The sequence below is a fragment of the Crocodylus siamensis genome, chromosome 6, assembly GCF_052110815.1.
Source record: "Crocodylus siamensis isolate JL-2025a chromosome 6, ASM5211081v1, whole genome shotgun sequence".
Classification (NCBI taxonomy): domain Eukaryota; kingdom Metazoa; phylum Chordata; order Crocodylia; family Crocodylidae; genus Crocodylus; species Crocodylus siamensis.
The window spans coordinates 32932169-33491781 of NC_143400.1; the positions used below are offsets into that span (position 1 = coordinate 32932169).

The 559613-nt window shown below is 52.8% G+C and overlaps 16 protein-coding genes, 2 long non-coding RNA genes and 2 pseudogenes across 29 annotated transcripts; 13 read left to right on the forward strand and 7 right to left on the reverse strand.

Moving 5' to 3' along the window:
• Positions 1–11374: 11374 nt before the first annotated feature.
• LOC149862244 (olfactory receptor 6F1-like) lies at positions 11375–12319 on the reverse strand. Its single transcript, XM_090053905.1, has one exon. It carries the CDS (start codon positions 12317–12319, stop codon positions 11375–11377), a length of 945 nt encoding a protein of 314 aa, XP_089910031.1.
• Positions 12320–23476: 11157 nt separating this feature from the next.
• LOC149862245 (olfactory receptor 14A16-like) lies at positions 23477–25446 on the forward strand. Its single transcript, XM_090051512.1, has one exon. The coding sequence runs from the start codon at positions 24362–24364 to the stop codon at positions 25283–25285; it is 924 nt and encodes a 307-aa protein (XP_089907638.1). The 5' UTR covers positions 23477–24361; the 3' UTR covers positions 25286–25446.
• Positions 25447–32216: 6770 nt separating this feature from the next.
• LOC149862246 (olfactory receptor 14A16-like) lies at positions 32217–34220 on the forward strand (annotated as a pseudogene).
• Positions 34221–40452: 6232 nt separating this feature from the next.
• On the forward strand, positions 40453–41412 carry LOC149862247 (olfactory receptor 14A16-like). The gene has a single exon (XM_090052863.1). The coding sequence runs from the start codon at positions 40453–40455 to the stop codon at positions 41410–41412; it is 960 nt and encodes a 319-aa protein (XP_089908989.1).
• A 22382-nt stretch (positions 41413–63794) lies between these two features.
• On the reverse strand, positions 63795–66702 carry LOC149862248 (uncharacterized). 2 transcript variants are annotated; one of them, XR_016443115.1, is made up of 3 exons: positions 66593–66702; positions 65489–65787; positions 63795–65098 (listed from the first exon to the last, which is right to left on the reverse strand). It is a non-coding gene; the product is annotated as an uncharacterized LOC149862248 (long non-coding RNA). The 2 variants fall into 2 exon arrangements; XR_016443116.1 differs by having other exon boundaries at positions 66584–66696.
• Positions 66703–66757: 55 nt separating this feature from the next.
• Positions 66758–75760, forward strand: POLB (DNA polymerase beta). The gene is made up of 14 exons (XM_090053188.1): positions 66758–66912; positions 67005–67062; positions 67148–67214; positions 67509–67583; positions 68362–68420; positions 68730–68779; positions 69644–69695; positions 70034–70088; positions 70176–70248; positions 70752–70822; positions 72340–72426; positions 73789–73853; positions 74552–74691; positions 75252–75760. The coding sequence occupies exons 1-14, from the start codon at positions 66852–66854 to the stop codon at positions 75344–75346; spliced, it is 1008 nt and encodes a 335-aa protein (XP_089909314.1). The 5' UTR covers positions 66758–66851; the 3' UTR covers positions 75347–75760.
• A 1825-nt stretch (positions 75761–77585) lies between these two features.
• VDAC3 (voltage dependent anion channel 3) lies at positions 77586–93019 on the reverse strand. 2 transcript variants are annotated; one of them, XM_090053189.1, is made up of 10 exons: positions 92891–93019; positions 91783–91896; positions 89060–89131; positions 87984–88033; positions 83110–83262; positions 82521–82573; positions 80192–80419; positions 79170–79320; positions 78485–78542; positions 77586–78092 (listed from the first exon to the last, which is right to left on the reverse strand). In XM_090053189.1, the coding sequence occupies exons 2-10, from the start codon at positions 91814–91816 to the stop codon at positions 78001–78003; spliced, it is 891 nt and encodes a 296-aa protein (XP_089909315.1). In that variant the 5' UTR covers positions 91817–91896; positions 92891–93019; the 3' UTR covers positions 77586–78000. The 2 variants fall into 2 exon arrangements, with proteins under 2 accessions (XP_089909315.1, XP_089909316.1); XM_090053190.1 differs by lacking the exon at positions 91783–91896.
• DKK4 (dickkopf Wnt signaling pathway inhibitor 4) lies at positions 92990–98755 on the forward strand. 2 transcript variants are annotated; one of them, XM_090053191.1, is made up of 4 exons: positions 92990–93241; positions 94520–94670; positions 95702–95848; positions 97379–98755. In XM_090053191.1, exons 1-4 carry the CDS (start codon positions 92990–92992, stop codon positions 97627–97629), a joined length of 801 nt encoding a protein of 266 aa, XP_089909317.1. In that variant the 3' UTR covers positions 97630–98755. The 2 variants fall into 2 exon arrangements, with proteins under 2 accessions (XP_089909317.1, XP_089909318.1); XM_090053192.1 differs by having other exon boundaries at positions 93104–93723.
• Positions 98756–98908: 153 nt separating this feature from the next.
• Positions 98909–115610, reverse strand: IKBKB (inhibitor of nuclear factor kappa B kinase subunit beta). Of its 2 annotated transcripts, none has more exons than XM_090053186.1 (21): positions 115323–115610; positions 114781–114875; positions 113916–114033; positions 113135–113204; positions 111158–111246; positions 110146–110235; positions 109660–109784; positions 108936–109043; positions 108517–108646; positions 108087–108281; positions 107728–107842; positions 106438–106561; positions 105977–106128; positions 105801–105862; positions 105428–105537; positions 105137–105186; positions 104528–104627; positions 104130–104277; positions 103507–103634; positions 100461–100551; positions 98909–99639 (listed from the first exon to the last, which is right to left on the reverse strand). In XM_090053186.1, the coding sequence occupies exons 1-21, from the start codon at positions 115425–115427 to the stop codon at positions 99535–99537; spliced, it is 2310 nt and encodes a 769-aa protein (XP_089909312.1). In that variant the 5' UTR covers positions 115428–115610; the 3' UTR covers positions 98909–99534. The 2 variants fall into 2 exon arrangements, with proteins under 2 accessions (XP_089909312.1, XP_089909313.1); XM_090053187.1 differs by having other exon boundaries at positions 98909–100020.
• Positions 115611–130985: 15375 nt separating this feature from the next.
• On the forward strand, positions 130986–145807 carry PLAT (plasminogen activator, tissue type). The gene is made up of 14 exons (XM_090053412.1): positions 130986–131119; positions 136258–136361; positions 137262–137301; positions 137706–137837; positions 138154–138267; positions 138649–138823; positions 139451–139542; positions 139764–139938; positions 140319–140404; positions 140791–140986; positions 141572–141708; positions 141789–141929; positions 143680–143828; positions 144601–145807. The coding sequence occupies exons 2-14, from the start codon at positions 136299–136301 to the stop codon at positions 144757–144759; spliced, it is 1659 nt and encodes a 552-aa protein (XP_089909538.1). The 5' UTR covers positions 130986–131119; positions 136258–136298; the 3' UTR covers positions 144760–145807.
• Positions 145808–148765: 2958 nt separating this feature from the next.
• Positions 148766–157956, reverse strand: AP3M2 (adaptor related protein complex 3 subunit mu 2). The gene is made up of 8 exons (XM_090055442.1): positions 157586–157956; positions 154818–154989; positions 154198–154335; positions 153571–153656; positions 152863–152996; positions 151782–151989; positions 150753–150897; positions 148766–150430 (listed from the first exon to the last, which is right to left on the reverse strand). Exons 1-8 carry the CDS (start codon positions 157856–157858, stop codon positions 150330–150332), a joined length of 1257 nt encoding a protein of 418 aa, XP_089911568.1. The 5' UTR covers positions 157859–157956; the 3' UTR covers positions 148766–150329.
• A 749-nt stretch (positions 157957–158705) lies between these two features.
• KAT6A (lysine acetyltransferase 6A) lies at positions 158706–214293 on the forward strand. Its single transcript, XM_090055440.1, has 18 exons — positions 158706–165477; positions 166339–166390; positions 166503–167272; positions 183214–183322; positions 185358–185473; positions 185740–185821; positions 186673–186808; positions 188412–188722; positions 189982–190100; positions 194421–194536; positions 195944–196085; positions 196517–196678; positions 197745–197838; positions 200754–200985; positions 201579–201777; positions 203140–203832; positions 204267–204573; positions 209047–214293. The coding sequence occupies exons 3-18, from the start codon at positions 166670–166672 to the stop codon at positions 211626–211628; spliced, it is 6003 nt and encodes a 2000-aa protein (XP_089911566.1). The 5' UTR covers positions 158706–165477; positions 166339–166390; positions 166503–166669; the 3' UTR covers positions 211629–214293.
• Positions 214294–222745: 8452 nt separating this feature from the next.
• On the forward strand, positions 222746–273690 carry ANK1 (ankyrin 1). 3 transcript variants are annotated; one of them, XM_090056062.1, is made up of 47 exons: positions 222746–222857; positions 223496–223707; positions 224635–224771; positions 225667–226597; positions 249143–249244; positions 252955–253053; positions 253862–253960; positions 254350–254448; positions 254561–254746; positions 254966–255064; positions 255180–255278; positions 255382–255480; positions 255938–256135; positions 256225–256323; positions 256572–256670; positions 256945–257043; positions 257145–257342; positions 257491–257589; positions 257684–257782; positions 257920–258117; positions 258397–258495; positions 258659–258757; positions 258852–258950; positions 259075–259167; positions 259462–259534; positions 259900–259923; positions 260927–261008; positions 261218–261296; positions 261486–261583; positions 261666–261890; positions 262119–262273; positions 262380–262591; positions 262693–262897; positions 263097–263193; positions 263313–263541; positions 263788–263913; positions 264001–264120; positions 264307–264391; positions 264686–264760; positions 265058–265189; positions 265588–265734; positions 267500–268046; positions 268435–268723; positions 270138–270221; positions 270396–270563; positions 270805–270924; positions 271632–273690. In XM_090056062.1, exons 4-46 carry the CDS (start codon positions 226472–226474, stop codon positions 270901–270903), a joined length of 5838 nt encoding a protein of 1945 aa, XP_089912188.1. In that variant the 5' UTR covers positions 222746–222857; positions 223496–223707; positions 224635–224771; positions 225667–226471; the 3' UTR covers positions 270904–270924; positions 271632–273690. The 3 variants fall into 3 exon arrangements, with proteins under 3 accessions (XP_089912188.1, XP_089912189.1, XP_089912190.1); XM_090056063.1 differs by lacking the exons at positions 222746–222857; positions 223496–223707; positions 224635–224771; positions 225667–226597 and adding an exon at positions 244144–244238 and having other exon boundaries at positions 257917–258117; XM_090056064.1 differs by lacking the exons at positions 222746–222857; positions 223496–223707; positions 224635–224771; ... (38 more) ...; positions 267500–268046; positions 268435–268723 and adding an exon at positions 268736–269846 and having other exon boundaries at positions 271632–273683.
• A 572-nt stretch (positions 273691–274262) lies between these two features.
• Positions 274263–277587, forward strand: NKX6-3 (NK6 homeobox 3). Its single transcript, XM_090052698.1, has 3 exons — positions 274263–275522; positions 276673–276842; positions 276966–277587. The coding sequence occupies exons 1-3, from the start codon at positions 275141–275143 to the stop codon at positions 277200–277202; spliced, it is 789 nt and encodes a 262-aa protein (XP_089908824.1). The 5' UTR covers positions 274263–275140; the 3' UTR covers positions 277203–277587.
• A 2042-nt stretch (positions 277588–279629) lies between these two features.
• On the reverse strand, positions 279630–288039 carry LOC149862258 (glycerol-3-phosphate acyltransferase 4). 3 transcript variants are annotated; one of them, XM_090051598.1, is made up of 13 exons: positions 285443–285894; positions 284412–284738; positions 282964–283033; positions 282509–282806; positions 282185–282259; positions 281698–281787; positions 281498–281591; positions 281064–281179; positions 280926–280981; positions 280662–280747; positions 280259–280387; positions 280093–280172; positions 279630–279971 (listed from the first exon to the last, which is right to left on the reverse strand). In XM_090051598.1, the coding sequence occupies exons 1-13, from the start codon at positions 285749–285751 to the stop codon at positions 279863–279865; spliced, it is 1839 nt and encodes a 612-aa protein (XP_089907724.1). In that variant the 5' UTR covers positions 285752–285894; the 3' UTR covers positions 279630–279862. The 3 variants fall into 3 exon arrangements, with proteins under 3 accessions (XP_089907724.1, XP_089907725.1, XP_089907727.1); XM_090051601.1 differs by lacking the exons at positions 279630–279971; positions 280093–280172; positions 280259–280387; ... (7 more) ...; positions 282964–283033; positions 284412–284738 and adding exons at positions 286080–286170; positions 286410–286498; positions 286955–287052; ... (1 more) ...; positions 287640–287726; positions 287827–287983 and having other exon boundaries at positions 285662–285934; XM_090051599.1 differs by lacking the exons at positions 279630–279971; positions 280093–280172; positions 280259–280387; ... (7 more) ...; positions 282964–283033; positions 284412–284738 and adding exons at positions 286410–286498; positions 286955–287052; positions 287244–287357; positions 287640–287726; positions 287827–288039 and having other exon boundaries at positions 284806–286170.
• Positions 285531–292198, forward strand: LOC149862259 (uncharacterized). The gene is made up of 2 exons (XR_016442938.1): positions 285531–285665; positions 291371–292198. It is a non-coding gene; the product is annotated as an uncharacterized LOC149862259 (long non-coding RNA).
• On the reverse strand, positions 289144–297075 carry GOLGA7 (golgin A7). 2 transcript variants are annotated; one of them, XM_090051603.1, is made up of 5 exons: positions 296815–297075; positions 294909–295061; positions 293626–293727; positions 292428–292496; positions 289144–290462 (listed from the first exon to the last, which is right to left on the reverse strand). In XM_090051603.1, exons 1-4 carry the CDS (start codon positions 296923–296925, stop codon positions 292458–292460), a joined length of 405 nt encoding a protein of 134 aa, XP_089907729.1. In that variant the 5' UTR covers positions 296926–297075; the 3' UTR covers positions 289144–290462; positions 292428–292457. The 2 variants fall into 2 exon arrangements, with proteins under 2 accessions (XP_089907729.1, XP_089907728.1); XM_090051602.1 differs by having other exon boundaries at positions 292428–292491; positions 296815–297073.
• A 1074-nt stretch (positions 297076–298149) lies between these two features.
• LOC149862261 (U2 spliceosomal RNA) lies at positions 298150–298278 on the forward strand (annotated as a pseudogene).
• Positions 298279–320712: 22434 nt separating this feature from the next.
• Positions 320713–336190, forward strand: SFRP1 (secreted frizzled related protein 1). Its single transcript, XM_090053136.1, has 3 exons — positions 320713–321282; positions 324924–325001; positions 332067–336190. Exons 1-3 carry the CDS (start codon positions 320766–320768, stop codon positions 332387–332389), a joined length of 918 nt encoding a protein of 305 aa, XP_089909262.1. The 5' UTR covers positions 320713–320765; the 3' UTR covers positions 332390–336190.
• A 40949-nt stretch (positions 336191–377139) lies between these two features.
• ZMAT4 (zinc finger matrin-type 4) lies at positions 377140–490629 on the forward strand. 3 transcript variants are annotated; one of them, XM_090052052.1, is made up of 7 exons: positions 377140–377251; positions 401652–401756; positions 421999–422088; positions 440291–440447; positions 450596–450823; positions 473630–473726; positions 490191–490629. In XM_090052052.1, the coding sequence occupies exons 2-7, from the start codon at positions 401655–401657 to the stop codon at positions 490204–490206; spliced, it is 690 nt and encodes a 229-aa protein (XP_089908178.1). In that variant the 5' UTR covers positions 377140–377251; positions 401652–401654; the 3' UTR covers positions 490207–490629. The 3 variants fall into 3 exon arrangements, with proteins under 3 accessions (XP_089908178.1, XP_089908177.1, XP_089908179.1); XM_090052051.1 differs by having other exon boundaries at positions 401655–401756; XM_090052053.1 differs by lacking the exon at positions 377140–377251 and adding an exon at positions 378278–378479 and having other exon boundaries at positions 401655–401756.
• The last annotated feature ends 68984 nt before the right edge of the window (positions 490630–559613 follow it).

Below are 559613 nucleotides of genomic sequence, written 5' to 3' on the forward strand. Positions count from 1 at the left end.
GTGCCATCAATCCCAGGGATACATGTCTGCGGGGCTTCCAGGATGATACTTCCTGAATCTCAGTTGATTTACCAAACTGGTGCATTCAAAGTTTGAACAAACTCTTACCCTAGAATTCTGTTTCCCTTTGTATATCTAGAAAGGCAGTTTTCTATCTGCTTATTTGGCTGGGTTTGGTCTCTGCTTTACAGTTTGGTCCCATAAACCTGACCTAATGGACTTACGAATTAGGCCTGTGCGAAGCGGCAAGCATTCGATTCAGATTCAGCTGATTCAGAGGGACAGGGGTTCGACTGGGTAACTTGAGTCACTGTCCCGATTCGATTTGGCTGAATCAGATTTGAAGATTCGGCGCCGGTTCAGAGATCTGGCCATCGACTAAACAGGCAGCAGTCCTCGACCACACTGGACACGGCTGCCTCCAGCTGGTAAGCCTGTTGTGGTGGGAGGAGGGGGAGGAAGAGGTGTTGGGGGGGCAGATCTCATGTGCCCGTGCCCCGGCTGGGCGAGCAGCAGCAGGGCATGGGGTGGGTGCGTGCACCCAGACTGGGGAGGGGCTGGTGGCAGGGGCTATGGGGAATTTTAGGGTGGCTGCAGCCCCCCATATTCCCTGCACCCTGGGCTCTGTGGGGTGGGTGGAGCCAGGGCTGCGCTCCAGGCTGCAGCTGGGGCTAGCCACCCGGAGCACAGCCCTGGCTCCACCTGCCCCATGGAGTGCAGCCTGGTGGTGGGTGGCTGGGGCTAGCCTCCCAGAGCACAGCCCAGCCCAGCCTGCCCCATGCAGATCCAGGGGCACATGCCTGCTCTCATGCCCTCCTGGACCAGCAGCAGCGTGCAGTGGCAGGAACCCCCCTCCCTGAGTCCTGTGCCCCCCACTGCCCCAGCCCCAGCCCCAATCCCTCCCCCGACAAGTCCTCGACCACACTGGACGCAGCTGCCTCCAGCTGGTAAGTCTGTTGTGGTGGGAGGAGGGGGAGGGAAGGGGCGCATGGGGGCATATCATCACCCTCCGCCCACCACAACAGACTTACCAGCTGGAGGCGGCTGTGTCCAGCATGGTTGAGGACTGCTGCCTCTTTTGTCTCTGAATTGGCACCGAATCTCTCCAAACCGATTCGGAGGCTTCCTATTTGATTTGGACCTTAGAATGGGTCTCCTGATTTGATTTGGAGATTTGGCCGCCAAATCAGGCCAAATCTGTGAATCAAATCAGCTACCGAAGCTTCGCCCAGCCCTACTACGCATGTAGGTAGCTGAGTAAGTTTTGGAGAAAGCAATGGGACGGGGGAAGAGGACCTTTCCAGATTTTGCCCCAATAACTAAATTAAAAATGTTGAAATCATTCATCTGGACCCACAGCAAGATGCCTTACATTTTTGGCTACAGCAGACCTATTACAAACTACAGTTCACCTAGGAAGCAAGAGATCTGGGTTCACTCTCAAATACCTGAACTCTAAGGTCCCCCTTGCCTAGAAGGCATGTGAACCTACAACACACACTTTCCTCCACATGGTGCTCTAACTATATTGCCACAAGTCACGCATTAGCCAAGGCCCTCTCCAGCACTCTTTTTGAAGCTAAGATGGACCCCCGGTTTCCATTTTCTGTGGCATCTGGTTACTTCATAAGCAGTGTTATATATAACTTCATATAATTTTTTTCTAGATATTTGCATAGCCCTCCTCACCCTAGTGTTTGTTGCCTTCTGTGTCACAGCACCCTACAAGTTTAGCTCATGCTATTTTACACACGAAGAAACTGAGGCACAAGATGTGAGAGAGATTAAGATTTGAGATTAAGAGTCTAGTGAAAAATTACAACAGAAGATTATGACTTCATTTGAGCTACACATGTCCAGGCCATGTGGCCTTTTAGACTTTAGTACCTTTATGGCTTATATATATATATATCTATCTCCTATGGCTTTTGACCAGGTATATACTGGAGCTATCGATTCCAATAGTGCTAGGACTGATTCACATCTTTAAATGAGATGTTTCAAGGCTGCCTAAATATATTTGAGATTTGGATCTAAATGCTTTGGAATCCTAATTTGCATTCCAAAAATGAATTCGGCCTAGACATTTAAGATATTTCTTCACCTGAAGGTGCTTTTAGAAGCACTTACACCAGTCAAATTACTTAATTCCCTTTAAAATTATTAGAAATGCAATGTTAAAGTATCTTAGGCTTCACAAAAATCTTCACTTAAATCATTTTGAATCTTGCTTTTAATGGTCGTTGGACAGCTTTCATTCCCAGGGAGTTTATTGAGAAATGCATTTGTATGTCTATTTTATATACAGTATATCTAGAATAGCTCTGAGCCTCCTAATAACTCTGAAATTATGACTCATCCTCATTCATCACTCATATCACAAGTGTCTTTCCCATTCTAAAGCAATAGCTGCTTCCGTCCAGTTTCTGTTCAAGTTGCTTATATATCATTTCTTACGCTTTGCTGCCATCTAGGGATCCTTCAAGGCAAGAAAAATATGCTTAATATTAATATTATCTATATTTTCTGTCTTTTGTCTGTACTATTTATCTATGATCCATTCCCAAAGCTTCCAGTTGATCTGTCCACATTCCAAACAGTGGGAGCTCACTAGCCACTTGGAATCGGGAATGCTCCCTAGTGCTACAGCATCCAAGAGTTTCACTTTATTCTTATGAATTCATCATCAAATATAGCATGTAGGCCCAAATCCTGGTAACCCTGAACTCAAAGGAAAACTATCTCTGATTTCAGTGGGATATGGTTTTGAGGTCATTGTTTGGGGCTGCAATATTCTCTAGGTATCAGCATGCTTCCCATCACAGGTATCTCTATGAACAGTGATACATTTAACCACACATCATTCATAAGACATGGGGAAATATCTTCACTAGGTAGCTGCATAGGCTTCCTCCCCTGCAATATTTATTAACTATATTGTCACAACATTGTGCTATGGTAAAGTGATGCTACTGTCCCTTTTCATAGATGGAGAAACTGAGGCACAGGCAGATTAAGGGACTCCTGAAAAAGACCAATGGAACTAGAAAGATTTTAATCAGTTGGTGATCAGGCCTATTGCCTCCACAGAAGCCAAATCTATCTATACCATATGCAGATGTGACTCCACTGATTGCAGTGCAGCTGGGTCTGATTTACATCCACTGGGGACTTGGCCCATTGATCACAACTTGGCATGGCCAATTTAGACCAGCTAGGGATCTGCCTTGCACCATTAAAGCCAAATTGGTCATAACTACTTAGGGGTCTGAGTACATACTTCCTATTCATTTTAATGGGAAAACATCAACCTGTGCATCATGTTCAGAGGTAAATATTATTACCATTGAATTAAAAAGAATAGAGTAAGCTCAGTAGGATGTCACTCTGGCTGAGCAGCTATGCAGCAAAACAGGATCTCCCAGGCACACACATCATGCTGGGCAGGTCACTAGGGTGAGGAGGGCTATGCAAATATCTAGAAAAAAATTATATGAAGTTATATATAACACTGTTTATGGAGTAATTAGATGCCGCAGAAAAAGGAAGCCTTTTACTACCCACAGAGATATAGCAACACCAAAGAATGGCTCCAAAATGTTATCCCACTGCTATCAAAGCCCAAATGCACCATGGATTTCTGCATTGCCACAGAAAAGAAACAACTACCCAGTGCTGGAGGAGGACCTGGCTATCTTTAAGGCCAAGTGTCTAGTAGCTAGGGCACTTTTTGAGAGAATGGAGACCCAGATTATAGCCCATCCCAAGACAGAACACACTTTAGGAATTAACCTGCCTCTTTTCATACTCTTCCCTTAAAAATGATACCCCCTCCTTCACTCCCTCCCCAGGCAGCCAAGAGAGAGATACGTAGGGCCAGACCAAGCCAAGGGGTATGTGGCTGTGTGAGATGGGTATGCTCCCTTCTCCTTCCCACCCCCACAAAAGGGGACCTTTGGATCTAGCCTTGGACATTACTCCAAGTGGACAGAAACATCCCCACTTTTCTTTCTTTCTTCCCCTTCCCCCAGTTCCCAAATGAACAGGAAAATAGGAAAAGGACCAGCTTCAAGAAGAAGCAGGAAAGAGGCCTGGGCAGTCAGGACTAGCAAGTTGAACTATCTAGTTTGTGATACCCAGTCATTCAGACTACATGGTGGTGCTCTTTTCCTGCCTTACAGCAATAAATACTGTGGTCAGGCACAGTTTGTGCCTGCCACTTTAAGGGCCTGAGCCCAGCAGCCAGCAGGTGCCTGATCAGGGCAGCCATTTTGGAATCAGGGCTGCCTATATAAGCAGGACAACAGCCAACAGTGGTTAGTTGCAAGGCTGCTGGTATCAACTGGAGGTAAGGGAGGAGCTGTAGGAGTTGGTTTAGGAGGTTCCTGGTCCTGGGCATGACCTGGAACTGTACCCTGCCAGTGGCATGGTGGGGCTCTCAGTGGCTGCAGGTGCCCCCAGGAAATGCCAGGCCAGTTACCACCCCAGTGAAAGGCGGGTCAGGGTGCCTTAACCTCAGCTCCCACCTTTGGGTGGGTCAGGTGACACTGGAGGTAGTGGGGCTGGGCATGGCTGTGGCCCCCTGAGCTTTATGGGGTACAAGACCCCAAGGAAGGAGAGTGAGCACCAGGCACAGCTACAGCCACCTGAGCCCACTGGTATGGAGGAGTGAAGGGGGCAGAGATGGGGAGCCCCAGTGAAACGGGAGAAGAACCAGAGGGCTGAGGGCCCAGTACATATACAGACACTTGTGTTACCCTGAAAGGGGCCAGAGTATGCTTAGACCCAGTCGGGTAATTGGCTGGCCGCTACCCCGGTGACAGTTATGGGAGAGGCCCAACAGACAGTACGTCTGCCAGCCTAGGAATGGACTAACTAAGCCTGTGGCCAAAGGGTGCCCACTCCAAGAGGGAGTAAAGCAGCATAAGTTGTCATTGCAAGAAAGAGACCCTGTGAGAGAGGGTGGGGTGAGTGAGGCCTGAGACGGACGGGCGGCATACCCAGAGGCAGGTGGGGAGCTAGCTGCGGCTAGCAGGGATGCCCACCTTGCTACAAATACCATAGAGAACACAACACAAGATCAAAATATTACTTTTGTAGCATGCTGTTTTATCTTGAATAAAAATTGTACCCCTTTGTTTTCCCCCCCCCCAAAAAAATGGACAATTTTAGGCAGTGCCAAGGTCTTAACTGAGTCATGGCCAAAATGGTAAAATTGTAATGCCAGCCCCGTCAGCATCTACACGTGCATTGCAGTGGAATGACTCCTCCATAAGACAGTACTTATGTCTGGCAGTATTATCCTGTGGTGGAGTTAATGAGTTTACTTTGACCTAACAGCACAACACACGTAGACCCTGACAGTTTACTGCAGAGCTAATTAGTCCACTCCAGAGTAAATGCCTTGTGTAGACTTGCCCAGTGCATGTGCAGTTTGTATATGTATGTATGTATATATGTGTGTGTGTGTTCCTGCTGCTTGCATATGGAATAAATTATATCAGTTATATAATTCTGTGTGTGTATATACATATGTTCCTATGTGTGCCCAATTATATTCTGCTGGGAATAACATGGGCAGTTGTGCATTTGTTTCAGGGTAGCCAAGAATATGCATGTTATATCCCTTCAGCATCCTGCTGGAGAAAATCCTGGTGATCTTAAAAAAGCATCTAGATGCCCACCTTCCTGGGGTCATCTGATCCCAGAAGTCGTTCCTAGATGTGCACAGGGACTGGACCTGATGATTGGTAAGGTCCCTTCCAGCCCCTAACAACTATGAAAAATGGGATCTTGTATGTGTGCTGTGCATGCATGCATGTGTCTGCTGTCCTCTGTTAGTGGAAAATGAACAGTGGCATGTGGGTGTGTCACATAAGCATCAAGATATATATGCTGAGCCTATTCAGGACGTGCATGTAGGTGACTGCCTCTGTCTGGAAGGAATGATATTGTTCACAGTGTGTAATCAAGTGTGCACTGCTCCTTCTGGAAGGACTGACGCTGCATTTGTAGTACTGTGTGATCATGCACTGTTGTTTCCTGGGATGCAATAATACTGCTCACTATGTATACGGAGGTGGGAAACAGGCATTCATCCTGGCCCATGATGAATGAAGAAAGTTTAGCCCAGCCTCAGTCCTGGCTGAGGAGGGCAGCTCCACACAGGCTGGGTATTAGCTGCAACTCTGGTCTGGCCTAATAAGTGCTATGCTGAGCCAGTTCAAGAGCAGGGCTACCATGTCTGCCTGCAATGTGAGGCCTGGAATAGCAGGCATGTCTGCAAGTCACAATAGGGGAGCAGAGAGACAGAGTGGGGGGGCGGGGGGGAGAGGGGAATACAGTCTGGGTCCAGATGAATTATCAGTCATGTGTCCAAGGCAGGAAACATAAGAGATATATGTGACTCATTACTAAAATGCATTCACACAAATGGGATTCAGGTCCAGGACAGCTGGTTGCTGGTGGCTGCTAACCAAGCTGCAAGAACGACTACACTTCTGACATTTGGGTTGCACAGATTTCAGAAAAAACGGGGCAGGGAAAATCCAGTCCTAAGGTAGCAGAGTGGGCAAAGCAGGACTGAAGGGGATTGTCAAGGCTGGAAAGGCTTGGGGCTAGGGAGAGTGAGTGTGTTAAAGTCAGGAATAAGAGACGTTTTTAGAGCTGGTGATGCGAGAGCCCAGGTCTGGGGAGGAAGAGGGGCTGCAGGTCAAGGGTAAGTAAAATTGCCAGGGCTGTGTGGGGAGAGGGCCTAGGAGCTTTATAGCAGGCTCTGTAGGTTATATTTAATGCACATTGGCAGAGCTGTGTGAGTATGTGCATGCACAATTGTTTGGGAGTCCCGTGTTTGGTAGCAGGGGGCCTACAGGTCATCCATGAGGCTCTTGGGCGCATATTTATGTCCGGCAGGGTAGCACCTTACAGATTAACTGGTTATCTGCCACTGAAAGCTAGACTCCAAGCAGTGTTTTTCGAACGTGACACCTGGGCCTGCCTGCCTGTGCCAACCTCCTGGGAATCTGAGCTGCATTTGTGTCAGTGGCACTGCACCCCATCCCTCACATTCCTTACAGATTGTATGAATGGGATTCATTCACAGAATTAATGAATAAAGGCATCACCCTTCCCATGAACTGGTGATCATGGCTTGACCCATATTACCTTACCCATCAAGGAGCAACTTGACATACGAACTGTTCATTTCCTTCCTTCTCGAACGTTAATCTATACTCCCTGACTTTCTTTTCATACCAGCCCCAGAAGACTTCCTCAGACCTGCATTTCTCAAATAACTTTTTATTCTAATGACTCCCCATGGGACCCATTGAGAACAATCAATAGCTTTGTTTCTGTCACAGCCCTTAATGCCCAGAGATTTGCCAGATCTCCCTGTAGTGTCCCTGGCTCTTTGCCTCAGCATAGTATTCCTTGGAACGCTCATTAAAGCGCATGAGGTTACACTGATGGTTGTGGGCTCCTACAATTCTCTGGAGCAGCAGGTGCTTCACCGCTAATTAAAGAGATTTCTTTTTAGAAGGTGTGCTGCTAAGCGAGTTGTTCTTAATGATTATTGGAACCTTTTCTTTAACTGAAAAGTTTATTATCTTTATCCAAATGAAAAAGTAAAATTAACATGTTTCAAATGAAATGGATGAGCAAGCTTTCCGAGTAGGGGTCTGTCACCCCAGAACTTTGATTAGGTAGATAGAAACAGATGCAACATATTGGTCAATATGTTCTTGCCACTTCCTTTGACCAGTCACAAGGGGCTAGGAGTCTTTGCTTGATCTTTAACTATTACTGTAGCCATCCATAGAAGAGGGTTACAGTTGCACTGCAAAACCTGGTTAGGTTCATTGCTTTGTCTCTAAACAATTAACTATACAGTCATGAAAAGTATTCTTTAGAACTAACAAAATCAACCAACGATAGTAAAAAAATGAATGCAGTGCTCCTAACATTGAAAATAGCCACTCTGCAGCCCCTGCCCAATGAAGTTCACTATGCATAAAGAATGTATTCATAAGTCTTGGGTGTAGAGACATGGAGAGAGAGACAGACAGACAGACAGAGAGAAAGAAAAAAAGGATTTTTTTTTTACATCATTGCAAAATCTTAATAACAAAAAGTGATGGCCCTCCCAAGGAACCAAGAATGAAACACTTGTCAGTAATAAAAACACTCATTTGACCAAACATTGAAACCTGTACAGAAACCATTTGAATATATAGAATACAGAATTCTTCCGTATCTGCTTAATGAACTCTAACTGCACAAGAGGTATGTTTGTTAGTTTTCAGAAGATCTATCTATCATTCTTTCTTTCTTTTTCTTTCTCTCTTTTGCTTCCTTGTCTGGGCACATTTGGATCTAAACACTTAGCTTTGTAACAAAATGTGAACTAGTCTGTGTCATGCTGGGCCACTGAAGAGGCACTCTGCAACCTAAGTGGTGCACAAAGGTGCCCATGGCCAAGACCCCATGCAGCAGCTGCCACTGGAAGCCACCAGTTCTCTTGGTGATGGGTAGTCCACACAGAGTGTGCCAGGACAAGTTGGCTTACCCTGGTCTTGTTGTCACTAGGCATCACTTCCAAGTCAAGTCAGGCTATTTTTAATACAATCTCTGCCGCAGTTAGGGCAGGCAGCAAAGACAGGGATGTGACACACTTTGAGTGTGCATGTAAACAGTGTCTTCCCAGAGGATCTCAAGGCAAATCACCTGAGTTGTAGTTGGGCACAGGGAGGGACAGCAGAGTGCCAGGCCTGCCACTCTCATTGCTGTTCACCACTGGAGAAACAGGCAGTGATAGAGGTGGTCTGTCTAGTGAGCTGCCACTGGGGAGGACTTGTAGTGTGCAGAGGTGGTCTTCTAGTAGGGATGAAGGAGAAGAGGCATCTGTTGCTTTTAGGCATAATTTGGGGGTGGGTTGGACCCTCCACAGCAGCTCTCTGACTCCTTACCTCCGGACTGCTTGTGAGAGGTGACAAGACATCCCCAAAGTGGTTTTACTGTCTAATTTCTAGGCTGTCTCCCAGAGGTGCTCTTAAGACTGCTTGGAAAGTGGTATGAACATACACACTGTTATAATAACTGTTATAAGTTCCTACATAAAATAGAAGAGAATGTGGCTCCATTAGGTGTGTGATGGGTGTAAGCCAGTGGTTCTCAGCCCCTACTGTGTATGTGCAGCTGCCCACTAATAGCTGCTCATCTTCTGCAATTTAGATCCATGCCTTGAGTCATAAAAGTTATCACACTGCCTCATAGTGGCTATTACAAGCTATTTCCCTTGAGGAAATGGTTACCTCTGAATAGACATGGACACACAACACCTTCACCAGTGTAATTATGACTGCTATGTATTTCAACCTGATTGTCCCTGCAGTATTCCTACACAAGATTCAAACAAGTTACACAAATGTAGGGTTGTACATCTTGTGTTTTCTTGTCTACACCAGCATAAGGCAGGTGACTCTGATCGATGCATCCTATATGTCTGATCCCAATAAAAATACATCTTTCTAGAACACTGCTATAGGGGAATATGATAGCACAGAGTGCTAGGCAAAAAGAAGTTGAAATCTTCTACAGATCTATGGCTTAATACAGTAGTTTCCAAACTGTGGTACATATACCACTAATATTACAAATTGACATGCTGGTTAGATTTTCACCTGGACAAATCTTATTGTATTTAGTCTAGGGTACAGCAGGGGTATCCCCTGCCCCCAGCACCCTTTTTTTGTGCTATTGAGATGCTTGTGAAGAGACTGAGGTGGGACACAGTCATTAAGAGGGTTCATAGATTTCTAGGGTTGGAAGGGATCTTGTAAGTCATCGAGTCTGACCCCCTGCTTTAGGCAGAAAAGAGTGTGGAGGTTAAATAACCCCAGCTAGGTGACTATCTAATCTTTTCTTGAACACCTCCAAGGTAGGGGAAAGCACCACCTCTCTTGCAAGTCCATTCCATATTTTGGCAACCCTCACCATAAAGAATTTCTTCCTGATGTCCAATCTAAATCTACTCTCCTTTAGTATGTGGCCATTATTCCTAGTAACCCTGAGGGTCCCTGTGACAGGTGGATGAGAGTAAGAAGTGATAGATGTATTGTATATGGATGATATCATTGTCATGGTAAGGGACAGATTGTGCCCTATCACTTGTTCTTTGGAACAAGTCTGGAACAGGCCTGGCCATGCCCCTGCACCTGCCGCTGCAGTAGCAAGGGGGCAGTGCCTGGTAGACCCCGGCTTGGGTCTATGCTGGTGGGATAGGGAGGAATTAAACCACCTCCCTGGCCAGTTCACTCCAGGCTACTACTGGGGCTGGCCAGGCCCCTCCCACTGGAGCAGCAAGGGAGAAATGCCTGGCAGGTCCATGCTGGTGGGACAGGGGAGGGAGGAGTGGAATATAACTCTTCCCTGCTCCCTTCCAGGGCCAGCGTCTGGCCAGGCCCCTGCCCCTGCCTGTCCCTGCTCTGGCTGGGGAGCAAAGGGGCGGGGCCAGCCCTGCTTGGCTGGAGCAGAGAGCACAATTCAGCCCAGAGAGCATGTTGGGATGCTGGGGTATTCTGGTTTAACTTAAACCAAGAAGAGGTCTGGGACAGAAATTGCATAAACCCATTTGAGCTCCATCAGTTAAGTCTGATACTGCATTCAACCAGGTTTATGTCAAACTGGTTTTGGCCATTTTGAGACTGGTTTATGTGCACTGCACTTATGTTCTGTTACAGGTTTAAACCAGTTTCTGATCACTTAAACCGGTTTGTGTGTAACTTCTGTCCTTAGCCTTCAACACTATTTCCAAATCACAGATTTACATATTTTTTACCACGCTTGATATTCATTCAGTAGTTGGACTGAATGTTTAAAGGACCCTCAGTTACTTTTAAATATATGAGCCAATAGTTACACTGTCTTCCAGTTCTTTGATAGATAGGATCATGACAGCTTTGGGTAACCAGAGCACTTGCTACCTAGATAGTAATAATGACAATGGATTGAATTTTCAGGGGAGCTAAAGGGAGACCATAACAAAATCAGACACTTTTCCTCAGTAGAGTCCAGAAAGCTTTAAGAAAATGAAGCCAGCAAAATTAACTCTAGGTTTTGGATGGCAAAACAGGCACAGAGAACTGGAGCAACTTGACCAGGTTGCAGACTTTCTCTGCGATAGGCTTGGAAATGGAGCCCAAGTCTACAGAATTCCAGGCAAGGGCCCAACCTCCCCAGGCTTGACATCCTCTTTTCTAGCACATTGAGGTCATAGTGACTTCTGACAATAAGGGATATCAGCACTTAGGGCAATAAAAATGTCATCAAACAGGATATTGTTTATCTACTGACAGTAACATTTTTAGAGAATGAGTCATGCCGCACTGACCACTTTTCTCAAAGCATCCTTCACCTCTTTGTTCCTCAAAGCATAGATAAAGGGGTTCAGCACTGGAGTGACAATAGTGTTTAGTACATGGACAGTTTTGGTCAAATCAAGTGATTCCTTTATGGAAGGCTTGACATGCAGGAAAATGGTGGAGCCAAACCAGATAATCACGACAATCAGATGAGAAGAACAAGTAGAAAAGGCCTTTTTGCGACCTTTGACTGAAGAGATGCTCAATATGGTGGAGATGATGTAAATGTAGGATACCAGAGTTATTGTGCATGAGCCCAGGATGACAATGAATGAGATGATGAAGGCCACCAGCTCCACTGAATGTGTGTCAGTGCAGGAGAGAACTATCCATGGGGCTATGTCACAAAAGAAATGATTAATGATATTACGTCCACAGAAGGACAGCCTGGAGATCAAATATGCTGGGGCAGAAATAGCTAGAAAGCCACAGAGCCAAGAGGCAAGAGCCAGCTGAGCAGACAAGGTACCATTCATAATGGAGCTATAGTGCAGTGGGTGGCATATGGCCAAATACCGGTCATAGGCCATGACAGCCAGGAGGAAATATTCTGTACAGCCCAGGGAGAAAACAAAGTACATCTGTAGGAGGCAGCTAAGGAAGGAGATTGCCTGACTTTTCTCCAAGAGGACTGCCAGGGCTTTAGGGACACAAGCTGTTGTGTACCATATTTCCAGGAAAGAGAGGTTGCAGAGAAACCAGTACATGGGTATGTGTAGTTGTGGGTGAGTTCTCACTAAAAGTATGATGCAGACATTTGCTGTCACTGTCAGGATGTACATGAAGAGGAAGAGCATGAAGAGGGAGACCTGAAAATAACAATTGCCAGGGAATCCTTGGAGGATGAAAACATACGGACTGCTCTGGTTCCCTCTTTCTGCATTGGCTGTAAAATTCATCTGTCAAGTCACAAGACACAGTGAGGGATACAACTGAATATTATCCAATACATTGCTAGATGTTGTGAAATATATTAAATAACATACTCATTAAAATATATATATCCTTTTGGAACAAGCTTATGAAACACTCATCTATTGTTCTCTCCTCTGTTATAAACTCTAGACATGACTCAATGTGACTCGGGCTCCCCCAGCAGGTCAAATAACACTGCAACAATCATAGGGAGTGAGTTTTAAAAGAACTGAATGGGTTGGGGGGTTTTTGATGATGATGGTGACGACGATGATGAGATTGAGCAAGTAGTTCAATACACTTTAGAAAGTGTCCTCATTTTCAAAAATGCTGCTATCTGAAACTCAAGCCTACCTTTAAAAGCTGCAACTTATGCCATGGCACACATTCAGTTTTTCATAGTTTCATAGTTTCTAGGGTCAGAAGGGACCTGAGTAGATCATCGAGTCTGTCCCCAATTTCTCATTCCACACCCATTTCTGACATCCCAAAGTGTAAGCAGAGGCACATTCAAGCCATTTGACAGCAGAAGAGAAAAGATGCAAAGTTGTGCTTTTTTGATTGAGGTTTATCTTGGGCTCGTGGTATCTTTAACAGGAACATCAAACATGTGCCTGCCCATTGGAGATACTGCTGTCTTCCAGCATCCCAGAATGCACCATTCCCCATCCTTATTTACAGGTTTGGAGACAGGAATTAACTCTTAATTGTCCCAACAAGCTGCAAACTAGCTCCTTGGCCCTTCCTGCACTGCACACAGGAACTAAGATTCTACTAGAGTACCCAGGGAAAGAGCAGGGTTGGGCCCTACTACCATCATCGCCCCCCTCCCCCCACAAACCTCAGCTTTCCCACAAGCCAAAAGCAGGCTGTCAGCCAGACAGGCAATTTGCACTTTGCTCAGTTCTCAGGAATCAGTGTAGCAAAGCATGCTGGAATATCTGCTCAGCATCCCTATAGTGGTAGAGCATGAGCACTGAATGCTCAGACTCACTGAGAGTTCCTGCTTCTGTTATGTCCCAATTTTATTGCAGCACAAAATCCCCAAAATTTGGAATTGCACAAACTGAATATATCCCAAGGCCCATTGGCACCCAAAATGGGACATGCTGAAAACCCCTTTCAACTTTGTATATCTTGGCACACAATAACTAGAAACAAGAGAACAGGAGACTGTAAAGAAACGTATCTTGAGAAAGAATTTAGTCCACCCCTGTGCCAGTAGGGTCATACAAGTCTAAAGTACTCTGAATAGATATCTGTTTCACATGCTGACAATAACCAATTACATAAATTCCCTGGGTAATCATTAGGACTAGCCTGTGATCATTTAGAACAGCCTACCTAGAGACACTGGAATCTCCATCCTTGGAAGTTTTCAAGAGCAGGTTAGACAGACATTTGGCTGGGATGATTTAGTCAGGGTTGATCCTGCCTTGAGCAGGGAGCTGGATTAGATGACTTTCTGAGGTCTCTTCCAGCCAAGGATTTCCAAAAGAAACAAAGAGATTGAAGCACCCAACTCATGAATTGAGTCTTTGGCATCAAATGTCTCCTTTTGAAGATGCAATTGGAGTAATATATTGATGCAAACAGCATTCAAATATGTAGAAGCAAAGATCATTAAGTTGAATTTATATTACTAAGAAACAACTAGGATGAGACTTTCAGAAAGCCTAATTGAATTTACTACCCACATGAAATTCATTGGAAGATGATTGCTAAATTTCCTTGGACTTCCTTGGAAAAATAGTCATATTGGTCCTTTTCTCTTACATTCATTCAGGTTCACAGAGGAGAAAACTTCAGTCTCATAAATTAGGTTTGGAGCCAGTGTAAAGAAGAGCAAAACTTAAAGTGCTTTTCAGAAAAGGGAAAGCCTGTGTAGAATGGGTGTGACCTACTTTCACCATTGCAGTAACAAAAAGCTTATATGGTTATAGAGAATAATTTACACTTAAAATTGGGTCACAGCCACAGTTGCTTAAAGATGGCAAGATGGAATTAAAACACTTGGGAAAGGGGGGACTGATATATGTGGTTAGTATAGATAAACATAGAAATTATAACTGAAAGTAAATAGGGAGAGATGGAAAACCAGAAGGATATGACAATACACATGCATACACATATGCAGATGTCAAAAGAAAGGGGTGAATGTATTCATGTTTGTGAAGAGAGAGAGGCTAAAGTTAAGTTTGAGGCTTTCAAAGAATCCTAAGAGAGTTAAGCACCTGAATGCTTTTGACATTTTATGAGAATTTGATACCTGATTCTCTTAAGTTCTTTTGACAAGCCTAGACTAAATAGAAATGGACACTTAGCCCAAAGACAAAAATTATTATAGAAGTTTAGTTCAGCTCTCTTGAGATTAATACATTGCACATTCAGTTGGTACAAATCAATGTAGCTTTGTTGAAACAAGTGGGACAAATATTCCTTTCATGAATAAAAGTGCAGCTCCATTTACATCAAAACAAAGATAACTAATTTGGCATGCACCAGAATGATGCTTTCTAGAAAATATTGTAACAGAAGTGTCTAAGCACTGCTGTAATATTTGTAAATAAGAAATTGTGGAAATAGGATACAAAAAAAGATGATGCAATGGGCAACAGAGATTGAACAGAATGAGACAAAATAAAGTACCCCAGAATATTAAATAGTAAAAAGAAGAGAAATGAGTGATAGCTTCTCTTTCCCATAAAATGCTTGAATTAAAAATTATGTAAACTATGTTATGATGATGATTATGATGTTTGTTATTATTATTATTATGTAATTACCCTTTGGAACTCATTACTACCAGTTATTAAAAGAATCCAGCCCTTGGCAGAAATTAAAGGAAAAGAAAATGATATAGGTAATCAGAATATCTGTAGAAACTTGCTTTTGAATTTTTATACATATTTAATGTTGTTTATTATCAAAGAAAGCCAAGAGGGAAGTGATGTATCCAGTTAGAAGAGAAAGGAGGAGAGAAATGAAGAGAAATAGATGAAAAGACAGAATGAAAGAAAGAAATGCATGTAGAGAAAGACAAAGAATCCAAGAGAGGAATACTGACACATGCACTAAGATAGAAATCAAGATAAAAAGACAAAAAAATAGAGGTATGACCAGGGATAGATGACAATAAAGACAGGGAGATATGTGCAAGGCTAAAGAAAACAAAAAGAGAATGACAGAAAGTTGTGAACAGAGACAACAGGGGTGATGGTGAACAGATTTGAAAACAGAAAGGAAAATGACAGTAATGTCAACTGAGATTTCGTTTTTCAAATCAGGTTTAATTGCAAGGCAGTTAAAAGCCAAGGATCTTAATACAGGGTCACAAAGAAGTATGTGGAGGAGCCATGGGAAGCTCTCTCAGATAAGTTTTCTGAACAGCCCAATATCTCGTAAGCTTAAGTATCTATCGCTTACCTTTGGAATAAGGACAGGCCCTTTCATGACTCCTACATGTGCTTCTTTTCTATATGTTCTTGAGCCCCTGGGGAAGAATCTCTAGGGTGACTGCTAATACTGTGTGAATGTGAGGACATCCAATCAATTCTTAGCTAAGCAAATACACTTTCATTCCACTTTGCTTTGAACTCTGAAAGCTCGTGAAGTCAGAGCTTTTTTATTGTATCTCACCATCTAGGTCAATGAACAGAGACTGTATTTGTCCTAAGAGGAACTGTATTTTCCTGGGACAAAGTGTATGCATACAGCCATCCATTTCCCATGTTCCAAGGCAAAGCCCAAAAAACTGATCCAGGACAAGAGGCAGTAACAGCTTCTTCTGGAGTATTGCAAAGTGTATCTCAGCGCATCATCCTGGGGCAGGTGCCAGCCCCAGTTGGTCCTCTAGGCACCACTTCTGCCCCAATCCCAGGCCATCATCAACTTGGGGCAGCTGCTGTAGACCTGGTGTTAGAACCCGACTGCCCAAAAGTAACAGGGCCCAGGCAGTTTTACCCACCTAGTAATTGTCTGGAATGGTGAATTTGCCAGCAATTTTATGTTCACCAGTCACTTAAGGTTAGCATCAGAGTCGGGTCCATCTGAACAACCATGGACCCATCCACACACCAGGAAGACCTACTCATTGGAGGACCTGCCCACACATCCATTCATTCATCCACTGAGGCAAGGTCCACTTTGGACATCCCTCTATTCACCCACTCATTCACCAATCCTTCAACAATGCCCTTACCATGATTGTCCAGCACCATTTGCAAGGGCAACACCAACTGGGCCCAGGAGGAGGTAGCAGACCTCCTGACTATTTGGGAAGGGGTTGAGAGCCAGTATGTACTCCATTCAAGCCACCAAAACCTAGCAGCCTTTGAATGGGTCACTGCACAAATGGCAGCCCATGGACAGAACCATGATTGGGCTCATTGTTTCTGCAAGTACCAGGTACTGAGGCAGTGATTCATGAAAACATGCCATGCCAACTGTGTTTCCATTACATGCATGGTGATGTGTACCAGACCCACAGCCTCGCAGGTATGGCATAATGCATGCCCACAGTTTCATAGTAGCTAAGGTCAGGAGGGACCTGAACAGATCATCCAGCCTGACCCCTTGCGACAGGGTATGAATGCTGGATTCACAAGACCCCAGACAGGCAATCATCCAACCTCCTCTTGAATTTGCCCTAGGTAGGGGCGAGGGCCACTTCCCTGGGAAGTTGGTTCCAGATTTTGGCCACCATAACTGTAAAATATTGCCTTCTGATCTCTAACCTAAACCTGTTCTCCATCAGCTTATTACCATTGTTCCTCATCCCCCCAGGCAGTGCTGGGGAGAAAAGGGCTCTACTTATTTGCTGTTGATCTCCCCTGATGAGTTTGTAGGTAGCCACCAGGTCCCCCCTCAGCATCCTCTTGCTGAGGCTGAACAAGTTCAGGTTCCTCAGTCTCTCCTCGTAGGGTCTGCCCTGCTGCCCTCTCACCAAGTGGGTGGCCCTCTTCTGACCCCTCTCAGACACACAGTGGACACATCATACATAATCCCCAAAAGTGACATGGATTTTGATGCCACCTTAGTCAAAAGCTTGTAGCCCTCCCAGATGACCACAGTGACAACCCAGGAGATGTGCCATTTCAAGGACTCAAAGGCCTTCATGGACAACAGGCTCTAAGAAAGTTTCATTGCTTTATTTCCAGGATACACAGAGAAGAAGCACGTGTCTTATGTGTGTTTAAGAGTCGTATTCTCAGGAGTACCCTGGAAGTGGTACAGACATACCCTGTGTGCTATTTGAAAATTAGCTTCCTCTGATCTTCTGGATATGCTCCTGCTAATGCAGCACAATTGCCATTGGCCTACTTTGCAACAAGGGCACAGTGTTGGCTCATATTCACCTTCTGATCCACTTTAACTCCTAGGTCCTGCTAGTTAGCCAGTCAGTCCCCAGTCTGTACCAGTGTATAAGATTGTTCCTTCCCACCAGTTATGAATCGGATCATCTACAGCAAGAGAAACAAGGACATCAGAGCAGCACTGTGTAAACTGGTGAGATGGAAGTGATTTACTGTGAGGAAGATGTCAGTTATTCTCCAGTGACTGTGGTTTCACTGAACATTTTTATAGAAAGTGCATGGTTTTTAATACAAATTAACTCCACCTGTGTCAGTAGTGGCATTTTTATAGAAACAATCAGCTGTGTATTAATACAGATTAAGTTAACTAATATCAGTCGTGTTTCTTTAGGTTTACACCATTTTAAATAACCTTTCTATCTAATTTTGAACCTGTATCTCACTGAACTAGTTGGTCTCTAAGATACCACTCTGTCCTAGCTAATCATTTTGTATCTGTTAAATTTTATCTTTGATGCTGATTCTTGTCATTTGTTAGTGCACTATTGCAACAGCTTTTACATACCTTAAATATATATAAGATGCCTTGGTGGAGAATATCACTGGTTCCTTCTCTGGTCTGGGTTAAAAAGTTTTCTTGCAGTTTGATTATTTGAGATCTGGAAGGAGGGTATGAGAAGGTTTAAAAGGGAGTGATAATGGTTTTTAGATCGTAGATGTCAGTCATTACTCAGATGCTGGGACTTTCAGCCATGCTTCCCTGTATGGGTTTGCAAGAGCACTGAGAGTTTTCCTCCACACAACCCTGAAGAGATGGAAATGATCTCCGGTAAGTGTGTACACACTAGAGCTCCTGTGCACATCATGACTGTAGTGATGCTGGATTTTGTCTGTCCTTGCATTCCACTATAGAGAACATGTAGATAGTTAAACCCGGGGATTTAGGTGGCTGATACAAATATGTGAAGACCAAATAATGTTCACACTGCTTGTCCCAAAATCCTTTTAGGATCAGTAGCAGGTACTTTCACCTTTCTAACAAGCGGCCTATGCCAACAGCTCCAATGATGCAAATAGCATAGCCTTGTTAAGAATCGATGTAAAAGGAATCTCAGTAGAGACCACAATCTGTTACCATACACCTCCATCGAAACTGGGACTTGTATTCCATGGGAGATCCAGCAAGGTAAAAAATGTGTTCTTCTTCCAAATCAAAAAGAATAATCAACATTTCCCAGAATGCCCCCAAGGACAGCATCTTCCAAAAGGAAAAAAAAGGAGAAAAATATCAGCTCAAGTTATTTACTTCTAAGAGCTTAGGAAATTGTCCAGAACTGACACCCAAAAGGAATATTGTGAAAGTAATGACTACAATTATTTTGAGTGATAAAGACTCACACTATTGGGTAATTTGAAGCTAGTTCAGGCAAGGTGCTTTTCACACAAGAAACAGAAGCAAAGAGAAGTCTCTGCAGAGCTGAAAGGCAGAGAGCTGGTAGACTCTCCTTCCTTGGAGGTTCTTAAGACTGGGCTAGACCAAGCCATGTTTGGCATGATCCAGCTGGAGATAATTTTGCTTTTAGTTGGGGGTTGGAATAGACAACCTCCTGAGGTCCCTTCCATCCCTAATTTTCTATGCTTCTATTATTGTATGAGAGGAGTGGTGTTGTAAAACCCTGAGAGAAGTTTTCCCTGTAGCTAACGCTGCTCTAAACCAATGACTAATCTTAGGGTCATAGAAAATTACGGTTGGAATGGACCTCAGGTGATCATCTTGTCCAACACACTCCTCAAAGCAGGGCTGCTCTCACCTTGATCATCTCACTCAAGGCTTTGTCTATCTGGGTGTTCAAAACCTCCAGGGACAGGGATTCCAACACCTCTCTGGGTAACCTGTACCAGTGCTCTACGACCCTCCTGATAAGATTTTTTATCCTAATATCTAAACTGAACTTGAGACCATTGCTCCTTGTTCAATCATCTGCCACCATTCAGAACAACAGGGCTCCATCCTCTTTGTAACCACCCTTGAGGGAGTTGCAAGCTGCTATTAAACACCATCTTGGTCTTCTCTTCACCAAACTAAATAAGCCCAGTTCCTTCAGCCACTCCTCATAACTCATGTAACCTGGCCCCTTAACCATTTTCCTGCCCTCCAGTAGACTCCCTCCAATCTGTCTACATCCTTTCAGTAGTGGGAGGCCCAAAACCGGACACAGTCCTCCAGATGTGCCCTTACCAGTGTCAAACATGGGAGAAGAATCACTACTTTTGATCTTCTGGATATGCTCCTGCTAATGCAGCACAATTGCCATTAGCCTTCTTTGCAACAAGGGCACAGTGTTGGCACATATTCACCTTCTGGTCTACTTTAACCCCTAGGTCCTGCTACTTAGCCAGTCAGTCCCCAGTCTGTACCAGTGCATAGGATTGTTCCATCATACATGCAGGATTTTGCCCTTGTCATTACTGAACCTCATGAGATTTATTTGGTCCAATCCTCCAATTTGTCAAGGTCTCTCTGAATCATAATCCTGCCCTCAAGCACATCTCTTACTCCCCACAGCTTGGTATCATCTCCAGACCTGCTGAGGGTGCGCTCTATGCCATCTTCCCAGCAGTCGACAACATTATTGAACAAAACTTGCTCCAGGTCCAACCCCTGGAGCACTCCACTTGATACTGGCTGCCAGACATTTTGCCATTGATTACCATCTCTTCACCTGAATTAACAAGCCAGTTTTTTTCTATCTAATAGTCTGTTCATCCTGCCCATACTTACTTGACTTGCTTGTGAGAATATTGTAGTACACAGTACTGTCATAGACTGTATCAAAGGCCTTGTGAAGGAAATGATATATCATGTCCAGTGCTCTCCCTGCATGCACAGAGGCACTCATCATTTTGGTCGTGCATGACTTGTCCTTGGTGACCCCATGCTGACTATTCCTAATCACCTTTGTCTCCTCCAAGTGTTTAGAAATTGATTCCTTGAGGACCTGCACCAAGACTTTCTCATAGACTCAGGTGAGGCTAACTAATCTCTAATTTCCCAGATCGTCCTTTTCCCCTTCTTCCCTTTCTTAAACATGGGCAATATCTTTTCCTTTCCAAACATCTCAGACCTCCCCCAATCACCACAAGTTTTTAGAGATCAAGGCCAGATGGGCAGTATTTTTGCCCTTTCCAAACATCTTGGACATCCCCAGTGACCATGAGTTTTCAAAGATAAAGGCCAGTGGCTCTGCAGTCACACAGAGAGATTACCGGGACTCATCCAGCCCTCTGACTACTACCTCATGCAGCTCATCTGTGTGGACAATAATGGTACTGCCAGGGGTGACCCTGAGCACATCAAATGGGACTACAGGGCTCTGGGTGCAATAGTGAAGGGTTAAGGGTCTTGGGTGGTGTTCTCCTTGATCTTCCCAATCAAGGGGAAGGGCCCAGGCAGGAGCAGATGCATCCTTCAGATTCATGTATGGCTGTGCAAATAATGTCTCCAGCAGGGCTTTGGCTTCTTTCATAGATTTTCATAGGCATTAGGGCTGGAAGGGACCTCAGAAGATCATTTAGTTCAGCCCCATGCCCAAAGGGCAGGAAGTCAGCTGGGGTCATAGGATGCCAGTAAGATAAGCATCCAATTTACTCATGAAGGTGTTCAATGTAGGTGCTTGAACCACCTCCAATGGCAGGCTGTTCCAGACCTTGGGGGCTCAGACAGTAAAGAAATTTTTCCTTGTGTCCAGCCTGAAATGGTGTTGCAGGAGTTTATGACCATTCGACTTCGTCATCCCTTGGGGCGCTCTGGTGAACAAACGTTCCCCCAGATCCTGGTGGTCACCCCTGATAAACTTATAGGTGGCCATCAGATCACCCCTGAGCCTGTGCTTTTCCAGACTAAAGAGCCCCATGGCTCTCAGCCTGTCGTCGTAGGGTCTCTTTTCCTGACTTCTGATCATGCGCATGGCTCTTCCCTGGACTCTCTCAAGCTTCTCCACATCCTTTCACCATGGGATGCTGCTCCAGGAAAATGATTGCAAGGAAGAGATGAGATCTACCTGAAAAAAAAGGGAAGGGCATCATTGCAGACTGGATTCCTAAGTTAATGACGAAGGCTTTAAACTAGGTATGCCATGGGATGCGGCCAAAGCTGTGATGCAAATGTGGAAGTGGGTGAACTGGAGGAAGCACAAGCAGGAAGGGACAAAAGGGGAAGCCTTCTAATTCTTCTTGAGAAAGTAGGATAATTGAATACATATTTCAGGTGTCTGTCCATGAATGCATGGAGGCTGGGAAAGAAGCAGGAAGAACTGGAAGTCCTCACACAATCATGGCACCATGATGTGACTGGAATAACAGAGACTTGGTGGGAACTCACATGACTGGAGCACTGTCCTGGATGTGTACAAGCTGTTCAGGGAGTGCAGGCAGGGCAGAAGAGGAGGAGGAGTTGTGCTATATGGTAAAGAGTCGTATGATTGCTCAGAGCTCCAATACAAAACTGGAGACCAGTCCTGTTGAAAGTCTCTGCGTTAGGATTGGCAGGGATCAAGAAGGTGATGTCTTGCGGGGGTCTGCTCTAGATTCCCAGACCATAAGCAAGCGGTGCATGATGTTTTCTTCAAACACCTAAGAGAAGTTTCCTGATCACAAGCCCTGGTTCTCATGGGGAACTTCTATCACCCTGACATCTGGTCAGAGGGCAATGCAATAGCACACAGGCAATTCAGGAAGTTTTTGGAAAATGTTGCGGAGAACTTCCTGGAGCAAGTGTTGGAGAGACCAACTAGGGGCTGTGTTGTTCCTGATATGCCACTCAGGCACGTGGAAGAAGCTGCAGGGAATTTAGTAGAGGATAGCAACTGGGACAGCAGTGCCTATGAGATGATTGAGGGCGGGATCCTGAGGAAAGGAAGGATGGAGAGAAACGGGATAGGGAAAGCAGACTTTGGCTCCATCAGGGACCTCATGGGCTGGGTGCCCTGGGAGGTCAGTCTGAGGGGAAGGGGCCCAGGAGAGCTGGCTATATGTCCTTCCCCTCCATGCCCCACAAGTCTCTGCCCATCTGACTCTGCAGTAAACTTCCTTCTGGCTCCCAAATCTGGTGATTGGCAGGTCTCTGAGGGGACAGGGAAAAAAACCCTTTAGCCTGGGCTGCAGCTAATACCTATTGCTGCTGAGGAAGGCAGGGTTGTTGGGAGATGAGGACCCTCACACCGCCAGCAACAGGAGGGGGGAATATTCCTCCCATCCCCACGTTGTAACTAGCAAAGCCTAAATGCATTGGCCCCCCGAGAGACGCAGTCTGTTACAAGCCACAGCAAGATCCTCTGACACGTGGTCAGCAGTAGGTCCAATGGGAGACTCTGGACAGTCCTCCTTGCTTCTATATCCGTGAATCCAGTGTGTTTGCCCACGCGCTCTGCTTCTGAGCTGTGCGGGGCTCTAGAGAAGCAGTCCCCCAAGACCTCCCAACATATACATAGACAACTCACTGACTGCGACTTCAGCCCTTCGTTCCAGTAAAGCTCCAATTCAGCTGCGTGCCCAGCTCTTCTTCAGGGACTCGTAGTTCTGGATCTCCTCCTCTCAGGTCTCCCACACAGTGAGGACAGCATGACCCCAAGAACCCTGTACCCCTGGCATTTAGATAGCACGGTGATTGTGGGGACAAGAAATCAGAGGCACGCGTAGATGGTCAGCAAACAAACTGCCCTGGTATTCAAGGATTTAACGTGGGAAACTGAAGACAAAAGCATTAAGACAAGCACAGTAAGTAATATATTCAATTCAATACTGTTTGGGTTTTAATAGAGAGGAACTTTAAAAAAATTATAATGAATTAAATTTAAAATTATTTCAAAACTTTATTCCCCATTTAATAAAATGTCTACAGTTGTTATAAAAAGTATGCATATAGGTAGTCATATGGAAAACGGAGTATTTCTGTCCTGAAATTTTAACCTATTCTACAGTAATGTAACTGAGCAGGGAAGAAGGGAGACAGCCCCAGGCACTGCCTTGGTGGAGGCGGGGAAATAGCCACGACCACAGGTCGGCAGCATGGCAGGCAGAACTGCCCTGTGCATCGTGAGCTGCCCTGGGCTTGCAGCTGCCCTGATAACATGTCTCCCTCTTTATCAATAACCCCTGAAGTACCAAGAGTCATCTAGTTCCTGGCCACTGAAGATTTTCAGACTAAACAAATCAAGAAAAGGTCAAATATCTTGAAGTAGATGAGTTACAAAATGTAGAGGCCATGTAGGGATGTTGACAGCCTATGCTTACATATATTTCTAAGACTTGAAGCCAGTGTGAACACACAGCCTTGTGCACATCCTGCCAGCCATTTGATTGCGATCTTCCCAGGTGACTTAGAGCTTCAGATGCTGGCTATGTCTGGGCTCTATGTCCTAGGAAAATGGATATACTATGGGAGACCATTATGTGTTAATCATTTTATGCTCAGCTGCGCCTGTGGGTAAGAATCAGGCATTCATGAAATGATAGGATCTGGGGTTGTAATTATTCCCTTTTCCCAAGGCACATGGACTTGCAGTGGACCTGCACTTTGGGAACCGTGATTTTTATCAGATAACTCCCTTTAAACTGAAAATAAGGCGGACCTCTAAAAAAATCAAGTCATGGACAATCCTTTCATAGGCATTCCCTTTTTCTCCACAGGCATCCCAAAAGGCACTGGGGACGATGACATCCAATTGCACCGCTGTGACTGAGTTCCTACTCCTGGGGTTCTCCGATGCCCCAGAACTGCAGATCTTGCACTTGGCCACTTTTCTAATAATATACCTGGCAGCCCTCAGTGGCAATCTCCTGGTTATCACGCTCATAGCCTTTGAAAGCCACCTCCACACCCCCATGTACTTCTTCCTCCTCAATCTGGCCATCCTCGACATCGGATCCATCTCTGTCATTGTCCCCAAATCCATGGCCAATTCCATACTGAACACCAGGGTGATTTCCTATTCTGGATGTGTCGCCCAAGTTTTTTTTGTTGTCTCTTTCATTACAGCAGACATTGCCATCCTCACCTTCATGGCTTACGACCGATACATCGCCATCTGCAAACCACTGCGCTATGCGACACTGATGAACAGGAGAGCTTGTCTGCAAATGGCAGCCACGGCCTGGAGCGCTGCTCTTCTGAACTCTGCCCTGCACACGGGGAACACCTTTAGGCTGCCCTTCTGCCACTCCAACCTCATCAACCAGTTCTTCTGTGAAATCCCCCAGCTCCTTAGAATCTCTTGCTCGGAGGTGTTTACTCGTGAAATTCAAATTATCATTTTTGGTGCATGTTTAAGTGCTGGTTGCATTGTGTTTATATTTGTGTCTTACATTCAGATATTCAGTACTGTACTGAGAATCCCCTCTGAGCAGGGCTGGCATAAAGCAGTTTCCACCTGCCTTCCCCACCTCATTGTTGTCGCCTTGCTGGGTAGCACTGGTCTCATTGCCTATGTGAAACCCACATCTGGGTCCCCATCAGCTCTGGACCTCATGGTGTCTGTTCTCTATTCCATGATCCCACCAGTGATGAATCCGGTTATCTACAGCATGAGGAACAAGGAAGTCAAAGCAGCTCTGTGCAAAATGATGAGATGGAAGTGATTTATTGTGGCAAAGATGTCAGTTATTCTCCAGTGGCTGTGGTTTCACTGAACATTTTTATAGAAACTGAGCTGGTTTAATACAAATTGACTCCACTGGTGTTTGTAGTGGAGTTTTTATACAAAAAGTCAGCTGTGTGATTAATACAGATTAAGTTAACTAATGTCAGTTGTGTTTCTTTCGGTTTACACCACTTTAAATAACCTATCTATCTAATGTTCACTCTAAATCTCACTGAACTAGTTATCTCTAAGATACCACTCTATCCTAGCTAATCTTTTTGTGCCTGTTAAATTTTACCTTTGATGACGATACTGTCATTTCTTAGTGCACTGTTGCAGCAGGTTTTACATACCTTAAATATTTATAAGAAGCCTTGGTGGAGAATATCACCGGATCTTTGTCTTGTCTAGGTTATAAAGTTTTCCTGAGGTTTGATTATTTCAGACCTGGAAGGAGGGTATGAGAATATTTAAAAGGGAGTGACAATGGGGTTTTGATAATGGGTTTCAGTCTTTCCTCAGGTGCCTGGACTTTCAGTCATGCTTCCCTGTATGGGTTTGCAAGAGCGCTGAGGGTTTTCCTCCACACAATGCTGAAGAGATGGAAATGATTTCTTGTAAGTGTGTACACACTAGAGCTCCTGTGCACGTCATGACTGCAGTGATGCTGGATTTTGGTTGTTATTTTATTCCACTATAGGGAAGCTGTAGATAGTTAAAGCAGCTGCCAACATCCCCAGGTGTAACTAAGTCAAGCCTAAATGATGTTCACGCAGCTAGTCCCTAAATCCTTTCAGGACCAGTAGTGGGTACCTTCACCTTTCCAGCAAGCAGCCTATGCCAAGAGCTCCAATAATGCACATAGTGTGGCCTTGTTAAGAATGGATGTGAAAGGAAACTCAGTAGAGACCACAATCAAGGAGAGGTCCGTGTAGAGCTGAAAGGCAGAGAGGTGGTAGACTCTCCTTCCTTGGAGGTTCCTAAGACTGGGCTAGACCAAGCCACGGTTGGCATGATCCAACTGGAGACAGTATTTCTTTGACTGCAAGTATAGGCATTTGTCTGACCCAGAGTGGTGGGACACGACTCTCTAGCTCATGATCTTGGGGGTTTAATTTGAGCAGGAGCTTCGGCATATCATTCAAAATCCCCAACCTTGATTTCAGCCAACACCCAATGCTGGACTAGATGACATCCTGAAGTCCCTTCCATCCCTAATTTTCTATGCTTCTATTATTGTATGAGAGGAGTGGTGTTGTAAATCTCTGAGGGATGTTTTCCCTGCAGCTAACAATGCTCTAAACCAATGACTAATCTTAGGGTCATAGAAAATTACGGTTGGAATGGACCTCAGGAGATCATCTTGTCCAACACACTCCTCAAAGCAGGGCCGCTCTCAACTTGATCATCTCACTCAAGGCTTTGTCTATCTGGGTGTTCAAAACCACCAGGGACAGAGATTCCACCACCTCTCTGGGTAACCTGTACCAGTGCTTTACGACCCTCCTGATAAGATTTTTTTTCCTAATATCTAAACCAAACTTGAGGCCATTGCTCCTTGTTCAATCATCTGCAGCCATGGAGAACACTAAGGCTCCATCCTCTTTGTAACCACCCTTGAGGGAGTTGCAGGCTGCTATTAAACACCATCTTGGTCTTCTCTTCACCAAACTAAATAAGCCCAGTTCCATCATCCACTCCTCATAACTTATGGACCATAGCCCCTTAACCATTTTCCTGCCCTCCAGTAGACTCCCTCCAATCTGTCTACATCCTTTCAGTAGTGGGAGGCCCAAAGCTAGACACAGTCCTCCAGATGTGCCCTTACCAGTGCCAAACATGGGGGAAGAATCACTTTGTTTGATCTGCTGGTTATGCTTCTGCTAATGCAGCACAATTGCCATTGGCCTTCTTTGCAACAAGGGCACAGTGTTGGCTCATATTCACCTTCTGATCCACTTTAACCCCTAGGTCCTGCTACTTAGCCAGTTAGTCCCCAGTCTGTACCAGTGCATAAGATTATTCCATCTTACATGCAGCATTTTGCACTTGTTACTGAACCTCATGAGATTGTGTTTGGTCCAATCCTCCAATATGTTGAGGTCTCTCTGAATCATAGCCCTGCCCTCAAGCACATCTATTACTCCCCCCAGCTTGGTGTCACCTGCAGACTTGCTGAGGGTGCGCTCTATGCCATCTTCCCAGTTATCAACAACGATATTGAGCAAAACTGGTTCCAGACCCAACCCCTGGAGCACTCTACTTGATACTGGCTGCCGGATATACATCAAGCCATTTATTACTATCTCCTCACTTGTATCCTCGAGCCAGGTTTCTATCTACCTCACAGTCCATTCATCACCCCCATACTTCCTTGGCTTGCTTGTGAAAATATTGTAGTACACCAAACTGTCATAGACCTTATCAAAGACCTAGTGAAGGAAACAATATATCATGTCCAGTGCTCTCTTTGCACGCACAGAGGCACTCATCATTTTGGTCGTGCATGACTTGTCCTTGGTGACCCCATGCTGACTGTTCCTAATCACCTTTGTCTCCTCCAAGTGCTTAGAAATTGATTCCTTGAAGACCTGCTCCATGATTGTTTTACAGGCTGCCGTGTGGCTAATCTGTGTGTAATTTTCCAGATCCTCCTACTCCCCTTCTTCACTTTCTTAAAGATGGGCAGTATTTTTGCCCTTTCCAAACATCTGGGACATGCCCTAGTCACCATGAATTTTCAGAGATAAAGGCCAGTGGCTCTATAGTCACACAGAGGGATTACTGGGACTCATCCAGCCCTCTGACTACTACCTCATGCAGCTCATCTGTGTGGACAAGAATGATACTGCCAGGGGTAATCCTGAGAACACCAAATGGGACTACAGGGCTCTGGGTGCAATGGTGAAGGGTTAAGGGTCTCGGTGGTGTTCTCCTTGATCTTCCCAAACAAGGGAAAGGGCCCAGGCAGGAGCCGATGCATCTTGCAGATCAATGCATGGCTGTGCAGATACTGTCTCCAGCAGGGTTTGGATTTAGTGACCATGGGATGTTGCTCCAATGAAAAGATTGCAAGACAGGCATGGGATCTCCCTGACAAAGAGGGGGAGCATCACTGCAGGCAGGCTACCTAACCTAATAAGGAGAGCTTTAAGCTATGTATGCTGTGGGATGGGAACCAAAGCTATGTAGTAAATGTGGAAGTGGGTGAACTGGAGGAAGCACAACTGGAGGGGACAACAGGGGAAGCCTTCTAATTCTTCTTGAGAAAGTAGGATAATTGGATACATATTTCAGGTGTCTGTCCATGAATGCATGGAGGCTGGGAAAGAAGCAGGAAGAACTGGAAGTCTTCACGCAATCATGGCACCATGATGTGATTAGAACAATAGAGACTTGGTGGGAACTCACGTGATTGGAGCACTGGACAGGTACAAACTGTTCAGGGAGTGCAGGCAGGGCAGAAGAGGAGGAGGAGTTGTGCTATATGGTAAAGAGTCGTATGATTGCTCAGAGCTCCAATACAAAACTGGAGACCAGTCCTGTTGAAAGTCTCTGGGTTAGGATTGGCAGGGATCAGGAAGGTGATGTCTTGCGGGGGTCTGCTCTAGATTCCCAGACCATAAGCAAGCGGTGCATGAAGTTTTCTTCAAACACCTAAGAGAAGTTTCCTGATCACAAGCCCTGGTTCTCATGGGGAACTTCTATCACCCTGACATCTGGTCAGAGGGCAATGCAGTACCACACAGGCAATTCAGGAAGTTTTTGGAAAATGTTGCGGAGAACTTCCTGGAGCAAGTGTTGGAGAAACCAACTAGGGGCTGTGTTGTTCCTGATATGCCACTCAGACACGTGGAAGAAGCTGCAGGGAATTTAGTAGAGGATGGCAACTTGGGCAGCAGTGCCTATGAGATGATTGAGGGCGGGATCCTGAGGAAAGGAAGGATGGAGAGAAACAGGATAGGGAAAACAGACTTTGGCTCCATCAGGGACATCATGGGCTGGGTGCCCTGGGAGGTCAGCCTGAGGGGAAGGGGCCCAGGACAGCTGGCTTTGTTTTAAGGAAACCTTACTGAGGGCACCGAAACAAACCATCCCGATGTACATGGAAGCTGGCAAGTATGGCAGAAGACCAGCTTGGCTCAGCAGTGAGCTCTTCAGTGACCACCAAAGGAAGCTACAACAAAAGTACACTTAGATCTATGACTACGGAGGAGTATGAGAGTATTTCTCAGGCCTTCAGGGATGAAATCAGGAAGGGCAAAGAGCAGCTGAAGTTTCTGCTAGTTAGGGACATGAGGGGTAACAAGAAGGATTTGTACAAGTATGATAGCAACAAGAGGAAGATGGCGGACAGTATGGGTTCCTAGCTGAACGGGGCAGGCAACCCAGTGACCGATGATGTGGAAATGGCTGAAGTACTCAATGCCTTTTTTACCCCAGTCTTCACAGGGAAGGTCAGCTCCCAGACTACTGCACTGGGCAACATAGTTTGGACAGCAAGTGAGCAGTCAACCCTGGCAAGAGATCAGTTTAAGAGCTACTTAGAAAAGCTGCATGTGTACAAGTCCGAGGGACTGGACACAAGGCACCTGAACTGCGGCGGGGCGCTGGCTGATATCCAGAGGTGTGCAGAAAAAAACAGGCTTCCTCAGGCATTTGAACAAGGGGGAAATCCCAAACTTGTAGTTGTAGAAAGCACCCAGACCACAAATGTTAGAAGCTGGAGAAGAAGACATCCCTCCTCACTTCTCACAGAATCAGGGGAAGTAGACCTGGAAGGGACACTGGGATGTCATCTACTCCAACCCTCTGCCTGAGGCAGGATCTTAGCTAGCCGCATAAAAAGCCATGTCTAACAGGTTAATAAAAGCAAACAGGCAACCCTCTCCTACGACTGAAGGGGGAAAAAAACCCTAATGGTTCTCACATATCTAACCGTAAATTGAAATTCCTTCTTCATCCCAAATATAGCAATTTCTCTGACACCCTAGATGAAGACCTTGGGGGTCTAGTCTGAGCAGGATCTTTGGCAGATCAGTCAAAGTCCCCAACCTTGATTTCAGCCGACACCCAATGCTTCTAACGGTGGTAGAAACCAACCCCCGTGATTCATGTAGCAAAAGGAAGGGGAAAGAAAATCCTTCCTGATCCCATGCAGCAAACGGCAAAGACCAGAGGAATTGGAAATAACCAGAGAAGAACATGAATGTAGCTATTGCCAGATCATGCCTGACCAATGCTTATCCACCCCCTTGAACACCTCCAATGATGGAGATTGCGCAACATCCCTAATCAGTCTAGTCCGCTGCCCCATTGGTCCATCAGTGTAGACGTTCTCCTAGTACCCAATCTGAACCTACTTTATTGGTGTGTTGGATTTTCTCTTTTCCTCGTCTCTACTCCCCTTTGCCCTTCATCCCTCTGCACCCTGCCCACATTGCTTCAAATCTCCAATGTTAACACGTGTATGGAAATCATTCCACTTTTCCCCCAAGCTGAGGTCTGTATGTGTCACCCTCACCTACTCATCTACCACATGCTACCATGTCATTGGTCCCTCTCTTTCTACCCCTACACCCACCTGGGTGTGTGTGCTCTCCTCCGTTGCAGTACGTAGGAAGAAAGAGCAGACAGGACTCTACAGAGGAATGCTGTCTCCCTTCCAGGGGAAGTCTTAGTTAGAGTCCAAAAGTGGGAACTGGCCAGGGGATGGTCCCATGTACAAGGGAAGTGTGATAAATCAGAGACTACTACAAAAGTAGGACTGGAAGCAGCTCTGGAGGTCCAGGCCCCTGCTTAAGGCAGTATCTTACCTACACAAGCTATCCCATATGAAACCTTGTTTAAACTGTTTCTAAAACTATGCAGACACCCTGTCACACCACTACAAGGTATATCGCCCACAGTCACTAAAACTACCCAGATTTGCTGCAGGTAAAAGAGGGAGATGAAGACTGTCAGCATCCTGCTCCTGCAAGTGATTTTAAACACTCCTTCCCCCCACCCCCTCCCGCACTACAGAGAAAAGACCTTCATCCCCCACAAATCTCTACCCATCTGTCCCTACATTAAACTTCTGTCCTGCTCCCAGATGTGGTGACTGGCAGGTCCCTAGGGAACAGGGAAAACCCTTCAGCCTGGGCTGCAGCTAACACCCAATGCTGCTGAGGAAGGCAGGGTTGTCAGGAGTGGGGGGCTGTGATACCACTAGCAACAGGAGGGGGGAAAATTATTCCCAACCCCACGTTGCAAAGCATAGAAACATTGGTCCGCTGATAGACGCAGCCTGTTACAAGCCACAGCGAGATCCTCTGACATGTGGTCAGTAGTAGGTCCAATGGGAGACTCTGGATAGTCTTTCATGCTTCAATATCTGTGAATCCAGCGTGTTTGCCCACACGCTCTGCTTCTGAGCTGTGCAGGGCTCTAGGGAAACAGTCCCGCAAGACCTCCCAACATACACATAGACAACTCACTGACTGCGACTTCAGCCCCTTCATTGCAGTAAAGCTCCAAGTCAGCTGCACACCCAGCTCTTCTTCAGCGACTCGTCATTTCGGATCTCTTCCTCTCAGTTTTCCCACAGAGTGAGGAGTGCACGACCCCGAGAAACCTGTACCCCTGGCATCTAGATAGCACGATGATTGGAGGACAAGAGATCGGAGACAGGAGTAGATGGTCAGCAATCAAGCTCCCCTGGCGTTCAAAGATCTAATATAGGAAACTGTAGATAAAACTATTAAGACGAGCACAGTAAGTAATATATTCAATTCAATAATGTTTGGGTTTTAATAGAGAGGAACTTTCTGAAACAGAAAAATGAATTATATTTAATAATTATTTCTGAACTTTGTTCTCCATCGAGTAAAATTTCTACAGTTGTCAGAAAAAGCAAGCTTATAAGTATTCACAAAAACAATGGCATATTTCTGTCCTGAAACGTTTACCTATTCTACAGTAATGTAACTGAGCGGGGAAGCAGGGAGGCAGCCCCGGGCAGTGCCTTTGTGGAGGGGGGGAAATAGCCACGACCACAGGTCGGCAGCATGGCAGGCAGAGCTGCCCTGTGCATCACAAGCTGCCCTGGGCTTGCAGCTGCCCTGATAACATGTCTCCCTCTTTAGATCATTCTTAGTATTTCCGGGGTTATTGATAGTTTCATGGCCACTGAAGATTTTCAGACTAAACTAATAAAGAAAAGGTCTAATATCTTTGAAGTAGATGAGTTACAAAATGTAAAGACCATGTAGGGATGTTCACAGCTCACGCTTCTATATATTTCTGAGATTTGAAGCCAGTTTGAACACACAGCCTTGTGCACATCCTGCCAGCCATTTGATTGTGATCTTCCCAGGTGACTTAGAGCCCAGACACAGCCAGCATCTGAAGCTCTATGTCCCTGGCAAAATGGAAATATTATGGGATGACTTTTGTGACATCATAAGGTCATGCTCAGCTGCCTGTGGGTAGGATTCAAGCACCGACATTCATGAAACAATAGGATCTGGGGTTGTAATTATTCCCTTTTCCCAAGTCATGTGGACTTGCAGTGGACCTGCACCTGATGTGAACTCACATGGCCCTTGGACTAGAAAGGAGCTGGAGCGGTTTATGCCAGTGCAGTAACATCTCCACTTTCACAGACGTGGGAAACGTATAAGCACTAGTGAGTGGCAGTGACCACGTGTCTGCAAAAGCTCTGAAAGAACACCTTTCTTGTCTGCTTTTTCAATGAAATGCCACAATTATCCACATTTTTTATTTAAATGTAGCTTCAAAAATATTGTCACTTTCAGAACCCTGATTTCTATCAGAAAACACCTTTTCAACTGAAAATCAAGCGGACATCTAAAACAAACGAGTCATGGAGAATTGTGGCCGGGAAAATGGTGTTTTTTCCCTTGCTTCCTCTTCTCCTGACACAGTGATTCCCCTTCCCTCCACAGGCATCCCAAAAGGCACTGGGGACGATGACGACCAATTGCACCACTGTGACTGAGTTCCTACTCCTGGGGTTCTCCGATGCCCGGGAATTGCAGATCTTGCACTTGGCCACTTTTCTAATAATATACCTGGCAGCCCTCATTAGCAATCTCCTGGTTATCACGCTCATAGCCTTTGACAGCCACCTCCACACCCCCATGTACTTCTTCCTCCTCAATCTCTCCATCCTCGACATCGGATCCATCTCTGTCATTGTCCCCAAATCCATGGCCAATTCCATACTGAATACCAGGATGATTTCCTATTCTGGATGTGTCACCCAAGTTTTCTTCATCATCTTTTTCATTGCAGCAGACCTCGCTATCCTCACCTTCATGGCTTACGACCGATACATCGCCATCTGCAAACCCCTGCACTATGAGACAGTGATGAACAGGAAAGCTTGTCTGCAAATGGCAGCCACTGCCTGGAGCGCGGCTCTTCTATACTCTGCCCTGCACACGGGGAACACCTTTAGGCTGCCCTTCTGCCACTCCAACCTCATCAACCAGTTCTTCTGTGAAGTCCCCCAGCTCCTTAGGATCTCCTGCTCAGAGGTGTTTACTAGTGAAATTCAGATTTTTATCTTTAGTGCATGTTTAGGTCTTGGTTGTATTGTGTTTATATTTGTGTCTTATATTCAGATATTCTCTACTGTACTGAGAATCCCCTCTGAGCAGGGCTGGCATAAAGCAGTTTCCACCTGCCTTCCCCACCTCATTGTTGTCGCCTTGCTGGGTAGCACTGGGATGATTGCCTATGTGAAACCCACATCTGGGTCCCCATCAGCTGTGGACCTCATGGTGTCTGCTCTCTATTCTATGATCCCACCAATGATGAATCCGGTCATCTACAGCATGAGGAACAAGGACATCAAAGCAGCACTGTGCAAACTGATGTGATGGAGGTGGTTTATTCCAAGGAAGATGTCAGTTATTTTCCAGTGACTGTGGTTTCACTGAACACTTTTATAGAAACTGAGCTGTTTTAATACAAATTAACTCCACCGGTTTCAATAATGGACTTTTTGTAGAAACAATAAACTGTGTTATTAATATAGAATAAGTTAAGTAATGTCAGTTGTGTTTCTTTAGGTTTACACCATTTTAAATAACCTATCTATGTAATTTTCACCCAAAATCTCACTGAACTAGTTATCTCTAAGATACCAATCTGTCTTCTATAATCTTTTTGTACCTGTTAAATTTTATCTTTGATACTGTCATTTCTTAGTGCACTGTTGCAACAGCTTTTATGTACCTTAAATATTGATAAGATGCCTTGGTAGAGAATATCACCGGATCTTTGTCTTGTCTGGGTTAAAAAGTTTTCCTGAGGTTTGATTATTTCAGACCTGGAAGGAGGGTATGAGAATATTTAAAAGGGAGTGACAATGGGGTTTTGATAGTGGGTTTCAGTCTTTCCTCAGGTGCCTGGACTTTCAGTCATGCTTCCCTGTATGGGTTTGCAAGAGCGCTGAGGGTTTTCCTCCACACAACGCTGAAGAGATGGAAATGATTTCTTGTAAGTGTGTACACACTAGAGCTCCTGTGCATGTCATGACTGTAGTGATGCTGGATTTTGGTTGTTATTTTATTCCACTATAGGGAAGCTGTAGATAGTTAAACCAGCTGCCAACATCCCCAGGTGTAACTAAGTCAAGCCCAAATGATGCTCACGCTGCTAGTCCCTAAATCCTTTCAGGACCAGTAGTGGATACTTTCTCCTTTCCAGCAAGCAGCCTATGCCAAGAGCTCCGGTAATGCACATAGTGTGGCCTTGCTTAGAATAGATGTGAAAGGAAACTCAGTAGAGACCACAATTTGTTACTGTACAACTGCATCCAAATTGGGACTTGTATTCCATGGGAGATCCGGCAAGGTATGAAATGTGATTTTCTTTCAAATTAGAAAGAATAATCAACATTTCCCAGAATGCCCCAGAGGACAGCATCTTCCAAAAGAAAAAAAAAGAATAAAAATATCAGCTCCAGTTAATTACTTCTGAGAGTTTAGGTAACTGTCCAGAATTTACACCCAAAAGCAAATTTTGAAAGTAACGAATTGGTTATTTTGACTCATAGTGACTCATACTCCTGGGCAACTTGAAGCTAGTTTGGGCAACGTGGTTTTCACACACAAAACAGAAGCAAGGAGAAGTCTGTGTAGAGCTGAAATGCAAAGAGGTGGTAGACTCTCCTTCCTTGGAGGTTCCTAAGACTGGGCTAGACCAAGCCACGATTGGCATGATCCAACTGGAGACAGTCTTTCTTTGACTGCAAGTATAGGCATTTGTCTGACCCAGAGTGGTGGGCACAACTCTGTAGCTCATGATCTTGGGGGTTTAGTTTGAGCAGGAGTTTCAGCATATCATTCAAAATCTCCCACCTTCATTTCAGCCAACACCCAATGCTGGACTAGATGACATCCTGAAGTCCCTTCCATCCCTAATTTTTTATGCTTCTATTATTGTATGAGAGGAATGGTGTTGTAAAACTCTGAGGGATGTTTTCCCTGTAGCTAACACTGCTCTAAACCAATGACTAATCTTAGGGTCATAGAAAATTACGGTTGGAATGGACCTCAGCAGATCATCTTGTCCAACACACTCCTCAAAGCAGGGCTGCTCTCAACTTGATTATCTCATTCAAGACTTTGTCTATCTTGGTGTTCAAAACCTCCAGGGACAGAGATTCCACCACCTCTCTGGGTAATCTGTACCAGTGCTTTACTTCCCTCCTGATACGATTTTTTTTCCTAATCTCTAAACTGAACTCGAGACCATTGCTCCTTGTTCAATCATCTGCAGCCATGGAGAACACTAAGGCTCCATCCTCTTTTTAACCTCCCTTGAGGGAGTTGCAAGCTGCTATTAAACACCATCTTGGTCTTCTCTTCACCAAACTAAATAAGCCCAGTTTCTTCAGCCACTCCTCATAACTCATGGACCCTAGCCCCTTCACCATTTTCCTGTCCTCCAGTAGACTCCCTTCAGTCTGTCTACATCCTTTCAGTAGTGGGAGGCCCAAAGCTGGATACAATTCTGCAGATGTGTTCTCACCAGTGCCAAACATGGGGGAAGAATCACTTCCTTTGATCTTCTGTTTATGCTCCTGCTAATGCAGCACATTTGCCATTGGCTGTCTTTGCAACAAGGGCACAGTGTTGGCTAATATTCACCTTCTGATCCACTTTAACCTCCAGGTCCTGTTACTTAGCCAGTCAGTCCCCAGTCTGTAAAAGTGCATAGAATCGTTCCATGCCACATACAGTATTCTGCACTTGTCGTTACTGAACCTCATGAGATTGTGTTTGGTCCGATCCTCCAATTTGTTGAGGTCTCTCTGAATCATAGCCCTGCCCTCAAGCACATCTATTACTCCCCCCAGCTTGGCGTCACCTGCAGACTTGCTGAGGGTGTGCTCTATGCCATCTTCCCAGTTGTCGACAGTGATATTGAAAAAAAAAACTGGTTTCAGGCCCAACCCCTGGGGCACTACACTTGATTCTGGCTGCCAGATAGACATGGAGGAGAGGGGGAAAGAAAACCTGCTTCTTACCTATCTAAGCATAAGTTGAAATTCCTTCCTGATCCCAATATAGGGATTTGTCTGACCTAGAGTGGTGGTGCAAGACTGTCTAGCTCATGATCTTGGGGGTTTAGTCTGAGCAGGAACTTTGGCATATCTTTAATAGATATAAACTACTACAAGACTGTTTCGTCGTCCTCCTGCTTAACGCAAAAAATTACTGGGCCTCGGGTATAGATGGCTATACCCTGTACAGCAGGGATCGTGTAAATAAAAGAGGTGGGGATGTAGCTCTCTATGACACCAACCATTGGGGCAAAGCATCCACACCAGAAGATAGGCGGGTGATCCAGGCTGACCTGGACAGGCTCAGCAAATGGGCAGATGAGAAACTGATGGTGTTTAACACCGAAAAATGCAAGATTCGCCACCTTGGAAGGAAAAACCTGCAGCATCCTTATAGGCTCGGCAGTGCTACGCTGGCTAGCACTATGGAAGAAAGAGACTTGGGGGTCATCATTGACCACAAGATGAACATGAGCCTGCAGTGTGATGCTGCAGCTACTAAAGCGACCAGAACACTGGCTTGCATCCATAGATGCTTCTCAAGCAAATCCCAGGATGTCCTTCTCCCCCTGTACTCGGCCTTGGTGAGGCATTCAGTTTTGGGCTCCACAATTCAAAAAGGATGTGGAGAAGCTTGAGAGAGTGCAGAAAAGAGCCGAGCCAAGCACATGATCAGAGGTCAGGGAAACAGACCTTATGATGACAGGCTGAGAGCCATGGGGCTCTTTAGCCTGGAAAAGCGCAGGCTCAGGGGTGATCTGATGGCCACCTATAAGTTTATCAGGGGTGACCACCAGGATCTGAGCGAACGTTTGTTCACCAGAGCTCCCCAAAAGATGACAAGGTCGAACAGTTATAAACTCCTGCAAGACCGTTTCAGGCTGGACATAAGGAAGAATTTCTTCACTGTCCAAGCCCCCAAGGTCTGGAACAGCCTGCCATCGGAGGTGGTTCAAGCACCTACATTGAACACCTTCATGAGTAAATTGGATGCTTGTCTTACTGGCATCCTATGACCCCAGCTGACTTCCTGCCCTTTGGGCAGGGGGCTGCACTCGATGATCTTCCAAGGTCCCTTGCAGCCCTACTGTCTATGAAATCTATGAAATGTCATTGGTCCCTCTTTCTACCCATGCACCCACCTGGGCTTGAGTGCTCTCCTCCACTGCAGTACTTAGGAAGAAAGAGCAGACAGGACTCTAAACAGGAACACCATCTCGCTTCCTAGGGAAATCTTGCTTAGAGTCCAAACTGGGAGCTGAGCAGGGGATGGTCCCATGTAGAAGAAAGAGCAAACAGAACTGTAAAGATGAACACCATTTGGCTCCAAGGGAAAGTCCTAGTTAGTCTTTAATTTATCACACTTGTCTTGAGCATGGGACTATTCCCCGGTCAGTTGCTGGGTTTGGACTCAAATAGAAAAGTAGAACCGAAGCAACTTCTGGAGGTCCAGCCTCCTGCTTAGGGCACAATCTCACCTAGCAAAGCTATCATATCTGCAACCTAGTTTAAACTGTTTCTAAAACTATGCAGACATCCTGTCACACCACTATAAGCTATATTGCCCACAAACCCTATATCTACCACAACATGCTGCAGGTAAAAGAAGAAGACAAAGACTGTCAGTGTCTTGCTCCTGCAAGTGTTTTTAAACACATTCAGGATATACAAAGAAGGCAGCCATCCCTCCCATCCCCCACAATTACAGAGAAAGGACGCTCTTTCCCCCACAAGTCTCTACCCATCTGACTTTGCAGTAAACTTCCTTCCAGCTCCCAAATGTGGTGGTTGGCAGGTCCCTCGGTGGACATGAAAAACCCTTTAGCCTAGGCTGCAGCCAACACCCAATGCTGCTGAGGGAGGCAGGGTTGTTGGGAGAGGGGGGTCCTGACACCGTTAGCAACACGAGGGAGAAAAATTCCTCCCATCCCCACGTTGTAACTAGCAAAGCCTAGACACATTGGCCCACTCATAGACGCAGCCTTTTACAAGCCACAGCGAGATCCTCTGACACGTGGTCAGCAGTAGGTCCAATGAGAGACTCTGGATAGTCCTGGCTTCAAGATCTGTGAATCCAGCATGTTTGCCCACAGGCTCTGCTTCTGAGCTGTGCAGGGCTCTAGGGAAGCAGTCCCACAAGACCTCCCAACATAGACAACTCACTGACTGCGACTTCAGCCCCTTCATTGCAGCAAAGCTCCAAGTCAGCTGCACGCCCAGCTCTTCTTCAGGAACTCGTCGTTCTGGATCTCCTCTTCTCAGGTCTCCCGCAGAGTGAGGAGTGCACGACCCCGAGAAACCTATACCCCTGGCATCTAGATAGCACAGTGATTGGGGGACAAAAGATTGGAGGCAGAAACAGATAGTCAGTAATCAAACTGTCCTGGCATTCAAGGATTTAACGTAGAAAACTGAAGACAAAACCATTAAGACAAGAGCAGTAAGTAATATATTTCATTCAATAACGTTTGGGTTTTAAGAAAGAGGAACTTTTGGAACTATAGTTAAAATTATTTAAGATCTTTATCCTTCATTTAATAAAATACCTTTTTCAGATATATAGGGAGCAAGGGTCCAGGTAGCATAGGACCGCTACAAGACAAACTTGGGCAATTAGTGGCACATAGGGGGGACAAAACTGAGTTCTTCAATGAGTTTTTTGCCTCTCTATTTCTCATCTTGGATCAGGACAAATCTCCCCATTGGATCATAGACAGGCACAGAAGGGATACCAGCCCACCAACTCCTAGCACCCACTTAGTGAAGACACACATGGAAGGGCTGGACGTGTTTAAGTCAGCAGCCCCGGGTGATTTCCATCAATGAGTGCTGAAGGAATTGCTAGTGTCATAAGAAAGCCACTGGCAAAGCTGTTTGAGCATGCTTGGTGCTCAGGTCAGGTCCCAGAGGACTGGAAAAGGGCCAATGCGGGGCAAAGTTAACACATTGAAGGACAGGGATCATATCCAGGCGGATCTGGACAGGTTGGAAAAGTGGGTGGAACAGAATCAATGAAGCTAACCGCACTTTATCATGCATTAGCAGGGGCATGACAAACGGGCTCAGGGAGGTGATACTTCCCCTTTATGTGGCATTGGTTGGAGTACTGGGTCCAGTTTTGGACACCAAGTCACATGGACCTGGAACGGACCTACACCTGATGTGCACTGACATGGCCCCTTTGGCATAAACTGGCCTAGCTCCTTTCTAGTCCGTGTGATAGTGCACTGACGACTTCTCCGTTTTCACAAACATAGCAAATGTATAAGGTTTAGTCAGTGGCATTAACAAGGTCTCTGCAAAAGTACTGGCAAAATACTTTTCCTGTCTGCTTTTTGGATGAAATGCCTCACTATTTGATTTGTAAAAAAAGTTTCATAAAAAATTTCATCACTTTAGGAACCTTGATATTTCATGATTTTTTTTTTTTTTAAGAATGCCACCTTATTTTTTGTTGAAAGGCAGTTTTCACAAGTCATGTATTCCCGTGGGCAGAAATAATGAAGTTATTCTCTTGCTTGCTCTTCTCCTAACCAAAGTCTTTTCCCTTCCCTCCACAGGCATCCCAAAAGGCACTGGGGACAATGACATGCAATTGCACCACTGTGACTGAGTTCTTACTCCTGGGGTTCTCCGATGCCCAGGAATTGCAGATCTTGCACTTGGCCACTTTTCTAATAATATACCTGGCAGCCCTCAGTGGCAATCTCCTGGTTATCACGCTCATAGCCTTTGACAGCCACCTCCACACCCCCATGTACTTCTTCCTTCTCAATCTGTCCATCCTCGACATTGGATCTGTCTCTGTCATTGTTCCTAAATCCATGGCGAATTCCATACTGAACACCAGGGTGATTTCCTATTCTGGATGTGTCACCCAAGTTTTCTTCATCATCTTTTTCATTGCAGCAGACCTCGCCATCCTCACCATCATGGCTTACGACCGATACATCGCCATCTGCAAACCACTGCGCTATGCGACACTGATGAACAGGAGAGCTTGTCTGCAAATGGCAGCCACGGCCTGGAGCGCTGCTCTTCTGTACTCTGCCCTGCACATGGGGAACACCTTTAGGCTGCCCTTCTGCCACTCCAACCTCATCAACCAGTTCTTCTGTGAAGTCCCCCAGCTCCTTAAGATCTCCTGCTCAGATGTGCTTACTAGTGAAATTCAGATCCTTATCTTTAGTGTATGTTTAAGTGCTGGTTGCATTGTGTTTATATTTGTGTCTTACATTCAGATATTCACTACTGTACTGAGAATCCCCTCTGAGCAGAGCTGGCATAAAACAGTTTCCACCTGCCTTCCCCACCTCATTGTTGTCTCCTTGCTGGGTAGCACTGGGATGATTGCCTATGTGAAGCCCACATCTGGGTCCCCATCAGCTCTGGACCTCATGGTGTCTGTTCTCTATTCTATGATCCCACCAATGATGAATCCGGTCATCTACAGCATGAGGAACAAGGACATCAAAGCAGCACTATGGAAACTAACTAGATGGAAGTGGTTTATTCAGAAGAAGATGTCAGTTTTTCTCCAATGACTGGTTTCAGTGAACATTTTTATTGAAACAATCATTTGTGTTATTAATACAGATTAACTGAACCAATGTCAGTTGTATTTCTTTAGGTTTACACCATTTCAAATAACTACTCTGTCTAATTTTAAGCTTGCATCTCCCTGAATTAGTTAGTCTCTGATACCACTGCTCCCTAGCTAATGTCTTTGTATCTGTTGAAATTTATCTTTGATGCTGATGTTGTCATTTGTTACTGCACTATTGCCACAGCTTGTACATATCTTCATTATCTCTAACAATCCCTACTGGAGAAAATCATTGGATCTTTCTCTTTTCTGGGTTAGAAAGTTTTCTTGAGGTTTGATTATTTGGGATGTGGAAGGAGTGTATGAGAATGTTTGAAAGTGGAGTGATTATGGGTTTGAGACAGGAGGTGTCAGTGATTACTGAGGTGCTTGTTCTTGCGGTCATGCTTTCCTCCTTTGGGTTTTCCAGGACAGCTGAGTGTTTTCCACCATACAATGCTGAAGGAATGGGAATGATTTCTTGTCAGTGTCTACACACTTGTACTCCTGTACACGTCATGACTGTAGTGATGCTGGATTTAGGTTGTCCTTGTATTTCACCTGTCTGTAATGGGAGGCCCAAAACTGGACACACTACTCTAGATGTGGCCTCACCAGTGCTGAACGGAGGGGAATAATCACTTCCCTCAGTCTGCTGGCTATGTTCCTACTAATGCAGCACAGTATGCTATTAGTTGTCTTGTCAACAAGGGCACACTGTTGGCTCACATTCATCTCATTGTCAACTGTAACTCCCAGGTCCTTTTCTGCAGAGCTGCTGCTTAGCCAGTCAGTCCTCAGTCTGTATTGCTGCATGGGATTGTTCCATCCTAGATGCAGGAGTTTGCACGTGTCCTATTGAACCTCATGAGATTTTCTTTAGTCCAGTCCTCTAACTTGTTGCGGTCTCTCTGAATCCTAACCCTACCCTCCAGGGTATCTATGTCCCTGTCCATGCAGCTTGGTGTCATCTGCAAACTTGCTGAGGGTGCAGTCCATCCCATCTTCCAGGGTGTTGATGAAGACATTGAACAAAAGTGCTCCCAGGCCCAAACCCTGGGGCACTGCCCTCCTGCTAGGCATTGAGCCATTGATTACTTTGAGCCAAACCATCCAGTCAGTTTTCAATCCACCTCACAGTCCTTTCATCCATCCCATGCTTCCTGAGCTTGCTTGTGAAAATAGTGTCAGGGACTGTATGAAAAGCTTTGCCAAAGTCAAAGGTAACTACAGCACCCTGAGTGCAAAGTTGAAGGGGACAGGGGCGCAGGTGATGTTCTCGACGATCCTTCCAGTCGAAGTGTTGGGCCCAGTCCCAGGCAGGATTGGATACATCCTGCAGATTGTTGCATGATGGAGTAGATCGTGTTGCAAAAATGGCTTTGGCTTTTTCAAGGCTGGGATGTTGTTCCAAGAAAAAAGGTTGCTAATAAGAGACGGGATCCACCTAACAAAGAGAGAGAAGAGCATCAACACAGCCAGGCTCAGTAACCTAGAGAGGGGGTGGCTTGAAGGTAGGTTTTGCATAAGATAGAGACCAAAGCCCTGAAGTAAGTGGGGAAGTGGGTGACCTGCACGAAGCATAAGTGGGGCGGGGGGCAACAGAGGAGGCCTTGTCATTCTTCTTGAGAAAGTAGGGTAATTGGATAGTTATCTCAGGTGTCTGTAAATGAATGCACCAAGCATGGGTAACAAACAGGAAGAAATGGAAGTCTTCTCGCAGTCACTGAAGTATGTCATGATTGGAGTAACAAAGACTTGGTGGGAGCTCGCATGACTGGAACTCTGTCATGGATGGGTACAAACTGTTCAAGAAGGACAGGCAAGGGAGTAGAGAGGCAGTAGTTGTGCTTGATGTCAAAGCTGTATAATTGCTCAGAGCACTGGAGACAGGCCTATTGACAATCTTTGAATTAGGGTTAGAGGTGGGGATCAACAAGGATGAAGTTGTGGTGGGTGTGCGCCATTGACCACCAGACCAGGAGGAAATGTTGGATGAGACTTTCTTCAAACACCTTGGGGAAGTTTCGAAATCATAGGCCCTGCTTCTCATGGGGGACTTTAATCACCCTGACATCTGCTGGGAGGGCAATACAGCAGTGCACAGGCAATGCAGGAGGTTTTTGGAGAGTGTTGGGGACAGCTTCCTGCCACAGGTGCTGGAGAAGCCAACTAGGAGCCATGCTCTTCTTTATCTGCTGCTCACGAAGAGGGAGGAATTGGTGGGGGATGTAGTAGTGGATGACAACTTGGGCAGCTGTGACCACAAGATGACTGAGTTCAGGATCCTGAAGAAAGGAAGGATGGGGAGCAGCAGAGTAAGGACCCTGGACTTAAGAAAGACAAACTTTGACTCACTCAGGAAACTGATGAGCAGGATTCCTTGAGGCCAGTGAGAGGGGAAAGGAGTCCATATTGTGTTTTAAAGAAACCTTCCTGAGGGTGCAGAAGCAACTGCTCCTGATGCACAAGGAGAATAGCAAGTGTGGCAGAAAACCAGCTTGGCTTAGCAGGGAACTTTCCAGTCAACAGAAACCCAAAAAGAAGCTTACAAGAAGTGGAAATGTGGACACATGGCAAGGGAGGAGAATACGAGTATTATTCAGGCCAGCAGGGGTGACCTCAGGAAGGGCAAAGCGCTGTTGGAGTTGCAGGTAGCCAGGGATGCGAAAGTTAGCAGAAAGGGTTTCTACAAGTACGTCAGCAACAAGAGGAAAAGTTTTGGTGTCTTGCTGAGTAGTGGAAGCAACCTAGTGACCAAGGATGTGGAAATGGCTGAAGTGCTCAATGCCCTTTTCACCTTAGTCTTCACAGGCAAGGTCAGCAACCAGATTACTGCAACTGGCTGCAAAACATGGAGAGAAGAGTAGCAGCCAGTAGTGGCCAAAGAACAGTTTAGGAACACTTCAGAAAAGTTGGACCTGTACAGGACCATGGGGCCAGAAACAGTGCATCGTCCACAGAAGGGGCGTTGCCTGTGCACTTTTAATAAAAGGTTAGACAGATAATGAAAATCCTGCTTCAAGGAGAGTGTTTGGGTGCTTTCTACAACGACACGTTTGGGACTGCCACCTCTCCATTCAAATACCTGAGGAAATACCTGTTTCTTTGCACAGCTCTGCACATCAGCCAACTCCCTCAGCACCCTGAAGTGCGCTGTGGAGAATGGTAAAACCAACAGTCCTTCCCATTTGACCTTAAGTTGAAATTTCTCCTTTTCCCAAATATACAGATCGTTCTGACCCTGAGTGGAGGGGACACCCTCTAGCTAGCAATCTGGGGGGTTTAGTCGGAGCTGGAGCATTGGGTTTCTATTTGTGTCTTATATTCAGATATTCACTACTGTACTGTACTGTACTGTACTGTACCCCTCAGAGCCGGGCTGGCATAAAGCAGTTTCCACCTGCCTTCCCCACCTCATTGTTGTCTCCTTGCTGGGTAGCACTGGGATGATTGCCTATGTGAAGCCCACATCTGGGTCCCCATCAGCTCTGGATCTCATGGTGTCTGTTCTCTATTCTATGATCCCACCAATGATGAATCCGGTCATCTACAGCATAAGGAACAAGGACATCAAAGCAGCACTATGGGAACTGATGAGATGGAAGTGGTTTATTCAGAAGAAGGTATCAGTTATTCTCCAGTGACTGGTTTTACTGAACATTTTTATAGAATCAATCAACTGTGTTATTAATACGGATTAATTAAATCAATGTCAGTTGTGTTTCTTTAGTTTTAAATAGCCCCTGTATCTAATTTTTAGCTTGTGTCTCCCTGAAGTAGTTGGTCTCTAAGATGCTGCTCCACCCTAGCTAATGTCTTTGTATCTGTTGAAATTTATCTTTGATGCTGATGCTGTCAGTTGTTACTGCACTGTGGCAACATCTTTTACATACCTCCTATTTCTCCTTTAATCCCTGGTGGAGAAAATCACTGGTTCTTTCTCTGTTCTGGGTTAAAAAGTCTTCTTGAGGTTTGATTATTTGGGATCTGGAAAGAGGGTATGAGAAGGTTTGAAAGGGGAGTGATAATGGTTTTTAGCTAGCAGGTGTCAGTGATTACTCAGGTGCTAGGATGTTCAGTCATGCTTTCCTGTATGGGTTTTGCAATGGAGCTAATGGTTTTCCTCCACACAATGCTAAAGGGATGGAAATAATTTCTTGTAAGTGTCCACACACTTGGGCTCCTGTGCACGTCATGACTATAGTGATGCTGGATTTTGGTTGTCCTTGTATTTCACTGTAGGGAAGCTGTAGATAATTAATTCACCTTCCAACATCCCCAGGTTTAACTATGGCAATCCCAAATTATGTTCAAGCTGCCAGTCCCTCAAAGTTTACATGACATGGAGCATCTCCTTTCACCTTTCCAACAAGCAGCCTATACTAAGAACTACAATAATGCCAACAGTGTGGCTTTACCAAGTTTCTTTCTACATCCTTTCTAAGCAGGGACTGCTATCTCATGGGAGATCTTGCAAAATACGAAATGTGTTGTTATTTCAAATGAGAAACAATAATCAACATTTTCCAGCATTCCCCAGAGAACAAGATTTTCCAAAAGAAAAAGAAATAGTTCAGCTCACATGAAATACTTCTGGCAGTCTAGAAAAGTGCCCAGAATTGAAACCCAAAAAGGGAAAGTTTGAAAGTAATGAATTGGATTGTTTTGACTGATAGGAACTCATCCTGTTGTCCAAATTGAAGCTAGTTTTAGCAAGGTGCTTGAAGCAAAGAAGCAAAGGGAACTCCTGCACAGAGCTGAAAGGGAGAGAGGCTATAAAACCTCCATCCTTAAAGGTTTTTAAGACCAGCATAGAAGAAGCCATGGTTGATATGCTCCAGTTGGGGTGGATAGCCTCTTGAGGTCTGTTTGAACCCTAATTTTCTATGAGTCTATTATTATATGAGGGGAGTGGTGTCGTAAAGCTCTGAGAGATGTTTTACCTGTAGCTAACTCTGCTCTAAACCTATGACTAATAGAATCATAGAAAATTAGGGTTGGAAGGGACTTCCAGAGATTATCTTGTTCATTTTATTATCCCACCCCATACTGGTGAACAAGTTAAGGGGCTGTGACTTGGATGACTGCACAGTCCGGTGGGTGGAGAATTGGCTGGAGGGTCGCACCCAGAGAGTCATGGTGGATGGGTCGGTTTCGACCTGGAGGGGTGTAGACAGTGGGGTCCCGCAGGGCTCGGTCCTTGGACCGATACTCTTTAATGTCTTCATCAGCGACTTGGATGAGGGAGTGAAATGTACTCTGTCCAAGTTTGCAGATGACACTAAGCTATGGGGCGAAGTGGACACGCCGGAGGGCAGGGAGCAGCTGCAAGCAGACCTGGACAGGTTAGACAAGTGGGCAGAAAACAACAGAATGCAGTTCAACAAGGAGAAATGCAAAGTGCTGCATCTAGGGAGGAAAAATGTCCAGCACACCTACAGCCTAGGAAATGACCTGCTGGGTGGCACGGAAGTGGAAAGGGATCTTGGAGTCCTAGTGGACTCCAAGATGAACAGGAGTCGGCAGTGTGACGAAACCATCAGAAAAGCCAATGGCACTTTATCGTGCATCAGCAGATGCATGACAAATAGGTCCAAGGAGGTGATACTTCCCCTCTATCGGGCGCTGGTCAGACCGCAGCTGGAGTACTGCGTGCAATTCTGGGCGCCGCACTTCACGAAGGATGCGGATAATCTGGAGAGGGTCCAGAGAAGGACCACTCGTATGGTTAAGGGCCTGCAGGCCAAGCCCTACGAGGAGAGACTAGAGAAACTGGACCTTTTCAGCCTCCGCAAGAGAAGGTTGAGAGGCGACCTGGTGGCTGCCTATAAGTTCATCAGGGGGGCACAGAAGGGAATTGGTGAGTATTTATTCACCAAGGCCCCCCCGGGGGTTACAAGAAATAATGGCCACAAGCTAGAAGAGAGCAGATTTAGATTGGATATTAGGAGGAACTTCTTCACCGTTCGAGTGGCCAAGGTCTGGAATGGGCTCCCAAGGGAGGTGGTACTCTCCCCTACCCCGGGGGTCTTCAAGCGAAGGCTAGATGTGTATCTAGCTGGGGTAATGTAGGCCCAGCACTCTTTCCTGCTTATGCAGGGGGTCGGACTCGATGATCTATTGAGGTCCCTTCCGACCCTAGCATCCATGAATCTATGAATCTATGAAAAACCCTCGGCTCAAAGCAGAACCATCTTCAACTAAGTCATCTCATCCAAGGCTTTGTCTAGCTGGGTCTTAAAACATCCATCCAGGGTGGGTGTTCCCAACTCTCTTTGGCTAATCTGTTCCAGTGCTTTATTACTCTTCTCATGGGAGAGTTTTTCCTAATATTTAACCTAAACTTCCCTTGCTGCAACTTGAAACCATTGCTCCTTGTTTGCCCCCACTGAGAAAAATTTGTCTCCATCCTCTTTGTAACCACCCTTGAGGCTGGTTGAAGGCTGCTGTTAAACATCTACTTGGTCTTCTCTTTTTCACACTAAATAAGCCCAGTTCCCTCAGTCTCTTCTCTAACTCATGTACCCTAGCCCCCTAACCATTTGTCTTGCCCTCTATCCAATATGTCTCCATCTTTTTAGTAGCGGGAGGTCCAAAACTGGACACAGTACTCCAGATGTGGCCTCACCCGTGCCAAAAGAGGGGAAAAGCCACTTCCTTCGATCTGCTGGCAATGCTCCTGCTAATGCAGCACAATTGCCATTAGCCTTCTTGACAACAATGGCACACTGGTGGCTTATATTCAGCTTCTGGTCCACTGTAACTTCTAGGCCCTTTCTGCAGAGTTGCTGCTTAGTTGGTCCCCAGTCTCTACCAGTGCATGGGATTGTTCCATCCTACAAGAAGGATTTTGCACTTGTCCTTACTGAACCTCATGAGATTTCTTTTGGTCCAATCCTACAATATGTTGAGGGCTCTCTGAATCATAGCCCTGTGCCCTCCAGCATATCGACTACTCCCCCACTGCTCAGTGTCATTTGCAGACTTGCTGAGGGTGCACCCTATGCCATCTTCCCTGTTGTCAGCAACAATATTGAACAAAACTGGATCCAGGCCCAACCCCTGGGGAACTCCACTTGATACTTGCCAAAAGCCCAAGGCCGAATCGATTCAGACTTTGCAGGTTAGTTTAATCTCTGCCACTTGGACTGACTCGCAAGTGAACAGACATTCACTTTTGATTCAGGCAAGGCAGCCATGTGCCTGCAGTGGCTCAGGCCAAAAGACGGGGGGGGAACAGTGCAGCTCCCTGGCACATAGCCAACATGGGCTGTATGCACACTTCCTCTTCCAGTTGCCCCCAAGGTCGCTGGGATTTGCAGTCCAGAATCATAGCAGCAGGACCATGCAGACCCCAACTAGGGTTTGCCTGGGGGAGGGCAGTCCTTCCTCCTCCTGGCACTCAATCCTTCTCTGCTGGAGCAGGCAGCCCAGCCCAGCCCATGGCTACAAAGGATGCTGGGGGACTATGATTTAACTTGAACCAGGAAGGGGCCTGGGACAGAAGTGCCATAAACCAGTTCGACCCAAATCAGTTAAGTCTGATACTACATTCAACCAGGTGCATCTTCAATCTGTTTCTGCCATTTTGGAACGGGCTGATGTGCACTGAACTTTTGTTCCGTGACAGGTTTACACCACTTTCTGATGACTTAAACTAGTTTATGTGTACCTTCTGTCCCTAGTCCATGCATCTAAACTGAGACTGGGAGGGCAAAGGACTTATTCAAGCTCCTGGAGAAAAAGAACAGCAGGGACAGGAGCAGCAGCAAGGTCTCGTGATTTCCAGCACAGCACTCGACCCACTCGTCCTCTCTCCTTCTTGAGCTATGCATGATCGATACAGAAGTAAACCATCCGCTGGGCACCGGTCAGCAGCGACAAAGGCCGGCTTTAAGTTTTGGGTCTAAATATATTTCACCTTGACTTGAGCCGCCACCCAAACCACCCGGGAAATACTAAATACATTATTACTAGCCTGTCCTGCATAAATAAAACCTCCTCCTCACAAGCAGCATGCACACAGAGAACAAATTTATCACACAAAACAAAGACAAAGAAAACAAAAACACTCAATACAATTGAAAACACTGCCAACTACCAGGCATAGGTCATAGACTGCACCCTCTTGGGGAGGGTCCTACCATGCCCAGGCCATCCGGGACTTGGAGCTCACGCAAACGGCAGTTCCAGGGGCTTGCACCTTTAGACTTGCCCTTCAGCAATGGGCTAGAGAGGGGGGCTTCATTAGAGAGTCGTTTGCTCCTAGGGCTAGCTGGACCATGGAAAGCTGCTAGAGAGCAGGGCTCCTTCTGTGCTGCAAGGGGCCCTGCGTTACTCCCTGCAACACTGTAGGGCGATCCCCACTGCTGTGCGGTGGTCTTGAGAGGCTCCGACAGCATGCCACACCCTTAAATCCCGAGTCCCAGTCCCAGTTCTGCTGGTCAGAAACTCCAAAAAAGAAAACTTTGACGGAGAGGCCAGACCTACACCTCAACTGGGCAGCAAAAGACAGCCAGGCCTATACTTCACTGAAGCCTGAACATAGTAGCTGGGGTCACATATTAGCTGTCCCAGACATGTCAGGAAGGTGACCGAATCAGAGAGAAGAGGTATAAGCAATGGCTTACTTCCTGCCAATGCAGAATTGTTCTCTACAGTATATTAACACTGGGATCATCCTTTCTTTCTATCTATGGATGAAACGAACCTCACTTATACAGTCTTCTCCTGGAGTAGGATGCAAACCCCCTGAATCAAAGTGAAAGACTTCCATTGACTTCAGGAGGCTCTGGATGGGGTCCTTGGAAAGCCAAATAATGTTAAGACTTCCCATTCTCTTGGAAGACATATTTTGTAGCGCCCAAGGATGCGGTTTTCGGTGAAGCTTCTAAGTGTCACAGTCCCTTTCATGTCAGATTCACTGGTAGCCAAGAGGGTCAACAAAGACTTATCCCAAAACAAAAGACACCTTTGGAACTTGCAGTAGATGGAAATGCCAAATCTCAGACAACATGACGATGATGGGGGATGATGGTAGAAAGCTGACTACTTCCTAAACAATTTCCTATGGAAACTGGTTCTGGATTCACGTTAGAACTAGAAGTGACAGAGTCAATGAAAAAAAATCTGAAGCGAGATAGTCACATTCAGGGAGAAAACAGAAGTACAATTAAAGAAAACAGCATGAGATATACAGAGGCAGAGATATATGGAGCCAGAGATCCATATAGGCAAAGATATACAAAGGGAGAGATATACGGAGGCAGAGATATCTGGAGCCGGAGACACATGGAACCAGAGATATATAAAGGTAGAGATATATGGAGCCAGAGATATAGAACCAGAGATATATGGAGCTACAGCTATATAAAGACAGAGATATACGGAGCAGGAGATATATGGAGGCACAGATATATGGAGCCAGAGATATATACAGCCAAAGATATATAAAACCAGAGATATATGGAGCCAGACATATATGGAACCAGAGATATATGCAGCAGGAGATATACAGAGACATAGATATATGGAGCCATCGATATATGGAGGCAGAGATATATAGAGCCCGAGATATATGGAAGCGGAGCTATATACTGCCAAAGATATATAGAACCAGAGATATATGGAGGAGGAGATATATGGAGGCACAGATATATAGAACCAGATGTTTATGGAGCCAGAGATATATGGAGTAGGAGATACGTGGAGGCAGAAGTATACAGAGGCAGAGATATACGGATCCAGAGATATATGGAGCCAGAGACATAGAAAGGCAGAGATATATGGAGGCAGGGATATACGGAGGTGGAGATACATGGAGGCAGAGATATATGGAGGCAGAGATATATAGAACCAGAGATATAGAGCCAGAGATATATGGAGCTACACCTGTATAAAGACAGAGATATACAAAGCAGGAGATATATGGAGGCACATATATTTGGAACCAGAGATATATAGAGCCAGAGCTATATGGAGCCAGAATTATTTAGACACAGAGATACATGGAGGCAGAGATATATATCATAAGTGATATATGGAGGAGGAGATATGTAGAGACCGAGATATATGGAACCAGAGATATATAGAGCCAAATATATATATATATACAGAGATAAATGGAGCAGGAGATAAATGAAGCAGGAGATAAATGAAGCCAGAGATATATGGAGGAGGAGATATATAGAGCCTGAGACATATAGAGCCAAAGACATATAAAGCATGAGATATACAGAGGCAGAGATATACAGGGGCAGAGATAGATAGAGACTGAGGTATATGGACCCAGAGATGTATAGAGCCAGAGATATATAGAGCCAGGTATTTATGAAGTCAGAAATATATAGAGCCTGAGATATAGATCTGGAATTTTATGGAGGAAGTTATAGATAGCCACAGATATATATAACTGCGGATATATATATATAGCCAGAGCTATACGGAGCCAGAGTTATATGGCACCAGAGGTATGTGGAGCCAGAGATATATAGATCCAGAGATATATAGCACACTACATATATAGATCTGGAGATATATAACGTTAGAGATATATAAAGCCTGAGATACATAAAGTTAAAGGTATATGGAGCTAGAGGTATATGGATCTGGACTTTTATGGAACCAGAGATATATAAAGCCAGTGAAATATAGAGCCAGAGCTATATGCAGCCAAAGCTATATGGAACCAGAGCTATAGCAGCCAAAGCTATATATCACGAGAGATATCTAACATGTGTTATATATAACGCCAGAGATATACGGAGCCAGAGATAGATGGAGCTGCAGTTGTATGGCACCAGAGATATATGGTGCAGGGCATATATACATTTCAAGTTTTATGCAGCCAGAGATATATATTGAGCTAGAGATTTGCGGAGCCAGAGAGATATGACGCCAGACATATATAGAGAACGGGGAGATATATAGAGCTAGAGATGCATGGAGCCAGAGATACATAAATGTGGAGTTTTATGAAGCCAGAGACATACAGAGCCAGAGATATATAGAGCTGGAGTTTTATGGAGCCAGAGATATAGAGAGGCAGAGATATACATGGTGCCAGATATACATGGAGCTGGAATTTTATGGAGCCGGAAATATATGGAGGTACAAATATACAGAGCCAGAAATATATGGAGCCAAATATGTATAGACCTGGAGTTTTATGGAGCCAGATATCTATGGGGACAGAGATATGTGGAGGCAGGGATATAAAGAGCCAGGGATATGCAGAGCCAGATATGCATGGTGCCAGAGAGATTTCGGGCCACAGAGATATAGAGCTGGAGTTTTATAGAGCCAGAGATATATGGAGGTAGTGATAAATGGACTTACAGATATATACAGCTAGAAATATAGGGTGCTAGAAGTAGCATGCCCACCTGCAATGGTTTGCTTGGAGATCAGCTATGGAGCCCTAGCAAGAGAGGAGGAGCACGTTCCATTGGACATAAAGGTATATTGAGCTAGAGACAGAGATATGTGGTGATATAGAGATATATACAGATAGAGATATAGGGAGAGAGAGACAGGCACAGTTCTTAAGAAACGCCGTTGCTTACTGGCTTGCTATAAAAGGAAAGGGAGCTGCAGTTGTGCAGCCACACGAGCCCAGGCATGCTGTCTCACACGTGAGTCTTCCTCATTCTCTGACCTACAACCAAATTGTTTCCATAAAATGTGGTACATACCTTTCATTAAGAGGTGGGCTCCACTGGGTACTGTATGGCTTTTGAAAGAAGACTTGCCATTTTCATACAGAGAATGAAAGGTAGTAGAGCCAGTGGAAGAGGTTAACAAATGTTGAGGACATCACTGTGAAAGCAAAAAAAATGAAAAATTACATTAGTTACTGGCAAAGTGCAATTAAAATGCTCAGGAAACACCAAAAATGTTTGCTTACAATGGTATAAAATGACTAGCTTCCCCAAAAAATGGAACAACTTTTTAAGCTTTTTTTCAACCACTGAGAGTTTCTGTACATCTGCTCCATAAGCACACTTGAACAGGAAGCTCAGGGGTGGGGGTCCCAGGAAGCTGCAGACCTGGGGTGAGTTTACACAGCTCTCTGTGAGGCCAGCATCGATCCCATGACAAACGTGCACGTGGCAGACTGTTCTCTCATCCTCTTGGGCCTTGGCGCCTTCTGGGCAGAGAGGTACCTATACTTAGCCCTATCAGCTGGAACTCAGCTGAAGGCAGGGTAGACAGCTGCATTTGTACAGACTAAATTAATCCAGAGATCCATAAGCATCCATAAGGAGCAGCTTACCTGCCATCGCATGCTGCTTTCCAGAAATTCTCTGACACTGCACTGAGCCCATTCTGCTCTATGCGAAAATGCCCCCTTGGTTCCCCCTTCAGCTGAGACACCGCCAACATCCCTCCTGCCCCCCCGCCATGAGAGGGAAAAAAAGGGCTAAAGCCTCACTTTGCACCACCACCAGACAGGGTGCACTCTGGGCTCTTAACACCACAGACACCCCCCAACCATAAAATCCCCATGGGGAGAAGTCGCTTCTCTACCACCAGCATGTAAGCTAACTGAAAAAGTGCCAGCAGCCTCAGGCACAGCCGCAGACAGGATACACCCTAAGCAATACCCTTTTGGTAGAAGATGGGGGCAGACCAAGGTTCAAAGACAAGGATGATACCAGAGCAACCCAGGGGGAAAAGTTGGTGACACAATGCCAGAGCACAGCAGGAAGAAAGATGTGAGGGAAGAGAGGCAAAAATGAAATGGGGAGGGCTGAAATTGGGCTGAAACTCCAGGAGGGGCAAAGAGGCAGGAGCCAAGGGCAAGAAAAAGGGGGAGAAGGTGCCAAACCGAACAGGGTAAGACGGGGGGGGGGTTAATAAAGAGAGAACAATAAACGGGGCGGGGAGACGTACAGCCGCAGGAGCATCTCATATTTCACATAAGCTGAAGGCCAACACAGCCGCACTTCCCTCAGCAACCTACAACCCACCACCAGTTTCAAGCCTCAGCCTACAGCCAGCCAAAGTAGGGGCTGTCTCTGCGTGCACACCAAAACCAGGCCCATAGGTTACAGGCAGTCGCCACCACCTGTGCCCGCAGACCCCTTCCCAACACAACACCCAGCAAATCCCATCAAGAATCCAAACTAGTGGACTCCAACCAGTACCTGTGAAGTGCATGCTGTCCATGCCAACCCTCACCCCTCACGTTGCACCAAGCACGTTACAATTTGCACCTGTCCTACGCTCCGAGATGCAGCCAAACAATCCTCACATCCCAGTCACGTCACACCTCTGTCCCCAGTACTGCCAGCCTTCACTCTTACTGCCACGACAAGGCCCTCCCGTGTGCACCCCATTAAGAAGAAGCCCCACAGGGAGCAGCCAAACAAGCTAGCCTATGACCACACTAACTTTAACCCGACAAGCCAGGACGCCCCTACCGTGCGGAAAACCGCACAAAGTACTAGTTAGGGGATTGCTCACAACACAACAAAACAGGGCAACAACCTGTCCCACACCCAGACCAAACAGCTGTCCCATCACCACCACCCAGCCCAGCCCCACTCACGGCCATCACACCCCCTCTGCTTCAAATCAGAGATGTTCCTATCCCTGTCTAAACCCAAATATGGAACCCAATCAAGACAGGTCTCCACACCCTATCTGCATACAACCAATCAAGGCGTTCTACCAATTAGTTCAGCCCCCCAGCAACATAGTCCCTCACCCCACCTGAGTCTCTGGCATGACCCAAGAACATGTTGTCTTTGCCTCACAAAGAAACCATTTGATCGAGCGCACGCCAACACTGAAGGATGCGTATCTTAGTACCAGTGCATCACTGCTCTAATTCAAAAATATGTCTCATAGGCAGAGTTATGTTTATGGTAGATATTTAATACAGTGCCTAATTATTTAATAAATAATGCAGGTGTTTATGGCTCCGGGTATAGAAAAGGTTAGGCAACCAATTTATTCAACCAAGTGTCAGGGGTTTTATACATCCAGCCAAAAAGCAGGATGTATAAGTAGAAGCGGGGCACAGTGCTTAAGGAATGTGGGTACAACTAGGACATTACTGACTGGCTATAAAAGAAAAGAGAGCTGCAGTGATGCAGCAACATGAGCCCCAGGCATGCTGTCTCACACAACAGCCACCCTGCTTCTTGGACCTACAGTCACAGTGCAGTCCAGTAAAAGGTGCCATATACGAAAACATTTAATTTGCTTTGTATGCTTAATATCACCCTCCCTAAATACCACATCCTCAGTAGACTCCCAGCATAATGCAACCCTGCACTGCAATAACTAGGGCTGGACACAAAACCTGACAGTTTTGCCAAAAATGCAGAAATCTTACAGCTAAGCTTTCAAAAACCATACTCCTCACTTTCCAATTCCAGTGCAAGGCATGTCTCTATCCCCCCACAATACAATAAATGCCACTAATGACCATACCATGTTTCAACTGCTCAAGTAGACCCAATGATAACACCCTCCCAGACCTGCTGCCAACAGCAGTTAAGTCCAGTGCTCCGACACAGGAGGATTTTTTTAAGGAAATACAAATCAAGGGGGAGAGATTCAGGCCATAGTTTCAGGGCTACCCATGAAACTGAAAATGTTGCTGAGGAGCAGTGGCACAAGAAGGCTGTTCCAGAGGACGGGCTGTACATGGCCAAAGGGTGCCTTTTAAGGCTCATATGCAAAACTGTCAAGACAAATTGCCACGTCCAGCCTCCAATAACCTGACCGTCAGAAAGGCTGAATTCCTCTGGGGAAAAAACACCAACATCCTGCCAATCTGTTCTCCAGTCTTCCTTGCAAACAATGAGAACGAAAACCAAACCTGGGGTTTTAGTTCTTCAGCAGTGCAAGGGCAAGTAGACTTTTTCAGACATTGGGTCCCCACTGCTCAGCACTAGTGCTCATACAAGTTGAACAGGAGTTCACAAGGGCAGTAGCAAGGAAACCGGAGCTGACAAAAAATCCTCCTTCTCTCAAAGACACCAGCTACTATTACAAGTACGTCTATGGGGCCTACCAGAAAGCGGCCCTGATCTTTGCCCTCTAACGATGCAATACAATCAGTAAATGAAAATGGAAGCAGGAAGCCAAAAGGTGTGAGGCAATGCCCTCTGAGGGCAAGGAAATTCGCAGAACAGAATCCTAGAAAAAAGTAACAGCTTAAAGATCAAGCAAATATACTGCATGTTATAAAAACCAGTGCTCACAAGTTTTATGTGACACCACAAACGGTTTGGAAAAGCAAACCAACCCAAATTCAGGCCATTACACTGACAGCCTGAGCTTCCAGTGATGGCGGCATTTCAACATCGCCCCACATGCATGATTCCCGTTACCGTCTCATGACCCATCAGGGGGCTCAGGGTCCTACACAGTCTTTAGCACTTCCTTGCGAGGCAGAAGCAGGCACTGTCCTGTAAACAGTGCAAGTCCTGGCCTAGTCGTAATAGCAGTCATGCATGTGTAGGGTTTCTAGAGGTTAGAAGCCTCTGGACCATCCAAACGTCTGACCTCAATGACACGACGACATACTTGGGATACTGAGGCATGCGCAGTTGAAACCTTGTTAGATAGCCAAACAGCGGGAACTTTAGGCTAATAAGTGATGACATGATCATGAATACGAGTGGTCCAAGAAAATGAGACTGCTGAGCAACATTGATTGATTGAGATGGGCAAGCAGTGATTGGACTATGATACGATTGGCAGGTGACATGAGGCGGCCACTACAAAAGCAGCATGAGGCACCATCTTGGGTGGGGGTGCGCGTGCGCGTGCATGAGCGTGCATGTCTGAATATGTGGTGAAGAGTGCGTGCGCCGAGCAGCTGCATGAGCCGAGTCTGAAAGCCTGAGAGTTGTGCGTGGTGTTGAATCGGCTGGAGAGGCTGGAAAGATGGGGCGTGTGGGTACTGAGAGGAGCGTGCGTGGGGACACCGGACTTCTCACCCGAGATACTTGCCTTCATTGCTCTTGGGTCAGTGCTCGAGTGCCACGGCTGGTGCCAGCCAGCGTGGCACTCCGTGTCTGTTGGTAGATGGCGTTCTGTCCAGTGGTTCTTAACTAGTTCGTGTTGCTATGATTCTTGTTATTTTTGGCATATATTTCAGGGCTTCTCTCTGACTGACTGGTTGTGGCAGCACACGTAGCCTTCCAATTACAGGACGTCCAGTGCTATGCATGTTTAAATTGCCTCTTGTCCTCACGTGGTAGGAGGCAGCATGCACCCCGCTTACAGGAGGCTGCGCCATTGGCAGCCACGTCTGGCAGTTGGCCTGGACCCCGACTGAGATGTGCAAGGCCTTTACAAACGAGGTGGTGGTGACACACGCCTTGCTTACAGGGCTGTCCACCTGCCACCTGACTGCTGCACGAGTGCAACAGCGTCAAGGGCAGAGACCCACTTCCGGGTTACAGGGAGCTTGCCCAAGGGTTCACATAGCCGAAATTTGGCTAATATATCATCAAGACCTAAAGGCAGGGAGGCCACTCTGTCCAAAGTCCCTTTCCTTCGCATCCCATTTCTCTGGCTGGCTTTCCTCCTTCCTCGCCTTTTTGCTGCTGCTCCCTGTCCACTTCTCCTTCTGGTGCGTCCATGGTCTGCAAGAACAGAGACCCAGACCGGTTGTTAAGTGACCAGGGCCAGAGCACGCGTCTAGCAGGTGAAATGTCTCTCTTTTGAGCCCTAACGTTCGGGGGTTTCCATGCACTCAGTTTTCTCTGGAAACCTGCAGCCCTCTGCATAAACCCCCAGAGCAACAGCTCCTACAGCGCAGCACCTCGTGCTGGGGAATCCCTTCCTGCCCATGTTCACACAACTGATCAGAGAGACCTGGGGTCCCGCTCTCCCTGTATAGCAGCCATTTCTGCCACTATGGGAGACGGATACAGTGCTTGATGGACCATTGGTCTGACCCGGTCAGAAGGACACTTGTGTTATGTTTTTAAAGGGGCCAAAATAAGTTTATGAAAGAAAATGGGGACAGAAAGGAGTTGTGGTGGTGTTCGCTGTTCTCAGGTTGCAGAACAGAGTGGAGGGTATGTGGCTTTTCTCAAGCTTCTGTGCCACTTGGAGTCAGAAGGATTTTCCCTGCCTCCAGGTGCTGGTTGCAGCCAAGGGGAGACTTTGACAGGGATCTGCTGGTGCCCTTGTGGGAATGAAAACCCAGTGGCGACATGTACAGTGTGCACTGGGGTACATGTGCACCCCTGAGAGCGCTGGTACACCCCCTGCAAGCGCCGGCCGACTGCTGCAGCTACTCCCAGAAGCAGCTGCAGCAATCAGCCGCCGCACGATTGGTGTAAAAACTGGCTTTTTTGCCTTCTTCCATACAGGGGTGCACGGTCCTCTTCCTTGGATCCTCACATGTGTAGATAACACCCTTGTAGTGTCAGGACATTGACACTGCCCTTGTCCCCCTGCTTTACCTGCAGCAGGTTAGGGTGTTTGTCGTGTCCTTGCGCTATAGGCCTTCTAGCTATGTGACAGGGTTGTTTGTAGTTTTAGCAATAGGTTAGACTAGCACTTGTATGGGATGGTTTGGACAGGGTGCTGGACTAGACGACCCCCTGGGATCTCCTGCAGCCTTACTCTTCTATGATCCTATGATTGACAAGGAGGATAGTAGAGTCTGGGAGGTTAGAGCAGGACTGGATTGCAGCAGGGTGCCTGGATTCGATTCCTGGCTCCCTCTGTCTTTGGAAAATCAGTGCCTTTCTCTCTTCCTTGCTTTCCACACTGCTAGGTAGGGGAAAGCCTGATTTAGGCACTTGGTAGCTTTGAATACACAGGCCTGTATCCACACAAAGGACAGATTCCAAGTGGTTCCTTAGGCATCTACATGGGACTTAAACAGAGCTCAAGCACCTGCTTTCCAAAGGGGGATTCAAACTGGCCTTCCACCACCAGGCCCAAACTTTCATAAGTGCCTCCATTTTGCACTGCAAAGGTCCCTTGGGCCCACTACATGGGCTTCTGTATGTGCTCGGGTACAAATTGTGTGACGTGCCTGGGCCAGTAGTTCTCAACCAGGGTACCGTAACACTATGGGGTGCTACAAGATCCTTTGAAAGGTGCTGGCTGCAAGGTGTGAAGATATAAGCTGTTAAGCACTCAGCTGACAAAGGTTTTGGAGGGATGCCTCAAGTCTTAAAAAAAGTTGGGAACCACTGGCTTAGTCTCTCTGTGGCACATACCTCCTAATAAAGCGGCATTTCTATGGTTGTAGAACCATAACAATGATTTGCAGACTATGCAAGAGGTCCGGTATCTAAGGGATCAGCACTGTTCTGAACAGAAGCAAAGTAAAATGCAGTGGCCGAAAGTAAAAGCCAGGAACATTCAGACTGGGAATAAGGATCAGATATTAAATCATGTAGGTGATTAACTATGGGAACAAAGTGCCTAGCAGTAGGGTGAATCGCTCCACACCTTCCTGTCCAGATTGGCCTTTGTGGAAGGTGTTTCAGTTAGGTGCTTAGACTCAATGTAAGGGAACATCAATGACATTTCTGTCCTGCTGGATGCAGGAGGTCAGAGTTAGATGGCTCTAGACTTTCAGTCTAGGCTCTTCTAAACATGTGAATTTTGGTAGTGCTAAGCTCCATACATCTGGGTCCTCTACAGTCAAGACCAGAACACAGCCCTTGCTGTGCTGCTCAAATTATAGTTTTTAACAGAGATCAGGATCCCACTGAGCCCTATTTAGTCAGACTTTTCCATGGATGCATTTATACACAGCTGTATTGTTTCCTGTACTCATTTATCACCACATCGCTTTAGTCCTTCACACCTCTAATTATATATGCAGTGGTTCACTCTTTCATCTATCCATTTCTGCAACTGAGTCTCTTTTTACAGGTATTAACAAAACACGTGCATCCTATTCTTTGCAGAGACATTACAAACTTCCTCACACTTCTCATCAACAGGGTGGATGGAAATAGGTTTCCCTGAGCTACCTGATACGTGCTTTTAAAATCCTATGCTTGCCTTCCCAACTGCACCCTTTCTGAGCCTTTTTGAGCACTTTCAGTTAAACGGACACACTGCTTCTCTTTAGTCTCCTCCAAATATAATGAGGCAAAGAGCTACAACACTCTGCCTGCTGTTTTCCCTCATTATTCCACTGCTTTACTTTTCCTAATAACCTCTAGCAGGTCTTTGACTTGTTTTTGTACACAAGGTACTTAATTATTAATGGCCCACACTTGCTATGTACACACCTTGCATGGCTTAACTGTTTCCCTTATCTTTTTCTCTCTTTCCTTTTTTCTTTTCCTTTAGTTTACAGACATGATTTCATGTTATCTGCATGTCTTGCATCCGGGGCAAAAACTAGTGTTATTTCCAGGCTGTGTTACAAAGCCCTCCTTTTAATTTGCCATTGCTGGAAATTGGTTCTAGTTAGTTACAAGAGTAATAACTTCTAATTTGATTATGAATGTTACAAAATGTGAATGGGAAAAGCAATACAAAACCAATCTTGTCCCATGTTGGAAGTCAAAGATGAGACAGTACCCCCGCGCGGCACCAAAAGAATTAGCTGTGGAGTTCTCCAAATACAAACTCTTATGTCCCATGAACTGAGCAATGCATTGATGTAAAAAGTGGACCTGTCACATTGCAAAATAGCAGATTTATATCTAATGTCAAAGAATATTGGTAAAGAGTATTAAGTCAGGTTTGTCCAGCTAACAAAGGATAACAGCCTGAAACCCCCTTCCTGATGCTTACAGAGGACAAAACTCCTTTTCACTGTGTCTCAGATGCAAAAAACAAATAAATGAAAAAAAAACCAAACCTGGCTAAGTATCCCAAAAGAATAAGTCACAAGATCTGAAGGACTTAGCAAAGAGAGAGATGAGTTTAGTCCTTCAAATCTTCAACCATTGGGAGTAGACCAGTGATTATAAAAAAGCTCATTGTCTCTTGGATTCAGGCAAGACCCAACCAAGGCCTCCAAGGCCAATCTCAGTCTGAGAAGATGTCAAAGGGATCCTACTGGCATAACGTGGGCACAAATTACTCAGCCAATTTGTGTCCATGAGCTGATATTAAAGAATTGTTTAAAGAGTCTACCACAATCATAGTAGGAGCTTTCAGTATAAAATATAAACCTGGTTTGTATACCTGCTTTTTATAAACATACCTCCATGGTCAAGAGAAGGAAAGAGACAGAGAGAGAAAGAGAAAGAAGACGAGACAGGTGAAGTCTTACCCCGTTCTGCCTTTGAAGGAGAGGGTCCTCTCAGCATGCCTTAATTTCTGCTTGCCCTTCGTGGCCGCCCTCAGCTAGATCCCCGCCCCCACCAGGTGTGTGGGGCTGGGGGGCTGTTGTGGGGGGAGTAAGAGGCACGAGCAGGACTGGGGAGGCTGTAGTGGGGAGTGAAGGGCACTAGAAGGGCCGTGAGGGGCCTTTAATTTTTATCATGTGTTTTGGATTTTTTCTTCACAGAATTTTCAATTTTTAAATCACCAAACTTGTCATTTTTTTTTTATCAGAGAAAACCACAATCCCTGATCATCACTGCACCCCCCTGAAGTGGGAACCAGTTGCATGGAACACTTGGTGCGTGGAAATGAGGTGCAGATTGAGACGCAGGGGCAGAGCCAAAAGAAAGAGACCTTGCGCATCTAAAGTGGGGCTTAGGTGGCAAGCCGGGAGCCTGGATCCAATACTGTTACCTGAAAACCCTGACTCAGCTGCTGCCCCACCCCAGGAGGTGACCAGACATCAGAGCCACCTCTATCTCTGACCTTAAGGCTTCCCATGTGGCAAGAACTGCATCTCAGTAAAGGCCAAAAGTTTCCCAATCTTACTACGGCTCACCAGCCAGGCGCTCAACTCACCTAAACCTGTCAGCATTCAGAACATAAGCCTATCCCCACAGCCAGCCCCACCATCCCCATGGAGCAGCACCAGCTCATGCCCCCACAGCCCTGCAACCACTGCATCCCGGCCCTGCAACCACTGCATCCCGCTGGTCGGGCCCACCACCTCTGCCAAGCCCTGCAGCTCCCGATTCAGCCCCGCATCAAGCAGAGTTTGCTTTCTATAGCTTCACCTGCGGGCTGCAATGCAGAGCAGGCGCCTCGGGACAGCAGGGTTTTTTCTTTGCTTTTTTAATGCTGTGTGCAGAGGCAGAACATTCCTGTTGTACATTCACTGCACAGATGAGTGTACAGGGACATATGCAAGGTAATGCTAGAGGAAGGCCTGGCTCCACTTCCCCTGTACAGACAGTCCTGGGCTCCCTCCGTCCATTGCGGTCTGGTCTACACACGCTGTGCACACACCCACGCTCCTCACACCTGCAGATTCACATGCTTCACAGGGAGCACCAGGAGAAGCAGGGTCACTCAGTCGCACCCTGGCGTTTTACACCAAGAAGCCCAGTTTCGCCTCCAGAACCCAAAGGGCTCCTTGCAACGTTTACTGAACAGCAGCAGGCTTTTCTTTTCTCATCCCTCCAGGAGAGAGCTCCAACGCGGGTTGTGCTGCTAACATCGGCCTCAAGAGCGCCTGCCAGGCACCGTGGGGACCACGGTGTCCCGCATGACCCGTCACGGCACCCGCAGACCCGCCGCCGCTCCCCGGGACCACCAGCAGCATCGGACCCAGCGGCAGACACACAAACAGCTGCACGCGGCTGCTAGAATCAGAGTTAGACCAATCGGCACACAGAAGAGTGCACACACCCACCGCGCCTTGGCAGCCAATCAGAGTGCGAACGAGGAGCGCCTTGGCCCGCCTCGTCCAGCAGAGGCCAATCAGAGCAAAGACTGGAGGAAGGGCTGACCCGCCCATGCGGCCAGTCCACCCAATCACCTCACGCCTCAAGTTGACCAATGGAAACGCAAGACTGCGATGCCTGTTCGGGAACCGTACGTCTGCCCGGAGCAGCGCGGTCCCGCCCGGCTCCAGCTCCCTCTGCCCTCGCCTCCTGGCCCCGAAGTCCTGGGTGCGCCACAGCGCGGCAGCACGGGGCAGGTTCTTAGCTCTCTGGCGGTATTTCCTGGCTCCCCTGCCCAGTGCGAAGCTCAGGACCGTGGCACTGGGCCGGGTTTTGCCATCATCTCCAGGCCCCAAAGCCCAGTGAGAACCATGCGTAGGCCGCACAGAGCGATTTCCCTTGTTATCTACCCATCTCTCCTGGCTGCAATGCACAGGGTGAGGCACAGCAGGGCAGCACTGAGGGTTTTTTAATACTACATGTATGCATAACGTACCACTTATACACCTATTAACTGCACAAATTGATATATACTTAGATGCCCAGCGCAGCATCACTTGCATGAAAATCCAATAAGCCAATTTTTGCTTGAGATCATATTTTATTGCACTTCAACAGCTTCACAACATTTCTGCATATACAAAATGCTCAAACATAGACACTTTTTTACTATAAGAGCTTTACAACACTTCTGTATACACAACATTGCTGGTTTGTTACCCAAGTCAGCAGTCACTGCAAATCGGATGATTTCTGGGTGGGAGATTCTGGAAGCTGTCCATGAGTGATGACAAGATGCAGAAGGAACACTCCTACTCTTTTTAATGTTTGCCCTTAGGCTTTATTGATGGTCATGCTGAATGCCACCTGCACAGGGAACTGTCGACATGTCCACATGAATGGAAATGTGTCATCAGCTTCAGTGCTATGTGAGAAATAAGTACTGTTCTTTCTGATCCAACAATTTTTGCCTCACGTAGTCTGCTGTTGATGACGGATTGCACCAATAGCCACATTCCAGTGTACAGACCTTAGGGGCAAGATTTCATAGAAGCATGATGAGCATCCCAGGCTTAAGGTGGAGCTGATGTGGAGGCAAACCTGACACCTCCACAGAATTCAGGTACTCAGTTGGCACAGCCATAACACGTTCATCCTCTGAAAGAGCACCTGTGCTTATACAACTCCATTCTTGGCCTGGAAATTTTGCCCCAGTAGCACTGTTGACCTCCTCTACAATGGAATAACGTGTTGCCAAAATAGCTCTTTCAGATGTCCATCCTGGATTTTGATAGCTACTCAATAGGTTTGGAAATGGCCATTCTATCCTTGCTGAGGGATCAAGAGGCATGCAGAGATTAGGAGGCAGGGTAATGATTTAGTCAGTATTTGGAACTTGGCCATTTCCCAGATCCAAAAGCCATTGAAGCGTATTTTGCACTTTGTGCATCAAAACCTCCCTTACATAGTCGCATGTTCTCACCAAGTTGGAAAATCTGAAAGTGGTTCTACAACTCAGATCGCTTGAAGCATGCCTCTACTATTTGTAGCCATGAGGCATTTTTCACAACAGGCAGAATGCGCCGAAAATCATGCCCAAGCACTACTATATCACCTCGCCATCAAAAGGTAAATTGCTCTGCAGTAAATCTCACAGTGTCTGTTCTACAGCCTCCAGCATGTACCGATGAGCCATTGGTGCTTCATCACAGATGATGATAGCTGCTTCTCAAATCAGCTCAGCAAGGTCAGACTGTTCTACGCTGCAGGTGCTGGTTTTCAACACATCCAAGGGTACCTTGAACCTTCAGTGCACAGTCCTGCCTCCTGTAAGCATGGTAGCAGCAATTCCACTGGATGCCACAGCCGATGCAATCTTCCCTTCCCAGCGCACTACTGAAACAATCGTGTAGAAGCAAAATGTTTTTCCTGTACCACCAGGTGCATCAACAAATGCACAAAGTGGCTTTTGATTCTCCACTGCTTTCAAGATTGCACCCACCATTTGTCATTGAGCTGGAAGCATACATGGCAGTGAATCTTGAGCAATTTGGCGTTGCTCCTGCCGGTTACAGTACAGCTCCTCGCCTAATGCATTTAACATATATCTCCAGGGCTATGCCCTGCTATGACATTCGGTACTGTAACAGCCTGAAGGGTAACGCTGCATGTAAGCCTGGCTAGCAGGCAGCTCCTCACCCAGGCGAACACATCAGCGAACTCAGTTCTCTCACCCAACTCCCTCTCCGAACAATTTCATCTACCGCAGTGCGGCTTCATACTTACTAGGGCTGTGTGAGGCTTCAGATCTGGAGAAGCTTTGGACGCTTCGGGGTCCGAAGCAGCACATCTGGGTCAAAGCGCTGGCCTCCTTAGGCTTCCTGAAGCAGTTCGGAGCTCCCGAAGAGCTTCAGAGCCGCCTCAGAGATCCAAGGAGGTGATCCTCCTCCTCTATGCGGCACTGGTCAGGCTGCAGCTGGAGTATTGCGTCCAGTTCTGGGCGCCACACTTCAAGAGGGATGTTGACAACATGGAGAGGGTCCAGAGGCGGCCACTCGCATGATCAGGGGACAGCAGGGCAGGCCCTACGAGGAGAAGCGACAGGACCTGAACCTGTTCAGCCTCCAAAAGAGAAAGGCTGAGGGGGATCTTGTGGCCTGTTATAAACTAGTCGGGGGGACCAGCAGGCACTGGGGGAGTCCCTGTTCCCCCGAGCACTGCCAGGAGTGACCAGGAATAACAGTCACAAGCTGGCAGAGGGTAGGTTTAGGTTAGATATCAGGAGGCGCGACTTCACAGTCAGGGCGGCTAGGATCTGGAACCAACTTCCAAGAGAAGTGGTGCAGGCTCCTACCCTGGGGGTGTTTAAGAGGAGGCTGGATGAACATCTTGCCAGGGTCGTTTGACCCCAGTACTCTTTCCTGCCATGGCAGGGGGTCGGACTATCTGTTCAGGTCCCTTCCGACCGTAGAAACTATGAAACTATGAGCCTTCGGGCAGCCAGTCCAAACATGGCCCCGCGGGAGTGGGTCTGAGGCTGGATGCAGGCAGACAAGGCTCTCAGGTAAACCCAGTATGTTTCATTATGTTAGACCGACTCCGACAGTTGGCGAAACTCTTCTTTGCAAGCTTTGGGGGGCTCTTCCTGGAGATCTGCTGCTGCCCCCCCAAAGCCTGCAAAGCATCTGCCCCCCACCCGCCCAAAAAGCACTCTGCCGGTCTAATAAAGGATGCCACACGTACCCGCAGACACCTGTGCGCACACGTCCCTCCCAGACAGGTACGTCCCTGTACAGCTCCCAGCTCCCCAGGGGAAGTGCGGCACTGCCCCTTCACCCCCCGGTTCTGCAGCAAGCACCCCAAACTCCCCTATAACAACACCTTTCTCACGTCTATTTTCTTTTGAAACAAAGGGACACCTGGATTTTTGCAAGATACCAGCAAACGCCCCGGCACACGGCGGGCAAAAGCGCCGTTTGTCCACACTGCGCATATCCCTCAGGGATGGGGCGCATGCGCACTATCCCCATCACGGGTTCTACTAAGCATGCGCGTCCCTACCGCCGGGCACGCGTAGAGCGGGGCAGGCGGCTCAGCGGAGTGCGCAGGTGCGCGCCGGGCGCACCGGACCGGGGCCGGGGCCGGGGCCATGAGCAAGCGCAAGGCGCCGCGGGAGGGGCCCAACGAGGGCATCACCGACTTCCTCACAGGTGCGCGACGCGGGGCGGGGCGGGGCGGGGCGGGGCGGGGCGAGAGGGCGCGGGGCCGGGCAGCGCCGTGACGGTGCCGCTCGGTCCCGCAGAGCTGGCCAACTACGAGCGCAACGTGAGCCGCGCCGTGCACAAATACAACGCGTACCGGTGAGTGCGGCCGGGCCGGGCCGGGCCTAGCCGGGGTGGGGTGCGAGGGGGCCGGGCCGCTCCCCAGCAATCTGCTTCCCTGCAGGAAGGCGGCCTCCGCCATCGCCAAGTACCCCAGCAAGATCCGCAGCGGCGCCGAGGCCAAGAAACTGGTAGGTGCCTGCGCCCCGGGGCGCCCGGCCCACCTGCCGTCCCCACATGTGCCACGCAGTGAGCAATACCCGCACGTGTCCTTTGCACACCGGCGCCTACGGGATTAAACCTGCGCTGGTCTCTTTGGTGCCTCCTCGCTCCAGTCACGCCAAGGGTGGCTGGTGGTTATATCGCGACTCCCGCTGCCTGATGCTGTTGTGAGGCTTTGACGCTTGCACAGATCCTTCTGTCGCCCATCAGCGCTAAAGTCATCACGGACCTTTTTTTCTTCCCCCCTGCCCCTTGCTTTGCAGGAAGGAGTCGGGGCCAAAATAGCAGAGAAGATTGATGAGTTTTTATCCACCGGAAAACTACGCAAGCTGGAAAAGGTCAGCCTTTTTGGCTTTATTCTGTCTGACGCTTATTTTCTCTCCTCTCCGTGACCTCCTGCTTAGACCGGGCAAGCTTCAAACTGTCCCTGGAAAGAATGAGGCCAGGAAGGGAATGAGTAAAAGGAACAGGCGGGGAAAACCTAGTGCCTCTGGGACCACCATGGCATGTGATCAGCTATTACTGCCACCAAATGCATGAGGCACTTGTCTGGTGTAGGCACTGCCTGACTTGGCAGACTTCCTGCAATACCTTTGTCACCCTAGTCCTGAGCTGAAGGAAACCAGGCAGCTGCTTTGTTCCAGACTTGGACTATCCCAGATCTTCCAGTACACTTAAACCCTAACTCCATCTATCCATGTATATAGTAATGCACGTTATGAAGCCCGAGAGTTTGCCAAATAATAAAATACTATAAGGCTAAAGAGTATTTTGCCACTACAGGGCACAGCAAAAATTAACAACCTATTGCCCTTCCTCCCCAGTACCAAACTCAAACTGTTATCAGATTTTCCATCTCTAGCTAAGGCTTTGCAAGGTCCCCCAATTTTTAATAAATTCATTGTCAAGCCCAAGAAGGGTGTGTATTCCGTCATGCAGGCTTTCCCCCCTGAACACCATGTTGAGGTCCCTTCCATGTAGATCTGAGTGAACCGCAGCACACCTGTATGTCTTTTTTTTTTACCCTGAACTGTAACAAACCTTGAGTGCAGTAACTTGCTGAGGTACCTTGGCTTACCATGGCCTTGCAAGTGAATGAGAAACATCTGTCTCTAGATCCGACAAGATGACACAAGCTCTTCTATCAATTTCCTGACCCGAGTTAGTGGCATTGGGTAAGGATTTTTTCCTTGTACTTCTGTATATTTTATGGAACTGACCTACCAATACAAAATGGTTCATATCCAGGATATCCTTTTCCCATGAGTTTCTTAGCTAGCATAGGTAAAATGGAAACTCCCAGAGAGTCACCTGCTTTTGAAAGCATAGCATTGCAGACAGGCAGCATGTGCCAAAATCTGACTGGGGGTGGTTTCGATACTGGCTTGGGCAGACCCAGAGGCAGACAGCAAGCTCAGGCGCGCTGCATTCATCTTGCATATGCTTTGATGGTGCGACTGCTTTGCTGTCCTCTCTCTCTTTAGTCCTGCGGCTGCCAGGAAGTTTGTGGATGAAGGAATTAAGACACTAGAAGGTGAGTCTGTACTGGGCATCTCCCTGACTGCGTGGTAGAAACTTTGGAAAGATCTGCAATTTATGATGTGAACAACCTGCCCTCTGCATAAGTGATAGCAACAGCGTGGCTAGAGAGAGGTATTCAGATACTTAAATCAGTACATAGAAGATGCGCTCTGCATATGCAGTATCAAGGGGGAGATAGTATATTCGTGCAGGGGTTCACACTAGGTGATCCAAGAGGTCCCTTCCAGCCCCAACAATTCTGTGAAGCTTTCCAAGCAATGCACCCAGGCCTGAAATCTTGTTTGAGAGGCCAGGGCAGTGCATGGACCAACCAACCTGCTTCAAGAACCCGGTAAGTCTGAGACCAGTCAGGCAGACAGGTGACTTGAGCACCCCTTTTGCTTCAGCAAGTGCAGTGCAGGGTGTGGTAATGCAAAGGTGGGTCAGGGTGTCTTAGGCAGTGCCTTACTTAAGGCTGCTGGCTCCTCCCCAGCTGACATTTAACAGCTTTGTATTCACCATGCTGTGTTGTTTTGAGGAGTAGAGCTGTGTCCCCAGTCCATGCCCTTGCAGGGAAGAAGGGTATTTCAGGGCAGAAAGAACGGAGGAGCTCTAACTGAGCCAGGAGAAAACTGTCTCTGAAGCTGGCTTTGTGCTTCCCTCCATGTACTGCTGCTGGGGGTGTCATGTGGTATGCTGCTCCTGGCAGCTTGAGTGGGCTGTCGTGGCTTGTTAACACAATGCAGAATCTTATCCTTTACATCTCTCTCTAAAGCTGCTATTCTTTAAACAATTTTGAAATGAACCTACCTTACCAGCTTTTTGTTTCCTCAAGTACTTTCCTTCGCAAGTGATCTTTCTGTCCTGCTTCTTCTAGATCTAAGGAAAAATGAACACAAGCTGAACCATCATCAGCGAATTGGGCTAAAGTAAGCATCATTTCTTGGACGTTGTTGCTTGCCTTCCATACACACATCCCAAGGCCAGTTTCTTCTTTTAAGTGGCAGTGGCTATCTACCACAAAAATGCCCAGTTCCTGCCTCTTCCCAGCTTTAATTTGTGTTGTATGCAAAGGATGTGGTAGCAAGGGCAACGTCTAAGGAGCATGAGACCAGCCGAGGGAATCCTGCAGTCATTAGTCTGCCACCATCTATACCATTGCAGGCGGGAGGAACTTGAACAATAGGAAGGCAGGAAAATAGATTGTGCATGTCTACCATTCTAATAGCTTCCTACTATACAAAACACTTCTCCTTTGTACATGCAGGTATTTTGAGGACTTTGAGAAAAGAATCCCCAGAGAAGAAATGTTACAAATGCAGGTAAGACATCCTTCCCCCAGAAGCAATGCAAAAATAACCAAAGAAGGCCATTCAGATGACTTAATCCTGTTTTTCTTTTTTAAATAGGAAATCGTACTTATAGAGGTAAAGAAACTGGACCCTAGATATATTGCTACAGTCTGTGGCAGTTTCAGGCGAGGTTAGTGCTCCACACTCCTTTTTTTTTCCCCCAGTGGTAGGGGCTGGAGCTTACTGACTGTGACCTTATTATTACTATCTGTAGACTTTATTTCTCCATGTAAAGTTCATGACACTTCCAGAATGTTATGAAAGAAGCACTTTAGCTAGTTAATTACATGCTACAAACCATGGTTGGTTTATGCTGAATGCTCTTGGCTCAGTACCCAGTGAAAAAGTATCCATGTAGTGCAGGTAGCTACCACACTTGGCACTAACTGGGCAGTCATTTTAAAAGGGCCCAGGACACAATTTGCTGTGCTCTAGCAATAATCCTTCCACATTAGGGTAGAAGCAGAACAGAGGCTGCACTGTTAATAACTATTCTGTGAACAAAAGGGATATACTCTTCCCTTCATTTGCGCTTGGATTCAAGCGCAAAGCTTCCATTGGTTCCCACAGTCCATTCTTACCTGCTGCCAACATTTACAAGCAGGTACTTTTCTTCACTCTTTATTTTCCCAGGTGCAGAATCAAGTGGGGATATGGACATTCTCCTGACTCATCCAGACTTCACTTCTGAATCAGCAAAACAGGTGCCAGTTTTTCTCCAAAACAAGCATATTTGACCATCAGTCCCTTGTCTATGGGAACCACATACTAACTAATGTGACTTTAAGTAAGAAGAATGAATAAGGCTAATATTGGGAAGGATTTTGCCACTGTGCGCCAGGCTAGGGATTGGTACAGATTACTTAAATGATGGAGTCTTCACCATTGTAGGTTTTAACATTCCTATCAGTGTCTTACTCCCCAGAGCACCAGTAAAATAGTGGTCAGGCCCTGTCAGCAGGAAAGTTTCCTCTCGCCTAATATTGCAGAACTGCTTCATAGTGCTTACAGTCCTTTGTTGGAAAGACATGGCATGGCCAAAGCCTCGAGGAGAAAGGATAACCAGGCAGCTGCTTGTTCAGTGCAACGTGCATGGTATTTTTTGTTGTTTTTTAAAAACCAGTTGGATGTTACTAGAGCACTTAAAAGTGATCCCGATTTGTTTTCTTGCAGCTAGTCTGCTGCAAGTGTCTCACCCATGTTAAAACTAAATCTGCTAGCTGAAGAGGCTAGCTTTTGTAGTTTTTCCACCAAAAAATAGCCACCTTTGCACAAAGCATTTAGGATGCTAAAATGGAAAACTCTTGTCTGCCAGGATGCTTACAGCTGATGGTATCTGCAACTATAGGCCTTTTAAAACAAATAACTTGCCCACCAGCAGCATCATGATACCTTGTTACTGAGACTAATTGTACAGAACCCAAGACACTTGGTTCCAGAGATACTAATTTCTACAGACAGATTATACAGTTCAAGTAGAATTGACAGATTTAAGACATCAACACACAGGTTTCTGATAAACGGGGGAAATTTGCTTCTTATGTCTCCCTGCTCTGACCAGCAAAACTAATGCTGAGATGAGAGCAGAGGTTCAGCAGGGGACAAGAGCACTGTTAAGGTAGCCTGGGTCTTATTAAAATAAACACTCACTGTTACTTAAAGTCTAAATGTTGAAAGTTTTCTGATGCACTGGGAGAGATTACCACACCTATCACATACTTAAGCATTTTTTTTTGTTACCTTCGTCACTAAAAGGGAACTAGGAAACTGTGCGCCTGGGACCACCGGGTAGAAAACAAGTCAGAATATGGTTTAGTTTACACTACAAAATAGCCATGGGTTTTACAAAATATTTCAAAGTTAACTCAAATCAAGGTCTCTTGGACCTATAGAAACACTTAACCCACAAAAGGCAAGAAATAACATTAAAAATAGTCCGTTTTCTTTAAAAACAAATCTAATGAAAGAACTTTACATTCTGTTTTGTCTAATAACAGAGGCTTAAAAAGCATATTTTTCTGTAGACTGTTTTACATTAGTTATAATTATTTTTAGTTTTAGTTTTCCCCAATGCCTTCCTCTCATTCTGAAAAATTATGTTCTGCCAGTTAAAGATCAGATACCTGGACATACTGTATATATACATGTGTTGCTAGGAGAACACTCAGGGTCCACCTTTAACCTGTCAAGTGGTTTTCTTTTGCTTTCACATGCTTTCTAGCCAAAACTCCTGCATCAAGTTGTAGAACAACTGGAAAAAGTCCATTTCATCACAGACACGCTGTCTAAAGGCGACACCAAGTTCATGGTGAGGGGTTTTTGTTTCATATGAAGAGCATAACCTTGGTGATGCACGGGAACTGTGTGGGGTGTGCAACAGGTTTATGGCTCGTAATATTTTAGTGCTAGGAACTGTAACATAAGAGAAATCTAAAAGTACAGTTGCATGACAGAGATGCATCTTTTCTGTTTTGTTTTTATCTTCTGACCTTCTATGGCACATGTAGCCTTTTACATTCTTATTTTATTTATAAATATAAATAAACAAGCATATTTATAAATTTAGCAAATATATAGGACAACTCTCTGATTCTTTTGGTTATGTCACTCTTCATCAATTTCTTAGGAAACCCTCTGCTTATGAAACCTTATGCTGTATTCCTGATTTAGTTGGTCAGTAAGGTGCAAACCTACCCTTACCTTCTGACTCGCTGCTACTAGCATTCTTAGGCCAAAATTGTGACATTATTATTTGGGTCATTTATATCAAGGCCTTCTTGTAGGACATCCCTGCAAACTGCTGAATTTAATCTTGCTCCTGATTTCACTGGACATGTCAACTTCTTGCTTTATTTTGCTGGCCAAACTAGTTGGAGCATCTAAAGGCCAGAAGCCAAGCATCTGGAGAAGGGATTCTGCATGCCCAAACAGCAAGAAGCTGTCTTCTCCTAACTGAAAGCAGGATAGAAATGCATCTTTAGAGACTAACTAAATTATGTATAGAAAGGGAGGTAAAGCATGGAAGAATACAAACAGCTCTTTTTGCAACTTATTTAAGAGTGGTACAGTGTGCAGGTTTTGTCAGTCAGCAAAATCCTTTTTCCACTTGAAATAACGCAAATCAAAAACATGTGCATGCTCATCTCTGTACAGCACAGGGGAGTCCAGTTTGATAGCTTCCTTGGCCTCACTACTGAGCTAGATAGCACACGTGGGTACACAGCTCCATTCAGAGAAATGAAGAGCCCTAACAAAATCAAATGGGTTCACCTTGTGGTTTAGGTTAGAACAGAAATATCTCTTCTCATAACCAGAAGTGCAGATTGTATGCTTTGTAGGAAGGGAAGTGGATTTCACATGTTCAGTATCAAATGCAGCCCTGAACTGGAGAAATCAAAGGCAATGTCTGTGATACAGCACGGGAAGCTGAGTTGTCCTGGCATTTTTTCCCTTGACTGTGATTCTTTTGCTCTGTAGTAGTGTTCTCAAGGTGATTAGCTAGGAGCATAACTCCAAATGATTAAAGTTTAACCTGCAAAAACCCATTATTTACAAGAAGCGGCATATGACTGCATAGCTGCACAAATTTTAATGCCTGCATTTAAAATTAGAGGCTCTGCACAACCTTTTCATCTCATTTAAAATTTCTGCTTTCTTTCTGTCCATTAAGGGGGTGTGTCAGCTGCCAAACAAAGAAGATGGAACCACCTTTCCATACAGAAGAATTGACATCAGGTAAACCCACAGGAGAGTACACTCTTAGTATAGAATAAAACAGATGGTTTAAAATTCTGTATTTTATACCCCTTTGTCCTCCAGAATTGGGAATGATTCTGCTTCCTCCTGTCACGGGGGGTTTTTGAGAGCAGTGTGTTCCAGCCCATGACTGCAAAATAAACAGCCCTTTTCCCCCCCATCTCCAGGGCAAGGACTGGCATGATAATTCTTCCTTCCCAGAGAGCTTGAGCAGGAATGTTTGTCAGTGCATACCGCACTGCAACCACAGAATGGCTGAATAGCTATAGTTTACTGGAAAAGGTAGTTGAACCTGACTTTGCTTGTGGGTGTTCTGGTAGGCTGGATTTTGAGAAACGTGCATTCCACCCACAGCTGTGTTCAACAAATATTTAAAGTTTCACACTAATACAGGGATGGGCAATTATTTTGTGCGGAGGGCCCCTTACTGAGTTTTAGCAAGCCATCAAGGGCCGCATGACAGGCAGCGAAAATTAATAAGTATTAATTTTCTAAATTTTTAGAGGCCCTGCAGGCCAGATAGAATGGTCTGGCGGGATGCATTTTGCCCACTCCTGCTGTAATGCCTGCAAAAGCTTTAAGGTTTGCTGTAACATGCAGTGAGTCTTGGGAAACTATGCGTTGGCTAGATGGCAAACACTTGCCTTAAGAGTATTCTCTCTCATCTTTTACCCTAGGCTGATTCCCAAAGATCAGTATTACTGTGGTGTGCTGTACTTCACTGGCAGCGATATATTTAACAAAAACATGAGAACCCGTGCCCTGGAAATGGGCTTCACAATCAACGAGTACACAATCCGTCCCTTGGGAGTCACTGGTGAGTCTGGTTTCCACACTGGGTACTCCTTCTAGTCCACTATGGTCTGGAGAGACAGACCTCTGCAAACTGATACATCCGTTTGCTTCAGTCAGTATTACAGTTAACTCAACGTAGCATCTAACTCTGGCATCAGAAACCTTCCTTATCCCCAGTCATGCTGCCACACAACATTTCCATTCTGGGCCACCTTAATTCTGTCAAGTGGAGTTTTGTGAGTGTACAGAAGACCTGGTCTTTAAGTGCTGTGCAAGACAGACAGGCATCCTTTTTCAGGAGCTGTTACAAAGCTGTCTGACTCCTTCATTTGGTTTGTGACAGGGCACTTACAAAATTGTTCATGTGTTAAGACCAGCAGGAGGAGTTAGGCACTCAAGTCCACCTCTGGACCTGGCCCCTCGTGCTTTACAGCAGGACATTTTTTTACCCCTTTTTCCTTTCATTTCTTTCCACAGCTGCTTGGCAATCAGACATTCTAACTCTCTCTGGTCTGTTCACACTGAAACTCTTACTCCTTTAACACCTTGCCTAGTTACTGTCATTCTGTATTGTGCTTGTAGGCATTGCTGGAGAAGCCCTGCCAGTGGATAGCGAAGAAGACATTTTTGACTACATCCAGTGGAAGTATCGAGAACCCAAGGATAGGAGTGAATAACTTGCTCACATAAGTCTGTCACCTAGCGCCCCTTTAGTTTGTGGTTTTTGGGTTGTTCGGGTTTTTTAGGAAAACTCAGGCCTGAGCCTAGGTGCACCATTTATTGCTTCACCTTAACTGCAGAAAGCAAACAGACATATCATGGATGCTATTTTTAAATAATTCCACGGCACAAGTGTAGAACAAGCTGTGAAGATTAAAATCACTTAATATTGCTACTTGATGTTCCTCCTTGTATTCCAAAGTAGCATCAGTGCAAATAAAATGAATTTGCTGGTGTTCATTTGGCAAGGTACCAAGAAAGTCTGCAAAGAAAAGGAATTGCTCTTCTCTAAAGAGATCCCAAAAGAAGGTTGCTGCTTAAATTGGGAATTGATATATATTTACTTTTCCAATAAACAGCATTGTCATTTCTTCTCCCTTCAGTACCATCTTTGTTCAGAAGGATCAAGTTTTGATTTATTACTGCCTCTCTCTACCTCTAAGACAGGGGTGGGCAAAATGCAGCCCAGAGGCCAGATACAGCCTGCCAGGCCATTCCATCTAGCCTGCGGGGCCCCTAAAAATTTAGACAATTAATATTTATCTGCCCTGGGTTGCCTGTCATGCGGCCCTCAATGGCTTGCCAAAACTCAGTAAGTGGCCCTTTGCCCAAAATAATTGCCTGCCCCTGCTTTAAGATGTGGTTGTTAAGCAAGGGCCAGTATTATTCAATGGCAGCTTCTGTGTGATGTTGCTTGTTCAGGCTTTCATTAAAATACATAGATTCATCATAAATGCCTGTTTGAAATATTTACCACATGAATGGCTGCTTGGGTGCTCCAGTAAGTAGATGCAAAATAATGATGCAGAGAAACTCTCTCTGTGACAGCAGCTTCAGACTGGGTGCTGTTCCACATACCTAAAACATGCAGCTTAGCTGGATACATTTCTCTGAACCACAGCAAACAAAGTCTAGTGCTTCAGATTTCAAAATCAACTGCATGCTTAAACACCCTGCACTTCAACACTTCTCTCCTTTTAAACACGCTGAGCAGGTTTGGCATAATCCCAGTTATTTACTGTTTAACATGAAGTGCTGGGGAATTGCACAAGAAGACAGTTTGGCATTCTTGCTTAAATACGTTAGGATTGGGGCTGTTAGAAAGGAAAAGGACTTGGCAAAGAAATGTACTGGTTTCCCAAGAGTTTTCCTTACGTATCCTGAACCCTTACAGCATACTGTGAACTAGCTGCAATGTTCCCTCTCAGTGGTGATGGCAGGCGAGTGCTAAGTGAAATATACATTCATTCATTTTAAAATGAGTACATTCATTAGTGTGCAGGCTTGTAGAGCAGCTGGCAATTACTCTCATATTGACTTTTCCATACACGGCTGTTTTCTGTACTTTCCTAAATCTCTCAACCCTACAAGAGGCAGATAAATATTTATACCTATTTTTTATTATTTTTTATATATATATTTGTACCTATTTTATATTATTTATATAATAAAAAATAGGTATAAATATTTATCTGCCTCTTGTGTGTTATTTTTATATTTTGGGGGGGGGGTTGTTTGTTTGTTTTTTACGGGCGAGACACCTGAGATTTCACCAAACAGGGCTAACTAAGAACACAAATTTCTAACTTCACTTATTACCAAAAAGCAGGGATTTAACAGGTCAAGTGTGTCAGGACTCCTTATCACTTACCTCTCACCTCTTCCGCTCACTTTGGTTTGTGCTGCCTTTTCTTGAACTGACAGCTGCTTTCCCAGAGATGAAGAGTGTCTAAAGTCTTAAAACTGTAAAGATGGCCCGGATATCGCCACCCTATACAAGTTAGTCTAATAAAAGGTATTATTTGTCTTACCTCAGTCTTGCATCTCTCATATCTCTGGATCATTATGTCTACACCACTGTTACCACCATTTTTATTGTAATGCTTACACAAGTCTCTCCAGGGCTTAGAGGCAGTGCCCCTCAAAACCAGACTACAGAAAGGAGTGGGAAGGGAATGGAAATATCCCAGCTTAGCAAGATGCATATATACTCATCATCACCAGTGGACTTTTATAGCCCTCATGTTACTTTTATCACTTTCACTCATTTCATTGAGTATGGTAATAATAAGCTCAATAATACTACCCAGCAATGGCTACGTGCCAACTTGGACACGTAGATTTTTAACGCCCCCTCCAAACTAATAAAGCCTTTGACAAATGGTGCTAAACCAGTAATAGGACACACCACAGACACACGTTCCAAATGATTGATTTATTTCACTTTGATGCAAAATCAAAGTTTACACTACAGCACAGAGACCAATTTTATAAAAGGTGGTGAGAGGTTCAGGACATGCAATACGTGATGTGTTTATGGGAAGGGCTGGATTTTTCTGTCTCAACAAGATGCTACCCTCTGCGAGGAACAAATTTTAAAACACTGAGGAACTGAAAGTAAATGTGGCACAAACATCACAACTTCCATGCACGCCTTCTCCTGTTACAGTGGATTTTCACCCACTAGACTTCAGTGTTGGGTTACAACAATTCTTTGGAAGAATAAAAAGTTCACACTTTTTAAAATTTCACAGAATATTAAGGCCAAAATATGTTGGGATTGTTTTCCTTCATCTCCTGAAACAGATCTACTGTGTCACTGAAAACTACATTAAGCTTCCAGCTCAAACCCCAGCCCAACCTTGTGACCTCCGGCACTGAAATTCTTGCCATCAACCAAGCCTGAGAGCGTCAGCTTCACACCTGGAGAAACAAACAGATTTTAATAGTATTTGCAAAGTACAAATAAAAACAGTATAAATAAAACAGTCTGGAGCAGCTCCCTGTGCCAACTTTCAACAGAGGTCCAGATCACACCTAAGCATCTCTGGCAAACCACCTCAGTCTTTTGGCAATGACTTACGCCAAACAAACAGCAGCATGTTGGACATTGTGTCTGTGACAGGACCACTCTGCAGCTCCACAGAGCAGTGGTACGATTGGCAGGGGTGGGAGAGTAGTTCCACCGGGACTTAGAATTCCTTCCATGTCCCGATAATTTTCACGGTCTTACCCACCCACACTGCTCTATAGTATAGGTTACAGTATTATGCCCCTCTGGAGCAATTCCCTATAACACTTTTCGGTTTACATACCAGGTCGAAGGGTGTGAGTGTACCCGATTCCAATCAGACTGGCATTATTCACTTTGGCCTAAAGGAAAATTAACCAAAAGGTACAAAGTCAAAAAGGTGAATTTTAATCTTGCTCTTACTTCCTTTTATAGCCATGTAGGCACATCAACTTCCTAAGAGACCCTAGTGCCCCCTTCATTAATGCGATACAAAACTAAAGATGGGACAACCTAAAATTGAAACAGTATAGTACATAAGCCTTGTTCTATGACATAATGCTTCGTTTTTCTCGGATATCAATGATGGTCACGGCCTAAAAAAACCTAAATGCTGCTGCTTGGTTTATCCATACTGTACCACCGCCATGAATGTCTGCTGACCCCGAGCCCTGTGTGCAAGACGGTAAGAGAAGCAGCTGAGGGAATTCCATGCGCTTTAGTACCAAGCCTATGAGACTCCCTTTCTTGAAAAGCTATTCAAGTTAACACAAGGCAACACAGTTTTCGCAGTAGTCTGAGCAATCCAGTAACAAAGTCAAGCCAACAGTGCACTCCCCTTCTGTAACTTTCTCAAGATAGCACCAATAACTGAACCTGTAAAATCACAAGGTCCTGCCAGTTCAAACAGTCACCAGTCTGTGCCACTAGTTCACAATATTTAAGACATATAAATTGTAATGAAATTGTTCCCCTGGTGAACTTCTTACCGCAACAGAAGTCTTTTCATCCAGCTGGTACTTAGCAGCAATGCCAAAGCGTGTATTGTTACTGCCAGCAGTCCAGGCAAGATTTACTGATGTCTCAACCTTATCATTAACCTTCTGATAGATAGAGCCACCAAATTCAGTCCCATCGTTCCTGTTAACAGATAAAAACGTGACTGACCACTCTGCGTGGTCACACTAATTCTCAGATCATCACAGGACATCTCATCTCTTCCCATTTCAAAGACATTTCCTAGCAACACCACCTCACCATCCCTGTATTTCCTACTCCTCCAAGCCTAATTCCCACTGTCTCACAAATGGAGTCCTCACCCTGGCCCTGTAGGCTCCCAGCCCTAAAATCTGGATTGTGCCAAGGAAATGGGGGAGACTTTCCAAAAGCTGACACATCACACACACAGTCCTGGACTCTTGACAAAGCAAGTAAAGTAACTGAAACAATTCTCTGTCAAAAAAAAATCCCTGCCTTGAACACAAACTGCAAGAAACAGAGATGATTCCCCAGAGCAGGGCCAAAGCATTCCACCTCCTCCGAGACAGGCATGCTGTCCAAGTGTAACACCAGCTTGGAGAAGAGCAGATATGGTGCAGGACTCCTGGGTGGTTACAGTCGTGGCAGTCTCCTGTGTGGCAGAGGGCACCTCACTGCAGGGCCTGGGTCCTTGGGGTGGAGCACCACCCACCAGCATGTACATTCTGTAACTGTCAAGGTCTACTGACACTGCCATCCGGAACAAGGGTTGGCTCTGTTTGAAAACACCTTCCACCACTGTACCTACAAGAACTGCATCACTTGGAAACTAAGTCTCAAGGGATGACAAATCAGGACAACCTTGCTTCAATGGGATTGGGAATGAAAAGAAAGCAGGAGGACTCTGTTACAGCCAGCAACTGGCATCTTCCCTCTCTCCCACCATCTAACTTATGTCCGATGCAGTCCTTGCAGTTTGCCCAGTTTCAGCATCTTTGATATGAGCCTTTTGCCAGGCTCAGCCAATACTTACACGTTAGTGTGCAGCTGGAAGTCTCCTGCCTTGTATCCTAATGCAAAGTTATTTTGTGACAGTTTAGATTTGGCAGTATCAAAAGCCATCTGATAGCCAGCAAGCCATCCTTCATAGCCTAGCACAGCCCAGCCATTAATGGTTGGCCCAGAAAGGTCAGCGTCAATGTTGCAGCCTAAGTTTATGTACTCCCGTTTGTAGGATGTCTTCAACTTCCCACTCTTCTTTCTGTAGAGAGAAAGATTACATTTTATCCCTCCTAGCAGGGACCCAATAAATACTGTTTTGAGAATCTACTCAGTGAACTTCATGCTTTGTCTGCCTTCAAGGAAGGCATGCATTGAGGCTGCTACTTTTGAGAAGGTCTTTGTCTAGTATTATATTGCAATTAAGTTACATAAAAAAAACCTACCACCCTGGCCAATACCCTTAGATGCATTTAAAATATTCAGAAATAAAGTTAGGATCTTATTTAGCCAAAGTCCTAAACTGGATAGTAAAAGCCAGTTTTCCTCAGCTACTCAGAAAGACTGCTTATTACTGAGAATTAGTACTGTTAAACCAAAAGCAGAAAATATGGTGTGCTACGCTTATTTTTTTTAATAGGCTTCCAGATCCATGACACCCACAAGTGATGGGTAAGATGTTCTGCTCATCTATTCCTCAAAAAGATCAAATTTAAAATGCAACTTCCGCCAAGGTTCTTACATTATATAGAACTCATCACCCAGTCTCTCTCAGCACCATCCTTGAGCCCTTGCCCTGTCACTTGGATTTTCAGCAACTTTCAGTCTATTCCTGTCAGTGTCTTCTGGCCTGTTCTCAGGCTTTCTGTTGCCCTCCCCTCCTTTCTCTCTGTTTCTCACCTTGCTCCACCCTAAAGTCTTTAGTCCACCTTCCCTGCCCCCCTCCCCCAGGTCCATCCCAACCTCTTGTCCTTCACTCTCCCTGACCTACCTCGGTCAACCATGATGGAAATACCACCTTACCTATAATCTGACCCTCCTCTAGAGCTTCACATCTGGGCTATAAGTCCTCATCTTGCAGCCCCTCCTATCCACACACACAGCTAAAACACTCATGCAGCCTCTGTTCATCGCCATAGCTACAATGCGCTTCCCTTGCCCTGCTCATGTCCACTCAGAACACTTGGCAGAGCTCACTCTTCAATTTGTCACTGTCCACATAACTTCCCCTCCGAATCCCCCAACATCACAAATGTGCACTGCTTGTTTTCATTTACAGCTCTTTATATCCTATTCTCATCCAATCTATCAACTTGCATTCATTATTATAAATCTGACCCTGCCTCATAATCTTAGCCTCTATTTCCAACCTGTTAAAATTAGATTGCATTTTCGTTCATGCTGCTGCTCAGACGTGGGGAGAGGCATCAGAGCTCTCTCACAAAACCCCAATGTTAACATGAGACTTGGAACATGAGCGGAATAAATAAAATTACTCAAGTGGTACTGTTGTAGATGGCAAAAAGGCACCTTTGAGTGAGAGCAGCTACCATCCCAATACTCCAAAAACCTGATACCTCTTTCCGGCAGCTACCATCCCAATACTCCAAAAACCTGTATCGTCTCTTTCCTTCAAACTTTTCAACAAGCGCTAGAGAATCAGAGGGTCTCTATTTTCATCCAAAAATACTGGCTGGGGATACAGGCAGTCCTCCACTTACAGCGTTTTGACTTACGGCAATTCGCACTTGCGGCGCTCTGCCATTTACACCCGTGTTATTACTTACGGCACTACAGGGAAATTTACGATGAGAAAGAGAGGGCAGCAAAACAAACATCCCTGGATCATTTTCTCAAAAAGCCATCAAGTGGCCCTATGAGCCCCTAAATCTCCCCAAACAAGCCCTTCTGAATTCCATGACCCAGATGAAGGTGTTCCTTCACTTTCTGATTAAATAAAATTTTATCTGATTAGCTATTGTATTGCCCTGTTTAACTGATTTATATACAGTACACTTTAGAAAGCATTGTACAGTGTATATCATTTATAGCTAATTAAACAGTTGATTTAAATATGGTGTTTATGGTCATTTCTATAAAATGTTGGGCATCAGGACCGTAACCCCCTATTATAACATCGTTTCTATGGGAAAATCAGATTCGACTTGCATCGTTTCGACTTTACAGCACCTTTTCCAGGAACTTAACCCAGCATAAGTGCAAGGACTACCAGTATACAAATACAGCTAAACTCCAAACCATGCCCCCTGGATTGAGTTCCACTGTTCAAATGAGGAATTAGCTCGCCCAACTGCTGAATCTATTCCAGGAGTCGCTAGTTCAAACTGAAAGAAGAGATTTACCCTGTATTTGGTACAAATGTGGTGTCAAGTGCCAGCTTCAACCCATCAGCCAACTGCAAAGGAAACAAAGAAGTCATGTTATCAAGACTCTTTGCTGAAAAATTTCCTCAGCTGCAAACATTAACTACTTTACTACCTTGCTGTAATTCCCATGTCACAATACTTTTGTTCAGTAATGTAGTAGATTATACATCAAGTCTGTCACTTGACCCTTTGTAGGAAGGGTCAGTAGTTTCAAGACAACTCCATGTTGAAGACTGGGCTGGTAATTTCACTGTGCACTATAGCATGAGTTCTGCACATATGAAGTTAACATCCTGCTTGTACCGTGCAGGGACCCTTTTGTTCTGCTTGTGTTCGCTATGTGTGCACCTTTAAGAACAAATTCTTGTAAAAAACCTTACACACACACACACTATACAAAAGCATGTGATGTGCCGTCCTCTATACCATACTTCATGCAGCTGACATCGCTTGGTTATTTCTGATTTACCACAGCTCTATGCCTTTGACTTTCTACTGTTAATTCTTGACTTGTTTTCACCTCATTTGCTGAAATGCTTTTATAGCCATCTTCTCCTCCTCTTACCTGATCCTCCATGGACACTTCTGTGCCCAAGGTGTTGTCTGTGTTCCACTTCTGGGTGAATGTAAGCCCATAGTCCTTGATCTTGTATTTGGTCTCCAGGCTACCTGTGGCTTTACCCGTGTCTGTGTTGGAAGAGCCAGTCGTGGTAAATTCCTGTCCAGAACACATTAGAATTACCACTCAGTGATTAATTTAAATACAATTTCCACATGACAAGTCCTGTCCCATCAAGCCATTTGTTTCCATACCTCACACCCTCAGGATTTTTAACACAATCCCCTCAATTCCTTTTTCCAAACCCCTTCCTTCCACTCTTACCAGTAAACCTAATTCTTTCTGTATCAAATGATGACCTTTTGCCAACCCCTCTTCCTTGGCACTTCCTTCGTTATGATGCCGGGACATATCCCTAAAACTCCTCTCTAATCTGGAAAAGCCGTTTTCTCATTCTCTATTTTCTGAAAACACCAAAAGCCGTTGCTTGCTATTCAGCTACCATCAATTCATGACTTCATCCACCTGGCTCCCTCCTTAACTTTTCATGACCACCTACAAAGCTTGCCACATCCTTCCAAAACTGCAGGTGTCTGTAACAGCAACATCCACCAACTCCACCCTCCCCTTCCCCATGGATCTATTCCTCGTGCACCCAGTACCTGACCCATCCACACATTTCACTTCAGTGGCATCATGTCTCCTCTCCTGCCTCAGCCCCCAACTCCCTATATTTACTTGGAAGCCATCATCTTGCTTCAAGAAATTAATCTCTGAGTTCAATACTACCTCACAATCAACTTACCCCTGCCACTAAACTCCAAGAGAAAACATCTTCTATTCTCCTATCTCTGTGGCCACCCTGCTGCTCGTGGCATCCTTCTCCTCCAATCTGTTTTTCACACAGCACTGAAATGCCCTCACTTTTGGATGGTCAGCAAAATGTTCTGCGCACTGCTGACTAAGGCTCCCTTACATTTGTCGCCAGCACAGCATTTGGCATTGCTGGTCACCCCATCACTCTCTGTACACTGCACTCCAGAAGCCAATGCTGCAGGGTCCCTAACCTTCTGATCTGCCTCCCTTCCCACCAGCCTGTCTCTGGCAACAACTGCCCTCCCAGTGTTAGGCCTCTGCTTCCTAGGAACACCTAAAACCCTGCTCTTCAACCCCTAGTGGTCTATCTCCTCATTCTGTAGTGCACTGTGCATTCCTCACCCCCATGGCAGTCCTCCTCTCCCTCAAAAACTCTTTTTTCCTAAAACATCAAGTCAACAGACCTTGATACAAACATCTTTTGCAAAAGAGGCACTCCCTCTCATCCATTTCCCAAGCTCTTTTCCCCCTGTATTTATAGGCCTGTCCCTCTGCCAGGACTCCCTATTCCATAAGCGAATCAACATCCGTTTCCTGAACCTCACGTTCACCTCTTTCCTTTTTCACATCTGATTTATTGCAACAACTTCCTATATAGCCATCCAAAGGCATGCAATTCCAGGCTCCAGCCTTTTCACAACCCTGTTTCTGCCTACTAATCTATGCATATCAGAGACATCTTCTCCCCTCCAGACAGGGCCCCACTGGCTCCCAAAGTAATCTCTGTCACTCAAGGCACCATGCTGTCAAGGATCTCTCCTCCTCTCCTTCCACTCTGCAGGCTCTCACTGTGCTCTCTTGACCCTGGCCTCCTCTCAAATCCTGCCAACTTAATCCTCCTTTCTGAAGTCATCCTTTGACAGTTGCTCTCCAGACAGTGAAAATCTACTCCTTTTTTCCCTGCCTCACACAGAGTTTTATTAAGATACTGTCCTACCCTGCTTTGCAGACTACCAACATGCTGTCAGTTCCTTGCACATTGGTGCTTCCTGTTACCAAGATGTTATGCCTCTTTTTGTTGGATGCCCATCCTATTCTAACAGTCTGGAACTGATGTCTGTGCACCACATATTAAAAAACACCACAGTGTAGAGTAGTTCTGGCAACAGTTATAATGCACCTCAGGTAAGTTTTAAGAAATGCCTCACAACTGACCTCATTTCAGTTGTTCTTTCACCTTCTGAATATCTTCCTCCAAGGAAGATAATTAATCTTCACCACTTAACTCCTAAACCACCTCTCTTTGAGGTTTACATATTTTAGTAACACAGTGCTTAACAGATTACAATCTTTAGCATCCTGATGTCTTATCATTGAAACCTTAATTGTAAAGAGCAGGCATGTCCCAAGCCTGTGAGAACCTGTATTCTTGAATGGTATATACACAATCGTCACACTACAGGGCCAGTGCACGGTGCTCCAAGACTTGGGAATCCGGTACTTTGAATAGTTTTGATGCATTTGACAGAAACGTGTTTCTGTCACGTCATGCAAAGTGATATTTATTTTTATTATGTCCATCTGTCACAACAGTCTTGCAATATATCCTGACCGTAACACTGACAACAGAAGGAGCCACTCCACGTGTGTGTGCACATCATCTCCGATTTCTTTAAGCTTGCGCAGGTGACTAAAATCAATCTGTCGCCAACTTTTATGGGTGGACTTCCCCAACTCAGGGACTCGATCCAAAGGCGCAAAAGGTATCATCAATACAGGGAAAGAGACTCCCAATGCCACTTTCACTAGCCATGGAAAGAATCTTGCTGTCAAATGATCAAAGCAGCAGGATTCTCCCAGCAGCTGGAATTGTATCTCCTCTGGACAAGGAGCACAAAGTCCACATATGTTACCATTCATCTCCAAGCTGTCAAAAGCAGAGCTGTGATTGGCTCAAGTTCCTCAAGGGCATTTCTGAAATCCTCAGTATGTGAACGCCCATTGGCTTCGTATCAAGCACTATTCAGAATCACTTCTCAAGTTCAACCTCTGGGCTGACCTTTCAGCCCAGTCTGGCTGGCATCTTCGGGGGGAAAGATCACTACCCCTGCTTCATAAAAAACTGAACTATTGATCTCAGATGCAACCACATTTTGACAGAGAAGCCTGGGAAGGACCGCAACAAAGTAATTTCGTGGGAAGGTTCAACCTCTTGAACGAAAAAGCCAGGTGTCTTGGTACGCAGTAATACTTTGTAAAAAAGGCAGAGTGCATAACTTCCATTCACACTCAGCTATGAGGTGCTTCCCGTTTCTGAATCAATGATTCCTTCCAAACCACAAGATCGTAGTGTTGTCACAGTGAATGCAAAATATTGTTACTCAAAATGCTAGACTATTGATCTGAAGCAATGTAATACGTTAGCAGTAAACTTCTTCCTAGCTATTTTTCTTGTGTTCCTATTTTGTGTTATTTTTCATATGTTACACATGTTAGTTTAAGGCACAGTGTAAGTTATGCACCCTGGTATGCTTCACATTGTCACTGCTCAATTTTGGAGGCAAGACAAAAATGGTATGACAACATGTGTCACTGTCTGGAGATAGGTATGCAAAACTAGGATATCCACAAAAACATTCAATCATTCTTACCAGCTGAACAAAAATCCAGACCAAGTTGCATGGAAAAGGGAGAAAACATTTTAGAAATTACGACGAATATTGATAGTTCAGGCGCGTCCCACTGCTCCCCCTATACAAGTGTACTGCCACTTTTTTAGATCTTTAACAGCTGTAGTAAAATGTTCTTAGCCTTTAAAAGTCCCACCTGTCCATACGTTCTGAGATTTCATACTTGGCAGCTAGGTCATTTTAGCAAAAAAGAACAACCATCCCCATACCTCCACTGAATAAAAAGCATTATCCAAACACCTGATTATGAGAAGCCCCCAACTGCAAGAACAAGTCAGATGTCTGTGAATTTGAGATGTGAATACATAACTGGATTAGAGAACTGAAGGAATTGTGGGGATAGAAATAGTCAAAACACAAACAAATCATGCAGTAACATAGGCAAATCACACATGAATAGCGCTATAAACAAGTACACACAGGAATGCAAGGGCTGGGACAAGAACAAGTCTGCCCAGGGGGAGATACTCCTGTGGTTAAAGGCACAATGAAGTCTATTCCTGGATCTGCCAAACTTCCGGGAGATCAAGTCACTTAAGCTCAGGTTCCCCATCTGTAAAATGGAGATTATGGTATTTTCTAGTTTTCAGAGAAGCTGGGAGTCTTCAATCTTTAAGGTCTATAAAATGCTCTAAAATCCCTGAGTGAAATGTGTTACAGAAGTCATGTTTTTATTATTCAGCTCTGGCACAAGAGTGGAACAGAGATCAGCCCAGTTTGAACGTAAGTGGAAAAAGAAGCCCCAGTAGGGTAAGACCCCAGCTAAATATACAAGTTTAATGAAGGCCCCCAGACAGCAATGGTAGTATATGGTAACCATATAAGACCAGTTCCTTTTTAAGCCAGCCAAAAATTTGGTAAGAAGGTTGAGTGCAATGTTGCCAAAGATAGCCAACTGGCTCTCATCCTCATCCAAAACCCAATGTAACTAAAAATGTTTGGTGTCTCTGTCTCTTCAGTAAACAGCCAGCTTGCGGGGGTGGGTGGGGACTCACAACGCTGTGTTAACTAGCAATGGAGGAAGATCTGGCCTCCATCCATATGAAGGGATGTGAACCAAAACAAATATGGTTCTGAAAATGTAGGGTACAAAAGAACATGCATAACCTGAAGCATGACAACACAAACATGTTTTAATGATTAAGTAAATACATGGAGAGGATGTAAGAGTGAGCTGTCCCTGACAAAAAAAACTGATAATACAGGGTGGCATGCTAAAATCTGCGCCCACTACAGAGACACTGACACACACATTATTTGCACCACCCATCTCCATTCCCTTATCTGAGAAATGAAACATGCACTAACAAGCAACACTTATTACAGGAAGTTCTCCTCCCTCTTCCAGTGCCAACAAATGTGCTCAGTACTCACCACTCCACTAGAGGACTTGGTCTTCAGCTCTAACTTAACCAGTCCAAATCCTAAAACACAAAAGCAGACAGACACCTATTGCATTACAGCATACAAGAAAATGAGAGGCTTTTACTCCTACATGTAGTAGTCTGGGAGCACTTACTTGAAACAGCCCACCCTGTAAGTAGGACTTAATCTTACTGGGAAAGAATTAACTAACTTCTCATGATCCATGGAAGTTAATGAACCATCTGCTTATTGAAGCACAAGGGAATAGTGAGTGTTCAAAAGGCTGAGCAGTCCTGAGTTAAATTAACACGTTTTAATTCAGAAGGTACCATCTGTTGTGGCCAGATGGTACCACCTTTGCAATTATCCAGCCTGAATTCCTGCACAGCACTGGCCAGAAAATTTAATCTAGTAATTCCTGCATCACATTCATAACTCGTTTGAGCCAGGACATATTTTTAGAAAGATATGTAATCTTACAAGTTCTCAAGAGACAGAGGATTTAACACACCCCTTAATATGCCATTCCAATGGTTAATCAACCACATGTTAAATATTTGTTCCTTCTTCCTACTCTCAAACGCATGGAAACTCACACTCCCGCTGCTTCCTATTTCGCCTTTCTTCCAGAGCCCTCAGAGATTTGCCCCACTACAGACTGGAATCAAACTCACCTTTTAGTTTCTTCTTTTCAAAAGCTAAATCAATTGAGGCACTTAAATCTCACAGCAAGTCAGGTTTTCTCAAGACCTTGTCCTTCTTCTCACCATGTTTTGACATGATCTCGCACAGATAATACCATCTCTTCCCTATTCCTACTTGACAGTCCACCATTTATGTATCCAAGGCTAATTTTAGCTAACTTTCATCCTGAATGCTCCTAGATTTCTATTCTAAAAAGAGAAACCTTTTAGCTGAACTTTGCCACATTTTAGCTTGGCCTTTGTTAACACTACCAAAAGAGATTAAAAAAAAGAGATACCATGCTAAGATAACCTTGCCTCTTGCCTACTTTCTGGACTACCAAGTCTACAGCATCACACTTACACTACGTATTAGAATCAACATACGATAATGCTACTTACCATAACCCTTGTTGAATACATCTCTGGCAGATTTCCCCAGGTCGCAGTAGGATGGTGGGACAGCCATTGGGTCTGAAGAGACGAGAAATGGGAAGAACCCATATTTTAAGACACAGAAACAAAAAATAGCTCACTAAGCACTTAAGGTACCCAGCGGAAAAGAAACCATGGTGCAAGGCAGTTGTCTTTCACCGTGTTCAGTGACTTCCCTTAGTCCAACACTGGTTTTGTCAGAAAGGTACTAGTGTATCAGACCAGAACATTTAACAAAAACCAATCTATACCCAAAACACTGTATCCTAGGAATTAAATTTAACTCCAACCGGATTCTTGTGCCTCAGTGTTAATACCATATTGGATAAATAACATACACACTCTCCAACATGCATATGCTACAATGGCTGTTCCACGCCACTCCAAAATAAAAACTTTCTTTTCCCCCACCAATGTTCTCAGCTCCTCCTCTCAAGCAGTCACCAGAGCTTTGGGAAAACATAAAAAGGACTTGTGTATATAGAACAGGGAGGTGACCCTGCTGATGTTTCTACAAAAATATACATAAAAGGAAAGATGGCAGCAGTAAAGTTTAGTCTAAGTAACTGTCTGAACAAACTTAAAATTAAGAGAACAAGACCCACAAATACATGGGGCACAAATCTAAAGAGAGAAGCGTTAATTTTAACACTGAATTTCTTGGCCTTTTTGATTTGTAACAAAACATATTATTTCTTTCAAAAGTATGTAATACCCTTTTCTCCAGTGGCTAAATGCTTTCTTGACATTAAAGATGGCTCTGGAATAGAAGCTACAGACCCCAGAAATGCAGATTTAGACCTTGAAGTCAGATACCCATCATGCCACTGTGACGGGTGGTTTCAGGAAGAACAGACTAACCCACAAGTGAACTTTGTTAACAGCAGCTCTCTGCCTCTTAATCCTTCCTAAATGTGGCCCATTTGTCAAGATTCCTCTGCTCAACAGCTCCACTAGCAACAGCCCTTGTTGATAAATTATCTCTGTGGTAGGAAGCCACCTTTGTTTCTCCCCAAAATCTCTGCCCTGTGACAATGTGATTGGGATGGACCCAGCAGAGGAGACACACCCTTACCCTATCTCTTTAGGTAACCTGAGCTGGCTACATTCCTGAGGGAGGGGGAAACCTGCTCCCTCTGCCTACGTGACTGTATCGGCTACCTGGGTGAGGAGCATCTACCTGGGGGGCTAGAGTCTGCCCGGCAACTAGTGATGTATTTCAAATTGGTTGGCCGACAGCCGACTGGAGCTGGCCTCCACTAGGCCTGGTGAATGAGGTCACAGGGGTTATATAAGTTAAGATTGCCCAAAAGGAGGGGGCAGCAGCCATGTGGGGGACTCAGACTCAGAGGAGTTTACCACCTGAAACTGGCTCTCTCCCCCAAAAATCATGAGCTAGAAATGGCCTGCCTCCAGAGGGAATCTCCACCAGCCTCTGGATGATGCTTGTGAGTAAGCTACTCAAGATCTGGTTAGATATCTAGCTGGCAGTAACTCAGATGCATGATCAAAAGGCTACCTCAGCCAAACTGTTTTGCTCTATGGGATTTCTGTGAGACTGCTCTATCCTGTACCCTATTTTCACCCTACCCCTGTAATCAATAAAGTCCTCCTTTGTGACCAGTGTAGGAGACTTATGAGGGGTGGGTCTAAATTATGCCTAAGAGGCCCCTTAGGTCTGCGGACTAAGGGACACTTTCCTTTTTGACCCCCGACTTGGGGAAGTGCCCCAAGTACCTGTGCTGGGTCAAGTACCCAAAGGGCTTTAGGCCTGTGTTTCCCCAAGGACACAGGGCCAAGAGAGAGTCCCTTCTCAGGGTGGTGGAAGCTACGTTACCCGCAGGCTAGCGTGTGTGCTCCAGGAAGGGGGTCAGCCAAACATGAGGCACCCCTAGAGAGGCACTCGGAGCCTGGAAGGTGGTCGGGCGCAGGGAAGTGGGCAGCTCAACGCGGGAACACCCCCTACTGTCCCGCCACACTCTCAGACAGAAATTCTTTCTTATCCAAGACAACAATGCAAGGAATTTACCTCTTAAAGTCACCAGTTCCCTTCAAACCATTTACCTTTCCTTTGATCTACACAGCAATGCTACTGTTTAGAAGCCTCTTTCTGATTTCTGGTGGACTTTTCTTCCCTCGTGTTCTTTCTAGAAACCTGACCATTTTTATTCTGACCTTCGTAGGACAAGAAATTGATTCTTGCACCAAGCAGCTTCTAACACTGCCCTCAAAAAGACAAGACTAATCAAATGCAGAACTGCTTTTGCTCCCTCATGTCAAGGTTTCTGTATTAACTCATCCTTGCAACTGAACAATGTAACCCTTTCATAGATGTTAGGAGCTGGAAGGGACCTTACAAGATCATCAGGCACAGCCCCCCCTGCACTTGGGCAGGGAAGCACAGCAAAGTGGGCGCCAAGCCGTTTTCTGAAGATCTCCAGGGTGGGTGACTGTACCACCTCTGAGGGGAGCCTGTTCCACACTCTCAGCACTCAACTTGTAAACAAGTTTTTCCTTATGTCCAGTCTGAAGCAATCTTTAATCAGCTTGTGCCTACTATTCCTTGTCTTCCCCTTTCCCTAGATGCAGCATTCAGATAACTTCCACTCCCCTCACAGATACCTTAAGGATGGCTTTCCATGCCATATATATATATATATATACACACACAAATATCTATCTATATATACCTGTGGGTCTAGCAGGTCTAGAACAGCTGGACATGACTGCAGACTCCTTATATGAAGCTTTAGGTAATAAATTACTGTACTTCTTAACTGTTAAATTATAAAATGCCTCTCTACCTGTCAAATACAGAAAAAAGATGCATGCTGTGTTAAAGATAAAAGACAAGTGACATTGACACTACGCCGCAGGAATTGTGGTAACAGTTACAATGGTCGCATTTCTTTATTAACGCTACTTTCACCCAAATAATCTTCCAAATGAATACTCATCAAGCTCTACACCCAGCAGCAAGAGGCATCACACGGTTTAAAAGACCACCCGATGCTCTTTCATCCGCAAGTCTCTTGCTGGGGGATTGTTGGCTGCACTTATTGCAACACAGCTCAGTGACTTGGTCCAGACTAGATATTTAACAAAAAGGCATAACTGAGGCAAGACCTATACCCTGGGAAAAGTTTAAAAAAACAGTACTGTGGATAGGTGATAACAATGCTTATCACATATCTGCTGGATTGGTTTTTAAACCTTCCCAGGGTGAAGGTCTTGCCTTGGTTATGCCCTTTTGTTAAACAGCAGGCACTTTTACTAGCAAAAGCCAAACCCTGAGATGGCACCACGGTGACTTTGCATAAGCCCCTCAGAGGCAAAAGTAGCAGCAGGATGGAAACCCGCCCACCCGCCACCGTCCTGGAGCAGGCCACAGCACTCCTCCGTCCCCCGTGTGGGCCGGCAGCATCCCCCCACCCCCTGGTTTCCAGCACACGCGGGGCTGCCACTTCCTGCGTCAGCCACGCGGTGTGCTGCCAACGCCCATGATTTCTGGCGTTGCTCTTAACACAGCCATGCTTCAGGAACGTGAAACCGTCGCTCTTTCTTTTACACGTGTATATGAAGGTGTGTAGGGAGGGAAGCACAGCACCCGGCCCACAGCAAGGCCTGCTCTGCCCCACGCCGGAACAGCTGCGCCCATCGGGGCCCCGCGCCGCGCCGCGCCGCCCTCCCGCGCGCCGGGACCAGCCGTTGGCCGCGCCCGCCACAGGCCGCAGGCGCAGCCCAGCGCGGAGGCCGCTGCCTGTTCCCGCTCCCGCCCCCGCCCCCGCCCCGCGGCACCTGGCGGCGGCGGCGCCCGTCCGTCCGTGTGGCTGAAGGACTCCGCAAACGCCCGCGGCCTCCACGTCGCTCTGCCGACGTCACCGCGGGCGCCGCGCAATGACGCGCAGGACGACGGGCAGGGAAGACGAGCGCTCCCGGCGAGCCAACAGGGCGCGCCTGCGCACTAGGCGCCTCCGGCCCGCCCGCGGCGCGCTCGGGCGCCCCCTGCCGGCTCGCGCGGGCGCAGACAGAAGCACGTGCGGCTGGAAGCCGGAGCCAAGCGACGCATTTCCCCCCCCCGCCGCAGCCTCGGCCCGTGGTCCCGCGGAGAACGAGGAGCGCTTGGCAAAGGGAAGGTCGGAAATGCAGGTGATTAGCCGGGGAGCGCACCACATCCTGCCTCTCTCTCGGCCCTTTGAACTCCTGGGAGAGGCCATAATTAGGAGGGCTCAGCCGGTGCCCTCCCTGCTTGCTCCAGCTCTTGAAGCCTTGTTTTGAAGTGTTGATCCAAGAGATTTGAAGAGCTTTGTTGAAGCTTGTGTGGGCTGAAGAGAAAGGAAACAAGGTGAGAGCGGGAGGCCGCGATGGGAAGGGGAGCCAGGTTATGTATAAGAGAGACGGTCCTGTCCGCAGCTGCGCCAGACACCGACTGCGAGAGAGAGACTTGCTAAGCTCCAGCGCGGCTTAATTAACAGCCAGAGCTGAAGCACCCCCTGGGCACAGGTTTGCCTGTCTGAAGGATGGGCGCAGTCTGGCTGCTGGCACTCAGCTGCATCTGTTCCCCGCTGGTAGCCCTGGTCCTAGACTCCAACACCATCAAGAGCGCTGCAGAAGTGCACAGCCTCAAGAAGGTGAGAGCCCAGGGGCCGAATGGATTTGGTGGGGAGGGCCATGAATCTGGCTGATCTTTCAGGCTGTAAACAGAGGCGGGTAGGGCCGTTTGGATCAGGGCCTGGCACGCAGCAGAGAAACATTAAGCAAGAGGATAGACTTACTTTTGTGGTACTAACGGACCTACTTGTGCAACATGTGTGGCTGCAGCACTAGCCTAAGCAGACAAGATTCAGATGTCATTAGAAATTCCCGTGTCCAGCTGGACGTGCTCTAAGTGGGGGAAATTCTGAGACTGTGGGTGCATAGCTCTTCTCGAAAGACATCAGGAAAAAGACTGCTTATATATACACAAGCCAAGTGGTGGCTGGTGCTGATGAGCTCCTTCCCAGAGCGCTACATTAAGGGTCCAGGACTGCAAGCAAAGGAGGCTCAAGTCCTGTTTTCAGTTCAGAAAATGACCTGGTCTGTAGCATCAGGCACTTACCAGATTGCCGTGGGCTATGAACACCACCCCTATGGGTAATAAGAAATGTAGAACTGCTACTTTTAAAATAATAATGCTAATATTGTGAAAGAACCACTGCTTGCTGAGGGCCAGTACTGCACAAGGCCTAATGAAGAATGCAGCTGCAGCCCTTTTCACCAGACATGCTGTCCCAGAGCCAGAACATTAGCAAATCTGATTTCTGCAATAATGCGTGCAGAAGGCTCAAGTCTCTTTCTGTACAAGCAGCAGAGCATTTTATAACTGGTGCTGATGAACATGAGTTTTTCCCTGTAAAGAAAATAAGCATTCTCCCCCTCTCTCTGTAGGGCTCACCATGCATGACAGACAAAGACTGCAATGGAAGCAAATTCTGTCTCAGTCCCCAGGATGGCATGCCTTTCTGCTCTACCTGCCATGGGTTACGGAGAAGATGCCAGCGCAGTGCTATGTGCTGCCCAGGGTCTATTTGTCTAAATGGTAAGCGCTCACACTCATGTATCCCTGATATTTAAAAGGGAGAGTGAAAGTAGAACAGGAAGGACCATGCACACTGCAGAAGTGATGGTGAGGTTTTGAGAGGTTTGCTTTCTGATAATGTTGACTCTAATCCCTATGTAAAGAAATTACAAAGCAGTTTTCTTAACTGAGGCATGCAGCAGACTAGGAGCTTTTTCAAAACAAACTGCAGTGTCATATACACAGCTGAATGCATTAAGCACAGCAAAGCTGATAGCAATAAGAACAAAGCAGTTGTTATGAAGTGTAGCTAACTCAGGCAAATCTATAGCCAGCATGTTCAGGGGACTTACCAGAAAGCAGTCTTACAGCAGGAAGAAATAAAATTTTAACAAGAGGCTAGCTAGGAACACAGTGAAAATACTGATACAGCAAAGAAAAAAGCATTCTATAAGTCGCTCTGTATTTAGAAAGAAATGCAACATATTTACACCGTACAGCAACAAGGAAATATTTTGACCAAAAAGAAAGGTACAAGAATGAATTAAGATGTGGGGAATAAGAGTCTCACAGTTATAATCTCTGTAGATTTTCCAAGAGATTAAGGTTAAGAGATGCACTGATCAGCCTATCACTATTTCTAAGGGAAGCTTCTTTAATTTAACAGAAAGCTTCTAATGGTTGGCAGCTGAAATTCAGACTAGAAATCAGATTGATACCGTTTAACTTTTAATTAAAAGTCAGACTAACTTACCCAGGGGTCTACTGGATTCTTCATCATCATCACCTGAAGTGGTGGAGTACACACTGGAAGTCTTTTCAAAGACAAGCTGTAACTTAAACAGAATCTGTGGTCTTAATGTTGATATTAATAGTGAGGGTCTGTGGCCTGTGTTTGTGCAAAAAAGTGAGACTAGCTGCTAAGAAAGTTTGGGGTTTTTTCCAGCCTTAAAGCTCTATGCAGCTATGAAAGGTCCCTCCAAACAGCACTATCAGCATTCCAGCGCTCTCCATAGATATCCATAATTGTAGCCTTCTCCTTTTTGCACTAGATGTTTGCAGCCGGGCTGAAGAAGTTAACCTAACAGAGGGAAGGAGGAATGATGAGCAGGATGGTTCTGAGCTGGAGTGGACAACCCAGCATCAGAGCCAAGAAAATTCTTCCAAGAAAGCAAATGTTACCTCTCAACATAGCAAAGGTAACGTGGGCTGAATAAGAAGAGGGGAAATCATATTCCAGCAGAGGAATAAAGAACACCAAAATGGCAGGATGGGGAGGGAAAGAGAGAAAAGCAAGAGTCTGTTGAGATGCCTGGAATCTCCCATTAGGAAAGTGTTTGTACTTTACTTCATTCGCATAAGAAATGCGAACAGATAGATTCCAGCAATCCTTTAAACTATGCATTGGAGAGAGCTGCACTGGAGAAAGCCACATAGTTTCCTCCACTGAGATTAAAATAGCACCTAAGATAATTCAGTCAATGATTTACAAAGAGGGGAAGAACTGGGGTTTGGTTAGTAGAACATCCAGAAAAAAAACCCCATATGTACTTGCTCAGAAATAAAACACGTTCAATTTGTTTCTCTTCATGAACTTAGGACCTCACATTTTGCATTGTGTACAATGGCAAGCAGATTGATTATGCTTATGTAATAGGAAATAAGTTTGTTATTTGTAACTAAAAAGCTAAGTGTGCAATGTTCCTTTAACATTGCACACTTTCTATAATTAACCCATTGCAATACAGGAAAAGCAGTGGCAGAGGTTTCAAGAGTTTAAGGCTTCAAAAGCTCAGTTATTCAACAGGTTTGAGGAACTGTTACTAGAGACTATGCTAGTAAAAATAATGCAGAAGTCACAGGTAGCACAGGGGCCTGTTGTGCTAATCACCATACAGACAAAAAACTAAAGCTGCAAATGTTTATAAACGTGCCTAAATGTTTGCTCAGATCGGGACAGAGAGAGGAAGACTAGCCCCATCCGAATGAGCTCGCAGTTAAAGAGTAAGCTACAAATGAGCAAATACTAGTGAAAAACTTCCAGAATGGAAGATGGGTCATGTCCACAGTGGGGAGAGGGGAAGGAGAGCTGTATACAACCTGTAGATTAATGCAACAGCAGCAGCAGTCCTGGCTGTGATTATTGCTCAGTAAACTTTTGTATGCAGCACACTAACACTTAAATTCCTTGCTGAGAAGATAAAGATGACTTTCAGGGTGGTGATGCTAGAGGTCAGGCAGTTAGTTGAAACAGCACAAAGATCTTTGCATTAGGAAAATATCACTCATGTTCCAAGTGTCCAGCAGGCAGTTTGTACTTAGAAGTTTAACCATTAGCCCACTTTCAGGTTTTGAAGCAGCTGAATCAGAGCAAGGGCTGTGTAGGAGATGGGGTGGGGAAAGGTGTTCTACAACTGAGCAGATCAGGACTCTGTCCTAGAGCAAGTCACACCTCAGTTTAAGGTCTCCTTTAGCTTCTTGGCCTGAGGAACAGGCAGTCAAGCAACACCCTGGCAGGAAGCTGCAGTGAGTCCCCAAGTTTTGCTATCAATTGAGAGCATCTGAACAGGGCAGAATTAGGGTGAGAGGAAGCAGCAGCAATGGGTCCCCACTGGTGGGGCTGTGCTTCTTCACAAGGAAGAGTGGGTGGGTGGGTGGGAGGGATCTGTGGGCAAGGAATGGTGTTTGAAGGAGCAAAAGTATAGGGTGAGTTGATACATTTTGTGCAGGTCAAGAGGGAGACAGCTGCCTCCGGACATCAGATTGCACCACAGGGCTTTGCTGCGCTCGCCATTTCTGGACCAAGATCTGCAAGCCGGTTCTTCATGAGGGGCAGGTCTGCTCTCGACGGGGACACAAAGATGTTGCTCCAGGGCCAGAAATCTTCCAGCGCTGCAACTGCAGCCCTGGCCTGACCTGCCGTGTGCTACTCGCTGGGATTCCCCAACGATCACGCTTAAGTGTTTGCCAAAAAAGTTAAATTACTATTAAAATACTCAAAGCCAGAGGAGAGAGGAGGATTCACCTTCTAACTCCAGAGTGACCTATGCACTATTCTGTAAAATCATCCCTAAACTTCCAGACAAACACTAAGAACATTCAGTTCTAAGAGGCGGGCACCACGTTCTCTCCTCCCTTTCAGTGCCCTGAGGGTCCTGCCATACCCGCCATTAAACCCTGGTGGGCTGACCTAGAGCCCAGGGACATTTTGGGCAGAGTGGGGAAGTCCTTTTGTAAAGTCTCTATTCCAACATCTGACTCCAGGTGCCAAGGTAAGGAAATAAAAAACATCATGTTCACCTGGACACTAAACTTTTTCCTGAAGCTTTCCCCACCCCCAGTCACTGAACCAAGAACACAACTTTGCCTGGAGCCCAAGGCAGAGGCCAGGTGCTTACTGGCTGCTCTAGGGATCAGTGTTTCTGTCCTACAGCATGGAACAGAAAAGGCCTACCCAAAGCAAGCATGAGGCTGATCTAGGGTCCTCATCTCTACAGTCCCTGTAGGGAGGGGTTCTCTGTAGCAGACCTTCCTTATCCCAATTTCCAACTCTTTGGTCTCTTAATGGAACAGCTCAGTTCTCTCAAAGGAGCCAAACTTATCACCTAATACATAACATGAAGAGCTGCAATCCAAGCAGGGTGCCAGGGCTGTTGACAAAAACAGGACCACAAAAGTCAATGTAGAAATGTCATTCTCCGCCACCCTCCCCAGAGGCCCAACCACTACCTCTCCCACTACTGAGAGAGAGTTCAAACCAAGTCCTGACTTTTTTTAAGTAAAAAAAAAAAGATAAAAAGACAAAAAATGGCTAATCACCAGTGGGAGAGCATGTGCCACAAAACCACAGCTCCATGCTGGCCCTCACTCATGATGCTCAAAAGAAAGCTACACAAGTCTCAGCAGGCAGGCTGGGAGCAGAAACTCCCAACTTCACTGCCCTGACATGGAAAAAACTCAGGAACTTAACATTCTTTTGTTTCACCTCATTTTAGGCCCCTGCTTGCATCTCCCATTAACTTCTCCCTGCTCTGCTTGATAACCATTCATGTCTGCTTCATGGGGTCAAATTCATTAATGCTAAAACAATTGCTGTAACTTGAATTTAGCTGGGCCTGTCTACAGCCCTGTGGAAGGGCACTTAATGCCTCTCTCTCTCAACTGTACCAGGCAACGCAATTAGATATGGCCTCGCTTCACAATGACAAGAGGGCAGTGTCCACACTCAGCTCACACAACTGCACATGCAAACCAGGCTGTTTCCTTTAGAAGTTTTATTGAAGATATCAAATAGAGCAAACCAAAAGTTTACATATTTCAGGTATTTCGTTCCCATACAGGAAACAAGTACTAGCTAAGTACAGATGTTACACTTGAGAAACAGTGCAAATCAGCATGATAGGCAGAATCAGTGGGGTCAGTCATTTACAAAAGGCAGGCTGGCCAATGACTGTGAAAGATGATTTGTGTACAGTGGACTATATACATCAGTGGTCTCCAACCTTTTTAAGCAGGAGATCACTTGACATTTAAAAGCAACCCAAGATCTACCGTGCACCGCTGCACCCCCCACCCACCCAGCAGGTACATCTGTGGGGAGGGAAAGGCAGATTGAGGCAAAAGGGAGAAAAATGTATTGGGGCATGCCTCCTCAGCAGGTAAGTCTCACCTGGCTGGGGCCCCCAACGCAACTTACCACCTGCCTCTGTGGCACCGTCCCGCACTCCTTGGGGGCCTCAATCTAGTCCCTGCTCCTTCCCTCCCCAATGGACTGACCTGCTGGGCTGGGGCACGCACATACATACCCACCACCCCAGCCTCGGATGGACTGTAAGAGGCTCTGAGATCTACCAGTGGATCAAGATCCGCTGGTTGGTGACTACTGCTATACACCATTTAGCATGGGGGCAGGGAAGGATGATTTACAGCAAATACACAGAAGCAAGGTGGCTTGGTGGGAGAGAAATGCCCTGAGCAGCTGGCTTGGGGACTGTAAGAGAAGACAAACAAAAATCAGACAATAAAAGCAGCCTCATCCACTGTGCATTATGAGATAGCTACAGTTCTTCTTCCTCAGGCCCTTCCCCTCCCATACCTCTGCGCATTTGTAGAAAAAGCAGCGAAATGTACAGAAATAAAGAGTTTTCAGTAAAACCTATTTTAAAAGACAGCATGTTCCTTAAGTAACCACCAGGTGGCACACAGAGAGGCGCTGGGGCCTTCCTTTCCATGCAGCAGCCTGTCGCACTTGATACATTCTTTGCCAGGAGATTCTTTGTCTTCAACCAGCACTGAAGTGACTTTACATTTGGGTTTGTTCTGGACTATTTCTTTCTTCCACGTGAAGCTGCAACCAGCTCCAATCCAGAGACTAGGAAAGCAGCAAACACACTCATTAATAAAGTGTGCCACCCATAAAGCTGAATTTTGTTCTGTCACTCTGGTCCAGAAGAAAGTATTAATTCCCTCTCTTCCAAAAGTTTGCCATGATGGTTGCCTTACGAGTCAGATAGTAACTAGAGAAGTCTCAGGACAAAGAAGTGTTATTTTGTTCTGTTTAAAGAGGGTAGTATCCTCAGCCCTCTATGCTGCATGCAATACACTTCTTCGCTAATCTCAGGAAAGCCATTTGCTGTTCCCCCTCCCACCCCACACAGGCAGACACGCTCCATTCGGCCAAAGATGTGCCTCTCCTCCGCCACGTGAATTCTCGTTGCATGCCCACATACAACTGGCCAGCAGCTTTAGCTTGCAATCTCTCTCCTCCTGTCACCACCCAAAAGGAAGTTTAAAAGAAATGGAAGCTCTTACCATGAAGCTCTGGTCCTGATCCTTCATTGTGTCATTCATCATGATCTCTAACTGGCTGCAGAGATCCTGTGATTCCATCAACAGCTCCTCGCTACAAGAGACAAGAGCAGTTACACCCATGACTGAGTGGATGCATCTGTTCCCTGTGCTACATGGTGTCTAGCTCAGCTCCTGGGCAGCCGGGTGTCTCAATGGCAGCCTGCTACACAGCAGTGACTGGGTCTAACCAGGATGGCAAACATTTGCCATGTGACTGAAAGATAGCTGAGAACAAGGCAGCTAACAATAAGGGAACAAACCCTATTCCTGCCCTTTGGTTCTGGGAGTTACTGAGTGACCTGTGAAATGTGGTAAAAGCAGTGTCCAGCATTGCTCTGTGGGAGGCAGCAACCTGCAGGTGCTCATGGTAAGGTAACCTGAAGGAGGGCATACCCTCAGACCAGGTCTGATCTTCTAAAGTTAAGACTGCACCCAGTCCATTTTTCTCCTTTATTTTCAAGAGAATGACTCGGTACCAAGGCCAGACAGCCATCCAGCTGCAGCACTCGATAATACTGGTAAGGAGAAAGGTAAGGAGAACAGTCAGGAAGGCACTGAGGTCCCAGAGGGGAGGGGAGTCAATTGTCCAAGAAGAGTGGTCGTTCTTTAAGGAGACGATCCTCCAAGCCCAAAGGGAGGTAATCCCAACACAGATCAAAAGGGCCAAGAGGGTGCAAAAGCCCCCATGGCTCACCAAAAGCATCCGGGAACATCTCCTAGCTAAAAGGGAGGTGCACGCCCAATGGCAGGGAGGGGCCATCACCGGGGAGGACTGCAGTTGCTCGGGGATGTAGGGGGCAGTCAGGAAGGCCAAGGCAGAGACGGAACTGGGACTAGCTTCCCGGATCAAGGACAATGAGAAGTCCTTTTTTAAATACATAGGGGGCAAAAAGAAGGTACAGGGTAGTGTGGGGCCCCTACAAGACATGCTAGGAAATCTGGTCATCACACCTGATGACAAAGCTAACCTATTTAACAACTCCTTTGCCTTCATTTTCCTGAGCAGGGACCGGATCGGCCCCCACACTGGAACCCCCTCAGGCCCCAGGGGAGGTGCACCCAGGCCTAGGGTCAGTGAGGATCTAGTCAGGGAACTTCTGGAGGGACTGGACATATTTAAATCAGCTGGTCCGGACAATCTCCGCCCCGAGTGCTGAGGGAATTGGCTGAGGTCATTGCAGGATCCCTGGCACAGCTGTACAAGCACTTGTGGTGCTCTGGTGTGGTGCCAGAGGACTGGAAGAGGGCCGGTGTGGTTCCCATCTTCAAAAAGGGGAGGAAGAAAAACCCAGGAAACTATAGGCCAGTTAGTCTTACCTCGATCCTGGGGAAGCTTTCTGAGAGAATTATCTTGGTGCATGTTCCTGAGGGGCCAGCAGGGGAGATTATGCTTAGGGGCAACCAACACGGGTTCATTAGAGACAGGTCCTGTCAGACCACCCTGGTGGCCTTCTATGACAAGGTCACCAAATCCTTAGATGCAGGGGTAGCATCCTGGACTTTCGGAAAGCCTTCAACACTGTCCCTCACCCCATTCTCATTAAAAAACTAGGGGACTGTGGTGTCAACACCCACACACTCAAATGGGTCGCCAACTGGCTGGAGGGCCGCACCCAGGGAGCAGTGGTGGATGGGTCATTTTCGACCTGGAGGGATGTGGGCAGTGGGGTCCCCCAGGGCTCGGTCCTCGGGCCCGCACTGTTCAATATCTTCATCAGCCACTTGGATGAGGGGGTAAAAAGGCCCCTGTTCAAATTTGCTGACGACACTAAGATGCGAGGGGATGTGGGCATGCTAGAAGGGAGGAATAGGCTGCAGTTGGACCTAGATAGGTTACAGGGGTGGGCAGATGAGAATAGGATGGGATTCAACACAGACAAGTGCAAGGTGCTGCACCTGGGGAGGAAGAACCAGCACCACACCTACAGGCTGGGAAGCTCCCTTCTCGGCAGTGCAGAGGCAGAAACGGATCTTGGAGTCGTCATTGAGTCCAAAACGAACATGGGCCGGCAGTGTGGGGTTGCAGTCAGGAAGGCCAACCGCACCTTGTCATGCATCCACAGATGCATCTCGAGCAGGTCCAGGGAGGTGATCCTCCCCCCCTATGCAACACTGGTGAGGCTGCAGCTGGAGTACTGCGTCCAGGTCTGGGCACCACACTTCAAGAGGGATGTGGAAAACATGGAGAGGATCCAGGGGAGGCCACTCGCATGGTCAGGGGCAGCAGGGCAGGCCCTACAAGGAGAGGCTACGGGACCTGAACCTGTTCAGCCTCCAGAAGAGAAGGCTGAGGGGGAACCTAGTGGCCTGTTACAAACTAGTCAGGGGGGATCAGCAGGCATTGGGGGAGTCCCTGTTCCCCCAAGCGCTACCAGGAGTGACCAGGAATAACGGTCACAAGCTGGCAGAGGGTAGATTCAGACTAGACATCAGGAGGCGCGACCTCACGGTCAGGGCGGCTAGGATCTGGGACCAACTTCCAAGAGAAGTGGTGCTGGCTCCTACCCTGGGGGTCTTTAAGAGGAGGCTGGATATACACCTTGCTGGGGTCGTTTGACCCCAGTACTCTTTCCTGCCAAGGCAGGGGGTCGGACTCGATGATCTGCTCAGGTCCCTTCTGATCCTACCAACTATGAAACTATAACTGCCCTAGCATGCTCACTGCATTTGGCTGGGCTTACAACTTCCCACTGCCTCTTTACAGCACAGCTTTATGGCCAGCCCAGTTCTCCAGTTACACTGTGTTACTTCAGATCTAGCTCTACTCATCTGCCCCTCTGACCTCTAACCCACCTCCCACCCCCACCATCCTTGTTGCTGTATGAGACTGAGGAGCTGCAGAAGAAATGAGAACATTTTTTTCCCCCTCAGCTACACTAGTCACCTGTGTACCCATGAAAAGACAGAGGATCATAATGTTCAGATGGCAAGGAGCTGGACTGACCCCTCTCCCTTTCAAAACACCTGTGGATGTGGCTTACGACTCCCTAGTCCCCATTCACAGTACCTTTTCTTGATTGCTTCTGGCAGGTTGTAGGTTACAGCAGGGATGTGCGACAGTAGCTGTCCTGGGTTACTAAGTCGTGAGGCATTCATGCTCTCAGGGTTACTGCTAACAGGGCCACGCACCTTGCTCTACAGTGAAAAAGAACAAAGCAGGTTCATTCCTACACAAGCCTGTTTCCATCAGCAGGCACTTGCCAAAGGCAGGAAAAGGGTCTGTGTTTGCCCCAGTCCTCACCCCCAAATTTCTAAGCTAAGTTTGACCCAAGGGGAGATGGTGGTACAGACATCTGGTGGCCTTGCCCCCCCATTCTTGTACAGAGGTCTGAGCTCAGGGCCACGCAAGATGTGTTCAGTGTGTTCTGTTCCTATAGCAAATGACAACAAAAGCAAAGCCTCACTCTGTGCAGCCGTGCACCTGCCCTAAGAGCAAACATGGCTGCAGGAAGCCCCTGCTATGAAGATGAAAAACTCGCCTCCTGGGGAGCACTCAAAGGGGCTGTAAGTCTGGTGCAGAAGCTTGGAGGAGCAGCAGAGGCTTTTCACAGGGCTCTGAAAGAAGCCAGTTTAGCTGAGCAGCCAGAAGGCCCACACAGGCAGTCCCAGGCAAACCTGCGCTTCACTCACACAGGCTATTTTCAGCAGGTTCCACAGTTCCTTCTGCCGTTTCTCTTGCAGCCTGACAACAGTGTTCTCATCCTCATTCATCAGACTCATCACCTCCTCCACACGAGGGAACAGCTCCAGGGCCTTCTGCTTGCAGACAACAGTCTTGCTATAAAGAGTAACAAGCAGGTGACATGTGAGTGGCTGCAGCAGGCTCAGGTGCAAAGGGAGAAACTTCTGTGGACTAGATGCACTGCAGCTCACATCAGCAACAGCTGTTTGACTCTGCTCACTGGCAACATGCAACTCTTAACCACTTAGCAGTAACTGCCCCCCTGCCCCTCCTCGTATGCATAGCTACAGCCAGAGCTGCCCAGTCAGGCCTGGTCTCTACATGAAGCCCATGTTCTGAAAGTCACCTGAGTTGGGAATAAATGAGCCGGACCTTCTTCTCAAAGGTCTGAATTGCCTGCAGGAGCAGCCGCACAATCTCCTGGCTGTCACCACTGGTCCTCTGGTCTAGGGAAGAAAAACAAGAATCAAAAGCTCAGCGTAAGGCACAGGAGACTCACAAGGCACATGGGGACACAGCCAGTTACAGTCTGTTCCCAGATCACCTTTCCTTTTCCTGGACCCCAAGCTTTAGGCACACAGCCCCTGGATATGGGGCCACAGAGGGCAGACATTAGCCAGCCCAGCTTGTGGGGGACAACACGTGCCTGACTAGCCAAAAACGTGGGCCAAATGCCCTGCTTAAATGTATGTCATTGTCATTGACTTAAGCCAGAGTCCAAGGCAAAGCTGGACTGGACTCTGAAAGGAGTTCAGCTGCTGGGAGCAGGTGGGGACAAGGCAAGGCTGGGGTCTGGCTTTGAAATGCCATCACGACTCCTCAAGAAGCTATGGGCTAGAACTGGCAAAGAAGAGCCCTCAGGCCCTTGCAGGAGGCAGTGGACCCAGACCAGAGTAGGATTCCCAGCTTGGTTTGCTGCTCTCAGGCTACGGGGTGCAGCCAAAGGGCCCATTACCTCTCGGCTTCTCCCGCAGCTTCCGGTAAAGCTCTCTGGCTTGTTCTTCCCTATAAAGCAGAGATGCAAGAGCGAAACTGTCATCAGCCCCTTCCAAAGCCTCTCCAGATCCCTCACGCCTCCCTGCAAGCAGCCATGCATGGACAGAGGCCTATGGCTGCACCTCAGGGCAACCACCAAGATGCTTCCTGTGACTCTGGGCTGGGCAGGCTCCAACCTCCTACATCTAGGAAGGAACCGAGCTGCCCCAGAGTTGCAACAACCTCCCCTGCTCAAGGCGGCGCCACCTACAAGTCCTCCAGCGTGCCCCCCTGCTTCCAGCCCAGCGGGCTCCTCTGCAGGTCCACAATGTCAGTCTGCAATGCCATCATCCTCTTCACCAGCTGCTCCACGTCCTCTTCCTGTGGGAGGGCAGCCATTAGCAGCAGCAGCAGCAGCTCAGCCTGAGGAAGGCTGCCAACACATCACATTTTATCCATCAGTTTTAGCACCCCCCTCCCTCAGCTCCTCCATCCCCTTCTTAACCTTTACAAACAAGCACAGCACCTACAAGCCAGCAGGGCAAACCAATGCAAAGCAAACCAAGTGCAGGGCTGGGTGCCTCCGGGAACCCCCAGAGCTGCCTCTTCCCAGCCAGCAACTAACCCTGAACGTGGATACATACCCGTCCGCAGAGCTTGACAGCCTGCTCCATCTCCCGCCAGGCAAGCAGCAGCTTCTCAGAGGCTGCAAGGCAAATGGAGAGGTGAGTCAGTTACTGCGCGCTCCCCACAGGAACCAGACACAGCTGCAGCCAAGCTGGGGGACGGTCAGTTACTGGCTGGCCAGGGCAGCACTCACTGATGCCAAACTCAATCTGCTCGCTATACTTCTCGAGGTCAATCCGGATACTGGTTTGGAAAAAATCCAGCTTGGCTTTCAGCTGCTGGGACAGGGAGGCCATGGAGTTCTTCATTTTGGAGAGGGTGCTGTTGTGCCGCAGCAGGTTCCGCCTGAGGAGACAGTGAAAAGAGTCCTGCTTGGAGCTGTTCCTGCCTGGCCCAGCTCTGTACCCAGCACCCTCCATCCACCCATCAAGAGCCCCAGCACACCTGCCCCACCAACTGACCTGGCTGAATGCAGCCAACAGCACAACAGCAGCTAGGCAGGAGGCCACAACAAGAGCACTTCAGTAGCAGCAAACGACTCCCCCACTCCCCAAGTCTCACCCCTGCCCAGCATGCAAATGCCTTTTCCTGCCCACTCCCCATAGCCGAGAAACCAGGGCAGTGCCAGGCATCCCAGAGTGGACCCCACCATACATGGCTGCTCGTTGCCCCTGCTGGAGCCGGTTACAGTCCTCCTTCAGCATCCGGATCGTGTGCCAGACCTGGCCCCACACCTTCCGCAGCTGCAAGAAGGAGAGATTCCTCTTTGGGTCCTGGACTGAAGGGAGAGAGTGAGGCATCAGCATAGGGCAGTCCCTGGCCAAGCGCAGCCAAACCCTTGAACCCTGCAGCACTCAGGACTGGCTCTGCTTGCCAAAGCCAGTGCAGGGCTGTCCTGCTCACGTACCCAGCCCCGCTCTTAGGGGAGGCCCTGCCCCATGTTGGGATGAACGCAAGAGCAAGGAGCAGCACACGCTGCCCCACAATGGTCTGGGCACAGCACACCATGGCCACAGACCCTCACTACAGCTGCAGGTCATGAGGCCAACTAGGCTGTTCAGGATCTTCTGTGCTCTCTCTTAAACTGCACATCAGGCATGTGTGCTAAGAGCTGCCACCATGGACAGCGCCAAGGGCTGAGTGGACCAGCTGCCCCCAAGTTCTGCATTAAGATAGGAAACTCCCTTCTTAAGAGCAGGGAGGCAGAAAGGGATCTTAGAGTCATTACTGACTCCAAGATGAACATGGGCCGACAATGCGAGGTCCTGGTTGGCAGGGCTAACCGGACTTTGTCCTGCATCCACGGATGCATCTCTAGCAGGGACAAGGAGGTGATCCTCCCCCTCTCTGCAACGCTGGTCAGGCCACAGCTAGAGTACTGCATCCAGTTCTGGGCGCCGCACTTCAGGAGGGATGTGGACAACATTGAGAGGGTCCAGAGGAGGCCACTCGCATGATTCGAGGACAACAGGGCAGACCCTACAATGAAAGACTGCGGGACCTGAACCTGTTCAGCCTTTACAAGCGAAGGCCGAGGGGGGACCTGGTGACTGTCTAGAAACTCACTAGGGGGGACCAGAAGAGTTTGGGAGAGGCTTTGTTTCCCCCAGCGCTCCCCTGGCATAACAAGGGATAACAGCCACAAGTTGCTGGAGAGTAGGTTTAGATTAGACATCCGTAAGAACTACTTCACGGTCAGGGCGGCTAGGATCTGGAACCAACTTCCAAAGGAAGTGGTGCTGGCTCCTACCCTGGGGGTCTTTAAGAGGAGGCTTGATGCCTACCTAGCTGGGATCATTTGAGCCCAGTTTTTTCTCCTGCCCAGGCAGGGGGTCGGACTTGAAGATCTACAAGCTCCCTTCCGACCCGACTTCTATGATTCACTGCAGTCCCCACAGCCAGCCACCCTCTGTATGGATTCCCCAGCCTAGAGGATGCCATTACGGATGCAGTCCACGCTCTCAGGATGGGGCCGCTGGGAGATCTGAGCTTCGTATGTGACTTTCCGGTTGTCAAACAGGAATAGGAGGTCAGAGTCCACAGCTGCAGCTTCATTCACCTATGGACACAAGAGAGCAACTAAGCTCTCTACCAGCAGCACCACCGACAGGTCCTGGCCTTTGGTTGACCATGGGGACAAAGCTGCCAGCCTCCCACCACTTATGGTGCACGTAGCAAACCAGGACAGGTTGTTCCCCCCCGCCCTCCGCCTCCGAATCAAGTCAGAGAAAAAGAAGGGTGGGAGAGGGCAGCAGGGACCTGAGTAGAGGCTACTGGCTGCAGTGTCATGCTGTGGGACTCACCTTGCTGTCAGCCACGCCTGGCACGGTCAGCTTCTGAGTGGACAGTGCAACCCCAGCCTCCTGCAGCAGCTCCTGGTCCTGCTGGGGGATGCCGGTGTCTGCCTGGATTCGGGCCTTCAGACTTGGCACAGTCTCCTCCGCCATCACTGGGTACGTGTGCACGGTGCCCATCACCATGTTTAGGATATGTACCAACTGCAAGGGAAGCGGTAAGCAGTGTAGAGCAGCCCAGCCTCCAAACCCAGCAAACAGAGGGGCCAGGGCATGAGCCCCAGGGACAGAGATGAACTGCAAGTTCAGGCAGCCCCTCAGACTTCTTACCAGTGCCAAGCTGGTGCCTGGCCCTGCACTAGGCTCCTGGATGCCCTTTCCAGCCTCCTTCCCACAGGCCAGCCATTAGCTGCATGGGGATCCCATCCCTAACGCTCACCTTCAGGTTCAGGATGTCATCCAAAGCCCTGAAGCAGCCATTGGTCCCGTAGACAGGATGCGTGCCTCTTTGCCGGGGCTGCCACATCAGCATGAGCTGCAGCCATTTCTCCAGGTGCCCAGCCAGGATGCTGTGGGGTAAGCACAGGCAGGGGAGTTGGAAGGAGGAGCCACATTTCCCATCACTATCCCACACACCTTTTCCAGGAAAGACCAGTCAGCCCTTTCCCAGCCCCTGCCTCCCCAGCATGGGCACAGGCACCGGTAACTGTCTGCAGCAATTGATAGGCCCATTCCTGCTCTTGCCCCCCATATGCCTCTGGCACTCTGCCTTGGAACAGCTGAGCAAGTTGCAGACACTCCGACCCCAGCCGGCTCCTGTGCCCAATGACCCCAGGGTGAGCACTAGTTACTCCTCACCTGTTCAGGTTGTTTGGGTAGGGCAAGCTGCTGGAAAACTTCACTTCTCCAACCAAGTCTTCATACACGACAATGTCTGACTCGCTCTTCTGCTGCACCTTTGTATGCCTGGAGGATGCAAAAAGGGGCTGCGATGAATCAGTCTTCCCACAGGGCCTCAGACTGACCTCCCAGCACCATCTCCAGCCAGCTGCTCACAGCACTGTAGCCTGTCCCTCACTCACCCATACGCTGCCCTGCAACCCCCACCCAGAAGCTGTACCAGATGGTGGTTGGGTTTGTTCGGCCTGCCCAGGAAGGGTCAGTCGTACTGGCTCTGATATAACAGGCCTCCTCAGTAACAAGTCCCAGGGAGTGCCACACCCCCAACAGCTCCCTACTGAGTCGTCCAGAGGGAGAAGGGCCGTGACTTCCAGAGCAACCACTCTCTTTGTAGGGCACCTGACAACACACGGCCCCCCCCCCACAGCCTGGAAGAGGAAAGGTGCAAGGACACAGGCCACTAGCCTCCAAAACAGGTCTCTGAAAGGCCCAGGTGCTAAAGGACTGGTGGCAGCCCTGGCTTCCTGGCCAGCAACACAAAAAGCCCTCAGCCCATTCCATGCAGGCCAAATCCCCTGCCAGCAAAGGAGAGGCCCTAGGCCAGTCCTGCTGCGAACACTTGTCACCAGCACACACACACACACATACAACGTGATTGGTACAGGCTCCCCTGGTCACTCACCACTGCACAGGTTGCCAAGTGGGCAGAAATGGCCGGAAACCTGTGATGCACTCGAAGGTCAGCGTGCCAAAGCTCCAGTAGTCCACTGTCACTGTGTACTTCTGCTGCTCCAGAAGCTCTGGAGCCTACATGGCCAACACAAGCTGGAAGCAAAGACCCTCTCCTCTCCTCCCCTCTCTTCCCAGAACCTTACCTACCCCCATCCCTGAGAGACAGCCCCCACTTGCACAGCACATTGGTGCACAGCGTTCCACCTTGTGGCAACACCAGAGCTACTACCACTCTCAGTCTCCCCACAGCAAGCTGCAGCTCACAACCACATGCGTAAATCCAAGCATTAGTAGAGGACAGCGTGCAGCTGGCTTGCTTGTCACAACCAGCATACACTCCCCACCATGCAGCTCCCATTCCCCCAGACCAGCGTACACTCCTGGCTCCAGCCTGCTGTTCTGCCTAAAAACCAAGATGGCTAAATCGACTCCTTACCAGGTACTGCAGTGTCCCAACAAAGGATGTGCACAGGCTGCCCTGGTCCAGCTCCTTGGCATAGCCCAGGTCAATGATCTTGTGTATTAACTGAGAAGGACAGACAGCAACAAGAGGAGGGTGAGGACATGCTGTCCTTCAGCAGTAGCACCCAATATGACAAAGAGCAGAGAAGATCAATGCCTTCAGATGCCGAGATGGTGCAAGATACAGAGGGGAAGGAGGCCAGAAGCAGTAGGCTCTTGCTGGATCATGAGAACAAAGAAGCTCCTCAAGTGCAATGCGAGCAGAGGTGCCAGGAACTGAAGATGCTGCTACTAGCACCAACATGAACAGAGAGAGACTGAGGAAAGCTGGTTCACTCCAGCCCTTTTACAAGAGCCTGCTCACTAGGCTGGGGAGATGCGTCTCTCTTCTCCCAATGGGTAGATTCATATCTCTGGTTGTCTCTTCTGGCACTAGGCTGCCCCAGCCCTCGAACAGGGGGATCCATGGGCACCACCAAGATGAGCGCTCCCACACTGCCGCCCCTCTGCCCCAGGCAGCTCAGATCAGGAGAATAAACTGGTGGCTAAACGCTGCCTGCCTGGTGCAAGGTGTCAGAGATCCCCTACGACACTCTGCCTGAGCAAGGACAAGCCAGGCCAACGCATTCAGGCTAGACAAGTGCATCAGTTCAGTACAACAGCCTGCAAGGCTGGGCTGTTCTATGGAAATATCTCTGGTGTGACAATCAGACATGAGAGAGCAGAGACAAGTCTGGGTCAAGCTCAGACTGCAAGCCAAGAATGCTGTCACGCCCAGTCCCCAAACAGGGCTCTGGCAGCCACTGAAGCTTATCCAGCTGCTCTCCTGGGCTGGGGTATGGGGTCACTCGGACAAGCAGACGGGGAGTGGAAGCTGCAACAGTGATGTCTCCTTCATGCATACGTGCGCACGCACCCACACTCCCAACCATTCGTACACACCCAACCATATACATGCTCCTCATGCACAAAAGCCTCCTGCTTACCCTTTGCTCTCCTTGCTGCAGCACAATGTTCTCTGGTTTCAAGTCTCTGTGGATGATTCTGTTCTCATGCAGGTACCTGAGAGCAGAGGCTGAGAGAGAGGAGACACCAGCTGGTACTCAGTATCACTAACAGTCCCAGCAGAAGCCCAGCAGCGGGCCACTGCAGAGGGGGTAAGGAACACAGAGAGCAAGGCACAGGGGCCAGAGCACCGAGAGGGTTCAGCCTTTAGGTTACTTGTAACAAGCTGCTCCTGGAGAATCAGGGACCAGAGCCAAGGCAAGCACAGGCCCCAGGACATGGAAGCACCTGCTTGCTTTGCAGACAGGACAGTGCTGTTGCCTGTATGCAAATTCCCTGAAGACTCCTTTCCTGCCCTGATCTCTGGCCCCCTCCAGGGTGCTGTCTGTAAAGGTAGATGCTGGGTGCAGCCCCCATGCAACAGGCAGGAACAGCAGCACCAAGGCAGAGATGCTAGAATAGGCCGGGCTGCTATGGTCAGCATCTCTCAGCCCCCTCTGCACTTCCAGCAGCTGCTATACACAAGAGCTTACTCTACATCATCTGTCATCTTATAGCAGCTTTGGCTGGTCCCAGCTGCAAACCACCTACTGGGGAATATCTCCACACTGAAATGGGCAGTGGCAACAGAATCATCCCCACATTGCCCCTGCTCACTGCTACCTGGGAACAGCAGCAGCCAAGGGCTGTTGAACTCTAGCTATAGGAACCAACATCATGTTCCACCACAAGGAGCTGCCACAGGGGAGCAGAGACACCCCCTACTATTCTCTTGTAAACAAGACTTGTGGGAAGGGAAACTGGACCCAAAGCTGCATTGTGCATGCTCAGTCAGGCTAGGCCCTTGGCAGCTCCCCATGGTTACAAGATATGGCCCCACCTTGCCCATGACTCCAGAACTAGCCAACTGTGCTCCTGCAGCCAGCAGCTGTGCTTCCCGGCACTGACTCACCCCGAGCCAGAGGGATTCACTTCCCACTCCCTCCACACCCGCCTGAGGTAGTGCTGCGTCATGGGACCCCAAGGGACACCCGGTGTTCCGGCATCCTCCATGGCCTGACAGCTCTGCCTGGCATCACGGGAGCCTCTGAAAAGCCCCCTTTGAAGGAACAGTGTTAATTATTTGAACCCTAATTAACCTTGGGACACAACTGAATCCTAAAGCGCCGGATGGGCCCTTAAGACAAGCTGCACCAGGAGCATGGGCTGTGTCTAGCCAGGACCCGAGACTCTGCTCAGCAAAGGGGGCCACAGGCACAGACCCTTCACCTGCCCAATTCACACCCACCTAAACAGGCGGTTTCGAAATATCTTCCCCTGAAGCCCACAGCACCTGCCTTCCCCTACCCTACACAGGAGTGATATGTGACTCATTTTGTGCCAGTGTCCTCTCCTTCCATGAGCCTAGCCTCAGGAAGCCCCAGAGACGAGATTGTTCTTCCCACATTAGTTCACTACCAGGAGCCACATGAGGCAGAGCAGCAAGTTTGGGGAATGGGGACAGTTTAAAGCACACATTGCACAGTGAGCCCTGCAGTGTCCATCTGCACTCCCATATAGCAGAGGCCCAAGAGCCATGGTAATAATACAAGCAAGTATCAGCCTAGCAACCACTGGGAGGTCAGAGGCCAAGCCCAGCTCTGAGGAATCTAGGTGGTGCAAAATGGACCTCGCCCAGCACTATGACATCCTTCCTGGCACCCGGAAATCCCACAGGCGAGTTCTCACAGGGAGAGGAAATATGCCTGACCACAGAGGGATGAGAGCAGAGTCACAGGCTGCTTCCCCTCTGGGGAACACCAGCAGACCAAGGCAGGAAGGTGGGAAAAGTTATCAAGGGTGCATTGACTGGGAACATCCAGGGTCACAGCTCTACTTCCCCCAGGTGGAGAGGGCTAACAGGACAGAAATGCCTGCCTTCTCACACAGGGATTGCCACAGGCCATGTGGCCCCTTACCAATGTCTGAGAGCAGCGTCAGGATGGCTTCCTCCCGCAGGCCGCAGCAGTTCTCCAGCTGGTTCAGGTACTGGAGGAAGCAAGGCAACATATCACAAATCTGCCGCACCCAGCCTACACATGCTACTTGCAAGCAGGAGCTTCTGTAGGGTCAGGGCCTTTGCAGAACGGTCAACTCAGACACACTCCAAACCTTGGTGCCTGTGCAAGCCCTCACCCTTCCCCTTCTCTGCCAGCTGCTCCAGTCAACAACCCCTCCAGGGCCCATCCCCAGATCTGAACACACTTGGCCCAGCCAGCTCATAACAACGTCCCCTAATCATGGCCCAATCATCTGAGCAAAATCTGTGCTTAAGCCGCTCACGAATATTTAAAAAGGGAAAAAAAAAAAAAGATTGAACCAGCCCCATGTGTTTTTTTGCCCTGTGACAGATGGGTTTATCAGTTCCCCACAGGACCCCACCCGCTGGCACAAACTGCTTCATGACATTCTAGGCCCTGCTCACATCCTGCTGTCTGTCTCTTGCACACGCCCAAGTGGGCGCCCCCCGCCAGGCTGACACACGCTGCCTGCCCAGTAGAAATGAGATGTGTTTACAGACCAAGGGAGGGGATGAGAACTCATGCAGGACCAAGCCTGCCAAGTGCGGGGAGGTGGCAGCAGGCACAGTCCCAGTGAGTGCAGGAGGACACAACAGCAACAGTGCATGAAAACCCAAGGGAAGCCTTTCATTTCTGCGGTGCTCAATGGCTAATCCGCCGGTCCGGCCAGGAGCCCCACCTTGCGGAGGTCTCCCCCCTGGCAGTACTCCATGGCCAGAGGCGGAAGGTCATTCAGTGCCAGATTTTGCATCCCCTTGGGGACCTCACGGGCAGCAACCACATTGGGGTGATTCAGCCTAGAGAAGAACAAGAGGGTAAAAGTGTGTGATGGCTGGAACCAACTCACCACAGGTTACTCCTAGACAGGGTGCATGTGCAAACGCCTGAGCAATAGCAGCTGCACAGCGGATGCAGGTGCACCCTGGGACAAGGATCCTGACAAGGGATCCACAGACCAAGGGCACTCCCAACGTGACCAGCATCTGTCCTCTGACAGACTCTCAACATCTGTTCAGCAGAGGGACAAATCATGTCAGCCTGGGCACTGCAGAAAGCCTCCTTGCCAGGGAGCCTCAAGCAGCTGCCTTTGGCCCCAGGTGCCAGAGGGCCTTGTTCAGCATGCCCCACCCCACACGAGCAGACCAGGCCCTCAGCTACGGTCTAGGGAAGAAGCATCTTCCTGCGTGGACATCTACAGGTGCTCTACAAGCCCTGCCAGGTGGACAGGTCGCACTGGACGTGCCCAAGAGGTCCAGAGCAAGGCTACTCTGTGCAATTCCCCTCCACCAACAGCAAAGAAGGTGCTTTTGTCCTCGGCTGCCTCGCCCCATGCAGCACCGTATCTCCAGAGCGGTCCTGGCTTCGCTGTCACGCCACAAACACAAGGACAAATAAAGGAGAGCTATACCAGCATCCAGGGGAAAGGCCAAGAAGAGACACCTGCCGCCGCAGGGCGTTGCAGGCTGCCCTGCTCTGCTGTCAGCTCCTCGTTGTCTGCAGAGGTGTCCTCCACTGTCTGGAGAGGTCCTGCATGCAGCACTCACCTTTTCATGATCTGTATCTCCAGGCACCACCTCTCCCGGTTGCGTGGGCTCAGCTCCTGGCGGCACTGCTTGATAGCAATCTGCTCCCCCGTGTCCTGGGCGGCACAAAGCAAACGCACACAACAACAACGGGTTTGCACCATAGCTGTGCCGGGGCCAGCCACCAAGCCCGCAGCATGCCCAGGCCATTCGCACGGCACAGCTCAGCAGGTGGCACCTGCACAGGCCCAGCACCACACAGCAAGGGTTGGCGACTCTCGAATCTATCCCGGGAGGTTTCCAGCGTGCCCGCAACACAACGTGGATGCGACCGCACGCTTGCGCGTATAGGTTACAGGTCGCGGCACGTCGACTTTACGCCAGGAAGGCGATTGCACACGACTGCTACGTTTTAGAAAACTCCTGGACTGCCGCGCGAATCGGACCCCATTTTATTTTAATGAACCCGCTAACATTTATCCCCCAGGGGCTCTCAGCACCTCCGGGGGGGGGGAGGTACCCAGGTCCTGGCAGCGCCGGGGCGGCCCTGGGGGTCGGCCCACCTTGTTGTGCCAGCGGATGACGTTGCCGAAGCCGCCTGTGCCCAGCCGCTCCTTCATCTCCCACGAGCCGCACGTCTGCGTCTGCAGCGACGGCGGCCGGCTCATGCTGCCGCTGCCGGGACAGGACGGCCCAGCCAGGCCGGCTCAGCACGGGGCCGCACTCGCGCCGCGGACACACGTGAGCGAGGCGAGGAAGGGGCGTGAGGGCCGGCCGCGGCCCGCGGGGTCGGGTCCGCTCCGCGCGCCGCTTCCGCACTTCGCCCGGCTCTGACGTCACGGCGGGGCCCAGCCGCGCAGGCGCCGTAGCGGCGGGGAGAGGCTGACGCGCGCGGCCCTCGGGCGCCCCCCGCCGGCCGGAGGTCGTGCTGCGCCCACGTGGCCTGCAGGGGGCGGCGCTGGTCAGGGGGAGCAGCCGCGGGCGGGGCGGGGCAGGGTAGGGGGCGGCGGGGTGAGAACAGCGCGGGCCTGGCTGCACCCGGGGACCCCGGAGCCACGCAGCCGGCTGGCTGGGGTGCCAGGCAGGATGCAGTGCCGCCTCACGCCAGGAGCCGGGCGGACCTGGGTAGCGTAGTGACATGAGCTGCCCCGGGCGCAGCGGGAGCCGGAGGGGACAGGCCGCGGGCAGCGCTGTGCTCCTGCAGGCCTGCCCTGCGCGGGCGTCCTTCCAACCCAGCGGGGCCAGCGCACAGGGCCTGGCTCTCGCTGGCGCTCAGAGGGCTGCAGGGCCTGCCCAGCAGCCACCCAGCGCCTGCTCTTCGACCTCGCCGAGCCTCGGCCGGCAGATGGGTCACCTGGAGGCCATCCAGGGCCTCGGAGGTCTGGGAGCCAGCAGCCCTGAGTCAGAGTTTATTTTCCTGTGCTAGCCCATCACTTGTTTGCCTTGTTCACAGGCTGCAGCACGAAAAAAGGGAAGTGGAGAGTGGAGGCACGTACAGCTGCTCACATGAGCTTTCACAGGGACAAAGCCCCAGGCTCTGGCCTTCGCAAGAGCCCTCCTCACCTGGGCCATCAGCAGAGGCTCAGCTCCTGTGAAGGCCACTGCCCCTCCTCTGGCCAGGTGAGCTCCACCTGAAGCCAGGCAGGTGGCTAGGGCTGGGGTCTGCCACACCTGCATGGCGCCTCAGTCATGCCAGCTGAGGAATTCCCCCATGATGAGCAAATGGGATGTGATGTGTCCATTCATTTGAGGACCCAGAGGAATGCAAAAGGGGGTGGCTGATTATGAAATCAGGAAAGGTTCAGGTAAAAGTAATGGGTAGCACAGGCAATGCTGACTTACCTCACTGGCTTACTGGAAGGATTAGTTATTGTCAAATGTTTCCGAAAGAAGTTTCTACTGCTACCAGCTATTGGTCTGGAGCGGGGTCCAGCACAGATGGCACCAGCTGCCAATTACTGGGGTAACATCTCCAGGCATGACTGCCAAGAAAGCAGCATCTCTGTGGTGGTAGGATCCGAACCTCGGAGCAGAGGGTAGCCTCAAGTTCAAGGAGGCTGGTCAACAAGGAGAAGCATCTGCTGTACTCACATGGGAGCTCGGGGACTAATGACATCCACAGATGCCGGCATCCACCAGCTGAGCATCTTCAGTGCTCTGGGACAAAGGACGCTCATGAGCGCTCCAAGTACATCAGTACACCAAGCAGGGCAGGCCCCTCTTGACCCATTTCTTCTATGGTCAGAGATTATACACAGGAGATGACCTGCCATAGGATGTGAAATCACGGGCTAAGGGTCAGGTGGAAAAGGAATGTCAGAGAGGGCTCGGGGTTTACTTTGAGAAAGGAAAGAGCCACATTTCACGTTGGACAGAAAGGGATGCTGCTGGAGGGTGGTAGCAAGAAGAGGCCTGAAGCGCTTCTGTGAGAAGTTGCTGCTTTTGTCAGCAGAGATAGGGCCAGCGAGGGGTTTGAGAGGAGGGTGGAAAGCAAGTGGTGGCTGGCACAAACTGCAGAGTGCATGGAAATTATACTCCTCCGTCTGCCCAAGGGAAAAGAAATCAGGATGGAGGGAGATCCACAAGGCTCACAGCTAGCAGCCTATAAAGAGGCAGGGCCCCTGTTTACAGCCAGTGAAGAAAACAGGACCTTTGCTCAGTGGAGGAGTTCAGTTTCTTCCCGTCACAGGAAAGAGTGACTCCAGCTAGCATCACTGCTTTTCCAGATGCCAACAAGTGCCAGGCACCTGGTTGGCAGCACGGAGGAACTGTAACTGCAGCTGGGCAAGAGAGTCACAAAGGATCATTTTTGGAGGGAGGGTCCCATCTATGTGCTAAGCGAACATGTCGTACTGTGGCACTTCCTATGACGTCCGTTGGGCTGTAAACTCCAGAAGAAGCACAATGTTTGCTTATAGGTCTTGTTAACAAACAGTGATCTGACATGATCTCAATCCAAAACACCTTTGAATTGCAACCTGATATCATCTTCCATCCCGGAAACGAAAAGGGCTTCACTGTAACAGAGTCAGCCTCCAGGCCTGGCACAGGAGATGTGGAGCACCTCTGTACACTGACTGGGTGCCCAGGACCCCATGGGGTCATTACTTCTCATTTGCCTCAGAGTCAAACTGCCAGCTCCCACAGCAAGAGCAATCTGGCGCTCTGCACAGACGCATAACACAAAGGGTCTCTCCTTCACGCATGTGGAGCTGGGCAGCAGGCCCCGCTGGCCAAGGAGATGCATGCCGTACGAAGCAACAGGGAAACGTGCAAATATGCAGAGATACAGGTGCAGAGGGAGGTATAGAGGGAGTTTACCAGAGAGGAGATACAAGCTAAACAAGCAAAAAACCAAAGATTACTGCTGCAGAGAAACACTGGAGCCAAACCTTCCCTGAGATGCAGGCACAAAACCTGCATCTGCTTTCTGCCAGGGCTCCTTGCAGGACATGGCTTGTCAGAACACGTAACACAATACCAACCACAGGCACCGTCTTCCTACACAGAACAGACCCTCAGCTAGGCCCCTAGCGCCGCACACGTACACCCTGCACTCGGTCTGGGATGCAATGTTTGGAATACACCCTCACCATTTTCCTTGCAGCCTTCAGGAAAACGCCAAGCAGCCCAGGCCAGCGCCACTCTTTTGAGAAGCTTGAAAAGGTCAGCTCCAAATGGGCAGCGACTGCTGTGAAACAAGCTGCCCAAAACAGTGACAACCATAACTCATTGCCAGCTGGTCCTCACCGGTCATGGTGAGCCTCAAAAGCTGGTCTCTGTGTCACACAATGGAGGTCACTGGCTGGTCCCTGCCCATCACTGCAGGGTACTGCTAAGACAAAGAGGTTCACCAAAGCTGCTTCTGCCTTACCCCATGCAAGGCAGCAATGACGCTTTCGTTTCTGTGATGCTATAATCCTGCCCTTGGCTCTGTGGGGCAGCTCTGCTGTTCAGGGGCTGCCTCAGTTATTTCTACTTCAAAATCCTGCTTTATCTAATTATGAAATGTCCTCTCTCACAAGGGACTGAACAGCCTGGCTTGCCTGGACTAGTCTCTCCATGGTGGCTGCTGTCAACGTGCCAGAGTTCCCCTGTGACCAGTACTGCAGGGACGTGGATAAATGACGGAGACGGTCACACTTTTACAGTGAGGCTCTGAACCTCTTGGATAGGGGGGAACAGAAATTTAATGAGTAAGTAATTACAAAGAAAGAAAAGAGGAATTAGCCAAAGCACCAGACCCAGGCAGCGGGCATTTATGCCACAGCTGCTCTCCCTCTCATCCACTCTTGTTTCCAGGGCGGCTCACAAAAGCTCCCTGTGCTCTACTCCCCACGCTCAGAGACTCCCTGTCACCTCAGCCCCAGGGAACAACCTGTGCTGGGCAGCAGGTAGCTAAAGGGCGAGACAGAGTAAATAGTACAATAAATAGCTGATGAGCTGCATCACCAAAGAAAGGATTCAGCTAAGTGCGCAGTGAAAACCAGCTGCACAAATGTGACACAACGGGCATGGAGAGAAACCAGCTGCCGCCAGCCCAGCCCCCAGCTGCAGCCCAGCAGAGGATTCAGCTCCTGTGTGGCTAAGATTCCCCTGCGTGGCCCTCTCCAGATCCTGGATTAACCGTTGGAAGTTAATCGCTCGTTTCTAAAATCCAGATCCCAACCAAACAAGTCAGAACGTGTCTCTGTAGAAAAACAAAACTGCTCCCTGCATCCGTGTCCCGTAGACAGAGAAGATTAAACTTTCCACATCGCTTCAGGGAACCAACCGCTCCAGGGGTATTCAGGCCAGACGAGCTCAGCTGGGGCAGGAACTGGCAAGCCGATGGGAAAGGAAAGCTGCTGCCCCCTGCCCCAGCCCAGCACATCACAGAACAATTGTGTGAAGCTCCCACTAATCCCAAGTCAGAGATCATGGAGTGGGGGCAAGAGAGGGAGGAAAACAAAGGGACGGGAATTCAGAGCCAGCACAGCCTAGATGGAGTATCCAGGAAGCATCCCAGGCTGCGGCCTGGCAACACTGTAATGCTGTTCCCAGGAGAGAGGGATGTGTTAATGATTCAAAGCCTCCCGGCTACCCAGAGAGCCATTTACTGAGCAGTGCAAGCTTGACCGGGCTGAGGTCTGCTGGAGAGACTGCAAAGAGGACATCCAACAGCACACAGGCAACATTAGACTCTGAGTTTCAGTATTTTGGGGCGTGGAATGACATGGCTCATTGCTTCATCAGCTACCAAGACAGTATCTTTTATTGGACCAACAACAGGCAGTTAAAGATATGATTTCCCTGACATTTCCAGGCTCTCATATCCTGCTGCACCAGCCCTAACTCCATACGGAAACAGCATTTATGGCTGCTCCTGTTACTCATTTACAGCACAACTGGCTTCTTCCTCTGGATCGGGGAGCCAGGACTGTCAGTAATTAATCACGGGAGCCAGGTAGCTCCAAGCAACAGCACTCAACACAGAGTGAATCCTTTTCCAGGAATGTGAGGAATGCCTCTAATTAGCTGAGCTCATGGCAGGTGCCTCATATGATGGGCTTGACTTCACTGGGCAGGACTGACTGAGGCAAGCCAGAGAACTGTCTCAGCCCGGCAGGAAAGTGGTGGGTGTTCAGGCACCAACCATACTGGAAGAAGACAGTCTGTTCGGTACCCTACTGCTAGACACAACCCTGCCAGGGTCTGGACTGCCCTGAGGGGATGCAGCCCAGAAGTGCCTGCCATCTCCCCCTGCCTGAGGCTACATGGTTCACATGCCAGCATCAGACAGTGCACATGCTGCCTGGCCCAAGGCACTAGGTACTCACACCTGCATGTTGTGCTTCTGGCTCAGCCCATCAGCAGAAACCTGCTGGCATATGACACCTGCTCCATGCTGCTGGTGTCCAGCAAGCTGATGCCATGCACCCAGAGTCCTGTAGTCTTGACTTGGGGAGAAGAGAGAGCAGATCCTAGGTTGGGGCCACATCAGTGCTTCAATAAAAAGGGTGCTGTGAGACACAGCAGTCATTGTGAACCTCGTGCCAGCCTCCTTGCTCCAGTATCATAGAATCATAGAAGTCAGGTAGGAAGGGACCTTGTAGATCTGACCCCCCCGCCTGGGCGGGAGAAAAACTGGACTCAAATGAGTCCAGCCAGGTAGGCATCAAGCCTCTTCTTAAAGACCCCCAGGGTAGGAGCCAGCACCACTTCCCTTGGAAGTTGGTTCCAGCTCCTAGCCGCCCTGACCGTGAAGTAGTTCTTGCGGATGTCTAATCTAAACCTCCTCTCCAATAACTTGTGTCCATTGTTCCTTGTCATGCCAGGGGGCACTCGGGGAAACAGTGTCTCCCCTAAACCCTTCTGGTCCCCCCGCAGTGAGTTTATAGACAGTCACCAGGTCCCCCCTCAGCCTTCTCTTGTGAAGGCTGAACAGGTTCAGGTCCCGCAATCCTTCAATGTAGGGTCTGCCCTGTAGTCCCCGGATCATGCAGGTGGCCTCCTCTGGACCCTCTCCATGTTGTCCACATCCCTCCTGAAATGGGGCACACAGAACTGGATGCAGTACTCCAGCTGTGGCCTGACCAGCGTCACACAGAGGGGAAGGATCACCTCCCTGGCTCTACTTGAGATGCACTTGTGGATGCACGACGAGGTCCAGTTAGCCCTGCCAACTGTGACCTTGCATTGTCGGCCCACGTTCATCTTGGAGTCAGTAATGACTCCAAGATCCCTTTCTGCCTCCGTGCTCTCAAGACGGGAGTTTCCCATTCTATAAGTGTGCTGCTGGTTACTACTGTCTAAGTGCAGCACCCTGCACTTGTCAGTATTGAAACGCATCCTGTTTTTGTTAGCCCACTCCTGTAACCTATGCAGATCTTGCTGCAGTCTTTCCCTCCCTACTAGCATGCTCACCTCACCCCAAATGTTAGTATCATCAGTGAATTTAAACAGGTTGCATTTCATCCCATCGTCCAAATCACTGATGAAGAAATTGAACAGCACAGGGCCAAGGACGGAGCCCTGGGGGACTCTACTGCCCACTTCCCCCCAGGTTGAATATGACCCATCCACCACCACCCTCTGAGTGCGACCCTTCAACCAATCTACAATCCATCTGACTGTGTAGGAATCAATGCCACAGTCACCTAGTTTTTTAATGAGGATGGGGTGGGAGACGGTGTCAAAGGCCTTGCTGAAGTCTAGAAAGACTACGTCCACGGCAACACCTGCATCCATTGCCTTTGTGACCTGATCATAAAAGGCAATCAGGTTGGTCTGACATGACCTGCCCCTAATGAAACCGTGCTGGTTGCCCTTGAGCATCATCCCTGAAGCCGGCCCATCACAGATGTGCTCCTTGAGGATCTTCTCAAAGAGTTTCCCTAGGATTGAGGTAAGACTGACGGGCCTATAGTTGCCTGGGTCCTCTCTCTTCCTTTTTTTGAAGATGGAGACCACGTTAGCTATCTTCCAGTCATCTGGCACCTGGCCCGAGCACCACAAGTGCTCGTAAAGCCGTGCCAAGGGCCCTGCAATAACCCCTGCTAGCTCCCTCAACACCCTGGGGTGGAAAGCATCTGGACCCGCTGACTTGAACACGTCCAGCCCCTCCAGAAGCTCTCTAACCCGGTCCTCCCCAACCTGAGGCCTGGAGGCGTTCCCCTCGAGTCCATCTGGCATCACAGCCGGGAAGTACCGGTCCCTGCACAAAAAAACAGGGGTGAAGAATTGGTTAAAGAGGTCTGCTGTCTCCTCTGGTGCAACCACCAGATTGCCCAGCCTACTTTGCAGGGGCCCCACATTACCTGGTGCCTTCTTCATCCTCCCTATATATTTGAAAAAGGACTTTTTATTATCCTTGATCTTGGACGCTAGTCCTAGCTCTATGTCCGCCTTAGCTTTCCTGACAGCCCCCCTACAGGCCGCAGCAGAGGAGGTATACTCCTCTTTGGAGATAGCACCCCCCTTCCACTGGGTGTACGCTGCTTTTTTGATAAGCAGGCATTCCCGGATGCTCTTGGTGAGCTAGGGGGGCTTTTGGACACTCTTGCCCCCCCTTGCTTCTTGTTGGGATGGACTCCCCTTGGGCCCTGACTATCATTTCCTTAAGAAACGACCACTCATCCTGGACACTGAGTTCCCCTGCCCTCAAGGACCCCAGCACCTCACCCACTAGTCTCCTCAACTTGTTGAAGTTGGCCCTCTTGAAGTCTAGGGCTACCGCCCTGCTGCAGGCCCTTGACACCCTGTGCTGGATGGTGAATTTCAGCAAGCGATGATCGCTATCGCCCAGGTGGTCGAGGACCTGGAGGCCCCTGACCAGGCCATCGCCTGTGGCCAGGACCAGGTCCAACAGGGCATTTCCTTTGGTGGGACTGCGCACCTCCTGGATTAAGTGGAGGTCCTGTATCTCAGCCAGGAACGGTCCGACCTGGCTGACTGCTCCTCCCAGCAGATGTCCGGGTAATTAAAATCACCCATGACAACTACATCCCTTGCCTTAAGTGCCTCTGCAAGCTGGCCCAAAAATTCCCGGTTCAGCTCCTCCCCTTGGTTGGGAGGTCTGTAGTAGACCCCTACCGTCAAATCCCTCTCCCCACAGCCCCCTTGAATCTTGACCCAGAGCACTTCAGCCTGCCCCTCCTCTGCCCCCATTTTGCTGGCAGAGGATGTGTAGTGCTCCTTGACATAGGGTGCCACACCCCACCTTTCCTTCCTTCTCTATCCTGCCTGTAAAGCCTATAGCCCCTAATGCTAACTGCCCAGTCATGGGACGAATCCCACCACGTTTCTCTTAGCCCTGTGACATCTGGGTTTGAACTAGCTATTCTGAGGGTGAGTTCCTCCTGTTTGTTCCCCGTACTGCAAGCATTGGTATATAGGCATTTAAGGCCTTGCAAGACTGTGTGTGCCACCCCCCATTTAGGGAGACTGTCTGGACCCCCGTTCCTTACCTTAGCACTCCTTGTCTTTGTCACCTGTCTTGCTCGGATGGCGTCTCCTCGTCTTCCTGCGGCCCCCTCCCCCGGCAAGGCTAGTTTAAAGCTTGCTGTACAAGATCAGCCAACTGGAAGAGAAGACAGTAAGAGGAAAGGGCCCCAGCCAGGCAAGCACCACTGCTCAGGGTCTGACTTACCTTCTTGCATACCCACACTAGCGGAGATTGCAGGCCAACCTGCAGCCAAGATCCCCAACATGTAAGGTGCTCTGTGGGTCTGAGGCAGTCCTGGGGTGCTGTTCTTTGGCTGAGGCTCTGCTTGAGCCTCACGCGCTGCACGCAAGCACCCAACATATTTCCAGCAAGGCTGTTTTCAAAACACACTATTGTTTCTCTAACAAACACTTTCTGAAGGAGCCTTGTCCGGTCTTGGAGACGTGCTTGCTGTGCCATGCTGCAAGGGTGCCAGCCCCGGCTTTTGTACTGCCTCTGCGTGACTCTCCCCAACCCGTCCAGGAAGTTCTCAAGCATGTTAGAGCCAGATGCTGAGCCCCAGCTCTCACTGCAACAGCCCAGCAGGCCTCTGGGATTCATCCCAACCAAGCCAGTTAGTTCCTCTTGTAGCAGACCTGACAGCAACACTATGAGAAAGGCATGCAGCCTGCCAGCCCCAAGAGTGCACACTAGGCAGCATTATCACCCCCAAAAAGCACAAAAAGCCAGCGGGGCCCAAGGTTTCCTGCGGCACTGAAGGGAATAGCTCTCAGACCTCTGAGAAGAAGGAGGAAGCCAAACAAATGCCATTCCAGAAATGCAAGGAAACGCTGCCTGCCAGAATCCAGGGCATGGGACCCATCCGAACTGAGCAGCACAGGGCGGCATGTGGTGGCTGCTCCTTCTCCAACCTCTTTTCAAGCAGTGGTATCTCCTGGAGGGCTGGAGAGTCGGCGTTTCGGAGTCTGACCCACAATCATCACAGCTATGACAACACCACAGGCCAGGCAAACTCCTTGGCTTCTGCGGGGATTGTGTCACGCAGCAAAACAGAGCGTATCTTTGCCACAGCCCCTCAGAATTTGATGGCCTAACTCCTAATGTCTATCCAGATCACATCAAGCACTAAGTGTTACTTTGGTACTGGCACCTGGAAGCAATAGGCAGCCACTGCCCAGGGACAGGACCATGTAGTGCTGTGTCCCAGGGTCAAGGGGGTTTCTCTGGCCTTGGCTGCAGAGGCAGGAGCCAGCCTGGCAGGCTGTGTTGCTGCAGCATAGAAGACGAGAGGAGCCCTGTGAGCATGGCCCCAAGGGCTGAAGCAGAGCTCCTCAGGCACAGACCTACAAAGGTGAGTGGACTGATGGAGGCAGCTGCATGCGATGTGCTGCTTGCATGTGGGGGGAAGCAGGACCTGCTCTTCATAAATAAACCAGTTAGTCACCAATTCTTCTCATTCCAAAAGCCTCCTGCAGAGCAATGTGCACCGGCCAATCGCTCCAGCCTATGCACTAGGAGCAAGTGCATCCGTTGCAGCACAGGCACATAGGGCCACATCCGGTGCCTGGTTCCTCCTGCTCAGTCACCCCCTCAAACACTTCTGGCTCCAGGGCTTCCTTGGGCCAGCAGAAACAGAACAGTTTGGCCTCACCAGAGCCCCTGAGCAGATCCCCTCCTTCGGGATGCCTCAAGCCTATGATACATCTGCTGCAGTAATGAATGGGCATTGCCCTTTTCAGCTGAGAACAACTGTGTCCCTTCACACTGGCCGTGGGTGGACTAAGTGATTCTGAGATACTCAGACCAAAAGTCACAGAGGCCTGTGCAATATCAGGATGGGGCTGATTATAGATAAGATACCCCAGCCAGAGTTGCGCTGACGTCCAAGCTGGAGGCCCTGCTTCCTGTACTGATTCCATGCTGGATGTTGCTGGAGCAGTTCCTGACCTCCAAGCTAAACAAGCAACGTGGCCTTTAAACTGAACCCAGTGCAAGAGTCGCACTTCAAGAGGGATGATCTGTCTAGGTCCCTTCCCACGCATCGATTCTGTGATTCCAAGAGTCCGCAGGGGGCATTACAACTGGCCAGCAAAAAGCTTCCTTCAAAGAGGCCCTGGACAACATCATTCAAACCCTGAGGATCTGAACTGGAGATCAGCCAGAAAGGAAGGAAACGGGCAGAAATCCCATTCCCAACATGCTGTAGAAAACAAAGAGCTCTGCAAAGCAGCCTAGGACTTGAGGAGCAAATGTTAAGGTATTCAGGTGTCTAAATCCCTCTGAAAACAGTAGGCACCTCAATAATTTAAACAATCTGGCCCCTGCTGCCAGGGGGACACAGCCGTGCCCAGGGTGTCAAGAGCTGGAGCTGCTGTTGCCTTGTTGCTGTGGAAGGCAGGATGGCACAAGCAGCCTCCCTCAGTGGCAGGCCAGTCCACGAGGAGGGGGAGAGAGCGCACACATCCTGGGTACAGAACAGGAACACGGGGAGCCCAGTGCCTCTGGCTCCCCCACATCTGAAGATTAGTCAGGCCAAAGATGTGTCAGCTCTGGTGTTTTCGGGAAGGCACAGAGCTAGAAGATAAGCAGGGATTGCATCTTCTGGTGAGGCTATGAAGAGAAACTTTGCTATGCCCTCTACCCATCCTATAGGTAAACCTAGGGCATCTGTCTGGGGCTGCCGACCTGCTATGTCTCAGCTCATAAAACTGACAGCAAGTCTCTGATGCTCTCCAAAATGGTGCAACAGCGCTCTGCTCATTTACATCCAGGTTCCCCATGATGCCCACAGCCATGAATGAGCTGTGGTGGAACAGCTGAGCCCTGCAGAGGCCAACATGGCTCTCATGGGCACACGCACCCCAAGACTCACAGTTGCCCTTTGCACCTGCTACATGCACTCCTGCAAGGAGGGCAGGATGCATCTCCCAATTCCCTCCCTGGGGAACATTCCCAGCACTGCACCAAACCCACCTCCTTCCCTGCACAAACTCCTCTGGAAGTAGCATCCAACTGCACAGATAGACACCCAGCCTTGACGCAGCCCAAGAGCAGGGGGTGTTAAGGCAGGAGGGGGTGGCCAGGGCAGTCCTGTAAATTGGCTCTCACTCAGTTGTCACAAGGCAAGCCAAGGCCATGGCAGCCAGGTCTCAGCTCAGGGTAAACCCAGGCTGCCCCAGCAACCTCAGAAGCAGCTGGGCAGCTGCTCCACCCCTGCTCTGCAAGCACAGCCTTTATAGGCAAAACCAGCTGGTAGGGGGACACCGCAGTCTACCAGGGGGATGGCTCACTGTCATTAGCAAGCAGGAGTCCAGCAACTTTACAGGGCTGTAAATGCTTCTGTTCACCAGGACCTGAAGTTCTTAGGCTACAACTCCAATCCAGGACAAGGCATTTTGTTAATCTGCCTTAATAACCCAAGTGAGGGGGAAGTATATGTACCCTCCCACCAGCATATACCTCAGAAAGCCAGCAAAATCAATGGAACCTCACCACACTTTGAAAATTTCTCCCCACCATGGCCTGCAGATCCGTGCCACAAGAAAGAACACCTGAACCATTGCAGCAGCCCAGGTCTCCAAGCTCTTGCCCTACTGATATGGCTATGCACAGTCCCTAGAAACAAATGCATGCGATTCATCAGTTCCTGGACCAAACAGCAGCCTTAAACAAAAGCAACCCTTCTCTTCTCCCCTGCGTAAAGCATGCACACGTAGCCAAATGTGAAGCTGATACTTGAGACAAAGCTGACACATCTTCCTGAAGAAACTCTGCAGCATAATCATAGAAGTGTGCCTGTGAACAGCAAGAGCAAAGGGTGCTGGAAGGACAAAATGTCGAACGCACACCAGCCGGTGAGAAAGCAGTTTGGATAGGTGCTTTCTAAGCCGCACCACGATGTCCTCCCTACGTTTCTGCCACTGATTCTGCCAATTCCTGAAGGTATTAAACTGCACGTGGTACCAAAACTGCTGATATGGTGGTTTACCTCTGCCTGTCTGACATCATATTCCCACTGTGGCCCACTAAAAGGTTCCAGGTACCCCTAACTGGTTATTTCCATATTTTCCAATATTTTTTCAGCTTTATTTGAAGGGACTCTTCTTTGCCTTTCTGATAAGTGCTGCTGTCACTGCAAAAATCATTGCAAGGCTTTTCTGTCTAACTACTGGCTTATCGAAACTGTCTGCATTCCAGCATCCCTTAGAGGTTATTTTCGTTTTTAATCCCAGAGTAGACTGGCCAGCAGCAGAAGACAGGCCTCATCTGCCCTTATTCCCAAATAAACATCTCTTTCTCTCTCTCTGTCGGTGTTTTGTCACCTTTTCATCAAACTATTACAGACACGGTTTCTCTCCATGACAGCAATGCACTGCTGCTCGCCCAGCATCATCGCTGCCCATAGAACTGATAACCAAGCCCTGCACGACTTGCTTTGACTCACACAAAGGCTACAGCAAGGCCGGGAAGTAGAGTGGCACCTCCCTCATGGAAATTATGAAGTCCCTGTGGGTTTGCCACCTCTTCCTTTTGCCTATGATGCCTGTCTGAGAGCACAGCGGTGACTTCCTAGTGTTTCCTGAAAAACGAAAGCCTTGCCATGCTGCTTCCTGGCTGTTAAATCACTGTAATTACAGCACAGAGGATGAGATCAGAATCTGATGTTTACCGGAACAGTGCAGTCACTGTCAGCACAGACCAATTTCTCTAACAATTGTGTCATAACAGTAACACTGCATGCAGTGCTGATGCCACTGCATCCAGTACCAAGGATGCCACATTTTGCTCCCAGCTGCCAGGCTCATGATGGACATCAGTTCCTCCAGAGCTGTGTATCCGATCGCTCACCGGTCTTCTCAAGCTTCTTAATTCCTGCTCTCCCCACACCTCCATCTCTGAGCATCAGCAATTCCCCCAAGACCTTCCCCAGTCCCCCTTTCCCCAACAGACTGCCTGGCACCTGGGACTAAGAAGCAGAGGGATACAAAACACCAGGATGTAAAAGTAAGAATTGATAGATATCTCCTGAGGGCAGAGAAGGCAAAACATCACTTTGGAAGGGACAAGTAAAGACCCTAATAGTTGCAAAGGCAGGTGGGCACACACATTTCACTTTGCATTTCACCTGCAAAGACAGGGGGGAGCACTACTTCACAGTCAGGGCAGCTAGGATCTGGAACCAACTTCCAAGGGAAGTGGTGCTGGCTCCTACCCTGGAGGTCTTTAAGAGGAGGCTGGATGTCCACCTGGGTGGGGTCATTGGAGCCCGGTTTTCACTCCTGCCCAGGGCAGGGGGTCGGACTTGATGATCTACAAGGTCCCTTCTGACCTGACTTCTATGAATCTATGAATTTCAGTCATCACTTGCTGCTGAGGTTGACCAGTCTCTGTTTTTGAGCTCCACCAATGTATGCGGTCTTTTTTTTTTTTTTGCAAATAGATCTATATCAATATCTATATCTATATATATATCTAAATCTGCCAACAACACTCCATCTGCCTTGTGGTTCACTTGGCAGATCAAAGCACACTTTGACACTTAAACCATTAAAAAAAACCCTTTACACAGTTTGCACTGTGTATCCATGCACCCATCTCCATATCCGTACCTCCCACCCTCAGAGGGCCTGTCCCTGAAAAAGCCTATGCCAGACCACTCTCCACCATACAAAGTCTGCCATTTCTTTCCAGTCATCCTCTTCTGACTTCCTGTAGTATCAGTACATTTCACTTAGTCCCATTTTAATACAGTCCCATTTCAGTTAGTCCCATTTTAACAGTCCTCAACTCCAGGGAAGTGATACTTCCCCTCTACGTGGCATCGGTCAGGCCGCAGTCGGAGTACAGTGTCCAGTTCTGGGCATCGTACTTCAAGAGGGATGTGGACAACATGGAGAGGGTTCAGAGGAGGCCACTCGTACGGTTAGGGGCCTGCAGGCAAAGCCCTATGAGGAGAGACTGAGGGACCTGGACCCCTTCAGCCTCCACAAGAGAAGCCTAAGAGGTGATCTTGTGGCCGCCTACAAATTCATCAGCAGGGGGAGCAAGGAATAGGAGATGCTCTGTTTACCAGGCCACCCCTTGGAATAACTAGGAACAACAGCCACAAACTGACAGACAGCAGATTTAGGTTATACATCAGGAAGAACTTCTTTATGGTAAAAAGGTGGCCAGAATCTGGACTAGGCTGCCAAGGGGGGCGTGCTCTCCCCTACCTTGGAGGTCTTTAAGAGAAGGCCAGACATGCACCTGGCTGGGGTCCTCTGACCCCAGCGCTCTTTCCCGTCCAGGGCAGGGGGTCAGACTCGATGATCTAGTGAGGTCCCTTCTGACCCAAACATTTATGAATGCAGGACTCCTGTCCAAACAAGTAAGACAAGCCCGTTCTGAGGAGCTGCTACCTAAGCTGTATACAGGAGGACTGGTCTAATATAGTTATTAGACCAACTATTTGAATTGGTCTAATACAAGATATCAGATTTACTCAAAAAAACCTTGTCTGCCCATGTCCTTAGACCAACACAACTACAACCTACACTCCTGTAATGTGGAGGAGGCACTTGTGAGCCTGCAGTATCCACTGCTAAGGCAGCAGGAAAGCTGGCTGCAGAAACCTCTCCTCTCAGGGGTGCTGTTAGGCTGCCAAACTCAGGGCCAGCATCGCAGGGACTCAGCATGTTTGAGCTCAGTGGGTTCTGCTGGCTTAGCTCTATTTGCTGCCTTCTCCATCTTATCTTCTCATTTCCTTTCCTGCCCTTCCTTGCCAGGTCCCTCTCAAGCAACCCTGCTATGCCATGGCACCATGCCAGGCCTACATCACCCTTTCTTTCAAGTGTTGCAAAAGGGCACTGCTGAAAAATAAAGCCCTATGCCCAGGTATGCACATTCCTCAGAGCAAGGGCAATGCGTTCCTCTGGTTTGCACACCATCAGTCACACTAAGGACCTACAGAAAACATGAACTCTTGTATCTATTTTGGCATGGCGTGGGCAAATCCCTTCCCTCATCCTTGAAGCCCTGCTTGCATCACTCTGAGTCGCGTTTGCCTCTGCTCTGTTCCTGGAGCGTGAGGCGCACATGAGAGGAAAGAGACTCTGAAGACAATCAGCTTTCAGATTAGGACCATGAATAATACCAGTTGGCTGGGAGCCAGAATACACTGTGCTGACTTCAGGGGCACTTCCTCCCCTGTGCAAGCTCCCACACCTCAGCCTGACCTCATCCCCACAGCCAGCTCCCTGTGCATCACTGCTTCAAAAGAAAAGTTGCATCCCTTCCCCCCACGCTCCCCCTCAGCAGTCTCCTCCCCCTGGACTGGGGGTTTAAAGTAGGACAGGCGCTGTGCAGAGCGATCTGAGCAGAGACGCATTCCAAGCACATCCAGTCTGCATCTAGCGGAGGCCAGGAGCAGCATACAGACGAGGAGAAGGGCAGGTATGTGTCATTCTGCACCTGTCTGCAGCTCCAGCCCCTCTTTCTCCTAAACTCTGCATTTCCGCGGGAGTAAAGCAGGTCACACTCTAGCTATGAACAATTACTCCATGACTAACGAGCACAGGGCTTTTGTAGGATTTCACTGAGCTGGTGCTTTGCATGGGAAGACTCATGCTTTTGGGGAGAAGCCCCCCCCCCCCTTAGCTCCCGCAGGGAAGGCTTGCTTCCCCCAATTCAGGGGACAGACTAACATTGCAAGCACTGTCAGCAACTCTGGGAGCCCCTGGGGAGGAGCCTCCTGCAGAGGAGCCTCCTGCAGAGAAAGACACTGAACACAGAGAAAAAGAATTTAAATAGGGAGACACTGAAAGTTTTGGGAGACCCAGCTGCCCAGCTGCATAACTGCATAATCCACCCTCCTCCCAGCAAAAGATCAGGCTGGGCACCCTTGGCTTTCTTCCCTCAGGGGAAGCTGCAGGACCCAGGCATGTAGAAATGGTGGATTCAAAGCATCTTAGCTCCTGAGAGTTCAGGAGAGCAAGTGCTGTGTCTGTAGCATGGCTGGGCAGAGTGACGATCTACTCTCCCAGCATCTGAAGTGGGGTGTGGGGCGAGCCCAAGGCAGGTGCACCAGGTCCAGGGAGGGGTGTGTGGGAGTAGAGCTAAGCAGCATGAAGCAAATCCACTCATTCCAGGCTACTCAGCCCCCTCCTCTCCTCCTGCCTGTTTCTCCTCTTCAAGGCAAGAAGACAGCAGTTACTTCACCACAAAATACTTGCTTATGGGTGTCTATGCACAAGACGTACAGCTTTTAATACTCTTAGAGTTTGCAGGAACGCAGCCAGAAAGCCCATTTGAAAAGTTACAGCATCAGCTAGGTATGGTGTCTGCCTTCCCTCCCAGAGCAAGCACCAAAACAAGAAAGTTGGCCTTTTGGTCTCATCTCTGGCTTAACTTCTGGTCCCTGGGAAGGGTAAAGGTCAGAGCTGCAGGTATAGCCATGCTGAGAGCAACTAGAGAAGTGTTACTGTTAGCAGAACTCTGCTTATAGCTGTGTAAATAGTCTGTATTTTTAGAGGGCCATATGGTTTCAGTTAGATACGGCTTATCGTTCAGAACAGCCTAATTGATCGGGCCAGGCACAGCCTTGGTCAGGATCAGACTAACAAAATACATCTGGCAAACACCAGTCAGCAGCCTTTCAAACCTGCCGGATACCAGGTCTGCCCAGCAACTACAGATCTGTCTTCTGGAGATGGATGGGCATATTAAAGGTAGGAGCCGGCACAAATGGAGGTAATGAGGGTCACTGGAACCAGGATGCACCAGGCACAGGAAGCACTGCTGGGTAGAAAGATAATGCTCTGGGCTGGCCAAGAGCAAGGCACAATGCTTTAGCTACCAACTTAACTGGACAAACCTGGTTTTACATGTCATTGTTCTTTCCACTGTCCAGAGGCTTTAAATGGGATGTTCTCCTCCTACACCAGCTTCCCTCCCAGGTCTTAACAGAGAACTTGCTGGGGGAAAGAAACAGAAGTCTGCTCCCTTCTTCCCCCATCAGAACTAGCAAGGCTCCACCTGAGTGGGGGGATGTGGGCACGCTAGAAGGGAGGAATAGGCTCCAATCAGACCTAGACAGGTTACAGGGGTGGGCAGATCAGAATAGGATGGGATTCAACACCAACAAGTACAAAGTGATGCACCTGGGGAGGAACAACCAGCACCATACCTACAGGCTGGGGAACTCCCCTCTTGTCAGTACAGAGGCAGAAAAGGATCTTGGAGTCATCACTGACTCCAAGATGAGCATGGGCCAGCAGTGTGGAGATACAGTCAGGAAGGCCAACCGCACCGTGGCATGCATCCACAGATGCATCTCGAGCAGGTCCAGGGAGGTGATCCTCCCCTTCTATGCGGCACTGGTCAGGCCGCAGCTGGAGTCCTGCGTCCAGTTCTGGGCACCGCACTTCAGGAGGGATGTGGACAACAAGGAGAGGGTCCAGAGGAGGCCACCCGCATGATCAGGGGACAGCAGGGCAAGCCCTATGAGGAGAGGCGAGGGAACCTGAACCTGTTCAGCCTCCACAAGAGAAGGTTGAGGGGGGATCTAGTGGCCTGTTACAAACTAGTCAGGGGGGACCAGCAGGCATTGGGGGAGTCCCTGTTCCCCTGAGCATGACCAGGAGTGACCAGGAATAAGTCACAAGCTGGCAGAGGGGAGATTTAGGCTAGCTATCAGGAGGCGCGACTTCACGGTCAGGGCGGCTAGGATCTGGAACCAACTTCCAAGAGAAGTGGTGCTGGCTCCTGCCCTGGGGGTCTTTAAGAGGAGGTTAGATGAACACCTCGCCGGGGTCATTTGACCCCAGTACTCCTTCCTGCCATGGCAGGGGGTCAGACTAGATGATCTACTCAGGTCCCTTCCGACCCTAGAAACTATGAAACTATGAGTCCACAGAGCTGGGCTACTGCCCAGTGATCAGCTGACCAACCCAACTGCTGGCCTCTCTGGAGAGACTCAGACTTGGCCACAAATGGTTTTTTTCCAGGGAATCCTAACAGACTCCACAACAGAGCTGGCGCAGAGGTTTCCTTCCAAGGAAGCCTGGGCCAAAAATGCTTCCTTCCAGAGCAGCACAGTTGCAACAAATACACTGCTCCAAAGCAAGGTCTTAGCAGAAGGAAAGGGGATTTTGCCCGTCTCTGGGTGGAAGCCATGGGGGCCAAGTGCAGTAGTTGCACTTGGCTGTGCAAATTATGGTTGCGCAGCAACGGCTGCAGGAATTCAGAGAATCACCCCCCTTCTAGCGTCGAGGCAGTGACTCCGGGACTCCTGGGTGAAAACAAGAGCCCAGATTTCAGCAGTAGCCCCTCGATCTTTGGTTGAGAGGCTGAGATGCAGCTCCCATTACAGTAGTCCTGTGGCTTCGGCGTCTCTTCTCGCATTCAGCGAGCACAGTCCCAGCCTATCTGAAGTATGTCCCTGAACTTCATAAAGGGCTGCCATTCAGTGAGGACTCTTCCTTAATGCGCATTTTCTATCGCCAAAAGGCCTGAATCTGTAGGGATCTGTGGGAAATCTGCCTGCTCAGCTATGCTCCTAGGGGGATGGTGATCTGCAAGGGTTTTCCCATGAGATGCAGGGGAGGCTTGAAGCTGGGAAAAGCGGTGCATCCTGCCTGCTACTCCCCCGATTGGTCAGCTGCACAGTCTCAAAATGCCTGCGACCCTCTCCCATGCCGCGCCGAGGACCCACCTCCTGCAGGCCCCCTACAGCACACCGCCACAAACAGCCCCTTGCTGCCCCTGCTCCATCCACCACCTGGAGCAGCCAACTCCTGTCTTTCAGCCAACCCCCTGTTTTAAACAAGCTCTCTGTAGTCTCTCAGCTTTGATTTCTGACCTGTGACTAATCCGTTTGTCATCTCCGCATCCCCACAGCCTTTACCCCAACTGCTCTCCCTGGCTTTATTCAAACCATGGGGATTAAACTCCTAATGTGTGAAAGCGCAGGCTCTCTCACAGCCCAGGGCTGCATTGCTGCTCATCCCTGGGCTTCCCGAGAGAAGTAAACAGAGAAAGGGGGGCACAAGAGCAGAGCTGCATCTGCCGGCAGGAATATCCAGCTGGCAGAAATTGGGACTAAGTATAGAAACCCAATTCTCCCCCTGGGCCCTGGATCAGTGATCAGGTTAGAACACACTTGGAAGAAGGCTGAAGGGCAACGCTTTTACCTATTTGGGGCTGGTCTTGTCAACTGAGACACATAGGAAGGTTTGGGAGCCTCTTGTCACTAAAGCTGTGTTACGAATGCTCCCCGCAACCGAAGGCTCGGTGCCAAAGGCTCTCACCACCCTGGAGCAACCACCCTCCAGCAGCACATTACCCTCCAGCCCCACTCTGCTTTAGGGAAGGAAACCATCCCTCTGTCTTCTTCATCAGGGATGGGCCAGGGCAGGGAAGGGGGAAGATGCCAGAGAGGCTACTGCACCCTAGAGCTAGAGCTTGAGCTGCAGCCGCTGTAGGAGGATGGAAAAGCTGCTCAACCCAGGGAAGAGAGGCACACTGATCTCAGCACCTCGGTTTTTCCCACAATAGTTACTGTGATCAGGTCAGCTCTAGGCGCTTGCCCACGGAGGAGAAAGACAAGGCAAACGGAGGAGCAAACAAACTTGCCCACAGAAAGAGGGATGCAGGCAGGAATCCTGGTCCAATCCTCCTTGGGTCTTGTTAGACCAGCTGGGAATTGGGGTAGGAGACAACCGTTTCCCAGGGCTACCATTGTGGGGGATGGAAAATGTGAATGAGTTGCGGGAGCTGCAGAGAGCTCATTCCAGGCGGGTAAGAAGGAGGCTTTGTCTGAAGGGCAGCGCTGCTGGAGGAGACCAAAAGGGACAAAAAGTTGAGACTGTGGGGAAGTGAGTCAAGGACAGAAATGCACCAGTGAACGAGTGCGGGGCCACTCCTCCCAGCTCTCTGACTCTCAGCTGCAAAACAAGGGGGTGGGAGACCAGGGTGGGAGAAGGAGTGGAGGGGGGTAATATGCTCCAGAACAGGTGTCCAGTCTCTTTGCATTCCTCAGAGCACCCTGCCCAAAGCCCAGGCAGCAGGACGCCAACGCACACACGGGTCAAGAACAGGGCAGTCACGGCTCCAATTCCGCATGTGAAGCAGACCAATTCAGCCAGCAAACAGTCCTGCCCAGCTCTGCCCTAGCTGACGCCAGCTCGTTTTTGCCCTACAAGTGCCCCATACCCAGAGCAACTGGGCCCCAACATGCACACGCTCCCTCTCGGGCACCTCTTGTTGCTCCCCTTGAGACCTTGCACTCTTGTTTCTTTAACTAAGGCATCACTTCTCCTGAGCAAGCCCAGGACCCCAAGCTTTGCCCTCAGCACCAAGCCTGTCTTTGCCTTTTCCCAGCATCACCCCAGGAACTCTGTGCAGGCACCCCTCATTGCCACCGTCCAGATGAGCCTGTTCTGCCACTGACCCATGGGGGAATTTGAACCCTAACGTGCTGGGTGGCTAACAGGAGGCCTGTGGCTCAGCGCCCACACCTACTCCAAGAAGCTGAGCCCCTGCCTGGTGCAGACAGCTCACCCAGAGCCCCCTTTTTCTTTTTGTCCTTTTAGACACTTCAAGATCTGCTTGGAAGGGAACAGAAGGGAACAAAATGGAAGGTGCCCTCCTGTGTCTCCTGCTGCTGCTGGGAGCCTGCGCAACTTTCCAGCACCAGGTAAGAGGCTGGTAAGAGGCCAGCATAGCAGGGCCGCACCTTTGGCACCTTAGTCCCAGCTCTGACAGCACTGGCTGATTCCTAGCCAAGACACTGGCTGGTTTTGCTGGTCAGGATAAGGAACAATTAAGCGGTGCCAAAAACTGGAGACAGAAAAGCCCAAACAAGGCCCCAGTATTCAGCCCCAAGGTCAGGCTGGGACTTCACCCTGTCCTCCACTTTTGATTGTGTCCCGTAAAGGCCTCCCACCATTCTTCCCAGGCAACTGTTGACAGTCAGATGTCCTTCACCATCCACTATCAAGGACTCCGCCCTGATCTGTCCTTACTAACAGCCATCCTAGCACCTTCACAAGTAATTCTCACCTCCTTCCATTCACAAAGGGGTCCTCCCATTCCCCGCCTTCCCCTCCAGCTCTGACTTCAGCACCCAGACACCTCTTAGACATGACCTTTCCTCAGGAGGCAGTCACTCCAAACCACCCCCACTAGCACTGCTCTCTGCTGCTGCCAGACTAAGGCAGGTTCCTGATACAAGAGGATTTCTATTTCACAAGCCTTAGTGGCTGCCCTCCATCTCCCGTCCACACCCAGCCCAGCTCTGAGGTCTTATGGTTTACATTTAAAGCAGGCACAGACCAGGGTACTTCACATGTGAAAGTCTTGTGTAACCAGAGGGATCACGCATAACCCAGGCACGTAAGCCAGCTTGCACGTGGCCCTCACTATTACTGCTGTGTGTGGCTGGGGCACCTTTCCCTTCCTCCTGTCCCATGTACTGGGCAGGTAGGAGTGTCCAGACTCACAGTGCCTACTAAATAAGGGAGACTGGATTTAGGTAGTACTTGCCACATGACCAGCCAACTGGACTCAGACACCCTTCCTACTTCTCTGCTTGCAGGAGTTTCACGTCCGCCTCAGACGGGGAGCCCGATCACCAGGTGAGGCAGACAGGCGGGACCCCCACCTTGACTGGGGCCAAGCAAGGGAGCAAAGAAAAGCAGGCTGATGCTGATGGAGCAAAGCCAGAGGGCCCCAACCATTCTCCCTGGCTTTGCAAAGAAAGGTTTGGGTACAGCTGATAGGGATGGTGGGGTGGGCAAGCTGCCACATCCACACCTAGCTGAGAGGAGAAGGAAGCTCTCTCTCCTCCCCCACTCACAGGCAAGCTGTGGAGACCACAGTGCTACCTCCGGCTACCACAGGGACAAGGATGTGATGGCTTGTCTGGGGAGGGGAGCACCCTGCTAGGGCCACCCCACTGAAAGAGGATGGGGTACGAGTCTCCATGCTCGGAAAACCCCGTTTCTCAATCTCTAAGGACAGTTTCTTGTCTCCATTGCAGCCATTTGCAGGGACTCCTCATTCCAACAGATTTATCAGCCAGGGCAGACCTGGCTGCGCCTAGCAGGATCCAGGGTGGAGTACTGCCGGTGCGAGAGAAGCCAAAGCTTCTGCCATACTGTGCCCGTCATAAGTGAGTACAACATGTGTGGGAGAAGCGATGCGTACGCTGGTGTTTCCCAAGGAGCACTGCCCATGGGGTGGGACAGTCCTGCAGAGACCCTAGACAGGCCTCTCAGTGTGGCAGGACTAGGAGTGCAGGCAAGGCCTGAGAAAAGCCAACACACCTGCCAGGGGGAGCAGAGAGAGCAGAGGACAGGAGGGGCATGGGGCAGAAGAGGGAGACCAGGCCTATGGGGGCTGATGGGTGGGGTTGCATGGGGATACGTTCCCTGAAGCCTCTCCCTATGAAAACCTAACACGGCTTCCTGGCTTGTGTCTGCCAACAGCCTGCGCTGAACAGAAGTGCTACAACGGTGGCCGGTGCAGGCAAGCGCTCTACTCCCCCCAGCACTTCATCTGCCTGTGCCGCCGGGGCTTCTCCGGGCAGCAGTGCGAGATTGGTGAGTGTGCAGCAGGCGGCCCGACTAGGTAGCACAACAGCAGCACCCAGAGGCTGCTGGAGTGCAGCGGGCTCCACTCATGCCACTGCTGATGCCACAGAAGGTCTTGGGCTGCAGCAGAAAGAGAGACACCCACCATGGCAAAGCAAACACATCTCACGAAGCACCCTTGAGCCCCGGTTCAGAGGCCCCTATGCGCACACAGGCTCTGACAGTCCTGTTTGTCAGGGTACTTGTGCCGAGTGCCTGACAGCAGGATCTACAGGCCCTGTCTGAGGGAACAGGGGCAAAAGGGGCAACGGACCCCAGCTGCTCAGGGCTGGAAGCAGAGGTTGCCTGGGATCCCAGCCTGACACTGCCATTGTGCCCTCTGTTGCTCAGATACTGAGGACAAGTGCTACAGGGATGTGGGCACAGAGTACCGAGGGACATGGAGCATGACAGTGAGTGGAGCCGAGTGCCTGAACTGGAACATTATTGCCCTGGCGCAGAATAGGTACAATGGGCGGCGAGCGGATGCTGCTAAGCTGGGACTCGGCAACCACAACTTCTGCAGGTGAGAGCCCAGGGGCGCAGGGAGCGGGCTAGCAGTGGTAGGTACTTTACAGGGTGCAGGGAAGGTTGCACACAGCCGGGTTCCACAGAGCATGCTGCAGAGGGCTGCCTTGGTCCCGCTGCCCCGAGATGCATCTAGCATGAATGTGCTAGAGCCATCCTAGGTGTGGAGACAGTGGAGTCACTCCTACACCCACTGCCCCAGCCTGAGCCCAGGGAAGCACTTGGTGATTCTCAGTGCCCAGCCTGGCTTGGGCCTGTCTGCATAAGCTATAGCCACCATAATGCAACATGCCATGGGTGGGAGGGGGCCAGCGAGCATGGCGCAGGTCCCCTGGGGAAACTTACTCTTCTCCGAGTTGCCTGCATCACTTGCTTCAGCCCTTCTTCAGCCCTTCTTCTGCCCAAATTCCCTCTCCAGCAGAGCTACTTTGCTCCCAACTGCCTATCCAAGTCCTCTTTAAAAAACACTCCCCAAGCTGCTTTGTACATAACATGCCACCCCTGCTGCCCTGTCATGTCCCGACTCCTACGTAATCCTCACTCAAAGTCACTGAACTCAGCAGCAAGTCAGGAAGGAGCCAGGCATAGTTATGGAGCTATATGCATCGTGTCTGTTCTCTCTCAGAAACCCAGACAAGGATGACAAGCCCTGGTGCTACATCTACCGAGGGGGAAGGTACATTTGGGAGTACTGCAGCACGCCTTCCTGCTCAAAAGGTATGTGCAATGCAAGCCATGGGATCTGCACACCATGGAGTGGATTTAAGGATTCCCTGTACATTCACACTGAGGCCCTCACTATGGCTGCAAAGGTGCAGAAGTCAATAGCCTGCCTGATGCAGCTGTGGGCTCTTGGAAGGGGCGTCTGGCTGGGGAGAAAGGTGCTGCAGCTAGCATCCGTGGGATCTTGCTGGTGAACAGTTGGTTTCCTGTTGCAGGTAAGAAGGATGAGTGCTCCTCTGGACAGGGCACAAAGTATCGGGGCAGCCACAGCACCACCCGCTCTGGGGCCACCTGCCTGCACTGGGACTCCAGAGCCTTGGCCGGCAATGTCTACACTGCGTGGAAGAGCAACGCCCAGGAGCTGGGCCTCGGGAGCCACAATTTCTGCCGGTGGGTAGGCAGGGGGAAATCACACAGATAGCAGGAACCTCCCTTGCCTCCCTGTCCCGTGTCGGGGCTCAGACCTTGCCCCTGAATTAGGGCAGAGGTGCTGCACAGGCTCCATGGAAGGGCCCTGCCTGGCAAGGAGGCAGAGGCACGTACATGCAACCTGTCTAATGTTGTGCTCCACACACATAGAGGAAACACCAGTGCCTCCGCCTATCCCCAGGCAACACCAGGATGCAGACAGCTCTCTGAGAGCCATCATGCTAGGGGTACACCAGGACATGGACAGCTCACAGAGAGATATCATGCTTTGTTAGCTGTCCTATTCACCCCAAAGTCTTTGCAGGTCTAAGAAGCTGAACTATGCCCCTTCTCTGTTCCAGGAACCCGGACAACGACACCAAGCCCTGGTGCCACGTGCAGACGCGAGGCCGGCTCACGTGGGAGTACTGTGATGTGCCTGCCTGCTGTAAGGGCCCTGTGCTTCCCCACCCTACCTCCCTCTTCCTGAGAGTGACCCCTGCTCTTGCTCACACTGGTTCCACTCCAGCTCCTCCAGCTAGTTAAGAGCTGGAATGGGACCACACCAGCAACATGGGAGCTTGGGGCTCTTACACCAGTGCCCTTCTCAAGCAAAGGCAGGCAGCGGAGCTGGTGGGACAGCCACAGCTTCCTTGCTGTGTTTTTCCTGGTGCCCTGTGAATGGTTTTCAGGGACAGGGTCAGATTAGGGCATTGACAGCTTCATGTCCAGGGCTGGCTCAGCACATGCCAAGCCTTTAGAGGCTTTTCAGCACAGGAGACAGGAAGGCACAGGACAAGGGAGAAAACCTACATCTGTATCTGTCACCTCCAGCCACCTGCGGCCAGCGGCAGCGCAGCGTGCCCCAGTTCCGGATCACGAGGGGCTTCTACACAGACATCGCCTCACACCCATGGCAAGCAGCCATCTTTGCCAAGTATCGGCATGCCTCTGGGGAGCATTTCCTGTGTGGTGGGATCTTGATCAGCTCCTGCTGGGTCTTGTCAGCTGCCCATTGTTTCCAGGAAAGGTGAGTGAAGGACCCAGCCTACGCCTCCCCTCCAAGAGCTAGAACAGGGACCAGAAGCATGCAGCAAGCCCTAACTGCCCCTTTAGGAGACATGGTATTTGGGTGGCGGCTGGCCCAGGCAGAGGGAGGGCATATGCCCTGCAAAAACTTTTGCTCCCCACACGGCTTCCCTCAGCTATCAATAGAGGGGGACCACCCAGCCCACAAACTGCTTCGGGGGGAGCACAGCTTGACCAGGTCCCTTCTCAGCAGACCCCTTGCTTGCCACAAAGGGTCTTGGTCTTCCCACAAGAGCAGTGGCACACTGGCACCTGCAACAACTATGGTCTGGGCTCACTCAACTAGAGACTGTAACCTCCACCACTGCCTGATGGGGTTAATGCAAGCAAGCAAGCCCAGGCCCACCTCTGCTCCTGTGGGGGCTTTCAGTGTTATAAGTGAAGGAGAGGAGATGTCTCTGGAAGTAAGTCCAGACTCCCCAGGTAATTAAGTTGCAATAAGGCTACAGGAAAGGAGGCAGCAGCACCTTCAAGGGAAGGATCACCTCTTTCAGAGGAGGGCGACTAAAGCTCTGTCCCTCTTCAGGTATCAGGCTCATCAGCTGAAGGTCATTCTGGGCAGGACTTATCGAGTGATCCCTGGGGAGAATGAGCAGCAATTCCAGGTGGAGAAGTACATTGTGCACAACCAATTTGACCCAGAGACCTATGACAATGACATTGGTGAGAACTCCTGTCCCTTAGGCCAAACAGCACCGTCAGCCCCCAACTTCTTCTCTCTCACACACTTTCTCCCCCTCCAGCTCTGCTGCAGCTGAGGTCCGAGTCAGCCAAGTGTACTACTGAAACAGATACCGTTCGCACAGCCTGCCTCCCAGAGCCAGGGCTGCAGCTGCCTGACTGGACAGAGTGCGAGATCTCCGGCTATGGAAAGCATGAGACATGTAAGTAGAGGATGCTCCCTGTGCAGGATACTGCTCCATGGGGTTCTCAGACATCAGCATGGGGAGGACATGCCAGTCCCAGGTTCGATGGGCTATAAATCAGCATTACAACTTGCATGGCCTAGTTCTGCCAAGCTCACTCTGTACTCTCCGCTCCATTCCCTCTGCACGGGGTACAGAATCCTCTCTCATCTGAAACCTTAATGCGCAGGGAAGAGTAAGACCCTGGCATGGGGGAGCAGTTGGGCAGAAGGCAACAGCCGTGACTCCAAATTCTTTTCTACATCTAGGGCTCCCTTGCACAGTCTCTGTGAGGGAATGAACTCTTCTGCACAGGGGTGCTGCAGAGCACAGTGCACAGAACCAGTACACTCCTGAAAGGTCCGTTTCCTGAGCAATGCCTAGCAAAGAGCAGACCAGCAATAGCAGATATCTCGAATCCAGCTAAAAGCTCAGCTGGAGGATTTTCTAATGACTATATTTAAACGCAGCTAACAAGCCTTCTCCTACTGGTGTACCTTTGAGTCAGCCTGTATACGAACAAGTTTTCCCCACTACTTTCCTCCTCCTCACTCCTTCCTGTCTCTTGATACATCCACCTTTTTCATCTGGTCTTTAAAGTGCAAGGTGTTTGAGGCAGGAACCTGTTTGTCTGAGGCACAAACCTGTTTGTTTGTGCAGAACCCAGCACAATGGAGGCTTCGTACCAACTATCAGGAGCCTTTTTAAGCTACTCTAATAGCATACTTGCAAAATAAATACACCATTGTGCTTGTAAAACAAACAGGAGTAAGCGCCATTGAGAATCAGCTTCCTGCAGAACTCGGAGCATGTTCTGGTGGAGCTGTTTGCAGCGGAGAGTTTACAATTGAAAATTACTCGATGGATTAAAAACAATGATGCTTCCACCCCTCGTGCAAGTCCAGCTCCAACTGGGCTAGATCCCAGCCACCTCAAAAGAAAAGCTCTGCCCTCTCTGCATTCAGCGTAGCCATAACATACAGAAACATACACATTCCAATCCCTTTACACACCATTCTGTACCACCGAGGCTGTGTGTACACAGAGAGGGCATCTGGTTTTGGTTAGAGCAAGCCTAATCCCAGAAAGCCATAACCCGTCAAACAGTTCATGATTCCTCCCCAGCAACCCCATCCCAGCTTTATACAATTCAATTTTTCTATCAAAAACAAGTTTGGGCTGTTGATTTAGGTTAGACATTGGGAAGAATTTTTTTTTTTTTTTTTTTTTTTTACAGGAAGGGTGGCTAGAATCTGGAATGGGTTTCTAAGAGAGGTAGTACTATCACCTAACTTGGAGGTCCTCAAGAGGTTTGACAGTCACCTGGCTGGGGTCGTCTGACCTCGGTCCTCTTTCCTGCCAGGGGGTCAGACACAATGATCCGCTGTGGTCCCTTCCGACTCTACAGTCTATGAATCTATGCCTGTGAAGCCCATGAGAGGCTCCATTTCCAGCTTCCATAAAGGCCCAGGAAGCCTGTTAATGGAAGCAATTTGGGACAATAGCGTCATCCGAGAGGAGCAGTGTCTACTCCCAGACAGACCCAAAGTTGATAGCTGATGACACGGGAACCCCAGGGGTTTCAAGAACAGCAATGGCAAGCAGGGGAATAGGAAAAGCGACTGTTCTGCATCTCCATTCACAGCCTCCCAGTCCCCCACCCACCTGGAACTATCCACAGAGCAGAGGCAAGTCACAAAGCTCACATGTGCATCCATTTCTCTTGCAGATTCTCCCTTCTACTCCGAGCGCCTGAAGGAAGGTCACGTCCGCCTGTTCCCAGCCAGCCAGTGCACATCGCAGCACCTTGAGAACCGGACGATCACCAAAAACATGCTGTGTGCAGGGGACACCAGGCAGCTGGATGATGCCTGCCAGGTAAGCCTGCCAGAGCCCTGTCTTTTTCTTTCAAGTCCTCCATGAAGCGTCCAGTTAACAACACAGAGATGATGCAGGGAAACCGGGACAAAGCAGCCCTGCATCAGATTCTCCTCAAAGCCACAAGTTTCCCAGTGGCTGGGAAGAAAGGTCACACTTGCCTAAACAAACCAAGGACAATGGGTATTGAAATCCAAACAGCAGAAACATCACTGATAACTGGGCAGGAAACCCCACCTGGTGCAGGGTTTCCCACGATTCTGTCAGAGGAGAATACCGTGAGGGCCTCACAAGGGGTGTCTGATAGCAAGTAGGTGCAGAGAAAAGGAAGAACAGTTGTGGGTAGTTGGGATGATAGTAGATTTAGGTCCTAACAGCCTCACCAGCTTCCACAGCTCCTGAAAAACCTTGTTCTCGCCATTAAATTGCACCCTTTATCCTGTTGGGTTGGAAGAGCAACGAGGATTCTGGAAGCACTGGCCTGAGAAAGGCCTTTAGCATCTCACCCTTTTCCTCATGGTCACAGAGGGGCCCAGGGAGCCTGCCTGGCACACCACAGCTTGGTTTTGAAAGGATTGTCACTGGCTGCGCTTGAAGCTGGACCCCTTTGAAGACAAGGCCCCACATGACCCCTCGCCTTGGCAGTGCACAGGAAATAGGATGGACCCACACAGGATACTTACTATGAGACAGTGTCACAATCCCTGTAGCCTTGTATCAGTCAAAGAGAAACAGCAAAGGTGCTTCTTACTAACCTGCTTTCTCCCTGCAGGGTGACTCTGGAGGGCCTCTGGTCTGCATGAAGGATGATCGCATGCATCTGATTGGCATCATAAGCTGGGGAATTGGCTGTGGGAACAAAAATATGCCAGGTGTTTATACCAACGTCACTCGTTACCTTGGCTGGATCCAGGACAACATGAACTCCTAAGGGAGATGGTGGACTATCTGAACCCTGTGGTCATGCCCCCACTCCCCAAGTGCTTAGAGTACCACCAGAAGCTGCCGTCTAGAGGCCCACGTCTGCCCAAGAGGCAGGCGCACAGCAGCGCAGGATGTGAGAGACACTCCTGCTAGGTACTTTCTCTTTCCTCATTCGGGACTATTAGGAGTTACTTTGCGCCAAGGCACAATACAAGACACACAAAACCCTGCAGCAAACCCCAGCATCTAGCAGGAGGCCCTGCAGCCCCTGGGAGGTGATGCTGTACTGAGAATGGCAGAGCACCAAGGCAGAGGGGACAGGTCTGGCTCCTGAGAGCAACCATCTCCTTCCTTCAGAGTAGGAAGCAGCACTTGCACTGTGCACCAGTGCATGTGTTGTGTGCAGCATGTGGCCACATCATGTCTGATCCTTCCCTCCCTGCCATGAGGCATGGGCTGCACCTCACACCTACCACCACACTCTTGTGAGGCTGTTTGGCCCTTGCACCACCTCATCAGGGTGTGCTCAAGGATGCAATGAGCTTGGTAGGCCGGGTGCAAAGGAGTTGTCCTTCTGGGTCCAAAGTGTGTGTCAGGTAAAGTTCATGATCCCACATTAAGCAGCAGAGAGTGATCACACACCAAGCCTGCAACCGAAGAAGAATTCGCCTCTTTGCACCCACCCCCAGGCCTTGGCAGTGCACAGGGCCCAGCAAGAGCCTCCCGCAGAGGGAGCTGCCTTACCCACAGCAGGCACTGCCAGGCATGTGCTGCTTCTGCCTAGGAGCTGTAGAGGAACAGACATGCTGTGATACTATTCACTTCCCCAAAGGCCCCTATGTCCAGGCACATGTATTTTCTATAGATTTGAGAAAGATTATTTTTGTACTTCTGTAGATATTGGAACATTCCTCCACTCCCCATGTGCATGCATGTGTGTAAGTGTGTACACTTGACTATGGATTCCCACCAATGCCTGAGGGGTTGGCAAGCCCAGGCTTGTCCCCAGAAACATTAAAGGTGACATGAACACACAGATCAGCATGGCTCTCACTGCCAAGTTTCAGTGTCTCTTATACAGGACAGGGCTACTTTTCATTGACCCATCACTGTCAGCGGGGAAAGGATCCTGGCTGGAATTAAGCCCTTCTGATCCTCATTTTACTTTGATTGTTCACACAGGCAGAGCCTGGCTCCAGTGCGAACAGCACAGCCATGGCCATGGGCTGCTTGTTCCTACAGCAATGCACCACGGGGCTTTTTTGGTTCTTGGTAGTTTTGCAGCAAAACCCAGGCCTACGCTCTGAGCAGATGATGGAAGCAGGAGCTTGCTTGAACTAGTTAGCCCCCTGTTCACTGTCCCTCCTGCCTGGGACTCTCCAGGAACCTCTTTCCCTTTCCCATATCAATTGCTGTGCTCAGACTGGTCCCTGCAACCCTGTGCACTCAGGAATCTCTCTCTGAGAGTCTTTTCAGCTAAGCTCCATCTTTGCATCCTGCCCTTTCCCTTCAAACTGCCACCAAATAGCAGCTAAGCCAGAAAGTCCCAAAACCCAGAGAATAGCTTAGCACCAATATTACCCATATCACATGTCAGGCACCCCTAGGATTTGTCTAAAGCTCATCTTATTGGTAGGCTCAATCTGTCACACTGTGTGCGCGGTGCTACTCAGTGATGGGGAGGACCTGTAGCCCTGGGTGCTCTTAAGAGCCTGCCCACCTCTCCCACACTGAGCTGCAACTGCTGCCACAAAGGATCACTCAAGGCCTCCAAGCAATCCCACCAAACCAAACAGGATTGTCCCCAAAGTGCGCCCTAGCATGAGCCAGGTGGTCTGTGCCTCTAAGGACTCGCTCATTATGGCTCTGTAGATGATCTGTCTCTCTCCTGCATGGGGCCTGGCTATTCAGTCAACACTGCAGTCATCCTCCACAGAGAGGATCTCAGTCACAACAGCTGCAAGAGGCAAAGAAAGGAGGAAAATGATGCATTGTGTGGCCTTTGCTCCCCTTGGCTTAGCTCTCTGTAGAACTATTCCCAGAGTCAAGGAGCTTTCTGGTATCTGCAGGCAGTTCATTAACCAGAACCTAAAGGGGCCGACAGGGGGATGTGTTACTGCCAAGCTTGTGGTGACCACGTGAGCCTGAGTCAGACATTTTATTTCGTGTATCCCAAGAAAAACACAGCTGAGAGGCTCCCCTGGGTAATCATACAATGCTGTTTGAAAAAAAATAAATGAAAACAGCTTCAGGACAGAGGGAGACGGGAACATGGGCCCACCCCCCTAGGGCTGCTCCGCTGTGAGCAAAGAGGGCTCTGTTTAATTTGAGAAAGCAACCTAGGTGCCAGGTTTGAGGATGCCACTTTAGAAGACTGGAGCCCCTCTCTGAGTCACCTTGTAGAAGCCACAAACTACAGGGAGACCTGCCACAAACTGCAGGAAGGTTGCTGACTCAGCAGGGGAGCAGGCTCTGGAGGCAGCAAGGCTGTTTGAAGGGCTCCAGTCTGTTTAAGGTGGGACTCAGCCTGCACCCACAGCGAAGTAGGGGAGCAGTGTCCTACAAACCAGCAAGCACCTTCATTGGAGAGAGGCTTCGACAGGCACAGCATGAAGGCAGAGAAGTGTCTTCTGTCCACGGGACTGGCCAGGCTCTGGAGGATGAGGCTTTTTTCCTCAGGAGCAGGTCTAGCAATATGGAACAAAACATGCCAACAGGCAAGAACCTCAATGCGCCGTCACAGACATTGCAGCAGCTGCTCAGAAACCACAGTGTCAAAGTGACTGTTCTCCAGTCACCCTCACCCCAGGCAATGGAGCTTGGATCACCCTTCAGCACCAGCACCACCAACTGACTGCAGCTTCAGGCTCCAATGTAAACACTGAAGTGATGTGGCTCTGTTCAAATCAACCAGTCAGCAGAGAGCATCCCTGGACAGGAAACAGCAGAACCTGGATCCCAGCACCATGCATTGGTAACTCAGTGAAATGACTCATTATTTGCAGGAATGTAGCCCCGAGATGCTCCAGTCAGGGTCTCTGTGCTAGATGCTGTACCTCTGAACAGCAGGAATTTGTTCCACCAGAACAGCTTATGACCTAACTGAAGAAGGAAGGCAAAGGGTGGAGGAACAGATGTCCCCATTATGCAGAGATAGTAAGCAACTTGCTAAAGCTGCCCATGTGTGTCCAGCCAACAATCTGCAAACAGGCTCCAAAGACAGCAACCCCTTCACACAAACCTCAGAACAAGTTACCCTCATTCCCACAATATGAGAATCCCTCAAGTCATGCTGACAAAGCATAGGACATTTACAAACAAGGTTAGCTTCCTTTAGAGTGATTTCATTGCTTTTTCCATGTATTTGTTCCAGAGGAGAGGGAGTGCCTTTCCGTGATTACCAAAACTATCTCCGAGGGTGGCTTGGCCTGCCCTCTCTTGGCATTCGCAGGCCAGCAGCCAGACGACCCAGATGAACGACACGCGTATGCAACCGCAACTGGCACAATCGTGTCTTATGAAAAATCCCAAAGATTTTCTATTATCTGAGGGCACCATCTCCTGGGCAGAGGAAGAAATACAACAGAACTGCACTTGCCACAGATCTGAATTTTTTGCGCAAAATACTCCAGAAAAAAGCTTAGTGATCAAATCAGAGAGTGCAAACTGGCATGTCACGGGCAGCTCTGTCATTACAACCGTTTCCAACTCTACAGTCTGCACATTACTTCTCTGAGGATCATCTGGACTGCAAAGGTCCAGCTGCAGAGACAAAGTGGAAACTTGTTGAAGAGCCCTAAGGGAGCCTCGGTTACTATCTCCAGACAGCTCCCAGCTGGCTGCCTCTTTCCAGCCAACCCAGCACCTCAATTATTTATGACTTCAGAGTACTGTCACTGAGCTCTTTTCACTGGATCACCCGCCAGTCAAGACTCAGTGCGGTGGGATGCAGACTCTGCCACGCACAGACACCACAGCCCTTCAAACCCCAAACAGAGCACTCCAAATGCAGGTCACAAGTAAAACAACTTTATTGATGCTCAGATCAAACCCGTACATTTGTAGTGAGCATGCTCAGTTTTGAGGCCACCTCGCAGCACAGTTCACATTAGTTGCATAGGAATATGTCATTCCAAAATGAGGCACCACATACACAGCACAGAGCAAGACACTTGCTACCCTACAACCCATCACCCCCACCAGCTCATATATGCACTGGAGCTCAGAGCCACAGCAGCTTCACAGGGACCAGAGCCACACGCACAGCAGCTCACCAGGTAAATCCTGCTGCCACAGCAAACGTCACAGGCAGCATCTCATGGCCCAGAGTGCACCGCGGATAAGGCAGAGCAAGGTGTGCACTGCTCACATCTCACAGGTGCTTTGCTCTGCACTGGGAGGCATCACCGGCTGGGACAGCCTAGCACAACACAGCATCTCGCAGGACAGGTGGCCCCAGAGGCAAATACACCACACCACATGAGCTAGAGTCCACCCGCAGTAGAGCAAGACAGAGTGGAATGAGGCTAGACAGCCAGAAGCACAAGACTACCTACATCCACCTCAGTAAGCAGCAGGACAGCAGTGCCTCATCACTATCAACAGACAAGCAGCCAGACACAGAAGTCACTGCCCCACATACTGCTAAGGCATTGCTCAGCCTCTGCTTGCTGCGGTGAGGATTCCTGTCAGACAGCACTTTATACAGATGCTTAAATAAAGGTTATGTACACAACTGTACCCCCACCCGCCAGCAGGGAACCAGGAGCAATTCCCTCTCCCAAATACTAAGTGGAGAGAAGAAGCAACATGCACATTCAGAAACATCAGTCTACCAGGCCTTGGGGTGACCCCTGCTCCAATGACCTCTTGGAAGGGCATGATTCTGAGGCTTCAGGAGGTTTCCCATCCATCCTCAGGTGCTCAGGAGAAGAGCTGCACATGCCAAGCACTGTTATTCCAGCCACCTCCCCAAGGCCTGTGTGTCCTCCCCTTCCACCTCCTCTCTCCAGCTGCCTTTGCTCCTCCCGAGAGAACATCCCTGACCCACCACTGCTCCCCTAAGCTTGGCACTCAATCCAGTACTGAACAGGAATGCCTGGTCAAGGACAGGACAGAATGTCAAACCACTGAACTGGGAACTCAGCTCTTTCAAACCAAGTCTTGTGCCACCTGTGGAAAGATATCAGCCAGCTGAGCAAGGACTGTGTGGTGTGTGTGAGGTGGGGTGGGAGTTGGCACCAGTGGTTCCACTGGGAAGCAGAGCAAGGTGCCAGGAGTGGAGCCTACTTATCTGAAGTGCCAACCCCATAGACCTGACACTTCATTTCTCCTCTGCCCCATCTGAGAATTCAGGACTCTGCTATGACAGATGCTACCTGATTGGTCCCTTTCCCCTCTAAATGGCCCCTTCCCTGACCACATCAGCACTAGCGTTCCAGGGGAACCCAAGCCTAAGACATGGGCCCAGCAGGGGTGACAGTGGGTAAAGGAAGAAGCCAACAGCTGTGGACATGGGGGAAGGAGTGGAAATTAAAAAAAGAATGCTTGTGGTTCTTCCCTCGCTCTCAGACGCCTCTATGTCCGGACTTGGAACTTGCCAGCCTTCGTCATATATTTTATGCCCTTGAAGGGTTTGTACTTCTCCCCATACATATCCAGGCGATTCACCTTCAGCCCTAAAACAAAGAAGGAGACAGTGAGATTCTGGGAGTGGGGCAGGGCTCCTGCCTTCCCACCCCACCTGGGTTACTGTGTGACAGAGCTGTAGAAGCAGCAGAGCTGAGGTGGGGTGCACGCAGGCGGTACTAGGCAGCAGCCAGCAGAGAGGTGTATAACTAGATTCACCAACATGAAGCCCAAGCAGAGACAACATTTAAGCGGAGAAACTCAGCCGTGGCACTAAGATGGTCCCGATGCCTGTAGAAGCATCAGGCTGGGTATCAAACACAAGCTTGCCCAGCACAGGACAGTCTGTGCTCCTTCACTGGCGGCACCTACCAGAGATAGCCAGCTGCTGAATTTTAAACTGCAGGTTGATAGTGGGATTTTCATCAGGCTTGGAGGCCCCCGCTTGGAGGCTCATGGTCCCCTTCAAACTCGGCAGCTTCTGGGGGTTTATTTTCCCTACATCCCATGACAGCAGCTTCCAAGAACAGAAAGACAGCAGTAAGACAGAAGAATAATCACAACGATCTGTAAGAGATTAACTCATCTATGGAGGGTGTCAATACTGCCCTGGGCAAAAGGGTTTGCCAACTCCATCCAAGTATTTGGTCTTTCCCACGACAGCCACAGGACCTGCTCCCCTTCTCAATCCAACTCTAGACCATGAGCCACTGATACGACTCAGGCCACCTCAGAGTACATAAAGGTGAAAGGCTGCCTGAGGCCTGCACTCTTGGAACCCACTGCGTCCTGCCTCTTTCGTGCCAATAGGCCACTGGTCACAGACATTTTTGCTGTGCGTGTTTAGGAGTTCTCGTCCTTCCAACAGGGGTGCATAAAAGTAGTGCAGATCTTCCTGGGGTATTACAGGCTTAGGCTGATCATCTACCATGGGAAACAAGGCTTCTCCCTGCTTTGAGGCAGGTCTAGTTTGAAGCACACTCAAGATCACGAGCCAATCAATCCAAAACGCTCAGCCCTGTAAACAGGAGTCAACAGCCTTGCACCACTGGGCTGCACAGCTTGACATCAAACAGGCAGCATTACCCTCCTCACTATTTCTGCTCTCACCATCACCCAAGAGTAATCAAGTCAGGCATTAGATTGCAGAAACCCAAATGAGCACTGCTAAGTACTGGCTGGGGAGGAAGATGACTCCCTCCAGCCGGGGAAGGCTCTGTTGAGAGTGATGCTCAAGGCAGAAAAACAAGCACAGAATCCCCACTCCCCACTGATCAGGTGCTCTCCCCAGATTTCAGGCCAAAGCTTAGAGGAAGCATTTTATACAGCAAAGCAGCAGGCTGAGCCATGCAACTTCAACTCCAGCCTAGGTCAAAATTCCACATTCCTCTTTCCTCTCACCTTTGTCACAGGGTCAAAAGTGTGCGTTCCCTGAGAGGGAGTGAGGCTCATGTTTAAGACACCTTTTGGCATCTGGCTAGTGACCATCACCCCTTCTACAGTCTTCCCCATTGTCTGCTTGGGTCCTACAGTGATCTCGAAGCGTCCCAGCGAACTACTGTCACGGAAACTGATGTTGTGTTTAACATAAACAGGAATGGCCACCAAGCTGGAACAAAGGACACATCACTGCAGTTGCAAGCCACCCCTTCATCTGCACTTCGCCCTCCTGGACCCTTGCAGGTCCTGAAGGACATTCATGCTGTGCAAGAAAGAAAAGAAGTGCAAGGCCCAGCCAGAAGCTGTTTCCAGCTTTGTTTCACCAACCCACAGCCAACCCACAGCCTGGCCTCTTAGCATCCCACTCTCCTTCACTGGAAGCCAGTCAAGAATGAATTATGGTTTGTAACAGACTGGGACACTTTCAAGGGAAAGAAATACAGCATCCTTCAGTCTGACCACACTGGCAAGCTGACCTAAGGCAGGTAGTAGCAGCACTGCCTTGAATTGCTTGCAATTTGACATCATGTTTCTGCTTCCTTCCATCTAGCTGCAGACAACAAAGAGCTCTTCACTTGACAGCTCCTCACTTGACAAAATCCATGACACAGCTTTAGTGCCTAGGGCTAAGGCTGCTGATGGCAAACCAGCTGTTTGTGGAGAAGCCCAAACAATGAGGGAAAGCACACAGAGGTTACTTGCCCTATTATATCACTGGGTCACTCAGCTCTTGCTTTCCCTTAAGCTAGTTGTCTTGGGGGGATGAGAAACTGAAGCTGTTTGCTGACCTGCCATTTCCCAGTTTGTTACTGCTGTACGCTGTGTTCCTGCCATTAAGCTGTGAACAGAGCTGGCTTGCAGGAGTGAAATGACAGGATCACTGTCCCAGTAAGCAAAGAGTATACTTAGATATTAGCAAAAGCTACTGTTCCTTTGGTCCTCACTCATGCATGGCAAGCAGCAACCCCCACCCTCTTGTTGTTTCTTTCATCTCCAGACATGAGGGAAGGAAACAGTCCTCAGCCCTGGATTCCCCACTCACTTCTGAGCACTGACATGGTAGGAGAGCAGACGGAAATTCCCATCAGGTGGGATGAAAGAAAGAATCCGTTCCGACTCCCAGCGTTTGAAACGCACGCAAGGATGGAAGCTGACATCATCCAGCAATCGGGGGTTCTGGAACGAGAGACAAGAGCCTAAGGCACTACTATGGCTTGTGACGAAGAACCTGCCCTTGTCCCCTCACTGCATTCCCTTCTATGCCACACAAAGCACCTGCTGCAAGGCACACTGTACATTCCTTCATTCTGGAGCTGCCCGCACTCGGCTGCCTTTAACCGTAAAATATTTTCACTTGTCTGATAGTTGTTATATCAGATCATAGCCCAGCAATGCCATGCAGCGGGTTAGGTCACACAGCTGCCCTGATGAACAGGTGGTCACCGTAAGACACCTGTCTCATGGTACGCATGATGACACCATAAAACTATAGGCTACTTCTAGCAACCTATTTGCAAATGTAACCCTCACACTTAACTGCACAACTATTTAACAAAGAGCTTTCACCATCAGTTCCTTCCTCCTTTCACCAGCCAGCAGCTGAAGCCTGCCCTCATGGAATCCATCACAGCAATCCCAGAACCCCATCAGCCAAGGGCATCTCCTGATGCCTAGTGGAGGCTGTTTAAAGAAGCCTGTACTCCCTTTAAACACTATTAAGAAATCGTAATGCCCCTTCCTTAAGCTTTACCATGAAGGAGAGAGTGAGGTCCGGCATCCCTGTCAGCTTGACACAAGCATCAATCACCCCTTGGATTTCAGCAGTAATTGTGGAACCTAAAAAGAGCAACAAACAAAGCAGGTCATGGGAAATGACTTTAGAGCTGAATGAGTCACCACAGACAGACAGGAAAGGCTAGAAAGTGACATGAACAAGCAGAGTAAGAACCAACCCCTCCATGCAATGCTGGAGCCTGCAGTCTCCTTGGCGCACTTGCATACACACCTTAAACATCATCTAGAGAAGTACCAGAGACTTGAAAACCACTGGCAGGGATTCCTACCCATACAGACAGCTGAAGGCCCCAGTCCTCAGCTGCAACCCAGACTTCGGGAAAATGCAGTGACAAAGGAATAGCCTGAACAAACAAGGTTTGCACTCAACTACTATTTCCAGGTTTAGAGTTGATGTGTAAGCACTTGTGAGGCAGAAAAAGAGGATGGAGTCCTGGTGTTTTGCAAAAATTTAAAATTTAAGCAACGGCTCAAAATGAGGATGGGAAAACAACCTCCAACACTCCTCTAAGGGAAAGATAGAGCATCTCCAACTGACTACTCCTATAGACAGCCTCAGCCTTCAATGCAAGCAGCACTGTACCCGACTTGTCGATGATGGCATCTATCTCCTCAATCACATCGAAATACGCCTCGTTGTTGGTATACTTCACCCCAGTCCGGCGCCACGGCACCACTGAGAGCTGGCCTGTAGGGAGCTGATCGCCCACATTGGTGCTTCCTAGAAAGTCAGAGGAGGTCAGAACAAGAAAAAACCATTGCAATCTCATTCTAGCAGAACATCAGTCTGTTCCTGAAGACTTATGGCCCCTCATGCAAAAGCAGTCACTCCAGACACATCCTGGTGTGGAGTCCCTCCATGCCTTCTCTTCTGCAGCCCATCGTCTACCCCTCACACAAAAGTGGGAGGGACAGTCAACACTGAAAGCCAGCCGTGGCCAGACAGCCATGTCCTGGTTCTCAGTAAGCTACACTGTCAGCAAGAGCAACATGTGCAGGTACCTTTCGGTATAAAAGGAGATGTAGTTCTGGACCCTGGGCTGCCCCAGTACTAAGGGGCAAACAGGGACCCCCAGACAGGTTCTGCCATGTTAGACATTAGTCTGGATACCAACCTCTCCTACTGCCTAACACCCAGGCTCACTTTAACAGACACATCATCACATGACCTTTCCACCTTGCCCACTCCCTGCTGCCGCATACCTGTGATGGTGTTGACAACTGTCCGTAGAATGGTGGGGGGCTTTATCAACTCCTTCAGGATGTTGGACTCGGTAGCCAGAGGGAATCCATTGTCCAACATCTCCTCCAGCACCTCATAAACCACCACCACATTGTCTTTGATCACCACCTCTGAGCAGACACCAAAATAATCCTGTAGAAACAGACAAAGAAGCAGCTCCGAATTAAACAAACCCAGGAGATGGAGAAGTGCAAGTCCCACTAATTGGGCCTCCTAGTGGGAGTCTCCCCTCCATCTCACTAGCTCCTGGACTCCACATTGGAGTCTCCCCTCCATCTCACTAGCTCCTGGACTCCACTGCACCAGCCTGAGCAGGGTAGGAGACAAACCCCTGGCTCCATTTCCAACTCTGCCGCTTACTTGTGCTACACAACCTTGGGCAGGTCCCCTGCAATGGGACGTGCCTTGGTTTCCCTGTCCATAACCATGGCTTCACTCTTCCCCTCCCTTGTCTAGAGTGTCAGCTGTTAAACATTTATGCACACAACGCTCTCTTCAGCTCCTGCTGCAGATTTTGTGCTCCTGGAAGGGAGAGGCCAACGTACATTTGATTACAGCCACATAGTACTCAAGCAGCAAAGATTAGAACGGGTGCAGAAAGCTGCAACCTGTGCCCCAAGCCCTACCTCTGAGGTCTGGCTGTTTGAAGAGCACCATCCTCTCTCCCGACTGCTATGCCACTTTGCTTTGCTACACTGCAAAGCACATATAGCAGCACAATTGACTTCTGGTTTTAAGGAAAGCCACAAACTACTTGCACAATGGCTGCATAAGGTGGGGGAGGGTCAAGCAGAGCTGGCAAACTGCAGGCTGAGAAGAGATTATGGTGCTCCCCTCCGCCTGGGCTTTGCCATGGAAACACATTCACCAACTGACACAGCCGAAGTGCTCCCTCTCATGCTCCCCCAACACGTCTTCCAGCACATGCATGCCGATTTCAAAGGCCCCAAAGCCAGGAGAAATTTGCTGAGTCCTTGGCTTGAGCCCCAAGAAAAGAAGTCTGGTCTCTTGGACGCTGCTAAAAAGCCCAAGCAGCAATCATCTCTGTACAAAGGACAGAAAACCCAACGGTGACATGTGAGAAGTGGGTAAAAGAGACACCTGCATCATGAATAATGGACAATTCCCAGCCCAACACCTGTTTCAGTTGCTCAGTCCTTCAACAGGCTACGACTGATATAAATTAACTGCAGTTCCTCCACTGTTTCCTCATTTCCCACAAGCATGTAACAGCATTCCTGTATCCGGTGCACAGGTACAGGATGAGGCTGAGCCCGAGAGCCTAAACAATCTCATCAGATGGATTGTTTGGATGGTGCTCTCCAAGAGAGACTCCTTATGCTGCAAGAAGCTGTGCTGGCCTGTGAGCAGGCACGAGAGATTGTTGCTCCTTCCCACCCTACCCATTGAAGAGATCAGGCCCCAGAAGCTCAACAGAGCCCAGCAGGGCATGAGAGGACCCCCACAGTGGAGAGGTCAAACCCCAGAAGCACAGAGCACGAGCGACCATGTCATGAACATGCTGCACAACCTGCTGTTTGCAGCATGGCAGCACCACGCCCTCCAGCCTCATCCCCTATCTGTTGCATTTGGACTCCCACCCCCTCCTCCCCAGCGGGGAGTGAGCTCAAACACCAGGCTGGACTGCCCCGTCACATGACACAGTGCTCAGACTGACCACTCCCCATTTTCTCCCTCTGCCTGTGACCAGTCACAGGGCACAGCACATCCTGATCACACGGTGAAGCATGACTGTTTGAACCTTCCCAATTGCCCAAAGATCCCACTAACACTGCTCACTGTTACATTCAGCAGCGCCAGGGCTGCGGGACTACAAAGAGAACAAACACAAGTTTATTCTCATTCTGTGACTCTACTACAAGAAAATCTGCGAAATCTGGCCCACTATCCAAACCAGGCGCAAAGGTATTAACCCTTTTTGCAAACAGGAGTCCAACCAGATCACTTAATTACAAAAAAAAAAAAAGAAAAAAAGAAAAATACGTAGGCAGCTGCCTTTTTTCCCCTAAAGCGTGAGGAGCACAGGGTGCCAGCTGCACTCAGGAAGATGCTGTAAACCCTACAAACACGCACCGCTCCTGCACCCTGCTACTCCAGACATCGGTACAGCTCTGCCGGGTCAGACTCTGTCCTCTCTGCACCCAAGCGTGGCAGCCCACAGAGCGCCGCGGGTGGCTTCCTTCCCTACCTGCCTGTACGGTAGGTACCCTGTAAGAAAAGATCCTCAGTACAAACAATGTGAAGCAGCAGCTGTGTTGGCGGGTTGTGGTCCTAAATATAGACAAAAAGAACCAGATGCAATGCCAAGAAATTGTGTGTGTGTGTGGGGGGGGGGGAGATTCCTTCTTGTCTATATTTGGGGGGAGGGGTGCTTTACTTTTAGCTTCTGTCAGCACAGGGACATGCTGATAATGCTAGGTCTTGCCCCCAAACAGAAGGTTTGCTGGTCTGCTCCAGGCCCTTGCAGCTGCCAAGCGACAGTTTCACAGTTGTCAGGGGCTGGCCAGGACCTGGCAGATCATGGGGCGCTCGGGCAGGAAAGACCGCAAGACGCTGCTCGAAGATGGGCAGGGCGGACGCGATCAAAAGGGGAACAGACATCAGTTCCCGTTGTCTCCCTCTCCTCCAACGCTTCCGTAGGCCCAGAGCTGCTCCGCGGCCGAGGCCGAGGCCAGGCCCGCGAGGAGACGGGCAGCCCGGGGCTCACCTGGAAGGTGTCGACGACGCGGTGCAGGAACTCGATGACGAAGAGCGGCGGCACCTCGCTCTGGATGACGGCCACGAAGAAGATCCGGTGGCGGTAGACGCTGAGCAGGTAGTGGTGCGGCGTGGGGATGACGGGCGGCACGTTCTCCGCCTCGGACGCGCGCTCCTGCGCCTCGAAGAAGTAGTCGCAGACGGAGCGGCTCACCGCGCTCTTCCAGTGCTTCTCCAGGAAGATGTCGCCCGCCGCGTTGATGAGGAACAGGCTATGGATCATGGCTGCGGCGCGGCCGCACTGCGGGACCCTGCCCGGCCGCGCGCCGCCGGCAGTGAGCGCACGCCCAGCCTGCGCCTGATTGGCTGTCCCGCCGGGCCGCGCGCCGCCATTGGTGGGACGCCCGCAGGTGCAACACCCGCCGGAAGTGTCCCCGGAAACGGCGCTCTGCCGCGCCTGGTTCCGCCCGCCAATGCGGCCCCCTCTGCCGGGTGTCACCGCTCGCTTCCTGTTGTGGCTCTTGGCCCTGTCCCCATACCACGGTTCCCTCTGCCCGGGGAGCCCGGGCCACCACTACCCTCTGAGGGCAGACTGAATGCCTCAGCCCAATTATGGCTCCTTTGTGTTTTGAGGCATAGCAGGGTAGTTCGTGTGGGGCTCTTACAGATGACTGACTTGGGAAGATTTTCTTCCTGGTATAGCTACCATGTTAGTGGTGAGGCTGTGACTCTGTAAGCTGTTAGCATATCTGTGCAGAGGGATAGGAGGGTCATGTCAAGTGCAGGGCAAAAGCAATCCCAACTACTGCTGTGGTATCTAGGCTATCTGTAGGGCCTTGTTACTCCCTGCAACAGGCCAGGAGACGGCATGGGCAACCCTAAACCACAACAGCAGACCTTGCCACTGGGATTTATCCTGGAACACCAGCTTAACTAGAGCATAACAAAGATGTAAGGAAATGTCTGTGCTTTTTCCATATTACAGAAATTTAAACTATCAGTAACCATCTCAAATGTAAAAACTATGTCTACACAGACATAGACATGTCTGTAACAGACACAGATGATACACAACAATAGATGAAGCGGATGTGCAAAGAAACCTCTCCTACAGTTCACTCTTCTCTGTGCAAACAGCTTTTTTATTGAAAGGCTATCCCCAGTCAGCAAGATACTGTGTTTTTGTGTGCATGGTTTGTTTGTTTTTTATCTCGCCCTTTAAACTGGCAGACACAAAAAAGCCCTAAAATGCTCAATAGCTGCTATTTGTACCCATTTTCTTCCTTTCTAGTAAGCATCTATTTTTTAAACTGCTAAGATGGCATGTGCCAACATTTCACTTACCTGGCATTTCAAAACTTTGAGTAGTTTAGGTACATGGGAAAAGCTCTAAAATGGAAGATTCAAGCCTGGCCTATGACCAAATGTAGTCTGTTTTGCTTTGGCAGCCTGCAGAAGCCTATTTTCTAGCTCTCGCTAAAAAGTTTTAAAAAATATTTAGCCCATGTGTAACTGTTGCACAGCTGTCTTCTTGAATTTCCACACAGCCTGGAGCAACAGCCAAAGAGATGCAAACTCTTCTTGGTCATCACCTTGTGGTACAACTCCTGCATCCCCCTTCAAAATCAGTATTTAAATGACTGCGGTAGTTTACTGGGAACTTAACTTGCACACCTATTACTAGGTGTTGCACAAATCAGTTAATTGCATGCAAAACAGCCAAACGACTAACATAACTTGCTCCCTCCATAAAATGAATTTGGAAGTCTTGCAAAAAGTGTAATATGCTTTATAGCTGCAATAATTGTGATGTAAATTAAGACATTAAACATGCCACTTCATCCCATCCTAATGCAACACTGAAGGCAATAGTTTCTCTGGTCTCTTGTAAGCCAAAATGGGGCAATTTACTTTCCTCTTTCAGATGCAAGGCTCACAGAGCAAACCTTTTCAGACCAACCCAAACCAGCAGAGGGCTCCACTGAAATTTGGATAGAGGGTTTGGATTATGTATTTGCCTGCATGCCTAATAACCCTGTCTGCTTCTCATGTTAGACAAGTGCATTAGACACATTTGCGTTAGACAATTGCGTTAGACACATTTGTTCTACCGATACAGACGGAAACAGTTCAGTGTTATCCAGAACCCCGAGAAGGCTCAGTCCTAACCAGAAGGATGCTCTGGTTCTTTTACACCCCACCCTTTTTTTTTTTTTGCAAAATAGATTTGCATAAAAGATTGTGTGTGTTCTAAAGTATGCTCCAGCTCCAACTCCTCTCATCTCCCATTTAAGGTTTACAGAACAATATGTATTTCAAAATGACCCAGCATGTCACAGTGGCCGCTATGCAGAATGTCCTCTCTGACTTTGAAAATTAATTAAAAGCTAATCAATGCTACCAAATTACACAGGGATATTGATCTCCATAGCACTTTCTGCCAGTGTTTCAGGGTAGTTTGCAATAAATAGTGTAGATTTAATTAAAACATAACAACATGAAAAAGCATAAAGGGATATGCCTCCCAAAGTCCCTCGCAGTCCTTGGGGGATAGAAAAATCCCTTCTGTTCCTTGTCCTGAACTACTGTATAGAGTGCTTCTGTGCACTATTAAATGTAGTTCAGATAAATAATCCTTAAATAAGGCCAGGAATGATTGGCTGCAGATGAAAATTAAGTGACATGAGATGAGACGTTGACAAATAGCTTCTGGGCAGTGAAGAGCTGCTCTTAGCATGCTGAAGCTCTATTGACACAGGGGCTGTTCTTAAACCCTTCCAGCAGTATGGCAACAACTACACCATCTGTTCTTTGTGGACTCAGTACCAAGCAAGTGATAAATCCTAACTCTGCATTCTCTCTGAGGACGCTCAGAGAGCTACTTTGGGTATTTATTTTCCCCTGATCAAAAATAAAAAAGGATAAAAAGTCTTGAACTAAGAGGCTCTACTCCAGGGGGTTGAAACACTCATTTGCCCTTGCAGCTGAATCCAAGGTACAGACTGCAAGTGCACACAGAGCACTTTGCAACAGCTAAACCAGTTGTGGATACACCCCTGCTTAACTGAGTTTAACTCTTACGATCCTGAAAGGAAAGGATAACATCCTATAATGGGGAGATCATTGCAGATTTCAAGCATGTTTGTAGTTCAAAGCAAACGGTCCATTTCCTCATGATGTTTGCTGTTTTCACCTGGTATCATTTCAAAACTGAAACTGCCTTGACCACACCAGGATGTTACCAGTTGTTAGTTAACACAGGGTGCAAAACACAAACAGCAACAAAAAAACCCAGACCAGCTGACCCAACCCGCAAAATTCATGTTCCTCCTTAGATGAGTAAAACAGCCTTTTCATCCAAGTGCCTTATGGCTTTCTTGGTTCTTTGGGTAGATGTGATATCTGTTATTAGACCAACTCAAAAGTTGGGGGAAAAAAGCTCTTTGCAAGCTTTTGGGCACAAACACCATGTGTCAGGCATAGGGAGGTTCTGCTGGTGTTGCGTGTAAAAAAGGTAGAAAAGAAGCAAATTTACAACAAGCAGGTCTGTGAAAATGCAAATGAGTGGCAATTAGGAAGACAATGGGTAGAGATGGGTGGGAGGAAAGGAGGAAAATGTGTGAAAGAATGCAAGTGGTCAGCTGGAGGCAGGTTATCTGGGGTGTCAGATGTCAGACAGGTTGTTAACGTGTCATAATCCAAAGTCTATATTTAGTCCATGATTTTTTGTATCCAGTAGATTTATGAAGGGAAGCTCAGAGGATGGTCTACAAAAGGTGTTTTGCAAATTCCCTTATGGCGTCCTTCTCATTATTTGCCCCTAAAGGTAACAGAGATTATTGCTGCTCCCTTCTCAGCTAGTTGGAGAAATAACTTGATTAGTTTGTAATCTGTTTTTAGGACTGTGTGTATGCTTTAAGTGTGAAAAAGAGTGAGGAAGCCAAGCTGAAGAGATGATTTATATGTATTTCTGCTCTATGCGAGAAAATTGGATTTTGTTAAATTGGCAAAGCTAGAAATCTACCCAATTACACAAAAGCTGTACAAAGGTCGCCAACTTCTTGGTTTTAAACAGTGCAAGGCCTGATAGCATTCTTGGCTCTGTATTAATTGCTCTCCAGATCCCTTTTTTAGTCAGTGTCCTGCCAGCGGGGGTAACTTAGGGCTGAATCCACCTGACATTGAATCCTAGTGTTATACTGGCCTTTTCTCTACCCAATCCAGAATATTTTTGTTATGCTAGGTCTTTGAAACCCAGGTTTCAAATGCCTGGTCCTGTGGTACTGGCTGGCTTCTTAATTTTGTCTTCAAACTCATAGTCTCTTCTGGAGCGTAGCTGCATTACTTCAAGTACAAGTGATCCAAGAAGCACTGCCAGTAATACTCTATTTGGCACTTCAGAGATGGGGACGCAGTCACATCCTACAATAATGGGAACCAGAGGGAGTATCATCTATGTTTAAGTGGCCTAACACTAAACCCCTACATTTCTTGCATCTTTGAGACGCTCTAACCTTTCCATTTTTCACGTCAAGCCGATGAAATTCAACAAAGGGAATCCCTTTGGGTGTAGACCCATTTTCTTTGTACCTCTAAACAGCATCCAGGTTCAGCTGAACCATAAATCGTTTTTAAAAGATTGCCATTTCCTTCTGTTGCTCATACTCAGCAAAATCATGACTACTTTGCCCCGTTCATGTTGTTCATCTATTTTCTTCAAAACAAGAAAAAAAGAAAAAAAAACCCAAATACCTCAAAAGGGTTTTCTTTCGCCTGCAAAAAATATTAATATAAGCTTCTGACTCCAATTTCAAGTTAACGTGTACGAAAAACCATCTTTTTGGCAAAGGAACAGGTTTCACATTTCAAGCTTGCAAGGAATTAGGGAGGAAAGAAGTCTTAGCGATACAGTGCAAGATACCTTAAAATCCTTTGAGCAGTCCTGGCCCTTGACAGACGTGAATCTGTTGGGATCTACTTTGAACTATAAACCTTTCAAGAATGTTCCAATCTCCTGCTAGTACCTGCAGAAAAGTAATGTGCAGAATTACCCAACTATTTACTGCTGCAGAAATGCTTCCTGGCTGCTTCTGGGCTGTCAGCATGGGGATCATATTTCATTTTGAAAGTAAATAAAAAGCTCTGCCCAGGATTGCTGGAGTTTATATAAACCCGAATTGGAAACTAAAAGGAGAAGAATCCAGCAAAAGATGTTTCTAAAGCAAAAATCAATCTTGCTGGTAAATATAGCAAGACCCAAGGGAATTGGAGGTCATTGAGGAGCCAGTGCTCAGTTAGAAGGTGCATGGGTCTCCAATGAAAGTTGGATACAACCACAGCCAAGGAGTTAGTCATTTCACAAAACGGTGTTGCCAAACTGTGCATTATCTTGATGGATAAAACAACTTTTTGCCATCTGCAGCATACCATATGCAATGATCCTGCTGGTGTAACTGTCAGATTGTGCTTTGAAAATGGAAAGGAAAGAAAGGCAAACAGACAGTATTGGATTTCTGAAAAAAATCCTAATTTTTAAACGATATAACCTTGAACAGTTTACAATTTGCTAGCACTGAGTGATATAGTGTGATGGTCCAGGAAACAAGGAAGAGGGAAGGATTTTTGCAGGTGACACCTTTGACCGACTTAGTTGCACAGGTGGAATAGACCTAAATAAGCTTTCAAATGCAACGCGTTCTTCTTTGCCTCATAATTTGCTGCTGGTTAAATAATCCTAATATGACTATTAAAACAGACAAAAAAGTCCAGCAGCTAAGGAGGAAGTCTTAACTTAGTATCACACTTGCATAAGCGATTCTCAGTTTTACTCTATTTTACCCTCGTTAGCTCCTGGAAATGAACTTCAGCTCTTTATTACCTCTCGTGCACTCAGCACCACGGTTATACTTCAGGGGCACGGGGACCCAAGCAGGAAAGGGGGAAATGATGAACGTAATAGGGAGGAGAGTGTTCTGGGGAGAAAAGGGGCCAGGGGAAGACCCTGAAACTCTGAAACCTTCAGGAACAGAGACAGAAAGGACTGCTACAGGGAGCTTTAGGTGATGATGTCAAGCTACCATCTGCATTTTTCTCTAGGCAGAGACAGAGCAACCAGGATTCTCCTCTGTCCCAATTAACAGTTTACTCCAGCACTCTCCTTCCTGCTCATTCTGCTTCCTCACCTCAGGCTAAGACAAGAAACTACAGGGGCGGGATGGAGGGCATAAAAAAAGTAAGTCTACAAGAGTACTTTACCAATTCCCTGTCTCCAAAGATTAGAAAGTTTACGTAAAGATGATCCAATCCAAAACTAGACACAACATTCATCCGGGAAGTTCCTGGTAAAATTGTGTGGCTACTGGCCATGACCTGTTTGCACAGGACTGTACCTTGCACATGTAATCAAAACCAACAGCCAGATCTGAAACCAGAAAAGCTTTCGGAGCTGTCACATGCAGCACAAGCAACGCTGAACAAGCAGATCAAACGTTATCTAGAGCAAACGGTGTGAATCCGGTGAAACAAGGATTTCTTGGTACCAACAACATTTCGGCCCCAAGCCCAGGTCACTTCAGGTACTCCCATGAAGGAGCTCTCCTTGCTCACACAGAAGCCGGGGGTCTTCAGTGAGGCTTTGTATGGACACAGTCACCCATGAGGATCTTACTGAAGCACTGTCCCCAGTTTGTACGTACGTCTGGAGTCTTTCCAGTGGAAAGGGATTTGCAATTTGGCAAGATCTCAGTTTGTAGTGTATTAGCAATAAAACAGTTTTAAATGCGTACACTCAGCAAAGAGGTTTTAGTCAGCAAGCATCTCCAAAACATGCGTCGTTGTGACTGCTACTCTACGCCACCTCTGCCAAAACCTTGCTTGGGGGGTCCTTATGGTCTCCAAGAGCTAGATATTCTCCACCGTGCACGAAACTAAGAGCTGCTACTGTTGCTCCCCTTGGTCTCTGGGAGTTGCACACTAAGAAACGTCTCGCCCAGAATGTGGCACGCTATTTCACGAGTCCAGAAGTGTCTGCAGTATATAATTAGGTATCGGACACAGACCGTACGTCTACTCAGAGAAGGTCCTCTGAAGACAGAAGAGGACCTGCAGCCGACAGAAGAGGGTGCCTCCCAAGCTCAAGGATCCCGGAGAACTTGGACAACCTTTTCTCCGACGCCTCGCGGAGGGTCAACCGTTATCTAGAGCGAATGGTTTGAATCTGGTGAAACAAGAATTTCTCCGTACCGACAAAGTTTCAGCCCCACGCCCAACAGCTTGCAACAAAACAATTTTTGGGGGGAGGGTGGGTTTTGGCGAAATTCGGTGGTCTCATAAAAGCTCCCGTCCCTACGCCAGGAGACTGCTTAAAAACGCGGCACCCATGCTCGCCCATCCAAGAAACAACGCCGCAAGCCAAGGTCAATGCAGGATGCCCCCAAGTCCAGGCTCCCAAACCGGCGCGGTCCCCAACTGGGGACCAGCGAAGGGTGTCACTCGCCAGGAAGCATCCGTGCGGCTCTTTTGGGGCCGGCCGTGTCCTCCCGCAGCTGCCACCTGCTCCCGATGCAAGGATGTGTCCGGGCACAAAGAGAGCCAGCCTGAGGGATGGCAGCAGAGGGCTAAAGGCGATGCAGCGGTGATACAGGCCCGGCGCTGGGACAGAGCTGCCCCCTGCCCCCGGGCGCTAGGACGGAGCCCGCCGCGTCCCCGACCCTGTCCCTGTGCCTGTCCCTGTCCCCGGCCCGGCTGTTCTGGCGGCGCGGCCCCGCCCGCCGCGCGCTGTTCCCGCCCGCCGCCGCCCCCCCCCCGCCGCCGCGCTCCGGACCCAAGATGGCCGCCGTGTCAGTTTCGGGCTTCGCCGCCGTCCGGCCGCCGCCGCCCGCCGCCCGCCGCGCGCAGGCCCCGGTGAGTGGCGGCGGGGGGGGGCCGCGGGCCGGGCGGCGGGCGGGCGGCGGGGCGGCGGGCGCCGTGGGGGAGGCCGGCCCGGCGCCGCGGGCTCGCGGCCTGCTCCGGCCCCGCCGCCCGCCGCCGCCGCTCTGCGCCAGGCCCGGCCCGCGGCCCCCGCCTCCCGCGCCCGCCTCCCGCCCAGGCCCGGCCGCGCCGCGCTCGGGGCCGCGGCAGGTGCAGGGCCGGGGGGCGCCGCCCGCCGCCTGGTGCTGAGCCCGCGGCGAGGGGCGGTCGCGCTTTGTCTGCCGCGGGCGGCGAGGCCGGGCACTCGGGGGGCTTCCCGCCCGTGCGGGCGGCGTCCTGTCACCCGCTGCCTCCCGGCCCCAGCCCCGGGCGAGGGGACACCCGCAGGTTTCACCACAACTTTCTCCATGCAGCCGCAGCGGGCAGGTGTCGCGGCTTTCAGGACGCAAGGAGGGGTGGCCACGGCGCGTGCCCCCCTCTCGCCGCACGCCCTTTCGTGCCTGCACTGGGCACAATGGGGGGACTTTGGGGTCCGCTATAAAACCCTGGCTGCAGACAAAGGCGCCAGGTAGCCTTTACTCGGCGCATCGTCCGTCCCGACTCTCTGTGCTCGGGACTCGTCTTGGCTAGATGCAGACGGGCGGGAACGGCGCTGCCTTGTCGCCACTGGCATTCGGTTGCGTCCCTGGATGTGAACGCAGTGTTTTTCTTTTTTCGGGTCTTGGCGGTCTCCCAGGGCGGCAAGGGTGGTCTCAGGAAAAGTTGGTGAAGCGTCCGTTCGTAGGATGGTGGAAGTCAGACTTCGGCGTCGTGACTTTTTTCCCTCAAAAATGACTCTCTTCCATTTTCTTGTAGGCGTAACGTTCCAGTTCTCTTTCCGATTGCGACGCGGAAGTCCCGAAGTGAGGTAAGATGTGCTTTGACAGCTTTCCAGCTTTGCTGGGCTTGCCCCGGGAGTGGTGGTGGGATCTGTTGGGAAGTGTGGATCAGTTCCTAATGGGATCTGTTGTTTCTTTCAGTTTTAAGAAAACTAATATTGGATCAAAGAGAAGCAGTTCATATCAGAAACGTGTATGCTATGGTTAGCTGGTTACTCTCCTCCGAGAATCTGTTTTCCCACGGTGTGAAACTTGTGCAGCATCGGGATAAGGGATAACGACTCTATGGATATACAGAAGTCTTCACCATGGTAAAACTCGCCAACCCGCTGTATACTGAGTGGATTTTGGAGGCGATTAAAAAGGTCAAGAAGCAAAAACAACGCCCTTCAGAGGAGAGGATATGCAATGCGGTGTCTTCATCCCATGGTTTGGACCGTAAAACTGTTTTGGAACAACTAGAATTAAGCGTTAAAGATGGGACTATTTTAAAAGTCTCCAACAAGGGTCTCAATTCCTACAAGGATCCCGATAATCCGGGGAGAATAGCACTTCCGAAGCCTCGAAACCATGGAAAGTTGGATGGTAAACCAAATGTGGACTGGAATAAACTGATCAAACGGGCGATCGAGGGCTTGGCGGAGTCCAGTGGCTCGTCCTTGAAAAACATAGAGCGCTTTTTGAAAAGTCAGAAGGATGTGTCTGCGTTGTTTGGAGGTAGCGCTGCTTCCGCTTTTCACCAGCAATTGCGACTAGCTGTCAAGCGTGCTGTTGGCCATGGCAGACTCCTTAAAGATGGACCTCTCTACCAGCTCAACACTAAAGCGGTCGCTAATGCTGACGGGAAGGAAAGCTGCGAGTCTCTTTCCTGTCTGCCACCTGTGTCGCTTCTTCCCCATGAGAAGGATAAGGTAAGGACCTCGGAGCTGACGAAATAGGGTGGTAAAGGCTCCGATTTTGAGGTCAGTATTTTGTTGTGAATCAGATAAGTTGGAAATGGTCTGGGTCCTGTGGTGAATCTTTAAGTGGATGAAGGTTTCTTTTTCTTTCACATGCTTCTGAAAGTGCTTGAAAATGATCTTGTTCCGTTCACTTTCAGGCTCGGTGCAGTGGAGTTTGTAGTCTCTTTCAAAAAGCACCACGGTCTTTTCGTTTTCTTTAATTTTATAAATACGAGTCCTTAGTGCCTCTCGGATTACTTTGACACTTCAGGCAGAGCACTTGGCTGTGGCCTAGCCAGATCTGAGGCTTTGAAGGATATATAGATATATTTTCTAATATTCATTTTCTATCACTTTTTGCCATTAGTGAAGATCCACATAGGGTTATGATGGTAAAATCATGTAGACCACAGCGTTGCCCTTTGCAGGACAAAAGAATACAGGCCTATGCTGAGCACCTTTCAGTGACACTACAGGTAAAAAGACAGCAGCTTCTTCATACAGTTGCTTGGTTATCGCTTTGAGCATTATTAAGCCTGTAGTTTTTGTTTCCAGAGCAGCGTAATCAAACTTTTTTGTGAAAAGACCTAATGCTGATAGGAATGGAACTGGTGGTGGTAGCAGTAGGAAAATACCATTAAATAAAATCTTGATGTTAACACAACCTGAGAGCAAGACTAGTCATTAGAAATAGCTTTACACCCATTCTGTAGTACCCACCCATTCATTTAGTCTGATCATTACAAGAGGGCATCCTTACGATGAGGTGAGATATGAGAAATCCTGTCCCTTTCTGTACTCCCTGGGTATGGTTCTGTGCAAAACAGCAATTTAAAATTTTAATCAAGATTTGAAGGGGGGGGTGTGCATGTTTGTGCGCACACATCCCCATTCACCTTAAGCATCAGGTATTGTTGCATTTCCTGGTAGCTACTCAGATTTGGAAGGAAATCCTTGAATATTCAAAACATGTAACGAGTATTAGAAATATAGTGTCCTGTGTTGAGTCATTTCTTCTGTGACCCTAGCCCTGTTTGTAAAATGTAAGCTCACATGGTTGTTTACTGTCATGTTAAAATATCTTCACTGTCCTGCTAGTTCTAATTTGGCTGCATCTCAGAAAGGAGAGCTGGAAGATACCTTGAGGTCACCTAGTCTAGTAGTTTTCAACCTTCCTTCATTTGCGCAGATCCCTAAAAAAAAAAAAAAAAAAAAAAAAATTCACATGGAGGTGCGGACCCCTTCGAATTGTAAGTGTGGGTATTCGCATACCATTGATTGATCATAATCATCTTTCGCAAACCCCTTAGACAGTCTGTGGACCCCCGGGGGTCTGCGGACCACAGGTTGAAAACCACTGACTTAGTTTATCCCCCTGCCCCAAGGCAGGGTCAGCTACACACAAACTCTTTCTGACAGGTATTTATCAAACCTATTCTTGAGAAGTCTCCAGCGACCGAGGTTCTGTAACATCTCATGACATAAAGCCACAAGGAACTTGGATCACTGGGAAGGATGTACCTGCAGTGTGCAACAAAGGCAGGGCGATCAACTTACGGACTGATTAATTGCAGGGACAACAAATGCTGTAGTAGCAATCCTGCTTTAAATGTAGTTTACCTCAATTTTAGTGTCTGACAGATGCTTTGGTTCCTTTGCTCTGGTATTTTTGTTTTAATGAAGCTGGTGTACCCTAAAGATATTGATTGCTAGCACTGGATGCTTGAGTTACTTTATCCCCAGAACAAGTGCAGGCTGTGTGGGGTTTTCCAGGCAGACCTTCCTTTGATTGATGTGGTGGGTCAATCTCTAAGGGTGAGGAAGTTCACTCTCCATATCTAGGTCAGGTTATGGGCTTGCTGCAGAAACTGCCAACAGGTGTACTGCTCATTAGACTCTGTTGTGATTTGTCAGATGTGAAGACCTGTATGGGATTAGGAACTGTGCCAAGTTTGAGCCATAGTTTTGTTTGCAAGGACCATTTTGGTAACTCACCTTTGCTGTTTTTGGGGAGATTTTGTAACACTTATGCACATGATTTAATACATTGCTTGAGTTACCCACTTGTTTTGTCCTGCTGAAATCATAGGAACTCTTCTTCTAGGGTACCATTCCACCAGCATGTTTTGGTATTGTGACAAAAATATAATTCTAACAACTCTTCACAACATATGAACTTGGAAAAAAAAGTCAATCTTGTGTAGCTAGCTGTAAAAGATGTTGCCTTGCTTTCCCTTTTGCTGCTTTCTCCTAAGTGTGCATTGTGAAAAAGGCTGTTAAAGAGCTTTTGTAGATTTTTCAGATATGGGCAACCAGATTTAGGATCCTAAATCGGTACTTGGTCATGAATTTTCATTTCTGCTCAGAAGAACTTTTACAGTCTTTGCTCTCTCCTACACCTGATGAAGGGTGAGTGCACCCAAAAGCTTGCAAATGAATAAAATAATTTGTTTGCAGATAACTAGTTGGTCTAATAAAAATATATATATATATATCACATCTTCCACGAGTTTTGATTCCTTTTACCTCTAGACCAATCTGGCTACAGCCTGGACACCTGGTCATGTAAGAAACTTATCGGGTTTTCAGATGTGCTGAGCAACAGTAGGTTCCACTGAAGTCAGCAGGGACTTTGTGTACTCAGCACCTCTGACAAGCATTTGACATTTTTTTTTTGAGTACCAGTGTTGGCACTGTTGTAAAAACTTTGTCCAGACATCTTTGCATTTCTTATAACATAAAAAGGAAATTTTAAAACCTAAGGCCAAAAGCAAAATGTTTTTAAAAAAAAATACATATCCTGCTTTTCTCATCCTGGACAAAGGCACTAGAAACTTTCTGCTGTTCACAGTTCAGTTTCACTTCCAAGTTCTCATGTTCTAGAATATATCTGTAGTTGGTTTGAAAGCATCTTGTAGACTATTCTCTATAAAATAGTTTCTATCAGTAGTTAAAGAAGTAAAACCACTGAGTCTCAGTAGCTTATATAAAAAGTTGCTTTTCTTTTTTGCAAAACTGAAAATACTAACTCTTTACCATGTTACGGCATTCGTTCTTTGGACAAAGACAACAACTTGGGCTCACAGATTCATGCAGTTGAAAAGCCCTCCTCTGTGAAGTCTGTGTAGGTCCAGAAATATCACTGAGATTTTGTCAGTGGACACAATTCAGCCTTAAGGGTTGGGTACCTTTATGTGGTGATGGTTACTGAATAGGGAGCTAGAGTTATTTTTAGTTCTGAAGTGCTTTGCCTACCCTCTTTCCTTTTGCAGATGGAAGGCATGGCCGCGTCTCTCTTTGCTTCTTTATACTTTGACTGGACCTTTTCTCTAAAGCTCAAGGCTTGTTTTACTTCCCATATGGCATCTAGCACTGAGTTCTGGGCCTTGGTTTTGGCTCAGTTTGTCTGTATGGCAGGTGGCTGGCTACACTAGAGCTCCATAATCGTTAGTTGCTTTGGTGAGAGCAGGGGAAAGGATGAGGGCAAAATAAGAGATGGCTAAATTAATTTCAGTATGTTGAATCAGGAGGGCCTTCCTTTTATTTGTGGAGAAGAACAATTCTCTAAGTGATCTAGTGAGAATGGTGTGCAAAGTCTAGATGAGGCTGGAATCCTCCCTTCCCATGTTCAATAGAGCCGAGGAAGTGCAGATTTCAAACGTCTTGCATTGAGTCAGTCAAGTAGCCCAAGGTGGTGGGAGTGGAGCAGAGGGCACTTGCTTGGCACCGGGTGGAGCCAGTGTCCTTCCCACTTCCGGGACTGAGTTATCCTATGAGGAGGTGGCTCTAGAAGCATGCAATTTTTGTGATTACAGTTTGGTTGTTAGCACTCTGGTTAAAATATTTTTAAAGCTTTTACAAATGGCTAATGGGTATGCTTTTCATTCTGCTCAGAAAGCAGATCCGTAGGGATTTTTATCATGTTTGTTTTCTGAAAGGTTTGTTCAGCACTGACAGTTGTTAGAGGAATAGATTTGTTCTTTCAAATTCCCTCCCAATTATTAGCCGAGTTGACGTGGTTCTAAGTCACGTTCCTTTTTTGAGCACTTTGGAGCGCAGAGATCAAGGTGACAGACGGTACATACGTCTTCCCAGTCTTCCAAAATGTAAAAACTTGTTCTGTCTCCAGTACAAGAAACAGAAACAAGAATTTACTTTCAGCTTATTAGGGTGTGGCCAGGCCTGGAAGGGCTTCAGCAGTAAGTATGGGGAAAGGAATTTGGAGAGCATCTGGCTGAAACTTTCTTGGATACTTGGTTCTTGGTTGACATAGCTGTGTTTGTTGCGACCTGATTTTTCTGTCCGTACTGCCTGCCACATCCCTGTACACCTGTATAGTAACAACATGATTTGTTCTCTCAGCTATAGGAAAAGTTGCTCTCAATTATCTGGTGGTAAAAGTGGCACTTTTTGTAGGACTGCTGATTTGATGGGATCTATAGTTAATATATGTGTTTTTGAAGTGTGGAAAGTACAATGTTTCATATTTAAGCAAGATCATGCATGAAGTGTGTGGTATCTGCCATATTTAACTCCCTTTACAGGTGGATGGTAGCTTTTGGAGACGTTCGCAGTGGTTTGGAAAGAGGGTGGCAGTGTTTCAAGAGTCTGTCCTGATGGCTGACATTTCAAAGCAAGCATTTTTGTGATTCTCAGTTCTTTTCTTGCCAAACAACTGAACTGAACTACTTGAACTGGTAGAGCCACTCAGTTAGCTGGAGAGGTCCTGATTTAAGGCACTTCTGCAACCGATCCCTTTGTCACAATAACAATCCTTATTTGTACAGCCCTGTTGCCTAGCAGTCCCAGACTTACTGTCCTAGCGTGGTGTGAACACTTCAGTAAAAACCTTGCTCTGAGGATTTTCAACTGAAGTATAAAACAAAACAGTAACGGTACACAACAGACAGATAACATAGTAATTGTAATACTGCAATTATTATTTTAATTGGTATGCTGTGACCACTGCTTGCTATTTGCTAACTTTTTTGACACTGCACTTTGCTAGGAACCATGGACAGAAGTACTCTGTACATAACTCCAAGGTGTTGAGACATCTACCAGACACCTAACACTACTACACCTAAAATGCATCTCCACCGTGGCTGTTTGGCATGATCTGTAAATTGCCACCCATGGGGGAGGGACCAGAGATCATAGATGGAAGTTGAACACAAGGGAAGCCACAATCGTAGATCTTAGTTTAGACAAGACCTTAGTTAGCAGTGAATAAAGATTAGGGGATGACAAAGCTTAGCATGCTGCAAATAGTCCTGGAACAGTGCATGACTTCATTATTGTGGTGTTAAGATTGCACAAGTCTAAAAAAGATAAATGCAGGTTATGATTATTATAGTATCTGTAAGTTTGCCACATGGCAGACCATCCATACTTTAATACTTATTGGTCATAAATGAATGTAATAACCTACGCATTTAACAAACACTGGGAATCAGATTTACTTTTTATGTACAACATGTCCGTAATTTTTGCCATGTAAATGTCATACACAAGGCTGTACTTTTCATCTTTTATGTGATCCAGTAATGGGGTGTTCCTGTTTTGTAGACAGTTGAGCTGATACACAGGGTTATGCTACAAGGGCCCAGGCGTGTTTTACTAAAGTTTAGGATTCTCCAGGAATCATGAAGAAACTGGAAGCTGTCTCCCTAAAAAGCTGACCAGATTTAACATAGGGTAAACTGGTTTGTTCTGATGTGTAGTGCTGCTGAGCAGAGGGAAGAGTTCTTTCCTGGTGACCTAGTGCCATAAGCTGTAAAGATGTGCAGTGGGAGAGACTGGATGTTGCAGATGGGGAACCTTTTTCTCTTCCAGGAGCTTTGGGTCTGCAGAACTCTCTTAATAGTAAAGGATGTAGAGAGATTTCAGCTAACTGAAAAGAAGGCTGGAGTAGCTAGTGAGGCTGGGCACTAGCAGCATGGTCTGAAATTTTCTGAGAGCATGACTGGAACAATTTTAAAGACCAGCTGGAAGAGCCAGTACTTCTTGCATTCATTGGTCCCATTTTCTGTTTTCCTTGGGTCTGCTTTTTGTGTCATCTAAAAGCAGAAAGTCCTGCATTAATCTGTAAGTATTTAAACTCTGTCCTTCAGGACATCTTACGGTATAGAGCTCTACAGCAAATGTTGCTGGCTCCAAAAAGGAGGGGAGAGGGTTTTTTTTCCCCCTAAATAGTATAATGGGAGAAGTATTTATTTAGTTCAGTAATGATCCAGTTGCCGTAAGGAACAGAACAGATCAGATACAGCTGCACAAAATTAGGAAGTAAGCAGGTAACTATTTATATCTATAACACAATGAGATTGTCATTTGAATTGGACAGACATGTATGCACACACCAGCCTTCATGGCTTGCCTTTGCAGCTCTCCTGTCCTACCGCAGGTCTTGCAGACATGCCTTAGCTGCCATACTGTGTTCAGCAGAGACAAAGCCAAATTTCATTTATCCAGTGAGAGCATTCACTTGTCAAAGACGGCATTGTGGACAGTTGGAGGGCCTTTATCCATATGATAACTAATGCTTCTGTGGCTGTACTAAAGAATATGTTAAGTGAATGCCTGTTAGTTCAATGCCTTGTGTCCAAAAGCAATTCCATTGCTAGCAAGTGAAGTTGTTTGGTGTGTTTTGGGTAGCGATAGGATCTGTGGGGTGCACAAAGGATCTGCAGCAACCACAGTGGTGTAATTAGATTCAAAGAGAGTTCAGCCTTGTGCTGGCGTTAGCTCCCAGCTGGAGCAGGATTAGGATTCACTCTGTTCCAGCTGGTTCCTTGGAGAGGGAAGACTGTTCTCCTTTGACAGGAAAGTCATGGCTCCTAACAGATGGCCTCCATCTGCACAGTGTGTAACTCTGGAAACCCAAGTGCCAGAAAATTACTCTGAACTTGATTCGCTTGATTAGTGAACAGGTGAAGCGCTACCTAATAATGCAGCAGTATTAAATGGGGCAGAAATGGCATCCATTCTTGGGTTTCCATGATGGTGACAGGAGATGATACACTGGGAAGGCAGCATGGTCTTTTAGAGGTGGGGGGTAGTCTTAGACAAAGAAATGACACAGTCTGGAATACCGGGGTGTGTTTTGGCAGGGGACAAAGCAACAAGAGGTAAGTGAGTCCATGGGAAGTGGCGGGAGTGTGGTTGTGATGATGTGTTTACAGTAGTGGTGTGTTTTAAGAACCACATTTTTCCCCGTGTACTGACAGTTGTTTGAAGTTGGGTGCAGGATACCAGCTCTCAATGAAATGAGATTGGCCCAGTGTGTTGGCTAGCACCCTGCTGTGAGTGTTTTCTGTTCAAGTGGCTCTTGGCCGATGTGGACTGACACATCCCTGAAGTGCAATTAAGAAAGGAACCTTATTTATCATACAGAGGTTTAAAATATGGACAGACTGGAAGAGTGGATTCTGGAGCACACTAAGTACACAATAGCGTAGTTCTGGCTTTTTGTTACATAACGAGAGAGACAGCAAGTTATTCCCTCTCTTCTACCCTCCCTGCCCAGAAAAGCTACTATCAGCCCACAACTTTGATCTTTCCACTTGCATACTTTACATGTCACAGATGTGGTAGAATTGAGATGATTAAGGATAGTGTAAATTTTGAATGAAATATTGGCCTATTACCCAAAAGATGGGGTCTGAATTATTAAAAATACACTAGTGCGGGCAGTAGAAAATCTGGCCATACATATCTTATGTGTGACAGAAGACTGTAGATTCTTTTGGCCTCTGTTCTCTGTGCAGAGGAGGTGGGAAGGTGTATATTATTGCTCTTTTCTCCTCTAAAGGATCAAGAATTAAGTTTGACCTAGAGAGTAGTTATAGGCAGTGTCTGCCTCCATTGTGTGTAGAGTGTTCTTAGCTTTTATTTTCCGGATCTGGAGACTACAGCAGAACTCCTTGTCTCCCTAAAGATCTTGCAGGATACATGAATCCCATGTTGCTTCTCTTGTAGGGTGAGATGTAGGAGTGGTGAGAATTCAGCACCTGCCTTGTTATCGTAAGATCCATCCATCTTTTAAGACGCCAGTACCATCCTTATACAGATGATCCTGTAGACTAAATTTTTTTTTAAGTTTCTAGATGGTGTAGAAGTATACAGAACATCTTGGCACAAACAGTACTCAATCATCTAGGCTTGCTTAGCTTTCTAAACTTTTTCATTTCACCATACCAAAAGAATGGGACATAATTATGTATCTCACCATATAACTGAATGCAACAAGACGGGTTACTTGAGAGGCTAGACTTAGTCCCATGTTTTCTGACTTGCTGTTCTTGGTTCTGTCACTGATGCATTGTGACTTTGGGCAAGTTATTCTACAGTTCTGTCTGTTTACTCATCTTTAAAATGGGTGTAACATCAGACTCCTAGAGCGGGATCTTAGTGGTTTGCACTGGCTTTTTTTGAAACGGCTTTAAAGGATATTCGGCACTGCTAGGCACTTGGTTTCTTAGTCTTCAATACTTATCTCTAAGTGTTTAGTATTGAGGACCTATGGATGAAGACTGCGTGTCCTAACTTGCTTAGGCTTGTAGTGAACTCCCTGAAGGAGTATGTGAAAAAAGAAGGGGAAGGTTACTTCTAAAATTGTACTGGTAGGTTTCAGGAAGCAGTAGCCATTAAGAGATGCACAGAAGGGATAAAGTGTTACCAGAGTTATTGCTAGACTGCATATCGGAAACAGAAGATCTGTCTTTGATATCTGAACGTGTTACAGTATTGTATATTCTCTTAATCGCCTGTCAGTGAAGATGTGGTAATTACTGTAGCTTGTCTCATACTCAGCACAATTTCTTCACCTGCCTTTAGGCTTGCAAAGTATCTGTATGTGCTCCATCTCCCCGCAGGAAACCTGTTTGTTGGAAGGGACCAAGCTGTATGTCTGAGCCTTGTCCAGACTTACTGTTAAGGTCTTCAAGAGACTGCTGATGTAGGAATGATCTGTTCTTGTGCAGGCTGTACAGGGGGTGGCAAAAGAACAGCACTGATAACTTTGTGCTGCATTTGACTGTGGATCAAGAACATATTAATAAAGACGATGGATCAAAAACATGGGAGTTTGCTAACTCTTGCTGTGAAAGATCATTAGAATCCGTTTCTAGTGGCTTTTGGTAGGGAAGAGTTGTGCTGCTTTTGTTTTTTTGTTTCCCTAGTTACACTGGTTAGTAGAGTTCTTAAAGAAGGAGCAGGGCTGCATTACAGCTTCGCTTGTGTGGTTAGGTTGAGTAAGTGGAGAAATAGCAATTCCAAATTTTAAATTTATATCCCTCAAATAAAGATGCGGTGAATTCAAATTCATTTAAATGCTGTATAGCTACTCAGCTGTCTGACAAAGAACGTATGTTTATGTAGGCCTCTGCACCGCATCAGATGTTCCTGTGCTACTGGAAGTTCAGATTCAGATCTCACCACAGTGCTATCTCGTTTTTTCAGAGAAAGGGCTATTATTATTCCAACTCGGTAATAGCCCCCAAAACGATGACTATTCTCTTGGCACAAAACCATAAGATGCCTTATTAGAAAACAAAAAAGCAATCACTTATTTGCCCTCATTCAAAGACATGTCTAAAACTTGATTTTTTTCCATTAGAAAATCCATTTTTTTGTTTATTTGCTATTTCAGCCTCAAACTAATTCCCACAGGTTCTTCATTCAGTCAACATAACCACTGCATTGAGTTTGGGTTGGATGTGTTGTGCTACTAAACTGCCTCTCTCATCTCAGGCACACCAGTATGTGCAGCCATTCAGATGTTTTCTTCATTGCAGCATTTGCTCTTTTTCCCCTAAACAGGGGCTAAAGCAGACATTTTCAACAGAGTGACCAAACTTGCTGTCTGTAGGCTAAGTAAGGACACGCTGTCTGTTTGTACAGTGTCCTTAAATTGTTCTTATTTCTTTTATCCTCCTCTTGGAGCAAGCTCACCTATCTCCTGGTGAAACAATACCAGTCTGTTTCTGGCCACTGATCTCTGTTAACAGTCGGATGAGACTCGGAGGAAAAAAGCCCATTAAAAGGCAGGCATTAAATGTGGTGGTAAAATGGAGCCTTCCTTCAGGAACCCTTTAGAAATCTGTTAAGACACTTGCCTTGGCCACAAATATGTATCTTAAAACATTTTGGTGTGTTCAGTCCACGCTGGCATGTATTGCCTCTTGACAGTTGTCTGCAGAGTATCAAGAATGGTGACTTGGCATTCAGTAAGAGGAGAGAGGGTGGCTGATTCTGCAGATTATAAATGGCACCCAGTTCTGCCACAAACAAATCTTGTGAAATAGTATTCCAGATTATATTGAGCTGCTCGCTATAAGGCTTTTTTGCACTGCAGTTCTCAAACTACAGTAAATGTCATTAGTTCTGTTGTATAGATGAGCAAACTGGAAATTCAGAACTGAAGCGACTTTCCCAGTGTGCCACGGCAGGTTGCTGGCAGAACTGGGAATAGGATCCAGGTCTCTCGACTGCCTGCTGCAGTGCTCTGTATACTGAACTGTGTTGCCTTCCACACCAAATATTCTTCACGTGATGTTGATTGCTGCTGGTTCCAGTTTTACCTTCCTACAGTTGCAGGCATCTGGGGCAGTTTCTGTAGGTCACTTTAAGCAGCACGTACCTCCTCAATGACATCCAGCATCATGAATCGGAACGAATGGGGTTATGGTTTAGTCCGCAGAAGCATTTTCTAGTAAATTAATAGACTCTCTAGCTGTGGCTTTCCTGCTACCATTCTCTTAACGGGTAGATCCTGGATTTAGAGCAGTGACTTGCACATTTTCTGACGGGGTGACGCAAAGCCCTATATATACATTGACACAACGTGATTCCAAATCTGTATCTGTAAGGTTTGAGTATTTCCTTCTGCTTCCTAGTTGCAGAACCATGTTGGTCCTTTTCCAAAACAGGATTATGTGTTCTGAACCTTCCTGCGCATGTGGGCATACGTACAATAAAGGGATGGAAACAAGATTGTTTATCTGATGAGCATCTGATATCAGTAAAATGTCTGCAGGAAATGCAGCACATTCAGATAGCTGATAGTGACCTGCACTGCCAATGTGGTTCATGGATGTAGCTCAGGAGGCTTTTTTTCCTGTAGGTTTAGAGGATGGATATTTTTTTTCTTTCCCTCCATGAATTCTGGGAGTTGCCGAACTGAGTCACTGGCTGAAATTCAAGTCTTTAATTAAAGGCTTTTCTCCTTTCCAGAGGCAGTTCTCTTCTCTGCAGTTGTCTTCAGGAGGGGGGTGCAGTCTTTGAATCTTACAGCACGTTGGCTTTCTAGACATCCTTTGTATAGTAACAGCATGTGCTGAGGGGCTGGCAGCCTGTAAAACACTGTCGCTCTCTTTCACTCTGGCTCCCTCCCCTCTCTGGATCTGGTGACATTACATAGATAGATGTGCTTGCGAGAAAAACAGCAGAAGGAGTTGAATGTCTGCCAACAATCTCCAGCATGAAGCGGAGTTGGCTGCTTCCAGTCTTGTTTTCCCGGATCTCTCATTGTGTGCACGTATTCTTCACTTGCCAGGATTTTCTTTGCTGAACAAACACACCAGCAGCGAGAACTCTCCATCCTTACTATAACACTGTCTTCGACACAGGCTGCTCACCCTCTTAATCGAGACTCGCTGTAACCCCCCCTAACATTCAAACTGTTTTTATAATGTGCAATATTAATAACAACAATTGGAGTTGATTGGGCTTATAAAAGTGTATTTTTAGTATTTGTTTCTAAGAGGTAACAGAAACGAAGCCCTCCGATTGTGAAAGAAAACTTCTTGCTGTGTACAAGCGATCCATCCTGCTGTCTTCCAAAGAGTGCAGATTTCATAGACCCTTAACTTAGAGGACGGTAGTCAAGGAGAAGGAGCTGGATGATAGCAAGAGAAGCACACAGATAAAGAAAGATGAGTCCAGGTTTTTAATAGTGCTGTGACTTTTTAAAAATTCTTTTGGAATAAGGTAAACTTCCTGCAGATGTAGGATGTATGAAATAGTCTGCTGCTGTGTTAAGAAAGTGCTAGGTCTCCTTTTTTCCAGCTAGTAGGTTGCTTTGATAAGTAACATAACAGGGTGGCCGAATTGGCTTATCCAATTATCCAGCATTGGCTGTTGGTTGACGACAAGTGTGCTGAGCAAACTCATTTTCAGTGAAGAGAGAGCTACTCCCTCCCCTCCAGGCTGCAGAAAAGAAATGATTATTTGGGGGAAACTATAATGTGTAAGTCAGTTATCCATTCCAATAACATTCATTATCCCAGAATTCATGGTTCCAATCTGATGAAGTACACTCACTGCAACATGCCTTGCACTATTCAACCATTATTGGATTAGACACTTGCCCTCTGAACTACACCTTTCTTCTTTGCCCCTGTTTACTCCAGGTGCCACATTCAGTCATCCTCTCAGTTTCTGAAATGTAGCTACACTAGTTAGTATGATGCATTGAAAACTTTAGGTAGTCAGAAACAAGTTTTCTTTTCCATTTTTTAAAAAAAAGAAAAAGCTTGTCTCAAAACTTATCCCCCTTTTGGCCTTTGTTAGGCCACACAGGCCAGGCTCTTTCAGGCTTTTGCAGGATGGGCTCTGTCCTTTCCTTGAACACCCTAACAGCCGTTCTCTGAACACAGGTGACCAGAATGAGACGCTGTCTTACCAATTCCTTGCACACCAGCATTAGTACTTCCTTCTCTCTACTCAGAAAACATCCTGAGATTGCATCTGAGTTTTTCAAAGCTGCATCCCACTACTGCCTGACAGTCATCGTGTGATCAACTGATAAAGCCTGAATTTTCTCTTCCTTGACAGTTTCCAACTGATGCACCATCAGCTTGGAGAAGACATTTTTGTAGCCCTCAGGTGCATGTCCTTGCACTGTGTAGTGCTGTATTTCTCCAGCCCTCAAGGTCATCTAGATCTTCCTGCACGTTGCCTTAGTCTTTTCTGCACCGACTGTGCTCCAAGCTCGGTGTTGTCAGTAAATTTCATTCACGTGCTCCTACGGTTTGTGCCAGAGCCATTAGTGAAAACACGAAAGACCAATCCAAAATCCGGTCCTTGGAACTCCCTACATTTAGCATAAACTTGTCTGTCCCCTAGCCAGTTCCTTACCCTTCCTTTTACAAACCCTGTCGTCGTCAACTTAACTGACACTTCCCTTGTTGCAGAGTATTTTGCCAAAGCCCAGACAATGACACCTACTGCATTGCCCTTGTATAAGAAGTCAGTTTTCTCTTCAAAGAAAGCCACTGAACTCTCGGACTAAGTTCCCAAACTAGTTATCCTGATTGTTTTCAAACTTTTCCTTTGAAATCAAAAACCTTAGTTAGCAATTGAGTTCAAATTGAATCAATTTGTGGTCATTTTATCTAAGACCGTCTGTGACTACTTCTATAACATCCTCAGGACCACGAATCAAGTCTTCTGTATGTGACGCTTTAGTGTGCAAGAGAGAACGGGCATAAATTTAGTTCTGTGATTAGGTTTGCAGGCCTGGACCTCTGCATATGCACAGGCTAATTGGATGTTACTGGGTTATTGTACATGCTGTGGGGCTCATGCTCATGGAGCTGACTGCAGAGAGGGGTGTGACGTGGAACTCCACACATTATGCTTGTCACTTAATTCCCTCGCCTTTATGTGGTCTCTTTGAAACAGCCACGGGTAATCTCATCTCCAGTGGAAGCCAGAGTGCTGCAATGTTATTTTTGTGGGGTCTGTGATCCCACTTGTAAATGCTGCCAATATCACTTCAGATCATGACCAGTGGTTGGGGAATCGCTGCTTGACAGTGGAAGCATCAGGGATATAATTGCCTCTCTTGTCTGTAAATCACTTTGTACTCTCTTGGTGCTTTATGTTTCATTAAGTACAGCTCTTTCAAACTACTTTGGCATAATTCTTAAATATTAGCATAATACATATTAGAATCCTCAGAACCATAGACAGTGCTCATCTGCGGTTCCTTGTATCTTTATCTGGTACTGGCTGGATACTGCTCTGTTGCATATGCACGTTTTCTGGTGCTACAGTGAGTGAAGAGTCTGCTGGCTATTTAACTGCACCTCCACTTTCTTTTGACATTGTATAGAGTAGCGACCTGTTTCCATATCAGATGCATTAGCAGTTCATATTTCCAGGTGACAGCTTAGTGAGACTTGAACGTTCCTGTCTTTGAAGAGAAGATTGGAAATCCTTCAGGCATATTTTGAGGCATGTGAAATCATTCTTTTCTCATCTTAGTCCTATAGAAATGACACTTCACTAGACAGAAACCAATGAAGTTTTGTTGAGATATGTGAGAGAGTGAGACTTGGGTTTGCTGCAGAATAAGCTGTTGCACTTTTTAGATCAGTACTTTTGTCTCTGCTTTATTGTAACAAAGCAATTTTATGTTCAGAACAAATCCATGTGTGCACTTAAGTTGCTTAAGTTCTGCTTTTTGAGCTGTTGTTTTCCTGCCACCTTTGAAATTTGCTATCCTAATAAATAAATCACGTTTCACAACTTGGATGTCATTCTTGATCTGTTTTCTAGCTGTGTTGCTTCTGCAAAATAGGAGTTAACTCAAAAATTAAACACAAGAGCATTAACAGCACTTTGGCTCCTCATTGTGCATGAGTCAGAAATCTGTAATATTGACTATGCAGGAATGTAACTATCAGTTTTACGTGTCGAGACACGGATGCCATCTGGTCAGTAAAACCTTGACAACTGGAGTCTAGTTATTCAATGCCATGTCCAGTTGTGTGCCTGTTGCCAAACATTGTTTCTGCAGTGTGTGGGTTTTTTTCCTTCCCTTATATGCCTTGCTTCTTTCTGATCAAGAAATCCCTTACTGTTTTGTGAGGTTTCGTACTATCCAGGCTAACAGGATACTCAATGACTGGCATCCTGCGCCTAGGCAGGAATGAAGAAAAGAGATTTGCGTGTGCCTAGTGTCATTCTCCTCTCCTAGTCCCGAATGAGGAAAATGGCTCCGTGCACAGGTTGTTTTTCCCCTTTGATACCATGGTGTCTGAGGGTGGATAGATCAGTGCGTGGCTTACTGGGCCTTACCTGAATGGAGGAAAGGGAAGGAAATCCCCTGGCTCAATCTGCCCATGGGAATTTTTCTCACTGGGCTTTTCTTAAAATCTTTCCTGAGTGAACCTGAGAAGTCGGCTTCATACATGAGCTTGGAAGGGGGCAGTGGGGGTGGAGAGAAACAAGGTTTGAAGCAGCCACTCTGTGTCCTGCTGCCCCTAAGATGCAGCATAAGAAATGTCTGCTGTACTTGTCTGGAGTGGCTCCATCTGGCGGACACTTCAAAGAATACGGCTCAGTCTCTGTGTAGTGTGTGCTGTGAACTGAAGCCTACTGGTGGACAGGAAAGACAACCAGTAACGTTACTGCTGTGCAAAGAGCAATAAGCTATGCTGGGGTAGGCAGCCAGAACATGGCATGCAGAGTTACTTGCCTTGGCACACGTGCTTCGTGGCACACAGCAGGGAAGGGGTTGGGGGTGCACTGCCACAACAAGGATTGGGCCTGTTTTGGCTCTTTCGCCATCCACCCTTGGCACACCAACATCTTACAATTTGAGGTTGCAGGTGTTTTTGGCACTCTGCCCAAAAATGTTGCCAACCCTTGAGCTATGCTATTTGGAGACTGTATGCTAACAAGAACCCTGAAGGTTTAGTGTTTTCGGATTTTTCAATTTTGGGTTACTTTACTGTTTCTTCTAGTTCTCATTAGACAGTAGTTTTAAATGAATTCTTAAAGGCACGGGTTTCGGGTGCAACTTTTCCCTTGCATGCTGTGTAATCTGTTCATTGGTTTGCATATGTGGACAGACAGCGATGGGTAGATTGATGGATGAATTGCTATTTGCTTTTTCCCCTCAGCCGGTTGCTGAACCAATCCCGATCTGCAGTTTCTGCCTCGGTACGAAAGAACAAAACCGGGAGAAGAAACCCGAGGAGCTCATCTCTTGTGCTGACTGTGGCAACAGCGGTAGGTAACCATTTACAGTTCTCTTGGGAACAAGTGTGCAGCTGGGAAGAAGAGTATGATGTCTAGTGGAACACCCCTGGGCCCTTTCTGTTTTGGGGACCAGTTGGATTTGACAGCCTGATCCTTCTGCATCTTCAGCTTGTGGGACAGGTTGAGGTTAATTTGGTACACATGTAGTTCTGTTGGCCCTTGGTGAAGGTCTTCAAAACCAAGTTGCCGCGCGACCTGTTTTATCATCCCTTGCTCCAGTTCTGAAAAGCAGGTTGGCATGTGCTGACAGGCTTTGCTGCAGGAGCTGCCCTGACCACACTGACCCAGGGTTTGCAGAGACACCTCTGTGAGGAAGCTGCTGCGGGACAGAACTGGGAACCACCCAAGTCTGACTCAACAGCTGTGAATGATAGTAACTGATGGAGTCTGAGAGCCACTTTGTGCAATGTTGATAGTCCCTGATTCTGCTAAATCTGGCTCCTCTTATGGATTCATGAGTTAATGGATCTCAAATGGAGGGCCTGACATGCTTTCAAAACTGCCTTCTAATGTGTGGCTCTTAAAATAGTAATATATGATGCCTCTAATCAGTCATGGGCTTAGAAAACTGAAGCAAGGTCTCAGAGGCTTTAGGAGAAATGAAGTGGGATGGGAACAAACCCTGGCTCTTCTGTGATATTCATCATCATTGTCTATGCTCCCTGCCTGGTCTTCCTCCTACCTGAGCTGAGGAAGGTAAAAACCAGGCTAAAAAGTCTCAGTCCAGCAGAGGAATAGACTTGTACAGTCATGTTCTTCTGGTCCTCCTGCTCAAGTCACACTGAGAAGTTCACTAATTAATAACATTATGATTAGCCTTTGTCACTCACTGCACTGAGAGTTTACTTTGTTTTGCTTAATTTATATACTGTCATAAAGTGAGTCGAGTTTCTTTGCCATTTATTAATGCACTGCTCAGTACTTAAATGTTGTATTTATCTTGCTATTTATGGCCATCTGCCTCTTGAATATGGGTCTTGCGGCATCTCCTTGTTCCGTACTGCTGTCACCTACCTGCACTCTGCTTCATCTCCCTACTTCCTCTCTGATTTCAGCTCCTGGATCCAGGTTTCTCTCTGCCTCTGGGGACAGCAGGTCCTACATGTTTAACCCCATGAGGGGCGTGAGGGAGGGAGTTTCAATTCTGGTGTCATGATGTTTTTTGTCTGTTACAAGTGTTTCATGCTTGGCCCCTGGGAGGGCCATATACCTTTACACTTTCACCCTTTGTTTCTAATATTTGTATAATAAAGGTTTAAGAAGTCAAAGCCCCTCTCTCTCCTACTCCTTCTCATTTCTACCTCTGGCAGTTGCCCACTTCAGCTTCTAAGGTGATGACTCATCTGACCTGATGGCCACGTGTCCCCTTGCTTGGCTTCACCCCATGTAACCCGCAGTCTTGGATCAGCTGTCCCACTGAACAAAATAGCTTGCACTGGTTTTCACCACGCCCATTGATCTCTTAGGAATAGTCTTCATTATGTGTTCGCAGATTGCTCACAATGGAACCATGATCCATGACTGGAGACCTTAGGTGGTGCTTCAGCACAAGTAACATATAGCAGTGCAAAGCCTCTTGTGTGTGTCTCTGTAACTTCATGCACTTCCACGTGACTGTAGAAAATGCTGTCAGAAACACTGACTTTCAGTAGAAGCCTTGCACCAGACTCACCTGTTCTTGTTCAAAATTGAATATAAACAGTTCAGTTTGCCTGTTTCCATGGGAGACCATTAAACATTGCCCCAAAATGTCTTCAGTTCTATACATAAATGTTCAAAAAGGAAAGTGGCTGCCAGATTTTATCTCTCTTTCTGTGCTGTAAATAAGTATGAGCAGGAGCTCCAAGTACTGGCAAGACTTATGAAATACAAGGAGCACCTGGGTGACTGAGAACCTGCATGTGAGACATGACTGATTATACCTTCTCTTCCTCCACATGCATCCGTGAGCACTGGCTTCAGCAGGAATGGTTTCACTTAGGGTTGTTTTGTCCTTTTTCAACAGGTCATCCGTCCTGTTTGAAATTCTCTCCAGAGCTGACAGTTCGAGTGAAAGCCTTGCGATGGCAGTGCATTGAGTGCAAAACGTGCAGCTCCTGTCGAGATCAGGGCAAAAATGCAGTGAGTACTTTAAATAATGAAGTGCCTAGGCTAGGCCTCAGTTCTGTGAAACATGGTCTGCTAACTCTTGGCCAACCAAGTAGTTGCAGCTTCTGCTTGACTTATTTGGGCCTGTATAGTGGGACTTAGTGGCATATATAGTGGGACCAGTACTATTGTGTGTTTGGGGACTTGATGTGGCTTTTCTGGGCCCAGTGATTAAGTGAGAATAGAGCCTGCTGCAGTCTTGCAGTGTGAGGCTTACCAGAGCTGTCTGTCTTCCACAGGATAACATGCTGTTTTGTGACTCGTGTGACAGGGGCTTTCACATGGAGTGCTGTGACCCACCTCTCACCAGGATGCCGAAAGGTGAGGAGTCTGTCTGATCAGAGGGGATTAAAAGAGATGCTGGAGGAAATGAGTGAATAGAAAGTACCTACCTATCAGAAAATTTCCTTCTTCTTTCCCCACATTTATCTTGTTCAGTGCATCACCATTTTCCAGGTTTTAGAAGCCTTAAACCTTCTTTGTAGTTTGAGAAGAACACATACTTTTTATGGACCAACATTTTCTTCCTCTCCTGCTTCCAGTATGAAGGATCAGAGTGTTTTAAGAAGGGCTTTTAAACCTTTCAGAGGGCTGAGGGGGTGGGGATGATGGTTCTAGTTTAGCAGAATTGACTTTTATGCAGTTGAAGGAGTAGGTTTGTGGAGATAGAGGAGACTGGCAGGTGGTCCATGAAGTAATGGCAGGTATTTCTATTTGAGCAGCTAGTAGCACCTCTGGAATGGAAGCTAAATTTGTGTGCCTTTTGAGATAAGAACTGGCTATGGAAAGGAGTATGCCAGAGTTTTCTTGAGTTGTGTAGAGATGTCTCCATCTGCTCTGGAGGCACTGTCCTTAAGCAAAGTAGGAATTCGTTAAATGAGTTATCCTTGTGCATTATTCTTCTCTTCTGTTAACCTGTTGTTGGGTACAGTGACACACTTAAGCATACATGTAAAAGCATACATTTAAAAACTTGCTGAAGGAGCCTGTCTGGGAGGAGAGCCTGCCAGCAAGGCAGGCTTTGCATTTAGAGTGCTTGGACAAGTAAGTGCCCTTCTTAACGTATTACAGTAGTTGGAGCCTGTCAGACTGTTTCTCATACTTGTGGAAGAGGCCTGTCTTTTTGACCCATCTTTTTTTTTCCATTTTCTAATGGGACTTGTATCTTTCAGGTATGTGGATATGTCAGATATGTCGGCCACGGAAGAAAGGAAGAAAACTTCTACACAAGAAAGCAGCACAGATAAAACGGCGCTATGCCAATCCAATAGGACGTCCCAAAAATAGGTTAAAGAACCAGAATGCAGCGTAAGTCATTTGAAAGAGGAAAAGACAGGGCTCCTATAGACATGTGGAGAGCCTGCTCCAACGTGCTGGAAATCCAGCGCGTCAGTACAGACTTGTTTTAATAGAGTCTGCTGGAGCATGGAAATTGTGCTCCAGCAGCCTTCCGCATCGCATGTATCAGTGTCGCCATGCTGAAAAACTGGCGGCAGGGCACTTTGAAATAAAACACATGTGATGAGCTTTAGTTCAAAGCGCTCCACCGCCATTTTTTTCAGTGCGGGGTTGCTGACACACATGACATGTGGGCACTTTTAATTAGTGCAGCTTGCTAATTAAAGCACCCCATGCCATGGCCCAAAGCACGTGTAAAAATGCCCAAAGTGTAACCTACCTGGAGCTGCTTCAGCAGATTGTTATATTCTCTGTTCTCTGTGGGATGATTTCCTGAAGGAAGACATCTCTGCACAACACACAGTTTTCATGCTTTTTTGTGCTGGATTGATTTTCTCAGGAGTACTGTATCCAGTGAAGGTGCCTGTGTAGTGCTACTTTGTCCCTATATTGTGTCCTTTTACCATAATTAAGTACTTAGCGATAAAGACCATGCCTTGGACTGACTTTGCCAGTTTGTAGCAGGTCTGTGTTGCTGTGCTTTTTCAACTCTGAAGTGCTGAAGCAGTACTAGTGTGAATTAAAAAAGATTGATCCCCCACACTGACACAGCAAAGGAATATTGTAAACATCTTTTGGGGATCTTCAAGGGATTCTAATGTTGGAGCCAGCGGAGGAAGGATCTGCGTCTTTACCTTCCTGTAACGAGGAGCTTTTCAACACCTTGGATTAAATAAGATTGATATATCATATGTGTGGGTAGAGGGAAGGCTGACTGTTCCTGCATTGTCACCACTGTTCCCTGTATTTCATGTTTTGGCTTCAGAATGTTGTAAATCTAGTCCGTGCTTCAAGTTGTACACAGACTTCTGACTTGCTTTTAGGAGTCCTGTTTGTTTGTGATTTGCAAAGTAAAACTCCTGAAAAGGAAAGCATCAATTGATTGCATTTGTCTTTCCAAGTCAGCAGACAGCCCAGAACAATATCTCTGCGAAGTGCAAACTGCCCTAATCATCACAATGGGTTTTTAAGTCTGATTCTAAAGGATGACAGTGTTGATATTGGTAGTCTGAATTATGTCATTGAGATCATCGCCACACACACAGTCAGTTATATATGCATGCTCCAGATCCCTTACCTGTCGGTCCTAACCATTTGACACTGGTTTGCTGGGCATTTGAGTATTCATTCATTGGATTTAACAGTAAAATGACCATCCAGTTTTGCCTATTGGCTATGTACCCGAGTTCCATGTTTCATTTGTTGTATTTAAAATGTATTGGCCATGACATTTCCAGTGAGCAGGGATAGTCCTGTAATTTTGCAGTGGATCTTAGGCCTAGTCTGCTGTGGAGTACGCAGGACTGAGCCCACCTCTTTTCTTATGCTGCAGTTGTTGGCTAGGGTCTGCGTGGTTGCCGTGCTAGATGGATACCAAACCAGTTAAAACTCCTATGAATCTCTTTTTCTCACCAACATTGCTGACCACCCCTTTCTCCCTTGTGATTTTCAGATCAAAAGGTCCCTTCAGTAAAGTTCGAACTGGCCCAGGTCGAGGTCGGAAACGTAAGATCACGCTCTCCAGCCAGTCAGCAGCAGAAGGAGAGTATCTGGAACAGACAGATGGCCTGGACTTCTGCCGAGATGGAAGCACCACCTTGAAATTAAACAAGAAAACCAAAGGGCTCATTGATGGCCTTACCAAATTCTTCACCCCTTCCCCTGATGGACGGAAAGCTCGAGGGGAAGTGGTGGACTATTCTCAGCAATATAGGATCAGGAAAAAGGGCAGCAGGAAATCTAGCACTTCAGAATGGCCCACAGGTAAAAAAAGAGTGGTTCCCTTGTCAGTAAAAGTATCCTCATTTAATCCAAAGAAAATATCTAGTATTGTTTGGAAGGGAGTGAGTAACTTGGGGTGCCACGTTCAGTGGGAGGAATTGTGGGTTGAAGTTCACACAGGGAGGGATTAGCTTCTTGGGTCCTCCTGAATAATGAGGTGGAGACAAGGAGAGGGGGCAAGCAACTAAAAATAACCACATCAAGGCTGAAGGATTTGACGCGAGTTTTCCCTGTGTTCATAGGCCATGTTCAGAGAGAAGTGGAGTGCTCTGAAGTGTGAAAGGGCATGCTTTGTCCTGGCTCTTTCCTGCATGCCACTAGATGGCACTCTGGAGACCATTAACTCCATTAAGGTTTCGAGCTGGCTCTTTTCCAGCTAGAGGGTGCAGTCCATCTTTGCAAACTGTGAGCCTGCACCTTCTTTTCAGTCTCGCAGGATGATTGCCTGTATTATGCCTCTAGTAAGGTTTTCATTTCTAAAGCACCAGAAACCAATGAGACTAAGTCAGCCGCTGACCACCTGCTTAAACTACCATATTGAGTGATGTTTGGCAATACCACGCAGGAAATAACTACTCCTAAGCCGTTATGAACGTTAGGCAAGTTGACTGTAGTAGGATAAATGGCAAGTTAATGTTTGTAGGGTGGAACACAGGACAGTCATCTTCATCATTCTCAAGCCAGCCCTCAGCTAGATGAACTGCTGATATGCTGCAGAAAAGTACACTTGCATGCTGCAGGAAGAATGCGTTGGCTCCATGAAGTCAAAGGGGTTTCCCTTGTGGAAAGTAGTAAGCAAAACGTGTTCTCTGTAGAGTGCGAGTCTTACTGCTCATACTCAGATCCTTCATAATGGCAGGGATTGCTTCCAGTGGTTGGGGTGTGAATATCCTAGTCTGTATCGAGTGAAGTAGAGAGAATCCAGGTTTAAGTGACTGGGATTTCTGTTGCTCATAAAAACAGCAATAAGCTATATGCAGTGACTTCTTTTAAGTCTTTGTGGTGTTCATATCATCACAGCAATGTGTAAAGCTTCAGAGACCAACCAGAGCCAGAGTATTTATATTAGCTCATTCTGGGCCACCAATCCAGAACAGTCTCTTCCTTTGCAAGTCCAGACAAAAGTTTGCCACCACCTTACTGGCAAGTTGATTCAAGGTAGATGATGATTTCTTTTTAACGGAGGAAAGAACACTTGTGCTTTGCTAAGGACCAATGAGGACTTTCTTTCTCATTTACAGACAATCAGGATAGCTGGGATGGAAAACAGGAAAATGAGGATCGGTTTTTTGGGAGCCAGGAAGTCCTGACTGAGAAAGATATGGAGTTGTTCCGAGATATTCAGGAGCAAGCACTGCAGGTAAAGTCAGTTTCTCAGAGTCTGGGAAAGTTTAAGCCTGTGCAGTAAGTGGAAACATGGATAAAAAGGACTCCTACTGGTGCATCAGTCTGTCAGCAACTAATGGCCCCTGTCCCCATTGACTGAGAAAATTGATAGAAGTGGGTAGCTGATTCAGGAAGACTGAAACTGGTTGCTGATTCGCTTTACCAACTGCAAATATTCATGGAAAGCAGAGGTTTGTGTGCTAAAATCATGCGTTATACTATTGTGTGTCTTGTACTTTGACCACCTAACATGCCCTCTGCCCACTAACACATATAACAGCAGCCTACAAGAGAGAGTTTTCTTCTGTTCAAACGTGGGAATTTCTCAGATTTTCCCATGAAAAAAACCAACACAACACAATAATCCGATACTGGTTCAAAGGCCACAACTGTCATGATTCAATTATAGTAGTTAATGGCAGCTTTTGTTAAAGAAAAAATTGTTTTATTTCAGAATCGTGTTGTACTGGAAAGTGAAACTTTATGTTTCTGGAAAGGGGAGATCCTTAGATGCTGAGTTAGGATCTACTTGAGATACTGGACTTAATCATGACATGTTTAGGTATTAAACATGAGTTTAATACCTAAGTGTGCAAGGGAGTCCACAAACGACATCAAGAATAAGTAATGGCTGTTCCATACTCTAAATCTGCTCTAACCTTGTTAGAACATTCCTGAACTTTTTTGGAGCATTTTTTTGCATATCCTTTTCTTCAGAGCATGGGGAGTTTTTGAAATGGGTGCCTTTGGCAACAGAAAACCCAACAATATATTCTCTGGGTCTTGCCCTGCCCACCTGACTTGAATAAGGTGTCCTGCTGGGTTAGTTCTGTTCTACTTGTCTGTCTATTCAGCCTGTCAGCAGGTAACTATAATGAAATGATTATTACTGCCTTAGCATCACTTGGTGTTCGCAGCAGCTTACAGATAATCTGGAAGAACAGATCTCCACCAGAAGTAGCTTACACTGTTTTAGGCAAAGATCAGATAGAAGCAGCAAACTGTCACTGTGGGTTGCGCTGGGGAAGTGGAGGGCTGAAGCAAAAGATCGTAGGATGTTTTCGATGGATAGATGTCTTCTGTTCATCTGTGTTTTTTACAATGCTGTATGTTGAGGTGGCTCAAAGTGCAGTTACCTGGCAGATCACAGGGCCTGAGCACAAGAGTACTGGTGAACGAAGTGAATCGCCTGTTTCTTCTAAGCATAGTTCACAAGTGTCTGTCTTTTGACCGGTGCTTCTTTCTAGTCTTAAGATAACTATCCTTAGGTAGCTTGTTCCCCTTTCTCCAGGTGTTTTGGCTTGTATTTGTTTACCTTTGTTGTACCATAGTAATTGGACTGAAACCAGCCTAAATATAGGCACTGTATACAAAGAGGGTTAATGAATAATGAATTGTGATAAAACTGAACTAAACTGCAGCATGTGATAAACCAGACAAATGCAACGTGAACTATTAACCCTTCCAAATCGGGTATATACATAACCCTGCTATAAAAGATTTCGTAAGTTTTAGCTTGTCACATGAATAATTAAAGTAACAAAACCATCTCTAATAAAATGCTGCAGCGACTAGCCTTTGCAGAGACTGTTAGCTTAGATAAGCAATGATCTAGAATTAAGCTTACAAGAGGCTAGACAGAAATGTAACTAATAAGCATACATTTCTGACCAGAAGTGGTATGAACAGGAAACAGCTTTTGATAATATGTATTCTAGAGTTAATCAATTGAAATAACCTAGTGAAGACAAATGTGCACTTTTAAACTGAAGTGTCTGGTTGACTTTGGCAGGGATTGGGTTAAACCAGAGTTGAGATGCAGCTGCTGCAAAGTGCATGTGTACTGTAGTGCTGAGCTAAAGGCTGCACCTGAGCAAACGGAAATGCACAAGCAGAGGAAAGCAGTGAAGGCTTTGAGTGAGCAGAGGAAAAGCAACTGAATATGCAAGTGCGTGAGAAGGACATAGTGTAGGGGCAAACCACAGCCAGCTTAGGAGTTGCTCAGCAAGTCTCTGTGCCACGGTTTTCTCCTGGCCACTGTGATGTGCAAGCAGCTGTACTGGAGCTGGGTCTCTACTTTTTCATTGGGCATTCATTTGGAGGAGAGGCTGATCACGGAGAGAAGTGTGCAGATACAGAAGGCATTGCCACAGGTGCATATTACTCTTTATTCTTCCTCTTTGAATTTTGCCGACATGGGAAGGGGGAGGGGGGGGCCTGTGCTGATTGCCAGCATGGTGGTGTTTCTGTGTGCTGTGAAGACGAGTCAAGGGGTTTGGTTGTCCTGGGTGAGACTAGCGATTGCTTTCAGAGTTATGGTGCAAGAGACGCTTCAGTGTGGATTGCAAAGATGTAAGGAGCTCTCTGTTCCTTTCATAAAACAGTCTCATGGTAATATGGCTTCTGGCAACAGGTGAAATTCTCACATTGTGCTCATCTATTCTGAAGTGTCAGGTGATTGTGCTTTGATTTCACCATGAGTTCCTAAACCTGGCATAAGCTTTTATCATCAAAGATGGTTTTAATCCAGCTTGAGTCGGTATTTTGTCTTTTGTTAAAAGGTGCTCTACAGTTCAAACTAAGATAAACTGGCTTCTTTATCTTGCTCCCTTCCCATTAGGGAACCCGAGACAAATCCCCAGGCCACCTGCTAAAGGAGAGAAAGGCCTAGGGAATCAATCAGCAAGCTTCAGCAAAGAGCCATTTTTCCAAGTAGTTGAACTTGGGATCACATACAGTAACTAAGTTGTAACATTTGAAGTTCTTTGGTCAACCTCTGACAAGCTTTTCCTTCTGTTTTGTCATCTTGGGTAAGAATGGAAGGTGGTATGAGCAACATGCTCCTGATACTGAGGGATCTATTTGCTCTTGGATAAACCTTTGAGGCAGGAGGCTCCTGTATCTTGATATTTGCTGTTAAAATGCGTGTGTCCAGGATGCTGATGAGAGAGACTCTGAGCCTTCCTCCTCCTGCACCTCTTATATGAAATGGAAATCTCTGGATCTGGGATATCACCACCTCAAGCAGTAACCCATGGATCAGGGTGTTTCTAGCCATTCCATTTTGTTGGATTACAGCTATTTATAGGCACCTCACTGGCACTCTTCACCCCAGTATCAGACCACCTAAGTGAGAAGTGGTTTCAGTTATTAATAGCCCCGCACTCCAAGCTGAGTCCCGTGACAGTGGAAAGTCAACGGGAAACATTTGACGTTAACTGTGCATGCCAGAGCTTTCCATTGGAGTGTGGTCTTAGACTGAAAGATTGTAAAAAAATTAAAGCAGGGTGTGTAGTTCCCATATTCCAAGCCTCAACTCTTAGGCAATATGTTTGCCAGCAAATTTGGACAAGGATCTGGCTGTAGGAATTTGGAAGAGGAAAAGGACTAAGTATTGAAATATATATGAGCTAGGGAACCTGCCCAAAGTCACCAAGACAATTTGGGAGAGTTAGTCTGAAGTAGCCTTATGAGATGGAGGAGTCAAACCAGGAGATTACTGTTAGTTCCTGGTATGGATTTTATTTGTACTGCCTTTAAATGTTAAGAGATACCCCAGGAGAAGAGTTGCTTTTTCTGTAACCCTATGCCCACACCGGTACAAAATAATGGGTGAATGCGATTTAAATAAAACTCCATGTTTATTCTTGAAGAAAGGTCTGCACATGTGTTCTGGGAATTGTGTTAAAATACCGCAGTCAACTAACCTCCAAGGTCACTACATATAGAGGCTTTTGCAGGAGTTTGGAACGCTGTTTTCCAAACTTGTTTCTCATGGGACTAGCAGTGCTGGTTTTAAAATTCCTCTAATCCATTGACAATGGTCCTGTAACCTTGCGACCAGTGATGAGGATTCTTTGCAAGCTTTTTATGCTATTGCAGTGCATGTCACCTCTGTGGTACTCACTGTTTCATTGACTAGATGAGTGCTGTATCTCCTGAAACTGAGAGCGTGGTTTACCTGTTGCTCTGCTAATATGCCAAGGTCACAGGGATGTAAACACATACAGATTTAAAGAAGATGAGCACGATTGCTCTGCGAGTGTCTGGGGCTGCTGCCTTGATTGACGTGAAGATGTTTGTGAGCTCTCCCTTTAATAAACTGGTTGCCCTGCACAAAGAGTGAGATATTGGTGGTGGCATTAAAAGAAGGTGTCTGCATCTCCCTACTTATCTCTCTAAATTCGAAGAAAGGAAAGCAGGCTAAGTAGATACCTGTTTCTCCCAGCCAGGAATCCTGACTTTGATAAAGTTTGGGATTTGGAAACTCACACACATTATTTTTCTTGCGCAGAAAGTAGGGGTGACGGGTCCCCCTGATCCACAAGTCCGCTGCCCCTCTGTCATCGAGTTCGGGAAGTATGAAATCCAAACCTGGTACTCCTCCCCATATCCACAGGAATACTCAAGGTATGTTGTGCAAACCCTCCCGTTCATTCCAGGTTACCATTCATGGGATTGTTATACTCTGGTAGATGTAGAAATCCTGGACTTATTCAACTTGAATTTAGTGCACAGAGCACCCCTAGACATTCCATACGCCCTTTATGATAAATAAGAGAATGAGTGCCTTGGGGTCTCTTTAGCCTCAGGATTCATAAGCTTTGTAACAATACCTGTATACTACAAATATTCAAAAAGTGTTCAGAAGGTGCGGTGCTACAAGTGGGCAGAAAATGAGATTTTGGGTTACGAAATGAGAGATCCCATGAGCTAAGTGATTAGTAGCACAGTATCCTAGCTGGCTGGAGAGCTTGGCTTTGTGGTCTTACCCACTCTTTAATTTTAGCGTACATCATTATATTAATAATGAACAGTACAGACTGAGCAGATGTGGTCTTTGTTATAAAATCTGAATTTGGGCATGAAATGGCAGTACTTATTCTTGAAGGAGATGTAAAAAGTGGTAAGCAGACAAAATTGCTGTGAAGAGTTTTGTTGCACTTGTGCTATATGAATCATACCTAAATTACTGTAGTTGTCAAATGCTAACTATTTTTTAATCAGTTTATTGCCTCATTTTTACCAAATATTAATACTCTAAATCTTTTTTTTCATCACCTGCAACTGCCATGTAAGAAAGAGAAACTTGTGTTTGGCTGCTTTGATGTTATTTTCTACATAGCAGTAACCTTGTAGGCTGTCTAAGCCACAAGCACCCCCAGTGTTGAAGAGGACGTCAGTTAGAATGTGAACCAACTTCAGACAGAGCCTCAAAGCAAAAAAACCACAGAAAAATCTCTCCCACTAGTTCATGGGACAAATGGATTGCTTTAAAAATGAAAGTCTTAATTATCACATGCACTAGATTGATTAAATGTATCATTTGTGCCGCAGCTGGACTATGTAACAAATTAAATAAAAGCTAGACTCATCATCACCCACCACACTGGAGTGAATGGCCTGAGCAGGCAAGGCTTTAAGAGATTAAAGATGGGGAAAATGTAGGAAACCTTCATCTAACATATCTTGTCACTCACTAATACAAAACTTCCTCTCCATGTAAGATATCACAAGTATTTTAACTGATTCATGTCCTTCCCTTGAAGTATCATTTCATAGTTCAGTAGAGCTCATTATTTAGGGCACTGAATAGATATAGAATATATATTCATAGCAGTAGAAACAAATGGTGTGCTGTTCATAAAATCTATGTGCATACATACCTGAAAGTTGACTGTTTGTTAAGGCTGCTTTCACCATGATATCCTTTCACTTAAAATTTTTAACAGCACTGGAAAGTTTCATACTTTGGCCATTATGAAAAAAGTCACAGTGCACATGTAGATTCTGATGATCTTTTACCTTTGCTTACAGGCTGCCTAAACTGTATCTTTGTGAATTCTGTTTGAAGTATATGAAAAGCAGAACTATCCTCCAGCAGCACATGAAAAAATGTGGCTGGTTTCATCCTCCAGCCAATGAAATCTACAGAAAGAATAATATTTCAGTTTTTGAGGTAAGTTAAAACAATAGCTTGTAGCTACTGCTTTCAGGACTTCAAGGGGTGATCTTCCTGCTTTTAAACCATTTAGATGTATAACTTGGTCATTCACATATCCAGAATGATTTGACTCTGTAAAGAGTGAAGAACTGAACAATAGCTGTCTGTTAATAGTGCTGAGGCTGGGAGTAGATTATTAAACTAATCTATATGAAAAACATGTTTTTCCTAAACATGTGTTACTCTTCAGAAAATAAGTTGTAGTTTCTGCTTCTGGCTGACTAGTAAAACAGAATGCAGTCTCCCATTATACCCCGTCCATGTTTTAATCTTTTGATCTGGTAGCCTTTTCTTTTGTGTTTGAGGGTTAGACCAATGTGAGATACCGACAGAATCAGATTACTGTGGTAACAATAGTGATGTAATTTTTTGCCCATTTCTGTAAGGTTGATGGCAATGTCAGTACCATTTACTGCCAGAACTTGTGCTTGCTGGCAAAGCTTTTCTTGGACCATAAGACGCTTTATTATGATGTGGAACCATTTCTCTTCTATGTGCTGACACAGAATGATGTCAAGGGCTGCCACCTTGTTGGCTACTTCTCCAAGGTAAGTATTTTAGTGTGGAATAAACTTACATTCAGACATGAAGCTGTGCCTTGTATGTGCCCATTTGGGATACAGTGTTGTAAAAAACAGAAGTCTCTCAGTTGTGAGGAAGGGGTATATTGCTTGCCAAAGACTCTAGATAAGAGAAATTCAGAGGCCTGCAGCAACTAATAAAGCTAAGTTACCTTTTAATATTGTTGAAGAGAGCCTATCCTCAAAGGAACTTGGGCTGCAGTTAGCAGCTCAAAGGGAGAAGTTTTAGATGACTTCCTATTCCCTTGGTGGTGATAGGTAGAACCGTTTATGAAGTAAACATTATTGTTGCCAGAACAGAGCTATCTGAGCGCTTCCTAACCAGATACAATCTTTGCTTGATCTGCAAGTTGCATCTCATTTCGAACCTTTTAATTTTCATGCTGGGAATGCAGAGATCTTATTGATGCTTAAAAGACCTTGACTTTCAAACAGCCCTATTTAAAGACTCTGAGTCTCTTTTTCTCCAGCAGTAGTTGTTTTGCTTGCCATCCAGCCATCAGAGCAGCCAAGGCAAAAACTAAACCCAACAAAAACCTCTGATGACTAATCCATGCTTTTTCTTTCCATGTCCAGCACACATTAGACTGGATTTTGGTGCATGTCCTAGTCCCATAAATATTGAATCACTTGAGATTTGCACCAGTAGCTGGCAAATAAAAAGTCTAGTCCAGCCTATTTAGCACCTCCATATGAGCACTTTTGAAAGGTTAGTGAAGACTGAGATTCCTTCCCTGCCAGTTGTATCTCCTGTGTTGTTTCTAAGAGGAAGAAAGTAGCAGGTGCCTCTCTCATTCTTTTCGTTCACTTAAGGTGGTGGTTTTAATGGCCATGACAATGATTTGATACTGTTCCACCTTCTGTCATTGGAGACTTTCCTTTGCTGATGTGCATTGAAGTCCCCAAGGAGCTGTGAGCATGGCTTTCATTTTTGGTCTTTAGCTCAGGGTTAATTACTAGCTCTTACGCAATGGCTCCTTTTCTGTCTAAGCAGTCCATTGTTTTGAAAGTCTGTTTCTCTTTCCTCTACCAGGAGAAGCATTGCCAACAGAAGTACAATGTTTCCTGTATAATGATTCTCCCCCAGTACCAGCGTAAGGGCTATGGCAGGTTCCTCATTGACTTCAGTAAGGATTGTTTTCTCATTTTTTCACCTTTTCATATTGGTTCATCTCGTGTTTTTAAGAAAGGACTGAATCGGGGGGGAAACACGCAGGTTTCTAGTAATTTTCCTGTGCTAAACGGTTCTCGGAACAAGCATATTCTGGAGCACATGAAGCCCTCCAAACTTGAGAGTTGCTCTCTGTTCTGGTGGGAGCAAATTAAGTATTCTCCCTCTGAATCCCACAAATGCCTCATGCTAAAAACTGTGAAGTTGCACCAGCACAGCTCTCCTGGCAGAAGCTTGCCCTACTCATATAGCTGTTTTTTGCTGAAAAAGTAAAACTACCTGTGGAAGCTGCCAACTGCCAAATTAAGTGTCAGATAATTTGTGAAGCAGGTGCTGCCAGTAGTTTGTGTGAGCTTTTGATTTGGTCATAAAAACACCTGCACATAGATTGTAAGCTCCTGCCAGTTTTGCAGTTGAAGTCTGTTTGCATTTGCCATCAACTCAATCTTTCTCCTGAGCAACAGTTGCAGACTCAAATGGGAATGCACCCTGCACATTGGTCAGTACCTTGATGCCCATCAGGGACATGCCTGCGAAGGGCAGCTTACCAGCGAAGCTGTCTCAGTGTAATTGAGATACTACTCTTGTTTTACCTGTATCACTTTCCCTGTGAACATGGTAATTCTGGAGCTAGTGTCCAGAGAGAGAGACATGCTGGTATAATAATGCCAGGGCATGGGCACATGAGCAAGTTATGAGGTAAATGAAGGGAGGGGTTTTATAGTACCTTAACTACTCAGGGGTAGCTATCCACATGCTTGTTTGTACCCTGAGGTCTGTGAAAGATGACCATGTAGCTTACACTTTTATTTGTCTTGGGGTAACAGTATGCACACAGGCAGTTGCCAGAGAGTAGTTGATGCCCTATTAGGGATGTAAGTACCAATTTAAAAAAAAAATCAATTTAACCTCTTGTAATTACACCAGTTAAATGATTAATCATTATGACAACCCCAGGACAGGTGGGAGGGGATGGGGGGACTAGTACTTAATACAGGGGTGGGCAAAATATGGCCCACCAGTTCTAGCTGCCAAGAGATTTTGTCCCAGCTGTGGCCGGTCCCTCAGTCAGTCCCGACCCAATGGCTTGTCCCACGGTTCCTGGGCACACAGCAGGGCTGGGGCGCTAGGGCAGCCAGACTCCACTTCCCAGCGGCAACCACCAGACCCACACCAGCTGCCCAAGCACCCTGGCACATCTGCCTTGTACTGCTGGGGTGGGACCTACGTGGGCAAGGTGTCCTGCCAAGTGGCTAGGATGGGACCATGGGTTGATGGAGAGTGACAGCTGGGAGCAGTATGGGTGGGCAGGCCTAGGACTGGAATTGTGGGGCTAGGGGTCAGGGCAGACCCACAGTCCACTGCCTACATGTCTCTACAATGGGCACTGATTCCATGGGCAGTGGTATGCCAGGAGCAGATTGCTGCTGTGTCCCAGGCCTTGGACTATGGCCCCGTGCTGTCACTGCCCAGTGATCCCAGGATCTCCAGGGAGACGAGCCAGGACTCGGGCAGGCGGGGAGCTGCTTCCAGAAGTGGGGCACGCAGGAAGCAGAGAGCTCTGCCCTCAGCCTGTGTTGTCACTGTCCCAAGATCCTGGACCATGCCTGCCTGTCCTGCTCCTGGATGCTGCTCCCCACCAGCCCACAGGTCCGTCCCTGCCACACAGCCCAGCATGGAGGAGAGCCATTTAGGGAGTTTTTGTGGTGTGGAGGGTGCTGACCTGGCTTGGGACAGCTCACCAAAATTCCTTAAGTGGTCCACAGGCCCAGGTAATTGCCAGCTCTGCTAAACTCTGCGGATCCCAGGGCAGGTGCTTACAGCATCCCCATTGCCTGCCTTGAGCAGCCCAGGCTCTGTGGCAGGCAGCAGGGGCCTGCCCAGACCCCAGGCTGCTCGTGGCAAGGAAGCTGCAAGCGGCTGCACCAAGGTCCCATGGAGCCTAGCATAGGTACTAGTCTTCCCCTCCTTCCTCCCTCCCTCCCACTTGGCCTGCCACTTTCCTGTTCCTGCTGGGGCAACACGTGGTTACCCTTCCCTGTCAGACTGCACCTCTGTTAAACAATAACCGGTTGGCTAGAACCAGTTATCACTAGGCTTATCGGTTAAACAATTCATCGTTTAACTGTTCACCTCCTTATGCTCTACATAAATTCCCATCCTTGCGTATCTCATGGTAGCATCTTTGGTGTGCTCTCACCTCCAGTATAGTTAGGTTTGAAAATTCTGATATCTGTTCTTCATACTCAGAAGCCGCAAGTCTGCCCTAGTCTGCTTTCACACTGTCTTTACTTTTCTAGTTAGGCACTTGGAGCATCTTTACACATGCTCCGGGGAGAGAAGGGGGGAGCATTCAGGAGCTGCTCTAATTAAAACGCCCTCAGCATGTCATGTATTCAGCATCCTGTGCTTCAAAATAGTGGCAGGGATGCTTTAACTAAAGCTCTTTTGACAAGTTTTAACTAAAGCACCCCTGCTGCCCATTTTGAAACGCAGGGATCCTGAATGCATGTGACACCAAGGCTGCTGGAGTGTTCTAATTAGAACACATTGGAGCAGGTGTTGGGCATGTGTATAGCTGCCCTTGGTGCCGTCTGGTAGCACCAGCACATGACTGGTAGCATAAGTAGGATGTGGCCTACAGATTTCTGAATGCATTCTAGGACAGTAAAAGTTATAGGTGGAAGAAGCGTAGCCAGTTAATCAGTGTCTCTTGGAATGCAGTTATGCCTCGTCTTTCAAATACTTTCAGCCCTACGTGGGAAGAATGCCACCATAGAAGCTCCTTTATGAGTTTGGTTTGGGCTAGGATGCAAAAGTTGGTAGCTGCATCATGTAGTCCTGGTGACAAGTTACTCTGTGTTTCCTTAGGCTATCTGCTTTCAAAGCGTGAAGGTCAAGCAGGGTCACCAGAAAAGCCACTGTCTGATCTGGGCCGTCTCTCATACATGGCTTATTGGAAAAGTGTAATACTGGAGTGCCTTTATCATCACCGTGACAAGCAATTAAGCATCAAGAAGTTAAGCAAATTGACTGGAATCTGCCCTCAAGACATCACGTCCACCTTGCACCACCTACGAATGCTTGACTTCCGCAGTGACCAGTGAGTATAGTGGCCCAACTGCTTCCCAGACCAAGACCCAGATCCTCTTGAATAGCACTGCTGGGAGGACTGTGCTCATGCCTTCCTGCTCAAGTGTCTCCACGGCTACTCTCCTGGGAGACCAGTTCCAAGTGCTTGGACAGTAAAGAAAACTTTTGCCTTGGTCCACAAATAATCAGAGAGTATCTTTTGTTTTTCTAAGATGCATCTTTACCCATTATACCCCTAGTCTTGCATTCTTTTCTTAGCACCCTCTTCTAACAACAAACGCTGCCCTAATCCTGACCTTCCAGACTAGTCTATAGCAGCAGTGTCACTTTTTTATCTTTGCCCAGGAATGGAGAGACCACAGTACTTTGTCTCTGAAGGCTGAAGATGTTCTTCCTGCCAGCTTTAGGATGTCACAGATAGTAGAAGGTCTTCTTGACAATCTGTACCTTTCATTCCCATTGTTTGCTGAAGCTAAACACAATGGCATTGATCAAGGATGTATGGATCCTTCTGTCAGACCTTGCTTTGCATTAATTTCTTGTGTCTCTGTCAGCAGTGTGCACCTCAGTGTTTGTGGTCTGAAGAGCCTTCTCTCTTTCCAGATTTGTGATTGTTCGTCGGGAGAAACTTATCCAGGAACATATGGCAAAGCTCAAGATGCATGTCCGATCCATAGATGTAGATCCAGAATGTTTGCGCTGGACACCTGTCATTGTCTCCAACTCTGTTGTCTCTGAGGATGAAGAAGAAGAGACTGAGGAAGGAGAAAATGAAGAGCAGCAGAAGGAAAGAGATCTAGAGGCCAGTATAAGAGTGAATCTATTGCTTTTATGTAAGCCGTAGTATGCCATTTAATTCTCCTCAAAACAGTCACAGTGTTTTGTTTCCAATCCAAATGTGTGAATGGGAGGTTTTAGCATCTTCCTGAATTGTAGAAGGTGGCATGGATTAGATTATTTACCTGCCCAGTTCCAGGTCAGAAACCAGAGGAGAGGGAGCCACATGGCACAGAGTTTGGAGAGAAGTAGACACCCAAACTTGTACCATTTGGTAGTGTACTCTGAAGAGATTCCTGTCCATCACTGAACAGCACTGTTCTTTTAAAATCAAAGGAAATGTTTCATTCCATTTTGCATTTCCTTGGCCCCAGGTTGTGCGCAGAAAGGAATTCTTAAAAATGGAAACTTAATATTTTTAGGGAAAAATAAAAACATTTGGGCAGTGATTCTCAACCATTTTAGACTCAAGGAGCCTCTTAGAAAAAATGCCAGCTCTTAGTTTTAACTAGTTTTTTATTATGGAAATACAGCAATTTTTTTTAGTACAAAGAACTTGGACCACAACAGGGTCAGAGTGGGTTTTGAACACTGAATTCCTGTTTGAAAACTTTAGGTTTATCTTCTGAATTGTGCATAGGCATTTGCACACTTAATAGTGCTAATATTGTGTGGCATCCCACAACAACTTTTGAAAGGATCTCATGGCACCCTAGCTGAGAATCGCCTGTTCACATTCACGCTTAAAGCAAATGTTACAGTGTGCAAACATCAACCTTGAGGATCACCCAGAACCACCACATTTCTGTCCCAGTGGACCTGTCTGCAGAACAGCTGAAAGCCTCAGGACAAGCTGTATCTTTAAACAAGCCACTTTTGCATCTGTCATTGACCAAACATGTGACCTAAGTGAAATGCTTTGCTCTGGCTGACAGAAGGACTGTGCACCACTCTTGCATTATGAGTTAAATTCCCTGGGTATTGCACAGTGACAGAAAATTATTTCTCCTTCTTTAAAGCCACATGCAATAGCCGCAAAAAAGCTGTAGGTTCCCTGGGAGCACAAACAGGTACAGGGGTCAGGCGTAACATAGTTCTCTCCTCATTCCAATAGGTATCAGTATGTTCTTGGCCGCTATTAGCTGAGCTTGATTGTCAGGGAGCAGGTGGGGATACTTTTTCAACCTGTAGGGATTTGGGAGTCCTTCTGCAGCTCTATGACATTCTCCCCATCTGCCTTTCTCCAGTTTGCAGAAGCTTCTGTCACCTTTTTGAGTCGCTTATTTCCTAATTGGGCCCTTTGCCTTGGTCAACAGCTTTTATGGAGTACAATTTGGGATAGGTTTTAAAGAGAAAATCTGAAATGCATGTTTTTATTCCAACATAGATGGTGAAACCTGCCTCCTGGGAGAAGAAAGAGCAAGAACCTTATTCTCCTCCAGAGAATGAAAAAAAGCCAGACATTGTTGCTCCAGCCAGTTCAGTACGGCCAAACAAACAAGTTCTTCCTTTGGATAGTCTTCCTGCAAACAGCCAGCCATCACGAAGGGGCCGATGGAGCCGGAAGGGCAAAAAGCTTCAGGAAACTTTTTGCGATAAGGAACAGAAACTGTTCCTAGAGGAGCTGTCTGCAGCTCCTAGCGGGCGGTGCAGCGAATGCGAGGAGAAGTCGGCTGCCTCACGAGGCCGTTGCAGCGAATGCGAGGAGAAGTCGGCAGCTTCACAGGGACGATGCGGCGAATGTGAAGAAAAATCCCCGGCCCTCCGGGGGCGTTACGGGGAAGATGAGGATAAGGCTGCAGCCCCACAGGGACAGTATGGGAAAAGTGACAAGTCCTTGGTGCCTGGGCGGCGATACAGTGAAGGCATGGAGATGTTGAGAAGACAGTTAAAGAAGAGCACTGAGCCACCAAAGTGCCGATTCGTGGAGGAGTGTGACAGATTGCCCCGCCGCTACAGCGATGGTGATAGGACTCTTCTGAGGTGCTTTAGTGAGAGTAGCGAAGAGGAGGATGATGATCCTGTGAGTCCTCGGTCCAACTCTCCACCTGTTCTTACCAAGCCAACATTAAAACGAAAGGTGCGTGTTACAGAGTCTTTAAGATCCCTCTGTCCCTGGCTGTGGGCTGCATTTGCTCTCCCTGGTCTGGTGCCATCTTCTTGCCAATTCTTTTCATAGTAATAGCACTCAGTAGACCTTGTTAGTGGATCTATGCTGAAATGTCATTAGTAGGTGCAGTCCTTTGGTCTTCAAACACTTATACGGTAGTTCACTGAGTACCTGCAGTCCATCAGCTCTTATAAACAGATTCTGCTGTGTTACGTTGATGTAAAGCTAGAAAACTTTATGGAAGCCAGTGCCTTTACTCTGTGTTAACACCTGTGTAATTTAGACCAGAGTCTCTATGTCAGAGGGGAGGCTTCTGGTCCCATCCATAGTGTAAAATTCAGGTACCTGTTTTTTCATTGTTCATTGCTTAATTTTATTGCTTTTACTCAAATGCTTTTTTTCAGAAACCAATTCTCCATCGCAAGAGGCGAGTACGTAAGCGCAAGCACCACAACAGCAGTGTTGTCACTGAAACAATCTCCGAGACCACAGAGGTGTTGGATGAGCCTTTTGAGGACTCGGACTCCGAGAGGCCAATGCCCCGATTAGAGCCTACCTTTGAGATTGAGGAAGAGGAGGAAGAGGAAGAGGATGAAAGCGAGCTATTCCCTAGGGGGTATTTTCGTCACTTACCCCCACCAGATACCCTCAGGCGCCGACCCTCCTCGAAGAGGAAGTCCAAAGATGAAGAGGATTCTGATGACACTAACGGTATGTTTCATAAGCGTGTTGTGAATTTGCACTTGGAGTTAGATGAAGATATCAGTAATTGATAGACTGTATCTCTCATGAGCGAACTGGTCGTCTACTTTGCCATATAATTTCCAGATAAACTACAGGGTAGGACACACATTCTTGGTTATGCCTTCCTCAAATGTACAGTACATGTATGGAAAACGTGATTTTTATACTTAAACATCCTATTAGCATGTGAAAAGATAGTATGGCACCTTCAGATTTTAGCCCTTTACTTCTTTAGTGAAGTAGATTTCTGTGCCTGGTTACACAGAGAAGTCACTTAGAAAAAATGAAAGCAAACCAAACCACAGACAGTTTTGAGCAGCCTCCATGGGCAGTGGCCAAATGAAAAAGGAGGACTAGGTGAGAGTCTGTTTTGTGATCCTTTGTTCTAATGCAGGTACTCACTCGTTCTCTGTCCTCCCTCTCCAGAGTTCTCTGATCCTAGGCCTTTAATGCAGGCAGCAAAAAGACACCGGGTCGGAACTAGGGCTCTTAGCGTACTGTTAAACTACAGAATGAATATTTCTCATTTAAGTGTTTCGCTACGTTCACCTGTCTTGCAGTGGCTGGAGGTTCTGTTATTGCCCAGTATATCACATTCCTCATGGGAACTCTTTGATTGCCTGCATTGGATGCGGCAAACAGCCAAATAAAAATAAAGGAGCAGCAGAAACAGATGTATGATGTTCTCATTCCACCTTGAATAATTCTTATCGGAACTACCTAAATTATTCATACCACTCAACTGGCCTTTGATTAGCGGAGGAAAGTTCCCTCTAACAGTACCTAAATGCTGAAGGAGCAGTGGTACGGTGATAGCTATCTTTGCTATTTATATAGCACTGGTCCCCATTGAATCCTTGTGGCACTAATTCTCATTTAAGTTCACTCAAAAAATGCAAATGCAGCATTAAAGTCATGCGTTGTCTAACTGAGGAACCAGGACGTGCAATAGTTAATGGTGGGGGGGAAGCTCAACCAAGTTGTACATCCAGTAGGGCTTGTGACATGCATTATCAGAGAGTATCCCAACCAACAGAGTTCTTCCCCCATCTCTGCCTTCTGCTACAGTTGTCAGTCCATCTAAAGCAATAACACATTCATGATTATGTAGCATAATGCTTTTCTTGCTGGGAGGTACTTCCAGATATTTAATCTACATTTTTTTCATATTGTTTTTCTAAATTATGCCCATTTACCAGATTGAATCATTCTTGTCTTTGTAGTTGTTGCCTTATCCAATCTTCCCATATTTATTTCTCTTAATCATTCCTAACTCAGTTCTTCCTGACCTCTGGTGCACGTGCGTTCACTCTCGCTTTATTCCTTATCTCTTACAAATTTGTCAACATCTCTTAGGTAATTGTGCCCCAAAATTGAGCACACTCTTCAGGTGGTTTTGCACCTGGAATTGCAGAGAGAAAGTTTCCTTCTCACACCTTTTGATGGGTGTACCATTGCACATATAATGTAACAGAGCTATGGGTTTTAAGAAAGGAAATACGATAATGCGTCATAACTGTTCAGAGGTCATCACCTAGAAATTCATTACTGGCCCTTTTGGTGAAATAATTCAGTATCGTGGGATTCTCAGCTTGCAGATTTCTGCAAAAAGGCAGTTTCTGCTTCTCTTCTCGTCTTTGCCCTCCCCCCGCCCAAATGTTCTCTGTCTTACTTTCTTAGTGACTAGCTTTTTTTTGTGGTTGCGGGTAGATTTCCTGAGTAGTAGCTACTCACTGAAGTTGCCCTGATCTGTCAGCTTCACCAGTCTAAGCTTCAGCAGACTCCGATTAGCTTTTAATTTGCCACAGTTTTGGAAAGCCCCGAACAAAGGCACAGGCAGCGTCAAGCTTTATATTCAGGAAAAGAGTGCCATATTCATTCACAGTCAGTTCACATCTGGAAGGTTCTCTTCACAATTGGGCGGCTATGGGCATTTCTCAAAAAGCCCTATATTTTGCAGGGATTTGTCACTTGCCAAAAAAAGCTTCCTGCTGAGACCTGACTTGAGGATTTTTCAAGCCTTAGTCAAATTCTCCAGATTTTGCCTTCAAGCTGAGAAAAAAAGAACTTGGCAAATATGTATAACTTCTCAAAAACATCACGTTTTTCTGAAATTTGGTCTCAGTACAGGTTGAGTGGGTTTTGGTTAACCAGGGTCAATAGCTAGGTAGAGTACAGATAAAGAGTTATGTGAGTCAGCCTGGCTGAGGGTGACCTTGAGGTCAGTCCTAAGTATCCCTGTAGACAGACTTTTGCACATCCATTTGTACTTCTTAGTGAATGTCCAGTTTTCTCATCTACATGTGAAGATGGGACTGGTGCTTTAGTAGAAATGTCAGTAGTTTGGCCTATAAAGTTTGAATGTCTTATACCCAATAGGACTGGAGCCTAAAGGGCCTGGGCCAACTGCTCGGGATGTCGATCACGTTCGCTGTCTTGAAGTGTTAGGTCCATAGCAGGCCAGGGTTTCTGCCATGTTCCCTATGACCATGCCTGTGAGAAGTGTTTGTGAGCTACTGAGACCACATCCTCCAGCCCTGCTCAGTCAGATGGATGACACAGTTGCCTTTGTAATTGGGTGTTTAGTATAAGAACAGCTGGTAAGAATTGGGTGGGATATTGCATAACATGACAGGGAACTTCAGGATAAAAACAATGGTAGGAAATGCAGAAATATAAACATTCGTGTTCTGTGTGCGGGGAAGTCAAATGATGTAGCTATGTCCAGGGACAATGATGAAATACTTTCCACTCCGGCAGCAACTTAGGAAGATATTAAACAGTAACTGCTAAACTTTTACTTTTTTCCATCAGCAGGTCTGGATAACTAGCATCCAAGAGTTTCAAAAGAACTGGACAAAGAGCTCTCTGGACCATAATGTTGACTTTTAATAAGTCTTGGAACACTGGAGAGATTCCAAAGGGCTGGGAGGAAGCTAATGTTGTGTCAGTATTTCAAAAGGGTCAATGGCATGAACCTTGTAATTATAGGTCTGTCAGCCTGAAATGGATCCTGATTGAATAATGAAATGGGCAATAGGGGATTTAATGACTAAAGAATTAAAATTGGCGTTTGCTACAAAACGTGGGTTTGTGGAAAACAGATCTTGTCAGAGAACTGGCTGTCTTTCTGTTTTGATGAGACTACAAGCTGGGGTTGATAAAAGTAATGGTGCTCCAGCAGTACACACACATCCTTTCAAGGATTTAATTTATTACTAGACAACATCTTGATTAAGCAAGTAGGATGATGCAGAATGAACCTGGCTAGCTCATAACTGTCAGCACATAATTGTAAACAGGAAAACCTCCTCTAGCCAGTTTTGTTTTCTGGGGCAGTCCCCGAGGGACTGGTTCTGAGCCATTGCTCTTTCACATTTTTATCCATGGCCTAGGAGATCATTATTGATAAGGTTTGCAGGGGACCCAGAAATTGTGGGTAAGTGATAAATAATGAATGGGACCGTTCAGTTATACAGAATAAGCTGGACTTCTGGGTAAACTAGGTGCAGCAAACAATGCACATGTTACACGTACAGCCAAGTGTTGAGGCAAGACATCTAGGAATAAGGACTGTTGGGCGTTCTTACACAGAGGAAACAATTACCCTGCAAAGGAAAAAATAATGAGGGAAATTGACCACTGAAACAATTGACCAGGGCTTGTGGTGGATTCCATTATTGGGAATTTTTGAGGGATGCTTAGAGGTTTTTCTAATTGCTGTCCTCTTGTTCAAGCAGGAGTTAATTCAAAGAAGTTCTGTGGCTGTTAAAGAGGTCAGAATCGATTCTCACAGGGGTCCTTTTCGGCCTTATAATCTAGGAAGCTGTTACAGAATTTGAAAGACAGCTGAAATGTGAGAAGCAACCCATCAAAAAATCCAGATGAGGGGGCAGATTTGGCTGCCTTTTGATATTTACTCAGATGTAGAACTTTTACCAACTGCCCCATTAAAGTATCTTTATAATTGTTTGATGTTAACAAATTTCAGCAGTGACTGGAAGGAGAAAAATTTATTTCTTCAGCAGACCTGCAAGATTCAGAAATAAGTATAAACTTACCTGCATCCCATCTTTGTAGGTGCTGAAGACACTGACCTAGGTGGAACTTTTTTCTGCTTGAACGTATGGTATTGTGGTTCTACTATTTCCAGCATTGTCAATCATTTGATTTTTGGAGTTGAAATTTTGAATAGAGAGACCTGGAAAACGGTGGTGTTCTTGGCACATGTGATTCACGTCACATGCTGCTAATGTGCACATTTTGCACAAGGGGAAAGTGAAGAGTTTGCTCTTTTCTTAAAAAGTTTGTAGAGACAGATTAATAAATGGGGTGGGTAGTCTGGGACTCTGCAGAGGCACTTCCTTGAAGGCAGGGCCAAGGGAGAAAAAGGTGAAAGTAACTGGAAATAGCTGAGCAGTGTTTTTGTTTTGTTTTCAGGCACCCCTACCTTGAAGCCAGTCTCTCTGCTGAGAAAATGTGAAGCAACAGATTCTCCCCTTGAGCCGGATACTTCTACCCCCATGAAAAAGAAGAAGGGATGGCCAAAAGGCAAAAGCCGCAAGCCAGTCCACTGGAAGAAAAGACCTGGTCGGAAACCAGGGCTTAAACTGAACCAGGAGAAGGTGCCAGCCTCTGCCGAGGATGAAGGAGTTGATGCAGTGGTAACTGATTCAAAACCAGGGCGCAAACCCAAGATGCAGGAGAAGGAAGAGCCTGTTGAACAAAAAGAAGAGCTGCCTCTTGCTGAGGAGAGGAAGGAGGAGGACGTGCACATGGAAGCAGAAGAGGTGGGAGAGGGAGAGGAGGAAGATACAACAAGCAGTGAAGTGAGAGCAGTTTCTCCTGTGGACAGCAGCAGTCCAGCACCAGAAGTCAAAGAGCCTGAGATAGAGGAAGAAGTAGAGGAAAAGCCACGGGTATCAGAAGAGCAAAGGCAATCAGAGGAGGAGCAGCAAGAAGCAGAAGAGCCTGAGCATGATCACGAGGAAGAGGATGATGTTGCAGAGGTGATAAATCAAAATGAAGACCATGATGCCGATGATGAAGATGATGCTCACCTGGAGTCTGCGAAGAAGAAAGAATTGGAGGAACAGCCTGTTGGGGATGGGGTGAAAGAGGAGCCTGATGTTCAGGAGTCTTTTTTAGAAGCAAACCTACAGAGCAGTAGGGAAGATGCAAAGGGCAAAAATGAGGCCGAGGCAGATTCTGAGGAAGAGCAGGCTTCTCATGAGACCTCAGGAGGCTCAGAGCATGTTCCTGGCTCCGAGGACGATCATGAAGAAGAACAAAACAATAAAGAAGGGTTAATTGAACTAAAAGAAGAGGAAGAGATTCCTCACAGTGAGCTAGACCTAGAAACGGTCCAAGCAGTCCAGTCTCTGACGCAGGAAGAAAGCAACGAGCATGACGTGGCCTACCAGGACTGCGAGGAAACGCTAGCTGCTTGTCAGACCCTGCAGAGCTACACCCAGGCAGACGAGGACCCTCAGATCTCCATGGTGGAGGATTGTCATGCCTCGGAGCACAACAGTCCGATATCTTCTGTCCAGTCCCACCCGAGCCAGTCTGTGCGCTCTGTCAGCAGCCCCAACGTGCCTGCCCTGGAGAGTGGTTACACCCAGATAAGCCCTGAACAAGGATCCCTGTCCGCACCCTCTATGCAGAACATGGAGACCAGCCCCATGATGGATGTGCCTTCTGTATCAGACCACTCTCAGCAGGTGGTGGATAGTGGCTTCAGTGACCTTGGCAGCATTGAGAGCACCACGGAGAACTATGAGAACCCCAGCAGTTACGACTCCACCATGGGAGGTAGCATTTGTGGAAACAACTCTTCCCAGAGCAGCTGCTCATACGGAGGACTCTCTTCCTCCAGCAGCCTCACTCAGAACAGTTGTGTTGTCACTCAGCAGATGGCAAACATTGGCAACAGTTGCAGCATGATGCAGCAGAGCACTGTCCAGCCTGCAGCCAACTGCAACATCAAGTCGCCTCAGAGCTGCGTGGTGGAAAGGCCTCCGAGCAACCAGCAACCAGCACCCCAGCAGCCGCAGCAGCAGCCGCAGTCACAACAGCCTCAGCCCCCGCCTCCCCCACAGCAGCAGCCTCCACTGTCTCAGTGTAGCATGAATAACAGCTTCACCCCAGCACCGATGATCATGGAAATCCCGGAGTCGGGAAGCGCCAGCAACATCAGTATCTACGAGAGGATTCCGGGGGATTTTGGGGCCGGGGGCTACTCGCAGCCATCAGCCACATTCAGTTTAGCCAAGTTGCAGCAGCTAACAAATACCATTATGGACCCTCATGCCATGCCTTATAGCCATTCTCCTGCTGTGACTTCCTATGCAACCAGTGTTTCTTTGTCCAACACAGGATTGGCCCAGCTAGCTCCATCTCACCCATTAGCTGGGACACCGCAAGCACAAGACACCATGACCCCCCCACCAAACCTGGCATCCCCCACCATGAACCTCACATCACCCTTGCTCCAGTGTAATATGTCCGCTACCAACATTGGTATCCCTCACACACAGAGGTTGCAGGGGCAGATGCCAGTCAAGGGGCACATTTCCATTCGCTCCAAATCAGCACCACTGCCCTCTGCAACTGCACACCAGCAGCAGCTGTACGGGCGCAGCCCGCCAGCAGTCGCCATGCAGGCTGGGCCCCGGGCACTGGCTGTTCAGCGGGGTATGAACATGGGGGTTAACTTGATGCCAACCACCCCATACAATGTCAACTCCATGAATATGAACCTGAATGCCATGAACAGCTACCGAATGACACAACCCATGATGAACAGCAGTTACCATAGTAACCCTGCCTACATGAACCAGACAGCACAGTATCCTATGCAGATGCAGATGGGGATGATGGGGAGCCAGGCCTATACCCAGCAGCCTATGCAGCCAAACCCTCATGGAAACATGATGTACACTGGCCCCTCCCATCACAGCTACATGAATGCTGCTGGGGTTCCCAAGCAGTCACTCAATGGACCGTACATGAGAAGATGAGCGAGATGAACTTGCAACCTAAAAACTTAAATATATATAAATAAAGGAACCTTTTATACTGACGAACCAGAGAAAACGGACCTTTTTCCAGTTAAAATATTGCTGTAGATATAGAGGGTTTTTCTTTGGTTTATTTTATTTTTTAGGAAGCCTGGTCTTTTATTCTTTTTGTTCGTTTGTTGTTTATTTTTTTCCGTTTTGTTTTGTTTTGGGTTTTTGTTTCCTTCACAATCCTGAAACATTTTACAGCTGAAATCATTTAAAACTGGTTCTGGGGGGGGGGCGGGAAACATGCACAAAAATCTATTCATAGTTTTTAAAAAAGAGCCTTACTTTGCTGACCACACGGACAGAACATGTGTAACAGTGAAATCGTCTTTTTAAATTGTATTCTCGAACCTATGTTCCTCTCCCCGCCCTGCACCCTACTGCGCGCGACTCCCCGTGCTGCAGTCCTGTAAAATGTCTGACACCTCAACGGGTCTTGAAACCCTTCCCTCCGCTCCCCGCCTAGCATCCCCTACTTCAGTCCAGCAGGAGGCACTTACGGGAGACTCGGAAGGGGACGTGGAGGACAGCAGAAGCTTTTAATCTCAGTGAGGCAGGAACATTTCTCAGCTTTAACCTCCCTAGCTCCCTCACCCCTCCGTACAATTTGGAATATATAAACCATATATGTAAACAATAAATTCTTTCCACATGGATATCTTTGTAGGTGAGTTAATTGAAAAAAAGGAATCTCTATGTTTCATTCTGAAAGTACGATGTAACTTTTAATATGTGCCCATCCAGAACCCACAGACGCACGCCCACGTTGTTGGTCTGAAGTAGCATAAGCATATCACAGGAGAGCTGTGTGCACCCTCAGGCAGTTGCTAAAAAGATAAGAGGCCAGGTACTGTGCATCAGAAACAGGAGGAGAATGACTACAGGCTTGTGTGTTGACAACCTGCAAATCAGCTGTAGCGCTGAGATCCCAATCTCTGCCTTAGTATGTACTTTGAAATGCTGAGGGTCTTGGTTCTGAGCCTTTGAGTCTGGCTGGGCTCAAAGGCAGCCGTTTCCAGGGATCTGCCTCCAAGTTCCTTTGCTTATGTAATCTTGGAAGATGAAGTGTATGTTTTAAGCGTCTTGACAAGAAACCTACGGTGTCCTTGCCCACTGTTCCGTTCTGACACATGCGGCGCGGGGTGGAAATGCTAGATGTGCTCTTCTTCCAGGGAAGTCATGGTGTTAAAATAGGCACGTCCCTGCTTTCACACCATCCTTGGAGAATTTCCCAGGAAGCTCATTCCCTGTAAGGCAGCGTGTGGGAAATGAAGGGCAATTCAGGCCCCCTCCATTAAGGGAGGAAGCGAGAGCAAGGCAATCGCACCATGGTGGGACCAAGACGGCAGGATTTTGCAGCGTCTTGGTCCGCATCCCATGCTCCATTCTCTTCCTGCTACACCGCTCTGGGACAGTGTAAGGGACGCTGCACCTTTTGGCTCATCATCGAAGGCAAAAAAAGAAAGGGACAGCATCACTGACCCTTTCTTGGGAAGCTCTCTCTAGCTGTATATTCTGTAGGGATACCGATGCAAAAATAGGACTAATTCGTTGTAAAAAATGTCAAAGTCCAGATGACAGTTGGGGTTTCTTCAGATGCACTAAAATGGACCTTCCTCCAGTAACTGCTGGTGTATACGGCAGAATTCTAAGGACTTCCACTTCTTGTTTCTCTTAGTTTTGAGCATGTGTGAGGCTGTGTAGGACCCCATTTCTCTGTATATACTATTCCAGTTCCAGATCATCCATGTAGAAAGCACACAGTGCTGCCCTCTCCTTCCTAGATCTTCAGCTGTGTCCTTGCTTCCTGGTTACAGGCGGGTGTGGGGCGGGGGGGACGGGACAGGTCGAGTTCCAGACAGGAGGAGAAGCTGTTGAAATGAGGGCCGTGAATTTAGTTTGTTTGCTGTTATGTTTGGTTTGGTTTTTGTATGGGTTTTTTTTTGTTTTGTTTTGTTTTTTGTTTTTTTTTATCAATCGGGCAGCTCCCTTTTCCACAAGCCTTTGTGACTGTAGAACTATTGTAGAAAAAAAAATGTTCTTTTCTATATTATAAAAAGAAATTATCCAACGCAGTAATATTGGTACCTACCATTTTTTCACTTCTGTTTAAAAAAAAAATGTATTTTTAGCAAGATAACTTGGGTAATCTTCTAAAAGAAATTAAAAAAAAAAACTCACTGTTAGTGACTTTGATGCCTTTTAAAATAAGAGCTTTTTCATTTCATTCCATCTTTAAAATTTTTTATCTTTGTTGTAGAATATTAAAAACTATTTTAAGAAAGATAAAAATTCTCTTTAAAGAGATCTCTAGAGTGTGTGAATAGAGCTCCAGATGCCTCTAAAAGCCGCATGTACAAATGAAGCTAAGTCTATTCCTGTCTGTTTATATTTGCTTTTCCTGTTTTGTAACCTCTTTGTACTTTGTTCATGGTGACTTGTAAGCTAAGGGGAAGGGGTGCCTAGATGCCTTTGTAACTCTCCATGTCATGCGCTCCTGGCCGGTTGGTCTCCCTTCCTCTCCTTGTATGTAATATCACTTTTTTTTCCCTTTCTAGCAAGTACTTTCAAAAGAACTCTGTACATTTTAACATAAAAAATAAATTATGTTGAGCCATTTTGGATGTCTGTCGTGCATGTGGAATTTTTACTTCCTTCTCGGCGTGGAAAACCGAATCCTGCCACTGCTCTCGGGGACCAGCAAGTGCGATTCCCTCGCGTGAAGGCCCACTGATCCAGAAGAGGTGCAGTATCTTAGGGAAACACTGTCCTGGAAACTAGTTGCAGAATACTCTGCCCATAGCTTTAGCAATTTGTGAAGCATGTGGGCTGCTTTAGGAAATCACTCCCGCTCTCAGAGTCTCTACTACGAAGCGCCCACAAGCAAGTCAAGTTTGAAAACAGCTGTGGCCAACCTGCTATAATATATAATATAATTAGGTAATAATTATATACATATGAGTGTGTGTGTGTGTATACATACATTTATTTTCATATATATATATACACACACACACACATTTATCTGACCTTTATTTATACACATGCATGCACACACAATTATATATGCATATATGTATGTATGTGTGTGTATAAATATTTTTTGTTCCCTCTGACAGAAAGACCACATTGGGAATCATGTCTTAATCCTATAAATTACTTAGGCCTAATATATGAAAACAGTTGTAACACCGATGTAGTCTAGGCAAGACATTGGATTATACACGCATTAATTTTGTCTTTGATTTATGCTGACAAAGTGGATATGGAAACTAGAGATTTTGGTCAGCAAACCACTGCAGTGTACACTGACCACAAAAGTTTATCAAGGCAGAAAAAGATTAGTCCAATACTATTGATTCTTAAACAAATGACTATATTAATGGGTTTGGCTACCGGAAAGAAAGGATTCTGCACGTGAGCACGCTGCAGTCCTATGGAGCTGTTAAGACACTAGATGGAAGCCAAGTTACAGTGACTTTGTGAGATTACCTGGATGAAATTTTCATTCTAAACGTAGCAAATAATTTAACTGATTATTAGGATTTTTGCCTAGCTTCACAAGCAGACTTTTATTAATTGGTTCAGAGTTGGGACATTCAGTGTGAAGATATTTCTGCTGGCAAGTTGTTAATGGACAATTTGCTACTTGTTGCAAGTGGTGTATTCCTGGTGGTCTATGCAGGTGTATGCCTGGTGGTCTATGGCATGATTCTGGATTCTGACTGCATAAGCACAGCGTAGAAAGAACTCAGATTGCAAGATAGGTACCCAAAGATTTCTACTGGAAACCTTTCCATAGACATTTTCACAGGTTTATCTTCCACAAAAACAAATCTCATGTGTAAGCATTTGTGGAAAATGAATAAAGAGGGCCCTGAGGGCGAGTAAAATATCTATATTTTTGTTTTTATTCAAACAGATGTTCAAGTATACTCTCCAGTGTCTGCACAGGAACACATACATGCTGATTTGTGTGAGATTAGGCCATTGTACTCCCCCTGAGGTCAGATCGTTAGTCTTTAAACTCAATACGGTTGTTGTCTTCGAGGCAGTTATATTTTTCAGACCTAAAGAGACGAGTTAATAAAGATACAGTTGGAAACTAATCTAATAGAACACTCCAGGATGATTTGTTCATTTTCTTCAAGCAGTTTTAGGTTATTCAACCATACAGTAAGGTTTGAGACGGGGTGACCTGAGATAAGGGTTCTCACAGCTTTCTGTAATCACTTGTGCATGATACTCCAGCAATGTTACAGGAAAGGTCTGTTAGGATTGTGTGTGTTTCTGTCTGTCTGTCTGTCTGTCCATGTGTGCCCATCCCAGTAGTATTGCTAGATTTTTAAGGTAGAAAGAGCCATTTCATTCTAAAATTTTATTTGTAGTCATAGATATTGTTCTCAAAAAAATAGCCCTTAAAAGAAACATTTCAGACTTTGTCCCCAGCCCGTGTCAAGTATTTTAACAAATTGTTTTCTCCCCTTTTGAGTTAGGTACAAAATTCTCTGCTTTTTAAGAATATCTGGGTTTATCTGTATTTAAGTAATGATGGCCTTTTCCTCTGTATGCTACATAGCCTGTGCATTCACAGAGTTGATAATTTGACCATTAAAATGTGCTTGGGTTGAATGGCAGTTTACAAAGGACTGTACCTGAGAGCATTTTTATTTGCTGCCAGATTAAAAAAATACTCACTTTGAGGGTTCAACGTAAAATCTAAAAATAAAGTAGATTATCAGTTGAGGACACTGTGTCTGTCCTCCAGTGACCACTGTGGCTTTCATTTCGTGAATTAAATGTGATGAGCAATTAGGCCAGAACATGGTTCATTTGCACTAGTAGGTGTTTGAAATTAAAATGGCCCAGGTAAATGTCTCTTCTGTAAATGCATCACTTATTGCAAATCACGCATACAGTTACATTTAAGTAAAGGGTTTGTAACATAAACCGAATGAAGAAAGCAGTCCTGCATCCTTTTCTTGTGCTTTCCTTGTGCCCAGGTATTGCAACACACATTGGTACTTAGAGCTGTACGTCTCATCTTATGAGACCCTGCAATATTTAATGGCAAAAGGGGTTTAATTGCTACAAAGGGGTGAGCAGGATCAGTGTTAATGGTAAATTTAAATTAAGCTTCTTGAGCATCTCCCAGTCTTAAGGTGGTTGAGTCGATTCCAAAAGAGAAAAGCACATATCTAGATTTGACATAATAGATGGCAGAAATTTTGGGCGCATGCAGCTTTGTGTGTGTGGGTAGCTTTAAAATGGGATTATGAAAATGTGTGTTTCCAAAATGAACGATTTGATAAGCAGTAACTGCAATTTAGGAAATGTTTAAAAAGTAGCATTTGCTCCAATAGGTTGTGGTGTCTTCTGTCTGTAAGTAGTTTTGAATATTGTTATGATGGACTCTAATCTAAGTGGACTCCTTGTTAACTTGATAATAAGTGCATTCAGGGACCCTGGGAGCCAGGAAAACAGGGAGTGAGAGCTGGACGTTTCCCCAAAGCAACCTTTCCTTAAAAAGCCTTGAAATACAACTGATTTATCAAATCCATTAGGGAGCAAAGACGGAAAGACTTTTCAGAATTGCGCATGGGACATGGAGCTTAAATCAGATACTAATACGCGGTGCAAAGCGTGTTAGTATAGAGCTCCACTGGAGTGATCAACTGGCTGTGCAGACCTTTTGGATTGCCATATTGAAAATGTATGCTGTGGGGATGGTCAGAGACCCTGTGTGAGGTTGATAGATTTGCTCTGAATTACTTTGGTATGTGGAGCAAACCCACCATTTCCAGCTCTCAATAAGGAGACGGGAGGCAGCTTGCAACGCACTCTGGTGTACAAACTTCAACCCAGGGGATAAGTAGCGTGGCTTTGAAAGAGGCTAATCGAAGGGAAGAATGGTCTTAAAAGGGGCTGAGAGCTCTCAAGTCTCATCAGTAAAATAATTACAGGAAGACTTAACGAATGAAACCATCCTAATTAGGTTCCCAACTTTGGGAAAGAGTTCTCTGCTGAGGTCCTGCCATCATCACAACTGGCAATAACAGATAGACGGAGTCTGAAAAACCTTTAGCAACTAAGGTGTGGCCTGCAGCATTTTTTATCTTCACAGCATGTCCAGCAGGATAATTTAGGTTAAAAATAACAGTCTGAAACAGCTGAGAAGATAAAAATCCTCTTGTCTCTGATGCAGGACTTGGCCATTTCATTGCCTTATACAGCTCCCCCAAGCTGCGGGGTCCATCATGGTTACAAATCCAACCTTTGCACAGCCTCTTGCAGACACAGCACTGGATTTTTGCCACCTCTTCCTTTCTCCAGCAAGTGGGTTTTTTTCCAAGGAGAAGCAAAAAAAAAACCAGCCTCATTTTTGGCTTTTTTAAAGAGTTCCCCTATCTATATCCACCTGTTGTCTTTTGGATTGTAAGCTGCATAGGGCTGTGGCTGTTTTCTTGTTGATTGCTCACCTTGTGCCCATGGCCATGGGATCCTGGTTTCTAATCAAGTCCCTTGATGTTATTACAATGCAAAAATCCCAGAAATTTTGTTTTGGGTGGAACAGTGGTAAAGTTTTATTTTGAGGGTGAGCAGGACTATTCCTAAGCAGCCCTTTATCCTGAGGACATGTGCACATGAAATGTTTTCTGCACTTGTGCAGCAAAAAGCAGGAGGTTTGCCTCGGTTTTTCCTCCAGCCCACTCTGTGCTGCTCCTCTTAACTACCTTGGAAGCAGGCAGCTGAATGGTTCAGTCCAGGTCCAGCAGAAGTTCATGCTCTACGCCGTTTCTCACTGGTCCATATACTCCGGGTGCAGCTTCCTGGAGGGCAGGATAGGGAGTGACTTAGAGTTACTGGCAAGCCCATCTCCAAATTCTCCCACCCTTCCCCTCACTAGTCCTTGTCAACAGATGGCATAGCAAGGACTGGCAAGGAGAGAGCTGCCCCTCGCAAACAGTAGCTCCTCCAAGCCCCCTGCTGCCAGACCAGGTGCTGGATCCTGGAGGAAATTCTCCAGTTCACATGATGCAAAGCTTCCTATCTGGAATGAGAAGCCTGCCCCACTGGGGAGCGCAGGAAAGGGCTGGGGTGTGATGATGGGATTGGTTCAAGCGGAGCTGAGAGCACGGTGAGTCGTATCACGGTGCCAAGCCAGAGGCTCCAACCCCAGCCACTGGTGACCCAGAGGAGCGATTGGTGAATGCGCCGTTCCCCAAGAGAACTGAAAGAACCAAGTGTGTGGCCAGGGCTGGTCACAGCGCTTGAACTGCTGGACTCCATCCCCAGTTAGAGGGGAGGGGTGGACTGAACCTGTGACTGGTCAGGCAGTTCCCAGAGATGAGGCTGCTGCGAGGGCGGATTCCCAGAGCAAAACAGTTCTCTGAAGTCATGCTGGTGTCACCTCTTGATAAGTTTCTGGTGCACAGCCTGAGCCAACAAGATATCACAGGAAGGCTGCAGGAGCCTGGTTTTCCTAGGATTTCTGTGAGAACTGACTTAGGCTGAACTAAATTTCTGCACTGGGCCAGGGGTGACAGCAGGGCAAGGAGCTCTGGTCACCAAGTCCAAAGGCAAATGAAAGTGCCAGCAAGAAACCGCTGGCCCCACGGCCACTCCTTGTGCAATCCCTCAGCTTCTTGGGTGTTTTCCCCCAGCCCTGACTGTGAGCCAAGCACTGTGCCCAGTAGGATGAGGTGAGGCTTGGGATGAGAAATGAGGCTGGAAGATGAGTGTCATTTGTCTCTGGATGTCCTGCCTCCTGGGCCTGTTCTGTGGCCTTGCTCAAGGCCAGTCCAGCTGTGGCTCTGCTGGAGCCTTGTCAGCGCATCTGGGGACAGACGGGGAGTATTGACAGCTAATGGTTGACATCTTGGTGGTGCTCAAAGGTCCAGTGACAATCAGCCCTGTGGGCAGGGGTACGTCCAGAACAGCACTGATCCCTGGGCACATGGACCAGCTGTTTTGTGTTGTTTTGTTTTTTAGGTGACTTGCTTGCCCCTCTGTGGTTGGAGAAGTGTATGAAGCAGCTGCCGAGGGGACTGAACGTTGTCTGTGCAGTAGTGCCAGGATGTGAGCCGTCTACATGGACTGTTTGTATCTGACACCAACATGTGGGCACTGAAATACCAAGCATTTAATGAAGCATTGTGTGGAACATGGTAGTTACTTAGTTCATTCAGTAAGTGCTGGAAAGCATAGTAGTAAGAACTTTATTTCCTGGAAAACTGTTTGCCATCACAACATTAGCAGATGCAGTAATTGTAGGGGTGGGTAGACATGGTCCATGGTTCTCACAGGCATTGTCTCCATGTAAGGGTTATTAGAAAACAAAAATTCCCTGGGCTTGATTGCAAGCATTGGTGGGCAAGGTTTGCAATAACAGGAACTGCAAGGACATTGCCAGCCAGAACCAAAATGCCTGCTTCTTGTCCACATGAGTGATCCAGGGCTGAAAAGTGGTAATAAATAAAGCTGGCTCAGAAGGGAAATGAATGGGATATTTCATAGAAAAACAATTAGAGAAGCCAGACAGTAGTGCCAGGACCACATTAGTCATTCATCGGGTTGAGCTTGGCTTTGTGGGCAGCACTTACTGGGGGAATATTTCTACGCAAGCTGCTGTCATATTTAGTGTGCACACCCCTGCATGCCCTGGCTGGAAGTAGCACAGACCTTTGCTGGGAACCACCCCATGCAATGCCAATGGTGTTTACACATGGCTCTCATCTGGAAACGCTTCTCTCTGCCGTGCCTGGCTTGTTGGCATTGGGATTACTTTTTCCTCGCTCTGGCTCTTGAAATGGGGAAGCCTTGGGGCTGGTAAGGATCGCTAGCTCTGTCACCCAGCAACCAGGGCTCCTCCGTCTCTGGCTTCAGACTGATGTGTGAGAGCTCTTCAGTGAGCTTGCCAGCCTCAAGGGCTCCAAGAACAGCAGTAATGCATGGCTTTCCCCTTTGCTAGCCCTTCCCCAAAGAGGGCGCACAAAGCACTTTGCAAACGTCTGCTAAGGGCGCTGAGGTGCCCCCTCCCTGCTGCCTCAGCTTGAGGCAGGATTGTGATGTTCCCGTTTCTGGAATGGGGACCTGAGGCAAAGAGGGATGTCACTGGGGCCAATGAAGAGCCAAGAGCTTGATCTCGTGGTTTCTGCACAAGTCAAGGAGCATGATGGGGCTAGGGGAGTGGTTCTTTCCCATTCTCTATTGTCATCAGTATTTTGGGGTTTTTTGGAAGCACAGCTGGGAGCTGAGCATGACAAGAAAGACGTGAAGAGGCCCTTGAAGACTCATAAAATACCCTGGAGCAGTGCCACATGTGTGTACAGGGACTGCCATCCCAGTCACCAGTGGCTTGTCCAGTCTCTGTGGTAGGCAGCCCCAGCGGTGCTGGAAGGAGCTGCAGTCTGTGGTCATGCAATCACCCATCAGTAAGGTAAGAGATGCGGATCGGGACAGCTGCATTTGTTCATGTCGTCCCAAGGTTTCTCATCCTCCCTCTAAATGTGCAACCTTCCTTGAGCCCTGGTACCTGCTGGTAGCAAGTTCTATGGGCAGGCTGAGTTTGAAATACTGTTTCCTTCTGTGTTTTAAACAGGCTGTCTATCAAACTCATTACATGCTGCTGTCTGCTTGTCCTGAGGAGGTGAACAAGCCATCCCCACCCTGGCAGCCTCATGGGGCGAGGATCAGGAGAGCCCAGAGTCATGGGACTCCACGAGCAAGAACAGAGCTGGAGCAGCTAAGGGTGGGCTGTGCAGGGAGAAGGGGACTGGCGCCTTGCCTCGCTGGGAAGCATGAACTCTAAGGGCAGAAGGGATGCAGGTAAGTGGGCAGGATGAGGGGTTGGGAGGGGGAGGACTGTGATCCAGAGGCTGGGGTGAAGGGGGAGAGAAAGCATTGGCAGAGGGTGGCAGGTTTGCCCGAGCTGAGCTCCACAGGAGGAGCCTGGATGCTTGGCTCCTTGGGTCATGCCAGGTCACTCAGGCTCCTGCCAGCAATGTTGTGAATGGTGCAGGCTGTCTCGTGTAGAGTAGGGGCACAATGGTGCCGGGCCCCTGGGATGAGGTGCAGCAGCCAACGGCCCTGGAAAGGGAGATGCAAAATCCAAAGCTTTCTAGGGAATTTCTGGCCTTGACCAAGTGCTGGTGAATGGGAGCAGCATCCTTCCCCAGAGCCCAGCTTTGCCTTTGCCCCATTGTTGTGGCTGCAGAGGTGTCCGCAGAGGCATGCTTGCCTTGACTCCTGCCCTGAGCCGGGGGACCTGGCTGTCACGGCCGGGAGAGGCTTTGGGCCTTTTCCTTGCAGCAGCTCCGGGAGCACGTCCCAGCACCGGGAGCCGGCTCTGCAGCTGCGGCGATGTGATGAGTGTGCATAACGAGCCAGCCCCGGGAGAGGCTGTGCGCGCACAGCCTGCTGCCGCCGCGTCATCCATCACTCCCTGGTTGTTTGCCAGTTAAGGAAGAGCCGAGGACAAGCACTACAGAGAAAAATCTGGAGTTTCATGGTTCTGACATCAGCACTTTGTGCCTTGGCTACTGCTGAGTCTCCACCAGGCTATTTCTGTCCATGCTCAGACATGACCCCCTTCCCCGCATTCACACAGCCATCTTCTCCATGTGCTAGGAGTGCTTCAAGTGCACCTGTGCCACCGGGCTGGGAGCTCAGCAGGTCCACAGTGGGACTCATGCTCTGTTTCCAGCTGAACCCAGCTAAGGTGACTTTCTGGATCAGTGACTGTGGAGTGGTGCATTATGGGCTGCTCAGTAATCAATATTCCTGTCCACGTTGCTGCTGTCACGTGAGAGGGAGCTGGGTAGTGGGACCCGAGGTGTGGGAGGCAGCCCAGCTTCACGGTGCTCTTTGCGTTCCTGCGTTCTTGCTGGGAGCAGCAGCAACCTGCCCAGCCACCCCACAGGCAGGGACAGAGTGAGCCAGTGCATTGCTAGGTGCAGCCCAAGCTCCCCCTCCATACGGCTGGGCCTAGGGGAGACAGCAGCTGCTGCTGCAGCAATTCCATGCTCCCCCTCTCACTTTATGTGGCTTACAGGAAGCAGCTGCTGCTAACGCAGGGACACGCCAGAGCCGCTTGCTAAGCACGCCAGGCACTGAGTCGATAAGAGACTAATCAGCGCCACTTGCCTTCTGCAAAAGGCTCCTGCATCCTTGCAGTCACCGGTAGGTGCTTTGCTCAGCCCCCACTCCCAGGCTGGCCCTGCACAGGCAGCTGTGCTAAGAGCCCCAGCCTGGAGCTCTGGAGGAGGCTGGTTGTGCCTGGTTAGCTCTGGCTTGCTGAGGACTCCAGAGCAGCTGCTGTGGGCTCTGGGGATGCTGTGGCACCTACCCCGAAGCCAAAAGAAGCCTCTACACCCAGCCCCCACCCCTCCTCTGTGCCCAGATCAGGAGTGATGGCCTGGACCATCCATTTAAAGCCTGAAGAATTCTTGTCTCCTGGCCTAGTCTGGTTCCCTGCTGTGTTTGGAGAGCTGCTTGCTCCTGCCTGGTCCTGGGGCTGGCTTCCTCATGTAGCGCTGACCATCCTTCACCCCATGCTCCAGGCTTTCCCGGGCTGCTCCTGTGGCTAGGGAAGTTAAGGGAGAGCTGACACGGTTGGGCTGCAGACCCAGCATTGCCAGCCTGGAGCTCAACACCTATGGCCCAGGCTCTAGCATGGCCAGAGGTTGCATTTCTTTCCCATTATTCCTGGGCTGCCGGTTCACTCTCACAGTTTTTAGGTTTTTCTCTGCAGCCGTGGGAGCTAGAAGTTCTTGTGCATTATCAGAGGAGAAACTGAGGCTCTCTTGCCTCCTCTCAAGTGCAGGAGGTACGGCTGCAAGGATACGTGATAACCTGCGAGGCTGGTGATGGAGACGGGTGACCCTAGATTCCCAGCCAGACCTCGGCCATCCCTTCGGTGTGCAACACATCTTTCTCCTTCGCATCGCCAGAAGAGATGAGAAGTCCAGCATCCCTAATGTCATGGGTCACAATAGCTTTGATGGGGCGGCAGCTGAGCATCCTGACTTAGGTGAGCTGATGTCATGGCAGCATGGCAGGGTTTTGCTTACTGTGATATGCTGCTGCACTGAGGGGCCCTGAGCTCAAGGTCCTGGCTCCTGTTTTTCCCCCCACGTGCGTTGGGAGGAGGAGGTCCCTGATGATTGGAGCACTAGGAGCCGAGGGGCAGCTCTAAGGACCAGAGCTGCAGGGTGCCTCCTGGGCTCGTTAGCCAAGGCCCAGGGTGGATTTCAGCAGCTCCCTCAAGAGGGCACAGGCTCAGGCTTTCCCCTGAACTGTGCTGCTCCTGCAGTGACAAGGGAGGGTGCAGCCTGCTCAGAGATTCCCAAGGGCTGTTTCCTGCCCGTCAGAGACATCCAGGAGTTAATTCTCCATCCTGCAGGTGAGTCAGCCTCTTACTGCAGGGCCCAGAGCCTGGTGCTGCAGGGGATGTTGTCCCTGGCTCAGGATGAGAGTGCAGGGAGGGACTGCTGCTCTCTCAGGAGGCTGGAATGCTTCTTCTCCAGCATTTCTAGGTGGGGAGCAAGCCGGCCTTGGGAATTCGGGAAGCCTGATTCACAGATCCCATGGCAGACCTGTGCCCATGTGCAAGTCCTCCTGGGACTGCCTGTGATCTCCTGCTTCTCCTTCCATGAGGTCCTGGCCTCACCCAGGATGGGGCAAGGTTGCAGGTACAAGGGCTTCTGTGCACCTGACATGTTCCCCTCGTGTAAAGGTTCTCGTGTGTGTGTCCCTGCTGCGCTGCATTGCTCTGTCACGGTGCCTGGCTTTATCTGGAATTAAGTGTGTCACTTATCCTCCTGGGCACCAGGCATGTGACACAAGCAGTGCACAGAGAGCATGTCCCATTCCTCACCATCTGCTGGACCCCCAGAAGGTTTGGCCTCCCAGGTGTCTTTGCAAGCCCCTCAGGTGAAGTTGCTCTTTCTGCTTCTAGCACTGCCATGTGTGGAGCAAGGAAATTTGGCAGAGAAGTGTGTCCAGCAGGGCCCAAGGCAGCAGGTATTCCGGGAGGCAGAGCCTGTGCGTTAGGATCTCGGCAGATCTCTGAAAGATCCCCATCACTCCCCGCCGGTGAGTAACATGGGATGTGTTCCACGAGTAATATGGGAAGGACTCTTGCCACACTACAGACCTGATCCCCAGGGTTTGAAGTGGGCCTGCAGGGTGTAGCAGTGGTGGTGTGCGGAGCTGGCATGGAGCAGAGGCATGGCACCAGGAACAGTGGTCAGTGGGCACATCCTGTCCCTGACTCCAAGACTGCCGCCACTCCCCCACCTCACACAGATCCTGTGCAGCAGAGACAGGGTTTTGGGCACAGGGCCGATGCAGCTGGATCCTGGGCATTGCAGGGACCATTCCTACTGCTCCGTGTTTTGCATCCTTCTACTGGGGCCTCTGCAAACCAGGAAGGGGTGGGTGACAGGGATGTGTGTGGCCCAAGGGATAGCCTGCATAGGTGGGGACCCAAGAGGCTGGGTGGGGGAAGCATAAACAGCAGGTGGCAGGTGGCAAGCAATAGACAGAGTTGGCTGTGGAGGCAGGGGGCCAGGGCCAGGAAGAGGGAACATAACAGGTGTGTGGGAGCAGACACATCCACGACACCAGCCCCAGTGAGAAGTAAGTCACTACTGGGGGAGGCATCTAGGCCCCAAGTCAAAGAGCCCCTGTGACCTTGACCACAGGCTGATTTGGCTCAGAGACATAGCTCTCCACATGTCAGCACTTGCAGCTCAGACAGGTAAATGCAGGTGAAATGTGGGGTATAGGGCATGGGGCAGGGGCACTGACCTGCTTGGAGCTCACCCAGAGACCTTGTGCCAGAACCTAGGCTCTGCTGGGTGGCACCAAGCAGGCACAAGCCAGCTTGGGAACTGCGGTTGACTTTTCTGGTGCGGGGCTGCCAACAGGGAGATTGAGCCCAGGGTTGTTGTCTCCCATTCACAGCCAAGATCCCTCCCCTCCCCAGGCTCTCATTCAGCAGAGGCACCGTGTGGAGAAGATGCTGCTGAGCTGCACTTTGCTCTAGTACTTGGCACGTCCTTTGCAGTAGCGCCTGTTTTCCAAGCAGAGAGGCTGCCAGTCTCCCGAGCGTGAGCAGCAATTCCCCATCACGGTCCCTGAAAGGAGCCAGAACTGGAGCCCAGAGAGCAAGCAAGCGATGGGTTGCTGCTGCTGCTATTGCTGCTGCTGCACAGAGAGTGAGTGAGAGGGAGAGGATGGGAGAGACTGGAAAATGTGCCTGCATCAGCAGCACTGCAGTGGTAAAGCCATTGCCTGACTGTACAGGCTACGGTTTGCGATGCATTGCTATGGGGAGCCGAGAGGAAATGCACTGGCCCTCTCATCTCGCTGCCTCACTATTGTCATCAGGCACCAACTGCTGAGAGTTATTTTCCTTTTGGTGGTCAGCTGTCTGCATTGCCCCGATGCGGCAGGAGAGGCAGTGAGGGGGGAGCACACGGCACCAGCCACGCTTCCCGTCCCACCAGGAGGACTCTGAATGATGAGCCAGTGCGGTCGGGCTCTGCTGCAATGGTGCACAGAACCCCTGGAGCAGCCGGGCTTGGGATTATTCGTGCCTTTTCATAAAGGTGTCCTGGACTTTATCTAGCAACTAGCTGGAGGCATCAGCTGCCCTTCGGGGCTGGCAATCTGCTCCTCATCTCCCCATCGTTGCTGGTCGGGGTCACCAGTGTCCGAGGTGGGAGAAAGGACCTTCTGCGTGGGGACTGGGGGGGACTGTGCGAGGAGGACTGCAGCCCTGACCCACCATGGCTCAGGCAGCCAAACAACTGAAGAAGATTAAGGACATTGAGGCGCAGGCTCTGCAGGAGCAGAAGGAGAAGGAGGAAACCAACCGCAAACGCAGGAACCGCTCCCGGGACCGAAAGAAAAAGGTGAGAGGGGCTGGGGGCAGGCAGCTCTCCTTGGACCCCCGTGTCATCAGCTGCAGGAGCAGCCTGCCAAGCACAGAGCAACTTTGAGGGCAGGTATCTGTCATTTGCCCCGAGGGCTCCAAGGAGGGAAAGGGTGTTCAGGCAAGTCGCGTTCAGTTTGGTTCCAAATCAAGCCCTTAATTATCTGCCAGTGACAGGTTTGCTCTCCAGGGCACACGCTCTGTCTGGCCGCTGTGTGCAGGCACCTCCGAGCTCTCAGGTATACATGGGGGGCGGGGCTGTAAGTGTGCTGTGCCTCTCCCGGCTCTGCCCAGGGGCTGCCAACACCCTCGGACTCACGGAACAGTTGCCAGGGGCCCCCAGCCAAACCTACAGCAGAAGCATGGGGACATCTTTGGGGCCCTGAGTGTCCTCTAGCACCATCTGAGGGGAAGGGGGTATTTACGGTGCGGAATCCCACACCCCCATGTCCCTCAAGGCAAAGATGTATTCAGTGGCTGGTCTTGGGCACAGTGGCAGAGAGGAAGTGTAATGAATGGATTGGGACCAGCTCCCCTGCCACCGCCGCACATGCCTCGGCAGCCAGCCCTGGCTCTGGGGACTGAGGGGCCAGGCTGCGGCTCCTCTCTGCAAAGTTGCTGTGTTTGCCGCCCACCTTCTGCCAGGGCAGGAGCTCAGTCGGGAGATCTTTGCTGCCCCTCAGAAATGTGTTGACAGTGGGGGCCTGGGGGAAAGGGTCCAGCCCTGGGGAATCTGCCGCAGCAGTCAGAGAGGCAGCAAGGAGGGACGTGAATCCAGGAGAGGCCCCGTGGGGTCTCGTCCTGCAGAAATGAGGGGCGTTTCATTGTCCTGCTAAAATGAGGGGCAGTCGCTGGAAACCTGCTCTCTTGCTTCTTCCTGTCCAGTGGGCTGCTCAACTTCCATGGCTCCCCCACTGGCCTGCCTGCCACGCGCCTCTGGCAGCACAGTGTTGCCCAGCGGTGGGTGTTGGGAGCTGGGACTCCTGGGTTCCTCTCTTGTTTCCAGACCCCGTTTGCTTCTGTAGCTTTGGACAAATGGCTTCTTCTCTGTGTGGGTTAGGGGAGGGCGGGAAGGTCCATTTGTCCTAGCTGATGGCTGGGAGGCTGGCGAGTCTCGATAGTATGCAAAATCTATCAGCACCTTCCCAGCAGAGGTGCGTGCAGCTGCCAGGGCCTCCCATGCCTCTTGGGACAGGCTGCAGGAAGCAGGGGGTCCATGGTGCCTGAAAGCATCTAATGCCAGCCACGTAGCTGCAAGGCACTTCGCTGCCCTCTGAAGTACTCAGCAGCAGGTTGGACGTCTTGTCTCTCTGTGTCCCTGTGCTCTTTTCTCCTGAACCTGTAGGCTTCTTGGGGCAGGGCTGTCTCCATGCTGCATGCGCAGAGGCTGGCATGGCCTGCCCTGGCTTGTGCTTGGGACCCATCCACCCCATTGTGATACAGATAAATACAGGATGGCCTGACTGGGAGCAGACTCCTGCAGGGCCCTTGCAGACCCCAAGACCCAGTGCCAAGGAGTACCCCAGCTCGGTGACATGTGGCAGGGAAGCTTTCATAGTTTCATAGTAGGTAGGGTTGGAAGGGACCTGAGCAGATCATCGAGTCCTGTCTCTGTGTCAGGGGCTGTTCGTTTGGTCTGTGTGTCCTGAGGCAGGCAGGGCACAGAGTAGCCGCTGGCTGATACCATCGTGTGCCCTTGTCTGTCTCCTCAGGGAGCTGAGCATCTCTGCTATCACCCTTCCTGGGTTGCGTCCTTCCCTCCCCCTGCTGATGAGCTGGGCATGTGATTGCAGTGGAGTGAGACCGGGGTCTGGGTTGAGCGGCGCTTTGGCAGCCTCCTGCACTTTGTGCACCTTCCCCACTGCCTGGGCCAGCAAAGATTCTGGCTGCACTGTTCAGGAGCCAGCTGGGATGCTCTGACAGGCTGGTCCCAGCTGCACGCTTGGGTCAGTGTCTGCCGCTGGTGGAGTCGGACCTGGGAAGCCAGGTTTCCAGAAGCCTGTTCCTTCCCAAGTTGCCTCTGTGCTGCATGGTGAGGTGGTCACGGGCCAAGCAGCAGCACCAAGGACTTTGCCGCGGGCTCTGCTGATGGACCTTGGAACAAGTCGCACACACCTCCGTGTGCTTCAGTGTCTCACCTGGGGAAGGGGGTAACGAGCTGACCTCCTTTGTGCGGCCTCTTGGCACTGGTGGAGAGAAGTCCTTGAGGAGAGCTGGGCATTGCTGCTGTGTGTTGTGCTTTGCCTCCCCTGCGTGTGGAATGACTCCTTTTCAAGGGAGAGTTAAAGAACAGGGAAAGCTGCGAGCCAAAATGTTAGGGAAGCAACTTTTTCTTTCTGGTCCGCAGAGCCAGAAAAGGCAGCTAGGAAGATGCATGGACCCCTTGGGGCCAGGGTCCTAATCCCACGACTGTGGAGTCAAAAAGTTTCTTCTTCATGTCAAAGTGAAGTCTGCAGGATCAGGGGAAACAGGAAAGGTGTTAATCACAGCATTCAGTTGGGAGCCTTTTGACTCCCCAGTTGCCCTCATGACTGTCTCTCTGTCAAGTAACAATGAAGGATCCACACTGTTATCCAGGTCAAGTGGAGGGAGCTGAGATCTGAAAAGAGATCAGTGAGCAGTCTTGCAACACGGCCTCGGGCCCTGGCTTCAGACTCTCTTGTCCAAAAGCAGAGGAGTATTAGAGCAGCCGAGGGCTCTTCCCTTGTCTCTTAGCGCTGGCGCTCAATTGTTACCGCTGGGCCATTCTGTTTACTCTGATATGGCAGAAAGAAATCTCCTTTTGTGGGGCTGCAGAAAGGGGTCCTGGAATCTCCTTGATTTCTATAGCCCAGTTCCTCTGCAGTGTCCTTTACCTCTTCCCCCAGATGAACCTGGGCTTTTGCCCCTGCATCCTCCAGCAAAAAGCGCATGTGGAGGTGCCCACAGACTGGGTTTTGGGTTAGGGTGTAGCTGGGGCCTGCCTGGGAGGCGACTGGTGCTGACTTGTGGTTACAGGAACCTGGGCCTGAGCTGAACCCAGAATCTGGAGCTCATGGAGAGTCAGGAGCTCTGTCCCTGGTGTCCCTGCTCCTGTCCCTGGGGCAGTCCTCCCCATCAGCTCACCTCCTTTCCACCGGCAGGTCACCCTGCCCGGTACCAAAGCAGCAGTAGTTGATGCTGCAAATGCAGAGGCAGGTGCAGCTGAGAGAGGTCTCCCTGGATAGGACTCACAGCACTGCTGGTGCCAGGACACTGGGCTTGCTCCCAGCCCCTCTCCTGCATGGCCCGCTGTGCCCTCTAGGTCATGGGTAGTAGCCTGATTGTTGCCTGGCTGCTGATGGTCCGGCCTTGTCACTCAGACCCAGCAGACGGGTTGGGGAAAGCACTGCTGCATCAGCAGGAGCAGCAAGCACATGCTAGACATGACAAGCTGGGGCTGCAGGCACCTGGTGCTGGGGAGCATGGTGAGGGATGAGCCTGGGGAGAGATGTCCTGGGAGGTAGGTGCTGGCACCTCTGGGGGGCAGTCCTTGCCATGCTAGGAGGACGTGCGTCCGGCGTGCAAGACGGGGTGAGTGTGACAGTCCCAGCACTACTCAAGGCTGCTGGGACATGGATTTGCAGGACTCTGGGGGATGATGTCACTGGCTGCTCTGCAGGACGAAGCCACCCTCCATCCTGGGCAGGCTTTATGAATACAGAGCCCGTATGTTGAGGGGCTGGGAGTGCTGGGCAGGGAGGTCTATGCAATGACTCCCTCTGACACTGTTTATGTGACCTGTCACCAAGCCCTGTGCAATGGCAATGCTGTCAGGATTAGAGAGAGCATCAGTGCTCAGTCTGACTCCCTCCCCCCGGCCAAGGCCCAGGCAGGGAGCAGGCAGCTGCTGCTTGACCCAGGCAAGCTCCCATGCTCTGGGGGTAGGACTTGCGGTGGCTGCTGCGGACTCCCCTGCCGCTGCTCTCTCTATCCGGTCTCACCCGGTGCCACTTGCTGCCCTCCCCCCTGCTCTGGGTACACACTGGTTATCACGGGAGCATCTTGCTCCCTCCCTGCCTGCCATATCCAGCAGTGCCAAGGGGAGGTACTGCTCAGTACCAGGGAGGGAGGGCAGAGCATGGAGCCTGGTACCACGGTCGTGGGCAGGGTGACATTTCTGCACTGCAGCCTCCTGGCCAAACAGGGTGTTTAGGACCCATCCAGGAACAGGTGTGTAGTGCTGCGGTGTCACAGGGGGTTGGGATGCGGCGTTGCTCAGGGATGGCAAGAAGGCTAACACCATTCCTACCTGGTGCTGTCGTAACAGAGGCCTCTGCTGCTCGTCTGCGTCCCCTCCTACACCCTTCCCAGGGCTGGGGGTGCCCAGAGGGCCCCGTCAGGACGCTACTCCTCTTACCCTCTGGCAGTGCTGGCACACATAGGGAAGGGTATGTTGGACTGGAGAACCTTGCATCTTCCCCTGTCGCTCGCTGTCTACAGGCAGCGCAGCCTGCTCAGCCCTGAAAGCAGCAGCCAAGGCCGGGAGCCTGCTCCCATGTCCTTCCCTGGCAGCCAGTGAGCACTCGCTGGAGGGAGAGTGTGCTGCTGGATGACACCAGAACAGAGCATAGGCGTCTGGCTAGGCAGGCATCAGGCACCCCCACAAAAGGCTGGGGAAGGGGCCATCAGGAGGGGCAGGTGATGCCAATCTGCATTGCTGCTCTGCAGGCTGTTAAATTATTCAGGTAGTAATGGGCTCGGACTGCGCCTGCCAGAGCAGAGGGGACTAGGCAGGGCAGGAGGGGGAGCGGCTGGAGCCTTGCAGAGGTAGAAGCCTGGCACAGGAGCCCCCACCTTGAAGCCATCCCCAAGGTGCCATTCTCCAGGGCAGCAGCATCCCAGCTCGTTTCCCCAGCTGCCACTGGGAGGCTGCTGCTGCAGAGACCTGGCAGAGCTCAGCTCGAAGGGAACCAGCTTCCCTGAGTGCTAAAATTAGAAGTTTTGTTTGAATTATGCTAATTTGGTTTAATTGCCTAAGTATGTCAAGGTTCTTCAGAAATGCATCTGCACTGGAGCTGGGAAGCAGGGGGCACGTGGCCACACTGCTGGCTTGGCATGGGTGCTCTGTCCCCCTGCATCTCTGCAGGTCTCCCTGCTTCTGGCTCCAGGCAAGCTGGTCCAGACAGCATCCTGCCCCGGCTGAGAGCAGTGACGTGTAGAGCTCCTGCAGGCATGGAGCAGCAGCTTCCGAGCGCAGCATGGAGCTCGCGGCATCCCAGGGGCCTGGAAGCATCTGACAAATGCCCCAGCAGGCTAGGCCTGCACGAAGCTCCAGAGCGCTCTGCAAAAACCTGCTCCTGCCCCAGAGCTGAGCTGGGTCGTGGTTTCAGCTGTGATGCTGCTGGTGGCAGCACAGCCCGAGCGGAGGCTGGCAGGGTCTGCTGAGCGGCTGATAGAGCTGAGCAAGAGCTGGGAATCCACTCGGGGGCTGCAGGAGTCGGGAGACTCTGTTAACTGGAGGGTATCTAAACGTTACAGCCCCCGGGCTTGCTAATGAAATGCCATCGACAACAGCAGTGAAGCACCAGGTATTTGGCAAAGTGTCTGGAGAGGCAGGAGGAGAGAGAGCAGCAGCCAGGGAACGGGCCGAGGTTTCTATATTTACACAGCGCCAGGGAGGAGCACGTGTGTGCCCATGTCCAGGGCATCACAAGGCCCGTGTCACTTCAGCAAGGCAGTGAACAGAGATGCAGGGTTTGGGACTGTGCTGCAGTGTGGCCGCAGGCCTTTGCAAGGCCACCAGGTGTGTGCCTGCATACAACAGGCTGTGCTTGCCAGGAAATGCAGAGCGTGGGGGCCCGCACCTTCTGCTGTGCATGTGGGGCCCGTTCAGCAGCCAGTCGGCGGGACCTGTGTTCTGCCCTTGGGCCCTTGCTGCCGAGACGCCTGGCACTAATGCTGGTACATCCAGCCACCCGTTCATCTGCTCCGCACAGTCCCTCATGGGGAGCACGCAGCGCTCTTCCCAGCACTGCAGATTAGCGCAAGAAAAGCAGGATCGCATTTCCCAGTGAAATCCCTTGGTAGTAGAATCCCATTGACACCCTATCGGGTGAGCGCAGGACAGCCTCCTCTTCGATGCTGACCTTGCAGCCCTCTCAAGAGCCACTTGGAATAACACCACCCTATTGTCCCTGCCCTGACATAGCTCAGGGCCACGCAGGTGCCAAGGGGCAGCTCAGCTTCACCATGTCATGACAGCATGTGTTGCTAATGGTCCCAGGAGAGGAGCACTGGCTGGCTCTCCATTGGCCTGCCTGTATGATTCCTCCGGCTGGGGTCTTATGCCACGTGTCAATGGTGAATTTGGAGGTGCATGTGGTTCCTGTGTTCAGGGAGGGGTCCCCCCGTACCCTCTGCACAGAGGCTGTGCTGCCTGTGCAAACCCTGCAGGGCTGTCTGGCTCCCAGAAAGCCTTGCTTCACTGGTCACACACAGGTGTCTGCATCCTGGCTGAAGAAGGGGGCTCAGGGAAGGCTTCGCTGACAAAGCAAGGCTCTCCGGCCCCCCCGCCTCCAAACAGTGCCTGCATACTCCTTTGTGTTTTGGGTACCACTGCAAGCAAAGATCTTATGGCAGGCTCCCGCAGCCCCTGACCCTGGTGCCAAAGCCTCCACAGAAGTGCCCCTGCATTCTGCATCCAGGCATGCAGATCCGGCCCTGCCTGGGCCACTGGTGGATGGCTCCTGTTCTGGCAGAGCTGCAGTCTGCTGCACACGTGCCCCAGCCCTTCCTAGGCTCTCTCCACCCCATTTGCCTCTAGGGTCTCTCTGGGCTGGATTCCACGGATCGCGGTCTCGGTGACATATGGGGCGCTCTAATTATGCTACTAAATGTGAACAATCTGCAAGCTGAGCTGAGCTCGAACAGCGCAGCGCTCGGCGCTGCCAGCTGTCCTTGCCTCTCCTTGATCAGCCTCGTGCTTTGGCGATGGGAAGGCAGTGGGGTCCCCCCCACCACACTGCAGTCAGCCCTGTGGTGCAGCAAAGCCAGGGTAGGACTCTGCTGTGATCTGGCAGAAGGCTCTTGGCAGATGCAGGTCTGTGGGTTGTCTCTTGCCCTCTGTGCTAAGGTGGCGTCACATTGTCAGTGACTGAGCATCCTGCATGGGGGCTTGGCTTTGAAGTGGCCCAGGCCAGGTAGGAGGAAGAGTCTTGCTACCGGGTTTGCCCCTGTGCAAACCTTCCAGCACCATCCCTTGTGCTGGGCACTGCTAACCTGAGGTAGCGGTCATTGTGATTCCAGCCGCGGCCGCTCGCTGACACAGAGCCACTCCCTCCAGGAGCAGGTTGGACTTGTCACAGGCTGGCACACACCAGGAGCAACAGGGCAATCGATAGCATCACCTGCTTTCTGTGCACGTTGGAGGAACATGCAGGTTGCTGCGCCTGCTTTCAAGCTTCTGCACCAGGAGGAACTGCAGCACCGTTGGGTGAGGGACAGTATAAAATACCTGCTGCCCATCTGTGCCTAGAGCCCGGCTCATGGAGCTGCACTTGGCAGGAACCCCTCCCGGAGGGCAGCACACAGGCAGGAAAGGCTGTGCGCCAGACAGCCACTTGCCTTGCTACCATCAGGGAGTCTGACTGGCAGGAACCCCACAGATCACTGCTCGGTGACTATTGGAGCGTGGCCTCGGCACGGGCTCCCATGCAGGCTGGGCATTACAAGCACGGGGCAGACCTGTCTAAAGGCAGGAGTCACCAGCACCCAGGCAAGATAAGACCCATCCCTCAGGAAGGAGCATCACATGCTGGGATCTTCCATCTTCCTGACACTCTGAGCTCTCCGAGAGAGAGGGTTAGGATGCAGGCTGGCACTCCGGACTGGTGCTTGGGTCAGGGACGCAAGGGGAGAGAGGCCCTTCACTGGACACACAGCACACAGGGTTGTACCCCAGGGGCAGGCGTCATTTGGGGGTGTCCAGCAGGACACTGGCGTGCCACAGGGCGATGTTAGAGAAAGGGAAAGTGACACTGGACACGCTAGCTGTTATTTTAACTGCTGGACAGAAGAGCTCCTGTCTCTGCTGTCACTGAGGGCTGGGCAGAGCATGAAATACGTTAACTTTCTCAGTGGTTGCTGGAGTCACGTGCATGTGAAATTCTCCCTGACCTACACCCTGCGTGCTCCCAGCGCTGCAGGCGTATGAAGCAGGGTTACCGGGTCATTGTCCAGCAACAAGCTGTGCATTGGTTAAACCATGACGGCACAGCTCGCGGAGCAGCTGGGCGACGTTGTGAATTCCTTGGTAAGGGAAGATGCTGTATCTGCAAACAGCAAGATGTTGTTCTGGTTATCAGCCTGTCAAAAAGCGAGAGGAGTATAGCCAACAGGAGCCGGCTCCAGCCCAGGGAGCATGGTCAGCAGAAGGCTCCGAAATGCTGACGGTAATGACACCACGTGTTTTCCCACCCCCTTCCTGAGGCACGCGTCCTGCAGCCCTGAACTTGGCCTCGCTGGGAGCCTGCTGAACACCGGAGGTGGGTGCTGCTGGCACTTCAAACAGTCATGGTCTCTTGTACAGTGAAGAAGCCTGGCTGCCCTCAGCCACCAGACACAGCAGCATTTGGACACAGGCAGAGTGGGTGGCGGACGACCCCTGGCATGTCCACAGTTGTCTGGGGGCATTGTTCACTGGTGACACTTCCCAAATGCCAGTCTTGCTAACGGCCTTTGCCTCTGTGCACATCCTCTGCAGGGCTACGTGGAGACCAGCTCTCCCTGCTCACATAGCCTCCTGGCGTCTGCGGGCTCTTAGCCAGGCGGTGGTTGTCTTACCCTGGAGGAAGCAAATGCCTCCTGCCCCCTCCTTGCCACCTGTCTGCAGAGCAGGTGCATCTCGGGGCTCTGGCAGCAGTGGTGGCATGCAGTGTGTACTGCGCTTGGAGGTGCCTGCTGCAGGCTCCCACGGCTCATGCCTCGATGCTTACTGCAGCTGAACTGGGAGCACAGATCTTCCACAGGACACTTTAAAACAGCTGCCCCTGCTCCGTGCCCCCACGTGACTGTGCAGAAGGACCTGATGTTGCCCAGCCCGCAGGCCCCGCATGGATGGGCACCGTGCAGGGCTCAGCGTTCAGCACTCGGCACTGACAGCATCAACTCCGCAGCAGGCCTCGGGGGACCCCAGAGCAAAAGGCGATGAAAGCCTGCTGCCGTGACAGCGGGGTTGGTGCAGGCCACCGAGGCCTGAGGGCATCCTTGCAGTGCAGTGGCCTGCGGCAGAGCCCGGCTGGTCTCTAGAGGGGGGATCAAACAGCCTGTGTCCCCTGCGGTACAGAGCCCTTCGTCAGCCGGAGTCATTTCTCCTCCACAATGCGCTGGGGAGCACGTAGCACCCATGTGCTACCCCAGTGGCCCTTCAGGGCTGGTCTCCACGTGGCTCCCGGTTAACTCCTTGGGCACCAGCACTCAACTTCCCAAACTGCTCAGCAACTGCGATGCAAACTGTAACAGCAGCACCTTCTTCCTGAATCATTTAGCAGGAGATTTTTTATTAATAACACAAATTAGCCTGCAAAGCGTTGGCTTGTCGGGTGTGAAATATTAATCTCAGCGGGGCGCCCGGATCTCCAGCTTACCCCAGCCAGCCCACACGGCACCGTCCGCAGGCAGGACGGACACGTGCACCCATGCGGGCCGGCTGCCCGATGGTGTTACACGCTTTAAACAGACTGACACGTGAGAAGCCGGCAAATTCCCTCTGCAGTGTTGCCATGGCAGCAGCAGCTGACAAGCATTTCAGGTTTCTCGAGCAGGGTCGTGTGGCCTGTCTGGTAGGGCAGGGGTGGGCTGGCTGCCCCCCACCCCCACCCAAGCCAGTACCCCCTGCCTACGGGCACTGCCAGCTCAGCCAGGCCTGGGGCCTCCAGGACTCCGCTCCAGGTCTCCCTTTCCGCCCATGGCCACGGCCAGCGCTATCCACCTGCAAGCATGGCGCTTCCCCACCGGAGCCCTCATGGTCTGGGCTAGGCTCTGTCCATGTTAGGAGAGCGATCCTTGTGTCGGCTGAAACGCTGCGTTTCCTTGGGTCAGTGCCCAGTCCTCATTATTCTGGGCTATAATTGCCCCGGGAAATGCAGTACTACTTCTTCTCTTTTGGGTGCTCCCAGGTCCAAGGGGCTGCGCGTGCTGCTGACCTGCTCTGAGCCCCGTGCTGGCAGCCTCTCCTGGGAGGTCCTGGCCAACCAGCTTGGAGGCCCCCGATGTTGTGCAGGGGAGCAGCCACTGCCCCTGCCTGCCCCGGCTGTCTGTTACGGGTGCCAGCATTTGGTGTCCAGAATTGTTTGGAGTCTCTGGAAAATAATTAGGCAGCAGCATCGCCAAGTACCAGTTGTCCGACCGCTGCCTAAAACAGTAACAGTGCAGTCACCAAGACAGACGCTCCTGCAAATAACCTGATTATTTTGCACATCGCCAGGTTGAAAGCTGCAGCGTGCTCTGGTTCACTAATGACTGCGTGCGCAAGGCACCTGGTTGCTGGACCCGGTGCCGGACCAGAATAAAACTGTTACATAAAGACCTCGTGCCCTGGTGCAGGTGAGCAGAGGCTTCCTGCCTGCCTGCACCCTGCACGGACCCACTGGACGGGAGTAAAGTGGAGGGCTTAGCTTGAGCTTGAAGGATCTTGGTAACTTTACTGCTGGCTTCCTGGAGGCTCCAGCTGTGAAGAAGCCCAAGGGAAGAAGATGCACTGGTCCCCTGTGGTGGTGCCTGTTGCTGTCCCGGCTTATAGGCACTCTCAGCCTGCTTTTTCTGATGTTTCCACCATTGCTCTTTTCTCCTTCCTGACCCCATCTCAGTTCTGAGACTGACTGTCCTCTCTGGCTTCCCTGCTCTCTTGCCTCCAACTCCTGTCTCTGTTTTTCTGGATCCCCTCATTCTCTCATTGGGGGGTGGGATGGAGGTTCACCAGTTGGCCCCAAAGGCAGGTGGCACTGGCAGTGGCGGGGGCGCCCACAGTGAGCCCAGATGGCCCCTAGAAATGGCATGGTACTGTCACTGTTGCGCTGATGGAGCATGCCTCCATCACCTGTGCACCGTACCAGGTGCCGAGCAGCCCCTGGTGCTCCACAGCAGAGGGGCTATTGAAAGGCCTTGTCCAGTGTGCTCAGCAGCCCACAGCTCCCAGGCAAGTCCAGCTCTCAGGACAGCAGCAGGCTTGAGCCAGTGGCAGTGGGCAGGACACATGGATACTTTATGCAGCAGTGTGTTGGAGATGCCTTGGCTGTGCATTGCCATGCACCAGCAGCTCTAGTCAGGGAGTCCAAATGCAGGAGAACTGCTGACCTTGTCTGGTAGTCTCTGGTGCACGTGGGTACGAGCCAGGCCCCTGTGAGCCCTGAGGGGAGCTAAGGACGTGTGCTCTGACTGCTCCCTGCACTAAACAAAGGGGCTGTGTCCTCTGAGACTGGAGGGGAGGGGTGGGTGTGTGGACAGAGGCACTTGACTCATCATGCAAAACCTGGTTTCCATTGGTGTTTGCACCCTCGTGGCTCTGATCAGGGTATTTCAGGCACCTGAGTGCAGCCTGGGCTACCCCAGGGCAGGCCCGTGGGCTTGATTCTGCACAGGGCAGTCCATTCTCGTGGGAAGAGGGTGTGCATACAGCAGGGGCAGAGCTTGTGGCAGCATGCAGATCCATGGAAGTCCTCAGACTTCCCTTGCTCAGGACCATCCCAGCTCTGGGGCGTTGGTGTCTTGTGTGAGTGGCACTGACTGGTCCCCATATACTGAGAGCCCTCAGGGGACAGCAAGGGCTCTGGTCCCCGGCTCACCTCCATCAGCTGGGACTGCTCAATGCTCTGCCTTGGCACAGGCTTCTCAGCAGCAGGAATTAGGATGGTACCAGAGACTCTCCCAGCTGGGAGCCAGAGGGGATACCTCTAAGGCGGATATCTCAGAGCAGCCCCTGCCTCCTGCCAGCTGGGCCGTGCATGCTATGGATGCTGCCCTGACCTTGGAAGTTCGATCCTTGGGCTGGGATTTTGCGTGAGTGCCAAGCAGAGGAAAATTTCTGGGCTGCTCTGGCTCCATCCCCTGTAGGATGAATCCGGAAGCCCCTGGCGTGGAAGCAGAGGCCATGGCATGCTGCATTTGGCAGGGGCAGGCTCCATTTCCTGCAGTAAACGACCCCCTGCGAGCAGCTGTAGAGTGCGGAGGGGCAGGGTCCAGAAGAGGCTGTGTTCCCGGTGTGAATGCAGTCTGGGTGGCATTGCTCGGGCCAGGGAAAAGCGCTGACACTGCAAGCGCTAGCTGCAAAGCTGTCAGCCAGAGGGATGTCAAACCATTGATCATCTTCCATTTTAGAGCAGCGCCGCACCTCCTGCTCGCCCAGCAGAGTCGGGGCAGCCCAGTCCTCACCTGCTGAAGGAGCGGGCGCAAGTGTTTCAGGGACTCTGCGACCCTGCTCCTCTCATCCAGAGGCATTTCCTGTCATTGGATAGACCTTGGGAAGTGCTGCCATGAGAGGAAATCGTCTTAAATGCTGGCATGGGAGCAGGGTTGGAGGTAGAAGAAATACCTGGGTTGCGCAGATGCTTCACTAATTACCCTTAAACAAAACCTGTGGGCTTAACAGCCTTTCGAGGAGCTGTTTCTCCAGCTCAGGCTCAGTGCTGTCCTGTGGAGCACTGCAGCACTTGGTGGGAGGAACGTGCTAGCACAGTGCATGGGCCAGGCTTCGGCACTGAAATCTGTACCATGCGATATAGGTGCAGCCCTGGGTAAAAGCAGCTGGATGTTATCTGGGGAAGGTCATCATGCTGGGATGGGCTGGTGGTTTGGCTGTGGAGGTATCCAGCACCCTCAGGGCCCCAGTCGCAGGAAGAGGTGGCTGGAAGTTGTGAAGACACTTTCATTAATGGCTGGCCCTGCGGTGACAGCACCACAGAAAGGCCCACGAGGAGCCCGTGTGGCTGTGGCTGATGTGGGCTGGGACCGCATGTGGTACGTAGGGCTTCCTGCACTTCCACCTGCCTCCGGACCCCTGGATGGGCTGCCAGCCACGCTCCCGGCAGGGCAGCAGCCTCTCTGGTAACAACAGGGTCGATGGTTGGCATCAATTAGCAGCAGGCTGACGAGGGTCCCGGCGTGGCTCTCAGACTGGCAGCTGTCCAAGCGAAAGCAGGAACCTGCACCATGAGCAGTAATTAAGAAGCAATTTGCCCTTGGCCCACACAGCTGGGCACAGTGCCAAGCTCTGCAAGCTCCCAGCGCTGGGAGTGTTCAGAGACTCAGGCTGGCTCAAGGGACACTACTCGCAGAGCAGCCTGGCCGCTAGCACACGGGTGGGAGGTGGACCTGGGCGTGGGGTGCCCCTGCCCTGGGGGAGCGGGGTGTGAGGGAGTCGGGTGGAGGGGCCATGGGAGTGCCCTACCAGTATAGGGGCAGGAGGGTGTAGACCTGAGGTAGTGGCATGAGGGGCTGTCTATGCCACCTCGTGCACCTGGGGGGCAGGGACAGGCACCCCTCTTGCATCTGCAGCTCCAGCACACGGGCATGTGGCTAAGTTGGCATCGCTCATCCCTTCAGGGAATGCCAGCAGCAGCATGCAACTCACCCCAGCCCCCGTAGCACCCCTTCTCGGTGTGCTGGTGGGCCTGGTCCACACACCAGGGGAGTTGGTGACTGGCCCAGAGCATTGCTTGTATCTGGGGGTCTCCTGTCTGTCTGGTCAGATGGTGGCTCCATGTTCTCACAGATTATGCATCTTACAGCAGTGCCAGAAACACCAACCAGGATCAAGGTCCCTTGCACAAGGTGCACATCTCTCAGACAGTCTGTCATGAGCAAGCCCTGAGACACGGCTCTGTGACCAGCTGCAGGCCTCTGCCTTTGGGAAGGCAGGTTACTTCTGTGCCAAGGTGTTAGGTAGAGGGGAAGGAGGGAGCAGCCCAGTTCCTTGGGAGCAAAATCTTTCCTAGCCAGATGTTATCAAGTAGCTTGCCTCCATCCCCTCGTCTGTGCCTGTCTTTCTCTCCTTCTGCCATAACATCTGTTGTCGCAGACTGCTCAGGCAACAGCGAGCTTAGTTACAGGTGAGACCCTGATGCTACAAACCTTTACTCATACGTGTCCATCTTGGGTGGTTGTTAACTACAGTGACTGATGCTGCCCGTGTCTGGTGTGAATAGCGGTTTGCCAGAATCAGCGCCGTAGCTGATGGCTGAGTGGCAGGTAAGCTGGTGGGGCTCACTGCAGCCAGGGGCAGGGAAACAAGGAGTCTGTCTGTCAGCAGCAAGGCTCCACACTCAACCCTGTCAATGCTTTCTGCATCTGGCACCAGGACTCTACGAGGTTCCTGCCACTCGCATACAGTGCTGCTGCTGCTGTTTGCTCACAAATGTTGCCCCGTGGTGCCAAGCACTGTAAGAATCTGCACGATTTCGAGGCAAAGTGTTTCCTTGCCAGGCCCACAGCCTGCTGGGTTCGAGTTGTTGGAAGGCTCCGTGTTTGGGCTGCATGACACCATCTTGCTCCTCCTCCGGTGTCAGGGTGGGCCTGCCTGAGTCTGCTCTTCCAGAGGGTGTTTGTTTAGCAGAAGGCGGGGAAAGGTGTTCACATTTAAACAGCAGCTTGCTGATATTGGCCTAAATTGCTGGGAACATTTTGGGCAGCTGGATGGGAGTTCTGGCCTGCAGTTTTATTCAGGCTTCCTGTCGTTACCACTCGTCAGGACCTCATGGCTACTTTGTAATGTGCTTTTGTCTTGCAAGCATGACTGGGGGACTTGGTGTGCGTGCTGTAGGGAGTGCTGGCACACGTTCTCTAGACAGAAGTACCAGCACCAAGAGCTTGCTGCAAGCCCGGGTACAAATCCTCTGGCTTTTTAAGGGGCTTTTTCCCCATCTGCCTCTGTTACTGTATGGCCATGGGGTGGCTCCTCCAATCTGTAGCTACAGGATGTCAGGCCACACAAGCCTATTGGATGCTTCAGGTGCCCACATGAGTATTGTGCTGTCCAGGTTGCGCTGCCACACGAGGCCCAGGAACGACCATTGCTCTCAAGCCTGGCTCCTGAACTATTGCCCAGGACTCCTTGGGTACTTTAGGAAGGGGCTGGGGGAGCTTCCATGCACCCCAGCATGGGTGTAAGGTGGCAACAGGGTACAGGGAGCTGGGGAGAGGTGTTCAGGTGCACCTTTTGGGTCCAGTCTTTTCCAGGGTGTGTCCCTCTGTCCTGGGAAGCAGGGAAGTGGCCTTGACTGCTCAGGAAGGAGAGGGAGGAGCAAGGCCAATAGCGCAGCTCTGTGCGGCTTCCCAGTCTGTTAGCAGTCACCTGGCAGCAGTGAGCCCAGCAGCCAGGAACCCGCTGCACGCGGAGCTGGCCCGGGGCAGTGTGCTGCACGGCTGCCCCTTTTCCTCAAGTGACAGGAGAACAGCTGGGGAGTGTCGCGCAGTGACTGCGCGGAGCGCCCTGCTCCAGTTACAGGGGAGATAGTGGCAGGGTCAGGGAAGGAGTGACGCGTGCTTTCACAGCTACCTCATGGCACAAGTGAAGAGCCGCTCGGGAGAAAGCCAGGGACACGACTTGGCCTCTTGGCGAAGCTCTGCGTAGCTGGAGGAGAGTTCTCCGTGGCAGGTCGCCCTCGTCTCCCAGTGCCTGAGCAGTCCCACCGGGGTTACTGTACTTGTGCCTTTGCCCTGCAGCATTCTCCAGACTCTCCACCCAGAACTGCCCTGCAGCGTAGTGGGGGCAGGCTGGCAGATGGGCTGCATCTTGCGGGGGCAGGGAGATTTTCCAAGCACCTACGTTGTACAGGGCCAGGTCCTAGCACTGGCGGTCCGGCCAAGACTGGAGGAGCTCCACGGGCTTTCTCAGGACAGCATTTGGATTTAAGCTAGCTTCAGGGCCCATGGGAACCGGTGCACCATCAGCTAGAGGCTGGACGCTAGCAGCTGCATTTGTGTCTGTCTCCTGTTCCCTGCCTGAGCTCCGACCTTCCTTCAAGGGCATTCCTGCGTGCAGCCTAAACGGGTTCTCTCTGCTGAAGCTCCCCCTGGGCAGGCCCCAGTGCTGACCCGTGGGGCTCTAGGAGCCTGCTCAGGATGACTGCAGGTGCTCAGGCCCTGCTCGGAGGGAGGCACCCACCGTGGCAGCCTAGAGATTAACACCTGCAGTTAATTAACACTCTGCGGTTTGGGGTCTGCGACCTACAGCTGCTGTCCTGTGTTGTGATTTTCCCCAGAACTAAAGCTGTCCTCAACTCTGGTCTCTTGCACCCATGGCCATCTGGGCTCAGGGATGGGGCTTGTGGTAGCGAGAGGGGCTGTCCCAGGGGGTCTGTGGAGCAAGCCAGGGAAGAAGCAACTACATCAGCAGTGCACCTGCTGCAGCCCATTGCAGGACAACCTGTGCTATCGTGCTCTCAGAGGGCTTCTTGTTGCAAATGGCCCTGCTAGGCCTCCCCCTGTTCACTTCCAAAGATGAGCTGGGACCCCCTATAAGCACCCCCGCATGCACACACCTTCCCTGGTGCCACCATCCACTCCATAGGGCTCTGTTAACACATCCTGCGATAGCCAGTGAATTATCACCCGCTGCTGCAGGCACTTCCTGCTCGGTGCACTGGTTCAGCAGGTGCAGTGCCTCATCTTCCACAGCATGGCCACAGGGCATGCCAAGCCCCATTGGGTGCCACGTGTGCACTGCCTGTCCGTGGGGGCCATTGAGTGATGGCTGGAGAATGTCCCAAGGGTCATGGCCTGGCAGGGGTGGCTGTGTGGGGCAACACTGGGGACTGGAAACAGCCCTAGCAGACATCTCAGCTGGCCACCTGCTGCTAGAAAGCAGAAGCCATATGTGCATTGGTCCATGCAGCAGTTCAGGACACTGCATGCGGAAGCCGTGGCCACATAGGCACAGGGCAGCAGCTGCTTCCATAGCAAGTGCAGCAGGACTTGCAAGGGCTCTGGCGCTCCCACGGAGAGAGGAAATCTGTCCTCCCAGCCAGGCTGCCCCATAAGCAGCCACGCTGTCTGTGCTCACCAGCCCCTGGAGCAGGGCCCCAAGAATCAGGGCCTCCGGCTAACTCCTCGGGGCCTGGGCTTTTGAGGCTGAGGGGTACAACTCCTTGTCTCTGCATACAGGAGCTGTTGGGGTGGGCAGGAAAGACAGAAGGGGCTGTCACTGCATAGGGACACAGTTATGCAGGGCTCATGCTGGCTCCATGCAGACACAGACCATGGTGGTCCTAGGCCTGAGCAGCCGCTACCCTGGGCTCTGGGGCTCTGTCTGCATGCCAGGATGAGGTGGGCCAGGCTGGACATTGGGCCCAGCCCTGTTTACCATTTTGCAGGCATTTTTTTGCCCCAGGCCAGGAGCTGGCATGTTGCTTTCTACTATGAGCCCTCGCCTAGTGACATTTCTAATCTCTTATCTCCCAGATGGGAGCCACCCTTGGTGCCGGTCTGCAGGCACATGTGCACCCCGATAGGGCATGGATGCAGGTTGATAAACACTAGCCCATCACAAGCTGCGCACACTGGTGCTAGCTACAGTGCTGGGTACGGCTGAGCGGTGCCTGCTCTGCAGATCCCCACAGCGCAAGGGGAGGCCTGACGCCCCCATGGGGATACTGTGCCGGCGAAGGAGGGTGAGTAATGGGGCAGGTACAGGGACGGGCAGCAGTGGCCCCCATCCAGGCAGTCCCATGAGCTCTGCTTAGAGCAGGGGGCCCTGCTCTGGGGGCTTGCAGGCAACGATCAGTGTAGGGACAGGATGGAGGTCACGGAGTGATGTCTGGGGTCAGCCTAGGGCAAGACCCCCACTGTGGAATGGGGCTCATGGCCCTTCTGGCACCTGCCTAGGCTCAGAGCCATGTGCTGAACCCAGATGGCTCCCCTCAGCCCCGGTCTCCCTGCTGCTGCAGGCACATCGCAAAGCTGAGGTCCTGAGGGCTGCTGCAGGGTTCGGCTTGTAGATGTGCTGTTAGCAGTAAACGCCGAGTGTGACATTGACTGCCCCATGCACCAAGTCAGGGGCACCGTTCACTTGCAAAGCGTGTGCACTGCAGCAGCTGGACACAGGAGATGCACTGCCATTGCTCCGGGGGCTACATGCAAGGCCCTGGGCTGGTTGCTCTGATAAGCACGGGCAGGGAGCGTTTCTGAGAACTGTGCTCAGGTGGCCTCCCTCAACCAGACGTCTCGTGGCCCTTCCCCATGACAGCTGGACTGTGCAGCAGGCAAGATCCCTCTTGGGGCAGCTCAGAAATGGGTGTGGGTGACACAAAAACGAGGCATGAGTGTCAGGCACCAAGTGCCCCTATTCTGCCCTGGCTCTGTGGCTGCCTCTCTATGGGACCCTCCCAGGCCTGGCCTCTCCCCTGCAGCCTGGACAGCTAAAGCCTGGTCATACCATAGTGAGGGCTGTCCTGGCCTCCTGCCTTCACTGCACGTTGACCTAACGAGTGCTCAGAGCCGGAAGTGCACATGCTGTCTTCTCAGCTGGGAACAGCACAGACATGGCTAATGGTCGACGAGGGCCTTAGCCTGAGCTGTGGGCGGCGTGATTGCTCTGGCTCTGCGGGGAGACGGGAGGGTGCTTGTGGACACAAGCTGATATGCTGTAGGGACAGCTGCTCCCTGCCGTGTGGTCCCAGGAGAAGAAACAAGGTGCCCTTGCCCTAGGGTCCCAGTCCATCCAGGCTGCAGGGATGCTGGCAGCAGCACCATGGGAGGTGTCAGGGGCCAAGGCAGAGCAGCACGTTTCTCTTTGTAAGCCAGGGCTTTGTTGGGCTTCAGAGTGTTGCATCAGCTCACAGCCTCTCTAGGTCCTGGGGCTGTTCCCGCTCAATGGCAGGGCTGAGGGCTGTCTCATGCTCCAGGTGCCTCTCCCTGATAGCAAAAGCTGAGGCCTGGTGCCAGCACAAGGTGGCTGCCTCCAGTGATCCCGTGCTCCCTGGCGGGCAGGCAAGCAGGTGGTGCTGCCACCGCATCCCAGCTTAGCCACCATCCCCACCGTGCACTGCACCTGGGCCTTCAGAAGTGCCGCGTTGCATTGTGCCACCCATGCTAGGCATGTGAATGGGCAGCAGAAGCCAGCATGGTCCAGCTTGGGGATCTGGGCTGGGAGCCTCAATGCAAGAGGGCTCCTAGCCTGACAACCTGGCACAAAGGGAAGGGAAGTGGCAGAGCAGAGTCTCCCACCCTGTCCTCTGCGCACAGGGGCAGTGCAACGCTGGTGCGCTTTCTTTCCCTCATCTTCTTTTAGTCCTTTGCGTCCTGGTCCCTGGCTCTGCTTGGTTGTTCTTAGCATCCCTTTCCCAGCTCCTGCTCCCTCGGCTGCTCCCGGCACCAGGGCCCGAGGGGGGCCCCTGGGGCATCGCTGGGGCATGAGTGGTGAGGCTGGTGCTGCGGGACGGGGCTGTGCAGTGGTGGAGTTACCAGAAGCTGGAGTTTGGAAGAGGGCGGCCCAGCCGGAGCCTTCTTGGGGTGAATTGCTTTCAAGGCCTCTGCTTCCTGACGGCAGCCTGGCTCTGTCCCCCTCACAGGAGGCTGTGAGCAGTGGTGCCCAGGCTCAGGCCAGCTGCCAGAGGTCCTTCCTGAGGCAGCAGCTGCAGCTTTGGGGTCCCTGTACCACTACACGAGGCCGCAGGAGCAGCCCATTCCTGCATCTGCCTGCCCACTTCTGATCAAGTGCCTATATTGCACAGCACATGGTGGGGTGCCAAGCCACCCCATCTATCAGTAGGGCCCAGAGTTTCTTGCCTGCTGCCACTCCCTGGGCAGCAGCTGGAAATGGGGCTAGCAAAGTCAAAATAAGAGCAGGCCTATCTAGAGACCATGTCCCACATGCTGAGCCAGGGGCTGGGGCCCGGGGCCCAACGCCAGCTCTCCCGGTGGCTTGCAACGTGGTTTGCTCTCTCCCTCTGGGTGACCCGTAGGAAGCCGGCACCGGGAGCAGAAAGAGCGCAGAGCCCAGGACCACAGGGTGCTTTGCAGGTTGGCTGCTCGAGTGCAGGCAGGAGGCCAGGGCCAGGCAGGGAGTCTCAGCTCAGGGATGGATGGAGGGGCCAGAGTAAATGGGAAGAAAGGAAGCACGGGTGGAGAAGGGGCATGTCTGACCTGCCTCTGGCTACTTCAGCCCTGCCCTGGCCCCCAGCCACCGCCGCGTGCCAGAGTAGCTGGGGATCTGCCCTGGAATGCCCCCCCTTCCCCAAGCATGGCAGCCAGCCTGACCTGCACGCTGACGTCAGGCCAGTTCCTCAGCTGCCCCCCCACCTCGAGCTGAGCCATCCCCCTCCGCGGGCTGCCGGCGCAGTCTGGCTGCTGCTGTCTGCCATCCGAGGATGCGACGTGCATCTCTGAAATGCGCCCAGGGAGCCTGGCGAGCAGAGGGATGGCCTGCTAGGCTTCTCCCCGGCTGCGGCACGGCCTCCAGGGCCCTCCTCCTGACACCCGGAGGACACGAGGGTTGCCACAGGCCCCCTGCCCACAGCCCGTGGTGCCCATGGCCCATGCTTGACGCCCTGGCAAGTGTGCTGGCACTTCCTCTCTGCCCTCCTTGGATGGCATCAGCAGCCCTGACCCGCACCCTGCCCTTGGCAGCTGCCAGCTGCTTTCCGGAGGCGGCTGGTATTAAATATCCCATCTGACATAATAATGGAAAGAAAATGAACAAATTCCATTAGCGGCTGGCGATCCCTGCAGGGCTGCGCTGGAGCGAGGAGGGAGCCTGTATTTTTAGCCAGATGCAATGCAACTTACTGGCTCTCCCCAAGCTGGGGAGTAGATAGCCCAGGAGGGGCCACGGGGAGACCAGGCTCAGGTTTCAGCTCAAGTGCCGGACTATGGCAGTGCGACAGGGCAGGTCCGGTCCAGATACTGCTGTGAGTATACACTGCGCTTCCCCTCCACGCTGCTTTGCTGTTTGCTTTCTCCCCGCGGCCCCCGCCTCCCCGCTGCCGGGCGCTGCCAGCCCCTTGCTGCTGGAGCGGCAGACCGCTCTCACGCCGCGGCTTTGCTCCATGCTTCTTGGGGCTGCCTGGCCGAGGGCTGTCTGTGGGGCCGGCATGCCCGCAGCATAGCTGAAGTTCTGCCCTTTCACTGCTCCCAATCGAGCCACAGGGAGCCTTCTAGCAGGATCCAGTGCCACTCGGTCCTTCTGCGTTGAGCCAGCTGATGGAGGCTGTTGGCTCCCCTGCCACCGCTCTTGTGGCGGTGGGTCAGCTCACAGGGTGCAGCGTGCACAGCCCAGGTCCTTCTTGTGGAGCAGGTCAGCCCAGCCAAGCGGGAGGCACCTCGGCGCCCCATGGCATAGGGCTAAGTCCTCTCCAGGCCCACCGGTCCATCCCCAGCAGTGGGGGGCTGCAGGGCAGTGGGCAGAGGGCTGTTGTGCACTCGTTGCTTGCTCCTTGGGCGTGATGAGGCTGCACGGCTGCGACGACACCCCAGTGGTTGCCCCGCACCTGTTCCCGCAGCGCCGAGCTCTGTCACGCTAGGAGCGCTTCCAGATGGGGCTTCTGCACCCGTGACATCCAAACCTCATGTGCCTGAGGGGGCTGGTGCCGGGCGTCTGCCGTGGTCACCCGCTGCTCCAGCCGCAGCCACCTCCGTCCCTTGCTGCTCTGCACTGTGGTGTAGCGGTGCTGGCGCAGCCACTGGGCTTTCCCCCAGGGGTGGCTGCACGCCAGGGGCGGAGGTGGCTGCTCGTTCCTGCTGTGTCCCTGTTGGCTGCAAGGTGCCTAGTACAGTGTGCCATGGCCCTGGCTCTGCCCACCCTGTCTTGGCCCCCAAGGGAGGGAGTGCGCATCTGTGTCACAGAGATGATGCCTGTGGGCCCCTTGCCTGTGTCCGTCCTGCCACAGAAGCGCTTCTGTCCCCCTCCTCCCCAGCCCTGTGAGCTGATGCACAGGAAGTGCACAGTTAATAATAGCCTGAGTGTCTGGGCCGGCCATGCTCCCCCACGGCGGGCACTTGCCACTTCACTTCCTGCATGCCATTCTTGGGGTGGAGGGGCTGGGGTGTCTTTTGGGCCAGTGCACCACACAGGCACTGCCTGGGGCCAGGGTCCGGCTGTAGCATGCCCCCATGACAAGAGCCCTGTCTCACCAGGCCATTAGTAAGATCAGTGCATGGGGGGCCCATGCTGCCCCCCAGCCTGGGACATGGGAGCTTGTCTCAGCAGCATAAGGGGGAAGGGGGGTGGGATTTGCTGTGTCACTATTTCCAGCGGTGTCTCACCAATTTCCCACTAGTGCCGGGATGGCAGCCTGGGGCAGATGTGCCCAGCTGTGTGCAGGGATGTGGAAGGAGAGCCAGGCTGGTGCCAGTAGCAGGGCCTAGGCAAGTCGGGGCTGGGGCTGTGTGCCTGAGCCTGCTGGAGCTACGTGGGCCTTGCGATGGCCCCGGAACAGGGGCGGGTGCTGTCGAGAGCCGGGGCCTGTGGCTGGGCATGACTCAGCTCTGCGCAGGGAGCGGGGCCTGTGCTGTGCCCGGCTGCGTGGTAACAGGGGCAGGGCAGGCACCAGTCCTCACGCTGTCCCCTCTTCCCCAGGCTGATGCTGCCACCAGTTTCCTCCGGGCTGCAAGATCTGGGAACCTGGACAAAGCCTTGGACCACCTGAGGAATGGGGTAGATATTAACACCTGCAACCAGGTAGGTGACGTCCGTAGGCCCCCTGTGCCACGCACTGGGGAGAGCCCAGCCACAGGGCCCATGTCCCTGTTCTTTGTCTGGGAGGCTGCTCGGGCCCCTGGCCTCTGCTGCATGAGCCCCTGGAGCTCAGGGACCTGTGGTCCTTTCCCCAGCAGCTGACCGGGGATTGCAGGCTCAACCACAGCAGTGTGCAAGAAGGGGCTGGGCTGAGGGCATGTGGGATGTCTGCAGGGATGGGAGCCTGCTCAGAGGGCACGGCAGGGACAGGTGGTGGCAGCGGGGCTCTCAAGTGGGCATCGGCCATAGCCTGTGGCTCTGCTGCAAGCAAGAGCAGCTGAGGAAGCAGAAAGAGTGTGGGCTACTTAGATTTCATAGACATCAGGGCTGGAAGGGACCTCGGGAGATCATCGAGTCCAGCCCCCTGCCCAAAGGGCAGGAAGTCAGCTGGGGTCACAGGGCAGAGAGTAGCGGTGGGTGCAGCCCCCAGCCCCCCGGACAGGCCTGCCTCGCGCCTGCAGGCACCCGGCCGCAGAGGCTTGTGGCCAGTGGAGCTGCTCGAGCGCTGACTCAGACCCGCCTGGGCCTTGCCGGCTCCGGGAGCTGCAGTCACAGAGGAATTGTGCGCACTTAATCGACAGAACATCTCGTATCTGGGCCACTGCCAATGGTGCGCGGCTCGGGCTGAGCCGAGGGAGGCGCTGGGCTCAGCCTGCAGTGACTGTGTGGAGGCAGCAGTGCTGCAGGGGGGCACAATCCCCACTTAGAAGATGGCATCCAAACCTGCACTGGTCTCAGCCCCTGGCTTCCTGGGCCCCGCAGTCTCCTCCGCTCCTGGCCTTGGCTCCTATCGATCCAGGCGCTGCAGCTGCAGCTACAGGAGCGGCTGCTGCAGGCAAGGTGCATCTGACCAGGCTTCCCCTGTGCCACCCCGGGGTTGGGACCACCTGGCCAGCACGTGGCAAACTGCCCTCTGTCCACAGGCGTTGCCTTCCCTGGGGGCAAGCAGGGCCGGGCCCCACCTCTCTATAACAGTGCTTGCTCTGCTGCCTCTCCCAGCTGGCAGCCAGGGCTCTGCAGTGGCAGGACCACGTGGGGGCTGTAGCTTGCATGTGGAGACACATCTGTGGATGGTCTACCTGTGTGTTTGTATGTGGGTGCATGTGTTTTTGTCTATGCGGTGCTGGGAAGCCTGGGCCTGGCACTGGCTCTACTTCCCTGGAAGGAGCTTTTCTGTGGGTTTGCCCTGCCCAGCTGCTGTTTTGGGGGCAGCAGGGGGATGTGGGGTGCGTGGCTCCCAGCTGGTTAGCAATGGGGCTGACTGGTGGGTGCCGCAGTGGTGCGGAGCCGGCAGACTGCAGGTGGGAGAAGCTTCGTGGCTCAGCCTCACCCTCACCCTTGCTGTGCTCCAGGTTCAGCATGACCTGGCCTTGTCCACCAGCTCCTTCCAAACCCAGGAAGGCTCTTCTGAGTGGCTGTGTGCCATTCGGGGCCTGGCTGCTGGCTGCACCAGCTGTTGCACCTCTGACAGTCTGTGGGCAGCAGCAGTAGCCCCAGTACCTGCACCGTGGTGCTGGGCACCTGTGCTGCGCACTCGCAGCACTCCTGGGCACATTGACTTACCCCTCACTGATGGTGGTAATGAGCTCTGTGGAGCTTCTCACTGGGAAATGGGCCAGGGCCTGCCCAGGCATCCTTGGAGCTTTGCTGTGTGCCAGACACAGGCAGAGGGAGCCATGGCGAGGGGGTTACTGGTCCCAGTGAGCAGAAGGGAGCTGCCCCAGCCCCACATTCCCCCAGAGAGGGGATGCCAGGCCAGGGGGCGGAGGGCTGAGGGGCAGGGAGCTCCTGGCCTGGACCCACAGCACAATCCATTTGTGGGGAGGAACTGAGGCGTAGTAGGACCTGGGGGCACAAGCGGCAGCCAGAGGCACCTCCTGCAACGACGTCTTCACCCTGGTTAGATGGCATTTTGGGGTTTCCACCTGGAGGAATATCAGACCCGTGGGAAAGGTCCAACCTCACATGTCCTGTATGTCACGAGGAGGGATATATGTGGTCAGACCTATCCCACAGGCCCTGTATTCTTGCACACATGCCGAGACCTTAACCTGCCATCTGATCCTCATTCTGTGACTCCACCGCCATCACCGTACTACCATCGGCATCTCCATCATCCACTCCATCCCCCGTGTTTCCCTGCCTGCGGGATGCCCAGCAATGGGCACACTTGGCAGCTGTCACCTTAATCCCGATAGTCAGGAGATCCCAGGCAGAGCTCCCTGTCACCTGGGCCATGGCCCTTGTCCCCACCTCTGCCCACCCCTGCGCTCCCATCCGTTTGGCGGCCCTGGGGTTCCTTGGAAGTGGGATACAAATGGGAATATGAGAGCTGCCGGGCAAGGGCACCAAGTAGGCTGCAGCTGGGGCAGTTTGGGTCAGGCTGGGCAGGCACAGAGTAGGCTGCTGCCTGGCGCTTGGATGTAGCCTTCTGGAAACACTGAGTGTGTCGCAGTCAGGCCAGAGACAAGGGCTCTCCCAAGGTTTCAAGCACTTGACGGACTATTCAGCAGTCCTGGAGAAGGCATGTGTGCACGAAGGAGGGAAACCAAACGTGCCTGCTGTCCCCTGTACCCTGCCCTGGTGTGTATGCACACACATGGTACAGGGAGGCAAGAGAGCATCTGTGGCCACATGCATGCATCTGCAGGTGTTGCAGAGACTGTGTGCGTGCATGGCCGTGTGCCTGGTGTGCCAAGGAGTGTCTGTGGGCATAAGCCAAGTGTGTGTGCACTGCCACAGGCTCCTCAGCACAGCCTTCCTCTCTGCTTCCACAGCTCCTTGCTTTGAGCTTTACAACCTCCCAGGCTCCGTGCTGCTTCTCCACCCCCAGGTTAATCCCTCTCCCCTGGGAGCCCTGAAGGTCTTCAGCGGTTGCGTGCAGGATCACAGGCGTTGCCCTGCTCTGCCCAGCCTGTGCCAGAGCCAGGCAGAAGGGGGTTTCCAAGGAATCTGTGCATCCCTTGGCTCTGCTGCTTTGCAAGCTGATGCTTGCAGCAGGGGGAGGCACTCTCTTTCCAGCAGAAGCTGGATGTCCCTAAAGGTTAGGCAGACTGTCACTGCTGTCACCTGTCCCCAGGGCTCTGTGGGATGGCTGCCTCTTGCAGTAGCACCAGTGGCTGGCTTGCGGGTGGCAGTATGGTGCTGGCATTCTTGGGTGCCTGGCCCAGGGGTGCTGCTGTAGTGCCCAGGCTGTGCTGCAGAGCAGGGCAGCTGGTGTGCAGCAGCCAGGTGGGAGCATGGTATTTTGGGGCCTGCCTGGTGCTGCCAGGCTCCTAACGTGGACTCCATCTGGGTGGTGATGTGAACAGATCTCCGGAGCTGGCAGCCTAGCTTCCTTCCCTGGGCAAGGGGGGCCAGAGCCCTAGACGACCAACTTGCTCCTTCAGTGTTCATCCTTCAGGGTGTGGCAGATGGGTGGGCGCCCGTAGTCGAGCCTGGTCTCAGACACGTGTCTGCCCTGGGGGCACTGTGCTGGCTGGGGGCTGGGGAGGGGGAGCGCAGTGCTGCAGGGGGCTGGCGCCAGGTGCTGGTGCTGCCGGGGCAGCCTGGTCTTCACAGGCACGGGATGCTGGGACTCCCCGCAGCAGCGCCCAGCTCCCACAAGCACCACCTACTCCGGGTAACCCCCTCCCCGACTCTGCTCTTTCCAGAATGGGCTGAACGCCCTGCACCTGGCCTCCAAGGAGGGCCACGTGAAAATGGTGGCTGAGCTGCTGCACAAGGAGATCGTTCTTGAAACTACGACTAAGGTGAGGCTGGGCCTGGAGCTGGGGGCAAGGGGGGATGTGGAGGCAGCCCTGGCTCCCTGGGCTGGCGTGGGCAGACTGGTCTCACCTCTGCCACAGCTGTCACAGCTTTTGTGCCTCCACCTTGTGCACAGCATGAGCATGGTGCTGTCTCCAGCCCCAGCACTGGAGCCTGAGGCAGCCCCCCGCGCACTGCGGCAGAGCCTGACTGCGAGGGGCCGCCGCACAGTGCCGTGCAGGGCTCTGGCTCCCTCGCTCATAAATCACCATCGCGCGTCTCCTCCTGGAGCCCCTGCAGAGGGAGCGGCACTCGCTCGATCCGTGACAGGCGGGACAATGCGCTAGCGTGGGCTGATAAATAACCAGCCTCTGGCGCTGGGGGAGCGGGACCTGGCTGCCTGCTCCAGCCAAGCACCTGGCCCTGGGCACAGAGCCACTGGCACTGCCTCTCACCTGACAGCCGGCCCCTGGGCCTGTACTTTGTGCTGCTTACCTTGCACCCTGGGCCCGCCTCTATCCTTGGGGACATGGATAGTGCAGCACAGGACCTGCACAGGGGCTCAGGACTGCCCAGAGGAAGGGGCCCTTGGCCTCTCCGTCCACCTGGCCAGGCTCTGGGGTGCACGGAACCTGACTCTGCCCTAATGGAGGGAGGAAACGTCCTGCCCTGCATGGGGCTGGCATCTGGTCTGGATCCCAGTGCAAGTGTGTGCTCATCCTCAGGCTCCCCATTGCTCCTAACCACCCCTGCTGCCTGCCTTCCCATGCCACTCTGTGCATGCCCTGACTGCTACTGCCTGGTGTCTTTCAGAAGGGGAACACAGCTCTGCACATCGCGGCCTTGGCTGGACAGGAGGACGTGGTCCGGGAGCTGGTGAACTATGGGGCCAACGTCAACGCGCAGTCACAGGTAACATGAGCTGCTGCTAGCCATGACAGCGGGTCCCCAGGGCCGAGGTGCGAGTGGTGCGCAAGCCTATAGTGCCCCTGGGCCCAACAGCTGCCAGCCCTGCCCTGAGAGCCTGGCAGCTGCACCAGCCCTTTGTGGGCTCCTGAGCCATCGGGAACTGCAGGGCCATGCCTCTGTCCGGGAACAAGCATTGGTGGCCCTTCTCCCCAGCCAGTAGCTTGGAGCTTTCCAATCCCCCTCCTCCCCATGCCTGTGGTGCAGCCTGGCTGTCCAGCCCTGAGGGGGTGCAGCAGCCTTGGAGGTGCCAGGGAGAGTGTTGGCAGATGTGTGTGGAGCCTGGGCCCTGCAGGGCGGCTGCACTCAATGGGCATGGCGGACTGCATTTGCAGAAAGGCTTCACTCCCCTGTACATGGCGGCACAAGAGAATCACCTGGAAGTCGTCAAGTTTCTGCTGGAGAATGGTGCCAATCAGAACGTGGCCACCGAGGTGAGGCCCCGCGGAGGCTCCTCTGGCTCCGCGGCCTGGCTGCAGGCACATGCACCCCGGGCTGCCCAGGCCGCCGTGGTCCCATCTCACCCCAGCCCCTTGTCTCTGGCAGGATGGCTTCACGCCACTAGCTGTGGCCCTGCAGCAGGGGCACGAGAACGTGGTCGCCCACCTTATCAACTATGGGACAAAGGGAAAGGTGCGGCTGCCCGCCCTGCACATTGCCGCCCGCAACGATGACACCCGCACGGCTGCTGTCCTGCTGCAGAATGACCCTAACGCCGATGTGCTCTCCAAGGTACAGCCAGGCCCCCTGCACATGGCTCCTCCCTGCCCACACTGTGCAAGCCCAGGCTTCTGCCAGTCCTGGCCTTGGTGCACTCCAAGACACCCAGGGCTCATGGAGCCATGTGACCAGGCACGGTCCCAGTCTCCTAGGCACTGCTCTCAACAAGCCATAGGGTGTTTACCCTCAGGCCAGGTCCTGGGGCTGTGCTGACCCTCCTGTGTCCCCTAGACTGGGTTCACCCCGTTACACATCGCAGCTCACTACGAGAACCTCAATGTGGCCCAGCTGCTGCTGAACAGAGGAGCCAGTGTCAACTTCACGCCACAGGTGAGTGCAGGAATGCCATGGCCCCACCTGGCTCCTGCCTGTATGGGTAGAGGCGTTGCCCTCTCATACCCTGCCCTTGCCCCATGTGCACTGACCAGTGGCCATTCCTCCTCAGAATGGGATCACCCCCCTACACATCGCTTCCCGCCGGGGCAACGTCATCATGGTGCGGCTGCTGCTGGACCGCGGCGCCCAGATTGAGACAAGGACCAAGGTGAGATCCTCTGCTAAGGGCTGGAGGCCTACTAAACCTTCCCGTGCTGTGCCCAGGTGGCAGCAAGCATGGCCAGGGCCTGACCGCGTGCTCTGTCCCCCAGGATGAGCTGACACCCCTGCACTGTGCAGCCCGCAACGGACACGTACGCATCGCGGAGATCCTGCTGGACCACGGGGCTCCCATCCAAGCCAAAACCAAGGTGCCTGCCAGGCCCCACAAAAGCACAGGCGGGAACATGAGCTGCAGCATTTTGGGGTCCCAAGGCTACTCTTGAGTGTGCTGGCTGCCTGGAGTAGGCCAGGGGTGGGGTGCTGTCATTCTCCCGGAGTCCAAAAGCTGCTGTGATCTCCCCTGTGAGCACATGGGCTTCTGCCCCACTGCTCAGCACCTGCCTGCTGGGCTCAAGGGGCTGGGGCATCCTCTGTCACAGGGGGCTGCTCCCTGGACACTGCCCAGCATCTGTCTGGCCCCTGCAGCAGCTGTAGCTAGCGCCTGGTTCTGCCCAGTGATGGACGCTCTCCAGCCCTCCCCAGGAGCCCCAGAGTGTGTGTGTGTGGAGAGGGGGGCAGGTCCCATCCTCCTCTGGGTTTCAGGGGTGCAAAAGCCCGCTTTGCTCTGGCTGTGCCAACCCTTGATGCCTGCACTGTCCCCGGTAGAACGGGCTCTCGCCCATCCACATGGCAGCGCAGGGCGACCACGTGGACTGTGTGCGGCTCCTGCTGCAGTACAACGCTGAGATCGACGACATCACACTGGACCACCTCACCCCACTGCACGTGGCCGCCCACTGCGGGCACCACCGCGTGGCCAAGCTCCTGCTGGACAAGGGGGCCAAGCCCAATGCCCGTGCCCTGGTGAGTATGTGACAGGAGCAAGGTCTGAGCAACTGCCAGTCTGTCACGCCCACCTGTCCATTCATGTTTGTCTATCTGTCTGTCTGCAGAACGGCTTCACGCCCCTGCACATCGCCTGCAAGAAGAACCACATCCGGGTGATGGAGCTACTGCTGAAGACTGGGGCCTCCATTGACGCGGTCACAGAGGTAGGCACAAGCCGCAGCCTGACCCGGCCAGACCTGCCGTGCTCCCCTGGTGCCTCACTGCCCCTCTCGGGGGCAGGTTGCCAGAGCCATGGGGGCCGTGCTGGATGGCAGGGTCCTCTGGCCACAGTGCTGTAGTGCCCAGTCGGCTTAATGCCCAGAGAGCAGAACCTGCCAGGCGCTGCTGGCCCTGCCCCATGCCCAGGTGCCGGCACTGATGCCCCCTTCCCCACACTCCCTGTGTCTCCCAGTCTGGATTGACCCCACTGCATGTGGCTGCCTTCATGGGGCATCTGCCAATTGTGAAGACCCTACTGCAGCGTGGAGCCTCTCCAAATGTCTCCAATGTGGTGAGTCCAGCCCCATTCCCCCCTTCCCCACACAGGAGCTCTGCTACCCCTGCTCCTGCCTCCTGCAGAGTCCTCCTCCCTCCCACCCTACCCCAACCTGTCCTGCCCTGCCCTGGCCAGGGTGCTCCCCACAGGGTGTATAGAAGGTGCATGGGAAAGAGCACAAGCCAGCTTGGAGCTGCAGTTGCTGCCCTCTCCTGGGGGAAGCTGGAGGAAGGGAGGGACCCTGCACCAGGGGCCCCCCATTCACTCCTCTCCCTTGTCCTGGGTACAGAAGGTGGAGACTCCCCTCCACATGGCAGCCAGAGCTGGGCACATGGAGGTGGCCAAGTACCTGCTGCAGAACAAGGCCAAAGTGAACGCCAAGGCCAAGGTGGGTGTCGAAGGGATGCCAGGACCCCTGTCTGCCTGTGGGAGGGTCTTCAGGCCCCTCTCCACCTCCATGAGACCATGACCCCTCTCTGCTCCTCCCAGGATGACCAGACCCCACTGCACTGCGCTGCCCGCATCGGCCACACCAGCATGGTGCAGCTGCTGCTGGAGAATCATGCCGACCCCAACCTGGCCACCATAGCAGGGCACACACCTCTGCACATCGCTGCGCGGGAGGGGCACGTGGACACCGCCCTGGCCCTGCTGACGATGAGTGCCTCACAGGTCTGCATGACCAAGGTAGGCAGGCGATGCTGACAGGACAGGGCCGGGTGACTAGGCCCTGTGGTGGTGGCGGGCAGGTCCCTGCTGGCAGGATTTCTCCCGTGCAGCAGCCCGGTTGGTGCCCACTGACTGCCAAACCCTAAGGCTCTGTGTTTCTCCTCAGAAAGGATTTACCCCTCTGCACGTTGCAGCCAAGTACGGGAAGGTGGATGTAGCTGACGTGCTGCTGGAGCATAATGCTGCCCCCAATGCAGCGGGGAAGGTAAGTGCTGCCCAGGGGTGGGGGCAGGGCCAGGCCTGCCTGTGCTGCATGCAAAAGGCTGGGCTCCCTCTGACCAGTGGGTGCTTCCCCCCAGAATGGCCTGACACCCCTGCACGTGGCTGTGTACCACAACAACCTGGAGATTGTCAAGCTGTTGCTGCCCAAAGGCGGGTCCCCACACAGCTCAGCCTGGGTAAGGCCCCAGTGCGGCGTGGGCATGGGCAGCAGTGCTGGGGAGCTCTGCTGCAAGTGGCTGTAGGGGAAGGGAGGATAAAAGGGAAGGGGCTGCCCTGCCAGGCCATGCACATGACACCCGTACTCCCCCAGCAGAATGGCTACACCCCACTGCACATCGCAGCCAAGCAGAACCAGCTGGAGGTGGCTGGCAGCCTGCTGCAATACGGTGCCTCTGCGAACGCCGAGTCCGCACAGGGGGTGACACCCCTGCACCTGGCTGCCCAGGAGGGCCATGCCGACATGGTGGCCCTGCTCATCTCCAAGCAGGCCAACGGCAATCTGGGCAGCAAGGTGAGCTGCCTCATGGGGCCAGCAGACATGGGCCTTTTGGTGGGGGCTGGAGCTTGGAGGTCCTGATGTGCCAGGAGGTCTCCAGGCATCCCCCAAGCTATGACTTCACGGGCCACTGGGTTCCCTAGGATTCTGTCCTTGCTGGGTCACCTCCTTGGACATGGGCAGCATTTGCATGCCCTGTCAGGCACTGGAGCCTGTGCCGTGTCTGAGCACAGCTACAGCTCCTGGCCGGGCCGGCGAGCTCCTGCTTCATCAGTGACCCTCTGGTCCTTGCAGAGTGGCCTCACCCCACTGCACCTGGTGGCCCAGGAGGGGCACGTGCCAGTCGCCGACGTCCTGATCAAGCATGGAGTCACGGTGGATGCAACAACCCGGGTAAGGCAGCAGGTGGTGTGGGGTGGATCAATGGAGGCACTGCCTGAGCATGCTCTGGTGCTAGGAGTGCTGGCACGGGGCAGGGGTCAACCATGGACACCTGCTGGTGGAGACGGGGGCAAGGCAAGGGGTACATGAGACCATGCCTGGTGCTGCCTTCCAGATGGGCTACACACCACTGCACGTGGCCAGCCACTACGGGAACATCAAGCTGGTGAAGTTCCTGCTGCAGCACCAAGCCGAGGTCAACGCCAAGACCAAAGTAGGCAGAGTGGGTTGGCGTGGAGTGGGGCCCTGGGGCTGCTCCTGCATGGGGTGATGGACCAGGCTCACCCTGGTACCTTGTGTCCTTGCAGCTGGGGTACACACCCCTGCACCAGGCAGCCCAGCAGGGCCACACGGACATTGTGACACTGCTGCTGAAGCATGGCGCCTCCCCCAACGAGGTCAGCACGGTGAGTACCTGAGCACACAGTGGGCAGGAGGTGGGCAGGTGCTGCTGGGGCTGTGCCCCATCATCAGCCACCTCCACAATCAGCTCCCCCGGCTGCACTAACTCCATGCCCTTTCCTCATGCAGAATGGCACCACGCCCCTGGCCATCGCCAAGCGGCTCGGCTACATTTCCGTCACAGACGTGCTGAAAATTGTCACGGAGGAAACCAGCATCCCTGTGAGCCCTCAGCCCCTCCCTGTCTGCAGGCAGCCTGCTCTGCTCTGGGCTGGGGTCCAGGCTTGGGGCAGAGGTGGGGGGCAGGGGTCTCAGCCACGGCCACTTAGAGCTCTGCTGCCACCTAGCGTTGCCCCCCTCGGGGCTGTGCCCCATGCTGCCAGCTGCCCGCTGTGCCCCTGGCTGGGTTAGCTGCAGGGAGGTTTGCCCCCAGGGTTTCAGAGCGTGGGCCTGAGCCAGGGTAGGGCTTTGGAGTGGGGTGGCTGACCCTGCTCTGAGCCTCCCTGTCTCCTGCAGATGACCGGCGACAAGCACCGCATGAGCTTCCCTGAAACCGTGGATGAAATCTTGGACGTGTCTGAGGATGAAGGTGAGTGGCAGGAGTGCAGAGCCTGTGCACAGCTAGAGATCTGTCTCCCTCTTTCCCTCCTGGCTCACCCCAACCCAGAGGCCATGCCAGGCTGGAGCTGCAGGGACTAGGGTGCTCTGCCTGGCAGGATCTGGCCCAGCAGTCTGTCCCTGGGGTCATGGTCCCTGAGCTCCCCTCCACACACAGGGATGGCTCTGGAGCCGCTCTGGAGCACAGAGCCACCTGCCACCAACACAGCCCTGGGCGGGTTCTGGCCACAGTGCCTGGAGCTCCTTGGGGTCCCCAGTACCACACTCCCTGCCACAGGGTCCTGGGCAGCGGTCACTGTGCAGGGCTCCTCAACTCTGACTCTTCTTGCTTTGCAGGCACTGCTCATGTCACTCTAATGGGTATGGACCATGTGTGTCACCGCGGCCCGGGCGTGCGCCCATCTCACTCCTGTGCACCACCGTCACTAACCCATCCCACGCTCCATGGCTTCCCATCCTCCCTGTGCCACCCAGGCGGGAGCCGGCTCAGGCCTGGCCCTGCCCCCGCCCCTGCACCCTGCCCATCTCCGTGTCTGTCCCGTGTGCTGCCATTGTGGTGATACTGCATGAACGGGCACGCGTTGAGCCGGGCCAGGCACTCCAGGCCACTCGGGGATGCCAAAGCCTGGGGTAGGGAGGACTCACAGAGGCTGGGGAAGGGGCCAAGCCTGTGCCATGCAACAGATAGGATCTGGGCTGGGCTCTGACAGTCTCGCCTGGCAGGGATTGTCTACCTGGAGCTGGAGTGGGAGCCCATGGCTTTCCCACCATGGCTCCCCACACTGCCCTGGCTCTGGCCTTCCTGCCCCATGGCTTGGGGGTGGCCAGACCTTCTCCTGCCCATTCACTGACTTGCTGCCCTGGCGGCAGAGCCCCTGACCCCCAGGGGCTTATTCATGGGTGTCCACGTGGCCATGGATAGGCAGGCCTGGCCCCTGCTGGTGCATCTCCTGATCAGTGCACGCACTGAACGGGCTTGCCTCAGGAACAAGCCAGAGCGTGCTGCCTGCCCTGGGACTCCACAGCTGTGCTTGGGGTGCTAGCCATGGGACTGGCTTGCTGCTGGAGCAGCCTAACAGCTGGAGCCACTTCCAGCCGGGTTAATGTGTCACTAATCTGAGCACAGGCAGCCCTGATGGCAGAGAGAGTCCTGGCTGGAAGGGCCACGCACCCTGGCAGGAGGTCCCTGCTGGCACCAGAGACCCCACTCCAGAGTCGTGGCTGGGAAGCAGAGACACTAGGCTGAGAGCAGGGTGTGCCACCCTCCTTCAGCTCCCGCTATCCAGAGCCTGGGAGGGAGGGGACCTGGCAACCTTGCTCCCTACCCTTGCCGTCCCTGGGCTGAGCCAGTTCTTGGTTCCAGGAGAGGAGCCGGCTGGATCCAAGCTGGAGAAGCCAGAGGCCAGGGACCAGGAAGAGGAGTTCATGCCCAAGCTGGACCACGCGTAAGGGCTGCACTGGCTGGCGGGAGGCGGGTGTGCCAGGAAGGTGCCGGGAGGGTGCTGAGAGTGTGCGCGTGGATGCCAAGTGAGGCCTTGAGTCTGTACTGGGCTCCTCCTTTGTCGGGGACCTGCCCACAGGGCCCTGACGGAGAAACAGCTCTCAGCTGGCATTGCACGAGAGTTGCTTGTGATAGTCTGCATTGCCCTCACAGGGTGGAGTCCCCCGCCATCCCGCGGATCCCCTGTGTCACGCCTGAGACGGTGGTGATCAAGCCAGAGGAGCCTGAGCAGGTAGGAGCCCCCATGGCGGTAGCCAGCCACATGGCAGGGAGCAGGCAACCCAGCCAAGGCGACCATGCTGCGCAGCCGCTGGGGCCTGCGGTGCTCCCCCCAGGGGTTTCGTGGGCCAGGGCAGCCGCACTGTCCCTAGTGCCTCTGCAGGCTCCCCAGACTGTGCCTCACTGCCCTCCCCTCCCGCAGCCGTCCAAGGAGTTTGATGAGGATTCGCTTATCCCCAGCAGTCCGGCCACGGAGACCTCAGACAACATCAGCCCAGTGGCCAGCCCCGTGCACACAGGGTGAGTGAACGGCTTGTGCCCACACTTGCTCCTGTGCGTGGGCCTGCCCCTGCATGACACTAGCGTCTGTCTGTCGCTGCAGGTTCCTGGTGAGCTTCATGGTGGATGCCCGAGGCGGGTCCATGCGGGGCAGCCGGCACAATGGGCTGCGGGTGATTGTCCCCCCGCGCACCTGCGCCGCCCCCACCCGCATCACCTGCCGCCTGGTCAAGCCCCAGAAGCTGACAACGCCACCTCCCCTGGCCGAAGAGGAGGGTCTGGCTAGCAGGATCATCGCCCTGGGCCCTGCTGGTGCCCAGTTCCTCAGGTGAGCCATAGCCCAGCTGCTCCCCAGAGTCTCTGCCAATGCCGTGTACAAAGCTGGAGCCTGGGGACTGCTGGGGATAGGATTCAGGACACGAGGTATCGGGATCTGGATGCCTTATGGCGCTTAACCCCAGGCCGTGCACTGCCCCTGCCCTGCGCCCTTGTGACAGCATTGGCACCCCTGGGACTACATCCCCCAAGCCCCTCTCATGCTCACATCCCACTGCAGCCCTGTGATCGTGGAGATCCCACACTTCGCCTCCTACGGGCGGGGTGACCGGGAGCTGGTTGTGATGCGCAGCGAGAACGGCTCTGTGTGGAAGGAGCATCGCAACCGCTACGATGAGCGCTACCTGGAGCAGGTGCTCAGCGGCATGGATGAGGGTAAGCTGGGCCCCAGGGTGACGCGGGGGGCAGGGGCATGGCTGGCGTGTGGCCAGCTGGGCCATGACATGGTGGGCCATGGCCTGAGTGTGGCGCTGCCTTGCAGAGCTGGACAGCCGGGAAGAGCTGGAGAAGAAGCGGATCTGCCGCATCATCACCACGGATTTCCCTCTCTACTTTGTGGTCATGTCCCGCGTCTGCCAGGACTATGACCTGATTGGCTCCGAGGGCGGCAGCCTGCGAAGCACGCTGGTGCCCATGGTGCAGGCCACCTTCCCTGAGACCGCTGTCACCAAGAAGGTTAAGCTGGCCTTGCAGGTACCAGGCCCCCGCTAGGGATGATGCACAGACGGACGGGCTGGGACAGAGGCGAGCGCAGGCCAGTGCAGACCTCCACTCTTCTGTGTCCCACCACACAGGCGCAGCCGGTGCCAGATGAGCTGGTGACCAAGCTGCTGGGGAACCAAGCGACCTTCAGCCCCATCGTGACAGTGGAACCGCGGCGCAGGAAGTTCCACCGGCCTATTGGCCTGCGCATCCCACTACCACCATCCTGGAAGGACAGCCCCCGGGACAGCGGCGAGGGCGACACCACCAGCTTGCGCCTGCTCTGCAGCGTCATCGGTGAGCGCTGTACCTTCACTGGGTTTCAGGCCAGGGCATGAGTCAGCGTCACCAGCACCCTGGGGTGGGTCTGTGCGGACAGGGGTTCTCGGGGCAGGGCCTCAGGGCATTTGTGACCAGGGCGGCTCCCAGGGGCAAGGGGACAGAGAGGCTGAGGCTGGGCTCTGGGCAGGCACCAACCCCTATGGTGCTGTTGCAGGAGGAACAGCGCAGGCACAGTGGGAGGACATTACGGGCACCACCAAGCTGGTCTACACCAATGAGTGTGCCAACTTCACCACCAACGTCTCAGCCAGGTGAGATGCTGCGTGTGCGTGTACCTGGACCCGTCTTGCCATGAGTGGACCGTGTCAGCCCTGGGGGCCTGGGGAGGAGAGGGCCTGGTTAGTCCGTGCTGATGTGGCCCCTGCCACAGGTTCTGGCTGGCAGACTGCCCGCGGACAGCCGAGGCGGTGCACTTTGCCACGCTGCTGTACAAGGAGCTGGCAGCTGTGCCCTATATGGCCAAGTTCGTGGTGTTCGCCAAGATGAATGATGCCCGCGAGGGCCGGCTGCGCTGCTACTGCATGACGGATGACAAGGTGGACAAAACGCTGGAGCAGCACGAGAATTTCACTGAGGTGGCCCGGAGCCGTGACATTGAGGTAGCACCCAGCCCAGACCCTTCCCCTCGTGGTCGGGTTGGGGAGGTGGCCCTGGGGCCAGTGGGATGTGCTGCTGATGGCTGTGTGGAGCCTGCAGCCCCCAGTGCTTGGGTAGGGATTGCTTCCCGGCGTGTGGATGACGGGGCCCTGGTGACAGCACAGGGGGACAGTGTCCAGGCCTGGGTGGGGCAGCTCAGGCCAGCCAGCCTACGGTGGCAGTGGGTCTGAGCCTGCGCTCTGTCGCAGGTGTTGGAGGGGATGCCCCTGCACGCCGAGCTCTCGGGGAACCTGGTGCCAGTCAAGAAGGCGACGCAGCAGCGCAGCTTCCTCTTCCAGTCCTTCCGGGAGAACCGGCTGGCCCTGCCTGTCAAGGTGAGAGGCGACTTTGGCCATGGAGGGTGGGGTGGGGGTGGGTGTCCTCCTGCTCCCCGGTCTGACCAACCGTGTCCCGTCGTGCAGGTGCGGGACAGCAGCCGGGAGGCAAGCGGCTCGCTCTCGTTCCTGCGCAAGGCCATGAAGTATGAAGACCTGCAGCACACGCTCTGCCACCTCAACATCACCATGCCACCCTGCACCAAGGTAAGCGCCCAGCCCTGTCCCAGCACTCAGTGCCGTGCTTCGACTTCCCACACCCTCGCCCTCCCTGGGCCAGGCACTTGCCAGCTGTGTCCATGGCTGGGGCAGGGACTTTGGCCCCACTGGAACAGGTGGGGGCTGGTCATCGTCCAAGCCCTGTGTGATCCGTGGCCCCTTCTGCTTCTGCAGGGGACAGGCAGCGAGGAGCGGAGGAGGACGCTGACGCCACTGGCCCTGCGGGAGAGATACAGCATCCTCAGCGAGAGCAGTCTGGGTATGTGCTGCTGGCCCTGTCCAGCCACTTTGCCCCACAGGCAGGGAGGGGGAAGCACAGGGAGGCACCTGCTCCAGTCCCTTGCCCGGGGCCCCAGTCACTTCTCTTCCTTGGTGGTGCCCCGGGCCCCTGGCGGCCCTGCTGCTGCACCTGTCACCTTGCCTAGAGGCTGAGCTGGGGCCAAGCACGTCCCTGGCACGCCTGTCTCGAGCTGATGCCTAGGGCCATGTGCCAGTGCAAACAGCAGCAGAGGGGATGGGGCAGGCAGCGCTGTGATTCCCTCTTCTCCCTCAGGCTCTCTGAGTGGCATGGACAAGGCAGACCTGAAGATGGCCATCATCTCTGAGCACCTTGGCCTCAGCTGGGCAGGTCAGTCCGGTCCCAGGGCACAAGGCCTCCATGTTGCAGGGCTCCTGAGATGCCTGTATCTCCAGAGCCAGCCTTGAGCAGGGGGCAGCCCAGTGCCCAGCCAACTCCACCCACCCCGGGTCTCCAGCACTGAGCTGCTGCACCTGGCAATGGCTTCAGCCTGTTGTCTGTGCATCACGGGGACAGCATGCATAGGGCATCTCTGGTGTTGATGCTACCCCTGGTGGGCATGTGGGGCTGGGAGAGGCCTGGCCATGTACACAGTGTAATGCCTATCCTGTGCTGTGCGTCTCACAGAGTTGGCACGGGAGCTGCAGTTCGGGGTGGAAGACATCAACCGGATCCGGGTGGAGAACCCCAACTCGCTGCTGGAGCAGAGCGCAGCCCTGCTTAACCTGTGGGCAAATCGTGAGGGCAAGAATGCCAAGGGTGAGTGTTACTTGGCAGCCCCTGCTGTGTTGACTGCCCTAGACTGCTGGGGTTGGGCCCTCAAGCTGCTCCCTGGAAAGAGACCATGGGCACATCCCATGCCTTGAGATAGGGAGGCATCTCTGCACTTAGCTGAATGGGGATATGAGGCACCCTGCACACTTGCACAGCCATGCTCCACAGGCACATGTGTGCATGGGTGGGGTGGCTTGGCTGAGTCGCCTAGCTATGGTGCACAAGGAGCTGTCCTGTAGTCATAGCGTGGTGTGTCACTGCCATTGTGGGCTCATACGTGGCTGGGGAGTAGACTGTGCTGCTGTGGGGCCATCGGCACCCACCCAGGGTGCCCAGAGGGCTTGTCCCCATTCCCTGCTCTGACATCAGCTCCCCCTGCACAGTGGAGAGCCTGTACACGGCCCTGAGGAACATCGACCGCAGTGAGATTGTCAGCATGCTGGAGGGCTCCGGGTGGCATAGCCGTGGCCTGAAGTGTGACCGGCGCTACACCGACAGGGACTATTCCCTCTCGCCCTGCCAGATGAATGGTGAGTCCCTGGGCCTGGGCAGGCCGTGGGGCCTGGCAGAGCCACCCACTTGCACCACAGCCCACAGCTGGCCAGGCAGCTCTGCTCCTGCCAGGGACGGACCGGGGCTCCCCAGCGCAAGGACTCAGAGGCCTCAGCCTGGCGTGTGGGGTCTGGGATGGGAGTCGGAGCCCAGCAGCGGCTGGCCACAGACGGCGACTGCGGCTCCCTGTGGGGCCAGACCCACACGCCCCTGATCCTGGCTGGTCACTGCCTTGGCCAGGCACACGTGACTACACCTTCTGTGCAGCCTGGCTCCAGTCACTGTCTGCACCAGCAGGTGCCTGGGTTTGGCCCTGGCAATGAGGGCAGGGGACCGGGCATGACCCAGGCGTCTGCGACAGAGCAAGGCGCCAGTTCTGGGCTGATGCTGCAGCCGGTGCTGAGGCCTGACGTCCCAGCCGCCGGGTGGCTGTGGACGCTGCCTGCCGAACGCTCTCTCCCCTCCGTTCTGTGTTCTCTCAAACACGCCGTCGGCGCTCTCAGGCAAGGCACGCCCCTGCCATCGCTGCCCGTCGCCTTCCTCCTCTGGCCTCATCCTGACCTCTTGCTCTCATCCTCCTCTGCCTATCTCCACTGTCTCCACCTGGGCCGAGCCCTGCCGGAGATGCTGCCTGTCACCAAGGGACTCGCGCCCTGCTCGCAGCTGCGTGTGTCTGTGCATGGCCCTGCACGCTCGCTGCCAGCCCTGCCTGGACTGCTGCCTCCACCTTCCCTGCATGGCCCTGCTGCTGCCAGCTGCGCCACAGCCTCCCTGCACCCTTTTGCTGCTAGAGGAAGATCCCCCCCAGCCTATGCACCCGCTCTGAACCCAGCTGGATTTAATAGCCATCACCCCTCGCTGGCCCTCTGAGCCAGCAGTAGCGGTCCCAGGCATCCTCAGGCAGGTGCTGGTGCTGGCACCAGCTGCCCCCTCACCCGTGAGGGTGGCACGGAGCTGGGAGAGGAGAGGATGGCTACCTGCCAGAGTGCCAGTGAGCAGGGAGCCAGATGGGGATCCCAGGCTGGGGACTCAGCAGCCTGGGAGCCTGCAGGGGCTAACCCACACCTGGGCCAAAGCAGACAGAGAGCGATGCTGTCCCTGCCCTGGGAACAAGTAGGCAGGACGCTGTGCCTACACCTGGAGGCAAAGTGCATAGTCTGCCTGGGCCCTGCAGCTTCCCCACGTCCCTTCCCAGCTAGGCATAGCAGGAGAGGCTGGAGCTGGGCAGCCATTGGCCTCAGGGCCCCAGGGCCTGGCCTCCCCACTTGCACATCTGGACAGGACCACAGCCAGACAGCACACACAGCTGTGCAGAGCAGGGACAAGGGCAGGGGCACAAGTGGGGCTCAAAAATGAGGGGAGGAGAGGCAAATGCAAGCAGAGCCGCCCAGGGACCTGCCCAGTGCTGCGGCGCGCAGTCTCGGATGCACATCCGAGGACTTCAGGGCACCTAGCTGGTGCCTGCTCCCACCTGCCCCCTGCACGCCCTGGCAGGAGTGCAGGCCCCGGGGTACAGCCCTGCTTCCGTCAGGCCACCCGCAAGGCACCCCAGCCAGGCAAGGGAGCAGGGTAGGGCAGCACCACAAGGGACTCGTCTGCTTTGCCCCTGCCAACTCACCCAGGGCCTATCTGCCCAGTTGCAGCCTTGTTCCCTCAGCATGCGCTGCCTGCCACACCCCTGCCCCGCCACGCTTGTCTGTGCGGAACGGCTGCCAGAGATGTCGCCTCTGTCTGCCCCTGCAGGTTACGCTTCGCTGCCGGACGAGCTGCTCTCGCCCGCCTCCCTGCATTACGCGCTGCCGTCCCCTCTGCGTGCCGACCAGTACTGGAATGAGGTGGCCATCCTGGACGCCATCCCCATGGCCGCCACCGAGCCGGATGGGCTCCTGGAGATGTCCGAGATGCAGGTGTGGTCCTCAGGGCTCACGCCCTCGCTGGTCACGGCCGAGGACTCCTCGCTGGAGTGCAGCAAGGCCGAGGACTCGGACGCCACGAGCGATGGCCGCCTCACGGGGCAGCCCCCGGAGGACATGCCTGGCCCCGACCACCTGGGCTCCATGGACCTGGTGGAGGATGACACAGTGGACTCAGATGCCATGAATGGCCGCATTGACCTGCTGGAGCAAGAGGAGGGGCAGAGGTCGGAGGCGAGGAGGCCTGACGGGGCATGCTCAGCAGGGCCACAGGCCACAGAGAGTGAAGACTATGTTGTTTCAGGCCAGCAGCGGGTGCAGGCCCGGATCACCGAGTCGCCCAGTGTGAGCCGTGTCATCGAGAGGAGCGTGGACAGGTACCACAGCCCAAAAGCCAGGCAGGCAGCCAAGGCAGGGGCACCGAGACCCTGCGTCGGGGACAGGGTGATGAAGGGCATGGCTGTGCAGCCCAGCTGCCTGCCAGCTCCTGGCGATGCCCATTTCTCATCCACTGCACGAGTGCTGGGCGGGGCTGGCGTGGAGCCCACCAGCAGACTGGGACTCTGGCTGTGACAGCAGCTCGTCCCACGGGGGTCAGGGGGACGGCGCTGCGCCTGGCGCTGGGGCGCATGGGCACGGGCAGGAGCCATGTGCCGCGTGGGTGGTCTCGGTGGAGAAGCTGACCGCCTCTCTTTGTCTCTCTGTCTGTCTGTCTGTCTGTCTGTCTGTCTGTCTCTCCCCCCTATCCCTCTGGCTGGTGCCCAGGCTGCGGGACTGGAATGCAGAGGGCTCCTTTGTCTCCTGCCTACAGGACTTGCCCGAGGGCTCCTGGCAGGAGGGGGTGGCCCGGAGCGCCTGCCTGCTGAATGTGATGGGGTCTGGCTCTGCTGCTGGGGCCTGGAGCCAGGACCAGGGCACGGTCCTGATGCCGCCTGCTGAGCGGATGCGGATCGACTCCGGGGAGGAGAGCGACTCCCGGCCACCGCCCTTGCACAGCCAGACCTTCAGCTCATGGCTGGAGGAGGCAGACAGCAGCTTCTTCGGGCAGACAAGGGTAAGGGGTGGCAGCGGGAAGAGCTGTCCCCAGGCGCTGGCACCACATTGCCCTGGGGCCTGGCAGAAGCTCTGCAGCCAGGCTAGATACTGCCCCCAGCTCAGGAGGGGCCCAGCTGCCTCAGCATCAACCCACCCTGCCGGATGCCGGCATCCCCCGCATGGCTTCTGCAGGGCATGGCCCAGAATAGCACGACTGAGCCAGGCCCAGGGTTTTATTTAGCACCAAGCTGCTGCCTCCGCTCTCCATTTATAACCAGCAGCCACCCTGCACGCTTCCTAATCAGGTATCTCCCGGGGCTCCCGCCCCGCGCCAGCCTGCCACGGCCAGAAATAGACCTAGCCAGCAGTGGGGGTCTGGCACTGGGCACCCGGTCAGGGCCAGGCAGAGCCAGCTGTGCCAGGCAGCGAGGGGTGGCAGGGGGTGGGGGCAGCACGGCAGGCAGAGAAGGCAGCCCCCTCAAGCTGTGCCCCTCCATGTGCGCAGCCCCTGGGCTCCTGGCTGGGCCCTGCTAGCACAGCCCCAGACTCAGGAGCCACGTGGGCGGCTTGCTGGGGGCACCTCTCAATGGGCTGCAGAGCATTGCAGGCAGACATCTGGGGACCGGGGGCCCAGCCCCAGCCCCCCCTGCTGAGCTTGGGGCCAGGGGCTGCCCTGTGCTTCAGGCCCCGTGGGTTCCCCTCCAGACCAGATGACTTTGACAGGAGCTGAGAATGCAAAGGACAAGCCCACCTGCCCGCCCCAGCCAGTGGCTGCAGCCAGCTGGTATGCGGCAGCTAAAATTACTGCAGCCTGACACGGCCCCTGTGCAGAACGGGGTAGCCGGCAGAGCAGGCAGCGCTCAGGGCTGCTGCGGGCTGGGACACCCGTGGGCGCAGGGCGTGGGCGCGGGCACAGTGGCAGAATGCTGGCCTTCGTGACCCAGCTGCTGATCACCCTGGTGCTGCTGGGCTTCTTCCTGGTGAGCTGCCAGAACGTGCTGCACATCGTCCGGGGCTCCGTGCGCTTCCTGCTCAAGCGTGTCCACCATGAGCTGGACAAGGAGCTGGGCGAGAGCGAGGGGCTGGCGGATGACGAGGAGTCTGTCTCCACCAGGGTGGTCCGCCGCCGCGTCATTGTGAAGGTAACAGGGCTGTCCATGGCCCGCCGAGGCCCCCATCCAGCTGTCCTGGCCCCGTGCCGCTGCCCCGCTCCGTTCCCTGTGCTCACAGAGCGCAGCAACGGCCCTCCCAACCCCCACCCCTGCACAGCAGCCAGGGCTGCTCCAGGAGGCGCCGTGCTGATGCGGGGGGCGGGGGGAAGGGGAGCAGGTCGTCTTTGCTGCCCCACAGGGGCTGGTGCTTTCCCAGGCCACATGTAACAGTGTCCTGGGCCGCGGGGGTCCTCATCCTGCCTCACTCTGCTCTGCCCACAGGGCAACGAAGTGCAGGACATCCCCGGGGAGCAGGTGACCGAGGAGCAGTTCACTGACGAGCAGGGCAACATCGTCACCAAGAAGGTGAGTGGGGGCAACCCTGGGGCAGTTAGTTGGGGGATCCTCTGGGCTCCCCTCTGCTCTGGGGGCTGCCACGGGCCTGCAGGGGAGCCCGGGGTAGAGGCAGGCATGCCCTGGGCACGCTGTGAGCAAGCAGGGTGGGACAGGCTGGCCGTGGTGACCCGGCACTCTGCGCAGATCATCCGGAAGGTGGTGCGGCGGCTGGGCCTAGATGAGGAGGATGATGAGCGAGCGCGCGAGGAGGTGATCCTGGAGGGCTCCCTGCAGGAGGCCCAGGAGCTGGAGGCTGAGGCTGAACACTTCATGAAGTATGGCCTGCTGCAGCACGACAGCCTGGGCAGCCAGGTACCGCTCGGCCCCTGCCCCTGCCCCTGTCTCTGCCTCTGCTTCCACCCACGATGCTCCTCCCCTCTTCTCTCCTCTCCTCTCCTCTCCCCTCCTCTCCCCTGCACACCCGCTCCCAGCTCAGGCTCAGCACCTTCTGCCTTCTGACTCTCCTTTCCCTCTCCTGTCCTCTCTGTCCATCTGTCCCTCTCTCTCTGTCTGTCCTTGGGCGTGCTGCTTCCTGTCTCTGCTGCGGTGCCAGGAGGAGGTGCGTGGGCGCAGCCCGAATGCGGAGCTCATCGGGGGCAGGATGGGGGCTCACATAGTGAAACGCGCCAGCCTGAAGCGGGGGAAGCAGTGACCCCGAGTGGCCTCTGTCGAGGTAATGCCACCAGCATGCTTGCCTGGCCCCGTGCCTACTGCAGCCCGGCACGGGGCCCCTTGGGATGACCTTGGCCATGGCACTCTGGAGGGACAAAGACCATGGCCATGCCGTTGTGGCACATGCACTGGCCTGCTGAGCGCCTGCCTGGTGCTGCCAGAAAGGGGTGCTGTGTGTGCTGCACACCCTATGCCAAAACTAGTGCCCGCCCAGGCCGGACACAGCCTTCCTGGAGCATCCCAGTGGGCTCTGGGCACCAGAGGGCAGCCTGGAGGCTGGCTCGCCCACAGCGCAGACCCACCTTCCTGAGAGGATGGCCCAGGCCTCCTGTGGGAGCAGCTCCTACAGCAGCACAGCCGTAGCAGACCGATGCATGCCTGTGCACAGGCAGGGATGTGCCCACGTGCCATCTGGCTCCAGCACAGTCCCCAGGGGTGCCTGCGCGGGGCAGCTGGGAACAGGGCATCCACTGTGGGGGACAGCTGCCCCTCCAGCCTCCATGGCAGGCTGGTGTGTCCATGCATATGTCCATGTCACTCTGTGTGCCAGTGTGGCGCAGCCCCTGCTGCCTGGGCCCAAGCAGTCTGTGCCCCGTGGCACAGGACCTGTGGTGCTGCGGGGGCCCAGCAGGTGGCTTGGCCAGCTGCCCGCGAGCACCACCCTGCCCTGGCCCCCAGTAACCCCCTCCCTGCTCCCTCCCTCCTCAGGACCTCACCTCAACACCAACCCACTGATCTGCACACGCGTCCTGACCCCCACAAGGAGAGGCAAGAGCCGAGCGCCGGCGGGAGCGGGGCCGGCCGTACGTGTTTCTATAGGCTACCGGCATGATTTCTGTACGAGACTTACTTACCGTCCTATTCGCATGATTGACTGATGCAGACGCATGAGCTACAGTACGTACTACCGACTGGGGGCCCTGCACGGCCAGGAATCCAGGAGACCGGTCCTGGGGCCTCCCGGCCCCACTGGGGAGGTGTGGGCCAGGCCGGTGGCAGGTACCGTGGGCAGGGTGGAGACGGCGCCACGGCCAAGCCCCGTGGAGTGTCTGCAGGTACACGGAGCTGCCCACGGCCAGGCAGCCCCGACTCGTCTCCCTGGCCTCCACGCCAGCCTCGCCATCTCGCCCCTCCCCGTGAGTGCTGTGGGCGTGGGGAGCAGGCCCCATGCCGGCAGGGGCAGGCAGAAAGGGCCAGGCTGCAGCAGCTGCCCAGTGTGGGTAGGTGGGCGAGCCCCCGAGTAAGGGGAGGGCACTGGGCCAAGGGCCGAGCCCGCTGCTTGTGTTGAAAGTGTTAACTGTACAGTACTCAGCCTTGTGTATATGAACAATAAATACTATGCAAACCCGGGATGCTCCCGCCATGCGTATGGAGCACCGACAGCTCGGCCCTCGGCCAGTGGCAGGGCAGGGCGGCTTGTGAGCCCACAGCTCCAGCCCACGGGGCCCTGCAGGAGTGGCCAGGCACAGGCCCGCTGCCCATGTGTGCCTGCTCACTTCCTGCCACCCACACAGGGGCAGGGGTGCTGGCTGCCTCCCACCTTCATCAGCCCCCACCATGGGTGGTGCCAACCCACCCCGCACAATGTCATCTCACAGAGACAGGAGGGGTCATGGTGCTGCAGCCCTCCCCTCTGCGCCGGCCCCCGTCGGCCTCCACAGGCGGGCGGCCACACTAGCACAGCCCAGCAAACGCTGACCCTTGCAGGACCAAGCCCCGTGCCCCGGCACAGCAGCATTGCCCAGGGACCTGCCCCTGCATATCCCCATAGGACAGTAAAGCCACTGCCCCATCCTGGCCCCAGCCCAGCTGTCCATGTCTGTATCCAACCTGGCAGGAGCTGGGCCAGATGCAGAGACCTGGGCTATTTTAAGGCATTTGGTAGATGGAGTCTGCTGTGATACATGACCCCCGCTGGCAGGTCACAGGCAGGGGCAGTGGCTGCTACCTTCCCTGCCCCCATGTCCTTCACCCACCCCCAGGCTCCGGGCACAGCAGAGGTGCCTGCAGGGATCTCCTGCTCTGCTTCTTCCTGGGGGCTGATGTGGCCCTGGCAGCCACACGCAGCCCACACACTGTTGCCGACATGGACTGTGAGGCAGCAGGCAGGGAACCCCCTGCCTCTGCTGCCAGCAGAGGTGTCAGTGCAGGGAAGCGAGTGGGCAAGGCTTGGCCTTGGGGAGCGCTGCGTGTACGGCCGGGGCACAGTACGTCCATCCCTCCCCTCTTTCTGCAGTATAGTTGCCCCACGCCGCCAAGGCCGCTGGCAGCCCCGTAGTGTAGTGTGGGTCCCGCGCTTCGGCCTCGCGTGCTCATAGGGCATGTGCTCGCCGCTCGCATCGCTGGCAGGGCCGCAGGGGCCGCGCTGGCCTGACGCCTAGGGCATGCCGCCACCGCCCGCGCGCTAGACGCTTTTTAGACATTTTACAGTTCTGTTGACTTCCTTTTTTATTGTTATGGGAACGAGCCTCGGGGACCCCGTCCCCGGCGCAGCCCCGATGTATAGACCATTCCCTGTACACCAGCTACCGACTATGACTTAATAAAGAAACAACACCGCTCCGCCTCCTCTCTGCTTCTCTGTGCACAGGGTGGGTGGGCAGGGGGGAGACTCCAGGACACATCCAGCCCCCAGGGCGGGGGCAGCAGGGACCGAGTGGGAGCCCATCCTGCGCCCTGGCTGCACATGTGCTGTGGCAGGAGGGAGGACTGCAGACACTAAGGGACCCTGGGGCTTGGGGCCAGCGGGGGAGCTGGAAGCAGGTGACGGGCCAGGATTGGGAGGTGACTGTTGACTGCCCTGTGTCCGGCCAAGGCCCAGGTCCCCATGTGACCACGGCAGCCTCTTCCCCAGCTAGGGAAATGGCTTCTTACCTGCAGCCCTTTGTTATCACACAGTGTCCAGCCGGGTGTCCGTGCATGTGCATGTGGGCCTGGTGCAGCCAGCTCCTGTTCGCTCTATCCCCCGCAGTCCCTGGGGCAAGCGCTGTCCAGCACCGCAGATGCTGCGGGGGCTGCAGCCCAGGAGCTGCGAGCAGCCTCTCCTGGCCAGGGGCGGCCCCAGCTGCAAGCAGGCTTTGTCCAGTCACTGCCCCACGTACCAGGGGTCAGTCCCACCAGGCAGCTGCGGCGGGGCCAGACGCACACACAGCTGACCTGCTGTGGACACGCAGCGAGCAGCCCCCATGCATCCGGCAGCCGTCACATCTGCAAGACCATGGCATGTGTGGGCAAAAGCACACCTGCCAGCCAGCTGCCCCACACACAGGACTCGGGCCTGCCCCACGGCCACCCCACACAGCAACTGACCCTCCCTACGTGTGCATGCATGCACGCACACACACACACGCACAAACAAAAGCCAGAGGTGAGGAAGCATAGACACGTTGCGTTGATGTGCACACAAGTGCGCTTCCTGTGCATGCATGTCCCACAGGGCACGTGCACTCACAGACATGCAGGTGACATGCAGCCTGTTGGCTCTGCCCCTTCTTTTCCCAGGCAAGGGGGTGCATACCAGGGGGTGAGCGCCCAGGCACCATCTAGCCCCTGGCCCATTGCCTCACCCATGCCCAGGCCCGTATCCATCCGGCACCCCAGCCTCGTGCGCTTCGTGTGTGGCCAGCGTTGCATGCAGCAGCCCAGGCCCGGGGCCAGCATCTACAGCGCAGGTGGCACCAGGCTGGGCCGGCAGGAGCTAATGAGCCGGCAGCCATGGGGCCTGTGCAGCCGGTCTTTCAAACTGCAATTTGTCTAGGGTGAGCCAATCCTGGACCGGGCCTGTCACCCAGCCAATGGCCGTGGGAGCCGTGGCCGCCTGGCCAATGGGGGCCCGGTATTCTAATGGACCACGTCTTTATCAGAGAAATGTTGCTTCGCCTGAAGTTAAACTTGGGTGGCAGGGGCTGGGGTGCAGCTGCTCCAGTGCAGGGACCCCAGCCACGCCGCCACCCCCACCATCGCCATTGCATGCGTGCACCTCGCCTGGCGCTGCACCGCTCCTGCCTGCCCATCCTCCCCGGGGAGGCGTGTGCCACCTGGCCGTGGCGGCGCTCACTCGCAGTGGCTGGCGCCCGTGCGGCACACTAGGGCGTGGCAGGACCGTGGCTGCCCTGTAGGCTCCGGGCTGCTGGGGATGGGCGTGCTGCGGCACGGCGTGGGGCTGCAGCGCTGAGGGCAGTCTGGGCGTGGTGCTGGCCGGCAGTGGGAGTGGAGCCATGGACTCCAACCTGCAGGGCACCTTCCTGCTGAACGGCCCCTCGCTGGGCCCCTTCCCCGAGGTGAAGGCGCCTGTGTGCCAGTACTCGGTGCAGAACTCCTTCTACAAGCTCAGCCCCCCGGCCCTCGGCGCCCAGCTGGCGGCTGGCACGCCCCACGGCATCACCGACATCCTGAGCCGGCCGGTGCCGGCGCCCAGCGGCAGCCTCCTCTCGGGCTACCCACATGTGGGAGGATTTAACGGACTGGGCTCCCAGGGTGTCTACTATGGCCCCCAGGCTGGGACCTTCGCCAAGGCGGGGGCCGAGTACCCGTCCCGGGGCCGGAGCTGCTGGGCAGACACCGGGCAAGACTGGCGCGGCGTCCGGCAGTGCAGCAGCAGTAAGTACCATGGGCAGGGCAGCGCGGGGTGGGGAACGGGGGGCAGCTGCAGAAGCCCAGGGCACTGCAAGAGGGGGCCCAGGTTTGGCACGGCATTTTCCCCCCCACCCTCCAGCTTACCCTGCCCGGGGGAGCACGGCACGGCACCGGCGCTGCTTGGAGCCGCACGACTCGGGTCCCTAGGGGAAGAGTGGCCAGGCGGAGTGACTGCACCTTCCTGCCCTGCCCCCCAGCCATGACGGCGGGTCCCCTGGGACTGAGGGGACGATTCCTGCACTGCTGCTGCGGGCACGCGGGGAGCCACCGTACGACAGCCGCAGGCTCTCTGCTGCGCTGGGAGGGAGGGCGAGGCTCTGGGGACCTTGCAGAGGAGCCCTGCTTTCCTAGGAGTGGGAGCCCAGCCCCACTTCCCACCCCCAGCAGCCCCGTACACCCCAGCTGGCCCCAGGACGGCACAAGGGAGCCACCAGCTGGGGTCCCCGGGCTGGGGAAGCGTCTTCAATGCTGAACCAGTGGGCTCGGCCCCAAACCAGCACTAGGACTCCCCTAGTCCTGAGCCCTAAGCCCCCTCCCCACACCTTCCCTACGTCTCTCAGGCCCAGCCAGCCCTGAGGGGGGCATGGGGGTCCAGCGCAGGGGCCACCTGGGCTTGGGTGCCGCAGCAGCTGCACATCCCCCCACCGGGTTCCTGGCAAGCACCGGGCTCCTAGGGTGCGGGGACAGCCCCAGCAGGCAAGCTCCGACCTCAGGGGCAGCGAGGCAGGCGCCCCTGTCTCCGGGTGCCGCCCGGCGCGGTGCTGGGAGCTCTTGGTGGCAGGCAGGGACCACGTCTCTGGGCAGGGAGTGTCGCCCTGGGCTGCCCGAGCCCCCCTGCTGCACAGGGCCCCAGCGGAAGAGGGGGCAGGGCTGTGCCCCGCCATTGTGGGAGCAATCCGGAAACAGGGGAGCTGCAGCGCCTTCTCTGGGGCAGCCGCAGCATGGGCAGCCTCCGGGGGTGGGGGTGGGCAGCAGGGGTCTACACTGGGCAGCCCTGCCTGGGCAGCGGGGAGCTGGGGGGGTGCATATGGGAGCTGTGGTCACGTCTCCCTGCAGGGTGGCTGCCTGGGAGGGGCAAGGGCCAGTCCCGGAGCTCAGGCCCCCCTCCCCGCAGCCCCCGCGCACCTGACAGACAGCGTCCACAAGAAAAAGCACACGCGCCCCACCTTCACGGGCCACCAGATCTTCGCCCTGGAGAAGACCTTTGAGCAGACCAAGTACCTGGCGGGGCCCGAGCGGGCGCGGCTGGCCTACTCCCTTGGCATGACCGAGTCCCAGGTGAAGGTGAGTGCCAGGCCTGGCCAGGGTGCCTGGGGGCAGGGTGCGTGGCCTGGTGCCCTGTAGCCTGGGGCCGGGGGTGCAGGCAGGGCCGGGCGCGGGGGCCTGATGCTGTGCCCTCCACGCCAGGTGTGGTTCCAGAACCGCCGCACCAAGTGGCGCAAGAAGAGCGCGCTGGAGCCGTCGTCGTCATCGCAGCTGCAGCCACAGCGGGCGGCCGGCGGGGAGCGCGGTGCCTCTGAGCCCGAAGACGATGAGTACAACAAGCCGCTGGACCCTGACTCAGACGACGAGAAGATCCGCCTGCTGCTGCGCAAGCACCGTGCCGCCTTCTCAGTGCTGGGTCTGGGTGCCCACAGCGGCTGAGCCTGCCACCAGCCCTCACCTCGACCAGAAGCTGCCGCGGTGGGGGGGCGCGTGGCAGGCAGAGCCCATGCCTACGTCCTCAGGGCTGGGCTGCCAGTGCAGCGTTGCCGGATGGCCAGCCCGGCTGCAGGGTGCGGCAGCCAGAAGTGCAGGGGCAGGGGCTCTGCACCGACGGGGTGGGGGCCGTGCCTCAGCATGTCTCGGGGCAGCCAGCGTTGGCATTGATGAAATAAAGGTCCCAGCCAGGCGTCCGGGTGGTGCTTCCGTGGGGCGCGGTGCAGCTCGCCGCGGGGGCTGCAGCCAGGAGGGCCGGCGCTGCCCAGGGAGGGGGCACAGGGCCAGCTCTGCTGCAGCAGGCTGCATGGCTCCTGAGGTCCCTGCTTGCTGCCGGCGCTAGGAGAAGGGTGGAGGAGCAGGGCTCCAGAGGTCACTGCTGGTCCCGCCCCGGCAAGGCCAGGCCGGCCCCTGCCCGTATAACTCCTCCGTGCAGCTAGCCCCGATACAGCCCCAGACCCGGGCAGCGCCGGACCACGGTAGCCACATCCTGCTGCTGCGAGGTGTTAAAATCCGCTCCAAAGATCCAAAATCAGCTGGGCCAAGAGGCGGCAGATTGCACGTCAGAGCCAAGCAGGGCCCAGAAGGTAGCACTGCCGTGGGGAAGCTCACAGCTCCGATGCTGCTGGCAGCTCCCGACACGGGTACTCGCACGGGGTTGGGGGGCCCCTTCTTTTTTTGCCTGTGCCTGGAGTTTGCACTGGGGCGTTGCCTCCCTCGCTCCTCATTAACCTGACGCTGACCTCTGTCCCTGGAGCTGCCACACTGCAGGCGTCACGCACCCCTGCTTCCACCCGCCCAGGGCTCAGCGCTGGGGCCCTGGGGCCCGGCGAGTGGGAGGTGTTGCTGGGGTCCCAAGGAATGCCCCTTGCCACCCCCGCCCATCCCAGTCCAGAGCTTGTCCCTGCCCTGGGGTGTGGGCCCCAGCCCCTAAGACCCGGGTGTAGGCCAGGCATGGGGCTGCTGTGGCTGCCCAGGCCCCCCCGCAGACGTGGTGGGTGGACAGTGCTCCCATCATCCAGCTCCAGGCCTGGTGCTGCACCACAGCAGGGTGCAGGATAAAGCCCCATGGGGCAGGCTGCCCAGCTCCTCCTAGCACCGAGCCCCCACGCCCATAGCAGCTGGAGCCCTGGGAGCAAGAAGGACCCAGGCCCACTCCTACTGTGGCAGGTATTTGGGGCCCTGCCCAGGATGGGCTGCAGCATGGGTTTGAATCCTCTTTTCCAACCCGTGCTAGGAGGCCCCAGACCACACCCACGTGGCAGCAAGCAAGGGCATGGCTCCCCCAAGTGCCACCTGTGCCTTGGAGCGACGTGCTGGCATGGCCTCAGCCACGACGGTGCGGTGCCAGGGCCAGGGCCAGGGCCAGGAGTGGGAGCGCCCGGCCCGTGGGGTAAGTGCACACGCCTGGCCTTGGCCCTGGCCCTGGGGCTGGGTGTTTGCTGCTGGGGGCTGAAGCGGGGGGGCCCAGGCCAGCCCCCTCTTCCCATAGCAGGCAGAGGGGGCAGCACAGCAGCGCCCCTCCCCGCGCCGCGCCGGGAGAAGAGGAACAAGGGTAGTGGGGCTGCCCCACGGCACAGGGAGAAGTGGGGGCACAGCCAAGCTGCACCCAGCCCAGCCTTGCGTGTGGGTGGGGTGAGGGGCAGTCAGCCCTTCGCCCCAAGCAGGGGAAGTGGGGGAGGGGGAAAGCAATTAAGGCCCAATTAAAGCCATTTGCTGGCTTCTTAGGAATGGGGAGTGGCTTGAAATAAGGCCCGTTAGGGTCAGTTAAGCTCTTCTCGTTGTGTCAGGAAGGAAACGTGGGGGGCCGGGGCCTGGGGGAACCGGCCGGGAGCCTGGAGCAGGGCAGTGCCCGGCCGGGGGGGGCCGGGAGCGGGTTCAAAAGTCGCCGGCGAGGCCTCTCGCTGGAACCGATTAGCAGCGAGCAAACATCATTTATCTTGCGCGCTGAGCGGAGCCCATTCACCTGTCGCAGCCGCACGATTGATGCCGCGTCGATAGCGGGGGGCGGCCCGGCAGCAGGCACGCAGCGCGGCCCGGGGCGCCGGGCCCGGCCGGCCGGGGGGCGGCGGGTTAGGATGCGCGGGCAGCTTGCGGCCCGGGCGGCGGCGCTGATGGATGGCGCGGGCGGTCGATGCGCGCAGAAAATTAAAACAATCTAAAAGCGATTAAGCGCCGCTGCTGTCGGGCTGACGGATGCGGGCCGCCCCCGCCCGCCGGGCCGGGCCGGGGTGAGCCGAGCCGGGCCGGGCCAGGCGGGGGTGCTGGCGCCCGCGCCCCCCTCGTGCCTCCCGGCGGGGCGGCTGGACGCGGCGGGATCGATGGCGCCGGCCGCCGCCGTGATGCATGGCGCACAAATGGGCGGGTCGATACTTTTAATCTAGCGCCAAATTTATTAACTTTCCCATCGGGCGGAGACGTATCGACCGCGCCGAGATGGATGGGCCGGGGGGGGGGGGGGGTGCCCCGTCCCTCCCGCCTCCCCTCCCCCCCGGCGGGCGCTGCGAGCGGGGCCGGGGCCGCTCCGGGCTCCCCGGGCCGCGGGCGGGGGGCAAGGCAGGCACCGCAGTGCCCAGAGTCCGACGGCGGGGCCCGGCCCGCGGGGCTCAGGAGCGGCTCCGGTCCTCGTGGCTGCCCGCAATCATCTTGCTGTACAGCTTCTGCTGCTCCTCCTTGAAGGCGTCCTTCACCTTCTCCCTTTTGAGGCCCCCGTCCCTGGGGGGAGAGATGCCGTCAGGCGGCCGCAGCGCCCGGCGGCCTCGGCCGGTCCGCAGGGGCGGCCGTTGCAGCCAGGAGCCCTCCACCAGAGGAGGCTCGGGCTCCGGCTCTGACTCACCAGAGCAGATCCACCAGGCCCCCTTGCCTGGCAATGGCCGACTTCACCCGGTTGGCAAACTGGACGGCGTCCTCGTCGGGCTGCGGGAGGGCAAAGCGACTGAGCGCCGGGGCCCGGGGGGCGGGCAGCTCGCCTGCACAGGCGCACAGGGGGGCTGGGCACTCACCTGCCGGGTCATGGGGGGAAGGTACCAGACGCTGCAGACGATGGCCCAGCTGGTCATCATCCTCAGCAAGTAGGTCACCATCCCGTACTTGCTGCTGTTCCAGAAGGCATCTCCGAACTGCGGGTCGTACTACGGGGGGGCACAGAGCCTGTGACTCCAGGCCCGTGTCCCCAGCAGGGCTGCACCCCAGGCTCCCCCGCCATCCGGGCACAGGTGCGGGCACCCCCAGGCATGCACGATCTGCTCCTACCATGCAGGACAGAGCTGAGAGCACAGGGGATCCAGAATGGGCCACAGCTGCTGGGTCCCCTGCCTCCTGCAGCACCCAGGCGGGGGTGGGGGGGGAGGCCCCAAGCCAGCATGCTTGGGGCACTCCTCTCCAGGCAGAGGGCAGTGTTCTCACCTTGATGGCGACAGGGTACACGGTGGCTCCTATTTCAAAGCTTCCTTTCTTGAACATCATCACAGATGTGTTGTTGATGCAGGTCCCTGTGAAGACAAGTGCCGGCTCTTAGCTTTTCTCACAGATGCGTGCTGAGCCAGCTGGGCCTGGCGGGACTGGACAGGGGGCAGGCAGGAAGCACTGTGCCACCTGACAGCCCTGCGCTGCGGGATGGGGATCTGGCCTGCCCCGCCTGGATCACACTGCCCAGGCCTCGGTGCTCACCTTCTGGAAAGATGAGGATGGGCAGCTTGCTCTTGTCTTGGACGTGCTCCGTCAGCCTGCCAGCAAGAGTGGGCACCGGTCACCCCCTGCCCGGGCCTCCACTAGGGCCTCCCGCCCCACGCCTGCCTGCAGCCCTACCTTTTAGCCACCAGGTGGCGATCCTTGACCTCTGAGCGTTCGAACCAGACGTGGGGACAGGCCTTCACCACAGCCCGCTGGATCACACCCATGAGCCCTCCGTGGATCTGGCCCACCTGTGCTCGCCCGGGAAGAGGACGCAGGTCATGTACTGGCTACCCGGCTCTACGGCTGCAGTGCCAGGCCGCCCCCACTGTCTGCCCCGCTCGCAACTGCAACTGGGATGCACGGCACCGCCCAAGCACGTGGCCTGTGAGCCCCAAGCTTGGTTCCCTGGCAAGCCCAGGGCCAAGGCAGCACAGGTGTCTGTGGCTGGGGAGCATGGAGCAGCTGAATCACCCAGGCAAGAGGGGCCTGGGGCACAGGCCCAGGCCTGGCACTGTGGAAAAGGATCCTGTGTGATGGAAGGAAGCTGAAGTTGGAGCCACCCTTACCATAGCATAGTAGCCATCACTGGCCAGGATGATTACATCGATCGGGGAGGTGTGGTTGGCCACACAGATGCCTCCGTTCCGCGGCCTGTTCTCTCTACGGGGAGCACAAGAGCACAGATGGGGAAGAGCAAAGAGGAGCGAGCCTGCCGAAGGTGGCAGCATGGTAGGACCTGGGGCTGCGGCTGGTGCAGGCTCCTTACTGGTCATGGTAGGTGATGATGGCGGTGAGGGCGCGCACGCAGATCCGGTAGCACATCAGGTGAACGTGCTTGCTCAGGAACTCCTTGCACCTGGAGGGAGGACATGGGCACTCAGGAGCACAACGTGGATGTGGCGCATGGACTGGGCTGTGGCCACTGGCACTGATGGCCCCCAACCCCAAGGAAGAGGGGCTGAGAGCTCCCCCTCGCCTGACAGACACATCTGGTGCCAGCCGGAAGGGGCTCCCACTGCTCCACTGTGACTCCTCCCGCACACCAGTCGGGGCAGGCAGTGGAGGCCACCATGCTTCACATGTCCAAGCTGGCTGAGTGCCTTGCTGCTTCTGGAGCCCAGGGCTGTGAGCACTGCTGGACCACTCGTGCTCTGTTCGTAAAAGCTCCTGTGGCCGAGGCCAGAGACACCAGGGACCATAGCCCTCGCTTGCAGACAGCCAGCACCCTAGTGAGCTGCACTCAATCAGCTCACCATCCGTTGGGCAGGAGTCCCACCACTGAGGTGCCGATCACCAGCAGGCTGACGCCGGTAAAGGCCAGGGCTATCCTGCAGAGAGAGAGGAGGTTAGCGTGGCCCTGGTGCCTGGCCCTCCTGTGTGGGAACGCTTTTCCGGGAACGCTGCTCCTTAAAGCTGCCAAGAGGCAGCTGGAAATCCCCTGGCCCCCACCACACTAACTCTGCAGCTCCCTCTGCCAGAGCCAAAGGCAGAGCACAGACTCCCCCAGGCCCCAGCTGGGGCTGGGGCTGCACCTGTCCTGGTGAGCCTGGGCAGGCGGGCTCTGGGCCATGGCTCACCTGAGCGGCAGAAGGAAGCAGTAGCGGATGAGCACGCCCAGTCCCCACAGCACGGTGAGGCGCAAACTGATGTATTGGAAGTTGTAGTTGGTTCGGCTGAGCAGGTTCCAGGACTCCAGCTCCTCGGCCGAGAACCGTTTGGTCACCTCGTCGTCCATGATGGTCTCGATGCCCTTGCGGCAGAAGTAGAAGATGTCGGAGAGCTCGAACTCGGGTGCATCCAGGGTCTTGCTGCTCCCGCTGCGGCGGATCTCCTTGATCTCTTCCTCCAGGGACATGGGCTCCTTTGCAATGATGCCTGCAACGCGGCATACACCTCGGTAATGGGCCTGGCCCCAGAGTTCCCCTGCTGCCCTCCTCTCCCCTGCTCCCCTTCCAGACCCCCACCCTGAGAGGGGAGTGCCACGCCTGTGTACAGACTCCAGAACATGGGGATGCGCACTGCAAGCCCTCACCATTGGCGTAGGGCTTGTACACGGGGTGGTTCTTCTCCTTGGCGCCGCGCTCTATCCGTAGTGTTGCCCACTGCAAGAAAGAGGCGGGGTGAGCAGTACCTGGGGCCTGCAGCTCTGCCTCCCCGCGTCCCTCTTCCTGGGCACAGGCAGGGGATGCAGAGACGGGCTCATTCAGTGCCTGGCAGAGCAGGTGACTGCCCAGCCCAAATTTCCAATTCTCATTTTTTCCATGCTGTGTTTCAAGGTCGCTGACGAAGCAGCCGGGTGCATGCCGGGACCCTCCTCCAACAAAGTCAGCAGCTGCTCCCCTTGCCCCGTGCGCTTGCAGGCAGCAGCAATGGGCAGCTGTCTGCCAGCAGCTCCAGCCGTGGTGCCCAGATTGCCTCCTATTCCCAGGAATGTCTCCCTTCCACCGCTCCTCAAGGACGCGCGATAGAGTTCAGCCGCGCGGCCTGCTCTCATTGCATGACCAACAGGTCCTGCACCCGCCCTCAGAACAGACCTGGCAATTCTGCCCAAAAAGGATCCCACACACATGACTCAGCCGGTTACCCAAGCCCCTGCCTGGACTTAGGGGAGGCACTACCCCTTGGGGGGCAGGTATCCCACTCTCCTACCCTGTGTCGCAGCACAGCTGGGCAAAATCTGCAATTGGCACCACTGCTGACCTGACCCGACCCTGTCAGCAGTTGTTCCCACACGGGCAGGCTTGGGAGAACGCCAGAAGAGCTCTCTAGACACTTGTGAATGCCATGTTCCTATTCCCTTTCCACTCCTGGGTAACGCGGGGGCACAGCAGTCCCTGGCCTGCCTGGGACTCGTCTCCGCAGCCAGCCCTGGCTGTCAGGCAGCCCTGGCAATCCTCCCCGGCCAAGGGCAGGCAGAGAACAGCGTGGCCCGGGCTGGAAAATTCCACTTGGCCTCTCTGTGCCAAGAGCCGCGGCCAGGGCAGCTGGGGCTCCGCAGCAGCTGTGGGTCCAGAGGGCACCCGGCGACCCCCAGGCAGGCGTGCTGCGGGGCTAGGTGACCTCCTGAGGTTCCTTGCAACCCTTGTTTTTCATAAGCCTATGATGCAGAGACCTGGGGATACAGGAGCCTGCAGGGCAGAGAGCCCTGGCCATGATGCCCCTGAGTTGTCACCCAAACCTGCGCTGGAAATCAGCTGCTTCCGCTCCCCTGTGCCCAAGCCGATGCCAGCCCTTGCTCCTCCCCTGTGCCCTGTTCCCCCATTGGGCTGCTCCCTGGAGCGTCACGGCTCTCCTGGGCTCTGCCAGACACGGGGCATTAACCCCTCCGGGTCCGGACTTGACCATGCTCTGCCTGCTGGATGCAGCACGCGTTTCGGTGCGCTGCAAGCTCGGCTCCGCTGCGTGCCATGTGCTTGGTAAGCGAGATCTCCCAGCCGCTCTCCCCTTCCTGGCCCGCACCGCCTGCCCTGCCGGACTCACCTGGAAGATCTTCAAGAGCGTTTTCATGTACAGCCTGCGGATGCCAAAGGAGACCCCGAAAATGGCGGGCACGATGATGAAGACGAGGAGCAGCGTGAAGAGAACAGTGAGGGAGATGCCGAGCAGGTTAGCCACCAGGCTGTCAAAGGGGAGCAGCAGGAACATGGCGGAGGGTCCGGGCAAGGCCGGCGCCCCAAGGGCCCGGGGTGAGGGGCTGCCCGCGGCGCTCAGCCTGCCCTGCCGTTGCTCGCCGACAGCCTCTCGCACACGCTGAGCGCCCGGCGGCTCGCGGCCTCCATTCCAAAGGTCACGTCCCACGCCGGCCGCCTGCGGGAGAGGGAGCATGAGGGGGTCGGGGGACGTGGCGTGCGTGCGGGGCGGGCTGGTGGAGCAGCTGCCCCTGATACCAGGAGTGCCGGGCAGCTGCTGGGAGAACGAGGGGCGTCTTCGTGGGGGCAAGGTGAAGCCCGTCACTGCCCCAGCATTGGAGGAGCGGGTGGGAGGGAGGGAGAGACGGGGCGTCCTGTGGAGCTGCTATTATTGTCCGTCCCGCTGGGTCACGCTGCCTGGCACAGGGCCGTTCCCGGGGCACTGGCATCCGGGGAGCAGGGACGTCCCCCGTGGCCGCACACTCGCATGCCACCAGCACCGGGGAGAGAGACGGTGGTCAGCCCGTGCTGGGTCACGGAGCCCTGCCGGGCGGTGCTGTCCCAGGTACTGCGAGGGAGGCGGCCTGCGTGGGGCGGCCGTGCACGTGCGTGTGCCCGGGGCGGGGCGGGGCGGGGCGGATGCGTGCCCGTGCGTACACACGTGCCGGCCCCGGCGGGACGCACCACCCGCGCGCCCTGGGGGGAGGGTGGAGGCCCGGGCTGTGCCACGTCTCGTGGCGGGGGTGCGCGGCAGGGCCGGGCCATCGCCTCCGAGCGGGGGGGCACGACCAGAGCCGGGGTGCGGGGTGGAAGCAGCCAGGCGCTACCACTGCGCGGGCAACGGCCCCGTGCGGGGGAGGGGAGCGGCCCGGGGTCACTCACCTGCCGCCGCCGCCGCCGCCGCGCCCGGCCCCGCCCCCCGCCACGTGCTGCGTCAGCGCGCCGGGCGGGGCCGCCAGCCAATGGGCAGCGCGGGAGGCGCCCCGCCCCCGGGCCGTGGCGCGCGGAGCAGCAGCGCACGGCGCCCCGCGCGTGCGTGTGTGTGTGCGTGGGCGCCGCGCGCGGGGCTGGCGGGAAAACGAAGCGGAGCTCGGCCAGCGCTGAGGTGATGTTTTTTATTAGACTAACGCGGTGTTTGCAAAACAAAACAAAATAATGATGACGATGACGATGACGGGCAGGCGAGGGCATGGTGCCCAGCGGGCCCTCGGCCCCTTCCAGGGCCCCGAGGGGCGTGGCGGGGGGGTGCCCCCCCCGCGCTGGGGCTCTCTCCGGCCCTATATGAGCTGCACGGCGCCGGAGGCCACGAGGGGCGCGATGGTCTTGTAGCGGATCAGGTGCTGGGAGCCCTCCTCCAGGTCGATGGTGTACTCTCTGCAGGGCCGACACCTGGTCAGAGGCCTGCGGCCACGCGGGATGCGGCAGGCTGTGGCGCCCGCCAGGGTGGCAGGGGCCTGGCCTGGCCGTGCCTGCCGGGCTGCCCCGAGCCCTCTCTGCGGCCGGGCCCGACCCGACCCACCTCTGCTCGTCGGCCTCCGGCTCCACCAGGATGTTCTCCTGCCGCTCCAGCACGCGCAGGAACACGAAGGAGTCCAGGTTGGGCCTGGGAACTGCGTGGGAAGCAGGGCGCTGAGGGGCAGCCCTGGGCCCTACTGGCCCTGCCGGCCCCCCTCGCTCCCGAGATGCCAGGGTTTAAGGTGTTCCTCTCGCCCATGTCTGTGGCACATGCCAGGGTGGCAGCCCCGTGCCAAGTGTGCACCGGCAGGGCGGTGCTCCGCCCTGTGCAGCCCCCCAGAGCCCTGGCCCCTGGGTGTTGGCAACCGCGGAAGTCACCAACATGCACCCGTACCAGCCTGGGGGAGATCCACTTTCTGCAGGTTGGGGGGCATGTGCTTCAGTGCCACGCTCTTCAGGTAGCTCTCTGTGTTCGCCATGTACCTGCAACGAGCGGCTCATGGGCACCTCCACCCCTGGCAGAACCGGCCTGAAGTGCCAGCAGCCAGCACTATGTAGCCCTTGGCCCAGCCGTGCCCATGGCGCCAGGAGCAGCAGGCTGGCTGCCCCGTGGATGCAGTCCCCCTCAGTGCACCCGCTGCAATGGGCACAGCCCCCTCTCCACTGCCAGGGGCTCTGCCCAGGCACAGGGCTGTGACGCCGCCTCCCCAACCCCTCTGGGTCACTGGCTTTGCTCAAAGCCCTGGGCCTAAGCAGGAATCCCGCTGCCTCATGCCAGAGGGAGGCGACCAGCCGTCCAGGCTGTGGCGTCCCTGCAGTGCATCGGGCCCCAGCAGACTCGCGGGTGCTGAGGCTGCTCTAGGAACAGGCGTGGTGCATGCAGGCGCACCCCACGTGGAGGAGGTGTGTGCCGGGCTCACCCGCCCTTGCCCAACTCACTCCTTGGCAAAGGCAAACTCCTCCGGGGACAGGATGGAAGGGTCCCCGTCCGCACGGGACTTCTCCTTCTCCAGGACGTGGGGGAAGAACTTCTCGATCTGCCAGGGGAGGAAGACCGTCAGCTGCCACTACCAGAGCCCCCCAGCCCAGAGTCTGGAGCCCGCTGACAGGACCGGTCGCTGCCCAGGCCCGCTTGCAGCAGCGCTGCGCCCCCAGCCTCGGGGTGCCTCTTGCCAGCAGAGAGCACCAGGAAGGGGGGAGCCCCTGCTCCCTGCCCTCCTGGTGTTACCTTCCCCAGGCGGCAGCGCAGGTAGCTGCTGAGCACATAGCGGATGCGCTCGATCTCCATGCGGTGGATGCCGACCTTCAGGTCCACGCCCTTGACCCGCTTCAGGTTGGACTCCTGCGGCCACAGGACAAGGCGTGACCGGGGGAAAGGGCAGGCCACAAGGCTCCCAGGGATGCAAGGCACCATGTCCCTCCCTGCCCGGGGACTGGCAGAGGAATCCGTGCGCAGGCCCCGAGTCCGGTGGCACAGGCAGCAGCGCGGGTGGGCTGTTCTCGCTGCCCGCAGGACACTTGCCCCCGCTCTGCACAAAGGAGCCAGCGCCGGCAGTGGTGCAGACCCTGCGAGGCGGTGCCCACAACGGCGGAGCACTGGGCAGCTCTGCAGGCTGCCACCTACCATGTGCTCCAGCTGCTCCATCACGCACTCCACCACCTCCGCTTTGCTCTCCAGCAGCTCCGGGGCAAACTTCTCGTTCAGCCAGGCCTGGCGGGGGGCAGGGGTGAGCGCGGGGCCGCCTCCCCGGGTGGCCCCGCTCCCGCGCGGGCCGGAGGTAACCCCGGCGTCCGCCCCCCGCCCCGCCGACCTGCTCCAGGCTGCGGATGAGCTGGGCCGGGGTGAGCACCAGCTCCTCGCTGCCGCCGTCCGAGTCGTGCCCGGCGGGATCGGGGGAGTCGCGGCCCTCCGCCATCCCGGCCCCGAACTCCCGCCAACTGCTGCTCACGCCTAGCGTGACGTCGGGCCGCGGGGCGGGGCTTGCAGCGTGTATCTGCATGAGTCCCGCGCGCGGCTTCCTCCGGCGCTTAAAGGGGCGTCGCTTCCCGCGGCCGCGCAGCTACCGCGGCCGGCTGCAGGGGGCCGTGGCTCGCTTTAAGGGGCTGCCCTGTGCGCACCCTTGGGGGCGGGGCGGATCGAGACACCCTCGGGGCGGGCCCCGCCGTCCCCTCCAGCATCTCCCAAGGGAGCAAGGGCCGGGGCTGCAGCTGGACCCTCTCCTTCGGGGTGCCAGGTGGAAGGGAAACGTGGAGGAGGGGGCTGCCAGCCCCAGTCCTCTCCAGGGAGCTGCACGTCGCAGGGGCACCGGCCCCCTTGCCGTGCTCTGGCTGGCAAGTTTTTCTTGGGTAGATGTAATCTCTGGTATTACACCAGCTAGAGAGCCGGAGATAAGTTCTTTGCAAGCTCTAGGGAACAAACACCCTCCTCGTGGGGCACTCCCCCTCTCCCAGTAGTGCTGTGCGCCACCCAGGCCAGCTCTGCCCTGCTTTCACCTTGCTTGGGTCACCTAAAATCTCTAGACTCTGAACAGGCTGCCCGCAGGGGTGGTGCAGTCGCCAGCTCTGGTGGTCTTTCAGAGGAGGCGGCACAAATACCTCCTTGTGCTGGTTTGAACCCAATTACATCCTGCCCATGGCAGGGGACCAGACTTGATGGTCTTAGGTCCCTTCTGGTCCTCCTTTCTAGGACTGAAAAAAAAAAAAAGAGCAATTGGATGGGAGATTTTGTCAGCTCCCAGCCCACTCAGGGAGTCGGCTGCCATTGCTGCCAGTCTTGTTTCCTCCTCTGCATTCCCCCTGCTGGGGAGGGACTGTGGACTGCTATGTGTGTGGGTGAAAGCAGGGGAGGAACCTTTCTCCTTCATGAACAACTACTTTCCAGACTGAAATATGTTTGGAAAGCGCTTCCCCTGTCTTTCATCAGGGTTGTTGTTGGAGCTGGGGGCGGGGGGTGCCTGCACGCATCAGCAAAGAGCATAAAACCCAACCCTCCTGCATCCGTCATTATAGCAGAAACAGAGCAAGGTATGCACTCACACACGGCTTAGATTTGGTTACCAGCCATCACTTTTGCTTAGAGGAAATCAGTATCTTTATTCAGGTCAGTGCTACCAAACAGGACACAGACACAGTATAAGAAAATTTTACTAATCCATTAATAGTTCTGCAAAATTATTGCAACAGGTGCAAAAGGCAAATGCACTTTTACAGTTCAGAAAGACAAAGAAAAAGTCTTCTGTACAATTAAAACAGGAAACAAATCTCAAAGTGGGGGGGAAAAAGAAGTGGTTGAACAGGAAGCCTGGAATCTCCGCTCCAGGGTTAGCACCTACAGTATCACGGAAAACTCGACACTCCACCTAGTTGCAGCGGTTGTCTTGTTCTACAAGTCCCACGGTGGACAGTGGCTCTCCAACCGGGGGGGTCTATGCTAGCATAAACCCAGCCAAGGAAAGATCTCGTGTTATACAGGAGAGGGAGACAACAGAAAATATTAGGCCAATTTTGTTTGCTGGAAGTTTTACTCGGAAGATGCCCAAGATAGCATAGCAGGTATTGCTGAGGAATGTTAATTCATGGGAAATATGACATACTGCACAGCTCTGCTCTTCAGCAATTTGCCAGCAGCGCAAGTTAAGAAACCATCTTACACACTATTGAGTAATCCATCAAATAAACATTTTGCTATAAATTATATATAATAAATCCATAGAGAAACAAAACAGTTCATTACATTTTACATACTAACCTTCAGGGGAAGAGTGGGGATGGCTACATGTATTGGTTCAGCATCCATTTTATTGTACTGACATAGCTGAAGGGAACAAGCAACAGACTGTCTCTTCCTGCGAGTGTGGAGAACTCCAGTGACAGCAGTAGATTCCCAGGGCACCAGGAAAGCACCCAGTAACAATACCAGCTATCAGGGGTTAGGAAAAACAACTAAATCATTAGAAAAACCTTTCTGCATTGAATTCCCGGTGAGCGTCAGCTCAGGAACCTGAGACTGCTCTGTGCCTCGAGTCACTTCCGGCTAGGCAGAGGCACTGTGTGCAGTGAGTGTATTGCAGGCTGCTCTGCCCTGCACTGGAGTGCGGGCCTTGTTTCTGGCACAGACTCCCTGAAGTCAGACTTGCAGCCTGCTGTGTCGGAAGATTTAACTGGTGGGGAGGGAAACAGCTGCTTCCCACTGGGCTGAACTGCCCAGTTCATTTGCTGAAGAGCAACAGCTTTACTTTGCCCATTCCTTGTCCATGGAAACGAACAAGATGATCCCACTGCTTAAAGCTTGCCACAGGCCACAAAATGGATGCTGACCAGCCAGAAGTTTAGAAAGTTAATCTTGGTAAGTAGATGGCACCACAGGTCTGGCAGCAGAGAGGAATGATGCTCTAGAGAGGAGGTAGGGGAACGCTCTGATACGGCGAGTCCATCGCTGAGCCGGGGGCTGAAAAACAAAGAGAATTGGAGCAGGTTAGGAGCCAGCACTGCAGAGAACCACGCAAGACGCCTTTGCACAGGCCTAGCATGTGGCCTAGAAATGCCCCCTCTTCCTAGCAGAACTCTAGTCTCCCACGGTTATGGATTCTCTCTCTAAACTGTGTATGTAACCCAGACCAGCTTCCCGGCCAGCATAAACAGGCTGTCTGCGACAGTCTGCAGGCTTCAGGTGCAGGGCTTGCACTTGGGAAGGCAGACCCCTGCTTAGGCCCCACTCTGTGTGGAGCTTGCTCCTGGTCTGCCTACAGCTTTGAAAACAAAGTGGTGCTGAACCAAAATATTTGCAATTCATGAAACTATCCAGAAGTTCCTAATGTAAATCTTTTCCCGTATGAGAAGGTTCACAGTTGTTTGAACATGATAGAGCAGGCTCATGTGTGAGAGTGCTCAAAACCCACGCCACCTCGGAAAAACATTCCATTTTGCAGTAATCGCTGTGAAATGAGTCATGACAAAAGGGTTGTGCCAGGTAGATGCAGCTGCAACTGATAAAACACAACCTTGTTCCAACAGCAGCAGGCACAAGCCATGAACTTGATCAAGTTCCTGACTGCTAATAGCCAGAGAAGTCAGGACGTTCTAAATCAGAAGTTGAATCAACTGTTACAGTATTTTGATAGCGCAGAGCTTGTCAGCAATACATGTTCAGCAGCAAGAATCTCAGGCCTTTCCTTCCAGAAAACTCTGGTCCTGGCCGAGTCAGAGAGACAGTACATCTGGATTAGTCATGACCAAGTAATTACCACAAGGTACTTCTACAGACACCTAGCAAAGACCAGAGGAGGTCTGTGGCATTTCTCCCCTTCATTGATATGCCAGGCTGTGTACAACCTGATTTTTTCGTTTTGTTTGCAGTGTTCCTACTAAGGCACAAAGCAGCTTATTTGCTGGCCCATCACGTGCCCTGCGCCCAAGGAATTTACAAATATGAGGTGCCACGACTTCATTTTATACGCAAGAGGGAAATGGCAGGTGAATTCAGCCACCTCTGGAGTGGAAGGCAGCTATAGCTGAGCAGTGGAAGTGAATACTTCATCAGGCTGAAAGCAAAACGGAAACAAAGGGAAGGGAGAACAGAATTATTCAGTCTGGGGTTCTGCCAGAAGAGTAATCCCAGTACCTCAACTCCTATGGAAAGCATTAGAGGATCCTTAACGCATCCCAGGTCTTTAAGCTTCAATTTTACAAACTGCTTTAAAGACAGAAGCTTCAGCGGAGAAGACCCTAAGCCCCAGGCTGCAGCACTGGCTCAGCACTGATTCAGAAGGAAAAGCAGCAGTGACTAAGCTATCCATGCCACACCTAACAGCAAAGGGATTTTTCTTGAATGTCCCCACCCCCCCTTGTGCTGACCTGACTTGACTCTCTTAGCTTGCAAGACCTGCTGGGGATCTCGCATGCTGTGGACTGTATGGGCTCCCCTGTCATCGCATGCCATTAGCGCAAGAGTCATTCCAGGGCCCAAGACAGCTGATGAACCAGTAAGTGACTGAGTTCAAACTCAAGCCTAAAGTCTTGAGCTGCTTCACTTACAGGAGGGAAACCTGAGCAGAGTCAGAATTTGTGGGTCTATCCAACCTGTGAGATAATGATTTCTGACACAGTACAGCAGAAATCAGATTTAAGATTATACATGTTTACATAATTAAAATCTGGATTTCATCAATGTGAAATCTGGCATCATCTGAAGTGCATTACCATTCAGGGGCACGCTGCCAAGTATTGATATTTTTACATCTTCCGCTGGGATTTAAAGATTTCATCCACACAGAAGATTTATTTAAAGAGCCTTATGATTACATGCAGCGGTTGGATAAACATTCTGTCTCGGCAGGGGAGGGGAAAGTTTACGTCTTCTGAATGCACAGAAGCCGGTTATAGATTTGACATGTAATGCAAAGTTAATATTTACCTTGGGGTCCATGGTTTTATCTTCCACTGCTCATACCTCTGTCTTCATAAATGGTGATTTCAATCTGCACAGCACGGCTGTTAAGAAAACGTGCTACAGGAAAAGGAAGACAACTGACAAATGACAAAAACCTAGCTAGCAGAGCCTTTGATCACATCAGCTGTTAGATGAGAAGTGTTGCTAAATTTCTAAACCATTCTAAACATCCCACACGATTTCTGGTTTTGCATCCTGACTTGCCTTTTAATGAGTGTTCACTTAGCCTCAGTGTATAATACTGCTCTGAGACTGCCAACATTCACACAGGTTGTTTATACGTTAAGCCAAATTTTACTGTAGCCTTTTCCCCTGCTCATTTACCATTTATATTTCTATTCACAAAAGTCTAGTCACTTCTTTCTAGTAACTTCTAGGAAACAGTATGAGGGCACTGGAACTATAACTGCCAGCTGTAAGCTATTTGGGCAAATATTCAGATGAACCCAAACAACTGCAATTCATTAGGATGACAGCTCACCACACACTATGCGCCTATGCATTTCAAAAGGGCTTCAACTTCAGAATTCTCAACGGATGAAACGTATTACTTCTGCTTCCCCAATTACAGTTACGAGATGCCTCTGCAACCACCAAGAATGATACTAGCTGGAATACCAAATCACCTGCAGCGGGCTCCAAACTCCAGAGCACAGCTCATAGGGAGCTCATGTTGTAACCGAGAACAAAACCCAGGAGAACTACCTCACCGCTCAGGCAGGTTCTGGTGGGGGTGCAGAAATAATGGCAACAATTCTGAGTCAGCCAAGACTGACATTTTCTATGTAAAATAGTTCTACGAGTTCTCACAGTTGTTCAGATAAGAGGAAGTCTACCAGCCAGACTTCCAAATGGGGTTTAAAACCACAAGACAGGTATAAAGATACTTGGTTTATGAAAAGCTCCATTGTAAAAGAGGGCCAAGCACCATTTGTCACATGCTCTATTTCCCCATGACCTTCTAAATGGGCAGAAATTTTATCCTACTAAATTCAGAGCAAAGACTGCTCTGTAGGTTACAGACTAGATATTATGAAGCACGAACCACAACCTTCATCTGATCAGGGGTGAATTAATTCCTACACATGTGCCACGGTAAGAGATGTCCCTCTCTGTCCCTCAGGCCAATTTCAAAAAGAGTCTAAGACCTCAAGGTGGATACAACTCTGAGTCCTCTCTCAATGGGATCCGTCAGGAGAAGGCCCTGGGGAGCGTAGATCTTCTCATTCTGTTCCTGAATGTACTTGGCAATTTTCTTCAGAACCTGGGGGCAGAACATACAGATGTCAGCTTCTTCAAGTCTGCTCTCGCATCGACCTCCCACACAAAGCCCGTCTCAGTCCCATCTCTACAAATACAACGAGGAAGGGGCTGTCATGACTGCTGGACACTGTCATGGATAGGGCGGTAGTACTTGGAGAGCCCGCTGTAATGAGCCCAGTGAGCTGCGCGTGACTAAAGCACACCTTCCAGAAGGCACCTGCATTGCATTCACCAAGCTAAGACTAAGTCTTTCACCGATGACACGTTAATATAGATCTTTACAGAATATCACCGATAACAGGGTTTCTGATGCTGTGAAGCCTTATCTTCAATCCTGAGCTGGAAATGTAGACGATATATGTACACATAAGCATCTTGGTTTTAAGTGAACAGACTACATGTGTTCTGTGACTAGAGATCCGATACAGCCCCTGCACTGGCCTTGACCAAGTGACTTTTTGTACTTGAATCAGTGGAATGAAGCTTCCCAGGTCTTGCCAACACTGAACACTATTCTTTTAGACTTGTAAGAACCTCTCCCAACTTCTGAGCTCAGGAAGCTTTTGCTATCCAAAGTCTTTGGTTTCTTATCTATGAACTGGGCACATCTCCACTTTCTTCAAAGAATAAATGGAAGCAAGCAAGCCAGACAGATATCCAGCTCAGATCCCATTTGCATCTCCGCCAAGCCCCAAGGAAGGGAAACTGGAGATGCCCTCTCCCTCGCCACAATCCTTTACTCAAGAGTCTCGCAAAATGACTGCATGACTGTTTCCCCATAAAGAATTCCTGCAAACCACCCAGCCTGTGCAAGGGACACCACAGGCCAGGTCTGTTTAATCAAACATAAGTTTTCATGAGTGAATTGTCAGGTAAGGGTTTCAGTGTGATACTGTGTATTTAGATAAAAAGGATAAGTGGATAAAATGGAAAAAATGATCACAGCATGAAATCAGCCCTTTATGTGGAGACAGTCAAACGCAATCTATTTCATACGTAGCAGTTGAGCAAGAGGGGAGCAGATCTGACACACAAGTAATTTCAGGAAGTTGGTCTGGCATGAGAGTTTGTTCCGGCTTTGTACTAGAGACTTCACTGTGTTACTCATCACTGGAAATGAAGTCAGTCTTCAATTAATATAGTGTTGTCTTTCAGGTCATAAAGCAAATCAAACTGGCTTACCTTTTCATAATGTGTCTCCATGCACAAGAAGATAGTGTAGGCAGTCAGGCAGGCCAGACAACCTTCGAGGTAAGATTGGCCCCCAAGTTTCTCGGCTTCTGCATACAGGTTATTCAGAGTTCGCACAGTTTCTTCAAACTGCTGCCGATCGATCTGCAAGAAGTCCAAGTTAGCTCCACTGACCTCCTGGACAGAAATCCACCTCACCTGTACCTTTTACAGATGTAACCTACACTGCCACTGAGAGACCATTTGCTTCAAACATGCACCGCGGAGAGAGCCACAGTTCCGTTTAGTATAGAACAGCCTCCAAAAACGGCAGCTTTTGTTCAATTTTCAGCTTACATCAAGAATGAATTCTACCACAACTGAAATGTTGTGCCTGAAAGCAAGCACAAATAAGAATTGGGGTATGAAGTGAAAAGAGCAGATCAGAGGGAAACAGACGTGGGATTTAAACCATTATTCAATGAAAGACCATACAGGCAAATCTTCTCTATCTGAATAAGGCCTCAAGTATGCGGGATTGTTGCTCCAGTGCCAATCAAGCTTGTGAGTGATATAAACAAAGATGTATCAAATGTGATGTGAAAGAGAAGGCAAACATAGCCTAAGTGATCTTTGCCAACAACAAGAAATGCACAAAATATCTGACCAGGAGGAGTTACTCCACTAGTTGAAGGAAGTATTGCAAATAACAACAAAACCCCCCACACTGACAGAAAATACAAGAGGGTGTTTGTGATGCTGCTGAAGCGTAGGCTCAACAGAGTGGCCTTGTCAGAGGATGGGTTTCTATACAACAATACGTGCCTTATTTCTCAGTGCCACGGCTGCCCTTTCTGTTGTGACAAGGGCACAGATCAGAGAGAGTATCATAAACAGAAGGGCTTCATAATTGCTGGAAGTTAGACTTGTAGGCACATTTGTCTAGATTTCTACATCACATTCAAAGTTCTGTATTTTCTAATTACCATTTCAAGAAGCAAGAGTGTGGAGGGCATATCTACTTCCCTAGCAACAGGAACCTACCCTTTATTTAAATACAAAATATTCCTTTCAGCTTTGTGCTAAAATACCAAAGATCAGTTTGGGTCAATTTGGAGACAACTAATCATTTTGCAGAGTTTCGTCCCCCAGGAAAGCAATGCTACCCAGCAGATAAGGGGAACAAAACTACTCGCCTTGTTCATTAAAAACAACAGTGTCAAGTAAACACAGGAGGACAACCATCTGCTCTGGGCCATTTAGACCGGGAATATTTCATCTCACCGCTGTCAGGCAGACCAAGCCTCCCAAGCTACTTGCGTCAAAGCAGCGTGGCGTGGCCTTGCACGCTGTGACACACTCATCTCCAACCGCATCCCCAGATGCTGTAGGTGCCCAGGGTACAGGACACAGCCCTTAAGCTTGTACTGAGAAAAATGCAGGAGCTTTAACACCCTGGCTCTCGGCTGGCACTTGCCCACCCCTGGCACGCGCACAAAAACAATGAGAGCAGGGATAATTGGGGATGACTGGAGCCGGAGGCCGAGAGGGTCAATCTGGCAGCTTTCGTCATGCTTTGCAACAGGGGCACTCCCACACGCGTGGGCCGTGACTCTGCGCGGTCTTAGTGATACGTCTTTAATAAGCAGGTGCTTGACACGAACCACCCGTTCGTTAAACACACTGTTTTCCAGAAGGAGTGAGCAGGAAGCAACAGGCAACTCGGCGGCATCCTCCAACCCACAACGCGCAGACCGCCAGCGGTGTGCACACCACTACCATTACTTCGTATGACCAAGCTGGCAATTACCTTCCGTGACCCAAACGTGCCGGGAGGGGGGGACTTAAGGCGGTCCCATTTTAAGCCGCCATAACAGCTCCCAGGTGACAGCCCCCGGCCCGGCCCGCCTTGCCTTACCCGCGTCTCCAGCTCGGCCGGGAACTTGGTCTGGAACTGGCAGCGGGTGCCGCTGCTGTAGTCGCGCTGCACAAACACCTTCCCCGACACGGGCGCCGGCTGCGGCCTCATGGCGCCAGCCTGCGGGCACGGACCGTCCGCCTGTCGCCGCCGCCCCCCCCCCCGCGGGCCTGATCCTGGCCCTCAGACCCTCCCTGCACGGGCCGAGCTCAGCCCGCCGCTGTCGCGCCGCGCGCCGCCTCACTTACGGCTGTCGCAAACGCGCCCCGGAGCGGGGCATGCCCAGAGTCGCGTTGTGCGCAGGCGTGAGTGGGGCGGGGCGGAGGTGTGGGTGGCGCGTGCGTAGACGTGCGAGCGTTGCCACGTGTGCGGGGCTGCGGGCGCGCCGCGTGCTCTGTCCCTTCGACCGCGCCGTCGTTTGTGGTTGCGGCACGTGCAAAACCCGCAAGCGCCTCTCGGGGTTTCAGCTTTGCTTCCTCAGGCCCTCCAGATAAACGGTTCGGCTTAGATAGCCCGGTTCTCACTCGCTGGCTGCCTGCTTACCATGAGCAGCGTACTGAAAAAGTCTTGTTTGCATATTTTTCAGGGTACGGTACTCCCCCCCCACCCCCCCCCCGCAAATTACAATCATTTTTTGAGCTTTCAGTACAATCGTTTGGTATTTAAGATCTGGCCACGCTAGGCTGGGCAGTGCAGCTGCAAGCGTGTGCCTGTGCATGGCGGCTCCCTTGCTGTCCGCTTCTCACGCAACGTGGCGTGGTGCAGGGCAGCAGGAGTGCGGAGACCTCCCCCCTTGGCACAGCACAACGGGCACGGGGGGTGCGGGACTCCCCAGCCTCTGTCAAGCTGCGGGCAAACTGCTCGGCATCCCGGCTTGAGGCACATGGTGCTTCTGTTGCACATGCGTGTCTTGTGCGGCTGCAGCAGGGGACGTGCAAGCACAGCCTGCAGTGCCTTCACCTCCCCCCGTTCTGCTTCTCTGCCCCTCTGCCGCTGTCCACACGTGCCTTGGGGCACCACACTGCACCCCGGTGTCTTCAACGCTGCCCCACTTGCTCCTGTGCCCAGAGAAGTGAGGGTTGCATGTGTTACACAGTAATGCACTGGCACCCAGATGTGCACAGATGTTTGGTTCCCCAGAGACGAACAGCAGCTCACCTCATACCATTGCCTTGTCCCCAGGGAACGCCCGTGCCACGCACACAATGGCGCATAGCAGGTTGCTCCGGGTAGGGGAGGGAAGGACAGGCTCTGCTGTCCCCAGCAGCCACTTACCTGGCAGGGGAAGCTCCATGACCATGGAGGCGGGCTCCCCAGGGCAGGTGATTGTCTCTAATATGTTCTCTATAGGAGGTCTATATTGAGCAGATTTTTTTTGGTGTTGGGTGGTGGAACTGGAGCTTGCTCCGTCTACTCCATGCATTGACCTGGTATTGCAGTGCTTCCAGGACCAGTGCAAAAAAACAGACAAAAAAAAGGCTCCGGAGGGCAGGCTCCAGTTCTGGGCAGTGCACCACCCCACTTTTTTTCCACACTGGGATCTTGACCCTGGGATCCTCCAGGGTCACACCTCCTCCTGCTCCTCCCTCCCTCCCCCACTGCAAGGTAGCAGCACAGGGAACACCTACCTGAATGTGTGGTCACCACGTACCACACGGCCATGCTCACCTAGACGTGGTCTGGGAGTTCAAGTATCAGGCTTGACGGAGGCATTTCATAGCTCTGCTGTTCCCAGCCTTCCCCTTGTTTAAATCTCCGTGGGACATTTCATCACTCCCCATCTTTTTTGGCCTTAATCTCTCAAGTGACTGGCCCTTTCAGGGGCAGTCTGCACCACTCAGGTCAGGCAGGTGCCCCCCATCCCCAAGGTGGTTTTTTTGCTGGTGTTTTGGGACATATTTCAGTACGGGGACATTGGTGTCTAGTGCCCCCCGCCGCCTCACTGGGACTGAGAGATGAGCTGCAGGCTCCACGGCTTCCTGTTGCCAAGAGGAAAACAGTTCTGTTTAGTAGCAAGTCTCCGTGTTTACCAAGCGAACTGAGGAGATTCCTGACACGAGCAGGTAATCCAGAACGTGCCCGGCTGTGACAAACACCGATGCACCAATGTTTATTTCTTCATTGATTTACTTGCATGGCATCTTTTTATCAAACACCTCCCAAGGGAAGCAGTTCCTCCCTGGGCTCCATGGAGAGTTGAGAAAAAAGGACCAGCAGGGTTTGGAGATTCAAAGACCGTGAGTAACCAGAGAAACAGAGTTGTCATGGGCTAAATGCTAACCCCCCCCGAAAAAAACAAACCCACAGATGTGCGGGCAGCTTTCTGCCTGCTAGAACACATCACACCCTCCTGCTCCATGGCTACTGCAAACCTCTGATTCTCTGGGGTTTGGGTGAGACCAGCCCAGGGGACTGGTGATCCCACTGGGCTTTTGTGCACCTTCCTGTGAAACTTGGACGCCGGCCTCTGCTGCAGGCAGGCTGTTGGACTCAGGGACTTCCTGGTTCTGACCCAGTTTGCAATGCATGTGTTCCCGTGTGGGATGCTTTCCACTTCCAGGACCTCCTCCCAAGGATACTTCCCCTTCCACACTCTGCCCGCATCCCCCAGCGGAAAGCAGGACTTGCCTCTTTGCAGGGGGTGGGGATAAGGCTCTGCCAGTGCAGCACGGGATGCTGAACCGCATCCCTGACACTCCCAAATACCTTTGCATGACAGATCTTTGCTGCTTTTTCCAAGAGTTCACCCTGCTTAGCAAGCTCCACAGTTTGCAGCTTTCCATGTGACTTGCCATATGGATTCAATAAGGGTGTTTTCAGGGTCTCTGACTACATTATCTCGTGGAGCGCATAGAAAGATGTGTCAAACACAGTTAAGTGGAAACAGATGGAGCCTCTTGGAAACAAATCCTTATCAGGTACCTGCCCAGCACTGTCTGGGCAACTTCTGCCATGTGGGAAACATTAGAAGCCCAAAGATGGCTGCATCCAGGGACAAACCTGCAGCTTTGACATCTCCCAGAGTGCTGCTGGCTCCCTGCTTGCTCTGAAGGGGTGAGCCTCTGCAGCTGGTGTCACAGGGGGTTTTGCCATGTTAACTCCAATGGGAGCAAGATTAGGGGATAAGTCTCTTTGTCAGGGCTAAGAAGCAGAAAATGTGCCTTTCTAATTATCAGGAACTGCCAGGCAGCAGGACAGTATGAAACGGCTACAGAGCCTCCCCCCCAGGCTTGTGAAAATATTCCCTTTCCAGGCTGTTACTGCCTTGAGTGTGAATTTCATTGTGTTTTCTTAGGAACCAGAGCCGGTGGGAACAGATTGGCATTTGCTCTAACGTTATTCCTCGTTTATTTTGCTGATAAACATATGATCATTTCCAGGCCCATTAACCTTTGGCCTTGGGAATCCTGCTTTTGCTCGACACAAGCTGGGTCAAAGGTTCTTTAGTTTAAGAAAACCTTGAAAACTATTGTTACAAGAGCTGGGCAGGCACCAAAGAATGTGATTGCATCCTGGCGGATTTTAGGCTAGAATCGCGCCTTCCCTGTGTTCCCTGAAAAGTCCATTGCAGGCCTGTTGCTGAAGCTAGTTGAATCACAAAGGCATGGTGCAGAATCAAAACTGGTCCGGGGCAGAATAGTTTTGGAAGCTTAGACAGTCTGGTCATGAGAGAGAAGGAAGATGTGTGTGTACATGGACCAGCCCTGCAGTTCACACATTGAGTACCCAAGGCAGTCCTTGCAGCGGGCTACTGTTTGCTCCCATGACACATTAACTGATAACCGTGCAGTGGGGACGCATTGTTCAAGTTGTGATCACTGTCTGTGGGAGCTGGATCCTGCCCTATTCCTGAGTGCCCATTTCTAACACTGCCCTTGATAGGAATGCTGCATTTCTGCCCATCACAATTCTGGGATGAGTTTTGCCCATTGTACCTCCTGTGAGATTGTGTTAGCTAGGATGTTAGCCCAGGTCTGAAGAATTAATCTGTCTTCTACAGCCTCACTAGTGTGCTTGGGGTCTTAGCCCATTAGAAAAGACCCCTCCTCTAGGTTAGACTTTGCACAGGAAGGAACAACAGAGCAAGGCAAGCAAGGGGGGGATGCAGCCGTGGAGAAGTGCTACCTTTGCTCCTTTTCAAAGGGTTAAAACTCAGCTTCTCTGGGTGGCCAGGAGGTGGCAGTCTTCCCCTCCGAGTCAGCCCTGTGCCAGTGCCCGGTTCTGTTTTAGGGGCAGACTGCTGCTGGCTGCCCAGCCTTGGAGGGAGACACAAAACCACCAATGCCCACTCATGGTCATGGCAGATCCATCAGGCTCCATACCTCAGGCACGCTCGCCCCCATAGCCAGGCCAGAGTCCATGGCACAGGATGCTCCTTTGCTCCCTGTCTGAATTGCTGTGCCCAGGGGCTGTGCGCTAGTCAGCGCCTTTGTCTTATAGCCCATCTTGCAGGGCAGAGGTGGATTCACACCTGCAGAGTGATTTTCGTAACGTGTACAAGCGCCCTAAGATATGGGAGTCTCCGAGTTGGAAGGTTTCATCGCTGCCTTTCCTCTCCTGAACTAGCAGCCACAGTTGCAAAGAAAACAAACCTTCCTTTTGAAGCCATGAGGTGGGAAATCCTGGAGGTGTCAAGGAGGGCCATCGCCCAGCTTCCTACAGAGCCCTTGCAGGGCCCCCTGGCCCGGGGCCGCACACGGATGCTGAGCTGAAGGGAAAGCATCACGTTCCGGCTGGGGTTGAAAGAGCATGGTGCCTTTTCCACAACCTCCGGGAGCTCAGCATGGCTGTGTTGTGGGGAACAGGAAATTAGATTTGCACAGAGATAGTTGAGCTTGGGAGTTGTTTAGACAGTGGGAAAATCCACATGCTGCAGCTCAATGGGGTCTGGATTTAATGACATTTTTCAGAAACATTCTAGCTAAACAGAATGGGATGGCGAGGGGGAGGGAGCCTTCCTGGCCCGTGGGAGGTCTCTGTTCAGTGTAACAAGTGTTAATGTGGCTGCCATTGAGGCATTGCAAGAGGGTGGCACCTTCCAGCGCCTGACCTGGGCCACGGGAGGGCAAAGACTGGGAAACGAGAGTGCTTCGTCCCAGCAGTGGCACACGGACCACGCAGAGGGCCTGGAGCCCAGGCCAGGACAGAGTCAGCAGCACGCGTTTCCTTCTCTTGCACAGGGGGGAGATTTGGACTGATGGTCCCTGGGGTCACGGCTTCTTTCTCCCAAGAGGCTGGGAAGACCCAGAGTTGGGAAGACGGCTGCGTGGGCCCCTGCCTGCATTCAGCATTCGTAGCCTCCGTCATGTTCGTCAGGTGCCACACTGACCCTTTGCTATTGCTTTTCCTGTGGTTCGTTTTCTGCTGGTGCAAGCAGAGGGTGTCCAACAGCACCACTCTACCTGCAAAGCAGCTCCTCGCTGTTTGTTGAGAAAACTACTTGAAGCCACCAAGTGCAAGATGTGGTGTGCTTGCTGTCATCCTGTTCCCCCAGCATCACTCAAGAGAGCACCGGTCTGTTCCCTTGTATCAGAGGGGTGATTTGGACTGCTGGCTGGTCTGAGTTACCCAGACCTCTCATCTGCAGCTGCGGACTGTGCAAAGTGTCTTTCCTGCCTTTTCCTGACATCGAGACTCCCTTTTAAAAATGAACAGGACTCAAGTCAGAACAAGCAAGGCAGCGCCATCCCGGGGAGTCACTGTCTGTGCCCTGGGCTGTCGGGCAAGCTGGCTCCGGCTCTGGGCTTCTGTGGAAAGTGCAGTTCATTCCAGCAACTCAGGGCATTAAATTCATGTTTCACTGGCTTCTGTTTGGAGCCAGGCTGAAGAGCTGAGACCTAAGAAGTCCTGTCCGCATGCCCACCAACCTGGCCCTGCAGGAAGCACAGTGCTGGACTGCCGACCATACCCATGACAGGCTGCTCCTCACACCGCTGCAGTATTCATTACACCAAGGCAAAGGTAGCATAGCTGACACTCCAGGCACAGGGCTGATCTGGGATAGTGCCAGCTTTCCAGGCCAAGCAAAGCCAGTCTTTGGGCTTTTCAGTCCCACGCGGTTCAGGGGTGTCTAGCAGATACAGCCCGGAGGGAGATTCCTTGCTCCAAAGAGTTGGCAGTCTGAATGATGGCAGGTAGAAATGCAGAAGGGAGGCTGGCTCAAAGCCAAGCTTCTGCATCACGCCAGGCCTCTGATCCAGGACCCATCTCTTACCTTGCGTCTAGGCATACCTCCAGCTGGGATAAGAGCAACTTCATGCCTTATGCAGCATAGTACTTGGCCTCTGCAAAAGCCCCTGGCATGGGAAACACCTGCCCTGGGGCTGGTGTCTTCCTAGTCAATATGTGCCAGGTCTGGTTCCCCAGCGGTGTTTGGGGAAGAACAGCCCCCTACAGAAGTTCTCCGGGGCGAGACCCCGTCGGCTGCGTGTAAAGCAAGAGGCCAGGCTAGATGAGCAGCGTGGGGGTTCCTGGCCTTGAACCAGATGAATCTGTGAGCTTGTGTGGACTCATCGCAGAGGACAGAGGCAACTTACCGCCTGTCTCCCTCCTTGTCTGTCTGTGCTGGGGATCCGCTGCCTTGCTGGGAAGCGCCTGGCACAGAAGCAGGCAGGGAGAGAGGGCAATGACAGTACCCTGGGCACAGCCAAGATAAGGGCCCCATCGTGCTGCGCGCAGCCCAAGATGGCCCCTCTCCAAAGGTGCTGAAGCCTGCGCAGGCGAGGCCGACACGCAGGGGAGAGAGGATTTGATTTTAGTGCTTGTTACAGTTCGCTGCTGCCCAAATCCATTTGGAACGGCTTGGCACCTCCCATTGCTGTGGCAACCAAATTGCACGCTTGGATGTATTAAAAGTCTCCCAGCCAAGGAAACAGCGGAGGATTTCCGGAGCAGCCCATGCACAGCCCTGGAAGCACGTGTGCGGGGAGAGGAGAGATCCAGGGGCTGCTCAGCCTGAGCAAGCTGGCCTGAATGGCTTTGGCTCCATTAAAAGGTGCACTTGCCTGGCTCATATGCAGAGGTTTGAATCCATGGCCCATAGAGCTGGCAAGTGGCTGCTCTTCTGTCATCTGCTCTTGGTGTCACTTTCTTGAATGTGCTCCCTGGGCTTGTTTTTCCAAACCCTTTTCCATTCTTGCTGAGAAAAGGATTATGAAATGGTACAGCAGAGTAATAAACCATTATTATTTATTAAATGGGAAGGCCCTGGAAGAATGGCAGGAGAATTCAATCCAGATGTTATGTATTCCAAGGGCATTTGAAGTGCCAGATGTTGGCAGTAAAATGTGGTCTCTATTTTGTGGTGTTGGAGATGGTAAAGGCTCCTGTCCAGGGGACCTGGTCCAGCTTAGGAGGGTGTACGCTTTGGAGGGTCTGTTGAGGAGCAGCAATGGTCTCAGGCTGCTGGACTCAGCTTTTTGCCTCTGCCGGACATGCTGCTCCACATTTTTTTGGCTGAAGGTGAGACCGTGAGCACATTGACTCGCCATCATGCTTGCTTTATGAAGGTCATAAACTGACAGCTTGTAGACTTGCGTGGACGTGCTCATCCTCGCCACCCAAGACATGGTCACTCTACACAGATTACCAGCAAGAGTTTGGATAGGAAAAAGAAAGGGGGACTCCTCTCCCCACTGCCTGTCTGCCTCGGAGCATGTTTCTCTTGGGGAGGCTGCAGGGGTCCCAGGCGCGTGTGCTCTGGAGGGATTCAGGGCTAGCAAGAGGGAATGGGGTGTTGTTGCTAGCTCAGAGGAGGAGCAGCACCCATGGCATTGGGCTCAGTTGGCCTTTTCTCCTCAACTCCCACCACTGGGACTCAGCACTGCTTTGGAGAAGACATTTCAGGCCAGCTTGCAGAGGCACTTAAGGCAAGGGATGTAATCATGGGCGATTTTAATTACCCGGACATCTGCTGGGAGGAGCAGTCAGCCAGGTCGGACCATTCCAGGAGGTTCCTGGCTGAGATACAGGACCTCCACTTAATTCAGGAGGTGCACAGTCCCACCAGAGGAACTGCCCTGTTGGACCTGGTCCTGGCCACAGGGGATGACCTGGTAAGGGGCCTCCAGGGCCTTGACAACCAGGGTGATAGCGATCATCGCTTGCTGGAGTTTACCATCCAGCGCAGGGTGTCAAGGGTCAGCAGCAGGGCGGTAGCCCTAGACTTCGAGAGGGCGAATTTCAATGAGTTGAGGAGATTAGTGGGAGAGGTGCTGGGGTTCCCGAGAGCAGGGGAGCTCAGTGCCCAAGATGAGAGGTCGTTCCTTAAGCAGTCGATACTCAGGGCCCAAGGGGTGACCATCCCAACAAAAAGCAAGGAGGGCAGGAATGCCCAAAAGCCCCCCTGGCTCACCAAGGGCATCCGGGAATGCCTGATTGCCAAAAAGGCGGCGTACACCTGGTGGAAGGGGGTGCTATCTCCAAAGAGGAGTATACCTCCTCTGCTCGGGTCTGTAGTGGGGCTGTCAGGAAAGCTAAGGTGGACATAGAGCTAGGACTAGCGTCCAAGATCAAAGATAACAAAAAGTCCTTTTTCAAATATATAGGGAGGATGAAGAAGGCACCAGGAAATGTGGGGCCCCTGCAAGATCCTCTGGGCAATCTGGTGGTTGCGCCAGGGGAGAAAGCAGACCTCTTTAACCAATTCTTCACCTCCGTTTTCTTCCCCACCGTGATGCAAGACAGGCTCGAGGGGAACACCTCCAGACCTCAGGTTGGGGAGGACGGGGTTAGAGAGCTTCTGGAGGGGCGGGACATGTTCAGATCAGCGGGTTCAGATGCTCTCCTCCCCAGGGTGTTGAGGGAGCTAGCAGGGGTTATTGCAGGGCCCTTGGCACAGCTTTACAAGCGCTCGTGGTGTTCGGGCCAGGTGCCAAGATGATTGGAAGATAGCCAACGTGGTCCCCATCTTTAAAAAAGGGAGGAGGGAGGACCCAGGCAACTATAGGCCCATCAGTCTTACCTCAATCCTAGGGAAACTCTTTGAGAAGATCCTCAAGGAACACATCTGTGAAGGGCCGGCTTCAGGGATGATGCTCAAGGGCAACCAGCACGGTTTCATTAGGGGCAGGTCATGTCAGAACAACCTGATTGTCTTTTATGATCAGGTCACAAAGGCAATGGATGCAGAGGTGTCGCCGTGGATGTAGTCTTTCTGGACTTCAGCAAGGCCTTTGACACCATCTCCCACCCCATCCTCATTAAAAAACTAGGCGACTGTGGCATTGATGGATACACAGTCAGATGGATTGCAGATTGGCTGAAGGGTCGCACTCAGAGGGTGGTGGTGGACGGGTCATATTCGACCTGGGAGGAAGTGGGCAGCGGAGTCCCCCAGGGCTCGGTTCTCGGGCCCGCGCTGTTCAATTTCTTTATCAGCGATTTGCATGACGGGTGAAAAGCACCCTGTTTAAATGTGCTGATGATACCAAAATTGGGGTGAGGTGAGCAGGCTAGTAGGGTGGGAAAGACTGCAGCAAGACCTGGATAGGTTACAGGGGTGGGCTAGCAAAAACAGGATGCGTTTCGACACTGACAAGTGCAGGGTGCTGCACTTGGGCAGTAGTAACCAGCAGCACACTTACAAGATAGGAAACTCCGTTCTTGAGAGCACGGAGGCAGAAAGGGATCTTGGAGTCATTCCTGCTTGCCAGCCAGGCCTCCGGGGACAGAACGGAGCATCGTACAAAGGAGACAGCAGTGGTGGGATGTCTGGGCAATGCTGTGTTTTATAACTGAAGCAGACCCCTCTGTGCAGTAATTATAAAGTGATAACAAGTAATGGCCCACTTAACAAGGAGCCACTCTTCAAAGCCTGGCAGGCCATGGCAGGGATTCTGCAGTTCACACCCAGGAGCTTTTAAGTGGAAATCACTGTTTTTTTACAATTAGAAGAGTTAGTTGAGTGGGGCCTGAGCTCTGGTCTCTGCTCCCTGATGCCCAGGGCTCAGGCACTCAGCCCTTCTTGCTGCATTGCACTAAAAAGCTGCTGTGTCTGCATAGCCCAGCGCCATGAAGACCAGGCCAAGCCCATTTTTGGGGAGCTGCTCTTCAGGCAAAGACATCACCTGAACTTCCCTAGCCACTGGAGCGGCGTGAATGGTGTCCACCACAACGCCATGGGTGGCACACTGATCACTGACATGTGGGCACTCCCATTATGGAGCCAGGTGTTTGCCATGGGGCTGCTCTGTTCCTGCCACAGTGACCTGGTGCAGAAAGTCCATAGCTGCCTTTTACAGCCAGTGCGGTTGTGCAGGACCAGCTGCGGGCCAGACCCCAGGGGCAGGGTTGGGGATCCTGCGTGCCTAAAACCCTGGGCCCTGTCCCTTGCAGTGTCACTGCACAGCGCCAGTCATTTACCCCCTCCAGCTCTGGGTGGAGGTGCTGCTGCCACTGTTGAGACCACGACGGGGGCTGGGATAGGAGCATGGTGCAAAATCAGCCCCGTCACATCAGCACCAGTGAAGGCAGGAAAGCCTCCCAGCGCTGCCTGGGTAAAACCATCCGGAAGCCTGCTCCTTCCTCCCATGTGGGGTAAAGAGTCTCCAGCCGCGGCTCGGGGCCCATTCTGGCCAGCTGTGGGAGACGAGTGGATTCAGGTAGCCTCTCCATGCAGCAAGGTGTTGGCAACAAGCTGGCATGGAAGCGTACCCCCAGGGAGTCCTGCGGCACCCCCCTCCCTGGTACAAAGGCGTTTGCCAATGTGATAACGAGGGCTCTAATTCACTTAGTTAGCCAAGAGCTAAAATAACAAAGCAGGCTGAGCCTGGGGTTGCCCTGGGAACTTGAATATCAGCTGATGATGATATTGCTTCACCCTCCACCTCCTGCAGGGACAGCCTGAACTAATTAGCCCTCTAGCACTTCATAATGAAGGCTAATAAACACCTAATGGGTTTGCTTGAACAAACAAGGCTCTCTCTGACTATAGGAGGCCCAGAGTCAGGCAGAGCGGCTCGGGGATGTGTGTGAATGCGAGGCTTGCACCGAGCCTTCCCTCTTCCCAGCTACAGCAGTCCTGCACCTGAGGGCGTGAGAATCCCCTGCCCTGCTCTCCACCACCTACTCCATCCCGGGCACCACCAGTCAGCACCGGGTCCCAGGCAAGGGAGATGCTCTCATCAAAAAGCCTTGTTGTGCACGTGCTGAACGCTGGCCCAGCAGGCCCCTGGCCCCAGGTCTGCCCATACTGCCAGCGTTGTACAGACCACACATGGTCCTTCCTGCTGAAGTCATGATGGCAGCGGCTCGGCCTGGTTTAGGCAACAGCCTCCACCCTAGCAATGCCCGTACATCACCCGCTCTCCAGGTCCTGGGAGAAATGCGCTCCGAACATTACCTGGACCGAGCGCTGCAGCCGATGGACTGCTTTTTCCTAACTTTTGGCGGGCTGCAATGTGCAAACAGTTAAGATCATAATGTTAACATTTTCTCAGATGTTTTATGTGCGTATAAAATATTCGCCAAGAATGTGCTTTTTGAATGCAAAGTTTGAGCCAATTGCAATTTTACTGGAGTTTATAAAAACAGAAAAATATGTTCTCAGGGTGTCTGAGATCCTGTTGGCCTTTGTAGTAAACTCTGAAGCTCTTTCAGTGGAATGTGATTGCTATTACATAGGAGATGACTCTATAGCATTGTTATAATTATGTAAACAAGCCAACAGCTCGGTCCAACACCCTGTCATCTCTCTGGATGAATGAGATCATGAGCAGAGTTAAAAACATATTTTTTCCTCCTCTTTACTGCACAGGGAACAATTTTTTCCGGCTGTCTGTCAGGGCGCTATGGCAAGGCTTGCACTGACTTCAGCAGCATCGAACGCACCAGTTGGAAGCTCCCACAGCAAAGCAGTGTGGAGCAGAAGAAATGAATCACGCTGCCTCGTTTATCGGGAGGTCCGAGCCTGGATCTCCCTGTCGGAGGTGGAGACAGAAGCCTTCTGAAATGCAGACCTCACAGAGAGATTGTTTTCCATGCTCCAGTCCAAAGCCTGACTCAGTCAGAACTGGAGGTGAGTGGGACGCAACGGACATTCCTCTTAGCACTAACACGCTTGCTGTTCCTCTTTCGTAATAGAAAAGGCACCAAAGACCTTAGCCGCTGGGAACCCTTTGGGCTTGTGGCATTAACATGGAGGGCACGCACGGAAAAATGAATCGCGTAGCAGGTCTATTTCTAAAATATCCACTTACTGCGCTTTATGATTTCATGAAGAAGTAGTTCATAATTTTAACCGGCTTATTTCTGTTCAGAGATGTTGTACAGGTATAAGCCCATTAAAATGATGTAGCATGTGTACAAGGAATGATAAGGGTAATAAAGGACTCCGTGGAAGAGACAGAGCTGGGACTCCCCTTTATGCACCATGCTTGCCGGCTAGCCCCTCGGCCCACCACGGCCATGGCACTGCTAGAGCCATGTGCAGAGCCGGGCCTGTAAAAAATATTGCACAGCTTTGTTAAAAAACGGAGAGAGAGAGAGCCCACTGGCAAGCAGAGAGGACCAGGCCAGGCTATCTGCTGCAGAGAAAGACATGAGCCCAGGACAGGGGTCCTGCTGGTGTGGCAGACACGTTTACAACTACACATGGTATTTTTGGGGGGGGGGGTTCATTTAGATACAGTAGTACCGACATATTGTAATGGGCTTCTTTTTTTATGGATGCACCTCATTGGAAGCTGCAGAGCTGCGCATGTTCCCAGGTCCCTGGGAGGAGCTGTTTGAGGGGTGGCAGCTGGCTACATGGCCTCCATCCTGGTGTGGGAATGCCTGCATGTTCCCAGCTGCTCTCCACCACATTTCTGTTACAGCTTGCAGTTACACCACAGGGCTGTTCCTTTCTATTTCCTGAGCAGGAATCGCACGCTTTGGTCTTGGTCCTTGTAGGCCTCAGTCAAGCTGCTGGGGCCCAAGCAAGCCCCAGACATTAGAGTGATGCAGAGTTCCCTAGTCCAGCATGCCCAACTGCAGGCACACAGGGCAGATGAAGGATGGGCTTGCAAACAAAGGCTCGTTCAGGCCACCTAATGCAGCGTGGATCCAGGAGGACAAATCGACTTTACAGGCATAGCTTAGATGGCGAGATATGCTTGCAAAGCCAATTTGTTTCATTTTATAGGCCTGAAAGAGTCTAAGTCAGGGCTCCCTGTATGGTTTGAATTAGGTTTGGAGTGCGGTGCTGTGGAAAGCCAGATCTGGAGATGTTTTTGTGTAGGGCGTTCGCAGTTGAGCAGGAGCCATCTGACACTTCTCAGTTATTTAAAAGCCAATAATTGCTTTCTACTCCCCAAAAAAGAGAGAGAGAGGTTGGTTTTTGCAACCAGTTGAGAAAACAGAGGCATGTCGCAGCCCTTGGAGACTTGGGATCTGATGGTACCAGAGCCCTGGGCAAAAATATGGGAGGTTTCAGCTGCTTCCTCCAGGAAGGTTGAGACGCCACATAATGCGATGGGAATGAAGGCCTTGCTGTACTCAGTTTGGTTAACCCCAGGCACACGAACCCCGGCGATTGCTTTGTCCTCTTCTGCAGTGCCGAAGACAAGGCCAGCAGTAAGCTTACAGTGGGCCAAGCCATGCAGCTGTAAGGGATGGCTCGTTGACTTGTGCGAATGTGGCGAAGCTCACCCGCTGAGCATCTCGCGCCAGTGTCTTACAAAATGCATGGCTCATCAATTAGGAAGTTTCCGAGGAACAGTGTTTTGGCTGCTTCTGTCTTGGAGTAAGATGCTTCCTCTGAAGCAGGCTGTCAGTCCTGGTATGTAGGACAGACTCCTGAAGGGGTGGTAGAGCACGCCCCAAGTGCGTTGATAGGAACAGCTCTCCTCTCGGAGGCTGCGGCTCCCCTATAGCCCCCTTGCCCTGATGCAGTGGCTGCTTATGGCTTTGCCTTGTGGCTGCCAGTACGCAGCAGGCCCAGTGCTCTTCTAACACCTGTGTGAGCACGCTGGTCTCTGGTGTGCTATTCCCCTGATATGCCCAGGAAACCTGTTGCATTTGCCATGTCACTCAAATCAGCCTCCAAGAAGGAGCCTTGTAGACCCATGGAAAATAGACCGCTATGACTTAGGAGCAGCAATGCAACATGTCCTATACCCCTGGCAGCTCTGAGAAGGATAATTCCCCTGGTACACTGCCACATTAGGAGCAGCACATGGGCAGGAGCTTGGACCAGGTGACCCCTGAGGCCCCCCAGCCAGAGGATTTGGGATCCTCTGCAGTTGGGAGAACAAAACAGGGGGGTGCTTGCTTTGAAACTCCAACTCTGTGCACCAGGATGTCTGCACCCCTGTCTGGGTGAGAGCCCCAGGGGGAAAGAACAACCAATGTGCTGGAAGCTGGTGACAACTGTGGCTTCCCTCCTCTTGGCATGGGCTCTACTGAAGAGTGCAGCACTGGAGCTGGGGCAGCTTCACACACACGCAGCCTGGGATTTCAACCGCTTGGATGCCCCTTACAATTCCCACGGCCGAGTCACCTTCAGTATGTGCCTTTTGGCTCCCAGGAAGGCGCCGTTGCTCTGCCCTGTGCCCTAGAGGCTGTGGGAGCTCTCCTCCCCAGGACCGTGCTGCAGGTCACCAGCCCCTGCCATGAGGGTCCCTAGAGCTGCGGCCCTGGGGGCTCAGGGGCTGCACTCCGTCATGTCCCTGCTAGCCGAGCGTTGTGGGCTTGTGTGGAGGCATGAGGGCTGGGAACTGCTCCCTGCGCTGCCCGAGAGAGCATTCCCTTGCCGTAATCCTGCCTCCTGGCATCCTCTGTGCAGGCAGAAGGGCAGGAGGTCAAGCTGATTCCTGCTCTTGGAGCTGAAACAGAAGCTGCATGCTATTTTCCCAGCCCACCGCTCCCCTCAGAGGGGCTGTCAGGGCTGTGGCCGAGGGTTATTTTTCTAACCTCCTGTTCCCTTCAGGAGGATGAGGCTGAGGCTGAAGCTGAAGCAGCTTCCCCAAGCACGGGCACCTCTGCAACCTCCTGTTCCTCCTTTCTCAGCCATGGAGCTCCCCTGGGAGGCTGGGCCTGGGTGCGCCAATGGCAGGGTCACCCCATCTCACCACGATGAGCTGCTAGTGCTGCAGGCGTGGGGCAGGAGCACATGTACATTTGGATCCTTGCAGTGGTGCCTCTCGCCTGCACCCCCTCCAACTCCAACACTTGGGTCCCAGGCAGAGTTTGCTCAGTGTGACGGTCTAATTCCAGCCACCTCCCTGTGTGCCTGGGACCGTGGCACTGAGCTGTGCCCTTCTCTCTGTCCCTTGGGGCTGCTCACATCCCGTGTGCCTAGGTGAAGCTGGCCACGCTGGACATCTTGCAAATCTGTTTCTGGATGATCTGAGCTCTGCTGTGCTGTGGTTGTCCTTCGGGGTGCCTGCGCTGCCTGGGAAACATGGGTCCCTGCTCCCACCAAGCTGCCAAAGCCCAGGGATGTGGGTGAGTGTCTGGCCCACAAGCGGGGGTCCCAGCCAGCATGGCACACCGCCCCACGTACCTGCCAGGATGTGGACTGAAGAGGGGTGGGGACAGGACTGAGCTGCCCATGCGGGACAGGGTGGGAAGCACCTGCTGCCCCACTGAACCCAGCAGCTCTCGCCAGCTCCAAGGCTGGTGGCTTTAGGACACATCTAACACCTCTGGCTGGCATTGCGCTCTCCTGCCTCTGCCCCTGCCAGCCGAGAGGAGCAGAAAGGACCATTTCACATGAGGACTAGCTGCCCTCACCCCCCCGGCCCTGCACCCCCATCTCCCTGCGCCCCGCTTTGCTGCCAAGAGCATTCCCGGGCAAGCTGCACCATCTTTGTTTAGTCGTTAGAGCAGAAAAAGAGGGCGAGAATCTGAGGAAATGCTTGAAACGATTAGGTGGTCTTAACCGAGAGGCACTAAATGCATGCAAAGCACCTCCCCCAGCACCTCGTGCGGCGGGAGAATGTAATCGCATTTCTAAACACACAATTACGGGAAATAAAGAGACAAGAAAAGAATAATTAATTTCTGCTTCCTCATGCAAATCCTCTGACCAATCATTTAGGGATCAGGAGCAATTCAGCTTCTTGTGCAAATTCCACACTGAAGGCCTGAAAAACGAGAGTGAATGGATTTACTTTTCTAAGAAGCAGCATTAACAAAGGTTCCATTTTCCATGGTTATGTGTCTGGCTAGACAGCCCTTGCTGACAAGCTCTCAAAAAACATGTGTTGGCCTGTTGAAAAGGCCTCACTGTTGACTGACAGACAATTGAAGTGACAAATTGTTTCATTGTACTTGGCAGGGAGAGCGCGGCATTAGATAATTATGGTGAGGAGCGACGCGATAGGGCAGAGGTCAGAAGACATGTCTGACCCTGTTCTCTGAAAGGCCTGAATGGAGCCCGCTCCCCGGAGACCAGCGGGTGACACTGTCTCATTTTTTCACTTTCTGTTCTAATGATGAAGAGCTAAAGAATACAGAGCCGTGGGGGGGCCCCAGCTCCACGCTCGCTCCCGCCCCTCTGCCGCCCGGCCCGTGGGCCTGCCACGGTACCAGTTCGCACGCTTGCCCTCTGCGCTTCGCCTGCTGTCTCTGGGAGCGAGGACAAGATTGCAGCCCAGCACTGGGCATCCCGGCAGCAATGCCCCGCAACTGCTCCAGGGCCAGAGGGAGCAGACGCAGGCACCTCTTAGGAGTGCGGTTGCCTTTTCCTGGGCTGGGAGTGTGCAAGGCATATACTCCCAGAGGTGCCTAGTAGCGGGCTGGGGAGCTGCCTTGCACAGCGGCTCATAATAGGTCATGGCTCCTTGGATCCGCCAGTGGCAGTGCGCGGTTGCGCCCGTGTGTCAGGTGGGGTTTGCAGGCCAGGGACTGCTGGGGAGTGCAGGGGCACCTGGTTTTCCCGGCAGATGGAGAGCTGGACTGCTTGCAGTCCAGCATGGGCAGGTGTCTGAGCAGGCTTCTCTTCGTCCCTACAGGAAAGTGCAAGACCCGTGGACCAGCGTGTGCCGTAGAGAGTGGGGATCCCCACACAAAGACCCCACCAGGGTGGAGCAGGACATGAGCAGAGCCATGTGCCGGGCAGTGCACGTGCCTCATGCTGTGGGTTGTGGCAAAGACAGTGCAGTCCTGCCCGGGTCAGCCTGGTCTGAGCCCTGCTGCAGCAGTGAACTAAGCAAAAGCCTTTGTAGGAGCGGAGCCCCCAGTGATCCCTTGCCTGCTCCCAGGCTCAGCCAGGCTCGGGGCAGGCAGCAACCCCTTCTTCACTCCAACAGGCTGGTTTCTGCTTGTGAACACAGAGCTGAGCCCAAATTTACTGTGGCTGGCTTCTTTCACTAGCTGCAACAGAGTACAACTAATAATTATTGAAGCCTTTCTCCCACCATAGAAATAAAATATGGCCCTGGAAACCCAGCACAGCTACTCCATTGAGAACCCAGCTAACCTGAGTAATACCAATAATTCAAAACAGATGAGCCAGAGGCTCAGGCACTGTAGGTGCAGTATCCCCATCTGCCCTGACCTTTGGAGCGCGCTGAAAGTTACCTTGAAACTCCACAGAACTCCTTGGAAGTCCAGGAAAGGGTTATTTATGGCAGAGCCATAAATATTTGCTATGGATTTTCTCCATCAATCTAGAAAATGAATTAGGTTAGAAGAAATTTATGTCCTTGAATCTTGGGCATGTGTTTCCGGGGGAGAGGAGGGAAAGTGGGATCTCCATTGTACAGGGCAGCGAGCGGCTGCGGGGCTGTCAGCTCCGCTGGCTGCATTCATTAATTCCCCTTGGCAAGCGGCTGAAACGCGCGGGGTCTGGGGGTGGGGAGGAGGTTTGTGAAACCTTCTTAAAGCTGCTCTATGAAGCTGTCCATGTGGAAGGGGAAAGTCACCTCCCCTCCCCCCTGCAAGTGCAGCATCCCACCCCCATCTCCTGAAAGAGCCCCATGACCTGGGGACTGGGTGGCCCAGGAAATCAGCCCCAGCCATGCTGCCTAGCCTGGCTAAGCCCAGCATGGGACAGGACAGGAAGGGGAAGCTACTGCAGGTGGAAGCAAGCACTGTCCTGTGCAAAGAGCTCCTGCCCCAGAGGCATGGCACAGTCGGTGGTACAGCGTTCATGAGACACCACCTATGACTCAGAGCTCCAACAAACCAATAGACCTCAGTGCAGGAAGGGGCGTATGCCACCAACCTGTCCCACCCTGGCCACCATGTGCATGGTGGGAGCTAGCTCAAAGCAGTGCCTGGCTGGTACCCTTGGCCATGCTGCAGGCTTGAGTGGCCAGGCAGGTGCTGGAGTCATCTGGCAGCCTGTGTGTTACAGCATGGGCATGCGAGCGGGCATGAGGGACAGGTACGTGCTCCCACAGCAGCTCCTGCTCCCGTCCCACCGTCCCAGCGCTCCTGAAAGGGCTTTGGCATGAATAAGGTGACCTTGCGTGCCCTCTGTTCCCACGCTTTGCCCTTTCCCCTTTGACCTCTGCCCAGCTGCATGGGCAGCAGAGGCCACAGCGTGCTGTGCAGCTGGCTGGGAACGGCGCGTGCCTGCAGCGCGGGTCCCAACGCCTCGTCGCAGCACGACCCTGAATGCAGCTTCTCTCTTCTGCTGCCTCTGCGCTGCTCCAGCACCTGCAGGGGCCCTCGGACCATTCACTCTCAAGGCACTCCCAGACAGTCCCCCAGGCAGTGGCTGGGCTGGGCTCACCTCTGTGGCCTCGGACAGGAGGAGGGAGGCTTTGCCCTTGAAACATGGCCCTTGTGGTTGCTGGTGGGTCCCGGCTTGTGTGTGCTCCGCAGCTGCAGGATTTTTGCTCTTGGCGGTTTCCACGTCTCCCTTGCCCTGACTGGTCCCCCTCTGGAGCTGTGTTCCTTAAGGGACACGAGCTTGAGTAAAACCTCCCAGCCCCGCTTTCCCCTGCTCCTTCCATGCCCAGTTCAGCATCTGTCCAGCAACCTTTGCAGTAGGGTGGTTTAAGCAGGGGCGTGCCCCGCAACACCCGCACTTGGCACCTGGCTGTGCACATGTGCCTCTGCCTGTGTGAACGCAGGCTTGCATGTGTGCCCACACATCCCTGGGTGTGCATGAGGGCTCTGGGAGGCGTGCAGGGGATCCTCTGCTGGGTAACCTGGTAATGGGAAGAGCTGACAAGCTGACAGAGGGAGCATGACACCAGGAGCTATTTGCTCCATCAATGATTTACCAGATGTGTACACTGCACTAAAGACTTGTAAACATGCTTTAATGGCCAGCTGTAAATCCTGTAGAAATGGCAGTAGCACTGCCAGCTCCATCTCCACCAGACACGTTTCAGGGTCAGCCGTGCGAAAGCCTGGAGTCCCCGTGCTGCAGGCTCTGCCTGGCCTGTGCCGGTGCATGTGAATTAGGCACGAAAGTCCCAAGGTCAAAGTAACTGCAGTGTTGGGGAAGGATGTACGAGCAGCAGGTTCTCCTCTTCTGGGTCCCCTGCAGGTCCTCGTCCCAGCAAGCTGCACCTCCAGCTCTCTGGGCTTCCATTCGAGTGCCCTGGAGTGGATGGCTCTGTGTTCGCCTGCGATGCTGGAAGTCTCCTTTGTTAATCACTGAAGCAAAGCATCATTAGCGAGAAGTGCGGAGTGTATACAAAGAGGAACTTGCCAAATTACTAATAAGCAGAAACTCCATCCATCTTAATGAGACAGGGTTAAGAAAATAGCAACTTAGAATATACACAATGGAGCCTTTCCGCGCTGTTTATTTATTCATGCTCGAAAGTAGTTCAGGACTCCATCTCCGCCGCTCCGTGGAGATCGTGGCGCGGGTTCCAAGCCACAGCCTGTTTATGCTCTTGCAAATCATTAAGCAAAAAAACAATAAATGGATGGATTGTTCCAAAAGCACAGAGGAGGGGACAAACATCTGGCACCCAAGCAAACAAAACAAAACAAAGGGCCCAGCCGGCTCCAGGATCTCCTTGCTCCCGCAGGAGGGCATGCATGAAAAATGACTGCGCTGCTCGTGTCCCAGCCCAGAACCGCCCTCCTTGGGGATGGCAGCTGTGCCACGCTGCCCTGGTCCCTCGGCAGCCCGGCTCAGCCACCTCCCTCTGCACCCTCGTCCCTGGGTGCCCATGCCAAGCTCATTCTCTGCCCTTGAGTGCAGAGAAGCCGGGTCAGCTTGGCAGGACTGCACCGCACCACACCACTGGGTGGTTGACATTGCCCGTGCCTTGTGTGGTGCAAGTGTCCATGACCCAAGAGGCTGCTGCAGATCCTGCCCATTCGGCATGTTTCGGTTACCAAAGTAAGACGGAGCCATGACCAGGGTTTCAGCTGGACTTGGGCTGGACTCCTGGCACGGGTGTGCAGGCAGGCACGTGTGCACAGGCACACACACCCAGCAGAGAGGGAGACGTGCCGCAGCACATCGCCTTGTGGTCTGGAGCCTCAGCTTCTACCGACGTGCCTGCACGTGGCACGGTACAGGGAGGGCTGCGCAGCTAAATGTGGCAGGCAGGTTGGGGCCCTGTCCCATTAGGCCAGTGGTGTGATTCACGGCTCTCCGGAGACTCACAACGCCTCTCTGCTGTTGCAGCGGAGAGAGGCAAAGTCTGCGCCGCACCAGGCTCTCACACACCTGTGCTGCTCAGCCACATTTTTCTTTTGTTGGGTAAGAGCCCGCGGCACCTTCCATGCGGGCACCTGAGCAGCCAGCGGTTTTATTGCGCGGTGGCGCTTGCTGTGGGTTATTCATACATCCTGCAGCCACGCAGCAGCCCCCACCTGGCCCAGGTCACGGCTTAGTCCTGGAGAAGAATGTGCTGCAAGGCAGCAAGTTATTACAGGATAAATATTTATAAGCCCCTGTAAATATTTGCCGTGGGTTTCCTTCTGGGATGAGGGGCAGAATTCATGGAGCCTAAAGCTGCGGCTGCTGATGCCCCAGCGAGTCAGCCTGTTGTTGATGCCGCGTCAGTAGCCTGCTTTATTTCACCCTGGCAGGAGCCTCCAGCTGCATCCTCCATGTGCCGGGACCTTGAGTTAGCCCCGGGGACAGACAGATCCCCTTGCGGCGCTGAGCCCTGCCCATGCCTGGAGCTGAGCCCTGCACAGCAGTTCCAGGTAGCCACCCCAACATCCCTGATTGTATCAGCATCGGTTAACCCTGGTGCTATCTGCTGAGGAAAAGCAGAAAAGCAAACAGACCAAAGCTAACATCCTGCCCAGCAGTCCCACGCTGTCCGGCCACTCTCAGCTTGGGGCAAGGGAGCTAATCTAAAGCAAATATTCCCTGTGGGACTGCAGATGGCCTCTTCCCAGGCACCCTCCAAGGAGCAGCCCTGCTGAATCCATGGGCGAGGGGGAAGGGCCAGGGCTCAGCCGCATCCCCTCTAGCACTTGCCTTCATGTGCCCTGGGCCAGGTCCACACTGCCAGGCCAATGTGGGTCTCCTGTCTGAGCACAGGTGCCCGGTGCCAGCGTTGGGGAGCTGGCAGTGCAGGCCACACAGCAGAGGAGCTGGCCTTTGCCCAGGCACAGGGCCCTCATGCTTGGGGGCACCTGTGCCCACAAGGAGCCTCTTGCAAGGCACAGGCTGTCAGCAGGGGCAGCCTTGGACCTTGCAGCTGCTTTAGGGACCTCTCACCTGCAGGCTCGTTGGCTTCATCAATAAACAGCAGATGTCTCAAATTCCAGCAGCCAGTGCCACGTCTGTAGTGCCAGACCACAGAGCTGGGTTTCTGAGCCAGGCTTTGTACCAAGTCCGGGCCCACAGCAAGAGAACTCTCCCCCCCCGCCCCACATCCCTTGGGCCCCCAGACCTCATCATAGGGATGAGGTCAGGCCCCCAGACCTCCTGCAAGAAGCCAGCAAGAAAGGGCACTCAAAGAGGGCTAACCCATGACATTATTGATCTGCAGTATCTCAGGCAGCCCTTGGTTACACAGGTATGGATCAAAATGCCTGGAGGAGTTAATGCCTAACTCGGTTGTCATTCTGGGCAGAGCTGTGGTTTCTGGGGCCCTATGTTGCACGTGAGGCAACTGAGTGGTCTGGACTGGACAGGGCAGAAGGATTGCTGGCTGAAGGGATGGGTACTGGCTGCTCTAAGCCTATGGGGGAGGGCAGTGCTGACACCCATGTGGAGACCAAGCATGCAGATGTGCCAGAGACTGCCCTTGCCCTCAGAGAAATGAGCTGTCTGCACTCCCAGCCCAGCTCTAGTTAGCTAAAAAGAGTCCACCTGGCAGCATCGAGCCGGGGGAGCTGTGCGCGGGCAGCAATCAGGGTCCACCTTGCCCAGCTACATCAGGGAAGTCCCTGCCAGTCCCATTCACCCAGGCAAACACATACTCACCTTCCCCATGAAACCCCGGGTGGCAACAGAGTGGCAGGACCACAGGAAACAGGAATGACTGCCAGTTGCATGAAACATCACTGCAGAGGCACAGATCCCCCTGGACTGCCCTTCTCTCACTGATCTGTGGGCTTTCTATTATGCCCATCTGCCCCACATCCATAGGGCAGGCTCTCCAAGTCAGCCAGAGACTGACAAGGAGCCAGCAGGCTTGGAACTGCCCTCCTGGGTGCCTGCAAAGGCAGGTGCTTGAGCCCTGGGGTGTCAGTGGAAGGACATGCTGGCCCAGGCAAGTGCCCTTTGGGCAGCAGGCTCTGGGACTGCTTCGCAAGGACGTGCACTTGGGAGTGCCCATTACAGCTTCCCAGAGAGTGCCCAGCAGCAGGGTCCCACCGGACACCCCTCGCAGGGTTGGGAGGGGAAGCGCATTCAAACTAGCTCCGGGACAAAACCTGAGAGCCTTTCACTGGCTCCGTGCTCCCCTCCCATAGGACACCAGCCCAGCTGGGCAGCGGTCAGCATGCCGCGCCTCCGCGGCTCCTGGTTGGAACCGCGCATCCTGCTCGGGGCCTGTCCAGGTTTTGGGACACCGGGTCCCCTCTGCACCAGGTCTGGTTCAGAGCTTCGTTGCCACTTGCCGTCAAGGCTGGATGCATCCAAGCGCCTCTTTCATTCAGGCCTCTTCCCTCCCGGCGAAGCTCTCTCTCTTTTACGGCTGAATTCTCCACTTGGTCAGTGGTGCTAACTGGCTCCTCTCTTGCATGAGGCCTCAGGTGAAAGTGGCTTTTTCACGCTCCCTGGCTGCCGAGCTCTGGATTTGCCTCGCAATGAGGTGCAGTTCCTGCATCACACAGCATGAGCTGTGTCGGCAACTGGCGCTTTGTGTGTCTGCGAGGGGACGGCCTGCTCAGGGCAGCACCGTAGGGCTGCCACCCAGCAGAGTCCCACTATCCCCTCCTGGGCACGCACGAGGCCCAGAAACAGGGTGAAAATGCCCCCAGCGTGGCAGAGCTGTGCCGAGCCCCCGTAGGTCTCTTGGTAAAGGAGTGGAGGCAGAGGTACGCTGCTGTGAGCTACTGGGAGTCCTCGTTGCCAAGCCTGCCACGGCTCGCTGCAGGGCCCCTTGGCAACCCACAGCTCCTACCCCCGGCTTCCTCGGGGCTGCGGCTGTAAAAAAGATACCGAAACCTCGAGGGTGGGGTGCCAGGCAGCGCCGCAGCAAGGCACAGAGCGGGGGACAGGCAGGTCAGGCCTGCAGGGAACATCCCCTGGAGAGGCGCAGCCTGGAGCCGGGAGAAGAGGTCGGGCACAGCCGCACACCCCGGCCCTGAGGAGACGCCAGGGCGCCGCCGAACGCGTGCGCAGGAGCGAACCTCAACCGCCGGCCCCGTCGCGCACCGCGCACTGCGCACGAGGCCGGGCTGGAGGCGGGGCGGGGCAGGTGGAGGTGGCCGCGGGGCGGGGAGCAGGTGGCGGCGGGCGGGCGGGGCGGGGCGGGGCCGCGCGGCGCTGATTGGCTGCGCCCGCCTCACAAGCGCTGTCCGCGGCGCGGCGCGGCCAGAGCCGGCCCCGGCCCCGGCCCAGCCCCATCTCCGGCCCCGGCCCCGGCCCCGGCCCCGCGCGCGGCCCGGCGGCAGGCGGCAGCAGCAGCAGCAGCAGCATGGGCGGCGGGCGCGCGGCGCTGGCGCTGGCGCTGGCGGCGGCGGCGGCGGCGCTGGCGGCGGGCAGCGAGTACGACTACGTGAGCTACCAGTCCGACCTGGGCGCCTACCAGAGCGGGCGCTTCTACCCCAAGCCGCACCAGTGCGTGCCCATCCCCGCCGACCTGCGCCTCTGCCACAGCGTGGGCTACGACAAGATGGTGCTGCCCAACCTGCTGGACCACGAGACCATGGCCGAGGTCAAGCACCAGGCCAGCAGCTGGGTGCCGCTGCTCAACAAGAACTGCCACATGGGCACCCAGGTCTTCCTGTGCGCCCTCTTCGCGCCCGTCTGCCTGGACCGGCCCGTCTACCCCTGCCGCTGGCTCTGCGAGGCCGTGCGCGACGCCTGCGAGCCCGTCATGCAGTTCTTCGGCTTCTACTGGCCCGACATGCTCAAGTGCGACCAGTTCCCCCAGGACGACGTCTGCATCGCCATGACCACCCCCAACGCCACCGAGGTGGCCAGGCCCAAAGGTGAGCCCCGCTGTGCCCGAGGGGCTGGCACGCTTCTCGCTCCGGCTCCGGCTGGACCCTCGGGCTTTGCGGTTCTTGAGCGCGGGGCGCCCCGATGCCCAGACCTGAACCCGTGCTGTGGAGGCGGTGTCTGTCTTGAAGGAGCCCGATTTCACAGGTCCGCAAAACAGTGTCACCGCCAGAGCAGGGCAGCAAGACCCTCCGTGCCTGCCTGGGGAGCTGGGGAAAGGGAGCAACCAGCCAGGCGCAGGCTTTCCCAGGGGGCTGTGGTCAGTGCCCGCGGGGCTTGTTTCGGCACGGAAAAACCATGCCAGGGGCTGCCGAGGTCTGGGGAGAGGGACAATGGCTTTGAGCAGGCAGGTTTCTCAAAGGCAGAGCAGCTCCTGGCTGGGTTGGCTGGGTGAGGTGCAGGCAAAGCCGGTTGTCGGGCTGGGCTGGACGCGCTGCCGCGTGCTGCACGGCAGGAGTTGTGCTGACACTTAGCTCCTTACCTAAAACTTTCTAAGCAGACGTGCGGCACTGAGCTGCACCGTCCCTGAGACGGCTTTGGAGCTTGCAGCCAAGGGGGGCCACGGAGAGGAGACAAAGGGCTGGGAAGGGGATGCCGCTCTCCCCCTCCTGTCCTTTTGGAGGGGACAGGCTAGCTTGATTTTGCGGATGGCGCAGGCATACGGCTGCTCTGCGGCCCGGGGACAGCACGGGGCTAAGTGGTCCCAGTGCCTCTTACCCTATGCATCCAGGGCTTGTGGGGAGAGAAATCTGTGTTCGCAGGAGTGCTCGAGCCCAGTTACTGTTTGCAAACAAAGCGCTTTATGTTCTACGCTGGGCTGGGAGCCCGAGCCCTGGCCCTGGCCCCTGCCCTCTCCCCGGCCCAGGCTCGCCTGGCTTTCTCCTCTCCAGGGGCTGGATAAAGTTTTGCTGCTTTTCCCAGCAGAAATTGTGCAGTGCCGAATCCTCCCATCAGCGTGTCCCGGCTCCTTGCGAGGGTTTGGGAGCGAGGCGTGACATCCGCAGTGTGTCTGCAGGAGGCAGGGGCATAGGCAGTGTGCGGGGGTGCTGGCACAGTCCGGAGAAGTGGGTGTGGGACAAGCTGTGACCCCGGTGTGGGGGCAGAGGGGTGATGGGCATTGGCACTGGCACATCCACACAGGGAGCTATCCCCCGCATGGGTCCCAACCAGCTGGCCAGCACAGGGCATTGCAGGGTTCGCACCCGCACTGCAGGGAGCTCCTGCCCCACCATCCCATAAACACCCACCTTGCACTTCGTGTCCCCAAGCCCAGGACCCTCCTGCAGCAGCGCCCAGGGAAAGGGGAGCCCTGCTTCCCCCACGGGGGCTGCAGTGTCACCACGGTGAAGCCAGCTCAGGCCTCCAGCATTGGCAAATTTGACTCAGGCTGTGGGAAAGGCTTGTCCTTTGAGCCCTGGAGGCTCAGGCTGTTGTGGCAGCCTTAGGGCACATCTGGCGGCCTCTTTGGAGCCTCGATTCAAACCTGGAGCTCCGTGAGCTGTGCTGCGACGGCCACAGCTGCACCAGGACCTGGCGCCTGCCTGAGGGGAGCGTGGCCCTGGGGACAAGGGCAGTCATGGTATTTTCCTTTGCAAGCAAGGGGGCACGCATCTTGTGGAAGTGTAAGCTCATGGGAGGCTGGTGCTGGGGTGCCCATTGAGGCAGTCCTGCGGTCCATGCTGCCAGCAGTCCTACCATGCAGCAGAGCTGGCCACACGGGTGCCCAGGAGGCACAGGGAGGGGGAAAGACCCCTGTGGAGTTTGCAGCTAGGACCCTGGGCAGGCACTTTGCAAGTTGCCAGGGGCCAGGCCGCAGCAGGTGCGGGCAGTCTGCTGACTCCAGGTGCATTGGCTGCAGTGGGACTCCCGGATCTCACAGCAGCGCGATGCTGGCTGGGGTCTCCTCTGCATGGTAAGCAGAGGGAGGTGGCACCTCTGTGCTGGACTTGCTGCTGGAGGTGCCTCGTTTGCAAGAAGCAGCAGTCACCAGAAGCGCGAGTGCCCATGTTGATATACCAGGCATAGTCTGAAGCAGCTCGGAGGCCCTGGTAGCATGCGTGCAGAGAAGGGCTGGGCTTGCACTGCAGAATGAGGACCTCCGGGACCCAGAGGAAGGCCCATGCTGCTTCTCACCAGTGTCCAGGGCAGGCAGGCTGCTCCCCAGGCTTTGCACCCTCCACCTCCGCTCTGCCACAGAGTCGTGTCACGGATGTACCCCTCTGTACCCCTGGCCTCCCCATGAGTGAGCCGACAGGCCTGCAGGCTCCATGCCCTCTCCCCAACCCGCTCAGCCTGCGTGAACCTGACCTAACCCAGAGCTCCTCGCATAGTTGGGCTGGGGCTGGGCTGGGCTGGCTTCCTGTGGGCTTAAACCAGGCCAGGGGCCGGTGCTACCCCCTTCCTCACTCCCTTCTTCCCGGGTCTTAATAAAAGCGAGTCTGCCAGCTCCTTCCCCATTAACACCTCTGCCGAGGAATTCGCTCCCCGCGCTGACCTGCTGAATTCCTTTCTGCTCCAGCACAGGCCGCAGGCCCCCAGGATGCACCAAGGGACTCGCAGATTAATATAGCATTACACATTCCTTCTTCTGCGAGCCTGCTCCAGCACTGTGCGGGCTGAAAGCTTGGCGGGGCAGTAGCGGGCAGGAGTGCTGCCTGGGCGGGAGCTTGGCCCCTGTGCAGGCCCAGGTGGGATGTGACCTGGGTTTTGCCACTGACCTCCCCTCTCCCCCGTGGCGTGCCTCAGTTTCCCTTCTGCTGTCCCTTTGTGTGCACAAAGGGGCTCAGTCTTGATGAGGGCATGCATGTCACAAATGCCTGTGTCCTGGCTCTCGCTACACAGGTTCCAAGGGGATTGCAGCACAGTAAGACCCTGGAGTACACATAGCAGTGTTGGCTTTTTCAGGGCTAACTAATACCTCAGCCCTGTAGCAGAGGTTGGGGGGGAGTGCTGTGCCCCTGGGTAGACAGGGTGCAGGTGACAATAGCAGGAACAAGACTCATGTCCAGCAGGTGCCTCCCTCAGGCTGTCTCAGTGTTGGGCATCAGCCTTTGGGCACCCATATGTGTGGGAGGTCCCTGTTGCATGCAGCACCTGCGGCAGCGCGGGGCATCATGATGGCACAGACAGCTCATGCCCATGCTGAGCCTGAAAGAGCCACTCCTGTGCCAGGACGCTGCTTCCTCCCTGGCTGGGAAGCCTGGTGGGCTGCAGGCCAGACCGTGCAGTGCCCAGGTCACCTCAGCTGAGCGCCTGGCACCAGAACTGCTGCTGCCTGCCAGCTCTGCCCTGTTGTGCTCTGGCCCCAGGCAGGCCTCAAGGCTTTTGACAGGGCTGGGGGCCAAGCGGGTGATCCTGCATACACACAAGCTGCTGCTGCTGCCAGTGTGACCCTGGGGCAGGGAGCACCCGAGGGCTTGTGCAGGAGCAAAGACTCGCAGACCTGCAGAGACCCTGTGGGACATGCAGACCTGCATGCTCACACTGCAGTGGAGGGACGTGCCCCAGGCCCCCACCTGCCTCTCACAGGAGCCCATGAGGTGGGTGGCGAGTGCCTCGCTGGAGGCCAGCACAAGGGGTCTGCAATCAGCAATGAGAATCCAGCACTGATGTCCTCTCTTCCTCTCTGTAGGCTCAGGCGTGTGCCCCCCCTGCGACAATGAGATGAAGTCGGAGGCCATCATAGAGCACCTCTGCGCCAGTGAATTCGGTAAGAGGCCGTGCATGACATCTGCATGAAGGAGAAGGCATCATCGGCCCCAGTGCCTCCCCCGATCCCAAGTGCCCTCCTCCCCTTGCCCATGTCTCAGCTCTGTCCTGTCTGCACTTGGGAGGCTGGCTGCAGTTTTCAGGGGTGGGTAGCAGCTCCCTGCCCCAGCCCCCTTGAGCACAGTCTGCAGGGCTGGTGGGAGCAGTCTGGTCTCTGCCTTTCACTTCTATCTCAGGCCATACAAACAGAGGTGTTTCTGCTCCACGGGGCCCTTGCCCTTGGCCCTGGTCCCAAAACGTGACTGGCTCTGGATCAGCATGGCACCACACTGGGTTGCGTCTGCTCTTGGTTGGGGGCATAGGGGCCAGACCCACACCGGGTGCTTGGTGCTGCCAGACCAGAACAGCTCAATTGACATGCACGAGGGACAGTGCAGTGGCGGGGCTGGGTGGGGGTGGCCCCAGACCCCTGGGCAGGCAGTAAGCCTCTCTAGTGGGTGTTGCCCCACGCAGCTGGGTCGCTGGTGTGCCTCTGAACACGTGTGCCTCTAGATGTCACTGTTGTGTTGCTGGAGGTCAGTGGGAGAGAGTGGGACGACAGCGGATCCCGGTGGTCCCAGTGACTCGGGCACCGACGCCTGGCCAAGAAGGTGGCTTCGTCCCGGGGCAGGGTACTTGAGCTCTGGATCCCGGCACCTGCTGCGGCTGTGCCCAGCCAAGGCTCCTGGTGCGGTGTTCACTGCTGCTGGTTGCTGAACGCAGCCTGGGTGCTCCCAGAGGGCTGCAACCCCAGCTGGGGCTGGCTTCTGGACCAGTTGCCCTGTCTGGGCAGGCAGGCAGGCAGGAGGAGGGGGTTGAGCTCAGCTGCCTCAGCTTCCCTAGGGCAGACCCCGTGGGCAGGGCTGTGCAGCCTGAAGCCCTGCTCGCGTGGCTGGGGACAGGCAGTGTGTTGGCAAGAGCCTGGGGTGCCCCAGTCTCTGCCCGTCGCCCAAAGGCAGGACTGTTCAGCCAGGGATGTTCTCTCTCCCTTGCTGCCCAGCCCATCAGAAGAGGTGGGCATTATTTTGGTCTGCGATGAGCGAGGAAATGGCCTCCAAGGACCTTGTTAAATACCGAGAGGATGGTGTCAGTCAGCATCCCTCTGCCCAAGAGTGCACTGGCACTACGTGGCCTTGCTGAGAGCATCGCTAGGCTCAGAAGGCCACTCTGCCTTTCTCCCCCAGCCACTTGAGCAAGTAGCGGCCCAGGGTCAAGGGCCAGGAGTGCACGGGCCTTGAGGGTGCCTTTGAGGCACTGTCCCTCGGCAGGTCGGAGTGCAGATGCCTGGGGTGGGACCAGGGAGCTGCTTGAAGCAATGACCCTGAAGCACTGGGTGGAGCTGTGCCGAATGCGGGCTGGCTTACAAGTGCAGTCGGAGGTAGACAGGGCTTTGGCAACCCTAGAGGGAAAAATCTCAGGCTGTCCAAATCGAACACAGCGCCTAGCGGCTCCACCATCATCACCAGCCCGTGCAGCTCTCCTGGCAGGCTGTGAAAGGCAGGCTGAGTGAGGTGTGCGTTCCCCTGCGTGTGGCCAGTCCCCCACCTGGCCTGCCTGCCGCCTCGCCTGGCCAGCCCTGCCAGGCTGGAGGCCAGTTGGTTCCCAGACAGGAAAACATCAACAGGAACAGCTGGGCAGCAGCCTCCCAGGAACGTGTGGGCTTCCCGCTGGGTCCTGGAGCAGCCACAGCATCCAGGAGGGAGGTGGAGACCGGGGACTTACCTGGCTCTGGACATGCATGCTCAGGTGTCTGCTGCATGCAGTGCCCAGCTGCAGCCCCCTTCTTGTGGGGCTCCTTGCCTCGGGGAGGAGGGAATGGGGCCTGGCAGGGGCATGCAGAGTGCCCTGCAGGCCAGATGCAGCGAGATGCCTTCTTGTGCCGCAGGGACAAGCAGGGCCCCACAGAGTTGGGGGAGGCGCACTGGGGGCTGTGCTGTTGTGCCATCAGTGGGAGACCTTGCCAGAAGATGTAGGCCACTTGTAGGAAAACCTGTAGGCCGCGGCCAGGCTGAGAGGAGGTGGAAATGCAGCAGGGGTTTAAGCCAGCTCTGTATTGCAGCACAGACAGCTGAAGGCACATGAGCTGTGTGGACACGGTATCATCTCTAGAAACCATCCCGTTCACAGGGGAAACAACCGGGGCACAGCCCAGTCCTGGAGAGTGAGAGGATGTGGTCCCACTGCCCCATTTCTTCCCAGAGACTCCTGCACACCTCATCTCTTACCTGCGGGGCTCAAAGGGGTGGAAGCAGGAGGAGAAGTATCAGTGCAATGCCAGCCCCTCACAGGAAGGCGCCCACTAGGAAGGCATCAGCTCTTGGAAGGCTCCTCAGAGGCCGCGAGCACACTGGGGTGGGTGTTTAGTCTGCAAGCAGCGCTGGAGGGCAATTGGCCACGGAGGATGGCTGTTGGGCATTGCAACAGTCGCCGAGCTGCTCACACGAAGGCTTCTCCTGAGCTCCCACCAGGGAACAGCCAGGGCAGTTGGCATGTTGCAGGCCCCTGCCAGTCCTGGTGCATGCAACAGGCTGCGACTCCAGCGCGCTAGCAGGGCGGCTGCCGGCAGGTCTCTTGCCCCACTCTGTTCTCACCAGCATCTTGCCCCACTGCTTCTCATGATAACACTGCCTTAGGTGCTTATGACGTGGCGATGCTTTGCAGAGTCGCGGCAGGAGTTTGGGTGGCTGGGGTGCAGTTGTAGCTGGGGAGGGTGGGCGCAGCTGTTGGTGGCGTGCAGTAATGCGATGCTAGGGCAGGGAAGGAAGGGTGCCATGTGCCACGTGTGCCCTGAGACAGGGACCAGGGTGCACCGGGCATGTAGGAAGACCCCTGGCGTGGACAGCAGGTTCCTGGCTCCTGTCTGTGGGAGCCGGGTGCTGCTGTTCCTTTACACTGCAGCAGCTAGGTTCAAAGTGACCCGTGCAGGGATGTCTGCATTGGGTTACAGCACGAACGGGGCTGGCAGGACTCGGTGGTACCAGCGCCAGGCCTGTGGCTGGAGCCTGGTCAGTGCTGGAGGGCGCCCGCCCCTTCTGCAGAGTGTCCTGCGGTTGGGGCTGGATGGGGCTGCCAGACCCCCAGGCTCTCTGCAGCCCCTGCACAACTCCCATGTGACAGGGACACAGGAATCTGAGAGGTGGGGTCCCCTCTGTGCCCCATCCCTGCCACGCAGCTCGGGTTCCTCTCTCACCTTGGGCCAGGCTGGGCCTGAGGCTGCTCTGGGTGATTTTATTTACCCTTCCTGCCCTTTGTGCAGGGCACACGGGGTCGGGGGCTCTTGTTGCAATGGAGACAGGCATCAGATCAATACGTGCTATTTATTTTTCCCCTTGACTGACAGCCCCTTGCCTGCAGCCTTCTTCTCTTACAGCCTAATGTGTCTTCTGGCAGGTTTCCTCGTTCCAAGAGATTTTCGAGGCTGGAGCAGCAGCATTTTTCTGCTCCCTCTGTCTCTCTGCCCCCACCCCTTGCAAGCCAGGGGGCCGGAGTGGGGCCCTGCCGATGTGCTTTGGGCAGCAGCCTCACAGCAGGAGGGCTCCCTGTGCCCCCTGGAAAGCAGGGGCTGCTGCGGTGGGCAGTGCTGGAGGGTCTGAGGGCAGTAGCACGTGCCCTACTGTCCTAAAGTCTGGCGTGAGCTGATGCTCCAGTTCAGAGACCGTGTCTTGGGCAGGTTTGCTCCAGGCCAAGCCCCTTGCACCCATGCAATGGCTGCAGCAGAGCTAGGACCACGTCCATCTCTCTCACGCTGCCGATCCCTGTGGCAGAGCCCCATCCCAGCGACCCAGAGTCTCTGGCCCGAGGGAGCAGCAGGCCAGAGGGAGGCCAGGTTTTCTCCTTTGACAGCCTGAGCCCACAGCCCTCATTGACAAGAACTGTGGCCAGCACCGAGCAACCCCTGGCGTGCTGGACCCCAACCAACTTGTGGGGGCCCTGCCGTTCCTGCAGCCACGGCTGCCAAGACCTGATTCACCCTGAGCAAGCAAACATTTCCTTATCTCCTGTTTCAAGTGAGCGGAAATTGGAGCAGACGCGTTGATGTCTTCTGCGCTCGCTGCTCTCCCCGCGTCAGCGACAGTGGAGCCTGGCTACGATCTGATAGGGGCCCTCAGCAGTCAGGGCCAAGTTCCTGGCTTCAGTCCATGGGGGCTGCACATCGTCTCAGGAGAGGGACAGTCTGGCCCTGGAAACCCTCTTCATGGCGGCATCACCACCCAGCCTCGGCGCTGGTGGCATGTCCCTCAAGCATGCACCGCGTGTTTCAAAGGAGCCAGAGGACAGCCAGGAGGCCAAGGCAGGAAGGATAGCTGGGGTCAGAGCTGTGGGGCCACCAGTCTGGGTGGGGAAGCATGCCAGGGTGAGAGTCTCCATTTTCCTGGGGGTGGCCCTTTGTCCTATGAGTCTGTTGGGCCTGCCCAGGTTTGGAGCATGTGGGAGCAGCCCCCTGGGCCGTTGGCACGGGAGCCAAGGGGCCGCGGTGGGTCCAGGGCTGGCTGTGCTGCAGACTGCCCTGGGCTTTGGCGCTCCCAGCCTGCAGGAGACCGCGGCCTCGATTTCTGGCGAGCGCTTCCTGGGGCCCTGGCGTCCGCTCCAGCTCTGCCGTCTCCACCTCCCCCTCAGCCCGAGATAGATTTGGGCTAGTGGTGGGGGAGCCACAGCGCTGGGGTCCATGGGAAGGAAGCTGTTTGTTTTGGCAGCTCACCCGGAGCCTGGAGCCAAGCCTCGCTCAGTCCTGATAACTCCTTTGATTTAGATCCTGCTCCTCCCCTCCCAGGCCAGGCTGGGGCAAAAGTGTTTGCTGGGGCTGGTGCGGGTATGTGCTGTGGGGGGGCTCCACGGCACAGGTCTCACGAGGGCAGCTGTCGTTGGAGCTGCCTTTCTGTACATGGACCCCAGAGGCTTCGCTGTGACTCCCGGGCCGGGCTGAAGAAAGCCGCTCTCCCGGCACATCTGCCAAGTCTGCGGCCCAACATAGGGAGCAGGGCTGCAGGTCTCAGATGTCGTGGTGGCAGTGGCTGACCAGGCAGGCGTCCTTGCTGCTAGCAGCACAGCCCAGCTCTGTGCTTTATCTGAGCAGGTGATGGCAACAAGCCCGTGCGATGGCACCGGGAAGACCTCGTTATCCATGCATTTCTTGGGTTTGGGAGCAATCTGCTGCGGGGCAGAGAGCGGCCAGCCCGTGGTGGCATGTGCGCAGGGGAGTCCTCTGCCTGCGCATTACCTCCAGAAAGTTTGTCATGGTTGTGCTGAGCTGCCTTGTTGTGCACGGGCCATTGCCAGAAAGGTTTGTCCCCATTCGTTGTCTCTGGTGTGTAAGCAGCTTCCCCAGCCCTGCAGCGTAGCTGCACGGACCCTACAGAAGCTGGGGGCAGCGCAAGGGAAGCTGCAGCCTGACCTATGCCTCGGGGCTTAGAGCGGCACTGGAGCCGTTCCTTTACTTTCTGGACCTGTTGAAAACCGACCTCAGCTGAGCCCATTAGCCCCTTGCACATCCTGATTTCAGAAAACAAAATGGGAAGAAAGTTCCCCTCTGGTTTCTAGTGCACTCCTCCTTTCCTGCTTGGGAGCCGCATAATGCAGCGGGGCTGGCAGGCACAGCGGACGCTCCTGGCGCATGAGCAGATCAATCCCATCACCGCTGCTGCCAATGCAGTGGCTGGGAGCATGGGGGTAATAGATGGATCCTGCTGCCTTTTCAGGGTTGTCATCACCATCTCCTTCCACCCTGTGTGTCTGGAACGGTGCACGGAGCTGCCGTCCAGGACTCCACGTGCGCTGCGCCCTGGCAGCAGGGCCCAGCCCAGCAGCCTCCCACAGAGAGCCACTGCAGGGTCCCCCCCCGCCAGCACCACGGGCCCTTGTGTGGCTGCTGCCACCAGCGAGACCTTTCAGGCGCAAAGTGGGAGGGGAACCCCCTCCCCGAGCACTGCTTATCGGCGACCCCACCGTAAACCCCCAGATGATGGAAAGATGTTAGTCATTCTTGGCCACGTGCGCTTCCCCCAAGGAGGTGGCGGAGCCAGATGGCACCCGAGCGCTCTCTTAATGCACAACACATTTCCCTGGCTGTTCCCATGCACGCTGCATTCCTCTCCCCGGCCGTGGCGAGGAGCATTCATTTTGACTCAGGTTGCAAATTGCTCGGGAAAGCGTGGAGCCCGGAGAGGGGAACAGTCTCTATTGAAGTTGGATCGGATTAGCTCTCCTCCGAGGGGACGGTGCGAGCTGGCTGCCTGCGCCGTGCACCTTGGTTAGCGCTGCGCGGGGCTCCTTCCCCCCCCCCCCCATTAGACACGCCTGTTTCCAAGGGGGCCTTGTTGCTCCAGCGCAGAAACTTGCAGCACTTGGAAGCTGGTTTGCAGGCACCCGCAGGCCAGGGGCAGCTAAACAGTATGCTGGAGAGGTGAAGTCAACCTTTTAAGTGGCCCGTGCAGGCATCTCGCTCGGTGCCGGTGGAGCAGGGAATAGTGGTGTTTATTCAGCTAACAGTTTGCCAGCAGAGAGTGCACAGTGTTGGCTAAATAAGTCCCTCTTTCAAATCAAAAGCACCCAGCATGGGTTGAGGGACTGGGCTGCTCTGAAAGGCCTGGCCAGTCCTTTGGCCTGTAGCAGGGGACCCGGGCCCGCTTGCTGGCGTGGTGGGATGCTCGGGGCCAGGGAGCTCTGCGGGGGAGCCCTGTGGTTTGTGGCTCTGGGGCTTTTGGCTTCAGGCCCACACAGCGGCTCGCCGCAGCCTCTTCGCAAGGGGCTGTTGGTCATTATTTCTGACTTGTAATGCCTAGTCCCTGGGGGGGCCCAGGCTGCTGGCCAAACAGGATCCATCCCAAAGCGCTTCCCTCCGCGTATAAGGTAAGGGATGAGAGGCAGAGGCAGTGCTTAGCCAGGGTAGCCTCATGAAGTGAGGCCAGCCTGCGATCTCCATATTTCCTGCTTAATTAGTCTGTAAGGTGCATCCCTCCACCCCCGCACAGGGTTGGTTTGATTGAGTCAGCCTTGCTCAGGAGCTGTGTCCTTCTCTGTTGTTTTCTAGCTCTGAAGATGACGATAAAGGAGGTAAAAAGGGAGAACGGGGATAGGAAGATTATCCCGAAGAAGAGGAAGGCATTGAAAATGGGCCCCATCAGGAAAAAGAACCTGAAGAAGCTCATCCTCTACCTAAAGAACGGGGCCGGGTGCCCATGCCACCAGCTGGACAACCTCAACCACTACTTCCTGATCATGGGCCGGCAGGTGAAGAGCCAGTACCTGCTGACGGCCATTTACAAGTGGGATAAGAAGAACAAGGAGTTCAAGCAGTTCATGAAGAAGATGAAAAGCCCCGACTGTCCCACGTTCCCGTCGGTCTTCAAATGAGGCGGCAGCCAGAGGGACTCCTGCTGGTGTGGACCTTGCACAGCCCCGGCCCGGGGCTCACACATCCCCCCCCTCTAGTAGTGGATGTTGTCCCCACCCCTGTTTTGTTTCTTTGTCTTTGTTAGAGCTTCCTTTCAAGGTCTGCCCCAGCGTCCGTACCCCCCTGGACACGGGCATCGACAGTGCGACACCCTGCACGGCACGGTCACCCGCTGTCGACACCTGCGGTGTGGGATGGTCCCTGTTGCTGTTGTGAGATGCAAGCCTGTTCAGACGTGGAGCCTGGCAGGGAAAGGAAAAGTGGGGAGGTGAAACTAGAAGGATAGACCAGAAGGGACCAGTGAGACCAGCCAGTCTGACATCCCGTGCCACACAGGCCAGAGGGCTGCCCTGAATTCCCTCCTGTCTGAGCTAGACCGTAGCTGTTAGGAAAACATCCAGTCTCACTGTAAGGATCTCCAGCGACGGAGAATCTGCCGCGGCTCTGGATAAATTGTCCGATGCCTCATTTCCCTCGCTCGGAAAGCCGTACCTTGTTTCCGTTTGACCCTTGTGCAGCTCCACCTGCGGCCTTTGGAGCTTGTCTGTCCATCTGCTGGGCGGAGGAGCCCTACGTGGGCCCAGGGAAAATCCTAAATGGCCTAAAACCAGGAACAGCTCCCGCTGGCCCTGCTGCAGGTCCGCTTCTTGCTGACGCCCTATTTGCAGGTGCTTTTGAGCCCTGTCCATTAGCCAGAGTTGTCTGGGTCGCAAAGCCTTGCAGAGGGCAGCGTGCATTGCATCAGAGCGATCACCTCTACCAAGCAAGCCAGCAGCCTCACACACGTACATCATGTTAGTTGGGCAGGATCTGTTTCCCAGAATGCTGTAATGCCTGGCATGAATTGTATTGCCCTCCCTTAAGTCTGTACTAACTCCATCCCATATCAGTCATTCCTATTTTAGCCTAGATCACCCTATTGAATCAGCCTAACATGCACTTGCAAATCCCTGGCTTCGAGGTCTACACTTACTCCTGTCATCCTGGTGCATTGATTCCTTTCTTAGCTCAGGGGGCTGCTGATTTCCCCCCATCCTTTTCCCCTGTGGGTTTTGCAGCTGCTTTTTCTGCAGGCCATGATGCAGAGAAATGCCTTTGGATGCTGTGTTAATTGTAACAGAGCAATGCAGTCAAGACAGGCATACTGTGGAGAGTCCCTGCGGGGTTTCTGAGACCGGCTGTCTTTTCCCTGATGCAAAACAAACTGTTCCAGGCCACGTGCTTCGGTACGAGTTGCTGTTGGACCCCATGCGCTCGAGTGCCACAGGTGGCTGAGGAAGCTGGCGTGAAACAGCCACCTGGAGCTAGAGGAACCTTGGCCTGGCATTGACTGTGGCCGGATGGCAGCAGATGCAGCAGGCTTCACTCCAGCTGCCTGCAAAGCAGCTGAGCTGGGCAAAGCTGGTCCAGTCGCTGCGGGGAAGCTTGCCACTGGCAGAGCGCAGGGACAAGGAGCGGTGGTTTTGCATCACAGAAGAGTCACTGAGCAGATGGGAATTTGCAAGAGATGCAGTTTTAGGGGCTGGTGGGCAGCTAGTGGGCTCCTCTCAGCACTGCTTCATGTTAGGGACAGTGCTTTGCACCCTGACTTCTACTCAGGGTGGGGCAGCAGCTGGTATTTGCATCCAGCTCTGCTATCCCCAGTGGGCAGCAGGAAACCAGACAGAAATCCAGGTCACGTAGGCTTAAAATCCTAGTTGCCCTGTGCAGGCAGGCTCATCTCCAGAGAGTGCTTCTCAAACCAGGGTCCGGAGGCATGCGGGGCTATGGTCCCGAGCAGGATGATACCCCTTTGCTCACTAGTATCTTGCATGCAGCATGATCTTGCTGGTTAACGGGGTTAATCCATTTCCTACACTCTGTTTAATAGAGCAAGTTTAGAAAGACAGTGCCTGGGAAACACTGCACTGTTTGCAGTTCCCTCTCTTGTGCAGCATGTTCATTACCCGGGAGCTCTCGTGGCGGGGGCACTTGCCCCCTTTTGCTGTTCTGGGACTAAAGAATGATCTCATTCTGGATCCCGGGGACTGACACCATGCCAGGCTCCGCAGCCAGCCAGACGGTGCATCCGGGTTAGGGGCAGCATCACTCTGCCTTGGCACAGGCCTGAGGAGAGCTCCCAGGTAGCACCTTGGAGCTAGGCAGTGGAAAAGGAATTTGTTACTGTAATGACCAGCTGAAAGCAGCATATTGCTGTATGGTAGCAGTTACTCTGACAGCTCTCTGACCCCCTGTTCTGCCCTCTGCGAAGACCCTTCTTCCAGGTTAGCACCTACTATTTCAGGCAAGGTTTTCTGGACATTTCTCTGTTCCCAGAGAGTAATTCTGGTCTTGCCAAATTGCTTGGCAAACTGTCAGCAGTTCGGAAAGCGCCTGGATCTAGCGATCTGATGTGCTGGGGCATCAGTCAGACACTCCGGTTCTGCTTTATGTCTTGTGATAAAAACCTGAGAGCCTGTGGTTGCTGTTCCAGCCCATCCTTTGCAGGCAGCTCAGGGAGATTTCATTCTGGCTGAATGTAACTGCTTAGAGAGTTCACGTAGGAAAGTGTGGCAGGCAGGGGGTTTGGAGATTTTGGAAAGGGAAAAAATGTAAAGCATTAGTGCGATGGGAGTCATAAAGATCCTGCCCTTCTCAAGCCTGTGAAAAAGAGCACGAGGCTTCCTTGTTACTGAAGGCGGCTGCTCTTTTTCTGTACTTAATTATGCCTTTAATGAAAACAGCAGAGCGGCTCTCAGCATGAAGGCCGGGGCAGCCCCAGGGTGTGGAAATGAGCTATGACGTGAAGCCCACCCTAAGCTTTTCACTGTCGCCTGAAGAGCAGCAGCCTCCTACCCGGGTCTGTCATTTCCAGACTGAGCCGCTGAGGGAGTGCCTAGGAGTCGCAGGATTGCAGCTGCAGTGGCTGTCGCGGCACAGGTTTGCTAGGAAACATTGCAGAGGCTCTGTCTGATGGGAGCCAGAAGCCAGGCGAATCGTTCCCTGTCCCCTCCGAGACGGGCAGACCCACAGCCCTCCGCAGCAGGTCCATCATTTTGCTTGCAGCGTCTGGCGTTTGTAGTGCGCGGTGCACAGCTCACAAATACTCGGTGCACTCCCCCTCTGCCCAGCCGGCTCACGGCACACGCTCGCCTCCGCGTGACTCCTGCACTGACAAGGCAAGGGCACTTGGCTTGCACATGGAGATGCTTTCAGAGAACAGGCCGTCAGGATTCACAGGCCTGAAAAGCAGAGCTCCCTTAGCAGGAAGCCTGTCTGCCTGATGTCCCTGTGCCCTGCACATCACCAGGAATGCCTTTTTAGCAACAGCTGTATCCCAGCAGCTGGGCAGCACCCACCCCATGCAGCAAACATGACGTGGCCCCGGTGGCGGGGGGGTGCACGTGGCTGCACGTACCACAGAGGCACTGCGCTAGTCCGTGTCACTGCCGTGGCAGATCTGCTGCTGTCAGACCGGCGCTCCGTAAAGCCTGACTCCTGGAGCCGCTCTCTGCTTCACCTCCCCATGGAGATGCGCAGAGCATTGGAGACCGAATATGTTCCCTGGGCTTCGATCCTTTCTTTTCTCCTTGTCTGCAATTTCCCGTCCGGGTTGCTGTTCTGAAGGGTGTTTGCTAGCCGGACCCCTACCTGTTCTTCCCTCCAGCACTGCTCCTGCTTCTCCAGCCATGTATCAATATTCACTTCACTAAAATTGCTGAGTTAACCAATGCCAATGTGATTCCCCCCTGGTGTTTTTATAAAGAGATGTTGTTTTCTAACCTTGCTTTGGTGCCTGTCGAGTGCTGCCTGCAGCGGGAGGTGACAACAGATGCTGGTGGGCAACAGCATGTTGGCACAAGCTGCACACCATCCCCAGGGCCGGGCGTCCCTGCAGCTGGAGGGTACGCTATGCCATTGCGGCCGCCAGCTGCTTGCACCCGAAATGAGGGTCTGCAACTGCAGGGGTAATGCAAGGCCAAGGCCAAGTCCAAGGGAAGATCGCCGACAGCCCTCGCACCATGCATACGGGCTGGATGTGGTTTTCACAGTCTCTTGCCGGCTGTGCCATGCTGCGGCTTCTTGCTTTGGCCCCTCTCACCTCTCCAGGGCTTTTTCTCGCTGCCGCACGTGTCTTTCACCTCTGTGCCACATCCCGTGCTAAGCTGTGGGCAGCACAGCCGTGTCAGTGGCATCCTGGGGCCCTGCCTGCTTAGCGAGCTTGGCCAATGCCGTCAGGTTAATAGAGAAACCCCCAAGGAGTTTCCAGGTACCTGAATGTAATGGGCATGGGGTGGCATGCCCTGGCGCTCTCCAGGAGACCTGTCCAGGGTGCAGCTGGCCAAAGCAGCATTTGTGCTGCAGAATGGGTTTTTCCTAAACCTGCCTTATCCAAAGTCTGGCAGCTGCAGCAGCAATCTCTTTGCAGCTCCAACACCGCAGCACAGCCACTGCTCACCAGACACAGGGTTGGGCAAAGGAAGCACAGGCTGAGGGAATGCTTTAACATCTGCAATGAAAGAAAAATAACAGACCATTGAAATGCAGACACATGGAGACACGCTGGGGTGGTGGGGGCGGGTTGAAATGGTGACTGAGCAGGTGTGGTTGGAGCTCCTGGAGCGAAAACAGCTCTGCAATTTTGCAGTGTTTTGCAAAATCAGCTTTCTTTTCCTGACTGTCTCCAGCCAACTTGACAGCAGTCCTGTGAGAGAGATGTGAATGTGCTAAATGTGCATGTGAGAATCTCAAGTTACTTTTTGTTGAATCTGATGATGGCAAAGAATTCATAGCTTTACCTTAGGTTCACAATATATTCTGAGCTTGCCTGCCTGGCAGCCCTTTTTTCCATGCTTTATTTTATTTAATTTTATTTTTAGAGCTCTAGCATATCAGATTGGCATTAGCAAGCTTTCCAGTTGCAGACAGTGGAGGGCAGGGCTGGGATCCAGCGTGACCTAGATAGGCTGGAGCAATGCTCTGCAGTCGATAGATGAGATTCAGCAAGCACATATGCACGCATCCAGACGGGAACAACTGGCATGGCTGCAGGGCTGCAGAGAGGCACCTGAGGGTTACTGTGGACCATTAGCTGAATATGAGCCAGCAGCATTCACTGGATGCACAACAAATAGCCAACAGCCTCCTGGGTTGCATTAGCAGGAGTGTCGCGTGTAAATCTTGCATTAACAGGAGTGTCAGGTGCAGTCTTCAAACACTGCAAGGAAACCATAGAGAAGATGAAGATGGGCTTTCCTCTGGAGAAGACAGGGCTAGCAAGGGAAATTTAGGTTAGATCCCTGGAAACTTTCAAGAGCAGGTTGGACAGATGTGGGGTGCTTTAGTCAGGGCTGGTCCTGCCTGGAGCAGGGGGCTGGACTAGGAGACATGGCGGGGCCCCTTCCAGCCCTGCGCTCCTATGACCACTATGGCACCCATCTGGATAACACGTGGCGATGAGCACCATGATTGTAGGCCATGAGAGGGAAGTTGTCTCGCCAGCCAACAAGACCATTTGCATCCCTGTTATATTTGTAGGGCCTACAGAAAATATATGCATGCCCCTAACTTGTCGCAGACCCACAGAGCAGCCACACCAGCTCACCCCACTGATGAAGGCCGGATCAGCCCTATCTGAACCCTCCCAGCCAGCTGCTTGTCTAAACTAGTCTTAAACCTTGAAGAATGCCCTACACTCTCCAGCAAATCCTGGGCACGCAGCCCCAAACACCAGCAACCCCCGAGCCTGCCCCCGTAAAGCAGGGAGATGGGGCCCTATTGGCGTCCTGCCACGGATGTTTCTGGTGCCTGGAGACAAAAGCTGGCTTTGGATGGGATCAAGCTGCTACCTCAAAGTATCCCCTGCCTGGAATGGCACCTCGATGCCCCGCACGTTGGGCGCACAATCGAGGCACTGTCTGCCCACGCGGAGGCCGGGCAGCACTGCCATGGACCCCCACCCCCTCTCCCAGCTGTGCGTGGCCAGCAAAGAAAAGAGTAATGCCAGTCTTGGCCCGCTCCCGAATTCCTGCTTCGCCCGGAGAGCCAGCCCAGGCCTCGCCGGGTCAGCGGGAGCACGGCTGGGACATTCCTGCTTGCATTCCTCCCCGGGCAGCAGCCCCGGGTCGGGTGGGGGAGCAGGCTGCAGGGTGCGAGCTCCTCGCAGGGGACGGCGTGCAGGGGAGCGCAGCGGGGGCAGCTGGGACAGGACGCTGCTTTCATGTCTCCTGCAGCAGCATCTGGGGAGCTTCACCTAGGCAGGAGGCAAATGCAGGCAGAAAGGATGACTTTGATCACTTGCCATCGCAGGCTGGGGAGCCTTTAGCCCTTAGCGCTGACGCCCGAGACAGGCCCCGGCCGGGCTGCCGCCAGCCCCCCACCACATCTGGGGGTTATTTAGATAAGGAGGGGCTGCACCCACACGGAGAAGAGGCGGTCACGCACTATGAAGGTGGGGAGCGCTCCGGTACGCTTGCCAAGGCCAGCTGCCTGCCCCTGCCGTGCTGCCCGGGCAGGGGCTCAGCTGCTGGGCTGTGCTGGTAAAGGCTCCCCCCTGCTTTGCACCATGGTGCTGGGTGCTTCCTCCCAGTGCAGAGCTGGGGAGAGCAGCCCCAGCGCTCCCCTCTCTGGCCGGAGGGGCTGGGGCAGGTGTTGGGTGCATCCTGGGCTCAGACCGGGCTCTGGAGAGCAGGCTCAGGGAAACACTCGGGATCTCTCCCGCTTCCCCGCATGGCTACAAACCTCTGCCCAGCCTGAGGGTTTAGCAATGCCAGAGGAAGCAGAGCCGCACTGCCGAACCCCAGCATTGCCTGGCCCGCCGTGCCGAGGGCAGGGGCAGGCTGCAGACCTGGGGGGATGTTTGTGGGGCCAGCCCTGGCTTCTGGGCCTTATCCTGTCACCCTGAGGCTCTGGATCACAGTGTCAGGGGGCCTTTCTTCCCCATCAGGTGCCTTTGCCTCAGTTTACCTCCCCGTTTTATGAGAGCTCTGAGCTCAGCTCAAGCTGTCTGGGGGGGAGCGGGCCTGGGCTCTTGCAGGCTGGAGCTCTAGTGAGGCAAAAAGGCCCTTTAGGAGAAATAAAAATCTGCACAAAGGGGCCTTAGGGTGAAGCCCAGAGGCTGGGACTAGACACAGCTTGCCGCACCCTTCACCAGCGATCCCTGGGGCTCTTGCCATGCGCAGCTGTGGGACAATATGCGTGGGGCTTGTGACTTCCTGGCCCTCGCGCAGGAGCCCTTGGTAAAACGACCTCAGAGCAAAACCCGAGCATTGCCCCCCTGCTTCCGAGAGGGTTGGGTCGTGCTCCCGGGCTAACCACATTGCTTGTTCCCCCAGAGAGGCAGCACCCCTGCTCTGCCGCCTCATGACGGTGGGGAACAGGGGCCAGAGGCAAGCTGGGAACAGGACCACAGGAGCACAGACAGGGGCAGCCACGGAGGTGGCTGGCATTAACCCGTGGGATGTACACAGGTGCTGGGCCAGCCTCCCCACAACCATCACCGCCCCAAAGCACAGACCAGCTCCGCCAGGCCGCCCAGGGGGTGGGGCGGCAGAGAGCAGCCCCCGGGGCGTTGCTGCCCCTGCCAGGAGGGCTGCACAAACCTCTTCCAAAAGGATTTTGGTACTGCTGGAAACCCCAACTGGAGCGTGCATTTGCTTCTGCTGGGCCCAGACAGGCAGTGGCTTGGGCCTGGGCCTGCGGTGAGGGCTGGGCTCATTTTTTCCATGCTGGTTCACTGGGTGGAAAGGGGTGAGAGTGCAATAGGCAGTTGCAGGCGGTTGGCTTCTTGTCACCACTCCCCAGTGCTACCCTGCAGAGCAGACGGGGTCCACGCTCTGTGCCTATGTGCCTTCCCTGCCGTAATACATTGGGCCCTGGCAATGCACCAGCACCCAGCCCCTGGGCCAAGAGTCTCTGCACCAGGGGAGCCACCTTGTGGGACTACCTTCCCGCAGCTTTGGCATCTTGTCACATCCCAAGCCCCCCCCGGCTCAGGTGCAAGCTCCCAGCCTCCGGAGTCTGTGCAGGGGGCAGTGCCCCAGGCGGAAGGCATAGCCAGCCAAGCAGCCAGCGCCCAGGGTAGGGAGCAGGCAGCAGTGACCTGGGTGCCTGCTGGGACCAAATTCAGGGCAGCACTGTCAGCCCCTCCCTTGTGCAACCCATGGCCCGCTGACTCTGGAGATGCCAGGTCCTGAGGGCCCAGCTGCACCCGGCAGCACCACAAAACCCATTCCCCCACCCCAGGCACCTGGGCCTGATTGAGGTAAGTCTCAAACTGCGCCGCGAAGCCGCATATTCTTTGCACGAGGGAAAACGATCACTGCCTCAATTGGCTGCTTGCGGTTCAGAGGCGCAGTTGTGTGCTCAAGGAGTTACGACTGATCCGTGGCATGTTTGTCTCCATGAAGCTGCCCTGCTGCCCCTGTACCCCCGTCAGCAGCTTTCTGCTTGACCCCCTGCACCGCAGGCCCCTCGCAGCTGCCAAGAGGGGTTGCTTGCTTTGCGGGAGGAACTCAGCCTTCACGTGTGGCTCCTTTTAGGAAATGTTATCACCCAGGCACGAGTGTGCAAGCCATCTAGACTCGCCCAGCGTCCGTTAGCTATACAAGGAAACAGTAATCCCGATAAACCCAGCGGTCAATAGGAGCATGCAATGAAGACCTGCAGAAGCCTTCCCCCAAGGAGCTCTGCTTCATACCACGGGGTGGCTCGGTGCCTCTAAAGCAGCAGCGCCTCGTCCCACCGCTGTGGCCACCGGTGTTCAGATACGTGGATGAGCCTGGCATGCCCCGTGCCACGTGCGGCGCCAAAATACCAGCCTCTCCTTGGTCACAGCAGAACTTCCCAGCCCAGCCCGCAGAGGCGCGCCACTGTGTTCAAAGCAGCTGAAGGGCCGGCGGCTGGCTGGTGGGTCTTGCTCTCGCAGTTTCGACCCACTTGGATGAGCAGCAGTGCGCACGAGTGGGCTCAGCCTCCTTGGAGCGCCGGGGCCCTGGGGGTTAACCCTCAGCCAGGCTGGTTATCTGATGCTGTGAACATGAGCCACGAGATTCCTATACAAATTCCTGCGTTTCTCTCTTCCCACAGAGCCCCCCCTCATACCGCCTGCCCTGCAAAACCTGCTCATTTCAGTTCCAGTAGCTGTGATGATGTTACTCATGCCCCCGCCCCGTTCTTCCTGGTGCCATCGACTCCTTCGGTTTGGGAACGCTCTGCTGCAGGGCAGACAGTGGCCAGCCCGTGGCGGTATGCACGCGGGGGAGTTCCCCGCCTGCGCGGTACCTACAGAAAGTTTGTCGTTGTTGTGTTGAGCTGCCTGCCGGGGCAGCACAACTGCGCCTGTGTCCTCCTCCTAACCAGTCTGGCCTTCAGCTCACCGGCTGTTTTGCCCAAGCTCCGTGACTTTCCCCTTGCCACAGAGAAAGGATGAACTGGCTTGGAAGTGCTGCAGATGGTGCTGGCTGTGCCAGCTGTGCGGCTGCCCCTGCCCCAAGTCGCCCCATGAAACCAGAGGTCTGCTTTGACGTGCGTTTTGGCGAGAACTGCAGCAAGGGAGAGCTCGGTGGTCAGGATCCCCGGCCTCCTGCTTGGAAGGTTTCAAAGTTTTATCTTATCTCTGCTCACAGGGCCAGCTAGCAATGGCCTCTGGAGAGGTTAACGTGGGGCCTTTAATAGTTTGTGCTGTGTCTCTGAATCAGACCTTGCAAAGCCATGCAGGAATCAGAAGCCAGAGTTACCAAGGAAGGGGGTCCGTGCATGTCAGGCCCATGTGAGCGGCTGGGGGAAAGGGGGAAGCTCCCCGTAAAAAAGCTGCCCTTTCTTGCCTGAGAAACATCAGAACTGAATAGTTTTTCTCCAGTTCTTGATACCTGGTGGCAGCTGGCAGCCGTGTGGGGTGCAAAATAAGGGCTCTTTCTGGGTTACTTGCTAAGGCATCCAGCCTGAGTCCCCGGGCTCTGCCGCGGTCCTAGCACAGCTATATGCTGTCCTTGTGCTCTCTTGCAACAAAGCATTAGGGAAAGGTGAGCTCTCCGGTCCATGCAGGCTGCGGGGGAAGTGTGCTGGGAGAGTACACAGAGCTGTCACATCCCCCAGCCTGACACACAAACAGCTAAGGTTTGCAAGCAGGAGGAGAAAGCTGTGAGCCTCTGAGGAATCAGAAGTCATGGTAGAGGTGATCTCTTCTATTAGACCAACTAGATTTTTGCAAAAAAAAAAAAAGGTTTAGTTGCAAGCTTTTGGGCACAAACACCCTTCATCAGGCGTAGGAGAAAAGATTGTAAAAGTTCTCCTAGGTGAAGCTCTGGTGCATTTGCCAGCAGATAGGCAACTCCTGGTTTTCTTGGTGCCTGCTAATTGCAGTAAGCTAAGTACCACCCTTCAGCAGCTTGGTTCTTTTAAGGCAGACCTGTTGCAGTGGGGACCTCTCTGCTTTGCTCGCACCACAACGCAGGAGGTGTTTCTTGGGGCTGGACATTGGGGTGTGCAGGGAGAAGCAGTTAGCCATGGTACTCTGACATACATCTGGCAGAAGGCAGGGGAGAGATGCACCTTACAGACTGATTGTGTCAGCCAGTGTAGTCAGCACCGAGTTTCCATCAGGGGCTTGGGAGAGGGGACTTGTGCGAACAAGCTGGAAGAACTGGGGTTACTGAGTCTGGCGAAGAGGAGACTGAGGCGGGGTTTGATAAGGGTTTGCAAATCCCCGATTACACAGGGGCTTGAGATCAGGCTTTTCTCTGTGGCTGCAGGGGATGGGATTAGGAGCAACAGCCTCAAGCGTCAGCAGGGGAAATGCCTGGAGATAAGGAGGGACTTCGACTGGGAGGGTGGTCGAGCATTGGAACAGGCCTGGAGAAGTCAGGGACTCTCCACCCCCGGACGTTTTCAAGAGCAGGTTGGACGGACTTGCTGGAACGGTTTAGTCGAGGCTGATCCTCTCGCGAGCAGGGACTGGACCAGATGGGACCACCTGGGGTTTTTTCCAGCCCTGCATCCCTGTGCCCAGCTCACCGCTAAATCTTGTAGTGCAGCGACTCGCAGCCAACGCTGTGGCACCCTGGGTGCCTTGAGGTCCTGCAGGGGTACGGCCACACCGCATTAGTTCTGCTAGGAGTGGAAACATGATTCATAAAGAGAAGCCCAGAGATTTCAAATGGGAACCCCCAGTGCTAGCAGCACTAGTATTTCTCTGCGCTCAAACATCGAGCAAAAAGCAACAGCTGGCGTTTTCCAGGGGCTGCCTTGAGTCTAAAAGGGTTGCGTGGCACTGCTGCAGTGCCAATGCACAATGCACAATGCACGTGTGAGTCCGGGCTGCGGTGCTGCAGTGTGATGGGCCTGGGCACTCTGCCCACACGGCGTGGCATCTCCAAGGCTCTGGTTCTGCCTGGCACTTGTGCCCATGTTCAGTCCCAGTTGAAGCCAATGAGACCCAAACGCCTACTTAAAGTTACACCCTTACATTCTTGACTTAGGGGCTTAAAAGCGCGTGCTCCGTCAGGCGGAGATCTTGCACGGTGCAGAGCCCAGCCACGACAGGAGCCTGGGAAGGGGTCCATCTTCACACCAGCTGTTTCACTGGAAGTCAGCTCCACACACTGCCCTGCTCCCTGGGGGCAAGGGGTGGGCTGACATGCTGCCCAGGTCTTGGGCTGGCCCTTGGGCCCTGGGGTGAATTGGCTGCAGCTAGGCTGAGCTCATTTGGGGCAAAGGGCATATGGTGCAGGGCTGGTGATCTGGGTCCTTGAAAAGTCCCTTCTCGAGGCTTGCAGATCTCTTGGCCTGGGGCTCAGCCTCCCTGGATGCAGCCTCTTAGCTGGCCTTGGAGCAGCTTCAGCTGATTGCACCCTGGGGAGGGGGAAGCAGGGACTATGGGGCTGGCTCCCCAGCTCTGCTCTTTCTGGGGCTGACTGGCAAATCAGCCCGGGTCCAAACGAGCTGGGGCTGGGCATGTGAAGGGACACAGGAATGACAAAGAGGATGCGTTAAGCAATCGCTGCGGCATAGCCAAGCAGCTGAAGCCAGGAGCTGGGAGTGACTTCCCTGACATAATCCCCAGGCTGGGGGACGTCCCCGGGGGCACTGGGGATGGAGCTGTTTCCACGATGTCTCTTAGGCTTTGGTGAAGAGCACGCTGGCCTTGGAGGCATAGAGGCGGTGTGGAAAAGGGGGTCCTGGCCCAGGGATCCTGCCTGGTCCTAAGGCTCAGCACAAGCACTTCTGAGAGGGGAGCGCAGCCCCAGGCGCAGGCTGTGTGGTGCTGTGCGGGAGGGCGCAAGGGTGAGCAGAGGGGAGAGGCTTCTCGGGCTAACGACCCTCAGACAGCGCCGTTGTCCTCGTCCTCGTGTGCCTCCATCTCTCTTCCAGGGCTGTTTATCTTGCTGTTTGCTCCACATTCCTGCTGCTGCGGATCATCTGCTAATTGAGTCCCTGGCCTTCGGTTTGCGGCAGAGTTATAAACAAACCCCATTTCCTTTCACGCTGTATAAAAGTAATTGCCTGGGGCACCGCTCCTTTTCCATGCTGCTGGCGAGCCACACTCGGCCCTGACCCTGCGGGAAAGGCAGCCCAAGAGCCAGGAGGACCTCTCCTCCGGGGCAGCTGCCGGGCACTCACAGACCCCTGCCAAGCCGTCTGCTCTGCAGGGCCCAGCCTCCCCTTCCTAGGGTCCTGGCATGGGGTGCTGGGAGGAAAGGACTGGAGGGGCACAGCAGGGGTGCAGCTGTGCTGGGAGCCCAAGGCCAGGCTTTGCCTGCCCCGGAGCCAGGTGAGAAGAACTGGCTTACCAGGCCTGGGCACGGCTGAGGGCGTTCGCCTGGGTCCGTGCGATTGGTGCCCAGTGCTGGGGCTTCAGGGCTGCTCCAGCATCCCAGCACACAGGCTAGGGCTGGCACGGAGCCCGGGGGAGCAGGGCGCAAGTCTCTGGGGCTGCACTCGGCAGCAGGCAGCGTGTTCAGAGGCATGAAAGGAGCTTTACCCGTAAAAACCAAATTAATACTTGTTCCCTGAAACAAAGGCCCTGTGTGGCTCCAGAGACAGCTGTTTACTGATCCACTTAGCGCACTCCTAATTAGCACCTGTGTAGTGCAGCGTTCCCCTGCTGGAATAAATAGCTTTGCACACGTGATCTCATCCTCCCCAGACCCCTGCCAGGGCTGGGTTATTAGCCCCCCAGGTGTCTGCCTCAGGTTTGAAGCTAAGCCGATGGCCGGTGCAAGCCCGAGCGTTTTCTAGAGCTGGGGCCTGAGCCAGAAGTGTGGAGTGCCCTGTGCCCTGTGGAGGGGAGAAGCAAGGGGCTGGGAAAGGCATCACCGAAAGCCCTTGCTTCTCACATACTCCCCATGGCAGCGCAGCTCCGAGGCAGGGCTGCATGGACAGAGCCTCTCCAGCAAATGAGTACCTGAGGGGCCGTGGTCCCTGGGGCATCATCCCTGGTTTTGCCAAGGGTGCATCACGCACGTGGTTGCATGCCCACGGTGCGGAAAAGTGAGCCCAGGGGGCCTCTCCGTGCGGGGGAGCAGCTTGCACAGGCAGAGCCCCAGCTCCTTCATCCTTCATTGTGCGAGCTCCTTGCAATGCTGCAGGGCTGGCATTGGCACTGGGTGCTGGCCTGGCACAGCTGGCTCCATGCTGAGCAGGGTTATAGGATAACCAAGGCAGTGTCAGTGAAGCTGGGAGCACAGGGACATAAGTGCATGTCCCGGGGGGCTGTCCCCAGCAGTGAGTGGCCTGCCAGGGCATCATGTTTCATAGTTTCAGAGTTGGTCGGGTCGGAAGGGACCTGAGCAGATAGTCAAGTCCGACCCCTGCCCTCGGCAGGAAAGAGTGCTATTGGGGCATAAAGGGTTGCTGGGGGGCATGATGTACAATTTTATCATCAGCCAGCTTCACTCTTTCCAGGCAGGTGTCCCAGCCCCTGCTGTCACACGTATGTCACCACAGACCCCACTGCCAGAGCAGGGAGAGGATAATGAGGACTAATGAGGCTCCTTCCTGCAGAGAGAGATGCCTTTCATGGGGCAGCAGGCTCCGCAAGGCCTGGAGGGTGAGAGGAGCTGCCTGCCACTCACCCCCGAGGTGATCTGGGGCATGCAGGAGCTCTGGAGGACGAGCACAGGCCCTCAGGAAAGGTCCACCCTTCTGTGCAGGCAGCACCGGGTCCTAGCGGTCCCTTGACATGTGCTCCAAGCCATGCCGCCGCAGAGGACAGGCCGTGCTGGCCCTCCACCTGCACGGGGGCATGCAGTCCCTGTAGCAGGTCGGAGGAGCGTTGCTGGCAGCGCATGGGAACCATTGCCCCCAAGTTAGGAATTAAGCTGTTTCCCTCCCGGGATCACGCAGACCGCCTCGGACGTCCCGTCAGCTGCCTGCGCGCCCTGGAGAGGGGCAGTATCTCCAGGGCAGCCAGCGCCTTTAAAAGCAACGCAGACAGACATGCACGCCACCCCCGGTCCCGCAAGCCTGGCCGCAGCCCCGCGGCCCCGAGCCCAGCTATGCAAAAGGACCTGTCAGGGAGGGGGCTGTCTAGCATCCTCCACCCGCTCGCCGGCAGCCGGAGAAGGAGAGCTTTGTTCCCAGAGCCCTTCCAGCCGGGCCCAAGGAATCTCCTCCGGACCCGGCGAGGGCCACAAGAATGTCGGCCACGTCGGCCCACCACACCACTGCCATTCATGCCCGGGACGTGCTGGAGACCACGAGCACCATGCGAGGCCTGCCCCGTCTCTGGACGGTGCTTGCAAATTGATGGATCTGTCTGGTCCCGTGCGGCGTGGTGCCACACAGAGGGCCCCGCTCCCAGCCCGCCAGCAGCCTGTGGGCCGCGAGCCCTCATAGGCAGCCTGCTCCGCACACACGCGTGCACCCCAAGTCTGCCCCGCCTGCGGCCTCTCAAGGAGAGGGTTTTTGTTGGCAGAAAGGAGAGGAAGGGAGGCCACAGGGCGCGGGCAGGAAAAGCCGCCCCTGTTCCTGGGGCTGCTAGTGTGTCAGCGTCTTGGATTTGCTCCGGGAGGCAGAAAACCACTGCCTCAGAGACCTCGGGGTGGCTCTAGTCTTGTGATGGGGGGGGACACATGTGATTCCCCTAGTGCCTCACCATGCAGCACGGGGGCCTGCAGGCCGGTCCACTGGTCTGGACCTGGAGGGGGCTGCGTGTGAGAGTGCGTCGTGTACGTGCACCAAGCACCCGACGTATGGGGAGATGCGTCTGAGCATGCCAGCTGCCTGCGGAGGAAGCCCAGCGTGCACGACAGCACAGGGGGCTCGGGCATTGCGGGGGTGACGAAGGCGCTGTTAGAGACGTACGATATCACTCATGCACGATGGCACAGGGGTGTTACAGAGGGGATAGACAGGCGCTGGCATGGATGGACAGACAGACGGAGGGCCTGGGTGCTTGGCTGTGCTCACATCGGAGCTCATCTCTGCAGGCTGCAGCCCTGCCGACCTGTCCACGGTCCCCCTGCCTACTCCTCACTTGCCTCCAGTGACCCTGAATTGCAGCACAGCCCGCTAGGGTCCCGGCAGCGCCTGCCATCTCCTCGTCCCACGTCTGGATCCAACTTGGGTGGCACTGAGCTGTGACCCAGCCTGTGCTTTTGCAGCTCATTACCTCAGCCTGGCTCCAGCTGAACTCTTGGGTTATTCATGTGGCTGTGAGATTAATTTACCAGCAGTTGGAGTGTAGTTTATCAATAAGTAATGGCCCCAGAAGGCCGACGAGGAGCGAATATCTCCTCTGGCTGCTGCCCTGGGGGGGAGACCAGCCCGGGGCGCTTGTTGTCAGCACCCGCGCAGCCTCTCGCGGCCGATGCTCCTAATGGCAGCTTGCGGCTTGTTTGGGGTTGGCGTGATGATGCCTTCTCACAGCCAGCATCGGGGTGCAATCCCACAGAGGCCAAGGGTTCCCCGTGGTCATTCACCCTGCAGCCTGGGTACAAAAGCTCGGCCTGCGTGTGGTTGGGGAAACGGCTAGTGGACTCAAGGGGCAGTCATGCGAGGGTCCAACAGGGCCCTGAGCTCAGCAAACGCGACAGTCAGACCAAAGCCTTATTTTGGAGGGCGAGCAGTTTGGGAATCTGAGGCTAACTCCAGGGCCTTACAAGCATTAAGGGATCATTAGGACTTCCTCTGCCAGCGTTTGCCGTGAAGCATGCCGCCCCGGGTCTGCCCGCAGAGCTGGGCTTTGCTTTATGAGTTCAAGAGCTATGCTTCTGCCGTCCTGGCAAGATCATCCCCATCAAACGAAAGCTGCTCATTAAGGCCAACCTCAAGCTTTGCCACAGGGGTTTCTGGGGAGCCTTCTAGTGTCGCTAATGGTGCAGAGAGGTCCCAGGGACGTCCTCATTAAAGCCCTGTCACGAGCGTGCCAAAGCCTGTGACGGACGCGGCAGAGCAGCAGCAGTGGCTGGATGTCCAATGAGGCCGCAGGCTGCTGCTGCGCGGGGTCGCCCAGAGTCCCCGTGGCTCTGAAGGGCGCGCCGTGACCTCCTTAGTGGACTGGGAAAGCCCGACGCCATCTGGGCGGCTGGGCAATGGTGGCAGGCTTAGCAGGGAGTTCCTTGTGCACACTGCATTTCAGGAGGCCTGCCGGGAAGCCGGTGGAGGATGATACACCACCCTCCCTGTTACACGGCCAGGCCACGCTGCTGCCCGGCCTCCACAGCCGGGTTTGCGAGCCAGCTCCGTGCGCGGTGGCGGCCGCGGGGTGACAGCAGGGAATAGCTGCCAAGGCAGGAGGCCTGTAATCCAGACCCACCGTGGCCTAGGAGGCGTGGCATTTCTGTGGTTCCCCTCATGCCCCGTGGCTGCTTGGCGTAGGGGCCTGGCACAGAGATGCCATGCTTCGACACACACTGCAAGCCCTTGCCTGCCCCACTGCCAGCCGGAAGGGAGCTGGTGCAAGCGCTGGAAGGGGCTGTTCCCCCTGCACGGGCAGGCGAAGAGGGACACGAGGGGCCCCGGGGCTGCAGAGAGAGCTCTGGGATGGGCTTGCTTGGCAGTGGAGCGCCAGCCCCCCAGACTGCCCCCAGCCTCCCGGGGGAGCGTAGCCGAGGCCCCGATGTCTTTGTCTGGGGGAGCGGTGAATGCACTGGGCATTCCTGGCAACAAAGGCTGGTGGGGAGAATTCCCCGTGTCTGCTACACGGCCGATCTCTGTCACAATAAACTGCGAACAATGCCTAATCCCCAGGGCCAGGGAGCGGGCTCTGCTGCTCATTTGTGATGGGTGGCTGACTACAAATGCCTGGGCGGCTCTGCATTTCCTGCTCGCGGGAAGGCTCTCTGGCTGCTTTTGTTCCAGCGGGACCGGGGGCTTTTGACGAACCCCGCGAGGGCAGCAGGGACACAGGCAGGGAGGCCACCGCTGGGCGCAGCCGGCTCCCCGGGCCCGGCTGCCTTGCTTCCTGCACATCTCTGGGCTGGAGCGGGGACACATCCTGCTTTTCCACGTGCTAATACAGACATCTGAAAGCCTCTGGAAAGTACGGCGAGAGAGAGCTAATGCTAAAAAGATGTCAGCGAGATAACCTCGCCTTCCTGAGGCATTACCTCACCCCCAAGCTTTCCACGGGCGGGCACGGGCAGTATTCATTTCAGCAAGTTCATTTTCCGTCACAAAAGCTTTTGGTTACTTTGGGATTAGGGCCTTTTCCAGAGCTCATTGTTTTCCCCGGCTGCCTTGTTTTGTTGTAATGTTTAGACGCCTGGTTCTGCAGGAACTTAATCTCCCCGCTCCTCCAGCAGTTCTGCGCCGTGCAAATCTGCTCCCCGCTTTAGTGCGAGTCGATGATGGGAGATAGCAGCGGGCCTTTCTGCTTGTATTTAACGTGTCAGCAGAGAAAGACATCTGCTTGCAATTACGGCAACGGCTCGCTGACAGATTGGCGTGGCAGATCTCATGAGCTGATAGGGAACCTTTATCAATTCATAACTCTGTGCGTCAGACGAGGGGAGTCCGTTTCACTGGAAATAATTCATCTTTGTTACAACTGGCAGGGCAAAGCCGTGACAAGGATGCCGGGGGACGGTGCCCGGGCTCTCCGGCGAGTGAATCTCAGGTTTCCCATGCAGAAGTGTCTCTGCGCCGCGGCGAGGCAGCGCTCACTGGCTTCGTGGCTGATGTCTTCTCGCACGCTGTAGGGTGGGAGGGCTCTGTCCCGAATCAAAGGGCTGCTGCCCAAAGCAGGCCCCCAGCTGGGGGTTGGCTCTGTCTGCCCAGCCTGGCCAGCGCTTAGCTTTGCTGGTGGCGGGGACCAAGGGCACCACTCAGCCCGTGTCCCCGCCAGTCCATCGGGAAGAGCAGAGGGGGCCAACGCTCCACCCTCTCCCCGACATCCCCGGCCTCTGTGGCAGGGTCAGCACCCACGCGGTGTCTGAGGCTGTCTGCGGCTCAAGTCCTGGTTGGTGCTACGGCGAGGAGCCCTGCAGCACAGTAGTGCAGGACAGCCCTGCAGGGAGAGACCGCGCACGGCTTGGCGGGACGGGGACGCTGGGCCCGGGGCTGCCTAGATGAGGGCGCCGGGCGGGAGCCAGGCTTCTGTTTACAGCCCGAGGAGGAGATGCAGCACCTGTCCGAGCCCGGCTAAATTGCACAACCCCGGCCCAGACAGGACATCTGGCGGGGACTTTGCGCCGAGCCGCCATCCCAGCACCGCGCACCCGTGCCTCCGGTGCACGCACGCATGGCCCATCAACCACCCAGCCCCAGCGCACGCCGCCCCAGGAGCCGCCCCGCTGCTTCCCAGCCGTGAGAGCCGTGCAGGATCAGCCGTGCATCTCTTGCAAGGCGTTTCTGCCCCTGCTGCTGCTGACGTGACCAGCGGCTGCTGCTCCTCCGTGCTTGCTGGCCAACTTGGCGACACCCTATCCAGAGGGAGATGGTTTCTATATCTTGGGCAGAAGGGGCTGCGCTGAGCGGGCTGGAGACCATGCTGTCAGCTCTTGGGGTGCTGGAGAGGTCTCGCCTGCTCCCCGCACCCAGGGGCCGTCAGGTCTGAGGTCTCTGGAGCCAGACGCAGGGCAGAAGCAGAGGCAGCCTGGGGCGAAAGAATAGGGCCTGTCTTATGTCAGTGATGCTGTTCTTGCAGCTGGGCTGCGCTCTCAGGGCTTTCCATGCCGCAGCCCGCTGCAGGGTCCTACGTGCTACACGTGAGCATGCCTGGCTCCCCCAACATGCGCCAGTGTGCCCTGGCTGCGGAGCCGGTGGCCGGCAGGCCCACGGGGCTCAGCCCCTCTGTATGTGGCAGGGACTGGGAGAAGAGGCCTGCCAGGCTCTGCCTTGAAGAGCCGGGACAGGCTGGGGCTCCTTTCAAGCACTCGGATGTCAGGCGGGCAGGAGCAAACATCCCGTTTTGCACAGACGCGTGCAAACCAGCCGAGGGCATTTCTCCAGCGTGGCTGCTGGTGCAAGAGCGGAGCAGGGGAGCCATGCTTTAGGTGTGTGAGTGGGTGTGGAGGACCCCAGGGTGCTGAGCCTGGGGCAGGCGGTTGTTCCTCATAGTCTTTGATCAGGACAGAGCAGGGATGAGGCTGGACTCCTGGGAATGGCCTTTCGGGGCTTTGCTGAGGCTTCCCGACCGGCAGCCTCCACGCAGCCACTCCTGCTGCCGGGAGCCAGGGCCATCAGTTTTCACCCCGCTAGCAGACAAGAGCTGGCTGCCCCGTTGATGAGTCGGGGCCGAGCGGCGGGGGAGCGCGAGCGGCCTGCGTCTGCGGCACGCTCGGGATCCAGGGAACCTCCCTGCACGCTGCGCCCGGGCCGAGCCAGGGCCTCAGGTTTCCCACAGGCAGGCGGCTGCGGCCAGCCCAGATGTGTGGAGTCATGGAAATTCAGAGCCAGGCTCAGGCGCTCGCGTACAGTTTATTAAGGAGCGATTAGTCCCCGCGAGCGCCTGGCTGCGGGGCTCCTTTCCTCGGCCTCTGCCGGCTGCCGGGCACTAGGGTGAGCCGCTGGCCACTTCCTCCCCGCAGCCTCCCTGGCACAGCCCTGCTCCTGGGGAGGGCCTCGCTCGCCTCCCTGGCAGGGAAAGGCCAGGCCCGTGAGTGGCCCGAAGTCCCCATAGGCTCTCTGTGGACGGGGGTGGGGATGGCTTTTCCTTGCAAGCTGCATGACCGAGTCTCCCTTGCGCCCGTGCTTGTCCTGAACCCATGCCCCTCCAGGGGACGAGCCTCTCAGAGCAGCTGGAGCATGCACATGGGACACGGGGGCAGTCTCCTTGCATGGGACATCGTAGCTGGTGGCCCTCTCGCCCCGGTCCTGGCTGGCGGCGGGAGGCAACCTCGAGGAGGCAGGCAGAGGCGCAGGCTTGGCTCTCTCGGGGCTGTGGCGCTGTGGGTCCCATGCAGGCAGGAGCAGCAAGGGGCACGGCGTGGTGGGGGAGATCGCGTCTGCCGGCACGGCAGGGGCCCCGTGCTGCCCTCAGCCCCAGCTGGATCATTTGTCTGCTTGCCCCGGCGTGGAGCAGCTGACAGCAAGCGCCTCGCGCTGCTAACAACTCTTATTTTGAACCTATGAGTTCATGCTTGTTAATCACTTCCAAATGCCCTCGTCTGAAGGCGATATTGTTTCAGCATCCAGCCACTAATTTCTGAAATCTCTGAAATAAGACTCTGCTCTCGAACATGTGCCGGAGAGTCGCTCCTTTCCGCTGTGTTTTTTAAATATACATGTGGTTTAATTCAACAAGACGACTCAAGGGGACATTTTTCCACCCGTTCTTTCCCTCCTTTTCTTCAGCGCGGTCTCTGCCAAACCACCTGGCGGGGGGCCAGCGTGGCCCACTGGACGATGCCAAGCGCGGTGGGGGCTACGGTGGGTGCGTGCGGCATCGGTGCGCTCCCTCGTGCCCACCTGCCGGCCAGGACAAACGCCCCAGCTGCGACGCTCCTCCGAGGCGCGCCCGTGTCTGTGCTGGCGCTGCAGCAAAGCGTTTGCTGCCGTGATGGAAGTTGCCTTCATCGCCTTTAGCCCTGGAGCAGAGCCCAGCGCTCAGTGGTGTCTGGTGGAAAGAGAGAGCTGGCATCCCTCTGGGCACAGGCAGGCAGCCGGGCTCCACGCAGCAACGGGGCTTTCAGAGAGAAATTGCCATAAAGCAATGGGGCTGGTGCTACAGCACCTGGGCAGGATGGATCTGGGCTGGCAGCTGGGCCCCGGGCCCCCGTGGAGCCAGGAGGGCTGAGAACCGATGGAGGTCGCTGCTGTGGCTGCTCCGAGTGGGGTGGTAGCACCTCTGCTGCACACGCCTGCTCCAGGGACCAATCCTGCCCCAAAGGCCCCGACCCAATGGACAAGTGGGGCAGGGGAGAAGCACCTCCACCCTCTAGTGCACAGGGGAAACTGAGGCACAGAGGGGCAGGGCTGGACTTTCAGATGACGGAGGGGCTGAGCCGAGCCCTGGGGGACCTGGCAGTCAGGGCCTCAGGGGCCAGGGTTGGGAGTGGAGGGTCTCCCACGTGCCTGATGTGCTGCAACGGGGCAGTGCCTGGACCAGCACGGGGACCATCTCCAGGAAGAAGAGGGGGGTAGCTGACGACAGGGTAGAGATGTGCCTTGAAGACCAACCGAGTCAGAGGTGTGTCAGTCCCAGCGCCCGTCGGCAGTGGCAGGGAGGTCCCCTGCAGCCGCCGGTGGCTGCCCGCTTGCTGCATGGAGCAGGGGGTGAGGCCTGGCCTCTGCTCCCTCCGTGGGCGTAAATGCAGCAGACTATGGGCCAGCCTGGAAGGCAGCCACCAGCGTGGTGGGCCCAAACGTGCGCAGCCCACTGTCCTTGTTGCGGCAGTGCTGCCACCCCCTTGGGCCCAGACACACGAACCCTCTCGGCTGGCGAGCCGATTCGATTCACGGTTTCTGTCCTGCCCGCCTCCCGGGCACCCCGTGTGCTTACACAGGCCCTGGGACTCAGCCCTTGCTGCTGGGGAGCTGTGGGGCAGCTTCACTCCCTGGGACACGGGTGCTCGGTTGTACTGACACAGGGGGGTTACCATGCATGGGGGCGAATCGCTCCCTGGCCTGGCTGGGAGAGCAAGGCTGCATGGGCAGGTCTCTCCCCTAGGCAGGCTCCCGCTCTGAGCAATGCTGGCTCTACGGTTCCTGTGCCCAGGGGCTGGCTGTATATATCCACTGCCCATGTCAGCAGGGCAGAGAGCATGGGGTGCCAGGATGCTGCTCCAGAGATGCTCTCCGTGATAGGGCAGTCCGGGACGCAGCAGCCTGCCTGGCCACGCACGCTGTAGCACCCGCTTGCATTGGTGGTTTGCAAGACAGGGCACTGCCGCACCGAGCGCCCAGGTCCCTGGCACCAGTGCATGCCCCTGCGCACTCCCCTGCCCCTTGCTGTGCGCCTCTCCCGGCCGCTCCCCTGGGCTCAGCCGCACATTCTTGACCTCCCCGTGTTCCCGGCTGCTGGCAGGAAACGTGGCTCGCCAGCGCCCGGAGGAAACCCCACCGTATAACCACAGCTGCGTAGCTGGAGACAGCCAAGCACCCCCGAGCTGCCACAGGAAGCAGGGAGCAGCCAGCTCCTCGCCCCGGCACCCGGCTGTCGCGGGCTCCCAGGGCTTGGTCCAGCAGGGCAGGCAGCATGTGAAACGCTGGATGTGCCCAGCCCCAGGAGGGTTCCCAGCCGAGGGCTGGCTGCCCACAGGCCCCTGGTTGCATGCTGCATCCTCTGTTGGGACCTCTGGCGCTTGCCCACCCTGCAGAGCTGTTCAAGCGGGGACCACTGTTGTGCTCACGGAGGGTGAAGCTTCTGCCAGCCCTGGCTTGGCATATCCTTCTTGTCCCCGGGTCCCAGGTACGTTCCTGTGCTATTTGCTGGCCTGCATGCAGCTGCCTGGTCCCTCTGCATGCAGATTTGCAGAGCCCTCCTTGCTCCAATCCCTTGCAGAGGTCTGCTGCGGGTGCTGGTGGCTGCCTCCTGGCTCCCGAGCTGTCCAGCAGAGCTCAGCAGGGCTCTGCCAGCGTGGGCAGGAGAGTCAGGAGCCCACTGGCCCAAGATGAAGCACAGCTTGGCCCTTGCAACATGCCCCATCCCAGGCATGTTATCTAATTCGCCTGCCACGTGTCAGGCTACTTCTCTGGACACTGGTGTCCAGTGGATAGGATGGGTGTTGAGGGCAGATCCCTGTTTCCTTAGAGCCCCTGTTCGAGCCCAGCCTGCCCATCTCCACTGGAACGGCCGCAAGCAGCGCGGGCGCGAAACGCCGGGCAGCTTTGCTGAGCGCCTCGGTCTCCAGAGCCACGTGATGGCTCCAGCATCTCCACTCTCTGGTGTCTCGGGCCCCTGAAGCGGTGCTACCGGGAGGCTCAAGAGCCTGGGGGGGAATGCAAAGGCCCACGTTGGCTTTTTTGTAACGGGCTTGTGGTTTTTGAGCCGGTCTTTGGAAGTGGGGGCCCTGACTGGTGATTGGAGACCCCCTCGCGCTGCTCCTCTCCCCACGGCTTTCTCTGGCAGGTCTCCTGGACGGCGTCCACCCCACTCCCCCAGCCCTGCCTCCTGCCCTGCCCCGCCGTCTACCAACCCCCTCCCATGGTGGCTGACGATTGACCCCCACCCTCCCCTGGGTGGGTGCGAGCGGGGCCATTGTGCAACCCTTCACGGTGACCAGACGCCGAAGCTGGGGTCGGCAAATCCCTGCGAGCTGCGGCCGGGGAAACAATGAACAAGGGGACTCTGCGGCCTGGTGCAGGGCAGCCATGCAGCTCCCACGGGATGCCTTGTAACTTGAGGCCCTCGGAGCCGGTTCAGCGCTGGGGGCACAATGGGGCTCTCAGGGCTGTTGCGGGAGCCAGAGTGAAGCGCTGCCAGTCCCTTGTCCGGCACACAAAGGGCCCTACTGGCGGCACAGGGAAGCCAAACCAGGGATGCCACCCTGGCGTAGAAATGGGAGGGCGATGGTAGGCAGTGCCAGCAGCAGGAGGCTTGTCTGGGCTGCGTCCTCGAGGAGCAAGGGCATCCGTATGGCCCCAGCCCTCTCCCTCCTGCTGTGAGGTGTGCCCTGGTAGCTGCTTACCCAGCCCCGCCGGGGCTTTGGCACGATGGGAAGAGCACTTTTGCTGCATGCTTTGGAGCATCCTGGTGCAGTGGGACAACACGGGCTGGCTTGGCAGCCTGCCGCTCGCTCGCCAGTCCTGGTCTGCAGCAGTGGGAGCCTGGTGCCACCTCATGGTGAAGGAAGGGAGCGGGCTGCGGAGTGGGGCTGGGGCCCAGCGCCCAGCGAGCTGCGGCAGGGAGAGCGGTCTCTGTCCCCAAGGCCGCGCCTGTCCTGCTCCAGGCAGCTCGAATCGCTTCCCCGGTGACTCCCCGGGGGCCAGGATGCCCAGTGCCCCTCGCTGCGCATGCTCCTTCGCAGCACCCCTCCCTGGCCCCTGGGGACACCCCCGCCTTCATCCCTCCTGGCTGTGCCAGTGGGGGATGCCCTCGCGGGGCAAGGAGCACCCATTTTTGCAAGGAGGAGCCTTGTAGATGGCCGTGCACGCAGTAGTAAAGAGGTGCTGCGCTGGCCCCTGGCACGGCACGTGCACGTGCACTTGCACTCCCACGCCAGCTAACAGCATCCGTGAAAGGAATCAAGCACATTGGACCTGCTTGGCCAATTCAGCGAGGCTGAGGAAACCCCACCCCAAGCAGGCTCGGAGGGCGACAGCAATTGGACCCAGGCCCCGGCGATTTGGGGAAGAGAAGGTGCATTGACAGGGCCACGCAAACAGCATCGCCCAGGGACCGCACGCCGGGAGCCCCGATCTCGGGCTGAGTGGGGCTTCTTGCAAAGGGATCCCAGCCCCGTCCCAGCCTGCCACACGCAAACCCTGTGAGACAGCGGTGCAGCTGTCCTTGGGGCTCTGCCGTCACGCAGCAGGAATGACCCTCTTTTTCTCAGCTGTTTAGTGGGAAAACCAGCTCCGTTGCAAAGGCCTCACGGCACCTGGCAGCCGAGGCCTTTCCGGTCACAGCTCTGTGGCATCCCATCTCGCTTTGGGGACCTGGCCAGATAGGCCTAGCCATGGACATGGTGCTTCTCCTCCCCTTCCTGCTAGCTCCATTGTCTGCTTCTCTCTCCATCAGAGGTCTCCTGTCCAGGCCCCACTCCTCCGGCTCCCTAGCAGACAGCCCCGCTGGTCTGCCTCTAGTCCCAGAAAAAGCTATTTTTGTCCTCGGCTTGAGCTGTAGCTAGCAGAGAGAGCCCGCCAGCACCCAGGGGCCATCGTTGCAAATGCTTTCTCTCCCCCGCCAGTGCTGGATGCAAGCTGAGAGGAAACAGATGGTTTTGAGATCGAGCCCATCATGCGAATGAGCAGCCAGGCTGCGGAAGGACAGGGCAGCGTGCAGCCAGGGCAGGGAGCCAGAGCCAGCGGTGCCCTCCAAAGCTGCAGACTCGCTGACAAGTGACAGCCAGCGCTGCTGTCTAGCTCCAGACGGGAGCCAGCGGCAGGGATGGGCGCTGCGTCTGCGCCTGCCTAGTCTGTCAGTTGTAGCATCCTCTGCTTTGTTGCAGCCAGCTCTCTGCAGCCTGGAGTCTCAGGGCTGGCAGCACTGCAGACCAGGTGTGCCTGTATCTCCTGCAGGCAGATCTGGGCTTGGGCTGCAGCAGCAGCTCTGGGACCGTGCAGAGCTCAGTCGGGGTGGCCAGACTCGCCAGGGAGGCTGGGAACGCAGTCAGGTCCCCTGCCTGCCAACTTTCCTTTCTACCCAGGGGAACTTTTGCAAGCTTTTTTCCTAGGCCTGATGAAGGGTGTTTGTGCCCGAAAGCTTGCAATTCAAGGATATTTTCTGGCAAAACTCCAGTTGGTCTAATAAAAGGTATCACCCCCACCATGAGTTCAGATTGCTTTTGCCTGTTCCTAGGCTTTCATGGCTGCAGTGATTGGTATGTGGGCTCGCTGGACTTGGTGCCACGCAGCTCTGGTCTTTGGTCTTCATCCAGACCCTTTTCATGGGAGTTAGCAGAGGCCGGCAAGAGCTGGGGACAGGCAAGGAGGCTGGAGGCGGCTTTGCCCCCAGACAGTGCTGTCCATTGGCACTCCTGCCACGTGCAGTGCCAGCATGGAGCCGCATCGCTGCTGCGCTCCCCGGGAACCCGGAGGCACCTCGGCCTGGTGCTGCACCGAATTTTATTCAACGTGAGAAGCAGGCTCCTTCTTTCAGGACCCCATTTTCAGTGCTGGGCAATAAACCCTCCAGCACCCCTCACCACCCCAGCTTCTTCTCTGGAAGCAGGAGCTGGTGTTTGTGGAGGGCGATGTGCAGCACTCTCCCATCTCTCTACGGACGGATTAGCACATCAATGCACTCTCCCTGGCAGGGCGAATACGGAAAGCCCGCATTTGCACTTGAATATCCAGTTAACATATGGGCAGGCAGCTGATGTCTCAATCAATTTGCAAGGCTCGCTGCTACAAGTACTTCACTTTACCCCTGTCCAGATGTGTGTGCGCGGGTGACGTGCTGTGCATAAAGGAGGAAGAAACGGCACGGGGAGGAATGTGTTGGAATTGGCACTTTGGAAAGTGCACGCTCGGCTCGAACGTGCAAACACCCATCTCCCATCTCAGGGCAATTACCTCTATTTACGTTCCTGAGCCCAACTCGAAGCCCAGCCTCGGCCAGCGGCTCGCTCACTTTAGAAGGCTTTATAATCATTATGCTGAAGTATTTCTTTTGAAAACATTTTCAGTTTCTTAAACAGTTAGAATATTTATAAAATATGGCATCAATTACTACATATTTCTTTCTTCACACTGATTATAGAGCCTATAATTACACTTAAGCCTCTTATTTGTATATCATGGCCACATTGAGAAAAGCTCTGTGATTTGTCTGCGTGTTGTTCTTTTCAAGTTGTCTGTGGCTGCAGTCTCTCCCTCGCCTCCCTGCAGAGACTTCGTCTAGGTTTGCTGCCCAAACTCGAATGCTCCCAGGTGTCTGCTCGGCCCAGCCAGCCCCTCGCAGAACGTGGGCGTTGAGGCTAACAATTTATGATGACAGGTAACATTCAGCCTCATATTATTTGGACTCCAAGCCCAGTGTTTACAGCCAGCTTCTCACACTAATTTACAGACAGGGAAACATTTTCCTGGCTCTTTTTCTGACCCGCTGTACAACAGCCAGCTCCAGAATAATGGAGCTGGGGTGGCCTCGCATCCATAAAGGTAATGCAGAGCGCAGCTATCGAGAGCAGCGCTGTTGCATCCTCTGCTCCGTGACATTTTGCATTTGCTCGCCCTTAGCCTCTCGCCGGGAGGATGTTCGCTGTGAGCAAGATCGGGTCGGGGCCCCAAATACCTAGGAGACTGATAAGGGAAAACTACGGGGAGGGGGCCTGCTTGGTTTGGCTTCAGCAGCGATGCTGATGGCTCTGAAATCCCAGCCTTTGGAGCCATCTATCACGAGTGATTAAAGATAAAAGTCCTCTCTGAATTAGACAGGAAATCCAAAGTTGACTGACACAGACAGTGCCCTTTGCAAAACAGAAATAATTGGCCCTGGAATGTCTTGGCTCTTGCTCGCTCCTGTTCCCATTTCAGTCTTATTGTTTGTATGTGGTTCCCTGTTTGCAAGAGTGCTTATTACAGGGGAGACGGGCCCTCCTGGCTCCTTCGGTGCTGCAGAGGCCTGGGAGCGCGCCCGGCTTGGCTGTTGCGAAGGCTGCTGGGAGATCTGAGGATAAGGAAGTTAACATGCCGCTTGCTTGGGGGGCCTGGAAAAACCCGCTCCGCTGCTCTGCCAAGAGCAAGCACCAGGCAGCATCTCCCCCTGTGTGGACAGAAAGGGTTTCTCGGGTGCCCTGGCTCTGCAGAGCCGCTCGGCCCGTGTACCAGCACCCGGGCATCTGGTTTCCAGAGGTCCAATCCCGCCAATAAGCTGTGCGCAGCGCTGGCCTTACTGCCATGAGAGCCTGCTTCTCCGGACCCCGTGCCCCTGGGCTCGCTGAGACTGTGTGCAGGGGCAGAGAGCACGTGCAGGGCTCCCCTGGTGAGGTGCGGAGGCCTTGGTTTGGAGCTGACGGCCTAGAGCCTAGGTGGGCAGCAGCAAGAGGAGGGCGCTGTGAAAGATGCCAGAGGCTTCTGCAGGAGGAAGGCAAGTTGCGGGGTGCGGCATGAGACGACAAACCTAAAAATGCATTTCTGCTCCCGCGGTCATTCCTTTTGCTGCCTGGCAGTCTCCGCAGAGCAGCCGTTTGCAGGTGGAGGCTGCAATGTTTGCCTTTGCCGTCCCTAGCCAAAGAACACTTTGGACGCAGTCCAAGCCCGTGTCCTTACCCCGGGGCAGCCGGCCAGCTCCCCCGTCCGGCACAGGGCGGGACCCTGGCACAGCGGGCAGGGGCTGCTGAGCCCTGAGCCCGGGAACCCCGGCGGCTGCGGAGCCCAGCGCGCGCGGGGAAGCGCCAGCGGCAGCAGCGGTCCCTGCCAGCGATGCCGCTGCAGAGGCACCGAGGGAGGCAGCACTTGCAGCTATCTGTGTCACCGTTCCCCACGCCAAAGTGGAACCGCTGTCCTGGGCTTCATGGGCGGACGGAGAAGACACAGCCAGCTCCACCTGGAAAAGAGTCACTTGGCACAGGCTGTTCAAGGGCCTCCCGGGAGAGGAAGTGGGCAGGGAGGACCAAGAAGGCAATGACACAGCTGGGCCCGGAGACAGCGAGAAAGAGCAAGAGGATCAGCAGCAGCAGAAGTAACAGCAACAGTGACAAGGACAGAGAATGTAAACCCCAAATCAGGGCTGGGACTAAGGGACTGTGATTGGGTTAGGGAAGGGCAGTGGATATATATAGAAATATATTAAAAAAAAAAAAAAGTCCTGGACTTCATGGGTGTCGCTGTCAGGGAGGGAGGAAGGGCGGCTGAGGGCCTGAGGCCCTGGCTTGGGGCTCAGCTGACCTGGGTCCTGGTTCTGACACTGCTCCGGCCTGCAAAGCTTTTGGCAAGAAGGGTCCTGTGCTCCTCACCAGAGGCACCGGTGCAGGCAGCTCCCGGGGCAGCGGGGGCGTCCGCGATGCTGGATGTCATCCGACAGGCCTGGATCTAACGTGGCACAGCAGCAGATCTTGCACCTTTCCCCCCTTTCAGGTCCTCAGGTGTGACCCTCCTGTCATACCGTGCTGGGACCCTGGAAAAAGGGCCAAGAGCCGCTTTCTCAACCCTCTCCTGCTGCTGCCAGCCTGCTGGCTCTGTGCCCCCGAGCAGCAGTGCAAGGGTTAAGAGGCAAAGCCGGGCTGAAATTTCACCGCATAAAGGAGCTCCCTTGCGCAGGATAAGCATGTACACAGCTCCTCTTGTTACGCTTGACAGATGTGCAACAATAGACAATGAGTGTACGTTGGGAGCCAGAAAGAGCTAAGCAAAATGCTGCTGAGAATTAGCTGGGAGAGTGGAGCCCTCCTATAACAGCACATTGTTCTCCTGAAGATAAATCTCCACTGAAATATGAACGCCAAGATTGCAGAGGCTTTCCTGAACAGCCTTGTCAATAGCTCAGCTCCCATGCCCCGGGATCGGCTTTGCACAGAGGCCCAGAGCTGCAAGCAGCAAGCTCCCGGCTTTCCCAGTGGGGCAAAGAGAGTTGCTCGTGAGCTGGCTGTACGGGGGGGTGGGCCGGGCTGGGAGAGGCTGGTGCATGTGGCACAGCTGTGGCCCAGCCAGAGTTTGCACGCCACAGGGACTCAGCAGTGGGCAATGCTGCACTTTTGGTACCAAGTTGCATCTGAGACCCTTGTTCTTGCCGGGCTTTTCATCGCTAGCTTCTCCATCTGCTCCTCCTGCTGTAGGGCCTGCTCCTGGGGGCTGGGGTCACCTGACTCTGGATGCGCGCTGCAGGGGAGAGCAGCTCTCCGCTAGCCGCAGCCATATTTGCACAAGTGTCAGAATAAATCGCTTGCACATGCCAGCAGCATGTTCCTGCCTTTTGGAGCTGGGGGGTCCTGCCTGGGAGGAGAATGCGGCTGCGTCTGGGGGCCAGCAGGCAGAGCGCAGGGGACGAAGTAGAACACGCAGGATGGAAAGCACATGTCACCTTCTGTTCTGGGCACGAGCCTCTCCCCTTGGCCTGCAGGACGGCTGGGGAATGCGTCCAGTCCACAGCTCTCGATCTGCAGCTCACGTGCACGTGGTGCATCGTGCGTGTTCCCAGCCAGCGGCCTGGAACCAGCCCTGTGTTGGCGAGTGGCGTGCTATTGTTCCTGTCCTTGCCTGGGGGGCGGATGCGCCTTGCTACCCTGGCATGGGGATAGGGCTGGACGACGTCGCACTGGATTTCTGCAGGCTGTACAATTTGGCCTCGCAAGAGTTCAGCGAGGGCAGATGGGCAGGGGGGCCATGAGGGCTTGGCTGTGATCATGCACACAAGCAGTGCATCTGAAGGTACCTGCTTGCAGCGATGCAAGGTCAGTTATTGTTATCATAGGGGCATTTATTCTCATCTGACTGGCCCGGCTTTCTTGAACTCTGACACCCCTTTGGGTGCCTGAAAGCCACGGGGGCATTTCCAAAGTCCTCGCTCACTTCTAGAGATGGGCCACGGACCACGTTTTCTTTGCTGTCTCTAAGCAGATGCTTCTACCCCGGGTTCTTTCAGTTCAACCTTGTCAGCTCACCTCGCAGATGTTGGGAAGGAGGTGGGCATTCCCCCACTGAAACTGCCAGGTCAGGAAGGGCGCTCCTTGTCCACGGGAGATGTTCGCTCTGCCAGGGAGAACAGATTTTCCCCTGAAGCACAGCGCCGGCTAGAAACTGGCAGGTCCCGCTCCGGTTGAAAAGCATCTCATAATACATGCACTGTTTCCTCGGAGTAAGATGGCCTTAATGGCAGGATACTTGTATCACTTTTATGCAAGTATTAAATTGCAGCCTAGAAGCCAGCTCCTCCGCTATTATCCAATGCAATTGAGAGCGAGGCAGATAGCGGCAGGGAAATTATGAACAAGAGCCATTGTCTACTGGCAGAAACGAACGTTGCTCTAGCTCAGCCCCAGAAAGTACTGCTGTGTCCTCCAGACCAGTAGAAAAACTTAATCCGCCCCCACTTCCAGCACTGGGAGGGAGCCCGCGGCAAATCCCCTGCAGATCATCTTACCTGCCTGGTGAATAGGAGCCGCTCCTCCACCCGCGCACCTGTCCCACCGAGCCGGGCTTGGACGTGTCGGCGGGGCTGCATTAAGCCGTGCCGCGCGCAGCGGCCGAGGGGGCCTCTCTGCGTGGATCACACGTGACAACGGGCCCCACAGCAGCATCCACCTGCAAGGCCCTTGGCCCACGGCTCCAGACAGCAGAAGCACCGAGCTGCAGGCATCCCTTGCTTGTATGATGCTTGGAGGGGCTGTGGTCCTGCACCCTAAGCACCTTTTGCCCTTGCAAGGGGTCTCAGCACATGGCGGGACCAGGCTGAGAGACCGGAGGGATGGGTCAGGTTGGAAGCCAGGCAGAGGCACAGCTCCTTTGTGCATTGTCCAAGATCTTCGGGGCCCTGCTGATGTTGAGGGCTGAAGCCCCCCATCTCAAAGGGCAGAGCCTTGTTGCACCCAGGTCCCCCACTCACTGCAGAGAGGTGCAGGGTTCAAGTAAATCTGGAGGTCAAGCAGCCCCTAGGAGCCTGTTGCCCTGCAGGTAGCACTGGCTCCCAGCACAGCCGGGGGACCTGCCGCCGTGTCCCTGTGGCGAATCCAAGCTACCTGCCATTGCCCCTTCTCCCTCTAATGTGTCACACCCCTCTGCAAAGCCGGTGGCAGAAACAGGCTTGCGGCTCGCCCTGCGGTCCACTGCCGCTCTCCGCACAGGTGCTGGGGCGGTGGGGGCTTGCTCAGGCACACACCGCGAGCCCCAGCCCAGTCTGGGGAAACTGGCTTCAGAGCCGGAGCACACGGGAGCCTCGACGTGGAGCTGGGGCTGGCTGCGGCCAGTGTTACTGGGCTTGCTGAAGCCAGCGCCAGGCTTCCTACTGAGTTTGGCTCTGACATGTCGGCTACTGGTGAAGTGCTGCAGGTAGTGGGTGCCAAGCCGGGAGCGGCTGGAGGGAGCCTTTCCTTTCCCATGAGCCTTTGGTGCCTCCTGCTGGCAGCCTCCTGGCTGCGGCTGGGGCTGTGGGCAGAATTGGGCCCCAGGCTCCATCCCTGACCTGAGCCTTAGCCCCAGCTCAGGGATGCAGCATGGTCCCACCCAGGGACGAAGCCCAGCATTAATTCAGGCCTTGCAGACCCCAGCCAAGCACGCTCTGCATGTTGCATCCAGACCGGGGTGCAGCCCGGTCCCCCGTGGTGGATGGCTGCGGATGCCCCGCTGGGGAGGCGCAGCGGTGTGGGGGGGTCCGAGGGGCTGGTTGCTCAGGCCCTGGCTCCACGGGCTGTGCAGAGGGCCACTGCTCTTCCCAGCATGCAATATAGCATCTCGGATGGGAGCTGCTCTGGGTCCTCTTTTCCTTATGAGGACTGGGCTGAGGGAGGGCAGGGCAGCTTAGGGCCAGAGTGGAGTTTCCCATCAGCACCTGAAGGGGAGAGAGGCAATCGGATGGCAGCCAGGGGGAGAAGCATCCAGCCCAGGAGAGCGGCCAGGCACTCCCCAGGGAGGGGAGAAACCTGGCCGCAGCCCCTGCTCAGCCCACGTTGGAGCATGGACCGGAGCTGGGCCAGGGGCAGGGGTCCCAGCAGGAGCGCCTGGGGGCTGAGACCCGGTCCGCAGCGGGCAGGGGCCTGAAGGAGCCCCTCTGGCTCCCGGGAGCAGGCTCCTGCATTCTCACGCAGTGCCACGGGGTGGCACGTTTTGCACAGGAACAGTGTCACCGAGGCCACATGCGCTAGGCCTGCAGGCAGGAAACGTTTTGCAGAATGCTGTTGCTTGACAAATGTGCTGTAATTTATATTGATTGCTTTGTTAATGCTTCAGGAGCAACATTTGTAGTGCGCGAGCTCTTGGGGGCTCCGGGGCTTCCTTTTGTACGTTGTGGACGCTGTCGGCATTGCTGGGGCGTCCTTGTCGGACCCTGTCACGCTGCCCTGGGGGCTGACACTTCCCAAGCTGAGCCATGAGAGAGGTCCTGATCACAGCACGACAACATTTTTGTCTAATGCCTAGTGCTTGCCCTTCCCTCACCTCAGGGGCCCTTTGCACTATCTTTTCCCTTGGCTGAATCTGTAAGATTGAACTGCACATTGTAAAGACGTCAAAAGCGTCTGTGTTTCAATCCACCCGGATAATACAGGGACAAACGATGAGCTTTGCTGAGGCTGCGCCATCTGAATCACTCATGGTTCCTATTTAGCAGCGCTAGGTGCACCAATCAAACGCTTGCGTTCCAGCGCAATTACAGCAGCACCTCTTTATGGCGCACCCAATCTGGAGCAGACAAGCTGCTTCGTTAGTTGTTTCCCTAATTGCTTGCTGCTCTCCAAGTTCCAGTTTGGGGGGTTGGTTTTTTTTGTTTTTTTTAAAGATGAAAAGGTGCAAGTTGGTCCCCAGAAAACTGAAGAATTGGTAACAGGCCTCGTGCTGCGTGGAGCCCAGAGAGGATGTTTTGATTCATAATCTGCAGGCTAATAAGCAAATGAGGAAGGAGCAAATGATAATGAAGCCTTGCCAGTTTTGTATCGCTTCGTAAAGAAATGTAAGGCAGGTAATTTGTGCTCCGTGGCTGGGAATGCTAATTGCCTTGTCACCGGGGACCTTGCTCTCCACCAGTGACAAGGCAGGGAGAGAAGCAAGGACGGCCTGTCCTGCTGGCAGCGGTGGGTCTTGCCCAAAGCAGCTGAAACCAGGAGGCAGCAGCGGGTGCCCGGAAGATGCAGCGACCCCCCAGGAAACAGGCAAGCAGAGACGGGGGGCCTTCCCCTCCTGCACCCGTTCAAGACGATGGCAAGCCAAAGCAGCAGGATGGTGACGGGGAGGGCATCGACCCAGGGTGCAAGCCTGTTAGTGGTGTCTGTCCACCAGCAACCTTCTCGGGGACCTGGGGAGGTGGCTGTGGAGAGGCATCTGCTCCGGGCAGAAGAGGCAGCCCCAGAAAGACCTGGCTGCTGTGGGTGACCAGCCCCTTAGCTGCTGTGACAGGAGGTGGAGGTGCCTGTTTGCAGGCAGCGATGCCTTCAAGGCAGGCCCCCATTGGCAGCTGCGCTTGCAAGGGGATGCCATGCCCAGCCGTGCTGGACCGTCAGTCTCCAAGGGAGTGTCTGTGCCCAGGCCCTGAATCCAGCGCTGGCAGAGGGGCCCTGTGCGCCCAGGCTCCGGCGCCCGATGGAGCGTTGTGGAGAACCAGAGCGAGGGACTGGGGCCACCCCAATATGCTGGGAAGCCCTGAGGTCTTTCCTTGGCTCTCCAGGCAGCCCGTGGGCCAAACTCTGCTTGCCCTTTGCTAGCAAGGCCCTCCACAGCCCTTGTCCAGGTCTCCCCCTCATCCCCGAGGTGCTGCCTCCATTGCTGCCGTGTTTCCTTGTGCTTTGCTGTCTGCCCTCTCTTGTGGGCTTGTTGGGACAGGGACTGCCTGCGTCCTGTGTATGTACAGCACCTAGCACACAGGGGTCCTGCTCTGAGGCTTCAGATGCCAGGTGCCGCTACAGCCAGCACCACACGAGGTGGATCTCCAGCTCCAGGCTTTGCCCCAGGGGGAGGTTTCTAGCTGCCCTGAGCCTTGCCTAGTGAGTGTTTGGGAGCCCTCACTCCAACCCCCTTGCTTTGCTCTTGGCCTTGACTCTTACCCAGGACACAGCAGGCACCGGAGGGTCAGCGTTTCGCACCCTGCCGTGTCTCTGTAACCCCAAACCCCATTCCCCGAGCTTTGGATCGGAGCAGCAGGCCCCTTCCCCAGCCCTGGGGACAGCCCGAGCCAGACGTAGCGGGGGAGATGCAACTCTGACTGATTGTATGCATGTGTATATGCACAGGCCGTCACAGCAAGCTCTAATTAAGACCCCGCAAAGAAGGGAGGCCCGCTGCAGAGATGCACTGAGATCCTGATGATTATTTAGCTCCAATGGGTTCTTTTCTCTTTACTTTGTCTCCGATACAAATGAGTTCTTAATTTCTTCCTTTGTGGAGAGCAGGTTATCATGCCCAGATTCATTAAAAGCCAGGGCCTACAGCAATCCTTAATGACAATTTAAATTAGCAACCCGATTCGTGACATCAGGATGCTGAAGCGAACGGTCCGATTAGGGAAGTGGAGAATTCCCTGCCACCCATTTCCGCTCCGGCATGTTTTTCACGGGCTGGCCTGGCTTCCAAAACAGCATCCTTCCCGCCTTCCCTGCCTATCTGGGTCAGGGCTATACACTTTGCAGGTGGCGCTGGAAAGAGCCCGCGTGTTGATTCTCAAAGTTAACGTGTCTTTGAAATACGATTTTGCATCGAACCCGTAATAGAAAGGCTTGAAAGAGCTGCTGATGCCGTGTGGAAAACGGAAAGCGCTCGGCTCAGAAACAATGCTGCCGGCCTGTCTTATCTGCTGTTCTCCCCGCTCGGTGTTGATAGCAAGGGGCACTATAAATACATGGAGTTATACATAAAAATGAGAAACCTTGGCAACCGAATACAGGTTTAGTTGTTTTCTCATGTTGATTCACCGTGGAGCAGGTGGGTGAGGGGAAATAGTCATCTGCTGCCGTTGCGTCTTTACGGTCACTGGGCTGTACCAGGACCTGGGCCCGGCGCTGCCTGGTTGGCTGTAAGTGGGCTGCAGGCTTGGAGAAGTGTCAGGCGGCATTTAATTACTATTGCTGGAGACATTTTTTAGCCTTTTAAAGGCAGCCGAGGCGGGGAGCGGAGTGATTCAGTGCAACAGCTGCGCATCAAGTGCGGGAAACCAGCCGCATCTAGTCCAGAGGCCTCGAAGGTGGGAGAAAGCCGGCAGGGGGGCAGCCCTATCCCACCATGGTTTTTTCAATGCCAGAATGGGGTGTGAGATAACGAGCTCTTTTGGTCACAGGCATGTGCATTTACCTTCAGATTTCCATCCCCAGGTGACCTGAGGCCTCTTGGTCTCATCTCTCTCGTACACTATGGTTCTTTCTTCTGCAGTTTCCCTCCGCACGCTGTCGCCCCCCCGGGCACGTCTCGTGCCATAAGTAAAAAGCTGGTCTCTGGAAGGTGGAAACGACCTTTGTGACCTGAGAGACCAGGAATCAGCCCGAGCAGACCCCTGCATGCCGTGCACACAGGTCCCAATTAAATTGCAATGCTAATTGAATTGGGAAAGGTAAAAAATAGCCTGCTGGGTTATATCTCCAGCTGAAAACACAAGGAGAAAAGAACAGATTTGCAAATATCAAGTTAGCAGAATAAAAGATATCACTTCTTCCACAAGTCTTGAGTCTTCGTTGGGGACAAACTCTCCCAAGACCCCCGCAAAATTTCCTGCGTGCTGCTCAGGGAAGGCAGGAGACTCCTCCCCGCATGGCAGCACAGCCATGGCAGCGCGCGGAAACTTTGCTTGTCTTTCTCTCCCAGACAGCTGGGTGCACAGCCCGCGCAAGTTGGCGGCACTGCCAGCCGCCGAACAAAACCTTCCTTCGTCTTGGTATTAAGTGTCCCGCTAAGTTTCCCACGCAAATTATGCAGCTGCCATCTTCTGGCTACAAAACATTTGCTGCCGTAGCGATCGGCCGTTTGGGAGCTGGAGGATTATTTTGGCGCTGGACTACTCTACTTGAAACCACATCTTCTCTGTGCTGCCATAAAGAGGGAAACTTAAAATGCAAAGGGCAGCTGGAGTGTTATTACCAGCTGAGCGTTGCCAGTGCTGCATCCCCGCTAATAGCATTTGGAAAATTAGAGTCTCTGCTACGGCAGTTCTTCTGTGCACTATTAGCAAGGCGCACGGAAGAGAAATATAGGGGTCTGACAAAGAACAACGAGGTTTTGCCGCTTGTGCGTCTACCCAGGATCCCAGCAAGCTGGCGGAAGCCGGGTGGGTGGGTTGTACCGTGAGGATCAAGCCCATTGCAGATCAGTCAGCACAAAATTGCGAGGAAAGCGCCCTCTCATTACTCCGCCAAATTGAAACAAATGACTCGGAGGTGGAAGCAAGGAAACAGCGAGCAAACAACGCAGGCTCGTTTACCAGAGCGCTAATTGAGCGGCTGCCCTGAAACGGCTCTTCTAGGGGCTCACCGGGAGAAGATAAATGGAGTCCGCGTTGACACAAATCATATCTGATAGCTCTGTGGAAATCCTGTTCCAAGAAAGCAGCACCCAGAATGGATGGGATGCCTTTCAGCCAGTCGTGGAATAAATAGGGACTGGAGACTTACTTATGTCCTGTTAATAAGCGTATTTTTTCTGACTACGGCGCGGGCTTGAAGTTCCTTGAAATTGTAAAATGATGCACATCTAATGTACTGCACTCAGCAACTCAGCAGCCTGCCAGATGAGTGGGTTTAGATATATCTGCGCAGGAACATGTCCGCTTGTAGTCAAGTGACAATGATATAATTAGCAAAGCCATTAATCCTTGCTCAGCGTTACTATAAGCTTAATTTAATTTATATCAAGGCAGACAAATAGTACGGTGCATTCTGGGACGTGCAAGATGATAAACAGAACAACTGCTGCTGCCGAGCGTGACCAGCAGCCACCGCAGGGCTCCCAGGAGGTGGTCACGTCCAGCAGAAGCGTGCTGTTTGCCCTGGATAGTCGCGTGTCACCCTGTTTGCCGATGCCCTGCTTGCCATGCAGCATCTGGAGACCTAACTGTGGGCAGTTAGCTCTTGCAGGCAAAATCGCTCTTTCCTTGGCTCTGGGTTGGGCAGCACCCAGCACCGTGGGGCTCCGCGTGTTGGCTGCAGCCCTAGGCACGAGCTCAGGGCAAGCAAGCGACCATGGCAGTTGCACAACTAGCAACAGCACTAGTTAGACCCAGCGGAAGCTATGCACCACGATTATCGACACTGGGCACAGGCCTAGATCAGCAGCAGAACAGAAATGGCCCAGCTGCCACCGCTGCCTTTCCCCGTCTCTGTACTGCGGTCCGACCGGATGGGTCCTTTACGATAGCAGCAAACAGCAGCTACCGTCTCAGTCTCCGACTGCTTCTGCCAGCATCCTGCGACTGCGCATGCAGCCTCTTTCCATGCAGCCAGGACACGGCATGGCATTTCAGGCCATTTGTACAGGGCTGACGCAGCTCAGCCGGGTGATGCTGATGAGCGGAGCAGGTTACAGGGGCGGCACGTGGGCTCTCGTCACACAGACCTCCCACCCAGCTGGGATTGTGTGGGGCTGAGACAACACAGGGCCTGCGTGAGATGGGCTTGCTGCTTGCAAAGTGTTGGTGTAAGTAGTCAGGTGTCAGAGGAGCCCTTTGCGGCACTGACCTTTTCAGTCCTGCCTGGAGCCTCCGGCATGCAAAGCTCTCCAGGGTCACGCGGGTCCTGCCTATCCAGGCCACGGGTGACTCCTCACGCTGGCATCATCCCCAGCACAACTTAGCGGGCACCCAGCCCTTGCTCTGCTGCCAGCTGTGTTGAGCTCGTGGTCCCCAGGAGCACCCTGAGTGGTCTTTACTGGCACATGCCGAGTCAGAGATGGCAGCACCGGGGCGCACAGCAATCACCGGCCTGTGCGCATTGGGTTATATCTTTGCCACTCCACAGGTGCGGGGGACAGCTGAGGACTCAGGACCACACTGGCATAGAGGAAATCACCCACATGCTTTGGTGCCTGGTGAAGGAGAGGCCCATCCTCAGCATGGCCCTGTGTGGGGCTATGCCGATGGCACCCCTGGCCACTTACCCGGCATAACTGCTAACCAGCTGATGGCTCCTTTTTAATTGGAAGCTGAAAAATATTTTACTAAGAGTCTCTGGGGGTGGAGGGGATGGATCAATGTGCCGATGAGTTTACTGCTGATAGGTCTCGCCTGGCCCTCGGGGAAGGCACAGGTCAATTAAGCAGCGAGCCTAGAGTCCACTGGAGAGCCAAGTCCAACAGAGGCGCTTTTGGGAGAGCAAAGGGGAGTGAAGGACTGCTTGTGGAGCCAGTGCAGCTGGGGTGTGCACATGGGCAGCCTGGCTTGGAGGGCGCGTGTTGCACGCACAAGGCCCCTGCTTTGTGCCATGCTTGGGAGACCCCTGGGAGTAAGGAGGTTTTAAGGAAGAGCGAACCCGGCCGCCCAGCTCCTGCGAGGGGTCCTCGCAGCGCTGTTTATTGCTTCGTTCCAGGGTCTTCCCGAGTCAGTCGCACAGGATGGGGCGTGGGGGATGGCAGGCACGGTCCCAGGACGGGGCAGGGCCTGCGTCCAGTGCTGCACTGATTCAAAGCCAAGGCATGCTAGCTGCATCGGGCCTGAGAGGGGCTGCAAACAGGACGTCATCCACAGCAGCATCTGCCCAGTGCTTGGGGGTGTTTGTGGCCAGCGAGGCCTTGCCCCATGCAGGTCCCTGTGGCCAGGGCTCCTGCTCTCCTGCTCTGATGACAGCTCCGAGCGTCCAGAGATCCAGGGCCACAAAGGGATGATGGGTCGAGGCAGCCTGGCACATCACTCCTTGCTCCGCTCTGACCAGCCCATGCGAGGGCCAGGCCACCCCTCCCCGCAGGACTGGTTCCTCCCCAGTTTACTGGAGACCCCTCGTTCCTCTCTCCAGTTCACCCAGTCACCGGCTGCGCCGAGCTCAGCCCCGCACCCACCCAGCCTGCCCGCAACACCCACAGGCGCTGGGAGAGGGCTCCGCCAGGGGCGGGGGAGCCGGCTCCTCAGCCCTTTGCAAAGGTTACTGCGGATCAAAGCTGCTTCCTGACGCGGAGGGAAATGTGCTGACATTTCCAGCCGGCCGCTGGCTGCGAGCGCACCCCGATTAGGATGCAGTGCCTGCTTGACGTGGACAGAGCGTGCAGCCTATTTAAATGCTAATGGGCTGAAGAGTGATATGCAAACTTCCAGGCAATTAGGGCTCCTGGTTTACAATTAGCTGAGGTGCCTGTGCAGCTCCGTCCGCAGCCGCCTGCCCCAGGACATGGCGCGGGGGCATCACCACGTGTCTGCTGGGGAACTGGTGATGCAACGGAGACCCCAGCCAGCCCGGAGCAGGGGGCATCCTCATCCTTGCAGCCACATGGGTACGAGCCTGCCAGAGTGACAGGAGACAGATGTGTCACAGGGTCAGAAACCTTCGTGAGTCTGATGGGCCTAAACCAGGCCACATACAGACCCGCACGAGAAAAAAGGGAAGATGGAGAACAGGACAGAGAAGCGCTATTATGCTTGGTTGCTCCCTTGCTTGCCCCCACAGCGCTGGGTCCCTTAGCTACGCTGATGCGCCGGCAATCTGCAGCTCTGTGACTGCTAAGAACCAGACCCCGGTGGCCCTGCGGTGTCAGGTCCGGCGTGCATCACTATGAAAAGGCAGGTTGTTTCCCAGCCGCTGGCCTGTGATGTTTATGAGCAGATTTCCTTGACAGGCAGTGAAGTGGGTGGGAGGAATCATAAATATTTTACCGCAACCGCCTGTGGGAAGTCAGGGAAGGATGTGCTTCCCTGCAGAGAGAGGGGAACTGGCCCTGACCCCTGTCACCTTGCCTGGGTTTTCATTTTTAATGGGAAAATGGTTCTTTTTTTCACCCAAGCTTGCAGGCAACTCTCAGGAACTCCACACGGGGTGGGGGGCGTGCACAAAGCACCTTGGCAAAGGTTGAAAGATGGATTCGTTTGTAAGTTATTTATGAAGTTTCCAGGAGAGGTGCTGCCATCATGCGCGACATCCTAGGAGAAGAAGACGGCTTTTGTTGAGGCAAATGACATAACCCTAAAAGTCGTCAAAAATGGGGAAGAGGTTTCAAAAATCATCCCCAGATGGCAGCTGCGTGGCTATAAATATGTAGTCTGATGGGCCCTTCTTAGCACTTCAGGATCTGAGGCTCGGGAGGCGGCTCGAAGCCCTGGTGTCACTATCAAAGGCTCAGATGCATGGCTTAAATACTCTTTAGCAGGTTTTCAGCGGCTCAGGAGGCAAGCTGGATCAGGGAGCATCGTGGCTCAGATAGTTTGTAAAACTGCTGTCAAGCAGATTAAGCTGCGAATGGAAACATTGCTGGCGATGTCTTTTCCCTCTCCAGTGTCTGTGGGCTGGAGGGTGATGGTGAAGCCACCGCAGCGCCCACCCAACCCCAAGGGGTCTGAGATGGGGTCCGGTACCAGCATGAAAGCAATTAGCTCTACACGTGGGAGGCCAGAGCAGCCCTCGCCCACACATGGGCCAAGGTCCCTGAGACTGTCAGCAAGGCATATTTAACAGACATAAATCACACTAAGTAGGCTCACATTTCGTACAGGAAAGTGAATCTAGGAACTCCAATTCCCCCGAGTTATCCTGGCCGTCACTCTCAGCTCAGCCATGAATCCTTGGAAAGCTCCAGGCCCAGTCTTGCAGTTGGTAAATTGCCATTACTCAGTAATTTATGCGACGAGAACTAGCCTCTGATACGCAACATTTCTCTCAGTCTCCGGCTAAAGAGCTGCTCTGGCTGCAGAGCCCTTTTGCAGGAGAAGCCGGGAAGGGCAACACCGGCAGGCTGCCTTTCTCCTTGCGGGGGGTCTCATGCTATCCCTGTTAGGCTGTCAAGGGCAGAGAGGCACCAGCAATGAAAAAAGTCACCCTGTCCGTGATGTGGGGACTGTGACAGCAAGAGGGACCCTGAGAGGGCAATCGCTAACCTTTTTTTCTTAAGGAAATTTTCCATGTTCCAAGCCAAATCAGCTAAATCAAGTCCAAATCCATGAGTCAGTCTAGAAACATCACCCACTGCGGTGGTGGGTCTGCCCTTCGAGTGAAGGCCTGTATTCCTCCAGGCGCGCGCAGCTCCTGCAGCCTTCACCTCGGTGCACTAGCAGCCTCTGCTCAGCTGGGAAGGGCTGCTTGGCCTGACACGGCCAGCAGAAATGGGCTTTCTCGTGCCCCCTTTCCTGCAGGAAGTGACAGCGCTCTCCAAATGCACGCCAGCGCTAATTGTCACAAGTGACTCTGTCTGGAGGGATCTGGGGCTAAAGACAAATCAAAGCAGCAGCAGTGCTTTTCAGTGCTTTCAAAATGGATTTTCTAACTCTCCAAAGTAATTGCCCTGCAAAGCACAAAAGGAGTTCCTGTGCCATCAAAGAGAATATGCATGAGTGCCTAGGAAGGCACAGGGATAAGCAGCTGTTTAAGGGACCCGCCTCCCCTCTCTGATCAGCATCTGGGATCCTGCACAAAGCCAAACACACGCAGGTCCAGGGTTAACACTCATCAGGTTCCCCACTGACGAGGAGGGCGCCGGAAGGGCTTGGCCTCTTCTGATGAAGTGAACTTGAGTTCACGAAAGCTTTTTTTCTCTCTCTCTAGATAGATGTAACTTCAGTTAGTTCATAAGGTGCATCCCTGCCTGTTCTTCTGACTGACTGCAGACTAGCAAGCTACCTACCTCTCATCTCATCGGTGCAATTCCCCTGACAAGGACTTGGGTCTTCTGCTCCTTCTGCACCCTTCCTGTTTCACTGAGCCCCGGGCTCTGCTTTCAGCTCAGGAGGCCAAGGGGTCTCTGCTCTTTTTGACCCACACCGCTGTGCACCATGATTCATTGTGACCACTGTCATGTTCCCCTCTGTTTGGCACTGGTGAGGCCACATCTGGACTCCTGTGTCCATTTCTGGGCTTCCACTGCAGAAAGGATGTGGACAAGTTGGAGAGAGTCCAGCAGAGGCAATGAAAATGGTTTCGGGGACTGGGCCACATGGTTTAGAAGGAGAGGCTGAGGGAACTGGGTTTATTTAGTCTGCAGAAGAGAAGACCAAGGTGGGGATTTAATAGCAGCCTTCAAGTCCCTGCAGGGGGGTTGCAAAGAGGATGGGGCTGGACTGTTCTCGGTGGGGGGAGATGACAGAACAAGGAGCAATGGGCTCCAGTTGCAGCGAGGGAGGTTTAGCTTGGCTGTTAGGACAAACTTTGTCACTAGGAAGTTAGTAAAGCACTGGAACAGGGTACCCAGAGAGGTGGTGGCATCTCCATCCAACTCAACAAGCCCTGCCTGGGATGATCGAGTTGGGGCTGGGGTTGCTTTGAGAAGGGGGTTGACCCTTCAACTCTCATTTTCTACGATTCGATGTTCTCTGCTCCAGCACCAGCTCCCCACGGGGCTCTGGGTGGAAGGGGACGGCTGCATCTCTGACTCTGGCTGCAGTTTGCCCGGCCCATGTTCCCTGCCACGGTTACAGTCTTCTGAGCTCGCGAAGACGTGCAGGCTAATGAAAGAGGAGATGACTGCTGGCTCCCAACAGACACCCTCCACAGGATCCTTATCTCTTTGTGTTGGCCTTGCAGTCAGTCTCAGGCAACCAGGGCAAGGGAGCGCCGATGATGCCTATCTGCAGCCGAACATACGGCTCCTTCGGGCTGCGCTTTGGAAAGTGGTTTCGCCTGCGGAGGCTTGTGAAGGAGGCTCACAGGAGCTTCCACTCGCATGCTGCACCTGCATGCCTGCAAAGTCACAGCACTGCCAGCTCTCTCCGCAGTGATGGCATGGCCCTTGCTCCTGCGTGGAAAGGGGATATTCTGTCCTCTGACATCCACTCCTGGCTCCTTGGGACAGCTCAGCTGCCTGGCCCCATGCACGGTGCTGTATTATTAATGACCTCTCTAACCCCTGCAGGCCTCTGCACCTCGATTCTGACCCCCTTTATCCCCAAGACCACATCCAGCTTTCTGCGCTGCTGCTCGCCCCCGCAGCCCTGCCAGCGCGCCCAGCCTCGTGCCCCTGCTCGCCAGCTGGCTGCAGTCACCTCGACGTCTGGTACCAGGCCTCTGGGGCCCTGTGCAAGGTCCCCTCTGCAGCCACCCACACGGACATCTCTCTTGCAACCCACTTCTGTCTTGCTGCAGACAATGAGCGGAGCTGACTGGTACGTCAGCGGCTGCCGGTTGCCCCCCTGCCTCCAACTCTGCTTTCCTTGCCACGAGCGCTGAGAGCAGGGGCTGTTCCTCCAGAGCCGTTGCAAGGTGCAGAGCACACAGCATGAGCTTCTGCTACTGCTGATACAGTAGTAGATTGAGAGGGGGGAGGCTTGAGATGCTATATTTTCCCATGTGCGACAGCTCTTTCCTGTATGCGTGTAACTAGCCACCTTCCTCCCTGAGCCTTTGACACCCACCAGCCCTGCGCCTTGTGAGTGAGGAAAGGGTGGAGGAGCTGGGGCAATTAGGTGGGGAGGGGGAGCACTCACAGTCTCAAGTGCCAGAAGAGTCATTCTGCGGAGGAGGCAGAGCCCTGGGTCTCGGCACGCACAGGCCTTAAACTGCACCAGGCGCGTGGATGTTAGGGAGAGCTTTCTATTGACAAGGTGCTGGACCGGATGGCTGCGAGCAGTGGTAGGAACCTCGGCACTGCAGCTGCTGCGTGCAGGTGAGACGAGCCCTCGGCTGTGATGGGTTAGGGATGGGGTGGCCCTGCCTGGACTAGGTGTGATCTCCACCAGGTCCCTTCCAGCAGCAACTCGGTGCCTTGAGCATCCTTGGCTTGTTGCGGTAGGAGAAACCCCATTAGTGGGCTTTGGCCTCTGCCTGGGAATGCAGCTCTGACCTCCTCTCATGCTTCCCCCCGGCCCGTCCAGCTTCCCCAGGACCCGGCATTTGGTTCGGAAGCTCGGAGCAATAGTCTGGAGCAGGTAGAGAGTGGGGCTGCCTGAAACCAATGCAGCCCTGCACAGGGCCGGAGGACCAATCAGCGCGGCGGAGGTGGAGCCTGAGCTCCAGCGGATAATTACTAAGTGCATTTCCAGCACAATTGGTCTGGACTGCTGAAAGCTCTGGTCGCAGAGAGAGGAACGCTGTCATTGTAACTCCAGAGCGCGCCCAGCCTCGCAGCATCCCCGCCACAGCTCTGCTCTCCTGCCCAGCAGCACGAGAAAGGTACTGCCCTAGCCCTCGCTGCTTTGCTTGCACGTGAATGTGTGTGGCTGGGAAGTTGATCGGGAAAGGAGAGTGTGGGATGGTGGTGGGGGAACAGCAGGGGGGTTGTAAACTTCCCAGGACCGGGGGGGGTTGCCTGCATTGCCGCCGTGCACGGTACCTCAGCCGGCGTCACGTTCCCCAGTGCCATGCTGCCCGTTGCTTGCTGGATGTGCCTGTGTGATCAGGGGAGCGTGCGGGAGCTAGCCCCTGGGCGTGAAGGCTCCAGCGCCAGTGAGCACATAGGACACAACTCCCCTCGCACCTGCAGGCAGGTGGGGAAGGGGGACAGCCACCCGCGCCTCCGGGCCAGCTTGCAAACCGTTCCTCTGTGGTCCTTTCTCCTTCCTGTCATCAGTAGGGACGGAGGGTGGTAGAGGCCTCGCAGCTGGGGCTTCTCCTGATTTGCTTCCTTGGGTTAAGTGTGGAGGGGCTTTTCATAGTAGGACTCCCCAGGTCACGCAGACCCCAGGGCGTGGAGCTCTGCAGTTGCAGCGTGGGCATGCTGGTGCCTGCACCTGCCCGGGAACAACCGTCTCGTCATTGTAGCAAGTTTGGAAAACTTTCCCAGCTGGTGCCCACGCCAGCTGGCGCCGGCACGTTTCTAGCAGCGCAGCTGCTGAGGGCGACACAAGAGCCGCCGTCCCTTGGCCAGCCTCGCTGCAGCGGTGCCGGCTCAGAAGCCAGCGTGGGAGAGCGGCCCCGCGGCTCTGCAGCCTCTGTTGCCCCGGTGGAAGCGCCCCACGCTCCCACGGCTCAGCGAGGCTGGCTGCACATGTTGCACATCACGGGCCTCCGGTGACCGTGCCTGAAACAAAGGCAGGATGAGCTGGAGACGGACTGGCTCAGGCAGGGTAAGGGTGATGTTTAATATCGGACTGTGATGAGAGATGGGAATTGCTGGCAATCTGTATCCACTGATGGATACAGCACCTGCGCAGTGAGCTGCCTGACCCGGCATGTAAACAAGCTCTCAGCTGCACCCTAAGGACAGCTGCGTGCTGCGGGAGGGCCCGTGGGGCGGGAAGGTGGCTGGTGGAGCCTGGAGGGGCTCGGCAGAGCCAGCAGCGTGTTGCTGGCCTCAGCAATGGTGTAGCTGCTGGTTGCAGAAGCACGTGTTGGCTCTCTGCAAACAGCGCAGCCGGTCCGGACATGGGATTCCCAGCAGGAGCAGGGCTGCGCAGGAAAGGTGAGCCTGGCGGGCGCGACGGTGGGCATTGCTCGCGGGGCTCGGTGTCCCCCCAGGACGCCTTCTCAAGGGCATGAAACCAGCAGCTAGACAGGGAACAGCACAGTGAGGTTTCCACCAGGCAGGGGGGCTCCTGGGTGAGGGGGGTTTGCTTTCCCCTGGGAGCTGGCCAGCCTGACTGTCGCCCCGGCGCCGGATCACGCACCGGGGAGGTTGGTGCTTCAATGCAGGATTTGAGGATCACTGTTTTGAAAAAGGCTCCCAGACGGTGACTCATCTGCTGTAGGAAGGGCCTGGGGGAGGGGGAAAGGTGCTTCCCCCTCCCGCACGGCTTGCCAGAAACAGATGAAACCCAGAAATTGCTGGTAAAAATAACCAGAGCAAAGAGGGACGCAGCACAGTGCCCACTGGGGCACCTGCCGAGGCCGTCTCCAGCGCCCGGGCAGCACTGCTTCCCCGAGACGAGCCCCTGCGCTCCAGGCCAGAGCGGCAGGGGGCTAGCTACACCACACCCGTGTTGCTTTTACTCCTCCCCAGCCCTCGAGTCCAGTCTGCGGCCCCCTGCCCTCCCTGCCCTCGCTCTTGCGCAGGCTGCAGCCGGGCACCACCGCCGCAGCGCCTGTCCCAGCACGCTGCACGATTGCAGGCTCTGCAACTCTTCCCGCCTGAAGGAGCAGAGCTCTCCCGGTCACCCTCCGTGTCGCCGCGGTGCTTTGCTGATCAGCCGGTCTGAAAAGGGGACTTCTGTCCGCACGCAGCAGGGTCTTAGGAACAGTCCCCAGGACAGGGTTTAATTGGCAAGTCCCAGCGAGTGGCCACGTGGGCCCAAGCAGTTGCATTCAGCCCGGCTACTCTGGCTGGCGGGTTTTATGGCATCGTGTGGTGCTACGTAATTCCCAGCTTTGCACGCTCTCCCCGGAGACTTACCTGGAAAGATTAGCAGTCCATCCTGCTGTGACTTTGTCCCCCCCCGGCAGGTCTTTGGCTGCTAAAAGACAAAACACCCTCCACCCCCAGACCTCAACGGTGGCAGGTAGTTGACAGCAGACCCTGTTTCTCAAGGCTTGTCCTTATGTAACCAGCCGTCTGTGCAGAGCAGCCTGCAGCCTCTCGCAGCTCCTCTTCGTTCCTAGGCTCCTGCTCCCAGGCGCGCTCGGGGCCCGGGGGTGGGTGAGTTGGTCCCATCTGCCCCAGAGGTCCTGTGATGCTGGACTTGGCAGTGCCAGCATTTGTAGGGGGTCACTGGGAGTCAGGACACTGGGGCAATAGGCCTGCCTGTGCCCCGTCACTTCTGTGAGGCCATGTCAAGGCTCCTAACCCTGTGGGTTTGGGCCTCAAAGTAAAAGCTGTGGCTTGCCGTGCAGACATGATGTGAGCACTTGGCTCCTCTGAGCGCCGTGTCCCTGTTATTCAAGTGTCTAGGTGCTGGTGCTGGGAAAGCAGAGCCAAGTGTGAAGGTTTGGGTCCCAAAGTCCTCATGCCTCAGTTTCCCCCTGTGGGTGGCAGATGCAGTGCTACGTGGGCTGTACGGGCAGGACGCAGCGATGGCCGATGCGTAGGGTGCTTTGCTGGAAGCGCTGTCCGGGTGCTGGGGGTTACTGCGTGCAGAGACTCCCCCGGCAGGGCTGCAGCTTTGCAGACCCCAGGGTGATGTTTTCTTACCGAGGACATGGAGCTTCTCCCTCCTCTGGATGTTTCTGGCCTTCCCTCTTTCTTTTTCCTTCTCCACTAAGTAAAGCGTAACAGGGCAGGCCAGGCTGGTCTGTCCCCTATGTGGGACTTACCGGAGGAGCGTGGCTGAAGCTCTGCGGATGCTCTGGTCCGGGGCCACCCTGCAGCTTTGTCCTCTTCCTTTACATTTTTGTGCCACGTTTCAGAGCCCCTAGCAGGGCCGAGAGAGCCTAGCCGCCCTGCTTCTGCACGTCTGATCCACTGCTATCCAGCACGAGCACTTCCAGTTTGCAGAGAGAGACAACTTTGAGTCATCTCAGAGCAGCGTTTCCAGACTTTGTGCAGTAGCAGACGGGAAGAGACAGGCCTGCAGCTCACAGAAGAGTTGTGGCAGGCTGGGTAGCACTGCAGAGGGCCCTTCTTGGAGCAAGCGCTTGTCCAAAGCCCTGCCAGCCCCCTTGCTAGCTTACCAGGCACCTTTCTGTAATGTGCTTGTGCTTTGTGGGCACCGGTTGGGAAAGCCGTTCAGCCAGCGCTTACCTTCAAGCATACACCTAAGGAAATGAGATGCAAGGGCAAGAGGTCTCTGTATAATTGCTTTCCTGGACAACAGGGGGGTTTCCTGCTCTGAGGCCTACCGCAGGGGAGGTGGGTTTCTCCAGGTCTGTGGGGTGTGCACAGCCTGGCCCCAGCACTGCCCTGCTGTCAGAGGCAAGGGGATGGGGCGTGCTCCACGTGTGGGACCGGGCTGTTCCCGCGGTGCAAGGCTCGCGGCGGACCAGGGAGCCTGCAGGACTGCAGGCATCTCGCTGCTCCGTGGCAGGGAGCATGTCTCAGCCTCTTCCAGGCTGGAGCAGAGCTGTCTTGGCAAGGTGTTAACTCGGCTACCAGGCAGGATGGCACAGCAGACCCCCCGGCTGCATCAGAGTGGTACCCCTGGGTGCAGACCTAGTCTGCACCCCAGGGTGCATTACCCGGAGAGGCACAGCACTCTGCCCTGCTTTCGCCTTTTCCTTCTGCCAGTGCCTGCTCCTTCCCATCCCTTCCAGTCACCTTGTAGCAGGAGCACCCTGTGGTGTCTGTTGTCACAGCCCTGCTGCTGGTTCTGCTGACGGGGAGATTTCTCTCCAGGTGGGGGACATGCTTGCTTCCACCTGCCACTGGGCTCTGTCCTCCCACGTTGCTGAGGCTGGGCTGGGCTGGGGAGCTGTCGCCTTTCCGGGAGACATGCCGTTTACTTACACATTTATTAATTAGCAAGAAATAAAGTTGCTGAGAGCGATCAAATTTGGAGAAAGACCTTGAGTTCGGAAGCACTCCCAGAGGAGAGCTCCCTAATCGCTCCCTGATTGTCTCCGAGTTTAATTTGTTGTTGTTTTTACTGTAATGCTCTCATTTTTCCAGACAGTTTGCTGCGTCCCATTAGCTAGTGATGGCTGGAGATGAAGTTTCTCGATATTAAAACTTGCCTGTTGTGTGGCATTAAGATCTTCCCGAGGCCTAATGGCCTGGCAGCTGCAGCTTGCTCAGGCTGTTGTGCTGGCCATGCTGCGCGCCTGCGAATTTGCAGGTGCGGTACAGCACTCGCACATGCAGCAGCCAAGGGCAGCGTGTCCCAGGCCCTGGTCCTGCCCTGTGACCTGCCCGGGGGTCTGCTCATGCCCTGCAGTGCAGGGGCAGGGACCGAGCTGCTCACTGTATTGGCGAGGTGGGTCCACGGGTTTATGGTGCAGTGCTGACCTTGCAGCTAAAGGCGAAGGCTGGAGGGGCGCAGTGGGGACCAAAGCAGCTTTCTCTGGAGGCAGTAACTGCTGACTGCTGCTACATGACAGATGCATTAGTGCTGACCCCGTCAGGGGGTGGAGCTGTGGGGGCATCTCCTTGGGGGTGCAGGCTGGCACAGCTCCACTGCAGTGACAGCATTTTCACAGCAGCTCAGGGACAGGTCCTCTGTGTTTGTGTCAGATCCACGGTGCCAGAAGCCCCCAGCCCTTTCCGAGGGCCTGGGTGACGATCCCAGCCCATCTCTGCCACGCGCACGTGCTCGACTGCTGGCTCCCAGGGGGCTGCACGGAGCCTCTGACACATTGGAAAATACACTCAAAAGGGCCAGACTCATGCAGGCCCCTGCATGCTTTGGAAAATGTCACCTCTGTCACCCTTTATTGCAGCATCACCTGGAGGCCTCGGGCCTGGGGTGCTGGTGTCACCTCTTGCGCACAGCAGAAGGGCAGGCCTGTCCAGAGAGCTTGCCTGCAGCAGGCGGGTAGCGGTGCCTGAGAGAGCCCCAGAAATGTCACGGGTCACGGCTCCGGTGTCCTGGCTCAGCTGGGTGCACAGAGCTAGCTGGCGTACTGCAGCGTCCCATAGGCTGGCAGGGCCCCGCTGCATGCACTGATGTCATTAATGAGGTCGGCAAGTGACATCGTTACCCTTGATTTGCCCCCCAAGCAGTTGGGAGAGGCAGGGGCTCAGTCTTCTGGTATTTCCACCAGTGGCGATAGCCTCAGCTTTCCTGTCTGCTCCCATGCCTTTAGCCTGACCTTCTTTTCATGGTGCTGAATGGCTGTCATGGGGCCCCCGAGGACAAGGTACCCAGCCCTGCTGCCTCTAGGGTGCCGGGGGGAGGATTTATATTATTCCATCTTTCCTGATGCCATCCTGGGGTCTCTGGCTCTGCAGATAGCGTGCCCCTTGCTCTTATGCCCCCGTGCTAATGCTGGAGGAGCTGCGCAGCAGGCCCAGGGGCGGGAGATGCAGGCAGCCGACGGGGTACGAGGGGAGCCGAGCCCGCCGGATTGTGCGACGCGCTCATGCGATCAAAGCCATGCAATGGCTGCGGGATACATGCACCGTACGCGATGTGGAAGCCCCGAGGCAGCCCTCGCAGCAAACACACAAGGCGGCGGTGGCAGGCAGGTGCCGAGAGCGGCCTCTCTCAGATGGAGAGGATGTGCTGCGTGGCTCCAGCTTTCTTCTGCTTTCAAGTCTGCTGGGAGAGGACGAGCTGACAGGGAAATCAGAAGGCAAATGGTGTTTATTATCCTCCCTCCCGTACATGACAAAGTGCGGCGCGAGCTTGCCTCCAAAGCACCGGCACTTCAAAGGGCTCGTTTTAATCCATTCCACCAGCGAGCGAGAGGAGAGCGGGGCTAGAAATTCACACAGGAGGCTTCAAAAGGGGCTTTCAAGAGCCTTGCTCGGAGAGAGAGGGTGAAGGATGAAGTTAAAAAACGTTATTCTGAGGCAGAGATGGATTTGCCCTGACGCGCTAAAGGGGAAATGGGGCATCCAGGCCGGTTCCACCTGCGGCATGCAGATGAAAGAGCTGTCAAATGCACAACCCATCTGGCCTCGCAACACGCGCAGAACAAACCCAGCGGGGCCCAGTGGGAGATACCCGGCATCCGATTTTCCTCGGTGAATAATAATAATGATAATAATAAATCCACATTTATATTTTGGGTTTTTATTATGATCCCCAATGCCACAACAAGCAAGCGACCAATATAAACCTTGCAAAGAAGAACATGAAGAATCCCAGCACGTACACATACACACGATATTGCTCCTTGCTAGTGAGGAAGCTGCTAAAACCAAGGTGCAAACACAACCCCGAAGAAGCGCCACCACCCCCAGCCCTGGCCCTCGCAGCCTTGAAATGCTGCAGTACAAGGAAAAGGAGAAGCCTGGTCCGGGGTCTTTGACACCCGGGGCAGCCTGTCAGACAGCCCCGCTATAGAGCAGGGCCTGACACCCGCTGCTTTTAAAGCTGTGCATCCATCAGCTGATGCCAAGCCTGCTGCAAAGGGTGCAAAAAACTCCCCATCCTTTGAAGCACACCGCGCACGTGCAAACAGGCGGCATGTTGCTGAGGAAACCTACGGGGGGCTTTTTGAAGCAGCTCAGCATGCCAAATCGTATGTCCTGCTGCAGGCTGCGTGGCCACCCAGCCAGGTCTTGGCACTGGGATTTGGAGGTCAGAAGGGGGTCATAGCTGGGATGGGTGGGCACACATCTCCTGTTAGCCTGCAAGGCTTTCTGAGCACGGAGTGAGCTTTCTGCATGCCTCTGTGCTCCCTGAAAGCCAGAAGGGGACAGGAGCAGCTAGGAGAGGTAGAGGGATCCTGGGATACTGCTTGTAACCGAGGGAAAACAAGGAGGGGCGGGTTAGGTGTGCGCGAAGCTTGGACCGGTTTATCATCCAGCCGAAGTGTCCAGTAGCAAGCCAGGCTGCTTCCGGGATCCGGCTGCCCCCGTTCCACAGCTGCAGGGAGCAGCAGCAGTCCTGGGCCTGGGCACCTGTGCAGTCCAGGTAAATGCAGTGCTGCTCTTTGATCCCGGTGGATTGTGGGCTCCCGGCTGCCTGCGGCAGGCAGTTCCACAGGTTGTCGTGCTGGGTGAGCAAGGACTGTGCTTTTGTACTTCTGCCTTTGCCACGTCTGCGGGGCACACGGCACCCGCTCCTCCTTGTAGCAGGGAACAGGGAGAACAGACGTCCCTGATGGACCTTCTCCAGTCAGGTCATTAGTGGAAGTACCTTTAATGCACCACTTGTCGTTTGCCTGCTTTGTCAGATAAAGAGCTCCGAGCGTGCGGTTTCTCTTGCTAGGGGCATTTCTGCAGCCTAGTCGCTCCTGCTGCCTTTTGATGACCCCCCGCCTCCCCCTCTCTGCCGTATTCCCTCTGGGACCCACGCAGATGAGGCTCTGCAGCTGGGCTCTACTTTGCCATGCTCTCATACTTCCCCTGTTAGCCTCTATCTTGCACCTAGGAGTATCTTCACATCTTACTTGATTTTTTTTGTTTCTTACTGCCAGCCAAGTTCACACACACATTCACAGAAATTTAGGGCTGGAAGAGACCTCGTGAGATCATCGGGTCCAGTTGCCCATAGATGTTTTACTTACCTAGTGTGCCATTGAAAACAACGGTGCTGGGCTATTTCTGACCAGCCCTTGGCTGGACGTGGTGAAGTCTTGTCCCTGAATGCACTTCCACCTGTCCTGCTAAGCAGCTTTACTGCAGTATGAGTAACGCCATTCTCACACTTAGCTAGCACCTCGGGAAAAGATTTGGATCCAGGCTTGGATGTTGTAAAAGCATCCCTAAGGGGGTTCAGGGATTTTCTGATCCCGCAGAACAGGAGTGGGCTTCGGCTGTCTCGAGCAACAAATCCCACTGAAACGAATCTCTCCCTTTGGGTTCAGTGTGATGGTGCTCCTCCGGGTTTCACCATCTCACGCTGAAAACCTGATTGCAAACCTAGTGTAGGTCCTAGGAACTGTACATCCGACTGTGGATTTAAAAGATCGAGCAACTAGACAACTTTATGACAACGTTATTTCCTGCCACTGGAGAGGCTGCATGATACCACTAATTATAATAAGAATAATTAATCATTCTAATTATCAAATGCGGGTGGCTGTAGTTCACAGGGAATGTGACAGGGAATTTAAGTCATGTTGACTGCAGGGACCTGTTATTTCTCTCTTTTTAATCTTCTGCTATTTTTATTGCCATTTCAACTCACTATGCTGACATAAAAGCCTTTAACAGTGGAGGAAGCCCTGATCTGGGGGCCCAATTTGCTACTGATTTATTGTACCGACTGGCTCTTGGATTCTTTCTCAAGCCACCCATGGTTGCAGAGGAAATCTCCCGGACCTGGCTCGGACAAGCGACCCGGGAGCAGATGGACACAATGCAGGCTTGCACTGCTCCAGACCAACCTGTTTCATCAGGCTTACAAAGGGAGCTAGCTAGGCTAATGACTGCTGAGTGCCATCTCTGAGCATCTTAACTTTGCACATGTATAGAGATCTCCAGCACTCTGACTTCTCTCCTCCTGTCCTGGAAGATGAGTCATTTCAATTAACTATGCAGCCTTGGAAATGACTAGGCTACTTTAGCGCTCTTCCACATGATGCACTTTCAGATTGATTCCCATCCTTCTCTTGCTGTTTGCCCTAAGGGGATTTGGGTGTTTCTAGGCTGCCGGGAATCACCTCTGCCAACTTGTGGGGGTCACGAGACTACACCTTGAAACCTGTCAGTGTTTCTCTTGTGGTGGGAAAGCTGGCTCATTGACCCCAGGTTGAAAATTGGAGCAGATTCCTTGCGGTGTTAAATGTCCGGCCTCATCCTGAGCCTAATGAAAAGCACGCTAATGACTGTTCTCAAGACCCTTCCCAAAGCTGCCCAAGGACCCTGCAGCACTCATCCTGGAGCTGGCAAAACCCTGGGCCTCGGACAACTTAGAGTTTAAATCGTTCTGGCTGAAGAGCTCATATGTTGCATTTCTGTAGCACCTTTCACCCAAACAGCTCAAGCACTATAATGAGTGCTAATTAAGTAGCCCTCACAACCTGTCTACTGGGAGCTGGTGAGGAGGGCGATGTTATTCCAGATGGGGAGACTGAAATATGTGAAGACAAGTGGCTTGCTAACCTGTAAGCAAAACCATGCCAGAGCTGAAATCGAACCCCTGGGTCCTGGCTCCCAAAGCCCTCCCTGCTTGCCAGGGAATGAACAATCAGCAAGTAAAATTAGAACAAGCAGCAAGGGAGCGGGCTTCAGGGAGGGAGTGTCAGAGAGGAGCATCGCGCGCTTTGTTTGCAGGAAAGCGCCTTGCGGCCTGCTCCCGTGGATGAGACTCATGCCCTGATGACATGATAACGGGGAGAAGCTTAACCGAATCTGCTCACCCTGCTTCTAGAGGATGCCAAGTCTGTGCATGCAGTGAAATGAAAAGAGCACAGGTGGAGCTGCAACAAGCTAGCCAGGGGATCCAGGTGCACCGCTCAAGTTCCTGTGCCTGAATCATCTACTAGCCCAGAGGAGGGCAAAATGTGGCCCGCGGGCCAGATACGGCCCACCAGGCCATTCTATCTGGTGCGCAGGGCCCCTAAAAATTTAGAAAATTAATATTTGTCTGCCCTTGGCTGCCTCTCGAGCAGCCCTCGACAGCTTGCCAAAACTCAGTAAGCGGCCCTCCGCCCGAAATAATTGCCCGCCCCTGTGCTAGCGTGTGGCGAGCTCAGCTTCAGCTACTAAGGATAGCAGAGGATGCACTGCTTATTGCAGACTGGGAACGTCGCCTGCCTGAGATAAAGTTCCTACCTGGGGGAGAGTCTAGGGCCCCACAAATTCCCACGCTACCGTCTTGCAACAGATAAGACAGAGTGGGAGAAGGGGCATGGCCGTGAGGTCCTAGAGACGGGTCCCTGAGGCATGGGGAGCCTGTGTGACCTTGACTGCAAGACCTTGTGGGCTGGGCTTTGAATTTGTTGTAGGCTGGTACCGTGCCTGGCACGCTGGAGTCCTCCAGCAATACGCCCGAAGGAGAAGCCAGAGAGGAGAGTGCAGAGGGCGCAGTGGTTTTGGTGCAGGGTGGGATCCAGCTCGTGTCTGCGCAGGGGCTGAACGGGCCCTGAATCTCTCGCCACTTGCCTACCTGGCTTCAAGTGAACTCGGCTCCCACAGACAATGACTTCCTCCAGACTTTGACTCACTGCATGCAAAGAAAAAAAAAAAGGAAGCCACTGCAAAACTGAGCTCTGCCTCCTACCTCTGCAGCAGGGGGCTTTGATCTGTATAGCTAAGGAGGGCGCTGATTGCCCAGGAGGCGCCAGGAGTGGAGCGAAATAAAATAGTTCACGGCAAAGCAGATCCGATGCAAATAAGCCTCAGCCACCCCCACTGCTCTCCGCAGATGCAGGTGACGATGCAACGCTCTGAACGTTTTAAGCACCAGACCCTTCCCCTCCCCAGAGCAAAGTGTGATGAATCCAGACCCCTCCTGCTAGGAGATGTCTAGGAAGGGGGGAAACAAATGGGTAATTTGTGCCTTTCTGGGCTCAGGGTGGAGGATCTATGAACTACGATCACTGGGATGGCACGTGGACTCTGCCTGCTGTGAAAGGCCAGGTAGCACCTGAGCCGGCGAGGGAAGCCTGCCCTGATCTCGCCTTCCCCGCTTGCACGCCAGCCTTCCCCTGTCTTGTCTCCCGTCGCTGGATGTGGGAGTTTTACAAGCAAATGTTCAAATAATCTGGCCTCATCTCTTGGGTTTACGTGTGGCGAAGTGACGAGGCCGGAGGAGGGTTTGTCCAGGAGAGCGGCCAGGCTCCCAGGGTGGCTATCGTCGGGGCATTGATGCAACCCCACGAGCCGCGCTTGTCCCCGAAGGATTCGTCCCCTCTGCTCATGGCCACCGTGCGCGGCTCTGCCTCGTGGCTTCCTGAGCTGAAGCTGATTGGGGATGACAAGCCCTGATTATGCAAAGTACAAGAGGCTCCAAGTTGCGCGTTAATGATAGGCAAAGATTTCGGCCTGACTCACATCCTGCCGCTTGGTGCGTAATTAGGGACCTGCAGGAAACAAAAAAGGCCCTGCTAGCCCCCAAATAAAGGCTGCCTCCTGGTTGTAATTGCAGCCGCCCTCCTGCACCAGCCCCCGTGCAGACCCGCGGGGTCCACTGCACGCGTGTTCTTGGCAGCGGGCGAGCGCCCGCTGGGTGTCGGGTGCGAGCGGCCCGGGCCGGAGGGAGCCCGACGGCGGGAGGAGCCGGCGGGGAGGCTGCTGCAGCCTGGCAGCCAGGAGCCCAAAGAGCACGGGCCGCTTTTACGAGACTGTTTATGCTGCTTTTGGAGAGAAACCACCGTTACCCTGGCAACTGCCACATCACATGACAGCCGTCGTGTGGCTCGCCCTGATCTACAAAGCACCTTCCTTGCGCGCAGAGCACATCCGCGCGCTTTGGGCCCAGCCCCTCCGAGCGGGCACCAGCACAGCTGGCTGGGCTGCACGGTCAGGAGAGTTGGCACCGCACGCGGGGACACCCTGGCATGAGGGGGCGCGATCGAAGCGGCGGGGATCGCCGGGCACGTTGGGTGGCAAAAAGGAAGGGGGAGGACGGGGGAGAAGGGAGCGCGGGCTGGCCTGCCCTGCGGGACACTGTCAGCCCGGGGTTTGGCTGGTTTCAGTCCCAGGGAGGGCAGTCGTTTGGGGAGTGAGCCGGGGCCTGGTGCGAGGACACCCTCAGCATCGCTGCCTCATTCGGATCAGCATCGTCTCCCCGGCGCCTACAAGACATCGGTGTCCCTCCGCCCCCCCGCCGCCACTTGACAACATCCAGCCACCTTCTAATTAGAGCCCGCCAACTGTTTCAGCCTGGCAGGAGGGTTTATTTTTACTCCTTTCAGTCATCCGGCTGGTTCCTCGTTCTCGTCTGCTCAGACGGCGGTTGCGCCCAGGAGCGGGGCCTGGCTCTGAGGCCCACTGGCGGGTCGGCGCCCAGCGTGATCTTGGCGAGCCTCCGTCATGGTACCCGCGAGCCCGCGGCTGGGTCTCCATTGCTGAGGGCTGAATGCCGCCGGCCGCCACGTGCCATGCGGGGAGCCTCCCGCCTTGCAAGCACGCCCTTCGTCATGGCATATTGGGTGATGAGATTTCAAGCCGACTCCTCCTGGGGCAACGCATGCTGCGCGGAGGAGGGCTGGGGCGAGGCAGAGACTTTGCTTTGGTCCTTTGCCAGCGGTTCCGGGGGATGGACGGCCCGTCTGGACCCGGCACAGCACAGCTTTTACCACGCCGGGGCACAGCCCACCGTGTCCCTTGTTTTTCCAAGCACACCTGGCTCTGGCTGCCCCCAGAAATGCAGCATGGCTCTTGTTAGCATCAGCAGCTGCCGCTGCCATGGAGCGAGGCCAAGTATGCAGCTCTGCTCCCTCTACTGTGCCCTGAACATCAGGACTGAGCTCTCCTGCAGTCTCTCTGCCAGCTCCTCAGGCAGGGGGGCTCCGCCGGGACAAGCCCATCTCGTTGACTGACGTTCTTCAGCTAGGCTGGCAGCTGTCCTGCACCGGCTCCATCCCTCGTGGCCCCCGGGGCAAATGTCAAACAGAAGCCGGGCAAGAGCAATGAGTTGTGAACGGGCAGAAGCTGGAAAGGGCTTGGCATGGAGCAGCGTGGTTCTGAGCACCCCAACAGGAGGGACTGTGCCCCACGTGCATGGCACACGCAGGCCCTGGTGTTTCTGGTCCTGTACCGATAGCAACGGCCGTGTGACCACGTTGCCAGCAGGACCAGGTCCAGCCTGGCTGCGGGAAGGCTGGTCCTGCAGTTTGGTGCAAGACGGAGCACCTGAGGGACCGCAGCAGCCAACTGTGTGCCTCCCCGTGCGAATCCTGGGCAGCATCATATGGGGAGGGAACGGCTCTGCCAGGTGTAGGTGCCCCCTCTCTTTGTAGAGCAGCGTGTTTGAGAGTCCAGCTGGCCGGTTCGCAGACTGCTGATCTGTCAGATCTGGTATCTCGCATCTGGCTGTGAGCTACGCGCTCTGCTTCCAGCTATGCAGGTGCTTGGCATCCTTTCCTGACCCTGGCAGGACCCAGCTGCTGCCCTGCTGTGGGCAACCAGACGCCCCTTATCCCCACTATCATAAAGTTGAGTAAAACAATCATCAAGGAATCGTGCTCGTTGTTGAATGTACGTTCAAGTTGAATGGGAAACCTGCGCTGACTTTCAGTAGCCCTTATTGTCCCCGTTAGCTGGACATCCCTTGGGGCTGTCCAATGGGGATGCCATTATACGCTGTTATAAATGCCTATATGCATGTGTACAATGAGACTATACTATGATTAACAGCACCCCAGGAATCTCCCTCCTTTTCAAGCCGGCTCCACAGCATTTAACTCGAGGCTCTTGACTGGGGAGGGATGTCCTGGCTGCACAAACACCATTTCCCTTGCTGGTCTAAATGTACCTGCTTCTAATGTTATCAGCGGCCCCTTCATTCCCAGGCCATGTAGGGTAGTGAGTCGGGCGGTGCTGACCTGACGTGGTCCCTGTGCATAGCCCGCGTCCCTTGTGTGTGCCGGCGGTGCGGTCCAGCTTGTGCCACATATTGCTGCTTCAAGGATGTGGTGCACCCTCCACTTGCTCCGCGGACGCAGGTTTCTCTCCTCCCCTGCCTGCGGGCATTATCTGTAGCTAGCGGCTCCAGCCCCTCCTTGGCCGTGCCTGGTATTTATTATTTCCTCCGTTCTTCCATTGCTAAATATAGCTGTGTATTCATAGAAGTAGGTAAAAGGTGAGAAGGGGCATATGGCTGTTTTCCTAAGTCCCCATTTATTAATATCATGGGGAGGCAGAGCTGGCTGACAGCCTGCCTTCCCAGCTGCGCCCACACTCCCTGCGTGGAGAACATGCTCTGCTCATCACTTTCTTCGGGGCTCTCGTGGGTTGATGGGGCACCTTGCTATTTCTGGCTAGGAGAGGGAAGGGAGTTATCCAGGAACTGCACAAACCCCTGTCTGAGAGATCCTCAGCGAAAGCAGAGGGCGAGTAGGGGGGCTCCTGGGGTCTCTTCTCCCCAGTGATACCAAGCAGGGTCAGATCTCGGGTCCTGGAGGCCCAGTCTTGTGCCCCTGACAGCAGCCGGTCCCCGAGAGCCTGCGGGTTAATTGGTGCCTCACTCAAGGACACTTCCTCGGCTCTCCTAATTAGAGAGTGGCTTACACCTGGAAGCAGGAGGTTTGCTACTTCCCCAAAGCTCTTGCTGCCAGCAATTAGAAGAGGCTGTGCATGATGCCCTGGCCCTTTCGGAGCGGTGTTTGGGAAAGACTGCCCTCTCCCTTCTGCTCGTCGAGGGACCAGAGGCTAGACTGCCCGCAGAATTGAGTTACCGCCGGCCTTCTCCGGAGAAAAAGCCTGCGCCAACCCCTTGTGCCTGGGGTGGACCCAGCCGTTCATCCAGCTTAGGAGCCTGGTACAGGAGTGACTTCAAAAGGCAGTGCTTTGCCTTTCTTCAGCTGTCGCGTTGTGAGCACCGCGTTTGCACACAGCCGCTGACAGCCCATTAATTATTAGTTCAGGAAGTTTTCTTTTGATTGCAAGACAAATTAAATAGCTGGAGAAAGCAGGCAGCCTCACTCGAGGTGTTAATCCGTGAGAGAGTCGCGGCAACCAAAGAACACAAATAATTCATAACACCGACGAAAATCGGCGCCTTTCTTCCTGCGTTGCTGCTCCCCTTTGGCTCCCGCACGAGCGCTGGCTTGTCACATATCCCCGTGGTTAAGCTCGGAGGAGATCTCCAGCCATTAATTCTGGGATAGGTGCTTAGGGTCCCTCCGAAGAAATTGGATAAGGGACTGCAAAGCGAGGGGCTTTTCCCTCAGCTGGCACAGACGCCGGGACGCAGAACCGCACGTCTCTTGTTAGTGCTTCTTGTCATTGATCAAACGAGACAAAAAAATCAACCCGTGCAGCAAGTCTAATTACATTGCGTCAAGCAGGTGATCAAACAACAAGCAACTTTAATTACGAGCCTCAGAAGTGTGCTGGTGTGACACGGCACTCTGCCTCCCAAGGCAGGAATCCCTGGCCATGCTTCTGGGATAGGTAATGCTGCCTAGCGGGTCATGCCCTGGTGCGGACAGATCCATGCACCTGCGTGTACTGAGTCCTCGCAGGCAGGCCGTGCTTCCCTTAGTCACGTGTCACGAGCCACGGCCCCCGTGCCACCTCTGTGCAGTGATGCTGCAGGTTGTGGCCCACTAAGCCTCTTCTGCAAGTTCCCGGGGGTGGCACCTGTGAGCAGTGTCACAGAGTGGATGGAGCCCCCTGCTTGGGGGACAAGTACCCCCATTGCTTTGATTAAATTTGTGCAAAAGCCCCTTTCCACAGGGGGAAGTTCTGCAGGGACATCTCTGCCTGCCAGCCTTTGCTCTGGATTGAAAAAGTACCTGCCCTGGGTACGCCCCCCACACCCTCTTCCCTCTCTCCCCTGCACCCAGGGCCTTGTCTGATGGCCTGCAGTGCATCGACGTGAGAAACAAGTTTGGCCTTGAACGTGTCCCTGATGTGAACGTGCAGATTGGCACCCTCTCAAATTTAATGCCTCTTCTTAGCTGGCTTCTTTCTACCATTTGCCAAACCCTGGAATCAGCCCCGTCAAATTGATTTCCATTTAGCTGTTATCGTTCCTAAAACTGCTGAGAAGAATCATAGCCATATGGCACAGGGTATTTAAAATAAAGTCTCTTCTGACACAATTTACCATTCCCAAAGATGCTGAGCTGACACGCAGAGACGATACCGATCGCGGAAAGGGGAAGGTTTAGCACGGCAACGCCAGCAGAAAGGAGAGGGCCGATAAATAATAAATCTCTGTGAAGCAGCAGGAGACAAAATGACCATTGTCTGGGGTGGGCACCGGGCGAAAGAACTGAAGTGGTGGAGACAAAGGAGCTTAAAATATTTAGACCCTGCGGTACCTCCCTCCTAAGCACTTGCGCTCGGCTGCATGGTTTGTGTTCAGCTGGCAAGAACAGGAGCTGTGTATTAATTCTTCAGCCCCCTGGAAGAAGAGCCCAGAAGATGAGGCAGTGTTTGCATCCCCGTGGGCCTCGGCTTTTGCACGTCTTGGGTGCACGTGCTGTTTTGCAGTAACGTTCCTCTGAGGCTGGTGGCTGGCTGGGAGCAGCGGGAGAGACAATGCCCAGGCTACTTTTTGCCTGATTCGTAATGGCAGAGACGCAGGGCTGCAGAATTGCTTAAGGAAGGGATATTTTTAAAATTCAGGTTAGAGCAGCCAAAGACTAGCAGATTCTGGGAAGAGAGAGATTCTTCCAGGCAGGGACTTAAAGTGGAATTAAGTGATTAGAAATAGCTAATTGCTTATGAACTCCCTTTATGACACCGGTGAGTGGAGGAAGTTAATAAAGCTACTGCTTACATTTGACCCACAAAGCCATAATGCAAAGTGCACCTGTGGCAAAAGTAGATGGAGGAAAGCTGGGACCTGCTTTTTCATGGCAGGAGCACTGCATTGGGTCGGAGCGTCTAAACAGTGAGGCTGTTTTCTTTGTTCTTGGGGTTCATTATCTGCCACGCGCCTTTCGGTGTAGATTAAAGACCTTGTAATTATCCACAGATGCTGTCACTGGGACATCTGCAATGATGCAGCTACTGAGACAGCATCTTCATGAGGATGATGCAGCCAGCTTTCCCCTGGCTCTCCGCGCCACGGCGGGGTCTAGAAAAAGCCCAAGTGGTCTCGGGGGAATAGGGTCCCAGCCTACTCGTGTGCATGTGTACAGGACCCGGCCTGAAGAGGCCTGCTCCTCTCTTGGGCCCTCTGGGCACTGTAGCAGGACAGGGCTTGCTGGTTCCACATTGCAGGCAGAGAACTTCAGGGTGCGATATTCAGAGAGAGGTTTGTTTTAATGGTGTGGAGGATCCCTGAAAGCCGGTGCCCATTAGGCATCTGACTGCCTCGGCCCCATACTGCCCCCGTGCATTGCTCACATTGCAGTCTCTGCCCCCACAGCCTGAAGGAAATGCAGGGCCATATTCTGCCCCAGAAAGCTGCGTGTTCATGCCCCTGAGGCAGCTCAGTCCTGCTGGGTGGGAGCCAGTCTCGCGAGTACCTGCCACTCTCTTTAGGGGCGATGTGAATCACGTGGCAGGCAGCAGGTGTATGGAGCATGGCTACGTGAAGGGTACAGCAATCTCTGTTTAGCCGGATGTCAAGGGTCCAAAAAAAGGCTGGTTGGGCAAGGCTTATTTAAGACCACTGCAGGGCTTTAGGGAGGCGGAGGAGTTACTGGGAATGCGCTTCTAGGAAAGGGGCTGCTTTGGTAATCTGTACGGCGGCACTGCATCACGGGCTCTATGAAATGTCCCCATGGTTAGGGGGGAAATGTGGATAATTATCTTTGCTTGACTAGAGATGGGCTGGCCTGGGTAGAGCAAATCAGCTCTAGCCTGAGGTCCAGGCCAACTTTTTGTGCAGTAGGCTGCTCTGCAATGAATTTGCCCAGAGAGAAAAACAAACGAGACAAAGTGCTTTTTTATTTTGGTGTGGGCCTGGTTGAGACTCCCAGCAAATAATCTGCAGCTCATCAAGCCTCCGTGTTGCACTGTTATTAAGCTGCGAGCAGCGATCGCAGCCTGAATTACTTCCAGCGTGTGTTCTGTAGAAAAGGCAAATACGCTTGAAGTGTTATGGCTTGTGCTGACCCTTCCATCTCAGTAACACATGGATCTCTGGGTTGTGTTACCCATGGGATGCTGTACCCCCGGAGCAGCCCAGGCTGGCTTGCTGGCATCTCTCGCTCTTTGTAATGTTGGCTTCATCTGCCAGCAGCTGCTGTCACCCGTCTGGTTGGGGGTTTAATTTAAGAGAACAGACATATGACTCCTCACTGTATATCTAGGGGAAGAGAGGGCTGGTTTCCAGGTGTCTTTGAAGATCAAAGTGCTATTCAGCTGCAGAACACAAATTTGTGAATCTGTGAGGCTTTGCACCCAGAGAAACGGTTCTCAGCAGGAGCTGTTAGATGGAGGTTCCTGGGTGGTCCTGCTCTGGGTGCTGTCAGGGCTGGTGCAGGCCATTCTCTTATGGCAGGCCCCATGAGATGCTAAATGCTGATGCATTTTAATGCATTTCGTTACCGTGCAGCAGGGCTCACTCTCCTCTCTCTCACACCTGCTTTGTCTGCAACCGTTTATACCTGCCCGTGGCGTGGCTGGTATAATGGAGAGGAGAACCAGATTCACACCAGTATAATGGAGAGGAGAACCCGGCCTCACACAGCATGGAAGAGATACAGGGACAAGGAGGAGGAGAGGATCTGACAGTAAATCCTGGCTGGAGCTGGATTGTAACAACCTGCGGGCTGGAACACAAGTTGTAGCGAGGATGCTTTCAAGGATGATGCCAGAAAGCTCCACGTGCTTAGGGGATTTTGCAGTGGCTCCAAACACCCGCTGCCCCTCAAGCAGCAGCACAGAGCACACGGCACATCTAATAAAGATCTACGGTGTTGTAGCCCAAATGAAGTCCCTTTATTGTTGCACAGAGCCCTGTGCATGCAGTGCGGTGGCAGCGGATGAGAACCACAGCAAAGAGGGTGTGATTTGAAGCATTGCCCACACAGCAAAGAGAGCAGGCAGCACAAAGGGATGCATTTGGGTTTCCAGTCAAAGACCCTGGCAGCGGCATGGAAACAGTGGAAGGAAGAGTTGACCATGGGCACCGGGGTGGGCAAAATATGTCCCGGGGGCTACGCCAATCTACCCGGCCCGCGGGGCCCCAGAAAAGTAGAAAATTTAACATTTATTTGCTCCTGGCTGCCTGTCAAAGATGACAAGAGACAGGGGCAGTAGGATCCAGGGGAAGCCGGCAGCAAGACCCAGCAGGAAGGCCCCCCAGCTCCAGCTCCTAACCAGAAGCCCTTACCTAACAGAGGCTTCTGGCCTTGGACTGTGGGGCTGTTCCTGCTTTTCTGCATCCGAGAGGGAAATGTGGCCCTCGACAGGTTGCGAAAACTTGTAAGTGGCCCTCTGCCCAAAATAATTGCCTGCCCCTGAACGTGCAGCTGACCACATCCCTTTATCACTGTGTGGAGCTCTGTGCCTGAAACAGCCACGAGCATCAACATGTCTGTGGTCTCAGGTCAGTGCTCAGCACCACAGGAAACAGGAAGGTAAATTTTGGGTGGAGTCCAGCTGTTTATATTGCAAAGTGAAGCACATCTGGATTTCAGGCTATTCCAGGGCCAGGCCAGACCCCTCCCCAGGTGCCTGGCACGGTGTTACAGAAGGAGCACCTGTGAGAGTCGGAACTGAGACTCCAGCTTGGAAGGTCCTTGGGGCCAGGTTCTTGCTATAGGGACAATGGGCAAATTTATGCACATGGGACAGGATTAGCTTCACACTAGGCTCGAATTTTAGGCTCCCTTGCTCAAGTCCAGATTATTTGCTTTCCTCTTTGGCTACCCAGTGACCTTGGTGTCAGCTGGAAGCCAGAACCTGTCCCCTTCTGTCTGGCAGGCTGCATGGGAAGTATTTCTAGCCTGTGAAGAGCCTGGGAGTGTGTCTTGTGTGACTCAGGGCCCAGACAGGGATGACATTTGCCTAGGCCTGGAAAATGCTCCCTGAGACTTCAGGGATGGTAGCTTTAGCTCTCTCAACCGGGGCCGTCACATCTGACTAATCCTCCTAAGCTCTTTTTCCGTCTCTGTCATCCTGCCTCTCCCTGAACTCGGATGTGCGCTCGCCATGCTGTCTGCCTGGATCTGCATCATGCTACCGAGTGTGCTTGTGCGGTGGACTATAATAGACAAGGAGAGAAAAAGGGGAAAAGCCTTCTGCTAACAGACTCCCCTAGTAAGAAGTGAGGCTGGCATTGATGCCGCAATTTCTTGCTGAGGGGGCATACAGCTGGCAATGACTTCTGCTGGGCACATGCAAAGAGAGCAATGCTGTCTCTGCAGCGGCTGCCCTAGGTGGAATTCAGCTCTGGACCATTTCTGCTGGATTGATGTGGGACAAGGAAAGGATGCTGCATTCCTCCTGTCCGTGTCTGAGATGGGCATTGAAATCTCCTCTCAAAATGCCCAGATTTCTCGTAGCAGCTTTGTGAGGACAATATAGAGAAAGGATGCAGTGGAGTGTTTATGTGGCTGTCTCCTTCCAGCAGAGGTAGCAGACACCCTTTGCTGTGGGGTTTATTTATTTATTTTTGGCTCTAAATGGCTTGTCATCAAAAGCTTCTTAATTTCTGTAAGTGCCCAAGTTCACGTATGACTGGGTCTTCTCCACGCCTTAGTGGCACGAAGGAGGCTTTGGTTCTGTTTATTCTCCTGCACCCTGTAATCTTGCTGTCCCTCACTCTTCCGCCGCTCTGACATCCTGTCTCTATTAAAAAGCAATCTGCCTCTGAGCTGCATCCATAGAGTTTGGGCACTGGGTCCTGTCTCCTCACTGTGCAGACGTAGCATAGGGATGCTGAGCCCTGGGCACAGGGACCAGGATGCCCTCTCATAGACCGGAGCCCATCACGTGGATGTAGTTTCACCTGCCTGTATCCGCAGCTGCCTGCTTTGCAGCATTAGGGAGACATGGCTTCTGCTGCTGTTGGTGCTGCAGCTACGGGGCCAGGGTTAAAATCAAATTGTATGCTGACTCCTGAAGCAGCACCCAGGGACACAGCAAGAAGCCCATGGACCTGGCGGCATCTTAATGAGAACAGAGCTGGTAGGAGAGACCCCAGGCTTGCTGCTTCAGGAGGTCGGAGCCAATTGGTGTCTCTGTGCTGCTGTTGCAAGCTGAGTGCGCGAGCCATTAGAAGTGAGGCTGGAGTGCTGGCCTGGGCAGAGACCGCTGTGGCTGTAGCAGGAGGGAAGCCCTGGCAGGAAGTACGAGACAGGGGAAAGCATGACCCAGGCCAGAAAGGGCAAAATGCAACCGTGCCTCCAAGACAAGGGCTTGCCTATGAGCAAGGGCTGGGTAAGACCCCTATATGCGACATGCCAGGCCATCCACTACTGCTGCTGGAGACAAGCATGAGCATAAGAGAGTGCCGAGACCATCCAGATTCACGCCAGCCAGGGTTATCCTTCATGGGAGGCCTTGGCCAGGCACAGCACTGGCTTCAGAGCAAGCTGGTTGTGCAAGCCACTCATCCTGCACCCCTCTGGGGAGAGAACAACCCTGCGATGGGGCCTTTCTCCCAGGGCTGCTTCTTGCTGCCTAGGGAGGGAAGGGGGAAGAGGATGCTGGAGCTGATGGGCAGCACCCAGTGCAAAGCAGCCCCAGCCCCGCTGGCTAATGCAGCAGGCACTGAGGTGGGCTGGGCTGGGCTGTGCTGGCTGACAGAAGTCCAGGCACGTATTTCCACCATGGGAACTGTCTTTTGAAGCTCCAGCAGACCCTGCTACAGCCTGCATTGGGCCCAGCTTGCTCCTTGCTACTAGCCAAGCCAAGAGATCAGAAGAGTGGCCTGTTTTATTTTTGGTCAATTTTTAAATATGCCTCTTGTGGAGAGGAACGGCATTTCCTCTTCTCCAGCACTTCCCACCTAACCACCGCAGATGTTCAGGAATGGTGCCTAATCAGCAAGGCAAGGGTTATTCACTGCTAAACGGGCCCAGCTGAAGAGTATCAGGTCTCACAAGCTGGTCTGGCCCCGGCAGCCCTGGGACCCGGTGTGCTCCAAGGAGAATCAAGCTCCTGCAGGTATTAGGGCTCCAGTGGATGGGGTCCCCGAGTTGCTCCCCAAGCTGCATTAGCCCAGGGACTGGCTTTCAGATGACTTTTGCAGCTGAGTCAGGGACCCAGCAGCACTTCTCGCTGGAGTGAGTGCATTGCCCCAGGTAGTATCAGTCTGGGAGGAAAATGCGTGGCTTAAATCTCCCTGGCATGTTTGCTACAGGATTGGGGGTCCAGCCCTTCTTGTGCTGTTGTACCCGTGTGGTGGACCCCCTTCCCCTGGGAGGGAGCATGCAGGGCCCAGCTGAGTATCCCCTTCCCCTATGCGTGTGACCACACCTGCCTGTTGCAATGCAGTGGGTACAACACCAGCACCTCATGCCTGGCTAACAAGTGGCACTGAGAGTTGTAGCAATCTCACTTGAGCCTCTCTCTGTCTGCAGCCCAGCAGGATCAATAGATTGGAAGCTGCTGCATAAGTGGAAAGCCGTGGGTTGTGTTGCCTCCTCCAGCAATCTGTAATTCCCACCCACCGGGGTCCTGTGCCCATCCTGGAGGGAGTGCGGATCCCGGCCCTGGGCTGTTAACAGGTGTTATGCATACAGCTGCTTTGCCTGCTGCTCTGGAGGGCACGCTTAGACGTGGAAGGTGAGCTGAGATGAGTCCATGGAGCGCTATAGACCTAGGAGTAGGATCCTTCCTTAGTGATTTACGGGTCAGAGGAGAGCGGTCAGATTTGCTTTGCCTCTGTCTGTTGGACTTGGGGGAGAATTTTGTCTTGCATCTTTAGTCTGCTTTTGAGAGGATCTGTACCTGAATCTTTGGGCGCTTAGAAATGCCTGCTGGGCTTTTGGGAGCAGCTTACAAATGCAGGATTTCTTGCAGAATACCAATGTGGAGTGAAGCTAGGATAGAGAGCAAAAGGTAGGAGCAGATCTTCAAGCCACAGCAACTAGCTAGTAGAGTAGAGCTGCCTGCCCACAATCCTTTCTCTGCCTACACTGTCTTGTAGCTTTTTATTTCCATGTTGGTTATTTCCCATCACAATCAATTAACTCACATAGGTCAGTGCTAGGGGAGCTGAATTAGTTCCCCAGCTTTTACTGCACATAGGTTTGTTATGGCTGACAAACAGAGTAGATGGCTCTTGGCAGGAGTTGGGATGTTTTGATCTGCACTTCATTTTTTTTAGTACACAGATTTTTATATCCTGCCCCTCAAGCTGCTTCTGTTGCTTTGCCGAGCTCGTGCTCCTGCAAGCCTTGTTTTTCCCCATGCCTCTCTTAGCTCTCTGCTCAGAGTCTGATGTTTGCAATCGCTTCCCTGATGAGGACAATATGTACAATAGCCTTAGCTTCCTGCTAACTCGGACACCCCTGAATTGCTATTTGTGAGGTTCCTTGCTGGAAATTGCAGGGAGCCCCAAAATATCAGAACTGCTGTTTGGGAACAACACAGCCTGTTTCCTTCCGTGTCTGACTTTTGAAATGCAGTGAAATGCCTTCAGAGAGTATGCAATATAGATGCCCTGCTTTGGTTTAAAGGAACATTTGTAAAGAGTTGATAAGGGGTAACAAATCGCTGTCAGGTGCTCTAAGCTGGGCACACAGGCGAATAGCCTGTGTTGCTTACATGATGGTTTGCACGTGGCATACAGACATGGACTGCAGCCTAGTTGAGATGGGAGGGGTATGTAGGTGTAATTAATGCACTCAAACTAATGAAACGGAGGTAGAAACCCAGAGATATAAAGAAGGGAAGCTAATGGGCTGTTCTTCCATGGAGCCAAGGGTCCCGATCCTGCCCATATGCAATGGAAGGGATGTTGCTGGTCCTGAGCAATGCTTGCCCCTTTGTGCGATGTGCCCTGAGGCATGAAAAGGTGGTGGAGACTGAACCTGGGGCCATGCATGTGGCCATGGTGTCCGGGAGGAGCTACTTCTGCATGTGTGGGCACTGTCAGACCCTCCTTGTGTGTCCAAAGACAAACTGCTTCTGTGAAACAAGTCAGGAAGTTGCAGTTTGAGGCCTCTCTGCAGGCTGAGAGACCTCCCATGCTTCATCCTATCCGGAGTTGTCAGTGGTGATGGTGCTTGCTTGCCTTCCCAATATAATCGTTGAGCAAAAGCCCCCAAGGCAGATTGAGACCCTGCTGTATCACAGGTAGTCATGTCATGGTCCCTGTCCTGGAGGTTGTCTGTAACCTAAAACAAGGCACAGCCAGTGAGAGTAACAAATGGTAGGAGGGCAGTGGGAACAGGAATAAGCACCAACATTTACTTGAGGATGTTGGGATTTGCACGCAACAGTGGGACTGCCGTGTTTTGTGTTGACTCCCAAAAACATGCGAGAAGCTGCAGTTCCATTGACTTGTAATGAAAACGGTTCAGTTCACTTCGAAGTGTTAGTTTGCTATACCTTTTTCGAAATGTTTCTAGCTAATCATTCCTATTTTTTTTTCTTCTTAATTCTCTGCTTTATTTGCATGGCTGTAAGCAGATGAAGTCATCTGACATCGACCAGGAACTCTTCACTGAAAGCTATTGCAAAGTCTGCAGTGCTCAGCTGATATCCGAATCTCAGCGGGTGGCTCATTATGAGGTAAAGTCATTTTTGAGACTCGGATTTGGGAACGCGGTTTCACAAAGGTTGTGCTGTGTTTGCTGGACGTCCTCCCCTCTGATGTCATGTCACTATGATTTAGTGCCGGTCCAGAAACCTGGAGTCTGCCCTTCAAAACCTGCAGCATCTTCCTTAGACAAGAGCAAAAATGGTCCCTGAGCCCCATGCATTCAATAGTAGGACCGGGTTAAATGCCAGCAAACCTTCCCCTTGCTTTTGTTTCTCATTGGCATTTAAGGATTTCTGGCAATGCTGCTGCAATATTTGGGGCATTTGTTTTCCTGCTTGGATTGACTGTGGTGGTACTATGTGAAAAAATGATCCTTTGTAGGATTATTGAAGGAATCCTTGATAATGAGGCAGTGCACAAAAGGAGGCGCGTTTGCAGATAACTTGGTCACTGATCACCCAGGAGTTCACGGTAGACCACGCGAATGAGAACGTAAAAGCAGCGCACCGGTGCAGTTTAAACGTGGACGAATTCATTATTGTTATGCCGTTCTCTAACTCGGCGCTCAGTTTTTCCATAGGGCCCGTGTTACGAAGCCTGCTGTATCTCTCGCCGCTGTCCAGCCTTGAAGTCAGTTGTGCAGACCATAGAAAAACTAGTTTTAAAAGCAAGGTAGGTGGGGCAGGGGCTCAGTTAAGAGTTGAATTAATTCAATGCAAGTTTTTAGATAAAACGTGGTGCAGTATCCATTGCTGAGCAGAAACTGCTAATTGTGCAGAGAATAGATTAGTATTTGTTGAATGTATTTAAGCACTTAAGAGGTAGGCAAGCTATAAACAATTAGGAAGGATATATCATTAGAGACATGTTAGAACAGCAATTAACAGCACTGCACATCTTCCCAACAAAATGAAATGCATTCCTGTTAGAGGGGAGGGAGTCCCCGAGGGACACCCCATCCTGTTATGCTGGCAAAGGGAAAAGACCCTTGTGTCCACACCGGGACATGTGCTGTTCAGGCAATAAGAAGACAACAGCCCTGGAGTCGCTTTGGAAACAGCAGAAGGTGATCGGAAAGGTGAGGCGGCTTGGTGGCTTGGCTAAGTGTAGCTGGGGTGAGAAATGAAAGCTGGACTCGGATGGGAATAGGGAAAGGAAAGAGTGCGCACTGCAGAGCTTGGATTATAAAGGGACCTTGGTGACATGCCCTCTCTTATCAGCAGCTGGCTATGCTTGTATAGGAAGGGGAGGGGGAGATATAACTTTACTGAAAACCTCCAGGGGGAAAAGAAATGATTTCTGCCAGGAGCTTGTGAGTGGTTGGGTGTTAACGACTTGGAGAGGGAGAAAACTCGGCTGACGCCATCAGAACTTGTGTCAGTGCCCACAAATCATGGCTTTCCCACGGACTGCTTGGTTGGCCTGAACCTCGGCTCCCATTGGCGTGAGTCTTTCTCTTGCCATGTGTAGGAATGAGAGAGAGAGCGAATTGTCCTACGGTTGCCAGTGGAAACATAGCAGAGGTACGTGATGTGCAAGGACATCACATTGCATTAATAAATCATGACGACAATAGCATGCAGTTATTTATAAGGCACTTCTCATGCCCTGAGGAACTTGCCGAACCAGTCTTGCCCGGTAAACTCGGAGCGAAGCAGAGATCCCCAGCAGCTGCTGCGAAGAGGAAGGCAGCAGTGCTAGGTCGCGGAAGTGCTGGGAAAGGGAACCAAATCTCAGGCTAGACACGAGTCCGAGTGCCGAATATCGGGGCTGCTGCCTGCGTACCCACCTCCCCTCCTTCCTGTGCAACCGCAGGTGCGAGCCGCGTTGTTAATTCAGACCAGATGTTCTGGAAATGGGGAAAACAACCTGGTTTTGCGTCGTGTATTTCTGGTGCGATGTGTCGTGCCGGCTTGCCGTACCCTGAGAATCCCCAGCAGGCACCGCAGGTGGCAGCCCGGCACGTCCATTATGTAACCGTGCCTGCTGGGTTATACAACACAGTGGAAACTGGAAGGGCCGGGCAAAACGGGCCCCCTGCTTCTTGACATTTGTGGGCAGACACTGCGCTTGGTGCCCTCCTCCTGATGGAGCCAGGCTGGGGCATCGCCTGCGAGACGCGAGGGTTGTGTTGGAGCAGTGAGCTTCCCTCGCTCCCATGGCAGGGCCGCAACAGCATCTTCCTCCCCATCCCTTTCAGGGCTTGCTCCCTTTCTCTGGGAGCCAGTATCCAGGTCGTAGCCATATCGCTCTAGTGGCAAAACCAATTGGGCCTCCTGGTAGAGGTGATGGTTTTCTCTTTGTGGCATTGACTCGGGTAGCTCTTGAGCAGACTCCAGGTCAAACTTTGCGGGGAAGTTTTCCAAAGAATCGATGTGCAGCAGAGAAACATCGCTTCCCATCTAAATGTGAATGGAAAATCTTTCTGCTGCTGTTGTCTCCTCCTCCCTGATATGAATTGGATATGGTTTCCCAAGACGGGGCCAAATCATTTGTACTGAATAATTTATTCAATGAACTTAGCCTCTTTTTCTACGTGGGCATTGACTGAGCAGCTTTTGATTTTTTTTCCCCAGATCTATTAATCACTAAAAAAATATTGGGTGGTAATTTCTGCAAATAATTCTGGCTTTCTGCAGCTGGTCCCCACTCCATTCATTCTGAATATCAGAGTTCGGGGCTGTGACAAGTAGTTTCGGTTGGATGCTTGCATCAGGAAGGGTTTCTGTGGCCTGGCTGGATGAGCCACTCTGGCTGGCAGGGAGGTATTTGCTTTTACACTTTCAAAACTCACTTCATGCGATGAGTGAGCGTCCCCCATGGCGGCAGGTGAGAGAACAAAGGGCAGCAGTCTCCAGTTGCAGCGAGAGAAATTAAGGTTGGATATCAAGAAAAACTTTCTCACCAGGAGGGTGAAGCACTGGAACGGGTTATCCAGAGAGGTGGTGGCATCTCCATCCTTGGAAGTTTTTAAGGTCTGGCTTGACAAAGCCCTGGCTGGGATGCTGTTGCTGGGGCTGAGTCTTTCTTGGAGCAGGGGGTTGGACTAGACGTGACCTCCTGAAGTCCCTTCCACCCTCATTTTTTATGAGTCGCTAGTATATTTATACAGCAAGTGGCCCAAGTGAGTGTCCCCCACTCCTGGGGCTGTGGACTCTAGAAACTGCTGCCCCAAAAAATGACTTCTCATCATCATTTAAAGTTCTCTGCTTCCTATTAGTAATAAATTAAGGCGGTGACAGTATGACATTTGAGTCAAAAGTATGTGTTTTCCTGGGGCACTCCCAACTGGGAACCAAATTTTGAATTCTCCTGCCAGAAATGCTGCACGTAAAAGTTTGGTTTTCTTCCGCCATCAACTATGGCTTGATTTTTGGCGTTTCAGGTTTACGAAGCCCGCAACAATTAATTTCATGCCATCTGTTCTGAATAAACTACGTATTGGCATTTCATTTCAAAATGTTGCATCAAAGCGAATCAACCTGTAAACCAGTGTCTGTCTAATTGTTTTGAAGCTTCACAAAGGACATGAGTGACATCAGGCGTTTCAACAACTTTTGTGGTGGGAGGACATTGAGAAGGCCCTTGCCCCCTTGCTTTCAAGTGTTCCTGGTGTTTTTTGAGCCACATGCTGTGGGTGGCAGGGTTGTCCATGGTATTTCAGGAATAACTGGGGCAAACGCTTGGATGGGACGGCTTGCACAGGGAAGCTTTTGTAAAGATGTAACCTCTTCATCTAGATGGAGATGTTTCCATGGGCAGACAACTTGGGCTCTGAGATTAAAGCCTACAGCCCTAGGGCCATGTGCTGAAACCTCAGCTCCAGTGTGCATGTAAAATAAGACATTTCTCCAGACAAACTGCAGGGAAATGGCATATGAAACGAGGAGCTTTTTATTTTGCCAAAGCTGAATAGCCCGTTTCAATCAGAAAGAGTTATTGCTGATGTCTCGGGAAGGAGCAGAATGACTTTTTTTTAGCGCTTCTTTGCCAGGAATGAAAAATAATTTGTTGACAGTTGTGCAAATAATAAGTAGCATTATCTCCAAGGGCAAGTGGAGTGGGAAAATGACAAAAGGATCGGTGGGTTTGCCACGTAGCTTCACTTCCAGCCCGACACGCAACAAAACCCCGTCCTTCTTTCACGTCTGTCTCGTACAACTCTCTCCCTCGGCCTGTCCGTGTCTCTGATGCATGGTTATTGAGCCTCTGCTCTCATCCACGGGAAAATCCACAGTGCCTCCCCATATAACATCCCTGTTTTCTGGGATGAAGCGATTGAATTCAGGATGCGGTTTGTGAGAGCTGATATGTGCACCTGGATGCAAGGTAGTTATTTCCAGTGCACTGGCATCTACAGAAATGTAAAAAAGCCCCCGCAAGCTCCTCAGGCACAGTTGTCGACTGGCATGTGAGGCTGCTTTATAGGTAACAGTAGTTATCTTGCACACAAGCACAAAACGAGAGCCATCTGAGCTGCTGGTGCTGAGAAAGGCGGTGTGTTTACATGCCATGGTCGTAACCTGGGGGAGAGGAGGGGAAGTTTGGGTGGGCAATTGCCCTGCAATATTTATCAGAGAAAGCCATACTCCTCCCATTTCTAGGCTTTGTGATAGGGTCTGCCGCTGGAATGAAGTATCCAAATATTGATGCCTAATAAATTCCCTGCTAGGTAACAGCACGGTACACTGCTTTATCTGCTGAGAGTGCTGCATTCGTATTGGCTTTGCTGTTCCCCCCACCTCTCTCCCCCTGGGAGAAAGGCAATGATTGGGTGATGGGATGAAGAAACACCAAAAAGGACAAAGCAGTACAGTCACTGCAGGCATTTGCTGGCTGCGTACGGCATGAGGTGACACGAGAGGCAAAGCACAAAGGGAAATACAGAGCCGGATTCGTGGAGGAGGGAGGGAGGAGTGGTGGAGGAGGCGAACGCCCTGCCCTCCCCCAGAAGTCGTGAGAGTCAGGTGCGATCTGCAGGGGCGGGGATCAAACGAGTGTGTCAGACGGGCTGGCTCTGTCGTGTGTGGAGTTCAATCCGGCCTGCCTGACCGTCTGGACGCGCGCCCGGTCCCGCGTCCCACTGGTCTCTCGGGTATGCAGGGAGAGGTCTGAGCGTCCCCCTGGGGCAGCCCCCTCCTGCTCTCAAGGAGACTTGGAAAGGGAGCAGTCGGTGAAGTAGCTGGGCTTTCAGTAGCTTCTTCCGAGGGCACCTCGCTCCCCTGGCTCGCAGCTGGGCAGCTGCTCAAAGCAAATGACCTTCTGCTCTGGGCCTGACGGCACAGAAAACTCCATGTCCTACGTGCATCCCTTTGCGATGACAGGTCTCGGGGTGGGACCCGCGCAGGAGCAGGTGACCTGAGCCTCTGCCCTGCCTGCGCCCCAGGGAGCTGCTCCAGCAGCAAGGACCCAGATCAGCCCTGCGCTGCACCACCCATAGATCGCCTCAGGCTCTCGCAGCACCACTGCATCATTAAACTGGTCAGAGGGACAAAAATTCGTTGCGGGCGAGTCTGGGGAGAAGCCGCCCGATGTATGAGCTGTGTTACAGCCACGCACCCCTCTTCTCCTCTCACTGTGATATGCCCCGAGGATGCTGCTGTGCAACAGGGGGTGAGGACAAAAAGAGATAATGGAGGGATAACTGGAGCCCGTGGCTTGTCAGAGCGCCCAAGCCAGCTCAGGGGCAGGTGGGAAGGCCCAGCCTGAGCCTGGCGACCAGGCGCGGTGTCAGCACAAACAGTCTGTCTAGATGGAGGTTTCCTGGCCTGCTCCCCGCTCAGCTGCAGCCCAGAGCAGCTGGGGCTCTCCGAGGCGCCCCATCTCTGCAGGACTTCCAGCCCAGCTCCGAGGCAGGTGACCCCGGGGCTAGCCGAGCAAACCTCCGGACATCTTGGAGGGTGTTCAGTCACCGGAGTGACCTTGAAATCCATAGTCTACAGCTGGCCTCTCCCCTTCGGTCTATCTGCAGCTTCTCTCCCCTCCTGCTTGCTGTCGATCCCTTCTGGCTCTTGACGCTTCCACCCGCCGTGCAGCCCTTCCTCCCAGCCGACTCCGTGCTGAGTTGCAGGAGCATCTTTGGGGCAGTGGGGAGGAGGTCTGTGCTGTAAATTTAAAATCCCTTTTCTTGAGTTCCCAGCTCTGTGCACAGGGGCACGCAGCCATTACAAAGACGTTCGCATTTACTTTGGCGTTTCTCCTTGAAAAATCCCGCAGTAAAATTACCAGACATGCAAAGTTGCCTTTAGACTTCACACTGAGCTGCATATTCATTAGCGCATTCGCTCGGGATGCTGCCACGACCCTTTTCCTCCTCGTAATCTTTATGGCTTCAGGTGCTTGCATAATATTTTACTTTGTGATTTAGACTAAAGGGTAAGTTGGAGCTTTACAACGCGAGGCCAGGCCAGCGCAGTTTGCAAGTGCTATTCCTGGCTCCCCTTGCCAGCGAAGCAATGAATAATCCAGTGTTTGCTCTGGAGAGGGAAATGCAGGGGGAGGGGAGGGACGCAAGTTAATTAAAATTCTAATGCTGAATAAACTCAGGAGAACAAATAAAGTGTCATGCCCTTTGGCTGGGTCTCCCAGAGCTGGAGCACGCCCTGAAACGTCTTGAACTGTCATAGACAAGTGCTTCTGGTGAACAGTATTGACAGCCTCATCGATACTCTTTGTCTGTGGCCGGCCTGCATGGTCCTCAAGTTGATCTGCTGCCAGTTGCACTGTCCATGTGCAGGGAGTTTGGCTTGAAAGATCTCTTGTCGGCAGGAATAATAAGCATTGTTTGCTATCGGCACATTAGTGCCTTAAAGATCAGAATGCATGTGCTCAGAAAAGCAATCCCGGATTTGAAATATTAATGCAGCAGAAGAGCACATCCTCTCCCTAGTAAAATGAATGCGGTGCTGGAAGATTCTTCCATGTCGAAGGAGAGCTCCCAAGTGAGAAGCTGCAGGCTTGAGGATGCACCTGCAAAGTCATTTTTCTCCCTCCACCTGCCTCTTCCCCCCGGTGCCTTGCCTTCCAGTCTGCCGAAGGGAAGATGCAGCCATTTAACGACCCCTGCTTCTCCAGCCTGCCGTGGGCTCACTTCTCTCGGACGTCTTTTCCCACGTGCTGTCCAAGCAGCCGTTTTTCACTGGCTGATTAAGTTTTTGCCGGTGTGGCTGTGCCAGGCAGGCCTCTTCTCGCACAGTCCACTTGGGCTTTTAGCTTTCCTTTCTTAGGGGAGGATTTATAGCGGTGCAGCAAAGATTGGGGCAACTTTGATCCACAGGAGGGATAAATTATGGATGGTCTAGAGGAGGAGAATGGCACGGCTAAGAGGGGTAGATGACAGAGTAAGGTCTGGTATTCTCTGAGCCAGTAGCAGCTGATGTGGGAATATTGGTATCTATCCGTTCACATGTGGGACCTGTTGTCCCTTCTATGTTCACTGCTATTTGCCTGCATAATTTGTCTTTGCTTTAGCGAGAGGCAAAAGCTGTAGGGTCGGATGCCCCTGAACGTGCATGCCCTCCGCTGTCCTCTTCTGGACTGGCTACAAGGGGCTTGCAGTGGTGGCCCCGAGGCCAGTGAGTTGTACCGGGCTGCTGGTGTCTCTCCATAGGGTGAACCCTAGCAGCAAGTCCTGGGTCTGGGAAGGAGAAAGCAAACTTCTGGATATGGCGAAAGCTAGTTTTTGTGTTGCTGCTCGCGCGAGGAGAAAGCTGCTTCAGTGTCTGTGTGTTTCCGTGTGCGTGCACGTGCACAGACTGAGAATTTATCTTAAGACTCAATTCTTCTGGCATGGTTTAACAGCTGCCAGTAAAATGTGCCTAGGTAAATATGGCCATGCGTGTTGTTGTAAAGAAATAGAATAGCCCTGCTGGTTTTTTGCTAACATGGCTACAGCTGTATTTTCCATTTTCTGCATGGAGTACGTCGAGTCACTGGTGTGGTGTTAACGACTGGTTCCCTTTGCTCTTTAGAAAACGGCTTTAGATGAAACTGGCTCTTTACGAGGCTACGCGTCGCCACGTTGTTGTTGACCTTAATGGCCTAGTGTTATTTTTAATGCACTTAGAGTGCTAAAATCTATGGCTAAAGAGGCAGCAACAGCGAGATAGATAGTGCCCAATTTCATTCAGTTCCAGGCCTGGGCTCCCCTCAAATAGTGTCATGCTTCTGGCTGAAAACGCTGAAGCGCTAGACACGTCTTTCAGAAAACCAGTAAAAGGCATCAAGGAAGAGGCCCGGAAGTTCACGTCCCGCTGATGTTAGCACTGACTGATGAGCCTTGAGCTTTCCCTTCGGGTTGAGGTCCCAGATGTTGGCAGAAAGCAGCATTGGCTACTGTCTGGCAGGGTGACCAGGCCCAGCCACACTGCGTGCATGGGTGTCACGTTGAAGCAGAAGCAGCACTAACACACTTGATATGTTTGCCACAAATCAGCACTAAAGGTCAAATAAAACCAGCAAGGCCCTGCCAATGTTAATTTTTTTCCATTGCATTTTTTGATAGAGAGGTGCACACGGATGTATGCACACAGTACACATGGGCAGCTATAGCTGCGTTAACTCTTCTGATTTGCAGTTTGGGGTCATCGTTGCAATTCCGGTTTCAGCTCTAGCTGAGTCTCCAGGTACTCAGCAGGTAACCTCTTCCCTGACCTCCTGCTGCATTGCAAGTGCTGTAGACGGTGGTATCATCAGAGGGAATCTCGCATCTGGGCGGGCTCAGTTAGCAGGTGTCTCCAAGTCTGAAGCGGAAGCAAAGCCACCATCAAGCACAGCTTTCCTCAGCACTGATGGGAAACCTTCGAAGACCGATGTATCAGCTTTTGAAGAGGAAAGCATTGGACAAGGCAAAGGGGAAGGGAGGGGACAAGCTTAGGGCCGCCCCTCTCGCAGGCACCTGCGGCAGCTGCAAAAACGCCTTCCAATGAAGCAAAACTACAAGGTCTGCAGATGTAAAGGTTTTTCAGTGCTGCTGAGACGTCGATGAAGCGTTGGGTCCAATCGGAGAGTTGGTGGCGGGCGGACAACAAGCCCAGCAGTTGCTGGGGGGAAGCACCTATTCTGGGGCAGGCTTTTCCTCCCTCTCCGAGCTGTCCCCTTTGTGCTTGGCACTCCCGGAAGAGCATCCGGAATACAGACTGCCATGCAGACCTGTCTGAAGAGCTCAGGTTTGGGATTTTTAGGAGAACCCATATTTCCTAATTCGTGGCTTACCCAATCTCGGCTCTCCCGTGCAGCATTTGAGAGCTCTCCGAGGTGCCCCTGAGCTTCTCTGTGTGCACTGAGCTCTGCTTCCCGGTACCGGGGCGCTCTGTCTGTGGGCTGGTACATGGCTACAGCGAGGGCACCAGGAAGTGATGCCAGCCTGGCTCTGGGAGCTGTCAGACTAGTAAAGGCTGTCGTGTGCGGTGCTAATGGCATTGGTCGTCTGGTTCATTGTAGCCGTTCATGGCTCTTCCTTGCCAGGGTGGATGTGTCGCCTGTCTGTGTGGTGCTGGGGAGCTTGGGCCTGCGCCAAGGGAAGAAACAACTCGTCTTATGTGGTATGCGGTTTGGGGCTCAGCGACAGATATTGTGTGGCAGCTTTTCTATGCTTACACTGGAGGCTTTCACGTCCACTGTGCAGGTGCAGTGGAGATGGGAAGGCACGCATGTGTCCTCTCTGGGGCTGTGGGGTTTTCAGGCGGCCTTGGCATGAACATGTTCCTGCCACAGAAAGCCCACGTGCGCCAGGAATCCCCTGGTGCCCAGATGAGAGAGGCAGTGCTGCTGGGTTAGATGTGCTCTTGTGAAGGTGACTGTAGGAAAAACAGCGTTGACTGTAATGAAAGCTGTCAGGTTTGACTGGCTGCCTGGACCATGAGTGATTCCCAAGCAGAGATGGAGCTGCAGATAAAACATTTCCTTGCAAGCCAGCTTCCCAGGGTGCAGCAAGTCAGTGCTTCTCCCTGCCCCTTTGTCTGGCTTAGAGAAGTTTTTCTTTGAAGAGCGGCAGCGTGCCAGGAGGGGGAAGAGCTGCGGGGTTTTGTGAGACGTTCCCGTCAGAACTAGGGAAAGCAGACAGCTCCCACAAGGCTGTGAGGGTCCTGGTGTGACTTGTGTAGAGAGATGTACTTAGTGCGGTGCTAGCCTGAAATTAAGAAAAAGGCAGGTATAGATCTACTAACCAAAGTAGATACATGCATGGATGCATACAAATATATATATGTATATGAGTTGGTTTAATAAAAGAGATCAGGTTTACCCCCAAAACCTTGTCTGCCTATGTCCTTAGAGCATCATGGCTACAACCTACATCCTTTATGGGGGTATATATATTATACGTGCATATATAATATATATAGGTTAGTCTACTGTGGGACTTAGAAATATTTTCCCTAGGAAAAAACTCCATTGCAACATGTGGGGTTTACCAGTAGCCTTGCTGGACTTGAAAGCATTTTCCTTAAGGAAAAGATCCCCTTAGGAAGGCGTAAGGTTGACCTGGTGCCTGGATGCAGCTCCCCAGAGTACAGATCATCCTGCCATGGGAATGCATTGCGGTGACCTCCATGTTACAGGGGTGTTGGCTGTAGCCATGATGCTCTAAGGACATAGGCAGACAAGGTTGTTTGGGTCAATCCAATATCTGGTATTACTGAGTTGGTCTAATAAAAGATATCAGATTGACCCACAGGACCTTGTCTGTCTTGGGATGACTTGGGGTTCATCTGCAGCCCTCCCAGACAACAGGTCAACCTGCCTTGGGAGCAAAGGAAAAATGACCTGGGGCCTGGCCAGGGCTGCATGGGCTATAGGTCAGCTTTCCATAGGAATGCAACAGGGTTGGCTTGTGGCCCTTGCAGAACTCAATGTTTTAGCTCAAAAAACCCCCAAACCCTCATAGGAATGCGCTGGGAGGCTCTGTAGCCTTGTGGGACTTACAAACCTTTTCCCTGCAACTTTTAACCTTGAACTGCTGGATGTGATCTTGAAGAAACCACTGCGATACAAAACCAACGCTATACATAGTTTGTGGATTTGGAGCATCTAGTAGGTAGGTTTCAAAACTGGGACTTGCCAGTTTTTTTGTGGGGGCTGTAGTGATCGGGATCCTTACCGGTGAAAATCTGTTACCAAACGCATGAAAGGGAACTCATTCCTGATCAATTTGGCAGGTGATGCAAAGACCCGGGCACTCATCGTCTGTCCCGTAGCCGTGAATTGGATAGAGCTTGGATTGAGGTGTTAGCCATGTAGCACCAGGTGTGTGTTCAAGGGACCTGACAGGCCTTGGTGCGAATGCTCCCGCTGTGGTTTACTGAGGTGGTGTAAACGGGAGAGTGGAAGCCGATGATCTGGATCACGTGGCAACCTCGGCACACCACTGGCTCCTCCGGACCCTGAGAGTTGATGACTGAGCCTCTAAACAATGAATACGCTTTTTGTAAAGGGAGGGAGGCATGGTTTTTGTGAGGAATGCATTGATCTGTGGCCCCACGGGGCCTCGTTCAATTCTTGACACCTCTACCAAGTCCCTGTTTCACCTGGAAATCTCTGATCTCTCTCTGCCTTAGTTCCCCATCTGCAAAATGGGTATAGCAGTAATCATCCTGCCTTTCCTCTCCTGGCTCTTCCACGCTTTCCTAGGGAGGGATTGTCTGTCGTACTTTGCGTGTGCAGCACTTAGCGTGGCACAGCTCAGCCGCATGATCTGTACTGAAGTCTCTTGGAGCTGACAAACAATTGACTATAAAGTCTAAATGCAGCTTAAGCCCTTGTGCTAAGGGTGGCAGTAATGACTTTTCACTTCCTGGGCCTGTTTGTGCAGCGTGTTCCCTCGTGCGCTCCAGCGAGCCCCCTGTACGTGCAGGAGCAAGAGGTTTGTAAAGTTTTTCAGGCGTGATGTTGGCAGGGGAGGGGGAGAGCAAGGAGCGTAGGGAGAAGGGAGGTGTTGCAGTGAGCAGGGGCGTAAAAAAGGAGATGAGTGAAGCACCAAAGGACAGAGAAATGCGACGGACAGCAATTACAGCAGCAGAAGCAGTTGATGAAAACCTGGTGAGGTGGGGGGGTGAAGAAACCCCTTACAGGACAGTGAAATGTCTCGTGCTAGCGGTGGACAAGCCTCCTCTCACTAACAGCATCAGGACCAAGCTGCCTGGAGAAGTGGGGGGATCTCCTTCCTTTTGGAGGCTTTCAGGAAGAGGGTGGGACAAGCAGCGATGCGGCAGGACCCAGCTCCCAGGCCTGCAAGCCACGCAGCAGTCCTCTGCTCCAAACAGCCCAGAAAGAAGTGCCAGAGGGTCCAGGCAAATGACCTCCTGCTCCAGCTTTGTGTCCACCGCTGTTCTGTGCAGAGCTCGGGGCGGGTAGATCGTGCCACGAATAAAAGAGAAAATGTGCGCCGTGCCCCAGGACTCTGCGCCAGAGACAAAACAGAGTCTCCTTATCTGGGTGAGCAGAGCTGCTCTGCCTAGACCTACCTTAACCCTTATTTTCCAGGTTGTGGTTGCTGCTATTATTCCACCAGCGGACGCAATTATGAGGTCTCACCTTGGGGAGAGCTGTCACTTGCTTTCTGCAAAGCGGTCTGTCGCAGGACTGTGATTTGCACCGCCAGGAGCGGATGCTGGGTTTACAAGGCAAGCTGGGCTCTGCTGTGTCCTTTGGGACCTGGGACCCTCCTGCTGCCACATACCATTCATTGTATGATCTGCTTATCTGCCCACTTGCTTAGGTGCCCTCATTGCCACAGCAGCAAAGCGCTCTCAGCTGCTGCAGAGGGGAAGCAGGCATTGCCTAGCTCACTTTCAGCACTGGTCCCTTGACCGGCTGCCCCTCCTTTTGCCTGCAAGCTATAAAGCGAGGCCTTTATCTTTTTTTCCAAGCACTTTCACATGTAAAGTATTTGGTAAAACGAGGCATGTCCCATTTAATCTGAAGCTCCTAAATCAGATAACTTGTTGTCTTTAGGTTCCCTTTTGTCCACGTGCCTGCAGGGCTGGCTGGAGGATGCTGAGTTATCCCCGGCGCTAGCGGGCAGGCGCTTCTTGGTGAATCTTTGTGCACGGCCTTGACTCGAGGATTTTGTGCCGAGCAAGCGATGGAGCACTTGGCATGCGTCACACTTCCCTGGCAGTCATTGCTGTACTCTGGGTGTCTTCACCTTGGCGTTCGCACTCAGCAGTGCGAGGGAAGCTTTTGAATTGGGTTCCTAAATTGGACTTTGAGCTTGGAGGTGCTATAAGCTCTTTGCAGGGCACAGCACGCTGCCAGGAGAGCTGTCAGCAACAGTCCTATCCTCACCTCCTTTAACACTTCCCCTTTCTCACACCTCCAAGCTGCCGACTGCAAGTCGGCTGCATGGAAAGGAAAGAGAACCAGTGTGCAAGCCGGGTGTGGAGGAAAACCACTTAGCTCTCACCATGGGGCGTTAGGATGGTAAATACACATGTAGATGCAGAAAGTACTGGAGACAAAGTGGGTTGACAGATGCGTGCCCCCATCTCCCATTCCTGAAAATGAAGCATTCAGTGCATTGCTGCAAAGGGCTAAGGACAGATTTTGAGCACTGGACGAACCAGCAAAGGCTGCACTGGCCAGGACAGCCACAGCTTGGGTACGCTAGGGTCTTTGCTGATGTGCCATTTAAAATTATGCCTGGACTATATAATCACCTCTTTTTATCATGCATAAATAAATCTGAATGAATAAATAGGAATAAATAAAGGTGAGAGGTTGTTTACAGATGGCTAGGGCTTTGGTTGCCTTTTAATGATGATGCTTTGGCATCATTTATTGTGGAACAGCGTGAGCCCTACAGAAAGCAGCACTAAAAATGATTGCTGCTAAAATTGTGCCTTTAAATCTTAAAAAAATAAATTAAAAAAAAAAATCTTTCTTTATTACATAAGAACTTTGCCAGACAGAAAAGAGTATAGTTAGGTACAGCTAGACAGCAGGGCGTGTGAGGATAAACTGAACAAAAAGAAGGCTCTTTGCACGTGACTGTCTCCGAAGGGCTTGGAAATGCATGTTTTGGAAGGGGTATCAACTGGGACACGGGACTGGGCTATGTGGACCTGCAGCTGGATCCAGTCTCCTCCTTGCTGCCAGGCCACTGGGAAGGGCCTGCAGGGCGGAGAGCCTGGGCCTGCTCTGCCATCTCCTGCCTCCAGCTGCACAGCCCATCTGCCGTGGGGCCCAGTTCAAGAGCGGTCAAAAGGCTGCCGAAAGCCGTGAGAGCCCTTGCGTCGCCTTCCCTGGGCTGCAGATCAGGCCCCAGGTTTCCAAGAGTGCAGATGGCTAATGGCTGAAGCGCCAGGGCTGCCTGGATGTGGAACCAGTGAGTTATGGGATTGACTCACGCTGCTTAGCACACATAATTCAGATAGATTTGCTTTGCCATGGCTAATTACCGAACAGCTGGTCTGGCCTTTGGTCACCGACAGCAAAGTTTGGGTTTGGCTCTACTTAACTTGAACCACACTGGCTATAGGCAAAGCTGGGGTCTGGGAAAATCACGTTTTCTCCCACCATGCAAAAGGAGGAGCTGTGGAAATGATTACCAAATCCCCGGATGCAGGGGTAGCAGTGGACATCATCTTCCTGGACTTTCGGAAGGCCTTCGACACTGTCTCTCACCCTGTTCTCATTAAGAAACTGAGGGGCTGTGGTGTAGACACCCACACAGTCAGACGTGTCGCCAACTGGCTGGAGGGCCGCACCCAGAGGGTGGTGGCGGATGGGTCATTTTCGACCTGGAAGGATGTGGGCAGTGGGGTCCCCCAGGGCTCGGTCCTCGGGCCCGCACTGTTCAACATCTTCATAAGTGATTTGGAAGAGGGGGTAAAAAGCCCCCTGTTCAAATTTGCTGATGACACTAAGATGTGGGGGGGAGGTGGGCACGCTAGAAGGGAGGAAGAGGCTGCAATCAGACCTAGATGGGTTACAGGGGTGGGCGGATGAGAACAGGATGGGATTCAACACGGACAAGTGCAAGGTGATGCACCTGGGGAGGAACAACCGGCACCCTACCTACAGGTTGGGGAACTCCCCTCTTGTCAGCGCAGAGGTGGAAAAGGATCTTGGAGTCGTCATTGATGCCAAGATGAACGTGGGCCGGCAGTGTGGGGACGCAGTCAGGAAGGCCAACCGCACCTTGTCCTGCATCCACAGATGCATCTCGAGCAGGTCCAAGGAGGTGATCCTCCCCCTCTACATGTCACCGGTCAGGCCGCAGCTGGAGTACTGCGTCCAGTTCTGGGCACCGCACTTCAGGAGGGATGTGGCCAGCATGGAGAGGGTCCAGAGGAGGCTGCTCGCATGATCGGGGGCAGCAGGGCAGGCCCCACGAGGAGAGGCAACGGGACCTGAACCTGTTCAGCCTCCACAAGAGAAGGCTGAGGGGGATCTAGTGGCCTGTTACAAACTAGTCAGGGGGGATCAGCAGGCATTGGGGGAGTCCCTGTTCCCCCAAGCACCGCCAGGAGTAACGGTCACAAGCTGGCAGAGGATAGATTTAGGCTAGATATCAGGAGGTGCGACTTCACGGTCAGGGCAGCTAGGATCTGGGACCAACTTCCAAGAGAAGTGGTGCTGGCTCCTCCCCTGGGGGTTTTTAAGAGGAGGTTAGATGTACACGTTGCTGGGGTCGTTTGACCCCAGTACTCTTTCCTGCCATGGCAGGGGTCGGACCAGATGATCTGCTCAGGTCCCTTCTGACCCTAGAAACTATGAAAGCTATTTGACATTACTTATCTTGACTAATTTGTTCCTTTTTTATTTTATTGGATGATCCTCTTTTAAAATGCACAGTCACATTTACACAGACCAATTTAGCTCTGGATTTGCACTGTGGAGAAACTGCTCCGCCACGTTTTAATAGTAAGTTAATTTTTTAAACTGGCAAATCTGTGATCTGAAATTGTAAGTAGTGGTGCAGTTGCCCTGCAGGACAGGCGAGATGGAGTTTTCCTGCCGATACGTTTGCATAATAACAGCTGCTCTGCTGGTCTGGATTTTGTGCGTGTGAGGCTGTTGCCTGCAGCTTCCTTCCCTTGGATCTCCTGGCAAAGGAGGGCTTTAATTGTGATTAAGTGATGCCCTAAAAACTTACGTGCACCGACTCAGGGCTTTTGCAAGGGAAGCTTTTAGGGTGTCTTCGTATTTTAACAATCATAACATTTACGTTGTCAATCAGTGCTAATAGGAGGAGTACATTTCACTCTCCTTATTCACCTCCCCAGAATACACAGTTACTTGGGAACACAGTGTGGGAGTCCTATTTATCATGTCACTCCTGTGAGCTGCGAAGTGCAGGAGGAAATTATCCCACCCTGGCATCTCCCAGCATTTTCTAGTCCTCTCCCCACAAGAGCAAGCTCGGTGAAAACTTTCCTGCAAGGGGAATTGCTGGGGAACCGGAGGTGCCTGCTCAGCACAGGTTGCTGGCTGGGGTGCCGTTCCCTGGGATGCATTACTGCCTGGTTTGCAAGGAGATGCGTAGCTCAGGCGTGACTTTGTAAGGCAACTCCATAGGCGTCTTAAGGCACCCTGCAAAGGGCGGCTTTTCCATCGGAAGCCCTGAAACGGTGGTTAGTCTTTTTCTGTAGCGCAAACTAAACCCGCCTGTGTCCCCGTGCAAGCCTTTCCCTTTGCAGGCCTGGGGGCTCTGTCACATGCACGAAGAAATGTGGGAAGGACTCTTGCCTGGAGCAGAATTGGGAGCACTCGGGGGCAAGGGCTTTAATTAAAGGAGAGGGGGAGGAGGCAGGCAGTGGCCAATCCCAGAAGCATGAAACCAGTGCTGCTTGAATCAAAGTAATGACTTTGCTTAAAATGCAAAATTATTAATGCAAGAAATAGCATGAAATTGACCCTCTGTACCATTTAAAGTAATTGCTATTTCCAGCTCCCTTTTCTTTCTTTCTTCCTCTTCCCTTCCTTTCTTTTTGCCTCAGCTGCACTTTTCGCACAAATGAAACTCTGAAATAGCGACGTTGGGAGCTGAACTGCTTTCAGCCTTGTTATAAGTGTTGTTTATTCTTAGCCATTAAAAATGGGAATATTAATTTTGCCAAATGCTTGTTATTAGAGGGTTTATTAATATATCTTGTATATACGCATGCACTTGTGCGTGTTCACACGATCGCGTCATGGAGAAGACGAGGGATGTTGCCGCTGCTCTTTCTTTTCCTTTGCTTTCCTGGGCCAGTTGCAATGGGTGCAAGCGATTTTAATTGGTAGCTTCTCCCTATCTGCCTGCGTCCGCATTTGCAACGTCTCCGACGCCGCAGGGTTGCACTGCTTCCATGTCACCCTCGGTCCATGTCTGACCTGGACACCAGGCTGGCTGCCCAGTGCCTCTGGCAGCCATCAGCTGGCTTGCGCCCTGTGTGCAGCCTTTTTCATTTGCAAGCTAACGGGATCTGATCTGACTGAGGAAATCAAAGTCCTTGACCCTCCAATACTTTTTCTCCCCTATTATTCTCGCTTCCTTCGGCTCCTCCTCTGCCAAAGGGTTCAAGTCTGCGCCTGGCCTGAATGGCATCTTAAATCATTTCCAGCACTTTTACTGGCGACGTATAGGACCAGGGACTCTCTCCTCCTTACGCCCTGCTTTCGGCACAGACTTTCACAGCCTCTGACTAAATAAAGTTGGCTTCATGAAAGCTTGAGCTCTCCCTATACATCAATGGTAGTTGGCCTATAAAGGTGCATATCAAGCCTGCCTTCTGACGGACTTCAGGCTAACACCACTAACGGCCTCTCTCTCTCACCAAACCGATCACAGCTGCTTGTCCTCGCCACGGACTGAGAATACGACGCATTCCCAGCTGGGGGTCAAGTCAGTCAACTGCTATAATTTGTTTTTTTTATGGATGAGTTTATCTGGGAAGCCAAGCCCTTTGGGAACACTTAGACCAGAATAGGAACGGTTCCAGGTATTCTCCAAAGAGGGAGATGGACCCGCGCATTACCAAACGGGGAGCTGTGCGCTCCTTGGCCTGCAGAATAAGAGGAGGAAACATCCAGTAGTGACCGACACTGGGCTGGGGGCATGGGAGCGCCTGGGGCCTGTGTTCTCCGGGACGGCACGTCTCGTATCCAACTTGAGGGGAGACTGATGAGTGGCTGGGGCTGTCTAGCAAACCAGTGTCAGCCTGTGGGCTCTGGAGGCTGGTTTCCTTGTGCAGCATGTGCCTGCTTTTTTCCTGCTGGCAGAGCCCCTTCCCAGGCACCATCACTTCCCCAAAGTCTTGCAGTTGCAGGCAAGGTTTTGCTGTGAGGCTCCCAAATGAAGGGAGACGAACGGGAATGTCTGCATCAGCTGCGGCAGTGGCTCATGCAGCCCAGTCCCCTGTGTCTGACAGTGGCCAGGCAGCAGGTGCTTTAGAGGAAAGCATACGTCCTCCATAATGCCCAATTATCGGATAATTAGCCCGTGAGAGAGGTTCTGTCCTACCTCCTGGTAGTTATGGGTTGGCTTAATTCCTGGAGCATGAGATTTTTATATCCCTTATAAATTTTTATCCCATCTAAAGTATAGTAACTGGAACTGGAGCTGCTTCAGTTGGTCAAACCTATGCCTATTGCCTAATTCTTTATGCATCCTGCCCTGTCAGCTCAAAACGAAATCCTCCTGCACTTTTATATGTATGAAAACCTTCCCTAGTGTCCAGTAATAATGAATGCTACCTTTTTCTGAACTCTTCCCATTTTGTGGACTTGGGGAAGTCAGGGCTGAGCACACAGAATCATAGAAGTCGGGTCGGGAGGGACCTTGTAGATCTTCAAGTCTGACCCCCTGCCTGGGTGGGAGAAAAAAAACTGGGCTCAAATGATCCCAGCTAGGTAGGCATCAAGCCTCCTCTTAAAGACCCCCAGGGTAGAAGCCAGCACCACTTCCCTTGGAAGTTGGTTCCAGCTCCTAGCCGCCCTGACCGTGAAGTAGTTCTTGCAGATGTCTAATCTAAGCCTCCTCTCCAACAACTTGTGGCCGTTATTCCTTGTTATGCTGGGGGGCACTCGGGGAAACAACGTCTCTCCCAAGCCCTTCTGGTCCCCCCACTAGTGAGTTTATAGACGGTCACCAGGTCCCCCCTCAGCCTTCGCTTGTGAAGGATAAACAGGTTCAGGTCCCGCAGTCTTTCATTGTAGGGTCTGCCTTGTAGTCCCCGGATCATGCGAGTGGCCTTGTCTGGACCCTCTCCATGTTGTCCACATCCCCCCTGAAGTGCGGCACCCAGAACTGGACGCAGTACTCCAGCTGCGGCCTGACCAGCGCCGCATAGAGGGGGAGGATCGCCTCCTTGGACCTGCTCGAGATGCATCTGTGGATGCACGACAAAGTGCAGTTAGCCCTGCCAACCGTGACCTCACATTGTCGGCCCATGTTCATCTTGGAGTCAAAAATGACTCCAAGATCCCTTTCTGCCTCCGTGCTCTCAAGAAGGGAGTTTCCCACCTTATAAGTGTGCTGCTGGTTACTACTGGCTAAGTGCAGCACCCTGCATTTGTCAGTATTGAAACTCATCCTGTTTTTGCTAGCCCACCCCTATAACCTATCCAGATCTTGCTGCAGTCTTTCCCTCCCTACTAGTGTGCTCACCTCATACTGTGTTGGTATCATCAGCAAATTTAAACAGATTGCTTTTCACCCTGTCGTCCAAATCGCTGATAAAGAGATTGAACTGCACAGGCCCCGGGACCGAGCCCTGGGGGACTCTGCTGCCCGCTTCCCCCCAGGTTGAATATGACCCATCCACCACCACCCTCTGAGTGCGACCCTTCAGCCAATCTACAATCCGTCTGACTGTGTAGGCATCAATGCCACAGTCGCCTAGTTTTTTAATGAGGATGGGGTGGGAGACGGTGTCAAAGGCCTTGCTGAAGTCCAGAAGGATTACGTCCACAGCGACACCTGCATCCAAGGCTTTTGTGACCTGATCATAAAAGGCAATCAGGTTGGTCTGACATGACCTCCCCCTAATGAAACCGTGCTGGCCCTTGAGCATCGTCTCTTGATGCGTGGTTTTGAATGAAGTGTGCCACTTTTGTCTGCATAGGAGGGCATGAGAAAAATGCTGCAATTAATCTCTAACCTCAGATAGGGCCAGTGCCCCAGAAAATAGTCTCTGAATGTAGGCATTACTTAGGTTTCCCCCACTTTCCTCCCAGTACCTCTTTTCCAAGACTCATTCAGGACTCTGATCTCCCTACTGTGCAGCAAAAAAACCAAAAAAAAGTTTGGATTATTGCAACTTGGTTTCTTGCTTTTTTCTTTTGCAGAGTCGGAAGCATGCAAGCAAAGTGCGTCTTTATTACATGCTCCACCCCGTCGATGGAGGCTGTCCAGCTAAGAAGCTGCGATCAGAAAATGTGAGTGTCTCTCATAGTACCAATCTATTGCACTGCTTTGTCTGTCTTTGACTGTGCACCAAGGCATTTCACATCTATGACAGCTCTTGATAATCACATGCCCAGAGGTAACATTTGGATTAGCTGAAGTGCTAAGTAACTGGAAATAATTTTCAATAAAGATACAGAAAATATTACATGCATCAGCAACAGTAATTGAATTTTTAGTTCTTTTTAGTAACAGTTTGCAGGAAAGACAAAAAAAAAAAAAAGCATCCTCACGACACAAATCCAGTATTCACTCAGCCCATTCAGGGACAGACTGAGCTATGGGAAAGACATTTGGGTTGTTGGCTGGGGAGCTGCACTGCAAACCACTGGAAGGATAATGGATGCTTGCATTTTCAGTCTCATTCACTTGGAATCGGGGGTAGTAAAAACCACTCTTTAACTGCAGTGGTTGAAGTTGTGCAGTTGTTGTTGGAAGCCTGGGTTGAAGTCATTGCGAGCTTCAGACATTCGGATGCCATTTATGCACAAGTTTCTCACCCAGGGGGGTGGGAAAAGTGGCAGCAGAGAGCAGCTGCAGAGAGATTTGTGGAGGAGAGTAACACTTTGAAGGGAGGCAAGGGCAAAGGCAGCATGCAGGCGGTGAGCAGCCTCCGTCCACGGGTGTCCTGCAACACGAGGTCTGCTCCTCTTGCAGCCCTTTAATATGTTGTTTTTGATGTCCTGCCACTGCTCTGCTTCCGTGACTCCTCCAGCTGCTCTCCTTGCTCCCTGCCTTCACATCTCTCACTGATAGCTCTGTCCTCCTAGGTTAGATCACTTGGCGTCAACAATTCAGTCTGGGAGATTTTAATATTCCTGGGAGCAGAGCAGAGAAATCTACTGAGGATCCCCCTTACAGTGAAATGAGCCTGTCTTTTGAGCTGTGTCTTGTTCTGGGCTTATCTCTGGGTTTCATACATCACCAGGGCTACTGCCCTGGCCTTGTAATGCAGCAGTTTTGTGTTGTGCTCGCCTCCCTTTGCTGGGTGCCAGGAACCTCTCCAGCACAGTCAGCAGCCAGTTCTGCTAACAGCGGCCACAGGCTTTCGTCCTCTGTTATATTGGCTGCTAATCTCCTGGACCTTTGTACTGGCCCCGGGCAGTCTCACAGCATCAGCATAACCGGTAATGAAACCAGTGGAAAACCTGCGGAGGTAAAGCACCTTCCTCCTCTTTGGAAATCCCAGCCAGTGGCAACTGAGGGTCCTGGATGTGCACGTAGGAGTTCAGGTCTCTCTCAACACATTTCTTCTTTGGGTGACATCAGAGGGTTTTAGTCCTGTTTGACATGCATCAACATGCTTGTATGGGTCTCAGCCTTTTCTAAAGGGTAGTGAGGATGGGAGGGGCAGGGGGTGCAGTTTTGTGGACCTGCCTATGAATGCAGGTCTAATAAAAGATTTACCCAAAGATGCCTGTCGGCCCATGTCCTTAGACCAACACGACTACAACCAACACCCCTTTCCATAGATGAGCACTCTAAACAGGGAAGGCCTGGGGCTTTCTGCAGCATGCTCCAAAGAAGCGAGGGCTGAAAGGAGAAGCAAGGTGAGTTTGAGAAACCCAGCTATCGGGGCCCAGCACAGCCAAAAACTCGAGTGTTTTACAGTCGCAGCAAACCTGACAGTCGCTCCACAGTGAATCGTACAGTCGCAGCAAACCTAACAGTCGCTCCATAGTGAATCGTACAGTCGCAGTGAGCCTTGATGGCCAGTCTGCAGCCTCTTAGAAAACTGCAATCATATCTGCCTTACACATTTAATAAACACACCAGCCTAAGGAGACCCGGCCCACAGACATTGGTCCAGAAGTAAAAAAGAGGCTAAATTTGTCAAGTAGAGAGTTCACCCAGACTGAGTCACTTGGGCCTCTCTCTCTCTCTCTGGTTGTAGCCCAGCACCAGTTGCACAGTGAAGATCCCAGGCACACAGCATCCCAAGCATGTCATGTCTATGGGAGTGTGAATGTGGCTTAATGTGATCAGTATTTAGTAAGATACCCGCTAATTAAAGAGAGACACATGCAGGCTTTGCCAGAGGGTTCAGAAAGCTCCTTCACGCTGTCATTAAAATGTCTGTGGGACTTTTCCGTTCCATGCAGGGTAATTTCAGCTGCAGTTCTGCCCCAGAAGTGCAGCACCTTACAGTTGTCTAAGTGAGGTATTTCATTACAGAACGCTAACGACGCAACACGCCGCTATTCAGCAGTAGGCAGTTGCAGCTTTGGGAGGCAGGCAGTCCTGTATTGAAGTTCACTACAACTGACAAGTCCTTGTGGTGCCTGACATATACATCTTACCATGCAGATATGGTGTACAAAGAGCTAAATATAATCTACGTGAGACAAACCTGACCTGCTTTTCATTCCTTTTCCTATTGAGAAGGGATAGGGGAAACGAAAATAATTATGAACCTGCTGACCTTGAGCGTCATGTTTCCTTGTGTTGAGGCATCCATCTTTACGGAAGAACGGCTACTTGCAAATCAGGTGAATGAGGGAGATATGCAAAAGCTACAACCGGAAAAATCATGGATGCTATAACAACGTAAGAGGGAAAATGTGATCAGAGCATTTGCACCGCAAAGTTTGCAAAGTCAGGTTCCCAGGGAGGAATATGTTTTACCTGTCACTGCTCAGATATTATCCAACCCTTTGTATTCTAGTCTAGCGTAAAGAGAGCTGAGCTATTTAGATCACTTCTTGACGGCAGCATGATGGCATCATTACCATGTACAGGATGCAGCTGGGTCCCACTCACTTCAGCTTGCTAGTAGTGTTATTCAAGCCATGGCACAGTGATTTTAATGATATTAAAAGCGCAGTTACTTGAGCGTGACATTCTCAGAGGCCAAGTAGACTTCTGCGTAAAAGTGTAGGTAGCTGGAAAGGGTCCCTTTGCCTCCTTGCATAGGAAATGGTACTTTATGTGACTGTATCTTCTACCGCTTGTATGCTTTTAACCAGAAGTGAAATACTTGGTTTTCCTACCGAGTGATATTAAAGGGAAAAGGTTGTGAGGAAGGAAGGAGTGCTCAGGTTGTATCTATTTGATGAACCGGGTGTCTCAGATTCTACATTATCAACGTAATTTTCCATTTGACCTTTAAATAACATGGAGGATAATATTTGCTGTTATACGATGCTTATGAAAACATGCCCTCCTCCTTAAACACCCATTATCCCTGTATCGCATAAAGCCCTGGTTTGACACTACCCAATTATTAGGCAGCTCTTCATTGTTTAAATATTTTGGGTACAATAAATCTCCCAGCTTTGGGAGTGCCGAGTGATTCTTGACCTTTTCCTTCAAATTCGCACTTAACATTTCAGTGAAAAGTAATCTGAGAAGGTCACGGGCTGTGTTGGCGACCCTTTCAAATTAGCGATCGTGTCCTCGCATCCCAGAAATGGAAATCGGGCTTGGTTAGGTCGACTTGTGACCCATTTTCATGAGGCATTGCCTGCTTCGGGGAAAAGGGGTTGATGTGGGGAGAAACCCACTCGCATGCTCTTCCTACTCCCAGCTGTCAGAATAGCCCCAACCTGAAGCTGCTCTGCGGGGAGTGAAAGGGCGATGGTCGTAAGGCGTGACTTGCTTGAGGGGATGCAAGTAAAACGACACCCGCTTACATACTGCACAGACTCCCGTATGCCTTGCTGGAAATGTAACGGACAGTTAAGCAAAGGAGCTGATGCTGTTGTTCTCGGTGAACGAAGCATAAAAGATGCCGGCTTCCTTCTTCAGAGGCTCATATTCAGAATTTCTAAATAGGTTATCGGTGAACGATTTCCCTGCACCACCGGTATTTGGACAGTTCCTTTTCCAAGATGAACGCATGCCAGAAATGACATGTTTGGTACTTACAGGGCACCTCCACACATTCATTAACGCGCCCTCATTATTGCGCGCTAAGTTCAGGACTTAGCTAACCAAGCGCTCGTGCAATGCGCAGTCACCCGTGCTACTGGGCGGTAGCCTAATAACGCTGAGCAGTAGCATGTTAGCAAAACTTTTGCCCGGCACGCTCCTGGCCAGCGGTATTAGGTTACTGCGCAGCAAGCATCTTGTGCAGATGGGCTCACAGGGGAGCTAAAGCCAGATGCTTGGATGATCTCCGATATGGGGCAGACTTTGTACCCGATCACAGGTTTTAACTGAAATGTGCCTCTTGCTATAAACAAGTTGAAGCAAAGGAATTAGGCCTGGAGAACGTTTAATTTTTTTTCTTCAATAGAAATAAAGCAGAGACATGCGTAGGCGAGGAACTGGTACAGGGTGAAACCACTCTTTGCTTCCTTCCCGTATAGTCCCCGGTGCCTGGTCCTGCCTAGTTTAAACACGTGCTTGGAAAACCTGTCATCCCTTCAGCTGCAAGCAAAGGTGGGAATCCAGCCTCTGTGATGAGGAGGAAGTTTGTTATTTCCCTCCTGAATTAGGCGTGGACCGTGGCATTGCTAGACCCAGGAGACATGGCATATTCATTTATTTTGTGGATTACATCCATTAATGTTGTGTTATTCGTTCCAAGACATGTTTGTTTCCTACTATATTCCAGGGTGCAAGAATCTTTTCAGCAAGAGATCCATGTCATCGTAAGACAGCGCTCCCTATTTCTCTGTAGCATTATGAGCGGTGTCCAGACCTCCGACTTTGCTTTTTAGAAGCCAAGCTGTCTTGATGTGCAAAAATGAACTCACATTTAAGAGACACTTCTCAGTGCTTTGAGTGTCATGTTTGGTATTGCTGTATTTCCAGGGTTCACAAACCTTTTCTTCCTAGTCAAACCTAGGAAATGAAGACAAGAGACTTGCATCTATGGAAGAAAAATCTGCTTTGCTTTTCCCTAAGCTTGCTTAAGAGACTTCTCGCAAAGGACTGCAACAGCACTGGCTTTTGTGCGGATTGTGCCTCTTAGCGACTTGTTAACAAGCATCCGAATAACTCGAGTTAATTCTATCGGATGTTCAAGATTTGCTTTGAAGTTTCTAACATGATGGCAAGGAGCCTTGTGAGTTAGCTGCGTGGTTAGATGTGGATACAGAATTGCAGAGAGGTGGATGGTCTCGTCTTTGGGAAGCGGCTGGCACAAAGTGGGGTTCTGTATACCGTACGTTGTGTTTCCACGTGATGCGTGCTTTGTGACAAGCTCCTCCCTGGAGAGGCTCTTTCATCTTCTAGTCTGGGCAAAGCCCGTGAGGTTTTTGTGCAGAAAGAATTGTGGCTTATGGTGTCGTTGAGGCAGGGCTGGGCAGGGGGCTTGGGCTGTGAAACGCTCGGGGAAGGGAGGACCCTGGGAGTTGGCCAGAGCCGCTGTGGAAAGTGCTCCTTTGGTGCTGGTAGATGGATGAGGTATTGCAGCTGGGAGGTACCAGTTAGGCCCTGAGCTCAGTCCCGTTTGCATTGCTGGAAGTTGGGCTTTGTACTCCTGCAGGAGTCACAAAGATGGTCCTGAGCAGCAACTGAATTTTGGATGAGACCGATGGAAATGCAGCCGATTAAAGGTGCGCAGAGGGGTAGCAGCTTGTGTTCTCAGCTTTGAGCGGGAATGTGCCGAATCCACCTGTGTTGCAAAACCCATTTTGACACCCGTCCTGTCACAGTGGGGTTTTACTTGTAGCCCCAGCTCTTTGAACCCACAATGAAAGCCTGGGTCTCCTGCTTGCAGAGAAGAGCTTGGAAGTAGAAGCCAAGCGTACGTTTCCAGTCTGGCGCGCTGAGTACTCAAGGCTTCCCAAGCCTTGCACCCATGTGCGGGCACATATTTGGGTGTCAGCATAGGGTGATGCAGTTCAGTGTGACTCTGTCTGAGACGAAATAAAGCGACACTGCAAGAAGAGTCTTCAGAGATTTGCACCAGTTGAACTAAAGTGGTTTAGACTCACCCCCGTTATGGAAAAAGGCACCCCTCTGTACACACAAGCCCTCTGATGCAAATGGGCTTCTCTGTACCTCTGCCCCAGCTTGTCTTTCTGGTTGACGCTGCTGCTCTGCTCTCGGGAAAGGACCTGTCTGCTGCGCCATGCCGGGAGCCTGCCGGGCAAGGCACGCATCCCAGAATAGCAGGCTGCTTTCTCCTAAGCATGCTGTCACATCTGAACAGCCCCTAAATGCCCTTGGCATGCAGTGTCTCTCCACCCAGCCCACAGGGGCATGTGGCTGCCTCCCCCAGTATCTGTCCAGGCTAGGGCATCTTGATCTACAAAGGGATATGATTTAACTAGATGACTATGCAATCCTTTCATCTTGGTGCCACTCAAACATTGACAAAAGGAACCAGGCTCGGGTTTCCTGCAGCCTGGCTGCTTACACATAAACCATCCCTGACAAAGTGACAGGCGGCGTAATTACCTGCCGGGGTCAGAACAAGGCTTGGAGCATCTGGCCATTAGGCGCCATGTCCGCGTGGAAGGAACGAGGAGGGCAGTGCTGCTGACAAAAATGTGCCACAGATGTGTGTAATTAATTAATTAACGTTTGAGCCAAAACATTTCCCTTAATGCTGCCACGGCTGCTTAGGAGGTTAAAAGAAAACATGGTGGGAGTAAAGCCGAGAAGGTGTGTTTGTATTATGCATAGGGAGGGAGACACTGAAATCCCGCTAGGGATTTAGCTACTCAACACCCTCTGAAATTGCTAGGAGCTCTGCGGGTTCAATTCACGCAGGCTTTGAATCTCTCATCCAGAAACATTATTGGCCAGTGGAAGAAAAGGAATAGTTTAATACTGATCTGCATGTTGGCGTACAAGGAACAGGAATAGCCTGCCTTTCTTAATTGCTCCCTAACTCTGAAAGTAGGTTGGAAAGAAAGTGCCACTGAGAGACATGGAGAGAGATGCTAGTGCATAAACACTGCAGTGCATCAGGTTTTCAGACAAAAGCTCTGTTGCTGATTCTTTATGTGTTGCAGCCCTTGATGATCAATGAAGTGGGAGCATTTTTCCTGGGCGCTCGACTTTCAGGTCCTTCTCTTTGAAGACATGTAAAATATCTTGAACAAGTCCTATTTAACAGGAGTGTGGATTGCACTCAGAGCCCAAAATATCCTTCTGAGAAAGTTTCCCCTAAGGCTTAGGATGCTTGGTATTAAACAAATTGGGCAAAGTCATGAAAAGAAGTCCTTTTCCCAATGGCTCTCTGCCTCCTATGGGTGAAAATGGATCTGGGTGGAGGGGACAAGGAGGCATTTGCTTTCCCAGCTGATGCTGCATCTCATGGGTATGCCATAACTTTTTGGATGAAGAGCAAGCATTTCACCCGGTGGAAATGCGCCTGCTTTTGTGCTGCTCAAGCTGGTTCTGACGTAAAATGCCCGCTGCTGGTTTAAAGGAATCGGGACTCAGGGTAGAGGTCAGATCTTTTATTAGACCAACTAGACGTTTGCAAACAAACAAACAAAAAGTCTTTAATTGCTGCCGGTTTAGTTGCTTTAAAAGGAAAATCTAGTCCCTTACAGCAGCTTTCCTTAAGCACAACCCTAAATGTTGCAGCAGATGCCACAGTGCTGTGGCAGAAAGGTGTTGCAGGGAGGATTTTTTTTTTAATCAACTGAACTTAATCTGTGAATAACGCCAGTCGATCTGGATTGAAGGGAGCTCTGCATGGTTCTTGAGAACGGCTGTCTTGTCCTAAGAGCTGATAATTTCTTGCCTTTCCCTGCAAGCAACACTTTGCTAGCACTAGCTTCTTTCTTGTCATGCATCAAGGGACCAGCAAATATGAAGGATTCTCAAAGTTAGCTTTTGACAAGTACTTTAACACCAATGTAGGTTAATTAATACCGTTCACTCAAAGGCAGAGAGAGACGCCTTACACAATGAGGCCAGAGTATAACATATTATGTAAATGATGATGGGGCTTCAGAGGGAGAGGCAACCAAATCATCTGCGATCAGGTTTTGGTGCTTAATTGGTGATTAAACAAACAGCGAGATGCTTTTAGCTGATTTTATTTCTGGGTTATCACGGCTCCCTGGAAGTGGTAAATATTTCTACCAGACAAAAACTCACTCGGCGGTCATTTAACAACTAAAGAATACTCCCAGGTGATTGGAGCCTTCACTTTGGCTCTTCATTAAGTCAGTGATATATCGGCACAGCGTACCTTGCAGCAGCCCAAGATTGTGCAGCGCAGAGGGAGAGAAGTCTTATTTGGTTACAGTTGCCATCGTGCATCCTCCTGCAGGATTGCTTTCTGGAATATTAAATGTCAAAAGCAATCAGGTATCTGCCCCTTATCTAGGCAGTCTGAACTGTAATATTGGAAAAAACATTTGCAGGTATTCAGCTTGATGGTTCTTTTCCGTGTTTCCACAGAAGAGGAACTACTTAGCCGCCAATGCAGCACAGTTACCAAGCCCAAACTGGTCCCATTATGCCAAATACCAAGGATCTGAGTGGCACACATGGGCATCGGGTCCCGTGCTTTTGCTGGCTCTGCACCTCGGCCTTTTGAAAATCTGCCCCAAGAGCAGTCGGTGTTTTCACCACAAGTAGCATCTTTCACCCACGAAGCAGCATCGTGTGCAAAATGCCCCGTTGGTGCAGAAGGCCAGTGCACCCTTTAAGGCTCACCTAGAATGACAGTGGGGCTTAGGCCTTGTGCTAGATTTCTGCACAGAGGTCCGTTTTACACGGTGTGGTTGGAGGTTGGGGGTGATAAAGCACTTTTCCAATCTAGTGGCATCAGCACAGTACTGGAGGATGGGGAGAGGTCAGTCGCTGGGGTCCCTGCTCCCCATTTGGTCCAGAGAGTAAAACACGATTCTCTTGTTAGCCTTCACCTTGTCAATACTAGAGCAGGCTTGAAAGAGGGCTTGCAGTGGGCTGTTAGCCACCTTTGCCATGCAGCCACGCTGGCTGTTCCATCATAAACAGACTAGACAGGGATACAGGTTTAAGCCATCTCTTTTTAAATGAAATCCTCTGGCACATTGCAGAGGAGGGCAATAACTAGATCCAGATGGTTCCAGTGCAGCTCATGAGTGAGACTGTTTTGCCAGGGATGACTATAGACCATCAGTTGGAGGAAAAGGAGATTAAAAAAAGTGCAGAATGCAGTCTCCAGGTGGCTCATTGCTGGAGGGTGTTTTTTATTGTCGGCTTGGGGGGCCCACAGACAGCTGTCTAGCTGAGTGATGGAAGTTGGACAACAACCGTACACCGCCATGAAAACATGGGCACGAGGGCAAGCCAGTGCAGTGGTTCATGGTGCCAGGGGACAATCAAGTCGAGTAGTCTCCAAGACCACGATTCTTTCCATAGCGCTAATCACGGAGGCTTCATTCTAGATAGTTTCATAGTAGCTAGAGTCGGAAGGGACCTAGGTAGATCATCTAGTCCGACCCCCTGCCTTGGCAGGAAAGAGCACCGGGGTCAGATGACAAGGTGCTCATCTAACTTCCTTTTAAAAATCCCCAGGCTAGGAGCCTGCACCACTTCCCCTGGAAGCCGGTTCCAGGCCCTAGCCGCCCTGACTGTGAAGTAGTGCCTCCTAATATCTAATCTAAACTTACCCTCCGCCAGCTTGTGACCGTTATTCCTGGTCACTCCTGGCAGCGCACGGGGGAACAGGGACTCCCCCAATGCCTGCTGATCCCCCCTGACCAGTTTGTAGCAGGCCACAAGGTCCCCCCTTAACCTTCTCTTGTGGAGGCTAAAGAGGTTCAGGTCCCATAGCCTCTCCTCATAAGGCCTGCCCTGCTGACCCCTGATCATACGAGTGGCCCTCCTCTGAACTCTTTCCATATCGTCCACGTCCCTCTTGAAGTGTGGCGCCCAGAACTGGACGCAGTACTCCAGCTGCGGCCTGACCAGTGCCGCATAGAGGGGGAGGATCACCTCCCTGGACCTGCTCGATGCACCTGTGGATGCATGACAGGGTACGGTTAGCCTTCTTGACTGCCTCCCCACACTGCCGGCCCATGTTCATCGTGGAGTCAATGACGACTCCAAGATCCTTTTCCGTCTCCGTGCTGGCAAGAGGGGAGTTCCCCAACCTGTAAGTGTGGTGCCGGTTCTTCCTCCCCATGTGCAACACCTTGCACTTATCAGTGTTAAACCCCATCCTGTTCTCATCCGCCCACTGTTGCAACCTGTCAAGGTCAGCTTGTAGCCTATTGCACCCTTCTAGTGCACCCACATCCCTCCACATCTTAGTGTCATCAGCAAACTTGAACAGGGTGCTTTCTACCCCCTCATCCAAGTCACTGATGAAGATGTTGAACAGTGCGGGCCCGAGGACCGAGCCCTGCAGAACCCCACTGCCCACGTTCTTCCAGGTCGAGAAGAACCCATCCACTACCACCCTCTGGGTGCGGCCCTCCAACCAGTTGGCGACCCATTTGACCGTGTGGGCATCGACACCACAGTCTCCCAGCTTTTTGATGAGGACAGGGTGAGAGACAGTGTCGAAAGCCTTCCGGAAGTCCAGAAAGACTACATCCACAGCAACCCCTGCGTCTAATGATTTGGTGACCTGATCGTAAAAGGCCACCAGGTTGGTCTGACAAGACCTGCCACTGATGAACCCATGTTGGTTGCCCCTGAGCATGCATTCCCCTGCAAGGCCCTCCTGGATGTGTGCCAGGATAATTTTTTCAAAGAGCTTACCCGGGATTGAGGTAAGACTAACTGGCCTGTAATTTCCCGGGTCCTCTTTTTTTCCCTTTTTGAAGATAGGGACCACATTGGCCCTCTTCCAGTCCTCCGGCACCTCGCCAGAGCACCACGAGTGCTCATAGAGCCGCGCCAGGGGTCCCGCAATGACCTCGGCCAGTTCCTGTAGAACCCTAGGGTGAAGATCGTCCGGACCAGCGGACTTGAACATGTCCAGCCTCTCCAGAAGTACCCTAACTAACTCCTCGCTAACCCCTGGCCCAGGCGTGTCTCTCCCGGGGCCCGAGGGGGGCCCAGCAGGGAGGTGGCTGAACTGGTCCCTACTTAGGAAGACAGAGGCAAAGAAATCGTTAAATATGTTAGCTTTGTCATCTGGCATGATGACTAAGTTGCCCATCGTGTCCTGCAGGGGCCCCACATTACCCGGGACCCTCTTTTTACCCCCTATGTATTTGAAGAAGGACTTCTTATTGTCCTTAATCCGGGAAGCTAGTCCTATCTCCATCTCTGCCTTGGCCCTCCTGACTGCCCCCCTACATCCTCGGGCGACTGTAACATAGTCCTTCTTGGTGATGACCCCATCTCTCCATTGGGTGTATGCCTCCCTTTTAGCAAGGAGACATTCCCAGATGCTCTTAGTGAGCCATGGGGGTTTATGTGCCCTCCTGCTCCCTTTGACCCTTGTTGGGATTACCTCCTTTTGGGCATGGAGGATCGTCTCCTTAAGGAGCAACTACTCACCTTGGACATCTGATTCCCTTCCCCTCTGGGTCCTCAGCGCTTCCCCAACGATCCTCCTTAGCTTGTTGAAGTCAGCCCTCCTAAAGTCTAGGGCTGTTGCCTTGCTGCAGCCCTTTGCCACCTTACGCCGGATGGTGAATTCCAGCAAGCGATGATCACTGTCTCCCAGGTGGCCCATCACCCGCAGCCCCCTCACCAGGTCATCACCCGTGGCCAGCACCAGGTCCAACAAGGCGTCTCCCCTGGTGGGGCTGTGCACCTCCTGGGTTAGATGGAGGTCCTGCACTCTGGCTAAGAACCGACATGAGCGATCAGACTTGGCTGACTGCTCCTCCCAGCAGATGTCTGGGAAGTTCAGGTCCCCCATGATGACCACATCCTTAGCCCTCACTGCCTCTGCGAGCTGACCTAAGAATTCCTGGTCGAGCTCTTCTCCCTGGTTGGGAGGTCTATAGTAGACTCCCACCATTAAGTCTCTCTCCCCTGGACTGCCTTTTACTCTAACCCAGAGCACCTCAGAGTGCCCCCCCCCTACCCCCTTGCTAATTAACGAGGAAGCATATTCCTCCTTGATGTAGAGTGCTACTCCTCCACCTTTCCTTCCTATCCTGTCCCTCCTGTATAGCCTATAGCCCTTGACACTCACCGCCCAGTCATGCGATGAGTCCCACCACGTTTCTGTGATCCCTACTATGTCAGGGCTGGTGACAGCTAGGAGGAGGGCGAGTTCCTCCTGCTTCTTCCCCATACTTCGAGCATTCGTGTAGAGGCATTTGAGGCCTCCAACGGTTGTGCCCACTGACCCCCTAGTCTCAGCAATGCCCCGTCCCCCATCACTTACCTGTTTCTCCCTTTTGACCATTGGTCTGGGCTCGCTGGCTGTTGCTGGGCCTGGTAGTTCATTGTCTCCTCCGCCCTCATCTTCCCCCTCCCCCAATGAGCCTAGTTTAAAGCCCTTCCCCCTCCCCCGATAAATGGAAAGATAACATTATGGCCAGTGTATATTAGCCAGGCTGTGCTGTTTTCTTTGAGAATGCCAATAGGTGGATCTAGCATCTCGTTTAGGGCTAGGGACAGACATTCAGAAAGTCTGAGCCTGAATTGATTTAAATTTTACAGGCTAGCCTAACCTGCAATGCTTGAGCTGGGTTTGGAGGTGGAGAGACATTCCCTTTTCATTCCAGAAATGCAGGCACGTGCCTGCCATGGCTCAGGCTAGAAGCCGGGAGGTGCTGGAGCAGCCCTCCTTTCACTTCCCAATGCTGAGCTGAGGGGGTGTGTGGCCAGGCCCAGCAGGATGCTGTGATTTTTCTGTGCCCCCCGCCCCAGCTGCCCAGCAGGGAATGTTTATCACCCTTGACTCGGGCTTTATCAACCCACTGAGAAAACAAAGCCTCTCTCCAAGCTCTTTTTAAACAGCTTTTCCAAGGAAGCACCTTACCAGCCCATCCACCTTTGTAGTCTCCCACAGCAGGGACTGTAGCCAGCACGTGGTCTGTTAGCTAATGCCGTGTGTCTGCGTAAGGCAGAGGGGAGGGGGGAATGATCCCTGCTTAGCAGGGAGAAGCCGTGCAGACTCTCTGTGCCTGCAAGTCTCGACAGAGCTGCAGTCAGGGAGGAGAGGGGAGGGGCCAGCCCTGCTATGGAGCAGAGGGCATGCTGGGGTGCTGGGGGAGTCTGGTTTATCTTAGACCAGGAAGAGGTCTGGGACAGACATTGCATAAACCGGTTGGAGCCAAATCAGTGAAGTCGGATCCTACATTCAACCAGGTTTATCTCAAACCAATTTCCGCCGTTTTCATACTGGCTGATGTGCACTGAACATCTGTTCTGTTACAGGTTTAAACCACTTTCTGATCACTTCAGCTGGTTTGTGTGTAATGTCTGTCCCTAGCCCAGAGGGGTTTTATTGCCAAGCAGCCTTGTTTATCTGTGCCTCCCTGTCTTTGAACTGTTCTGCTCTTGTTGCCAACACGTCAGCAGCCTAGCTAGCAGCAATTCATTTTTGTCAAGATACCTGTTTGCATTCAGCCTCTGTATTGTTGCAGGGATAAAAGGGACCTTTCCCATAGCAGAGAACAAAGGCCACAAGCCCAGAGTGCCCAAGATGCAACAGAACTGGCAGCCTTATCTGGGGAGGAATACCCATGTGCATGCAGTCTCTCACCCATGCACCTAGCTTTGTTACCTCCCAGGTGCTGGGCAGCTGTGCGTCCTTCCAGGGGCACAGGCTGGGTGGAAGAAAGTGCATGCTTAAACAGTGCTTCTGCTTATTGTATGTGCTAGAGGAAATACTGAGGAAGGGATTCCTTCCCCGTGAGGAAGGCCTTGCTATAAGTGTGGCCAGATTTTCTAAAGGGTATCAGTAGTGTTGGAGTGATGTAGCCTTGACAGCTCCGGGATTTATGAGAGGCAAGGGTTTTTGTGGGTGGTATCTTATTGGACCAACTACATGATTAATTGAGTATCCATATGCCAAATACAGAGATTTAGTGGCTTGGCTATCCATGCAGTTGATCTAATAAGAGATACCGCTCAATGATGGAGAGAGTGAATAGGGATTTATTATTTACTGTCTGACAATACAAGAGTAGGCTCATAAAATAATGCTAGAAGGTAGTAAGCTTAAAACTAACAAAAGGAAGTCCCCCCAGCACGTCACTAAAAAAATGTGGAACTCCTTGCCACAAAATGCTGTGGAAGCTGAGAGTTGAACCAGCTTCAAAAAGGGATCTGACAAGTTCGTGAAAGAAAGGTGTGCCAGTAGCCGTTGAGCGCAGGGGGGCCACGGCTCCGAATCAGAAATTCCTAGGCCCTAAATGCTGGAGGCTGCAAGTGGGCAAGGAACAGGGGAAAACCGCTGGTCATGCCCTCATCATTCAACAGTTCAACACCCGCTCTGCTGGTGTGACGCAGAAGACTGAGAGCACAGGTCCGTCTTGCCTACCTGACTGATGGTCATCGTTACGTTCACCCACAGAAATCCTGGCCTCTTTGTGGCGGCTGTAAGATATATTTTCATAAGATGTTGTTTCCAGGGCCAGTCAGATCTGAATTAAGTTCCAAATGTTGACCGATGAGATCTCAACCCCTGCAGTCGGTGTGGCGCTACCCCCGGCAAGCCTCCTTCCTCCCAGATTTCAGCCTGGGGCTGCCGATGCTCCCAAATCCCTGGTAGGCATCGTACGTGCAGGCCCCAAGCCCAGAGGCCTTGGAGTAACGGTGCCCTCAAGTCTCGCTTGCCCCAAGCCAAAAGGGCAAAGGAGCAAGCCAGAGGGAAAGACCGAGAGTGCTCCCCATCACCAGAGGCGGTGTAGCCAAGATCCTCCCATTGGCGGCATTTCTCTTTCACGGTCAGCCTGCCTGCAGTATAAGGGACAGGCCTTCACCCTCTAACTCCACTCGAGTCATTCAAGGCCTTGATGCAATCTTGGCTGCATCTCACTAAGGAGCCAATTCCATACACTAAGTGTTTGGGTGGGAAAGTCTGGCCCTACTGGCGTTGGTTTAAATGCGCTCCCTCCCTCCTCCTCCTCCTGCTGCCAGTTGACCTCGTGGTTATGATGAACCACTCATCCCAGTGTAGCCTCTTATTTTGTGCCTGCTCAGAGCAGACATTGCTGACAGCACTTGGTGAGTAAGTGTGGGTCAAGCCGTTGCACACAATTTAACCTGAGCATTGTTTATGAACTTTCTTCTCCAAAGCATTGTCCCCCCCCCTTAAGAGATCCTGGCTCCGCTTCTCACTGGGGAGCCTACCGTGTCCTAGCTAAGGGTCAAAAGAGGAACCCGAGGCAGACCACACCACATCTTAAAAGCAGCGTGACAATAGGATCCTCCAGGGGACGTTCTTTAGGGGGAAGAAGAGCCTGCGAAGTACTGAAAATAGGAGAGGCATATAGACAGCCTGGTAAGCAGGGCCCGAGAAGGAAGCTGGCTTGGTAGCGGTTTCACAGTGGCAAAGCAGAGCCTCTATGAGCACAGGCTTGAGAACGTACCTCAGGTTTTATAGGTGTGGGGTGCGCAACCCATTTGGGCAGGATGCAGCAGTAAGATGAGCAAGGACGTCGGCAAAACCTCAGTCGAGAAGGGCTTTTTGGAAAGCATCAAAAAAGCAATTTATTTCCAAAAATTTCTTGTGCCATTTGTGCTGATACCTTTTCCCTTACAGACCGTGGGAACACAACCCTGGTAGGGGCTAGCAGTTTTATCGAGGGTTTTCTACCCAGAGACTTTAACAGACGGAAAGTCCCACTTTGAAATCTCTGATCGACGGGGTCTCCGGCCAGTCAGCTGTCTCCAGAAGGGTACAGGAGGGGCTTCCTTCCTTTATTTGTCAAAATGTCTCTCTGGCCATTTGCAGAAGGAAATGGCTTAGGGGAAAGGGAAAGGAGCATTTAGCTGGCGGGGTCAAGGGGAGTTGGTCCATCCCAGGCGGTTAGGCTGTAGGGCACCTCCACCAGAAACGTTAGGGGCATTAGCTGCAGGCGCGAGGGGCTGAGCTGGGAGAATCACGTGGGCTGTGAGCAATACAGGCAGAGAGGAGCTCTAAGCTGCCTAATGAATGCACACAACCATATTGCTGGATTAGGTTGTTTCCCAGTTCCCAAGGACTTTCAGCAGCTTGTATTTACAATAGCATTTATATTGTCACAAATCTACTAGATGTGGTTTCATAATTATTCGCTACGTGACAATTAGGCCTGCCTGGTGCATTTCTCCTCCAGAACGTTATAGGCTTGCAGCAGTAGGGGCTCTACATGGGTAGGCATTTCATTGGCAGGCTGGATATCTTTGCTTCATTATGTATTTTACGGAGAACACAGAAAAAGACAGCATTGGAAAGAAGGGTTGCTTAGGTTGTAGCCGGACACATCTTCTTTCACGGGCTCATTTCAGCAAACCCTAAATTGCCATAGTGCTGGTCATGGAAACTCAGCTTGCACTTGTAGGTTGAGAGGGTGAGAGAGCCGGTTCAGAACAGGTTATATACATCGTTAGCAGGATCTCATGGAGTATTTGCCTTTGCGTGACAGCGTAAGGGCTCCTAGCCTGTGTAAGCTGGTGGGAGATGCCCTGAGCACACATCCGTCACAAGGATACCCCACTCCAGAGGCAGGGGGACTGGAGCAACTGTGGGATATGAGCTGAGCTCATGCACGTAGGAAGCTTTTAGAGATCGTCCCCTTCGTGTCAGTTAGGCTTCCCACCCTTGAGGAGCACGCGTAATTCACTGCGCTACCTGGGCCCATTCACCCTCATGAAGTCCCAGCCTGCTTTCTGTCTGAAGCATTGTGATTTCCACAGACTGTTTTCAAGGCCAGCCAAAGTTTTCATGCCATCGGGGTGTACCCGTAGTAACAAAAGTAGAGGTTATCGGTTCTGCGAGATGATCCGCTGACAGTGCTGCTCTGTTTGGTTGTCTGCAGGCGTGGGGGTGTTGGGCGCAACTGATTGTGTGGTGCTCAGAAATGTCGGGGCTTGCTCGGGTGTTGCCAGAGCCGGAGCTCTCATGAGACCTTCTTTCTTGGGACTAGACCATTTCATTGCACAGGCCCCAGTCACGCTGAGAGCCCCGGTATTAGAGGAAGACTCGCTGGCATCCTCAGTTTGCAAGGCATGTTCTTCCCTGCCACCTGCAAACAGCCTGGCTCCTTTGTGGTTGTCCTTTTTCAGACCACGGTAACCCCCTGGCAATGTTCAAACCCCAAGTTCCCACCCGTGGGAAGCAGCAGCGGTGTTTTCTGGCTGCTTTTCTCTGCCGCACCGGTTTTGCAGCAGGCATTTGTTCCTCTCTTTAGTAGGTGCCATTAGGCTGCTCTTGCCTTCAGGTTTATCTTGTTAGCAGCTGGTAGTAGATCATTGCTGCAAGCAAAGAGTCGTGTTTGGTAGCGAGTGCCAGCAGATGAAATGCTGAGGGTGGCCAGCCACTCCTTGTAGGAATTCTCCCGGCAAGTGCTAGACCAAAAAGGGAGCTGCAAAATCCCAGGCCAGATTACTATCTGAATTTAAAGCATTGCTCTCCATCATGTCACGTTGCTGCTGGTGTTAGTCGGGAAAGGTCTGGGCACCTCTCGAGCCCTGGGAAGTGTCACCTCTACAACACAGTCCTTACCCTCCCTTCTCCTATGCTTTGCTTAGTCCACCTGTGAACTCCTTAACAATGCCGACATTTAAAGTAACATTGGGGTTTGCCCCTGTTTAGATGGCTGGGCCAATTTGCAATGCAGAACAGCTGTTGCCAGCTCTCGATTCAGAGCAAGGGCGGTGCTGTGGGATAGGAGGGCACACTAAAATGTCTTGAGATGAGAGAAAAGCAGAGCCCCTTGGAGCCCGTGCGCTGGCTTCCTTGCTCATTTTATTGGCCGTGCAAGTCTTTGCAAGTTCAGCCTAAAATAAGCAGTGCCAAAGACAGCTGCCCTCCTGGCCCCAAACACGACACAAGAGAGGCTGCATCGGTCACGCTTGGATCGCATGCTCATGGTTTTCCACTCTGCTGTGACACTAGAAATGTCATGAAAAGCAGGAAGCTACAATGCTGTAGAAAGGGAAAAAGCAGGCATGCATCCCTGGGGTGCCTACAAGGGGGCTTCTGCCGTGATCCTGGCTCCTCGCCCTCCCGGAGGAGTCAGGGGAGCAGGTGCAGAGCTGGGTCACGTATCTTCTACCAGAACATAACCAGTGGTTCCTGTGAGAGCCCATCTGGGGGGTTTGCCCTAGCAAAGATTGCTGCCAAGCCTGATTTCTGTCTCTTGAGTAGCTGCCTGGGTCTGTCTGATTTCCGACGACACCCGTCTCTCTTTTGTCTCCATCCAGGGCAGTGACAGCGACTTGGTGGATAAGAACAAGTGCTGCACACTCTGTAACATGTCCTTCACCTCTGCAGTGGTGGCTGAATCTCATTACCAAGGGAAAATCCATGCCAAAAGGTTAAAACTGTTGCTAGGCGAACAACCGGCATTAAAGGCCACAGGTAGGTCTAGAGATGCTGCTGCTGAGGAGTTGTTGTAAAGCAGGACACGGCACATTTGGATCAATGGCTCTTCTGCACAGAAGCAGGACTGGTCAGTGCTGCAGCTTGACTGCCTCTGTTGAGACAGTCAACGGGTAGCGAAGATCCACGTGAGCGGGCTTTCGTTTCTCTTGCTGTCATAACAACCTCTTTAAAAAAAAAAAAAAAAATTGCAGGTGCTCGTTATTGTCTCTATGGTCTGCACAGATTAGTGGTGCATCAGTCGGTGTTGACTCTTCCATTAGCACATTATCTCAGCATCCAGATTCCTGTAAATATTTTGCATGTTGGAAGACGGTGTCTCTGCTAGGCATGTGTAACCGCAGCTCATTTTACTGATCAGAAGTTCTTTGACAACTCGGCCAACGCCCTTAGTCACCCCTGCCTGTTCCTGCTGGAGCAAAATATCATTTGTTTTTACCTGGGAGGGAAGTCCTGCTTTAAAAACATTTTGGATCGATGGCCTCCTGCGTCTTGCCTAGCCTGCATTCATGCCACTCTCTGCAGGGATTTCAATCATGCAAGCCCATTAACTTTCCCATTTAAAAAGGCAAACGCTGGAATCGGATAATTTAGCCATTTCATTGTTTGCCTAACCATAAAATCCGTGCAAGTCTCTGAAACGCATGGGAACCAAACTTCCGCCGAGATTCGGTCGGGACACAGCATACGTGAACAAAGCATCTGTGGTGCTCAACGGGCCTGCGAGCAATGCTGCAATCCCAGAGATAGAGGCTGCGTATTTCATGATGACTACAGTGGCAGTTCCTTTAGAAAGGGATTTAAATTTAGCTGTGCGTTTTATCCCCTGTCTAATGAGCTGTGCATAAATCCTAGGTATAATTAAATAGATTTTTCTTTTCTTTTTTTTCTTATTTTCCAGGGTGTAGAAGGCAATGTATAAAATACCACTTGTCTTTGGCTAGTGTTGCCCTTCTTTTCACCTGTGGGAATAGCGGGGGACTTGCTTTAGACCCGGGCTTACTCGTTGTTTTAACTCCCGGAAATCATCATCCTGAAGGGAGCGGTGGCAGGTCATCCATGATTCATTACAGGTGCAATGGGCACTAAGTGACCAGCTGGCACTTTGCTTATGACTTCTGTTACCTAGCATTCAAATTACGGTTTAAAAGCCCAACTCGGAGGGATGGAAACTGTTGGAAATGGGCACGTCACCGCCAGGATGGAGACCTACCTGACCTGACCAGCCACGGCATGTTTTGCATTGCAGTCCTCGGCCGGCTGACTCATGAGAGAGATGTGTTGCTCTTGACTGTGTATGTAGTGCTAGCGACTGGCATCCCCAACTGCGGATCAGGACTGTGAAACCCCTGGGCAAAATGTCAGTCTGTGCCCGAGCCTCCACAAGAGAAGCCTGAGGGGGATCTAGTGGCCTGTTATAAACTAGTCAGGGGGGATCAGCAGGCATTGGGGGAGTCCCTGTTCCCCCAAGCACTGCCAGGAGTGACCAGGAATAACGGTCACAAGCTGGCACAGGGTAGATTTAGGCTAGACATCAGGAGGCGCGACTTCACGGTCAGGGCGGCTAGGATCTGGGACCAACTTCCAAGAGAAGTGGTGCTGGCTCCTACCCTGGGGGTCTTTAAGAGGAGGTTAGATGAACACCTTGCTGGGGTCGTTTGACCCCAGTACTCTTTCCTGCCATGGCAGGGGGTCGGACTAAGTGATCTGCTCAGGTCCCTTCCAACCCTAGAAACTATGAAACTATTACAATAAGCAAGAGACCAGAGGACAATATGGACAAATAGTCAGGAAACGCCAGGCAGCAATGTGGTAGCGCTAGTCGGCACGAGACAGAGCAGTCCTTGCACACCAGCCGTCTGAGTGATGCTCTTTCTTCAGCTCCTAATGAACCGTATGACTACTACATGCCCATATGCAGCAAGTAAATTAATAGGTAGGCATCAAGCGGCTGAGGACTAAACGCAGCGGAGGCTGCTGTTTCATTTCATTTTGGCCCCAGAAGTCACCTCTGCAGAACAGGGATACGGACCCGGGGGTAAGCACCTCCCTGCCAGGGGTGTTAGCAACCCTGGCAGGCAAAAAAGGCGAGATCGAGACCGCACCGTGTAAGAGCCCTGATTGCGCTTTGCGGGTTGAGCTGACTTGTGCAAATCAGCTGCGTCGAGTCAGCTGAGGCTGGGGAGCCAGCAGGGCAGCCCACTTGCATTGCCACACGTCGCGGGCTCTTCAGCTGAAATAATCACAGGGAAGGAACGACTCGAGCGTGCCTCCCATCTTCGAGGCCCTTGATCTAAGAAACAGGAACGTGTTAATCAGCAGCTTTCCTTCCCCCCCCCCCCCCCCGCTTCCCCCCTTTCAGAAAATGCCCTTGGGCCACCACCTGTTTGGTCTTCCCGCGGAGCGGGGATCTCTCCGCTGGAATATGGACCAGCCTGTTTGTGCCCCAGATAACACGGGAGTTGTCGAATGCTTTCGAGACTCTGCTTTCAAGACCACTGGGAGGCAGCTGCTAAGAGTATTCGGGATATGGTCGCGGCTTGGGGCAGAATAGCATCCCGCGGCCCGTCTCCCGAGTGCTGCTCACACTGCATTAGCAAATACTAAGATTACAGTGCAAGGTCTCTCTCTCAAAAAAAAAAAAAAAAAAATGTAGATTGGCTGACTCTGTGTGCTGGTGGAGGGTAGGGACAAGGGTGAGTGAGTTGCCCTCGTGTCCTGGCCATAAATACAAAGTTTTCTTCCACAGACTGCAAAGAGGCTCCCTGCAGGCCCTCTACATCTTCATGAAAGATTCAGGCAGCCACAGAGAAGGCCCAGGGCTCAATCCACTAGCCCTGACTCTAATGACTGATGATGGCACAGCTGGTCCAGGGTTTTGATATTCTGCTCCCTTCTCCAGACGGCACCGCTCGATGCCGTCCAAGGCTGGCACCCACCCCACAGTCCTGCAGCTTTCTCCCCATAACTCTTCTAAGGATGAGTCATAGTCAGAGTTTATTTATGAGAGAAATAAAAGGAAAAAGGGAACGGGTATGTAATATTATGATAATGTAATCTCTTCAGAAGCTAACCACTAGCTTAGAACAATTAATATTAATCTCTAGCTGTCAGGTTGTTGCTGCGGCTGTAAAATGCAGCCCCTCTTGGTATTCCAGGGACCTTAGCAATGATACTTGTGCAACGGGGGAATTGTCTAGTCTACCTCTCAAGCGTTCACAGGGAGCACACCCAGGTTGTGCACCACAGGGAAAGCCACGGCAAAGTCCTTCCAGGTTCCCTGAAAACATGCCGGCTGCAGGCTGGGGCTCAGCAGTTATGGTCCTTAGCGTGAGGATGGCTTATCACAGGAGAACATCCCCTTCATGGTGGTGTCTCGGCTCGTGATGCTTCCTTGCTTTTCCAGAGGAGGGGAAGCATGCCCTTCCGCCGTTCCAAAGCCTGGCAGATGATCTGAGTTTTCAGCGATTTGGGAAAGGATGCTGAGAACTCAACAGGCACAAACTCAGCCTCGCCCCACAAGCAAGCATGCAGCTAGGATCGTGCTCGTTAGACCCTCCGCTCTGCGGGAAGCACAAAAAGGAATGGATGAAAGCTACCCATGGCCTGGATGGCGCGGGCCAGCAGGATGGCCAAACGAGGCAGAGGGGAAAACGGCACGTGGAAACATCTTCCTACCGTGAATGTTGAGAGTATATTTGTAATGGAGCTGATTTTTAGAGGCTCAGAGGGTCCGCTGTTGCCACTGACCCCAGTTGGAGCCGTGGGTGCTTGGCAGCTTTGAAAGCCAGGCCTGAGAGGTCCACGTGACGGCAGGCCTCAAACACCAACTGTTCTCAGATGGCCGCCCACGTGCTGAAGCAGTAAAATTCAGGCACACCAGGCTTCCTCAGCCCAGTAACGGTGCTTCATTTGTATGCAGGCAGGTGCTTCTCCCGGTTTGTTTTGCAATGACTCAGTCTGTGCACCTCGGTGATGCAAACCTGCAGCGCAGAACGAGTGTGCCGAGTAGTGCTCGCTCAAGTTACCAATCCCAGATCATTTGGAGGGCAAGGATTTGAAGTGCCCAACCCATTAAAAAGCCTCCCCTTGTCCTTCCAGCTGTGGGACCTGAGGAAATCCCCTGGGCTGCCCGGTTAGGGGAGAGAGAGAGAGAGAGGGGATGGAGCCAGTGCATGGCGTGGGATGGGCACACGAAAACATCTCGGGTCTCCTGAGGCTTGTCATACCATCAGCTGCTAGCACTCTCGTGCCTACCTGTTTCTAGCATTTACGCAGCTCGTCTGGTACGCTAAAGCGAGGAAAGAAATGATCCGATACATCTGTGCTTCTCCGAGTTGCGGCATTCGCACGCAGCCGCACGCTCTTCTCGGCACTGGAAGCAGAGGGGAAACAGCTCTGGAAATCACACAGTCGCAAAAATAAATTTAGGAGAGAAAATGAAGACGAATGCATGCAGCAGAAACTGCAGGGGAAACCGAGAGAGAGAGAGAGTGTCTTTCTTTAGTAAAAGAGTTGGTGTTGCAAGCGCGTTTTGCTTTTCACTTGCATTTTAAAAGTGCTTCTACTAAAATTGTGGGCCTCCTTGGACATTGCCCAGACCGCCAGCTCTACCCGGTGTGCTCCCCCACAAATTACCTGGGGGAGGTTCATAATTGCAGGGAGCCAGGAGCTTGGTTTGGCTTCCCTTTCAGGACAAACAAGAGCCCCTATCTCAGAGCTGGCCCCTGGTTCAGAACAGGCTTGGATTGAAGATGGACACCTATGCCATCTGTGCCTGCCTTGCCACCTAGGTTCATCCTCCCGAGCATGGACGTACCCATCAGAGTCTACCTTAGCTCACGTAAATACTTTCCCAGGCGAATAACAAGTCAGCGTGGCAGGAAGCGTCCTTGCTTCTCTGCACGCTTGTGCGGCCCGGGAGAGATTAAGGACTTGCTCGTGCATTGGCATGCTGTACACACAGCTGTTTGTTTGAGCTCTCTCCTGCTTCATCACCACAGCGCACGTCATGTGGATCCTAAACTGTGAATAATGTGTACTCTGACGGATTTGGGCAAAGCAGCACCGTTACGTATCTAATACTCTTTGTCTTAGCACTTTTGTCACTCAAATAGGGCATACCAAGATACTGCTATCAGGCCATCTAGATGCCTTCCCCTCTGGCTTGGAACAGCATTCGTCACCCCGCAGCGGCCCCGTCCTCTCACCGGAGGAAGACGACAGATGCGTTTTGCAGATATGTTCCCGTCTATTGTGCACAAAGCGGTGCTGCTTCTCTGGCTTGCTCGTTACCGTAGGAAATCTCCGCTCAGGATCGATACCTTTCAGAAACGTGCCACTTGTGCCTTTCTGTTGTAGCTGAACAAAATGCAGGTGTTTGATTGTCTAGCTTCTCTGTCAGAGCTGCTCGGGATCCGCCGAGAAGCTTTTTCACTATGGGAAAAGTGATGCGTCATCGCGGTGGTGACATGCTGCTTTTGCGGGGTGAGGCGGGGGCCCTCGGAGACTTTGCCACCGCCAGTTTTGATTAATTTCCGCCGTCACCTCCAGCATCTGTCAAGCTGAATGCAGTCATCAGTGCGAGTTATAAAGCGGGGGACTGTGGGTAGAAGAAGAGCTGCTCTCTTCATTTATCAAAGTGTGGGGACCTGCTGACATCCTTGCAGGAAGGTGGAGAATTGCACTTGAGCACCAGGAAAGTAGCCTGGCTGATGATGAATCGTCTCTTCGGGAAGTGCCGTGTCCCCAGAGCAACGATTCCCAAGCTACTAGGTAATTGCCGTACAAGGCCTCGCGTTGCCTCGGTGGGTAAGAAATGACACCGGCGAGCGAGATGCCAAGATGTCACAGGCACCCACGTTTTTGAGGACACATTAATCTGCTCGCTCTTAACAACTCAAAACACAAGAAGCCGAGTTCCCTTGGTGCTTGGCTTTGTCTCTTCTCTGACGCCTGGCGCCAGTTCTCAGCTTCAGGTTTGTTGGAAGCGATGAAATAAAGCGATTTGCAGAACGCGGCGGCAGCCGGTTGGCGGCCTGCGCCCATCTCATCTCTGGGCATTCATCTGTCTGCGGAGCAGTCGAAAATAGCCTCCAGGATGGTAGAGAGGAGGCATTAATGTCGTCTTATTGTTACTCTGAGCTCCTGTAGCTTGATGATGATGAGCGCGTGCTGTCTGCTAAGTATGCCTATACATAGAAGGCTTTGCACATGGGAAATACGTCAAACAGCGGTCCATCGCCAGGCTACTAAAGTGTTTCCGGCTTTCAGCAAAAGCGGGACGTCCCCACTTCCGTCCTCCACTGGCGAAAGAGGCAAGACAGACCAGCATAAACTACTTGAGGCTCTGACAGTAGCAGGAGAGTCAGCCCCACACCTGGCACACGTGCCTCTTGGGATTTCAGGAGCACGTTTTATAAAACCTGACGGCACACCATGCTCGGCTGTTTGTTTTCATGCTGCTCCTCGGGGAGTGACACCTCCCCCCCGCCATTCTCTCTTTGGTGCGAAAATCCTGTATGCCACAAAGGTACATTTACACGTGGAGCCAAGTTGGCTGTCGTCTCTTTCTGTGCAGGAGGATTTTGAAGTCCAATAGACGCTGTAGGTGCTTTGCATCAATTGTCGGTTGAACACTGGCTGGCAGTAGTTGTAAGACATGTTGCATGACTAAGAGGAGGATGGTTTCTTCGCTGCCTTGCACCTGAGCATCATCTGTGCCCAGCGAACAGGGAGGAGCGTGGATGGGAAGATGCTTGACCTGGTGGCTTGTTGCGGGCACTCTCCGTGCACACAGGCTTCTGTTGCTGGCTTGAAGCCTTTGCTTTCTGGTTTGCTTGGGTTCAAATCACTTTGTGGAGAAGACCAAGGCAGAAGGGATGTCCTCTGTCCAGGAATTTGGTTTTGATCAGCACAAATTGCTAATTGGTGATGTAAGTGGATGAGAGCTGGGCTTTGGTGTATAACCTAGAGTTTGCACTTCCGTTTAGCCAGCAGAGCAGCAAAGGGCAGCAAATACAGTCGTCATTTTTTAGTGTGCAGCAGCTATAAATCCAGATGACACTACTAGCTATATGAACTTAGGCCACCCTCATCCCCTTCCAAGACAACATCCAACATAAAAACCAAGAGAAAGCTGGCCCAGAGAGCCAGTGCCTTTTAACTTTATAGCCTGAGGCCTCTGCAAGCCGCATGTCTAATATACCACGGCACTGTAACTCCTGGATCCTGGGACATAAAAATAGCTGTATTTATAAGGTGACAGATGCCCAGGCACCTCTACGGTTATTGCAGATAATCTCAGCAGTCAAGTATAAAGATAGGAAGAGAGCAGTTTAGCGCTGCAAGACCTTTGAATGGCACAGTTTTGTGGTGGGAGCAAACGCAGCCTCTCTTCCTGGATTCCCTTTACAAAAAGCGGCAGCCGGTGAACGCGCTCGTAATTCTAAGCACGTGGAAATAGGCCGGCGGGATGGAGGCATCCGGCACGTCTCCAAAGTCGGGCCGAAGTGGAATAAGCACCCGGACGCCCCCCATTGCAGAGAAGTGTGTGCAGGGAGTCATTTCCCTGCACGGTGCACCAGGCATCCAGAGGGCAGGACAATCTGCCATGGAGACCCATTCCCCGTGGACACCTGGTTTCAATTGCAGCATGATGCCGAGAGCAGCGTCCAAAGAATCGTGATCTTGCACAGACAGCCGTAGCGGTTTCCCTTCCAGACCAGTGCCTGCTTCGCTTTGCTTTGCATCCGTAGCTTTTCTCTCTGGTGTGCGTTTCAGGGCCCAGCCTTTAATTACAGGACCACTTAATATTTTCCTGCCATTATTCTGGATTGCTTTCATTGCCTTTTAGGTTTAGGGGCTTGGTGGTGTCGTATTTTGTTTGTTAGCATCTCCGGCGCTCGATGTTTCTAGAGGGAATACTTTTATTTGTTGGCAAATCAGTGACTTGATGAGGAAAATACAGTCCGGGCTTTCCTGCACAGTGACAGCTCCATGTGGGTTCTTTCAGAGAACAAGTTTGGTTATTCTTTACGTAATGAAAACCTTTTGTGAGCGCCAGAAAGGAAAGAGTTAGTTATTATATTTCCATGGCAGAAAACACCAGAGTATGTGAAATCAGAGCTGGAATGATTTCAGTATTGAATAAAGTGTTAGGAATAAATGTACAGAACAAATTGCTGTGTATGCGCTCTGGTACAAAGTGGTGTCATATACTGACTGCGAGCTTGGGGCCAGGTGAAGTGAATGGAGGCAAGTGGATCAGGAGAGGCACCGAGAGGCTTTTTGGTCTTGCAGTGCCTCTAAGTAGAAAAACGTGGGAAAAATGCTAGAAATTGGACGTCCAGCTAGCTAGATGAGGCAGTTTGCAGAGGTGGGAGTGCTCAACAGTTGTGCCCCGAAGCTCCTTTTTCATGCTGGGCTTGCAGCGGGGTCAGCAGCAGAACAACTCTTTTTATTTGAGAACGAGGAAAAAAGGGCCGCATCTACCAGCTGTGGTCATGGCAGACCTCAGCCATGCCACGTCCTGTGCCCTTGCAGTGTCCCTGATGTTCGGGTCAAATCTGCAGTCTTTTTGTTAACTCTTGGCTGAGAGAGTACATTTGTGAATCCTCTGTAGGGTCTTGTTCTTGCTGGTGCATCTGGAGTATCAGCCTGGAAATCTCTTCTTTAAGCTGCTCCCAGATCCGGGCTTTGGAAGCAGAAGAACAGTGTCCGAGCCAACAATAATTCAGGCAACAAAAATCTGATCTCTTTGCCATTGTCATCAAAAACAATAGGCATTAGAAAACCCTGGAAATGGAGCCTGGTTGTAGGTAACCTTAGAAGCGCGATACAGTGTCCTGCAGGAGAGCTAATAGAGATCTTTCGCAGGCAGGTCAACTGAAGATTTGTAACGTATATTAACGCTCCCAAAGCACAGGGAAGAGCACAAGGGGTTCAGGTCATAATTATATGTCTAAATCTATTGCTATTTTGCTTCCGGCCTCACTTGGCAGAACAAAGTAATGACATTGTTTCATCATCGGCGCACGTGATCTCATTAGGGCTCGGCTAAGCCTTTTGATCGGGAGCGCTCTCAAACTGATTTCAAGAGGCTGCATGTTTTCCTGTTCTTACACCCAAGAAGCTTCTTTCCCAAGAGCACGGTTTGTTAATCATGTAGATGGCAGACATTTTATCTCAAAAGGTGACGTTAAAAAAAAATGAAAAAAAACCCCCACATGAAAAGGAATTTATGAGCAAGGTACACTAATTAAGTGCCAATAACGGCATGCTTCAGTATCCCAGTATTATTGCAATTTTCCTCTTTGCCACTGTAAACAATCTCTCGTGGCGGTGTCAGCTCTAATATCTGCTGGAGAGGCTGTGGCAGTCGGAAGCTGAGGCCCTAGTCTGTGATGACTAATAGTCCATTTTTCTTCTGAAACGTTTGGATCAGGATTGCATTTGCAAGAGTAAACCGGTGGTGACACGGTGACCCAGCAAAGCACTGGGAGCAAGAAGAGGCACCTAGTAGTCAACACCGCATTAAGATGTTTAGAGAAGGGGATGTCTCCTGGTTACCCTAGTTATATATGATGTTTTAAATGTCTTCCAGCATTCTCTGGGCTGTTGTTTTTTTCATGTCCAAACACTGAAGCAAAAAATGACGAGATGATTATAAACCTGTAACCATCTTCCTATTCAGAGAGAGGGTTGGCTTTAAATGCACAACATCTCTCTGCTTTGATGTTTTGTTTTGTTTTTTTCTTTTTTGGTAGTTTGTCCCCAGCAAATTTTTATGCAAGGAACGGTTTGCAAAAAAGAGAGATGACCGGGCAGTGGTCCATAGCAACAATAAACCAGGTCGCCACAATGAGACCCGACTTTTCCCTCCAAGCTGGTGCGAGGCAGATAACTGAGCGGTGGCGTCATGCTGCCTAAGCATGCTTGCACTTGGTTTTTAAGGCAGATGGCAGATTTCTAAGCGCCGTCGTTCTAGATGTGCGGAGCGGTAATCTTTCTCATGAGAAGCTGTAACTGCTGCCAGCACCTCCTTGCGTCTCTCCCAAGGTCTGGCCTTGTCCTAACATTAGTGGTTAGCTTGGGAGAGCGTCACTTCTGATTGTTTCCTTTTGCAGAAACCACGCTGAGTTCGCTCAAGCAGCCGCACATGGACAGTTCTCCCGTCGTCCCTTCGCCCCATCAGAGAAGAGACTCGGACAGATACTGCCAGCTCTGCGCAGCCTGGTTCAACAACCCCATGATGGCCCAGCAGCATTATGATGGCAAAAAGCACAAAAAGAACGCGGCCCGGGCTGACTTACTCGAACAGCTAGGGAAGACGTTGGACTTGGGAGAGTTGAGAGGTGAGAGCCTTTGCGAACGTACACCGCCTGTGCGTGGGCAGAACAGACTTGTCCTCTTGGGGGTTGGATGTCTGCGCCCTGGCCAGGCTTTTCCCTCCCCTCTGTCATTCTTCGTGGCACCTTCCAGTCTTTCAGCACCCTTTGCTGCTTTCCACACCATCCATTCCTTTGCGGTCACGGCTGTCTCCCATCAGCATTGCTTGTGCCTCTCTCTAAGAAAGAGGATCTCAGAGAGGGTCTCCTGTATTAGCCCATTCCTATCTCCAGCCCGCACAGGCGCGCCGCTTTTGGAGCTGGCGGAGGGGATGTTGGTGGCCAACTGAGCCTGCCGGGGTGCTGTGCTTGTACCTTGACTCACTGTACGGTCTCGGGCGAAGGAGTCTCTACTTTGCAGGCCTTACTTTTGTGGAAACGGGCACCGAGTGTTGTTACTGCAATACACTGGAGCAGCCTCAGTGTATGCGTCCAGGTGCCCTTGGAGCCACTCGAATTCAAGTGCCCTCTCCCCCACCCCGAGCACGTGTATAAATGCCCAGTAGGCATCCGTTAATGTCTAAAGGAAGGGCCCTCTTTGAAGGCTGTTTTCTGCATTGCTCTAACCTCGTGCATTATGTGCGCACAAGATGATTTAATTAACATAGACCGGAGAGTGAGATGGGTTGGATTTTCAAGGCGGTAAAGGAGATTTGGCGCGTGCCAGCAGGGTGTTCCATAATGATCCCGTTAGTCTCTTTTGAATTTCCCTTTAATAACTCATAAATATATACTGTCGCTTGTGCCTTTCTTGGTTTCTAATAGAACTTGTAATGGTTACCCAGACCCATAGTGAGGTACCCAGGATGAGCCGGATGACTCACAGTATCATAAATATGACTCAGACAGCCGCTGACTCACCACCTCCTGCTGAAAATATGCAGCGAAGAATAAATGGGATGGTAACGTGCAAGTGCTCGCTACCTTGAACTGTGCTGAACTTGACTGTGCCTGGGGATGCGATTAGCACTGTATCAATCAATTGTGGAGTGTTTTCTTCCTTTGCTTGTGGCTTGGGAGAGCTGGAAATGGAGGACTTGAGCAAACCCCTCAGTCCATGCTGCATTTTTTAAACGGGCTGTGGCTCTGAACTGCATGGCCTAACTTGGATTTGAGGGTATGTCTGGTGTGCTGGAATCGTGCACGAATGGGCGGGGGAGGCAGCATGTGCGTACAAGCAGATGCACAGATCTCTGTGAAAGAAAGCACCTTCAGCTCAAGGGGGTTGCCTGTCAACCTGGCATTTTGGAGGGGCAGACCCCACGGGCATCCCGAGCACTCGGTTCTCCCAGCGCTTCTGGTGGAAAGTGCTTGTCACCCCAGTTGCACTGCCCTCAGTGCTTTTGCTGCACAGGAGAACTTGGAGGGGAGCTGTAGGACCTCTCTCCTGCCTCCCACAGTAGGAGGAAAGTAGGTCCAGATGGGCCGTCCCTACTCCCCGGGGACCTGCGGCTGGGTTAAGGAAGAGCAGATGGGCTTTGCACCCGTTTTCCCCAGAAGGGAGCAAAGCATCTGTGGCGTCCCACTTCTCCGGACTTCAACCAAATGCAGAGCAGCTGTTTGGCTGATCTGACTCGACTCGCCTATCGGGTTTCTCAGCCCGGTGCATGTGCAGCTCGCCTCGGGCCTCTGAAAGCTTGAGCTTTTCGTTGCAAAGCCAGACCGCGTTTAGCGAGCGTCTGGGATGAACGGGCGGTTCCTCAGCTTTCCCAGGCAAAGTGTCGCCTGGGTCGTGAACTGCCCACACGTGACTGGGTTCTGGTGATGCTTGGTTAATGCCGCTGAGTGAAGTGGGGAGATTTGCTGCCGATACCTTTCATGGGCAATGAGTGTTTCGAATCCATCTGGACAGAGGGGAAATGACATTTGGTTAACATTGCTGGTTGGGTGGACAGGAGGCATGTTACTCAGCATTCATTATTCTCACAGGCGTTCAGCAATCGTATGTCATTTCAGCTGGTTTTGCAGCACTGTCTACCCGGTGGAGGCCTGACATATTACTTGATAAATATGACGTGTGCTCACGATACCCGAGGGGTCCAGCTGCAAGCAGACGGTCTTCCCTTATTGAATGAGGATTAAAGTTTAATGCAGACCGGGGCGGTCCAAATGAAGCAATGTAAACTGTATTAATTAGCATGTACATACAGCCTTGCTTTTAGGAAGAACAAGCCTTAGGAACTCAGATAAGCATTGCAAATTGGGTTTTTGCAACACAACAGAGGCTATCCCCCTGGCTCTCCTCCTCGCCCCCGCTGCTGCAATAGTCTTTACAAAGTCAAACGTGCCAACAACACCTCACCCTGACTAAGTATCATTATCCTGACTAAGCCCCCAGCTCTGCCTAAATGCATGGGCTACTGGTCTGTGAACCAGGGGCAAACCTCTGTCTATTAACCCTGATTTCAAATTCAAATTGGATACCAAAGTTGTAATGCACCTAAGTCAACAGGCTTTAGAAAATAGTGAGCACGCTTCCAAACAGCCTGGGTTATTTCTGTAAGTCACGTGGGAGTTTTGGGGCTGGAGATGATCCTTGCTGAGAGCCACCAATCCGTGGACCCTGAAGTTGTGGGAGTGTGGGGGGGGTGGATAGCAAAGCTAACTTGGTCACCCACGGGAGCCATCCCCAGCTCTGCTATCAAGATCATCCCTGTTAATAATGCACCTAGCAGGCAATTTTGTTAAACAGCGCTTTGAGGAGCACGAGTCCCATTCCCAACTGTTGCAGAGCCACCTGGGCACCCCACTCCTGTCGACTTTCTGGGGAGTGCAGGCCCTTTGTCAGGCAAGCGCTTTGTGCAGTGCAGACTGGTGCACCTAATAAATTGGCTCTCCCCTCCCACCTTGGTGGACTTGTTTAGCAGTTCAGCTGCTAAGCACCCTTTGTTTTATGGCCCTAGGCCCCTCTTGTAGGAGGGGAGCGTCTGTAACAAATGGGAGGTTGGCATCAACTGGTGTTGGGATGTGGCTTGCGGGAGGTTTTCCATTTGTTAGTCCCTGTTCCGACAAAAAGCACGAGCAAAAATCCCATCCTTGCTTCGCCTGCAGGCTCATGTTGGGCAAGGCGGCTCCGGTCCATTGACACTTGGAGTGCCTCGTGCCCCACATGGAGAGGTGCAATTTCTGCGTGGTGTCTGGGGACCTCACACCCATGTCTTGGCAGCGCCAGGAGCACAAGCATGAACTTTCAGTAGAAACAGGGCAACGTGCCGTTTTCCTTCTCTGAAGGCGACCCAGAAAAGCAGCCCGATTTAAAACGTGCTTCTTCTAGCACCTACAAACTGTGAACCCTGCTGTCCCCAGCAACCGTTCGACCGTAGACCCGAGAGGGGGACAGTTCTTCTGTCCCCAGGGAGTTTTGTGCTTTGAGAATCCCCATCTGAAAAAACCCTTGAGGTCGGGCCACTTGGATCCGTTTTGCGAGCTCCAGAAAGCGCTGCTTGGATTGCACTTTTGTTTATCACTGTCGCTACTGCAGATTTCCAAATGAGCTATTGGGACCCAAAAGGAATGGTTGTGCCGTTGCGAAACTTTTAATTGCTTTCTTTAGAAACAGGATGTTAATGAAAACCGCCCCCTCCCTGCAGGAATGCTTGGTTTTGGCAAAGTGGCTCTTTCCAATGGAAAGCGTGACATTTGCATGTCAGCTGCCCAACCAGCTCTACCGTGGTGCTGCTCGAGATGCATTGGGGAATCCACTCCTGGGAAATGGCCCCAGAAACGAAGTTACGGGCTCCCGTGGGTGGTGAGGATCGCTGCACTGCTTTCCTGCGCTGTGCGCTGCAAGGTTGGCAGAAACTTGCTTTCCAGTGAAGCATTAACACCCAGAGACAGTCCCCATTTAAGCAGTGTGTGGAAACCTCGGGGACAGAAGGATGCTCTGTGGGTTCATACTTGGGAACTCAGCCCAAATCCCTCAGGCTTCGCACGAGGATTGAGCACCCCTGGGACACAGGTTTCCTAGGCTGACAGCAGTCAGGTGGCCTTAGTCCATCGACATGACCGTGGATCCCAAAGTAGTTGCACATCTGTGACTAGCTCCCATGTGAGAAACCCTCTGAAGGAGGCTGCCAGCAAAACCCGCTTCTGCCCCGGAGCCTGTGGTTCTGCATCTCGCAAGGAAAAGCTGCATCGCGTTAGGCTTCCTGGCTCTCCGATGCGTTCGTCATCCCCAGCTGTCCCAGGCGCTTTCTTCCCCCCTGAATGCAGGTCCCTGTTGTTCAGCTTGAACTCGAGAGTCAGCAAGCTGCTTCCCCAGATCACAGTGCGGGATTTCTCAGCGGGTTGTCGTGCTAGCCATCGTCTACTCTGGCTCCTAAATAGGTCTGTGTCTGGTTATGGGCCGCGTTAATTTTTTTTTTTTTCAAATTCCTTTTGAGAGATGTAAATGAAAAGGATTTAAGATGGCTTGTCTTAAAAATGTGCCCCAGCTCTCAGAATAATGGCACAGCCAGACAGCAGTCTTGTTCCTTGCTTCTGGGGTTTTGTTTCCCCTGTGCTGTAATATGTTTTCATGTATGATGTTTGCTGGGAGACTGATGGTGCCGAGGATTAGATGGGAAAAGAGATGCAGAAGGGAGATCTCTGTATTGTAACTCGTGTAATAACCAGGGTGGAGTGAGAGCTCTCGGGCAGTACAATCAATGAGAGAAAATAGCTTTATTTTTAGCAACCGCAACGCTGTGTGTAGCATCAAGTAAAAATGATAACGCCGGCAGTCAGCAGATATCTGCCAGTCTATCTAGCCGAGCAAACTCTCCTATTTGGTGGTGGCATTAAGCAGCACAACACGGCCCATCTTGCTTTCCCTTCTCCTTGTGCGTGTCAGCCGGTTGTATTCTTACATGCGCCCTGCATTCCCAGCGGGGTGTGTTATCTCGGCATTCGCTGGATGGCAAACTCACTTCCTTTTCATGTCCTCCCAGGTGGCCTGCACCACCGTGTTTTAAATATTAATTCTGTTTTGACTAGAGGGGGAACCTAGTGTTTGATTTATAGTATTGGAGTTGGCGGCATTGGTTGAAGTCCACAATCTTTTGATTTCCTGATAACGGTTAGCATAAAATATTTATTGATTAAATATGAATCTGTATTTGGACAAATAAGCGTGGAGCGATATTTAAGGGCAGCCGCGATGGAGGGATAAGTAAAGCAGCAGCCTGTCCTCCCAAACAGAATGGCGAGGCCTTGTTTTCTGTTCAGGAATGCAGAAGGAAGAGAAATCAGAAGTTGCCTTGGCAGTAGTACTTGTCCCTTCCCTCTGCGCAGCTCTTACTGGCGGTACAAGGGAGCGCATGGCTGCCTAGCCAAGCAAATCGGGTGCTTGGCCTGAGTAGGAGAAGCTTTTCAAGCTGTTGCGCAATGCTTGTCCATGCCTCTCAGATTAGTCTCCAGCCTGATGTCTCTTGAAAGCGTTTTGCATGCATTTCCAGACCTGCCAACTCAATCTCTTCCTAAGCTCCTGCTCTGATAGTCAGCGGGTCCCAGAAAGCTAATGCTGTCATCTGACAGCCTTATCTACCTGGCGACAAGCTTCAAACCTTTGGGAAGTTTTCTCCATGAGCAATATAGGAAGGTGTATATTTTATGTCTCCCTAACGAGTTTCTGCACTTGAGTGATGTTTGCAGCCCTGGGTATGTGTTACTGAATATGAAGTATCATACCAGCTTCCACTTAATCTGCCGGGACGGCATCTGCTGGAGCGGCTTATCTGACTGCAAGCCTGGCAGGAGAACCCTGTCGCTCTAATTACCCAATGCTTGTATCCAAACAAGAAGCCCTAGCTGGTCCCTTGGTGCCTGCTGTTTGGCTCCCAAGCTCCCAGTGTGCCATCTCAGCATCTCTGAGGACGTCTCCCGCCAGCGATGGGCAGGCGAGCGAGTCCCAGTGGTGCTGGTAAGAGGAGTCCCCTTGTCCGGGGATGCTGGTTGTTCAGCCACCCTCAGCCAACAGCTAGTTGAGCTGTCGAAGGGCAGACGTTCAAGAATATAACAACGTGGGCATGAAGCTTGGGGGCTTCCCACCCAGCCCTGTTCAACTGCTTGCGAAGCACCGCCATCCCAGCCTCCTGCCTTAGGGGTTGTTTTTTTTCTCTTTGTCTCAGTTTTCTCACCCGTCCGTCAGTTTGGTTGCCCTGGGTTATGGCATATGTGATCTGAGTCAGCTGGAAGTGTGGAGACCTAGCCTCTATTGTCTCAAGTTTGGCCTCATGACCTGGGGGGGTGGGCAGTGGCTTGAGTCCAGGTCAGGGTGTGATGCTTTTCACATTTGGTCGGTCACCAACAACACCTGCCCCAATCGAGTCTGGAAGGTGAGGTCAGGAGGGCTATTTAAGAGAGAGGCTCTCCAGGAAGAGGGGGAACCACAGTGGGACCTGTGCGCCGCAACTTGACCCTCGGCAACTTTCACTCTCTTCCAGGATGCTGGAAGTGAGTAAATGACCAGAACCTTAACTCGAAAGGTAGCGTACAGTAATGGAGAAGCGTATTAAAAGGCTATCAGGCCAGTTCTGTTTGCTCAGGGTATGCTTTTGAGACTTCTCTGACTTGTACCTCTCCCCAAGCCTACTCCCTCTATCCAATAAAGCTATGACCAGCTTTGGGGTACATGCTTGAGAGGGAACGGGCGCGTCTTTTTCTTCCCTTGACTTGGCTGAGTAAGGGAGGCGACCGTCTGTGCTTCAGGTTAAAGGAAGCACCCCAAGATCTCACAAAGGGCCAAGTGCTCTCAAGGTCTGCAAGGCCTGTGTACCCCAGGGGGCACAGGGCCTGAGCAATGACCAGACGCTGGGTGGTGGCACCGGTTACCCCAGGCTTGCGGGTGTGCCATAGGAAGGGGGTTGGCCAGTCGTAGGCATCCCAGGGGAGGCACTCGGACCTTGGCAGGTGGTCGGGCGGCTCAGTGCAGAAACGCCCCCTATTGCCCCGTCACACTGCTCACCCTGGGAGGGGAAGCTGCTGCATTAGGGGAACCGAGTTTGGCAGCTTCCAGCTTCTCTCAGACTGTGCCAGGCTTGAACGAAATTGCCTTTTGCTCCACCACGTGACATGTCGCCAATTTGATTTCTCGCCCGGCGTATTCATCTCTCCTCTCTCGCTCTCCTTCGTCCTCTAAAGCAGGTGGTCTCGACATGGGCAAAGGCCTTGCAGCAGCGACTGACAGATCTTTGGAATGGGATTCATGGGGAATTTAATTAATTATCGGTTCTGCTTGTTGCTAGCACTGAGCTGAAACTGAATTGCAAACGCCTTTCACTTTGAAGGTTGGTGCAGTGTGTAAAAGTATGTCCTTCATTAAGCAAGCCTGGAGTGGCTTTTCCATGCAAGTATATAGAGCTCTGAGTGAAGAAAGTGAACCGAAAACTTAAGGTACAGTCTTTTCTTTGTCCTGCCCATAGTTGTAACCTTGGGTTCTGTGAATTTCTGTGCAACAGCAAATTAGCTGCCAAGACACCTCACAAATGTGTGCGTCTCAGATGACTTGACATCACATCAGGCCTAGGTAGGGAACAAAAAAATGACATTTCTATAAATAATAAAATCAGCCAGCCTGTTCTCTCCTATCCACAGTTATCCATTCCTTTCTTATGTTCTCTTTGACATAATAGGCTGCAAGGTAAGAGTCACTTCCCACTGCGAATGCTTTGCACGCCTCGGGGCTGGCAGCCAACCTGGCTGGAAATAAAGCCGTGCTACACACACGCGAGCACATAACAGGTCCCAGCCACAACCTCGAAGCTGCCCAGCAAGGTGGAGATTTCTAAAGGAGGTGAACGTGGGCAGCTGTGCTCTCAGCTCAGCCTACTAAGTGCTTGTGGACTGCTGGGAGCAAGCACTTCACTATGCAGGGGTTGAAAAGTTCAGCTTGAAACACTAGTGGTGACCACCTGAAGCCATGGTACAGACTGAGCACAGGAGTTGGGGCAGAACCTGGGCGGCTCTCCAGCGATCTCGAGGCTCTTGTCTTCTGGCTTTTCCTTTGGCTTTCTCTGACTGCCAAGCTTTGATGCTTGCAGAGTGATGGAGACCTAGTTTCAGGGACAGCCTGGGATACTGGATGCTGGAAAAAGGCTTCGAGTACTGTGGGTACCGCTTTGGGTCGTGACCCTCCTGCTAAAACTCATTCGGCATCTCCGTGGACAAGCAGGGGGTCGCAGATGCAGAGAAGGGGGATCCAAGGCTACCTCGTAAAGGGACGGCGTCGGTGGCTCGCGGAATGAAATGCTGTTAACCTTTAGCTGTTGGTTGGTCTAGACGTTGGTATGGAGGGGGGCTACATAGGAATATTAACTTGAAAGCCTTTATATTGCCTCGGTTACAAAAGAGCTCAGTGACTGGAGACACAAACCGTGAAAAATTCTAGCCCTGCAACAGCTGTAACACGTGTCTTCCGCCCCTCGCAATTTCACAGTATGCGATATAAGTACTTTCGGTTCTCTGCTGTCATTTTTGCTTAGTGAAAAGCAATTGAACAAGTGTTCCCATGGAATGTGTTTTAATGCACTTTATGCAGAATGACATTAATGAGCCTGGTTATTAATATTTTATTTACGGCATATAGGAGTGTTATTCAATTTTACATGAATCGGTGTCAGGCTTCATGGCGAGGAACGCTGATGTGTCACAGTGGTGTAAAGGTAAACACCAGTGCAGTAAGAAGAGTCACCAGGAGTTTGTTCCCAGATCTAATTCACTCCTCCCCGCTCGGCATAAATGATATAAAAGCCGCTGTCAAATCCGGCGTGCTTGCCTTGTGAAAGCTGTTTGGTCTCCTCCACGTCTCGCTGACTGCAACGGCCTGGACCCATCCTGCCAGGGTCCACACGCAGCCCCTGCGCACCCACCTTCTTGGGGCAAGAGGCCAAGCAGAAAAAGCTACCTGTCTTGAAAATGCAAAAGCATCTGCTTTTGCATTTGGGGTTTGCAGAAAGTGTGCAGCTGGCCCTGGGGGCTCAAGGAATCTTTCTGCAGCCTGTGCAGTAAAATGGCACAGGAGATTCAGGCCTTTGATATTAGGAAAGAGCCAACTTAACCCCAAGGTGGTTCAGCATGGGGACAGGCTGGAAATCTCTGTCGCTGGAAGCTCTCGCCTGGGATGGTGTAGGTAGAGGCAATCCTGATGTTGTCCAGAGGTTCCTGCCAGGTAGATGATTCTGTATCCCACTTCGCAGCTGTCGGCCACAGGCTCATAATCACCGTGGTTATTTGTGCAGCTCCTTCGGTGTCCGTAGGGTTGCATCCTACCGCAACACCGAGGCCCTTGGCTCGGAAAGGCATCCGCTGCTGTTTGGCTGTCAAAGCAGGGGCCAGTCTTTCAAAGCAGCTCCGCATCTATCACACGGCATTTATTAGTGTAACAAGACAAGGTTACGGAGTGACTTAATCATGGTCGGCAATTACCTACAGGAATTAGATAATAGGGAGGGCTTTGCAGTCTAGCAAAGAACCTGACGCCTGAAGGTTGGCCCTGGGTGAGTCAGGCAAGAAATGGGGGCGCAGGTTTCATCTCGAGGGTGGCGAACGGGGGTTGTGGGTCAGGCGCTATCCCTGGGAGTTTTTACATCAGGTTTGGCTCTGTTTTCAAAGAGATGCTGTAGTTCAAGTGGGCGTTCCTTTAGGGAAGCACCATGGCTTGTGTTGCTAGATTAGGTGATCACGGTGGTAAATCCATGGAAATGGGGACTTCCTGGCTTCGGTCAGTCTGTAAGGCAGTCTCAAAATCCTTCTCGCATCAAGCTCGGGGGGAACGGTGCACAGTCTCCAAACCAGAGCTGCTCTGAGAGAGGCAAAGGTGCCATTACCCACGTGGGAAAATGCCTTCCCTGCCTATTCTTGGTTCTGCGCCCCTTGGTACAGACCTTGGCTGACAAGGAGGCCCAGGCTTTATATGCTAGTCCCATTTTTAGCAGGCTGTTTGTCTTTATCGGCGTAAGGGAGGCTGAATATCATTAATTTTGATATTGTGCTCTGCGGTTCCCAGGATAGCTGGTGCCCTGTATTGTCTGTTGAAAATTAGTTCCATTTGGTAGATTATCCAGAGCTAATTTTATTTCTTTTTGTCACAGTCCTGCAGGGCTTATTTCACACTTCAGATCGGGGATGCGAAAGTCGCTCTGAAAACATTCGATTGCAGCTGAGATTTTGCAGCCTCTCTCCTCCCGTCCTGCCGGGCCTCCGGCGTTGTCACTGATGCTGCCACAGGCGGGCGTGGCAATGTGGCGGGACGTGGGCTGATAGTGGATGGTGCGTTGCACCCGGCTGTGGTCTAGTTGAGCAAAGAAGAGGTATAGTCTCTTCGTTTGTGTGCCGAGGCAAAAGGGGCCTCCCCATGGGCTCCTTCTTCTTGCTAGCCTGAAACTCCCAGTTCAGAGGTGGGATACCTTTTATTAGCCCAAGAAGAAACTGCAAAAATATGATCTTTCTTGGCCTGGAAGCTTGCCAAGAGAAAGAATTTTTTTTTTTTGCCATGTCTTAGTTGGGCTAATAAAAGGTATCGTCTCTGAACCAAGAGTTTTAGAGGTTTGCCTTCCTTTGTGTAGCCAAGTGTGAGCACATCATGGTAACCCCTTGGATGCTGGCAGGACCCCTGGCTTCACCCTTGAGTACAGACCAAAGGAAATCCTGTTACAAAGCACATGTCCCCAGACCTAGTAGCTGTTTCTGGGCGGTACAGTCCCTGCCCAGCCCCTCGCCATGATGAGGAGCTTGCTCCAGAGCGCAGGGCCTGCTTGACAGTAACTCGCTGTCCAAAGCAAAAGTTTCTTTGTACAACGTGGGCTCCAGCCTTCTTATGGCAGCCACAAAGATGGACAAATGCAAACAGTTTGAAAGTCGGGCTCGGATCCTAGCAAGTTAGGGTTGGCAGGGACCTCGTGAGGTCAGCTAGTCCTGGATGCGCTGCTCCGGACAGAAATGTGGGCCTTGGACTCGGTGCTTTTATCCACCGGAGCGGTATTAGATTTCTTAGCTGCTGACAAAAAAAATTCAGAGTCAAATTTTCGTTTTATTGCCCTGATACTGCACGTGCAAATAACTGATAGGAAGCAGCCTTTAAGTATTCAGATCAGTGCCAAGGATATCAACAGTTTTCGCTGGGTTTTATCCTCCATATTCTTGGAGCATTATTAGTAATAAAGATAATCCCTCCCTAAATGAATGTAGACTGTTTCTCTGGGTGGCTAGTGGAGGATTTGAGGCTGACCCAGTTACAGTCTCTTCTCTGCCTTTCAGGCTTGCGAGCTGTCAGAGTAGCTAGCTACGCATTGTCACCGACTTCTGCTTAAGCTAGTGTGCAATATGCCAAGCACTAATGTTTGCAAGGTGCTCCGGGAGAGAAATGACATAATTCAGAGGTGGAAAACCGTGAAGTCTCTATACACCTGCCTCTGGCTCCAAATACCATCTCGACTACCTGCGATTTGTTTAACCGGGTGCTTCTGTTTCTTTGCCTCCATGAATTCCTAGAGCTTGTCATCGTTTCATGTGGCTAGTGCCCTCCTACCAGCAAGAATAGTTACTGCTGTGGAGTACCTGTTGGAGAGTGAAGGATGGGCATGGTGGGATCTGGGGAAATTGAGGACGTATAATTCGGTCGGTCAGGGCAAGAAAGCCGTTTCAATGAGGTGCGTGTTGGGTGCTGGCCGCTTGTCCGAGGGTGCCTGGTCACCCTTTGTGCTCCAGTAGGAAGTGTTATGTTTCTATGTGGAGGTGTTTTTACTTCCACTTGCCATCGAAGCATCTGACCTGTAACGAGCCTGATGTTGTGGAGCACTGGTCTCCTCCTGTGCAATTGACCCTGTTGTTGGTCACAATCAGTAAGCTGATTGCAAACCTTCCCCTTCCTTCCTCAGAAGCAATTTTTCTCCCCGGCTTTCCATACACAGCCCTCTTCCGACACGAACGCTCTGATTTTGAAAGGAGCAGAAATCTGATCAGGAGCACCTAGTAATCAAGGGGAGCTGCTGAGTTGATGCTTATAAATGTGTAATTCATTCAGTCTGGGTCGTTCCTTCAAAAGCGGGGATGTAACCTGTTAGAGGCCAGGATGACCTTCCCGAGTGGCTCAGTGTGCAACTTGAGGACTGGAGGGGACAGGAGTACATTTGAAAAGAATAAGTCAGATTCAACTGCCAAGCGAGATGGCGGTATAAATCAACCAGTATCCTGTCCAGCCCGCCTCCCCGTATCATCTGCAAATGCTTGAGAGGCATTCGCAGGAGGGTGAGTTATGTCGCATTGTTGGCACCTTGAATTTTTATGTGTAAAACCAATGGCTGCATTGCACGTAGGTAATTGAAGCTCAAGACAAGCATGCCAGACAAATGGCCCAAACAAATTAAACTGTTACATGCATACAAGCACCGCTGCTGTGCAACAAAGAGCCATTACTCAGGGAATTGTGTGCATGCACAATAGCTGCTAAAGAAATGCCCGGTATCACCGACAGTCTTGTGTGGATTACATTTGTCGAGATTCAGGGGGTTTTCATTAGCGATTCAGAGTTGCTGCATAGAAAATGTAGCTGTGTATCAAACATGTCATCGGTGAGATCAGTCAGAAGCCGGGCTGCTGGGCATGGAAGCAGAGACCGAGAAATAGCCGGCATGCCAGCCCGCTGCCTGCAGCTTAGCCAGACCCCGCAGCGTGGCGTGCGGGGGGACCCCGCGGTGTCCGCCTGGGATACTGTGGCCAGCAGCAGTGTCTGCAGAGGTACTTGATGAAGGGCAGGCGGGGTGGGGACCTTTGGATGGCTTTTCGGGGGAAAGAGAGAATCGCTGCGGCCGTCTCGCGTTGTAAGAGGCCCAGCCACTTCCAGGGGCTCGATTTACTGGACTCCTGTTTTCAGTCATGCCATGATGGGAAGCGATGTGTTTATAGCACCAGAACCAGCCCAGGCTGCGGTCCTCTGAACAGCGGGTTTGGGACTTTCTTCCCACAAAGGGACGGCGCGGCATAAAGCGACGCACGCGACGCGCGCGGCTGCATCTGACGCCTCTGAGCACCGCGACAGTGAGGGTGCAGCTTTTCCCGGAGCATGGCCTGAAAAGCCTGGCCACGGTCACCCTGTCAGCAAGCTCCCAGTTTCGGGAGAGGACCTCAGTGTGCCAGCTCTGTTTGTGCTTTTACTTTTCTTGGATATTATCCAGCGCTTAAACCATCTGCTAGTACCATAAAAGCTTATGAGGGTCCATTATTTCTGTCAGGCAGTGCTATAAATAAAGGAAGATGTGTCTGTCTGTTGTGCTGGAAAAAAACACCCAAGCTACTCCGAGTAAAACACAGTGAGGATTCCTCATTTCAGGTGTCCGGTGCCTGCAGACTCTGTACTTCCCTCGGATCAGTGCAACGTGCCCTGTGCTGGGCACGGTGCCCACCGGTCTCCTTCAACCCTGGCCCAGGGAGGGATCGTGGAAGGCAGTTTTCAGGCCTTTCACTTAATCGATGCACGAGAGTTGTCGCTCCAGGGGCTGCCGCCTCCAACCTTCGCTTTTGCCCCCCAGATCGACAGATCGTTATTTTTAACGGCAGAGAGGTTTCTAAACCTTTACCAAGACTTCACGGTCATGCCACTAATCAATGCTGGTAGGTGTCTGCCTATAAATAGCGTGGGCAAAAATAATTGTTGCGTGTCCCTCTCCTTATTACAAAATGCCAGTTTTTTGGCGTTCCTGAGAGAAAGCGTTACTGAATATTACAGTATAAATCCAGTGGAAATGTTACAGATCCCCACATGGTCTGGGATGCATCTAAAGTACTAAGCAGCAGGGGAGGCATAATGAAACATGTCTCTACAAAGAAATAAATGGGCAAAAGAGACCATAAAGGAGCTTGAACAAAAAAAGAGCATGTTTGAGAGAATGGCTGACAAATGAACAGAAGCGTCTCAGACTCATTATGCGACTGCAGATTGCAAATAAGCAAGCCTCTCCGGTTGTACTCCAAAGTTCCCGGCTGGCAACTTTCTGGAGCAAGAAGAGGCAGTGGAAATGATGGGCCCAAGCAGTGAAGCCACCACAGTGGAAAATGCAGCTGCTCGCCCCAATCCGTAGCGATGCAGCCGTGTCGCAGGTCTGCCTGAGCACCAGGGCCCATCAGGTTGGTGGGGTGAAGGCCAGTATTTTCTGTAAGCGGCAGCATGCAGTGAGAGGGGTGGCTAGCATCACCCCCAGCCACCCCGAGTCCTAGTTGGGACAACCAGGTGCCCATTTAGGTGCTGGGAAAATACCCCTTGGATATGAGGAAAAACTCTCTCACTGGGAGGGCAGTAAAACACTGAAGCAGGTTACCCAGAGAGGTGACGGCCTCTCCCTCCTTGGAGGTTTTTAAGACCCGGCTAGGCAAAGCCTTGGCTGGGACAATGGAGCTGGGGCTGGTCCTACCTTGAGCAGGGGGCTGGACTAGACATGACCTCCTGAGGTCCCTTCCAGCCCTCTTTGTCTACAATTTACAGCTGTGTTGACAGGAGCCAGCCTCCACTGTGGGTCCAAAAGAGGGATCAAACTCATAGCGAGATGCCCTAACCTTGTAGTCACCATGGCTTAGGCCTGACAAGATATGGAGGAGGAGAAATTCACAGATTCCTAGATGCTGGGGTCGGAAGGGACCTCCCGCCCTGGGCAGGAAAGAGTGCTGGGGTCAGGTTGCCTGTCCAGCCTTGTCTTGAAGACCCCCCTACCCATATAAGCGGCCTCCTCTAGACCCTTGAGTCTGTCGACGTCTTTCTTGAAGTACGGCGCCTAAAACTAGGAGTTGCAGCTGCTCTCTGATCGCCTCTAGGACCAATGGTGCGTTGGAATTGCCCGGGGATGCGAAAGTCCCAGGTCATGAGAGCGGTCATCTTGCTGAGTTCAGCATTGTTTCCACGACACCAGAATGTGAAGGATCCCGCCCTAGTTTTCTATAGAAGAAAACCGTTCCCCTCTCAACGTTAAAATGTTTAACGGCTTTATGTAAGGGCGGCTCTCAGGTTGGATGCAGAAGAGTTAGGGAGCCACAGATGACCGTGGTCAAGGAGTGACGTGGAGTCTGATGCTGCTTCTTCAGAAGCTATGCATTGCCATAGGGGATCAAACTGCTAAAAGTGGGGAAAGGAGGAACTTGAGCTGATCCAAGAACCGTATTCATGGCTTTCCTTGCTCGCTTTTGCTTGGGGGACCAGCGCTGCCAGAGCCCCGGGATGCACATTATTTTAAAGCATTTATCCCACGCTTAAACACTGGAGCTCTTTTGTCCTTTCTTGTTTTACTTAGTTACAAGTGATGACTGCTCTCAGAGAGGTTGGTCACAAAATCTCACCAGACAGCTAGCAGCTCTTCCCAGTCGCCTAGAGCGTTGAAGCCACAGTTGGTCTCAAAAGTGACAGGCATAAGAGGAGATCTGAACGGCTTCAGAGGCACGAGCCACGGCGGTGGTCTCTGACTTGGGTGTGCTCCAGTTGCGTTCCCTCAAATGCTGCCCGACCCGAGATGTCTCACAGCAACTTGTTAGTAAATGTGCTGACTCTGCGGGGGCCACTGGAAAATAAATGTAGACCTCAGGATACAGCTGGATGCTTTTTCTCTGCCGACATGCCCTCGAAACTGTCATTTCATCCTCTGTATTGAGGGCACAGAATGACACGTTTGTGGAACTTGTCCCAAATAATGCAATTAATTAGGATGTGAAAGCTCTGACTCATTACTGCTGGGAAAGCGATCCAGTTCCTCTTGTCATTTAAGACGAACAGCAACCAAAGGGCTTTCAGTTCAGTGAAAGGGGCTCCATTTTGTGCGGGTCCAGTTTTGAACCCGACTGCAGCAGAAGGAAAAAACCGGGGTCTTTTATGCGCTCGCACCAAACCCACGGCTGCTTATTTCCAGAGAGGGGAAGCGTTTCAAGAGTTATACCTCAAGCTGGCTTCTGTAGTTAAATATTACAAGCAGGTTTTCCTTGCTTGAGAGGCCGATGTCTGCAATTCAGCTGCCACTCTCTGTATTTCGTTTAATCAGATTGAACACTTAGGCAGAGATGGAAGATTATGGCTAGCTTCTTTTTGGAAAATAATTAGACACTAAAGTTGCAGTAAGGCAAGACGCAGGCCAGTGAAACTCAGCGTCGACGTGTCCTCTGGAGAGCAGATTTTCATCTCGGGATGCCTAACGACATTGCGGCGACCTTGTTCCCTGGGAAGGCATAGGAGTGCGAGACAAAGCCAGAGCCACGTTGTAGTTGACGTCTGCATACATGCCATCAGGCATCCGTCTCCTGATACGAGTGTGCCACTTCCTAAGTGATAGGTGAGAGAGAGTGAAGGGCTTTGGCAAAGATGAGTAGGCAAGAAAGAGTAAGCTTATTATAGAAAGTAGTACACAATTTTCCCAGTGACATTTTTATGGTAAGTCGTGCTAATGATTTCTTTTTTCACAAGGAGAGAATCGAGTCCATTACTAAATGGATGTACATGAGCTGCATGTGCATGCACAAACGCACGAGTCTACCTGCGCAGTCTGCGTTGACCTAAATCGACGTGTTCTCGGCAGCGTCCTTCTGCCAGTCCCGGGGCTCCCCGAGTGGCGCGGGCTGAGATGACTCTAGCTACGCGAAGCGGGTTTAGGATGCTGGAGGCGTTAGCACGCCGGGTGCCAAGTGAAAACTGACTCTGAAAAACGTGGAGAGAAGACTTGCCCTTCTGGGGGAAAAATGCTTTCAGGGGTCCCCATTAAAACCTGTAATCGCTGGCAAGGCTGCCACCCACACAAGTGATTAAGATTCAATAAGAGTGTTGTTCATGTGTGCTGTTAAATTGGTGCCTGAGCATTAAAGCCTTATTATCTTAATTGAATGCGTTACCAATTTCCTATCACCGCCATCCTGATTTCTGACACGAAGGTTAAAGCATAGCGTCTTCGTTTCCAAGGGCCTGTGCGAAATAAGAAGTTGGGATTATTCGTTTTGACTTGCACCCCTTCCCCCCCCCGTCACTGTGCCGTCTCCAGCGCTGGAGGGAGCGTTGAGCTATGCGTGCAGGTTGTCGTGCCACCTCTCCTGTTGCACTGAATAAATTCAGTGAAATAGGGACGTCCGTGCCCAACTCGTTCTGCCACAATAGTTGGCATTTTCAGTGAGTTATCGGAACTTATTTTAAATATCACAAACTTCAAATGAAATGGCACAGACTCTTTTAACCTGCTCTGTGATTAATTACTTGGGCACAAGAGAGAGAGCATAGAAAAATGACTTGGGGAAAGTGGCCAAGCTCTTTAAATCTGACTTTCAAATGGGAGAGAGTGACTCGATCCAGTAATGTTCTCCACCAGCTGCTGTGCCTGTCCATGCTTGGGAGCAAGTGAGATTTTGTTCCCTTATTTTTCCATGCTCATTTGCTCTAATTCTACGGGGCCTTTTTCAGAGCTGCTCCTGGTTTTGTAAGACTCCAAATAAAATGGAAAGGCAGCTGTCAAATTCACCCCGTGTCCGTCTGTCTATAGGTGGATTGGACAGTTGAGAAATTATATATCTTATCCAGAATCAAACAAGGTGTTTGCTTTGCGCGCATGCACACGCACACATTTATTTTTTTGGTACTGCTTCCAGGTGAAAATGGGCCCTTGGATAAGAAAAGGCAAAAATCTACCTTTGGTTTTGCTGCCGTGTTCTTCATGGGATCACACCGACTTCAGCAAACAGGCCAAAATCAAAAATCTGCAATGGGAAGGGACCCATAGGTAACGGTGACCAAATTTCGAGTCCCTTAAGAAATTGTTTAATGTGGAGGACTTGGCTTGAACCCGTGGGAGATTTGCCCTCTTGTCTCTCTTGGCCTGTGGTTGCTAATTCCAAGTTGAACAGTTGGGCGGGCGTCTACACATCTCACTGAGATGCCACAATGCTTAGGCCCTTGATCAATGCTAGACTGGATCAAAATGTGGGATGAAAAGGCAACTCCAAGGAATGAAATTAATTTTGAAGAGTGATTTGTAGAAGTTCCTCTAAGCACAGCTGCAGAATGGGGGAAAGTCCTAGGCAATTCATTATGCTAGGTCTAAAGAGCCTACAGTTGAGGATGCCATATATTACATGTTCTCAGTGAATTATGGTAACAGATTCTAAGCATTTGGAGCGATTATTTATATAGCTGTGCCTGTGCAGAAAGAAGACCATGGCAAGTCGAGAGAGACTATTATACGGTACATTAAAAAGGCTCTTAAAAAGTGCGGCAGTCCATATCCAAGAATTCCACCGCTCCGGTGTTTCCAAACAGAGCTTGTCAATTAAGCTTGAAACGCTCTCTCCAAACCTTTGCCGGAGTGAATTGCTGCAAAACAAAAACCCAACCACGGGGGCAATCTGTAATTTGCAATCCCATTGTTTTGCAGGCGAACGGACGTGAAATTACTTTAGCATTAGCAGTTTATTGTAATGCCGAGGTATGTTTACCGTCAGCGATGGTGACACGACCTGTGATCTGAAGGGAATCATTAGGTGGTTAGCATACACGAGAAAGGGAGACGTGGGGGGCCGGGGGGGGGACTACTCTGCTCCATACAGAATACCAAGGGAGACCACAAACTAGGGACAGTGGTAAGTATTGGGTCTTTCTGTGTTTTATTTATGTAGGATTGTGCTTACAGTATAAAACCCTGAGATTGCCATCTCCTTTTTGAGACTGTCCGCAAGAGAGACGGGCGTTTAACGGGCATTCGCTTCCCCTCTGTCTATTCAAAGAAAAGATGTTAAAGGAAGCCCTTAAACGACCGTTCCTGTAAATCTGTTTGGAAGCCAGCGCATCCCTTCCCCAAGGTTAAAGACCAACGGAGTCGAATGGCCTGAACTCTGCGGAGAGAAAGGAGCCTTTGTCCTTTCTTCTGGGGCAAAGGCAGGCTCCCCGTTGCATTGTCTCTTGGTGCCCCACGCTGGATTTCTGCCAGCCAGGACCTGGTTCTCCTGTACCTTTCCACCCTGCCAACAGCTTGGGCGGTGGGAAGCAAGTAAGTCCTTTCTTTGTCCCGTGTCCCGTCATCCGCAGGCAGGGCCGTGCCTGCCCGAATGACTGCGGTGTAAACCCCAGCCTCTGGCGTGACCCACTGCTGGCCCGTCAGATGTGTTGGGAAGCACGGTGGCTGCTGCACCCCCTGCGAGCTTTGCACAGATGTTGCAGGCTGGGATTTTGGGGCTTGCTGTTGCTGTTGAAGGACCAGAGCCACCTCGGTGCTGTGGGCCAAAGAGTGCAGAGAAACCCCTCCCTGCATCGGGGCGTGGGCAAGGAGGTGCGGCTGCCAGGGGCATGGCCCCCTCCTTCAACGGGGCCCAGACTCCTGCGTTCTTCTCCTCGCTCTGCCGTGCAATGGCAGATCCCCCTGCGCTCCCAGCCTCTTGGTGTCCCTGTATGTCCCCAGAGTTAGAGGGGGCCTGTGATGTGCCAACACTTAGCAAGTGCTTTGACATCCTCCGGTGAAGGATGTCTTATAACTGCAGAGAGCATCTGTCACAGGGGCCTTCTCGTTCTGCACGGGCTTTTAGCTTCTGCTGCAAAAGACAAAGACCCCAGCACCCGCCCCATTTCTTGGCCTAAATCGCTCAGGGGTGGGAAGAGAGTGGAACAACAAATCATCCGAGATCTGCAATGTCAGAAACCAGGGGGAGATCTAAAGAAACCTCCGCAGCAACATCGCTTTCTCCTGCACTTGCAAGCAGCCACCAAAGAGCGTGTGGGATACAGGCCTGTCTAGCGAGGCACCAGAGGAGCGGTGGTGTGTAAGTAATGACAAAGCCTGAGCGGCACCTGACAGATCGTTGCTTTCTGCGCAGAGGAGGGGAGCATGCCAAGCGCTCGGAGTAAATGCGGGAGGCTTGGAGGAAACGGCGCCGTTCTCCGGAGAATCTGAACTGACGCGCATCAGGAGGGAAGTCGGCTGGTGTGGGGGGCTGATGGGCTGCGTGCTGTCCTGGGAGACATGGCCCATCGTGGCCCGGCCATTTTCCAGAGCTGCCGGTTCCCTGGGAACTTGCTTTTGGGGTTTCAGTTCTCCAGGGCAATTGTAGTCTGCCGACTGCGCTGGACTCAGCAGCAACATCAGCCATGGTGGGCAACAGAAAGCCCACAGCAAAGAGAAGCCATGCTTTTGGCACGCGTCTTTGGCTATCGGTTGCTCTGCATTTCTGTGGTGATCCCAGGGATTGATTTACTGTGATTTGTGTGCACGGTCCGTTTCCTTCAGCACCCTGGGAAGACTGCGGTTGAACGGATGCGCTGCAGAAGAGGCGCTGGAATGGTGTTGATGGGCAAGGGCCGTCTCAGAAAGCACTTGGTCTAGACAAATATCGGCATCGGACCCTGACGCAGCAGTAGCTATATTAACCTTGCGGCTGTTTAACTCTCTTCTTTTTAACCAAGAAAAAGTGGTTAGGATGTACCCGTATCAGCCTCTTCCTCCTTGTGCATGTAACACCAAGTCCCGATTGCTTTTGTAACACCTCGTGTTATTCTGTAGGTGTCTTACGATCCAATCAGAAATCTCTTCGGAGCTAACTTGCACGTTTTCGGCTGTCTTGCTTCCATGTGCATGGCTCCCAATTTATAATCGTAATAAAAAAGCAACCTCGTCTTCTGCGCACGCTTGCTAGGAGCAAGTAAATAGCTCCTGGAGATGGTGAGCATCTGAGGGCCTCCCTCCAAGGGCTTTTGGAGACCCACTTTACAGGTCAGCTCTGGCGAGGAGTCCGGCCACAGGTTGGTTTCCCGGCGGGTGGCCGGTTCTCGAGCTCTGGACTGTGCGCACACCTTCGCTGTGATGTTTGCTCGTCCTGCATTGTGCCGTTCCTTTGGTGACAAGCATGCAGGAGCCCGCTGAATTGCCCCCTTGCTGCCTGGCCATCCGAGCCTGGAGGCCGAGCACTGACTTCGGGCAGCACGGCAGCTGAAAGCAAGGCCCTTCTCTGTGCTCCAGGAGGGACAAAGTAGACGAGGAGGGGGTGTGCCTGTCCTTGACAAGGAGCAGTGAGATGGGTCAGGAAGTGCGCACTTCATACCGATTTTCAGGGCCGTGTGAAGGAAAGGCCCTTTCCCCAGTGAGGAGGACAGGGCAGGCAGCAGGTCATCGAGTATCTCTGCTTCCATCGCCGTGCCAAGTGTGTCCGAGACAGCGTCTGCCTGCGGAGGTAGGTGAGGCTGGACCTGAACGGCTACTCCAGCTGGGTCCGCGTTGGTGCACTCACTTGCGCTACCACTGCTTGCATTTGTTGGCGCCGATAACTGGACGGCTGCGTTTGCAGACCCATCCCCTGCAGCCACCCCCCCAGTCAAACGCAGTGCTTCCTGGCCAAGGGGCACCTTGCCGTACCAATCGAATGCAAAATGAAACGGTGCAGAGCAGGCAGCCAATAGATGGGTGGGCATTTCTTTTTTTTCTGCTCGAAAGCTTTGTCTTTGGACAGCCGTCACAATGCCCAGCCCGTCGAGGTGCTGTTTTGTGTTCAGCGGTGCGGCAGCCAGCACCTTGTGCTGCAAGGATGGAAGTGAAAGCTGATGTCCGCGCGCCAGGAGCTGCCTCGAGTGGCAGACTGTTATCGAGTGCTCCAGACTGACGTTACACCTAGCAGTCGATCTGTTGGGCCAGCCTCACCCAGGTCTCCATTCTCAGGGGCTCAGACACTCAAGCAGGGGGACAGCTTTGAAGAGGCACTCAGCGGCCAATGTGCAGATGAATTGTCTCACTAGGAGGGTAGTAAAACGCTGGAATAGGTTATCCAGAGAGGTGGTGGAGGTTTTGAAAACCCAGCTGGACAGAGCTTTGGCTGGGATGATGTAGCTGGGGCTGGTCCTGCTTGGAGCAGGGGGGTAGCCTAGAGGGGACCACCTGATTCTGTGCACCCCAAATATGAGACCTCTTATTTTGATGGCTAAGTGCAAGTTGGTGCCTCATCATCCCAAAATGCCTAGCCGATAACTACACCAAGGAGTCGCTGTGGATCGTGCCAACTACCAAGGAGAATGAGAGGAAGAGGCAGGGACTCTCGTATGCCGTGGGTGTGGTGGTAAAATCATGGAGAGGAGGCAGAGAGGGACAGTACTGTGACAAACTGGCAGGAGATTGGCCTTGGCAAAAGATTTGCCAGCAGCCCCTCTTGCTCAGACAACCCAGCGCTGTGGAGCTGCATCTGGCTATCCCTACGGCTCCTGTGCCGCAGGAGCTTAGCGCCGCTGGGCTGGCCGTCGCGTAAGAAACGCGGTAGTTCAGCAGTTGGATTCAAAGGAATTGAGTAAATTGGAAATATTCAGAGAGACGCAAGGTGTGAATAGCTGCCATTTTGATTCCCAGCAGTAGGTTGTATAGCAGGCAGGCACTTACCCACAGTCTGACCTGAGAGGGGTCGATCTTCCCCTCTGCTCCATGGTCTCACTGGCTTCATCTGCATTAGAAAGCATTTAGCCATTGAAAACAACAGGCCCAATTTGAAGCACGTGCAGCAAGACAGTGGCCAGGGCATGTGTGGCGCGCAGATGGAGCAAGAGAAGAATGGCGAGTCGTAGCGTCTCTCCCATGCATTACATCCTCCTTTTCCCCTGGCAATTAGTTTTTGGCGGGATGAGAGAGCTCCTCTTTTATTTGCATGCACAAAGCAGGTTATTCTTAAACAGCTTGTCCCACTTCTGCAACACAAAAGTTTTATCTCCGGTATCAGGTCTCAGGCTCGCACTTAAAAGCGTGCCGAGACGGACGTGTTGTAGTCGCAGCCGCTTTGCGGCATTGGTGACGGGGCGCAGCTAACCGAACTGTTGGGTTTTGTTCACAGGTCTGAAGCGCAGTTACACGTGCAACATCTGCAACGTCACACTGAACTCGATAGAACAGTATCATGCTCACCTGAAGGGCTCCAAACATCAGACCAAGTGAGTACCTTTCCTGTTGGGTCATATGTAACAGCAGTGCTTTGTCGGCCCGTCGTGCCCGTGACCTGAGCACACTCATAGATTCAGGGATGGTTGGGGGCTGGAAGGGACCTTGTCGATCATTGGGTCCAGTCCCCCTGCACTAGGCAGGAAAAGACAGCTGGGGTCAAGTGACCCCCACGAGGTGACTGTCCAGTCTCTTCTTGAAGATTTCCAGGGTAGGTGACTGTCCCAACCCTGGAGGGAGTTTGTTCCATGGTCTGGACACCCTGACTGCAAAGGAGTTTTTCCTGGAATTGAGCCTGAAGTGGCCCCGTTGCTCCCGGTCTTCCCCGGGGTGCCCTAGTGAACAGCTGGCCACCCAGCTCATGATGCACTCCTCTGATATAGCAGTGAGCCACTACCAAGTCCCCTCTCAACCTCCTCTTCCGATGACTGAAGAGGCCCCAAGTCCCTCAGCCTCTCCTCGTATGGCTTGCCTTGCAAGTCCCTGATCCAATGGGTGGCTCTTTTCTGGGCCTTCCCAAGTTTTTCCACGTCCTTGTTGAAGTGCGGCACCCAGCCCTGGACACTACTCCAGCTGCGGTCTCACCAGTATCACTGCCTTAGTTTTACACGAGATGCATCGGTCGATGCATGCCAGCATGTTGTTTGCCCTGCCTGGCCACCGCATCGCGCTGCCAGCTCCTGTTCAAGCGCTGGTTGATCACTACCCCAGGTCCCTTTTGCCCATGGTGCAAGTCAAATTGTCACCACTGAGCCTGCAGGTATGTTGGGGATTGTTTGCCCCCAGATGGAGCACCTTGCACTTCTGAGTGCTGAACTTCATCTGGTGCCCGTCTGCGCAGCTCTCCAGCCTATCCAGGTCTGCCTGTATCAGCAGCCTGGCCACGCTGCCCCCTAATTTGATGTCGTCTGCAAACTTGGCCAGCGAGCTTTTCTGTCCCCCATCCAAATAGCTGATAATGATGTTGAAAAGCAGCAGTCCGAGCACAGTCCCCTGAGGGCCACCACTGGCTCACCCGCTTTTCAGACATCGGCACCGGTGGGTATGGAGAAATGCTTAGATGAAGTCAGGTCCACCTGACTGTCCTGTGCACCTGGAGTGCATCGGTTGTGTTTTGCTCACCTGCCAGCCTGAGAAGGCAGCTTTTAAAGCAGACTTTATCTAAAGCCGACTTTCAGTCACTCTGCGGTCTGGTTTCAGGAAACAGGACTTCTTGGGAGATCTCCAGCCCCCAAAGTTTCAGCTCTGTCACAAATGCTGTCAGGAGGGGGTTTTTTAGCACCATGTTTGGTGCTTGTGCTGGTCGTCTCGGCCCAAACAGGCGCAGGAAAGAGGTGGAGAAACTCAAACCACAGGCACTGCAGCCGGCTTGGATTTTGTCTGCCCTTCTCTTGACCTTGTTCTGAACCCTGGTTAAGATTTCATTGGTGCATTTTGGTGCTCTGATGGGAAGCCGACTGTCTAACACTTTGTAGTGCAGCCAGGTGTAAATGGGCTTTCCAGGACCTGGTTTCCAGGAAATCTCCCGCCCTTTGCTGCAGGTCCCTGCAGCTCAGTTAATGAGCTTCCTGCTCTGGCCCAGAGGTGCGGGGTGGTCCTGCAATCCTCCCCAGGTCTGAGACACTGTAATTGCGGGGAATGTTCCTGTGATAAAGCTTATACGGAGCTTGGGCTCTAATTAAACCATGCAACAACCGGGCCTTGTCTCCTAATTGCACCCCTTTGGAAGCCCACCTCCCGTCCCCCCTGTCCTCCTGTTATCTGGTGGCTTCTCTCATGTTGATCTGTGTTAATTAGCATACAAGCTCTTTGGGGAAGGGCATTATGTTTCTTGGCTCTGTTCTCTGAAGCACTGCGTAAATCTACAGCCTGGCTTGAGTGCTCGATCGTCATCGCATCTTGCGTGACTCATAATTTACCCGATTTTGCCACGCACCCAGTCATCTGCGCCCTTATGTATTGGGAATGCTGGATGCAGATCAGTCCACTCCCGGCGCTTTTGACTCTATGCCACGCCTTGACAAATGAATGCCTGTTGCCCCTTAGCGAAGCAGCGTCCGCCGAGGAGGGGACCACCCCTCGCCTTTCCAAAAAGGCCAGAGATAAATGAGTAAGGCAAAGAAAAGATTTGAATTCCAGGCAAATCCTTAATAGGCACAGGGCAGGGGATGCAGATGTGTTGCACAGAAGGTGTGAGACTGCATGAGAAAAATACAGAGCCTGGCAAAGAGGAAAGCATCTCTTTGCCAGACAGCAGGGGCAGTGAGAGAAGCTATTCTGAGTTTCTCTCCAAGGCTAAGGGAGACACCCACACAGGGTAACAGGAGGGGCATGCGGGCCTCCATGCATATCCAGGTTGAACTTTTGCAAATCCAAACCAGAAAGCTAGGATGAGAAGCGTGCTGGGGTGGCTGTCCCCACTGAGCTCCCTAAGAAAAATAGTCTTTCCTAATCTGCGAGACAGGCTCTGCATGGGGATTGTGAGAGCGCAACGTGGGAACGCCACCTGGCCACCCTCCAATGGCTCCAAGTTAGACAAAAAAAGCAAGCAGGCAGTAGTGACCCGTGAAGGTGGAAAACCAACCGCCTCCAATCCTCGTGTGGAGTTCAAGGGCAGCGAGCATGGAGCTCTTTGTGGGCACCAAACATTTGGAGGGATGTCGAGAGCATAATGTATGAGGTCTTTCCGAGTGAAAATATTGATGCTGTGGTTTAAGCGATCGCCCAGCTTTGCCAGACCTGAGGAGGATCTGCTCTGTCAATTAGTATGAACTATTAAAATGAAATGATAAAGGGATGTAGGACCAAAGAGTAGATTAATGAACTAATCTCTCTTAATACACTTGCATTTGAGCTTTGGGAATGGTTCCAGGCTGAAGTACTTGGCAGAGCTCAGATGCAAAGGGTATAAAAAGTGTCCTCAGTTACAGACAGAAGTGCAAAAATCTAGTGCTCTTGGTTCAGAGAAGATACCTTTTATTAGACCAACTAAGAATTTGCAAAAAAACAGTCTTTTTCGGCCAGCTTTCACCCTTCATCTGGCTCAGGGGAAATGGAAGATGGTTAAAAAGTCCTCCCTCAGTGGGAAATAAACTTAATTTTTGCACAGAGGGAGTTGAAGATGGAAGTCTGTCCCTCTGGGTCCATGCAAGTGTCTCTGTGAGCTGCTCCTTCTTGTGCAGATCGGGCAGGATTATTTCCCTGTTGACGTCAGATGGCATGCAGGGAGATTTCAGAAATCTTTCTTGTTGTTTAGCAATGAAGCTTAAAATCCATCCGTTCCAGAGACACTTTGGAGGGCTGAAGGGGAGTCCAAACTTTTTTGGCGGGGGGATAAATCAGGATGATGTCGAATCAGCAGTAAGCAGTCGGGCCGTGTGAAACAGCACCATTGTGATTTGACTTCCGTTTTCATGATTCGACAGAAGGCACCCCCCGGGGGCGCTGTGGGGGTTGTGCCAGGGTCCTCCCAGGGCTGCAAGCCCCCAATCTGCCTGCCGGGTGCTGCCACCTTGGGCCAGCGGCAGCACCCATCTTCCCAGCGCTGGGTGTGGGTCGTGCCTAGCACCAGCCTGTCATCTGGCAGGTAGATAGGCAGCCCCCACCCCCTGGAGGAGTCCAGCACAGCCCCCGCAGCCCTCCTGAGGGTGTGGGCAAGCCCCTGGTCTGCCTGCCGGCTGACAGGAGCCGGGTGCTACCGCCTGGGACCGGCGCGGAAGCCAGCAAGCCTGGCTTGGAAACTCGAAACGTTTCCAAACTTCCAAGATGTTTCGAGTTCCCTCGTTTCATTTCGAAGCTGTTTCGAAAGCTTTTGTTTTGTGCCGATTTCGCCATTTTGAGCTCGAAACGCATCGAAACAGCTTTGGAACAAAACGCGGGGCGAAATTTCGCACCGTCCCAGCAAGCAGTCGTTTCTTGTTCTGCCCCTCCTCCGAAAGAGCAGCCTCGGCCTCTCCTTCAGGACTCTGGCACATACTTGCGTGATTTGCGAATGGAAGCTCGGTATAATGTGATGCTGCACGTAGTGTCTTCCACCTTTCTTTTCTGGAGAAAGCCAGCACCCTTGGGATAAGCTCCATAGGTCTGAATACATTTATGTTACCAGGGGCCCAGACCTGGCAGGCAGGTCGTTGGAAGGTGAGGCTGGGCAGCCACAGCGGCACTGGCCCGTGCACCTCTCCTAGCCCTGTGGCTAGGATAAAAGCCCCCGCCAGGCAGTAACTGGATGCAGCACTCCCCCAAGCCCCTCCTCCTCGTGGATGGCATGCGTGGCCTTGTGGCAAAGGTGCCTGGGGTTCAGGTGATCTGGGCTCAGTTGCAGACTCTGTCCCAGGCTCCTTTTCTCTGACCTGGAGTGTGTCGGTCAGTGTGTGATCAGTGGAAGTGCAGGCTGGTCCCCTCTGCCCAACAGCACCGTGGCTCTGTGGCACTTGGTTACCGACTTGGCGAGGCAACAGTCTTTCTGACTGGCTGTCTTCTCTTATAGGACCCCAGGAGGACAGTGATGCCGGGATCAATCCCTATCCTTGGATACAGAGTGCTCTGGTGTCCTCTCTCCCTGTGGTTGTATCATGGAAAAGGCGAAAGCACGTCCCATTCCTACTGGAACAGCTGCCTGGATGTAAATTGAAGAGCTGAGGAGTATTGCATTACTTTTTGATGGCATTAGAAGAGCTGCTTGCTGCACAGTGGCAATTATACATTCCCTCATAGTCTCTATTTTGCATCTTCATTTAGCTCTTCAATCCTAAATTGCATTTTTTCAATCATCTGCAATTAGCAAGATGTCATCTTCAGATCTAGGATGATTAGTTCTTGCAGAGAAACGATCCCCGCCTCCATCTTGGTGTTTGGTTTTCCAAATTCTTCCTCCCAGCTTGCTCTGACCAGCATTTCAAAGAGGATCTTGGGCACTCACCCTGTTTCTTAGACTGTGCAATGCGAGTCTAGACCAGGGTGTTTCCTGTGCAGAGTTTCCTTGGCTTGGGTTGAACGTCTTGCTCCAAAGTCACCCACGGTTCAGCTGCAGATTCAGTAGCCGTTCACCCTTCCCGTTCCTTTGAGTGCCTGCCATTAAGGACTCGTGACCAGCTCTTGGCTACATCTGAACAGCAGAGAGGTGAATAGCATTGGATTGTCCTCGTGTCAGTGCGCCCAAGGTCTCTGGCGCCGTGGGAGCGTGGGTTGTGGAGCGGGAAGCCTGCAACTCTTTGATCTGGGCACAGAGCAAGGCAGCTGGAGTGAGCCACCAGCCGCAGGCCTCCACTGCGGGACCGGCCTCTCTCACGAATTAATATGCTTATCCATTCTTCTAAATATAGTCCCTTATCACTTATTCATCATGATTTAAATCGGGTAATGCCTCATGAGATCTTCATGGGCGTTTAATAAAAAGAAACCAAGTAATAAATTCATAGGGAAGCATGGTACAAATGTAATAATAGAATGCCAATTAGAGGCGTTCATCTGACCACTTTCTATGGGGAAATTGCTTTGCTTGTTCTCTTTCCTCTCCTCATTGTTCATTCACATAATCATTTTCTTTTTTTTCAGTGAGGCCAAATAACTTGGTCTATTAACATGGAGAATTTGGTCAGCTGTCAGGGAGTGCAGATGCGGTAGAGAGACAATAAGATGTGCGGCTCTGATTTAGACCAAGAAACAACTCTTCTGTCCTAATTTGGCCGGTGACCGCAGATTTCCTCTTTCTCGAAGATGCTGTTTGTGAGGTTGCATCCGTCTTTCTGGCGTGCTGGCGGTGTAATGCATACAGAAGGTCAGGCCGACACAGAGCCGGCTCCAGGTTCAGAGACGCAATGCGTGGCTTGACAGAGCGTTGCCTAATGGAAAACTTCTTCTATAAAGCAGACCAGCTCTCGTGCATAAGCGCAGTCTGGAGTCCAGGCGCAAGACTTGTGCGAGAGTTGCTCTTGCTTGTCTCCTAGACAAGAAGTGCTTTGTTTCCGGTGCTTGATGCCCTGATTTTCATGAGAGCTCATCCTGTTCAAGCAGCTCAACGCCCACCTGAATCAAACACGGCAGCCCATAGCTCCCGTGGAGTGAGGGCAGGTGTCAGCACCCAACCAGCAGGAAAATCTGCCTGCTTATTGCAGGCCCCAAAGAGAAGCTGAGATCTCCTGCAAAACTGCTTTCATGCTTCTTCCACAAGAGTCTCTTGTGCCACCTTGCCAGCTGATCCTCACTGCTTTCAACAAGCAGTCACTGCCTTTGGGCTAACACCGCTAAGGCACAGCAGCAGAAAACTTTGTGCAAAGTTTGATTTCTGCAGCAGTCTTGTTGCACGCTGCCCTGGTCCTTTAACCAAACTGGTTAAAACGAAAGGCAGCTTTTTTAACTGGAGCTGTTTCATGTGGGTGTCGTGGTCTGGTCTAGCCATGGCAGGTATTAGTAGGCGTGTGTAGATGAAACAGTGCTTCACTCCGTGGCTGTAGGGCAGCCAACAAAAGCTCCTTGGAGGTGTTTGAGTTTGCTGCGTGCCAAAGTCATTTAAGGCGCATTACAACGCCGCGTGTGCTATGGCGGCTGGAATTAATGCACGGTACGCTGCCGACGCACGCAAACACCAGCACCGTTAAAGCGGTGCAAAAGCATTTAACCTGCTTTAAAGTGTCGTGCACACATGCCTCCTGTTTTGTCTGCACACACCCAGTGAGACTATACTGCTTCCTGTGTATGAGTCCACATGCAGCATGTCGGGGCAGTGTCCCTGGAGGATAGATGCTGTCTTCATCACGTACTGCATCGGCCTCCTGCCTCCTCACCCCAGTTTTCTTCTCTTAGTGGCCATCTCTTCCTCGTGCAGCACAAACCATTGGATGCTAGCCTGCAGCTCTCACCAAGGCAACCCAAAAATAGCACCTTTATGAAGTTGGCACCCTTCAGAAGGGTGCAGAAAGGAAAGAAGTGCCCCGGTGGGGCAGGTCAGGTGTGCACAGAGCACCCCACTGCAGGTTTGGCTCCTGAAAATCAGCTTGAACAGCCAGGAGGCTGGATGATAACAGGCATCAGCTGATACTTTTCTCTATTGCAGTTCTTGTTGAGTACCCTCTGCAAGGTAACCTCCAGCTCAGTCGTCCCGAAATCATGCTTTAAATAACCCACTGGATAGCAGCCCTTGAACTGCTGCTTCTCAGGCGGCATTTGGTTGGCCTCCCATCATTTCTCAGCATCTGAGCTGATGGGACTGGAGCTCAATTAGCAAATCAGGGACTAAAAGCTCAGCTAGCCCACAGTTCCTCTTTCTTTTTATAGCATTTACCAGTGGAAGCTCAGCCATGTCTTAATAAAATTTTCCGAGTCGGCGCAGAAGGGGCAGTGCCGGCTGTTTGGACCAACCCAAGAGTGAGACGAGGGCCAAGTGCCCCGGCTGGTGTTGCAGCGGTGAGGGAGGCCGCTGGCGTTTTGTGGGGACTCCCTTCCCCTGGCCCGAGCATGTGCAAAGCAGAATTATGTCGGAGAGGGGTTTCCATTTATTCCCCCACCTCGCAGCACACCTCACTGAAGGAAACCCTTGCTCCTTTTCCAGTCCTGTAACAAGCTCAGCCTGCAGGGACAAGGCAGACGAAGCAGGTGTGTGGCAGAGGCGAACGTCCGAAACACAGCGGAGTCCCTTTGCTGCGCTGTCCGGGCAGCCTCAACGGGAGCTCTGCATTCGTGCAGAGGGAGACTGCCAGGAGCTGCTTTGCTTTTCAGTTCACCTTGAGCGTACAGCCCTGGCCCGCAGCTGCTGCCAGCGTACTGTTATCTGCAACATGTTTCTTTTTAATTGAATCTTCCTAGACTGCACCAAAAGACGAAGTCCTGGAGAACAGCGCAGGGCCTTATCTCTGGACGGTGGGGTGAAAGCGGTCAAGAGCAAGCCTGACGCGTGGCTTCTTCACTTGCCTAAGTGCTCGCCTGCCGCTGCAATGTGTTTTGCCCTCCCCTTGTCCCTGGTCCTGTAAAAGCCAGGCTACTTATGGCACCGGTCCCAGAGTACTGGATGCCTTGTGTGCCTCTCCGTGGCCTTCAGCGTACTCTTTGGAGCATAAAAGCCGCACAGACCCGTTGATCGTCTCTGCGTAGCTCAGCCCCTTCTCCTCCCTCGCTGCAAATGGTGGAGTCCAGCCACTCTCCCCTTCCCTGCTGTGCCTCTTTAGGCTGCAAGTCTTCTGGGGCAGAGACTGTCATTTCTGCCTCGGATAATACCTGCCCCAATGTGACCTGGGTCTCGGCTCGAGCCTCGCAGTGCCGCGGCGGTATTGCCGCCTCTGATGCTATCGCTGAGCTGGATTTCAGGAAGGAAGGAGAGATAAAGGACTTGTAGGGCTCCCGGTCCACCATTGCCACGTGCTTTCTTGGGGTCTCTGCTGCAGTTCCCATCTCACTATTCCTCCCCGGTAGATCGCACCAGACTCCCACATCATGTTTTACGTTGGAGCCGGGTTTTCGTGTGCCGGCTGCGTCTGTGAGAGCGTGTGCCCGAATCAAGAGCACAGGATTGGGCCCAACTGAATGCCCAGAGATGGGAACTGGTTATTTGGCCCAGAGGAAATGGCCCTGAAGGTCACGAATAAATGCAGCTCCTCTCTCATTGCTAGGCATCTAATCACAGTGCATCCTCCTGCTAATGATTTATGGCTTGCTGGGGAACACGTTTGGTGGCTTTGGGTTTTTTGTTGGGTTTTTTTTTTTTAGGAGCGGGAACACAGATGTCTAATTGGAGCAGGGTAGTTATTAACATAAGCTGCTTTGCCATTCAGAAATCTGAGCTAATCAAAATATTGTAAATACCGTGCCTGGAGAAATGTCACTCTGCACCATGATTGCATTTCCATATTTTTTCAATCCATTTAAGAAAGTGTAAACAAATATTTACAGCCTGTTGGGGCAGAAACATGTTCCTAATTGTAGGCTCTCACACGGGGGATGCGCAGTGGCAAGAAGCAAAGAAAATGACACGCAGACCTGCATACCGTGTGTCACCTGGACTCCCCAGGAGTCGGTCCCTGCGAAGACACCAGCATAGGATGCCCTTGGAGGATACTGCAGGGAGATTGGAGGATGCTCAGAGACACCAAATTATCTCTGATTCAGGGAATCAATTCTTTCCTCTTGGTCCCTTTCCTGCATTTCTCCCTTTGGGATGACAGTAGTGCCCAGGCACCTAACGCGAGCATCTCTACTGCGTCCAGCTCGCATCACAGAGCCATCAAAAAGCAACAGTGAGAGTCCAGACATGCTGGAGGCTGGGCAGACAAGGGGTGCAGAGGCTACCCCTGTCCCACATGCTCTCCCTGGTCCTGTTTGCTGTCATGGTCCAAGAATTAGGGCAAGACAAGCAGTGTCTGGGCAGCTGCTGTGCATGCTGAGCTCCTGTTTCTGGAGGACCGTGCGTGCGTTTGCTTCTGTTTCCCACTTCCGCTCGTACCCATATCTCGGGGTGATTTCCCAGGTCAACACGTGGGACCCCGTGAGCCCCGTGCAGGGTGTTTGCAACCTGCTTGGCATCTGCTGGGACGATTACTCGTGATCTTTCTCTCCCGTCTGTCAGTCGTCACCTCGGCTGCCTAGAGCATGGCAGGCAGACCTGCATCGGCTCGCGGTCTGAAAAGTCCTGTAGGGACCTCTGCTCCAACCCCCTGCAGGCCTGCTCCCTTGAAGCATGGTCAGGGCCAGATTTCGTAGTCTGTCATGCTCCCGGCCCTGGGCTCCTGCTCCCTGAAGCTTGCCTAGTCTGCGGTTGGCCCCACGTGGCACCCACCCCACCCCGCATCGCCTGGCAGGAGACGGGATCTGCGCTGTGCTAGTGCGCCGCCTGCCTTCCTCCTCCTCCTCCTCCTCCTCAAACTCGGCCACGGAGCTGCAGGGGATTTTTTTTTCCCCCCGATGCTTTTATTTTTTTTTGCAAACAAGCACTAAATTGGATGGTGTCGTTTGCTCTTTACGTTTGATTGTGCTTAACAAGTAGCTTTCGTTGCAAGGAAATCTGTAGAACAAACTGAATTTCTCCTTTAGAAACGATTGCGCTTTCCAAGATAACGTTTCCGTTGCAGTTCAGAAAGTGTCCTGAAATACCCGGGCTATCTACTGCATCTGCCTCCGACTCAAAATGGCAGTCCTTATCTTGATGGCGGCAGCATTTAGCAACAGTCACGAAATTTTCCATGTGCGTCCTGTGTCGCGCAGGCTGCAGACTAAAATATGAGCAAGCCTTTTAGAGACCTGATGACTGTAGCAGAGGAATAATTATACAAGGTAGAGGGGACTAAAAGGCATTTTAATTTGTCATTATTTCAGGGCGTCTGGAGAGACTCTGAATAATTGCACTGTCTATAAAAGGGAGGGTGTAATATTTTCTCTCATTATGAGATGAAATTGTCTCCTTTCTCTTTTAATAGAAGTGAAAATAAAGAAAGATCTCTCTGAGATCCGGTGTTGCTTTGATCATTGTATGAAAGCCACCGAGCGTCTGGTACACGCTATGTTGATTTTTCTTGGTGTCGGCTTTCCCGAGAAATGACTCTCATTTGAAAAATAAGCATTAGCCCGTCGCACAAATGAGACGGCATGTCCTTGTCTGTATGGAAAGTTTCTGAAAAACAGCGGTGTTTGGCTTCTTCAAGGCTCAACTTTTGCAACACGGACCGGCCCCTTGCCAAGAGGTGTCCGCTGAGGCTCTGGTGAACCGAGATGCCTTTTGCTTGATCGTGGTTTTAAATGAGTAACAAGAAAAGGAGGAGGTGGGGTGTCCCCCAACATGGACCGGAACACCCCTTTCTAGGCGCCTATGGTTTATCCACACCTTGAATACCGGGCCTAGTTGTGGTCCTTGCACCTCCAAAAAAAATCTAGACGAAGCAGTGAAGGTCCTGAGAAGGGCAGCATGAGTGGCTTGATTCATGATATGGAGAAGCTTTCGTAGGAAGAGAAACGAAAGAGGCCGGGCCTGTTTAGTGTGGAAAAGAGACGCCTGAGTGAAGGGCACGAGAAGGTTTGCAAAATACTAAATGGCAAAGAGACAGTCAATAGGATTTATTATGTACTCTGGCTCCCAACACAGGAATCTGGGGTCGTAAAATGAAACTAGCAGGTAGTACATTTGAAATGAATGCAAGAACATTTTTTCTCACCCCGCCTCAATAAAGTGCGGGATGGGTTTCATAGATTTCATAGATTTCATAGACATTAGGGCTGGAAGGGACCTCGGGAGATCATCGAGTCCAGCCCCCTGCCCAAAGGGCAGGAAGTCAGCTGGGGTCATAGGATCCCAGCAAGATAAGCATCCAATTTACTCTTCAAGGTGTTCAATGTAGGTGCTTGAACCACCTCCGCTGCCAGACTGTTCCAGACCTTGGGGGCTCGGACAGTAAAGAAATTCTTCCTTATGTCCAGCCTGAAACGGTCTTGCAGGAGTTTGTGACCGTTCGACCTCGTCATCCCTTGGGGCGCTCTGGTGAACAGATGTTCCCCCAGATCCTGGTGGTCACCCCTGATAAACTTATAGGCGGCCATCAGATCACCCTTGAGCCTGCGCTTTTCCAGGCTAAAGAGTCCCGTGGCTCTCAGCCTGTCATCGTAAGATCTGTTTTCCTGACCTCTGATCATGCACGTGGCTCTCCTCTGGACTCTCTCAAGCTTCTCCACATCCTTTTTGAATTGTGGAGCCCAAAACTGGATGCAGTACTCCAGCTGCGGCCTCACCAAGGCCGAGTACAAGGGGAGAATGACGTCCCGGGATTTGCTCGAGAAGCATCTATGGATGCACGCCAGCATTTTGGTCGCTTTACTAGCCGCAGCATCGCATTGGAGGCTCATGTTCATCTTGTGGTCAATGATGACCCCCAAGTCTTTTTCTTCTGTAGTGCTAACCAACGTAGCACTGCTGAGCCTATAAGGGTGCTGCAGGTTTTTCCTCCCAAGGTGGAGAACCTTGCATTTTTTGGTGTTAAACACCATCAGGTTCTCATCTGCCCATTTGCTGAGCTTGTCCAGGTCAGCCTGGATCACCCGCCTATCTTCTGGCGTGGATGCTTTGCCCCAAAGTTTGGTGTCATCGGCGAACTTGGCCAGTCCACTCCTAAATCCAATGTCCACATCATTAATGAAGATGTTGAACAGTATGGGTCCCAGGACAGAGCCTTGAGGGACCCCACTGGTCACAGGGCACCACGATGAGTGACTGCCATCAATCACAACCCTCTGGGTCCGACCACGAAGCCAATTTCCCAGCCAGCGGATCGTGGTGGAGCCAAGGCCACAACTGGGCAGTTTGGCCAAGAGGTGATCATGGGATACCAGATCAAGAGCTTTTTTGAAGTCAAGATATATGACATCAATCTCTTCTCCCTTGTCCAGGTGATAGGTCACCTGGTCATAGAAGGAAATGAGATTGGTCAAACAAGACCTACCCGCAACAAACCCGTGCTGGCTGTCCCTTAGAATGTTAGCCTGGGCCAGTCCATCAAGGATGGCCTCCTTAATAAACTTTTCTAAGATCTTCCCCAGGATAGAAGTCAGGCTAATGGACCTGTAGTTAGCCGGATCCACTCTCCTCCCTTTCTTGAAGATCGGCACCACATTGGCCTTCTTCCAGTCTTCGGGCACTACACCAGAGCGCCAGGAGTTTTCAAAGACCTGTGCCAGGGGCTGGGCTATGATGCTCGCCAGCTCCTTGAGTACCCTGGGGTGCAGGTTGTCAGGGCCAGCTGACTTGAAGGTATCCAGCTTCTCAAGGTGTTCCTTCACGAGGTCAGCATTGATGGAGGGTAGGGGATCCCCCTCACCCAGATTTCCCTGTCCCATAGCAGGCATGGGCATCCCGTGTGACTGATGAAAGACTGACGCAAAGTACCTATTTAATAGGTTGGCTTTTTCCTGGGCGTCAGTTGTCAGTTGCCCCATCTGGTTTAGCAGGGGTCCAACATTGCCCTTGCTTTTCCTCTGGCTCCCCACATACCTGAAAAAGGACTTTTTGTTGTCCTTGATGCTTGAAGCTAGTTGGAGTTCAGTTGCAGCCTTGGCTTTCCTGGTTTGGTCCCTGCAGGACCGGACCAGCGCAGAGTAATCCTCCTTGGAGGTGAATCCCGTCCTCCATCCTTTGTAGGCTTTCCTTTTTAGCCACAGTAGGTCCGCTAGGTCTCTGGAGAGCCAGGGGGGTTGCTGTGCCTTCTTGCTGCCTTTCCTCCGTGTTGGAATAGATTTAGCTTGTGCATTGAGGATCGCTTCCTTGAGAAGCAACCACTCTTCTTGAACTCCCATCTCCCTGGGGTCATGGTCCCTGAGGTCCTGACCGACTAGCCTCTTGAGCTTGTCAAAGTCGGCTTTTCTGAAGTCAAGGACTTCTGTGTTGCTGACTGACTTGCCAGCTTTACGGCGGATGGTGAAGGTGATCAGCTCGTGGTCGCTGTCACCCAACTTCCCATCGATCACTAGGTCACCGATTAGGTCGTCCCCCATAGCCAGTACCAGGTCAAGCAGCGCTTTGCCTCTCGTTGGCCCATAGACCTCTTGGGTCAGGTAGAGGTCATCCACGCATGAGAGAAAACTTTGCGCCCGCTCAGATTTAGCTGAGTAATCTTCCCACGAGATGTCCAGGTAATTGAAGTCACCCATGACAACCAAGGTCCTGGAGCAAGCGGCCTCAGTCAGTTCCCGGGCAAACTCCTGGTCAAGCTCGGGACTTTGAGTGGGAGGTCTGTAGTAGACTCCCACCGTTGTGTCCCCTGTGCCGAATTCCCCACGAATTTTTACCCAGAGGGTCTCTAGCTGTCCATGCCGGTCGCCAACATCAGCTTGCAGGGACATGTAGCTTTCCTTCACATAAAGAGCTACACCCCCGCCCTTTTTGTCAACACGATCCCTCCTGTACAGGGTATAGCCCTCTATACCCGTGGTCCAGTCATGGGTGGAGTCCCACCAGGTCTCCGTTATCCCAATGACATCATATTTCTTTGCACTGAGCAGGAGGACAAGCTCGTCCTGCTTGTTGCCCAGGCTCCTGGCATTAGTGTACAGGCAGGCAAGTGTGCCCTTGGGGGCTCTTGCCTTGCCCACAGATTGTGCCAGGGCTGGGGCAGGGGTGAGCTCCCTTAAGTGCCCCCTTAAGTGCCTTGGTCCACTGGCTTTGCAAGGGCCGTTCAGCGGGCCAGCAGGGGCAGTAGTCCCCCCAACCCCCAGCGGGCTTAGTTTAAAGCCCGGTGGAGCAGGTCAGCCAGCCTGGCTGAGAAGAGCCTCCTCCCCAGGGGAGAGAGGTGGAGGCCATCTCTTCCCAGCAGCTCGCTGCCTCTCTCTCCAAAGAGCGGGCTGTGGTCATGGAAGCCAAAGCCTTCCTGATAACACCAGCGCCGCAGTCTTTGGTTCACCGCGTGGATCCTCCTCTCCTTCCTCAGCCCATAGCCCGAGACTGGGAGGATCGAGGAAAACACCACCTGAGCTCCCAGACCCCTAAGCCCCGCTCCCAACTCCCTGTAGCGCCTCATGACCTGGCTGGGGGTGCTCCGAGCTGTGTCATTGGTGCCCACATGAATAAGGAGCATGGGGTAGTGGTCTGTGGGCCGGAGGAGCTGCGGGATCCTCTCCGCAATGTCTCGGATGCGGGCCCCCGGGAAGCAGCAGACTTCCCGGGCTAAGGGGTCGGGGCAGCAGATTGCCCCCTCAGTGCCCCGCAGGATGGAGTCTCCCACAACAAACACCTTACGCTTTGTCTTGGGGAGAGCGGGGCCAGTAGCTGCGGTTGAGCCTGGGTTGCCTGTGGGAGCTGGCAACTGCGTGGGCTCTGCTGGGGCTGCAAGAGGTGCGAACCTGTTGCTAAGCTCCGGCGGGGCAGTGGCCTTGGTGTGGCGGGCCTTGGGGCCCTTGACCACCTTGGTCCATGCCCCTGACTGGGCAGAGCGGGAGGTCCCAGAGTCCTCCTTAGTCGCAGAGGGAGACGGAGCTCTCCCCTGCGGCTCCCGGGGGAGACGGGCCTGGCAGTAGGAGTCTATCTCCTGCTCGCAGTCCCTGATGGCACGCAGTCTCTGGACTGTGGCCTGGAGCTCCTCCAGCTGGCGCGCCAGAGACCCCAGTAGGGAGCAGACCCCGCAAGGGGAGGGGGCCATGCTCCCGGGCCCCAGAGCCTGAAAAAGGGACAGGCAGCCCCCGCAGCCAAGAGCCAGGGGCTCCGTCTGCGTGGAGCCCGGAACCATGGGCTCCATCTGGGTGGCCGTCTCTGAGGTGCCCAGTGGAGGGGCCGCAGAGCCCGAGGGGACCCGAGGGGTGCGGCGCGTGCCCATCCGTGTCATGCCTCTGGTAGGCTGGCTACGGCTGGGGCTGACTACTCTGGGGGGGGTCGCAGGCAGGGTCTCATGCCCTCCCACGCCCTCCCCTGCGCGAACTCCACGCTAACTCAAGCACCTGTTTACGCAGCCTGTTCCCGCGGCTCCGGTTGCGAGGTTCCCTGGGGGGCTGGGCCAAGTAGGGGCCTGGGCGGGGGCTTGACCCGGCCCGGCACCAGGCAGCGGCCTCCTCCCAGCAAGCGAGGAGTTAACCCCTTCCCACCACGAGCCCGCTTACCTCCCGCTGTGCTGGGGTTGGCAGGGGGCTCGGCGGCTGCTGAGGGGGTGTCTGGGGGGCTTCGGGGGAGTGGGGGCGCAGCGGGCTTCACCCGCGCGTCTCTCACCGCTCCAGAGCCTACCTGAGTGTTTTGGGGTTTTTTTGGTTTTTTTTTTTTGATGTGGTGGCATCTGATGGTTTGGCTAGGTTCAGAGGGGGGACAGACACTTTCTTGGAGGAAAGGGGCCTCTGGAGTTATTGGGCACAGAAGTGAGGGATGCAGCCTATCTGACTTTGACCTTCCTCTGCCTTAAATGCTGGAGGCTGCAAGTGGAAGTGGGGGAAAGCCTTGGCCAGACCCAGTCCCCTCTCCCTTCCAGCACCCACCTCTCTGCCCATGAGCCGTGGGAGACTGGGCAAGATGGGACCAATGGTCTGGCCCAGTAAGTGGCAGCTCCTTAATTTCTGTTCTTCGCTTCCCTGTCTGTAGAGTGAGGATGGTGGTCATCTCCCTACTGTTTGGGAGCGTTGGCAGGGCGAAGCTGCTGGGGTGGCATTTGGCTATTGGAGTGGTGGCTTCAGAACTGTTCAGACCAGAAAGAGCTGCTCAGCTCGTCTAGTCTGGGGTCGGCCTGCATCTGGCCATAGACTCTCCCGAATTAACTTCTGCTACAAGCCTCAGAGTGGTGCTTAGAGAAGCCCAACTGTAATAGTGTCATGCCTTGCACCTTATTTCTAATCCGAATTTGTCCAGCTTCAGCTTCCAGCCGCTGGGTGTTATGATGTCTTTATCTGCTAAGCACAAGGTGCTTGTGGGATGGTGGATACTGGAGTAAGCAGCGAGGTAACAGCAGCTGCAAACCAAGTAATGCCCGACTAGAGATGGCAAGCCAAAAACTTATTGCGCCTTCTGTTCTGTATTGCAGTCTGAAGAATCAGTAGTAGTTCATCGATCACGCGGCGGGAAAACGTCAAGATTTCTTCGGCAAAGAAGAACTGACTAACCAACAGAGAGGCTGCTTTCTTGGACAATGAGCATTGCCTTGGTGGATTCATTAATTAACACACCTACTCTTCACTTTGGACAAACGAATGGATTTCCTTTTTTAAAATTCTGTGGTGAGTTAAAATGTTTGGATGGATTTTTTTACCCGTTCAAGATAATATAATCCACACGTCGTCTAAAGTATGAGAAATATCCTGTAAGAAACAACATTTAAGCATCATTCATCCTCAAAGACAGTGGAAACAAAATATTCTACTTTTTTCCTATTTATTCTTAGGTTTCTTTCGAGAGTATAAAGCAGTTCTATTAAATTATCCATGATTGTGATGTAAGCAGTCTTCAACCAGAAATAAACTTGATTTCCTCACCTTCTCCAGCATGATTTGTGTGAGCACACAACAAGCAAACAATGAATCACAGGGAATGCATAATGGATGATTTTTTTCCCCCCGCTTTCCTCTTTGTCTTCAGAAAAACAAATGTTCACTGAACAGTGAAAACTGAAATGAGAGACTAGAGTCCCTTGTCCTGCCGTTCAAGTGCAATTCCTAGAGGCTAGATGGAAGCCAGGCACCTGGGAACGGTAACCTGAAAAGACATTAGTTTGTCCGGGGTGGAGCAGATAGCCCTCTGGAAGGTAGCAGAGGCCCAGAAAGAGCAGGCCCACTGCAGTTAAGGAAACCCACACTTCCTGTACGAGTAGCACGAACTGTGAGTATCCCACCAAGCACACCAGGTATTTCTACAGAGGGTCCCTGACAGTCCAGACAAGGGAAATCCTGACTTCTCCAAGCCAGAAGCCGAGCCCCGGCCTAGGGACAGACATTTCAAAAGCCGGAGCCGGAATTGATTCCATCTGTGCAGGTTAGTCTAACCTGGCTAGGCTGAACCGTTTGTCACCGGACAGACGTTTTCTCTGGGCTGAGGAAATACAGGCACGTGCCTGCAGTGGCTCAAGCTAGAAGCTGGGGGTGGCACTAGAGCAGCCCTCCCTTCCCATGTACAGCACTGAGCAGAGAGGGGGCATGGTCAGGCCAAGATAGGACCTCTGATTAGGGAGATCTGCCTGCACCATCCCAGGCTTTTTCCCGCTAGCTGCTTAAGGGCCAGGAATGTTGCCAGCCCCCAGCCCCGGGCTAGCACTCTCTGAGGCAAAGAGGGGTGTGCAGCGCATGCATCTGTTGATGATACGGAGCTTTTCAATCTCCCTCCCTGCTTCTTTATCCTGTCTGCTGCAAACTGACAGGGGAGCAAGCCATCAGGTGGCTTATAAGTGTTGATCACCCCATTAGCCAACCGATAGCCTTTCTCTATTAGTTCACTCTTCTTAAACAGTTTACCAGCTCACCTGTTGATTAGCTCCAAAAGGCCTAAGCAGTCACTGTTCTGTCTGCCTGCCCCGGTGAAATTGGGGACACGCACACGTCTGTATTAGCAAGCATACCACATGCCTAGGGTCCGTGCTGTGGGAGATGGGAAGGAAGGGGGGATTCCTGCTTCAGCCGTGAGCAGCGAGGGGGTGGGTAGGGCAGGGGGAAGCCAGGCAGACCCTGCTGTGTCTACAGTCTCTGCCAGAGCTGCAGCCAGGGAGCAGAGGGGAGGGGCCAGCCCTGCTGTGGAGCAGAGAGCCCCGCCCCGCCCCGATAGCATGCTGGGATGCTGGGGGAGTCTGGTTCATCTTAAACCAGCAAGGGGTCTGGGACAGACATTGCATAAACTGGTTTCGGCCAAATCAATTGAGTCTGATACTACGTTCAGCCAGGTTGAGCTCAAACTGGTTTCAGCCGTTTTCAAACTGGTTCATGTGCGCTGAGCATCTGTTCTGCTACAGATTTAAACCGGTTTCTGAGCACTTAATCTGCTTTATGTGTAATGTCTGTCCCCAGCCTCGCAGGCACAGGATTTCTTTAGAGCAGCTCTCCATAGGGAAGGTGTCTGCTTCTCACTGGCTCAGGGGCAAGAGGAGCTGGCGGTGCAGGCTTTGGCAGCGTGTGTCCAGTTTCCGCTGCAGAGCGGGCCGAAGGAGCCGGAGTTAATTGGAGGTCTCCCTTCTGGGAGGGGGAATGAAGGTTACCATCAGCCAGGAGCAGGCTGGAAAGGGCTCAGGAGAGAGGAAGGGGGGGCGGTACAAGTAAGACACAGTCTTGGGATGCTCTTTGCACACAGCGAACGTCCCAGTGGTATGATGGGGAATGTAGGCAAAGCCCCGTTTTTGTAAAGCCGGGCTCGTTGCCAGCGGCTGTAGGCATGGGCAGGAGTCCGAGTCTCTCCAGGGCCTGTCTACACCCTCCTGAAACACAGACTCTGATGTTTCCTTCCCGTGCACACCCCGGGAAGGCCCCTCGCACCTCAGGAGGAGAGCACCGATGTGGACAGATACACCCTTCCTTTGAGTAGGGCGAGTTACAGGAAAGTGCGAGAGCATCTCTGCAATATCCTATGTGTGGACAGTGCCCTGCAGGACCTGGAAATGAAACCTGCCCTCGCTCAGGTGCATCTCGTCGGCCGCCGCAGGCTAGTGCTTGGATCTGCCAGGAGAACAAGCCAGGTACAGGTCTCACCCTGTCGGCACCTTCATAACTCACAGCTGACCGAGCACTCCCGGCATGTAGGCGATGAGTGCCACCAGACTCGTCTCAAACGCTTGCCCTTTTAAACCTAAGCCAATCGCCAGGAAAGCCGCATTTCCTGTGTGACTGGGAGACTCAAAGCACGGCTTACCAGTTATACCGGGCTAGCACGCACTCTGCTGCACCACCTCGCCGTGGGCGCTGTCAGTACAGCCCTGACGCTCCCTCCAGCCCACCATGCTTTCTAGCGCGGCAGGGATTTGGGTGGAGCGCGGCGAAGCTGGAGGCATTATAAGCCATGCGCTGAACCGGCTTCTCAGCAAGCGCATAACTCTCAGCCTCCGCTGTCGCACATCAAGCTGTGTAGCAGCAGGCAGGAGGCACTAATTTGGCTAAAGGGTCCTGGCTGGGCTGCAGCTCTCTTAGCAGGTGAAGTGGCTGCTTGTCTCTCCTCTAGAAAAGTGGCTCTGTGGAGCGGCAGCACTTTGGCTGTATCCCTTGCTGGTAATTTTTTACTTGCTGCTCGGTGCCTGCAGCTGCCTTGCTGAGGCCTGTCAGCGCCTCGCCCCGTGGCTACCCGCTTTGCCCTGCTGCTGCAAGCAGCCTGGTTCGTACCAGGGAGGAAGACTTAATTATCAGGCAAAAACAATTAAAAACTTAAACTCCTATTGGTTCCATTTTGCAGGAGAGAGGGTTTTTTTTTCCTGGAGCAGTAGGAGCAAGGAGAGAGAATCGTCTCCTAAATCAGGATTAAGATCAATAATAGATGCCACTCTCTGGAAGCCCACTGAGCTGCTCCTGCCAGGTACGTAGACTAAAGAGACCCCTTCCAGGTGAAGACCTCGGGCTGCTCTCCAAATTGTGCTAGCCTGCGGCATAATGCAAAGGAGATGGGGTGGCAAAAAGGCTTTACTTAATGGAAGGAGTTCCCTACATCTTGCTGAGATTTACCACTGCTTTTATGTAGCACTTAGATTTACTAAGGCTCCTTCAATTAGCTGTTCAGATAACTAACCGGCTTGCCAAACGGGATCGAGGCGTCCCTGTGGGCCGCCTTCGTGTCGGTGCAAATAAAAATAGCAACTGCCAGCTCAGGGGGAAAATAGCCCCAAATGGCAGAGATTTTAGCTGAGGTTTCTAAAGCTAGCTAGGGGACTTAGGCACAAGATTCACATTAGAATTAATGAGTTGTGTGTCTCAGTGCCTCTGTCTGGCCCCAAAGCCTCCCTTTCTGCATGCTGTTTGTACTTAGTTTGGTTAAAAAAGCTTAATGAAGCAGCGAATGAGGGAACGACATGCTCATCCTCATTTGGGTCTAATTAGCACCGGGGTTTGAGAGAGTTGTCTGTGCCCCTGGAGGGAGGTCACTGGAAGGGGGGAGCGGCCGAGCCCCTCATGGGTTTGATGAAATCACTTCTGCTGGCAGCAGGGAAGGACGGGACTCGTATCCTCGGAGCCTGCCCGCAGCTCTCGCCCGGCGCTGGGCTCTTTCTGCACGACGTGCATGCAAGGAGCTGCTCCGTGAGGACAGGCACAATAAGGTAGGAGCGCTTCGCGACGGCGGTCTTCCTGGAAAGGCTTTTTCCTGCATTACTTTGGCTACGCTAGGCGGGGGGAATTTCCCAGGGGCAGCAAATCCAACGTAGCAGCTGACTGTCTCTCGAGGGTCTGCTGGGCAGAGCAGTCGCCGGGAAGGTAGCGACGAAGTGCTCCGTCGAGAGGCAAAAGCTCAGCATCGTAGCTCTCCGACCGGCCCGGCCCCTTATCCTGGAGGGCAGGAGAGGCAGCAGACAGCACTTGTCATGAAGCTGCCTGTCTTGCCAAGCCCTCGGCCCTCTTTGCTAATGGATGCTGACGGCACATTTAAATAGCGCTTGCAACCGCGCTGTGCTGATGTGAGGCATATGTGCTCCCTTGTGTGTTGTCACGTGTAACACAAGGCTGCAGTCTCCGTTACAGTAGCGCTCCGACGGCCCGCCCCGTCCCTCCGCGTGGGATGGTGCGTGAACAGCCAGGCAGACTTCTTGCTGCACAAGCACGGAGGCTGGCGAGGCAAAGCCCCAGGCCGCCTGTCCCACATTTGGTGCCTGTGCTGCATCCTGGAAGCAAGCTGTCGCCCGCCTGCCCACGTGGTCCGTGTTCGGAGCCCACTGGGGACTGGAGCCAGCAACAGGCCCCGATTTCCAGTTGCTCAACCAAGACGCCCTAAAAACTAGCTAGGGAACCAGCATTTGCAGCACGGGGCTGTCCCCATTCTCCCCAGCCCCTCTGCATGCACCCTGCCAACGGCTCCTACGGTGGCCGCTCCTGCTGGCGTCCCCTTCCTTTCTGGGTTGTCCTTCATAGCATGCACGGCCTGTTGAGGATGGTACGGCCAAGCGCAATGCCCAAACGCAGAAGGACAGGGGTGTCCCCCCTGGAGGTGCAGGAGAAGGAAGGGCGGGACCAAAGTTTTGCCCTCGTTCCATAAAATCGAAGCCAAACCACGGGGCGAGACCCTGAAAAAACAGAGCGACAGGGTGTGGGTAGTCCGCAGCTCTGCATCGCCTAGAGGGGGGTGCCGTGCAGGCAAAGCCCCATCCGGCGGCCCTAGAGAGGAAAGAGCAGTGGACAGGTAGACGTGGTGATGGAGAACCGAGGGGAGGACTGGGCCTGCGCAGGTTCCCCGAACACACGCTCCTCTCCAAGCTTTCTGCCCCACTGGCATCCACCTGGACTTGCAGCTCCTCCCGGTCACAGGCCCCCCGATAGCCACAGCTGTGGCTCTGCACCTGGCCAGTTCTTTTGGGCCCCAGAGGACCAGGCTGCGGTGACAAGCGTGTTCCAGCCCTGGGGCATTTGTTGCACCCCGTGTGACGATGCAGCTGGCTCAGGAGGAGCAGCTTGCTCTCAGCAGCACAGAGAGCAGCGAACAAACAGCTCCAGCACTCCAGGAATGACACAATTTTAGAGGTGATGCAGAGGCCCAGAAAGCAGCCTCGGCTAAGCATCCTCCAGGCTTTCAAGCCCCATCACGTGCAGCGGGCAGGGCCGCGCAGCTGCCCCGTCTGTTGGGGGAGAAGGGCTGGGCGCAGCTCATTCGCAGTCCTGAGCCCGAAGTGGGGAGGCTCGCGCTGCACCTTGCCATCCGTAAGACGCAGCATCACCCCCGGGTCTCTGCTCTTCCAGAGAAGCACTAGTAATGGTAGGTGCAGAAGGGGCCTGCATGGTGGATACTTTGGGTGCAAGGGGCTTTTTGATGCTTGCTTTGAAGGGGGTAAGTGATGGGAAGCCAGAAGACTCCCAAGCATCACCAAAAGGGTCAGTTTGCAATTAGAGGGAGAGGTGCTACTGGGAGCTCTGACCCTCTGCATGGTTTTGCAGTCCTTAGAGCATCAGGTGTGCAAGCTGTGCCCCTTTATTAGGGTTTTGGTGCGAGGCTTTGGGCCGCGCGAGAGCAAGGGAGTGGTTCTCACCAGACCGTTTCGCATCTTTGGGCACTCTGCGGCTTGGTCAGGTTGCCCTGGAGACCTGCTTTCAAAGCTGTCCGGCCTAAGATTTATCGAAACCAATTCCTGCCGTTTGACAGAAGCGGCACAAAACGCATGATTTACAATGTTCTGACCTGCTGCTAATTGCAAAGATTTCAGAGCATGTCTGGGGCTGTGGCTGCATCTCGCCACTCTGCCCAACGCAGGGCCAAACTCAGCTGGAGTGCTTTCTCCGTCGGATATAGGCTGGGGAGGGTTCGGCGCTCTGCAGAGGCGACACGCTCCGGCGGGCAAAGGGGGAGCGGAGCGCCAGGTGCGCTGCGGAAGCAAGCCACGTGTTCCCTGGGGAAAGGCGGGCTTCTGCACGCTCGCGATGCAACTAATTTGTGCCACGCTTCCCGCGGGAAGGCTTTACGGCTCTTTCATTTATTGGGCACTAACGTGAGAGGAGGGTGCTGAAACCGAGCCGGCTCTTCGCAGGGAGGGTGGTTTGCAGAGATGCCGCCCTGGCAGGGGCCCTTCTACCCACTTACATGCAGACCATGCCCCTGCCGTGCCCCCAGCTCGCTCTGCTTTGCAACCCACCTCGTGCCGCTTCCTCCAGGTCCCACCATACGGGGACTTGCTACTAGGAAAAAGTCATCCCAAAACATGGGAGGCCAGATGCTGGCACTCGGGGGCACCTGCATGAAATAAATGAGCTCTACCATCGGTTCCTCTGGCCATGGAGACCTACGGCGTGCTACCAGCCCTTCTTTCTGGCAGTGGTTTGTTTGCCCAGAGTGCGACTCCCAGTCCTCACCGCTTCAGAGACGGCTTGCGTTGCACCGGAGGGCTCTGCGTGAACTCAGCTGCCCCGAGTCATCCCCAGAGGTGTCTGTTCATCCTTCTCCCCCTGCCCCCCTGAGCATGAAGGTGCCTATGTTATGAGATTTAATAGTGGACTTTAGGCGGTGGTACTGAATTCATAAATGCTTGAATGAGAATAAGCCATTCTCTTACTGAGCACAAGTCGCAGCTTCAAGCATATGGCCGAGCACAACCGAAAATGTCCCCCAATGCCCAGCGGCATTGCGGACGACTTAGTCTAATGTAAAAGGCAGCGTAATGAACCAGAAAGCCTTCACGTGAGTCTTGCATAGTCCCCAGGGCAAAGCTTCTCCTTCTGGCCAGGGACTCGGAAAGTCCTTCTGGGGAAGCTGCAGGTCGCCTTAGGCGTTGGCGTGGAGATGCCCCAGGCCTCATCTCTGCCTGGGCTTTTCTAGGTGAATCTGTTCCTTCCTTCTCTCCCTTGGGTGCCTTGACCATCGTCACATACAGCATGCCCCTCCCGTACCTCTCATGCGCCGCACCTCTCGTGCGTTCATGTATTCTGGTCTCTCCCCTCCGACGGGTTCTGCTCTGAAATGCCTGTGCAATCCTCTCCTTTCTTTGTGCCTGGGCCCGTCCCCTGCTCCCTTGGCTCTGTCTCCAGCAGACACGTGAGGATTGGGCCAGGTCTTTGCCAACATCTGGAGTGCAGCCCCACCGGGCTCAAGTGGCACGGCCCGGGAGGGCTTGCGATGGGGGAGCGCAGTCCCTGCCGTGCCCCTTCTCTTGATCCTTGTCCAAAGCAGAGCAACTCGCATGGCACGATGTTAGCAGTTCAGTTACTGATACTGTCCTGGCTGCATCAGTCGGGCTTTGGCTTCTGAATCCACCTAATCTCTGCTTTTTCTGGCCTGATTAGCCCTTCAAAGAGCCATGAAAAGGCCAGTCTCCTAGTGGGATGTCCTCGATCCCCGCAGAAATGCCTTCCAGACCAGGGGCTCTCTGATGCATTTGTCCTTTCGGCTCAGTGCCGTACTCCAAGCTCAAACCCTGTGTACAGACGCATTAGCGCTTCCTGCAAGGGAAACACTTGTGCTCCCAGAGCTACATTAGACCAAAGGGTGAAGACCTTTACGTTTCTCTGCTTCGTTGCAAACGCCGCTCCGCATTTCCCAGGGAGAACACCTCAGGATCCTCTTGGTGCGTCGCGTTTGTTTGATGGTTGGCCAGTCCTCCAACTTAAATTTCCATGTGATGTGCCCGAAACAAAATCCGACTCCACGATTGAGTGCCAGTCGGGTTGTTGGCATCTTGCTGAAGGAAGAGCGGACGCTGAACGAGGAGGCGGTTGGCACCAGAAGCCACCTGGAAGTGTCATTAGAAAAGAGGCAGCTGTCATCCTTCAGGGAAGCTCCCAAAGACAGTGCCGCTGTCTAGAGACGGGCGTAGAGGTCACGGGGGACATCCCGAAAGGGCAAGCACACTAGTTTTTTCTAGATGGTTGTTATGCTGAGCTATAACCCGGTTGAAATAACGTATGTTGTTAACCGGCTCCTTGACACTAAGAGGGTAAAGCTCCATGGCCACAATCTACGAACCGATTCTGCTTCTAGTTGCCTCCTGACGGCACACTTTTCCTTTGACTAATTTTGCAGTATTAACTCTTGCCAGTGGTACTTTGTTTGTTAATTCCCCATCGTATCCACTTAATGAGCAATTCCCGACCTTTCCAAAGCCACAGTCTGTAACCACTGAACGATGGCTGTGACCATCCCTTTTGGTTTCCCCTCCAGGCTGTCCCCAGCAGCCTCCTGCAATTTTCCCAGATCGTGCTGAAGCCACCGATGGCAGCTCATAAAATGGGATTGTTCTGCTGTGCTCCGTTGAAAGCCCTCGTAGCACCAGAAGGTTTCCCGAGGGGTATCCAGGTCTGTTTTGCAGCAACGAGAAGACAGAGCTTGGTCGTTAAATGCTCGTTAGCTCGAGAGAGAGAGCAAAGATCCTGGAGCGTTGCGGCACATTCTCCATGCACACTGCTGCGACGATCTCGGTTTCTGTATTTTCTACTCTCGTTTCCTCCTTCAGATATCAGCACGTCAGACTTGAAATGGAGCCGTTCACATCGACTCTGTGAGCTGTCTCTACTCCTGTGTTTTTGCTGGGCTTTAAAGAGCTCCTTCAGGCAGTAGCTGCAGCACTTGGATTTGTGCACGCTGCGTCTCCTCGTGTGCTGCTTGCGTGCTTGGAGCGGGGAGAGGTGGAAACCCGGTGGCGTACGGTGGCTCTGTCCAGACTCTTCCCAGCCCCTAGAACGTGCCATCATCCTGCCCGTGCTAAAGGAAGCCGTGGCTCCGTGCAGCAGGTCTTGCCTACGGGCCAGGCTTCAGTCTGCCCTGCTTTACCATGGTCCTGGAATTGCCCTGGGCACGCTTCGCCGACTCGGTTTGACACAGCCTCAGTCCACGTGCCTCTCGCTCCTGTCCGCCGCGTGTGATCTCCGTAGCAGTGGACTATGTGTGCGCTGCCTCGGGGATGTGTTGTGGGTTTGTCTGGAGGTGCTCTGTTCACAGGGGGACATTGCCTGGTGCTGTTTCTCCGATGGCTAAATCCAGCCCCAGAGCTAAGCCTTTTCCTTGCCTTTTCTCCTCCTTTGGCTTGGAACAGGCTGGGTGGTGTCCTTCTGGGTCTGAGCCCAGGGAGATGGAAAGCATCCATCCCACACTTATACCTGTGGAGTGACGGTCTGGTAGGCACACATCCTCTCTGCTAACGGATGCTGCGGGTGGCGTTGGGGTGGGAAAAGACATCGGTGTTTGTTTCCTTGCGATTGCTTCCACGGGGTCCGAGAGATGGCATTCTGCCCTGGGCTGTGGTTTGCAATGACCATTTGGGCCACCCTCGGGCTTCTGAGGGGGCTGGTTTCCCTGGTTTTGCAACCGGGAGTTTCCCAGTCCTCTGGTGATTAGAGTTGGTGGCATTTTCTAGCAGCAGTTCAGCGGCAAGCCCTTTGGGGGGACATAACCAATCAGGGGAAGATTAGCTTTCTACGCCCAGGAGCAAGAGCTGCTTTCCCTCGATAGCGGAGGGTGGGTTTGTCATACCAGTGAGTTCAGGTGCTTGAAGGGAAGCAGGTCACACGCGCTTCTCCTGCACAGTTCGCTGCTCGCTAATCAAGCCTCATAACAGGCCTATAGATCTTGGCCAATAGCCTTTGTCTAATCTCATTATAATTGGTGTGTGGGTCTTTAATTTGCATAATAATAGCAGTGAGTTATGGTCTACAGCCAGTGCTGGTGAGGTGGATCTCCTGCTATGCTGCTAGCGCAGAAGAAAGGGAGCGGTAGCATACATTGAATGTTTTTTGCAGGAAGGCCTACAAGTGTCGCTCTCCATTCTTCTGCAGGAGCTCGTAATAACTCATCCTAATGTTGCCATTACTCTTTGGTTTTTTTGTTCCTTTGTCTTTGGGACAGGGACTGTTTAATGGCAGGAGGAGACAGGATTTAGGATGCTTGGGACAAGTCTCAGCAGATATGAAATGTCACGCTGTGAATCATTGAATCACCAAAAGGGAGGGTGGGGAGGGACCTCAGGAGGTCCCATCCAGCCAGCCCCCTGCTCCAAGCACGACCAGCCCCAACTGGGTGGGCGGGCACTTGTGCGCTGCCAAAGTCTGATCCAGTCCCGGGGTCACTTCACCAAACTTGACCCCACACAACCTTTGGAAGTGGTAATAAAGAACCGTAAGACAGAAGGCTGCCAGCCACTCTCCTGGATGTCAGTGGTGCCACTGATGCAGGTGCGAGCTAATCAGGCCTGGTTTCTGTGCCCGAATAGTCCAGGCACAGCGCGTGATTTGGAGAAAGCACGCCGCGCTGCCTGGCGCAGTCTGAGGCAGCACTTGGCACGTGACAGGGCTGCAGGGACGTGTGCCGTGTGCTGGGGTTTTGCTCTTGCAGGATTCAGGGCCAGAAGTCTGACTTGCAAACGGTTCGGAAGCTGTTTGGCATCCCTGCATTTGAAACAGGGCAAGAGAAGCCCAGAGTAAAAGCTTCAGAGGTTCCCGATTGACTCAGGTCCAAACACGCCAGTGGGGGTTGCAGCGAAGCAAGGCAGCGCTGTGACGTTCTCAACACTGCTGCAAAAACCAAGGTCCAGAAGGAGGAATGAAAGGAAAGGAGCAGAAGGCAACAGGCCAGAAAAGACTGTAATGGCACCAGCACAGACACCATCATAGTTCTCCTGCATTGCTCTGTCCTTCCTTGGCAGGGAAGCAGCAAATTGAAAAGCAGAGCCCCCAGACTCAGCAAGGGTGCAGAGGAAGGGAAGCCAGCCAGTGCTCCCAGCTCGAAACCCACTTGCTTCTCTCAAGGGTTTGGACCTAAGCTCTCTCTAGGTGCGCTTCCCTGATCCGGGATCAAAGAGCATACAGCGACTGGGGAGCTGGAGCCCCGCGGGGCTTCCTTGTTCTGTGCTATGGGCGCAACTGGCCACGAGGCTTCCCTTTGGGAGCACCCGGTGCAGGGAAAGGGAGAGTCGGTGAAGAAACCCCAGGCATAGCCTCTGACAGGAGGAGAAAGCCTGGGCACCCCCTTGACACCCCAAAACAAAGTCCCCCCGGAGGCGTGTGCAGTGACTGGAGTGGTGAGCGAGCTGGCAAGGCACCCATGCCACGGCTACGTAAATATTGACTGTGACAAGTTTTTCCAAAAGGAACCTCTTGCAAACCTGTGAGCTGCACTGCTGTGAGTTACGGGCTTTCCATCCCCGCCGTTCCCTGAGAGCAGAGTCACGGCTGTTGCTTTGACAGCGCTGCCTGCCACGCCTGAAACCACTGCTCTGTAGGACGTGGGGGAAAGAAACCATGGGAGATGACAAAGCCCAGAAGCACATCGCATGAGGGACGTGGCTGGAGCAATCCTGCAGCACAGAGCTGTCGGGTGGCTGCTTCTCTCCAGAAATGAAATAGGCTTCCCTAATCGTCGCTGTTAGCCGTGTGAAAAGGAAACAGCAGGGAGAGTCGCAGCAGAACGTTTGACAGCACTGAGGCCTCGTGAGCCCGTGCTGGGGCCTTGCGGAGAAAGCCTGCTGTATAGCAGAGTATCCAGCACCGTTTCCCGCCATCCTTCAGAGCGGTTTGTCGGGGCCATATCTGAGCGATTCCTCGCAGCTGGGAATGATGGAGACAACCTCTTCAGGAAAAGATGTTTTAGGGGATTAGTTGAGTCGCTTTTCTACAAAAGCAGGGAGTTTGGCAGCCTGCCCCTTTGTGTGTTGTTCCACCCAGCACTAACAATAGCACCGCCACTACAGATGGCCCATTGAGAAGCGGCCTGCTGCTTCTTCGACGCAAAGCAGCGCACGTCAGACAGAAGCTTCACGTTTTGGAGGTGGCAGAGTATGGAGCCAGGCACCGGAAAGCCGATCCTCTGTGACTCGAAGGAAAGGATTTGCCTTTCCAGGTCCAAGACCCGGAGCAGCCTCGACAGCAAGATGCTCAGCGGTCAGATTCCCGGCTGGACAACCCCTGCCACGCGATGGGGAGGACAACATGGTGTTTGCACCTGGCCGATGCTGGATGGATGCCATTCCACCACCTGTCGCTCCCAGGGCCGGCAGAGCCTGCAGGGATCATGCAAGTCTATGGCGCCCCTGACCGAGCTCCCTGTATCCTGGCCGTCATGCCAAGAGCTAGGCCGGAGCAGCATCCTCCTCTGCCCTTGCTCACACGTGTAAGTGAGGCCACCGAGCATCCCAGCGGATAGGCCAAACTGGAAGGATGCCTCCAAACTCACTTTTCAGCTGTCCTCTTCACTGTGTGGTTGCTCTGCCCGCACAAGCATCCTTCCCCAAGTCCTGCAGGCTTTGTGCCTGCTTGGGGACCAGGTAGAGGTTTATATTGCACTGGGAAGGTGCAGCTCATACCATACGCAACCACCGAAGCTAAAGCAGCCAGTCCTTTCCCACCAGGCCCTGATGGGAACAGTGGCTAGATGCAGCCCTTCCTGTTTTGCTGTCAGGGGGATGCCTTGGGGGAAGCGCTCTCTCTTCCCCTGGGAAGAACTGTGGACATGGCTGAGCGCCCTCCGTGCTTTTGCTCGAGCATGCAGTTGATTGGGGCAGTAATCATTATGGCCATGAGAAGACGGAAGCAAAGCAGGAGAAGGATGCTTTCTGGGTCGGCATGCCCTGTAGCCGGACAGCTCACTCCTCAGACCACGCTCACCATCAATCGTTCATCTTAGAGGCTGGACCAAAAGGCCTGGCAGGATGGGTTTCCCTGGCTCTCACCCACTGCGCAGCGAAGCGCAGGTGATGAGCAGGGCAGCACAAAGCGACCAGATCGGTGGACCGGTCCAGCCAGGACTGGCGTGACCTGGTGCCGTCCGAAGCCAAGCCCTTAAATCGCTCGCATAGCAAAGAGCCCGCTTCCGGGGACTCCTGCCTGCCTTCAAAAACAACTCCTCATGACTGCCAGCCGTTGCTGTGCGTGCTGCCCTGCTCCTTAGACTGACAGGTGCTCCCGTTAGCTGAGCGGCTGCCCGGTCACTGCTGGAAGCTTTGAAAGCAGCAGGGGAGGCCAAGTCACCGAGATGTGGCACTGGCTTGTTTTGCGTTAGCCTCTCATCAGTGCTTCCCACGGACCGGTCCTGTCTGCCACCCTGAGCGCTGGGGAACTGGCACGCAGCCACAGGCAGTCGTGCGACTCAAGTCGGGTGATGCCAAGAAACGGACCCCTTTGGGGCTAGACTGCTCCGGCAGATGCCCACGCTGTAGGAAACGTGCTGGAACAATACGGCCCCTTTGGCACTTGCCTTTCGGAAGCTTCAGGATGTTGTTGAGAAGGCAACAGCTGCCAGCCGCAGAGCGAGGGAGGGCAGGAGCCTCCGGCTGTACAGCTGGGGAAACTGAGGCACAGCTGCGCAGTGCCCTGCGTTGGATGCATGCAGCCAAGCCGTGTCGGAGTTAGGCTGCCACAGGCCCCTGACTTCTGCTCCTGCGATATACCCCCAAGGACAATGACCTTCCCGAAAGCCAGGCCAGGGAGTAGCTATCCCCCGCCAGGTTTCCTGTTCCCCCCATTGGCTGCAGTCGATGGACTTGCCCCAGCCCCTTTGGGCCGCAGCTTTGGAAATGCAGCCTGGTAACACGGTGCAGCTTCCCTTTCCCTGCAGGCTTGCCTCGCAGGGAGGCTTCCAGAGAGCCAGCCGCTCAACAGTGCCCCTGGGTCCGAGCTGCCCTCCCCTCGTGCTAGCAGAGCCACGAGCTGGAAAAAGCCCCAGCGAGAAAATGAGAGCAAACTGGCAGCAAGCTGCATCCTCTCTGAACCAGAAAGCCCAGTGCCCCGTCCCTGCTCCCTAGGCGTTGACGCTCAAGACGAGCCAAAGGCCAAATGCATAGAGCCGGGCGCGTGGACTGTGCCAGCACTAGCAGGAGCCCAACAGAAATGATAAATGCAGCCACAGCCAGGCCTGTTTTCCTCCAGTATATAATAATAATGATGATAATAATGTGTGCGAGTGAGTTGGTGTTGATTTTTCAATAGCATAATCAGCGATATATAACTTAGGTATTGTTTGAGATGTGGGAGCTTTCACTGGGTTTTTAAACTGACCTGATTTGGCAGTGTTTGCAACATCGTGGTGTTATTGCCTTGCATTTAACAAACAAAATGCGGTAATTTGTGCCTGGCAGATAGATATTACACACCTTGTGATCTGTGCCTAGGCTTTGTGGGTGGTATGCGGTGGCTCCATTCAGCTTGTCACACGTTCTGTATGTGGAAGGGCCCAACCCCGTAATTTCTCCTCTGCAAACAAGCGGCTTGTGTATTCGCCATGTCTAATCTGCGTGCATTTATAGACCTTTATTTCAGTAGAAATAAACAAGCTGAAACCGGTGTTCGTCGGGGGTTTATTGCCGGTGAAATGGAGAGCGTAAAGGTGCATCCTGTGCTTGAGGGGATGGGAAAGCCATCATGTTTCCTTCAGCTGATTGCAGCCTCTGGTCTCTCCATGCATCAGTCGGAGGTCACACACCCTGGCTTGCATGGGCACACACACGGCGTGACACGCGAATCCCACAACGGTGGCAGTTACCCCGGCAGACTCTCCCTCGGCCCGCTCAACACGAGCGCTTCCCATTACCGCTCTTGGCGGAGCGAGCATCCAGGCCAGCGTCACCTTTGCGGTCCACCAACGGCTTGAGGATGGCAGGCACCGAGTCTGGGCCAGGCCCTGTCTGGAGGGACGGCGTGGCTCTGGGGACATTGCCCGCTGTCCCGATGCGCGTTTCCTGGCAAGTGGGGTATCCCGTCCAAAAGAAGCACCGTGTGTGACTCGCCTCCCAAAGGTCCAGCAAGCCCCTGGGCCCGTGAGCCCAGCTAAAGACCCCTCCTTTGCTCATTTGCATGTGAAGAACGGCGGAGCTGGAGACTCCCCCAATTATCCTTGGCTTTGGGGGGCTTTTCTCAGCCGGCAGGTGTGGCTCGCACTCCTCCGAGGAGACGGGTGGCGTGGAGAGAGCGGGCAGTGAGAAGCCTGGCAGCCAGGGTAGCCACGACACAGGAGCAGGCAGGGAGAGGCTCAGATACCCTTGCAATTAGCATGGCAAGGAGCCGGGCTGCAGGTGTGAGACCCGAGACGGCTTTCCTTACCAAGATGTCCCTGTATTGTATCGCGTCAGGTTTTCCCCGAAGCTCAGCAGCTGCCCGGGGAGCTGGGCAGGGTGCTGCAGGGTGACGGCTGGTAAATGAGGGAGCCTGGGCAGAGCCATTGCTGCAGCCTCACTGCCCGGTTCTGCAGGATGGAAATGGGACTGGATTTGCTTTGTCCCGGAGAAAGCAATGAGCCCAGTCCCTGAGCTGCCACGTGTGGTGGAGGCCAGACCTTTCCGGGGTGTCAAAGCCCATCCCATGAAACCTGCAGCCACTTACCCGAGCAGAGTCTTTGCTTCACCTCTTCACCTTGGCACGCCGGCAATATTGCAGAAGCAGCGTTTCCTTCCCTCGTTGCCAGCATGGGCCACAGCACCCATGCAATTGCTGGGGAATGATTTTGTATTGCTGAAAGGCGAGCGTGTGGGTCGATATCTCTCTGACTCAATTGCACTACCCCCGGGGCGGATTGCAAACAAACACAGAGGCGTAATAATCACTTCTCTCTCGTTTCCTTCTCTGAGGTCACAATATAATTCTGCTGTGCTGAAGACAGCGGGAGCATTTTGTATGAGCGAGCCCAGCTTTTGCCCAGGGAGCAAGGGGAAAAGAAATGCAAAGGTGACAGATAGAGGCACAAGTAGAGATGGCATGGGACGTGGGTGACCCCCCCGCTCTTGTATTGGTACCCAGGTTGGCTTTGAGAATTTGGAGATGCTTGCTGGGAACAGGCTCTTGGACTGATACCTGCCAGCAGCCTTGAGTTGGCAGGTCACCGGGCCAGGCCCCCGGCTATTGCTGGCTCCACATCCTTAAAGTCCTTTCAGAGGCGCATCAAGCCACGTCCCTGAGTCATTTTTTAAGTAGGGTGCCTGCAGTGCCCTGACTCTGCCAGCTTGCGCTCGGGTCCCCGGGGAGGACGGCGTGCTCTTTGGAGAGCGCTCGGCCGACAGCCACCTCTCGCGTTCTGTCCTTTCTCATTCACACCTGGTCGGTGGGTGCCAGCTTCCCTCGCCATCAAGCAAACATGTAGGTTACAAAAACAACCAAAGCCAAGGATGTAAAGTTTCTATCTGACAATTAGAGACTGACCCGGGAGGCAGCGCACTTCATTAATTCTTTGCCTACAGCCTGCTGTTCTCCATTTATTAATAATGAAAAGCCTAGAGCACCGACTCCAGCACAACCTGTTCCTGGCAGCAGCACTTGCATTCGGACCTTTTCACCCTGCTGAGGATTTAATATTCAGCCCTTCTCAATGGGTCCCTCTCATCATTGCAATGGGCCAGCATTAATTTAGGGAGACGGATAATGAATACCATCAGTCACTGGCCCCAAGTCGTTTCCCTGTTTGTGTGAACGTGCCCAACTCGCCATCACAAGCAGTCCAGCACTGGTGCTGGTAGCTGTGACGGGAGCAAGGCTGCAGTGTCTTATGACATCGGATTCACTGTTCGATTTATTTATTTTTTTTAACTCTTCCAACCTCGGCATGAAATCCAAGCCGAGGATAGGAAGCGTGCCCTGACCCTAAAGCCTGTCTCTGGACGCGATTTTTAACTCCTGGGCCGAACGAGGGAAACCACAGTCAAGATGGGAAGTCAGCTTCTGTTCCAGGGCTGCGTTTGCTCTTCTCGAGGCACCCTGGGACCAACACTTTCCAGGGGTGACTTCCTTTTGGGCGGCGGGAGGATGCTTCTCCCAGATCCCCCTGCATTACCTTATGGGAGAGGCAAGGATTTCTGCGGGCGATGTGCTTTATTGCACCAGCTGCATAGTTGGGAGAGAGCGAGACGACATTTCAAACGCAAGGCATCCTTCCTTGGGTCTGGGGAGGAAAGCCAGCACAGCCATAGTGGCGGTGTGGAAATAGTTGGTGGAGCTGTGAAATGTGAGAGGGGAGAGAAAATCCCAAGGGGAGCCGACCAACAATTAGAAGAAGCAGAAGCAAAGCAGCTGATTCCTGGGCGATCAAGGGCTGCCAAAGAGGAGAGGATCCTTCTCCCCTGTCATGTAGAATCAGGTAGGTTACGTGCCATAAAAGCAATATCCGTGTTAACTCCTTGCTTTCTGGTGTCCGCCTGCATATGAATTTCTGTCAACCAAGTTGGCCCCTGAAACGTGCTAGGGAGATTTCTCCTGAGCACGAAGATAGTGCGGTCGGAGAGGGGGTGCTTCTCTGAGAAACAGGCTCTTGGGGGGTGTGCGCGTGCGTCTGCCCTTTACATTGTTTGTGTGTGAGTTGATTCTGGTGCGTGGATGCCGTTGAACTGCCACAAGGGTATCCGGTGCGTTGGATCGGACGCCCCGCGTTTGGGGTAAGGCGTGTGTAGGACTTATGGATCCTGCTGGCTTTGTGATGGGGGTGTGGACAGCAAGTGGCAGTGGCGATGTGCAGGCAGGTTAAGCATTTCTTGCTGCGCGTCCCCCCTGATGCCCGGTGGGCAGTGGGGAGTTTGCTCCCGGTGACGAGCTGGGCAAGGCAGGATGGGGGTTGGATGCCAGGAATGGAGGGGGATGGGAATTAGGCTATTTAATGCACATAGCAGCATGCACTACAAGATTGCTGCACTCTGGAGGTTCACACATCCTTCGGGAGGATTAGAAACTAGGACATTTCAGGATCGGACGATAAGCAGTTGAAAACCAGTTTTGGCAAACGCATGCCCGGCGTGACGTTTCTATGAGACTTTTAGAAGACGGGGAGAAGACAGCTCGCTCTGCTCGCGTAGGACGTGTGCGGTGGTATTTGTCCACAGTGCTGTGGTGTTGCGTTCGCAATTTTGGGGCAGCTTTCTGGCGGCCAAGCCAAGGGAGCGCAGTGACGCAGCGCTGAAGAACCGCCCGGGCGTGTTGCTGCCCCAGCACCAAGAGATGCCCCTGCTCCTCGGGGCAGCAGTGAGCTGGGGCTCGTGCACACCAGCACTCTCTGCAGTCCTCATCCACGGATAGCACTGATGGCTCCCGAAGAGGCAAATGCAACCTTCTCCTAGCCAGGGGCAAACCTCCACTCTGGCCTTGAAATAATGCTGTGCACCTGCTGCGGCATCGTCCCAGCCGTGGCTGTCATGCAGCGTGTTTACAGGCCGACTCCAAGCCTGGTGCTGTATTGTTTCATCACCTAATGAGAAAAGCTTCCTCACTTCAATGAACCTGAAAGCGGGTCATTATTCAACTGCAGATCAGGGACGCGCATGCTATAATCCTCAACATGACCGAACGGTACTTAACTGCAGATCAAAGCAGTTGCTTTGCTACCTCGCGCTACAAAGAGGGATTGTCTTGGTATCCGCGGTGCAAACGGGAGGGATGCGTCCAGTGGGCCCAGCTCCTTCTTTCCAAGTGCAAGCATGTTAGCTTTCATCCACAAATCCCACACTAGAAATACCCAAGACTGGGGGTTTCCCACGTGTGAAAGGTGGAAAAGTTGCACTGTAATTCCCGTGTAACGGGGTGTTTGGGGTGGGGGATGACATTTTTTGGCCCCAAAACTTGGTAATGAAAAATATTTCGAGGAGCTTTTGTTTGGGAGGAAAAAACCTCTGGGGTCCAGCTGTACCTCTATTAAATTGGAGAGAGTCCAACGGACAGCACTGGAGAAATGGCTCAGGGGGCTGGGGCACAGGACTTGTGAGGAGAGGGTAAGGGTTTATTTAGTCTGCAGAAGAGAAGACTGAGGGGGGTTGAAGAGCAGCCTTCAAGTTCCTACAGGGGGTTGCAAAGAGGCTGGAGCTGGGCTGTTCTCGGTAGTGCCAGATGACAGAACAAGGAGCAATGGGCTTACATTGCAGTAAGGGAGGTTTAGGTTAGAGATTAGGAAACACTTTCTCACCAGAAGGGTGGTGAAGCACTGGCACAGGTTACCCAGAGAGGTGGTGGCATCTCCATCCTTGGGTTTTTTTAAGGCCTGGCTCGACAAATGCCCTTCCTGGGATGATGTAGTTGGGGCTGGTCCTGCGACCCTCTTTGAGTCTGTAAGCCACTAACCCTGTCCACCTCCATGCCCCCCAGTAGTAAGGTGGGGTTTCTGCCGGTTCCCTAATGATAACTAGGAGCAGTCTCGGAATCTGCAAGAAGGAAGATGGCACGGTCTCACTGCAGCCCCTAGGAAGCCACCCCAAGGCTCAGGCATGATGGCACTGGGCACTAACCAAGCAGACAATGAGTATGCAGGCTAATGACTATAACTCTCAGGGATCCTCAGATGAGAGGTGCCCAAAAAACCAGAAAGGGGGAGCGATGGTAGGAAGCGCTTGATCAGCCTTCGTGTGGGAGTGGACATTGGCTCCTAGGACAAAGCCACGCGACCTGGAGCCTTCCCGATGGGCCTGTACCTGACTGCGCGATGTTCGGCGCAGCCGACAAAGCCACCGCTCTTCTGGCAGAAAAGGATGGATCGGCCCAATTTCACGTTGCGTGCCAAAATCCACAGGGCTGTCCCTGGAGGGCCATTTGGCAAGGCCTCCCCAAGCTCGAGTTGGAGCGTGCCCCGGGAAGGTTAGCTACATCACAAGCTCTGGAGCCATTCCACAGCTGGCAGCCTCAATATATATGTTTTTAATAATGAGTTGATGTGATTTTAATATAAAGCACAAGCCTCCCATTTAATTAAATGCGTCGTTAAGGAATATTTACAACGGGGACAGCAACGCTCTGCGGTGCTCTTCTCTGCTCACCGATCACCGAGGGATTGTTTTCTCGTCCTTGCCTAATAATAAACTTTCGGAAATAGCAGGCCGTGACGGCTGCACGTGCTAATTTGCATCGCGATCAGCACGGGTGATGCATTAGGCAGATCCCATCTATTCCTGGTGCCTCCTGCTAATGAAGTACGCTTCTTTGGGGGCAGTCGAGGAGCTGTTACCCTGTCTGCGGAGCAGGCGCCGCAAAGGCGGCTGCAGGAACAACACTGCCTGCAGCTAGCGTTGGTTCTGCTCACGCTGAAGGCGCCATCTCTCTACAACAGATGCATTTTAAGCCCAGAAGGAAGGGCACATTCTACCCCTTGAGTGCCACGGCCCAGAGACTCTCGCTGCCTAATTCTGTTGTCAAAGCCACCACCTTGGGCTGAGCTGGAGCGGATCTGCCAGCGAGGGACATCTAATTTTGGCGCCGAGGCTTTGGGCGGTGACAAATTACTTTGCTATGTAAGCTGTTCCATTTGCCCTCCCTGCTAAAAGCGTGGGCTTCGTTTCTAGCCTGATTTTGTCAAGCGTTGGCGACTGGCCATTGGATCTTGTTTTCTCCCGTTGTGTGCTAAAGTGAAGGGACAAAAACAGCCTTCTCTAAGAGAGAGGTTCTCCTCCTGTCAATCGTTCTGCCCGCGGCGGTGTTCGAGCCCCCTCTTCCCCTTCTTCTGAATGTGCTAAGTTGGCCGAGGGGGTGAGTTACGCAGCAAGTGATGGCTGTGGGTCTTATTAATCTGATCCAAGTGATAAGCAGAAAATAATGGTGGGTGCCGGCACAGGAACCATCTTGCCCATTCTGCGCACGGCAGTTAACTTGATTCATGGGCACTGGCTGCAGCCAGGTTGGTCTGAGGCCGTAGGTGGACAAGGTTCTCTGGGTCAACCCCGTCTCCTTTATTAGACCAACTATTGTTCAACTTCAGGTGCTCCCTCAGCCTGAAGAAGGGTGCTTGTACCCGAAAGCTTGCAACAAAGACTTTTTCCAACTCTTTCAGCTGGGCTAATAGAAGAGATGGGATTGACTCAAAGAGCCTTGACTTACGGACACGATTCCTTGAGGAAGCAGATGCCGGTGCTTTGAAGATGGTGCAAACTAGGAAATCACTGGGGTTTGGGAGTTTGCAAAAAAATGTGCCAAGTGCCAAGGCCCAGGGAGTTTTGACTTCAAACACGAAGGAAGGCTCTGCTTCCTCGCAAGCGGTCCTGTGCGTTGCCCATCCATAGGGCGGCAGGACTCAAAGTTCCCCTACGAAACCCATGAGCACTGCAAACATGTGTAGACTAAGACCGTTTGCTTTAGTGACCGTGTTAAGCGGGGCATTCTGCAAAGAGCTTGTGCTGCTCCAATGAAACCCGAAGGCAGCGGTGGCTGCCGCAGCGGGCTGAACCGCCGACGGAAAGGTCAGCTGCAAGGCCTCTTGTTTCCTGCCGTCCCACAAGTGAGGCTTGATCCCCATAGTAACTCCATTACAGCCTGGGAGGTCACGCTTGTACCATGCATGCCTCTAAGCACCGGCCTGACTTGAAGCAACGCGTGCCCCCCAGCCCTGCACAGAGCCTGCCGATGCTTGAGAGGATGCATGTGCTGAGGGATGTGGCTGAAACGGGAGCTCAAACAACTGAACAAGCAGGCAGCCAGGCTCTGTCTCTCGCCGGTCCAACGCCAGATTGGCAGATGCTCGTCCTATTGCTGGGCAGGGAAGCAGCGGTCCCCACCTGTCCGTGAGAGGCAGAGGTGGGTGACGAGGAGGCTGGAGCAGATGCGGCAGGAGGCTGCGTGGCCCCCTGGAAGCACAGGCCTTCCCTGCACCAGCGTAGGAGCAGTTGGCTCAGCTTCAGGATGGAAATATGAGCCGAAACTCTGGCCAGTGGGAAGAGGCCAATGGGGAAGTCACGCGGCCATGCTCCGGGGCTGTGGTTGAGTCGATTTGTCCCCTCTTGGATGGAAGGGAAGCCTTCCTCCCACAATGCTTGCTGGGCCGGTACGCTCCAGCCCAGGGGCCTGGCATCACGGCCCATGTTCCCCTCTCCAAGGAGGTGCGGGTTTGCAGGCAGCAAGTGCTCAATTGCCAGCAGTGAAGCCGTAAAGCGGGCAAGATCAAGACAACGCGTGAAACAGAAGTGACCAGAAAGGATCTTCCCCAGGGAGCTGGTACCATCTCCTGACCAGGCAGCATGTTTCTAGCGGCCTCTGAGAATTAGGAGCGTTGCTACTGCCTCTCTGCAGTTCAAGTGCCTGTCCCTCCAGCCTTTGCATAAGCAAAACTCCCTGAACTGCTCAGTGAGAGTATCTGCCAAGCTCCCGTGTTGCAGAGACCGGCGTTTCCTGTCTGCCATTAAAAAGCAACAGCGCTGGAGCACTTGCCACTCCCTGAGAGCCCTAGTCACATCCAGTACCTTGGAGCTATACAACCTGGCCAGGAGAAACTCTGCCATTATCAAAACCGCTTGGCACGGGTGTCAAGGCAGTAGATGCAATCGCTGGCTGGAGCATGGCCACCTTCTAGGGCAACGCAGCACCGGGAGAGCCCGCGGAGGAGCCCAGGCTAGGAGTGCATGGCAGTTTTGAACGACTGGTCTGCAGCGCGTGCAGTGCTATCAATCTGCCGTTAGGAAGAGGGTAATGATTTCCAAGCCTGCCGTGCCGTGTCCTGGAGTTGCTGGCTTCTCGCTGGCGTGATTATATTGCTCGTGATGGCATATTTGTAACGGTCTCTCCAGGTCATCGCTGCCTTTGGGGCTGCTTTCACCGCACCCATGTGTGGTTTGGCCGTCTGCAGCTCTGTGCACCAAATAGGGGTCCCCCAGAGCTGCCCCCGTGCCATTGTCAGAGGTGACCAGTGCTGCAGTATGCGCTGGGCTCTGTGGGCACTACCACCCTGCCTGGATCCAGCGCACGGGGCATCGCGGGTGGGCCATGTAGCACTGGCTCTCGGCACGACTATTTAGGGCACGTTTGGTACTGCACAGACACCACGTGGCTTCGCTACAGACCCCCCGCACTGGCCTCCGGGATTGCCGATCCTGTGGTGCCGATAATGAGGGCATGGCTAACCGTTGTCAAGCCCAAGCGTCTCCCCGCCAGCAAAGGCCTTGGCTCCACTCGAAATGAGCTGGCATCGCAGCCCCCGAGGTTTATTAATAAGCCAGCAATACACAGCTTCGCTCCGAGACCTACAATTACTCTGTACTCAATAGGCTTTGTGCCGTAAATAGTTCTTTAAGTGGTAACTCTGAAGCCGACGCATTCGACTTCTGGGTGACACATCCAGAGGCGCTGAAGGCTGGAAGCACCGGGAGACCGAGGCCTGAGCAGTATGGACTCGGGCTCTGAGGCTCAGGGCGTACTGTGACTTGCACGGGCAGGTGGTTGTGGCAATGAGAGCATTTGCCCCAGAGACCTTGGAAGTCAGGGGGCACTGAGCTAGGGCCAGCAGCTCCTGTGTACGCGGGGAGTAGCAGGCCTGGACCACCCCAATGCTAGCATCGTTAACAGGGAGGTATCAAGAGCCATTAAGAAGCTCTGCTTGCTTTCTGCACGTGCAGCATGCGGGAGCAGCGCAGGACTCTTTCCAGCGGACACGTTATTTGGAACGAACCAACCGTGATGTTTTTGCACATGTAGCTTGCTCGGGGGGTGTTGCACGGCGTGCAAAGCCCGCCAGGCCCAAGGCAGCGTGTCGCTCTGCGGAGCTGCAGAAGGGGCCAGCGGTCTGCGCCGGGACTGGTGCAGGGCTCTCCTAGCACCACATTTCCAAGGTGTTCCTGGGAAACGGGAAGTAAAAGTCAGTTCTCTGTCCACGCACGCGGGCCAGCGCTCATACGCGCGCGCCGTGTGACGCGTTACCTTTGGTCTCGCGCGTCACACCCCGTGTTCCCCGGAAAACAGGGCGCATCTGAAGCCCAATAACCAATCTGCCGAGGCAGAAGGGGAATTTGTCTTTCCCCACTCCACTCTGGCAAAACGAACTCTCCCCAGCAAGCTTCTCCCTCTCTCGTTTTGCAAATCTTTGCGGACGGTGCTGCTTTCCAGCCACACAGCGAGGGAGGCCGCAGCTTGCAGGGTGATGCGTTTGCGCAGAGCAGAGGGAGCTCAAATGCAGCAAAGAAAGCCCCGTGAAAAAGCAGGCCTGCCGGTCTGAGTCAGATGTCAGGGAGCTGCAGAAGTTCAGAGCGAGTGCCAGTGTCACGCAGCATTAGTCAGGAGGCGAGGCCAGTGCCAAGGAGCCAGAGAGCGCCCCTTGCTCTGTCGCGAAGGTCTAATGGAAAGAAGCTAGGGGAAATCAAACGGCACGTCCTCCCCTGCCGGCTGCTGCGAGGCAAGTGCCACCGAGCGCTGCCAGGCGCTTGGACTGCAGGGTGGCAAAGTCCACGTGAGCGCGGTTGCTTTGAACGGTGGCAGTGCCTGAAAGCCCGGATGTAATGCCAACACGGCCCCGGTCCCAGGAGGGCTGCCAGCACCTCGGTGGAGAGACGGAGGCGATGTCAGCACTCGCTTCTCTCTAGCGCAGTTGTCCCTTGGCTGCGCCATGGGAAGCGTCCAGCCCCCTGCTCCCTTCCAGGCGCTCGGCACGGTCGTCGTTGTGGTACGCGGGGTCCGCGCTTGCTGCATGTGGCAGCTTCAAAACCACCCGGCAAGGTCCTTTCCCCTCGGGCAGAGGCGGCGTTCAGGAAAGCTGTGTTCGCTTGCTCTAATTTTAGCCATCGACACCCACCACTTTGGTGCCTCCTGTACCGTGTCCCAGCTGGTGACAGCTTTCCTGCAAAGAAGAGGCCGTCCGCAGCACACCACGTGTTTTGCAAACCACCCCCCAGCGCAGAGACCTCGGGTTTCTGGTGGCACAAATGACTCCAGGCGCTCTGGGATGCTGCAGGAGTCGCGTCAGCGGTTGCAACCGTGCTCCCAGAAATGCCGAAAGGCCAGCGCCTGTTTTCAGGACTGGGGAGGAGGAAGTAAAGGACTCCAGCCGGTTGCATGCACCGGGGGAGCTGCTTGTTAGCTTGCTCGCCTCCCCTCCCGGGTGCTGGGCAGAGGGCCCTCTAGCTCAGCCTTGGGCAGCCGCTTGGGGAGGGAGCTGCTACGAGGTGGACTGCTATGGGTGGTAGCCTCGGTGTGTCTGGACCGAAGGCACTTTTGGCACGCCATGGGTACGCTAAGACAGTTGAGTCCTTGCCTCTTTTCATGCCAGGTAATCAGCCACGTTGCCTGGCTCGGTCCAGAGCAGCACTGTACGGACAACTAGGTTTATTATTGAAAGACATGCTGCAATAGGCTCTGGAGACCGGCAGAGCACCCCTCTCGTGGCGCATGTGTGTTTTGAGTCCCAAGTAGCTGCCCCAAGTAGCCCGCAGGGCACCCCGAAAGGGTGCGCCTGGCTCAGCTTCCTCGCTGCGCAGAGCAATTCCCTGTCTGCTGCTCCTCCTGGCCCCTCTTTTGCAATTAGGAGTGCTTTGCTGAGACGTCTTTAATGTGTGCTAAATTATCTCATTTGTTTTCCCTTTGAAATGGAGCTCGTTTGCTCTCAGGCTCCACAGTAGCAGGGCTTTTGCTTCAGGCTTGATTTATTTTGGTTAGCGTGTTTGATTTTTTCCTGAGCGCCCATGGCTGGCTAGCCATATTTCTTGCATTTAAACGGTGCCTCCGCCGCCGTATGAACCTGGAATACATATTTAATTATCTGCCTGATGTGAAACCTTTCAGTTGTTTATTTCATTTGAACTGAGCCAGGGGGGCCTGGGAAGCCAGATTAATGCTTATTGGTTATTAAGCATCAAAGTTTGAAAACCTGCTGACTCGAAACTCGTCCACGCAGCAAAATTGGTTTCTGCTGCCTGGCTTGGGCTGTGCCCCTGGAATCCATTAAAAGCCGCGCTTCCCACTCCCCATTTTGACTTTTGGATGTGTTGGGCCTGCTGTGCAGAAAGCTGCTGCCTTTTGTAGGTCTCTTATCAGGCCCGGTGCATCCTTTACAGATAAGTGGTCTGAAACGAATACCATATGGCTGCTAATACTGCAGCTGCCCCCACTGAGTGGGAAGTCGGGGGTAAAGGAAATGTGTGTGTCTAACAAATGCTCCCCGTCACAAACAGAAACGGAGTTAGTTTGTCTTAAGAAGCTCCCTGTAGCTTAAGCACATGTTAATGGAAGCCAAAAAAATGACGAAGGCGCCCGCGTTACTGGAGTGCGAATTCCCGACAATGCTAATCTGGGAAAAATGCTAATCTGTTCGCGGAGATCAGCCGGCCGGGATCTGTGGCAAAGTGCTGGCGTTCCCCAGCCACGGGGTGAAGCCCCCGTGGGCTGGTGTAATGAGGATGGGATGAGACTTAGCCCTCAGCAGGCCCCAGCAGGCACTGGCCACGGAAATGGCCCACAGCCCCTGCGGCTCAGGAGAGACCGACGTCAGCTGAGACGGACGCGAAGCGACACGTCCCCTGCTCCTGGCTGCAAATGCAGCCCCAGTTTTGCACAACGGGAGAGGGAAGAGGGCTAAGTCTCCCAAGACCTCTGCAGGGCAGCCCTGATATAGAGCAAATGGTGCTGGGGGTGTGCAAAACGCCCTTCTGGTTTAAGGTGGTGACGGAAAGTGTTTTGCTAGATGGTGTGTGTGTGGGGAGGTGTCTATGAAAAAAAATGTGCAAAATGCCCTTCTCGCAAAGGGCTCACTCAGGAGCTTTAGGGAAGCCATTGGCCACAGCTGGCATGGCCTGGCCCCTGTCTGCTGATGGGGGGGGCCTCGAGGACCTTGAGCAGGAACAAAGGGGCAAAGAGGCCGTGTTGAGAGCAGAGCTGGCTGCGTTGTGCCGATGTCAGGGGAAGGGGCAAGCAGGTCCAATAACGATGCAATTCGAAGCGGCTTTGCTCCCTAAAGCGTGTTGCACGCAAATGCAGCGCCGCAAGGTGAATCCAGGAGAGCACCGGGAGAAGGTGGAGAAGCGCTGCAGGTAATCTCAGCCGTGCTGCCTACAAGATTGCCACCGGGTAGGCAGCTGATGGGCCGTGGCTACAGCACGTCACGCTCACCAGTGCGTCATGGCGCTCTCTTGCTGCCTCCCCCACGTATGTCTGGTCTCCCGCTTGGTGGGTAGGCTCCCTGGCATCGGCTGTCTCTCTTGCCATACAGTGCTAGAGCAGTGGGGCTGGAAGGGACCCGTGGAGGTCGTGTCTGGTCCAACCACGCTTGAGGCAGGATCAGCCCCATCCCAGGCGTACGCAGCATCTAGCATGCCCGTGCTGTGCTGGGCCCTGACAGACTGCACGAAGCGGGGTCCTTCTCTCCGCGCTGGGCTGGCCCCTGTCCCTTGCCGCAGCTCCGACTGCCTGTCACAGGGAGACATTTGGAAACCACCCGCTTTCCATTGCTGTCACCCTCAGGTCGCTCTGCCCATCGGCACGAGGCCGAGGCCGGGGGGAAGGGAGCAGTCTTGTGCCGACTCTGGGGGAGAGGCAGTGACCTCGGGATCAGGGATTTGGTTTTGGAACGGGGGCGAGGGGTAGTGGGCACTTTGCCTGCCCCAAGTCTCGTCTCCGCTGGGTCTTTTTCCCTCCAGCATTGGCCAGGCCTCCATGGAGAGCAGCAGCCTCCCAGCTTTGAAAACTGGGAGCCCAAAGGAGGTGCCTCGGTGGCCGTCTTGGCCGTGAGCAGCTGGAGAAGCAGACACAAACGGCCGCTCCAAGCACTGCTCAGACGGGAGCAGGTGAGACTTGCAGGGAAGGTGCAGAAGGTGGCCCATGCATCTGTGATTTGGATTTGGAGGAGGCCGGTCACTGAGGCTGGTCAGAGATGGGGACAAAGCGAGGCGTGTGGCAGAGGGGGCGATAACCCGGCACAGATGGTCCCCAAGACCGGCACCAGGGGATAGGGCGAGAGAGATTTAGAAGCACGGGAGATGCATGGAGCAGAGAGTCGGGCTCGTGCAAGGCACAGAAATAGCAGAAGCAGGAGGGAAGCCGGGATCATGAGCGCCGAGTCCCGGCTGTGCCAGGGAGTGGGCTCCTGCCAGCAGGACAGCGTGGGCGCAGAGCCGGGGGCCTTCTCGGGCTCGTGCGCAGGCATCTGGCGAGTGCAGATGGGTGCTCAGCGTGCAGGGGGATCTCGGCTGTGCGTGCAGGAGTGATCGCGGCCCCATGCCAAGGCTGGCGACCAGGTCTGCGGCTGCCTGAGGCGAGGGCAGCGTGCCAGGCCAGGGTGGGACGGGTCGTCTTGCGTTCGGGCGCTGTCCCTCGCTCCTGCAACATGGTCCTTTCCTCAGGTGGAGCTTGCCGGCCTCTCTGGATCCCCCGACTGGTGCAGCGGCAGGAGGTGTGCATGGGGGTGTAGAAAGTTAATTGCAACAAACCCGTTTGTGCGTGTGCGTGAAATCCAATAATAGCAGTTTGCACCTATCGGGTGTCTTTCATCTCGGTCTCTCAGAGCTCTTTCCAAACATTACCTAATTAAGCCTCTCGTGTTAATCAACCACATGTTAAGGGATAAGAAGCTGGATCAGACGGCGGCTGTTCGCGCCGGGTATGTTATTGCCTCGGCACTTTCTGCCGGGGCAAGAGAGGGTGGAGCAGAACAAGACCCCCTCGTGGCTCCTGCCCGCAGCGAAAGGGCTTGCTGGCCCCGGAGCAGAGCTCCCAGTAGCCACCGACGGCCGCGACTGCCCCGACTGCAGAAACCTTCCAGGAGGGCTAGCTTGAAAGCCGGCAGATTTCTAAGACCCGTCTTCTCCTTCCCCAGCCTCCGTGCTCCGGCGTCTAGGGAGCCAGCACTGGGAACGTGCTAGGTGTTATGTGCCAGCACCCCTCCTCACTCTGCAGAGGGAGACAGCACCCCTTTGAGGAGCCGAAAGATAACCTCCTGGTACCTGCGGCTGATTAATGGCTTACAGAAAGGCTCCTGCGTGCCAGGTACAGAAAGGAGCGGCCTGGCGGCAGCAAATGATTACACGCCAACTGTCTAATCTGAGGTATGAAATGAGCTGCTGTTATTTCCCAGGGGACCAGCAGGCAGAGCGTTTTTGGCGGATTTTTTTTTTTTTTTTGCATTCTTGGCCTTGAATTTCCACGGTGGAAAGATGAACCCGTAGATAATAAAGTGTACAATCCCAAACACCTCTTTACTCCTGTTTATATTAAGTCACTTCCCATCACCTGTCTTGGTGCGGGACTGGGGCCTGATGATAATTTCTCCGTCATTCACACACATTACCGGGATCAGTGACATAAATGCCGAGGCAGACACGGCGGATGTGTGCGCCGCCGCAATAAACTGTCATTTTTCATTCCGCATTGCTGTCAGTCTCCTCTTCTCCCTCCATCCCTCACCAGCAGGCTCGGAGAAGGAGAGATTTGTCAGCTGCTTGCTTCATCTGAGCAGAGGCTCTGCAGCAATTAATAAATTGCAGTCGGAGCCCAGACTCATCTCTTTCTGTTAAGAAGTGCTCAGGAGCCCCGTCGCCCCGAGGTCCAGACACGGAGGGTGCCCACAGACCCTTCCCTAGATGCTTGCGACTGCCTGCGGGCATCCGCGCGCTCAGAGCGCCGCCCCTCACCTCGGCCCAGAGCTGAAGAGATGAGGCTGGATCCCAGATCTGGAGGGCCTTGAATATGAATCACTCGCTAAGATGCCACTTGTTTCAGCTCCGGCATCTCTTAGGGATTCTGAATGTCCCTTTAGATGAATTATATGGCACCTCCCAGGAGGACTATGAATAGAAAGTGTTTTCATAAGGAAAGCCAAAGGAGGGGAAAAAAAACCCATCCCTGCCTAGATGAGTAAAAGCTCTCTCGCCCAGCCCAAAGCCTTGCCGAGAAAATGAAGCCACTGCATGCACAGGCGTCCTAATATGAATGGCCTTCTTATCCCACTTCTTCTGCATCTGATTTTGCTCGCACTGACATTCCTGAAACCGCTGGCTATCAACTTGATGGCATGGATCAAATGAAGATAATCCTCACAGGCTTCTTTGCCTCTCTGGGTGGGTTTCCTTATGCCCCTTCCCGTGGGCTGGGATGCTTAAACATGCCAGCACCTTGCTCCTAGCACCGGGCCCTGCTAGGATGCACACGGCAAGCATCTGGGAGGCAGGCGCAAGGGCGCGGAGGCAGGAAACCAGCCTCTCCCTCCCAGATGCTCTCTTTTGCAGCCTGTCCTTGATTTGACCTCGGCAAAGTTTTTCCTGAGACTCCCCCACAAGCAGTGTTAAACTCGCTGCTCGGTGTGGTTTATTGACGTGGCCCCAGGTTTGACGCTGTTCCAGCTCCTTCGTGGCCTTCGGGGAGCTGCTCCAGTTTCGATCCGCACGGCTTTCATCGAGATCGCGTCGGATACTTGATGTCTGGTTTTTGTGTTCTGTCTGCTTACAGAAGGCTCCCCCCGCCCGCTGGTAGCCCTTCTCGCCATTAGCTGCGCATTTTCTAACGGCTACCGAAGGCCACTGCAGAGGACGTTCTCCGCTTTCGGTGTGCGGAAAGAGATGCGACGTAACTGCGTTGTGGCATGGCAGGAGTCTCATGATCTGCCTCTGAAGTTGAGCGGTAGTCTTAAAAGAGCAGGTATTTCTTCTCAGGCAGGGTACATGTCCTCACGGGAGAAGGCATAGCCCGGGGTGGGCAAAATGCGGCCCGTGGGCTGAATGTGGCCCGCCAGGCCATTCCATCCAGCCCCCCTAAAAAATTTAGAAAATGAATATCTATCTGCCCTTGGCTGCTTGTCACACGGCCCTCAACAGCTTGCCAAAACTCAGTAAGCGGCCCTCCACCCAAAATAATTGCCCTTCCCGGCATAGACTGTTGCTTGTGGTGGCAAGTGTCTGGTTTTGGACGGGGTGCCCCATCACGCTTGTGCTCGTCGGGATTGCTTCCTTGTTTTTAGCAATTCCTGTGCACGTGCTTTGCCCAATGTGGGCATGTCCCCAGGGGCCGCGAGTGGTCAGAGCTCTGGCTGGGCCGCGGGGCTCCCGGGTTCTGTTCCTCCCTCTGCCAGCGGCAGTGTGGCTTTTGGCTCCTTGTTCACCCTGTTTGCACCTCAGTTTGCCTTCTGGTAGATGGAAGGATCACATCAAGAGGGGTTGTCTAGACTGGGAGGCCGTATGGCATGGTAAGCATACGTAGATAGTGTGAGCGGTAACTGTAGGAGGAGCATTGCTGCAGGTCCCGCGCTGCTCGGCAGGCTGGGTCTGTTGTGGCTCGGGCTGGGAAGAGGGCTCTTTATCTGTTTCTTTAGGACCCTAGTAAAGCTCTGGAATAGGTCTTCCACCCAAGGAGCAGGTAGCTGGGTATTTCTGAGGCTTGTGGACGGCCTGATGCCTCTCGCCCACTTCTCTCCTTCACTTGGTGCCGGGACTTTCTTTTCGCCAGGCTAGTGCTCTCCTTTTCCATCCAGGAGCCAGGCTTGCGGCTTCGAGACCTTCTGCCTCTGTTCCATTGGCGTGGATGTAACGCGCCGCAAAAACGTAGTCTGAAGGTCCCCTGGGAAATAACAGCACCTCCTTTCGTACATCAGAGCGGACCGCTGGCGTCTGTTCGTTTTCTGCCCCCCCGGCTGCTCCTTTCTCTACCTTGCAAGCACCATCCTTTCTGCAGCTCGCATTCACGAGGCCCGGAGCAGGGAGCAGTCCCGGGTCTTGGGTGAGTTGCCCAGTGAAACAGGTTGAAAAATGGCAAGCAAGTTTCCCCCCACAGATGCCACCTCCTGAATGACCACAAAAGAAAGGGGAAGCTGAAGGGGGGGCAGGGAAATTGTTCCTGACAAAGGGCGCTTGTACCCATGACGGGACTTGAATCCTTCAGGTTGTAGTCCAAGCCCCCTAAATTGGACCGGTGGATTTTTACTTGAGACCCCACCGATTCAACTGAGGGGTTTCTGGCACTGTTATGGCGAGGGGCCCGATCCTTTTTTATTTATTTATGTATTTATTTATTTTGGGGGGAGCCTGCCCGCGGCCGGGGGCCAAACTGCTGGTGGGCCGAGCAACCTCTGAGCTATGGGGGGTCCCGGTCCATCCCTTTGCAGTGGCGGTGCCCCCTGGGACCACCTGGGCGGGCTCTTCCCCAACCCTGAGCTGGGGCAACACCCAGCCCATTAGCAGCCTGCTCGGGCAGCCCCAAGGGGCGCCACCACCGCGGAGGGAAGGACCGTGTCCCCCCACAGCTCAGGGGCTGCTCAGGGGACCATGGGAAAGGTGGGCAGGCTCCACTGGGAGAAGCGGCAGCGGAGGGATTGGGCAGAAGGAGGAAATAGTGAGGGGCCTGATCCTTTTTTTTTAACCCGCAGAGCTCGCCTGCCCCTCCCGTGGCAATGCGTCGTTGCAAACTGCACTACGTCAGGATGTAGCTTAGTTAGCCATGGTGCAAACTCACTGAATACCCACAAAAATCCCGCCCGTGTCCAGCATGATGCCGTGAAGCTGCGCAAAGTGACATTGTCGTCGCGTGTACGTGGTAATGGCGTCACACGTATGAGCTCCCAAAGGGGTTAATTGCCGTGTTTGGAGTCTGGCTGCTTTGGAGCTGGAAGTGCAGGCAGACACGACAGAAGCAGGTGGCTATGGTGGGCAGAGGAGACAGATAGATAGCGGCGGCGAGGTAATTCCTTTGCTCTACCTCGGGGCTGTTTGTCTTGCTGAATAATCTCCGTGACTATTCACAGGCGGTTTCATGGCACTGCACTTGCATTATTTACTCCCTTCCTCTGTCTTCCAGGGATAAAAGGCAGGAAGGAAGAGCTGGCTGGCGGAGGGCTCACGCTCTGGACGTGCTCGTCAAGGCTGCTGGGGCGCCGGGGGTCGTCCTAACCTTCCCTTAGCTAATGCCCCGTGCGGCCTGCTCTGCCAAACGCGTACAGCAGGCATTACAGGACTCCCAGGTGAGGCAGCTGTCATGTCAGGAACGGCCTGAAAGAGACCCCTGAGCGAATTGCTTGTTTAATATTGCAAGGATGCGGCGCAGCACAATTCTGGCGACGCGGCGCGGGAAAAGCCAGCGCGCCGTTTCCTTTCCTGCCCCTGGATCTGACACGACCTTACTTTGCGAAGTGTGAACAAGGCACGAATAACTCCTTTTTTCATGGCCCAAGTAGTGGTAAGCGGTGCTCCTGCCCTCCTGATCGCCACGCTGGCAATAATTATTCCTGCTCTCCAAACACGATATTTCCCTCTTTATGTGCATTTGGTCTCGCTCTCATTTCCAGCCGGAAAGTGCTGTTTCCTGCGTTATTTTTAATTGGAAGACTGGAGGGCAAATGCAATTAAATTGCAGTGCATGAACTGTAACTTGTAATATAAAAAAAAAATTTTTTTTGCCTTCCAGTTCACAAATTGCCTGTTTTCTAATCTGGACTCTATTATAATTCCAAGTTTCAGTGCTCATGCTCTGAACAAATGAAAGAGCAAATCTCAGAGGACTGGGGTGGGGGGGGTGGAGAAGGGAATGAATGTAATAAATGTATTTATGCCTCTTATCTAAGGGAAACAATACTCTGAAAGCGCTCAACATATCTTTCTGCAGAGATGCATAGAAGATCTGCTGTTCTTTGTGCGGGAAATAATGCTCTCAGCAAAGCCTCGCACAGAGAGAGGTCCATTATAGGCAGGACTCTAAATGCACGGTGGAGGAAGCCTGGGACCTACTGAAGTCAAGGGCAAACAGTCCCGACATCAGAGCAGCCAGGCTTGTACCTGCGAGTGTCAGGCGATAAGCAGCGGCTGCACCGTGACACGCATCCCTGCTAATCCCAGAGCACTTGGCATACACCGTGTGCCCCCGTGCCAGGGAGGCGGCAAGTGGAAGGCGACAGAGGACATCCAGATCAGCGCTCCAGTACACGTGGGCACCGCATGCCCAGTCTCTTGATCCGTGCAAGGCGCAGAGCTGCTGGGCCCGCAGGGAGCGGCAAGGTCAGAGATCATCGCTGTCCCCTTCTGGGAGCGATGCTCCCGCTAAACACGATGCAAGATGGTCCGTGTCCATCGGGAAGCTGAGGGATCAGACGCTGGGGCGCAAAAGCTAGCTAGATGCTTGTGATGAATTGCAAGCGGGAAAACAGCCGAGAGGGGCCCTCCTAGCAAGATCTGCGATCGTTTAGATGCTGCTTGTTCTAGCGGGCCTGTTACGAGGCACTTTTCTGCCCAGTTAAACATTTTCTGTGCCCAGCTTGTCTCCTCCTCCAGTGCAGCAGGCCCCTCAGCTGCGTCCTCGGTCTCTCGTCTCTCTAAAACACCGAGCTTTGGGTTTTGCTGTTGCGGGGAGTGCCGATCAAGTAACAGAGGTGTTTGGCAGTAGTCATGAGCTTTCTTTGCCTGCTGATAGGAGATGTTACGAACAGCGGAGGGGGGAGGTTTCGGAGCATGAGATGGCTTCCTCTCTCATGCCGCGTGTCGGGGCTTGTGAAGACGAGTGCTTCGTGCACGAGGGACTTGATGGCCGAAGAGATCGGGAAGGAAGCGACTTCAGGAGTTAGTTGTTAGGTCGGTTCCCAGGCCTTGTTTTCAACGTAACATAAAGAATTTCAATTAGAGCTGAGCGGCCTTGGAAATTCCCTTCCCGGGAGCCAGCTCTCTGGCTTGCTCATATTAATTGTAAATTCATTATAATTAATTATAGATTTCGGGCATACTTAAGTACCAGGCTGCATTATATTGCTGGAAGCATCCCATCTCCAGACCACTGTGCTCTCTGCTCCAATAAGCTTCCCATCCTTTTGATCCAGTTAGATCATCTCGTGCAATACATCTCCCGTGGGGTGGCAGAGACGATGTGCGAGAGGGAGGTCATGGGGAGAAAAAGCAATGCGCCGGGATCCGCAAGGGGGGTGTGCGGTGGGCTCATGCTTGGAGATGCTTCCGCAAAAGCCTCTTCTGACCATGCGGCAGCCCATCCCCGAGGTGGACGTCCCTTCTGACAGAAGTGAAGAAAGAAGAAAGGAGGAACCCCCTGTTCCTCCTCCACTGGAGCAGTGCCATTTATACACGGCCTTCTCAGGGCCCTGGTCTCTGCCCCGTGGGACCTGGGCACCACCTTGAGTTACTCCACATGCGACACCTGGGCGTCTCCTGGAGACAGCCCCCCCTACGGCTCCCTGTCCTTTCCTGCCTGTGCCCTGCTCCCTCGTTCAGTGGCGGACGGCGGGCAGTCGGGGACAATGGAGTGACCTGCCATTATCGTTAATAGATAGGCTCACTGAGATGAAGCAAGCCATCCTTCTTCATTTTCTCATCATGTTGGAATCGATACCCTGCCTTGCCTAGAAGTTTTTTTCTGAAGGCTGCACGCATTTGTTATCGTATACCATTTCCTGGACGGATGCTGAGCTCACCAGCTCGCCTTAATAACAGATGGCTCCAGGTCAGGCCTGCTCCTGCTATCCCAGGCTCTGCAGCCTTCTGGTGTGGGCTTGCGTTCATGCAAAGGGCCTCTCTGTTGCCTCCGGGAGGACTTGGGTGATGGTTGTGGCCCAGAAAAGCCTGCCGGCGGTGGGAAGAGGAGCTTGTGGCTTTCTCGTGGGTGAGAGAAAAAAGAAGAGATACGCAGGGAGCGAGGCAAAAATCCAGAGCGGGTCCCTTCTGCTAGGAAGCAGTGTTGGAGAATCATTGCCTGGTCAAGGTTAAGTAAGGAAAGAAATGAGCTGGGGCAGCCCACCACGTTAAAGTCCTCAGCCCAGGCTGAGAAGCAGCTCCCTTCCCGGGCATGCAACCAGCCAGATGTTGAAACTCACAGCTGGGTGGGTGAACAAGTGAAAACGCCTGGCTCGGGAGAGGTGGGCTGGTGATCGGCAACATCTGCTTTGGGCACCTGACAGAGCAAGGAGCGCCCTTGGAGACCGAACACAACCTTTCAGATGAAGCAGAGCGCCGAAATGTTTAACACGTGCCCCGATCCCGCCTGACACATTTGTGTCTGCACGCTAAGAGGCGAGTGTTTTGGGCACCTGATCAAATGGAAGAGTGCCACGTAATGGGAGCGGTTTTGGCGCTGTGCATGATGTCATGGCGCTGCATGCGGCCTCATGCCCACTGGCAAGGACATGGTAGGGGGAGGCTTTTCTGAGCAGGCTTGTTTCAGTGGAGGCAGATGAATCGAGGGCAGGCTGTCCAGCAGCGGCTGGCGCCCAAAATGCTGAGCGCTTTGGGAAAACCTGGTCTTACGTGGTGCTGGTACCACATGCCATTCTCTCTTTGTCCAAGTAGCACAGACGTAGACTCCCCTAAATGTCCCTGCCCCAGGTCTGCTCTGACCCCTCGGCAAGGATCTGTTGGGAAAAGCCTTGACTGGTGGATTGCGACCTGTGGTAGGTGGACCCCTGGGGGACCGCAGGCTATGTCTACGGGGCCAGTCAAAAGTTTACGAATAGCCACACTTACAATCAACGGGGCTGCACCTCCGTTGATTTTTTTGAGGGGTCTGCAAATGAGAAAAAGTTGAGAACCGGTAGCCTAGACTAAAGAGAGTGCTGTATCCCCAGCTGGTACTGCTCAGCATGGACATGCCTCTGCACACTGAAGGTCGGTTGGTCCTTTTGTCTGTAAATGTTTATTTTGGCGCAGTTTACCATTAAGCTGGATTGGTCATCTTCCGGCAGCAAATGGCCGATGCATTAAAGACTTCAACCAATCTTCACCTGCCAGCAAAAGCTCCTCCAGTTGGTGATTATCCCGTCAGCTCAGCACTTACTCCCATCCCTTGAGAAAGGTATTTTGGCTTAAATGTTTAGAGTTGTCTTGGCAGTGTGTCCACGTAGCAGCCAAGGTAAGGATTGTTAATGAAGACTATGGGTGGAAAAGCCCAGCAAGCAGCCCCAAAAGCATCCGGTGTTTCCGAGCGCGGCCCAGTGCACGCCGTGCGCAGCCCACGCTGCACTTGGGTCCAGCGCTGTTTGAGAGAGGCGGTTACATCTGAAAAATGAGCTAGTATTTGCGAGTCTGATGCTGCTTTGGGCAGTGCTGGCAGGAGGAAGAAAGGGAAGAGCTTTTCTGTGTTCTCGACTCCCAGGAAAGCGAGACTCCTCAGCTCTGGGTGTCTGGTCCAAACTTGTCTCGGGGTTCGGGGTTTGGATCAGGGCGTATTTAGGACACTCACCATAGTGATGGGGTGATGGACGTGTAGCAGGCTTGCCTTTTGGAGCTTGGGTTGAGGCCCTGGCTTGAGATTGTGCTGTTTTGATTGGTGGAGCCCATCCACCAATCAGGAAGCAGCAAGAGGAGTTAAGTCACACCCCTTTCCTGAGGGGAGGGGAGAGGAGCTCCCCCGGACCTGATTGAAGACTGTGATGCTGTGGGGTCTGGAAGACTTTGGGGGCGGAGCCCTGGAGAGTATAAAAGGAGCTGCGTGGCCAGCATGAGGGAGATGCGTCCAAGACGGAGAAGAGAGAGGAGTGGGGCTGCTCAGCAGGGCAAAGCAGTAGCCCAGAAACGCCCCCGAAGACTTCTATCAGTGGGGAATGGCAGACGGCTCCCGCGGCTAGGCTCTTGCCATGCAGCACGGCACCCAGATCCTGGGAGCTGCGTGAGGTGGCTCGGGTCTGCAACCTTTGGCATGCGGCCGGAGACACAGCGCACAGGACAGTACATGGAGCAGGACCTTTGGAGCACTTGGGCAGGTCTGGTCCCCACCCCTGGCACGAGGCTGGGAGCTCGGTGCAGGAGGCACTGCACAGATGGTCCAGGAGCAGACCGAACCCGGTGCTGCACGGGCAGCCCAGGCCTCCAGCCCACAGCAAAAGGTTGAGTCCAGGGAGCCAGACGGTGCTCAGGCTACTGAGCTGGCAGACAGGGCTGAGCCAGAGGCCCCAGAAGCCCTGCATAGAGGAGCCCCATTCCAGGGGACACGACCCCTCCCCGAAGCCCACCGCAGGCGAGAGAGCAGCCTGGTGCAGAGGACAAGAGCCACCTGCCAGGCCTGGGAGCCGTGAGTTGCAGGGAAAAAAGGATTCCCACAGGGGAGGGAGAGTCTCCCCTGGTTAGTGATGGGCTCCTGAAAGGGGAGGGCCCCCCTGAAGTTACCAGCCTCCTTGAAGGGCTTGGGAAAAAGCCCAAGGACATTGGGGTTTCCCCTTGGGCTTAAGTTTGCGCCGTAAGTGGTAGGATGGCATGCCGTATATTTTGTGAACTCTCATGTTTGTAAATTAGATGAGTAGAGTCCTAGGGCTCTGCTGGGACCCCCTACTGCTATGATTTCACCTGTTTGTTGATTTGTATTTCTGTGTGGCTTATTTATCATTCAGCTATCCTTATCTCTAGATCCTCTGTTGGCTATCTGTGTTTCTTGTGGGGTTGATCCGGTTCGGATCAGAGCCTTACCCATGACTTGCCTATCTCTGGAGCACCGGTATAAGGTTTTATAGCGTTTTCGTGGAGGGTATTGTTTATGTTATTTGTTTAGCTATCATATATATATTGTACGTATGTTTAGATCCGTGTTTCTTTTCCTTGTGAAAAGTGAATGGGAATAAATGCATATGTAGTTCAGTCCCCTGACTGTCCCGGCCTGGTTCGATAGGGACGGAGGGAAACGGAGCGGACTGCAGTCCCCCACCCTCCCCCTGCAGCACGCCTGTCCCCTAACCATCCCCGTCAATTGGAGAAGGGGAGTATGTACCCGAGTAGACCTGGGCTACAGATGTCTGTCTACAAATGATACTTCAGTTTTGAGGAGGAGCTTTTAGTACTCCACGAATGCTTGCTTACAGCCCAGAAATGTGCTCAGCCATTGAGAGAAGCTAAGTAGGCAGCCCCTCTTCTGCCAACCCCACCGGAAAGCAGGTGTTGCCCTTACAAATCAAGGGGCCTCTCTTTGACATCCATACGTTCGTGCTGCTGGTGCCTGGGGAGAAGCGAAGGCCAGGCATTTTCAGGCGCTTCTCACCATTTCAGCCAAGACCGGGGAGCACGCAGACCTTCAGTCCAGCTTGTGCTGAGCAGGGAAAATCCCACGGATGGAAATGTATGCGTAGCTTCTTCCGTGGGTTATCATTTCAGATGAGAGAGCCTGAAACAAGACTTCATCACCTCCTGCTTGGCAGCATTTGGCCTTGGTGTGTGTTACCGAGTGGTGGAGGAGCAGTGGTTAGTCATAACTGACTTTCAGCTGGGAAAGGTGTTCCACTTGCCTGCTAAAGTAAGTGCCTGACGATTGCTCATCGTTTGCCTGGATAATTATAGGGATTTCAAGCCGGGAGCTTCAGCTCGTCCTTTTATTAGCAGCACTTTTTTTCCGCATCTTGAATTAATATTCAGACAGGACTGTGTTTTCCAACACGTCCTTCCTTTCTCTCCTTCCCTCTTTCTCATGCCTGGCTTGCAAAGGACCCTCGCCTCGGCATACATGTGACCGGCAAAGGATGCAGCACAGATAAAATTCAGCACAGGGCGGCCTAGAATCAGGAACAGGCGAGAAGGCAGCGAGCTCCCGCGTCCCTCGCGCAGCCAAAGTTTCGGTGTCCGCCCCACTCCTCAATCGCGCGCACTGGGAATCGGAGTGACGCTGTCCCACGTCCCCAGCTCAGAGCGCTGGCCCTTGGCGAGGGCCTGATTTGCGTGTGATCTGCATGCCGGGGACTGACAGCTGAAACGCTAATATGTTTAGACCAAGTTAATTGGCAATGTTATGATATTATCCATCATCTGGAAGGCTGAGAATGGTCTTAATTTGATAAAAAGGCATTTGTAATACCTCATGCTACTTTCCTCGCCATAATTAGGCTTATCGCTCTGTGCTGATAATTAGCATGGCAGGCCAGGCTGCTGCTGCAGTGTGGTGGCCAGGGATCTGCCAGAAGTCTCTCGCTGCGAGCACGGGGCAGGCACCTAATCCTAGAAACAACGCTTTGGCCGGGCAGCGAGACCGGAGTGAGTGGTGCAGTCCCCCTCGGGCAGCTGAGGCCCCCGGGAAGGGCGGGCAGGCTGTTCTCGGCGCGGAGCTGGGCCGCCCTTTCCATCTGCAACCCAAATAACCTGCTCTCGGAGTGGCGTAATGCCCGCCCCGGCTGGCCGGTCCCGCGGTGATAGACCGTGCTCCTTTCCAGGGATGCTGGGAGCCTGGATAAATGCCTCGCGCTTGCTCAGCAACTGCAGGAGAATTGCCTGCCACGTGTTGGTGGGAACGGTTCCTTCCCCTTGGTGTTGCCCGGGCTGCTGCATGGACAAAGGAGCTGGAGTGGGGAAGGGAATCAGTGCCCCTCAGCCCTTCCCTTCCCTGCCGTGCCCAGTTACTACCCTTGGGCTGCCAGTGTAGGGTTTCCCGCAGCCCAGCTGCCGCCCCCCACTATAGCTCTTCACCTTAAGCGCTGTCCCAGTTCAACACCGGGTCTGTACCTAGACTCCTGGTGGCCCCGAGTGAAGATTTAGTATCAGGTCCCCCTTTGCCAGAGAGAATGACGATAATAATCCCCAAATTACGGTTTTTGGGACCTGGGCGGCTGCCCACTTTGCCTGTGCCCGTGTCCAGACCTGCCCATGCAGCAGGGGCCGGAGACGAGTCGTGCTGTCGTAACCCCAAAGCCAAGACACCCGTGAGTCTGCGAGGTGCCACTCCTTCACTGGCGGGTTTTGGGCCTGGTGCATTTTCAGCTCGTTTTTCCTAATCTGGATAGCAAGGAAGTTAGGTTTTCTTTTGCCCTTTGATTTCAAGGGAAGGCCTAGGTTCTCCCATAGGTGCATGGTGCCAGCAGCTAGGACAAATGGCCCAATTTGGCCCCCCGGGAACAGGGAGAAGAAAATCTGTGTTGTGGTGTGGCCTGCATGTGGCAGAGTCTCCGTCCCTGACATTTCCCCGGAAGAGGGAGCGGCGAGCTGACTGTGCTGGTTGTACGGCAGGAGCAACGCTCCAAAGGTCCGTTCTTGCCTCCAGCGAAATATCAGTCCCCTGCACGAGTGCAGCCTCTGTCTGAATCCACCGAGTTATGACAAGGTTTAAGGAGGGCAATTTTCAAGGGCTCTTACAGCCTGAAAAACTTGCAGCCTCTAAAAAACACATACGTGCAGTATCATTGCTTCCAAGAGGATTGCCCGCCCCCCGAGCTAACAGCATCCAGGAGGCTGCACGCCCGTGGGGCAGGTGACATGCTGCAACCCACAGGGAGATGATGCAGGTAAAGGGCAAAATTGCCCCAAGCTAATAAAGATGACTTTTTGGGGGTATTAATCCATTAAACATATTTGCAGGACAAGATTGGTGGCAACTCCTGCTCAGCACGAGGACAAGGAGAGCCAGCCTGAAACTGCTACCACTCTACGACAGGACAAGAGCGTACCAGAATATTAAGGTGCTATTAATGTCCAGCGTATGACTCTTATTTCCCCAGAACTGCGGGGTTCCTCTTGCACGGTTTCTAGTGCTGTTTTTTATGAGAGCTTTTTTTTTTAAATCATTGAACCAAGTCCATTTTACTGTTTAAAATGGCCAGTGTTCGGGTTTGAATGTGCTGCTTCCCTTTGGGTTACACAGCAGAGTGCTTCCAAGTTAGTAGGAAACTGCCTGCCCTGCTAGCTGCTGTCAGCGCATCTATAGCGACTGGTACCCAAAGCTGTTTACTGGAGATTTTCTTTTTTTGCAACCGAAATCTCAACTGGACAGATGTTAATGCTGCTGCCTCAGTGCATCCCCTTTAGCAAGCAGTTGTTCTTTTTTCATGAGGAAAAGACAGAAATTGGCCCAGAACAATACCCCAGGTATGGAAAGGGCTACCCCATCAACTGTCTACACAAACCCCCGCAAGGAACTAGTGGGAAAGTTTAAAAAGTCAAAAAAAATCAACTGGAGGAATCGATGTGTCCCAGAACATTTGACACTGAAGTGTGTTAAAAGCACGGAAAAGCTGGCGTCACAAAACAAGGGGGAAAAAATAAACAAGGGACTTTCTTTTTAATTCTTCTTTTCTCCACCAGAGGAGAAACATCAAGATCCACGTGATGACCCTGAGCTCATTCGGTAAGATGGTGACATCAAAAGTACAGATTCATCTCTCATCTTGCATAGTTCTCCTTGTCAGTCCTCATAATGAATGGCTTCTCATTGTGGACTCCTTGTCTTGTACAGTGTCCCTGCTCGGGGAAAAAACAGGTATTTGTAGCACCTCGTTGCACTCTTTTCCTGGAAACACAAAGGAAAGGAGCTCTTAAAAAAATGCAAACACCCTCACTGGGGCTTTTGGCTGTATTGCAATGCAGGAAAGAAGCATCAAAAACAAATGAGGCTGGGGTAAAAAAAAGCTTCCTGGGAGTGTGATGCTATGATGTCCAGTCCCCGAAAGATCAACATTTCCTAGCTAAAGGGAATAACATGGTCTCCTGCGGCTGGCGCTTTCTCGTGAGGGTAAAATTTCACAGTTGCCGTGTGACTGCAAAGGAACAGTGCGCTCCTACCAGCTAGCATGAGCTCACTTGTGACTGGGTGATCTTTTCCAGCCTGGGAAAGGGGGCAGGGGGATGAATGCCCAGCATATCAGAGCAACGGTTGCAGAGGCTGAACTGTACGAGATGACCACATACCATGGCTCTGGTTACGCATCCTGCGGTCTTGCTTCACAGCCTCGCGAAGGGATCCGGTCTCGGTTGTGCTAGGTGCCGCACAGGCACGTGGCAAAAGGGGAAGACCCTTAGACGCACCAAAATAACTACTTAATGCGTGCTCATCGTTTTGCTTTCTTGTCACTGGTTTCAATGGGACTGCTCATGTGAGCGAAGGAAACCACGCGCGTAAGTGTTAGCAAGATTGCAGCCCCTGTAAATGAACCACGCATCTCCTGGTTTCTGTCAAGATGCCTTCATGGGAGCCTGGGCACCGTCCCACCTTATGCCCGTGGAGGGCTGTACTCCAAGGCATGCAGGGAGAAGCTGGTTTCCACGCCCAGCAAAATTTGGCTTGCTTAGTGGCTGGAGGGATCCAGGAAAGGCAATGGGATTATCATTGGGTGCATCTATACGTGTGTGTATGGCGCAGTAATTTACTGAGTGGTTTTTAGGCTGGCGTCTACGTGTGCAGCCATTAAAGTGCAGTAATGCTGTGTGTGGACTGACTTGGGACTAAAGCTGGTCCCAAGTCAGTCTACACACCCACCGTGTTACTGTGCAGTACGGCATCTACGTGTGTATTACTGTGCAGTAGCTAATTGGGTGTAAATGTGATACCTGCATGATACAGTTATCAAATTTATGCCCAAGCCGGCATAGTTAATGTGCAGTATGGGTGTGCATGTGTAGACGTGCACCAATTTGTGCAGTAATTTACGGTTACTGCGCAGTAGCCTAAATTACTGCACAGTAAATGCGCGCACGTAGATGTGCCCACTGTGTTCACATCCACAATAAGCAGCATAATCGATGTGCCTTCATCAGCACCTACTGGGTGGGCAAAATGTCTGCATCAGAGGAGGCCAGTTGGAGGCATGTGCACCAGTCAGTCCCCAGTTGGGGTCATGGGAGCGAATCCACACGTTGCCAGTTGGAGGATCAGAGCTTCAGGTAGCGTCGGAGCCACCCCAGCCTCAGCCCATGCCCTGGGGCGCATTTTGCTGTGAAGGGAATAGGTGACACTGCTCGTTTGAGTGGCACGTGGCCAGTGTTTCTCCCACGCCCGTGACATGGGAGCCTCGGAGTTGTGCGTTTTTAAGCATGCCCTCTGCATTCTTGCTGTTTCGACATTTATGTGGAATTGATGTTTTACAGTTGCATGGCCTATCCCAGCACCTGTGTGTCGTTTGCTAGAAAATCCTCGGTCAGGTGGCTGGATGGGCCTGATGGAGTCAATTTTGCATTCAGGAAATGCCTGAAGCATCTGTAAGGAGGAACCGAGTCTCTCTGGTTCGTATGCACAAGCCTGTTATGCAGAAACAAAAGGGAAGTATGGTGGTTACATTGGCCCCCTCGGAGTAGATTCTTCAGGCAGAGCCATGTTCGCACACATTTACTAACTGTCCTCGGCATCCCAGTCACAGTACTTGCCTGGAATACAAATGGGTAAATAAGCCGTGGCTCTAAATTAAATTTTAAACTTGCTAGCCTATCTACTTTTTTAACAAAACACATTGCCTCTTGTTCTGGCTGGGGCTTGGTTGCTAGACTCCCTCCCACGCACCAGGTATAATGTGGCCCGTGTGACATTTCCAGGTAATTACACAGCCTGTGTGCTCTTGCCCCTGCAACTGTAAAATTGCTGAATTATGCGTTGGCAAAACGTCCGGGGAAATAGGAGGAGCCCACGTGCCTTACCCTGCTGGGGGCGGCTTGTCCTTCTTGATCGTTGTGGGTCTGGTGAGGGCAGGGTGCAGCCCCCCGTAGCACTTGGTGCTGAGCAAGGAGTCTCCCAGCAGGCCGTCCCCGTTTCGGGAGGTGCCTGGCTAAGCTGAAGGCAGCGGGTGCATAAACGGCAGAAGTAAGAGGAGGGCTGCTTGGAGGGACAAGGTAGCAACCAACTCAGTCCAGCAGAAGGGTTCCCCCGTGCCTCACCAGGCTTTTTCCCCTGTGCTGTCAGCTAGTTGCGGGGAGGTCCTGGGCAATTGGAAAAGGGCAAATATCATGCCCATCTTTAAGCGAGGGAAGGAGGAGGACCCAGGGGACCACAGTCCAGTCGGCCTCACCCCAGTTCCTGGAGAAATTGTGGAGCAGGCCCTTTCTAAGCTCTTGCGGGAGCAGGTGGCAATTGGGAACAGTCAGCACGGATTCACCAAGGGCAAGTCGTGCCCGACCAACCCGCCTGCCTTGTACGTCAAGGTGACCGGCTCTGTGGATGCGGGGAAAGCAGCGGACACGCGATGCCTTGGCTTGAGCCAGGCTCGTGCTACCGTCTCCCACCGCCTTCTGGCAAGCAAGCTGAGGAAGTAGGGGTTAGAGAGGAACCTGGCTGCATTGTCAGGCTCAACACGTAGTAATCAATGGCTCAATATCTAGCTGGCAGCCGGCATCAAGCAGGGTGCCCCAGGGGTCGGTCCAGGGGCCGGTTTTGTTCACTATGTCCATTAACAGCCTGGAAGATAGGATGGAGCGCACCCACAGTGAGTTTCCAGCTGACCCCCAGCAGCGGGGAGTAGTAGATATGCGAGGATTCAGAGTGACCTAGGACAGTTGGAGGATTGGGCCAAAAGAAATCTCACGAGGTTCGACAAGGACAAGTGCCAAGTCCTGCCCTTAGGACGGAGCCATCCCATGCCCTGGTACGGGCTGACTGGCTGGGCTGCAGCTCTGCAGAAAAGGACCTGGGGGTGGTAGTGGACAAGAACCTGGATATGAGCCAGCAGCCTGCCCCAGTTGCCCAGATGACTAACGGCGTCCTGGGCTGCACTGGTACAAGTGTTGCCAGCCCAACAAGGGAAGTGATTCTGCCCCTCTGTTCAGCAGGGGGAGGCGCCTCTGGAGTCCCGCATCCCGTTTTGGGCCCCCCGCTACAGAAAGGATAGGAACGTGCTGGAGAGTTCGGCAGAAGGCAACAAAAATGGTTCGGGGGGCTGGGGCACACTGTTTATGATCGGGAGCCGAGGGAACTAGGCCCATTTAGCCTGGAGAAGAGAAGATGAAGCCAGGATTTAACAGCAACCTTCAGCTCTCTGCAGTGGGGTTCAAAAGAGGACGGGGCTGGACTGTTCTCAGTGGTGGCAGGTGACACAACAAGGAGCAACTGTTGTAAGATGCAGTGAGGGAAGTTGAGGTTAGATATTAGGAAAGACGTTCTCCAGGAGGGTAGCAAAGCACTAGGGCAGGTTCCCCAGAGAGGTGGCGGACTCTCCGTCCTTGGGGGGTTTTAAGACCCAGCTCGACAAAGCCTTGGCTGGGACAATGGAGCTGGGGCTGGTCCTGCTTGGAGCAGGGGGCTGAACTAGGTGTGACCGCCTGAGGTCCCTCACAGCCCTCGTCGTCTAGGATTGTATCTCTGGTGGGTGTAGCTGGACAAGAGCACTTTAATGCTGCGCGGCTGCATGGGGAGGCCACGCTTCAGCTGCAGAGAGGCGTGAATGGCCAGCAGCTCTCCAGGAGGGCTGTCGAAACGTTATGAAGAGTTAGCAGGGAAGGTCTCGGCGTCCAGGTGCACAGAAGGCTTCACGGCAGTGAGGATGGATGAGGCTGTGCTGCAAAGTCACCTTTCCTCCGTGGCGTGCAGAGCCGGCTGACAGAGACGCAGCGCCAGGGCTGCCCAGGCTTGCCACGCAACAGCGGCTCCCGAGGCAAAACGGCGAGTATCAATCTCATTCCTCGGCTTCCAGCATTGGCCCCAGCCTTCCCCTTTCTTGGCTTCATCTGGGTAATTGTTTATTGATCGCAGTGCGGTGAAGGGCTAGGAGCTGTGAGAAAGTTCATTGACCTGGCCTGGGCTCATCACTTCTTTCAGACCTAGCGCTGATTAAACGTTATCGTGGGGAGGCACGCCGTTCTACCTCTGTCAGCAGGACGCTGCGCCTGGGGCCTGTGCCCCTGCGTCCTGGGGGACTCGATGAGCCGCAAGCACCGCCGAACGGTTCCAGGAAAGCCCGGCCACCTGCGTGGGTGAGGCTGGAAAAGCCCTGGGAGTTGCAGGGCAAGAGGCACAGAGCACAGCCCGCAAGATGGTTTATTTGAGGGAGCTGCAGCTCTGGGCATGAGCTGAGCTGCAATGGAAGAGGGGGAGAGAGCGAGCCTACGTGCCAGCTGGGCTCCTTCCACTGAGCTGCAGCGAGCAGTGCCAACTCTTTCCAGTCGGAGGCTGCAAGTGGCTCAGCACCATGCTCTGCCTGTCTCCACATCGGTCCCTCTCAGCCGGGCCTTTTGCAGGCCCACACGCTGGTTGCAATAGCAATGGCTGGCGGTTCAGTGCTCCCTTCCTCACGGCCCCTTTTCGCGGGGCCCTGGTCCTCCGGGAACTTGACATGCATCCTTTGCAGACTCCTGTTGGAAAGTGCCCTGGCCCTTCTCTTAGGTAAAGTATTTCATCGATTTTAAGCTTAGAAAGGAGTACGGTGGGCATGACCCAGACCAGGGAGCCTCACCCTGTAGGCCTGACATCTGGGCCAGCACTGGCTGGGATAGAGCAGCGCTTTTGCCAGAGCTGTACCGGCTTGATGTAATGATGCAGCTAGTAGAGAGCTCCCCCTTTCACAGCTGAGAGAGTCCCATGCTGAATTACACTCTTGGGTAAAAAGGTGCCCTTCCTTTCCAGTCTGAAGGTCCGAGCTGCCGAGTCCAGGAACTGGATCTTGTTCTGCCGTTGCCTGCCAGGAAATAGGCCTGCAGCTCTCGGGAACCTCCCCCGCTCCCGCGTAGGCACTGACAGCCCGCCGTCAGGTCGCTGCTTGGTCTTTTCTGTGTAAAATTAAATTGAAAGGCCCCAGCTCATTAGGGCTCATGTAGTAAGATATGTTTTACCACTCTTGGATCCTTCTTGTAGCTCTTCTCCAGAGCCAAATAGGGAGTGCTGCTGAAAGCAGGGCACCGTCTGCTGTCGGCGTTCTCCACCTTGTCCCTTAAGCCTTAAGCCCTGTTACTAAAACCACCACTCTTTGGGGCATATACACCGTGGCTAGGGAGAGATGTTCCAAAAGCCGGAGATTGAGTCAGTCTTTGCAGGTTAGTCTAAACTGGCCAGCAGGGCTGTGCAAAACAGCATCTTTCTACTTCGACGTCCGTTTTGCCGTTGCAGCAGAACGGTGTTTCGTTTCAAGTTTGGTTTCGTTCCGAAAGCACTGTTTGACACTTTTGAAAGGTTTCAAGGGTCCTTGCTTCATTTCGAAGCTGTTTCAAAAGCTTTTGTTTCGTTTCAATGCCGCTGTTTGGAGCTCGAAACAACTTTGCAATGAAACGCGAGGCGAAATTTCGCACAGCCCTACTGGCTAGGCTCAATCGCTTTGTAACTGCGTGCCGACATGCCAGAAAGGTAGGCACATGCCTGAAGTGTCTCAGGCTAGTAGCCTGGGGGCGCTAGAGCAGCCTTCCCCTCCCTTGCACAGTACTGAGCTGAGGGGGGCGTGGCCAGGCCCATGCAGGGCACTCTGATTAGCCCAGCAGGGAATTGGTAACAGTGCTTATCACCCCAAACTCGGTGTTTATCACCCCATTAAGAAACAAACAGAGGGACATCACCAGCTACTTGTTGATTCAGCACGGACTGTAGCCAGCACGTGGTCGTCTGCTAGCTAACTCGCAGACACCCCTTGGCAAGGCAGGGGGGAGAGGGAAATTCCTGCTTAGTCGGGAGTGGTGGTTGTGGTGAGCAGCCTGCAAGTCTCTGCTGGAGCTGCAACCAGGGAGCAGAGGGCCGGGGCCAGCCCTGCCGTGGAGCAGAGAGCCCTGCCCAGCCCAGGGAGCATGCCGGGATGCTGGGAGGGACAGTCTGGTTTATCTTAAATCAGCAAGGGGTCTGGGACGGATGTTGCATAAACTGGTTTGATCCAAATCAGTTAAGCCCGAAACTACATTCAGCCAGGTTTACCCCAAACTGGTTTCAGCCATGTTCAAACTGGTTTATGCACACTGAACATCTGTTGCATTACAGGTTTAAATGGGTTTCTGATCACTCAAACCAGTTTGTGTAATGTCTGTCCCCAGCCTGTCCCGCTTCTTCTGGCCGGGCTCAGTTCTGGGTGCTTTCTGTTCTCAGCGGGACTTGTCGGGCAGTGAGCTCTCACTGGGAAGCATGCTCCATTTGTAGAGGTAAATTAAAGCCTATCGGAGCAGCGGTGGGACCCCAGGGACAGGCAGATTGAAGGACAAAGGAGAAGTGGGAGCAAAACTCAGAGCGATACTGTCGCGTTTGAGAGTCCGACAGAATAAAACTGAGAGCCTGACAAAAATTCATGAATGTGTTTGTGCACCCGATCAGGAGTAATTAAATTTAGCGAGACTCAACAGGTTCCTGTGACTGCTTTGTAGAAGTGCGACACTTCCCCAGCCCAACACAAATGGCTGCAAATATCCCAAGTCATCGCTTTGGGTAGTGAGGCTGAGAGCCGGGCAATGGAGCCGGCTGTTCTCCCTCAGCACTGCCAGTCGCCAGGGGAGAGTTGTGCTTTGCGTGGGTGGATGGGGCAAGTCAGGGGCCTCGGGTGCGGAGCATGGGGCCATTGCAACGGCGCGCGAGTCGGTGGTTATTGCAGGGTGGGGTGCTGGGAGCGTGGTGGGCCTGGGCTGCAGCCAAGAGGGCAGTATTTCGGGGGCATTAGTATCATGAGACCCTCCCACCATGCTTCTGGGCCACTGAGCCCCAGAGGACGTAGGTGATTATTTGCCATCTCCTGCCCCCAGCACACGGCAGCTGCAGCCTTGCCTGGACTTGCTGCCAAAACACCACGCGTGCCCTCTTTGAGAGACGGCTCTAGGAAAACAGCCCTGGGGAGGACCCGGGTGCATCGTTTCCCAGACAGAGCACGCAAGCAAGTCCATCTGCTTTGGCCTTGCGCAGGGGGTGCTTCTCCTGCCTCCCAGGGACAACGTACTCTTACACGATATCTCCTCTTCAGTCTGCATCTGAGCCGCGGAGGCCCGGTGCTGCATCAGCACGCGCAGTGCCTCCTCCCGCTCCTCTCTTGTGCACCGGGCCCGTCCCTGGCTTGGAGAGAGCCTTTTTTTAGACAAGCGCAGGATGAGCTGTCTCCACGTGCGCCGCCTGCCAGCTGGAAGCTGCTCCGCGGTTGGCAAAAGCACCTGTTTTGTTCTGTTTTCCTTCTTACTTGGGAACTTGCCAGCAGCTGCCTCCTCTGTCTGATCAAGGGCAGCTTGCTCTCAGCCACCGGGCCTGGGTGTCTGGCCCTCTCTCATGGAGCTCGTCCCGCCAGGGCATCAGGGTTTCTCTGCAGACCTTGGGGCTGGCTCGCAGCGCTCGGAGCGACGCAGTGGGTGCGCTTGGGGCCGTGTGCCCACGGATGTCCCTGGTGATAGCCGCGAGTCTTGCAGCTCCTTGCTCTCTGGAGAGGGCCCGAGTTGTATCAGTGCTTAGGGACCTGCCGTGGGGTGCCCACAAAGTGGTGAAGCACGGACATATGGGACAGGAGCGTCCTAGGCACCCCAGGGAGGTGCTGAAGTGAGGCTAGCAGCCCCTGTTACCTTGCAATCCACCTCTGAGATGTCACGGTGCCCAGCCTCTTGGGTTCAACTCCTCTGGCTGGCTGTGCGCCTTCATGCCGGGCAGTTGCAAAAAGTCAGCGGTGCCTGACGGGTTAGCTCTTGCCCCAATATCAAAGGAGACGCCTTTTGAAATGTCTGCTGAGACCTGGCCCTGCTCCAAAGAGCCCCTAGCCAGGGGACCCTTGGTTTTGCTATTGCAGACCTCACCAGTGTCCAGGGTCTTTCCCCGGTCCAGGGCAGGAGCGTTTCCAAAGAGTTGTGGCTGTGGGAAGCTTGTTCTCGTTTTCTGTTTTCCAGGCTCTGGTGGAAGACCACAGCTTGGGAACTGGTAGGGCACTAAAATGTAACATTAGTGATAAATGAGCATCCTGGGCTTTAAATGCCAGCTCACGGCAGATGCTGCTGCCTGACTTGTCGCTGCCTGGCATTTAGCTGTACTCACTGAGGATTTTTCAGTACTCTTTTTTGGTGTGTACAGTAGATGCTGCTGGCAGTTTTAAACCGAGACAGTCATCGACATCCCGGACCAAGCCAAGTTTTCTTCACTGCCGGGGAAACTCCAGCTGGCAACCGGTTAATTGCCTCTACCTGGAGACCAGGAAGCACTGGGCTAACGTCAGCACTGGAAGCGAGCACGGGAGGGAAGCACGCTAACGTGGCCAGAACGAGTCTTTAAGGACATCCGGTGTGGTTGCAAACGCAATGTTTTTTTCTTTGTTGCCCGCGAGAAGGAAGTGAATCTAGCGCTGCTGGTCGCAGCTGTCCTTGGGATGAAACGCATCCCGGGAACAGCGGACGAGGGCTTTGACCGGTGCCACTCGGGTGCTGAGCTGACGCTTTCCAGCAAAAGCGATAAATAGTGTTGAAAGGGACAACAGCTCTCTCCCATTTTCCCTGCCCTTTTGCAGGCTCTCTAGCAGGACCAAGTTGGGGCGTAGGAATAATGCCTTTCCCTGTATTGCATTTACAAAGCTCGCGGTCTGCCTGAGGGGAACACCTGCGTCTGAAGGATGTCGGGGATGGCTGGGCACACACGGTGCGTGGATCCAAAGGGCAGTTGTGCAACTAGGGCACGGGGCGGGAGCCACATACACGCTCGTGCGGGCGAACATCTCCACCTCTGTGTTGTCCAGTCCCCAACCTGTTTAATGCAGCCCTCGTCCTCTCCAGGTTTTCTTGGCATATCAAGCAGGTGCTGCCTAATGGCTCATAGTTGCCTGCCAGGTTTTAATGTAGACAAAAACAAAAGCCGGGGGAAACATCACGGACTTGTGGGCCACGGACTCAAAGGCGGAAGAACTACGAGATGTGACATCCCTTCACATTAAAACAAGCGCCTTGTCAAATAAAATAACCCGCTTGGATGAGCTGGAAAAGCAGCAGCAGAAGCATAGATCTTGGGGCTGTTTTGCTGCCTTGGAAAGTGGAGATCAAGCGTGAGTTTCCAGGCTGCAACCTGAAGTAAAAGCAGTTCAGGCCCTCTGAGGGCCGAGCAAGTTTTTCTGGAGCTGAACTTGAGGGCCTGGCCGTCCCACGGCAGCCCTCTGCCTCCTGACTGCTGGCGTCTGAACATCCCCTCTGGCTGTGGCACCAAGCGGTCCCTGCCGCAGGTAAGCCTTTGCCAGGCTTTCCTGGGTTCTGCACTCGTCCGTCTCTCTGCCTCAAAACCGTGGACCTGGCGGCTTTGCCGAACCGGGGGCCGTCTCAGAGTTGCCTCACGCAGCCAGAAACGCTCCTTCCGAGCAGCGAGCGAACAAAAAGCAAAGTGATGCTTAGAGCTTGCAGAGCCTGTCTCGGGCCTGCCGTGCGCTCTGCCTGCAAAGCAGACGCTTGGACTCCCGCTGGGCTGCGTCCGTCTCTCCCGTTCAGGCAAGCAGAGGTGTCCGCAGACAGTCTGAGGCGGCGGTCTGAGAGCGGAGATAATTGTGTTTGATTATTGTAATTGAATTACAACGTCGCCCTCGTGTGCTCCATATGCTGGCTCCTGTCTTGTGTGACCACTGGAGCTGTGGATGGGAAGCATGTCCCTGGTCGAGTTTGCTAGTCGAGGCGGCTCAAGCCAGGCTTGTAGTTGGCATCGTTTTTTCCTGCATCGGGGGCCCCGTATAGCATAAAAGTGCCCGCCGGCCCCATCATAGGGGCTGCCTGCCCCACTCGGGCTTCAGGTGCTTTGGGCCAGCCTCTGAAAGCAGGGAGTTGTCTGGCAAGTGCAGTCTTGTCCACGGTGCCTCTGCATGCGCGGTGCATTTGTGCTATTAAGCAGTATGGGTTAGGGTGCATGCTAGCAGGGCCTCTTTTTTTACCCCCTGTTGTTGCAAACAGTCCGCTCCCCCCAGGCAAGTGATGCTGGGGCAGCTATCGGGAGAACCGCTCCGCATGCTTCTTGTGCCATCTTGTCCGGGGCGGGCATGTCTGCAGAGCGATTTCCTATGTTGTCTCTCAGGAAATCCTGCTCCTCTGCAGCAGAATTGGCAGCACTGGGTAAAGCAGAGAGAGCAAGGGAGGTGCAGAGGGTATTGATATATGATAGAGAGCACGGTTTCTCATTTACAGCCTGCCGTACCCTTTTCTCTGCATAATTGAATTTTAAACTTAGTCATGACAGTTGCTGAGTATCATTGTAAATGTAATTTATCCCTCTGCAAAGTTAAAATAAATATGGCTGAAAGCAAAATACATACTTTGCTTGATGGAAGACTAATGGCATGTCCTCCAATTATCTTGGGTAGCGATATAGCGATCATCAAATTTACGGAGACGTTCTGCTGCTCTGTGCCGCTGACAGGGATGCAGTGAATTGAAATGGATGCCTGCCCTTTATATTAATTTGAAGGCGTTCATTTGGCAGTGGCAGTGGATGTGCTTATCAATCTGCGAGGGAGGTTCGTTAGCACCAGAGAAGAAGCGGTGCACATTGTCAGAGTCCGAGGCTGCCCTGCCCTTGGACGAAGAATAAGAAAGTCAGCATCTGTGCCTCCAGGATGTGTCCTCTTCACCTTGATGCTGGTGACGGTGCAGTTCAACAAGGAGAGAGAGAACAGTGAGTTCTGCGCAACTTCCCTGCATTTACATCCTCTAGCTGCTCTGTTGTCCTCAACAGAGAGAGGACTCCGGAGAGATGTACATCTCGTATCCATAGTGAACAATAAAACCAACAATTTGAATAAAATTGACAACTGCGGGATTAGGTGAATAATTCCAGCACGCTGGGTGGTCCCACTCGCATCAAACAACATCAATAATGACGTTCACCCGGTGCTGACCCTTTAAAACAGTTTCCCCCCCGCCCCGCGTAACCCAGGTTGGTTTCCCTCTGGTCACAATCCCCAGAATAAGAAATGGCAGCACGGCTTTAACTATGAGACTGTGAGACAGCTTTAAATAAAAAACTGGGGGACTGTGGCGTTGACACCTACACAGTCAGATGGGTCACTAAGTGTCTGGAGGGCTGCACCCAGGGAGTGGTGGTGGATCTTATACAACCTGGGGGGATGTGGGCAGTGGGGTCCCCCAGGGCTCTGTCATCAGGCCTGCACTGTTCAACATCTTCATCGGGGACTTGGATGAGGGGGTAAAAAGGCCCCTGTTCAAATTCACAGGTGACACTAAGATATGGGGGGACATGGGCACACTAGAAGGGAGGAAGAGGCTGCAATCAGACCTAGACAGGTTACAAGGGTGGGCGGATGAGAACAGGATGGGATTCAACACAGACAACTGCAAGGTGCTGCACCTGGGGAGGAAGAACCGGCACCATATCTACAGGCTGGGGAACTCCCTTCTCGGCAGGGCAGAGGCAGAAAAGGGTCTTGGAGTCATTATAGACTCCAAGATGAACATGGGCCGGCAGTGTGGGGAGGCAGTCAAGAAGGCCAACCGTACCCTGTCATGCATCCACAGATGCATCTCGAGCAGGTCCAAGGAGGTGATCCTCCCCCTCTATGCGGCACTGGTCAGGCCGCAGCTGGAGTACTGCGTCCAGTTCTGGGCGCCACACTTCAGGAGGGATGTGGACGACATGGAGAGGGTCCAGAGGAGGCCACTCGCATGATCAGGGCGCAGCAGGGCAGACCCTACGAGGAGAGGCTATGGGACCTGAACCTGTTCAGCCTCCATAAGAGAAGGCTGAGGGGGGATCTAGTGGCCTGTTACAAACTAGTCAGGGGGGATCAGCAGGCACTGGGGGAGTCCCTGATCCCCTGAGCACCGCCAGGAGTGACCAGGAATAATGGTCACAAGCTGGCAGAGGGGAGATTCAGGCTAGACATCAGGAGACTTCACGGTCAGGGCGGCTAGGGTCTGGGACCAACTTCCAAGAGAAGTGGTGCTGGCTCCTACCCTGAGGGTCTTTAAGAGGAGGTTAGATGAACACCTTGCTGGGGTCGTTTGACCCCAGTGCTCTTTCCTGCCATGACAGGGGGTCGGACTTGATGATCTGCTCAGGTCCCTTCCTACCCGACCTACCAGGAAACTATGACCTACCAGTAGGTGGCGGAGGCGAGACTTCTGCGGCTCTGGTCTGTCTTGGTAACTCAGCAAAGAACAAGTTTCCACTCAGCCACTGCAGGTTGTAGGCTTCTTTTTCTTCAGTCTCCTTCTGACAAATACACCTCCTGCAAACACCAGGGGTTAGGTGTCCCCTCACGCAGCCATGCAGGGTTTGGGATTCTCACAGCTGCTCCCTCTCGGGAGCTGTCTCTCTCCCCCAGCACCTCCACGTGGGGACGGGGGATTCCCTGTGGAGGTTTTGGTTTCTGCAGTAGGAGCTTTTCCAGCCCACGCGGAAGACCTCCCTCTGCAGGTCTCTGACCAGGCAGCTTCTCCCAGCTCCCAGGCAGCTTACCAACCTCTCCCCACTCTTCCCTGGGTACCTGTGTCCCTGACTACATGGCTCCGACCCGGGTGGGGAATCCGCCTCTCCTGGGATGACTCGGGCAGTAGGAAACGGATCTGAGACGTGCTGGGGAGCAGACATCAGAGCCGGTGGAGGGGGGACTGAGGCCCTGCCCCTCTCGCCAGGCTCTCCTCCAGCTCCTCTGTCCCTCTTTTCCCTCCATCAGCTTTTTTATGGCTCAGTAGCAGGCCTCGGCTTGCAGGGGGCTCTGGTCACAGCTCAAATGTTCCAAAAAAAAGCATGTGCTGTGCATGGCCTGCCCTCCTACCTGGCAAAGCTGTTGCATCCTCTGCAAACTTTTTGCCGGCTTTCTTGGAAAGTTCTTAGGTGCAGCTCACCTCCACAGCTTGCCGCCAAAGGAGCCTTTGCAGCTGTGACGTATGCAAAGGGATTCAACCAGTTGCTCATCCTGTCCCCAAAAAAGCTCAGTCCTACCAAATGTGCCCTAGCTAGACAGCCCATCAGGAGGGCATGGTTAAGATGTGCCATGCGCTGTAGCCTGGAGCACATAAGGAAGGCGGGGAAGGGGCAGCACCATGTCTTTCTCCTCCATTTGGCACAGTCCGGTGTCCAGTGGTGGGCCCCACAATATGGAAGGGTTGCGGACAAGTTGGAGAAAGTCCAACTGAGGCCAGCAAAAGTCGTCCTGGAGCCGCGGGACATGACTTGTGAGGAGAGGCTGAGGGAGCTGGGCTAACTGAGTCTGGAGAAGAGATGATGGAGAGGGGCTTTAATAGCAGTCTTCTACCTGAAGGGAGGCCTCCAAAGAGGATGGAGCTGGGCTGTTCTCAGCGGTGGCAGATGACGGAGCAAGGAGCAATGGCCTCAAGGTGCAGCAAGGGCGGCTTAAGTTGGATATTAGGAAAAATTTTCTCACAAGGCAGGTGGTGAAGCACCAGCACAAGATACCCAGACAGATGGTGGAGTCTCCATCCTTGGAGGTTTCGGAGACCAGGCTAGACAAAGACTTGGCTGGGATGATCTAGTTGGGGCTGGTCCTGCTTTAAGCAGGGGGTGGGACTAGATGTGACCTCTGGAGGTCCCTTCCAGCCCTCATTTGCTAGGATGCTGCAACTCCCTGCATGGATGCCCAGGCGCTCGCCTGCAGCTGAGTGTCTACAAGCCACCTTTGGCACAGGTACAGAATAGGAAACCCCCCTTTGCTGCTCTGTTATCACCTGCCCCTGCCCCAGCTGTAATCCTGTTGTAGCCCTTGTTAATATGGGTACTTCCCTGATCTTTAACAGCGCAGGACCAATTGGGGCTTGAGGACAGAGTGGGCACATGTGTGCCTCCAGCATGCGTGTGCCCCCTGGACTTACTGGCAGAAGCGGAGGCAGCGGCAGATCCTTAAAAGTAAGTGGGGCGGAGGGCTGGCACAACTGCAGAGGATCCGGAGCGGGGAGCCCCCCGGAGCCCTCTTAAGTGAAGTGGCGGAGAGTCGCGCTCCCGAGCCACGCTGGTTTCTGCCTGGCGGGGGGCGATCCTCGCTGCCCCATGCCACGTAGGGGGCTCTGCTATGAGCTGCCTAACTCCCGCTTGCTCTGCCAGGCCCCCCCACCCCCACATGGCTGCCCTGCCTACCCCAGCTCCCGGCCCTTTAAAAAAAACACAGAAGTCCCGATTCACCAGCTCCTGCCTGGCAAGGGAGCGATCCCTGCTGCCCCCCACTGCCCCGTACTGCCTGGGTGAGTCATTACTTCCTAGATGCTGGGGTCAGAAGGGACCTCAACAGATCATCGAGTCTGACCCCCGCCCTGGGCAGGGAAGAGCGCTGGGGTCAGGTGCCCCCAGCCAGGTCCCTGTCCAGCCTTGTCTTGAAGACCCCCAGGGCAGGGGAGAGCACCACCTCCCTTGGCAGCCCCTTCCAGATTCTGGCCCCCCTTACTGTGAAGAAGTTTTTCCTGATGTCCAGCCTAAATCTGCTCTCTGTCAGTTTGTGACCATTGTTCCTTGTTACCCCAAGAGGCACCCTGGGGAACAGAGCATCTCCCATCCCTTGCTGCGTCCCCCTAATGAATGTGTAGGCGGCCACAAGGTCCCCTCGGCCTTCTCCCACGGAGGCTGAAGAGGTCCAGGTCCCTCTGTCTCTCCTCTTAGGAGTTCTCCTGTAAGCCCCTACCCATACGAGTGGCCTCCTCTGGACCCTCTCGATGATCTCCCGAGGTCCCTTCCAGCCCTAATGTCTATGAAATCTATGAGTCTATCGACATCCTTCTTGAAGTACGGTGCCCAAAACTGGACGCAGTGGTCCTACTGTGGTCTGACCAATGCCGCATAGAGGGGAAGTATCACCTCCTTGGATCTATTTGTCGTGCACCTGCTGATGCACGATCGAGCACGGTTGGCCTTGCTGATGATTTCGTCACGCCGACGACTCACGTTCATCTTGGAGTCCAGGACGACTCCATGATCCCTTTCTGCTTCTGTGCTGCTGAGAGGGTCACTTCCCAGCCAGTCGGTGTGCCGGATATTTTTGCGCCCTAGGTGCAGCACCCTGCACTTGTCCTTGTCATACTGCATCCTACTGTGTACTGCCCGCTTTTCTAACCTGTCCAGGTCTGCCTGCCATCGTTCCCTACCCTCCGGAGTGTGCACTTCACCCTGCGCTTTAGTATCATCTGCAGACTTGGACAGAGCACACTTCACACCCACATCCAAGTCACTGATGCAGACATCGAAGAGTACGGGTCCGAGGACCGAGTCCTGTGGGACCCCACTGCCCACGTCCTTCCAGGTCAATACCGACCAGTCTGCTACCGCTCTCTGGGTGCGACCCCAAGCCAATTCACCGCCCACTGGACTGTGTAACTGTCTAAGTCTCAGCCTCTTAATTTCTTGATGAGAATGGGACGAGATACCATATCGAAGACTTTCCTACAATCCAAGAAAAGGCGATCCACCTCTCCTCCTGCACATAAGCGTTTTGTGACCCGGGCATAACAAGAAACCAGATTGGCTAAGCAGGATCTACCCACTACGAATCCAGGCTAGTTGCCCTGCTGCATTATTTTTCCCCCGGACTCCTACAACTAAGATCCTTAATGAACTGTTGTTCAAAGACTTTTCCAAGGATGGCGGTGAGACTGAGTGGCCTATACGTGCTCAGGTCCTCCTGCTTCCCCTTCTTGAAAATAGGCACCACCTTGGCCCTTTTCCAGTCCTCTGGGACCTGACCTGAGCACCATGAACGCTCGAACAGCCGTGCCAGTGGTTCTGATACGACACCGGCCAATTCCTTCAGTAGCCTCGGATGCAGCTCATCTGGGCCCGCCGACTCAAACACATCCAGTCCATCCAAGTGACACCGCACCAAGTCAGCGCCGAAGGTTGGTGGGCTGGTGTCCCTCTGATGCCCATCTACAAACCCATTAGGAGACTTGTCTTGAGCCCTGTTCAGGAACACCGAGGCTAAAAACTCATGGAAGAGCTCAGCCGTGTCCCCCCTGCCTGTCACTACTTGCTCCTGCTTGTTCAGTAGGGGTCCTATGCTGCCCTGCGCCTTCCTTTTATGCCCTACATACCTAAAAAAAAAACCAAACCCTTGGTCTGTTGTCTTTAATTTGTGTTGCCAGCCTCAGCTCCGTAGTTGCTTTTGCCTTTCTAACTGGCTCCCTGCAAGTGCGGGCCAAGTAGGTGTACTCCTCCTTGGTAGCTCACCCCTGCTTCCACTGCCTATATGCCTCTTTTTTTGCCCTTAGGCTCTCCTGGATTTCCCTGTTTAGCCACGGAGGTTTTTTGGCCCCTTCCCCCTTTTCCCTCATACAGGGATAGTCTCCCTCTGTGCCTGAAGGATCGCTTCCTTTAGGAACGACCACCCATGCTGGGCTCCCATCTCGCCAGGGTCCAGGGTTTTTTTTTATTTTTAAAGGGTTGGGAGCTGAGGCAGGTGGGGTAGCCATGGGGAGCAGGGGTTGGGGGGCTCGTGACAGAGCCCCTCCATGCTGCGTGGGGCAAGTAGGGATCTCCCCCTCAGCCTGACAGCAGCTGGTGAGTGGGGGCTTTTTTTTAAAGAGCCAGAAGCTGGGATGGATGGGGCAGCCATAGTGGGCAGGGGGAGCAGGCAGGGCGTGGGGCCTGGCAGGGGTCCCCCCATGGTCCCCTCCCCCCACCCAGCCCCTACTTCCCAGCACAGAGTCCGGGTCCAGCTCCGTGCTGCAGTGGGCAAGAACTGCCTGAATCGCCAAAGCTCGCCGAATCTTGTCCGAATCGATTCGAACCTTTTCCTCAGTCCCCTGATTCGATTCGGAGTCAGGGATCTGGCCTCCAAATCAGGCCTAATCTCCGCCAAATCGAATGGGCACCCGAAGCTTCACCCTAGTGGGTGCCATAGCCACGATAACCTTGCTGATATGTGTGCAAGTGCATCTCTGGCATCTGCCAAGCAGCACTGCCTTTCCTCATGTTGCACCCCACATTAAGTGCTTCAGCAACAGATGAAGTGCTTGAAGCCCTCCACGCAAATGCCAGTTCCTTTTTTGGGGGGGGACTGGAACCGTTTTGTTTCACGCTGCAATCGTCTGAAAATCGCAGCTTTCAAATTGCCCTGCTGACATACCAAGACCGCCCAGCACAGCTGACAGAGCCCGATGGGATGGGCCCCAGCGGTAAGGAGTCAGCCAGACACACAGCGACAGAGCCAGGTTTCAAATGCCCCAGATCCTTTATGTGGCACCGTTCTTTTTTTTTTTTACAGGCGCCCCAATGGTAATGCTCAGAGCCATGACCTTCGCGGGAAAGTCTCTGATCCGGAGCTGCAAGCGGAGCTGTGCACGAGACAGGCCTGCCTGGGCTTTTCTTCTTGTTCTTCCTGGGCCTCGGCTCACGTTGAGTGAAAAATGTGGGGCCCGCGATGAAGCAGAGACTCGGGATGATTAAGAAAAAACGGCATGTAGCTTATTGTGGTTTCTCAGCTGCCCGGCGCTGTAATACCTATGAGTTTAATTGATGACTTTCAGACAGCCAAGGCAGCTGGTGAACAGATTTCTCCATAAGGAATAACTAAGGGCAGGACTGCGGCATCTCAGAAAAAAAGTCTGCTTCACGGGGTTGGGGGGGATGCCAGCAGCGCCTGACTTGTCTGCATAGACGCACGCACCGTTCCTGTTCAGCCAGAAGCGTGACGGGAGCTTTGCCGAGCTCTGGGGGCGAGTCCCCTCTGCAAAATAACACCTTGGAGACCGTGTGCCCACCTAGCACTGTAGAGAGATGGCTGCTCCTTACCAGCAGATACCCGGTTAGCCCCCTCCTCCTTAACCCGCAGCTGTCTGTCTTCCTTTCCTTATCTCAGAGCAGGGATTACTGGTATGTCAAGGAGGGGGACAAAATGCAAGTTCCCTGCCTCGGCGGATGTCCTTTAAATGGGCTCGACCAAGATCCGTGCGTGCTGCAGTCTGGAAACGACAGCAGCACACACAAAAAGGGGAAGGGAAGCAGCCGCTGACTGCTGAGCCTGGCAGACGGCCGTGCTGCAGCAGGGCAGACGGGGAGAGCGCTTGGCTTCTGCTCGGTGCCAGTCGGGAGAGTCAAGCGCTTATGCCTGACCTTGGCGGGAAACTCTTCCACCAGTGGGAGTGATTCGGTGATAAAGCTGGGAAAGGCATCGAGCCTAATAAAAGCCAGATAATAAGTAGAGACAACAGAACCTGCTCCCCTGGCTGGCGTGAAAGACTCGCTGCATTGAAGCGGGCAGGAGCATGGCAGGCTGGCAGGGCCCCAGAAGAGGAGACAGCCGGGCCCGGCTGCGGGGAGTCTCCGCAAGACAATTGCGATTGAGTCGGTTCCTCTGCTCCGGGCTGGCCCCAGGGGCTGGACGAGGCCGGAGAGCGTGCTTCCACCTGTGTTTGAATCTTTGGGACCGCTCGTTCCAGGCCCCATGGCCCCTTTCAGTAAAACAAGGTAGCCGCAAGGGAGCTATGTGCCCACCCCCCTCCTGACATCCTTGCACTGGGCCCCTCCCCACAGTGCCCGTGCCCCAGTTTCCACTGCCCTGCCGCTGGGCAATGGGCACACTAGTTTTCGTCTTGGAGCGGACCTCTCCCAAGAGCCTTGTCCGCCAGCATCCCGGGGAGGCAGGGGCAGTAGCCGAAGCGGAGGCCCCAGGGGCACTTGCATGTTCAAGCGCCTCGAGGACTTGCAGGAGGGTCCTAGGAATGTGGCCCATGCACGGCCCGCAGGTCACGTGCTCGGTGCAAGCAAAGGGTCCATTGCCATCTGCCCCCTTTGCTGGCCCGGCTTGTGCAGCACACATTAAAAGGGTTCGCGATTCCACTAGCGATGAATGGCGACAGCAGATTTCTGGGTCGCGCCATGCTTTCTGCTTCATGTAACTCATTGTCCTGCGTGACGTGCAGTGGCATCCTAAATATATCCGCTCACGTGCATCCCTCTTGCCACAAGGGCCCCTGTCCCTTGTCACTCTGGATTCCCCGCAAGATCCACGGGTCGCGATGACAACGCACAGGTGCCCGTCACTGTCCTCACGTTGCCATCGGGCAGCCACGCTGCGTGCAGATAGTCTTCATGACCCGCCCCCGCGTCCCTCTTCCCTCATGGGCTTCTTGAATGGCTGCCCACCCATCATCCCATGCAGACGTGACCAGGTGCATGCTCCCTGCCGCGGTTCGTAAAAGAGCAGGTCTTCCCGAAGTTAAGACGTTCCACTGCTGGAAATAAATGCGAGCGTGAAAACCGCTTGATTAGTTGTACTGTGTCTTCCACGCGCAGCAGAGGGGTATCGTGGTCGCCGAAGGATTGATACAGAAGATCTGCTCAAAAGATATCTAAGCTGCAAATGAAAACCCAGCAAAAACGTCGGAAAATGCGTGCCTCCTAAAAAGATTGCAGAGAGCAAGTCGGAGTGCCGCACGCGTGTGGTGCTCCAGTGGAAAGGGAAAACTTCCAAGCTGTGCTCATCGGCCGGGAGTCTCGACACAACCTCCGGTGCTGCTGCATGGTTGAATTGATCCCCTGGAGGAAGCAGGAAGACGCACCGCCACTGCCCATGCTGGAAACCCTTCCCAAAGCTGCGCCGGGAAGGAGGAAGGCGGTCGGGAAATGTTGTTCCACAAGGACTGTGACACCAAGACACGTGACTCTTCATTTGGACCTTGCACGCATGCTTTGGCCCGTACTCACCCTGAGGGCTGGGATGATGCGGTTGGGGCTGGTCCTGCTTGGGGCGGGGGGTTGGACTAGAGGTCCCTTCCAACCCGGGTTTTCTCTGTTTCTATCTCTTTCTTCATTGGGAACCTGAGCGGGAGGCCGAGAGGGGGCAGCTAGAGGCCACTGCTGGCCCAGTGCCTTGGAAAGCCTGGAAACGGGAGCAACAGATGCCCTCCACGTGCGAGGTCGTTTGCGAGCCTGCAGAGCGGCACTCCTGACTCCCGGGACACGGCCACCCCTGCAGATCACGCCGGGGGGACGGTCGGTTCCTACTGTCAAACGTTGCTGTTAGCAGCGCGTGAAGTCCAGACCCAGCCGCATTCGTTAGCAGCCCGTTCCCGCCACCAGCCTCGCACGAACCAATTTGCTTGTCTCTGGAGTTGCCAGCATGGATGGTTGTTTGCCTAACGATGCAAGCAAATCTCCCTTCTTCAGAGAAGCAGTCAGTGGAAAATATAATTGCCCACTGCACTGCCGTCACCAGGCAGGGCTCGCTTCCGCGAAGGCTCTCTTGGCACTAATTCTGGGGGGTGCTTTCCTCCAGGAGCGCTGGCAGCTAGGGAGGGTGCGCCATGGTCAGGCATCCCCTGGGACTCTGGGCAGGTGCCAGTAGTACGATCCTTGGTGGCTCTGCCGCTCGCTCTAATGCGCAAGGCCCCAAGGTGCGGGAGCCACTTGTGATGCCCACGCTAACGTGTAGCTCAAGGGCTTTCCTGGCTCGGAGCCCGAGTGCTGCCTTGTCTGAAACCCCGGCGCTGGCATGAGGGACGTGGCCAGAGTTTCCAGAGGGTGGAAAGGCTTGGAGCAGGCGCCAGGAGGAAGGAGCAGGGTGCCCGAGACGAGTGTGGAGGCAGCAATTATCTTCTCGCCGAGCCCTCGTGGCCTTTGTCAGACTTCAGGCTGAGGCTCCTAAGTGGATGGAAATGGCGGTAACTTAATTAATTCCTTGTTAAATGACAGGAGGGGGATTTTGCGCGCTGCCGAGCGGAGCGGTTCAGTGCAGCCGAGCAAACAGCCTCCGCTGCGACACGTGAGTGGGGAGGGCAGAGGGAGAGGCTCGACATTTGGTGCCTGCCCCGCCGCCTCGCCTTGCACGGGTCCCTCCGCGGGCGGTTTCTCCTCTCCAGAAGCCCCGCAGGCCTCTGGGATCTGCAGCTTCCCCAGACGCCGTGTCAACCTCCCCTAGCCTCCTACAGGTTCTCGGGGCCGGGCGACGGCCCAAATCCTGCTGGCCAGGGTGGGTGAAGGCACTCGCACATGAGCATGATGACGGTAAGCCAGCCACCAGCTGCCCACTAGGACCAGATGCCAGCGCGCTGTAGAGGTCACAGCAGAGGGGCAGGAAGAGCGGTAAGGTGGCAGCTGGGTGCAATACTGCAGGGAGATTTTTCCACATGGCATCCATTCCAATTCGACGAAACGGTGTTGCGTTTCGAGTTTCATTTTGTTTTGAAAGCGCTGTCCCCTTTCGTTTTGTCCAAACTGTTTTGCTGTTTCCGTGCTGTTTTGGTGTTTTGCTCGTAGGTCATTATGGGGGAATGTAAAATGCAGCAGGCATGCAGATCAGTAGGCACTGGCTCCTGTCACCCCCAGGAGGGCTACGGGGGCTGTGCCGGAACCCTGCCGGGGCTGCGTGCCCCCGATCTGCGTGCGGGATGACGGGAGCCACATGCAGCCACCTGGGGCCAGCGGCCACAGCGATCTTCCCAGCACTGGGTGCAGGCTATGCCCGGCGCTGGGATGTCATCCGGCAGGCAGCTTGGGAGCCCGCAGCCCTGGGAGGACTCTGGCACAGCCCCTGCAGCCCTCCCTGGGGCGCGGGCGAGCTGTAATCTGCCTGCTGGGCAGCGGGTGCTGCCGGCTGGGACTGGCGCTGAAGCCAGTAAGCCTGGCTTGGAAACTGGAAACGTTTCGAGTTCCCTCGTTTCATTTCAAAGCTGTGCCGAAGGCTTCCGTTTCATTTTGATTTTGCCGTTTGGGGCTCAAAATGCTTGGACGCAGCTTCGAGATGACACGCCGAGTGAAATGTCGTGCAGCCCTCCCTCTGATGCCGTGTGGGCCATGCCCAAGGGTCTGTCAGCTCTGTGCATCCGTTTAGAGTGCCAAAAGGGGCTTGGGGCTAAAGTGAATCCGGGCACAAGGGCAGCGCGTTTTTCCAGGACCGGAGCTCTGCCGGGGTGCCGGCTGCTCCCACGGTGCCTGGCCAAGGTCTGCGAGGAGAGCCCTGGCTGGAACCAGCTCCTTTTGATGGTGGGGCATCAGGACCCAGCTCCCCTCCAGCGAGCGCCTCGGACCTGGGGGTGGAAGGAGAGGGGCAGGGAGATCGAGGGGTGCGCATCCCCGAGCCAGTTTCGATCCCGGCTCATTGGCTCTCGCGAGCTAAGGGGGAAGCCTCCCCAGCGCTGCGTGAAGTGGCAGTCTTGCTCTTTGATAGGGTTGGGCACCATTCTGGATCTTATCTGGCATGGAGAGATGAGTTTGCCGTAACTGCTGACCCCAATAAGGTTTGTCAGCCTTTCCAGGGCATTACAACATGCCTAGCAGTGGTTTCCTGCCAAGCTGCAATGGTTTGGCAATGGTGAAAGTAGTGCAATGAGCTACAGGCTCTGTCAAGTCAACTGGAAGGCAGCAACCAAGGGGCAATTGTTTCTGGGATGTGAGCCTCTCTGACTTTGGGTTAGTACATGGCCCACAGGCCAATGAGGTGCATGGTGTCAAAATGCAATAATAGATGGGCACCATTCTCCATTATCGCTCGGATCCTTAGCATTTGGCTATCGTTAACCTTCACGTGACACATGGCCTACTTAGGAAAGAGATCTGTTACTGTCAGGCCACAGCTGGTGGTGGTCAGGGCGGGGATGTGGCAGTCCTCGCAGCCTGGCGGGAAGTGGGGTGACCCTCAATCCAGGTAGCTTGGTGCCGGTGAATGCGGGCGGGCATGAGGCAGAGCGTGGAGGACGGAGGCCTGGGTCGCGTCCTCCTGTTGGTTTCTGAGTCAGCGTGGTTCCCCAACGTACATGCCCCAGGGGACGTGGGATCGCACTTGAGCCCTACAGCTTGAAAAAGGATCACGGGTGCCACTGGGCTGAGACACAGGCGATGGGTTGGGCATCAGCGGGGTGACGGGGGGTCTAACAGGCGGTGGAGGAGGAGAGAAAGACAAGTACTGCCTGATGCTGGGGCTGTCCTGGCAGCGAGCTGCTTTGCAAAGATTTGGCTAAGACCAGACAAGCCTGGGGTCTGGGGCATCAGGGGAAGCCTGCTCCTCACTGCAAAGCCTGTCCCTAGGCTTTCCCAGCACCTGAGCCTTGCAGCGTGCCCGGGAGCGGCCTGCCTCTTCTCCCGCGCCTTCTTGCCCGGACGCACTCTTCAGTTGGCCAGGCCCACGCAGCGCGGGGTCCGCTACGCTTCCCTTGGCGTCTCTCACCTACCGCCCCGGCGTTCGGCTTCGTGCAATTCGCGGGCAGCACTGGGCCCAGGTGTTTGTCACAGGTGCTCTCCTTGCTGGGAGCCTGGCAGGGCCAAGCGAAACGCCTGAAGCTGCCAGAGAGTTAGATGCACGTCCATTCCCCCGGCTGGAATACACAAAGCACTTTAATAACTGTATTAATCTAAAGGCGACATCAATAAAGCTCGTACTGCATGTTCCCTATTGAATGCCAGTTAGTGGGGAATACTGTTATTAACGTTTTGCCGGCGTTCTAGGTCACCTTGATATAACAGAGCCGGCGCACGCTTTAATGGCTGTTTAATTAGATTTACCAGAGGGGAGATGCCACGTAAAAAAAGCCCTATTTCTCATTCCAGTCTTCCAGGCGGGGGTGACAGGAAAGCAACAAATCACCCATTAAACGTTGCCTAATCATGGGCAAACGCCAGATTGCCGTGTGCGCTCAGAAGAACGGGGGGTCATGTTGAGCCCGCAGCCTGGTTCGGTGCCCTGAGCTGGGGCCGGGCGGGAGCCCATAGCTAACAGTGGAGCATCCACAAAATTTTGCGGAGCAGTTTGTCCCAGCACCGGGCCTCGTGCTGACTGGTAACGACTCAGTCGCCTGCAGATCACCTGCGTGGGGATGGGGCCAAGCTGCTGGCAGAAGGGACTGCCAGGTGACTAAAGGAAGGCGCTGTGCATCGCTGGCTTGGAGCGTTTCAGGAGTCTCTGTTCACGTGTCTCATCGGGGGTGTCTCTTTCCTCCCGTTGCAGGGAGCAGGGAGATTGTAAGCAGCCTCCGGGCATGACCTTGCGACCGTCAAAAAAAGCTCAAACAAGCAGTGTCGAGCGTGCGGCACACCAATGGGTTGTGTGCCCTGGACCCACCCTGCCCAGAGTGCTCGCGGGCGTCTTTCACAATGTGTCTCCTTGCCAAACTCGGGAACCGGATCCAGCCCCAGCGAAAGGCATAACTCTGGCTTTGGGCGGCAATGACCTCCCACCGTGGGCAAACCGGGCCTTGCATGAGCAAACACGTAGCTCACGTTTGTCTCCCCTCAGCTCCGATACTTTCGAGGAGTCTAGGACAGGCTCTGAGCAGCACTTTGCGGACCTGCCAGTTGTCTTTTCGCAGAAAATGAAACATTGGAGCATATTGCCATAAAAGATAGGCTGCCTCCCTCGATGGATTTATTAAGAAAGACCCTTAGAGTAAAGAGTTATAAAATCAGATCCAGTCAGCAGTTCCAGCTGTGCAATTGATAGCCATTATTTTCTATTGACTGCGGTGCAAAACTTCATTTTTGGTAGCATCAACAAAATCCCCGTGTGCTCTGCTAGGGAACTGCCGTGGGTTTCAGCAAAAAAGACAGGTGATCAGCAAAAGCAGCACATGAATCCCGTGAGATTTTGAAAGCACTTCTCCCAAATTGCTTCCCATAAATACAGCTCTTTATCCTTAATCTGTGCTGTTTCTCAAAGTATTAGATTTGCAGGGATGGATTTTTTTTTTTTTTAAATACTTGCCGTGGCTGTAGGTGGGGAACAGAGAAGGCACGGTGCTCGCCTTCCCATTTTCTCCTCGCTGGCAGCTTTCCACCTTTCGGAGAAGTGGGAGCGTGGTTCTCCCAGGCAAACGGCAGGCAGGCAGATTGGGACCATGCAGCCCAGCACAGCCTTTGGGTCTCGCGCCAAACTAGGGGTGCAATGTGAGGTCAGCACGAATGTCAGCCTGCAGCCCCCATCCCCCATTTCCAGCACAGCGGGGTGCTGTGCAGTGTATTTTGCCCTGTGTCTGGTTTGAAAGCAGCCTTCACGTCTCCCAGGACCATCCCTTGGCTCAGCAGAGGAGCATACGTTGCTGGAGAGGACGCTGTGGGCGTCCCTCCCACTCTGACCCTAAGAAAGGCCTCCTCTGTGCCAATACTTGCAACACAGCACCCGTCTGGCCAGCCTAGTCCCAGGCACGCTTACCCAGGATCCAGCCTGTGTGCCGTCCAGCCTGTCTTTGAGTCGATTGCAGGGGATGGCTCACTGGCTTCCCTTATGGCTAAAGAAAAACAGTGTCCACCAAAAAAAAAGTTAGGCAGAGCCCCATTACTTCCCCTCTAGTGCTAAATACTCACCAGAGAGCCGACACCTGTCGTGCTGAGGCATATTTCCTTCCCCTGCCTAACCTGGCGTTGCTGCTAATAGCCACTGATTTCATGAAGGAGAGTGAGAGAAGAAGCCAGCACTTAAAAAGAGACAGTGCTGGGCTGCACGGGCCGGACACAGGGGAGTTGTGGTGGATGCGCAGCGTGTCGTTGGAAAATAAGATTGTCTCGAGCAGGGATCTCGGAGAGTCGCACCGCTTGGCTGGAGGCTTCGTTAAGCCCCACTTGTGTCCCATAACACCACCGAGCCGAAACGGCAGCTCTTTCGGCATCACGAAGAGCGGCCTCCTGGCTTTATACACGCCGCGGGCGGCAGCCAAAGCCCTGTGCTGGGGACCAGCTGTTCTGCTGCTTTGGAGCTTTGTGTCTTGAGGGAAAAAGTGGCCGTTTGTGGCACAGTCAGTCGCTTTCCGATCGCAGCAGCTATGGCTAAACGGAGGCAAGGTCAATTGCAGGACCTAATTATGCCTTTCGGATGGTCAGGCTCCCTGAGCTGCTCTGACGGCCTGTTGGCAAGCAGCGCTCCCCCATGTCAAGGCAATTAGCAATGTCTTTGGAGACTTGCCAGGGCGCAGAGAGGAAGGGAGCTCTGCGAGGTCTCGTGGCATGGGTCGGCATCTCGTCCCAGGCGTGGACTCGTCCTCTGTGGCGCGCAGGTGCGAGCTGCGAGGTGTTGGGTAACGCTGCCCACTGGCTGGGCATCCAGGGAGCAGATGGGAACGCGGGGCGAGGGGACCCGCAGCCCCTCCAGAAGGGCACAAAGTCTTTGCTAAGGCAGGGGCAGGTAGAGGTCCTGGCAGAGGTGATCCTTTGGAGGTGCTCTTCCTTTAAGAGACTCACGCTGTGGGCAACAGCGGAGGGGGGCAGGCCGAAGGAGCCAGGGTGATTTAGGCTGGAGAAGAGGAGATGGAGGAAGGGTTGGATAGTGGTCTTCCAAGACGTGATGTGCAATGACGGAGAGGATGGGGCAGGACTAGGAGCGGTGGACTCCAACAGCAGCAGGGGCAATGTAGGCCGGAGATGACGGCGAACTTCGTGGCGGTGAGAGAGGTCAAGCACTGGAACGGGCCTCAAGAAGTGGACTCTCCACCCCTGGAGGTCGTCAAGAGCAGGCCGGACAGCCCCTTGGCTGGGTTGGTTTAGTCCGGGACAATCTTGGTTGGCGCAGGGGCCAGGACTCGGAGGACCTGCTGAGGTCCCTTCCAGCCCAGCTTGCCTGCGATCCTACATGAGTTCCTCCCTCCCCTGCTAAACAATAGATGCTCCGGTGGTGTCAAGTGCTTGGACTCCCTGGTTTCTTCTGCAGAGGGCTTGCAGCAGGGGCTACGTGCTGTGTGTGTGTGTGTCATTGCAACCCTCCCTAGGGTTGCATTGGAAAGAGGGCTCCTCGAGCTTGGGCTCCCGTCTGCAGCTGAGCGCATATCCCCTGCCGTCCCTCAGTTGCACAGGTGATTGAAGGTTAGCTGTGTTTTTTCTGCTGGTCACGATGCTTCCAGGAG

Excerpts from the sequence above, each read along its gene's own strand:
- LOC149862245 (XM_090051512.1), top strand. The coding sequence starts at position 24,362 with ATGACATCCAATTGCACCGCTGTGACTGAGTTCCTACTCCTGGGGTTC.
- IKBKB (XM_090053186.1), bottom strand. The coding sequence starts at position 115,427 with ATGAGCCGGCCGCCGTCGCTGCAGACGCAGACGTGCGGCTCGTGGGAG. Across the intron at positions 109,785-110,145 it reads TTGGGACACTGCAGTACCTG|GCTCCAGAGCTTCTGGAGCA; the intron begins GTAAGGAGTCGA and ends TTGGCCATGTAG. Across the intron at positions 100,552-103,506 it reads CCAGAAGCAATCAAGAAAAG|CGAGGAGCTGTTGATGGAAT; the intron begins GTACTGTGAATG and ends TGTCTCTTGTAG.
- NKX6-3 (XM_090052698.1), top strand. The coding sequence starts at position 275,141 with ATGGACTCCAACCTGCAGGGCACCTTCCTGCTGAACGGCCCCTCGCTG. Across the intron at positions 275,523-276,672 it reads CGTCCGGCAGTGCAGCAGCA|CCCCCGCGCACCTGACAGAC; the intron begins GTAAGTACCATG and ends CCCTCCCCGCAG. Across the intron at positions 276,843-276,965 it reads TGACCGAGTCCCAGGTGAAG|GTGTGGTTCCAGAACCGCCG; the intron begins GTGAGTGCCAGG and ends CCTCCACGCCAG.
- ANK1 (XM_090056062.1), top strand. The coding sequence starts at position 226,472 with ATGGCTCAGGCAGCCAAACAACTGAAGAAGATTAAGGACATTGAGGCG. Across the intron at positions 255,481-255,937 it reads CCATCCAAGCCAAAACCAAG|AACGGGCTCTCGCCCATCCA; the intron begins GTGCCTGCCAGG and ends TGTCCCCGGTAG. Across the intron at positions 270,222-270,395 it reads GCAACATCGTCACCAAGAAG|ATCATCCGGAAGGTGGTGCG; the intron begins GTGAGTGGGGGC and ends CACTCTGCGCAG.
- GOLGA7 (XM_090051602.1), bottom strand. The coding sequence starts at position 296,925 with ATGAGGCCGCAGCCGGCGCCCGTGTCGGGGAAGGTGTTTGTGCAGCGC. Across the intron at positions 295,062-296,814 it reads CGGCCGAGCTGGAGACGCGG|ATCGATCGGCAGCAGTTTGA; the intron begins GTAAGGCAAGGC and ends GACTTCTTGCAG. Across the intron at positions 293,728-294,908 it reads TGGAGACACATTATGAAAAG|GTTCTGAAGAAAATTGCCAA; the intron begins GTAAGCCAGTTT and ends TTCTGCCCCCAG.
- SFRP1 (XM_090053136.1), top strand. The coding sequence starts at position 320,766 with ATGGGCGGCGGGCGCGCGGCGCTGGCGCTGGCGCTGGCGGCGGCGGCG. Across the intron at positions 321,283-324,923 it reads CGAGGTGGCCAGGCCCAAAG|GCTCAGGCGTGTGCCCCCCC; the intron begins GTGAGCCCCGCT and ends TCCTCTCTGTAG. Across the intron at positions 325,002-332,066 it reads CCTCTGCGCCAGTGAATTCG|CTCTGAAGATGACGATAAAG; the intron begins GTAAGAGGCCGT and ends GTTGTTTTCTAG.
- LOC149862258 (XM_090051598.1), bottom strand. The coding sequence starts at position 285,751 with ATGCCCTCGCCTGCCCGTCATCGTCATCGTCATCATTATTTTGTTTTG. Across the intron at positions 281,788-282,184 it reads GGACTCCTGCCCAACGGATG|GTGCAAGGAGTTCCTGAGCA; the intron begins GTGAGCTGATTG and ends TCCTCCCTCCAG. Across the intron at positions 281,180-281,497 it reads GTGATGGCTACTATGCTATG|GTGGGCCAGATCCACGGAGG; the intron begins GTAAGGGTGGCT and ends GGGCGAGCACAG.
- KAT6A (XM_090055440.1), top strand. The coding sequence starts at position 166,670 with ATGGTAAAACTCGCCAACCCGCTGTATACTGAGTGGATTTTGGAGGCG. Across the intron at positions 188,723-189,981 it reads CACTTCAGAATGGCCCACAG|ACAATCAGGATAGCTGGGAT; the intron begins GTAAAAAAAGAG and ends TCTCATTTACAG. Across the intron at positions 197,839-200,753 it reads CAGGTTCCTCATTGACTTCA|GCTATCTGCTTTCAAAGCGT; the intron begins GTAAGGATTGTT and ends GTGTTTCCTTAG.
- ZMAT4 (XM_090052052.1), top strand. The coding sequence starts at position 401,655 with ATGAAGTCATCTGACATCGACCAGGAACTCTTCACTGAAAGCTATTGC. Across the intron at positions 401,757-421,998 it reads AGCGGGTGGCTCATTATGAG|AGTCGGAAGCATGCAAGCAA; the intron begins GTAAAGTCATTT and ends TTTCTTTTGCAG. Across the intron at positions 422,089-440,290 it reads AGAAGCTGCGATCAGAAAAT|GGCAGTGACAGCGACTTGGT; the intron begins GTGAGTGTCTCT and ends GTCTCCATCCAG.
- LOC149862244 (XM_090053905.1), bottom strand. The coding sequence starts at position 12,319 with ATGAATTTTACAGCCAATGCAGAAAGAGGGAACCAGAGCAGTCCGTAT.
- VDAC3 (XM_090053189.1), bottom strand. The coding sequence starts at position 91,816 with ATGTCCAGCTGTTCTAGACCTGCTAGACCCACAG. Across the intron at positions 88,034-89,059 it reads TGTATTCAACAAGGGTTATG|GATTTGGACTGGTTAAGTTA; the intron begins GTAAGTAGCATT and ends TTTGTGTTTTAG. Across the intron at positions 78,093-78,484 it reads CACTCACACCCTTCGACCTG|GTGTGAAGCTGACGCTCTCA; the intron begins GTATGTAAACCG and ends TTGTTTCTCCAG.
- PLAT (XM_090053412.1), top strand. The coding sequence starts at position 136,299 with ATGGAAGGTGCCCTCCTGTGTCTCCTGCTGCTGCTGGGAGCCTGCGCA. Across the intron at positions 137,302-137,705 it reads ACGGGGAGCCCGATCACCAG|CCATTTGCAGGGACTCCTCA; the intron begins GTGAGGCAGACA and ends TCTCCATTGCAG. Across the intron at positions 139,939-140,318 it reads GGGAGCCACAATTTCTGCCG|GAACCCGGACAACGACACCA; the intron begins GTGGGTAGGCAG and ends TCTCTGTTCCAG.
- AP3M2 (XM_090055442.1), bottom strand. The coding sequence starts at position 157,858 with ATGATCCATAGCCTGTTCCTCATCAACGCGGCGGGCGACATCTTCCTG. Across the intron at positions 152,997-153,570 it reads ACCTCACTCTCTCCTTCATG|AACCCCCGATTGCTGGATGA; the intron begins GTAAAGCTTAAG and ends CTCTCGTTCCAG. Across the intron at positions 151,990-152,862 it reads TACCATGTCAGTGCTCAGAA|CTTGGTGGCCATTCCTGTTT; the intron begins GTGAGTGGGGAA and ends CCTTTGTTCCAG.
- POLB (XM_090053188.1), top strand. The coding sequence starts at position 66,852 with ATGAGCAAGCGCAAGGCGCCGCGGGAGGGGCCCAACGAGGGCATCACC. Across the intron at positions 66,913-67,004 it reads CATCACCGACTTCCTCACAG|AGCTGGCCAACTACGAGCGC; the intron begins GTGCGCGACGCG and ends TCGGTCCCGCAG. Across the intron at positions 70,249-70,751 it reads CTGTGGCAGTTTCAGGCGAG|GTGCAGAATCAAGTGGGGAT; the intron begins GTTAGTGCTCCA and ends TTATTTTCCCAG.
- LOC149862247 (XM_090052863.1), top strand. The coding sequence starts at position 40,453 with ATGACATGCAATTGCACCACTGTGACTGAGTTCTTACTCCTGGGGTTC.
- DKK4 (XM_090053191.1), top strand. The coding sequence starts at position 92,990 with ATGACGCGCAGGACGACGGGCAGGGAAGACGAGCGCTCCCGGCGAGCC. Across the intron at positions 93,242-94,519 it reads AGGGAAGGTCGGAAATGCAG|GGCTCACCATGCATGACAGA; the intron begins GTGATTAGCCGG and ends CTCTCTCTGTAG. Across the intron at positions 95,849-97,378 it reads TACCTCTCAACATAGCAAAG|GTCAAGAGGGAGACAGCTGC; the intron begins GTAACGTGGGCT and ends CATTTTGTGCAG.